This window comes from Mixophyes fleayi, chromosome 8 (assembly GCF_038048845.1).
Source record: "Mixophyes fleayi isolate aMixFle1 chromosome 8, aMixFle1.hap1, whole genome shotgun sequence".
NCBI classification, from domain to species: Eukaryota; Metazoa; Chordata; class Amphibia; order Anura; family Limnodynastidae; genus Mixophyes; species Mixophyes fleayi.
The window spans coordinates 79,129,162-79,705,877 of record NC_134409.1 but is presented as its reverse complement, the minus strand read 5'-3'; the positions used below and the strand labels follow the sequence as shown (position 1 = coordinate 79,705,877).

The window sequence follows — 576,716 nt, the reverse complement described above, 5'->3', positions numbered from 1 at the left end:
TATTCTGCAAAATGTACAGGGATTGGACTGCTGAGCACTGGGGTAAAGTCATTTTCTCTGATGAATCCCCTTTCAGATTGTTTGGGGCATATGGAAAAACACTTGTCTGGAGAAGGAAAGGTGAACGCTACCATCTGTCCTGTGTTATGCCAACAGTAAAGCATCCTGAGACCATTCATGTGTGGGGCATTCAAGGGAGTGGTCTCACTCACAATTTTGCCTAAGAACACAGCCATGAATAAAGAATGACAGCAGGAACCCTAGGAAGTGTTAGTTATGAAGTCAGCAGGTTACCACTGCAACGGAGATGAAGTACAGAGGTTGAGTGTCAGCTCTGCGGACGACAGGTTACCACTGTGATTGTGGCAGGAACACTAGGAAGTGTCAGTTACAGCCATGAATAAAGAATGACAGCAGGAACCCTAGGAAGTGTTAGTTATGAAGTCAGCAGGTTACCACTGGAGCGTAGGTGAAGCGCAAGAATAGAGTGTCAGCTCTGTGGTCAACAGATACAGGGGAGCCACAATTAGCACCAAGAAGGTAACTAAAAGAATAGGCACCAAACATCCTGGGGAGGTGCCTTTTAAACTTTGGAGCCAAAATCATCAACCAATAGGAGAGGAGCAGAGAAAATGAATAGGCACATGAGCAGACCTGAAACAAAGATGGCGGCAGCCAAGATGGAGCGGACAGTCTGGAGATACAGGTAAGAGTGCCAGGGTTCGGGTATGAAGCCCGATCGCCCGGCGTGTGACAGGACCAGATAATTCACAGAACCAGGTGCGTTTGAACGCTATAACCGGCAAAGGTTTAGTGAAACTAGCAGGTATCAGACTGAGTTGCAGGTGTGAGGAGTTCAAGTGATCACACCCAGGCTGAAAACATCACTGCAGCAAACAGAATTACTTGCTGTTCCTAACATAACCCCCCCCCCCTTGATGAGGGGTTAAGGAACCCCTTAATCGAGGCTTATTAGGAAAATTCAGATGAAAAGCTTTCCTTAAGTCATTGGCATGCAAGTCCCTGGCAGGTATCCAAGATTTTTCTTGATACCCCTTCTAGTGGACCAAGTAGTGGAGTTGGTGTTGTACCCATTTGGACTCAAGAATTTTCTCGATCACATATTCCGTGTGACCATCCACTATCACTGGAGCAAGTTTACTTGGCTGTTTCCTGGTAAATCTTCTGTATGAGCCGGCTTCAATAAGGATACATGGAATATACAGGGTATCCTCTATGAGTTGGGCAGTTCCAACTGAAAAGCAACTAGATTAATTTCCTTGATGATTTTAAATGGACCAATAATCTGGGTCCGAACTTAAAAGAAGGCTGATGGAGCTTGAAGTTCTTAGTGGAGAGCCATACTCTGTTCCCTTCCTTGAACTTACAAGGGTGTCTGAAGCAATCCTTAAATAACTTCGTTTGAGACACAGCTTGCTTCAGTGAGAATTTTTTTTTTTTCCATATAATCTTCAGAGAATGAGCAATGTGTCCGATCTCAGGGTGCGTTGGTGGGATGATGTCAGAAAATTAAACAGACTTGAGATCTCTTCCATAAATGCAGAAAAATGGGGTATAATCAGAGAAAGAGTGTGGTGAATTACTGTAGGCAAATTCAGCCCATGGCAGGTATTCTAACCAGTTGTCATACAATTCAGAGATGTAGCATCTTAAATATTGTTCCAAAGACTGGTTTACCCTTTCCGTCTGTCTATTAGTTTGCAGGTGATAGGCTGATGAAAAACTCAGTTGAATGTCGAGCAAGGAACAAAATGATTTCCAGAACTGAACCATTGTTACAGCTAACGGTTATTATCATGAACTTGTAGAACAGGATGTAGAGATCTTCAGCTATAAGTACTCAGATGCCCCCAGGTCTTACACGCAGCGTAGTACAAGCTTATGAATATATACCACAGCATGGGCTAGCGGGAGAAGACAAACAAGCATGGTCAGGGACAGGCCGATGTTTAGAATCTGAAGCAGTAAATGTGGTCAGGTACAGGCAAATAGTCCGGGCTGGCGGGAATCAACAGGCAGTCCAGATAACAAAGCAGAGGTCAGGGCAGTAAGCAAGCAATCAAGGTCCAGGAAACAAGCAAAGTGTCATACACAGAGAATTAATCCAAGGTTTCAGCAACTTAATAGGAGCAGGCAAGCTAACAGGAGCTCAACGCTATAACCGGTAGGGAGGCTAAGCCCTCCCTGTCTTATATACACAGATTGGCCAATCACAGAAGGAGGTACACATAGGCCGTAATCAGCCCAAACAAAGCAGTTAATTAATGACTAGCTGGTGCGCACGCGCCCAGCTGTCAGTTTAGACTATAGGCAGTTTCAATGTATTGGAGATTTTTGTGATCTGTGTACACTGTGATGGTGTTAGGATCTGCCTCGTGTCTTCTGCAGCATTACCTCAGGAGGCTGTTTTCATCTTGGCAGCTCCTGAATCTGGGATGATTTTAGACTCTGTTGTTTATGTTACCCTGCAGTACCTGTGAAACACCAGAGGTGCTGGTGTTCTGTCTTTTCCACTACCAAGGGTTAACTAGCACAGCTAGTTATTCATTCACACCTGAGTGTCTCATATATATGAAAAAGGAATTTATCCTGTCGTACCAATTGTAGGGAACTATATACCCAGTCAATCCAAATATCTCAGAAATGTATTTCTCTTACTTTAATAGTATCTGGGTCGCAACGTTAACATTCCAAAAAAAGAATCAGAAGTTTGTTTACAAGGTGCACTAGAATTCCCATTGAATTCAATTACAGATATCGAATAACATCTATTGTATAAAATTTTACTTGTATTAGTTTAAATAACAATTAAAAAATACCTGCAAAATATTTAAGAAGATATTCAGTGCAAGTTAAAAACAAAATTGTGTAAGATAAAATGTATTTACAGCGCATCACTTTTTCCACATTTTGTTATGTTACAGCCTTATTCCAAAATGGAATAAATTCCTTTTTTCCCTCAAAATTCTACATATAATACCCCATAATGACAACGTGAACATTTTTTTTGGAGATTTTTGTAAATTTTTTAAAAATAAAAAACACTAAGAAATCACATGTACATAAGTATTCACAGCCTTTGCTCAATACTTTGTTGATGCACGTTTGGTAGCAATTACAGCCAAGAGTCTTTTTTAATATGATGCCACAAGCTTGGCACACCTATCTTTGGGCAGTTTCGCCCATTCCTCTTTGCAGCACCTCTCAAGCTCCATCAGGTTGGATATGAAGCGTCAGTGCACAGCCATTTTCAGATCTCTCCAGAGATGTTCAATCGGATTCAAGTCTCAGTGCCGTAACTAAACATCTTAGTGCCTTTGGCGAGACAGGGTACCGGCGCCCCCCGTCTAAGTGGGAGTGACATTTGCCAAGTGGGTGTGGCCAACCTAATGTGGGGGTGTGGCTAGCACTTTACTGAAAGAATTCTGTCACACATATTTGCAAATACACGATAATATATATATATATATATATATATATATATATATATATATATATATATATATACATACAGTGGTGGGATTCAAATAAATTAACAACTGGTTCTCTGCCCTAATGACCATTTAAAGTATGCAAAAATATATGCCAAAAGGTATTCTAATATTTCATGCACTTAATACTCAAATAAGAACAGTGAAAGAGATACACAAAATATTAAAGTAATTCTATTGTTTTCAAATAAGCATTGCACAAGCGATTGTATTGTGTTTCCAACACACAAAGTAATTTATTTTAGCAGATGCAAAGTTTAACAGTTCAATACATGATTATAATATAATACAGTACAGTACAGTCAATACCATAAGAAACATACATACCGCTGCGTTCACATGCGCTTTGCTGCGCTCCCACGGGTACCAGTGGATAGTAGTTCACTCTAGAATACTGTGGTCAGAGAATGACTGAAGCTAGTGGGAGCACAGCTATGATTATATACATTCAGTGTTACAGAGAGAACAATGCAGATGACGTGGCTTGCTTCTATAGGTGAAGGCTTGAGGTGGGTCCAATGTAAACAGGTCATAGGCTAGTTCAAACAACCCCCTCAAAGGCTGAGGGTCAACATTCCAGATGATTCTCCCGCCCAGAAACCAGTTACAACTAGTCCATTAGCATTATACAGTTTGGTATCACTCTGACTATTTATTCCCTAACATCAATAACTAGAGTATGCAATATGAAATCTCTTCGGCGAATGAACCGGACAGCTGCTGATGAATAGGGGATTAAAATGATATATGACATGACACATTTCCTTTAACCTGAACCTTAAATACCACTGAAGTATACATATAATCATAATATATAAACTAATAATAAACCAAATATTATCTGCTCATAAATCACTGTATAACGGAACCAATATGAATATGAATTATATAAATAACTAAATGTTGTAATGCGAGTGTGTGCGTGCTTATTTTACCGTGCGATCGCAGTATGCCACGTGTATACTGAGTGCAATCGCACAATAAAACAATATTAACCAATATACTTTCGTTCATCCAATTATACGACTTCGACAAAAACTATATTGAAAGAGTTTTAAAATGTTAAAGAAAAAATATTAAAGAATACCTTACCTGACAAAAATCTGTTATTTAATATTATATTCATATTAATGCACAGTAATGCCCCCAGTTCATATTATGCCAGAGTAATGCCCCCAGTACATATTATGCCACAGTAATGGCTCTCTTCATCACACTCTATCATGCAGCCTTCCTTTGCCCTCAAAACACTGCGATGCAGCTTCCTTTGCCCCTCAAAACACTGCGGTGCAGCTTCCTTTGCCCCTCAAAACACTGCGATGCAGCTTCCTTTGCCCCTCAAAACACTCTGCCATGCTGCCTTCCTTTGCTGCCCCTTGCTCCGTTCCTTCACTTACCTTTTATATCGGCTTCTTTCTTCTCTTTTCATCCTTTCTTGTCGCCAACTCCTGTCTGCGCCGCTCCTCACTGACGTCACGCCTGACATTCAGTGTGGGTGGAGCAGGTGCCGATGCCGTAGATAGTGTCATGAGCCGTGACGGTACTCACAGCCGCCGCGGCTCGCTTCTGGCGTCCCGGCCGTCACCTTAATTTTGGTTTCCACCCCAGGTCCAATTCTTTATATTCGCTCAGGCCGCTGGTATTCCAGAGATACGTTCTACAGCTACAGATCTCAGAAGTATCTAAAAGAAAGTTCAGTGCTCTTTAAAACGAGCCTCATTTTTCTCTAAAAAAATTTCAGATCGGCATCCTGTTCTTTCAAAGTGGGGCAGAGAGTTTGGCTTTCAACTCGCAACATCAGGCTCAGACAACCCTGCAGGAAACTTGGCCCCAAGTTCATTGGACCGTTCACGATCATTAAACAGGTCAACCCTGTAGCCTTCAGGTTGAAAGTCCCTGCTTCCTTGAGGATTCCTAACACCTTCCACTGCTCTCTCCTTAAACCAGTGTTATATCCAAATCAGTCTCAGCATTCTCAGCTTTCAAGTTCTCGGGTTTCAGATCCGGATAGTTCCAGGAAATTTGTGGTCCAGAAAATTTTTGATTCTAAGAGAGTTCAAGGTCAGATCAATTTTCTGGTTCAATGGAAGAATCATGGTGTTGAAGAACGCTTCTGGGTTTCTTGAAGGCGCCTCCATGCGAAGAAACTTTTAAAGGAATTCTTCAAAAAATTTCCTGGGAAACCTGGGTGTCGGGGTTTCTTAACCCCTCCTCAAAGGGGGGTACTGTCACGAGCCGCGGCGGTACTCACAGCTGCCGCGGCTCGCTTCTGTCTTCCTCTGGTGTCCCGGCCGTCACCTTGACGACCGGGACGTCATTTCCGCTTCCTGCCCGGCCGTTGCCAAGGCAACGGCTGGATGCCTTCTGTGTAGCGCTGCGTCCCGGCAGTGCTGCAGCCGGGCGCATGCGCGCAAATAGACAGCCTGTCGGATGATTAACTAGGGGTCTTGGTTTATTGATTGGTGCCTCCTGTGGGCATTTTCAGAGCTAGACTCTGATTGGTGGCTACCAGTATTTAAGGCAGTGAGGTCTGCAGCCTCACTGCCGGTTCTAGCTTCTGTTACCAGTCTGCTGACCTGCTCTGCTCCTTGCTCCTGTCCTTTGTATATTGTGTTGGATTGCCCGTGTATGACCCCTTGCCTGGATTTGGACCCTGCCTGTGTTTTTTGTGACCCCGACCTCTGGCGTGTTTACCGACCTTCCTGTTTGCTTGTGACCCTTGACCTCGGCTTGTGTATTGGATTCCCTGTCTGCTGCCGGCCCTCGACCCTTGCCCGGACATCACTCCGCTTTCCTGGGTTCTCCCTAGTCGGTACGCACTTCACGACCCTCTGCTAGTCTGCGGCCAAGTCTGTCCCCACCACTAGGGGCACCTGACTGGCAGAGCAGACTCCGGGTTGTGCTGTACCGTAGAGGGGTTCCTGACAGAGAGGTGATTGTTTTTTTTTTTTTCAAGGAGGCATGAAGAAACCAATGTAATAGAGGAGAGAGAGAGACTGTCTGTGTGAGGGAGAAGGAGAGAGACTGTCAGAGTGTGAGATTTAGAAACATGTGAGAGTTTGAAACATAGCACAGATAATTAGCTAAAAGTGACAGTTGATTTTTTATTTTCTTTTAAGGAAAACCTTATGCAAAATAATAGGCAGGGCTATGTGCCTAAGTTGTCGTTATAGGAGTAGAAAACTACATGAGAGCCCAGTTGGAGTTTATAGCTAGGTGCCTACTGGAGTTTGAACAACACAAACTCAAATGGCAGTGAAACTGCATGTTAAAAGCAAAAGCATTTGACATGCGATTTATTAACGTGCAGTTTTCCTCACATTCAGAAGGCCAATGACATTAAAACATATTTAATGGAGCAGACAGCGTTCAGAAACTGGCAACACTCCCAAACAGTAGTAACATCGCAGGCGGGTATGGGGACATTAGAATCAATGCGTTCTATTTTGAGCACCATTTTTGTGCGTTAGAAAACCTAATACAATGCACAAATTTGGCGCCAGTGCGTAAGAGGCATAGCAAGTTAATGAAATTGTTAGGTAAGTAAAACACAGTACAAAATAATAACATTGTCTGTAAGCTGTTACTGAGTAACACATAACTCTGCTGTGATAAAAAAAGTAGATGTGTCAAGAAATACTCCGCCACAATGTGTCCACCACATTTAATTTGTAGTGGTGGTAAGTAGTAGTTATTGTAGTTCACATTTGGGAGCGGGAGAGAGAGAGAGAGATTTTTCTTCATCCCTTCAGTTCCGCAGTCCACTAACAGGCAGTTCGGCATTTGGAACGCAAGTTTGCGTTCCAAATGCCAAACTTCCTGTCAGTGGAACGCACATGCGTTCTACTGCGGAACTGAAGGGATGAAGGTACAGAGGCAGGTAGCGGGTGGCTGCTGCGCCCCCTTGGGCTTGCGTTCTGGGCGATTGCACCGCCCGCACATGCCTCGTTACGGCTCTGTCAAGTCTGGCCTCTGGCTGCGCCACTCAAGGACATTTACAGAGTTATCCTGAAGCCACTCCTTTGATATCTTGGCTGTGTGCTAACGGTCGTGGTCTTGCTGAAAGATGAACCGTCGTCCCATTCTGAGATCAAGAGCGCTCTGGAGCAGGTTTTCATCCAGGATGTCTCTGTACATTGCTGCATTCATCTTTCCCTCTATCCTGACTAGTCTCCCAGTTCCTGCCACAGAAAAACATCCCCACCACCATGCTTCATTGTAGGGATGGTATTGGCCTGGTGATGAGCATTGACTGGTTTCCTCCAAACATGATGCCTGGCATTCACGCCAAAAAGTTCAATCTTTGTCTCATCAAACCAGCAAATTTTGTTTCTCATGGTCTGAGAGTCCTTCAGGTGCATTTTGGCAAACTTCAGACGGCCTGTCATGTGCATTTTACTAAGGAGTGACTTCCGTCTGGCCACTCTACCATACAGGCCTGATTGGTGGATTGCTGCAGAGATGGTTGTCCTTCTGGAAGGTTCTCTTCTCTCCACAGAGGAATGCTGTAGCTCTGTCAGAGTGACCATCGAGTTCTTGGTCACCTCCCTGACTAGAACCCTTCTCCCCCCCGATCGCTCAGTTTAGACAGGCGGCCAGCTCTAGAAAGAGTCCTGGTGGTTCCGAACTTCTTCCATTTACAGATGATAGAGACCAATGTGCTCAATGGGACCTTCAAAGAAGCAGATTTTTTTTGTACCCTTCCCCAGATTTGTGCGTTGAGACAATCCTGTCTCGGGGGTCTACAGATAATTCCTTTGACTTCATGTTTGGTTTGTGCTCTGATATGCACTGTCAAGTGTGGGACCTTATATAAACAGGTGTGTGCCTTTGCAAATCATGTCCAATCAACTGAATTTACCACAGGTGGACTCCAATTAAACTGTAGGAACATCTCAAGGATGATTAGTGGAAACAGGATGCACCTGAGCTCAATTTTGAGCTTCATGGCAAAGGCTGTAAATACATATGTACATGTGATTTCCTAGTTTTTTATTTTTAATAAATTAGCAAAAATCTCAAAAAAACTTTTTTCACATTGCCATTATGGGGTATTGTGTGTAGAATTTTGAGGGGAAGAAGGAATTTATTCCATTTTGGAATAAGTATAACATAGCAAAATGTGGAAAAAGTGAAGCGTTGTGAATACTTTCCGGATGCACTGTACGTGGCAGATTCTATAGTTACAGGGATAGAGTTTCCTTTATTATATTCCACCCTAGTCCCTAGCCAGTATTTTCTTAATGTGTATTACATTATTGATGGACTATTTGTCACTCATTATGGTAGAACAAAAAGGAAATACCAACAAGCAGAGAGCAGTGAGTTATTCTAAGGAGAAATATTACTGTCCTATCCCCAAAAGCGTCAGTTAGTGAAATATCAGCTGTATACACATGAAGTGTTCAAAGTCTATGGGGGGGGGGGGGTGATTTGTTGCCTGTCTCCTAAGTGCTTTGTGCTTACTCTGGATTTAATGGAGCTGGCCGCCTACATTTTTGAACCCCCTCTATGATAAAGGAGATCCTAGTGCAACCAATGAGGACGCCGCTTGCCAATCTCCAAGTGCATCAGTTAGCGATATATCAGTACAGGTCATCTCCACTCCCCTCTCCAACCCCCTAGTCCAGGACTCACCAATGTTTAACAATAAGAGGCCCAGGGGGGAAAAGCACTGTGGAAATTTGACCTGAGATATAAGGAGCCACTCCAGGGGGGGATGTGATGTTCATTCTGGGAATTGATGGCTGGAAGCTGCAAGGTGGCTGGTGCCTCTACCAGTGAAATACATTGGCAGATCCATGGGTCGTCAAGTCTGGACAGCCACGTGACTGTAACTCCTTAAGCTAGTGGGGTAAGGGACAGATGATGAGGTGGACCTGCCCTGCATTTATTTACTGTGTGTACATAATATTCTAGTGATTGTTTTTGTTACAATAAATGTACTGTTGTACTTTTCTAACTGCATTTGCCTGAGTGACTCATAAGAACCTTAGAAAGTACTGGCTGGGCTTCCCTGGCCTAGGATGGCACCCGTGGCCAGCCAGAGTGAAGTGGGTAGAATTGGACCAGAAAACCCGGTATCTTCACAGTTTTGGTGGCAAGCAGTGGGGTCACTCAGTCCCAGGAACTCGCTGAGTAGAGATGCAGGGGAAATGTATTGTGATACATTCCAGGGCTCTGCAAAGCAGTTAGCACTATAAACCAGTTACTACATTATCCTGAACTTATTCTTGAAGGCTTTAAGGTAGAAAGTGTCACAAAAAGCGTTGTGGGCTTTAGGCGAGGAAAGATGCCGTCTAAGTGCCGATTTAATAAGGGGAGGCACACCCTGCCAGTGGAGAACGGAAAATGGAACCCGGTCTCAAGCTCTGGGAAGAAGAGAGCAGATTACTGCCCAGTGTTGAAAAAGGTCCCAAAAGAAGGGATGAAACAGTTCAGTGCACCCAAGGAAAGGGATTTCTGGGATAAAGGACTGTGGCAGTGTCTGCAGGATGGGGATTTGAATATGTTGCGCCACCCCAGCACAATGCTGCACATTTTGGATTATTGGGATAAGAAGTACCCAAAGATTATTATGTGGAAAGGAGCCAGCCTAGAGGAGAAATTGGAGAACCTGTTGGATGCGTTCCTAATGTTGAAAGAGGGAGCAAGTGCCTGGAATTTTCGGGATGAATCAGAATGGGATGAAGTTATCTGTACTATGCAGAATTCGGTCAAGGGAAAATCCAATGACAACAATAATCCACAGTACCCATGTGAAATGTCATTCACAACCAAGATAGAGGAAAGCAAAGACACAAATGGATTGTTACAGCACAGAGACATGCCTGATGAATCCCCAGCAAATGTACAAATAGAATCTGCCCCATTAGCAGATTCAACAAATCCACTAGAGACAATGAATATGGAGGAGTTGATAGTGGAATGCCAGATTCGGGGTTTACCGTACCTGTACTGCACGCACAGGGATATCCTTAAACGTCTTTTAAAAGATCTGGAGAATCCCATCAATGCCTTTAGTGTCTATAGGAAATGGATGTTCACTTTAGGTCCCCACATACCCCTCTGGGAACAAATGCAATGTCTGCAACATTTTTTTGAAGAAGCAAAGGACGAGGTATGGCGACAAGAACTTACTGACACTGAAATGTGGCAGGATCAGTGTTATCGAATAAATACTGAAAAATGTCAATTACAATATCTTTTGTCACATTCTAAAAAAAGGACTGCTCAGTCTGTTAACCAGTAGGAGGTCCATCTCAGTGGATTATACACAGCTGCCCAAGCTACTATCTTGGGGGAAGCTGGAGAAGAACTGCTTGGTGAGGATGTTGTCCCACTGACTACTCAGAAAGGTTTAGGAGAAATCCTCCCATTTGGTGACTTGGATGGGAAAGAGCTACCATGTAAGTGACATGTAGTAGCATCTTCTGATAATCTGCCAGTGTTATTAGCACCTAAGACTGTGTCTGAGTTAGAACATAATTGCAGAAAAGGCCAGTTATCGACTCCTGTTGTGTCTGGAAATATTCTATTTAATGAAGTAATGCAGGATACCGCATGTGTGCTCTACAGTGCAAATGATGTACAGCTATACCCAAATGTGACAGAAGAGAAGCATAAACTTGCTCAACATATGATCTCAGCAGAAATCATGATGTTTGGTTACAAACACTAGCAACAGTTGACACATTAGCCACTTAACATTGCAATTTATTACAATTATAGTTGTAATTATAAAGAGCTTGCTTTTTTAAAAAATAAATACACAATGTTTTATGTTTGAGCTACATATAAAATATTTTTTTCTTTCTATTTAAAAAAAATAATTTTCTGGTGAAGTGTATTAAGATGTTTGTTGTGCATATTTATTTGTGATTGTTTTAAACGAACGATGCTTTTAGAACAATTTATTGTTGTTACTCAGCACTGCTGCTGTAGCTGGTATGGATTTAAACATGATCCTGAGCTTCAACTTAAAAACTCAACTTAACTATCTGACGGATCCGGAGGTAACGCCCACTCTTCTTAAGTTAGTACAAACAACGCCTACTCTTATAAACTTATTTAAGATCTCCGCCCATTCCCCTCCCATTCCCAACCCTTTTTTCTAAAGTGGTCAGAAAACTTCTTAAGTGTAGTTACGATGTAATTTCACTTAAACTTAAAAAAAATCTTAGCTTAGGCAACGGATGTCCATTAGTATCTCCCTTTTCTGGGCATGTGCAGAGACGATTTTCGGAAGATTCGCAAAAAACGGCAGAACCGATCACTAATGAATGAGGCCCATAGTCTTTTATAATCCAATTTAATAGATTTAATAGTTTAATATAATAATGTTAAAACCATTTTATTGATATCTAAGGTTCAGGATATAGGAAATGTATCATGTTTAGTGTCATTCTAATCCACTTTTTACCATCAGACATCCGCTACTATCGGCTAAGCGATCGCATCTTGTGTATGCAAGTTATGAATGATAGAGGATTAATGGTCAAAATGATATTGTGTTTGTAATGCTAATAGACCGGTTTTAACCAGGCGGAAAGACACATAGGCAGCTGTTGGAGAGTTGACCCCCACCCTTGGAGGGCATCGTTTGAACCGACCTATGACCTGCATTATACTGGACTGTCGTGAATCCTGAACTAATGGAAACATGCCATGACATTACTATTTTTTTTTATGTACCACAAACTGTATATAAATCAAGCACTAAGACCATCAAACAGTCTACATTGACCATAGACCTCAGGATTGAATGACTTGTCGAAGTCGTATAATTGGATGAACAAAAGTATATTGGTTAATATTGTTTCATTGTGCGATTGCATTCAGTATGCCACGCTACACGTGGCATACTGCGATGGCACGGTAAAATACGCACGTACACACTCGCATTACAACATTTAGTTATTTATATAATTTATATGCATATTGGTTCCGTTACACAGAATTTATGAGCAGATAGTATTTAGTTTATTATTAGTTTATATATTATGATTATATGTACACCTCAATGTTATTTAAGGTTCAAGTTATAGGAAATGTGTCATGTCTGATATCATTCTAATCCCCTATTCATCAGCAGCTGTCCGGTTCAATCGCCGAAAAGATCGCATATTGCATACTCTAGTTATTGATGTTAGGAAATAAATAGTCAGAGTGATATCTGCCCTGGCTAAAGTCACCAATGACCTCCTCTCTGCAAAAGCCAGGGGCCACTTCTCCCTTCTCATCCTCCTTGACCTCTCTGCAGCCTTTGACACCGTTGACCACCCCCTCCTCCTTCACACCCTCCAGTCTTTCGGCCTCTCCGGCCCAGTCCTGTCCTGGTTCACCTCTTACCTTACTCACCGTTCCTTCTCTGTCACCACCTCTGGGTCTCTCTCCCCCCCATCCACCCTTCCAGTCAGGGTCCCTCAGGGCTCTGTTCTGGGACCCTTACTCTTCTCTCTATACACCTCCTCCCTGGGTGAACTCATCAGCTCCTTCGGCTTCAGCTACCACCTTTACGCTGACGACACTCAACTATACCTCTCCTCTGCTGATCTCTCTCCCTCCCTCCTCTCTAGGGTGTCCGCCTGCCTCTCTGCCATCTCCTCCTGGATGTCCTCTCGATTCCTCAAACTTAACCTTGCCAAAACTGAGCTCATAGTTTTTCCTCCCTCTCATTCCCCTTCTGACCTCTCCATCACTGTCGACAACACCTCTATATCCCCTGTCCCCCAACTTCGCTGCCTTGGTGTCATCCTCGACTCCTCTCTCTCCTTTGGCCCCCACATCCTCTCTCTTGCTAAATCCTGCCGCTTCCAGCTGCGCAACATCGCTCGCATCCGGCCCTTCCTCTCCCAAGATGCCACCAAATGCCTTATCCACTCTCTGATCATCTCCCGCCTGGACTACTGCAACCTCCTCCTCACTGGCATTCCCCACTCTCATCTCGATCCCCTTCGATCCGTCCTTAACGCTGCAGCTAGGCTTATTTTCCTCTCTCGCCGCTCCTCTTTTGTCTCCCCCCTCTACCTAGCCCTTCACTGGCTCCCATTCCCCTTCAGAATCCTCTTTAAGCTCCTCACACTCACCTACAAGGCCCTCGCCAACTCCACTGCACCCTACATCTCCACCCTCCTCTCTATTCATGCTCCATCCCGCCCTCTCCGTTCTGCCTCTGACCGTCGCCTCTCTTCCCCCCTTATAACCTCCTCCCACGCGCGTATCCAAGACTTCACCCGCGCTGCCCCCCTCCACTGGAACAAGCTCCCTCCCTCCATCAGAACTTCCCCTAATCTATCCAGCTTCAAACGGGCCCTAAAAACCCACCTTTTTCTTAAAGCCTTTCTGTCTCCCACTTAATTTCCTACCTTATCTTCTGCCTCTGTCCCCCTACTCTCCCTCTCTCCCCTGCGTCTCTCTGTCTGTCCACCCCTCCCCTTAGATTGTACGCTCCTCTGAGCAGGGCCATCTCTCCTCCTGTTTCCACCACTTCTAACTCTGCTCTCCAGCTACTTAGCCCTCCTCCTCAAAGGTCCTCCACCCCACATCCACTTTCGCTCCCTCCTCCCCCCTGGGGGTCTCCCTGTCTTCCACGCCCCCCTTCTTGGGCCCCGTCATTTTCGGATCCTCCCTCCCCCTTCCCCGCCCTCTCTAGCTGTGCATTGAGCGTACTGAGTTGCTGTGTTTACTGTACTGTGCTGTCTCCCATTGTATTGTGATTTTGTTTGTCTCTGTACGGCGCTGCGGATGCCTTGTAGCGCCTTATAAATAAATATTAATAATAATAATAATAATAATATCAGACTGTAAAATGTTAATGGACTAGTTGTAACTGGTTTCTGGGCGGGAGAATCATCTGGAATGTTGACCTCAGCCTTTGAGGGGGTTGTTTGAACTAGCCTATGACCTGTTTACCCTGGACCCACCTGAAGTCTGGACCTATAGAAGCAAGCCACGTCATCTGCATTGTTCTCTCTGTAACACTGAATGTATATATAATCATAGCTGCGCTCCCAGTAGCTTCAGTCTTCTCTGACCACAGTATTCAAGGGTGAACTACTCTCCACCGGTACCCGTGGGAGCGCAGCGAAGCGCATGCAAGCGCAGCGGTATGTATGTATCTTTTGGTATTGGCTGTACTGTACTGTATTATATTATAATCATGTATTGAACTGTTAAAACTTTGCATCTGCTAAAATAAATTACTTTGTGCGTTGGAAACACAATACAATCGCTTATGCAATGCTTATTTGAAAACGATAGAATTACTTTAATAATTTGGGGGCTCTGAGTTTGGAGGTTACGTTGCCGGAGGTATGCAACGCTGACGGAATTCGGTTCCTCACCAAAGGGTGGAAGACGCGTCACATACGGGAAAGAACGCAATGTGTTCAAAACCTGTTGTCCATTCTGTGTTGAGAAACCGAATGTCCATTGTTGCATAATCTGAAGGAATGCTAACTTGAATCTAGGGACAAGAAAGAAAAATGTTTATTTTTATTGTCATTTTGCGTTTTCAAAGGTATTGCATTGCATAGAGTATGTGTACTTCCGGTATTTTTGCCACGTGTTCAAACAATTATGTTCATAGTCTGTTATATATGTATAGTATAATCATTTGTTAAAACCTCTGAAAAATATTACCATTGTTTGGGAAATCTATTTTCTGTGCAGAAAACAAAAGGTTGTATGTGAATGGTATGCATAAAGATAAGAGAAGAGTTTGCATACTGTTGAAAAGAGATAAAGATAAGAGAAGAATTTGCATACAGACAAAGAGGTGATTTACTATTGAAAAGACAGGGATATCGGTTGCTGCCTGACGAGGTGGACTGGACGGGCAAGGTTGTGTTTGAAATAAGAACACTATTTTAAGTAGTATGTGGTATTTTATGTAGCATACGGTGTTGTTATAAGTAATATACGGTATTCTAAGTAGTATATGGTGGGGTGTTGTTTTAAGTAGTGTGCGGCATTTTGAGTAGCATGCGGTGTTATTTTAAGTAGTATGTGGTATTTTATGTAGCATACGGTATGGTTATAAGTAATATACGATATTTTAAGCAGTATATGGTGTGGTTTTATGGTAGTATGTGGTATTTTGAGTAGCATACGTGTATTGAAGAAGTACGTGATTTAATTAAGTAGTATATAAGGTATACGGTGAAAACAGATTTTGCTGGAGAGTCAAGGGTATCGAGGAGCTGATAGCCCTTTAGTCCACAGTGATATTTCTTTGTTAGGAGGTAGGTGGCGTAGTCTGATTAAATTGTCCACGGTTAATCTCTAGCAGGCTTTGGTTGAAACGAGAACAGTTAAAAAGGCCCTTTTTCTGTAGCGCTGAGAAATAGGTTGTTTTTACAATGGATGCGAAGCAAACGCTAGAGATATTTCATGTTTTGCTGCCTAATGAATGGCCGGTTAGTTCGGCAAGGTATGTTATGCATAATAAATATGGTGCGTATGCAACGGCATACTGCGACAAATGGGTCAAGATGACCCGGGGTTGTGTGAAACCTTTCCCAAACATAGGTAGTTTTGAGTCGGAGGTGTTAAATAATGTTAGAAATAAAGTGCGGTTGATTAAATCAACAAAAACGAGAATTAAACATGATGATTGTTTAAAATTGTGGCAAATGGAAGGTAACATGTGGCAGAGCGAGTGCACAGCGGAAGTAGGCGGGACGAAAAGCGCACGCACAGCGGAAGTGAGCATTGAGAAACGTGGAGAACTGAGCGCACGTGCGCCTTCGCAGCCAAATGCGATTGAGGTAATAAGTACAGCCAATACCAAAAATGTTAAGAATGTAACCAGTAACTTGTGTCCTATAATTTACGTTGAAGATAAGGTATCAAGGGAAGAAGGTGAACCCACCGTCATTTTGGCCACTGCCCATGCTAGTAACATGCAAGAGACACCACCTGGACAAGAAAGGGGAACGGTTTCACCAGCAGGGGCAGCGTCTGAAATCGGTGAGAATAATGTAGAGATTCATAGAAGGGGGGACATCAATTATACTGCAACAGCAATTCCAGCAACTAGTTCAGAATGTAGTGATTTAGTAGGTTTGCATCCTGTCTGCACAATAGCAGTTCCCAATGGGAAGGCGAACAGAGATGGCGTAGTTCCCATGAGACATGTAGAAATGCATTGTCCATGGACTAGATCTGAACTACGTGCAATTATGTCTGAATTCCCAGACCCTAGGAGAGATTTAGCCAAGTGTCAGAAATTTGTTAGAGATTTAGGTTATGCACACGAGCCAACTAATAAAGATTGGCGAGTGGTGTTTAGGGCTTGTCTTCCTCCCGGTACTGATATACAAAAGATTATTAAGGATTGTATGTTGGAGGAAGAGAAGTCCTTAACAGATGATGATAATCAGGAAAATATTAAACGCATAATCTCTCAGTTGGCCATATACTTTCCTGTGGTAGTGGACTGGAGTAAAATTTTCACTATCAAACAACAGGATAGTGAAAATGCAGTGGACTATTTTTCTAGAGCTCTGATAGCGATAGCCAAATACACTGGGTTATCAGACATAAAGGATGATGTACATTACAGGGAGGTAGCGGTTTCAGTCTTAATGGATGGCCTCAGAGAAAATTTTAAAACAAGGGTGCAAACTTCATTGCCGAACTGGAGAGGGATCACTGTAGATGCTCTCAGGGAGTCAGCTATAGAACATGATAAGAATATAAATAAACAGAAAGAGACACTAAGTGATAGGTTAATGATGGTGAGTATCCAAGCACTAGAGGGACTGCACACACAACCACAGCGTAATAACACCTGGTTTAAGGAAAAGAAACAACATGAGTTGAGGAAGTGTTTTAGATGTGCTAAAACGGGACACCAAGCAAAGGACTGTACAATGAAAATAGCGGAAGCAAAGAGACTTGGCCCATCTAAGGGGGAATCACAGAGACGGCGCACACAAGTCTCAGAGGCTTCTCAACAGTTGCCTGCGCACCTCATAGCAGCCAATGCCTTGGGGGAGAACTATAGCCAACCCTAGAGGTTAGGTCAGACATGTAGTCCTACAACCAGGCAAGGTAAAGGTTAATCTGTGGTAAGTATCAGTGTGCAGGTTTAGAAAAAAAAACTGATTTAAAAGTAATCTTTGTTGATTTCGCTTGTTTGTTTTATGTTGTCATGTTTGCTTTTCTGATCGCTGGCCGATGGTAAAGAATGAAAATGTTTGTTTCATTTGTTGTTTAAAGATAACTATCTTGTTTTTCTTCTCACAGATAAGGGTAGACAAAAGAAATATAGACTTAGTGCTTAAAGGGGTGGGATAGAGAAATAGGAAAATTACTCTTGAAAGACAAATTAACAATGGATCATTGGAACACTCTTTGTCTTAGGCTGCAGTGACTCATGATAATTTGTTTGGCTGAGAATCATTATCCAAAAATGAAGTATGTACATACTTTGCTCATTTTATGTATCTCAGATGAGTCATCAAGAGTTAATTTTTACATTTCTATGTCATAAGTCAGGAAGTCTGTTGCAAAGGTATGTAGTTAATGTGATACCAAGTTCCTAATGAACAAATGACGGACGACACTGGATTGCACGGTTGATGTACCTAGTCAAGTATGGGGAGGGGTCATAGTTTAGCAAAAAGCTAAGGGGATTAGTGGAATGAATACAGCCATTTTCCCATAGAGTCTAATCCAGCTGTCATTTTTGCTGTAAAAATCTCCCTTTCTGCATGTCTGTTTGTTTTCAAACCCTTGTATTCAAAGCTTTGTATTCCTATTATTCATTGCTTTCTTATTTCTCATTCTTTACATCTATGCTAGTATCTCTCTATCTATCTTTCTTTCTCTCTCTCTCTCTCTCTGCTCTTGTATAGATACGAAAAGACAGACAGTCTCATTAATGGGGCTAAAATATTTTTTACATAAGACAAACTCAGGGATATACACACTAGATTGACATGAGTTACAGAAACAGTCATGGGTTTGGTGTTATGTGTATAGAAGCTGCTAATGTTAAGCAGAAAGTTTTTTTGTGTGGAAATACGATTCATGTTTTATAGATTGCATATCTGATTTGGTTTTTTTTGTGTTTTGTGCCTCCTGTACAAAAATGTGCCTTTATATGTATGCACAAAGGGTGGTTAGGAGATTGCTGGAGGTTAGTCATACAGATATGCATCTCTGTGTAGAACATTGGAATAGGATTCTTGCCACAAGATACGACATAATGTGAAACCCTAGAAAATGTAGAATATTCGTGTTTTATATTTTTTCACTGTTAGACTGACATGTACTGGATACTGTTATATTTGAAGAAAGTGTTATAGAAATAGACCCCTTTGCCTTTCTCACTTAGTCAAGTAGCTGAATGTGGGGTACTGAAAATGGCATGTGAGTTGCCAGAGAGAAAATCGATTGATATACATTGGTCTTCAGCATTTTTCTAGTCTAGGGGGCGATGTTGAGGTGACTGAGAAATCCTTTATAGCAATACCAGCACATGAGTAGGACACTACATAGAGGACTTTACACAGAAACCAGTTACCAACTGAAGTAGCTGCTAGTAAAGTCCACACTTACACACACGACTATACATGGCTGTCACACCAGGGCGAACATAGCTGTCAAATAGACAGCAGGGTTTTATGTGACAGCTGACAAATCTATGTTTTGTTTTGTTTTTCGTTGTACTGTTTTTGTTTTAAAATGTGAACACACACACACACACACACACACACACACACACACATACATGCACGCATACACATATTGGTTAATATATGAAGATTTGGGTTACCTGAAGAATTCTCCAGGTGAAACAAATCCACGTCATCCAATTACCACCTTGCAGGATCCTCAAGTATACACTGGTGTACCAATGAAATATGTCTGGGTAAAGGTGTATTGAAATGTGTCTAATGTATTACTGTGTCATACTCAAAGCTTTTGTTATTCAGTGTGATAGCCCTAGAGTTATAATAAGTGATAGGGGTATTCGTGTTATTGATAATAAATGTATAATGTATGAGTAGTGGTAACAAATTACATACTTTTGATTAGCCACAAACCAGTGTGAACATAAAGTAATGGTACTAGTTAGAAATAATTGAATAGAATGAGGGTTGAAACTTGATTGAAGGGACTGATAGCTTTGGCCATTAGTCCTTCCCCGCTATCAAAATCACTCCTAGGCAGTTTCTTAACCTGTTGACTTTTGAAATGTTCTTGACCCCTCTTGGGATGATTTTGTAACTGAGAGACTAGTTTAGACCTTGAGAGGGAAGGTAAATGGTGAGACAGCAACCGAGAACGTCCAAAACACTGTTTCCTGAAAAGTCACACTAACTGTCAGGATGTTGGATCGGGAGAGTAAGTTATGGAGCAGTAATTTCTTAGGCTCAGGTTATTTGACAGACAGGTACCAGGTGTATGCTACCAGCATCACGACTTCAAGGGTAGCAGAGACACACTGGTGCCCATTTCACCCACTGCAGAGGGGCCAACACTCAACGAAGGGTCCAAGTGCACTCATGAATCTGTTCTGGGAGACCTCGAATGCAGTTAGTAGCACCTGAGCCAGAGGCTAAGACAGTTGTCCATCATGAAGTTGTAGTTTTCCTGTTCTGTGTTTCTCTCATCACATTCTCTTTTCAGAACGGTCAATTCATTTGATTGTTGACATGTTAAGTGCTTATTGTCGCTAACCAATAACGATTGTCGAATCTCGATTTGTGTTTCCAACGCACAAAGATTTATTCTCAAAAAGTAGCAGTAGATATTCAAGCGAAAATTATAATAAGTACAGCCGTTACTTATCGCAGGCGCTCTGGATCCAGTGTACAGTCATTCAATCCTGAAGTCTGGGGACGAGATGTCTGCACACTAGATGAGGAGCTGCTGTTTATATGCACACAGAAATACAGTAAAACAATGCAGAATGGTATAGCTTGCTTCTATTGGTCCAGGTTTCAGGAAGGTCCAAGGGGTTGTCAATCATTGGCTAGTTCAACCTAAAGAATCCAAAGTATGGGGTAATCTCCTCAGGGGGTATGCTCCGATCTTCCCGCCAAGATTCCTTAGTCTTAAATAGTTCATAATTCCCTATCATTCATAACTTGCGTATGCACTCTGCGATTCCTTCGCAGAGTGGCCCGGACAGTTGCAAATGTTAAAAGGAGTATTATGATACCACACATGATATGATTCCTTCAACCTGTACCATATGTTTTACTGATATGCAATAACTTATGATATTACACATAAATACTACTATATTTCGACATAACTGACTATGTGTTGCAACTACTATTAATGTGTCCTATTTTACAAGTGTGCGTGTGTGTGCGAATGTATGTAAAAGACTAAATACTGTTGTTGCCACGTGTTGCAGCTGCATACGCCCTTTTACGCCGTAGCGTGCCCTTTTACGCCGTAGCGTGCCGTACGCATCTTTTCAGACAAAGACAACCAAGTTTGCTCGATTTTAATTGAAATGACTTTATCCAATATGCTGACTTCGACAGCTCCACCCTTTGATAGTGTAATAAACTATCACCTAATCACCGTTTCAAGTTCAGGGTTATACAACACTTCTTCACAGACCATGATCTCGGTATCTGGTACCACCCTTTCAGTTTCAATCTCAGTGTTTCTCCTAGGAGACCATTTTCCACACTTCAACACAGTAGGAACACATTTGACACATAAACCAATTGCTAAGATGACACCCAGTATAAGGAGAAGGAGCTTACCTACACTAGCAACCATTTCCTGTACCCACTCCCCCAGACTGGAGAACCATTTCACAGGGTTCAACCATGAGAACCAACCTGCCACCTTTTCCCCGACCTAATATAACGAAGATTTATGGTTCCTTCGAAATTCCCATTTCAGTTGCAGAATTTCATCCATCTTCCAGTCTATAACCTCCTTAGGGTCATCCGTATTATTGGTGATGTACGTGCAACATTTGACACCGAACTGGGTGGCCAGTGTTACACAGTACCCACCAGTAATAGAGGTGAGATAATTTAGTACCAGTCTATGTTGCACCAACTCCTTCTTGTACGCTTGTAGCTCCCTTCCAGTATACCTGAAAGTGTCATCATACTTCTCTGTGATATTGTCTATTAATTTAGCTAGGTCTTGGATATATTTAAAGTTTAATGTTCCCCGAGCGGTCCTGGTGAGCTCTAGAGCAACCATAACTTGAAAAACAGCGGTTTCACTAATCAAGTTTGTAGCTATGGGTTCCTCACCAGGAATCATATTTCTCTTGCCATGGTGTTCATACTGTGTGTGTATGTATGGTGGTGATGTAGTCTTGTGAATATCAACCATTTCTTCATGAGTAACAGTCATGATTTCAGGAACCAGTTTAGCTAAGAAACACAAGCCCTTGGAACTCGGAGTTACCCAGGAATAAGCTTTACTCCCACAAACAAAGTACACATCATCAGGGAGAACATAAGGAACAGTATGCCCATTAATTATATCGCACAGAGTTTTGACGAAACTACCCATGCCTAGAGTCTTCATTTGCTCAAGACACGTGTCAGCATGGATGTCATTCTCACAATTATCTATAGAGACTTTACCAATGGACATTTTCTTATGTTTGGTTATACACCCTAATTTATAACTTCCATCAACTATCCTGCCTATGGGTGATTTTGTAAGTCTCCCTCCAACATGAGCGTGGCGAGCCATTGTCTGATCTGATAGGTCAGCCTCCCAATTCTCCAGACGCTTTGCATGAGATATATTTAGGCACAGTAAAGATCTGTCTACGGAGTATTGTCAAAGCGTCAGACTAGGTGACCTAGTGTTATTGTACCTCCCGTCTATGGGCCTCCCACCCCTCAATTCGAGTACTTCGGAAATGTTTAGAGGGAATGGCACTAGTCCTATATTATGCTGCCCCTGCGGCACGTGAGAGCACACCCAGCACTCGGTTTGGTTAAGCACCTTATCCACCAGGGAGGGATAATCCTCCAAAGGATGCACGCCCATATTCAGATTATCAGTGGACTGGCATCGCTGGATGCATCTCTCTTCAACTAGGGAGTCACAGAACTTGCAGATACAATACTCATCAGACAATAGCTCCTCACACTGTCTCCGAGTTCCTGAGCTAGCAGACCTTTTCATAACCCCCGGACCAAGCTTGATAATGGGCTGCTCTGAGTATTCTAATAACTTTTCCTCTGCCTCCATCTCATCCGCATCACTACCAGAACCCTCCTCCGTCCTCCATCCTCCTTCATAAAAATAGAATGTCCTAGAAAAAGTAAAAACAAGGAAAATCCTGGAACAAAACATAAACAAAACCCGCCACTCCATCACTGGACAGATAGTTCTGAGGCAACGTCTCTGGTTCAGGTGTCTCGACTGCAGGCTTTAGGTCTCCCAGAACAGACTCACAAGTGACAGATCTATGTCATCAGTCTCAGTTTTATCTTGCACTTTCTCCGGGTTACGGACTCTCCTGCAGTGTGTGGAATGGACCCAAGTGTCTCTCTCTGCAACTTTCAGTGATGTAGTACTGGTCAGCAGCACTTGGTACGGGCCTTCCCAACGGTCTGTTAAACAACCTGAACGTAAGAAATTGCGGATCATAACATAGTCTCCAGGTTCAACATCATGATAGTTCGTTTCTGGCATACCAGGTGACAGCATTTTTAGTTTTTGTTGTTGTTGCTTTAGCTGTCTACTCATTCTTATAAGATATTGTACAGTCACTTCATTATTACACTTCAAGTCGTCTTGTGGACTCACGATCAAATGAGGTTGTCGTCCGAACAGTATCTCAAAGGGGGACAGATTAAGAGGAGGTCTAGGAGTGGTCCGAATGCTATGGAGGACCAATGGCAAAGCCTCAGGCCATGCCAACCCAGTTTCAGCCATTACCTTACCAAGCTTGTTCTTTATAGTACCATTTACTCTCTCCACCTTACCACTGGCATGTGGTCGGTAAGGGGTGTGAAGTCTGCTACCGATTCCCATGAGTTTACACATATTTTGGAAGATATCACCAGTAAAGTGGGTAACCCTATCACTTTCAATGATTCTAGGGATACCGAACCTACATACAAAATCTTGTACAATTTTCTTTGCAGTGAACACAGCAGTATTAGTGGCTGCCGGATATGCTTCTACCCAACCGGAAAACACATCAATACACACTAACACATACTTTAGATTCCTGCACGGTGGTAGTTGGATATAGTCAATTTGTATTACTTGAAAAGGTCCGTCTGTAGGAGGTATGTGGGATGGCTCAGTTGGAATAGTTTTCCCAACAAACATGACATTGCGTCTTACCAGCCTGACAGGAAAATCCGGGAGCACACCAGTATGCTCTCACCAGTTTGCACATACCTTCTTTACCCAGGTGAGTCAGACCGTGTGCTGCTTCAGCCAGGCTTGGATAGTACGTTCGGGGAGCTACAGGCTTACCTTGTCCATCCCTCCAGAGTTCTGAGGACTCTTGACCACATCCCTTCGCCTTCCAGACCGCCTTTTCCTGCAGGGAACACAAATCTTGCATTTCAATTAATTTCTGCATGTCTAATGTCTGAAAAACCATCATAGTCTCGGTCGATACAGTCATAGGTTGCCCTGCTGCCTATTTAGCAGCTTCGTCTGCCCTGTTATTGCCCAGTGACACTGGGTCTTCTTCAAAGGTATGGGCTTTGCACTTTAGAACGGCTACTGTTCTGGGTAACTGTATCACTGTCAGAAGTCCTTTTATGTGTTGTAAGTGTGCCACTGGCGTACCTGCTGCTGTCATAAAGTTTCTAAGACGCCAAAGGGCCCCAAAATCGTGCACTACCCCGAAGGCGTACCTAGAGTCAGTATATATATTGGCTGATTTACCCTCTGCCAATTCACACGCTCTCCTTAATGCTACTAGTTCCGCCACCTGGGCTGAGTGAGGTGGGCCAAGGGGTTCAGTTTCTACCACATCCTGATCGTCTACAACAGCGTAACCAGTACATAGCTCTCCCGTCTCTTTCTGTCTATGACAACTCCCGTCTGTATAAAACGTAAAATCTACATTTTCTAAGGGGGTCTCACGTATGTCGGGCCTTGCAGTAAAGGTCCGATTCAGGTGTTCCATACAGTCATGCGTGTCAGTACTCTTGCCTAACTCATCATCGACCAGGGTCTCCTCACCTCCAACCCTTTGTGTCTCTAGAGACACATATGGAAGGTATGTAGCTGGATTTAAGGTGCTACATCGTTTGATGGTGATGTTTGAGGGTGCCATCAGGGCTAGTTCCCACTTTGTGAATCTAGCTGAAGAAACATGTCTGGTTTGGGCTGAATTTAACAGAGCTGATACAGCATGGGGTGTATAGACAGTTGAATTATGTCCTAATACTACGTCCTCGCTCTTACTTACCAGAAGAGCAGTTGCTGCTACGTTTCTGAGACATGTTGGGAGTGATCTTGCCACATTGTTCAATTGTGCACTGTAGTATGCTACCGGTCTGCTAGCGTCACCATGTTTCTGTGTGAGGACACCTGCTGCACAACCATCAGCTTCCGTACATTATAGCTCAAAAGGCTTTTCGTAATAAGGTATTCCCAATGCAGGTGCTTTAGTCAGACTATCTTTAAGGTTAAAGAATGCTTGCTCTGACTCTTCTGTGTGTACAACATGTTCTGGTTTTGAAGAAGAGACTAGCTCCTGCAATGGTAATGCCAGAATAGAAAAACCTGGGATCCAGGATCTACAGTATCCACACATCCCCAGGAAGGTGCGAATCTGCTTCTGGCTCTGCGGCAGAGTCATGTGTTGTATAGCCTCAATCCTGTCGGTTGTCAGGTGTCTTAGCCCCTTCGTGAGGCAGTGTCCTAAGTATTTGACCTTAGTCTGACATGGCTGTAATTTATCCTTTGCTACCTTGTGCCCTGTTTGTGAGAGATGGAGCAACAACAATTTAGTATCATGTAAACATGACATAAAACAATCAGAGCACAGCAACAAATTGTCCACATATTGAATTAGAACAGACCCATTGTGGGGTTGAAAGGATTGCAAACAGTCATGTAAGGCTTGGGAGAAAATACGGGGGCTGTCAATGAACCCCTGGGGAAGTCTGGTCCATGTGTATTGCACTCCCCGGTAGGAGAATGCAAAAAAGTATTGGCAGTCAGGGTGAAGAGGGACTGAGAAGAAAGCAGAACATAGATCAATGACAGTAATGTGACTAGCAGACGGTGGAATCTGCATGAGGATGACCGCTGGATTCGGCACTACGGGGAATTGGCTCTCAACAACTTTATTAATTCCCCTTAAATCCTGGACTAATCTATAGCCCCTCCCCCCACTCTTCTTCACAGGGAAAATGGGACTATTTGCTGTACTGGCTGTACGAATTAAAATCCCTTGTTGTAACAGCCTCTCAATAACAGGATATACCCCTAGTTCCACCTCCGGTTTTAATGGATACTTTGGGATTTTTGGAGCTATCCTACCACTTTTTAGATTGACCATGACAGGGGCTACGTTTGCCATCAGTCCAGTGTCCTGTCCATCTCTGGTCCAGAGTGAACCTGGTATTTCCAGCAACATCCCCTTTACTTGAGATGGACTTTGTTCTATAACAGGAGAGTGTAACATTAACCTTTGAGGGGTGTCCAATATATCCTGTACCTCATGTGCGACTTTCTCCGGTATATCTAAGAACACACCATCTGGAGTACAGTATATGACACATCCCATTTTACATAACAAGTCTCTTCCCAGCAAGTTAGTAGGAGCCGCCGCAGCCAAGAGAAATTAATGCTTAGTATGCAGGGGCCTGATAGTAACTTCAGCAGGTTTAGTTAGTGGATAATGCAACACTCTTCCCGTTACCCCCATAGCTGGAACAGTTTTACTGGTCACCTGTAGATTGAAAGGAGAGGTTATCACAGATCGGGCCGCCCCTGTATCTACAAGAAAAGTTTGCTTCCTACCAGCTATGTCAACTATCATTGTTGGTTCTTCTATCTGACTCTCAGTTAACCTCACTGGCTGGAGACTACAGGTATGACCTGACCCCTAGCGCTGACTATCTTTTTCCCGCGCAGCATTTGCTGCTATAATATGCGCGGGTAGATGTGAGTCTTCTAATCTATGAAAATTCCCCTTTGGAGGAGATCTACGTGACCCACCCGTATGTGTATACTGTCTTTCTTTTTTACAATCTCTTGCGAAATGGCCTTCTTCGTTACACTTAAAACACCTCATTATTCTATATTTCTTATTATGTGGGTTGTATGCTGGTGGTCGTGTATGCACTCCCTCTAAAGCCTGTATACTTACCGTCATTAACCTATCACTTTTCTCTTCCTTTTTTCTAAAGAGATTTTTGTCATGCTCCACAGCAGACTCCCTAAGAGAATCTACTGTGATGCCTATCCAATTAGGTATTGTGGTCTGTACTCTTCTCTTTAAATTTTCTCTAAGGCCATCCATTAATACTCCTACAGCTACCTCTCTGTGATGTGGGTCCTCACCTATGTTGGATATCCCAGTGAACCGTGTTATCGCTGCTATAGCTCTAGCAAAGTAATCTGAGGCTGTTTTACTATCCTTTTGTTTTATGGTGAAAATCTTACTCCAATTTACCACTACTGGAAAGTAGATGGCTAAATGTTTGACAATTTGTTCTATATTTTCTTGGTTAATCTCATCAGTCAAGGTGTCATCTTCGTCCAACAAACAATCTTTAATACATTTTTGTATGTCCATATGGGGAGGAAGACACGCCCTCAACACTACACGCCAATCCTTATAGGTTGGTTCGTGTGCATTTCCTAAGTCTTTGACAAATTTCTGACACTTAGCCAACTCCTTTCTAGGGTCTGGGAATTCAGTCATAATGGAATGTAATTCTGATCTAGTCCAGGGACAATGAATTGTAATATTCTTTAAAGGGACTACACCATTCTTATCCGCCTTCCCATTGGGAACTGATATTGTGCGGACTGGGTACGCACCCACTGGTTCACTGTCTTCAGAAGTCACTACAGGATTTGCTGTTTCAATATTTAGACTGCTATCACTCCTAGTGATCACACTACTCTCACCTATCTCAGCCATTGCTCCTTTCCCATACTTACACTGAACCTCTAGCATATTAGCAGCATGAGCAATGGCTGAAATCACAGTGGGTTCATCTTCATCTTCTGATACACTGGTTTTAAACTGGCTTAAGACAGGATATAACTTAGCAATTTCTCTTTTTTTCAGTTTTAATAACGGCTGTACTTACCCCTCCCACCACATAAGGTGGCGGGGGCGCGCTTGCGCTGAGTTCGCCACGCTTCTCAATGGCTACTTCCGCCGTGCGCGCGCTTTTCGCCACGCCTACTTCCACTGTGCATTCGCTGCTCTGCCACGTGTTACCTTCCATTTGCCACAATTTTAAACAATCATTTTGTTTATTCCTCACTTTCGTTGACTTAATCAACCATACTTTATCTTTTACAGTATTTAGTACCTCTGCATTAAAACTCCCTATTGTTGGAAAAGGCCTATCACAATCTTTGGTCATCTTGACCCACGTGTCACAATACACAGTTGCGTATGCACCATATTTCTTACACATGAGAAACCTTGCTGAACCAATAGGCCCTTCCTTAGGCAGTACACTGGCCATCTCTAGCGTATGCTTAGCACCCATGTTGAACAATACCTTCTACACGGAACACAGACACACCGCAATGCTCTGTTCTTTCCACCCAACAATTTCAACCCTGTTGCTTCCATCACCGCTAGAGATCTCTAATGCCCCGGTGGACGTATTTCCAAATAGCCGCGTCCACTCGCTTACTCTTGTTCCGAACAAGAATCCCTAACACAGAAATAGTTCCTCGATAGCCCGGCTATCTTAAATTTCTGTTGACTTTATTATAACTGGTAGCACCAAGTCGATACAATCAACCAGCCTTTCCAATATAATTCCTCCACGCACTTCCAATTTTACCCTCGCAGTTGTGTTTACTACTAATACTAATTATCAGTAAACCTTGCGATCTATTGGTGGCGATTCTCAAAAACACGGTTTTCGCACTCGGTATACCTGCCCTGTATACCGGCCTTCAGTTAGGCAACCTGCCTCGTCAGACAGCAACTGAGCACAATCCACAATAAAACAGTGTATCTACGTTACAACATCACACACTATACACCTTTTCTGCGCAGAAAATCAAAAGTTCCCAACAATAGTAATAATGTCTCAGAGGCTTTCACAAGTAATTATACCATACACATATAATAACTATCAAAACGATTGTTTAACCACGTGGTAAATCTACCGGAAGTCCGCGTACGCACAGCAGGAAATACACATACGCTAAGCAATGCAATACAGTTAAAACGCATAATGACAATAAAAAGAAACAGTTTTCTCTTTTGTCCTTAGGTTCTAGTTAGCGTGCCCTAGACAATGCAAAACGGACATTCGGTTTCACAACACAGAGTAAAATTCAGGTTTTGAACACATTGCGTTCTTACCCGTATATGACGCGTCTCCACCCTTTGTTGCGGAACCGAAATCCGTTGGTCTTGCGTATCTTCCGGCAACGAAACCTCCAAAACTCACGAGCCCCCAAATTGTTAAGTGCGTATTGTCCCTAACCAATAACGATTGTCGAATCTCGATTTGTGTTTCCAACGCACAAAGATTTATTCTCAAAAAGTAGCAGTAGATATTCAAGCGAAAATTATAATAAGTACAGCCGTTACTTATCGCAGGCGCTCTGGATCCAGTGTACAGTCATTCAATCCTGAAGTCTGGGGACGAGATGTCTGCACACTAGATGAGGAGCTGCTGTTTATATGCACACAGAAATACAGTAAAACAATGCAGAATGGTATAGCTTGCTTCTATTGGTCCAGGTTTCAGGAAGGTCCAAGGGGTTGTCAATCATTGGCTAGTTCAACCTAAAGAATCCAAAGTATGGGGTCATCTCCTCAGGGGGTATGCTCCGATCTTCCCGCCAAGATTCCTTAGTCTTAAATAGTTCATAATTCCCTATCATTCATAACTTGCGTATGCACTCTGCGATTCCTTCGCAGAGTGGCCTGGACAGTTTCAAATGTTAAGAGGAGTATTATGATACCACACATGATATGATTCCTTCAACCTGTACCATATGTTTTACTGATATGCATATAACTTATGATATTACACATAAATACTACTATATTTCGACATAACTGACTATGTGTTGCAACTACCATTAATGTGTACTATTTTACAAGTGTGCGTGCGTGTGCGAATGTATGTTAAAGACTAAATACCGTTGTTGCCACGTGTTGCAGCTGCGTACGCCCTTTTACGCCGTAGCGTGCCCTTTTACGCCGTAGCGTGCCGTACGCATCTTTTCAGACAAAGACAACAAAGTTTGCTCGATTTTAATTGAAATGACTTTATCCAATATGCTGACTTCGACAGACAGGTGACATAGGCTGGTTCAGGTAATGATAATGAGGTATTGGGGATGAAGGATAAGTTAGTAACATAATCGCTCCTGCCAATTACTCTATTCAATTCAAGGGTAAAGAAAAATTTGGAAACCTTGGAGCTTGGAGAAAGTGCGAGGGGCTATTGTCTGAGTAGCATTACGTCCGTAAGTACATTGAGCACATAGTTAAAGAGAGGTACACCCAGCGATGCCAGTCCTGTAATATTCTGACTTGAGCAGACATTCTTGAGAATGATTATCATTCTTGGGTGGGTAAGGTTTTAGACCAAACAAAGTGCTGGGCGTGCTCTCACGTGCCTCAGTGATTATATCAAGTAGAACTAGTTCTCTTTCCACTAAATATTCTTGAGATACCCGAGTTATGGGTGGGAGGTCACTAGGGGAAAAGTACAACACCTAGGTTTTTTAGTCTGGAAGTCTCCCAATGCTTTGCAAGCCGATCACTGTTAAACCTGAGTATTGGGAGACTGGGAAGAACAAACAGACAATAGCCCGCCCACAAGTGTTGATGAAAAGAACTGATGACATTATTAGAAGTGTGTATATTAACGCAAGCTGAAGGAGATTGTATATGACATTATTGATAGACATAGGATGATCCTATTGATGAACACGAAGGGCCCGATTCATCAAAGTTTGCAAACGCATACGCATCTGCTAAATGGCTCTGCGCATGCGCGAAACAACACTTAAGCAGCGCAAAACACTACGCTACTCAAGCACGGCAGATACAGCTCTCAAAAGGCGACTCAATCTCAAACTCCAACGCAAATAGATTTGAGATGTCTGCTGACCACTTGAGAACATATGGGTGGGAATGGGCGGAGAGTAGGCGCGGACTGGGCGGAGATGAGATAGTACTTGAGTAAAGTAGGCGTTATGCTTTTTCACTTGAGAATAGTAGGCGTTCCCTCTGCCCAGATGAGTGAAACTGACGTCACTCCTGTCTCAAATCATTCACAAAAGTTAAGGAAGGCCAGGGTCATGTTTAACTCTAATACAGCTAGCTAAAACCACTATTAAACGCCTTTAGGAGCATCTTTTGCGTTTAAAATGCAAAACGAAATATGCACAACATACATACATATCAATACAGACTGCCTGTGGCTTTTTTTTTTTTTTTAAATAATTTTAATTGAGCTTTTAGATATCTTAGAAATGTTCCATTAGTATGTTTGTATAAATTAAGCTTTTTTTGCTTTATATACCCCTTTCTAATCAATGCAATTCGCAAGTGCAACATGTTTGATGTTATTTTGGCCCTTTGGCCTCAATCCGGAACTGCCGGAATGCCGGAATTAGTTAGCTTGAAATAGCGCCCTCTGCTGCTTACTGCCTCTTCAGTAAAGAGGACTGGCTTTTATAGGCCTGTACACTGCTAGCCACATATCTTCTCAGCATTATGGGGAGAATCCAGGACATAATTCATTCCACTGCCGGAATGGTTGCCTCAGTGCATTCCACATTCATTCCGGCTGCCGGAATGGTTGCCTCAGTGCATTCCACATTCATTCCGGCTGCCGGAATGGTTGCCTCAGTGCATTCCACATTCATTCCGGCTGCCGGAATGGTTGCCTCAGTGCATTCCACATTCATTCCGGCTGCCGGAATGGTTGCCTCTGTGCATTCCACATTCATTCCACTGCCGGAATGGTTGCCTCAGTGCATTCCACATTCATTCCGGCTGCCGGAATGGTTGCCTCAGTGCATTCCACATTCATTCCGGCTGCCGGAATGGTTGCCTCAGTGCATTCCACATTCATTCCACTGCCGGAATTGTTGTGCACACTGCATGGGTAATTATTTAATTTTATGTAAAATGTCTCCCAAACAATAGACTTTGTCATAAATATTTATGATAAATCTCCAACCATTCTGAACAATTACCAATATCATTAGTCTCAATATGTTACATGCCTGATTTGACAGTTGGTGATGGTGCGTTTGCAATAACAAATAATATTAATAGACATATAATAACTCAAAACTATATTTTAGGGTTTTACATACATGATTTATGCAAATTTAAAACAAGTGTACTATTACCACAGGGACACTTTTAACAGCAACACAAATAGTGTAAGGATATTAATCATCCCTAAGAGGCGAGAGAATTGGTGCGGACTCGAACCCACGTAGCAAGCTTGCAAGGTGGATTGCCTAACTGCTACACCACTGTACAAGTGGTGATGTCAAGGGAATAGAATACAAATTAAAGATGACCAGCAACTTCTAGCATAAGTTGTTTCCCTTAAAACATGGGGAAAAATGGCAATACTTGGAAATATTAAACCCAGAAAGATTTGGTGCATGCAGAGTCACAATTTATGCATATCGAAATATATCCATGTTGATAAATAGAAATCAAAAATAGAACATTTATTGCTCCCATTTCTACAATTTGATTTGGTGGAGCACTTAGCTTTTTCCACTGTTGCCAGTACAGAATTCCTATGTCTTTGAAATCCAAAGTCTTTGCCAACAACTGCTTTGCTGTGTTGTAGCTGATAACACTGTTGAACATTACATATTACACACCACCTTACACACCAAAACATATACTAAGTCACAGAGTGGAATAAATACCCTCAAACTTGTAAATATACCAAGGTTAGCCACATACACGCATCATTCAGGGTTCAAACTCATTACCTTGTTGTTGCAAGCTCATTTCTTTATTCACTGAGGTATACTTCACATTGAAACACCAACACCAAACTGCACATTAACTAGTTAGCACAGCTGAATGACTGTCTTAGACCTGATAAATTGGCCATGTTGCAATTAATATGAACAGCATGATGGATAACGTGGTATTAAAATATTAACCCTAGATAAACACACACATGAATAAAAACACTGTTTTACTAAAGCAGCAGGAGCTGCAAAAATGTCACCAAACAAACGCGAATTAAGCACGTTTGCGAATCTTACGCTAAATACAAGCAGTTGCATATAGTTTTTTACTTTTAGGAGTATGCTTAACAATGTGTTTTATTAACTCATGTGGTGTTTAGGGTTGACCTGGGGCCTTGAACTTCTGCACTTAGTATTGGTGGGTGAAATACATAACCACTACACTATCGTGGCACATCTAAATGTAGCACATGCAAATGAATCATACGTCATATAATTGTACTCAAAACTATTTTACCCATACTATTGCCACAACACTAACAGCTTAGCTCATTAATGACATCTGTAATAATCATTATAATCTCTACTTACCCTACAGAAAATAAACGTTGCTAACATGTCAGGTTACTTTTACACAAAAACACACTTGGCTAATTAGAACGCACCTGCGTGCTCCTAATGACGTGTCCGGCATACTCTCCGGCCTACTCACCTGCATTTAATTCACTAATTACAGTGCTACTTAAAAATACCTTGTTTGCACTTCTGTGTTGTTGGGGGATTCACAGTTCTGGGTAAGTAGCCCTTAATGGTGAAATGTTTCATAATATCTGCTGTTATTTGCTGTACCTTGCTCAACACTCATGTTTATTTATTGTCAAGGTATTGGTGAGCTAGAGATAGAAAATGATGTTGAACGGTCTTAATGCTAGTGGATTTTATGTTGAAGGTTAGTGGGAAAGTCTTTCATTAGCTGCAGAGTTTGAATATTGAGGCAACTGTGTAGACTTGGGATGTGCCTTTGCATAGAGACCTCTCGAATGTAGTGACAGAAATAAATATTATCCATCTATAATTATTTATTTGTTACCTGTTTACCCTCCCCCCACAGATATTGGTCCTGGATAGTGTTTTTTGGGTGTCTACAGATTGCTTTTTGACATTCCACATTTGTCTGTGTGGTAAGTAGAAACCAGATATTGTTTATTACATACCCCTTGTTAAAACACTTTGCAGTAAGAATGTCCATGCTGTTAATTTATTTTTTTTTTTTTTCTAATCACTTTGTTTGAGGTGTTGTTTTTTGGACCCTACCTTAAAGACACATTAACACTCTGGGCCTGAGTCATTAAGGAGAGCAAAGCATCAAAAATAAGTAAATGTTCTAGTGGTCAAAACATGTTACAATGTAAGGGGTGCACATTTGTTGTTGTAAGATAAATACTGCCTGCTTCATGTAGCACACACTTACTTGTTAGCTTTAGGTTTACCCTGACATTTAAAGATGATCTAGAGCATGTCCTACCCCAACTATAAATCTGTCCCCACATTTAACATTTACCTCCCCCTCCAATGCAACATGGTTTTGCCCAGGTTCAGAGTTACTCCTTCTTTATTCTTTGCTCTCGCTAATGACTCAGGCCGTCTGTATTTAGTGTTCCACTACCTTGACAGTCTTACGCCACAACAATTGTAATATAAGTAATGTGAATTTTGAAAGGGTATATGGCGATGGTAAGTATCACGTTTGCAAGCACTTTGGTGGTTCTATATGAATAGATGGGGGTTGGACAAAGAGGTTTATTTTTCCTAGTTGTAGTTTTTAATGTTTTGTTTTGTTTTTTGCTTTTTTTTCTCTTTATATCCCACCTTACACATTACTTCCATCTACTTATGGACTGTCCTTTTACACCAAAAAGCGTGGCGATGAATTACGACTACTTTGTAAGTATTGGTTGTGTCATTTGTGGCAAAGTCAGACAATGCCAAGTGTCCACGTTTCACCTAAGTGCTGGTTTGTAATCTTTTCCTTTTGAAACACATACAGGCACTCCTGGAGTTGGACCACATTCTGTTTCACAAGGGGCCTGCTCCTCTGCCCCGTCCGAACCAGCAACTACAACATCGCCGTCCGAGGGAGCGCATCTTCAGGCCACGTGTCAGCCTCTTTGGGATGCCAGATGCGGAGGTTGTCCGTCGCTATCGGCTTCCCCCACATCTGATCTTGGACAACCTGCGCATTGTGGAGCTTGACCTTGAGCCAAGGCGCATCATCCCGACAGCAGTACCGCCTTTGACCAAACTTGTGGCGGTACTGCACTTCTGTGCCACTGGTTCATTCCAGTGCACAGTCGGGGTCGCGGCAGGTATGTCCCAGGCGACCTTCAGCTGTGTGCTGGAGGTTGTCCTGAGGGCGTTTTATGTTGCGGCTCCGGCAATTTATCCATCTGCCACTCGATGAGGAGTCTCTTGTGAGGATCAAGCAGCAGTTTTCCACCATAGCTGGCTTTCCGCACGTCATAGGGGCTGTAGATGGGACGCATGTGGCCCTGGTACCGGTGAGTGGAAATGCTTCGGTTTTAATGAACCGGAAGCATTTCCACTCAATCAATGTCCAGGCCATATGTGACCCGTCTCTCCTGTTTAGAAACCTGGTTGCGAAATGGGGTGGGAGTACCCATGACTCCTATGCGTTTCGTAATTCAGAGTTGTGGCCTAGATTGCAACAGAGGCAAGAGGGTGTCAGGCCACACGGAGATGCGTGGCTTCTTGGTAATTATGTGCAAAAAAAATGGTTCTGCCAACTCTAAGTTATTAATAATATTGTTTGAGAAACCTAGAGTTGTAAAATATAATATTGGACTTGAGATGTTACTGTTACCCAATGTGTTATATAGTGCATGTGCCTTGTATGTTTAGTTTCCGCTACTATAGAGTGATAGAATCAATGTTTACAATAGTGAGATATATAATGGTAATGTAGGCCTATTTTTGAAACTCACCTAGTAGCAAAGGGTATGTGTCCTGTGAATAGTGGACGCCGCCAGGTGTGTAATTATTAGTTCGGTGTACATTGTCAATGTCCAATGTGGATTGTGCTTTGTTTAGCAGCCATTAATAGACATGGGTAGTTCTCATTGGATGCTAATTATACAGTATTATGACTTTGTAACCTTACTATTTAGCCTAGAATGTAGTTTCAGGTCATATATTTGAATGTTACCATTTAATTTCTTGCAGGTATAGTTGTACTCTTAAATGGTGTTAATCTTGCTTTATTTGTCCTTCCTCTCTTCCTACATAGGAGACAATGCGTATCCCTCCTGCCCTTGGCTCCTCACTCCTATATTGAACCCACACACAGAGCGGGAGGAGGCCTATAACTCCGCTCATAGGGCCACCAGATCGGTCATTGAAAGAGCCTTTGGCGTTTTGAAGGCTCGTTTTAGATGTCTTGACCGGTCTGGTAGCGCCCTCATGTATGATCCCAGGAAGGTGTGTAAGATCATTGCTCTGTGTGTGGTGTTTCATAATATTGCCATCAGGATTGGGGCACCAGGGGTCCTGGACGAGGTTGCTGGGGTGGACAAGGCGGAGGAGGTGGAGGAGTAAGATCTTGAAGACCCCCCCCCCCCCCCCCCCCCCTCATGAAGCAGTGCGTGGCTCCAACTTCAGGAGCTATGTTGTGGAGACATATTTTTGAGGTAATTCTTTGGGGTTGTGACATTTTATATCTTCACATTTCAAAGATCTGTGGTCAAATCATGTGCAAGCTTAGTCAAGGGTAGATTATCTAAGGTATGGTAATTCAAAATGGGAATATGAATAGACATGGCCTGGTGTGATAGTGAAATGTTTTTTATGTGTAATAGGGGAAAAACCATGGCAAACTGTATTTTACCTTTACAATGTGTGTAGAAAGTATAGCTTCATGAATCTAAGTTTAGCCTCAATGTCTTTTGCTAAATGCACGTTAATGGGGTAGATTTAATCTACAGTCTAATGTGGCAACATAATTGACGTTTTGTTTTCTACAGTTTAAACAGTCCAGACTTTGCACACTTGATGCTTGTATTAACTGAGGCACCAAAGGTGCTAATGGTCTAGTATGTATATGTCCCCTAGTGTGAAAATGGTGTGAAAAAATAGTTCTAGCAAAAATGTACCCTAACTCTGCTCATTTAGCCATGTGAGGTTTATAGTTTATTGATCTGCACATATAGTGTTGTGAAGCGCTCATTTTTCACACTTTATTTGTTTTTCTTATATCTACAGCCTTTAGATTACACTTGGCCTGCAGTGCTGGCCTTTGTGCCATGGAGTTGGTGGATGTTGCCATGGTGAAGGGTGTTGACAAATGTAAGTAGTATAGTGTTATCAGCACTAACATGTGACTGTCCAGTGAGTGTGCTCCATACAATGTCGTTACTAAGCCTGCAATGTGTGGTTGCGCAAACAAAACATATGGCCAGATGCCAGCAATGTTACATATGGGTTTGTAATTAAGTCAAATAGTGCATTCAGAATCCAATATATAGTCCAAGCACGCAAGCCATTATTCTACACTATAGTGTAGAATATTACCGGCTTTTTTACACATGCCAATACAGTGGTCAACCTCTTGATTAACAAGTCATTAACTAGATATCAAAATGCAAGTTGTGTGAGCTAATATTGGCATATTAAATTGTTGATTCTCATTCAACAGGGTGCGTTGCTGTGGATTTTGGAGTTGTGCAATTCGTGTCTCACTACATGTTGAATTATTTCTCCAGAGCTCCAAGCCTGCTTATGTCTCTCTTCAGTCTGGCCAGATTGTCATCTCTTCATCCAAGGAACTTTGACACACACAGACCATTAAATTGTTTGCTTTGTTTTTGTTAGCACGTTTCGGTACATATATGTAATAAATCTTCCTTATGCTGCAAATGTCTCAGCAATCAGTTGTCATGCCATTTTGTACCATTACTATAGTGCAGTGATTCATCTTTTAATACACATAAATCCATGTGTAGTGCTTTCAAAACTATTGTGGAACAGGTGTTTTTTTTTTAAAATATATTAAATCTATGTGTGGTTCTTTTGTCCTTTGCCACAGATACACCATAGCCTACAAACACGCTCAATGGGGTAAATGTATAGTTTTAGAAAATGTCTATAGTGTGGAGGTTTGTATGTGTGTTTGGTGCTTAGTAAATTGTTTGGACACTTTCAGCTTTTAGAGCGAACATGGGATGTGCGTAGGAATATAGGCATCACATGATATGATTACTATGTACAAATACATTAAGGGTCAATACAGAGAGCTTTCATGGGAACTTTTTACCCCAAGGACCATACACAGGACTCGTGGTCATCCCCTAAGGTTAGAGGAGAGGAAATTTCACAACCAGCAAAGGAAGGGGTTCTTTACAGTAAGGGCAGTCAAGATATGGAATTCATTGCCAGGGAAGGTTGTGATGGCAGATTCAATAGATATGTTTAAGAAAGGGTTAGACAAATTTTTAGCGGAAAGGTGTATCCAGGGATACAACCGTTAATTTAAAATAAAGGATAGTAGTGGATATAGGGTAAAAATTGGATTGCACTATTGAGTCTGGGGAGATTTTCAAAATTGAAACAGATGGGCGGTTGCCTACTCTGGATTAATTTCAAATATAAGTGCAGGATCGCAGGAGATCCAAAATAGGTTGAACTTGATGGACTGGTGTCTTTTTTCAACCTCATCAACTATGTTACTATGTTACTATGTTACATTACAGGTAAATGTATATAAAGAAAGCAAAAATTTTAGCAGTGTCAGGTCACACACTACCAACTTTTGGCCCTTGGCCAAATGGGATAACAATATTTTTCTCTTGTGCTAGTGGCACTTTGTTTCAAAGTGGTCCAACACCCACATGCCAGACACAAACCCCACACTAACAATTATGGGGAATGCATTAGGGCACTAAGCTAGTGGAGTCTTGCTACAAGGCCATAATACCAATATGTGTTAGCCACCTTTGGTGTAGCAAATATACCAGTCTCCACCCTCTTCTTGGTGTATTGACAATGTTTATTTGCTGGGTTATGTAATACCTCACCTAGGGCCGGATTCATTAGTGATCTTCTTATCTTGTGCAAAAGGTAAGATGCTTATTGTTACGAAGAAACAGGGGATAAAAGTGAAGTAAAGATGGATTTTCATCCTAACGTAAGAAATTCTTGACTTATGCAGTGGATTTTGCTTCTTATAATCCCTTTTCTGAGCATGAACAGAGTGGATTAGCTTAAGATAAGCAAAAAATGACAGATAAGATCCTTAATGAATCAGGCCCCTAGTTTGCTAATTGGTCAAGGCAGCTATATGTAAACTTACAGCCAACATAGATACTCCACATGAGAACTAGTTACATTAGTCAGATTACACACATTGTTAGGCAGCAGTCACTTGACATGTTTGATGAACCTGACAATGTAGGTTGCCAATGTTATTGTGGTGTAGAAATGTTAAATTTATTCTCAATACCATTTTCATGTAGATTGCCCTCTGAAAGTGGAAAGTAGTGACAAATTCACATTCCACCTTTGTTTCTCTTCAAAGTGTGTGTGTGTGTGTGTGTGTGTGTGTGTGTGTGTGTGTGTGTGTAATACCACCTATGTCTGTTTAAACATGCTAGTCAATGTTAACAAGGGAAGTACAAATCCTTAATGTACAGATATCCTCCCTTTAGGATGATGGCTCCATGTTCAAATGCCTTTACCACCATCTAATCCAAGAGTGTTGGGCCGAGCACACAGTAATTTGAGGGATTAATGTCTGGTAGATATTGTTGATGTTTACATTGTTAGGTGAGGCATCCAGTTTTTTTGGCTTATAGATGGTGAACGTGTGCAATGGGTACCTGTGTCTGTATTGGCAAGAAATCACAACATACCAAGCTTCAAATGATAATATGTTGCCCGTTATATAAAATAGCTTGGCCTTGCATAAATGTTTTCCAAAACTGGAAGGGAGCTAAATCCAAGTGACGTGCCCACTTTAACAATGAATGTATCAGTGTACATTACGTAAGAAACTCTAGGGTCTGTTTGTTTTAATAATGTATTCAAGGTTCCAGATTGGTTTAAACTATCATGGATTGGGGGGATCAGATCATAGAGTTTGGAAAAGTCTTTACAGGATAGAGGAGTTTGGTGGACAAACTACCTCTTGGAGTCTACTTACTTGTATTACAGAGTGTGCTTCTTTGCCTGACCAAACCATATCTATACTCCAAGCTTTTTCATTTGCGTCTTACATGATTAGTCAGACACACAGCACTACATACACCCTTATAGTGTGTCAAACTGTCACGTTAGTCTGTATTTCTTGATCCGAATCAGGGACCCTTGGGATTACCTGCAGCAGGTCTGAATCTGAACAGAGCAGCCTGGATGATCTTCCTGCTCATGTTCTTGCTGATTGTCCAATCTAGCAGGGGAATGAGCAGTCTGAGAATGTGGACACAAACACTGATTTTGTAATGCAGCCAGAAACACTGGGGGCCAATAACTATCCACTGGAGAGAAGTGTGTTGTTCAGGCAATGAACAGATCACAGCAGCAGCTTTAAATAGGTTGTCCCAAGCAACTATTGGCTGAGCACTTAATGGGATCACAGGTGCTGAATCTGGTTGATCTGGAATGATCACCTGACTGCATCCAAGATGCCTGTGCACATGCAGCAGAACAAACAGTGTGTGTTTGATTACAAACGGAGCTGTGGAGGACGGGAATGTTGCTGACGACCAGAAGGCACCCAGGTAGCTGTGATATGACAGCGGCTGATGGGGTAAGTGCACCTAAGATCCAAATGTGAGACCCAACCTATATGTGCTTAGTGCAATAAGGTCATGAGGTTACATGTAAACAACTGTTATGCTAAATGACGTCCAGTGTACCACACACTGTGCATTAGCACTATTCTTAAATACAAATCCCTTATTAGATTTTTAGAATTAGCACAGAATCTTACCTGTACAAAATAGTAGTTAACAATATTTGTCCTGTGCCATCATGGAAAAAAAAACAATAAAATTTATTTTGGTTACCTTAACACCTGTCTTTTGTGGCTCCTTTGTGTCAGGTTACAGTTTGCAAATGCAATACTTTCTTGACAGAATGATTTGCCCTACCTCTAAAGGGGCACTGTAGTTGCACGTTGTGTTTGCAATTATTTAGTCAGGCAAATAAAGAAACACTGTGGCAAAAGCATTAAGAAACTTACCTTGATACACTTCTTGTTTAAGTCTTCTTCAGCAAACCATGGGCCAGAATCATTCTGGAAAGGTAAGGCAAAGTAACTAAGCAAGGGCAAAGCATGTGAGTTTGGAGGGCGATGTAAACCAAAAATGTCATTGGAGATGTAATTTTGGGGTAGGAGAGGTCCTACCTGACATGAACATTTCAGTGTACAAATAAGCTATCAAGTATTTGTGCGGTACATTAGGATACAGACATTTATTTTTTTTCGTGCTCTAAACCTATTGCTAATTTGCACCACTTGCATTTTAAAAGGCTTTTGAGCAGCATTCAGAAATATGTATCCTTGACATCTAGGTTCATTACTCAATCAGGGCCATGGCATGGTTTTGGTCAGCACACTGATATTAGATACATATTTGTTTGAATACGTTAATGAATCAGCCAGTTTGTTTGGAGATTATACTTTGGTTAGACTTGATAACAAGTATTGTTATTAAAAAAACATTATGGAATCTGCCGTACAAAATAAATACAGATTTCAGTAGTAGGAATTTTTTTATTACAACAAAAAAATATACATATTTTCGTCATATATTAAACGATATTTTTAGGTTAAAACAATACAAATTATTTTTTCCGTGCCTTTTTAAAGGGGGTTGGAAGGGAGGCTCCCCTACTCCGACTTCTTGTCACCCGTGATGTAGAGGAGTCAGAGGAACCAGGCAATGGGGCAAGGCAAGCGGGTTGTGTCCGACGAGGTGAAGGTGCAGGGTCAGGGGATGGGGATGGGGCCACGACAGGCGAGGGGGAAGTGGGCACAACAGGGGATTGGCCATAGCCACGAGCAAAGGCTAAACACATAAGACGACATAGTTCGGGGTCAGGGAGGGCGGAGGCGACAGACACATCAGGGAGGGCGGAGGCGACAGACAACTGGGTATGGGGGCTGCCGAACAAATAATCTGAGCTGGGTGAAGGGATTGTGCCGGAGGTGCGTTGGGAGTGGGCATGCAAGATATCACCCAGGAGTGTTGCAATATTTGTCACTGAAGTATTTAAATTATCCATTTTGGTGGCGAGTGTCGTCAGTAAAGAGGTGTGTGCTCATGAAAACGGAGAGTGTGTTAGTGAGACTGGTGATTTGCTGATCCGTGTGTTGGACAGTGCTTGATATTTGTGACAGGTGAACATTCTGTGCATCAGTGGCGTTTTTAAGATTTTGGGCTGCGTGTGCGAGTGCCCGCTGCCTTACATATGCAGCTGGAGGCAGCTGAGGCTCCTCCACATCACGGGCAACTTCATCATCAACTGGTGAAGCAGGCGCCTGCTGCTCACATGCTGTAGAGAGATAATAAGTAAAATAAAGTAATTAGAATCAATGAGTAAGGTGCGATATTATATTGGCAAAAACATCTTACAACGCGTGATGTAGCATTGGTAAAGTGTCAGCTTCCCTTGAATGTGCTAGCAGTCCTTTCCGCTCCCCAAATACATACATTGCCACTTATGGTCTGACATTTTAGGATAAGCCCTACATATTGAGACCATTTGTCTTCAGTGTGTAAATTTAATTTCCTACTATGTGATAGGCAAACACATTGTGCAATTGAAGTTTACCTTCACACACACATCCTGAGAGTTGACACTTTTACTCAGACAGATACAAAGCTTTACAGACATTAAGTAAGCAAACTCATCATGTACCTAGTGGAGCGGCCTCTCCTGTTCGGGATGGGCTAGAGCCAGTGTCTATGTCGCCCACCCCAACTATCTCCACCAGGGCTATTGCAGCCCTCGCCCGCTCCTCGAGGGGTGTTAAAATAGTACGTAGTCGAGGTCCCCCACCAGTGCCTTGAGCATGCCTGTGAATCTCAACAAGCTTCGCTTTCAGGCGTCCTTTATAGTCTGCCCATCTGTGGAATAGACAAACATTATTGCCTCACATAGTACCTTCAACTCAAAATGACACATTTTTCAATAAAATACATTGCACGTTTGCTAATCACACCAATTTAACCTTCACATACAGTAATACAGATTTTGCTCTTTTGAAGCGCGTATAATGTGGTAAACATATTATGTCAATGTGACCAAGGGCCATGGTGTTAGTTTCTGAAAACAAAGGGCCTGATCAACAAATGCATTGGAGTCACAAGGTGGTTTCACCTCACAGATGACTAATGCTACTATGTCACAATATCCATATTTATCTCTAGCGATATCTATATATATTATTTGACAAATAGACACAGTCAGTAAAGTTAAATAGGGCTAATATTTTTAAATTTAATTCGTACCTTTTCTGTACTTCAACCTTTGTACGCTCATACGGAGATATTTCATTGATGAGCCTTGTGATTTCCTAACAATGCGTTTGGCGCTCGCGTCCGGTTATTTGCCGGTTCCCACTGTGGAACCTCGCCAGAACCTCTTCTACCAGCACCTCCAGCTCCTCCTCTATGAAATTGTTTTTACGCCTAGTTGGCAGCCCTGGTGCCTCCACATTACTTGGGCCAGCATCAGACATATTCCTATTTCAAAGATAAGTTGTGTCTTTATAGGCAATGCACACAGTCAGGTGGCGATACAGAATCTAAGCACATCCACCCCCTACATAAGGTACAATTTCACAAACTTCTAACTAGGTCTAAAACACATGCCCCTTATTATAATAAACATTGTGGTTTGTCTATTTAACGGCCATTTAGTTTGACCACTGCATTTTGACTGACATATTAGTCAAATACTATAGCAACATTCTCCTACTACTACTACTACTTGTCACTTTTCAAACCATAAAATTGGTTTACAGGTTAGCAACACACCAAAATTAAGGATATCACTCAGTTGCAAACCCTATATTGTGTAATTATTATTAATATTTGGTTACAAATCAGCCAGCAACACACTTAAGTGTGTACTCCAAATGCAATTGTGGAGGTATGTAGGCAAAATAAGTGTATACATTTGAACCCATGTGTCCATCAATGCAATGAGCTAGTTATTATGCCGTTGAACATGGATAAGGTTTAAAAGAACTTAGCATACTGTAGGCTACTATTGAAAACGTTACATGTTAAATGTGAGGCCAGGGGCCCTTTGCTTACCAGTTTTTTTTACATTCCGGCCACACATATTGCAGAGCAAACAGTTTGCTACATTAGGAGATAAAAATATTTTTGCACTATCCAGAAATTTCAGATAAATTATTATACTTACTTGTCTCCAAAGTTTGGCACAAAAGACAAAAAATATTTTGATAGTCAACTGGGTAATGCGTGGTATGGCCTGCAATAAAAAAACCAAATTAATTGTTATAAGCAAGGAAAGGTAATGTGGTAAACACAGCTAACCTCCTATTTTGATTATGGATAAGGTTCAAAAGAACTTAGCATACTGTAGGCTGAAAACTTTAGTGCAGAGCAAACAGTTTGCTACATTAGGAGAACACAAAAAATAATAAAATCTTACAATATCTGATTTAGTTTTGTACTTACTGTTTGTTGTTGGCTTCTTAGACCAATAATCCAAATGTAATGAAATCTTGATTGTGCTCTATCCAGGCAAAAAAGCGAATGAACAGGCACTAGACCAAAGCACAGGTGGGTTTAAATGGATTGTTGAATTAATAAACCAGGTGTACACTCTTCTTCCTAATTGCGGAGCACACTGTACTCGTCTCAGTGCAGGCGCCCGCCATGTTCTTGGTGGGAGAGACCATCAGAGTCACAACACAGGTGTGTGAAAGCTCCGCGTGTGACGTGAGCACGCCCATACGTGCTCAGCGAACCAATCAGAACGCAGAGGCCCCCATTTTGTGTGATAGACATTATACCAAAATGAGGGCTGCTATTTTCACCAGGCGTGAGTTGAGAGTTCTTGCAGAGGGTATGGACAATGTACCCTCTGGACGGTATGTGTCCAACGAGGTGAAGGTGCGGGCCTATGAAAGGGTCCGCAGACACCTCCGCCTCCGATATAACATTCGCCGAAGCACCGTGCAGCTCCAACGGCGGTGGAGCGATCTCCGGCGCCGCCAGCCCCAGCTTCTGGAGGAGCTTCGTAGGGAGATCAGAATAAGTGAGTTCTCTACTAATCGCAAAAAAAATGTCAACATATATATATATTTGCTCTATGGTCCTGATTCATGAAGGATCCTTAACTTGAGAAACTTCTTATTTCAGTCTCCTGGACAAAACCATGTTACAATGCAAGGGGTGCAAATTAGTGTTTTCTAACATTTGCGCTGCTTATTTCCGTCACTTAGACCACATGGGGGTGTGTTTTTGCTGTTTGAGGTGCTTATTTCGGTTTACGTCACTCAAAGTATGCAAGGCAGATGCGTATGCGTTTGCGAACTTTGATGAATCGGGCCCGAAGTGTTTAAATGTATTCTGAGCTTAAAGACATGCGTTGGACAGATGAACCTGTTAAACTTGAAGAACTGTAGTAGAATATTCTGTATAACTGATACATGTTCTATTGTACTCTGTACCCTTCCAAGTAATGTATTACGTGTTTTATTGCACCCTTGAGGGGCATATAAAAGGTTATCTCCAAGCTCCAGAAGTGTAAGGTCTATAGTAAAAGAAGAAATCGTTTTGGGGATTAAAACTCTCTCTTATGATAACTTTTTTTCATACACCAAGGGGGACTTGCATTACATAGCAATGAAATGTGGTACTGAGATCCTGCATATAACATCTTTAAGGTGATAGTTTATTATACTATCAAAGAGTGGAACTGTCTAAGTCGTATAATTGGATGAACGATAGTATATTGGTTAATATTGTTTCATTGTGCGATTGCATTTAGTATGCCACGCTAAACGTGGCATACTGCGATCACACGGTAAAATACGCACGTACACGCTCGCATTACAACATTTAGTTATTTATATAATTCATATTCATATTGGTTCCGTTACACAGAATTTATGAGCAGATAGTATTTAGTTTATTATTAGTTTATATATTATGATTATATGTACACCTCAGTGTTATTTAAGGTACAGGTTATAGGAAATGTGTCATGTCATATATCATTTTAATCCCCTATTCATCAGCAGCTGTCCGGTTCATTCGCCGAAGAGATTGCATATTGCATACTCTAGTTATTGATGTTAGGGAATAAATAGTCAGAGTGATACCAAACTGTATAATGCTAATGGACTAGTTGTAACTGGTTTCTGGGCGGGAGAATCATCTGGAATGAGGGGGTTGTTTGAACTAGCCTATGACCTGTTTACCCTGGACCCACCTGAAGTCTGGATCTATAGAAGCAAGCCACGTCATCTGCATTGTTCTCTCTGTCACACTGAATGTATATATAATCATAGCTGCGATCCCAGTAGCTTCAGTCTTCTCTGACCACAGTATTCAAGGGTGAACTACTGTCCACCGGTACCCGTGGGAGCGCAGCGAAGCGCATGCAAGCACAGCAGTATGTATGTATCTTTTGGTATTGGCTGTACTGTACTGTATTATATTATAATCATGTATTGAACTGTAAAACTTTGCATCTGCTAAAATAAATTACTTTGTGCGTTGGAAACACAATACAATCGCCTATGCAATGCTTATTTGAAAACAATAGAATTACTTTAATAGACTGTATGCTGGATCTAGGGCGCTGCTTATGTATCAGCTGTACTTTATTATATTTAATTGTTATATGTTGCATCTTGCTAGTAAATCTCTTTTGTGCGTTGGAACCACATTGATCGCAGCGGACAATATTTATTGATAGCGACTAGACAAACATAACACCAAAGACAAGGAAAATACAGTAAACACAAAAAAACTCACCCAAAAAATAAATATTAATAAACATACAGACAATAAGGGAAACTAGACAAAATAAGAATGGAATTTTTTTTTTCCAAAACCTCACTTTCCACACTCCCTAACACAAACTAAAATCTCTCCTACACTGTCACCTGCTCTCACTATGCTCCTGAAACACTGATCAACTCGAATAAGGAGTACCTTACTTTTTATAATGATGTTGAGGTCAAAATCGTGTGAGTTTTGCATGTAAAACTTGCAACTAATCAAAAAAAGAGTACTGGTTTGAAAATGGCAATTTTTTAGCTGAACACAGGTGAGTTTAAATTGCCGCAAATCACAAGAGGTGAACAGCGATTTGGTATTTCAGACTAAGAATTGCTACTTAATACATACGGTGACTTGGAGATTCAAATCCCTGGTTATCTCTCGTAATCTGCTGCTATTTTAAATATTGAAAACATTGCAGCTTGATACATTTACCCCTGGGTCATTACCTCAATCTTAAAATATGAGGAGCAGGAAAGACGCAAGTCATGGGGCCTAGAAATGCCTCCTGAGACCATTTTTCAAGAACCATCTCCATATAAGTGAAAATGTAGCAATGCCTCCAGAGGAACCAGAAGGAAGCATCTAGTCTAATTGAATCTGGATTTTGGCAAAAGACACATCTCTTTTCCCCTTCTGAGCACATATGGTGTTACCTGAAACAGCTGTTGTAACAGGATGGACCGCCTATGCCACCCTGTCTGCTGTTGCTGGGAACCGGCTGGGCTTACTTTGCCACCGGTCCCTTTTGTTATCCCAAATGCGCCAGGAGGAGGGGCTTACAAATGCCACTGGACTCCTTTCCGCGTTTCTTCTGGGTAACTGATGCTGCTAATGTACCCTGTTACTGGTGTACCTGGGCTGGTACTCCTGACCTCTTCCTATAGATCAGGGTTGCTGTGGATGGAACCTCCTGGCCTATCACACTAACCAGAGCTGCTGGGTAGCAAGCAGAGCGGTGGTAGCGGAAAAGCTGGGTCCAAACCTCAGAAACTGTCGGAAATGGATTAGATTTTGGGTCTAATCTGTAGGTCACAGGGATAGAAAAGTTTTCCAAGCAGGTCTTTGAAGCAAGTGATGTTTATTTGCTCACACTGGTTGAAGGTACCAGGAGCAGGTCAGATGAAGCAAGATAGAATAATTTTCAATACAAGACAGGGCTTTTATAACGATTTGAACACAGCCTTACAGACTATTTTTAGAATCAGGATGCAGTTTGTTTACCCAAACATGGATTTACATGCAATGCAAAGCTAACAAAATTTACACTTCTCTGTTATGAGCTAAAACTTGATGCTTGCATTATCTGAGATCCAGTAACACTAGACAGCCAAGCAACAGCCCCCTGCTGGTTATACAGGCTAAACAGGTTTTTGTCACTTCACATAAAGACTTACTTAACATTTCCTCTATCAGCAAACAGACTTCCTCTAGCAAAGATACAAACCCAAACAATGACACTTGCATACAAATCACATCTCAATGTAACACGATAAGTGCATTTCAAATTATACATTGGTGCCTGCACCTCTGATTGAAATACATTTCTAAAATAAATTATTTCTACATGATACAGCAACAAATAAGTTATTTATCAGTGATCCAGTCACAGCTGTCTATAAGATTTTGGGAGGGAGTCTGAATTTGAAGTGTCAAATGACCAAGAATTGCCAGTACCAGGGATCTGTCCTTAGTTGCAGATTCCCAGCCACAGGGACAACTGCCCTATTATTTGCAGGTTAAGAAGAGGCAACAGCATTATCCCGCATAAAAGAGGACCTTTGTGAATGAAAAAAGAAGGAAAGTTAAAAACAACATGCTCAACACATGTCCTGTTTGCATTTTAAAAATTTATAATCATCCCCAGCTTTTGGGCACCTGAAACTTTAATGTGACCAGCCTACCCAATCTGTGAGTTCTTGCTAGTTGTAGGACTGTGTATAGAAGGAATGGGAAGATTAGGCGCTCAAGGATAGAAATAGCTGATATCCGAATGCTACCTTGACCCAGAATTTGAAAAGGGTTGTCCTCCCTTCTTTACTCAGACAATATCTATCATATAGGTTTGGATTCTGGCGCTGTTGGAAATATTATTTATTCTACTGATTGCAATATAGTGTTGGCATACTATTGTGCTATATACTATATGAATGTATCTGTAGTCTGAGGTAGTCTATGTTGTAATATGCCACATATATAAAATAGGACACTATAGACAATATCTTGTGTCTTACAGTTATGTGGGTTCAATGTCCATATAGTGTAACCTCTAGGTGATTGGTCTGGTTCTCGAGATGTTCACAGATGTTTATATAGAAAATGAAAGAGACATATACATTGTAAAGAACGTTCCTTTAAAATCAGCTTTCAACAAGTAATGCACTTACGTATGTATGTGATATATAGGCATGGAGATCCTTCTTCCACATATAGGAACTTTCCTCTATTTTTGCTTGCGCACCTTTGTTCTTCCAATGGGTACAGTAGGAGGGGTAAGCAAATGAAGAAAAAGGCAGGTATGGTGAAGTGCGTATAGACACTTTATTGCTAAACCGCAAATATTGCATTTACATCAAAATAAAGGATAAAAGCTCACCTTAAATCTCTAATATCCGAATATTTTGAAACAAATGAGTCCCCGGATATCTCGCCCTCTACTCTCTGGAATGCCCATAAGGCAGTCACTAGAGGTCACCTAATGGCCCTGGCAGCAAATGCCAAGAAGTCGAGATTAGCTGAAACTGCGCGCCTCTCCATGTCCCCCCAGCTGTTGGAGGAACAACATAAATCCAATCCTGACCCTGCTGTTTTTGAACAGATGCTCTCTGTGAGAGGTGAGCTTAACCTGCTTCTCTCCCACGAGTGGCCAACAAGCTGAAATGGCTGAACGCTTTTATGAAAACGGCGATAAGGCGGATAAGCTCTTGGCCGCTCGGTTGCGGACTAAAATTTCGGCCCGCAATCTTATGGCTATTAGGGATTCTTCAGGAGTCCTGGTTTACGATCGGAATTCCAGAACTATTATCTGAAACTGTATAATCTTCCTCAATCCCCCAACGTCTTGGCCCATCGGGAACAGGCAGAGCGTATAGATAAATTCCTGGAGGACGCTCGTCTTCCGAAGCTCACCCCCCAGGCCGCGGATCAACTTAGTGAACCCATCTCCTTAGAGGAGGGGGAGCAGGTTATTAAGGCTCAGAAAACGGGTAAGGCTCCTGGCCCTGATGGGTTTTCGGCGGCTTACTATAAGAAGTTTGCAGCTCTTCTGGCCCCTCGCCTCTCCACTCTTTTTAATTCTATCCTGAAGGGCAACCCCTGGCCCAAAGAATCTCTGGAGGCTCGGATAACCCTGATCCACAAGGAGGGTAAAGATGTCCATAATTGTGCTAGCTACCGTCCAATATCCCTACTTAACAATGACCTGAAGCTATATGCCAAGATCATGGCCAATCATTTAAATACTGTACTCCCTGGGCTAGTTCACTATGATCAGGTGGGGTTTGTCCCCAGTAGGCAGGCCAGGGACAACACAAGGAGAACTATTGACCTTATTCACATACTCAACACCAGGAAAACGACTTCCATAATTTTATCCTTAGATGCCGAAAAGGCTTTCGACAGGATCTCCTGGCAGCTCATGACCCATACTCTTAAGCACTTTGGTCTCACCAGGGATTTCCTGTCAGGGATCCAGGCTTTATACTCCCATCCCTCTGCTAAGGTCATGGTTAATGGCTCTCCTTCCGATCCAGTCCCAATCAGCACCCGCCAGGATCGCCCACTCTCTCCTTTAATTTTCGCTGTGGTCATTGAGCCTTTGGCAGCCACTATCCGAGCCTCCCCAGATATAAGAGGGGTGGAGACGGGATCTCTGGAGAGTAAGCTTTCACTGTTTGCTGATGATATACTCCTCACGCTCCGGCAGCCAAGAACATCTTTTCCCAACCTGTTCTGCCTCCTCACGAGATACGTGGCCTGTCCGGGTATAAAATCAACATAACAAAATCTGAGGCCCTATTTCTTAATATGCCTTCACAGGACTGCTTAAAATATCTGGGGGTCTACATCACCACCTCATATGAATCCCTATATCAGGAGAACTATCCAGCTATTTTCCGCAAACTCAAATCAGACATTTTCTCCTGGCGGACCCTAATCATTTTGTGGCTGGGCAGGATCATTAAAAATTACTATTCTTTCTCAACTCCTTTACCTTTTCCAGACATTACCTGTGAGAATACCCCAAGCTGAAATATACTCTATGCAGCAACACCTCTCTAAATTTGTGTGGCGGGGCGGGTCTCCCAGGCTCCGATTAGCATTACTCAAAAAACCCAGGGGTTGTGGAGGCAGAGGTTTTCCCGACCTCAAGGCCTATTACTGGATAGCCCAGCTTAGCTCAATTGTTTCCTCATTCACGCCTCCTGCATCTCACTCATGGGCAGACTTGGAGGCTGCCTATCTCTCCATACCTGGCCTATCTGGCCTTTGGGGAATTCCTTCTGATATTCGGAAGGCTCTAACTAAACGTTATCCAACTCTGGAATTTGCTACCCGGATCTGGAATACCTGCCAGAGCCATCTCTCTGTCTTTCCTAACCCTCTACATATTATACCCCTTTGGCATAACCCCACCTTCCCCCCGGGTATGTCCCAATCTTTTTCCCGGTTGTGGACCAGGGCAGGATTTCGATTTGCAGGAAGCCTTCTTGAGCGAGGAAGGCTTATACCCTATGATGTTCTCTGCTCTAGAGTTCCTAACTTTCATCCGCCTTTCTACCAATATTTGCAGGTTCGGCATTTCCTCCTGTCACTCCTGTCGGACAGTACACCCCACCTTCCCTCCCAATTTGAATCCCTTTGCCTTTCTTCCCCCTTGCGGAGAGGTATGATCTCCTCCCTGTATAGCCTCCTATTAGAGAAATTGGTGACGGCCGGGAATAGACATGAGAGGGAGTGGGAGAGGGATCTGGAGTGGGAGAGGGATCTGGGCCCACCCTCGGAGGAGGACTGCTGGGAGACCATCAGACTGAATGTGGCCTCTAGTTCCATCTCCACATTAATCAAGGAAAATGCGTATAAAGTATATTATAGGTGGTATCTTACGCCTGATCGGCTCGCAAAGATGTATCAGTCGGCTTCTTCAGACTGCTGGAGAAACTGTGGTCACCGAGGCACACTCGTACATATTTGGTGGTCGTGCCCTGTCATTTCCTCCTTCTGGGACAGGGTTGCGAGACTTCTCTCCTCCCTTCTCCAATGTCCTATTAGGAAGGACCCATGGTCCTTCTTACTCTGTTACCCTATACAGGACCTTGATACCCACTCTGCGAAGCTGGCTTCACACGTGTTGGCGGCTGCCAGATGTCTGATAGCTAAATCATGGAAGCGGGTGGAGCCTCCTCGTGTCTCTTCTTTGAGATCATATATATGGTTTATAGCCAACATGGAAAAGATCACCTCGTCACTACGGGACAAAGACCTGATGGACAAATTCCATCAGGTTTGGGCCCCCTGGCTCTATGCCTAGACTCTCGTAATCTGTCTTCCTCTAAATAATCTCCCCTGTACACAACCCCACATAAAATTGAACCTATCGCTTTTCTAAAAATGACTCCTTACAGACCTGATAGCTCTCTCTCTTGAGAGACAGCACGCTTCTCATAGTTTATCTCATTTGACGACCATGTCCTTTTTCCCTCTCCCCTACCCCACATCCCTTTAATGACCACTGCCTTACCTCCCCCTCCCTTGCCCACCACTAACTTGTTATATTGTAATGCATATTTCTGTTATGAGAGTGACATTGCTGGATACAGGTATTTTAAATGTTCTGCCCTAACTTCTTTTTGTTCTCTGTTTTTGTCACTCATGTTCTTATTTGTATGCAATAAAATTTTGAGTTAAAAAATAAATAAATAAAGGGTAAACACATTCCTTTTAAGATTGTTAGACATTGCTCCCTCATGGATGGCACAAGTCAACTCTGTCTCGCTGCTGTTAGTCCACGCTCCTTCCAGTCTCCCGGTTGACGTGTAGATGAAGCTTTTGGGTTGTGAAAAGCAAGGATACAAGAGCCTGTAAGGTTGAGTTTCCTGTCGGATAGTGAATTACTCAATGTGTTTCGTTGGTGCTCCGACCTCATCAGGGGATAACTGTTAGAAATGTCTATTACTCCTTATATACATACTGTGGGCTGAACTCGTTATATGTTAATTGCCTAATTATGTACTGATTCTATATGGTCTCTGACCTAAAGATCTTAATCACATTCTGGTGGAACAATTACCTATTGTGCACCTTTTGTATCTTAGATGTTCATATTTTATAGGTGAGCATTCATGGCCATTTTGTTGTACAGTTGTATCATTTGTCGTGATACCCCCTTACTAAATACATCATGTGCCTGATGGTGGAACAAACTTCAAAGAATGAATACATATGTGTATTACACTGTGGATTCCTTTAGTATTAACTTTGGCAGCGCTAAAGTTAATAGTGTCTATAAAATAGACCCCTACCCTTTATTTTACCTTTTTGTAGTAACAGTTCTACTTTATCCAGGCGCTGGATTCTCAATTTGCCCCCTTAAGAGAGCAAACAGACTGTCGGAAAATTAGCTGTGTGGAGAATGACACTGCCAGCATTAACTCCTCTCAGAAATCTTTCCTGGCACTTTTGTGTAAGTCTACATTTAGTAGATGTTGCTATGATAAAGAGTTTTTCACACATTTGTTACTGGATTTTCTTGAGATATTTAAAGATATTTTTATAAACCTTTTTTTATGTGAGTGTGATACTTATTTATATTATCCTTTTTAAGATGATATTGCACTATATTTCCTCTTTTATTTTTCTCCCTATGAGTATGGGATATAAATGTGGGAGAATAATATCCCTTATAAAGATTTCTGTACCAAATGGATTCAAGACACGTGTTTAAGGCCTGAATAAGCTATAACTCTGGTGAGTATGATACCACTGGGGGAGCTACATCTCACCTTTTGGAACATAGTGGCATTTTATTATTGGTTATGGATTGAATTGACTTATTTCTTACTAATGTACTATACATACATACATGATTTGTTTTGTATTGATGGTACTGCACTATTGGAAAGTTTAAACTCTTGCATGTATCCACTGGATAATTGTATAAGAGATAAGAAGAAGGGAGTGTGGCTTGGGCGCCATTTGTGCAGATCACATTTTAGGTGTGCTCCGTCCTGATCCCACTAAAACCCCAGCAAGATGGAGGATATTAGCCCCCCTACCTACCTCAGATTGTGACTAAAACTACTCGGGACCTGCTGGACCGCCTGTGGTGCAAATTGGGGCTCCCACCTCTCAGCGCTTCCCTAACATCTGTGTGAGGCCTTCCTTCCCGCTGCCTACCCACAGTACTCACGGCCCTCAACTATCCAGAGGCGCTCTCCACACACCTGTCCCTGCTCCCTTGGCAACCAGTAACCAGTGGACTCCTGTCGGATCATCATTGCAACATCCTGCTGGCACCTGGGGGCTACCCGGTGACTCCAGGCCCCACAGCCTAACACAAGGCAGTGCGGACCTTACCACACCCCTTGTCAGAGCCGAGCTACAGAACTTCTACCTCCCCATAGCTATATCCCCCCCCACATCTAACCGGTGACTGTGCCTACCTGGCTGTGCGGCATGGAACAGGAACGCGGGTGTAAAAGGATTTCTAGGGTGATTATGGGGTTTTACTCTCCTTAATATTTTGGCAAATGTATGGATGACCATTTAATACCGTTAATTATGCAACCAACTCCTCGCAAAGGTACTTGTGATATAACCTAAGAGATATAATTCTTATTTTCCCTTAAACCCACAGGACCAATATTAATATAATAGCTTATGCTCATATCTTCAAGAAAATCTACACACAAAATATAGTTTCATTTAAAATGTGTTGTATTATTAACACTCTAATTGTAAAACGTATGTATATATTATAGAACAGTAAATAGCGTAACAATATTTTACAGAAAGTATAGATTTTTGGTGCCATACATTACATTTATTGCCTGTTATATAAATATACAAGTCATTGTGCATGTGTTTTGACTAACTATTGTCTAAAGGTGTGTGAATGTGTGTGTGTGTATTGTTCTGGGTGTGTGAGTGCATTTTGTGTGTGCAGGGGGAGGAGGGGGGGGAAGACCTGTGGCGGAGGGAGACCACACAGACAATCATGCACACATCTTAACCTTACAAACATTCTCACAAAGTCCAATAGCCATTATTCACTATCCACATTCCCTTCACATGAGAGTTTCTAGATGGCAGCCATTTTATAAGCATGCCAGATACTAGATCCATTTTCTCTACATTCCCTTTAAACCAACAGTCTTACAAAACATTATATTTAACAATCTGACAACTTCCTGAACAATCCGAACACTTGCTATCACTTCTATTACACAACATTTGCAATCTCCATCCACTTTTCTGCATGTCCAGCTAGAAGCTAAGGCGGCATGTCTGGTCAGGCTGGGAGCAGAGCACAAAGAGGAAGTTTTTCCTTGTGTAAGTGTATCAAAAACCTTTCTTCTGGGGGAAGTTTGCTCACAGCATTCATATGCTAATTTGACCAACTGCTCAAGTCTTGTCTTTCAGGTATTCACAAACTATATGTTTTCTTAGTAACAGGGGGTGGGGGAGGATTTTGTGCCTAGCCAATGTGCTCATTCAACTATGGCTAAATTCTGATATATGTTATAAGATCAGATATAAAATAATAGATTATTTATATACTCTTCATCAATGGGCACTGCTGATTTCTAGATGCCTGCAGTGTGAGAGCCGGGACCATTGTTTCTAGGTTGCATTCCCAGCTGGGGGGCGATGCCCTGGTGACATCATAGGGCAACACACCAATGACATGATGCTCAGTCATAGCTCTGCCCCCGGTATCCTGCCAGGCTTTTCAGACAGGAGAAGGAGTGAGAACAAAGGAATAGTGTGTTGTGGGACACAGGCTGAGACACTGGAAGAGAGAAGCTGCAGCAGCACACAAAGGAGACTAGAGGAGAGAAGTATTTTCCAGCAGAGGAAGGGAAAACAAGCAGCAAAGGAGTGGCCTACTAGCAATAGCCACCAGGCAAGGAAGAAGACTGTACAGCCGATCAACAAGGAAGAGCAGCTGCGGGAGGACTCTCAGCGACTGTGATGACACAGGTAAGTGCTTTTTGCTTTTGTCTGTGCCACAGTGTAGTTCCAGGCCTCCACCCCTAGCCCTGATCCCTAGCCTTCTTATAACTCTTAGGCCAGCAATCCCCAGTCTCCTCTCCCTTAAGCTTAGTCCTAGGTCTTCCCCAGCCCCAGGCAGCAGCTATGCCTCCCCCAGCCCCAGGCAGCAGCTAGGCTTCCCCCAGCGCCAAGCAGCACCTAGGCCTCCCCCAGCCCCAGGAAGTAGCTAGGCCTCCCCCAACCCCAGGAAGCAGCTAGGCATCCCCCAGCCCCAGGCAGCATCTAGGCCTCCCCCAACCCCAGGCAGCAGTTAGGCCTCGTCCAGGCAGCAGCTAAGCCTCTCCCAGCCCCAGGCAATAACTAGGCCTCACTCACCCCCAGGCAGCCCCTAGGCTTTGCTAGGCTGCCGGGCTGCATCACCTTACCCCGTGAACAGCTGAGTAGGCCACCCCTAGCCTAACGCCCGAAGTGAGGATTGTGCGAGCGAGTTTAGAACTTAGCATCAGTTAGGATAGGAATGACCTAGGTAGGGAGACTGTGTTCTGTTTAGAGGCATTGGTTGTCAGACAAGGGCATTGGAAGACTCCCGTCAGTGAGAAACCCTCACACAGCAAGTACCGTGGGAGTTGCCGTAGTGGACCAGCTTTTGTGAGTATAGTCCGGCGAGCTCTGTTCCCTGTGGTGCACTCACCCTGCGGAACTGCCCTTCCCGTATTTCAACCCAACCCTTTACAGCAAAACAAGTGCCCGGCATACGAGACAAGGGGCCCTCTCCCCTGTTGCGTTCAGGTACTCGGAACCCCCCCCTCTGCGCAGATGCCATAGAGGAGAGAGGAGACGCATATGCCATAGAGGAGAGAGGAGATGCTCCTGAAGATGTCCAGAGACAGGTGTGGTGCATAGGGTAAGTGTGAGTTCCTTCCCCGTCCCAGGCCCCCATCCATAACCTTCCCTCCTTACAGAAGCACATCAATCCTCACCTGCTGCCGTCTTCTGTGTGTCCCCGCCTCCATTGTTGCGACAGTATGGATTTGCCCTGCCACTGCACAGCTTTAGGACTGGAGGTGTCGACACTCAGGGAACCGACGGTGGCTGGTGTGCCTCGCCCTGAACAACTATCTCTGCAGGCACTATGCGTCAATAGCCGGACGTCAGAGTGAGTAACATACTTGTTTACTTACAAACTACCATCCTGCATGCTTCTGATAGTCACTGGCTATCCAAGCTGAATTACTCTCCTATATAGTGCTGGTGAACAGGATGCCACTGCCACGGTGTGGCTGTTTTTAGAACTAGAGCACACTAATCCCTGACTCCATTTACCATCTTGTGTATATATTCTTTGCTGTATTGCTTGAGAAAAAGGAGTAACCTCACTTTTCCCATCCTTTGCCTCATTTCCGTATTGCAGCTTAGGTAATAAAAGCTCACTCTCTGTCATCAGTGGCTTTTGGGACCTGATTATATGTCAACTCACACTCTGGTTTGCATAACCCAGCTGGACACTCCGAACCATTGTGTAGCTGACTGTGTATATATCTTTGAGCCCCTGGTGTCATCTGGTAGCCCTAAGCAATACCTCACTTGTACACCCTACAATACTACTTTGGTGATTAACATAAGTACTGGTCACACAAGACTGTTTCTTGAAAGGATTTTTTTCCAGGCTCTGCATGCTTACCTGTAAGCATTCTAGCACCCTGCAGCCACTAACCCCCGCCATGCACTAAACTACTGTGGGTGTCAGGATTCAAACCCAGGGCTTCTGTGTCTGTGGACTGCTGCAATGCTGACTGAGCAATTCTGGCTGCTGGACAGTTCCTTCCCTTTTTCCTGTGTTCCAGATCAGTTATAGTGATCGCCTAATGTTGCAGCATGCCTTAGCTCCACCCCTTGACTTCCTATAAAAGCCTGGCCAGTTCCTGTCTCCAGTGCCTGATTATTGTGCTCCTTGCCTGTGTTCTAGCTCCTGTTCCTGTTGCTTTTCTTACCCGCAGACAGCTTCTATTCGTGAACCGACCTCGGCTTGCCCTTGACTTCGCTTCTTCCCTAACCATTAGATCTCATTGCCTCTCTGTGTACCGTACCTGGCTACATTTGATTATTCTTACATTCTAATCTCCTGTTGGCCAGCCTTCCTCCCTGCCACTGAGCTCCTATCCAGTCTCCGGACCGTGACAGTGGGTATGTGGCCAACCGTTCCTCCCCACATGTGTTTTTATTGACTAACACTGATTCATTGGAAGTAACCTCACGTTTACAGACCTACCTTTACCTTCATGGGCAAAGACGAGAAGGTGGTGGCTAAAAAGGAGGCCACCCATGGCAGGGACCTGATCTGCACCAGTATCGCAGCATCTAACACTCCTTCTGCCTCAGGTCATCTTTTGTGTGACGCCACACTGAATCGCACCACTGATTATGCAACCATGGCGCCATCTTCACATGGAATGGCAACTTGGGCTGAACCACATGGAATGGCAACTCGGGCTGAACCGCATTAAAAGTTTCAAGAGCAGACTGTAAGGGCAGCGCCCCCTCTGGAGCAGGCATTGTCTTTGGAGCAGAACCACAGGCTGATACCTCGGAGCTGGATGGCACCTCGGAGCAGGAGGCAGAGGCTGGCACCTCGGAGCAGGAGGCAGAGGCCGGCACCCTGGAGCAGGAGGCAGAGGCTGGCAACTTGGGGCTGGATGGTTTTTCGGAGCTGGAGGCAGAGGCTGGCACCTAAGAGCTGAAGGCAGAGGCTGGCACCTTGAAACTGGATGTCACCTCGGAACTGAAGGCAGAGGCTGGCACCTCGGTGCTTGAAGCAGAGGCTGGCACCTCTGTAGAGGCGACAGGAGCTGGCACCTCTGCACAGGCGACAGGAGCTGGCACCTCTGGACAGGTGACAGATTCTGGCACCTCTGGACAGGCGACAGGAGCTGGCACCTCTGGACAGGCGACAGGAGCTGGCACCTCTGGACAGGCAGCTGAAAGTAATGGATTAAACCTCATCCCAGGGAGCAGAACAGGCTGAAGTGTAGAAACGGGAGGCACTGTGTAAACAAATCTAGAATGAGGAAGAGAGTAAACTGGAGACAATTCTTTAGAATGTTGTGGTCTGCGGAGTGGACAGTCTTGTAAAAAATTTACATCACTGGCCTAGTAGAGACATATTATATTGGTCCTTCTGCGCCATCGCTCTTCTTCAGACAAGTGGGGGCGCGGAGCACCAGAAAACCTGGCATCTGCTACACCGTGGTTCCTAGTTGATTGCAAACTTTTAGAGACATTATTGACATCTGCTTGCACAGATAAATTTGGTTGCTCTCTGGGTGGATCCATTTCTGGGCAAAGGTATCTTAATTCCACTTTATTGCTAGGTACAGACTGGAGGATGTACTGCAGTAATGACTTTCTCCCAGGAAAAAGAATTTGTTACTCCACAACTGGTATTGGACTAAGAAGTACTTGGAATGGAGACTGGAAGTTGTTTTAAGCACCTTAATTAGTAAAGAAGAGACTTGAGAAATTTGAGAGCGGAGTTGGAGGATGTGCACTTGGAGCATCTGGAAAAGGGAAATTTCAGAAGGAATAGTAGTCATGTTCTCAGGACGTTGAATACTGAGTTAATAAACCAGTACCCTGGGAATCCTCAACAAGGATGGGAAGAGTGTAACGGCAGGCTCAATATTGGAGCCAGATCATACTGTCAGGATTCCCAATATAAGACCACAGAGAGAGCGCAGTGAACAAAGTGTTTTTTATTAAACACCGGTTACACAGATTGCAGGATGCAGTACGGTAGGGTATGGCAGAAATAGCAAGAGAACTCAGTAAACAACAGATGCAGAATGCGATGGTCTGCAGGACTTTACCACAAAGTAGTGGAGATGGCACACAAGGTGTGATGGTCTGCGGAGCAAGGCACTGAAGGTAACGTACACAGGATGTGATGGTCTGCAGGACTTTACAACAAAGTAGTGGAGATGACACACAAGGTGCGACTGTCTGTGGAGCAAGGCACTGAAGGTAACGTACACAGGATATGATGGTCTGCAAGACTTTACCACGAGGTAGTGGATACTGCTAGTAACAATCTGCAGCAGGTTAGTCCTCTGTAACACTGGAGACCTGGGAAGCAGGTGTTGGTGGTAATACTCTGGAGCAGGATAAAGCTGAAACATTGGAGTGCTGCAAGCAGGTACAGAGTCACAGACAAGCCGAGTCAGGGCTCACAGGAAGGAGCAAAAATGGAGGGACGAGCAGGGGTCAATACAAGGAGATCAACCAGGATAGGACTCAGGAACCGCAACACAGGTAAAGGCAACAGATGAGCTGGCAAAGGCTGCTGGGACAAGCAGGCTTTTGTAGGCCAAAAACAGGTGTAAAGCATCCTGGATTAACGAGCCTAGCTCTGGCAGGTAAGAGAGCAGAATAAGTACCACAGTGGCCCCTTTTTAGAACAGTGGTACTACAGAAAGGATACATATGTATGCAAAGTGCTAACATAGTTCCTTGCAGACAGGAGCTGCAGGATGCAGATCGTGACACATAAGACCTCTCTAGCCGGGGTAACTCTGCGAGAATTGACAGAGCCTAGGACTGCCCTTAATGAATTACTTGGTGATAGAACGAAGTTGGCACATGATAGGTGCAGACATACTTTCATGTTAGCTCAGCCTTTAAGAGCACAACACACTTCATCTTTTATTCACTCTGGGTAGCATGGAAGCGGGAATCAGAGCCATTTGACAGGGGACATATCCTCAGCGTTCCATGCTTATTATTCCGGGCTATACAATATCACAGAATCTTCTCCTTTGATAGATCCCGATTCAAAACGAGAACAAATTAGTGATTACCTCCAGAGGTGTATCTTCCCCAAGCTCTCAGAATCTGACATGGAGAAGCTGAATCAACCTTTTACCCTGCAGGAATTAGAAGAGGCCGTTTCCTCCACACTGACTGGCAAAAGCCTAGGGCCAGATGGGTTCGCAATTGGCTATTATAAGATGTTCGGCCAGGTGTTAAATCCTTGCAACGCTTCGGTCCCGCAAGTAGTAACTCTTCCGTTACCTGCATGTCATTGGTTTAGAAACTGCGTCAGACACCAGCGTCAGACAAACTTCATTCATTTCATTTAACTATACTCAGTTCAGCACAGGTGCAAATCCATTGCACTTCTGGACCTCCCTCCTTTTCTCATTGGCTGAGCATTCCTAGAGCACTATTTAAACCTCCTGGATTCACCTGTCTGATGCCTGTTCTTCAAGCTCACTTCCTGTAGCCTGTGGTTCTGGTTCCTGTGCTCCTTGTGGATCTTCCGCTGTTCCAGCCTTCTCTTAGTTTGTGGCCTGTGTTGAACCATCGCTGCTCCAGTACTCTTCTAACCATCTCCAGTGTACTTCATCGTGACAGCTCCGGTTCTCTCATCGCTACACTCAGAGCTGCTATTACTAGGGATGAGCGGGCTCGGACTGTAGAAATCAGAACACCCCCGAACAGTGCCGATCCGAGCCTAATTCGAGCACTGTTTGGGTATTCCCGCCGATCGCAAAATGAGGCAAAACCTCATAATCCCGCCGTCGGATCTTGCGAGATCCGGATTCATATTAGTCCCCGCTTGCCGCGGCCATCTTCACTTGGGCATTGATCAGGGAAGAGGGAGGGTGTGCTAGTTGTGTCCTCTGTCCTGCTCATTCCAGTGGTTCTGTCCTGGTCAGTCCAGTGATGGTGTCCTGTGCTCTGTCCTGCTGAGTCCAGTGGTGCTGTCCTGTGCTCTGTCCTGCTCAGTCCAGTGGTGGTGTCCTGTGCTCTGTCCTGCTCAGTCCAGTGGTGCTGTCCTGCTCAATCCAGTGGTGCTGTCCTGTACTCTGTCCTGCTCAGTCCAGTGGTGCTGTCCTGTGCTCTGTCCTGCTCAGTCCAGTGGTGGTGCTGCCATAATTCCAGTGGTGCTGTCCTGTGTCCAGTCCAGTGGTACTGCTATATAACTAAGTTCACTGATCCTGCAGTATAAGTCCATTGGTACTGCTATATAACAAAGTTCACTGATCCTGCAGTATAAGTCCATTGGTACTGCTATATAACAAAGTTCACTGATCCTGCAGTATAAGTCCATTGGTACTGCTATATAACAAAGTTCACTGATCCTGCAGTATAAGTCCAGTGGTACTGCTATATAACAAAGTTCACTGATCCTGCAGTATAAGTCCAGTGGTACTGCTATATAACTCCAGTCCAGTGGTACTGTCCTGTGCCGCATATCATTTTTAAAGCCTTTGCCGGGTCTGTGTGGTTTAGAGGTATGCTCTCTTGTGCTGCATATAATGGAATACAAAAATTTGGAGGATAAAATAGGGAAGGATCAAGAACCACTTCCTCCTAATGCTGAAGCTGCTGCCACTAGTCATGACATACACGATGAAATGCCATCAACGTCGTCTGCCAAGGCCGATGCCCAATGTCATAGTAGAGGGCATGTAAAATCCAAAAAGCCAAAGGTCACTAAAATGATCAAAAAAAGAAATTAAAATCATCTGAGGAGAAACATAAACTTGCCAATATGCCATTTACGACACGGAGTGGCAAGGAACGGCTTAGGCCCTGGCCCGTGTTCATGACTAGTGGTTCAGCTTCACCCAATGATCTAAGCCCTCCTCCTCCCCCCCTAAAAAATTTAAGAGAGTTAATCTGTCATCAAAAACACAGCAAACAACTCTGCCTTCTAAAGACATGGCATCACAAATCCCCAAGGCGAGTCCAAGGGTGTTGGTGGTTGCGAAGCCTGACCTTCCCATCACTGTACGAGAAGAGGTGGCTCCTTCCACCATTTGCAGCACGCCCTCTGCATATGCTGGAAGGATCACCCACAGTGCAGTTACAGATTGGATAATGAAGGTGTCAATGTAGTACACCAGGAGGAGGATATTGATGTAGCTGGCGCTGAGGAGGAACTTGACGAGGAGGATGCTGATTTGGTTTTCTTAAATGAGGCACCAGGGGGGGAAACAGTTGTTGTCCATGGGATGAAAAAGCCCATAGTCATGCCTGGCCAGAAGACCAATAAATCCACTTCTTTGGTCTGGAATTATTTCTATCCCAATCCGGACAACAAATGTATTGCCATATGTACCTTATGTAAAGCTGCAATAAGCAGGGGTAAGGATCTTGGCCACCTAGGGACATCCTCCCTTATACATCACCTGAAGAACCTTCATAATTCATTGTTTAGTTTAGGAACTGTGGCTAGGACCGTCAGCAGTCCAGGGACACCTAAATCCCTTGGTGCCGTTGTATCCACACCAGCAACACCCTCCTCGTCAATTTCCTCCTCGATCTGGATGGGAGATAGTCCTGCAGGCCATGTCACCAGCATGACTAAGTCCTCTTCAATCCGGGATTCTTCCGGAGGATCCTGCAGCGGTACGCCTACTACTGCCGCTGCTGCTGTTGCTGCTGGGAATCGGTCATCTTCCCAGAGGGGAAGTCGTAAGACCGCTACGTCTTTCACTAAGCAATTGACCGTACAACAGTCGTTTGTTATGACCACGAAGTACGACAGCAGTCATCCTATAGCAAAGCGGATAACTGCAGCCTTGACAGCTATGTTGGTGTTAGACGTGCGTCCGGTGTCCGCCATCAGTGGAGTGGGATTTAGAAGGTTGATGGAGGTATTGTGTCCCCGGTACCAAATCCCGTCTAGATTCCACTTCACTAGGCAGGCGATACCCGGGATGTACAGAGAAGTACGAAAAAGTGTCCTCAGTGCTCTGAAAAATGCGGTTGTACCCACTGTCCACTTAACCACGGATATGTGGACAAGTGGTTCAGGTCAAACTAAGGACTATATGACTGTGACAGCCCACTGGGTAGATGCATCGCCTTCCGCAGCAACAGCAGCAGCATCATCAGTAGCAGCATCTCCGAAACGCCTGCTCGTTCCAAGGCAGGAAACGTGTATCACCGGCTTCAGTAACCCGTGGTTACTGAACGCACAACGCCGACAACCTCTTAGAGAAACTGAGGGAAATCATCTCGCAGTGGCTTACCCCACTTACACTCTCCTGGGGATTTGTGGTGTCGGACAACGCCAGTAACATTGTGCGGGCATTACATATGGGCAATTTCCAGCACGTGCCATGTTTTGCCCACACAATAAATTTGGTGGTGCAGCATTATCCTAAAAGTGACAGGGGTGTGCAGGATATGCTTGCGGTGGCCCGCAAAATTGCTGGACACTTTCGCCATTCTGCCACTGCCTACCGAAGACTAGAGCACCATCAAAAAAGACTGAACCTGCCCTGCCATCACCTCAAACAAGAGGTTGTGAGGTGCTGGAACTCCACCCTCTATATGCTGCAGAGGATGGAGGAGCAGCAAAAGGCCATTCAAGCCTACACAGCCACCTATGACATAGGCAAAGGAGTGGGGATGCGCCTGAGTCAAGCGCAGTGGAGACTGATTTCCATGTTGTGCAAGGAACTTGCCACACGAGAAGTCAGTTCCGACACTGCCAGCTTGAGTCAGGTGATTCCCCTGATCAGGCTGTTGCAGAAGCAGCTGGAGAAAGTGAGGGAGGAGCTGGTAAAGCATTGCGATTCCACAAAGCATGTAGCTTTTGTGGATGAAGCCCTTCGTACGCTTTGCCAGGATCCGAGGGTGGTCAGTCTTTTAAAGTCAGAGGAATACATTCTGGCCAACGTGCTCGATCCTCGGTTTAAAGCGTATGTTGTGTCTCTGTTTCCGGCGGACACAAGTCTACAGCGGTGCAAAGACCTGCTGATCAGGAGATTGTCATCTGAAGAGGACCGTGACATGGCAACAGCTCCTCCTTCATTTTCTTCCACACCTGTTGCTGCGAGGAAACAGCTGAGATTTCTTAAACAACCCGCTGGCGGGGATGCAGAGAACATCTGGTCCGGACTGAAGGATCTGCCAACGATTGCTGACATGTCTACTGTCGCTGCATTGGATGCTGTCACCATTGAAAAAATGGTGGAGGATTACTTTGCTGACAGCATCCAAGTAGACATGTCAGACGGTCCTTACTTGTACTGGCAGGAAAAAAAACAGTTTGGAAGCCCCTGTACAAACTGGCTCTATTTTACCTGAGTTGTCCCCCCTCCAGTGTGTAGTCCGAAAGAGTTTTTAGTGCAGCGGGGAACCTGGTCAGTGAGCGGCGAAGGAGGTTGCTTCCGCAAAATGTAGAGAAGATGATGTTCATCAAAATGAATTATTAATTCTTCAATGAAGACCAGCAATGGCCTCCAGAGACTACAGAGGGACCTGTGATTGTGGAGTCCAGTAGGGACAAATTGATAATGTGTGAGGATGAGGAAGTACTCACTGAAGGGGGCGAGGAATCAGAGGATGAGGATGAGGACGACATCTTGCCTCAGTAGAGCCAGTTTACTTTGTACAGGGAGAGATGAATTGCTTTTTTTGTGTGGGGGCCCAAACAAACCAATCATTTCAGCCACAGTAGTTTGGTAAGCCCTGTCGCTGAAATGATTGGTTTGTTAAAGTGTGCATGTCTTTTTTCCGCAACATAAGGGTGGGTGGGAGGGCCCAAGGACAATTCCATCTTGCACCTCTTTTTTTTCTTTGCCAGCTTGTTTTGTGGGGGTCCAAACGAATCAATCATTTCAGCCACAGTTTTGTAGGCCCTGTCGCTGAAATGATTGGTTTGGTAAAGTGCGCATATCCTATTTCACCAACATAAGGGTGGGTGGGATGGCCCAAGGAGAATTCCATCTTGCACCTCTTTTTTTGGCATTATGTGCTCTTTGGGGTCTAGTTTTTCAAACTGCCATCCTGTCTGCCACTGCAGTGCCACTCCTAGATGGGCCACGTGTTTGTGCCGCCCACTTGTGTCGCTTAGCTTAGTCATCCAGCTACCTCGGTGCAACCTTTTGGCCTAAAAACAATATTGTGAGGTGTGAGGTGTTCAGAATAGACTGGAAATGAGTGAAAATGAATGTTATTGAGGTTAATAATAGCGTAGGAGGGAAAACAAACAAAAAAAACAGGATTTTAGCAGTTTTTATGCTTTTTAAAAAAGAAATCAGAACCCAAAACCCAAAACCTTAAGGGGGGTGTTTTGGCAAAACCCATTAGAACCCAAAACCTTAAGGTAATCAGAACCCAAAACCCAAAACACGAAAAGTGGCCGGTGCACATCCCTAGCTATTACACCTGTGACTCCTCAGCTGTTTCCACAATTTGCCTCCGCTAATCCAGCCTGCTCTCGGTCTCTGCCTGAGTTTAACTATCACTGCTACAGTACCACTACTACCATCTTCAGTGTACTTCATCGTGACAGTTTCAGTTCTCTCATCGCTACCACTCAGATCTGCTACTACTATTGTAACTCATCAGCTGTTACCACGGGTTACCTCCGCTACCTCATTCTGCTCTCGGTGTTTGCCTGAGTTGAACTATCGCTGCTCCAATGCTACTACTACCATCTTCAGTGTACTTCATCGTGACAGTTCCAGTTCTCTCATCGCTATCACTCAGAGCTGCTACTACTGCATCTCATCTATTGTTGCTACGAGTTACATCGGCTACTTCAGTTGCTCTCAGTCTCCTGCTGTATTGAACTATTGCTGTTTCAGTACTATTATACCACCTCTCCTGTACTTCATTGTGACAGCCCCAGTTCTCTGACCGCTACGACTGTGGACCGCAACTGCCTCGGTGACTCATCACCTGATTCCCCAGTTATCTCCACATCCTTGTGTGGTCTGCTATAATCCAGCTGTACCAGTTCCTCTACCTATCACCCTGGTGACAGCCTCTGTTTCTCCTGGTTGCACCACAGGACATCTACTCTCCTTGTGACTCATCTGTAGCTGCCCGTGTCATCTGGCTCCTCCACACCGTTTTGCTGTACACCCACTCACAGGACCGCGACCTGCAGGTTTGGTGACGCAAAGTCCATACTTCCTTGCGGGGGTTCCTGGTGAAAACAACTGGCCTGTTAGACTCTGCGCCTGTGGCAGAGCCTAGGGATCAATTTCCTATTAGCCAAGCGTGACAGTAAGAACAGGCCAAATGTCTGATCCCCCGGTGGAGCCTTCTGCTAAAGACCTTTTACAACATCTGGTTTCACGCATAGAGCAACAGGATAGCATCCAACGCCAACTCTTGCAGTGTTTCCAGACTCTGACCGGTCGTCTGGATATTCTATAGGCTGCTCACCCAACGGTGGCTAGTTCTCCTCAGGACCAGTGCTCCGCTCCTCGGACTGTATCTTCTTCGTTAAGACTGCCTACACCGGCAAAATTTGATGGGGACCCCAAACGTTGTCGTGGTTTTATTAACCAATGTTCCATACAGTTCGAATTACAGCCCCAAAATTTTCCTTCCGGCAGGACCAAAATAGCTTACATTATCTCTCTATTGTCTGGCCAAGCTCTGGCTTGGGTCTCTTCCCTATGGGAGCGAGAGGATTCTTTGCTCAATAATTACCTTGTGTTCTTGGCCACCTTCTGGCGGATCTTTGATGAGCCTGGACGTGTTTCCTCAGCCTCTGCCAGCATTCTCAGACTTCGCCAAGGTACCAACACATTTGCTCAGTACGTTATAGAATTTCGTACCCTCTCCTCAGAGCTATCTTGGAATAATGAAGCCTTGGTAGCCACATTCTGGCAAGGTCTATCGGACAAAATCAAGGATGTACTGGCATCTCAAGAACTTCCTACCACATTGGATGCCATAATCTCACTATGTAAGAAAGTGGATCTTTGTTTCCGCGAAAGGTCGCCTGAGAAGGAACATCCTAACCATTCAACCGTCAAAACTGCTCTTCGTCCCCTCTCAACCTCCCCTATTCTTGAAGAGCCTATGCAAATTGGGAGAACTTGGTTAACATCCAAGGAAAGAGAAAGGAGACGTTTAAACAAGTTATGTATTTATTGTGGCGAGTCTGGCCACTTTCTGAATTCATGTCCTAGGAGGTCGGGAAATGCCAGGCCCTAGTCTGCTCTGGGGAGGTCAGACTGTGGACATATGAAGCCTCATCATCATCTGCTTGTCTTCTCACAGTCTCCATATTATGGGATTCCTCTGAAGAATTCTCCCAAGCTCTGGTGGACTCAGGTGCTGCAGGGAATTTTATTTCCTGGTCTCTTATATCCCAATGTTCTATTCCTGTTGTTTCCTTGGAGACACCTGTGATCATCACTGCCATTGACGGCTCTCAACTCCCGGGAAGTATGGTTCGCTATCAAGCCAAGCCTCTCACTATCCATATTGGGGTTCTGCATTCTGAAGTCATCTCATTCTTCGTTCTACCACACTCGACTTCTCCCATTATACTAGGTCTACCCTGGCTTTGTGTACATTCTCCCAGCCTGGATTGAAATACCTCTGAAGTTTTGGCCTGGGGATCTCAATGTCGGTCCAATTGTCTAACTAAAGTCAAGCCGATTAAGATTCTTTCTTCTTCCACAAAAACATTTCTTCCGGGACTTCCTCCTCAATATCAAGACTTCACGGATATGTTTGACAAGGTTCAAGCTGAACTTTTGCCCCCCCCCCCACCGCCCTTGGGATTGTCCAATTGAATTGCTCTCGGGAAAACTCCTCCTAGAGGAAGAGTTTTTCCACTTTCCCAGCCAGAATCCTCTGCCATGTCTGTATACATCAAAGAAAACCTTCAGAGGGGATTCATCAGGCCATCTGTCTCTCCTGCTGGAGCGAGTTTCTTTTTTGTTAAAAAGAAGGACGGATCTCTCCGTCCCTGTATTGATTATCGGGGTCTCAATGCTGTTACGGTAAAAAATCGGTATCCTATCCCTCTCATTACCGAATTGTTTGACCGTATCAAAGGGGCCAAAATCTTCACTAAACTAGACCTGCGAGGGGCCTACAACCTGATCCGCATACGCTCCGGAGACGTTTGGAAGAAAGTGTCACACAACGGTCCCATAGCTAGGTGCTGGCGTTGTGACTTGCCCTTTAAGAACTATGTTGGTGTTTGCTTTCGCTTCAGAGTCTCTACCTGTCCATAGGTGTTTCTTGTTATGTTGATTGGGACCTCCTTCTGAAGCCTATTGGTCCTAGAGGACTATTTCAAGCTCCCGTAATCATGGACTCATTGCCTGATCTTCGTGTTACTCACACTACCGTGGGTTCTGGCTGCATATCTGATCTTTTGCCTATCTTCTGGATACTATCGGTTGCCGAAGTTACCTGTCATCATTGCTCTCCATCAGCTCTGCTGTATGCCAGTTTGTGGTTCATCTACAAGCTGAAGTTACGTGTTGTCATTCATCTGCACACAGAACTATTCGTGAGTTGTCTGCTACACCTGCGCTCATGTTGATTGGCTCAAGTATTATTCTACTCGGCTGTCTATGTTGCGGTATGCTATGTTGAACTTGTCATCTGTGGTTCTATGTCTGGCACGGCTATTATTATTCTGCTGATTATTAGTGCTGGACTGTTAATATGAATACACTGCTAAGCCAGGAGCCTCTACTTCAATTCAAGTTGTGTGCATTACCAGCTGTCGTCTAATTGTGATGAACTCTCGCTTACCTGTTTACCGGATCTTCTGTGACCTATAGTTCTACGCTCAGTTTGGATTTCGTTATCACGCTGTACTTCTAGGCAACACTTTCCTGCATGTTACAAGTTATAACCAAGTTTCTGGATAGCATATAACGTTCTTTGTTCCGCTATATGAACTATTGTGATACCTATAACCACCTGCTAAGTGAATCATAATATACGTTTGAATCAGCCAAGTCTACATACTATTCTCATCGGACTTCTAGCTGTGTCAGTGGTTCACCTTCATCTGCTGTGTGTTTCGTGTGGGATCCAAGTGGTCTAATTACCATCTAGTGTTGAACTGTTATATTGTCTATTCCGCATGTTGTTGCCATTGGTTACCAACTGAAGTACATCTGTGATTACGATTGTATTTTATTATTAATGCTGTTGTATCTTCTATCAATATATCAAGTTGCAACACTACTACCATCGTTTGTGTTATTGTTCCCTGTGATGCTCTCAAGTTAAGAACTTCAATTCCACTGTGTTCTGTCTCCACCACCCTCTACTATCACCATCTAAGTAGAGGCTGGGGATCCATAATTATTCATAGCCATGACAATGTCATTGAGGTTTTGTCTAGGCTTCGGAAGAGCCAACTATATTGTAAGATAGAGAAGTGCTCATTCGAAGCTACATCCATGCCATTCCTAGGGTACATCATCTCCGGATCTGAGCTACAGATGGACCCTAAGAAGTTTGGGCAATCTTGGATTGGCCACGTCCAGCCACTCTTAAAGCAGTACAACGCTTTTTGGGCTTCTCTAACTATTACAGGCAATTTATCCAGGGGTATTCCACCATTGTTGCTCCCATTACGGCTCTCACGAAAAAAGGGGCCAATACCAAGAACTGGACGGAGGAGGCCGTAGAGGCATTCCTGAAGCAAGCCTTCTCTTCTGCACCCATCCTCAGACAACCCAATCTTTCGCAACCCTTCTTTCTAGAGGTCGATGCTTCTGCCATTGGAGTTGGAGCGGTACTCGCCCAGAAGTATCCTCCTAACAGACTCCTTCCTTGTGCTTTTTCTCATGCAAATTTCTACCCGCAGAGAAGAATTATACGATTGGAGATAGAGAGCTGTTGGCCATGAAATTGGCTCTGTCAGAATGGCGGTACCTTTTGGAGGGGGCTCAGCATGTGGTTACCATTTTTACTGACCATAAAAATTTGTTGTATCTACAGTCTGCTCAGTGCCAGGCTCGCCAGGATCGTTGGTCTCTGTTTTTCTCCCGTTTCACCCCTCGCCAGGCTCGTTGGTCTCTGTTTTTCTCCCGTTTCAACCTCCATGTAACCTTCAAACCTGGTCATCTTAATAAAAAGGCAGATGCACTCTCCAGGGCCTTCAGCTCCGATTTGAATTCTGATCTTCCTCTGAGTCGTCCCATCCTGGATCCTAAATGCTTAATAGGACTCACTCCGACTAATTCTTCTCCTCCTGGGAAAGCATTTGTTCCTGTCTCTCTTTGGAAAAAATTGCTCCTCTGGTCTCATGCCTCCAGATTCTCCGGACACGCGGGGTTCCTCAAGACCTAAGAGCTAGTTTCCCGCTCCTAATGGTGGCTCTCTATTCGATCAGACGTAAAAGATTTTGTGGATGCTTTTAATGTATGTGCCCAACACAAGAGTCCTCGTGCAAGTCCTATGGGTCCATTACAACCATTGTCCATACCCACTAAGCCCTGGACTCACATCAGTATAGATTTCGTTACTGATCTTCCATGCAGTAAAGGATATAATACCATTTGGGTCATTGTGGACCGCTTCTCGAAGATGGCTCATTTTGTTCCTCTCACTGGTCTGCCATCATCATCAGTTCTTGCTCAACACTTCATAAAAGAGATTTTTCGACTGCACGGTTGTCCCATGGAAATTGTATCTGACAGAGGGGTTCAATTTACCTCGAAATTCTGGCGTGCCCTTGTAAAACCCTGGGTATACAACTCAATTTTTCCTCGGCTTATCACCCATAGTCTAATGGCCAAACTGAAAGGGTAAATCAAGATCTGGAGACATTCATCAGATTATTCTCTTCCGCCTCTCAAGACAATTGGGTTGATCTCCTGCCATGGGCCGAATTTGCACATAACAATCTCTTCCATGAGTCCACTGCTGCTACTCCATTCTTTATTGTTACTGGACGTCATCCGCTGCTTCCCAGGTTTTCTAATCTCCCACCCACCCATGTTCCGCTGTTGAAGATACCATCCACGACTTTTCCACCATATGGACTAAAGTAGTTGCTAATCTTAAAAAGACCTCCTCACGCTATAAAACCTTTGCAGAAAAGAGGTGCCGAGCAGTTCCAGCACTCAAGGTGGGAGACAAGGTCTGGCTATCTACACGAAATATCCGTCTCAAAGTACCATCTATGAAGTTTGCCTCTCGTTTCATTGGACCCTACAAGATACTTCGGGTCATCAATCCAGTATCCTATAAACTTCAGCTGCCCGCTTCCCTCCATATCTCTGACTCCTTCCATGTTTCTCTTCTCAAACCACTCATCATCAACAGGTTCTCCATTCCAGTTTCCACTTCTACTGTTCCCAAATTCTCTCAGCAACAAGAATTTGAAATTACACAGATCCTGGATTCCAAAGTTTCCAGAGGTATCACCAAATACTTGGTAGATTGGAAGGGCTTTGGTCCCGAAGAACGCTCTTGGGTCAATGCTTCCGATATCCATGCTCCAGCTCTGCTACGAAAGTTCCATGTGTAGTTCCCATGGAAGACTTTGTCTAAGCATCCAGTGGCCACTTTTAAAAGGGGGGGTACTGTAACGCTTCGGTCCCGCAAGTAGTACCTCTTCCGTTACCCGCATGTCATTGGTTTGGAAACTGCCATGTTCCAGCGTCAGACAAACTTCATTCATTTTATTCAACTATACTCAGTTCAGCACAGGTGCAAATCCATTGCACTTCTGGACCTCCCTCCTTTTCTCATTGGCTGAGCATTCCTAGAGCACTATTTAAACCTTCTGGATTCACCTGTCTGATGCCTGTTCTTCAAGCTCACTTCCTGTAGCCTGTGGTTCTGGTTCCTGTGCTCCTTGTGGATCTTCCACTGTTCCAGCCTGCTCTTAATTCGTGGCCTGTGTTGAATCATCGCTGCTTCTGTACTCTTCTAACCATCTCCATTGTACTTCATCGTGACAGCTCCGGTTCTCTCATCGCTACACTTAGAGCTGCTACTACTATTGTAACTCATCAGCTGTTACCACGGGTTACCTCCTCTACTTCAATCCGCTCTCAGTCTCTGCCTGAGTTGAACTATCGCTGCTCCAGTACTACTACTACCATCTTCAGTGTACTTCATCGTGACAGTTACAGTTCTCTCATCGCTATCACTCAGAGATGCTACTACTATTGTAACTCACCAGCTGTTACCACAAGTCATCCCTGCTGCTGCAGTCTGCTCTCAGTCTCTGGCTGTATTGAACTCCTGCTGTTCCAGTACTGCTATTTACTATCTCAACTGTACTACATCGCAACAGCTTCCGTTCTCTCACCGCTATCACTCAGAGCTGCTACTATTGCATCTCATCTATTGTTGTTACGAGTTATGAGTTACACTTCAGTTGCTCTCAGTCTCCTGCTGTATTGAACTATTGCTGCTTCAGTACTATTATACCACCTCCCCTATAGTTCATTGTGACAGCCCCAGTTCTCTGACCGCTACCACTGTGGACCGCAACTGCCTCGTGACTCATCGCCTGATTCCCCAGTTATCGTCCACTTCCTCGTGTGGTCTGCACAATTCCAGTGCTATACTCCAGCTGTACCAGTTCCTCTACCTATCACCCTGGTGACAGCCTCTGTTTTTCCTGGTTGCACCACAGGACATCTACTCTCCTTGTGACTCATCTGTAGCTGCCCGTGTCACCTGGCTCCTCCACACCATTTTGCTGTACACCCACTCACAGGACCGCGACCTGCAGGTTTGGTGACGCAAAGTCCATACTTCCTTGCGGGGGTTCCTGGTGAAAACAACTGGCCTGTTAGACTCCGCGCCTGTGGCAGAGCCTAGGGATCAATTTCCTATTAGCCAAGCGTGACATTAAGAACAGGCCAAATGTCTGATCCCACGGTGGAGCCTTCTGCTAAAGACCTTTTACAACATCTGGTTTCACGCATAGAGCAACAGGACAGCATCCAACGCCAACTCTTGCAGTGTTTCCAGACTCTGACCGGTCGTCTGGATATTCTATAGGCTGCTCACCCAACGGTGGCTAGTTCTCCTCAGGACCAGTGCTCCGCTCCTCGGACTGTATCTTCTTCGTTAAGACTGCCTACACCGGCAAAATTTGATGGGGACCCCAAACGTTGTCGTGGTTTTATTAACCAATGTTCCATACAGTTCGAATTACAGCCCCAAAACTTTCCTTCCGGCAGGACCAAAATAGCTTACATTATCTCTCTATTGTCTGGCCAAGCTCTGGCTTGGGTCTCTTCCCTATGGGAGCGAGAGGATTCTTTGCTCAATAATTACCTTGTGTTCTTGGCCACCTTCTGGCGGATCTTTGATGAGCCTGGACGTGTTTCCTCAGCCTCTGCCAGCATTCTCAGACTTCGCCAAGGTACCAACACATTTGCTCAGTACGTTATAGAATTTCGTACCCTCTCCTCAGAGCTATCTTGGAATAATGAAGCCTTGGTAGCCACATTCTGGCAAGGTCTATCGGACAAAATCAAGGATGTACTGGCATCTCAAGAACTTCCTACCACATTAGATGCCATAATCTCACTATGTAAGAAAGTGGATCTTTGTTTCCGCAAAAGGTCGCCTGAGAAGGAACATCCTAACCATTCATCCGTCAAAACTGCTCTTCGTCCCCTCTCAACCTCCCCTATTCTTGAAGAGCCTATGCAAATTGGGAGAACTCGGTTAACATCCAAGGAAAGAGAAAGGAGACATTTAAACAAGTTATGTATTTATTGTGGCGAGTCTGGCCACTTTCTGAATTCCTGTCCTAGGAGGTCGGGAAATGCCAGGACCTAGTCTGCTCTGGGGAGGTCAGACTGTGGACATATGAAGCCTCATAATCATCTGCTTGTCTTCTCACAGTCTCCATATTATGGGATTCCTCTGAAGAATTCTCCCAAGCTCTGGTGGACTCAGGTGCTGCAGGGAATTTTATTTCCTGGTCTCTTATATCCCAATGTTCTATTCCTGTTGTTTCCTTGGAGACACCTGTGATCATCACTGCCATTGACGGCTCTCAACTCCCGGGAAGTATGGTTCGCTATCAAGCCAAGCCTCTCACTATCCATATTGGGGTTCTGCATTCTGAAGTCATCTCATTCTTCGTTCTACCACACTCGACTTCTCCCATTATACTAGGTCTACCCTGGCTTTGTGTACATTCTCCCAGCCTGGATTGAAATACCTCTGAAGTTTTGGCCTGGGGATCTCAATGTCGGTCCAATTGTCTAACTAAAGTCAAGCCGATTAAGATTCTTTCTTCTTCCACAAAAACATTTCTTCCGGGACTTCCTCCTCAATATCAAGACTTCACGGATGTGTTTGACAAGGTTCAAGCTGAACTTTTGCCCCCCACCGCCCTTGGGATTGTCCAATTGAATTGCTCTCGGGAAAACTCCTCCTAGAGAAAGAGTTTTTCCACTTTCCCAGCCAGAATCCTCTGCCATGTCTGTATACATCAAAGAAAACCTTCAGAGGGGATTCATCTGGCCATCTGTCTCTCCTGCTGGAGCGAGTTTCTTTTTTGTTAAAAAGAAGGACGGATCTCTCCGTCCCTGTATTGATTATCGGGGTCTCAATGCTGTTACGGTAAAAAATCGGTATCCTATCCCTCTCATTACCGAATTGTTTGACCGTATCAAAGGGGCCAAAATCTTCACTAAACTAGACCTGCGAGGGGCCTACAACCTGATCCGCATACGCTCCGGAGACGATTGGAAGAAAGTGTCACACAACGGTCCCATAGCTAGGTGCTGGCGTTGTGACTTGCCCTTTAAGAACTATGTTGGTGTTTGCTTTCGCTTCAGAGTCTCTACCTGTCCATAGGTGTTTCTCGTTATGTTGATTGGGACCTCCTTCTGAAGCCTATTGGTCCTAGAGGACTATTTCAAGCTCCCGTAATCATGGACTCATTGCCTGATCTTCGTGTTACTCACACTGCCGTGGGTTCTGGCTGCATATCTGATCTTTTGCCTATCTTCTGGATACTATCGGTTGCCAAAGTTACCTGTCATCATTGCTCTCCATCAGCTCCGCTGTATGCCAGTTTGTGGTTCATCTACAAGCTGAAGTTACGTGTTGTCATTCATCTGCACACAGAACTATTCGTGAGTTGTCTGCTACACCTGCGCTCATGTTGATTGGCTCAAGTATTATTCTACTCGGCTGTCTATGTTGCGGTATGCTATGTTGAACTTGTCATCTGTGGTTCTATGTCTGGCACGGCTATTATTATTCTGCTGATTATTAGTGCTAGACTGTTAATATGAATACACTGCTAAGCCAGGAGCCTCTACTTCAATTCAAGTTGTGTGCATTACCAGCTGTCGTCTAATTGTGATGAACTCTCGCTTACCTGTTTACCGGATCTTCTGTGACCTATAGTTCTACGCTCAGTTTGGATTTCGTTATCACGCTGTACTTCTAGGCAACACTTTCCTGCATGTTACAAGTTATAACCAAGTTTCTGGATAGCATATAACGTTCTTTGTTCCGCTATATGATCTATTGTGATACCTATAACCACCTGCTAAGTGAATCATAATATACGTTTGAATCAGCCAAGTCTACATACTATTCTCATCGGACTTCTAGCTGTGTCAGTGGTTCACCTTCATCTGCTGTGTGTTTCGTGTGGGATCCAAGTGGTCTAATTACCATCTAGTGTTGAACTGTTATATTGTCTATTCCGCATGTTGTTGCCATTGGTTACCAACTGAAGTACATCTGTGATTACGATTGTATTTTATTATTAATGCTGTTGTATCTTCTATCAATATATCAAGTTGCAACACTACTACCATCGTTTGTGTTATTGTTCCCTGTGATGCTCTCAAGTTAAGAACTTCAATTCCACTGTGTTCTGTCTCCACCACCCTCTACTATCACCATCTAAGTAGAGGCTGGGGATCCATAATTATTCATAGCCGTGACAATGTCATTGAGGTTTTGTCTAGGCTTCGGAAGAGCCAACTATATTGTAAGCTAGAGAAGTGCTCATTCGAAGCTACATCCATGCCATTCCTAGGGTACATCATCTCCGGATCTGAGCTACAGATGGACCCTAAGAAGTTTGGGCAATCTTGGATTGGCCACGTCCAGCCACTCTTAAAGCAGTACAACGCTTTTTGGGCTTCTCTAACTATTACAGGCAATTTATCCAGGGGTATTCCACCATTGTTGCTCCCATTACGGCTCTCACGAAAAAAGGGGCCAATACCAAGAACTGGACGGAGGAGGCCGTAGAGGCATTCCTGAAGCAAGCCTTCTCTTCTGCACCCATCCTCAGACAACCCAATCTTTCGCAACCCTTCTTTCTAGAGGTCGATGCTTCTGCCATTGGAGTTGGAGCGGTACTCGCCCAGAAGTATCCTCCTAACAGACTCCTTCCTTGTGCCTTTTCTCCCGCAAGTTTCTACCCGCAGAGAAGAATTATACGATTGGAGATAGAGAGCTGTTGGCCATGAAATTGGCTCTGTCAGAATGGCGGTACCTTTTGGAGGGGGCTCAGCATGTGGTTACCATTTTTACTGACCATAAAAATTTGTTGTATCTACAGTCTGCTCAGTGCCAGGCTCGCCAGGATCATTGGTCTCTGTTTTTCTCCCGTTTCACCCCTCGCCAGGCTCGTTGGTCTCTGTTTTTCTCCTGTTTCAACCTCAATGTAACCTTCAAACCTGGTCATCTTAATAAAAAGGCAGATGCACTCTCCAGGACCTTCAGCTCTGATTTAAATTCTGATCTTCCTCTGAGTCGTCCCATCCTGGATCCTAAATGCTTAATAGGACTCACTCCGACTAATTCTCCTCCTCCTGGGAAAACATTTGTTCCTGTCTCTCTTTGGAAAAAATTGCTCCTCTGGTCTCATGCCTCCAGATTTTCCGGACACGCGGGGTTCCTCAAGACCTAAGAGCTAGTTTCCCGCTCCTAATGGTGGCTCTCTATTCGATCAGACGTAAAAGATTTTGTGGCTGCTTTTAATGTATGTGCCCAATACAAGAGTCCTCGTGCAAGTCCTATGGGTCCATTACAACCATTGTCCATACCCACTAAGCCCTGGACTCACATCAGTATAGATTTCGTTACTGATCTTCCATGCAGTAAAGGATGTAATACCATTTGGGTCATTGTGGACCGCTTCTCGAAGATGGCTCATTTTGTTCCTCTCACTGGTCTGCCATCATCATCAGTTCTTGCTCAACACTTCATAAAAGAGATTTTTCGACTGCACGGTTGTCCCATGGAAATTGTATCTGACAGAGGGGTTCAATTTACCTCGAAATTCTGGCGTGCCCTTGTAAAACCCTGGGTATACAACTCAATTTTTCCTCTGCTTATCACCCATAGTCTAATGGCCAAACTGAAAGGGTAAATCAAGATCTGGAGACATTCATCAGATTATTCTCTTCCGCCTCTCAAGACAATTGGGTTGATCTCCTGCCATGGGCCGAATTTGCACATAACAATCTCTTCCATGAGTCCACTGCTGCTACTCCATTCTTTATTGTTACTGGACGTCATCCGCTGCTTCCCAGGTTTTCTCCTCTCCCACCCACCCATGTTCCGGCTATTGAAGATACCATCCACGACTTTTCCACCATATGGACTAAAGTAGTTGCTAATCTTAAAAAGACCTCCTCACGCTATAAAACCTTTGCAGAAAAGAGGCGCCGAGCAGTTCCAGCACTCAAGGTGGGAGACAAGGTCTGGCTATCTACACGAAATATCCGTCTCAAAGTACCATCTATGAAGTTTGCCTCTCGTTTCATTGGACCCTACAAGATACTTCGGGTCATCAATCCAGTATCCTATGAACTTCAGCTGCCCGCTTCCCTCCATAACTCTGACTCCTTCCATGTTTCTCTTCTCAAACCACTCATCATCAACAGGTTCTCTATTCCAGTTTCCACTTCTACTGTTCCCAAATTCTCTCAGCAACAAGAATTTGAAATTACACAGATCCTGGATTCCAAAGTTTCCAGAGGTATCACCAAATACTTGGTAGATTGGAAGGGCTTTGGTCCCGAAGAACGCTCTTGGGTCAATGCTTCCGATATCCATGCTCCAGCTCTGCTACGAAAGTTCCATGTGTAGTTCCCATGGAAGACTTTGTCTAAGCATCCAGTGGCCACTTTTAAAAGGGGGGGTACTGTAACGCTTCGGTCCCGCAAGTAGTACCTCTTCCGTTACCCGCATGTCATTGGTTTGGAAACTGCCATGTTCCAGCGTCAGACAAACTTCATTCATTTTATTCAACTATACTCAGTTCAGCACAGGTGCAAATCCATTGCACTTCTGGACCTCCCTCCTTTTCTCATTGGCTGAGCATTCCTAGAGCACTATTTAAACCTTCTGGATTCACCTGTCTGATGCCTGTTCTTCAAGCTCACTTCCTGTAGCCTGTGGTTCTGGTTCCTGTGCTCCTTGTGGATCTTCCACTGTTCCAGCCTGCTCTTAATTCGTGGCCTGTGTTGAACCATCGCTGCTCCAGTACTCTTCTAACCATCGCCAGTGTACTTCATCGTGACAGCTCCGGTTCTCTCATCGCTACACTCAGAGCTGCTATTTACACCTGTGACTCCTCAGCTGTTTCCAAGATTTGCCTACGCTATTCCAGCCTGCTCTCAGTTCGTGGCCTGTGTTGAATCATCGCTGCTTCTGTACTCTTCTAACCATCTCCATTGTACTTCATCGTGACAGCTCCGGTTCTCTCATCGCTACACTTAGAGCTGCTACTACTATTGTAACTCATCAGCTGTTACCACGGGTTACCTCCGCTACTTCAATCCGCTCTCAGTCTCTGCCTGAGTTGAACTATCGCTGCTCCAGTACTACTACTACCATCTTCAGTGTACTTCATCGTGACAGTTACAGTTCTCTCATCGCTATCACTCAGAGATGCTACTACTATTGTAACTCACCAGCTGTTACCACAAGTCATCCCTGCTGCTGCAGTCTGCTCTCAGTCTCTGGCTGTATTGAACTCCTGCTGTTCCAGTACTGCTATTTACTATCTCAACTGTACTACATCGCAACAGCTTCCGTTCTCTCACCGCTATCACTCAGAGCTGCTACTATTGCATCTCATCTATTGTTGTTACGAGTTACGAGTTACATTTCAGTTGCTCTCAGTCTCCTGCTGTATTGAACTATTGCTGCTTCAGTACTATTATACCACCTCCCCTATAGTTCATTGTGACAGCCCCAGTTCTCTGACCGCTACCACTGTGGACCGCAACTGCCTCGTGACTCATCGCCTGATTCCCCAGTTATCGTCCACTTCCTCGTGTGGTCTGCACAATTCCAGTGCTATACTCCAGCTGTACCAGTTCCTCTACCTATCACCCTGGTGACAGCCTCTGTTTTTCCTGGTTGCACCACAGGACATCTACTCTCCTTGTGCCTTATCTGTAGCTGTCCGTGTCATCTGGCTTCTCCACACAGTTCTGCTGTACACCCACTCACAGGACCGCGACCTGCATGTTTGGTGCCGCAAAGTCCATACCTCCTTGCAGGGGTTCCTGGCGAAAACAAACGGCCTGTTAGACTCCACGCCTGTGGGTGGGCTAAGCAATGTCCAGCAGAGCCTAGGGATCAATTTCCTATAAGCCAACTGTTACAATCCTATTCTGCTGGGGGCTATGAATGAGATTTCTGACAAATCCAGCTTCTCCCAATAGTTCCAGCTATTTCCTGAGCTCCCTGCTAAATGTTGGCGTAAATCTCTTCGCGAAAATGATGGCAAACCGCCTGAAGACTCTCCTTCTGGGTCTAATAATAGTGATCAGATCAGCTCTATTCCAGGCCGCGAGGCTTCGGATAACACCACTACGATTAGTGACTTGATGTATTTGATAGAGGGAGGCTCTCTACCCACCTTACTGCTATCAACTGCCATCAAAAAGGCTTTTAACAGGGTAAACTGGCAATTTTAGAAGGTGTGCTGGAGCATATGGGATGGGGTCCAGTCTGTTTTTATAGAATCCTCTCCACAGCTTGTATTAAGTTTAATGGTTCTCTGTCCGACTCATTTTCCATTTATAATGGTACACGCCAGGGCTGCCCGCTTTCCCCACTGATATTTGTCCTTTGTATGGAGGCTTTGCCCAGTCTATTAAGAATAACCCTGATGTATCTGGGGTGGGGGAGAGGGAGCACAAATTAGCCCTTTTTGCGGATGACTTGATAGCAATGGTCACTGATCCTCTGATTTCGCTGCCTAATCTAATGCTAGAGTGTTGTAGAACCCTGTGTTCCACCATAATAATGATACAATGCCTTTCATCTTATTAACTAATCTCATTAATTATTGGAATATAATGTAATTTGCATCTTTTTCGCTATTTTAGTCACGTTGAATAATATGTACCCGTGACATCTCAGATGTACTTAAGAGGCATTATTTCACACAAACTTTTGAGCTTTCGCCTTCTACCTTGCCAGCCATACACAAGGTATCCCAGTTGCGCATCCCAACTAGAAATCCGTAAGAGCGACTTACGCGATCCCTGTGTTTGACAAGGCTATATATATACCGCCTAAGTATTACACATCTATTGACCTCTACGTCAGATAGCCCACCATTATGTGTTAATCGCTAAATAAATACCATATCTATCACTTACTTCACTATACTGCATTACCTATATAAACATCCATTCATTCTATTCATTCCAGTTATTTAAACATACAAAACAGGCATAAAGGATACAAGTCTTTTACAATGAAAATCAAACATACAATACATAGATGCATATATACAATACAGATAATACATTATAGATTCATCAGACAAGATGTTAAAACTTCAGAAGTATATAATATCCTATTTTGTTGTGTGTATATATATATATATATATATATATATATATATATATATATATATATGTACTAGTGTACATGCTGTAAGACAGAAATGTATATGAGCGTATGGTCAGTATTGCTCTTTTGTGTAGTGTGTGTTTAGATGTAGCAAGAGAAAGAGAATGTGTTTTAAGCAAGCTCATGTTTGTGTGTGTTTAAATAGGAAGAGTATGTGTTTTAAATGAGAAAGACAGAAAGAAAGATTGCAAGCACATCTTTGTATGTGTTTAAATGTGTAAAGAGAAATGTGTTTAAGTGGTAGATAAAGGAAGATTAAATGAGAGAGAGAAAGATATGAGATAAATGAGAGAGTGATATAGGAAGGTTGCATAGTGCATGTGTGTGTAACATGGCCAAGCATAGAGAGAGAAAGAGATGGGGGGAGGAAGCTAGAGTCCATTGTAGTGTAGATAGTAAGCATTCCTGAGATGGGGAAGAAGCTAGCCTTTGTAAAGCATGTGTGAAAAGGTTACTTAAAGATTCAGAAAGTTAATAGAAATAGATATAAACTTTACATATATGTGCACGCAAAGTATATTATAAAGTTATAGAATACATATAAGGTAAATAAACAAATAAAGATTCAGAGGAAAGTTAATAGAAATACATGCAAGCAAGGAAAGTTAATAGAAATAGATGGACATATAAGATGTAGGCAGAGATACAGACAGATAGGGTATAAGCCTACTGTGTAGGTTGTGTCCTGTAGGCTCCAGGTGGAAGAGATGTCCCAACTTCAAGGTGTGTATGTGGTGTGGTGAAAAGAGAGCCTGATTTGCCTGCTTCAGTGCTGTATAAACCTTTACCCAGAATGCATTGCTTCAGGTGGGGGTTGTGACCTTTACCACACCCACACAACTGGACACTGCCTGCAATGATGACTCACTGCTCTGCAGTGGGTGACTAGACAATTTAGTACCCTGGGCGAGACAGGGCACTGGCGCCCCCCATCTAAGTGGGAGTGACAATTGTTGAGTGGACGTGGTCAACTTACTGTGGGGTGTGGCTAGCGCTTTACAAGCTGAAACCCCCTTCCTCGCCATTCTTCATGTTCTGGCTTTGTAAGGATTTTTATGTAATGAGCCTCCATAGAATTACAGTACTTTCAATGCAGCTATCACATGCTAGCTGTATAGAAAATGAATTAGTTATTGGAATAAAACTCACTGAAACAAATTGAAACATAATTGCAATGGTACCATCTTTATCACACTGCCCCTTCATCACAGTTCCCCCTTTTTCACAATGTGCCATGGAGCTATCTTTAACACACCGTGCCCTCTTATCACCATCACACTAAATATATATATCTGATAGGTACAACAGAGGAAAGGCGCAAATGGTGATGAAGTCAGAAATAATTCTGATCTAAGTGGGTATGAGTTCAAAAGAAAATTGCATAGGAGTATAAGTCCAAGTTTCTGGGTTGGTTTCCAACACTGTATATGTTCAATCCAGTCTCATATCGCATGTAGAATTCCCAAAATATATCAAACAATGATGCATAGATATTCACACTCAAATCCCAGAATTGAAGCCTTTGGTGCTTATCAAATAAAGCTGACCAGAACAGTATGCCGCAGTTTCAAAGAACTCCAATCATGTACCGAAATAAAGACAAAGAGAAACTGTTAAAGGACCCGTATTTACGCCATAATTGCGCACGCTATCTTCTTCTTTTGTTCCTGGATACGCTCGTTATCTTACCATATGCATTTACGCTTTACCACGTATGACACGCCTACTTCAGACCTTTCAACCTGATTTACTGTATCACACATTTATATATATATATAATATCTCCTATATCAAGACATTATAAATTCATAACCACAAAGCAGATATATATGTATGAAATAGAATCTTTACTTGTACAATAATGTAATAATATAATTTCGATAACAAAATCTTACACACGGTACATATAATAGATGGCATTCCTTGTGTAGGTACAATAACTTATTAATTTCTTGTTAATTATGCATGTGTGTGTGTGTGTGTGTGTGTGTGTGTGCGCGCGCATGTGACTGTTTATGTATCTCAGATCATCTTACAATGTAGTCACCATCCAAAATGGCTGACTTGCCATGCTTGTTGCAAACTCATGTCGTCTCACAAGGCCTCAACGTCAGGACAGACCCATAACTCATTACATGCAGTATTAGCTAGTCCACCACATATGTCCACTAACATTTCTTGTCTAGCAGAGGGGGGGGGGGGGGGGAGAGATCTCTACAAAACTTCCCAGCAAGAGTCTTTTCACACATCTGTTTAACTAGTAGCAATTACACACATAGGGGGGAGGGGATGAGAGCACAGACCAGCCAGACGATTTACCAAATACAGTCAGTATTAAACTCAACAATCAGAACTTCAAGTGTTATACAATACAGTATGAATATCTAGCAGATATTCACAGAGAAGCCACACTATTGCTACATCAAATACAATACTATTCAAGTATGAAGTTTATTGTATTGTTACAATCAAACGCCTAAGATATTACTAATTTCAAACTCTTAAACGGCATCACTTCTTAAGCAAAATAAACACTTACTACAATGACATCTAATTCTATGACTATCCCATGCAACATTACTTTCTATGCTTACAGTATTACCTTAAACAAAAAACATTCTTAACAGCTAGACCACATGGTCTGTGACTCTATAAGAAAGCTTAAAACACAGCCTATTGTAGCTCCTATAGTCTATAGATCACTAACAATACACAGAGTACATTTTACTCATATTTACAATGTCAGCAGAGCCCTATTAAAGGGCTCATATATACTTTACTATTTTTCAGTCCATACAGGGAGATAATCCTTGCTGTGTGTATCTGCGTAATCAGTCTGATCCAAAAGGGCAGTTTTGTCTTCAGAAGTTAATTACAAAACTTCTGTGGGATGGGCTGATGTATCTGATTGGAGGCCAATTCCTTTGATATGTAAAAGTACTGAGCCTCAGTTCCTTCAGACAAAAGCTTATGTACTTTGATATAGTGGGTAGAAGAGAAAAGTTATTTAAGGAAGGAAAATGATATATATATATAATAATCAATTATATATATCTTCAACAGTCCCCCTGTTTGTCAGTGTCTGCAATAACAGTTAAACTGACAAAAATCCATTAATTTTCCATCTTAACGTACTATGTTTCAGAATGTGTGAGTATATGTATGTGATGAAGCATACAGTTTGTAATAAACATGAAAATGCAATTTTTAGTATAAAATATCAAGTAACAAAGGGGATCGGCGCTAAAGGGCCTCAGGCGTCGGTATGTCTGATGAAAAAAACTTTTTCTTATTTACTGACAGCAGGAAAAAAAATCAACACATGTCGAGGCACACCCCTTTAAATAATCCCTCAACAATTAAATCTAATTTTTGGACAGTCTCTTCTTGGTGTGATGTCTCTGTGATGTCATCCTCTTCACAAGGTACGATGGGAGTCATCTTTAGGGCATCTGTGTCCAGGTCTCATCTGTGTCCAGGTCTCATCTGTGTCCAGGTCCTGCAGTCTTCGGATCCATTCTGTCATCTATTAGAGGTGTGGTCTGCTACAGCTGGGCACCGCCTTAATTCTCATTATCTATTAGGGAACAAACAGAAAATATCAGTCGTTTTGAAATCTTAACTTTCTTCTACCCATATGAAGTCTTCTCCGTCCGGTCCGCCTGTAGAATTCTTCCGATATTCTGCCATTCTCCGTTTCTGGATTCCTAGTATGGGAACAAAAAACAAGAAACTCTTCGGAGAATTTTCCCTTTCGAGCGTGGTTAATTATCTGACCCTGCCTGCTGATGATTTAAGAATAAATTCCAGGTATCACTTCGAGTCTGAAAACCATTTAGTGTCATTCTGCAACCCAGGCTGCCTTTATTTAAATTTTTTATTTCATATATATATATATATATATATATATATATATATATATATATATATATACCGTATTTGCCGGCGTATAAGACGACCCCCAACATTTCCACTCAAAATATAGAGTTTGTTATATACTCGCCGTATAAGACTACTCCCTCTTCTGCACACGTTCCACACACCAAATAAAACATAAAAGAACATCAGATTTGATTTCAACATGTTAATTTATATTCAAATGCCTATGACATGCAGGAAAACTGTCACAAGGCTATATGTTATCAAACATGTACAGTAAACATAAAACAGTGCAAGCTTATTAAACGTAATTCACTAGTCAATGATAGAAGGAAGATAACAAATAGAGGGAGAGAGCAAGTGCACACTTACCCCTTGGCATAATCTTTAATGCTTTTTCATTTGATTTCCAGTCCCGAACCATCTTTTCTGTTACTCCATATTGTCTTGCAGCAGCACAATTATTATGTTCCATGGTAAAGTTTACAACTTTAAGTTTAAAACTTGCATCATATTTCTTTCTTTTTGCTGGTGCCATGATAGGGTTGATAGGGGTTTGAATGCTGGACATTTTCTATGCTGTATTGTACTGTACAATGGTGCAGTACTGTGGTTGGCTGTTGGCTGTATACAAAGCCTGATTGGATTGGTCCCTGCTCCCTGTCAGCAGAACGGGCCGGTCACGCCGAAAAGGCTGGCACCCATGTATCGCTGCTGATGTTCGCCGCAGCCACGCTGATGACCCGCCGCGGCCGCACTGGATACCGCGCGATACTGGACCCGGTGTATAAGACGACCCCCCACTTGGAGGCATGTTTTTCAGGGCAAAAAAGTAGTCTTATACGCCAGCAAATAGGGTATATATTAATTCTAACTATCCCCCCTTTCTCCTCTACAATGATCTCGCTATCAATTGGGGAAAAGAAGCTTAGGAATCGTGATCTGAACTTTGTTAGCCTGTGGAGACAGAAAAGAAACATGAGTATACATACAAAACATGTCATCATTTATTCAGAGAATTCACTGTGTTTGAAAATGTACACATTCACTTTTTACATCAAGTTACCCCTGTGGTATCTCTTCCGAAAATGTTATGTTCTACCACCTTTGCTGGGTAATGGATCTATGTATCTAATTTGTAAACACCACCTAAGCAAAGCATGTGAGTGTCCCTAAAAGGAACTAAATGTTAATACATCAAAGCAACCTCTGATTTATCTATACTCTTATAGGCCATTGCCCCTCCCCTTGTTCCTGGTGGATAAAGTACATTATCCTGTATCAGGGTTACCTTTAAATGGTATCTAGAATACATTATACAGGGAATATTGTCCTAAAATTACCAGGATAATATGAAGGAGGGGAGGGGGGGTTCATACCTGTACCTTACACAGTTTGTGATCTTAGACATTGTTATGATTTAGAGTGATAAATAATTTATCAATTCTTGCATAACTCATCACTATTATGTTAATATTACATACATTGTACATTATTCTCTGAAAAGAAATAAAAATAAAAATCCTGCCTCATGCATAAAATCTGCAGCTTCAACCACAGCGCTGTCATCAGCGCTAACATTAAGTAATCAGCACTATTTAGCACAATTTCCAGTGCTAACAAATACAGCACCAATAATTGCGCTAATCCAGCACCATATCCAGTGCCAATTACTGCTCAATTTCAGCATTCCGTCCGGTGCCAACATTATTATCCAGCACCATATCCAGTGCCAATTACTGCTCAATTTCAGCACCCCGTCCAGTGCTAACATTATAATCCAGCACCATATCCAGTGCCAATTACTGCTCAATTTCAGCACGCCTTCCAGTGCCAACATTAATCAGCGCCATTTTCAGCGCTAAAATTAAATACAGCGCCAATAATTGCGCTAATCCAGCACCATTTCCAGTGCCAATTAAAATATTCCCTACACTATTCTAACATTCCCTATTATTTAATACTAGCTACAGCGCAGCTTCTCTGCGCCATAACAAAACTCATTGTTACCTGTAATCCGTGTTACTTCTCACGAATCCTCATTGTTGCCACTAGAAAGATCCTCTTCTTTCAGGACGTCTTTCTCCTTGCAGCAGGACTTAAAGAAACAATACAACGAGTATCCAAGAAATTTTCAATTTAAAATTTTTTCTGTTATACACTTGTGTATTAGTGATTTGTATGAATATCTCCCTGTCTACTGAGTGGAAATGCTGTTCTCAATCGTATAACGATTGGTAATCATGTGCAGATATGGTTGCACCCAGCCAGAATAGCTAATAATGGCTTTACCGAGTAAACATTTTCCATGATCCGCTCATAATTTAAGTGTCGCCAAAGCCGTACCCACTAAACAACTGTCAAAGGCGTGTTTATACAGAATTTACATATTGGAGTACCTCTATGGATTACCTAGTACACTTAATCTACAAGATACAAGCAACTTGAACTATCCATTTAACATAAAATATTGTATCAACCCAAAGTAACTATCGGCGTATAATACAATTTGCGCCTTTTTCCGCTATTTTCGTCATGTCCACTAATACGCACCCGTGACATCTCCGATGTACTTTAGAGGCATCTTTCTACACAATCCTCAAAACAATCACCTCCTACCACTACAATACAGGACAGGGTGTCCCAGCTTTCACGCTTATGCGTTCCTAAGAATCCGTGAGCGCTACTCCCGCGATTCTTTTGTTTGACAGGGTTCTATAATACCCAGATATCACACACACCTCTTGACAAAAACCGCCAAGTACCCAAGAGTGAAAAACAATAACCATCATAATCTAGATTCGCTGTAATTAATTATATATCTTCCAGGCCTCAAGTAAAACAATGTTATCAGTCCAAACCTCTTTCCAGAGAAAGCGTACGCTAATAACACATAAGTATCACCTCCTTTGTGTACCTATGCTATTCGTCCCCGCTCCTCTACCGAATTAGATTAACAATATAACAATTTTCACTACTATATCCTAGTATATTATAATTAAAACAGGCAGGGCTAGGCTCGCCAATGTTAAAGGACCCGTATTTACGCCATAATTGCGCACGCTATCTTCTTCTTTTGTTCCTGGATACGCTCGTTATCTTACCATATGCATTTACGCTTTACCACGTATGACACGCCTACTTCAGACCTTCAAACCTGATTTACTGTATCACACATATTTATATATATATAATATCTCCTATATCAAGACATTATAAATTTATAACCACAACGCAGATATATATGTATGAAATAGAATCTTTACTTGTACAATAATGTAATAATATAATTTCGATAACATAATCTTACACACGGTACATATAATAGATGGCATTCTGTGTGTAGGTACAATAACTTATTAATTTCTTGTTAATTATGCATGTGTGTGTGTGTGTGTGTGTGCGCATGTGACTGTGTGTATGTATCTCAGTTTATCTTACAATGTAGTCACCATCCAAAATGGCTGACTTGCCATGCTTGTTGCAAACTCATGTCGTCTCACAAGGCCTCAACGTCAGGACAGACCCATAACTCATTACATGCAGTATTAGCTAGTCCACCACATATGTCCACTAACATTTCTTGTCTAGCAGAGGGGGGGGGGGGGGGGAAGAGATCTCTACAAAACTTCCCAGCAAGAGTCTTTTCACACATCTGTTTAACTAGTAGCAATTACACACATAGGGGGGGAGGGGATGAGAGCACAGACCAGCCAGACGATTTACCAAATACAGTCAGTATTAAACTCAACAATCAGAACTTCAAGTGTTATACAATACAGTATGAATATCTAGCAGATATTCACAGAGAAGCCACACTATTGCTACATCAAATACAATACTATTCAAGTATGAAGTCTATTGTATTGTTACAATCAAACTCCTAAGATATTACTAATTTCAAACTCTTAAACGGCATCACTTCTTAAGCAAAATAAACACTTACTACAATGACATCTAATTCTATGACTATCCCATGCAACATTACTTTCTATGCTTACAGTATTACCTTAAACAAAAACCATTCTTAACAGCTAGAACACATGGTCTGTGACTCTATAAGAAAGCTTACAACACAGCCTATTGTAGCTCCTATAGTCTATAGATCACTAACAATACACAGAGTACATTATACTCATATTTACAATGTCAGCAGAGCCCTATTAAAGGGCTCATATATACTTTACTATTTTTCAGTCCATACAGGGAGATAATCCTTGCTGTGTGTATCTGCGTAATCAGTCTGATCCAAAAGGACCAGTTTTGTCTTCAGAAGTTAATTACAAAACTTCTGTGGGATGGGCTGATGTATCTGATTGGAGGCCAATTCCTTTGATATGTAAAAGTACTGAGCCTCAGTTCCTTCAGACAAAAGCTTATGTACTTTGATATAGTGGGAGAAGAGAAAAGTTATTTAAGGAAGGAAAATGATATATATATATATAATAATCAATTATATATATCTTCAACAGAAACAGAAAATAGAGTAGTATAGTCGGACACTTGTGATAATACAGTACAGATCAGTAAGTGGCAGCGTACCAGAAAGATATAGAAAATCATCTTATCTGTATCAGGGTTGCCAGGAGATAATCTCTGCTCAGCCTAATGTGTCAGGAACAGGCATATAGACAGCTTATGCGTATGCAGTATTTCTTAATCACGGACAGCAGTCCCAGTATAATCACCGCTACCAGACTCCAATCAGCCGATATAGTAAAGATAGAAGAGCCATATAGTGTAGTAATTTATATACAAAGAATTTATTCAGCAAATCATAAAAATGCATACTCACAATATGTAAAAATGATAAGTGCTTATCTTTAATCCTTGGAGGTAAGGTCTAATGCTACCAATATGGATCCCTGGAAAGTTCATAAGGTAATACCGACGATCTCTACACAGAAGTTATCAGGCTAAATACACTTAATGTCCAGAGTGGCAATATGACCTAAATAACAGGAATAGATGTAGTATAGAGCCTCAACATGTTTTGTCTGGATAGACTTCATCAGGAGGAAAATCAACTAACCTATACCTAAAGGTTGTTTATATGGTATGGTGTGGCCATTTTGCGCATGAGCATTGCACGGCCGCTACTGCGCATCCACTCGTGATCGTGCGAGTACTTCATAGGTGCCTGATGCAGTAATTATTGTGGTGAGATGTGGATAAAGGACCAGAAACACTGACATGTCCATTCCAGTGCTTTAGTTTCTGTTTGAAACTACCGGGGTTGTATAATAAGTAAGAGTGCGTCAGCCATTTTAGGTATTGGCAAATATTGCACTATTCAGTGTTAGCAGCCTATAGTGGCCATCTTAGACAAGGGAACATAGATGCATAATATAAGGTAACAAATCAAATACATATATACAAGCATCTGATACAAGAAACAGTAATAGAATGTAAGGTAAATTATAATAGTAAAATATAAAAGGGAATAAATAAAAAATAAAATTATTATAAGGACATAAATAAAAAATATGGTGCCATCATATACATCCATACAAAATGTTACACGGTGATACACATAAAATAAGGGAAATGGCCAGATACATTCTTAGCTGAAGTGTGGTATATAACTGGTACATAAGCTATCTAGTATTATTATTATCGACCGTTTTGACATAGTTTTTCATCTCAACCCTATTATTAGTTCCTGTAAGGACTAGATCTAAATATTCGATTAGCTGTGAATGTAAGGTTATAGCCGTTGTTACCAATATACGTCAAAAATGAATTGATGGACTCATCATCACCTTCCCAGACAACAAGTATATCATCTATATACCTCTTATAGATCTTAATACAATTTGAAAAGGGATTAGGATTGTATATATATTCCTGTTCCCAGATTCCCATTAGGAGGTTGGCAAAACTTGGCGCAAAAATAGTGCCCATAGCTGTGCCGCATACCTGGAGATAGAAGGTTTCAAAAATGTAAAATAATTATGAGTAAGAATAAAATTCATCAAATCACATATAATATCCTTATGTTTTGGAGATAGTTCTGGATCGGGGGTCTAAACATTCTCTGCAGGCACTGATACCTTTTTTGTGCTCTATTGCTGTGTATAATGATTGAACATCTATAGTAAGCCATGTATAGTTGGGACTCCAACAGAAAGATGTTCAGCACGATATTTGTGTCTTTAAGATAAGATTCAAGCTTGGTGACATATTTACTAAGGAAAATATTGACATATTCAGAAATATGCGATGTTAGAGAATCTATGCCAGCCACTATTGGTCTTCCAGGGGGTTTGTTCAATGTTTTATGAATTTTCTGTAGAACATAGAAAATGGGAATGATGGGGTTCAGGACCAGGTCATCGCTACAGGTGTCTTTCCCCTGTTGTACCTATCAGATTTACTTGTTGGTCTTACCAGCCAGATATTTGAAGGAAGGCTGCCTCCTTACGTGGAAGAGGTGTTTCTGTGGGACTGAACTTATATTTTCTTATACACACAATAATGTATAGAGCGCCATTGTTTATTTCTTGTAATATATATATATATATAAATATATATATATATATATATATATATATATATATATATATATATTGTGACAGAGTCACTGGAGGGAGGCTGGATACAGAGGTATGTGTCCCAGGCTTCCAGCATTGTATTCTTCGTAAGGCAAAGAAATCAAGTGTCTCATGGACTGTGTCTGTTAATTGCTCTAAATCAGAGTTAATACAAATTTGTTTGTGAAGCCATTCTCCATGTTTACAAAGATGGATTAGTGCAACCATTGCATTATAGTTGATGTGATTTATCTCAATGTCCAAGGGGCTTCCACAAAGAGCAGCAAGAAGTCTCAGAAAAATTAGCACATTATTTGCACAGACTAAAATGTTTTCTGCAATGCAAAGACTGAGTTTTGTTAATTGATGGAAAGCAGGTGTGTTCATTAAGACTGGGAAGAAAACCCACGAATGTGCTGAAGTTATGTCTGGAAACCACAAGTTGGGTGTGGCAGGTTTCTGTGCATAAACAAAAGAGACTTTAAATAGAAAAGTTTGTTGTGAATCTTTGTCAGTGTACAGTAGATGTTTTCTGTGTTGAAACAACAGAAGTGTGCAAATGTGTTTGCAAAACCATTGAGCAGAAGTTAAAGGAGAAGAAAAATAACTTTTGCGCTGCAAAGAAAAAGTTAGTGATATATGCTGGGTGTTGTAGTAACACACCTCTTAAGTAAAGTGAGGTGCTCCTTCTATAAAGAAAGTGCTTTGTTTGTATAAGATAAAATTGACTGCTTCTCAAGCTACAATGGGCAAGAAAAAGAAGAAGCCTACTGTCTCAACCCAAAAAGAGTGCATACAGGTGTGTCAAAGTGTCAATATGGAGAGAGACAGAATTTGGAGCAGGGTAAACTAACAGGGTAATTACTGAAGCTCAGCAGGAAGCTATTGCAGCTCAGCAGGAAACTAACAGGGTAATTACCGCAGCTCAGCAGGGAACTACCAGGGTAATTACTGCAGCTCAGCACCAAGCTACCAGGGTACAGCAGGCAGCTATTGCAGCTCAGCAGGAAACTAACACGCTACAGAAGATAGCCAATGAAGTGTCCAACAGACGACTTCAAACCATTGAGACCATTGCTCAACTAAGGGGAAAATTAGCAGAGCCAGAGCAGAATCATAGGACGAATCATCGGCGACTTTGCAGCTAAAATTTAAAGCGACAATGGCTTGTAAAGGCAAGTTTGCCTTTACAAGCTATCACCGCTTTAAATTTTAGCTGCAAAGTCGCCGATTTCCGGCGACTTGCAGAAATCGGACTTTCATACATTTACCCCCTGATGTTAAAGTAAAAAAAGATGTTTGTGTCTCGGAGCAATTAAGAGACCCCAGTCTTATAAAAGCCAGAGAGAGCGTGAAAATTATTAATGAGAAGCTAGTAGAACCTGGTAATAGGGTATTGTATCCTTACTGGGCAATAAGCCAGGGGTTCGGAAAGTGGTCTTTGATTGTGGACCATCCTGGTATGAGTGTCAGTGATAAAAATTTGCTGGCAACTACCCCAATTTCTCCACTATAAATTGTGCCTTTGGGTTGGAAAGGATCTATAACCAATACCCTCGTACCCAGCTTACAGCATAAAGCTAACAGTTTTTGAAAAGTAATAGAGGAACATTTAGGGTTACAAGTGTTCCACCCGTAGGTTGAAACAAAGGGGGGGAGGATATGGGACAGAGTCACTGGAAGGAGGCTAGATACAGAGGTATGTGTCCCAGGCTTACAGCATTGTATACATAAGGCCCAGTCCGGGTCTTCTGATCTATCAGTCTCTAACAGACTGATCAAGGGATGCACCTGTGAGGTGCTTGTAATAAGGCAGTTGGGATATGCAGCCAGTGTCTCAGACCTAGGAGGAGGTGAGCTGCCTCCTGTGACACTCTGCTGCAGTGAGCAACGATATACCTATGGTTTGGTGTGTGTGTGGGACATAAGGTCCTACACATAAGAGAGGGCCTCCATAAATGTATTAGCTAGAAGCCAGACGGCTAAGATTTTATTTGTGTATTGTTCTGTTTACAAGCTGGTGAATAAACTGGCTGTGGCTGTTATCCTGAAACTTCTGGATTTGTGTGTCTTACTGCTGCTGTTCACCCAGGAGATGATACCTGTTCCTCTGATTATACTACTATATATATATATATATATATATACATACATACACACATACACAATATAAAGAGCATCCTAGTGTCCGCCGTGCCATACAGAGAGCATTCCTGTGACCGCCATACCATACAGAGAGCATTTCTATGACTGCCATACAATACAAAGAGCTTTCCTATGACTGCCATACTATACAGAGAGCAATCCTATGACCGTCATAATATACAGAGAGCGATCCTGTGACCACCATACAATACAGAGAGCATTCTTGTGACTGCAACACAGATACCATCCTAGTGACCCCACATAATGCAAAGAGCATTTTTGTGACTGCCTCACAATACCACCCCCTCATCATGAATTAACCCCTCTTCAAAATTGTTATCTCCAGGATCATCATAAAACCCCTATCAACATTAACTCCCTCATCCAGTTTAATCATTAATCCCCACATCATAAATTAATTTCATTCATATTCATTAACCTCCTCATTACCTTCTTCAGTCTCATCAAAAGACTGTATATGTGTGTGCCCAGAGTGTCTGTCCCTGTATGTGTGTGTCCAGTGTTTGTACCAGTGTATGCATGCCTAGTATCTGTGCGTGCTTAGTGTGTGTAACTGTAGTTTCTGAAAAATTACTTACCATAAGATGTCCAGGGACAGCACTGCATGGCCTCAGTGCATACGAAGTATCTGGATCCTGGAATATTGGGGGCCCTCTTTGAAAAAAAATTTGGTACAGGAAATTTAGAAAACTCCAACCAGCTCCGGTGCTAAATCAATATCACCCATGTTTAATAATTAGCAACAACATTAAAATAATAGTATTCCTATTTAATAAATAAACCTATTTCCCTCCCTTCAAACAGCCCCAGCAATAAATTAAATAGCATTTACGTTTAATAAATATAACCATTTCCCACATCCATCCCCGGAATTAAATAATTCCTATTCACATTTAATAAATAGCCCTCCTCACCAAACTCAGCCCCACAGTTAATTAATAGCCCCAAAACACCCCAGCGTTAAATTTAAGGTCCTTAAATTAATAGACCCCACTATTAACTTAAAAAAGTCTCATCAGTAAATTAAATTGACCCACCATCACCCCACAAATAAAATAGTACCCATTAAATAAATAACCCCCACCTAAACACCACCATTAAATTAATAGCCTACCTCCCACCCATGTACTAAGACACCCAACCTCCCTACCTTCATTTAACACATTATATTAATACACCCCCATCCCCTCACACATTATGGCAGCATACCACCCCCCTTCCCTGATAAAGCATAGCAGCATGTAGCATACACCCCCCTCCATCATAGCAGCATGCAGCACACATTCCCCCATCTCTATCATAGCCGCACACATCCCCTCTCCCCTCCTCCTATCACAGCAGCACACATCCCCCTCCCCTCCCTCTATCATAGCAGCACACATCCCCCCTTCCCCTCCCCCGTCTGTTGTGTATTGTATGTCTTTATGGACAGCGCTCCTTATTTGTTGATGGACTGTGAAGTCTTTATGTGATTCTGTTCTTGAAATTTTCTTCATTTGCTGCTTGTATTTCCTTAAATATCTCCATAAAAACAAATTACACAAAAAAGATAAGAAGAAGAGCAGACATACTGAGATTGAAAATATAAGTATTTTATTTTAAGTTTGCATTATTAGACTGTTGTGGTAATGGTGGAAGTCACCTGAAGCACTTAAATCATTTTAACATTCTTATTGTTCTTCCCAAACTATAGCCCTTTCACTGTCATTATGAGTCTTATATATGGTTGTATTCTCAATTTCAATGATAACTGTAATTTTTGTATTGGCAGCAAAAAATTACATATTTAAAAAAAAATATCACAGAGGCAGCTGAGCACTATTCAGTTGTTCTGATCATAGTAGCCCGAAGTGGTAACAGTTAACTTACTGCTTCAGCGGGCCAGTCCCCATAGTCATGCACATTCATGAGTCTGACTTACACAAGCACAATGGAACAGAATTCACAGCTTTTAGTTTCATTATTTAAAAAATAAAATAAACATAGTGCTGGCAGATGCGGACGTCTGCACATGAGCATTAGGGAACTGTAGTCAACCAGGAACTACAATCCCTGGTTTGCACTGAGCTGCTGCCAGAGGATTCAGTAAAAGCTTGCGAAAGGGGGAGGGGCTAATGAAGGAAGTGAAAAACCAACTGAAAAAAACAAAAACGGTACTAAATGAAAATAGCACAGACAAGGAGAGAAGGAATTGACTGGTCCATTAATGGTGGAGGATAAAATGAAACAAAGATTTTATCACAGGGTCGTGATGGTGATCAAGAGGAAATTTAAACTAAATCCTGTAAGCTAGCTCGGAAGTGAGACAAGTAAGACAGTTCAGAGAAAGCTGCATAAGGAAAAGAGAAAGATCCTGAGATCTCATGAGGAAAGGAGTTCTCCAAAAAAAGGGATAAGTAACCATCATTTAGCTGGGTACACACTACAGCATTTTCGTCCAATAATCTGGCAAATTAGCCAACATACGACCGTTCAGTCGAAAGTCAGGTTAATGTTTATAGTGACACGATGATCGAAATTCGTTCCAAAGTGTGTAGATTGTCGGCTCATTTGGTTAGTCGTACTGTTTAATATTTTCCGACCAATCCACCTAGCGATCATGTAGTGTGTATAAGTTTCCAATCAATCCACGAACAACTGCCGATAGTTCCTCGAGCTGCAACTTCTTTGTGGGCGTGTGTGTTAATTTGTGTTGCCTGTACCAGTCCCACGTGGTGTGGTGTGCGCACGTCCCTCATTTGGTAATTAGGTACTTCTAGTGTCAAAGCAATAGCAGGTGCCTATTGCATTAATGTCTAAAGCATATGTCTGCCATTTTAATTAGAAACCTTTGTCAGTGTAGTGTTGTAAAAAAAAAAACGCTTCATTTATATGTGTATTGCTTATGTCTGCCTCCTTAATTATAGCTATGTATCACTTTATTGTACACGTAATACACATGAATAAAAATGCAAAATATGTGTATTACACTTGTATGCATGCATAATTATATAAGTTTTTGTACATAACACGCTTTTGTGTTTCTTATAGTTGTATATAGATGTGTATTTTATATATGTCTGGTTGCATGTCAGTACACCTGTGTAAATGGTAATGCACGTGTGTTCTGTAACCCAGCCGGTTCTCACCGGTTCGCCAGAACCGATACCCAATTTTAGACTCGTTTCAGTGAACCGGTAACTACAGGCCAGTCCATCCATTTAGTTGGTAAGGGGAGCAGGCTCCTTGGAAAAAAAAACAAAAAACTCACCTGTCCGCGGTATTAGTACTCCTCCTCCCTGCTCCATCCGCAGTAAATGTCAGACGTAACGTCATTACGTCACACCTGACATTTAGTGAGGAGCGGCACTGAGAGGAGTCTGTGGCACGCAAGAAGACAGAAGAGAAGAAAAGAGAAGAGAAGAGAAGAAAGAAGTCGATAGAAAAGGTAAGTGAAGAAATGAAAGCAAGGGGGAGCAAAGGCAGCATGGCAGAGTGTGAAGCGGGGCAGCAAACGGAGCATGGCAGAGTGTTTTGATGGGCAGCAAAGACAGCATGGCAGAGTGTTTTGAGGGGCAGCAAAGGCAACATGGCAGAGTGTTTTGACGGGCAAAAGTGGCATGGCATAGTGTTTTGAGGGGCAAAGGTGGCATGGCACAGTGTTTTTAGGGACAAAGGTGGCATGGCAAAGTGTTTTGAGGAGCAAAGGCGGTGTTTTGAGGGGCAAAGGTGGCATGGCACAGTGTTTTGAGGGGCAAAGGTGGCATGGCACAGTGTTTTGAGGGGCAAAGGTGGCATGGCAAAGTGTTTTGAGGGGCAAAATACATTTTTGCATACTTAAAACGTCATAAGAACAGAGAACCGGTTGTTAAATTATTTGAATTCCACCTCTGTTGAATTCTGTAGTAAAAATTAACAGTTGAAAAATAAAAAATTTCAATATATTTATATTAGTAATATAACATTGGACTTTTTAATGATGAAAGTGGCTAGTGCTTTGTGGCATAAGCTTCTGAAAAAAACTGAAACATCTTCATAAAGTTTTTTTCTAGTTTTTTATATATTTTTTTTACATCACTGATGTTTGCCCTTAATTCTTTAAAATATTCGTCAACCTTTCCCATCTTCTCTACCACATCCTGCAAGGGACTGTTAGGAACCCCTCCAGCCGGCACAACACAACCCGGAGTCTACTCTGCCAATCAGGTGTTCACTGGAGCCCCTGATGGTGGGGACAGACTGGGCTGCAGACTGACAGAGGGTCGTGAGGTGTGTACCGGCTGGGGAGAACCCAGGCAAGCGGAGTGAGGTCCACGCAGAGGTCAAGGGCCTTCAGCAGGTAGCAAGTCCAGTTTAACAGGCCGGGGTCAAGGGTCACAGGATACACAAGCGAAGTCCAAAGCCAAGGGTCATACACGAGAGGTGAGCAGAATACAATAGACAGGAACAGGAACAGGAACAAGCAGGTCAGCAGACTGTGGGACAGAAGCTATAACCGGCAATGAGGCAGAAGACCTCATTGCTCTAAATACTGAAGCAGACAAATGAGAGCCCAGCTCTCTAATTACATCAACTGGCCAAATTAGCCCGCAGGCTTGCCCCGCTGTTGCGCACGTGCTCGACTGCCCTGCAACGCCGGGACGCGGCGCTGGAGAGAGGAGCGTCTATCCGTTGCCACGGCAATGGCAGGCAAGCCCCCGGAAGTGACGTCCCAGTCGCCATAGTGACGGCCGCGACGGAGGCAGGAGAGTCGCGGCGGCTGGGCACCACCGCGGCTCGTAACAGTACCCCCCCTTGAGGAGGGGTCAAGGCACCCCGACATCCTGGTTTTCTAGGGAATCTTTTGAAGAACTCCTTCAGTTTTTTTGGGGCATGGAGTTGTCTGCGCGAAACCCAAGACCGCTCTTCTAATCCGCAGTTCCTCCATTGCACCAGGAAGTGCACCTGCCCTTGTACTTTTTTAGAATCCAAGATCCTTTAGACCACTTATCTTAGTGGTTTGCTTGAATTTCCCCCAAGCACACTTGAAGACTGGGTTTGGCTAAGATATAATACCGGCTTCAACAATGAACAATGAAATGTGTTGGGGATCCTTAACGAAACCAGAATTTTTAACCTGAATGCTACGGAATTAACCTTCTTGATAATGGAGAATGGCCCAATGAACTTAGGGCCCAACTTTTTGCAAGGCTGTCTGAGATATTTTTTGTAGAGAGCCATACCTTTTGATCCACCTTGAGAGAGCAAATGGTACGGTGGCAGTCCGATTTTTTTTTTTGCAGCAAATGAAGCTCGTCTCAAAGATGAGTGTACCTTCGTCCAGATAAGTCTGAGGTCCCTGGCAGTGGAGCGAATCTCCTGGATACCAGCAGATTTGAGTGAGTATAAGGAGTTGGATCTGGGGTGAAAGCCATAATTGGAAAAAACGGAGAGACTTTGGTGGATGAATGGCACGAGTTATTACAAGCAAATTCCACCCAGGGTAACAAGGAGGACCAGTTATCATGGAATTCTGATGTGTAGCATCTTAAAAATTGCTCTGAGGCCTGGTTAACCCTTTCGGTTTGCCCGTTTGACTGAGGGTGGTATGCGGATGACAAGCTGATTTTAATTCCGAGTAGGGTACAGAAGGATATCCAAAATTGTGCAATGAATTGTGATCCACGATCAGAAACGATATCAGAAGTAAGTCCATGGAGATGGAAAATATGTTGTATGAAGAGAATGGCTAGATCTCGAGCAGTAGGAAGCCGGGTTAGTGGAATGAAATGTGCCATCTTGCTGAAGCGGTCTACCACGACCCAAATGGTATTGTGTCCCGCAGAAGGTGGTAAATCAACGATAAAGTCCATGGACAAATGTGTCCAAGGCTTTGCAGGAGCGGCCAACGGAACCAACTGACCTACCGGGGGAGTCCTGGGAACCTTGTTCCTGGCACAAACTTCACAAGACAAGACGTGACTCTTGACGTCGGCAGACAGTGATCGCCACCATACAGTACTGGAAAGGATTTCCAATGTTTTAAAGACTCCAGGGTGTCAAGCAGTCTGACTATTGTGTGCTTCAGTAAGGACTGCCTTTCTTAGATGAACAGGAACAAACAAGCATCCTACCGGAGTATTATCAGGAGCCAACCTCTGGAACCTTTGTAAGGTACAGCTCAAATCTTGAGTTAATCCGGCATGGATTATAGACACAGGAACAATAGGTTCTGGGCTAGTGACCGGAGCATGATGTGCCAGGAAACTTCTGGACAGGGCGTCCGCTTGAATATTTTTAGAACCAGGATGATAGGTGATAAAAGTTAAACCGAGTGAAGAACAGCGACCAACGAGCCTGTCGGGGGTTCAGAAGTTTGGCTGACTGTATATACTGCAGATTCTTATGATCTGTTATGACGGAGATCTGGTGTGCAGCGCCTTCCAACCAGTGTCGCCATTCCTCAAAGGCCCATTTAATTGCCAGCAATTCTCGGTTTCCCACGTCATAGTTGGTTTCCGCTGAGGAGAACCGACGGGAAAAAAAGGCACATAGATGTAAGCGGTGGGTCTGGGGATCCTTTTGTGACAAGATGGCCCCAGCACCGACGTCAGAGGCATCTACCTCAAGAATAAACGGTACCTTAGGATTCGGGTGTCTGAGGACCTGAGCGGACACAAAAGCTTTCCTCAGGGTTTCGAATGCAGTTATTGCCTGTTGTGACCAAACAGCTGGATCACCTCCTTTGCGGGTCAAGGTGACGATAGGAGCCACGATATCAGCAAAACCGCCAATAAATCTCCTGTAATAATTGGCGAATCTCTGGACCGCCTTGAGGTTATTTGGTTGTACCCAATACAGGATTGCCTGGACCTTGGTTGGACCCATGGAGAAACCTTCTGAGGAGATTATATAGCCCAAGAAGGATACCCTCTGGACCTCGAACTCGCATTTCTCGAGTTTAGCGTAGAGGTGATGTTCCCGCAATTTCTGTAGGATTTGTCTGACATGACCTTGGTGCACAGACAATGATTTTGAATATATGAGGATGTCATCTAAGTAGACAACAAAGTGTCCCAGGAACTCACGTAACATCTCATTAATCAAATCCTGGAATACAGCAGGAGCATTACTAAGGCCAAACGACATGACCAGATATTCGTAGTGGCCCGAGAGCGTGTTGAATGCCGTCTTCCACTCATCACCTGCTCTAATACGTATGAGATTATAGGCACCACGAAGATCAATTTTTGTAAAGATAGTTGCCCCTCTTAGTTGATCAAAAAGTACGGAGATGAGGGGAAGGGGATAGGTGTTCTTAACCGTAATAAGGTTCAGCCCTCGATAATCGATACAGGGTCTGAGTCCGCCATCCTTCTTGGACACAAAGAAGCACCCTGCTCCTACTGGGGACTTGGATGGCCTGATGAAGCCTTTCTCCAAGTTTTCGTCAATATACTCTTGCCTGGATTTGGTCTCCGGACCGGAGAGAGAGTACAAGCGTCCCTTGGGTAATTTAGAGGCCGGAATGAGCTCAATGGCACAGTCGAAATCCCGGTGCGGTGGTAGAGTGTCAGCAGCGTTTTTGGAGAAAACATCCCGGTAGTCATGATACTGTGAAGGGAGCTGCTCCGGAATAGAGTGAATCACACGCAGAGGTAGTGTCAAGCAAGACTGTGTGCAATGAGGGCTCCACTGGACAATTTCTCCTTTTACCCAATCCATGACGGGGTTATGGCGGGATAGCCAGGGATGGCCCAGAATTAAAGGAACCGACGGACATTCGATAAGACGGAAGACTATGGATTCCGAATGGAGAGCGCCAATTTTCAACTGTAGTGGTGGGGTCTCCCAAGTAATCTTGCCACCTGGCAACGGACTACCGTCTAAGCCAAATACTGTAATGACAGATTGGAGTTTAATCCGTGGAATCCCAGCAGATCGGGCAAACTCGAGGTCGAGGAAGTTGCCAGCAGCTCCACTGTCAATGAAGGCCGATAGTTTCACAGAACGAGCACTGAAGGTGGGCTGTGCAGGAATCAAAACAGCATTTTTCGGGGAAACAATCTGCAGACCTAGGTGAACTCTCCCCTCATTCCCTAGGCATGCTCTTTTCCCGGCTTATTTGGGCAGGAACGGGAGAAGTGGCCTTTTGTGCCACAATAGAGACATAGGCCTTGTGATTGTCTCCTGACTCTTTCCTCAGGGGAAAGACGATATGCCCCTAATTGCATCGGTTCCTCACCATCCGTGGAAATAGGAACGAAGGCGGATGGAGGCGATGATGTCTCCTTTTCGGTTTACCGCTCTTTAAACCTCCTGTCAATTTTAATGGAGAGGTGCATCTGATCCTCCAGAGATGTAGGAGATGGGTATTGCACCAAAGAGTCTTTGATCTGTTCCGATAGGCTGAGACGGAACTGACTATGTAAGGCGGGATCATTCCATCCACTATCAGGTGACCATCTACGGAATTCAGCGCAGTATTCTTCTGCCGACCGCCGGCCTTGTTTCAAGGCCCGTAGATGAGCTTCCGCGGAGGCCACTCGATCCGGGTCATCATATAGTAGACCCAATGGCTCAAAGAAAGCGTCTACGGACTGCATGGCAGGACTGGTCTGTGGCAAAGAAAAGGCCCAGGACTGGGGGTCAACTTGTAGGAGGGAAATGATAATCCCGACTCTTCGATGCTCTGACCCGGAGGAGCGGGGTCTCAACTGGAAATAGAGCTTGCAGCTCTCCCTGAAATTCCAAAACAGGGATCTATTTCCAGAGAAGCGATCCGGCAAATTCATCTTAGGTTCACAGGTGGAACTTGGAGTGGGTTGTGAAGTTTTTGCGGCTTCTTCTTGAACAGACAGACGCTCAGCTAATCCCTGGATCATCTGATACAAGGACTCAACATGGGCTGCTAGGGCTTGTGCCGGAGACGGTGTGGATCCACTTGCATCCATTCCAACCTCGTCTCCGTGAGTGGGCCGGTTATAATGTTAGCAACCCCTCCAGCCGGCACAACACAACCCGGAGTCTACTCTGCCAATCAGGTGTTCACTGGAGCCCCTCATGGTGGGGACAGACTGGGCTGCAGACTGACAGAGGGTCGTGAGGTGTGTACCGGCTGGGGAGAACCCAGGCAAGCGGAGTGAGGTCCACGCAGAGGTCAAGGGCCGGCAGCAGGTAGCAAGTCCAGTTTAATAGGCCGGGGTCAAGGGTCACAGGATACACAAGCGAAGTCCAAATCCAAAGCCTAGGGTCATACACGAGAGGTCAGCAGAATACAATAGACAGGAACAGGAACAGGAACAAGCAGGTCAGCAGACTGTGGGACAGAAGCTATAACCGGACCTCATATCCCTAAATACTGAAGCAGACCAATGAGAGCCAAGCTCTCTAATTACATCAACTGGCCAAATTAGCCCGCAGGCTTGCCCCGCTGTTGCGCATGCGCCCGGCTGCCCTGCAACGCCGGGATGCGGCGCTGGAGAGAGGAGCGTCTATCCGTTGCAACGGCAACGGCAGGCAAGCCCCCGGAAGTGACGTCCCGGTCGCCATAGTGACGGCTGAGACGGAGGCAGGAGAGTCGCGGCGGCTGGGCACCGCCGCGGCTCGTAACAGGGACTACCAATATTCTTTTCTCCCTTAGAACTTTCATTCTCTATGACGATGGCATCTACGAGAAAAGGAATAAAATAAATAAGTTTAGCATTTAACTTCTATATCTTTAATACAGTTAAGTTCTTTCAAACACCAAATAAAGTCACAATTTGCTCACCTTCTACACAGCTAGTAATAACTTTATTTTGTAGTCCCTCTTGTTGTATCTCTGCAAAGGTGCCCTTTACCTCAATAGATTCTGTAAAACAGGCGCTATTTTGGTTATTATAATGGTATATGTTTCTCCCAAAAACATTTTACAGTTTCCAGATGTGACTTCTCATACTTTCTTTTAATACATCTTTTTTTTTTCTAATTCTATTTTTTCTGCTTTAACAAGTACGTGCTCAGCTTTAAAATTTTTGGTACCTACGCGGCATATGTCATTGTGCACTCTTCTTTCTGGAAATAATACAAATTTCAATAAACTATATACTACTGTCAGTCATTCATCTACAAATTCAAGTCCTTTAAACAGTTGCACAACATGTCAAACGCACCTTTTTTAATGTTTCTATGGATTCGCATCAGTCTCTGTTATACTTTATTTTTTAGGTCTAACCAACACTTCTGCACTTGAAACTTATTTCCTTTCTTTCCAAGTTTCTCCTTAATTTGATTTAGTAATTTCTGCATTATTAGTTCCTTTCTGGTATAACCGCTTCGGTATTTTCTCTTTTGCCAGTCGTAGTCGTACTGGTCCAGTACTTTTAACATCATCTCCACCTCTCTCTGGCTCATTCCTCTTTTCACGCCCGTTAATTGTATTACTTCTTCTTCACCACCCCCCACCACTATTTCTACAATATTTTTCTCAACTTTTTGAACCCCTGCCGACACCTGCTCCTTATCCGCCATCTTCTAACGTCCCACGGAGCCGACAGGCTCCTCTGTAATTTTATACACTTATACATGAAGGTACATTTCTTCTGGACCAATCAGTGGTGGTACCTGTACAGAATGGGGCATTGTGGGTGAAGGCCATTTGTGTATAATAACCTCGTGTTTGGCGAATATATCAATATATTTAACCCCTTGTGGTCCAAGAAATACTAGCGGATACTATCAGCGTTTTACACCTTCATAACTTCATAACACAACTGCATAACTATATATTTTGTGAATGTTAATATGTGTATATGCAAAATACTTTCGTTATACTTACTTGTATTATTTATGATACACACAATGGCTAAAATAGTAGTGAAAATATTTGGTAAAAATATTACAATATATTGTACATTTTCTTTGAAATTATCAGTGGACAAAACCTTAACATGACTATTTATTTTTATTTTTATTTTTAAAGAGAACCTGAAAATGTCATATAACCGCAATGTGGAGCTCATAAAGGATTTCATTGAGACTTATAGGGCACACACCTGTTTGTGAAAGATAAAATCAAAGGAATATTGTAACTGAATGTTACATAATGTGGCTATGCAAGAACTTGTGAAAGCATGCCTGCCACATTAACTTGGACCAAATTTGGAATTGGCAAAGAGCAAAATACAGAACCTTCAGAGTGTATACAAGAAAGAACTAAATAAGGATGAGGCCTCAAAAAACTCGAGCAGGTGTAGATGATGTTTATGTGCCAAAGCTGTGGTACTTTGACCTTCTGCACTTCATCCGTGAAAATAAAATTACACGTCAGTCCACCTGCAACCTGGATATGGACAATAGTTCTCCTACTGATGTGGTCCAAGCAGATGACATACCTCTTTGTGAAACTGTAAGTAAAGTATTCTTTGCTGTTGAGGTGTAACAGGTTTATTAAATTAGAAATACATAACAAAAAAGTTATGAACAAACTCATTCTGCAATGGCACTGCACCCTCCCGTTACAATATTGAAGGTATGCCTCCCTATTTAATTTTGCACTGGCACTTGCTAAGGTAGCCCGACTGTAGAGGAGTCAAACCAACTACCTCCGTTTCCTCTACATTGTTGTCCTCATACATATGTGAACTGCTTAAACAGGGTTTTTTTATGCAGTACACAATAGGCCATCACCACTATGTTTATCTTGTCCAAACATAGATTTATAGCAGAATGAAAAACTCTGAACCTGTTTCTGAGAATTCCAAACGCAGTTTCAACAACATGTTTAGCTCGACTATAATTAAATATCCGCCTTTCTGTAGACAGATTGCGTTGCGGTTAAGTTTTCAATACATTGTTGTGCAATGCATATGCTTCATCAGCCACAAACACAAAATTAAGCCCATGTTTTGTATTACTTCCAGTTGGAATATTAAGTTTATAGTTTTTTAGTTTTACATGAAAGGGAGTCTGCTACAATGCACCGCCATCAGACACTTTACCATTTTGAACAATGTCCACAAATTAGAATTCACAATTTCGTATCCACAATGGCCATTAGAATGATGCTGAAAAATCCTTTATAATTATAAAAAAAAGATTTACTGTTGAATGTGTGGAGGACTTACCTGAGGGACAAGCTCCCATGGGTTTCCACAGCAGTGGTGCTGTTTCCTGTCCGGCCGGGTCAGTGAGCCAATCAGGGCTCACCTTCCGGGTGTTTGATTTTTTGGTGTCACGGCGAGCCAATCAAGGCTCGCCGCTGCATCCCGTCGATGCCGCCTGACGTCAGCACACCGCCGACTAAGCAGTCGTGCGCGTCGGCATCTTCAGTCTGATGGTGGAGAGCAAGGAGAGAAGACCTTGGGTGGAGAGCTGCGTGATCAAGAGAAGATAAGACGGCGAGAGAGGACCGCGACGGCAGTGAGCCCTTGTCACGGCTAAAAGTTACTATGCTAATGGAAGACCAGCGTGATCAACATCAGAAGACAGCGGCAGTGCGTGGAGGCCGTGGCGGCTAAGGGAGAATCCAGGAGAAGATCCCCGAAGAAGGAGGAGACAGGTAAGGCCCTCCTGGGCACCATTTCTTCCGGGGCCCCCCCCGCACCCCTATCCTCTCAATAAAGGCACAAGGCCCTGGGACACTTCGGGCACGAGGCCCGTGGCACAGCTAGGGGGCACAAGGCTCTGGCACCATTAGGTATAGGTAGGGCATTACTGGGGCACAAGGCCCAAGTTAGCTGGGCTTACAGCCCATAGTCAGAAAGTGCACAAGGCCCTAGTTAGTTGGGCTTCAAGCCCATTAGTTAGAGAGGGGCATAAGGCCCAATAAAGGTGGCACAAGGCCCCATAGATAGCTGGACTTAAAGCCCATAGTTAGAGAGGTGGCACCAGGCCCAATAGAGAAAAACAAGGCCCTATAGGTAGAATGTGCCTAAGAGTCCATAGTTAGAGAGGGGGCACAAGGCCCAGTAGTAGAAATAGGTACAAGGCCCGTAGCTAGAGAGGGGCACAAGGCCCCCAGTAGGCAGAGTCAGGGCACAAGGCCCTTTATAGGAAGAGAGTGGGCGTAAGAGCCAGAGTGAGGACAGGGCGCAAATCCCAGAGGTGTAGTGTGGCACAAGAGAGTGAGTCTCAGGCAATAGACCTGAGGTAACAGTTGAGCAGAAGGCTCCTGTTACTGTTCTACATAACCGGCTGGTTAGGTAGTAGAGGTAAGTGCCTGAGCCTGAGTGGTGAAATATAGCATTGTTTATTGTGTTTGGTTGTGCTGTGTACATATCTTTCCAGGTGCAAGACGTTAGGCACCCATTAAAGGTAGGATCTTGTTTCCTTACTGTACTCCTGTAATTCTCTGTGTCTGTGGGGACAAGGGGTTAGTTAGAGCACACATGCAGTGAGGGTAGGACACATGGTAGTCATCCCGTCCCATAGGTCCCTGGGGTTACGAGGAATTCCTGAGGCAGTGATTGGGCACCTCACTGGCAGTGCAGCACAGCCCTTTTGAGTTCCAGGGATGCGTCCCATGGTTCGAATTGGGTGTCCCAGTCTGAGTTCCGGCAGGGTACCTGACAGTTCCAGATTGGGGCGTTGCTTCCACTAGGGTGAACGCAACTGTCTCGAGTTTCGGCAGTGGCCACTGACTGTTCCGAACGGAAGCCGCCAACCCTATGGCGCATTGCTCCAGTGAACCCCGGTCGTGCAGGTGGCAACTGGTACTTGGGATTCTGTGAGTCTTCTTGCCACAGCGAGCAGTAAAAGAGCAGTTGCTTGTTGTTCTTCAACAGTATCCATATTAGTAAAAAAAATTGGTTTATGTGCGGTTGCGAACGAATGTACACTGTACACGTGCTAACGAATGTATGAAGAAAATGTGTTACCTTTTTTATGAGGTTTGGGGTTTATTTGCTTTCACACTGGTTTAAGGTACCAGTAATCAAGAGGTCAGAAGAAACAGAAATGATACATTTCAGTGCAAACCAGTGCTGTTTTATACAGTTTTGGACACAGCCTCACAGGGGGTAAGCCAACCCGTTCATGTCGGAATTATTTTTAGTATCAGGCTGCAATGTGTTCCCCCAAAACATGGATTAAAATGCAATTTATACTTAACAAAATTTGCAGTAAACTGTGATATCCTAAATCACATTGATCAGAGATTTCCTTTCACTTTAACCAGGATACAGGTAACAGCTCCCTGCTGAGCCTTCAGGCCAGAGCAGGCATTTGATACTTCACAAGACTTAGTTAGCATTTCCTGTCATCAGGAATACAGACTCCCTCCCCACATATGCCTAATTGGAGATTTCCTCTAGCAAAGCTACAAAACCCCAAACAAGACATTTTCTTTACCAAAATACACACAATACAAAAAATAAGTACATTTGCAATTATATAAATAAGCGCTCTGTGCTATTTCCTTTGAATAAATTTATACTATGTTATTTTTAAGTGATCCAGCCACTGTACTGTTATTGTTTGTTTGTGCCTGTGGTTTTATTAGTAGGGGGCGGAGGGTTCCTCGGTCTTCCTCTGGTGTTGAACACTACCCAATGAAGAGCCTGCTGCACTCAGACAAAGGTGAAAGCACTGCACTACTGAAGTTTAAAGGGAATACCACAGATCAAGGCATATTTAATTTAAAAAATACCCACTCATTAATTGGGGAATGATAGGAGTGTTACATAAACATAACATAAAGTATAAAAAAAGAAGGAAAAAACATACATAAATAACATTTTATATATAATGTATAACTTGTATATACCTTTTAATAATTAATACACACAATTGTATTTATTTTAATAATTACATTTTTAAAAAAATCTTACTGCAAAAACAATATTTTTTGTTTTCATGAAAGCATGGGATGGTGCTTTAGAATCACTCAAGTGCACCAAAACAAGTTTGAAAAAACCTCAACAATGTACTCGGTCGTGTTCAATTCAAGTCCTCCTCTGTCTCTGATGCCCGTAAGGCTAGGGATGAGTCACTTTTACCCTGGGAACTGCTGAAGCTTCCCCAAAGGCACAAAATCTTCTGCCCCCCACCCCTCAGACATTTTGGGTAAGTGTGGGCCACACCGGCTACCCTAGTTGGGGCTTGGGACCCATAATGGCCACCACACTCCTCCAAGCCCATAAAAAAAGAAAAAACTGCTTCTTAGCCTTTTGGCTAAAATCAAGTCTAGTTCTGTCCTAAAGAGATATACCCTGGCCTTCTCATCATGGACAGCCTACCTGGCTCCTCTGGCCAAAAGACTTCAAAGCCTGGGATGTAGTGCTCCCGGAGTTATGACCCAGAGCTGCCTCAAAATCACAGTAGTGACACCATTTGACAGACCTAAGGCACTTTGTACGAACCCCACTTTTGAGCCACTTTCTTTGCTCTAACCTTTAGACTGGGTAAGAGCAATTTTTGTACATCTAGACAAAGGCTGGGGTAGTAATTATTTATGTAATAAATTTAATTAAAAAGTGCTTTATTCACGCTGATACATGTTAAATAGTAAGTAAGCGTGGTGAAGTCTTTAATGACTGTCTTAACGCCAGTGCTACCCTCCTTTATGATTGGGGCAATGCAATAATGAGCCCTATAGCTGGCCGAAAATGATAAAAACTTTGTTCATTTGCATTTAATGACAATTTAAAAATAAAAGACAACAATAAAATTAATAAATAACTGTTAAAAGTGTATCGGATTGGCATGAGGTGTCGAAGTCAGCAAATTGGATAAAGTCATTTCAATTAAAGTCTAGCAAACTTGGTTGTCTTTGTCTGAAAAGATGCGTACGGTACGCATCGATGTACAAGGGCACGCTATGGCGTGAAAGGGCGTATGCATCCACTACACGTGGCAGCAACAGTAATTGGTCTTTTACCATACATTCGCACAAACATATAAAACTATATATAACTTATAAAATAGTACACACTAATGGTAGTTGCAACACATAGTCAGTTATGTCGAAATATAGTAATATTTATATGTTATATCAGAGTTACATGCATATTAGTGAAATACACGGAACAGGTTGAAGGAATAACATCATGAGTGGTATCATAATGAACCTTGTTACATATCCTACTGTTTGGTTCACTCTGCGAGGGAATCGCAGAGTGCATACACAAGTTATGAATGATAGGGAATTATGAACTACTCAAGACTAAGGAATCTTGGCGGGAAGAGCAGAGCATACCCCCTGCAGAGATGACCCCCTCCTTTGGATTCCTTAGGATGAACCAGCCAATGATTGACAACCCCTTGGACATTCCTGAGACCTGGACCAATATATGCAAGCTATACCATCTTCATTGTATTACTGTATTTGATTGTGTATATAAGCAGCAGCTTCACATCTAGTGTTCAGACATCTTGTCCCAAGACTTCAGGATTGAATGCTGCAAACTGGATCCAGAGCGCCTGTGATAAGTAACGGCTGTATTTACTATTACTTCGCTTGAGCATATTATTCTACTTATTGCGAATAAATCTTTGTGCGTTGGAAACACAAATCGAGGTTCGACAATCGTTATTGGTTAGCGACAATACGCACATAACCATTTGGGGGCTCGTGAACTTTGGAGGTTTCGTTGCCGATGATACGCAAGACCAACGGATTTTGGTTCCGCAACAAAGGGTGGAGACACGTCATAAAAGGGTAAGAACGCATGGTGTTCAAAACCTGAATTTTACTCTGTGTTGTGAAACCGAATGTCCGTTTTGCATTATCTAGGGCACGCTAACTAGAACCTAGGGACAAAAGAGAAAACTGTTTCTTTTTTCTGTCATTGTGCGTTTTTAACTGTATTGCATTGCTTAGCGTATGTGCATTTCCTGCTGTGCGTACGCGAACTTCTGGTAGATTTGCCACGTGGTTAAACAATCGTTTTGATAGTTATTGTACATGTATAGTATAATTACTTGTGAAAGCCTCTGAGATATTATTACTGTTGTTGGGAACTTTTGATTTTCTGCGCAGAAAAGGTGTATAGTGTGTGATGTTGTAACGTAGATACACTGTTCATTATTGATTGTGCTCAGTTGCTGTCTGACGAGGCGGATTGCCCAACTGAAGGACGGTATACAGGGCAGGTATACCGAATGCGAAAACCGGGTTTTCGCAAAGCGCTACCAATAGATCGCAAGGTTTGCTAATAATTAGTATTGGTAGGCAGTGTGATCTAACCGCATCTTTAGTGCGAATTGGTGAAGCAGCTAGGAGGAATTATATTGGAAAGGCTGGTTGATTGTATCGACTTTGTTCTCCCAGTTATAATAAACTCAACAGATTTTTGTGGTTGAGCCAGGGTATCGAGGAGCTGATAGCCCTTGGGGCCCACAGTGATATTTCTGTATTAGGGATCCTCGCCGGGTGCGAGAAAAGCGAGTGAACGCGGCTAAAGGAAATACTTTCACCGAGCATTAGAGATCTCTAGCTGTGATTGTAGCAACAGAGTTGGAATTGTTAGCCGGAAGGAACAGAGCATTGCGGTGTGTCTGTGTTCCGGGTAGAAGGTATATTGTTCAACATGGGTGCTAAGCATACGCTAGAGATGGTCAGTGTACTGCCTAAGGAAGGCCCTATTGGTTCAGCGAGGTTTCTCATGTGTAAGAAATATGGTGCATACGCAACTGTGTATTGTGACACGTGGGTCAAGATGACCAAAGATTGTGATAGGCCTTTCCCAACAATAAAAAGTTTTAATGCAGAGGTACTAAATACTGTAAAAGATAAAGTATGGTTGATCAAGTCAACAAAAAAGAGAAATAGACATAATGATTGTTTAAAATTGTGGCAAATGGAAGGTAATACGTGGCAGAGCAGCGAATGCAAACCGGAAGTAGGCGCGCCGAAAATCGCGCGCAAGTCAGATGTAACCGTTGAGAAGAGTGGCGAACTCAGCGTAAGCGCGCCCCCGCCACCTTATGTGGCGGGAGTGGTAAGTACAGCCGTTGTTAAAACTGAAAATAGAAAAATTGCTAAGTTGTATCCTGTTTTAAGCCAGTTTAAATCAAGTGTATCTGAAAATGAAGATGAACCCACTGTGATTGCGGCCATTGCCCATGCTGTTAGTGTACTAGAGGCTCAGCGCAAGTACGAGAAAATGGCTGAGATAGGTGAGAGTAGCGTGATCACTAGGAGTGAAAGCGTTCTAAATCTAGAACCAGCAAATCCTGTAGTGTCCCCTGAAATCAGTGTACCAGAGGGTGCGTTCCCAGTCCGCACAATATCAGTTCCCAATGGGAAACCGGATAAGGATGGTGTAGTTCCTTTAAGAAATGTTACAATGCATTGTCCCTGGACTAGATCAGAATTACGTTCCATTATGACTGAATTCCCAGATCCTAGAAAAGAGTTGGCTAAGTGTCAGAAATTTGTTAAAGACTTAGGAAATGCCCACGAACCAACCAATAAGGATTGGCGTGTAGTGTTGAGGGCGTGTCTTCCTCCCAATACTAACATACAAAAATTCATTGAAGATTGTTTGTTGGAGGAAGATGACACCTTGACTGATGAGATTAACCAAAAGAATATAGAACAAATTGTCAAACACTTAGCCATCCATTTTCCAGTAGTAGTAAATTGGAGTAAGATTTTCACCATTAAACAAAAGGATAGTGAAACAGCAGCAGATTACTTCACTAGAGATTTAGCAGCGATAACACGGTTTACTGGGATATCCAACATAAGTGAGGACCCACATCACAGAGAGGTAGGTGTAGGAGTACTGATGGATGGCCTTAGAGAAAATTTAAAGACAAGAGTACAAACCACATTACCTAATTGGAGAGGTGTCACGGTAGATTCTCTTAGGGAGTCTGCTGTGGAGCATGACAAAAACCTTTTTAGAAAAAGGGAAGAGAAAAGTGATAGGTTAATGACGGTAAGTATACAGGCTCTAGAAGGGGTGCATACACGACCACCAGCATACAACCCATATAACAAGAAACCTAAAGTGATCAGGTGTTTCAACTGTAACGAGGAAGGACATTACAGGAGAGATTGTAAAAAGGAAAGACTCAATACACAGAAGGGTGGGTCACATAGATATCCTCCAAGGAGGGATTCACATAGACTAGAAGACTCACATCTACCCGCGCATATTACAGCAGCAAATTCTGCGCGGGAAATCAATAGTCAGCGCTAGGGGTCAGGTCATACCTGTAGTCTACAGCCAGTGAGGTTAACTGAGAGTCAGAGTGAAGAACCAAAAATGATAGTTGACATAGCTGGTAGGAAACAAACTTTTCTTGTAGATACAGGGACGGCCCGATCTGTGATAACTTCTCCTTTCAATCTACAGGTGACCAGTAAAACCATTTCAGCTATGGGGGTAACGGGAAAAGTGTTACATTATCCTCTAACTAAACCTGCTGAAGTTACTATTGGGCCTCTGCATACTAAGCATTCATTTCTCTTGGCTGCAGCGGCTCCTACTAACTTGCTAGGGAGAGACTTGTTATGTAAAATGGGATGTGTCATATACTGTACTTCTGATGGTGTGTTCTTAGATATACCGGAAAAGGTCGCACATGAGGTACAGGATATATTGGACACCCCTCAAAGGTTAATGTTACACTCTCCTGTTGTAGAACAAAGTCCATCTCAAGTAAAGGGGATGTTGCTGGAAATACCAGGTTCCCTATGGACCAGAGATGGACAGGACACTGGACTGATGGCAAACGTAGCCCCTGTCATGGTCAATCTAAAAAGTGGTAGGATAGCTCCAAAAATCCCACAGTATCCATTAAAACCGGAGGTGTAACTAGGGGTATATCCTGTTATTGAGAGGCTGTTACAACAAGGGATTTTAATTCGTACAGCCAGTACAGCAAATAGTCCCATTTTCCCTGTGAAGAAGAGTGGGGGGAGGGGCTATAGATTAGTCCAGGACTTAAGGGGAATTAATAAAGTTGTTGAGAGCCAATTCCCCGTAGTGCCAAATCCAGCTGTCATCCTCATGCAGATTCCACCGTCTGCCAGTCATTTTACTGTCATTGATCTATGTTCTGCTTTCTTCTCAGTCCCTCTTCACCCTGACTGCCAATACCTTTTTGCATTCTCCTACAGGGGAGTGCAATACACATGGACCAGACTACCCCAGGGGTTCATTGACAGCCCCAGTATTTTCTCCCAAGCCTTACATGACTGTTTGCAATCCTTTCAACCCCACAATGGGTCTGTTCTAATTCAATATGTGGACGATTTGTTGTTGTGCTCTGATTCTTTTATGTCATGTTTACATGATACTAAATTGTTGTTGCTTCATCTTTCACATACAGGGCACAAGGTGGCAAAGGATAAATTACAGCCATGTCAGACTAAGGTCAAATATTTAGGACACTGCCTCACTAAGGGGCTAAGACACCTGACAACCGACAGAATTGAGGCCATACAACACATGACTCTGCCGCAGAGACAGAAGCAGATTCGTACTTTCTTAGGGATGTGTGGATACTGTAGATCCTGGATCCCAGGTTTTTCTATTCTGGCATTACCATTGCAGGAGCTAGTCTCTTCCTCAAAACCAGAACGTGTTGTACACACAGAAGAGTCAGAGCAAGCGTTCTTTAATCTTAAAGATAGTCTGACTAGAGCACCTGCATTGGGAATACCTGATTATGAAAAGCCTTTTGAGCTATTTTGTACAGAAGCTGATGGTTGTGCAGCAGGTGTCCTCGCACAGAAACATGGCGACGCTAGCAGACCGGTAGCATAGTACAGTGCACAATTAGACAATGTGGCAAGATCACTCCCAACATGTCTCAGAAGTGTAGCAGCAACGGCTCTTCTGGTGAGTAAGAGCGAGGACGTAGTATTAGGACATAATTTAACTATCTATACACCCCATGCGGAATCAGCTCTGTTAAATTCAGCCCAAACCAGACATGTTTCTTCAGCTAGATACACAAAGTGGGAACTAGCCCTGATGGCACCCTCAAACATCACCATCAAACGATGTAGCACCTTAAATCCAGCTACATACCTTCTGTATGTGTCTCTAGAGACACAAAGGGTGGGAGGTGAGGAGACCCTGGTTGATGATGAGTTAGGCAAGAATACTGACACGCATGACTGTATGGAACACCTGAATCAGACCTTTACTGCAAGGCCCGACATACGTGACACCCCCTTAGAAAATGTAGATTTTACGTTTTATACAGACGGAAGTTGCCATAGACAGACAGAGACAGGAGAGCTATGTACTGGTTACGCTGTTGTAGACGATCAGGATGTGGTAGAAGCTGAACCCCTTGGTCCACCTCACTCAGCCCAGGTGGCGGAACTAGTAGCACTAAGGAGAGCGTGTGAATTGGCAGAGGGTAAATCAGCCAATATATATACTGACTCCAGGTACGCCTTCGGGGTAGTGCACGATTTTGGGGCACATTGGCATCTTAGAAACTTTACGACAGCAGCAGGTACACCAGTGGCACACTCACAACACATAAAAGGACTTCTGACAGCGATACAGTTACCCAAAACAGTAGCCGTCATAAAGTGCAAAGCCCATACCTTTGAAGAAGACCCAGTGTCATTGGGCAACAACAGGGCAGACGAAGCTGCTAAATGGGCAGCAGGGCAACCTATGACTGTATCAACCGAGACTATGATGGTTTTTCAGACATTAGACATGCAGAAATTAATTGAAATGCAAGATTTGTGTTCCCTGCAGGAAAAGGCGGTCTGGAAGGCGAAGGGATGTGGTCAAGAGTCCTCAGGACTCTGGAGGGATGGACAAGGTAAGCCTGTAGCTCCCCGAACATACTATCCAAGCCTGGCTGAAGCAGCACACGGCCTGACTCACCTGGGTAAAGAAGGTATGTGAAAACTGGTGAGAGCATACTGGTGTGCTTCCAGATTTTCCTCTCAGGCTGGTAAGAAAGCAATGTCATGTCTTACTTGTTTGAGGAAAAATGTTGGGAAAACTATTCCAACTGAGCCATCCCACATCCCTCCTACAAACGGACCTTTCCAGGTAATACAAATTGACTATATCCAATTACCACCGTGCAGGAATTTAAAGTATGTGTTAGTGTGTATTGATGTGTTTTCCGGTTGGGTAGAAGCATATTCGGCAGCCAATAATACTGCTGTGTTCACTGCAAAGAAAATTGTACAAGGCTTTGTGTGTAGGTTCGGTATCCCTAGAATCATTGAAAGTGATAGGGGTACCCATTTTACTGGTGATATCTTCCAAAATATGTGTAAACTCATGGGAATCAGTAGCAGACTTCACACCCCTTACCGACCACAAGCCAGTGGTAAGGTGGAGAGAGTAAACGGTACTATAAAGAACAAGCTGGGTAAGATAATGGCTGAAACTGGGTTGGCAAGGCCTGAGGCTTTGCCGTTGGTCCTCCATAGAATTCGAACCACTCCTAGACCTCCTCTTAATCTGTCCCCCTTTGAGATACTGTTCGGACGACAACCTCATTTGATCGTGAGTCCACAAGACGACTTGAAGTGTAATAATGAAGTGACTGTACAATATCTTATAATAATGAGTAGACAGCTAAAACAACAACAACAAAAACAAAAAATGCTGTCACCTGGTATGCCAGAGACGAACTGTCATGATGTTGAACCTGGAGACTATGTTATGATCCGCAATTTCTTACGTTCAGGTTGTTTAACAGACCGTTGGGAAGGCCCGTACCAAGTGCTGCTGACCAGTACTACATCACTGAAGGTTGCAGAGAGAGACACTTGGGTCCATTCCACCCACTGCAGGAGAGTCCATAATCCGGAGAAAGTGCAAGATAAAACTAAGACCGACGACATAGAGCTGTCACTTGTGCGCCTGTTCTGGGAGACCTAAAGCCTGCAGTCGAGACACCTGAACCAGAGACGTTGCCTCAGAACTATCTTTCCAGCGATGGAGTGGCGGTTTTTATTTTTCTTTTGTTCCAGGATTTTCATTGTTTTTACTCTTTCTAGGACACTCTATTTTTATGAAGGAGGATGGAGGACGGAGGAGAGTTCTGGGAGTGATACGGATGAAATGGAGGCTGAAGAAAAGTTAATAGGATACTCAGAGCAGCCCATTATCAAACTTGGTCCAGGGGTTATGAAAAGGTCTGCTAGCTCAGGAATTCGGAGGCAGTGTGAGGGGCTATTGTCTGATGAGTATTGTATCTGCAAGTTCTGTGACTCTCTAGTTGAAGAGAGATGCATCCAACGATGCCAGTCCCCCAGTACTCTGAATATAGGCAGGCATCCTTTGGAGGATTATCCCTCCCTGGTGGGTAAGGTGCTAAACCAATCCGAGTGTTGGGTGTGCTCTCACGTGCCTCAAGGGCAGCATAATATAGGACTAGTGCCATTCCCTCTAAACATATCTGAAGTACTCGAATTGAGGGGTGGGAGGCCCATAGAAGGGAGGTACAATAACACTAGGTCCCCTAGTATGACACTTCGACAATACTCCATAGGTAGATCTTTGCTGTGCCTAAACATATCTCATGCAAAGCGCCTGGAGAATTGGGAGGCTGACCTATCAGATCAGACAATGGCTCGCCACACTCATTTTAGAGAGAGACTCACAAGGTCACTACTAGGCAGGAATGTTGATGGAAGTCACAGATTAGGGCGTATAACCAAACATAAGAAGGTATCCATTGGAAAAGTCTCTACAGATAAATGTAAAAATGTCATTAATGCCGACACGTGTCTAGAACAAATGGAGACACTGGGCATGGGTAGTTTTATCAAAACTCTGTGTGATATAATTCATGGGCATACTGCTCCTTATGTTCTCCCTGATGATGTGTATTTTGGTTGTCGGAGGAAAGCTTATTCATGGGTGACTCCGAGTTCCAAAGGCTTGTGTTTCTTAGCTAAACTGGTTCCTGAAATCATGACTATTACTCATGAAGAAATGGTTGATATTCACAAGACTACATCACCACCATACATACACACACAGTATGAACACCATGGCAAGAGAAATATGATTCCTGGTGAGGAACCCATAGCTACAAAATTTATTAGTGAAACTGCTGGTTTCCAAGTTATGGTTGCTCTAGAACTCACCAGGACCGCTCGGGGAACATTAAACTTTAAATATATCCAAGACCTAGCTAAATTAATAGATAATATCACCGAGATGTATGATGACACTTTCAGGTATACTGGAAGGGAGCTACAAGCGTACAAGAAGGAGTTGGTGCAACATAGACTGGTACTAAATTATCTCACCTCTATTACTGGTGGGTACTGTGTAACACTGGCCACCCAGTTCGGTGTCAAATGTTGCACGTACATTACTAATAATACGGATGACCCTAAAGAGGTTATAGACCGGAAGATGGATGAAATTTTACAGCTGAAATGGGAATTTCGAAAGAGCCATAATTCTTCGTTATATGAGGTCGGGGAAAAGGTGGCGGGTTGGTTCTCGTGGTTGAACCCTGTGAAATGGTTCTCCGGTCTGGGGGATTGGGTACAGGAAATGGTTGATAGTGTAGGTAAGCTCCTTCTCCTTATACTGGGTGTCATCTTAGAAATTGGTTTAGTTGTCAAATGTGTTCCTACTGTGTTGAAGTGTGGAAAACGGTCTCATAGGAGTAACACTGAGAAAGAGACTGAAAGGGTGGTACCAGATACCGAGATCATGGTCTGTGAATAAGTATTGTATAATCCTGAACTTGAAACGGTGATTGGGTGATAGTTTATTACACTATCAAAGGGTGGAGCTGTCGAAGTCAGCAAATTGGATAAAGTCATTTCAATTAAAGTCTAGCAAACTTGGTTGTCTTTGTCTGAAAAGATGCGTATGGTACGCATCGACATACAAGGGCACGCTACGGCGTGAAAGGGCGTACGCATCCACGTGGCAGCAACAGTAATTGGTCTTTTACCATACATTCGCACAAACACGCATACTTATAAAATAGTACACATTAATGGTAGTTGCAACACATAGTCATTTATGTCGAAATATAGTAGTATTATATGGTATATCAGAGTTACATGCATATTAGTGAAATACACGGAACGGGTTGAAGGAATAACATCATGAGTGGTATCATAATGAACCTTGTTACTTATCCTACTGTTTGGTTCACTCTGCGAGGGAATCGCAGAGTGCATACACAAGTTATGAATGATAGGGAATTATGAACTACTCAAGACTAAGGAATCTTGGCGGGAAGAGCAGAGCATACCCCCTGCAGAGATGACCCCCTCCTTTGGATTCCTTAGGATGAACCAGCCAATGATTGACAACCCCTTGGACATTCCTGAGACCTGGACCAATATATGCAAGCTATACCATCTTCATTGTATTACTGTATTTGATTGTGTATATAAGCAGCAGCTTCACATCTAGTGTTCAGACATCTTGTCCCCAGACTTCAGGATTGAATGCTGCACACTGGATCCAGAGCGCCTGCGATAAGTAACGGCTGTATTTACTATTACTTTGCTTGAGCATATTATTCTACTTATTGCGAATAAATCTTTGTGCGTTGGAAACACAAATCGAGGTTCGACAATCGTTATTGGTTAGCGACAATACGCACATAACAGAGGTTATATAGACAATTGAATGTACTATTAAAAAATGCTAATTCATATTAATAGCCCCACTTTAAAGGTTCAGTAACTTTAAAACCCAGTTTCTATCACAAATCACATTCTGCATATTTTCATAAGCTAATACATTGAATGAAACAAACTATATAAAATCTATTTACAGCATCTGTATAGCATGTATGTGAGTTTTCTCTAACTGCAGCTTACAAATTGACTAAGGCATGTAGAAAGTATGTGGCATTTAAACAGTCCCCTCCTCTCCTCCACTTTCAGTCATGCTCCACCTTTCCTTCCTAATTCCTGCCATTTAAACATTACTTGAGAATTTAAGGACTCAACAATAATTATTCTTGTTACTGCCACAATTCTACAGCTCTATTAAACTGGATGGTTTTTCATGGTAAGTTTGTCTAATTTATTAATACATGAATTTAGACATATCTAAGTTGAATGAGAAAACTAATTCTGAAACTATGCAGTCTCTGTGACATATTAGTGTACAGAGTATATATAAAATGTTTTTCAGCAAATTATCTATTAATTTAACTACGATATAGTTTGTGCATTGTTTCTTTGACTTTATGTGTAAGAGACCATGACTAAAGAATTGGACATTTAACAAAATTATGTTTACAAATTCATGTGTTTTAAGCTTGTAATCATACTATGAGAACATGATAAAAGAGCTTTTGCTTTCTCTTCAGTCCATATGTAAGAGGGGCATGATTATGTTTCCCAATGCATACATTAGTTTTTTATTATAATCTTTTTGAGTTAAAAACAAACAAAATAAGTGCTGCTATACAAATTGAGAGAAATTGGTGTTATGTGACATTTGTATTGCATAGTAGACAGAAGTACAGTGTATGTGTGAGAAACCAGACTACAGACCCCTCTTTCAGTCTGCTCATTTCCTTTGCATGTTGTGGAATACTCTGCTGAATAAGTCTTTTATTCGTGCAGTGAACCAGCAACTCTGACAGCAGGATATCATGCTAAGTTTGCAAATTTGTCATTATTAAATAAGTCACATTGCAAGTGCAAGTTAGAAAAAGTTTAGTTAATTTGGGGGAAAAATTAATTAATGACAGGTCTAGCATTTCCTATTTTAAACTGTATCTGTTCATTAACAATCATAGTAAGGGCCTGATGCATTAAGGAGTGTATTTGGCGTTTTTTTGTGTATAATGCACAAAATTGCACTGCGCATGGCCAGCACCAGGCCATATGCCACAGAACGCAGCAGCGTTCAATTCACCTTCAACTGCAAAGTACACTTGTGACGGCCTGCGATTTCGGAGAGGGAAAGGGGTGAGGAAGAGTATGTCCATAGTCAATGTACAGCAAGGGCTTGGCAAGCTGGAGCACCCACAGCAGCATCAGATTCGAGTTCTGGGCAGCTCTAAGGTACTTGTCTTTCAGCCATATCTCTGCTCCAGCTGCAGGTACAGTTATTGGGGCGATGAGCGGTAGGGGGTAGCGTTGCTATCCGCTGTCGGCTTCCTTGCCAGTGGGGCTGTACCATCAGTGGAGAGCAACAAGTAGCGAGGCTGCCTGTTGCACAGTGGGGTGGGGGCTGCGGAGGCTCTCACAAGACTTATTGTGATACTGTTCTGCTCCAACCAGACCCATGTCAGTGACGGATGCATCTGCAGGAACAGATTGGCTTCCCGTCTTGGTGGCTGCTGTGATTGGCCTGAGGAGGTGCACATCTCGCTCTCTTTACCATTCTGTTAATAGGTGAGTGCAGGCAATCACAGCAGCCACAGAAGAGGAGTATTAGGGGAATTAAAGAAGAAAAGGAATATTCTGGTTGGGGAGAATAGAAAGAACTATTAGGGGGGTAGAGCATAGAGAGTTGGAGAAGGGAAAATACAAGGTAGAGAATTAAAGATTAAAGAAGAGAAAATATGGGACAAAGGATATAACTGGAGAGAAAAAAAGAGCTGAATTGAAATATGCTTTTTCGGTGGACAAGGGTGCTAGGGAAGAGAGTCATTGGTGCAGAAAAGTACTACCGTTGGCAACAGGTGGCAGATCTCATGCACTGGTGGAGAGATTATGGCAGGAGTGGAGCTGCAGACCAATTGAAGCAGGAGAGGAAGGAATTGGATCCACTGACAGCGCCGTAATTAAAATTGTTTTGTAAAAATTAAATTAAATATACTGTTTGTTCTGTCTTTTTGTACCATTTCTGATCATTTATCTTCGTATTTCTATTACATTGTTGAATATTTTGTTTTGTTGGTTTATAACATTTTCTGCAACTTATTTAAAAATAAATAAAAATGATAAAAAAAAAGGTACTGTTAGGGCCCGATTCAATTCTGCCGCGAATAGCGCGGCGTTAACAGTATTACCGTTAATACTGTAATTTTAACCTGGATTTCATCTCGCAGCTCAGGGAGCCACAAGTTAAAATCCACTGTTGAAATTACCGTATTAAGGGTAATTATGCACATTTTTACCGTATTAACGCTCTCTGAGGTAAGAGATAAGTACAGAATTATATAATTTTTGTATTCATTTATTAGTGGCTTAAAATAATTTTTGAGGCACTTGTGAGGCATAACAGTCATTGGGGGCATTTCTGTGTGGCTGAATATTCATTGGGGCATTTAATGTGTGGCTTAAAATTAATTTTGAGACACTTTGTGAGGCATAGCAGTCATTGGTTGCATTTTTATGTGGATGAATATTCATTGGGGGCATTTAATGTGTGGCTTAAAATTATTTGGAGGCTCTTTGTGAGGCATAACATTCAATTGGGACATTTATGTGTGGCTTAAACTTATTTGCAGGCACTTTGTGTGGCTTAATATTCATTGGGGGCATTTATGTGTGGTTTAACATTCATTGTGGGCATTACTGTGGCATAATGTGAATTGGGGGCACTTAGGTGTGGATACTGTGAATTGGGGGCACGTAGGTGTTGCATAAAACAAACTTGGGGCTTTACTGTGGCATAAACTGAATTGGGGCATTGCTGTGGGTTAATGTGAATTGGGGGCATTACTATGACATAATGTGAATTAGGGGAATTACTGTGGCATAAAATGAACTGTGGGCATTACTGTTGCATAAAATGAATTGGGGATATTACTGTGGCATAAACTGAATTGGGGGCATTACTGTGGCTTAATGTGAATTGGGTATATTTATGTGTGGCATAAAATGAATTGGTGCCATTAATGTGAAATGGGGCACTGTGGCATAATGTAAACTGGGTGCATTAGTGTGCCATAATATGAACTAGGGGCAAAACTGTGTGGCATACTATGAATTGGGGGGACAACTATGTGCAATGATATCAACTTGGGGCATTACTATGACATAAAATGAATTTGTGGCATTACTGTGGCATAATGTGAATTGGGGCACTGTGGCATAATGTGAACTGGGTGCATTAGTATGCCATAATATGAACTAGGGGCAAAACTGTGTGGCATACTATGAATTGGGAGTACAACTATGTGCAGTGATATGAACTTGGGGCATTACTATGGCATAAAATGAACTGTGGGCATTACTGTGGCATAAAAGGAATTGGGGGCATCACTGTGGCATAAACTGAATTGGGGGCATTACTGTGGCTTAATGTGAATTGGGTGTATTTATGTGTGGCATAAAATGAATTGGTGGCATTACTGTGGCATAATACGATTTGGGGGCATGACTACGTGGCATAATATAAATTGAGGACAATACTGTGGCATAATATAAATTGAATATACTACTATGTGGCATAATTTGAATGTTTATTTGTTGGTCCCATTACTATTAATATTATGATATAAAATAATAATAATATATATATATATATATATATATATTGTGACAGAAGCTCTGGGCAAGAGGTAAATGGCAGGTATATAAGTCCCAGGTTCCTGTCGTTTGTATTTTAAACAGACTGATTAAAAGATGCACCTGTGAGGTTCCTGTGAAAAGGCAGCTAGGATATGCAACCAGTGCCTCTCAGACCTGGGGAGGAGGTGAGTTGCTTCCTGAGACACTCTGCTGTGGTGAGCAAAAATATAGACAGGGCCTTGCTAAAATGTATTAGCTAGTAGCCAGACGGCTAGGATTTTGTTTATATTTTGTTTTGTTTACAAGCTGGTGAATAAACTAGCTGTGGCTGTTATCCTGAAACTTCTGGACTTGTGTAGTTTACTGCTGCTGTTCACCACATCTTCCCCAAGGATAGTACCAATTCCCCTGATTATACTACATATGGTGGAGAATTGGCTTGCAAAGATCTGCGCATGTCAAGAATAGCAGCAGTTTTGGAGATACTTGCAGAAACCAGCTGTCACACGCTTATAGACAGGTACCGTCATTGTACCTTCTTCCCAGAAGCGGTGATCAAGGCTACTAACTTCATTACCAAGACATCATCTGTATTTGGTTCTGTGCATGTGCTACCTATTGCCCACACTTATGACCTCCTATCTGTTCCATTGGTTCCAAGTATTTTGGAGCGCTATTTAAACCTCCCATTGTCCCGCTGTCCAATGCCTGTTCTTCGAGTTACACACTCTCTATAGGATTTGGCTTCCTTTGGTCTGACTCTCCTGTTGTGGCTTACTCATCCGTCCTGGATCAGCTGTACTCCTCTCTGCAGTTACTGCTAACGAACTGACCGTCGCACCTGTTCTCATTGCTGCTGCTCTGAAATCACCATCTACGAATCAGCTAGCTCAACACCTCTGCTGCTTCTCCATTGGAACCGCCGCTGCGACTAGTAACTCACCTGTTGCTTGAGTCAATCTGCACGGTGCGGCTATTCCTCCGTTACTCCTGTATATTGAACTGCTGTTAACGAACTGCCTGTGGCACCTGTACTCCTAGCAGCTGCTCTGAAATCACCATCTACGGATCAGCTAGCTCAACGCCACTGCTGCTTCTACACTAAGGACTGCCGCTGTACCAGTAACTCACCTGTTGTTCTGAATCATCATTCACAGATCAGCTAGCTCAACGCCACTGCTGCTTCTACGCTACGGACTGCCGCTGTACCAGTAACTCACCCGTTGTTCTGAATCGCCACTCACGGATCAGCTAAGTTCCATTCCTTTCTTATTTTCATATATTGAACTGTCGCTGTAACCAGTAACTCACCTGCTGCTAGAATCAGCATTTGTGGATCAGCTAAGTTCTACTGTATGTCTGCCTCTGAACTGCCGCTTCGTTCTATTCCACCACTATTCTTGTTTTAACTGCTGCTGTACCAGTGATTCACCTACTACACTCTGAGTTACCACTTTTGGATCAGCTAGCTCTATCTTTGTTACTGTTATCGTTGAGCTGTTGCTGTATCAATAATTCTTCTGCTGTTGCCCTGAGTTATCAATTGCGGATCAGCTAGTTCTAACTCATCATCACTGCCATCTGAACTGTTGCTGTATCAGTGATTCTCCCGTTTTTGTCCTGAGTTACCAATTATGGCTCATCTACTACTTCATCATCTCTGCTATCTGAACTGTTGCTGTATTAGTTTATCTGCCGTTGCTCTGAGTCACCCCTTTGGTTCAAGTGTACTGTATCCATATTCGTCTGCAGGTGTCCTGACGTATTATTTATTATCCAGTCATCTCGTTCCAGTATTGCCTTTATTGCCATTTCACCAGGGACTATCTATTACCAACCCGTTGTTTCAAGCTCCACCACCATTCTGTCAGCGCTGATTCTGGAGGCCGTGACCTGTGGGATAGGAGCAGCCAACTCCATACCCTCTTGCGGGTGTCACTGGTGAAAACCTCCTACTCGTTAGACTCCGCGCTCCTGAGTGAGTTCCACTCATTGACAGAGACTAGGGATCCACTAAATATTATTCAGATACGTGACACCAGCTCTGTGTGTGTGCTTGGAAAGTTTAAAAGGGACAGACACCATGGAGAAATACGTGCATGTCTGGTCAATGTTTTGCACAGCAACAGTGGGAAATAAATCAATATTTTCTGTTGATATTAGATTATGCTACAAGGTACCCGGAGGCGATCCTATTACACAATACATCGACAAAGGCTATTGCTAGGGAACTCGTACATGTCTTTAGCAGAGTTGGAATACCTAAAGAAATCCTCACTGACCAGGGTACTCCTTTTATGTCCAGAATTATGAAAGAGCTGTGCCGCTTGTTTAAGGTTACTCAACTAAGGACCTCTGTGTATCACCCACAGACTGATGCGTTAGTAGAGAGGTTTAATAAAACGTTAAACAATATGCTAAAGAAGGTAGTGGACAAAGATGGGAAAAATTGGGACTATTTGTTACCCTTCTTTTTACTGGCAGTTAGAGAGGTACCCCACTCCTCCACAGGGTTCTCACCTTTTGATTTGTTGTATGGGAGACACCCTAGGGGGTTACTGGATATCGCCAAGGAGATGTGGGAGGAGCAGCCTAGTCCCTATAAATCTGTGATTGAACATGTTTCCCAGATGCATGAAAGAATATCTGCAGTGGTGCCATTAGTAAGAGAACACCTAGAGCAAGCACAATTGGCACATTCCGAAGCCTGATGGTAATTTACACTTCTGCAATGACTTTCGTAAATTAAATAAGGTGTCCAAATTTGATGCATACCCACTGCCTCGAGTGGACGAACTTATTGAAAAGTTGGGTACAGCACGTCATTTAACCACTTTAGACCTAACTAAAGGGTACTGGCAGGTACCGTTGACAGGCAGAGCCAAAGAGAAGACAGCTTTTTCTGCCCCAGAAGGTCTCTTTCAGTATAAGTTTTAATGACACCTGATTTTAAAAATTAACTTGTTGTGCAGACGGATGCGTCAAGTGCAGGGATAGATGCGGTGCTATCCCAAAGTAAGCATGGTGATGAGCATCCTATTATTTATTTAAGCCGGAAAATGAATGTGAATGAAAGAAATTATGCCACTATTGAAAAAGAAGCCCTGGCAATTAAATGGGCATTAGACACATTAATATATTATCTTTTGGGCTGTAAGTTTATGTGAATCACCGACCATGCTCCGTTGAAGTGGATGTTCACCGCATCTTCCCCAAGGAGATAGTACCTATTCCCCTGATTATACTACAATATATATATATATATATATATATATATATATATATATATATATATATATATATACATATATATATATATATATATATACACACACACACACAATACCGTGCAAAGGTTTACAGATGTTCATATGTTGGTCCCGGTACTATCATTATTATAATATTAGCATAATGAAATAAAACACGTATATAATGTAGCAGCTGGCAAACCTGGGCTTGACTAGATGTTATCTGGCACACTGATAGAAAAAGGTTGCCTACCCCTGATATAGATGTTATAGAACATAGTTCAAATGTCTCTTACACTCCAGTACTCCATACTTGATCACCACGTCTCTGCAGGGGCACTCACAGGGATGCTAACAGGCAGGCAGCTTCTCAATGCAGTTCTGACACACGCTGTGTAACTCTCAACTGCAGCAAACCCTTCCTCTGCAGGGATGATTTCTCCTTTGGGCTCTGACACTTCTCTCTGTGTACGCACAGCCCCTGAAGTTCTGACACTTCAGCTACACTGCCTCTTGCAGCAACCCTCACTCCAGGGTCTCTTCCATGCAAAATGTCCCCCTCTCTCTTGGGGTTCTCTTTAGTGATATGGAGTTCTCCCGCTCTCTAGGGTTGGGAACTCCTCCCCTTTGTATATGCAGCCACACTACTGCATGCTCTGCTGGCAATGGCGGATCCAGGGGGGGGGCTTGCTGCCGACAGCTGCACACTGTGCAGGTCCGTTCAGTGGTGACAGTGTGCTGCCCGGCTGCTCTGATTGTGTTTTAAACACAATCAGAGCAGCGGGGCAGCACACTGTCACTGCCGAGCGGACCTGCACATAGTGTGCAGCCGCCGGCAGCCTTAGAAATCAGGAAGGGGGCAGGGCCTAAATCGGCCTCCACTAAAATTGCCCCGGGCAAAGCAATTGTCTAGATCCTGTCTGCTGGTCCTGTCTATCTCTCTGTCTGTGTCTCTCCCTGTCTCTCTCCCCCCTTGCTGACAGCCCCTCCTCCTTCTCACGCTGTCTCTAACAGACTGGACTGGGTTGTAACCATAACAACCAGTATTAATCAATGCTCCCTTCACAAACACCTAACTCGCCGCTAGGGGGTGTTACACACATGTTACACATGAACATTAAACATTATATTTTTTTTTCATCTCCACACACATAATGTTGAATTATAAATACATATATATATATATATATATATATATATATAATGTTTATTTATAACTGTTTAGTATAGGATGCACTTAAAGACGTGCTGCATACTTCTCCACTGGCACATAAGATGTGTTACAAATAGTCTGATAGGCACACAAGTGTATTGTGTACACTACCCTTATACAACATGGAGCCAGACTTAAGGGCATAATTTTTACATATAGACAGTTTACTAGCTTCAATTAGGTCATTGATGGTAGCACATAAGGAAACTTAGGCCTATTTATGAAGCCCTAAACCATGCAGAAACTGCTTTTTCTTTATAGTTAAGGTGTTTTTAAATACAATGTTCATTTACTAAAAGCTTAACACAGGAGATATTGGAGATAAATCCTGCATTAGGCAATTACAGCATTAACTGCAGTTCCCATGATAGTCAATAAGGGCTGCGGTTTGGGCACTTTTATCAAGTGCCAAAAAGCTTAGCTTTTTGGCACTTGTCCCACGTGGCTAATGCCATCTAAAGATGGCGTTAGCCATTGAATTCTATAGGGGGAGCATTGCGGTAGAGGGATCTTCGAATCCCTCACTGCAGCTAACCTGATCTCCCCTCTGGTTCCTATCACAAAATGTCTCTGCTCATGCGTAGCCAGTGTCATCACTGGGACAGCTTCCTATTGAATGCGCTGTCCTGGGATGATTTTTTAGTGAATGCTTATGGAAAATCATCTGTCATCATTGCGATGACCTATGATAATTAACAAGGCAAAACTTTGTTCCTTAATAAATATCCCCTAAAGGAGCGATCAGGAGGCCCATCGGACCAAGTACTCTCAAAGTGTGTCAGCTATGCTTACACTGTGGTACTTGGAGGCTGGTCCCTCCTCTGACACGCCAGCTTCCTTCTTTTGGCCATAGATCTTATGATGCATTCCTCCCTCCCTTCCCCTAAATGTGCCCTTCTCCTATCCCTGTTACTGACAGATGTCACATGAAAGTCGCACCACATAACCGGCCTCATCCTATGTGAACAGACTGTAGGAGAGGCACACACAGTCTGCCTCTCCAACACAGAGTGGATGGAACAAGGTAAATGTGAGGGAATGGGGGTTTTAATATAATGTGGGTGGGAGGTAGGTATTTGATTCTTCTAGGTACACTTGTACACAGTTTTTAAGGGAACTCTGCAGGGATGTTGTTCAAAACAACTTGGAGAACTAACTACAGATCTTCTGTGGATGTAGACTTGCTCAAATTCTTCTGTCTCTCCATGTAAACCCTTACAGACTTGATCATGTTGTGATCAGGGCTTGGGGGGGGGATATCCTCTCTTCCAGGACTCCTTGTTCTTCTTTACGCTGAAGATAGTTCTTAATGACATTGGCTCCAACTTTTATTCTGCAGCAGGACAACGACCCCAATATACAGCCAATCAGACTCCTCACTGATGGTATTGCATGATGGATAAATATCAACACCATTTACTGAAATGCAGCCCCAAACTTACAAGGAACCTCCATTATGCTTCCATGTGGCCTGCAGACACTCATTATTGTACCGCTCTCCAGTTCTTTGGTGAACAAACTGCCTTCTGCTAAAGCCAAATATTTAAAATTTTGACTCATCTGTCCAGAGCACCTGCTGCCATTTTCTGCACCCCAGTTCCTATGTTTTCGGGTTGACTTGAGTCGCTTGGCCGTGTTTTGACATCAAAGGTTCTAGGAGTTCTCCTTGAAAAAGTCTCTGGCCGGACGAAAAGCGTTGGAGATCACTCAATTATTGCCATTGAATTTGCCTATTGCTACACTCTCTGCTGTCTATCATTCATACGAATATAAGTGCGATTCTGTAATCGCTAATAAAGTTTCCTGAAAACCTACTATACTATGTAGTTTATCTTCTCTTCCGAACCCTCAAGCTGTGAATGCACAGCCCCCAGCACAGTGTTACACCTAGGAAGAGATACTACTATGTCCACGCACAGAGTCCCCAACAGGAGGCACCCACCGAACAGTTCTATCAGCGACCCCGTGACCCTACAGGAAGATCACACACATCAGCACACCGACTTCAGCGCGACTGTATATATCTGCAGAGTCAAATCATCCAATAGACAAGCGCGATGAAAACATCATCAAGGTAATTGCACATTCTGTACAGAAGCAGGAAACATCAGAGGCATCACCTACTGCCTATTCCCATGTACAAGAACACGATATACTGCGTACATTACCATCATTGCAGACTGACATCCAGGCGTCTGCATTGCTCTCATAGACTTTTTGCAGGGACTCTATATATTCATTATGTATTGAAATAATTTTTTGCTTTCCTCATCGATTTGTTGTCCGGCACCATCTCCGCACTGACACTTGGGGGTAAATGTATCAAGGTGCGATTTTGCAAAATCAGCGATTTTCTCGGGAGAGTTGAAACTCGCAGATGTATGAGGCAGAGATTTCATGCAAAATCGCCAGAGTTGTGCTTCTGTCAAAATCGCTATTTGCAAAATCACCAGAGATCAAACTCCCGACTGTTTGCCACTGCAGCTATACAAGTCTCAAATGTATGAAGCTTCGATTAAGCAAACTCAGGAGAGTTTGCTTTCAAACACGCTGTATACACATCACTGTTACACTGCCTGTCATACAGCTGCTGGAGCTCCGGCAGCTGTAAAAACTGTAAAAAACAGATAAAAGTAAATAAAAAAAAGCGTGGGGTCCCCCCTCTTTTCATGGTTAACCCTAGTGCTGCCTGATTACTGCTGGTTCCGTGAAAAATCGGGAATTTTTTTTGCGTGGGGTCCCCCCGATTTTCACTTAACCAGCACTAGGTAAACCAGCCGGGTTTGGAGGCACTATAGCAGGGGACACACACGGCTGCTGCCCTGCCATAATGACTAACCAATCCCAGGCTGTTCAGCGCTGGGCTGGATTCCCTAGGGAGTGGGGTCCACCGAAAAAAATGAGCGGGCCCCCCCCAGGGACATCCAGCTCAGTGCCGATAGCACTAGGGCTCTTCCTACACCCCTGGGCGGTGGGTGTAGGGTAATAACGGTGATAAATGGTAAAAAAAAACAAAACAAAATGGACGCCATTTTGTTTTGTGGAACTACAAGTCCCAGCCAGCCAGGTTGCCCAAAATATTGTGGCCATGCTGCTACTTGTATAACTACAAGCACCAGCATACCCACGGCAGCCAGGGCATGTTGGCACTTGGAGAACCACAAGTGCCAACATGCCCTGACACCCACGGCTGGCTGGGACCTGTAGTTCCACAAAAGAAAATGTTTACAAAACCACCACACCCTCATTAAAACCACTAGGATTTATTAAAAAATAATAAACCCACAATAAACACAGTAAACACCCTCATTGATACCACATATTTTTATTACAAATAATAAATTCCCTGATACTCACCAATGAAGTTTTCACCTTTTGTCAGCAGCTTTCAATCCTAAATGGCCTGTAAACCATATCCAAAATAAATTTGTATCCAAAGTCCGGCTTGTCCCTGTCCCAAAGTTATTTGTACTTCAAAATGTCCTGGCTTGTAATCTGTTCAATTCTTCACCCAGGAGGGGCCCATATTTGTGCATCCCACGAATCTTCTGTCTTGATTTCAGAAAAATAGCAAATGGGAGAATCCGCCGCGAACACCTCCTAGCTAGCTAGGAACTCCGCTACGCAATGCGCTATGTCTATTTACAGTATTAGGTGACTTTCCCACGTAGATTCCAATTGCATTCATTTATTATCTACAACTCTAAGTAATGGTGGAATATGGTCAATTTTATACCGGAGCATAGCCTTATTGTGTCTAGCATTCAAAAAATGTCTAGCAACTGGTTGTTTACTGTTGTGTTTTTCTATGGCAATTCTTATAGCTGATATGTGAAGAGCCATCCTTTCCTTGAATTGCCGAGATGTTTTTCCCACGTAGTAAAGGCCACATGGGCACATGATGATATACACTACGTATGTACTGGTGCAGGATAGCATAAAATTTATTTTATATTCTTTGCCTGAGTGAGGATGTTTAAAGGTATTTCCTGCCTACATATACCGACATGTTATACAATTTGGACACCTAAAGCAGCCTAAAACAAAAGAAAGTTAAACTGAATCTTCAGATGCTCAATAGAAATGCAGCTTATAGCGGCCTCAAGGGTAGTACACCTAAAAAACTCAAATATAACAAAATCTGTAAACAATCATATGAGGAACTGACAAGCGCTTTGGATTCCACTATAGAGGCAAACAATACATATGTTTTAAAATCCTCTTCTAGTCCCGGCCTCATATAGTTATACTTACTAAAAGATGAACAAAAAATGGCCAGAAACTGAGTCTCTCCTGCAAACTCCAATAACGCTGGTCAGCAAAGACTTCCACCGAAGATCAGCGTCTGCCCTCCTCCTTGCAGCTTACATCAATCCCGTGGGTCTCGATCGCTCTCACAGCTACCTCAGCATTCAGTGTGTCCTCTTACGATAGACCAATCAGCAGAGTTGTCCCGGAATCACGTGTAAAGAATAGAGCAGATACACATAGCGTGATACTGTAGGGTAAAATTTCAAAACATTTTATTCATACACTAACATTCACTTCAAAGTCACAAAATAGGATTAAGCTGGGTCCGTACCAGATCTTAACAAATAATGAGCATTCTTGTATCCAAACAGCTTGCACCCAGGATAGAGCAGCAAAGGAATAGAATCAGACCTATCAGTCTATAATACAGTCCTGTTCTCCCAACTATCGAAACCAACACGTTTCAGTTCTCCTGGAGCCTTTCTCAAGGTGATGATCGGAGGTGCAAAATCCTCAGCTTTAAATACTGAAATTGATTAGTGCAATAACGGAACTTATGCCATAAACATACATATAAATATAATAAAGAATAACTTACTTAATATAGTAAAATCCATTAAAAATAGTCAAATCCAGAAAGTTCACTGCTTTCCCACTAATCTCATAAGAGGTTTTTTCAGATGCAGCATGTGTGCAGCATGTAGGGCTATATTTTCCAACCAGAAAAGCAAGATCTCTAGATTTGAGGTTAATGGGAAAGTGTACACTATTAAGACGTTTTTGAGTCATAATAGTTCTAATGTTGTGTACCTATTGGAATGCAGGTGCGGTCTTTTTAATGTGGGCCGCACTTCTCGTCCATTAAAGGTTAGACTATCCGAACAACTTCACAATATTAAAAGAGGTTTTGACAACCATTCAGTGTCCTCTCATTTTAAGATTCAACACAATTGTTCTGTCAGTGGCCTAGAAAAGTTTTGGGCTATTGACAAATCAGAAAGCAATTGGAGATGTAGGGATTCTTCAGTAGCCCTTGCAAAATGTGAGATGAATTGGATATTTAAATTAAATACATTACCCCCAATGGGACTGAATCAGGACTGAGGACTGAAGTATTTTCATAATGTATAGAATCTCAGGGTGTGAGTGTTTGTAATTGTTTTAAAGATATGAAATTATACTTTCTATTTTTTATTGTATTTTTTTTAACATGAATGGGGTACAGAAAAGAAACGGTTAAGCGAGGGGAAAGTCAAAACAATGGGAGACACAGGGAGCCCCCACGCAGGGGGGAAGGGGAAATCAATCAAGCTATTGGCTCACAGTTTCAACATTACACATATAGAAAAAAGGAAGCTGAATAAACAACAAAGCATGTTATCTTACATTTTAACATTATGGAGATACTCATGGTAAAACAGAAGTGAGAGGAGATGTGACCTGATCGTGAGACTGGGGGGATTCAATCAGAGCTGCTGGAGATGTGGGTAATGTAGAAATAGAGGCATCTCGATGTGCGCCAGGGATGTCTGTAACATACTTGTGCCAACTGAACCATTTTATAATAGGTGCTGAAGCAGATGAGGAACAGCGTACATCTATTGTCTCCATCTCAAAGCTAAATTGAATTTTTGAGACAATGTCGGTGATAGTTGGAGGGGTAGGAGATTTCCAGTTTTGAGCTATCTCTGCCCTAGCGGCTCTAAGCATATGACCCCAAGGTATCGGTCATGCTTAGGAATAGTAGTCTGGTATAAATGGAGTAAGGTCAGGGCAGGGTCTGGAGCAACGGTAGTTTTCAAAACCGTAGAAATCAAAGCAAAGACCTCGTCCCAGAGTGGCTGAAGCACCAGACATAACCAAAAAACATGAAAGACATCGGCTATCTGGGCACAGTAGCGCCAACAGAATTTTGACTGATTTGGCCAAATCTTGTGGAGCCAGTCTGGGTACAGGTATAGCCGGTTAAGGAGCTTAACCTGCTTCTCTGTATGATTAATGCAGTTTGACATGCGGTGGGAGGAAGAATAGATAGTTTCCCATTGCTGCTGAGTAAGGGATAAGCCCACGTCTGCTTCCTAGCGAAGCTGGGCTGGGACTTTAGAGGAGGGAGTCAAGGAGTGGAGATACTGATACCAAAACGTTTTTCCACCTTTATTGGCACCGTTTGTCAGTCTTCCAAAATTTGAGCAGGGGGCAAGGAGAGGGAGTGAGGGGCCTTAGAGGCCTGACTTGCAAATATTTATATGTCTCAGATAAGGGAAGGCTATACCGGTTTTGGAGCAGGGAGAAGGAAAGAAAGAGACTCTGGGTAAACAGATCGGACAGGAATGTAATCCCTCTATTCCTCCAATTGGTGAGGTTCAAACCTGGGATAAGTTTGAAGAGAAAGCTTACGAGATGGGAGTGTAAAATCCTTGTGCAATCCAATAACCCTATCCCACACCTGCATGGCATCCGACATGGACGTTAGTATATATACAGCTGGGGGACGGGCGGGTTTGGGAATCCAGAGTAGTTCAGATAGAGGGAAGCTCGAGCACAGGGCCCTTTCAGTGTCTACCCAAGGCTTAGAAGCCTGGGGAAGTGCCCAGTCTTGGAGGGGGCTCAATATACAAGCTTCTTGGTACTGGGTAAGATTAGGAAGCATTAAACCCCCTCATGTCTTAGGCAGGGACATACGTTTGTGGGTGAGAAGAGGGTGTTTCTCCCTTCACATATATGTCATCATTAAAGTATGAAAGCGAGCCATCAATCTCTTGGGTACAATGTATGGAATAGTGCGGAAGATATACATAAGTTTGGGTAACAACATCATTTTAAAATCCGCTATGCGGCCCAGCCAGGAAACCGAAGTCAATCCAATTCTTGGCCAATGTGGAAAAATGGAGGAAAATTGGGGAAAAGTCTCAAATATAGTAGATAGGGTAGGTGGTATATGTATGTCCAGGTATGGCAGCGACTCCTTTACCCAAACAAAGGGAAATTGTTTTTGCAGAGCCAAAAGTGAAGACTGGTATATTGATAGGAAGGGCTTCAGATTTAGCGATATTCATTTTGTAAAACTAGGCCTCACTATACCGATCCAAAATAAGTTTCAAGGCTGACAACGAGGTCCCAGGGCTTGTAACAAATAGAAATACATTGTCCTCAAACAAACACAGTTTATGTGTGTAGGAGTGAATTGTAATACCTGGGAAGTCTACAGCCTGTCTAATTGTGTGTGCTAGAGGTTCTATAGCAAGAACAAACATTAAAGGAGATCGGGGGCACTGCTGCCTAGTGCCGTTGGTAATAGGGAAGGAGAAGGAAAGGAAGCCATTACTAAACACCTTTGTGGAAGGTCCCTGGCACAGGGCCAGAATGGAGTGAAGTATATTTCCCTGTATACCAAATTTAAGTAATACTTCTTTCATATAGAGCCAATGAAGCCTGTTGAAGGCCTTCTCTGCGTCCAGAGAAAGCAGGACAAGATCCTCCTCGGCTCCAACCAGGACGTCCACCACATCTAGAATACGACACGTGTTATTTGTTACCCGACGACCCAATATAAAGCCAATCCGGTCCGTATGGATCAACTGCGGTAAGAGAGGATTCAAACGATCAGCTATCAATCTAGAATAGATTTTCAGGTCAGTGTTGAGTAATGCTATGGGTCTATAATGCTTACAGTCAGAGTGATCCTTCCCGGGTTTCGGGAAAGTTATTATCTTCACTTACAGCATTTCAGCTGGGAAGCAGGCACCCATCAGGACATCATGGTACAGGTTTGTTAGCAGTGGGTCCAGCTCTGACCTAAATGTGGTTTAGAAAGCATTAACAAAACCATCCGGACCAGGAGGTTTGTCCTTCAGGAGGCGTTTAATGACATCCTCTATCTCCCGCTGAGACCAGGGGGTCTCCCGCTGAGACCAGGGAAGGTGATTTTCCCACTAGCGTGGGAAAATCACCTGATACTATAAATAGAACTATCGCGATGAGTTAAGCTCATTGCGTATCGGACCTACTACTAGGTAAGAGCTGTTTGCGGCGGCTCCTCCCTTTTTTATTTTTCTTCCAGCAAGCAAGAAGAATCGTGGATCTTACATATATGGGTTCCACCCTGGGTGAAGAACAGAAGACTTCAAGCAACAATGGGCAGTCCCCGCTGGGCAAAAGATGTGAACAGATTTCAAGCAGGACTTTTGGAAGTACAAATTTGTTTGGGACAGTGGCAAGCCAGACTTTTGGAATTACAAATTTATTTTGGACTTTGTCAAGCATGGACTTTGGATGCAAATTTATTTTGGACATTAGTGACAGACATTTTTCGATTGAGAGTGGCTGACAAGAGAAGAAAACTTCATTGGTGAGTATAGGGTATTTATTATTTTTAATAAAATCATGTGGTGTAAGTGAGGGTGTTTACTGTATTTATTGTGGGTTTATTATTTTTAATAAATGTTAGTGGTTTTAAACAGGGTGTGGTGGATTTGTAAACATTTTGTTTTGTGGAACTACAGGTCCCAGCCAGCCGTGGGTGTCAGGGCATGTTGGCACTTGTGGTTCTCCAAGTGCCAAAATGCCCTGGCTGCTGTGGGTATGCTGGTGCTTGCAGTTATACAAGTAGCAGCATGCCCACACTATTTAAGGCAACCTGGCTGGCACTTGTAGTTCCACAAAACAAAATGGCGTCTGTTTTTTTAACTCTTTTTTCGCCGTTAATACCCTACACCCACCGCCCAGGGGTGTTGGAAGAGCCCTAGGGCCCGCTCGTTTTTTTTCAACGGACCCCATCCCCTAGGAAATCCAGCCCAGCGCTGAACAGTCTGGGGTTAGTTAGTCATTATGGCAGGGGGACCCCTGCTGAGTGTCCCCCTGCTATTGTGCCTCCAACCCCCGGCTAGTTTGCCAAGTGCTGGTTGCATGAAAATGGGGGGGGACCCCAGGCAAAATCTTTCTCCGATTTTCACGGAACCAGCAGTAGTCAGGCAGCACTAGGGTTAAGACTGAATAGAGGGGGGACTTCACGCTTTTTTTTTTTTTTTAACTTTGATCTATTCTTTACAGTTTTTACAGCTGCATGACAGGCAGTGTAACAGTGATGTGTATACAACTCGCTGCTACAACACAGGAAAGTTAGCTAACACAGGAGTATTTACATCTCAGCAAATCGCCAGAGATGACCGGCGATTTTGAAGATCAGGGTCAAAATCACACCTTGATACATTTCAGAAAATTTTGACTAAAATGGCGGGTTATCACCTGCGATTTGCCGCGATTTTAACACGCTGAAAAAAATCGGACCTTGATACATTTACCCCTTGGTGTTACTGATGTTGTATGGAGCCCTATGCCGATTCTCAGTGCTGGTGACTCATGCTACTATTACTAAAATACATTTTAGCCTAGGGTGGAGATCCCTAATCTATTGCAGGTGAAATATTAATAAAATATAAAATGTTTACTTGCTGTTCATTATATTTAAGATACAAAAATGTATTGTTTGGCCGTTTGTCAACAGCAGGTTGACAATCACAAGTCTAAGTTGCATGTCCTGAACTTTATTTCTCTCCATTTAAAAAGCAAAACAAAAATGTGGCCTTCCGTCCCCTCATTAATGCCAGATATGGGGTTATATTTACTAAATTGCAGGTGTGAAATGTGGAGATATTGCTTATAGCAGCCAATTAGATCCTAGCTGTCAATTTGTAGAATGTACTCAATAAATGATAACTAGAATCTGATTGGTTGCTATAGGCAACATCTCCACATTTCAAACCTACAGTTTAGTAAATATACCCCCAGGAGTGGTTCAGGAGTCAGGCTAGGTACACACTACAAAAACTTTTGACCAATTTGTTATCACTATTTTACAAACTATTGAAATTACAATCAGTCTGCCAATACATGTGTACACACTATACACAATTTGCCTTCAGATCTGTGCTTAACAACTGGTCCTGTGGTCATTTAGAGAATGGCAGGTCACACTGATTAACAGCCTTGTTATAACTATCCACAGTGTCATTATAAATTTCTTAAGCTTCTGTGACTGAAACAAAATATTCAGTCTCAGATCGAACGGACAAATTATTCCACATTCAGCCCTCTCTACAATTATTACCCCGGGACACCAGCTGATGTTCATTGCTGGCATTGGCTGAAAAGATCAAGACTCTGTAAACACTATGGAGATTGTGATCGTGAGTGTATACACACTGCAGGATCGGAAGGTGGTTGGAACGAGATTTTCAAACAGGACGAGCATATTTGTTTCAAATGTGGATCAGGGAATTACACTTTATTGCAAATGATTTCACTTTTGCCTCTCACCGTCAATTGCATCTTATAATAGTGTCTGTTTTCTCCCTAGGTTCTATTAAGATGATGTTTCTCCAGTGTTTGCTTGTCCTGTCCTTCACAATTCCTATCCTTTCTGATCGCTGCCCTCAAGTGTGCACATGTGACAATATCAAAACCTCTGTTGCTTGTGCCAATAAAAACGTGACCAACATTCCTGCCACAATCCCACAGGTCAGTATAAACATTGTGTATTAATGAGTTTTCCATTTTCAAATAAAATCTATTAATGACTTTTGTCCCAATATTTCTGTTACTTATATTTCTCCAAGTAATATGTCTTTAGCTACTTTTACACTTAAAATCCACTCTTTGATTTTTGCATAGCACTGGTTGCAATGTTGAATATACAATGTTGTTATTGGTGAACAAGTACAATGGACAATAGTGATGTCACCCTAGAGGCAATGTACAATAACATTAGATTGTAAAAGGATAAAGGAAAGCAAACCAATAAGAATAGTGTGCAAGTGCATGTTTTGCCCTTTACTTGAGTACCGTGATATTTACTGGACATGCACATAGATGAACAGCTCTGTGTCATAGCTAGAGATGGGCGGGCTCGGTTCCAGGAGATCCGAACCCACCCGAACTTCGCCTATCCGAATACCGAGCCGCCCGTTCGGAATCGAAATCAAGGCAAAACGTCATTGTGACGTATTCGTATTTCTGAGCTCGGTTCTCGCGAGATTTGAAAAGCATAAATGCCTCCACAGCAATCCATCGCCACTTGACAGAGGGAGAGAGCAGGGTTAGGTCACAGGCTGTATTAGAGCAGGGACAGAGCAATAATTGTACACCTTATTCTTTGTATTATCCTTTCATTTATAATCTATTCAAATCTATTAGCAATTGTTAGAGCAGGAAGAGAGGAGGATAGAGGAGGATTATTTTTCAATTTTTTTGCACTACAAGTGCTTTGAGGTGTCCCATATTCCCCAGTGTGAAACACTAATTTTTCTGGCTGTCAAAAAAAGTCATATTTGTCAGCAGTATCTATACAATTTTTTGCACTACAAGTGGTTTGGGCTCATTAAAATGGATTCAAAGAAGTCCACATATGAGCAGAATCAGCAACCAGGTTCTGGCCCCAGTCCTGATGGTAGTGTTCCCAGTACGTTATCTGGTAAAGCCAATGTAAAAGTACATAGTCTTTTGAAATCAGGGAAAAAAACACACACCAAATTTTCTTTTACCGTGTTGAAGCGAAGAAGAAGTGTAACTGAGGCAAAGTTAACTGCCGATAAAAAAAAAAATTGACAACATGCAATTCTACACACGCAGTGACAAAGAAAGAATGAGGCCTTTGCCTTTCTCTATTACTGGCAGATCAAAAAATGTTACCGAACCTTCTTTTTGTACGGTCACTCGTGACCAAGCAAGACCAAGTAATTTGGAGTCTAAAAAGTGGTGCACAACTACTGTTACGCGTGAATGCCGAGCTGCAAGAAAACAGTAAGGCATTAGAGGATAATGTATGCTCTGAATCAAAAATGACACCAATCCCTGTGGAGAGTCCATCCACCAGTGGTATTTCTAATCCTGAGCATTATGTTAGTGTACCCATAAAGAAGGGCCCTTTCAGCAGTTCTGCTGATGTGTGCCTGAACAGCCCGAGTGTAGCCGGTGATACACAAATTGAGGATGCCACTTTGGAATTAGAAGAGGATGAGTGGGAGATTTGTGTAGGTGACGAGGGCGTTAATGAGGATGTTGATGAGGATGAGGTTGTTTAAGTCCTGCACCAGTGGCAGCAGTTCTGGCACGTGACAAGAAAAAGGCCATTGTCATGCCTGGCCATAAAACACAAAAATCCACTTCTTATGTGTGGAATTATTTCTACCCAAATCCAGACAACAATTGTATAGTCATTTGTAGTGTATGTCAAACCACAGTCAGTCGAGGGAGGGACCTTAACCATCTTGGAACCTCGTCTATGTTACACCATTTAATGAGAGTTCATGGCAAAGTGTTGGGAAAAGCTGAAAGTTCTTCCCAAAAAATTACAAACACTCCATCATCAGCTAGGACCCTCCAGTCGCCGACATCCCGACAGCTACAAAATACACCCACAACACCATCCTCATCAATATCCTCAGTAGCGCTCGGAGTTAGCCCTGCATCCCTCTTATTAAGGCTAGATTACTCCTGCACTATAATTGATTCCTCTGAAGAAAGCGTTAGTCCCACTGCTGCTACTGTTGCTGCTGCTGGGGGGAAATCGTCAGCCCAGAGGAATGCCAAGAGAAACAGCAGTCCTACATTTCAACAATTAACTGTGAAACAATCATTTGTTAGGGGAAGCAAATATGACAGCAGTCACCCAGTCGCCAAGCGAATCACAGACGCCATGGCTGCCATGTTAGATCTGTGTCCAATATACACAATAAACGCATCTGGTTTTTCACAGTTAATTCAGGTTTTGTGTCCGCGTTACAGAATTCCATCGTGACACCATTGTTCCCGTAAAGCTATTCCACAACTATACCAAAAAGTGTGTACAAATGTAGAGATTACGCTGAAAAATGCCATTCTGCCCACTGTCCACTTAACCACAGATATGTGGACAAGTAGAAGTGGTCAAACCAAATACTATATGACTGTGACAGCCCACTGGGTTGGTCATTCGCCTTCAGCAGCAGGAACAGCAGCAGCATGTACACCACTATGTAACATTTGTCACAGGCAGGCCACTCTTTGTATCACCGGCTTCACTAACAGGCATACAGCTGACAATTTGATACGCAAACTAAGAGATGTGATTGATACATGGCTTATACCACTTGGACTCTCCCCAGGATATGTAATTTCTGATAACGCCAACAATATAGTGCGAGCATTACAGCTTGGTGAATTCCTTTACATTCCCTGTTTTTCTCACACCATTAACTTGGTGGTGCATAGCTTCCTAAGAAATAACCGTGAGGTGTAGGAGATGCTTTCGGTGACCCATAAAATTTCAGGCCATTTCAGGCATTCTGCCACAGCATGTAGGGGATTGCAGCAGCTCCAAGAACAGTTTAACTTGCCCTGCCACCAACTTAAGCAAAAGGTGGTAACTAGGTGGAATTCCACCCTGTACATGCTTCAGAGGATGGAGGAACAGCGCAAAGCCATCCAAGCGTATTGCACAAGCCATGACATTCGGAAAGGAGGGGGGATGTATTTCACTCTTGCACAGTGGGGAATCCTTTCAGTGCTGTGCAAGGTGCTGAAACCATTTGAAGTTGTGACGTGTGAAGTGAGTGCAGATTCTGCTAGCTTGAGCCAAGTCATTCCTTTAATTAGACTATTGGAAAAGCAGCTTGAGAAACTGAAGGAGGAGATGAAAGCAAGCAATTCCGCAAAATATGTTGGCCTTGTACATCAAGTACTTTATTCGCTTCACAATGATCCTCGAGTTATAAAGATCTTGAACTCGGATCAGTACGTTTTGGCCACTGTGCTTGATTCAAGGTTTAAGACCTACATTGAGTCTTTGCTTCAAAATGAACGAGATGTGAACTTTGCAAGGAGCTATTGCTCAGCAAGTTGTCCGCTGAACTGGGCTTTGGCTTGTTGACATGTCCTTCAGTTTCTCAAGCAGCTGCTGCTCGTACAAAATTAAATTTTCAAAAAAGAAGCAGGGAAGACGCATTTGGCAGACCAGAACAGTTTAACATCTGGGCTGGTTTGAAGGATGTTTCAAAAAAATGTGTAACCTTGCCCATAACGCCATCCAATACGAGTATTAACATGCAAAGGATGGTGGAGGATTATTTTCAAGAGGTAATTGATATGGAAATGTCAGACAATCCCTTTCCTTACTGGGAAAAAAGCAGGCCATTTGGAAACCCATGTACAAACTTGCTATGCTATACCTAAGCTGCCCACCCTCCAGTGTGTACTCTGAATGAGTGTTCAGCACAGCCGGAATTTTAGTCAGTGATCGCCGTAGAAGGTTACTTCCCAAAAATGTGGAGAAAATGATGATGTTTCTAAAAATGAACTACATCTTCCACGAGGAAGGCCTTCATCGTCCAAGACATCCACTGACTGTTCTCTAATGGCGGATTCAAGCGGCGATGAATTGATTGTCTGTGATGATGACGTACACACTGATGAGGGTAAGGATGAAGCTCCAGATGATGACGATAACATCTTTTTAAAACTTTCTATTTAAGTGTAGGGTGCAATCTACCCCCAAAGAGGAAAGGGATTTGGGGAATTTCTATATCACGTACCGTCTTGAAAGGCTGCTGTTTGGGCAATTTCTCATACACAGACAGACTGACGACAAACTGGCTTTGTCCATTTCAATTAATATTGTGCAGTCTATAACGGCTGAATTTTTTTGTATTTTCTACAAGTGGAGGGGGCCTAGAGAGACAGAAACCAAACTTCCTTTGTCCATTTCTTTTCATATTTAACTATAAGTATAGGGTGTAATATACATCCAAAGACGATGGCTGCACTGCCAATATGCATAGATGGAGAGGAACACAATCTGGTTTTTGTGTAGAATTAATGAAGGCCTACCAGGAATCAAACTGTTTTTAGATAATTTATTAGCTTTACAATTACATTACTTATCCAAGAAACAGGTGGAGCACTAAATTTGGTTAGTTTATGGCCAAAAACATTGATTTTTAAACAAAATAGCAAAACAAAACCAAAACACACAAGGGTGGTTTGGCAAAACCAAAACCAAAACCCGACGGTAATCCAGATCCAAAACCAAAACACGGGGGTCAGTGAGCATCTCTAGTCATAACCAGAGGCCACCAAAATAAGAAAAGCTTTCCCATGCAACGTTACAATACATTAGAGAAATTGGGGTAACAAGGAAGAAATTTAACGAACACATACTTAGGTAACATAGCAGAGAAAACAGAAGGGAAATAACTGAACAATGTGGAATTAAAATAGAAAACTCCTTAAGTGTTAATTGAAACTTTGCATTTTTTAACAACTTTCATCTCAAAATTTCAGTCTATAATACCATACAATACGTGCTTGGAATGGATGGTCTAGGTAGAAAAAAAACATACCAGTAATCCCATTGCACAATGGTATGGGATCAGTAGCTGACAGGACATGCTAGATTTTGGAGGCTCTGTGGTACCTCCTGGTAAGTTACTTATCAATTTAAAAACACATGAATATGTGAACCCATAATAGTACCCTCATTGTTTAGAACCACCATATTAGCAGAAGCGGCAGGCCTGTTATTATATACTTCCAAATGTGTCAAAGACTTCTGAATTTAATTTATAATTAGGCACAATTTTTATTTTATTTTTTTACTTGTTAGCAGCAGTATACTGTGCAATATTTTGTGTATTTCTTTTTAATACTGATCAAAACAGAACAAGAAAGTAAAAACAAAAGCGAATACCAATAGGATTATAAATACATATAAACCTCCCTGGTCTTTCCCTTTCGTTTTCTAAATTTTTTTCAGAAAGCTTGTTTAAATAGCAAAGCATGTTCTGCATAGTTGTCAACTGTCCCTAATTTTCAGATCCAGACAACAATTTTAGAGATTAGTTCCTGGAAATGTATCTGTTTTTGAGTATTGACTAACAGCACAACAAACATACAATCCCCTGACGCAAAAGATGAATGTATATATTACATTACTTGCTGAAAAGACTATAATATTCAGGTCCGGAACTCTAAATATATAATTAATATAATTCACCTATACTATATATACAAAGCATCCCTGAAGAAGCCCAATAGGGTGAAACGCGTAGGTGGAATATATTCATTTTTCAACACTTTGTCTATTGGATACATGAACATTTTTTTACCGGCCGTTTTTTTTCATTCATTTTTTGACAGCTGTTACAGCTGATCTATTGCAACTATCTTTATGCAGATGCGCGATACCTGGACAGCATTCGGAAGTTTGTTGCACCTCATTTCTGCATTAGGTAGACCACATACTCTCCGGACACAGTTTGAACATTATCTATGATTGTCACAGTGAGCTTTTGGACGCCTGAACCCCTGCTAACTGTGAGATTATGCCACTCCAGCCCAAATTCCCTTGCGGGAACCTCTGGTGAAAACCTTCCACTCTGTTAGATTCCTCGCCTCTGGGTGAAGTACCATCAATTCCAGGCAGAACAGAAGGATCCCACTCATCCTAGTGAATCCTGACAGTAAGAACCAGCCATGACAGATCCCGATAGAGTACCTTCAGCTAAAGATCTACTCCAACATCTCGTTGGAAGGTTAGAATGGCAAGATACTATACAAGTGCAAGTATTACAATGTTTGCAATCTCTGGCCACCAGCTTGGACGCTCTTCAAGTAACTCCTTCACCTCTAGCCGCAGTTCAAATTCCGACTCAGCCTCTTGTATTCGAGGCATCTCCTGCTTCCTCCAAGTTACGCCTCCCCACTCCTTCCAAATTGAAGGGGACCCCAAGTTCTATAGGGGATTTTTGAACCAATGTTCAATTCAATTTGAGCTCCTTCCGCAGAACTTTCCTACCTCTAGGTTGCCTACATTATATCCCTATTATCTGGACAGGTGTTGGCCTGGGCTTCCCCTCTCTGGGAGCGGAACAATAACCTCCTCAATGACTCCTCTGCATTTATTATGACTTTTCGGAAGATCTTTGATGAACCTGGTCGGGTTATTTCCGCAGCTTCTAGTATTCTCCGGCTACGCCAGGGCATACGTTCTGTGGCACAATATGTTATTGAAATCCTGACCTTGTCTTCAGTGGAACGAAGAGGACTTGGTAGCCACCTTCTGTCAGGGCCTTTCTGATAAAGTGAAGGATGCCCTATCCTCCCAGGAATTACCTGCTACTCTTGATTTGTTAATTTCTCTGTGTAACAGGGTGGACCTACGGTTCTGACAAAGATCTTCTGAGAAAGAGTTGCCCAGACGTCCACCTCTCCGACTGGCGCCTCATTGTCTATCTCCCACTTCTTCCGATGAACCCATGCAGTTGGGCCGCTCTCGTCTAACCCCGAAAGAGTGAGAATGCAGAATTAAGAATAAATTATGTATTTATTGCGGAGACCCAGGACACCTTCTCAAATCATGTCCTAAATGATTGGGAACCGACAGACCTTAGCTTGCTCAGAGGAAGTCAGGCTAAGGACATTTAACTTCTCTCCAGAATTTTCTTTTAATCAAACATTCTCCTTTCCGGTTACCCTACATTGGTCCTCTGGATTTGTTAAGTCCTGTGCTCTACTAGACTCTGGTGCTGTCGGGAATTTCATTTCACTGGCCTTAGTGAAACAACTGGCTCTGCCTTCTGTGCCTCTGAAGAAACCAATTGTTATTACCGGTATTGATGGTGCTCCTCTTGTAAATTGCCGTATTCACCACTGTACCAATGTACTCTCCCTACAGATAGGGGCCTTACATTGGTAAAAAAAAATATTTTCTCATCCTTCCATTGACTACGAGTCCTATTGTTCTAGGCCAACCTTGGCTTCATCTGCATTCACTGCACTTGGACTGACCTTCCTCTCAAATTCTGGCTTGGGGAACAGCCTGCTCAGGAAGAAGCCTTACCCAAGTAAAACCGCTGAGGACTCTTCATACCGTAATGGAGCCTACTACCTCCATGCTTTCCTCTTAATATTCGTTGTTTGCAGATGTCTTTAATAAAACATATTCTGAACATCTACCTCCTCATCGGGCATGGGGTTGTCCCTTTGATCTATTACCTGGGAAAATTCCTCCTAGAGGCAGAGTCTACGCTCTTTCCTTGCCTGAAACTGAGGCTACCACCTTATACATCAAGGAGAATTTACAACGGGGTTTTATTAGGCCTTCCACTTCTCCAGCTGGAGCCGGTTTCTTCTTTGTGAAGAAAAAAAGATGGTACCCTGCTCCCTTGCATTGACTACAGAGACCTAAATTCCATTACCATCAAAAACAGATATACCATTCCACTAATAACCAAGCTATTTGATCGTATCAAAGTGCCCAAATTTTCACCATATTGGACCTTCGTGGGACCTATAACCTCATCAGGACACAAGCTGGGGACAAGTGGAAGACTGCGTTCAACACGCGGGATGGCCACTACAAATACCTAGTGATGCTTTTGGACTCTGTAATGCTCCAGCAGTGTTTCAGAGCTATGTCAATGAGATCTTCTGCAATCTATTGTATTCCTTAGTTGTGGTGTACCTTGACGACATTTTAATCTTCTCAAGGGATCTCCAGTCTCATCCCCTGCATGTTGCCGAAGTCCTCTGTCGACTTCGTAAGAACCAGTTATATTGCAAACTGGAGAAATGTTCTTTCAAAGCTCCTAGGATACCCTTGTCTCTGGATCAGGACTTCAGATGGATCCTGAGAAGGTTCAGACTATCCTGGAATGGCCTCGCCCTAACACCCTCAAGACCATTCAACGAGTTCTTGGATTTGCCAACTACAGGCGCTTTATCTCAGGATATTCTACCATCGTGGCCCCTTTAATTGCTTTTACTAGGAAAGGAGCCGAAATCCATCAGTGGTCACCAGAGGCTGTCGAGGCCTTCTCCTTCCACAAGGAAGCCTTTTTCTCCACTCCTATCCTAAAACAACCTGATCTGTCCCTCCCTTTTCTTCTTGAAGTTGATGCTTCTACGATTGGAGTTGGAGTAGTTCTGTTTTAGAGGTCCAGTCAAGGCAAATGTCATTCTTGTGCTTTCTAATCTCGGAAATTTCTACCTGCTGAGAGGAACTACACCATAGGTGACAAGGAGCTGCTAACTATTAAATTAGTCTTATGCAAATGGCGCTATCTTCTGGAGGAGGCTCGTCATCCAGTCACAGTATTCACGTATCATAAAAACCTTCTCTACCTCCAGTCTGCTCAGTGCCTAACCCCCCGTCAAGCACGGTGGTCATTGTTCTTCTCATGTTTCGATCTTCATGTGACCTTCACAAAAATAAAAAAGCTGATGCCTTGTCTCGAGCCTTTGAGAATGCTGAACCTGAAGATTTCCTTGAACGTCCCATCTTGGACCCTAAATGGCTCCAAGCGACTATGCTGTCTACTCCTCCTCCGGGGAAAACCTTTGTCCCTCCCTATTTGCGGAAAAGACTTTTCACATGGTTCCATGCTTCACGTTTTTCTGGACATCTAGTGACTCGTAAGACCTGTGAATTGATTTCTCGCCAGTACTGGTGGCCTAAATACCAGTCTGAAATTAAAGAATTTGTAGCCGCTTGCACTGTGTGTGCCCAACACAAATCTCCTCATTAACCTCCCCTAGGTCTTCTCCATCCTCTTCCTTTGCCCACTAAACCATGGACTCATATATCCATGGATTTCATCACGGACGTACCCACTAGCAAAAATGTAACACCATCTGGGTGATTGTGGATCGATTTTCTAAGATGGCACATCCCTTGGTTGGCTTACCCTCTTCAGCAGTATTGGCACAACACTTTGTTAAAGAAATCTTTCGCTTAAATGGCTGCCCCACAGAGATCGTCTCTGACCGCGGAATCCAATTCGTATCAAAATTCTGGAGATCTCTGTGTCATCTCCTGGGCATCCACCGAAAATTTTCCTCCTCCTAACATCCTCAAACCAACGGCCAAACCGAGAGGGTTAATCAAGATCTGGAAACATTTCTCAGGATCTTCTCCTCTGCTAATCATTATCATCATCACCACCATTTATTTATATAGCGCCACTGATTCCGCAGCGCTGTACAGAGAACTCATTCACATCAGTCCCTGCCCCATTGGAGCTTACAGTCTAAATTCCCTAAATACACACATACATACAGACAGAGAGAGAGACTAGGATCAATTTTTGATAGCAACCAATTAACCTACCAGTATGTTTTTGGAGTGTTGGAGGAAACCGGAGCACCCGGAGAAAACCCACCCTAACACAGGGAGAACATACAAACTCCACACAGATAAGGCCATGGTCGGGAATTGAACTTATGACCCCAGCGCTGTGAGGAAGAAGTGCTAACCACTTCGCCACCATGCTGCCCGAATCAGGACAATTGGGTTGATATGTTGCCATGGGCCGAATTTGTTCACAATAGCGCTTTTCATGAATCTACCTCTGCCACTCCATTCTTAATTGTATATGGAGGACACCCTCTCATTCCAGAATTCTCAGCCCTACCACCCACCCAGGTCCCTGCAGTTAACAATCTACGTAAGGACTTTCTTTCTACATGGTCCCAGGTGCGAAGGCCGTTAAAAAAATCCTCTACTCGCTACAAGCTTTTTGCTGCCAAGAAGCGCAGGGCTGTTCCTCCCCAGAAAGTTGGAGACAGAGTATGGCTTTCTACCAAGAACATCCGGCTGAATGTACCATGTATGAAATTTGCTCCCCTGGTACATTGGCCGTACAAGATTTGTCGGGTAATCTCCCCCGTTTGTTTCAAGCTTTATCTACCCTCTGCTCTTCGCATTTCTAATGCTTTCCACATTTCTCTATTAAGACCTCTCATCATCAATCACTTCTCATCTCTTGTGACTCTGTATCGCCCTCCGAGCATCAGCAATCTGAGGAATTCGAGATCAAACAGATTATGGACTCCAAGAAGTGTAAGGGCGGTATCAAATACCTCGTGGACTGGAAGGGTTTCGATCCTGAGGAGCGTTCTTGGGTGCGTTCCTCTGACGACAAAGCACCGTTATTATTGAAGAAATATCATTCTAAATTTCCCAAGAAACCTGGTCCTAGGTGTTCTGTGACCACCTTTAATGGGGGAGGTACTGTCACACGCTGTCACCTGGTAACCTGAATATCATTCATTCCTCATTCCCTGCTTCTTCCTCGGCTGTCAGGCCAGCAATCTGCTCTGCACATGCAGGTAATCATCTCACCTGTGTTCACCTGTCCCGCTCATCCATTGGTTACCTCTCATTTATAAGGCTCCTCCCAGCACCTCTCAGTGCTGGATCTTCTTGTCAGACTCCTGGCCTGGAAGCAGCTCATGCACTCTACTGCCAGGCCCGGCGCTCCCATTAGGCAAGGTTAGGCACTTGCCTAGGTCGCCGGGCTCTGGAGGGTGCCTGGAGGGCGCCACAGAATTCTTAAAGACTTTAAAACTGTGCGGCGACCGCTGACCATACCTGTCACGGCCGCCGCACAGCATTCAGATGCACGGGGGAGGGGGGAAGAGGCTATTTTGTCACCACCGCCGCCTCTCTGCTCCGTCTCCTCCCCTCCACTTACTAGTGTCAGTGAGTGGAGGGGAGGAGACGGAGCAGAGAGGCGGTGGTGGTGAGACAAGGTAAGGGGAGGAGGGAGGAGGGCGGCGATTTTTGCTTGGGCGCCGCTTTTTTAAAAATGCCTAGGGCGCCGTGGACCCTAGCACCGGCCCTGTCTACTGCTGCAATCACCTATTACCTTTTCCACTCGTTAGTGGTAACTACTGCAGATCATCGCTACCATCTCTCCAAGTGTATTGCTTCAACTCACCTATTACCTGCTCCACTCGTTAGTGGTCACTTCTGCAGAGCATCGCTATCATCTCTCCAAGTGTGCTGCTGCAAATCACCTACTATCTCTCTGTGGACTATCACTGAGCATCACTCAGTAATCCTACTCATTTGTGGCTATCTAGTGCCTACATTCTTCTCTGTACTAGGTTCTCTATCACTGCTCACCGCGACCTGCAGAATGGAAGCTGCCAAGCCCAAATTCCCTTGCGGGAACTTCTGGTGAAAACCTTCCACTCTGTTAGATTCCGTGCTTCTGGGTGAAGTATCATCATTCCCAGGCAGAACTGAAGGATCCCACTCATCCTAGTGAATCCTGACAACAGTATTATTATAGGGCTAGGGATATGGTTAAGGACAGTCCTAGAGATAGGGACAGGGTTAGAGTCAGGTTTAAAGATAGGGGCAGGGTTAGAGTTAGGGATAATACTATCTACATTTGAATTGCCAACCTAATTAATACTGTCTAAATGTTATGAATCCTAGTGCATTCACGAAGCAGCAACAGAAGTATAAAGCAAAATGTTTTTATTCAGCCAAATACATAAACAAGGATAACTCAAATCCACGTATAAGAACAGGTTCCAAATAGTGACTGTACAGTTAAATGGCAGGAACAGGTAATATAAGTTACCCCAGTCCAGGAGCACCAAGGCTGTCCAGGGAAGCAGACAGTCCAGGGATCAAGCAGAGATCAGGTTAACAGAATCCAAATAGCCAGCAAGAGATCAGGGTCACAAGCGAATAAGCAAAGTCCAGAAGTCAAGCCAAAGGTCAAGGCAACAGGCAAATAAGCAGGGACCAGGAATCAAGCCGAGGGTCACAACAGAAGATCAAGCAGCAATGGAGCAAACACAGGAACAGGGGGAAACCAGCAGCAGCCAGGAATAAATGTATGAACTGCACAGAGCACAGCTTGAGGCAGGTATTTGAAGCAGTGCGACAGGTGCAGTACTAATTAAGCATCAGGCAAGGAGATTATCTCCTTCAGGCATGTTGAAGAGTTCAGGAACAGAACAGCAGCGCCTGTGGTGGTATAGCCCCCCCTTTAAAGAGCGGATTCCAGACGCTCCATACAAGCTCCCTTCAGGTTTTCCTCCTCTTCTTTTTCTTTTTATTGCAGGATGGTGATATACCCATAAAGGCAGCTACCAAGGTTGAGGTTTGTTGTGACTGAGGTGGCACAGAGAAACCCCGATCAGGTGACTTGACTGTAGATGGAAGATATTTCTGGCAGACTGCATTAACAAAGTCCATGGTGTTGTGGGTAATGGGATCATCAGAATTAAGAAGGGGAAAAAGCCCAAGTCCCTCTGAAATTCATGATAATAGTACCAACTTGGTTAAATTGGTCAGAGAAATATCCTGGAGATTCTTCAAATTGTTTCATACAGAGCTGGAGGAATAAAGAAAACTGTTTCAGGTCTCCGTCAAAGTAGGCTGGGGGAGGGTCTGAAGATTCGGAAGAGGCTATTGGGCGTTCAGGCTCAATAGCAGACTCTGAAGAGTTCCCAGCTTGTGCAGCAGTCTTAGGAGAGTCCACAGCTGGGACGGTAGAGCAGGAGTCCCCGTCTGGGACGGCAGAGCAGGAGTCCACGGCTGGGATGGCAGAGCAGGAGTACCCGGCTGGGACGGCAAGTTGGGCACACTTGACGGGAAGCCCAGACTAGGCACAGCACTCTGACTGGATAGCACTGTGAGAAGCCTCCGAGCAGACAGCACCAAGTGGCATCTTGGGCTAAACCGCATGGACTGGCAATTCGGGCTGAACCGCATGGACTGGCAACTCAGACTGAACTGGAGGGACAGGGCCCCCTCTGGAGCAGAGTTTAAGGGCAGCGCCCCCTCTGGAGCAGAGTGTAAAGGCAGCGCCCACTCTGGAGCTGAAGACTCGGGAGTAGAGGCAGCGGCTGAAGACTCGGGAGTAGAGGCAGCGGCTGAAGACTCGGGAGTAAAGGCAGCGGACTCAGTGGCAGGAGACTCGGGACCGGACGCAGTGGCAGGAGACTCGGGACCGGACGCAGTGGCAGGAGACTCCGAGCTGAAGGCAGAGTATGGCACCTCGGAGCAGGAGGCAGAGAATGGCACCTCGAAACAGGAGACAGAAGCTGGCACCTCAAAACTGGAGGCAGTGGCAGCAAACTCAGTGCTGGCGTTAGGTGGATCTGGCCCCGCAGGACAGGCGGCAACTGGAACTGGCCCCGCAGGACAGGCGGCAACTGCAACTGGCCCATCAGGACAGGCGGCAACTGCAACTGGCACTGCAGGACAGACGGCAACTGCAACTGGCCCCGCAGGACAGGCAGCTGGAACTGGCAGATTAGGCCCCATCCCAGGGAACGAATTAGGTTGAAGTAAAGCAACAGGAGGTGACATGCAGAACAATCCAGGGTCTGGAGAGGAGCACACTGAAGGCTGCTCCATAGGATGTTGTGGTCTGTGGAGTCTTGTAAGAAATGTTCGCCACTGGCACAGTAGAGGCATAGTTTACCAATCCTACGCAGACAGCTTGGTCGTTTAGATTCCCTAATGGTAGGGACCGTTGGCATTACCATAGATGCAGCACCAATGTCACAAAAAGTTCTAGGAGGATTCTCTGCAGTCTGCATGCTTAAATTAGAGAAGTTTGTTGCTTTAGAATCAGAATTAGTGTTGAAACTACTTAACACAGAAGCAGGAAGGGTTTTAAGCAGTTCTTGAAGTAAAGTGGCTACCTCTATGATTTGGTAACAAGCTGAACAACGTCTATTTGCAGCATTTGTAATTGTGGATTTACTGACATGTCTAATAGCCAAACACAGAGTTCAATGCAAAAACACTAGGAATTACAGGACTAAGGCAATCAGCAGGCCTAGATTGTATGGCAGTTCATCATGTTATGAATCCTAGTGCATTCACTAAGCAGCAACGGAAGTATAAAGCAAAATGTCTTTATTCAGGCAAATACATAAACAAGGATACCTCAAATCTACGGATAAGAAGAGGTTCCAAATAGTGACTGTACAGTTAAATGTCAGGAACAGGTAATATAAGTTACCCCAGTCCAGGAGGCACGAGGCTGTCCAGTGAAGCAGACAGTCCAGGGATCAAGCAGAGAGCAGGTTAACAGAATCCAAATAGCCAGGCAGAGATCAGGGTCACAAGCGAATAAGCAAAGTCCAGAAGTCAAGCCAAAGGTCAGGGCAACAGGCAAATGAGCAGGGACCAGGAATCAAGCCGAGGGTCACAACAGAAGATCAAGTCGCAATAGAGCAAACACAGGAACAGGGGGAAACCAGCAGCAGCCAGGCATAAACGGATGAACTGCACAGAGCACAGCTTGAGGCAGGTATTTGAAGCAGTGCGACAGGTGCAGTTCTAATTGGGCATCAGGCAAGGAGATTAACTCCTTCAGACATGTTGAAGAGTTCAGGAACAGAACAGCAGCACCTCTGGTAGTATGAGGTACTGCTGCTAGATACAAAGAATAGGCAGAGTCGTAACCCTACACTTAAATTGTTGTCCTAATAATACTGTCTATGTCATTATATTGTCGACCTTATAACCTTGTATAGTCTGCTGCCCATCGATCATATTATGTCAAGCCGACATAAGGATAAATAGGAGGGCCCAAGGACAATTCCATCTTGCATCACTTTACTTTTCTGCCACTGCTGTGAGGCAATGTTTCCTACATGTGCTACGAACTGTCGTGTGTTTGTGCCGTTGCTCTGTCGCTTAGTATCCTGTCTGCTCGCTGCAGTCTTTGGCCAAATGTGGATGAAAATAATATTGTGACCTGTGAGGTGGTCAAAATTGACTGGAAATTAGTTTTATTGAGGATAATAATATTAATAATAAAATAATAATAATAATAATAATAATAATAATAATAATAATAATGTAGGAACAAAAAAAGGAGCAAAATTATGTGATTTATCATATTTTAGCAATTTTTTTTTTTTTTTTAAAAATACAGATCTAAAACCAAAACACGTAAGAGTGGTTTTGCCAAAAGCAAAACTCAAAGTTAATACAGATCCAAAACCAAAACACGTGGGTCAGTGAACATCCCCACAAAGGACAGCCAAGTATTACATCTGGCCCTCTTCCCTCATTCATTTAAATCTTTCCATATTCCTCCCAATTTTTTGCTGGTTTGTCTCTCAATTATGTTTTATATAACTTCTGAAAGTGAAGGGACATCAGTCCTTCCTTTATTTCAGGGAACAAATATTTTAATTTCCTTTTGTAAAATATGTTGTTTTATGTGGGGAAGGGGCAAGCAAGTATTTATGGGATTAAGAGTAGTAAGGAGGAATTTAACAAGATTCAAGGGGGTGGAGAGGCAGGGGCAAACGCAGGATTTGTAGAGGGGGGTTTCCACACCACACCACCAGTGGGCGTGACCAGCATGCATGGGGGCATGGCAATGCTGCATGCACTTCTGTTAGCTGCAGCTCTCTCTTTTCAAGCAGAGCCGTGTGAAGCGGGGCAGGATCCAGCCACCTCAATTATACAGTGCCCCAGGCTTGGAGGGTGGTTTCCAGGCACTAGGAAACACCCCCTCGGTTTGCCTATGAGAGGGGGGGTAGAGAATCATATAGAGAGGGGAAGGGAAGTATAGCCGATAAGGAGAGGCCCTTGTTAAAGCCAATAAGTAAAACAGTCATATTAAAGCAAAAAGGAATACCGAAGGGAGGCAATAGACTTAAGTGTATGCTTACAAATGCGTGTGAAAATATCCTGTGAAAGAAAAAGTTCAGAGAAGTTGCTGATAGGGACATGTTATAAACCGCCAGCTATTAGTATGATTGAGGAAGTCCAACTTCTACAGCAAATTGAAATTGCTACACAACTAGGTAAAGTTATAATTATGTGGTACAGCGAGGGCCAACACGCTAAAAGACCATTACTTGTCCCAAACAGTAGGGGAACCAACTAGAAACCAGACTATACTGACCTAGTAATAACAAATAATATAGACATAATACCAAATATTCAAGAAAGTGAGCACTTGGGAAACAGTGATCATAATATGGTCTCATTTGAAATTATTTTCCAGAAGAAACAGTATAAGAGTTTAACTAGGACTTTAGCAAGGCAAATTTTAATATGCTAAAGACATCTATAAACGGCATAGACCGGGACGCAGTTTTTGAAGGAAAAAATACAGAAGAAAAGTGGGCTGTCTTTAAAATTTTGTTGGAAATATACACGTATAAGTTAATTCCTTTGGGAAACAAAAGTAAAATAATTAAACTAATGTGGCTAAATAAAAAGGTAAGGGAAGAAATGGAAAGGAAGAGGCGGGAATTTAAATTAAGTCTGAAGGGAATGAGGAGTCCTTCTGTAGGTACAAGGAGTCTAATAAAACATGCAAAAAGGAAATTAGATTGGCTAAATTGGAAAATGAAAAACAAGTTGCAAAAGAAAGTAAGACAAACCCTAAAAAGTAAGTATATAAATGGCAAAAGGATTAAAAAAGATTATATAATACACTTAAAAATTGACTTGGATTGATTAGCGATAATAAGAAAAAAGCAGTGGTATTAAAAAGTTTGCATTCCTAGGTATTTACTAGAGATGAACAAATGGTAGGAATAATATATAAAAATGGAAATTCAACCATACCATTAATTAATACTCTATGGAACAAGTCCAAAGGCGACTGAATAAAAGAAAATAGAGCTCCAGATCCAGATGGCATACACACAATGGATTTTATGGAGCTAAACTCAGAAATAGCTAGACTGCTATTCTTAATTTTCATAGATTCAATTTCATCTGGCTCAGTACCAAGGGACTGGCGAACAGCATATGTGGTGCCTTTGTTTAAAAAGGGAATGAGATCACAGCCAGGGAATTATAGACCGGTAAGGCTGACATCAATAGTGGATAATAGTGAAGAAACGAACGGAAGGTATAATAAAGGGTAGTATTCAGGATTATTTGGTGCACAATACGATTATTAGTGGGAATCAGCATAGATTTGTGAGGAATAGGTCATGTCAAAACTAATCTAATTAGTTTATATGAGAAAGTTAGTGGGAACTTAGACCATGGTGGTACAGTAGATGTGGTCTACTTAGATTTTGCAAAGGCCTTTGATACAGTGCCACTCAAGAGGTTGGTTTACAAAATAAAGGAACTGGGTCTAGCAAACAACATTTGTACTTTGGTGAAAACTGGTTGAAAAATAGGGAACAGAGAGTTATGATAAATGGAACAATTTCTAATTGGTCAAAAGTTTTAAGTGGTGTACCTCAAGGTCCCATGCTGGGTCCACTCCTTTTTAATATATTTAATATATTCATTAATGACCTTGGTGATGGTTTAGAGAGCAAAGTTTCCATTTTTGCAGAGAACACTAAACTTTGTAAGGTAATTGTTAGGAACCCCTCCAGCCGGCACAACACAACCCGGAATCTACTCTGCCAGTCAGGTGTTCACTGGAGCCCCTGATGGTGGGGACAGACTGGGCTGCAGACTGACAGAGGGTCGTGAAGTGTGTACCGGCTGGGGAGAACCCAGGCAAGCGGAGTAAGGTCCACCCAGAGGTCAAGGGCCGGCAGCAGACAGCAGTATCAGTAAACAAGCTGAAGTCAGGGGTCACAGGCGGATAGCAGAAACGGTAAACAGGCCAAGGATCAGGGTCACAGGATACACAAGTGGAGTCAGTTCAAAGCCAAAGGTCATACACGGTAAATCAGAAGTGGTCTCAGAAGACTAGAGCGGGAACAAGCAGGTCAGCAGACTGGAGCACAGAAGCTATAACCGGCAATGAGGTAGCAGACCTCATTGCCTTAAATACTAACCCCAACCAATCAGAGCCTAGCTCTGCCAGAATACTGCCCATATTAAATTAGCCCACAGGCTATCTATGTGCGCACGCGCCCAGCAGTTCCCCTTGCTGGGACGCGGCGCTCTAACACACAGCTTCCCGACCGTTGCCTAGGCAACGGCCGGGCCGAGCCCCCGGAGGTGACGTCCCGGTCGCCATAGCGACGGCCAGGACGGAGGTAGGGGAGTCGCGGCGGCTGGGCACCGCTGTGGCTTGTAACGGTACCCCCCCCTTGAGGAGGGGTCGAGGGACCCCGACATCCAGGTTTTCTTGGATACTTCCTGAAGAACTCCTTCAACTGTTTAGGGGCATGAAGTTGTCTCCGCGGAACCCAAGACCGCTCTTCTAATCCACGATTCTTCCACTGTACTAGGAAGTGCACCTGCCCCTGCACTCTTTTAGGGTCAAGGATTTTCTGGACCACAAATTTTTGTGGTAAATTCCTAATTCCTACAGAAGGCCCTGTAGGCTGGGATTGATTCGGGTATAATACTGGCTTAAGTAACGAACAATGAAATGTGTTGGGGATTTTCAGAGAGCCAGGGATCTTTAATCTAAAAGCTACTGGATTAATCTGCTTGGTGATCATGAACGGACCAATAAATTTAGGCCCCAGTTTTTTACAAGGCTGTCTGAGCCTAACATTCCGAGTTGAAAGCCACACTTTCTGGCCCACTTTGAATGAGCAGGTGGTACGTTGGCGGTCCGATTTTTTTTTTAGCAGACAATGAAGATTTTCTCAAAGAGGACTGAAATTTCCTCCAAATTACTTTCAGATCAGCAGCTGTGGAACGAAACTCCGGGATACCAGCAGATTTGAGAGAATATAGCGAATTAGACCTGGGATGGAAACCGAAGTTACAGTAGAACGGGGAAGTTTGAGTAGATGAGTGAGATGAGTTATTGTAGGCGAACTCTGCCCAGGGCAGCAAAGAGGACCAGTTGTCATGGAATTCTGAAGTATAACATCGGAGGAACTGTTCCAGTGACTGGTTAACCCTTTCAGTTTGCCCATTTGACTGAGGGTGATATGCGGATGATAAACTGATCTTGATTCCATGGAGAGTACAGAAGGATTTCCAGAATTGGGCTATGAACTGAGAACCCCGATCGGAGACGATGTCAGTAGGAAGTCCATGGAGCCGGAAAATATGTTGAATGAATAAGACGGCCAAATCCCGAGTAGTAGGCAGTTTGGTTAGTGGAATGAAATGTGACATTTTGCTGAACCGGTCTACCACGACCCAAATGGTAGTGTGTCCTGCAGAAAGTTGTAGATCAACTATAAAGTCCATGGACAAGTGCGTCCATGGTTTTGCAGGAATGGCCAAAGGAACTAACTGACCTACTGGACGGGTCCTGGGGACTTTGTTTCTGGCACAAACCTCACATGACAGGACGTGACTCTTGACGTCAGCAGACAAAGATGGCCACCATACAGTACGGGAAAGGATTTCTAATGTCTTAAAGACTCCCAGATGCCCAGCAGTTTGACTATTGTGTGCTTCAGCAAGAACTGCCCTCCTCAGATGAACTGGGACAAACAAACATCCTACTGGAGTATTATCAGGAGCTAATCTCTGAAACCTTTGTAAAGTACAGCTCAGGTCTTGGGTTAACTCAGCATGAATCATAGACAAGGGGATAATAGGTTCTGGATTAGTAACCGGAGCATGGTGTGCCAGAAAGCTTCTGGACAGGGCATCTGCCCGGACATTCTTAGATCCTGGACGATATGTAATTACAAAGTTAAAACGAGTGAAGAACAGCGACCAACGAGCCTGCCGAGGGTTCAGTCGTTTGGCCGACTGTATATACTGCAGATTTTTATGATCCGTTATAACGGAGATCTGATGTGTAGCGCCTTCCAACCAATGTCGCCATTCCTCAAAGGCCCATTTGATTGCCAACAGTTCTCGGTTTCCCACATCATAGTTGGCCTCCGCTGAAGAGAACTGGCGAGAGAAATAGGCACATGGATGTAAGCGGTGAGTCTGGGAATCTTTTTGAGACAAGATGGCACCCGCACCAACGTCAGAGGCATCAACCTCAAGGATAAACGGTAACTTAGGATCTGGGTGTCTGAGGACCTGAGCAGACACGAAGGCGTTCTTCAGGGATTCAAACGCAGTTATTGCCTGAGATGTCCAGTTAGCTGGGTCGCTTCCCTTGCGAGTCAAGGTGACAATAGGAGCCACAATATCCGCAAAGCCGCCAATAAACCTCCTGTAATAATTGGCGAATCCCAGGAATCTCTGGACCGCCTTGAGGTTATTCGGTTGTACCCAGTCTAGGATTGCTTGGACCTTGGTTGGGTCCATAGAGAATCCTTCCGAGGAGATTATATAACCAAGAAGGGATACCTTCTGAACCTCAAACTCACATTTTTCGAGTTTAGCATATAGATGATGTTTTCTCAACTTTTGTAAAACTTGTCTGACATGACCCTGGTGTACTGACAACGAGTCCGAATATATGAGGATGTCGTCCAAGTAAACCACAACGAAATGTCCCAGAAACTCACAAAGCACTTCATTAATTAGATCCTGAAATACTGCAGGGGCGTTACTAAGACCAAACGGCATGACCAAATATTCATAGTGGCCAGAGAGCGTATTGAATGCCGTCTTCCACTCATCACCTGCTCTAATACGTATGAGGTTATATGCACCCCGTTGATCAATTTTGGTGAAGACTGTTGCACCTCTTAGTTGATCGAACAATACAGAGATGAGAGGAAGTGGATAGGTGTTTTTGACTGTGATGAGGTTCAATCCTCTGTAGTCAATACAGGGTCTTAGTCCTCCGTCTTTTTTAGACACAAAAAACAATCCTACTGGAGATTTGGATGGCCTGATGAAGCCCTTTTCCAAATTCTCCTCAATATACTCCTGCATGGACTTGGTCTCAGTAGCTTAGAGGGAATACAGGCATCCCTTAGGCAACTTGGAACCAGGTATGAGCTCGATAGCGCAGTCGAAGGCACGGTGAGGTGGTAGGGTATCCGCCGCTCTCTTGGAAAACACGTCCCAGAAGTCGTGGTATTGTGAGGGAAGTTGCTCCGGAATAGACTTGATCACCCACAGCGGTAGTGACAATCAAGACTGTTCACAATAAGAACTCCAGTGGACAATTTCTCCTTTTATCCAGTCCACTACAGGGTTATGCCGGGAAAGCCATGGGTGGCCCAGGATCAAGGGCACCGATGAGCAATCAATAAGGAGGAAGGTTATTGATTCTGAATGGAGGGCTCCGATATTCAACTGTAGTGACGGGGTCTCCCAGGAAATCTTGCCACCAGGTAACGGACCTCCCTCTAGGCCACAGACACTAACAGCAGACTTGAGTCTTACCATTGAAATTTCAGCAGTGCGGGCGAACCCGATGTCAAGGAAGTTGCCCGCAGCTCAACTGTCAATGAAGGCTGCCAGGTCCATGGAACGGTTATTGAACGTGAGCTGTGCAGGGATCAATACGGCATTTTTTGGGGAGACAATCTGCAGACCTAGGTGAACTTTCCCCTCGTTCCCTAGGCATGCTCTTTTCCCTGCTTATTTGGGCAGGAACGGGAGAAATGGCCTCTTGTGCCACAATAAAGACATAGGCCTTGTGATCGTCTCCTGTCTCTTTCCTCAGGGGAAAGACGATATGCTCCTAATTGCATCGGTTCCTCACCATCCGTGGAAACAGGAACGAAGGCGGATGGAGGTGATGATGTCTCCTTTTCGGTTTTCCGCTCTTTAAACCTCCTGTTAATTTTAATGGAGAGGTGCATCAGATCCTCCAGAGAGGTAGGAGATGGGTATTGCACCAAAGAATCTTTGATCTGTTCCGATAGGCCGAGACGGAACTGACTACGTAAGGCGGGGTCGTTCCATCCACTATCAGGTGACCATCTACGGAATTCAGCGCAGTATTCTTCTGCCGACCGCCGGCCTTGTTTCAAGGCCCGTAGATGAGCTTCCGCAGAGGCCACTCGATCCGGGTCATCATATAGTAGACCCAATGCCTCAAAGAAAGCGTCTATGGACTGCATGGCAGGACTGGTCTGTGGCAAAGAAAAGGCCAAGGACTGGGGGTCACCTTGTAGGAGGGAAATGATGATCCCGACTCTTTGATGCTCTGACCCGGAGGAACGGGGTCTCAACTAGAAATAGAGCTTGCAGCTCTCCCTGAAATTCCGGAACAGAGATCTATTTCCAGAGAAGCGATCCGGCAAATTCATCCTAGGTTCACAGGTGGAACTTGGAGTGGGTTGAGAAGTTTTTGTGGCTTTTTCTTGAACAGACAGACGCTCAGCCAATCCCTAGATCATCTGATACAAGGACTCAACATGGGCTGCTAAGGCTTGTGCCGGAAACGGTGTGGATCCGCTTCCATCCATCGCAACCTCGTCTCAGTTTGTGGGCCGGTTATAATGTTAGGAACCCCTCCAGCTGGCAAAACACAACCCGGAATCTACTCTGCCAGTCAGGTGTTCACTGGAGCCCTTGATGATGGGGACAGACTGGGCTGCAGACTGACAGAGGGTCGGGAAGTGTGTACCAGCTGGGGAGAACCCAGGCAAGCGGAGTAAGGTCCACGCAGAGGTCAAGGGCCGGCAGCAGACAGCGGTATCAGTAAACAAGCTGAAGTCAGGGGTCACAGGCGGATAGCAGAAACGGTAAACAGGCCAAGGATCAGGGTCACAGGATACACAAGCGGAGTCAGTTCAAAGCCAAAGGTCATACACGGTAAATCAGAAGTGGTCTCAGAAGACTAGAGCAGGAACAAGCAGGTCAGCAGACTGGAGCACAGAAGCTATAACCGGCAATGAGGTAGCAGACCTCATTGCCTTAAATACTAACCCCAACCAATCAGAGCCTAGCTCTGCCAGAATACTGGCCATATTTAATTAGCCACCAGGCTATCTATGTGCGCACGCGCCCAGCAGTTCCCCTTGCTGGGACACGGCGCTCTAACACACAGCTTCCCGACCGTTGCCTAGGCAACGGCCGGGCCAAGCCCCCAGAAGTGACGTCCCGGTCGCCATAGCGACGGCCGGGATGGAGATAGGGGAGTCGCGGCAGCTGGGCACCGCCGCAGCTTGTAACAGTAATAAAACCAAAGCGAGATGTAGCTCCTCTACAGACGGAATTGAATAAACTGGAGGATTGGGCAGCCAAATAGAAGATGAAGTTTAACATAGATAAATGTAAGGTTATGCACTAGGGATCAAAAACAAGCATGCAGTCTATAAATTAAATGGAATAAATTTAGGGCACTCTCTAATAGAAAAGGATTTGTGAGTGCTTGTAGACTGTAGACTTAGCAATAGTGCTCAAAGTCCAGCAGCAGCTGCAAAGGCCAATAAAGTATTGGCATACATATAAAGGGACATAAATACAAGGGAAGACAGTGTAATTTTGTAATGTATATATCATTTGTAAGACCTCATTTTGAATACGGAGTAAAGTTCAGTTCTGGGCACCACTCTTTACAAAAGATATTTTGGAACTAGAAAGGGTTCAGAGAAGGGCGACAAAATTGATAAAGTTATTAACTTATGAGAAAAGATTAGCCAGTTTAGGCATATTTATGGTACAAAAGAGGTGTCTAAGAGGGGATATAATTACTATGTACAAATACTAGAGATGAGCGCACTCGGATTTATGAAATCCGAGTCCACCCGAACGTTGCCGATCCGAGTCGGATCCGAGACAGATCCGGGTATTGGCGCCAAATTCAACCTGAAACTGAGGCTCTGACTCATAATCCCGTTGTTGGATCTCGCGATACTCGGATCCTATAAATTCCCCGCTAGTCGCCGCCATCTTCACTCGGGCATTGATCAGGGTAGAGGGAGTGTGTTAGGTGGTCCTCTGTCCTGCTATATCTCGTGCTGTTCAGTTCTGTTCAGTTCAGTTCTGTGCTGTGCTCAGTCCAGTGGTGCTGTTTCCTGTGCTCTGTCTTTCTGAGGTCAGTGGTGCTGCTGGGTCCTGTGCTGGGTCCTGTTCAGTCCAGTGGTGCTGTGTCCTGTGCTTTGTGCTTCTAAGGGCATAGTTATTTCCCCAATATTCCCAAGTGTTTAAAAAAATAAAAAAAAGTTATTTAAAAAAATACAAAAAACTAATTTAATTTTTTTTTTAATTACAACAAAATTTGCACAACCAATCCTGCAGTATAAGCCCATTGGTACTGCAATATTACCAAGTTCACACATTCAGCAGTAAAAGTCCAGTGGTACTGCAATATTACAAAGTTCACACATTCTGCAGTATCTTGTGCTACATATAATGGAGACCAAAAATTTGGAGGATAAAGTAGGGAAAGATCAAGACCCACTTCCTCCTAATGCTGAAGCTGCTGCCACTAGTCATGACATAGACGATGAAATGCCATCAACGTCGTCTTCCAAGCCCGATGCCCAATCTCGTAGTACCGGGCATGTAAAATCCAAAAAGCCCAAGTTAAGAAAAAGTAGCAAAAAGAGAAACTTAAAATCATCTGAGGAGAAATGTAAAGTTGCCAATATGCCATTTACGACACGGAGTGGCAAGGAACGGCTTAGGCCCTGGCCCGTGTTCATGACTAGTGGTTCAGCTTCACCCACGGATCTTAGCCCTCCTCCTCCTCCCCCCCCTACAAAAAATTGAAGAGAGTTATGCTGTCAGCAACAAAACAGCAAACAACTCTGCCTTCTAAAGAGAAATTATCACAAATCCCCAAGGCGAGTCCAAGGGTGTTGGTGGTTGTCAAGCCTGACCTTCCCATCACTGTACGGGAAGAGGTGGCTCGGGAGGAGCCTATTGATGATGTAGCTGGCGCTGTGGAGGAACTTGTGTTAGGAACTTACCTTGTTCCCGTTCTGCTGCGCTGTCAGCGTGATCTGACAGCAGTGTCCGATCTGTTCAGCGCTTCTTCTGTTAGCGCTGCCACACTTCCGGGTTCTCCCTGCTGCCGATCATGTGACTCCTGGGCGGGTAATTCAAACTCTTATATCTCCCCTGCTCTGACACGCTGCCTGTGTCAGAGCAATGTGTTTCCTGTTCCTGGCTACAGTTCCTGTGTCCTGACTCCTGTGAATCTGCTCCCTGTGTATTCCTCTATTCCTCCTACTCCTGTGTACCTACCTGGCTGTGACCTGACTATTCTTTGGCTTATCCCTGGCACTACGCAACTGGACTATCTCCTGTGTACCGACTCGGCTGTGTTACCGACTATTCTCTGGATCTCCCTCTGGCACCGTAAACCTGAACTTCTGTGTACCGACTCGGCTGTGTTACCAACTATTCTCTGGATCTCCCTCTGGCACCGTATACCTGATACCTTCTGTGTACCGACTCGGCTGTGTTACCAACTATTCTCTGGATTTCCCTCTGGTACCATATATCTGATATCACCAGTGTACTGACCGGTCGTCTCTCTGGACCCAAATCCTGCCACGCACCCATTGGCTCCGTGCATCTACCGGTTACTGTTCCAGACCTACAACGCCTGGAATTAACGGTTAGTGCCTGTACTTGCACCGCATTGTCTATTTTCTTGTCTGCCTGCCATCACGTAGAACTTTCTCCCTTACGTCAGTAGGCTAATCTGTGGGCCGCGACCTGCGGTTCTTTGGCAGCAAAGTCCACACTACCTTGCGGTGGTTCTTGGTGAAGACCGGAAGGCCGTTAGACTCCGCGCCCTAGGTAAGCCTGTGCTAATACTGACTAAGGCATCATAATCGTAACAGTTTGCTCTGACCCCCACTTATCTAACTGATGGAAGCGACAGGGAATCCCACTGCGAGAGTACTACTGGATAACTTAGCGGCTCAGGTTGAAGAACACGGGAAAAATCAAGAACAGTTATTACAGATTCTGCAGACTCTGTCTAACAGGTTGGATACGCTCCAAGCAGCTCAGGTGGCAGCTCCTAATCCTCCACCTGCTCCGGCCCCACAACCTGCCCCCGCTCCAAGCAGTTCGGCTGTATCTGCTCCCACAACCTCTCAACTCCGCATACCTAACCCACCCAAGTTCAATGGGGATCCCAAGGAATGCCGAGGCTTCTTGAACCAGTGTGCTATTCAATTTGAACTTTTGCCTGGAAACTTTCCTACACAGAAAACTAAAGTCGCTTATATTATTTCCTTATTGTCTGGTCAAGCGCTTGCCTGGGCTTCTCCTCTCTGGGAACATGATGACCCCATCCTCCATAATTGTGCCACTTTCCTGGAAACCTTCAGACGCATCTTTGATGAACCCGGAGGAGTCTCCAGTGCAGCTTCTGGACTCCTCCGTCTGCGCCAGGGTACCCTTACTCTGGGCCAGTACGCCCTTCAATTTCGCACTATGGCGGCCGAACTTCGTTGGAACAATGAAGCTTTAGTGGCCACATTTTGGCAAGGCTTGTCCGATCGTATTAAGGACGAGCTAGCGGCCCGAGAGTTACCCACTACCCTGGATGGTTTGATCTCTCTCTGTAACCAGATTGATATACGTTTCCGTGAACGCACTCAGGAGAGAGAGAGTTCCCGTCGATCTACTTTCCGTTTGGCTCCTCGCTTCCAAAGTCCTATTACACCGGAAGAAGAGCCTATGCAGTTGGGAAGAGCACGTTTATCCCAGGAGGAAAGAGAGAGGCGGTTCAAGAATCGTTTATGCCTTTATTGCGGGGAACCCAGTCATGTCCTGAGTCAATGTGGGAAGCGGCCGGGAAACGATCGGACCTAACTGATGACGGAGAGACTAAGTTAGGTATGAACATTCTCTCTCCTATGGATTCTAGTTTTTCTATCCAAGTTCTTCTGCATTATACTGATAAACAATTGTCTCTTCCAGCGCTTATTGACTCCGGTGCAGCGGGGAACTTTTTATGAGCTGACATTGTAGAGCGGTTGTCATTGCCTAGGCAACCCTTAGATCCACCTATTGCCATTACAGCTATAGATGGCAGTCGTATCATTGGAGGATCCATTAAGAACAGAACTGTCAACATTTCTCTACGCATTGGAGCCTTACACACTGAGGAAATCTCCTTCCTAGTCATTCCAGAGGCTATCAACCCGTTGATCTTAGGCTTACCTTGGCTCAGACTTCACTCCCCCACTTTAGATTGGCAGAAACCGGAAGTCCTTGCATGGGGTTCAGAGTGTCATTCCCGATGTCTTCCCAGGATTCATAGACCCGCTATGGGCTGTCTTCCAACATCCTCCAATATTCCTCCTCAATATCATTCGTTTTCTGACGTCTTTTGTGAAAAGGAGGCTTCCAAGCTGCCCCCTCATAGACCTTGGGATTGCTCCATTGAATTGTTGCCGGATAAGATACCACCCAGAGGACGGGTATTTCCATTATCTCTACCCGAATCAGATGCTATGTCCCTATATATTAAGGAGAATTTAAACACGGGTTTTATCCGGAAATCCTCGTCACCAGCAGGAGCAGGTTTCTTTTTCGTAAAAAAGAAGGACGGCGGATTGCGTCCTTGTATAGACTACCGTGGCCTCAACGCCATAACGAAAAAGAATAGGTACCCCTTACCATTGATCTCTGAACTCTTTGATAGGATCAAGGGAGCTTCAATTTTTTCTAAACTGGATTTGAAAGGGGCCTACAACCTTATCCGTATTAAACAAGGGGACGAATGGAAGACGGCGTTCAATACACACGATGGGCATTTTGAGTATCTTGTCATGCCATTTGGACTTTGTAACGCTCCTGCGGTTTTTCAAAATTTCATTAACGAAGTTTTTCAGGATTTCCTGTATCAATTTGTTGTCATCTACCTAGACGATATTCTAATTTTTTCACCTGATATTATTACTCATCACCATCACGTCTCCTTGATTCTTCAACGCCTTCGGTCACATCATCTGTACTGTAATGTGGACAAGTGTGTCTTTGAGAAAACGCATCTTCCTTTTCTTGGTCACGTGGTTTCTGGCTCCGGATTACGTATGGACCCTGAGAAATTAAAGGCGATTTCTGATTGGCCCCAACCGGTTGGACTTAAGGCCATCCAGCGTTTTATTGGGTTTTCTAATTATTACCGCCACTTTATCAAAGGGTTTTCGTCTGTTATTGCACCCATCACTTCCTTGACCAAGAAATCTGCCAACGCTAAGACCTGGCCACCAGAGGCGGTAGAGGCCTTCAAGTATCTTAAAAAAGCCTTCATATCGGCACCTATTCTTCAACAGCAAGATTCTTCCTTCCCCTTTTTTTTCGAAGTTGACGCATCCTCCGCTGGAGTGGGAGCTATTTTGTCTCAGAAGAGTTCTACTGGAAAATTTTCTCCCTGTGGCTTCTTTTCTCGTAAATTCTCACCCACCGAAAAAAACTACGGCATTGGAGACAGAGAACTACTTGCTATCAAATTGGCCTTGGAAGCTTGGAGACATCATTTGGAGGGAGCCAGATTTCCTGTTACTATTTTTACGGATCACAAGAACCTGCTTTATTTACAAACTGCATCTTGCCTCAATCCCCGTCAGGCCAGATGGTCTTTATTTTTTTCACGATTCAATATGATCATTACCTTCAGACCAGGGTCCAAGAACAAGAAGGCTGATGCTCTCTCTCGTTCCTTTGATTCTATGGATACCGAAGAAGAGAGTGTTAGGTCTATTCTAGATCCAGAATGTATTTTGGCTACTACTCCTACTCGTTTGATTATTCCTCACGGGAAGACTTTGGTTCCTCCACATCTCCAAACTAAACTCCTTAAATGGGCTCATGCCTCCCGTTTTTCTGGTCATGCCGGTATAAAGAAGACCTTGGAATTTATCTCCCGTAGTTATTGGTGGCCGGCCATCCGTTCGGACGTTCGACAGTTTGTGACGGCGTGTTCCACTTGTGCTCAAAATAAAGTTCCTCGTCAAGCTCCATACGGTCTGCTGCAGCCTCTGCCAATTCCGGATCGACCTTGGAGTCATCTCTCCATGGATTTTATCACAGATTTACCCTCCTCCAGAGGATTCTCAGTAGTGTGGGTGGTCACTGATCGCCTTTCCCGAGCCGCTCATTTTGTGGCATTAAAAGGTCTCCCTTCTGCTCCTATTCTGGCTCAACTCTTCATTAAAGAAATTTTCCGCCTACATGGCTGTCCAGATATTATCGTTTCTGATCGAGGAACTCAGTTCGTGGCAAGATTTTGGAGGGCCTTTTCTCGTCTTTGTGGAATTAAGTTAAATTTCTCTTCTGCATATCATCCTCAAAGTAATGGTGTCACTGAAAGGACGAATCAAGAATTGGAGAAATTCCTCAGATGTTTCACTTCAGCTAAACATGATGATTGGGTTGATTTATTACCTTGGGCAGAATTCGCCCACAATAATAATTCACACGACTCTACCTCCACTCCTCCCTTTTTTGCTCTTCAGGGATTTCATCCTAAAGTTCCACCCTTCAAAGAGTTAACCGCTTCTGGGGTCCCTGCAGTTGATTCCCTTCTATCGGACTTCTCATCTAGGTGGGATCTTATCAAACGCAAATTACTTCACACCTCTGCCATCAGTAAAAGAGCATTTGACAAAAGAAGAAGACCGTCTCCACTACTTACTCCTGGTGACAAAGTATGGTTGTCTACGAAGAATCTTCGCTTGTTGGTCCCTTCTAGGAAATTCGCTCCCCGATTTATCGGTCCCTTTAAGATCATTGAGGTCATTAATCCGGTGGCCTTCAGATTAAAATTACCCCCTACCTTGAGGATTCCCAATGTCTTCCACATTTCCCTTCTCAAACCACTTGTTATTAACAAATTCTTCTCTTCAAGAAGACCTCCTGCTGCTATTTCTGCGCTAGATCAGGAATTTGAGGTGAAGGAGATTCTAGATTCTCGGATTTCCAGAGGTTCCTTGCAGTTCCTGGTTGACTGGAAAGGTTACGGTCCTGAAGAGCGTTCTTGGATTCCTGCACGAGACCTTCATGCTCCGAGTTTGTTGAAGAAATTCCATACCAAGTTCCCTCAAAAGCCTTAAAGGTTGTCCGGAGGCCACCCCTGAAGGGGGGGGGGGTACTGTTAAGAACTTACCTTGTTCCCGTTCCGCTGCGCTGTCAGCGTGATCTGACAGCGGTGTCCGATCTGTTCAGCGCTTCTTCTGTTAGCGCTGCCGCACTTCCGGGTTCTCCCTGCTGCCGATCATGTGACTCCTGGGCGGGGAATTCAAACTCCTATATCTCCCCTGCTCTGACACGCTGCCTGTGTCAGAGCAATGTGTTTCCTGTTCCTGGCTACAGTTCCTGTGTCCTGACTCCTGTGAATCTGCTCCCTGTGTATTCCTCTATTCCTCCTACTTCTGTGTACCTACCTGGCTGTGACCTGACTATTCTTTGGCTTATCCCTGGCACTACGCAACTGGACTATCTCCTGTGTACCGACTCGGCTGTGTTACCAACTATTCTCTGGATTTCCCTCTGGTACCGTATATCTGATAACACCAGTGTACTGACCGGTCGTCTCTCTGGACCCAAATCCTGCCACGCACCCATTGGCTCCGTGCATCTACCGGTTACTGTTCCAGACCTACAACGCCTGGAATTAACGGTTAGTGCCTGTACTTGCACCGCATTGTCTATTTTCTTGTCTGCCTGCCATCACGTAGAACTTTCTCCCTTACGTCAGTAGGCTAATCTGGGGGCCGCGACCTGCGGTTCTTCGGCAGCAAAGTCCACACTACCTTGCGGTGGTTCTTGGTGAAGACCAGAAGGCCGTTAGACTCCGCTCCCTAGGTAAGCCTGTGCTAATACTGACTAAGGCATCATAATCGTAACAACTTGATGATGAGGATGGTGATGTGGTTATTGTAAATGAGGCACCAGGGGGGGAAACAGCTGATGTCCATGGGATGAAAAAGCCCATCGTCATACCTGGTCAGAAGACCAAAAAATGTACCTCTTCGGTCTGGAGTTATTTTTATCCAAATCCAGACAACCAATGTATGGCCATATGTAGCTTATGTAAAGCTCAAATAAGCAGGGGTAAGAATCTTGCCCACCTAGGAACATCCTCCCTTATACGTCACCTGAATAACCTTCATAGTTCAGTGGTTAGTTCAGGAACTGGGACTAGGACCCTTATCGGTACAGGGACACCTAAATCCCGTGGTCCAGTTGGATACACACCAGCAACACCCTCCTCGTCAACTTCCTCCACGATCTCCATCAGATTCAGTCCTGCAGCCCAAGTCAGCAGCCAGACTAATCCTCCTCAATACGGGATTCATCCGAGGAATCCTGCAGCGGTACGCCTACTACTGCCACTGCTGCTGTTGCTGCTGTTAGTCGGTCATCTTCCCAGAGGGGAAGTCGTAAGACCGCTAAGTCTTTCACAAAACAATTGACCGTCCAACAGTCGTTTGCCATGACCACAAAATACGATAGTAGTCACCCTATTGCAAAGCGTATAACTGCGGCTGTAACTGCAATGTTGGTGTTAAACGTGCGCCCGGTGTCCGCCATCAGTGGAGTGGGATTTAGAGGGTTGATGGAGGTATTGTGTCCCCGGTACTAAATCCCGTCGAGATTCCACTTCACTAGGCAGGCGATACCAAAAATGTACAGAGAAGTACGATCAAGTGTCCTCAGTGCTTAAAAAATGCGGTTGTACCCACTGTCCACTTAACCACGGACAAGAGGTTCTGGGCAAACGAAGGACTATATAACTGTGACAGCCCACTGGGTAGATGCATCCCCTTCCGCAGCAACAGTTACAGCTGCATCAGTAGCAGCATCTACAAAATGGCTGCTCGTGCAAAGGCAGGCAACATTGTGTATTACAGGCTTTAATAAGAGGCACAACGCTGACAACATATTAGAGAAACTGAGGGAAATTATCTCCCAGTGGCTTTTCCGACTTAGACTCTCATGGGGATTTGTGGTGTCAGACAATGCCAGAAACATTGTGCGGGCATTAAATATGGGCAATTTCCAGCACGTCCCATGTTTTGCCCACACCATTAGTTTGGTGGTGCAGCATTACCTCAAGAGTGACAGGGGTGTGCAGGAGATGCTTGCGGTGGCGCGCAAAATTGCTGGACACTTTCGGCATTCAGCCAGTGCCTACCGCAGACTAGAGGCACATCAAAAAAGCATGAACCTGCCTTGCCATCACCTCAAACAAGAGGTTGTGACGAGCTGGAACTCCACCCTCTATTTGCTGCAGAGGATGGAGGAGCAGCAAAAGGCCATTCAGGCCTACACAGCCACCTACGACATAGGCAAAGGAGTGGGGATGCGCCTCAGTCAAGTGCAGTGGAGACTGATTTCCGTGTTGTGCAAGGTTCTGCAGCCATTTGAACTTGCCACACGAGAAGTCAGTTCCGACACTGCCAGCTTGAGTCAGGTCATTCCCCTGATCAGTTTTTAGTGCAGTGGGTAACCTGGTCAGTGAGCGGCGAAGGAGGTTGCTTCCTCATAACGTTGAAAAAATGATGTTTATAAAAATGAATAATCAATTCCTCAATGAAGTACAGCACTGCCCTCCAGATAGTACAGAGGGACCTGTGGTTGTGGAGTCCAGCGGGGACGAATTGATAATGTGTGATGAGGAGGAAGTACACACTGTAGGGGGAGAGGAATCAGAGGTTGAGGATGAGGACGACATCTTGCCTCTGTAGAGCCTGTTTAGTCTGTACAGGGAGAGATGAATAGCTTTTTTGGTGTGGGGGCCCAAACAAACCAATCATTTCAGCCAAAGTTGTTTGGTAGGCCCTGTCGCTGAAATGATTGGTTTGTTAAAGTGTGCATGTCCTATTTCAACAACACAAGGGTGGGTGTGAGGGCCCAAGGACAATTCCATCTTGGAACTTTTTTTTTTGCATTATATGACCAATCAACAGTCGTTTGCCATGTTCAAAAAGTAAAACCAAATTTAAACAAATTCAAGAAATTAAACCAAAAGTAAAATACCCTGTCATAATTTAAAACAAGAGGTATTGACGTGCTCTAAAACTACTGTATTGTTGTTTATATTTTATAAACACTACTTGGACGCTGTCTGTCTTTATAAACACTACACTTGGAAGTTGGAGGAGGTATTGTGGCCCCGGCACCAAATTTACTACCGGGGCCACTCCACTGTGCAGTCCATATTTAGGTGTATCAGATATTAAACAACGGTGACAGTTGATGCCCAATTTTTTAATTATATCGTTGGCTGTAAAAAATTGTGTTCCGGGCACACCACACTACGCAGTCCATACCCTTTTTTGGTGGAATTCTGACCCGTGGAGGGTTTTTTAATTATATTGTGGCCTCGGTACCAAATTGTGTACCGGGGCCACCACACTACGCAGTCAAGAAAGATAGATGCGTATCATAGATAAAGTACATTCAGTGTTGTGGGGCAAATTGAAAAATATTCAAAATGCACTGACATTATCAAAAACAAGAGGTTTTCACACGCTGAAACTCCAACGTATATGATGGAGAGGATGGAGGAGCAGCCGTATGTGCAGTGTAATGCAGACCTGTTGAAGATTTTTTATATATTTTATTGTGGTGGCGAGTGGCCAGTCCTCTACGCAGTCCAGATACTATTTTTGGGTGTAATTCAGACTTGTTGAAGGTTTTCTATATATTATATTGTGGTGGCCAGTGGCCAGTCCTCTACGCAGTCCAGATACTATTTTTGGGTGTAATGCAGACCTGTTGAAGGTTTTCTATATATTATATTGTGGTGGCCAGTGGCCAGTCCTCTACGCAGTCCAGATACTATTTTTGGGTGTAATGCAGACCTGTTGAAGGTTTTCTATATATTTTTTATTGTGGTGCCCAGTGCCCACTAATCTACGCAGTCCAGATACTATTTTTGGGTGTAATTCAGACCTGTTGAAGGTTTTCTATATATTATATTGTGGTGGCCAGTGGCCAGTCCTCTACGCAGTCCAGATACTATTTTTGGGTGTAATGCAGACCTGTTGAAGGTTTTCTACATATTTTTTATTGTGGTGCCCAGTGCCCACTACTCTACGCAGTCCAGATATTATTTTTGGGTGTAATGCAGACCTGTTGAAGGTTTTCTATATATTATATTGTGGTGGCCAGTGGCCAGTCCTCTACGCAGTCCAGATACTATTTTTGGGTGTAATTCAGACAGTTGATGGGTTTTTAATTATATTGTGGGAAACACTCCTCTACGCAGTCCAGAAAGATACCTCGTTGCAACGTTTTGTACTAAAAAAAAAAAAATATTGTGAGGTGTTAGGTGTTCAGAATAGCCTTTAAATTAGTGGAAATTATTGTTATTGAATGTTATTGAGGTTAATAATAGCGTAGGAGTGAAAATAAGCCCAAAAACTTGATTTTTACACTTTTTAGTTTTTTTTCAAAAAAAATCCGAATCCAAAACCTTAAATCCGAACCAAAACCTTTCGGCAGGTGTTTTGCGAAACAAATCCAAACCCAAAACATCGAGAAAATCTGGATCCAAAACACAAAACACGAGACCTCAAAAGTCGCCGGTGCACATCCCTAACAAATACATTAAGAAATTTCATGGGAACTTTTTACCCCAAGGACTGCACACTGGACACATGCCCTATGGTTAAAGGAGATGAAGTTTCACAACCAGCAAAGGAAGGTTTTGCTTACAGTAAGGACAATCAAGATATGGAATTCACTGACAGTGAAGGTTGTGAGGGCAGATTCAATTGTTATGTTCAAGAAAGGGTTAGACAATTTTTTTTAGCAGAAAAGGGTATCCGGGGTTATGACCATTAATTAAAATGAAGGATAGTAGTGGATCCAGGGAGAAATAGGACTGCAATATTTGGTCAGTAGGGATCAAAAAAATAAAATAAATTATTTTCTTGATTTAAACTGATTGGAGGTTGCTTAATGTGGATCAATTTCAAAATATAAGAGAGGGATTGAAACAATTCTAAAATAGGCTGAACTCGAAGTACTGGTGTCTTTTTTTCAACTTCATCAACTATGTTACTATGTGTGCATATTTATGCAGTTTGAGTACTTTTTTGCAGGTTATTTTTTTCCTAGATGGATAAAAAAAAAACAAATCCTGAAACTGAAGATGGTGAAAGATTTTCAGTAGACTAAAAATTAATGTGCAAAAGTACGGAATGCCTTTAAAATATGCCCTGTCTCCACACCTGTTTTTTTCCTTGTCCTGTCCCTCAGAAGGAAGTGTAAATTTTTGTGGTTTGGGTATGTAGTTTTGCACATAGCTGTGCCTATTATACTGTGGTGAAGAATACATCCCCCCCAATTCATACACGTCCAATCAATCTCATATGTAAAATTTAATAATAAAAATAATACCATCATAAGAAATACTGTAATTAAAGTATCAAACAAAGGCACAAATCTCATTTGCATACATGTAAATATATGAAAAGCCATCTCCCACTTCCAAGACTCTTCTGCTAATAGGTTGTTTGTTTCTGATGCATGTAATACGGACTCGCACACAAACTGCTAGATAACTGAAGCAATCTTTGAAACAGAATACAAAACACAAATCAGGTGAAAGGTAAAACCTGGCAATTTTAACCAATATTTTTGTACCACTGGAGCCAGACATAACTATAACATCTGTAGCAATGATCTAAACTCTAAGCGGTGAAAGTATCTATAGTGGGTCAGACATATTCACATATCTTTTAAATTGAGAAAAAAAACTTAGCAGAAGGTACCGCCACACGTCCATCAGGCAATTGAAGGCCTCCATGCAGACCTCACAAACAACAATCAAGATGCTCAATTAACTTACAGATAACGATAAGTGCTTGAAAGAGAGGGGTTAAATACAAATATAAAAAAGCACAGAATCCCCAAGCATTTAGCTGTTACCAGCACATAAATCAAACTGCTTATAAAGTGTCAATAAAATGCAAAAGTTTCCACTGCATACATTTGCAAATATATGGCAAGCCACCCGCCACTTTCAAAGCACCTCCAATAATAGGATGACTCTAAAACTAAACAATTAGTCTTTTTTTTGCTGGTAACAGCTGAGTGATGTGAAATTCTGTTTTTTTATATTTGTATTCAACACCCCCTTTCAAGCACCTGTTACCTTGATTTTTAATTGTTGTTACTTTGATTATTGATTGACCAAATTGCCTTTTTTTATATTACAGAGTAGACCCTAAACATTAATGGTCATTGCTCAGCCTGATTGGGGTTGTATAAATACTGACTGCTTTTTCATGTAGCACACAGATATCAACTTTAAATTTCAGTGTACAAATAAGCTATCAAGTATTTGTGTGCTACATGAAAAAATAGTCAGTATTTAACTTATGTGCAAAACAGAACACTAGTTTGCACCCCTTGCAATGTAACATGGTTTTGTCCAGGAGACTGAAATAAGAAGTTTCTCAAGTTAAGATCCTTAATGAATCAGGCCCATGGTTATAAACAAGAATTCATATATGCAGCTAAGTCTTAAAAATGAATGTATAAAAGCATTCATTATACTAATGCCTCTACCTATCAGTTTAGGATGTAGTATGTATGGTAAAGCCTTGCAATAGTTACGAAATAGCCATGCCTTATATGTATGTATATATAAAAATCGAAATATAAATGCAATGGATATTGTGAATCACAAACCACTTCTGTGACACTCACAGATGTACTTTTTATGAGAGTTTTAACGTTAAAAAAAATTATCAGGAAGTATACGCTGTGGATTATGCACATTTTAGAACCTGACTTTTTTATTGTATATTTAGAGGGGTTTTTTCTGTCTATATATGAGAAAAATGTGTAGAAGCACATGCTAACGCATTATTTGTTTGTCTTTGCAGTACACACAAAAACTGAATCTCCAGGGAAATGACCTAAAGGTAATTCCTGTTGGAGCATTTATTTCAGTTCTTCATCTAAAGCATCTCAACCTCCAAAACTGCAATATTGAAACAATTGTAGAAGGGGCATTTCGAAGTCTTGGGCGTTTGCTGTATCTTAATTTAGGCTCGAATCGTTTAAGTTTCATATACCAGGAATCTTTTGATGGACTTTCATCTCTACAACATCTAGTCCTTGAGAAAAACCATATTGAAGAGGTCAAGCCTGGAGCATTCAGTCACTTAGGATTTCTGAACTTTCTGAATCTAGGACACAATTTCTTGGTCTACTTGCCAGATATGCTGTTTCAGGGACTTTTGCAACTTAAGTGGATGCGTCTTTCTAACAACATGATTAATGTTGTGGCAAATGAAGCATTAGCAGGACTTCCAAATCTTAAACGGCTGAGTCTAGATCACAATGAACTCCAGTACTTGCCAACAGAGGCCTTTTCAAGAATGTCTGCCCTTGCTTGGTTAGAGCTAGGATGGAATCCAATGACTTTTATTTCAGAGGAAGCTGTCCAAATGGCATCCCTCAAACAGCTATATATCAATAACATGGCATTGCAAGATGTGTCTTTCAAGGCATTTGAAAAATCCAAACAACTATCACTTATCGACATGAGTAATAATCAGATTAGGTCAATACACCCATTGGCTGGTATAGAACAGCTGAAATATATAAACTTGACAGGAAACACTATAAACTGTGATTGTCATTTGCAACCCTTTAAAGTGTGGGCTGATTTGCTAAGGTTGAAAGTTGATCTTTTTTGCTTTCACCCCAGCCACTTCCAAGGAGACCATTTAGATTCTCTTAGAGCTATAGACCTGAAATGTGGACATTTCCCTGAGGAAGTTTATAATCTATTGACAGTCACAGAAAAACCAGATGAGGAAAGTGTATGCCCACAAAGCTGTGACTGCAAGCCTGATGTCAAACATGCCATTTGTGAAAATAAATCCCTACAGGTGATCCCCAAAGGTTTCCATGTGGACACTAGCCTCATTGATCTGCGTAGAAATGCCTTCAATTCTATTCCTAAGGGAGCTTTTGCAGATATGAAAAATGTAGTATCTCTGCACCTCCAAAACTGTCAGATTAATGAACTGCAACCCGGGGCATTCATGGGAATGAAGAATTTAATTTACCTTTACATGTCACATAATCAGATTTCCTCTTTAAATCCATACGTCTTTCAGGGGGCTCCAAGGGTTGGCTATCTTTTCTTAGACCACAACAGATTTACTAAAGTTCCAAAAGAACGGTTTACACTCCTTCCAAAACTTTTTTCTCTTCATATGCAACATAATTCCATTAATTCACTTTCTGACAACAATATGGCTGGGGTACAAAACCTACACTGGTTATATCTAACTGGGAATAACATAAACTACATTGCACCAACAGCTTTTCGAAATATGAAAGCTCTAGAGAAACTTCATCTCGATGAGAATATGCTAACAGAAGTACCAACACAAGCACTTAACGGAATGTCTATACTGGCAGAGCTAAAACTGTCCAAGAATCCCATCAAAAGTATTGGAAATGGTGCATTTTTACCAGTATCGCGGTCACTACAGCATCTATATCTGAATGACATGGGACTACAACAGGTACAGTATTATATATGATGAATCTAGCAGATGAGAATAATTGTATTCTTGAAGTATTTCATGTTTAAGAAGCCAAAATAATGCTAATGTGCCAAATTCTTTCAAATGAATCAGTTATGTAACTACCAACTGAAAAATAGTTCAAATTAATTTAATTATTCACCTATTATTTAGGCAGTTAAATTAAATATCCCTAGTTGGGGCAGTTGGGAGGAATGCATATGTGATAAGGGGATGTTAAATCCAAAATATATTACCAGTAGAAAACAAACAGAGGAAACTTTCTTCAATTCATTCACGGCCGGAAAACAGAACCACACGCACAGATATACTACACCCTATGTTCTGTGTTTGTCAAGAGAAATCATCCACTACATATAGTGTTTCAGTCACGTAAACATTTTAGCACTGCGCAACTGTGAATTAAAAAATGCAGCATCAACAGATATTACAAAGAATAAAGAAATATATACAGTTGCAGTTCTTGCATGCCCTTGAAAAGTAACTGTTAAATTACATATTTCTTCTGCAAGTAATCTGCAAGCAGCTCCCCAGGAGGGGGCTTGTTATGGTCTTGTCAGCTATATTCAAGGCCATGGACATATTCTTCTATGAACAATATTTCTATTAATGAAAAACAACTTAACATCTGGTTATTTGCAGCTTACAAAGAATAAAGTGGCTGCTATTGCAAATGAATAACATGTTTAATGCATAAAATGTGATTATATTGCTATACTAGCACAAAATGGCTGACACTAAACAAGAAGGAGTCTGTCTCATAAAATCACATTTCTCAGGGACAATATGTATCAAGGGGAGAGTGGGGCGTGTGTTTGTGGCATATAACTTCTTCAATTATCACATAAACTCTCCCCTGTGTGCTACAAGGCCCTAATGCCAACAGGCTCCTCTCTGCTGTGGTATGCAGTGGAGAAGGGTTCTGGTCTTCCCAGCAGCTACTGCTTGCTCCGTTGTAGGAAGGAACTGCATAGTGCTGGTGACTTCTAATATGTCATTGGTGCTTTGCACAAAATGCCCACATCAAGGAGCAGTGCTGCACTTTGACCTGCTGGCAGAGGTGGAATGGCAGCATAAAGTGGGACATACTTCCCGAGAAAATTCTAACTGTGGCGGACAGTTCCCCAAAATCATGATTGTTCCACCAGAATAAGGATAGTAGCTTTGACAAACTGCTGCTTTTGCTGGTTTAATTTCTGTTGCTGTTTGTCCAGATTGTGTGATACTGGGGCCCTGTTTATAAAAGGTATAGGTATTATTCCCCTTCTGGAAAGCTGAGTAACAAGGAAACACTCTAGGCCTCTTTCCCTCTAACATTAAATCAATAGCAACTATATTTAATAAAGAGGCCTCATTTCCTCTAATTCTATCCCTCATCATCAGTCATTAATCACTTCCTATCATTATCTCACTTAATCAACCCCACCCCTGTTGTTCATCACATTTCCCCATCCCACTTCATCCTCCTCACACCTGTTATTCATTACACTCCCATGAGTATAACCTTGTAGATAACTCTGGCACTGCTCACTAATCCAGATGTTCAATTTCATAACTGCACTTTCTGTAGACCATTTCTGCAAAAAAATACATGCATCTCACTATCTTGTTTATCCTGCCATCTCATTTCATAATCTCTGTTATTCACCCCATGCCCCTTCCACTTCATACCCCTCCATCATCCCTCTTCACCCCTCCCCCTTCCTTGTTCATCAACCCATCCCTCTTCCCCACCAACCCCTTCACTTATCTTAAACATACAGTGTGAGCAATGGTTAGAAGAGGCACACTATGGTCCAATTCACACCACTTCCTTTGCCCACATAGTAGCAGAATTGGAATTCTTGCACTGGATCACGTACTGCGCCAGCTTCCAGTCACTGGTAGGCAAGAAGTGTGCCTTTCAGAGACTGGGAACCACTGCATCACATGATGCTCCAGCTCCTCTACTGCAGCAAGGAGAGTACCAGTCCTGCTGGAAAATCAATAAAGGAACAGGTGGTACTGGGCTCTATGACTCATGGGCCCATGTGCTCTGAACATCCTGCACCATTTGTAGATATGACACTGTATTAACAATATAGAATGGTACCTGATACCTGCGAGCTATGAGCTGTTGCACACCTCAAGTCCTTTGTGGAGTGGAAATGGCAGTGTGTCCATCAACTAGGGGCAAGAAACACCTCTAAAAATGCACCCACTCTGATGCTGATCAAAATAAAATATACCATTGCATAAAATTAGTGCACAAAGGCACCTACTCCTTACTTAGCAAGGAACTTCCTCACTCCTCCGATCAGCCAGTGCAAACTTCTGCTGCCCTGCAGACACCTCTATCTTAATTAGCAAACCCATGCATTCTGATGTAAATTTAGTCATCTAGCCACACCTGTGCAGACAGAAACTCGTAGAGAAATGTTGCTGTCTCAGTTGTTTTTCACTTTGTGAATGAGGTCCATAGGACATATTTTGAAAAAACAGTTATTAACCAACTTCCATTTGTAGTTGAATACACTCTCTAGCAGAATATATGAATATGCTGAAATTGTAGAACCAGAAGACTACTCAGTCAAGTTTGAGCATAATTACATTAACTTAGATTCAATCTATTTATGACGCAAATTACTCTTGTTAATTTTCATTTCTTATTGCAATTATAAGAAATTAATTAACATGGCTATTTATTAAAATTTATTAGCTGGGAGAACCAAACTGGTTTTTCTGCAACAAAGCACCATTAATGGAAGCGCTGGGCTCTGGCTGGCACTCTAACATCAATGCAGGCTAATATCTCAGCCGTCAAGTGTGAATAGTCTAAGGCCTGTGCCTCTTCCAAGTCCATGTAAGTTTGCTGAGCTTCACTGGCAAGATAAGGTGCCTGCTTTTCAGCCCAAACCTCAGGTGGGGAATTTGACCTTTTTGCAGCCCCCGGACAAGATACCAGGTATGCTTCCACATCATCAGAAGCTGTCTTTTTCTGTAAACCCACATCGGGCTGAGTAAGCCTGTCACAACTCCAACTGATCCATTTGTTCCTGCAGAAGCCTATTTTCTTCCTGCCTCTCTGCTACCAGTAGCACCTGTCGCTGCAGTTCCTGGTGCTAGCTGGCCAGGTTCACAAGAGCCTTGAATACTTCCTCCAAATTAACCAGATGCTGGGTAAGGCAGTTGAATCTTGCTTCCCTGAGCATCCCAAGATAACACTACTGTGATAAAAGCACCAGGTAGTTGACAGGACACAGCTCAGTTGGTTCACTATTTTATTTTATTTTGTCAGGATAGTAAAAAATATAAACCTTTTTTCCATAAAAGACAAAACAACTGGCAACCCTAGCACTTACTAATACAGCCACACTGTCTAGTCACCAGCCCACTAGTTAGGCCACCAACAAAAGCACACACTTATATACCAGACTTCCACCCAGCACTAATCTAATCACCTATTAATCATATGATTTTCACCTGTGTGAATTTAAAATGTGTATGTCTGTGTAAGGCTGTCTACCACAGTGTAGACTGTCACACACTCTTTTCAGCATGTCTACGGGAAATGCTCTCTTTATCATAATATAAAAAAATTGTTACATATATTTATAACATTAATAGAAGTAATAAATAGCAACTAATATTTGAAAAATACCCAATTCCTTCCTAAGTTAGTTACGTGGGCCGTCAGTCTGACACCCACTCTTTGCTCTCTAGAGCCATCTTCAGTAGTAAGTGCTGCAGCACTATGATATCCTGCATCTCCTCCACAGTGATCACCTGTTGGCATTCCATCAGACACAGACTATCAAGAGATGGCTAGTGTCACAAACTGTTTCAACCTTGGTGTCATGTGAAGTCCAGGGGCCTAGAGTATAGTTTGTGTTAGGAGCAGCAGGTAACTGCTTTTCTAATTCTCATTGGTGAATTTCAATGCTTTTGTTCTGTGCTCTTCTGAATTCTTTCTGCTTTTTTGGTATATGACTCTTGCTGTTACCCTGTTTGCTGCCTGATTCAAACTTTAGTCTGTGACTCTGGACAGAGTTTGTGCACTGCCTGAAAAAAGTTTGCCTTTTGACCATTAATTTCGGATTGATTTTCTCTGGATTCTGCTCCTCATTATTCTGTATACCTTGTTTATAGACTGCCACTTTCCTGTCTCTGGTTGCTAGGTCTCTGACCAGTTATCTGGCAGAATAGCTCACTTCTGCTGTGCCTCGACATTACTTTACTAACCTAATAGTTTTTCCAACTGCTCTTGCTTTGTCGTGTTCTTTCAGTACTTGTACTGCACCACGCTACCACAATAGTACTGGTCAACACTGAAATTGCAGAAAATTAACTTTTACATTACCCAGTACTCTACTGCCATAAGTAGTACCAATTGAACTTGCTTACTGCATCCTTCCTGTTTCATCATCCGTACCTGCTACATCAGTATCCTATTGGTGCATCTCAGTGGTCTTGATACCTGGAGTGGTTCACTCAGGTCAATCTGTTATCTTTGCTATTTTTAGAATGGTAGGAGTCCACTTGGCGCACAAGCTGGTGAAAAGAATCTATATATTTATATATATATATATATATATATGTATATAGGGTAAGACCTAGTAAATTTATTACTGAGAGGTCAACACATAAAAACAAAGGTATATGATATCAACATAAGTTGCAATCTTAAAGTAAATGGAGTGTAAGAATGAACATCAAACACTAAATATAACAGCAGGTTCAAGTAAATAGATAAATCAACATTAGACATATAGTATATCAATATGTGCAATATAGTAGTCCTCTTATTGGGACCTATTCCAATAATCCATTAAAAGGAATAGTGGTGAGGGAATAGAATCACAACAGATCGGGTCACCGACTATAATATAAATAGTATCAGTCTCTGTTCAAATAAGCAAAGTTCCGTACAGCAGGAATCCAAAATGTGAAAAAGGTCCCAGAAAAGCAGTCTCTGTTCGAGTCACAAAGTGGAACTGGGGTCCTGTTAGGATCAAAGTTCAATCCGAGTGCTGTGGTGTCAGGGCACCACACGGAAGGAGACTTACCCTGTAAGGGCTGTGCTGGTATCTTCTCTTCCAATGTCCCTCTCTTCTGGATTCACACAGTAGATGCAATGGTGAGTCTAGATGCTGAACAAACCATAGACGTGACTTTGTCCGGTCTGCGCATGTGTCAAAGTGTAGAAAATACTGTTCCTTCGTTAGCCCCGATTTGGAGCAAGTATGGAGTGAAATAACCAATGTGTTTCGCCTAGGGCTTCCTCAGGGATAATGATGTCAGTGGGAGACTCCTCCAAGTGGATTTATAGACCATTGAATCTTAGAAATCTAGGGAGCCCACTTAGAGCACCACCCTAAAAGAGAAGGAATTATTCCTATAAACTATGCTGCCTGGGCGTCACCCTCGACTCCTCTCTCTCTTTTGCCCCTTGCCCAATCCTGTCGCTTTCATCACCCGCATCTGGCCCTTCCTATCTCATGAAGCAACCAAAACTATTATCCATGCGCTCATCATTTCCCGGCTTGACTAATGCAGCCTTCTCCTCACAGGCCTCCCCTGCTCTCACCTCGCCCCCCTTCCTTTCTTGACGCTTCTCTTCTGCCTCCCCTCTCTGCCTTGCCCTACACTGGCTCCCTTTCCCTTACAGAATCCTTTTTAAACTTCTAACCCTCACCCACAAGGCTCTCTCCCACTCTACTGCCCCTTATATCTCCTCTCCATCCACACTCCCGCCCGGTCACTGCGATCGGCCAATGACCGTCACCTCTCCTCCACTCTGATCACCTCATCCCACTTCAGAATTCAAGACTTCTCCCGAGCTCCCCCCCTGCACTGGAATGACCTCACACGCTCCATCCATTTGTCCCCTACCTTGTGCTCCTTCAAACGGGCACTCAAAACTCATCTCTTCCGCAAAGCCTACCAGGCCTGCCTTACACTTAACCCTCTCTCCATGCTCGCTCTATTCACCTCGCCTCCTCTGACTCCCTTTGTGCCAGCCGTCTGTTTGCCCTCCCTTTAGGATGTAAGCTAGTATGAACAGGGCCCTCCTCCTTCCTGTCTCTCTACCTTCTCTTCTGCTCCAACTTCAATATATTTATCTTGCCTGGAGCCTTGGAAGTCTTGGTACTACTCGTTTATTGTTCTGTACTGTTATTCCCTGTACTGTCCACTGTTTGTACTGTGTACGGTGCTGCGGAAACCATGTGGCGCTTTATAAATAAATGATAATAATAATAATATAAAGTCCAAGACGGCTTTAGAAAGGGTAAAGATACCTACCAGAAAAGAGTCATGGTCTTGCTGTCTGGACTTCTGGAAAAATTGGGGCAGGCTGACCATCAGAATAAACACCATTTCAGTACAGATTTAGATACCGAGGAAAATTTGGATCTTTTTTTAGAACTGGCACAGTGGTCACCAATCCCAGTAGACATATTTCACTGAAACATATTCCCCCAGACCAGTCCAACCCTACTGTGGACTCACCCTCCCATAACCCAAAAACCACCAGAGACCAAAAACACCAGAGGCAGAAGAGGAGGAAGAATAAGGAGAGGCCAGATCAAAGATAAGGAAGTAGTACTATATAATAGAGGGATTTTCAACCCGTGTAAGGTTGACCTAACCAAACCACAGATAGAATTGCTTAGCAAAGGATTGAAATTCAGCCCAGACCAACCTCTGAATAAGTTCGATACTTATATCAATTTACACAAATTAATTCGGAAACTGACCCTTAAAAAATATTTTGCCATGTCCAAAACAGAGGAAAAAAAATATGTCTTCAAAATATCAACAAGACAACAATACAGAATTTATACGGACAAAACTGAAAGAAAAATCTTGATTCTACCCTAGCCATTTAAAGGCAGGGCTGGATTTACCGCTAGGCAACCTAGGCACCTGCATAGGGCCTAGCAGCTCTCTGGGGGCCCAGATGGGGGGGACCAGGAAGGAAAAAAAAAGATAAAAAAAATTGGCCCCTCCCCCCATTTGCGGCACAAACCCCCCCGGCACAAACAGTGTACATGGTACACTGTGTTAGGCGGGCTGCTTAAAGTCTATGGCAGCTGTGCAGGAGCTTCCATCATTTCTGTTCCTGTAAAAAAAAAAAGGTAAGAACAAGAAGGTGTGTGTGTGTGTGGCTGCGTGTAGCTGCAGGGCACAGGGGGGGCATGTGTGTGTGTGAAGCTGCAGGTAACAAGGGGGGCATGTGTGTGTGTGAAGCTGCAGGGCACAAGGGGGGCATGTGTGTGTGTGAAGCTGCAGGGCACAAGGGGGGCATGTGTGTGAAGCTGCAGGGCACAGGGGGACATGTGTGTGTGTGTGTGTGTGTGTGTGTGTGTGAAGCTAAAGGGCACAGGGGGGGCATGTGTGTGTGTGTGTGTGTGTGAAGCTGCAGGGCACAGGGGGACATGTGTGTGTGTGAAGCTGCAGGGCACAGGGGGGGCATGTGTGTGTGTGAAGCTGCAGGGCACAGGGGGGGGCATGTGTGTGTGTGTGTGTTTGTGTGTGTGTGTGTGTGTGTGTGTGAAGCTGCAGGGCACAGGGGGGGCATGTGTGTGTGAAGCTGCAGGGCACAGGGGGGGGCATGTGTGTGTGAAGCTGCAGGGCACAGGGGGGGCATGTGTGTGTGAAGCTGCAGGGCACAGGGGGGGCATGTGTGATGGAAGCTGCTCTGCACAGGGGGGGCATGTGTGATGGAAGCTGCTCTGGCACAAGGGGGGCATGTGTGATGGAAGCTGCTCTGGCACAGGGGGGGCATGTGTGATGGAAGTTGCTCTGGCACAGGGGGGGCATGTGTGATGGAAGCTGCTCTGGCACAGGGGGGGCATATGTGATGGAAGCTGCAGGGCACAAAGGGGGCATGTGTGTCTAAAGGTGCTGGGCAGAGGGGGGGCATGTAAGTTAGAAGTCTGTTTCCCACACGGCCCCTCCTCAGCCAACAATACCCTTACAACACTCAGCAGCTTTTCTTTGATATTCCCCATGACACGTGCTCATTATCTATTCCCTCACATGACCCGCTGCCTCAATCAGGACACCTCTCTTACCTCAAAAGAGGCATCCTTTATATTAATATAATATGGGCGTGTGAGGGGCCAGTGTATTTATATTATGTGGGTGTATGTGGGGCTGTTTGTGGGAGGGAAATAGGTTTATTTTTTAAATGGTAACTGTCAGACGCCGTCCCCGCTGATTCCCCTGTCAGACGGGGAACGGACGTCTGATCTCCCCGTCGGCTGCCGCTGGACTTCCGGATAGCGGGCGCATGCGCCCTGGTCTCAGTTCCATTGCTAGGCAACGGGACGCTGCCTCTGTTCCCGCTGCCTCCTCCGCTCTCCACCAATCAGTTCAGTCTAGACTCTATTTAAACCTGCCTCTGGCGCCATTAGGGTGCCAGAGTAACAGGTTCACCACCAGTGTTCCTGGCTTCCCTATTTCCTCCATACTCCTGAGTATTCTGATTCCTGATTACCTGTTGTGACCCCGGCTTGGCGACCATTCTACTCTTCTGTGTGACCCATTCTGTACTGTGACTTCGGCTTGGCGACTATTCTTTGGATTACCCTTTTGTACCTGAGAATTCTGATTGCTGTGACCCGGAACCGTCTGACCTCTCTACGCTACACTGGTAACTGGCTTACAGGACCGCGACCTGCGTGCTCTCTGCTGCGAAGTCCAAACCTCCTTGCGGGGGTCCCTGGGGAACACCAGGGATACGTTAGACTCCGTGCCTGTTTGACCAGTGGCACCAATACCGGTTAGTGTCATATCATCTTCAGCCTCATAAGCCTACAGCGTGACAGTTTACTCTGGCCATGACTGATGGTACCGGAGAACCCTCATCCCGAGACCTCCTCATCCATTTAGGAGTACGGGTAGAACGCCAGGAGGCCAACCAAGCACAACTCTTGCAGTGTTTACAAGGAGTGATTTCCCGCTTGGATGCCCTGAGCACTTCTCAGGCAGCAGCCCCAGTTCCTGATCCTGCTCCGGCTGCTGTTCCACCAAGCGCAGCACTGGCTACCTCTAGAACACTACGGATTCCAACCCCAGAGAAATACGACGGTAATCCCAAAGGATGCCGTGGATTCCTAAACCAGTGTTCCATCCAGTTTGAACTTTCACCGGAAAACTTTGCATCTGAGAGAGCTAAGGTGGCCTATATAATTTCCCTCTTGACGGGACAGGCTCTAGCTTGGGCCTCGCCACTGTGGGAACGAAGAGATGGATCTCTCCTCTATTCTGACACTTTCATTGAGAACTTCCGGAGGGTATTTGACGAACCAGGTCGTGTGTCTTCGGCTGCATCCAGTTTGTTAGCTCTTCGCCAAAGTTCTTTAACTGCAGGTCAATACGCGGTTCAGTTCCGTACCTTAGCCTCAGAATTGGGCTGGAATGATGAAGCTCTCTCTGCCACCTATTGGCAAGGCCTGTCAGACCCTATCAAGGACGCACTGGCTTCGCAAGAGCTTCCATCCAAGCTTGACGACTTGGTCTCTTTGTGTGTCAAGGTAGACATTCGCCTTCAAGAGCGCTCTCAGGAGAGGGTCCAAGGTCGTTGCACTGTACGTTTGGCTCCTCGTTTTCAATCTCCAGCTCTCCCGGCGGAGGAGCCGATGCAAATTGGACGCTCTCGTCTGTCACGGGATGAGAGAGAACGCTGGATCAAGAATCATTTGTGTTTGTACTGTGGAGAATCCGGCCATCTGCTATCTTCTTGTCCCAAGAGGCCGGAAAACTTCACCGCCTAGGCAACACCAGGGAGGTTGTTCTAGGTTCATGTCTCCATTCTCCCTCTCCTTCCAAAGATAACAGTTTTCTGATGCCTGTCACCCTCACATTTTCGGACTCTTCCCTAAATTGCTCTGCTTTTGTGGATTCCGGACCTGCAGGAAATTTCATCTCTGCCACTCTGGTGTCGAAGCTTCACATACCCTGCACTCCATTGCCGCAACCTCTGGTTCTTACTGCAGTTGACGGTAACCGTGTCAGCAACGGTTCCATCACTGACACTACTGCTCCAGTTCAGTTGCAGGTAGGGGTTCTCCATCAAGAGTGGATTCAGTTCCTGGTTATCCCACAGTCAGTTAACTCCATCATTTTAGGGCTACCATGGCTCAGAAAACATTCACCACCATTCGATTGGGCTCTCGCTCAAGTTACCTCCTGGGGCTCCTCATGCTTCAATCAATGCCTCTCGAAAATACTCCCTCCTAACCAACTTCCTTATCTCTCTCTGGATTCTCACCTCAAACTACCAGAGCCGTACTTAGACTTTATTGATGTGTTTAGCAAAACCGCTGCAGAGACGCTCCCTCCACATCGAGCATGGGATTGTCCTATTGAGCTAATTCCCGGAAAAACTATTCCCAAAGGTAGAGTTTATCCTCTAGCTCTCCCTGAGACTAAGGCAATGTCTTTATATATATCAGATAACCTTCAAAGAGGATTTATCAGAAAGTCTACCTCGCCAGCAGGAGCCGGATCCTTTTTTGTAAAGAAAAAAGACGGTTCATTAAGACCGTGCATAGACTACTGCCGTCTTAATGATATTACTATCAAGAACCGCTATCCGCTTCCATTGATCACTGAATTGTTCGACCGGATTAGAGGAGCCAAAATCTTCTCTAAATTAGATCTCAGAAGGGCCTACAACTTAATCCGCATTCGGAAGGGCGATGAGTGGAAAACGGCATTTAACACCCGTGACGGGCACTACGAGTACTTAGTCATGCCGTTTGGACTTTGCAATGCCCCTGCAGTGTTTCAAGATTTTGTCAACGAGATCTTCAGGGATCTTCTGTATCAATTTGTGATTGTCTACCTGGACGATATTTTGATATTTTCATCTGACTTACATGTTCATCGTCTCCACGTCAAGACTGTTCTTTCTCGCCTCCGGAAACATTCCTTATATTGCAAGCTGGAGAAATGCCTTTTTGAGCGTTCACAAGTTCCATTTCTAGGATACATAGTTTCTGGCACCGGCCTGCTGATGGATCCGCAGAAAGTGAAGGCCATTGTCAACTGGCCATTACCTATTGGTCTCAAAGCTACCCAACGCTTCATCGGCTTTGCCAATTATTACCGGCAGTTCATTAAAGGCTTTTCGTCCATTATTTGTCCAATTACCGCTTTAACTCGAAAAGGTGCCTGCAGCAAACCATGGCCTGTCGAAGCCATATTGGCTTCCAAAACTCTTAAAGAAGCATTTCTTTCGGCCCCTATACTCAAACAGCCAGACCAAGGGAGACCGTTTTTTATTGAAGTGGACACTTCTTCAGTCGGGATTGGAGCTATACTTTCCCAAAAATCTGCTTCAGGAACATTAGAGACTTGTGGATTCCTGTCTAAGAAATTCTCTAGCACTGAACTAAATTATGGAATCGGTGACAAGGAATTATTAGCCATCAAGATTGCCCTTGAGGAGTGGCGTCACTTACTAGAGGGTGCCTTACATCCCGTCACGGTCGTGACAGATCATAAAAATCTTACTTATCTCCAGGAAGCACAATGTCTTAACCCCCGTCAAGCTCGCTGGTCTCTTTTCTTTGCCAGGTTCCAACTCATTCTCACCTTTCGTCCCGGTTCCAAAAATTCCAAGGCCGATGCTCTCTCCAGGTCCTTTGATAATGACGGTACTCTCACTTGTTTAGACAACAAGATGATTCTAAATCCAATACAAACAGTGGCCATCACCAATTCTTCAGTAATCTCTCCCCCTCCAGGGCGTTCATTCGTGAAACCTCATCTCCGCTCTAAACTACTATGTTGGGCTCACGAGTCCAAATTCGCCGGCCATTCCGGTTACAAGAGAACCAAAGAATTCCTCTCCAGATATTATTGGTGGCCTAAACTGGCTTCAGATGTTCAAAAATTCGTATCTGCATGTTCGGTTTGTGCACGCCACAAGGTGCCAAGACAAAGTCCTCCTGGTCTTCTCCTTCCTCTGCCTATTCCGGATTCTCCCTGGACCAGCATTACGATGGACTTCATCACTGATCTTCCTTTGAGCAATGGCTACAATACCATCTGGGTTGTGGTAGACTGCTTTTCAAAAATGTCACACTTCACTCCTTGTAAAGGACTCCCTTCAGCTCCTAAACTCGCAGATTTGTTTCTAAAGAACATCTTCCGTCTTCATGGATGCCCTCAAGAGATCATCTCTGACAGAGGAGTACAATTTGTCGCTAAGTTCTGGAGAGCTTTTTGTAAAAAGATTAGAGTCAGTCTCAAATTTTCTTCCGGATATCACCCCCAAACTAACGGACAGACAGAACGAGTGAATCAAGACTTGGAGTGTTTTCTACGGTGTTTTGCTTCTGATCATTAAACGACATGGAATGATCTTCTGTATTTGGCCGAATTCACCCACAACAATCTTCTACATTCCTCCTCTGGGCGTTCTCCATTTTTTATTATCTACGGCAGACATCCCACTCCTCCTCTTTTGTCTGAGGCTCCCTCCTCTCTAGTACCGGCGGCTGATACTCTCATCCATGACTTCTCTCAAATCTGGTCTCAAACCAAAGAAGCACTGTCTACTTCTGTACAGAGACAGAAGAAAGCGGCTGATCTTCATAGAAGAGTTGCTCCAGTACTAAGGGTAGGAGACCGTGTTTGGTTTTCTACACGCAATCTTCGACTTCAAGTTCCATCCATGAAATTGGCTCCTAAATTTATTGGTCCCTTTGCCATATCACAAGTCATTAATTCCGTCTCCTTCAAACTTGCATTACCTCCGTCTCTTAGAATCCATAACACAATTCATATTACATTGCTGAAACCGCTGATTCTCAACGAATTCTTCAGAGAACCTGCTCCTCCTCCACCTATTAAAACATCTTTAGGGGATGAATTCAAGATCGAGAGGATTCTGAAGAGACGTTTCTTCCAGCGCAAACCTCAGTATCTTGTACACTGGAGAGGTTACGGTCCGGAGGAGAGATCGTGGGTCTCGGAGGCCGACCTTCATACTCCTCGTCTCCTTGCAAAATTTCTGAGGAAAGGCAATCCTTCTCTGAGAGGGAGGAGGGGAGGGGGTACTGTCAGACGCCGTCCCTGCTGATTCCCTGTCAGACGGGGAACGGACGTCTGATCTCCCCGTCGGCTGCCGCTGGACTTCCGGATAGCGGGCGCATGCGCCCTGGTCTCAGTTCCGTTGCTAGGCAACGGGACGCTGCCTCTGTTCCCGCTGCCTCCACCGCTCTCCACCAATCAGTTCAGTCTAGACTCTATTTAAACCTGCCTCTGGCGCCATTAGGGTGCCAGAGTAACAGGTTCACCACCAGTGTTCCTGGCTTCCCTATTTCCTCCATACTCCTGAGTATTCTGATTCCTGATTACCTGTTGTGACACCGGCTTGGCGACCATTCTACTCTTCTGTGTGACCCATTCTGTACTGTGACTTCGGCTTGGCGACTATTCTTTGGATTACCCTTTTGTACCTGATATTCCTGATTGCTGTGACCCGGAACCGTCTGACCTCTCTACGCTACACTGGTAACTGGCTTACAGGACCGCGACCTGCGTGCTCTCTGCTGCGAAGTCCAAACCTCCTTGCGGGGGTCCCTGGTGAACACCAGGGGTACGTTAGACTCCGTGCCTGTTTGACCAGTGGCACCAATACCGGTTAGTGTCATATCATCTTCAGCCTCATAGGCCTACAGCGTGACAGTAACACTATTAATTTAATGTTGGAGCTGGTTGGAGGGAAATAGGTCTATTAAATGTGAATGCTATTAATTTAATGTTTTGGTTGGAGAGAGGTCTACTTATAAAATGTGGGTGCTATATTGATTTAACACAGGGGCTGGTTGGAGTTTACTAAATTTCGTGTACCCAATTTTTTTTTCCAAATAGGGCCTCCAACATTCCAGGATCCAGACAAGTAGCAGCTGATCTAAAGACACCAGCAGCCACAAGCCGTGAAAGTAACGAGAACAGGTAGGAGAGAGCTGGGCAGTCTGCCAACTATCCTGAATCTGGTGGGATTTATATTATGAGGAGATCTGACTTGTTTAAATGTTGCACTATGGGATTCATGCAGAAGACTGACATATTAACATGATTATTGCATTCCAGCGCTTTTTCATGTTTCTGTAGGTAGAGGGCTGCAGTCAGTAACTGTAGTGGCGGACGGTCTGTGACATGGTAGTGATAGGAGACTGCTGTTTTTTTTATTACTGGGCTTGCTAACCCTGAACTGCAGTTTCTTGACATGTTAATTATGATTAATACCTAAGTTTAGTTAAAGATAAAGTACAATTTGTGTGAATTGAAAGGTAAGCAGTGGTGGAAGTGGGGTGTATATGGTAGTAGGCCATACCGCTACTTCTCGGGGGTGGGGGGGGCATAGCGGGGGCGGGCCCAAACCAATATCTTGCCTAGGGCACCATGAGGTCTAAATCCGGCTCTGTTTAAAGGGACCATTTATCACCTCATTTCAGAAATTGGTATTGGAAGATTTAAATAGTCTCCCCATACATCACCAATCTAATAGCAGCTCCAATTTGACCAAGAAGGAAAAAATAGCGTTGAAAGAATTGAGAGATAATCATGATTTAATCATTAAACCAGCAGACAAGGGTGGGGCTATCACCATCCTTGATAAGGAAGATTATTTAGAGGAACATAATAGACAGCTCAATGATACCAATACTTATGAACGCCTCCCCAATGAACTAGATTTTATCAGGAGAAGTTACTTACACCAGCCTTTGAAAAGGGCATACTGAGCAAGACAGAACTAGACTTTCTTTATATCAAGTTTCCAAGATTACCAGTCATATATCAACTCCCTAAGATTCACAAAACACTTGACCACCCACCGGGTATACCTATTGTTTCTGGCATTCAATCACTCACTACCAATCTATCTGAATATATTGACTCCTTCCTTCAACCACTAGTCACCAAACAGAGAAGCTATTTACGGGACACAGGACATGTGTTAGGAATACCGAAGGACATCAAATGGGAGGCGGGATACATTTTGGCCACTTGCGATGTCACTTCGTTATACACAATTATTGACCATGGTGCAGGTTGCACGCATGTAAGAAGTATCCTCATGAAGGAATCTAGTATACCCATCGAACAAATTAACTTCATCATTAAAGGCATCGCCTTCATATTTCTGGTCTGAGGGCCACTTCTACAAACAGGTTCGTGGGAACTGCTATGGGCGTGAACCTGTTTGTGGCAGAATGGGAGAATTTTACAATTTGGGACAACAACCCATTTGCCCAACATATTTTTACTTGGTTTCGGTTCATAGACGATGTCCTGTTCATTTGGACAGGTACCAGAAATGAGCTGGACATGTTTTTGGAATATATCAACCAAAACAACTTCAATCTGCACTTCACAGCCAATCTTAGTGATCAAATGGTTCCATTCTTAGAACTGGTGTCATGCCTTGATCCCGCTTGCGGGCACCTGTACCTATACCTCCTTCCTACAAGCATTAATGCTGGCATATCCTGGCATCTGTTGGCAATCTGGTCTGCGCATGTGCAGAATCGCAGTCCACTTTTGGAACCTCCCCTCTTCCCTCATTGGCCGCGGGATCGTGGAGCACTCTTTAAACCTCCCAGGTGCACCTGCCTATTGCCTGTTCTTCAAGCTCACTTCCTGTGCTCTAGGATCTGGTTCCTGTCTTCCGTTGTGGCCTGCGTGTTGTGATACCAGCTTGTTCTCCTCCAGCATTGAAGCCGCTGTTCCAGTGACTCTACCATTACCTGAGTTACCTGTATCGTGTCAGCTTCGGTTCTCTCCACCCGCTGCCGCTCAGAGCTACCGCTGTTCCTGTGACTTCTCTGCAGTCGTCCCAAGTTGCCTATGTGGTACGAGCCTGCTCACCTCCAGCATTGAACCCGCTGTTCCAGTGACTCCTCTACCATTACCTGAGTTACCTGTATTATGTCAGCTTCGGTTCTCTCCACCCGCTGCCTCTCAGAGCTACCGCTGTTCCTGTGACTTCTCTGCAGCCGTCTCAAGTTGCCTACGTGGTATGAGCCTGCTCACCTCCAGCATTGAACCCGCTGTTCTAGTGACTCCTCTACCATTACCTGAGTTACCTGTGTCATGTCAGCTTCGGTTCTCTCCACCCACTGTCTCTCAGAGCTACCGATGTTCCTGTGACTTCTCTGCAGCCATCTCCAGTTACCTATGTGGTATCAGTCTGCTCTCTCCCAGCATTGAACCCGCTGGTCCAGTGACTTTTCTACCTCTACTCAAAGCTTCCTGTATTATGCCTATCAGTATTTCTCCTCACAACCGGCATTGGGATGACGCTGTTCCGGTGACCCGGGCACCTTCACCTGATCTACCCCTCGGTGCTACCCTCAGTCTCCTGCCTCTGTTTGGCTCCTCCTCAACTCTCTGCTGTACTCTCTGTCTCGGGGTCGAGATCTGTGGAATAGGTGCCGCTAAGCCCATACTGCTATGCGGGGGTCCCTGGTGAAAACCACCTACTCGTTAGACTCCGTGCCTGTGAGAGAGCTCAGTCATTCAGCAGAGTCTGGGGATCCATTGTTCTACCGAGACAACCATAACCCCTGGAGATTTATATTGAGGGTGATAGGATTGAAATTAAAACGTTCTTCAAAGAAGTAGACTCAAATTCTTACATTCCCTCAACCAGTAGCCATCACAAAAATTGGATTCAAAACATACCAAAAGGTCAATTTACAAGATTACAGTGGAAATGCTCCAAATTGGACCAGTATGAAATACAAGCCGACACCCTTAGAGATAGTTTCCTAGAAAGGGATTATAATTAGAAATCTGTTGAAGATGCTTTCCTTGTCGTCAAAAATACAGTTAGGGAAGTCTTTCTAGACAAAAAAGATAGGAAGGCGGAACCTATTTCAGTTCCCTTTATTTCCAGATTCAGTCATGACTAAGAAAATAGAGTACGTTTTCAAAAAACATTGGAAGATAGTATTAGGAGATGACAAACTGAAAGATCTCCTCCCAGAAAAACCAAAGTTAATATGCACCAAAGCAAATAATTTTAAGAAACAACTAGTTAAGAGCACTATCCCTCCCAATACCACTGCCCCCAAAAGCACATGGTTAGGGGAGAAGGAGAGAGGATGCTACCATTGTAACAAGTGCCAGGCATGTAAAACAGGCCTTATTCACAATACTAAACCCATTACCTCTTACATATCCCATATCACTGAGGAGGAACACACTGTGGATAGTAGAATTACTTGTGATACCACAGGGGTCATAAACTTGTTACAATGCCCGTGTGGTTTACAGTATTTTGGAAGAACAATCAGAAAACTCCATGTAAGAATATCAGAGCACCAGAGGAACATCAGGAAAGGGTTTGACAAACATATTGTTTCAGAGCATTTTCTGACCCATCATGCCCAGGATCCCTCCCTGTTCCAATTCCTGGGCATTTAAAAAAGAATAGACCATGGAGGGGGGGGACTATATCAATTTGATCTCCCAAGAAAAATCCAGATTTATATTCAATCTGAAAACCCTAGTTCCAAAGTGTTTAAATATTGACTTTGAGCTGAGTCAATTTCTCTGATTCTTCTATTTATTTCTAACTAGTAACTGAATTACATCTGTGCATCATTTCTGCAATTTTGATATATAGGAATCTCTGTTACAGTGCTTTATTAAGGGTTCTTTGAATATTGTCATCCCAAACCATGACAATACCACCCACTTGTAACCTGACAGAATACGTATGGAAAAGTGTTTTCCACTTTAAGGTTGATTATATAACATGTACATTACTGTATGCTTATACATAATGCTGTTCACCTTTTGTATTTTTACTGCATCTCTGAATGGGTGGATGTACTTGCTATATAATACTAAACATTGAGACCACGAGTGTAACCAGCTGCAGATTCTATCAATTATGGCTGGGACCAATCAGAAGCTACCATTCGCTCTACCAATCATGGAATAGATCACCATCCTGGGCGCCTTTAAAAACCTGTCCCTAATCACACTGACATCACTATCCCTGAGGAAGCCATAGGGGAAACACGTTGCTTATTTCCCTCTACACTGCTCCCCATACGTGCTCCGAATCAGGGCTAACAAAGGAACAGTATTTTCTACACTTTGCCGCATGCGCAGACCGGACAAAGTCGCGGCCGCGGCTTGTTCGGCATCTAGGCTCACCATCGCATCTATTGTGAGGATCCAGAGGAGAGGGACATTGGAAGAGGAAATACCACCACAGCCCTTACAGGATAAGTCTCCTTCCGTGTGGTGATCCGACACCACAACACTCGAATTGAACTTTAATGTGACCCCAGATTCACTTTGTGACTCGAACAGAGACTGCTTTTCTGGGAACTTTTTCACATATTGGATTCCTGCTGTACGGGACTTTACTTATTTGAACAGAGACTGATACTATTTATATTATAGTCAGTGACCCGATCTGTTGTGGTTCTATTCCCTCACCACTATTCCTTTTAATGGATTATTGGAATAGGTCCCAATAAGAGGACTAATACATCAGGCTTTGAGAACCACAGTGTGTTCATATGGCACATGTTGATATACTATGGGGCATATTCAATTCTCGCAGTTTTCCGCGGCGTTAAAACTAATACCGTTATTACGGTAATAGTAAGCTGGAGCTGCGAGCTGAAATCCAGCGAGAAAACTACCGTAATAATGGTTTTTACGCGCACTATTAAAGGTAATAGTATTTGAATTAAAGACAGAACTTTTATCATATTAAACGTGTGTTGTCTTGGTATTGTGCTATTTGGTACCAGAAGTAAAGGTTATCAGCAAATGGGGTATATCACCGCTGGAGTTTAAAATAGTTCCTGAAAGCTAGCATGCTCCATAGCAGAGCATCCTCCACTTCATCTTTAATTCTTCTAAGCATTAATGGATGCAATAATTCTAAATTTTAATGGATCCAATTTTTCTAAGCTTTAAACCCCAAAACAAATTTTCAAAGGTCCTGTAGCTGTCCATAAAAAAAACAAACCATAACAAAATTCCAAACATGTTGAAAAAAAGTCTTATCTTAGCGCTTGAAACCACCAAAATAATACTTTGGAACACGCTTGGCAACAAAACAAACCATACAGACGACGCAAACTTGCTTCTCTATGCAGAAACAGCCGCCACATAATGAAAATATGAAAGACGCAAGTTCTATTTATAACCTAGGGAATTCCTACTGATAGTGTGGGAAAGTCCCAGGTTATAAACAGAATTTGCAGCTGTCAGATTTTCATTTTGCGACAGGTCTTTCTCAGTGTGCTAAGTAGTTTTCATTGTTTCAAGCCATTTTATTATTTTGTTAAAATTGCAAAATAATACAATTTTTTTTTTTAAAAAACACTGGATTAAAAGCTTGGACTATATGGATTATACAGATAAAGACAAGATTGGTGAGTATGAATGGTTTTTTTAATATTTGTTAAATAAAATGTGGTTTAAAGGAGGAGTGTAGTTGATTTAAATTTTGGGTTACAGTGGCCCCTGGGTGTCAGGGCATGCTGACACTCGTGGTTCTCCAAGTGTCAGCATGCCCTAGCGGACATGGGTATGCTGGTGTTTTTAGTATTACAAACACAAGCATGCCAAGACTGTTAATGGCAGCCTGGGCTTGTTTGGACCTGTAGTGCACCAACTTAAAATAGTGTTTATTCTAATTTTAACCATTTATTACCCCACACCTAATGCCCAGGGGTATGGTAAGAGCCTGAGTGCTTTTATCACGGCTGGGTACTGTTATGATTCCTAGTAAACTCAGGAAGCGGCCACGGAAGTATAATACAAATGTCTTTATTCAGGCAAAATATATAAGCAAAGATTCAGTTCATAAACAGGTATAGCTCCCAACATAAATATGAACAGGTGTGGCAAGTACATAGAAATACAGGTTTCAGTGAATGTAAATATAGTTTAAATGCAGGGATAAGAATGGTGAGTTACCCAATGCCAGGATGCAAGAGTGTGTCCAGGGAAGCAAACAGAGTCCAGGCAAAGTACAGGGTCACAAGCAAACTAGCTTAGTCCGGTAATCCGGCCGAGGTCTAGGGCAACGAGAGTTCAAGCAGTATCCAGTATCCAGGCAGAGTTCGGGGTCATGAGCAAACAAGCATAAATGGTAAACAGGCCAAGGTCACAACAGGAGATCAAGTATCAGCAGAACCAAACTGGAACAGGGGGATCTCAAGCAGCAGCCAGGAATACACGGATGAACTGCACTGAGCACAGGTTGAGGCAGGTGCAGTTCTAATTAGCAAGGAGGTTAACCCCTTCAGGCATGGTGCAAGCTCGGGAGCAGAACAGCAGCACCTCTGGAGGATTAAAGGTACTGCTGACACATACAAAAACACAGGCAAAGTCATAACAGGTACCACTAGAGAGGGGGTCCGTATTTTTTTTGCGGACCCAAACACCCTAGGGAATCCAGTCGTGTGCATGACAAGCCTGGGGCTAGTGGCACTAAAGCAGGGGAACCTGCAGCGTGGGGTCCCCCTTCTATAATGAAACTCAGCCCCAGGTTGGTCAGCACAGCCTATTGCTGTTGTATTATTATTATTAATTTTTATTTATAAGGCGCCACTAGGTTTCCGTAGCGCCGTACAGGGACAGACAGAAACACGATACAGGGAGAGACAGCACGGAACAGTTAACAAAAAGCACAGTAACTCGGAAGTTCAATGTACAGCTAGATGAGAGGTTGTAGAGGTCTAGTTGTAGTAGAATTGGAAAAATTAATCCAGTGTCTACATGTCACGGGCACTAGGAGTCTTTGCCCAGGATATCACCAGATGATGTTCTTACCAGAGTAATATAGCTGGTACTATGGTCCTCTGGTAGCAGGGTGACAACGGAACAGGAGAATCAGCAGATTATGAGAGAGGATGCTCAAGGAAAGTCTATGACTAGCAGCAACTGGTAATGACTTAGATGTATGTACACGAGGAACCAGATGGACAAGTAAACGTGAGGAGAGTCAGTGGTCTGCGTTCAGCAAGTTGTACCACTGCTATAGTGAGGAGGAATGTCCAGGAGTAGAGAGGAGGTAGTAAAAGTCAGTGGTCTGCGTATAGCAAGTTGTACCACTGTCTATAGTGAAGGAATGGATTCCAGGTGCAAGTAGGTAACGGGGAAGTCAGTGGTCTGCGTACAGCAAGTTGTACCACTGCTTATGTGAGAGGATACTTGAAACTGGTGCCAATGGGAAATAGGAGTCAGTGGTCTGCGTACAGCAAGTTGTACCACTGCTATATATATATGTGAGGAGGGCACGAGGAGATGAATGGAATACTGAGGATACACGGGGCACACGGAACTTGATCCCACGATGATAACCACAATACAATAATAACTAACAAGCGCTGCTTGAAGTATACAAAGTCACTATAGAGATCCAGGCAATAGGAAACAAAGTCAATAGTAACAATAGTCTCAGTAGATGGAAGACTCCGGAGATGAACACAGCACAGTCCAGACGGATATGCGATACAATAGCAAAGTCAATGGAAAGTATGCATACTGCGGTTCAGGAGAGCAGGCTGTCAAGGAGACGTGCAGGGATACCTGAACGGCTGAACGCCGGCAGGAGGAGAGACCACTGGATGCTGGAAGCAGTAATCAGGATGGTGCAGCGCACGGAAGGTAACCGGTAATAAACGGAGCAATACTCAGGAAGCAGTAGTAAGTAAAACTGGAAACATGATGAACACGGGAGAGTTGAGGCTGTCTGGTATCCGGCAGAAGAAGCGGAGGCAGCGGAGGGAAGGCACGCTGAACACAGGAGAGTAGAGGCGGTCTGGAATCTGGCAGCAGAAGCAGATAGGAATCAGTGGAGAGCTGACACGATCAACACAGGAGAGTTGAGACGATCTGGAAACCGGCAGTAGTAACGGAAGCAGCGGAGAGCAGACATGCTGAACACAGGAGAGTTGAGGCGGACTGGAATCCGGAAGCAGTAGCAGATAGGAATAAGCTGAGTGCAGACACGATGAACACAGGAGAGTTGAAGTGGTCTGGAAACCACAAACGTAGTAGACAGGAATCAGCTGGAGCTGAATACACGAGGAAACACAGGAACACCTTCAGAGGCTCATGGGGAATGAGACTCCAAGATCAGGCAACCAGGTAATGATCACAGGTGGTTTAAATAGGGAGGGTTGCCTGATCATCCAATCAATTAAAAGCAACAGGAACTGAAGGTTTCATAAGCGCTGCACATGCGCAGACCCTCAGGATGGCGGACGGCCACGGTTCCTGAACACAGGAGAAATGGCACTCACAGTCCGGTGAGTGACACTACACATATGATCTGGGTGGTGTTACCCTAAAAAGTTTATGTGGCCAGTATGGCGGTCATCTTGAATGTAACTTTAATTTTTACAGTTTTTTAAAAGGGTATTTCCACACTTAGGACCACCCTGTATATATACAGTATATACACCTATATTTTTTGACACTCTTAGCTCTGGACTTCATAGAAGCTGCATTCCCTGCACTTATGGTAGTTACACCTTTGCTAAAGAGCATTTCAAAGAACTTAGAAATAAAGTAATAGAAATGCATAAATTAGGAAGAGTGTACTATACAATATACAAGCTTTTGTATGTCAAAGTGGGCACTGTTGGTTCTATTATCAGGAGGTGCAAGCTACACCAAACCACCCAGATGCTGCCTTGAAGAGGTTGACCCTCAAAACTCTCTACACAAGCAAGAAGAAGTATAGTGAGAGTTGCCACAGAGAGGCCGGTAAACTCTTTGAAGGAGCCACAGAGTTCAATAGCTGAGACTGAAGCAAAGATGTACCAGTCAACCATATCTAGAGCTCTGCATAACACTGGCCTGTGTGAGAGGGTGGTACAAAGGAAGTCATTATTCAAAATTAGCCATGTAAAAACACAACTGAAGTGTGCCAAAAAGTATGACAGTGACCCAGCTGCAATGTGGGAAAAGGTTTTGTGACCAGATGAAACCAATTTGAATCTCTTTGGCCAAAGTTTAAAACAATATATGCTGTGCTAATCTATCACTGTCCACACTTCTTAACCACCATACCCACAGTGAAGTATGGTGGTGGTATTGCTATTCTGTGGGGCTGCTTATCATTAGCAGGATACCATACCATACCATACCATACCATAGTTGCCTACTCTCCCGGAATGTCCAGGGGACTCACGAATTTCTGGGAGTTCTCCCGGACTCCAGGGAGAGCAGGCAATTCTCCTGCTCCAGCTCTGTAAATTAAACGCAGGGGGTGGGGCTTAGTGCACGGGTCATTGCGGCCCCACCCCTTATTTTTATTGGACCAAAATAGTGATGACTTTTTGGGGGTGGGGCTAATGACCTGATTTTTGGAGCCCCGTCCCCACACACCTGCCCCCTGGACTTCCCGGGAAACAACTTGCCTATGCTGGCAAGTATGGAAAATACTGCAAGAAAACCTGTTTCATACCACTTTCACATTGCCACCCCTGCAATTTCCCAGGGTTTTCAAGCTGGGTTTTTGCCGTGTCACAGAGCATCCCAGCTCAGAGGCCACGTTAACACTGGACCTTGGACCCGGCAAATTCCCAGGTAGGCCGTATTCACACTGAACTCTCCCTGGCAACATCACAAGAGGAGCTCCGATTGGCTCTTCTTGTGATGATGATTTTTTTTTTTGTACTTTTCAATGGTGTTCGGTGAGACCCGTGTTAAAAAACCCAGGTCACACCGTTTACACGGGAGGTGACCCGGGACGGACACAGAAATAACCCTGCAAAAGTCCTGGGTCTAATTCCCAGGTCATTAGACCCAGGATTTTGCACTGACCCCCTTCTCTACCCGGGTCGTTGGAGCTCACCCTGGCAAAAACCCGGGTTTTTTAGGCAGTGTGAATGAGGTATCAGACTGCTTAAACAAAATGAAGCTTAGGCAGGATGATGATACCAAACACAAGGTCAAACTAATATTGAAGTTACTCAAGAACACAAAAGGTGCTTTTCCTACAAGGGCCCAGCCAAAACCCCGATTTCAATCCACTTGAGTCTGTGAAACTGTGATTCCTGCCCCTGGTGTCCTATGATGCAACTACATGCAGTCATTGTTGCTGATGTGTACAGGCAAACAATACCAGAGGACCCCCATCAACCCCCCCTCCCCTGAATAAACAGGTGTTTAAGACAGTTTACACGTGAGCACAATCTTGTCCAGTGGTGTGGTGCAAATTAAATTGGGCACCCAGCAATCTGAATTTGAACCCGGAAACAAACTTTATTACACTGTGTGATCTACTGTCGGCTGATCTACTGTGTGCCGACCCGGCTTGTCGGTTGACCCTTCTCCTGCTGAGTCCCTGGCTTGTCTGCGTCGGCTGATCTGCTGTGTGCCGACCCGGCTTGTCGGTTGACCCTTCTCCTGCTGAATCACTGGCTTATGTGCATCAGCTGATCTGCTGTGTGCCGGCCCGGCTTGTCGGTTAGCCCTTCTCCTGCTGAGTCCCTGGCTTGTCTGCATCAACTGGTCTGCTGTGTACCGACCCGGCTTTTCAGTTGGCCCTTCTCCTGCTGGGTCCCTGGCTTATCTACATCAACTGATCTACTGTGTACCGACCCGGCTTGTCAATTAACCCTTCTCCTGCTGAGTCCCTGGCTTGTCTGCATCAACTGATCTACTGTGTGCCGACCCGGCTTGTCAATTAACCCTTCTCCTGCTGAGTCCCTGGCTTGTCTGTATCGGCTGATCTACTGTGTGCCGACCCGGCTTGTCGGTTGGCCCTTCTCCTGCTGAATCCCTGGCTTATCTGCACCAACTGATCTACTGTGTGCCGACCCGGCTTGTCGGTTGGCCCTTCTCCTGCTGAATCCCTGGCTTATGTGCATCAACTGATCTACTGTGTACCGACCCGGCTTTTCAGTTAACCCTTCTCCTGCTGAATCCCTGGCTTATCTACATCAACTGATCTACTGTGTACCGACCCGGCTTGTCAATTAACCCTTCTCCTGCTGAGTCTCTGGCTTATCTGTATCAACTGATCTACTGCGTACCGACCCGGCTTGTCAATTAACCCTTCTCCTGCTGAATCCCTGGCTTATCTGCACCAACTGTTCTATTGTGTACCGACCCGGCTTGTCAGTTAACCCTTCTCCTGCTGAATCCCTGGCTTATCTACATCAACTGATCTACTGTGTACCGACCCGGCTTGTCAATTAACCCTTCTCCTGCTGAGTCCCTGGCTTATCTGTATCAACTGATCTACTGTGTACCGACCCGGCTTGTCAATTAACCCTTCTCCTGCTGAATCCCTGGCTTATCTGCACCAACTGATCTACTGTGTACCGACCCGGATTGTCAATTAACCCTTCTCCTGCTGAATCCCTGGCTTATCTGCATCAACTGATCTACTGTGTACCGACCCGGCTTGTCAATTAACCCTTCTCCTGCTGAATCTCTGGCTTATCTGCATCAACTGATCTACTGTGTACCGACCCGGCTTGTCAATTAACCCTTCTCCTGCTGAATCCCTGGCTTACCTGCATCAATTGATCTACTGTGTACCGACCCGGCTTGTCAATTAACCCTTCTCTTGCTGAATCCCTGGCTTACCTGCATCAATTGATCTACTGTGTATCGACCCGACTTGTCAGTTGACCCTTCTCCTGCTGAATCCCTGGCTTAACTGCATCAACTGCATATAAAACATTATTTTATATGCCATTATTTTGTTTTTCCTGATTGTACATTTACAAGTTTCTACTTTTTACCTGTTATTATTCTACTATTTATATGCCTTTATCTTGTTTTTCCTGATTTTATATTTACTAGCAACTAGTTTTACCTGTTATTATTCTTGCCTATTTCCATTGTCCTTATTACCTCTCCTTCTATTATTCTTTGCCTTCCATGCCCTAATTGGTTATTGTCCTCCATCTTGCTATTGTCTCCCTGCTTATTCTTACCTGTTATCCGCTGTCCTTACTATCTTACTGTTCTGCTATCATTCTTACCTGTCTTCATTGTCCTTATTATCTCACTGTACTGTTGTTCCATGCCCTCCACGCCCTAATTCGTTATTATCTTCCACCTTTTCATTGTCTTCCTGCCTTTGTTCTTACCTGTTTTTCACTGCCCCCACTATCTCACTGTTCTGTTACTCTCTCTCCCTACTATGCCTCCCCGCTCTCACTCCATACCCATACTCTCCCCCCGCCCTACCTCTCCCGTTCCTCCCCGCCATCCCCCGCGCGCTGCTCATCTTGCTAACCTCATCCCCATTTCCCCCCTCTCCTCTCCCCCTTTCTTCTGTGCCCTCTGGAATGCCAGATCCGTCCGCAACAAGCTGACTGCTATCCACAATCTCTTTCTATCCAACTCCTTTAACCTTCTTGCCGTTACTGAAACCTCGCTCTCCGATTCTGATACTACTTCCCCCGCTGCCCTCTCCTATGGTGGCCTCTCCTTCACCCACTCCGCCAGGCCTGGTGCCCGCCCTGGCGGTGGAGTTGGCCTCCTCCTCTCCTCCACCTGTACTTTTCGTGTCATTCCCCCTGAACCCTCCTTCTCCTTCTCCTCTTTTGAAGCTCACTCCATCCGCCTCTTCTACCCCATCCATCTCCGCGTCACTGTCATCTACCGCCCCCCTGGCCCCACCTCCCTCTTCCTTGACAACTTTGCTAGCTGGCTTCCTCACTACCTCTCCTCCGATCTCCCCTCGATCATTCTCGGTTACTTTAATATCCCCATCGACAACCCCACCTACCCTGCTTCCAGCAAACTGCTCACCCTCTCTTCCTCCCTTGATCTCACCCAATGGACCTCCTCCTCTACCCACTGCCTTGGTCACTCCCTTGATCTTGTCTTCTCCTACCTATGTAATCTCTCCGACTTCTCCATCTCTCCCTTTCCTCTATCCGACCACCATCTTCTCTCCTTCTCTCTCTCCTCTTCTCCTGCTCCCCTCCCCCTGCCCAAACCTACTCTGTCCATACGCAACCTCGATGCTCTTGACCCTGCCTCTCTGTCCTCCTCTCTTGATACCCTCCTTTCTCCCCTTTCCTCCCAGGCCTGCCCTATCCAGGCGGTCTCCCTCTACAATCACACCCTCACCTCCGCTCTGGACGCGGTCGCCCCTGCCCACTTCGTCCACCCCCGCTGCTCCAAACCCCAACCCTGGCACTCCAAATTTACCCGCTTCCTCCAAAAATGCTCCCGTTCCGCCGAACGTCACTGGAGAAAATCCCGCTCCCTGGCTGACTTCCTCCACTTTAAATTCATCCTTTCATCCTACAGCTCTGCCCTCTCACTCGCTAAACAATCTTTCTTTAAATCCCTCATCTCTTCCCAGTCCTCTAACCCCCGCCGCCTCTTTGCCACCTTCAGCACTCTTTTGGCCCCCTCCTCCCTGACTGCCTCTGATTTCGCCTCCTTCTTCTCCTCTAAAATCAAGGCCATCCGACTTGAAATCTCCTCCTCCACTCTCTCTTCCACCCCTCCCACTCTTCTGTCCTCCCCCCCCCAACCACCTTCCCCTCCACTCCTTCCGTCCCACCACCGGCGAGGAAGTCCACTCTCTCATTTTATCCTCCCCCCCCCACTACCTGCCCCTTGGATCCCATCCCCTCCCACCTTCTTCGCTCCCTTTCCCCCACCACCTGCTCCCACCTCGCTCACCTCTTTAATCTCTCCCTCTCCACTGGCATCTTCCCCTCCTCCTTCAAACATGCTCTCGTATCCCCCATTCTTAAGAAACCTAATCTCGACCCCACTTCTCTCTCGAACTATCGCCCCATATCTCTTCTCCCTTTTGCCTCCAAAATTCTCGAGAGGCTCGTCTGCAGCCGTCTCACCTCCTACCTTTCTGAATACTCCCTCCTTGATCCTCTCCAGTCTGGTTTCCGCCCCCTCCACTCCACTGAAACTGCCCTGGCTAAAGTCACCAATGACCTCCTCTCTGCAAAAGCCAGGGGCCACTTCTCCCTTCTCATCCTCCTTGACCTCTCTGCAGCCTTTGACACCGTTGACCACCCCCTCCTCCTTCACACCCTCCAGTCTTTCGGCCTCTCCGGCCCAGTCCTGTCCTGGTTCACCTCTTACCTTACTCACCGTTCCTTCTCTGTCACCACCTCTGGGTCTCTCTCCCCCCCATCCACCCTTCCAGTCGGGGTCCCTCAGGGCTCTGTTCTGGGACCCTTACTCTTCTCTCTATACACCTCCTCCCTGGGTGAACTCATCAGCTCCTTCGGCTTCAGCTACCACCTTTACGCTGATGACACTCAACTATACCTCTCCTCTCCTGATCTCTCTCCCTCCCTCCTCTCTAGGGTGTCCGCCTGCCTCTCTGCCATCTCCTCCTGGATGTTCTCTCGATTCCTCAAACTTAACCTTGCCAAAACTGAGCTCATAGTTTTTCCTCCCTCTCATACCCCATCCCCTTCTGACCTCTCCATCACTGTCGACAACACCTCTATCTCCCCTGTCCCCCAACTTCGCTGCCTTGGTGTCATCCTCGACTCCTCTCTCTCCTTTGGCCCCCACATCCTCTCTCTTGCTAAATCCTGCCGCTTCCAGCTGCGCAACATCGCTCGCATCCGGCCCTTCCTCTCCCAAGATGCCACCAAATGCCTTATCCACTCTCTGATCATCTCCCGCCTGGACTACTGCAACCTCCTCCTCACTGGCCTCCCCCACTCTCATCTCGATCCCCTTCGATCCGTCCTTAATGCTGCAGCTAGGCTTATTTTCCTCTCTCGCCGCTCCTCTTTTACAAGGCCCTCGCCAACTCCACTGCGCCCTACATCTCCACCCTCCTCTCTATTCATGCTCCATCCCGCCCTCTCCGTTCTGCCTCTGACCGTCGCCTCTCTTCCCCCCTTATAACCTCCTCCCACGCGCGTATCCAAAACTTCGCCCGCGCTGCCCCCCTCCACTGGAACAAGCTCCCTCCCTCCATCAGAACTTCCCCTAATCTGTCCAGCTTCAAACGGGCCCTAAAAACCCACCTTTTTCTTAAAGCCTTTCTGTCTCCCACTTAACTTCCTACCTTATCTTCTGCCTCTGTCCCCCTACTCTCCCTCTCTCCCCTGCGTCTCTCTGTCTGTCCACCCCTCCCCTTAGATTGTACGCTCCTCTGAGCAGGGCCATCTCTCCTCCTGTTTCCACCACTTCTAACTCTGCTCTCCAGCTACTTAGCCCTCCCCCTCGAGGGTCCTCCACCCCACGTCCACTCTCGCTCCCTCCTCCCCCCTGGGGGTCTCCCTGTCTTCCGCGCCCTCCTTCTTGGGCCCCGTCGTTTGCGGATCCTCCCTCCCCCTTCCCCGCCCTCTCTAGCTGTGCATTGAGCGTACTGAGTTGCTGTGTTTACTGTACTGTGCTGTCTCCCATTGTATTGTGATTTTATTTGTCTCTGTACGGCGCTGCGGATGCCTTGTGGCGCCTTATAAATAAATATTAATAATAATAAATAATAATAAATACACTGTCTCTTCCTCCAGCATAGCACAAAGCTGTTGTAAACCAGTTCTTATGTTAAAAAACAAACAATCTCCTCCTGCACATTTTTAAACAGATGGTAATGCTTTCAACACTCAACACTCCTGCACAGTACTTAGAAATGAACAAGTTGCATACCAGTTGCTGCTGTGAGCATTGTTTCCACAGGCACAGACCACAGGTGCCTCATACAGGCTTTTCAAAATTGATCCAGCTCACCCAGTTGCAGGCATGCAGATGGACTATTCACAGATCCTCAGGATCACCATCCCATGCTCCAGGGTCTCCTCTGCCATACTGCCTACTCATCACTGTGCAGCAATGCCTCTCACGGTATGGGGGTATTTACAATAAGGCTAAACCATGGGGTACCTGTAGGATGGGACTCTCAGACTCTTACTGCCTCTTTTCCCTATATGTTATATACCATACAGAACTAGTTGAAAATTGCAGCGCACAAGCATCTTCTAGAACTAAACGGAACAACCTAGAACAAATCTACATGGGTCAAAATCAATCCCAAATAATGTGCAAATCTGGTACATACTTACCATAAGTCTTAAAACTGTTATTGCTGCAAAATGTGGTTCTACAAAATATTACTGCAGGTTATGTACAGGAGAAATTAATTTACTTATGCTCTCTCCTAGAGCCAGTAAATAGACCTCATTCTCCCCAAACTCACCCCCATATTCAATAGCCCCCAAACTACCCCATCTCCTACTCTCCTACTCAGGGCCGCCGAGAGGGGGGAGGGGGCGGGTACATTTTACCCGGGCCTGGGCTTGCCAGGCCCTCGCTTCTAATTTTTAATTTTTTTAATTTTTTTTATCTTGCGTTTTTTTAAAAATGTATTTCTTTTTTTTCCACGGCGGGGGGGGGGGGGGGCGGGGGTTGGTGCGGTCGGTCCATCAAGCTCGTTGGTGGGGGGAGCTGGAACATGACGTGATGTCATCAAGTCACGCCCGACAGTCAGTCAGTGAGGAGCGCCAGACAAGACCAAGCTAGAAGAATGAGTGGAAGACAGAAGAGAAAAAGAAAGAAGCTGACAAAAGGTAAGTAAAGAAACGAAGAGGCAAGGTGAGGAAAGGGCCAGTGCTATAAAGAAGAGGGAGAGAGGCTGAGAGTAAAATAAAAAGTGGAGAGAGGCACGGAATAAATAAAAAAAGGGAGAGAAGCACAGAATAAATAAAAAAGGGGAGAGAAGCACAGAATAAATAAAAAAGGGGAGAGAAGCACAGAATAAATAAAAAAGGGAAGAGAAGCACAGAATAAATAAAAAAGGTGAGAGAAGCACAGAATAAATAAAAAAGGTGAGAGAAGCACAGAATAAATAAAAAAGGGGAGAGAAGCACAGAATAAATAAAAAAGGGGAGAGAAGCACAGAATAAATAAAAAAGGGGAGAGAAGCACAGAATAAATAAAAAAGGGGAGAGAAGCACAGAATAAATAAAAAAGGGAAGAGAAGCACAGAATAAATAAAAAAGGTGAGAGAAGCACAGAATAAATAAAAAAGGGAAGAGAAGCACAGAATAAATAAAAAAGGTGAGAGAAGCACAGAATAAATAAAAAAGGGGAGAGAAGCACAGAATAAATAAAAAAGGGGAGAGAAGCACAGATTAAAAAAAAAGGGGGGGACAGAAGCACAGATTAAAAAAAAAGGGGGAGAGAGCCACAAAGTAAAAAAGAAGGGGGGAAAGCAGCATGGAGGGTGCAGTGTAGTTGTGAAGAAGGGGCACAGTAATGTGTGTGTAATGGCACAGAGGGCTTGTTGCAATGTAGTGTGTGTGCGGTAAGTGGTGGCTAATTAATGGGCGCTATTTTGTTTGTAGGGTGATGGTGAGACAATTTAATAGTGGGGACTATTAATTTAAGATGGGGTGGTTTGGGGGCTATTGAATATGGGGGTGAGTTTGGGGAGAATGAGGTCTATTTATTAAATGTGACTATGAGTTATTTAATGGCAGTGATGGTTGCAGGAAATAGGTATTGCTGTGTGCAGGAAGGGAATAGGTTTATTTATTAAATGTGAATACTATTATTTTAATGTTGGGGCTGGAGGAAGGCCTAATTATTAATCGTGGGTGCTATTGATTTAACGCCGGGGCTGGCTGTAATTTTCTAAATGTAGCCATTTTTTCCCCCAAATAGGTCCTTCAACATTCCAGGATCCAGACAAGCCACAACTAAAGAAACCAGCAGCCACAGGTTGAGAAAGTGAGAACAACAGGTAGGAGAGAGCAGCAGAGTGTGTGAAATGTTGTGATTCTAGTAGAAACAATACCAATTTTTGGTGAGTGTTGTGCCCAATGTAAGGTGCAGGCCAAGACTGAACTCTTTGTGTACACACTGCATTGTTTCTATACTACACTGTGGTGCTAGATGTCCTGAAAGTCAGGAGTGCTTGGACATATGTGATGCTCTGGCGAGTTGAGAGCCTAGTGATTTTGATGTTGGTCACGCCCCAATTGCGCATTTGCCACACCCCCAAATGCATGACCACACCCTCGAAAAATGTTGCAATTTTTTTTTTGCATGCTTGACTATAAGGGGGGCCCCATGAATTTGTTGTACCGGGGCCCTGAATTCCTCTTGGCAGCCCTGATCCTACAACTTAGCAAGAAGTGTCATATTCAGCCAGACTTGTTGAGCCCGATTCATCAAGGCTTGTATCTGACAGTTTTGAGTGTATTGTACGCAAAATCCCTCTGCGCAAGCCCAGAAATGGACTAAACACCAGTAAACGCAGACCTTTCCACTCCTTCTTCGAGCACAAAGGACACTTACTACAGCCTACTATTTCAGGGAGTGATCAGGGCTGGAAGAGGCGTTTTGCTGTAGTCAAATTACCGGGCTTGCCAAACTCAAGTGCATGCCGCCACATCTGAATCAAGCTCTAGGCATGACAAAGTTATTTGTTTTTCTGCCGTGTCTCTAGCTGCAGCTACAGGGCTAGGCTAAGTCCTGAGTACTAGTGATGTCTTGTATGCATGCTATAGCATGTGTCTGCAAACAGGATCAAATGTAAAAATTTATTTTATGTTCAGTAGACATTAAGGACATCCTAATAAATGTATTTCATGGGGGGAAAAAACTTTAAAAAAACCCACCTTTTTTACTGTTATCATCAATACCTTTATCATTAACTGGTGGCATTAAAACAATTTTTTTGTGTGAATTTATAATCCACATAGGCTTGGGACATATCCTGTAGTGTCTTATGTAGTAGAGCACAGCAGACCTTGAGATCTTGAGATCCGTTCCTTGATAAATTAGGGAGTGAGCAGAGCCTATTTACGTACATTTTTAAACAAATGCACCTGCTTGGTTTAAGTGGTATTGTGAATGTATGCAGGGATAACTATGGCTTTGTGACATATCAATACACTGGGGAAGCCTTTTATTGCTTTAGGAAAATGCACACAAGCTATTCCCCCTGGATGAGTTGCTCTTTTAATATTAATCTTTGTTTTTCTAATACCCAGCAATTCACTATAAGAATCCACATTTTGCTTAGCATTCAGGAATAATGGCTAAATGTACTTTATTAACGGCAAATCTAGTCTCTTATTTACCTGCGTAATAGATCCAATCCACTTGAGTTAGGAGCAGTAACAGGACTCTAAGGCTAGGTACACACTGAAGCTTTTTTGTCTAATCAGCCGACATATGACCAACTGTTCAGTCAGATGTCTCGTTAGAATGTAGAATCACACGATGGTCGAAAGTCTTCCCAAAGTGCCAATTGTCGGCTCATTAGGTTGGTCATACTGTTTAATAATATACCTGTGTAGATCTGGTGATGAATAAAAGCTGATGGGCATGTAATTAGTAGATGTGTTTTGGAACACCATGCATGTCTGTTGAACAGGTTTTATATCTCTGCATTTATTTTAACTAAATAAATATATGTATCGATATATATCTGTTCATTAGTACACAAAATAAATCACACAATGTTAATCCAACACATTTGTTGTTGGACAATATCCAAAAATTATCTGATGACAAGTATATAAAAAAGCAAAAATATAAAAATACATTTATACTTGCACTATCATCTTTATTGATTTAACGCTTAACCTGGCTACTGGTGTGTGACATAACCATCTTATAAGATAACAAAATGACACACAGTCATGTAAAACTATGCAAGCAAGTTTCTTTAATAATTAAAAAGGAGACAAGCAGAAAAAGCCACATAATCTCTGGATTTCTGTGCTGGGAGAAGCAGAAATATAGGACAAATCCTCAACAGAACATTGATCCCTGGCATATGACAACACTCTCATAACATAATCTCATATTTAAACACATTTCTTTCCCCCATCCATCCCCCCTCCTTATGACTTCGCTGTAAGAGTTGTGGTGGGAGGGATGAATGAATGAGTTTATGACCTTGGTTCATCTCTTTTTGTTTCAAGCCAAACACCTTTATCAGAACTTTTAAAAATGAAATATTTTTACTTCAGAGCATCAGATAAACATATTTTCTAGAACGTTGCTATTAAACTGATCTCTAAGCTCAAAATATATCATAAGCTTAGTTACATATATATAAATGCATACAGAGCATGATGCAAGTATGAATTATGACAAGTGCTTGAAATGGAGCAGTATGTGTCGGTATGTCATTACCGGAACATACCACCCCTTCTACTGCCGACCTCTCACAAGCTGCTGACATGCTCTATATACCATGTCTGCATAAGATTACAGTGTAACAAAACTCACTGTTTATGCCTCCATATGATCTCTCTGTGACTCTCTTGGCACTTCTCTGCAGCCAGGCACAAATCGCACTGATTGGATACTCACTTGTCACTCGTCCCAGTGTCTGTAGAGTTGTGAACGGCTCTCGATGCGATCACATGATCGGGTCTCCGGGGCGGCAGTTTCGAACTGCTTCCTATTTAAACCTGCACTGACACTTGCTCGGTGTCAGTGCAACTCGTTTGCTGTGTTTCTGACTTCCAGTTCTCCTCAGCTGCTAATTAGCCGCTACCTATACCTTTGGATCACCGTGTACCAGTATCGCCTGTCTGAGCAAGTCTGAGGAACATCATTGTGTACTTCGCTGCCTAATCGTGTACCAGTAATCGCCTGTCTGACCAAGTCTGTGGAACTTCCTTGTGTACCTTGCTACCTGACCTCTGTGTACCAGTTCCTGGCATGTCTGACTACTCTTGGCCTGATTCCCATGTACCTGTTCCCGGCGTGTCTGACTACTCTTGGCCTGATTCCAGTGTACCAGTTCCTATCGTGTCTAACTGCTCTCTACCTGATCTCCGTGTACCAGTACCCAGCATGTCTGACTACTCTGATACCTTCACTGCATCCTTCTGGATGTCACGGTCAGGAGACTGGATAGGAGCCCAGTGGCAGGGAGGAAGGCTGGCTAACAGGAGATGAGATGGAAGAAAGGTCAAACAAGCCGGGTTCGGTACACAGAGGCGTAGCGGTCCAAAGGTTGAGGCAGAAGCGTAGTGGAGGGCAAGTCGAGGTCGGTACACGTGTAGTATATGCAGGTAGACAGGAATAGCAACAGGAGCAGGAGCTAGATCACAGGCACAGAGCACAATAATCAGGCACTGGAGACAGGAACTGGCCAGGCTTTTATAGGAAGTCAAGGGGTGGAGCTAAGGCATGCTGGAAGATCAAGAGATCACTGGAACTGATCTAGAACACTGAATAAAGACAAGGAACTGTCCAGCAGCCAGAATAGCACAGTCAGCAGAGCAGCAGTCCACGGAGGCAGAAGCCCTGGGTTCGAATCCTGACACTGGATCTGCTGTTCTCTAGTGACTTTCTCAAGTATTCAGATCCAGTGTTACATTCTGAGGCAATCCTGAGGGCCGCGACCTGCGGATTCTTGGCAGCCAAGCCCATCCCGCCTTGCCGTGGTTCTTGGTGAACATCTGGGAATCCATTAGACTTCACACCTCTGGTCTGCTGTGCTAATCAGGATTAATACAGGTATCTGAATCATAACAGTTTGCACTGACCATTAGTTATGGATCTTGCAGGAGATCCTTCTCCGAAAGATCTACTAGGGAGAGTAGAGAAACAAGAGGCCAATCAAGAATGCCTCATGCAGTATCTTCAGGGTCTCTCTGTCCGGCTGGATTCTTTACAAGGCACCCTAGCACCATCACGCCAAATTGCTGCTCCGGTTCCTGTTTTCACCTCTACTTCACAGTTACGCAAACCTAACCCTCCCATGTTTGACAGGAACCCTAAGTTATGTAGAGGATTTTTAAACCAATGTGCTATACAATTCAAATTACTCCCAGCTAATTTTCCTACCGAGAGGGCCAAGGTGGCCTATATTATATCTCTCCTATCGGGCCAGGCTCTTGCCTGGGCTTCTCCCCTGTGGGAGAGAAAGGACTCTCTTTTTTTTTTACTTTTTTCTTGAATTTCTGAAAAAAAAAAGTTTTTGATGAGTCTGGACGGATTTCTAGTGCGGCCACAGGAATCCTTCGCTTACGGCAAGGATATCAGTCTGTCAGACAATATGCTTTTTAATTCAGAACTATGTCATCAGAATTGCGTTGGAATAATGAGGCCCTTGTAGTAAATTTTTGGCAAGGCTTATCAGAAAAGATAAAGGATGAGCTGGCTTCTCGGGAGCTGCCTTTTTCTCTGGATGATCTTATCTCTATGTGTGTAAAGGTGGACTTACATTTTGAGGAGAGATCACAAGAGAGAGAAAGGGTAAGATGATCAAATATTAATTTTTCTCCACAGCTTTCAGACTTCTCCTACCTCTGCTGAGGAACCCATGCAATTGGGTAGAGCCCGGCAGACTCTCAAGGAGAGGGAGAGAAGATTTAAAAACAAGTTATGTCTATATTGTGGAGGAAATGACCATCTTATTGGTACTTGTCCTAGTCATCCGGGACTGGCAAACCACCCAAATCCTTTCCTGGGGACCACAATGCCACTCCCGTTGTCTATCCAAAGTAGTACCTCTCCAATTCTCTTCTGTTTCGGTATTGTCACCTCAATACCAGGAGTTTGCAAATGTCTTTTGCGGAAAGAAGGCGACCAAACTTCCACCTCACCGTGTCTGGGATTGCGCTATTGAACTTCTTCCTGGGAAACCTATTCCCAGAGGTCGTATCTATCGCCTTTCTATTCCAGAGACATAGGCCATGTCGGAATATGTGCAAGAAAATGTAAAGAGGGGCTTCATCAGGAAATCCACCTCTCCTGCTGGATTTTATATGTAAAGAGATGGTGGTCTCCGTCCATACATTGGTTTCCGTAACCTCAATGAGATTACTGTCAAGAACAGCTATCCAATGGCGTTAAGCTCTGAATTTTTTAATTGAATTAAGGGAGTCACTGTCTTTTCCAAGTTGGATCTGAGAGGAGCGTACAACCTTATCCGCATTAAAGAGGGAGATGAATTGAAGACTGCCTTTAATACTCATGACGTTCATTTTGAATATTTGGTGATACCTTTCGGGTTATGTAACGCCCCAGCTGTTTTTCAGAATTTCATCAGTTTAATATTCCAGGATCACCTTCTTCAGTTTGTTGTCATGTATCCCATAGGAGACGTTCAGATGGTCCTTACCCGCCTCAGGAGACATCATCTCTTCTGTAAACTAGAAAAATGCTTGTTCGAACAAGAACAATTACCCTTCTTGGGATATATTTTTTCAGGAAACGACCTGCAGATGGATCCCACAAAGTTGATGCCATTTTGGAATGGCCGCTTCCCACGGGTTTAAAAGCAATTCAGCAGTTTCTTGGATTCTTTAATTATTACAGGCAATTTATCAAGGGTTATTCTACGGTCATTGGTCCCATTACTGCTATAACTAAGAAGACTGCTAATCCTAAACTCTAGTCATCTGTGGCTATTAATGCTTTTAATAAACTGAAGACGACATTTTCCTCAGCACCCATACTGCAGCAACCAAACTCTCAACGCCCTTTTTTCTTGGAAATGGATGCATCTTCCTATGGCACAGGTGCGGTGTTATCCCGACGAGATCCTTGTGGGAAACTGCATCAATGCGTTTTTTTCCTCCCGCAAATTTCTTCCAGTAGAGAGGAATTATGGGATTGGGGATGAAGAATTATTAGCCATCAAACTTGCTTTCTGAATGGCGACACGTTTTGAAGGGAGCATTATTTCCTGTAACCATTTATACGGACCATAATAACCTTCTCTATCTCAGATCTGCTAAGTAAATTCCCGTCAAGCCAGATGGGCTCTATTCTTTTCAAAATTTAACATTAAGCTGACCTTCTGGCCTGGATCAAAGAATAAAAAGGCTGATGCTCTTTCCAGATCCTTTTATTCTGACGATCAGAATTCTTCGTTATTATTGGTGGCCTTCAATGTTGAAGCAGGTAAAGAATTTTGTGACAACCTGTCTGGCTTGCGCCCCACATAAGGTACCTTGGGTCAGACCATTTGGTTCATTGGTTCCTTTACCAATTTCTGATATTCCTTGGTCTTAGCTTTCCATGAATTTCATCACCGATTTGCCGGCCTCCAGGTCGCATACAGTCATTTGGATTTTCATGGATCGATTAACCAGAGCAGCCCATTTCAAGGGACTTCCATCCTCTTCTCTACTAGCAGATCTTTTTATTAAAGAGGTATTCCGTTTACATGGGTGTCCACTTCACATCATTTTCTGACTGTGGTTCACAGTTCATTTCAAGATTTTGGAGAACATTTTGCTCCAAATTGGGTATTAAACTGGATTTTTCCTCGGTTTTTCACCCGTAGTCTAATGGACTCATCGAACGGACCAATCAGGAACTTGAGAAGTTCCTTCGGATGTTTGTAGTGGCTCATCAGATGGATTGTGTCGAACTTCTTCCCTGGGAAGAATTCGCCCAGAATAATCACTTCCATGAAGCAAGTGCAAATTCTCCCTGTCACCCGAGACCTCCAACATTTCCACAAGCTCCTATTTCTTCGGTTCTGGCAGTTGACACCCTGACTCGTGGAGTTCCTAAGCTGGCCCCTGGAGATGAGGTTGGGTTATCTACGAAAAATATCTGTCTAAAGGTTCCAAGTATGAAGCTCCTAGATACATTGGACCCTTTCCCATTGCTGAGCTCATCAATCCAGTAGCCTTCAGGCTTAAACTTCCATCCTCCCTTCGAATCCCTAATGTGTTCCATATATCTCTATTAAAACCAGTGGTTTTTAACCTATTCTATACAAACAAGAGGCCTCCTCCTCCAGTTCTTTTGCAAAATCAAGCTGAATATGAGGTTAAACAATTCTTGGATTCTCATAGATTCAGAGGTTCGGTTCAATTTCTGGTTGATTGGAAGGGTTATGACCCAAGGAGCGTTCATGGGTGAAGGCTTCGGACATTCACGGTCCTCGTTTACTCAAACAGTTCAATAAGAAGTTTCCCAACAAACCCTTTCAGGGTGTTCAGAGTCCACCCTTATGGCCGAGGGTACTGTAGTGAAACTCTCTGTTTATGCCTCCATATGATCTCTCTGTGCCTATCTCGGCACTTCTCTGCAGCCAGGCTTGAATTGCACTGATTGGATACTCACCTGTCACTCATTCCAGCATCTGTCTGTAGTGTTGTGATCTGCTCTCGATGCGATCACATGATCGGGTCTCTGAGGTGAGGAGTGCTGAGTGCATTCCCCATCCATTCCGGCTGCCGAAATGGAGTGCTGAGTGCATTCCCCATCCATTTCGGCAGCCGGAATGGAGTGCTGAGTGCATTCCCCATCCATTCCGGCTGCCGGAATGGATAGCTGAGTGCATTCCACTCCCGTAATGGCTTTCTCAGTGCATTCCCCATCCATTCTGGCTGCCGGAATGGATGGCTGAGTGCATTCCCCATCAATTCCGGCAGCCAGAATGGTGTGCAGAGTGCATTCCCCATCCATTTCGACTGCCGAAATGGTGTTCTGAGTGCATTCCCCATCCATTTCGGCTGCCGGAATGGTGTGCAGAGTGCATTCCCCATCCATTCCGGCTGCCGGAATGGATGGGATATACATATATATATATATATATATATATACATATATATATATATATATATATATATATATATATATATATATATGGCATAGGTACAACAGAATGAAGGCGCAATGGTGATGTTAACAGATATTACTGAACAAGGTGGGTAAGTAAATAAGCATGTGGATTCAGTACAAATCTCTGGGTTGGTATTCAACAAGATATACAATTCGTCCAGTCTTAATCCAAATGTAAGACAGAGTAACCAGTCATATCAAAACATGAATGTGCAGAATTCCACTCTAAAAGCAGGGTGGAGTAGAAAAGTTCATGTGCAACTCGTACACACTTGCTAGGCTGCTGTATCGCAGCTACAATTCATTGTCATCAGAGGACAGAAATGTGCAAAGGTGTGTGAAAATTCAGTTCATCAGATAATACAAATCAATAGTTAAAGGCGTACCAGAGAGTAATATAAAACCAGCTTATCTGTAACAGGGTCTACAGGGGGGGGATCCCAGCTCCACCTAGTAGATCAGGAACGGACAAACAGGAACCACGAGCGATATTTCTTAGATACGGCAGACGTTCCGAGTGTATACACTGCTCTCAGACTCCAATCAACCAGATAAATAGAGATAAAAGAGCTATATAGTGTAGTAATTTATGTATACCAGATAGATATAAAAAACCCAATAATTGGGAGCGTACCAGAAAATAGTATAAAACTGGCTTATCTGTATCAGGGTCTCCAAGGGGGAATCTCAGCTCCGCCTAATAAGTCAGGAACGGACAATACGGCGACCGCAATAGACGATATTTCTTAACCACGGACCGACGTCTCAATGAAAGTACCGCTCTCAAACTCCATTCAGCCAGAATGTTAAAAGGAGAGGAGCCATATAGTGTAGTAATTTATGTACAATGGATTTATTCAGCAAACATAAAAATGCAAACTCACATTCAGCAAGATAAATAAAAGCTTATCTGTACTCAGCAGTTAGTCAACTTTTACCAGTATGGATCCCTGGAAGGTTTCTGGTTATTACCGGCGATCTCCACACAGAAGTATCAGGTATATAACATCAAAAAATGGTCAGGGTGGAAGTATGACATGTCTTTTCCTCCTGATGAAGTCTACCCAGACGAAACGCGTTGAGGCATTACTATCCCTGTATATGCTAGTTAAGTCATACTTCCACCCTGACCATTTTTTGATGTTATATACCTGATACTTCTGTGTGGAGATCGCCGGTAATAACCAGAAACCTTCCAGGGATCCATACTGGTAAAAGTTGACTAACTGCTGAGTACAGATAAGCTTTTATTTATCTTGCTGAATGTGAGTTTGCATTTTTATGTTTGCTGAATAAATCCATTGTACATAAATTACTACACTATATGGCTCCTCTCCTTTTAACATTCTGGCTGAATGGAGTTTGAGAGCGGTACTTTCATTGAGACGTCGGTCCGTGGTTAAGAAATATCGTCTATTGCGGTCGCCGTATTGTCCGTTCCTGACTTATTAGGCGGAGCTGAGATTCCCCCTTGGAGACCCTGATACAGATAAGCCAGTTTTATACTATTTTCTGGTACGCTCCCAATTATTGGGTTTTTTATATCTATCTGGTATACATAAATTACTACACTATATAGCTCTTTTATCTCTATTTATCTGGTTGATTGGAGTCTGAGAGCAGTGTATACACTCGGAACGTCTGCCGTATCTAAGAAATATCGCTCGTGGTTCCTGTTTGTCCGTTCCTGATCTACTAGGTGGAGCTGGGATCCCCCCCCTGTAGACCCTGTTACAGATAAGCTGGTTTTATATTACTCTCTGGTACGCCTTTAACTATTGATTTGTATTATCTGATGAACTGAATTTTCACACACCTTTGCACATTTCTGTCCTCTGATGACAATGAATTGTAGCTGCGATACAGCAGCCTAGCAAGTGTGTACGAGTTGCACATGAACTTTTCTACTCCACCCTGCTTTTAGAGTGGAATTCTGCACATTCATGTTTTGATATGACTGGTTACTCTGTCTTACATTTGGATTAAGACTGGACGAATTGTATATCTTGTTGAATACCAACCCAGAGATTTGTACTGAATCCACATGCTTATTTACTTACCCACCTTGTTCAGTAATATCTGTTAACATCACCATTGCGCCTTCATTCTGTTGTACCTATGCCATTTAATTTCGGCCTTACCAGCCAGTGTTTTGAAGGAAGGCTGCCTCCTTACATGGAAGAGGTGTATATGTGGGATTGAATTGATTTAGTTATTTATACAATACTGTGTTGAGCGCCAGTGTTTACATCTTGTCTGCTACATATATATATATATATATATATATTCCATAGACAAAAAACCTTACGGTTTAACATGTCCGATTAAGGTTCCTTACACACCATCTAAAATGTAAGAAAACTATTGAAACTCTTCCACTCAAACTCCAAAAAGCAATGAAATTACGACAATTAAGGCAGAAGCCTTAATGGACGTGTTCCTTGAGCAATAAGACATGGTATGTCATCACATCCTGCGGTTAGCTGCAGATTCAGCACTATCATGTAGTGAGATTGCTGTCACTCACAAAATGGTGGATCTGCTAATTCAGATTTGTGTGTTCACTGGAATACACACATACAGTACTATTACATTTTCTTAGTTTAGCTTTATCGTAGTTTAGGGCCTGCGTGTCTTAGAAAGAGACAGTAAAGCAACTTCATAAAAAATTAGAACTACAAAATCCCTAAAGAGCATTTCTCCCTCCAAGACTGTGCCTGCTGCTAAAAGATATCTGCAAAACATAGCTCATCACCAAACAGTATCTGCTCCTGAAAGATCCCTGCAGAGCATTCCTCCACCAAAAAACACTTCCCATAGCTGACAGACCCCTGCAGAACATCCTTACACTCAACATACTACTCCCTCCTGACAGATCCCTGCAAAGCATCCCTCCACTCAACATACTACCGCTCCTGACTGTCACGGGCACTAGGAGTTCTGCCCAGGATTCACCAGTTGATAATGCTTACCAGAGGGGCGGGGTTTACACAGCGGTCCTCTGGGCAGTAGGGTGAATAGTAGGAACGTATATAACAGCAGATGGAGAGAGAATGCCAATGGAATGGATGAGAGTCAGTGACTTGCAGCTATACTGGTAGGAGAGTCAGCGACTTGCAGCTGTACTGGTAGGAGAGTAGAGTGGACGTGAACAGGTGAAGGTAGCTAACGGGAGAGTCAGTGGTCTGCGGATAGCAAGTTGTACCACTGCTGTGAAGGGAAGACTTGTCCAGGTGCAGGTAGGTAGCGGGAGAGTCAGTGGTCTGCGTATAGCAAGTTGTACCACTGCTGTGATGAGAAGACTTGTCCAGGTGCAGGTAGGTAGCGGGAGAGTCAGTGGTCTGCGTATAGCAAGTTGTACCACTGCTGTGAAGGGAAGACTTGTCCAGGTGCAGGTAGGTAGCGGGAGAGTCAGTGGTCTGCGTATAGCAAGTTGTACCACTGCTGTGATGAGAAGACTTGTCCAGGTGCAGGTAGGTAGCGGGAGAGTCAGTGGTCTGCGTACCAACTGACTACCAACATTAGAGGCGTCTACTTCCAGAAAGAAAGGAAGGGTCACATCAGGCTGTCGAAGAACAGGAGCGGTAGAGAACGCCTTCTTGAGGAAGTGAAAGGCTTGAAGGGCCTCGGAGGACCATTGTTTAGTATTAGCGCCCTTACGGGTCAGAGCCACTATTGGAGAAGCAATGGAGGAAAAACCTTGAATGTAGCGTCTGTAGTAGTTTGCAAACCCTAAAAAGCGTTGGATTGCTCTGAGGGTAGTTGGCTGGGGCCAACGTAGTACAGCGTTGACCTTCTCCGGATCCATATTTAGACCTACTCCGGATACAATATATCCCAAGAATGGAATCTGGGATAACTCAAAGGAACATTTCTCTTACTTGCAGAATAATGAGTTTCTCCGGAGTCTGGAAAGGACCTCTGCCACATGTTGATGATGAGTGGGCAGATCCTGAGAGAAAATGAATATGTCGTCCAGGTAGACGACGACACAAACATACAAGTCCCGGAAGATCTCATTCACAAATCCCTGGAAGACAGCTGGGGCGTTACACAACCCGAAGGGCATAACTAGATATTCATAGTGTCCATCCCTGGTGTTAAAAGCTGTCTTCCATTCGTCTCCAGACTTGATGCGGATTAAGTTATAAGCGCCTCGGAGATCAAGTTTGGTGAATATCCGGGCTCCCTTAATGCGGTCAAAGAGCTCGGTAATTAGCAGAATAGGGTACCGATTTTTAATGGTAATGGAATTAAGTCCACGATAATCTATACAGGGTCGTAATGACCCATCTTTCTTCTTAACAAAAAAGAACCCCGCTCCAGCGGGAGAAGTGGAAGGTCGAATAAAACCACGATGGAGCTTCTCCTTGATATAATCAGATGTTGCTTGGGTCTCTGGTAGCGAGAGAGGATACACACGACCCCTAGGAGGGTTCTTGCCAGGTTGTAAATCAATCGGACAATCCCACGCCCGATGGGGCGGAAGGCGTTCAGACTGGATTTTATCGAACACATCCGCGAAGGAAGCATACTGTGGAGGAAGACCCGGCGGACAGGGTGTAATAGAAGCTTGATTTATTTTGAGTGGAACAACTTGAGACAGACATCTATGACGACAATCTGGACCCCAGGAAGTGACTTGAGGAGTGTTCCAGTCAATCTGAGGAGAATGAAGTTGAAGCCATGGAAGGACAAGTACAATGGGACTGGTGGTAACAGGAAGGACCAGAAAGAAATTTTCTCCTGGTGTAAGGCTCCGATTTGAAGGGACAATGGAGTCGTACATTGAGTGATGAGTCCATTAATTATGCGAGAACCATCGATAGCGGTGACAGCGATAGCTGCTTTTAAAGGAATCACTGGTAGGGACCATTGATTCAATAGAGAATTAGAGATAAAGTTTCCAGCAGCTCCAGAGTCTAGAAGCGCTTGAGACATAAATGACTTGGTAGCAAAGGAAACGGTAACATCAAAAGCACAGATTTTAGAATCCATAGAACTTGGAGAGGACTCCAGGGACCCTAACCTTACCTCTCCAGAACTGGTTAGGGCCTGGCATTTCCCGACCTTCTAGGGCATGAGTTCAGCATGTGAGTAGAGTCAACGCAATAGATGCATAGTCTATTTTTCACTCGTTGCTCCCTCTCTTCAGATGTTAGTTTAGAACGTCCTACCTCCATGGGTTCTACTGGAGGTGGAAGATGACGAACTTGAGATGCTGAGGGAACAGGCGCTTTGGAAGAAGTTACTCTTTCGGAATCTCTCTCACAAAACCTCATGTCTACACGGTGGCATAGAGAAATCAAGTCGTCCAAGGAGGAGGGTAACTCTTGTGAGGTCAGTGCGTCTTTGATCTTGTCGGCAAGACCCTGCCAGAAGGCAGCTATCAGTGCCTCAGTGTTCCATTGGAGCTCGGAGGCAAGAATCCGAAATTGGATGACGTACTGGGCTACTGACTGGGATCCTTTGCGTAGTCGGAGAATACTGGAAGCCGCAGAGATAGCACGACCAGGTTCATCAAAAATTCTTCGAAACGTAGAAATAAACATGGCACTATCCTCCAATAAAGGGTCATTTCTTTCCCACAGAGGGGAGGCCCATGCGAGAGCCTGTCCGGAAAACAAAGAGATGAGATAGGCCACTTTAGAACGATGAGTAGAAAAGTTGTGAGGATGAAGTTCGAAATGAATGGAACATTGGTTAAGAAAACCCCTACAGGTTTTCGGGTCTCCATCATACTTAGAGGGAGTAGGCAGGTGTAATGTGGAAACGGTAGACACCTGGGATGGCACTGGGGAAGAAGAAGAAGGTACTGGAGGATCAACAGTAGCTGCTACATTTTGCGCAGGGATTCCTCGGGAGGCTAGAGCCTGACAACATTGGAATAACCGTTGCTGTCGAACATCTTGTTGTTCAATCCGAGTAACCAGGTACTGCAGCATCTCTTTAGCTGTTGGTTCCTTTCCTGGGTCTGTCATGGCCTGATCTTAGTGTCACGGGCACTAGGAGTTCTGCCCAGGATTCACCAGTTGATAATGCTTACCAGAGGGGCGGGGTTTACACAGCGGTCCTCTGGGCAGTAGGGTGAATAGTAGGAACGTATATAACAGCAGATGGAGAGAGAATGCCAATGGAATAGATGAGAGTCAGTGACTTGCAGCTATACTGGTAGGAGAGTCAGCGACTTGCAGCTGTACTGGTAGGAGAGTAGAGTGGACGTGAACAGGTGAAGGAAGGTAACGGGAGAGTCAGTGGTCTGCGGATAGCAAGTTGTACCACTGCTGTGAAGGGAAGACTTGTCCAGGTGCAGGTAGGTAGCGGGAGAGTCAGTGGTCTGCATATAGCAAGTTGTACCACTGCTGTGATGAGAAGACTTGTCCAGGTGCAGGTAGGTAGCGGGAGAGTCAGTGGTCTGCGTATAGCAAGTTGTACCACTGCTGTGATGAGAAGACTTGTCCAGGTGCAGGTAGGTAGCGAGAGAGTCAGTGGTCTGCGTATAGCAAGTTGTACCACTGCTGTGATGAGAAGACTTGTCCAGGTGCAGGTAGGTAGCGGGAGAGTCAGTGGTCTGCGTATAGCAAGTTGTACCACTGCTGTGAAGGGAAGACTTGTCCAGGTGTAGGTAGGTAGCGGGAGAGTCAGTGGTCTGCGTATAGCAAGTTGTACCACTGCTGTGATGAGGTGAGGACTTGTCCAGGTGCGGATAAGTGGAGGAGTGATAAGAGTCTGTAACTGTATAAATACAATTGGAGAGCAGAGGAGCTAGTCCCAAACAGATATGCAGCGTCACAGCTGATAGTCTATAGCGGGTATGGATACCGCTGCTGAGTAAAGAGGCTTGTCCAAAGCGGAAATGCAGGATAACAACTAATAGTCAATAATAAGTATGCATATCTCTGCTGAGTAGAGAAGCTTGTTCAAACAGATATGCAGCGTAACGGCTAATAGTCTATAGCGGGTATGGATACCGCTGCTGAGTAGAGAAGCTTGTCCAAAGCGGATATGCAGGATAACAGCTGATAGTCAATAACAAGTATGCATACCGCTGCTGAGTAGAGAAGCTTGTCCAACGAGGATATGCAGGCACAGCAGGAGAGCTGAGACTGTAGCGAGTATGGGAACCGCAGGTGAGCAGAGCAGGTAATCCAGCAGACAGTTGAAGACATGAGCAGGACACAGGAGTGAGTAGCGGGTATGGGAACCGCCGATGAGCAGAGCAGGTATGGGAACCGCCGATGAGCAGAGCAGGTAATCCAGCAGGAAACTGAAGATACGAGCAGAACACAGGAGAAACCTTCAGAGACTCACAGGGAATGAGACTCAAGATCAGGCAACGATACAATGGCCACAGGTGCCTTAAATAGGGAGAGATGATTGATCCACCAATTAGGTTAAAAGCAAGGTCATAAGAGTTCATGGATGCTGCGCATGCGCAGTCCATCAAGATAGCGGACGGCCGCGGCTCAGGACAGGCGCCGGCAGGAAGGATAGAGAACCACGCACCAGCGCAGAGGCACTCACGGTCCAGTGAGTGACACTGACAGATCCTTGTAGAGCATTCCTCCCTTCAATATTGTGCCTAATCCTAAAAGATATCTGCAATACATTCCTCCTCACCAAATATGGTTCCTGTGGCTGATGGATTACTGAAGAAAATCTCTCTATGCATTTGGATTACACTATTGTGCAATTTACTAAAATAGTCTTGATGGCTTTATATATCCTTAAAAGTTAGCTTAGGGGTTGTAAAAGAATGTAATGTCAGACATTGCTTACCGAAAACCAAACTAAGTAGAGGCTTATACATCAATTTAATTTAACTCTATTGTTATTTTGTAGTTCTATATTTTTATGAAGTTGCTTTACTGTCTCTTTCTAAGACACCCAGGCCCTAAACTACAATAAAGCTAAATTAAGGAAATGTAATAGTACTGTATGTGTGTATTCCAGTTAACACACAAATCTGTGAATTAGCAGATCCACCATTTTGTGAGTGACAGCAATCTCACTACATGATAGTGCTGAATCTGCAGCTAACCGCAGGATGTGATGGCATATCATGTCTGTATTGCTCAAGGAACACGTCCATTAAGTTTTCCGCCATAATCGTCGTAATTTCATTGCTTTTTGGAGTTTGAGTGGTAGAGTTTCGATAGTTTTCTTATATTTTAGATGGTGTGTAAGAAACCTTAATCAGACACGTTAAACCGTAAGGTTTTTTGTCTATGGAATTTCATAACTTTTTGTAAAGTTAAAATATTTATAATTCTCAAATTCTATGTATCTAAACGTGAAATAATCCACCCTCTGCCCACCAACAATTCTCTATCACATGCCACCCTGCCCCCTAAATTATTACATGCCCCTTCCACTGCCAACCAGGTTCTCTCACATGACACCCACTTTTCTCACATGCCATCTCCTGCTCATCAGCCTTCACACATATGGGCCCTTGCTGACCAGCTACTTTTTTATATGCCACCACCTATCAACTAGATTTTCTCTCACATGCCACTCCCTGACCATAAGCTTCTAATATCAGCCCTGGTCACCAGCTATTCTATTACATGCCACCTCATAACCAACAGCTTTTCGCTCTTGTTACCCCATGTCTACCAGCTTTTCCCTCACATGCCACCCAACTCACCAGCTATTCTCTCACATTCCAACCTCTGCTCCGCAAGTGACAACTTCACAATTCAAAGAGCCTTTTCCGATCTCTGTACAGAATAGAGCCTTTTAGTGAAACCTGCACCACACAAATAATCTTATAGTGACCCCTACACATGATAGAGAATCCCATAATAAAGAGAATCTTTATCTGACCGCTGCACAATACGTAGCGCCTTCACTTATCCATATACAACACAAGGAGCCATCCTCTAGCCACGCAAAACAGAGAATCATTCTCTGACCCTGCACAACACAGAGAGTCATCCTATGACCCTGCACAACACAGCCATCCTCTGACCCTGCACAACACAGAGAGCCATCCTCTGGCCCCTGCACTATACATAGAGCCATCATCTGATCCCTGCACAGCACAGAGAGCCATCCTCTGACCCCTCCACATTACATAGAGCCATTCTCTGACCCCTCCACATTACATAGAGCCATCCTCTGACCATGTACAACACAGAGGTTATCCTCTGACCTCTGCACAACTCAGAGAGCCATCCTCTGACCCCTGCACTATATATAGAGCCATCCTCTGGCCCCTCCACATTACATAGAGCCTTCCTCTGACCCCTGCACAACACAGAGAGCCGTCCCCTGGTCCCTGCACAACACAGAAAGCCATCCTCTGACCCTTCCACATTACATAGAGCAGTGGTTCCCAAACTTTTGCAGTTCACGGCACCCTTAGAGTCTCCAAATTTTTTCAAGGCACCCCTCCAAAATAATTACTGAGCAGTCCTGTTTTAGAAGTAGTTGGGTCAAAAAAATGTAATATGTATTTAGGTCAGGACAGAAATACTTATTTAGTTGTATGCAAAAATGCCCCCTCTACATACAGACACACTGCCCCCTCTGCATCCAGTCACGCTGCCCCCTCTGACGCTGCCCCCTCTGCCATCTCTCACGCTGTCCCCTCTCACTGCCCTCTGTCACGCTGTCCCCCTCCTCTGTCACGCTGTCCTCCTCCTCTGCCCTCTGTCACGCTGTACCCCTCATCTGCCTTCTGTCCCTCTCCTCTGTCACACTGTCACCCTCCTCTGCCCTCTGTCACACTTCCCCCTCTGCATCCAGTCACGCTGCCCCCTCTGCCCTCTGTCACCTCTCACTGCCCTTTGTCACACTGTTCCCCTCCTCTGCCATCTGTCACGCTGTACCCCTCCTCTGCCCTGTGTCCCCCTCCTGCCCTCTGTCACACTGCCCCCTCTGCATCCAGGCACTCTGCCCCTCTGCAGCCCTCTGTCCTCCTCTGCTGCCCTCTGTCCTCCTCCGCTGCCCGCTGTCCTCCTCTGCTGCCCTCCTCCGCTTCCCGCTGTCCTCCTCCGCTTCCCGCTGTCCTCCTCCGCTTCCCGCTGTCCTCCCCCGCTTCCCTCTGTCCTCCTCCGCTTCCCGCTGTCCTCCTCCGCTTCCCGCTGTCCTCAACCGCTTCCCGCTGTCCTCCTCCGCTTCCCGCTGTCCTCCTCCGCTTCCCGCTGTCCTCCTCCGCTTCCCGCTGTCCTCCTCCGCTTCCCGCTGTCATCCTCCGCTTCTCCAAGCCAAAAAAAAAAGAAAGAGCACATAAACTTACCAATCCACCGGGCGCCGCCACTGACGTCGATATTCAGTGACAGCTGCGGGAGAGAGGAGACTGCTGGGTCCCGGCGCCCGGCGGATTGGTAAGTTTATGTGCTCTTTCTTTTTTTTTATGGCTGGCCCGCGGCACCCCAGTGACAGCGCCACCCCTGGGAGCCGCGGCGCACAGTTTGGGAACCGCCGACATAGAGCCATCCTCTGACCCCTGCACAACACAGAGAGACATCCTCTGACCCCTGCACAACACATAAAGCCTTCTCCTGACCACTGCACAGCACAGAGAGCCTTCTTCTAACCCCTGCACAACACAGAGAGCCATCCTCTGGTCCCTGCACAACACAGAGAGCCATCTTCTGGTGCCTGCACAACACAGAGAGCCATCTTCTGGTCCCTGCACAACACAGAGAGCCATCTTCTGGTCCCTGCACAACACAGAAAGCCATCTTCTGGTCCCTGCACAACACAGAGTGCCATCCACTGACCCCTGCACAATATATAGAGCCATCCTCTGACCCCTGCACAACAGAGAGCCATCCTCTGGTCCATGCACGACAGAGAGAGCCATCCTCTGACTACTGTGCAATACATAGAGCCATCCTCTAAACCCCTGTGCAATACACAGAGCTATCCTCTGACCCTGCACAATACATAGAGCCATCCTCTGACCCCTGCACAATACATAGAGCCATACTCTGACCCCTGCAAAAATACATAGAGCCATCCTCTGACCCCTGCACAATACATAGAGCCATCCTCTGACCCTTGCACAATACATAGAGCCATCCTCTGACCCTTGCACAATACATAGAGCCTTCCTCTGACCCCTACACAACACAGAGAGACATCCTCTGACCCCTGCACAATACATAAAGCCTTCTCCTGACCACTGCACAGCACAGAGAGCCTTTTTCTGACCCCTGCACAACACAGAGAGCCATCCTCTGACCCCTGCACAATACATAGAGCCATCCTCTGACCCTTGCACAATACATAGAGCCTTCCTCTGACCCCTACACAACACAGAGAGACATCCTCTGACCCCTGCACAATACATAAAGCCTTCTTCTGACCACTGCACAGCACAGAGAGCCTTTTTCTGACCCCTGGACAACACAGAGAGCCATCCTCTGACCCCTGCACTATACATAGAGCCATCATCTGACCCCTCCACATTACATACAGCCTTCCTCTGACCCCTGCACAACACAGAGAGCCATCCTCTGGTCCCTGCACAGCACAGAGAGCCATCCTCTGACCCCTCCACATTATATAGAGCCATTCTCTGACCCCTCCACATTACATAGAGCCATCCTCTGACCCCTTCACATTACATAGAGCCATCCTCTGACCCCTTCACATTACATAAAGCCATCGTCTGACCCTGTACAACACAGAGGTCATCCTATGACCATTGCACAATACATAGAGCCATCCTCTGACCCTTCCACGTTACATAGAGCCTTCCTCTGACCTCTGCACAACACAGAGAGCCATCCTCTGACCTCTGCACAACACAGAGAGCCATCCTTTGACCCCTGCACAATATATAGAGCCATCCTCTGACCCCTGCACAACACACAGAGCCATCCTCCGGTCCCTGCACAACACAGAGAGCCATCCTCCGATGCCTGCACAGCAGAGAGAGCCATCCTCTGACCACTGTGCAATACATAGAGCCATCCTCTAAACCCCTGTGCAATACACAGAGCCATCCTCTGACCCTGCACAATACATAGAGCCATCCTCTGACCCCTGCACAATACATAGAGCCATCCTCTGACCCCTTCAAAATACATAGAGCCATCCTCTGACCCTTGCACAATACATAGAGCCATCCTCTGACCTTTGCACAATACATGGAGCCATCCTCTGACCCTTGCACAATACATAGAGCCTTCCTCTGACCCCTACACAACACAGAGAGACATCCTCTGACCCCTGCCAAAACATTTAAGCCTTCTCCTGACAACTGCACAGCACAGAGAGCCTTCCTCTGACCCCTGCACAACACAGAGAGCCATCCTCTGACCCTTGCACTATACATAGAGCCATCATCTGACCCCCTCCACATTACATAGAGCCTTCCTCTGACCCCTGCACAACACAGAGAGCCATCCTCTGGTCCCTGCACAGCACAGAGAGCCATCCTCTAACCCCTCCACATTACATAGAGCCATTCTCTGACCCCTCCACATTACATAGAGCCATCCTCTGGCCCCTCCACATTACATAGAGCCATCCTCTGACCCCTCCACATTACATAGAGCCATCCTCTGACCCCTCCACATTACATAGAGCCATCCTCTGACCCCTCCACATTACATAGAGCCATCCTCTGACCCCTCCACATTACATAGAGCCATCCTCTGACCCTGTACAACACAGAGGTCATCCTATGACCCCTGCACAATACATAGAGCCATCCTCTGACCCTTCCACGTTACATAGAGCCTTCCTCTGACCTCTGCACAGCACAGAGAGCCTTTTTCTGACCCCTGGACAACACAGAGAGCCATCCTCTGACCCCTGCACTATACATAGAGCCATCATCTGACCCCTCCACATTACATAGAGCCTTCCTCTGAACCCTGCACAACACAGAGAGCCATCCTCTGGTCCCTGCACAGCACAGAGAGCCATCCTCTGACCCCTCCACATTATATAGAGCCATTCTCTGACCCCTCCACATTACATAGAGCCATCCTCTGACCCCTCCACATTACATAGAGCCATCCTCTGACCCCTTCACATTACATAGAGCCATCCTCTGACCCTGTACAACACAGAGGTCATCCTATGACCATTGCACAATACATAGAGCCATCCTCTGACCCTTCCACGTTACATAGAGCCTTCCTCTGACCTCTGCACAACACAGAGAGCCATCCTCTGACCTCTGCACAACACAGAGAGCCATCCTTTGACCCCTGCACAATATATAGAGCCATCCTCTGACCCCTGCACAACACAGAGAGCCATCCTCCGGTCCCTGCACAACACAGAGAGCCATCCTCCGATGCCTGCACAGCAGAGAGAGCCATCCTCTGACCACTGTGCAATACATAGAGCCATCCTCTAAACCCCTGTGCAATACACAGAGCCATCCTCTGACCCTGCACAATACATAGAGCCATCCTCTGACCCCTGCACAATACATAGAGCCATCCTCTGACCCCTTCAAAATACATAGAGCCATCCTCTGACCCCTGCACAATACATAGAGCCATCCTCTGACCCTTGCACAATACATGGAGCCATCCTCTGACCCTTGCACAATACATAGAGCCTTCCTCTGACCCCTACACAACACAGAGAGACATCCTCTGACCCCTGCCAAAACATTTAAGCCTTCTCCTGACAACTGCACAGCACAGAGAGCCTTCCTCTGACCCCTGCACAACACAGAGAGCCATCCTCTGACCCTTGCACTATACATAGAGCCATCATCTGACCCCCTCCACATTACATAGAGCCTTCCTCTGACCCCTGCACAACACAGAGAGCCATCCTCTGGTCCCTGCACAGCACAGAGAGCCATCCTCTAACCCCTCCACATTACATAGAGCCATTCTCTGACCCCTCCACATTACATAGAGCCATCCTCTGGCCCCTCCACATTACATAGAGCCATCCTCTGACCCCTCCACATTACATAGAGCCATCCTCTGACCCCTCCACATTACATAGAGCCATCCTCTGACCCCTCCACATTACATAGAGCCATCCTCTGACCCCTCCACATTACATAGAGCCATCCTCTGACCCTGTACAACACAGAGGTCATCCTATGACCCCTGCACAATACATAGAGCCATCCTCTGACCCTTCCACGTTACATAGAGCCTTCCTCTGACCTCTGCACAAAACATAGATCCATCCTCTTAACCCTGCACAATACATAAACCCTTCTTCTGACACCCTGCACAGCACAGAGCCATCCTCTGACCCCTCCACATTACATAGAGACATTCTCTGACCCTGTACAACACAGAGGTCATCCTATGACCCTTGCACAATACATAGAGCCATCCTCTGACCCCTGCACAACACAGAGAGCCATCTTCTGGTCCCTGCACAACACAGAGTGCCATCCACTGACCCCTGCTCAATATATAGAGCCATCCTCTGACCCCTGCACAACACAGAGAGCCATCCTCTGGTCCCTGCACAACACAGAGAGCCATCCTTTGACGCCTGCACAACACAGAGAGAGCCATCCTCTGACCACTGTGCAATACATCGAGCCATCCTCTAAACCCCTGTGCAATACACAGAGCCATCCTCTGACCCTGCACAATACATAGAGCCATCCTCTGACCCTTGCACAATACATAGAGCCTTCCTCTGACCCCTACACAACACAGAGACATCCTCTGACCCCTGCACAATACATAAAGCCTTCTCCTGACAACTGCACAGCACAGAGAGCCTTCTTCTGACCCGTGCACAATACATAGAGCCATCCTCTGACCCTTGCACTATACATAGAGCCATCATCTGACCCCCTCCACATTACATAGAGCCTTCCTCTGACCCCTGCACAACACAGAGAGCCATCCTCTGGTCCCTGCACAGCACAGAGAGCCATCCTCTGACCCCTCCACATTACATAGAGCCATTCTCTGACCCCTCCACATTACATAGAGCCATCCTCTGGCCCCTCCACATTACATAGAGCCATCCTCTGGCCCCTCCACATTACATAGAGCCATCCTCTGACCCTGTACAACACAGAGGTCATCCTCTGACCCCTCCACATTACATAGAGCCATTCTCTGACCCCTCCACATTACATAGAGCCATTATATGACCCCTCCACATTACATAGAGCCATCCTCTGGTCCCTCCACATTACATAGAGCCATCCTCTGACCCCTCCACATTACATAGAGCCATCCTCTGACCATGTACAACACAGAGGTCATCCTCTGACCTCTGCACAACTCAGAGAGCCATCCTCTGACCCTTCCACGTTACATAGAGCCATCCTCTGACCTCTGCACAACACAGAGAGCCATCCTTTGACCCCTGCACAACACAGAGAGCCATCCTCGGATGCCTGCACAACAGAGAGAGCCATCCTCTGACCACTGTGCAATACATAGAGCCATCCTCTAAACCCCTGTGCAATACACAAAGCCATCCTCTGACCCTGCACAATACATAGAGCCATCCTCTGACCCCTGCACAATACATAGAGCCATCCTCTGACCCCTGCAAAAATACATAGAAGCATCCTCTGACCCTTGCACAATACATAGAGCCATCCTCTGACACTTGCACAATACATAGAGCCATCCTCTGACACTTGCACAATACATAGAGCCATCCTCTGACTCTTGCACAACACATAGAGCCTTCCTCTGACTCTTGCACAACACATAAAGCCTTCTCCTGACCACTGCACAGCAGAGCGAGCCTTCTTCTGACCCCTGCACAACACAGAGAGCCATCCTCTGACCCCTGCACTATACATAGAGCCATCATCTAACCCCTCCACATTACATAGATCCATCCTCTGACCCCTGCACAACACAGAGAGCCATCCCCTGGTCCCTGCACAACACAGAAAGCCATCCTCTGACCCCTCCACATTACATAGAGCCATTCTCTGACCCCTCCACATTACATAGAGCCATCCTCTGACCCCTCCACATTACTTAGAGCCATCCTCTGACCCCTCCACATTACATAGAGCCATCCTCTGACCATGTACAACACAGAGGTCAACCTCTGACCCTCTGCACAACACAGAGAGCCATCCTCTGACCCTGTACAACAGAGGTCATCCTATGACCCCTGCACAAGACATAGAGCCATCCTCTGACCCTTCCACATTACATAGAGCAGTGGTTCCCAAACTTTTGCAGTTCACGGCACCCTTAGAGTCTCCAAATTTTTTCAAGGCACCCCTCCAAAATAATTACTGAGCAGTCCTGTTTTAGAAGTAGTTGGGTCAAAAAAATGTAATATGTATTTAGGTCAGGACAGAAATACTTATTTAGTTGTATGCAAAAATGCCCCCTCTACATACAGACACACTGCCCCCTCTGCATCCAGTCATGCTGCCCCCTCTGACGCTGCCCCCTCTGCCATCTCTCACGCTGTCCCCTCTCACTGCCCTCTGTCATGCTGTCCCCCTCCTCTGTCACGCTGTCCTCCTCCTCTGCCCTCTGTCACGCTGTACCCCTCATCTGCCTTCTGTCCCTCTCATCTGTCACACTGTCACCCTCCTCTGCCCTCTGTCACACTTCCCCCTCTGCATCCAGTCACGCTGCCCCCTCTGCCCTCTGTCACCTCTCACTGCCCTTTGTCACACTGTCCCCCTCCTCTGCCCTCTGTCACGCTGTCCCCCTCCTCTGCCCTCTGTCACGCTGTACCCCTCCTCTGCCCTCTGTCCCCCTCCTGCCCTCTGTCACACTGCCCCCTCTGCATCCAGGCACTCTGCCCCCTCTGCAACCCTCTGTCACACTGCCCCCCTCTGCAGCCCTGTCACTCTGCTGCCCTCTGTCCTCCTCTGCTGCCCTCTGTCCTCCTCCACTGCCCTCTGTCCTCCTCTGCTGCCCTCCTCCGCTTCCCGCTTTCCTCCTCCGCTTACCGCTGTCCTCCTCCGCTTACCGCTGTCCTCCTCCGCTTACCGATGTCCTCCTCCGCTTACCGCTGTCCTCCTCCGCTTCTCCCAGCCATAAAAAAAAGAAAGAGCACATAAACTTACCAATCCACCGGGCGCCGGGACCCAGCAGCCTCCTCTCTCCCGCAGCTGTCACTGACGTCGATATTCAGTGACAGCTGCGGGAGAGAGGAGACTGCTGGGTCCCGGCGCCCGGCGGATTGGTAAGTTTATGTGCTCTTTCTTTTTTTTATGGCTGGCCCGCGGCACCCCAGTGACAGCGCCACCCCTGGGAGCCGCGGCACACAATATGGGAACCGCCGACATAGAGCCTTCCTCTGACCTCTGCACAACACAGAGATCCATCCTCTGACCCCTGCACAATACATAAAGCCTTCTCCTGACCACTGCACAGCACAGAGAGCCTTCTTCTGACCCCTGCACAACACAGAGAGCCATCCTCTGGTCCCTGCACAACACATAGAGCCTTCCACTGACGCCTGCACAACAGAGAGAGCCATCCTCTGACCCCTGCACAACACAGAGAGCCATCTTCTGGTCCCTGCACAACACAGAGAGCCATCCTCTGGTCCCTGCACAACAGAGAGAGCCATCCTCTGACCACTGTGCAATACATAGAGCCATCCTCTAAACCCCTGTGCAATACACAGAGCTATCCTCTGACCCTGCACAATACATAGAGCCATCCTCTGACCCCTGCACAATACATAGAGCCATACTCTGACCCCTGCAAAAATACATAGAGCCATACTCTGACCCCTGCAAAAATACATAGAGCCATACTCTGACCCCTGCAAAAATACATAGAGCCATACTCTGACCCCTGCAAAAATACATAGAGCCATACTCTGACCCCTGCAAAAATACATAGAGCCATACTCTGACCCCTGCAAAAATACATAGAGCCATACTCTGACCCCTGCAAAAATACATAGAGCCATCCTCTGACCCTTGCACAATACATAGAGCCATCCTCTGACACTTGCACAATACATAGAGCCATCCTCTGACCCTTGCAAAATACATAGAGCCTTCCTCTGACCCCTACACAACAAAGATAGCCATCCTCTGACCCCTGCACAATACATAAAACCTTCTCCTGACCACTGCACAACACAGAGAGCCTTCCTCTGACCCCTGCACAACACAGATAGCCATCCTCTGGTCCCTGCACAGCACAGAGAGCCATCCTCTGGTCCCTGCACAGCACAGAGAGCCATCCTCTGACCCCTCCACATTATATAGAGCCATTCTCTGACCCCTCCACATTACATAGAGCCATCCTCTGACCCCTCCACATTACATAGAGCCATCCTCTAACCCTGTACAACACAGAGGCCATCCTCTGACCCTTCCACGTTACATAGAGCCTTCCTCTGACCTCTGCACAACACAGAGATCCATCCTCTGACCCCTGCACAATACATAAACCCTTCTTCTGACACCCTGCACAGCACAGAGCTATCCTCTGCCCTCTGCACAACACAGAGAGCCATCCTTTCACCCCTGCACAACACAGAGAGCCATCTTCTGGTCCCTGCACAACACAGAGTGCCATCCACTGACCCCTGCACAATATATAGAGCCATCCTCTGACCCCTGCACAACACAGAGAGCCATCCTCTGATGCCTGCACAACACAGAGAGCCATCCTCTGGTCCCTGCAACCCACAGAGAGCCATCCTCTGGTCCCTGCACAACACAGAGAGCCATCCTGACGCCTGCACAACAGAGAGAGCCATCCTCTGACCACTGTGCAATACATAGAGCCATCCTCTAAACCCCTGTGCAATACACAGAGCCATCCTCTGACCCTGCACAATACATAGGGCCATCCTCTGACCCTTGCACAATACATAGAGCCATACTCTGACCCCTGCAAAAATACATAGAGCCATACTCTGACCCCTGCAAAAATACATACAGCCATCCTCTGACCCCTGCACAATACATACAGCCATCCTCTGACCCCTGCAAAATACATAGAGCCATCCTCTGACCCCTGCAAAATACATAGAGCCATCCTCTGACCCCTGCAAAAATACATACAGCCATCCTCTGACCCCTGAACAATACATACAACCATCCTCTGACCCCTGCAAAATACATAGAGCCATCCTCTGACCCCTGCACAATACATAGAGCCATCCTCTGACACTTGCACAATACATGGAGCCATCCTCTGACCCTTGCACAATACATAGAGCCTTCCTCTGACCCCTACACAACACAGAGAGACATCCTCTGACCCCTGCACAATACATAAAGCCTTCTCCTGACAACTGCACAGCACAGAGAGCCTTCTTCTGACCCCTGCACAAAACAGAGAGCCATCCTCTGACACTTGCACAATACATGGAGCCATCCTCTGACCCTTGCACAATAAATAGAGCCATCATCTGACCCCTCCACATTACATAGAGCCTTCCTCTGACCCCTGCACAACACAGAGAGCCATCCTCTGGTCCCTGCACAGCACAGAGAGCCATCCTCTGACCCCTCCACATTACATAGAGCCATTCTCTGACCCCTCCACATTACATAGAGCCATCCTCTGACCCCTCCACATTACATAGAGCCATCCTCTGATCCCTGCACAACAGAGAGAGCCATCCTCTGACCCCTGCACAACACAGTGAGCCATCCTCTGACCCCTGCACAACACAGAGAGCCATCCTCTGACCCCTGCACAACACAGAGAGCCATCCTCTGACCCCTGCACAACACAGAGAGCCATCTTCTGGTCCCTGCACAACACAGTGTGCCATCCACTGACCCCTGCTCAATATATAGAGCCATCCTCTGACCCCTGCACAACACAGATAGCCATCCTCTGGTCCCTGCACAGCACAGAGAGCCATCCTCTGGTCCCTGCACAGCACAGAGAGCCATCCTCTGACCCCTCCACATTATATAGAGCCATTCTCTGACCCCTCCACATTACATAGAGCCATCCTCTGACCCCTCCACATTACATAGAGCCATCCTCTAACCCTGTACAACACAGAGGTCATCCTATGACCACTGCACAATACATAGAGCCATCCTCTGACCCTTCCACGTTACATAGAGCCTTCCTCTGACCTCTGCACAACACAGAGATCCATCCTCTGACCCCTGCACAATACATAAACCCTTCTTCTGACACCCTGCACAGCACAGAGCTATCCTCTGACCTCTGCACAACACAGAGAGCCATCCTTTGACCCCTGCACAACACAGAGAGCCATCTTCTGGTCCATGCACAACACAGAGTGCCATCCACTGACCCCTGCACAATATATAGAGCCATCCTCTGACCCCTGCACAACACAGAGAGCCATCCTCTGACGCCTGCACAACACAGAGAGCCATCCTCTGGTCCCTGCAACCCACAGAGAGCCATCCTCTGGTCCCTGCACAACACAGAGAGCCATCCTGACGCCTGCACAACAGAGAGAGCCATCCTCTGACCACTGTGCAATACATAGAGCCATCCTCTAAACCCCTGTGCAATACACAGAGCCATCCTCTGACCCTGCACAATACATAGGGCCATCCTCTGACCCTTGCACAATACATAGAGCCATACTCTGACCCCTGCAAAAATACATAGAGCCATACTCTGACCCCTGCAAAAATACATACAGCCATCCTCTGACCCCTGCACAATACATACAGCCATCCTCTGACCCCTGCAAAATACATAGAGCAATCCTCTGACCCCTGCACAATACATAGAGCCATCCTCTGACCCTTGCACAATACATAGAGCCATCCTCTGACACTTGCACAATACATAGAGCCATCCTCTGACCCTTGCACAATACATAGAGCCTTCCTCTGACCCCTACACAACACAGAGAGACATCCTCTGACCCCTGCACAATACATAAAGCCTTCTCCTGACAACTGCACAGCACAGAGAGCCTTCTTCTGACCCCTGCACAAAACAGAGAGCCATCCTCTGACACTTGCACAATACATGGAGCCATCCTCTGACCCTTGCACAATACATAGAGCCATCATCTGACCCCTCCACATTACATAGAGCCTTCCTCTGACCCCTGCACAACACAGAGAGCCATCCTCTGGTCCCTGCACAGCACAGAGAGCCATCCTCTGACCCCTCCACATTACATAGAGCCATTCTCTGGCCCCTCCACATTACATAGAGCCATCCTCTGACCCCTCCACATTACATAGAGCCATCCTCTGATCCCTGCACAACAGAGAGAGCCATCCTCTGACCCCTGCACAACACAGTGAGCCATCCTCTGACCCCTGCACAACACAGAGAGCCATCCTCTGACCCCTGCACAACACAGAGAGCCATCCTCTGACCCCTGCACAACACAGAGAGCCATCCTCTGACCCCTGCACAACACAGAGAGCCATCCTCTGACCCCTGCACAACACAGAGAGCCATCCGCTGACCCCTGCACAACACAGAGAGCCATCTTCTGGTTCCTGCACAACACAGAGTGCCATCCACTGACCCCTGCTCAATATATAGAGCCATCCTCTGACCCCTGCACAACACAGAGAGCCATCCTCTGGTCCCTGCACAACACAGAGAGCCATCCTCTGGTCCCTGCACAACACAGAGAGCCATCCTCTGATGCCTGCACAACAGAGAGAGCCATCCTCTGACCACTGTGCAATACATAGAGCCATCCTCTAAACCCCTGTGCAATACACAGAGCCATCCTCTGACCCTGCACAATACATAGAGCCATCCTCTGACCCTTGCACAATACATAGAGCCTTCCTCTGAACCCTACACAACACAGAGAGACATCCTCTGACCCCTGCACAATACATATAGCCTTCTCCTGACAACTGCACAGCACAGAGAGCCTTCTTCTGACCCCTGCACAACAAAGAGAGCCATCCTCTGACCCTTGCACTATACATAGAGCCATCATCTGACCCCCTCCACATTACATAGAGCCTTCCTCTAACCCCTGCACAACACAGAGAGCCATCCTCTGGTCCCTGCACAGCACAGAGAGCCATCCTCTGACCCCTCCACATTACATAGAGCCATTCTCTGACCCCTCCACATTACATAGAGCCATCCTCTGGCCCCTCCACATTACATAGAGCCATCCTCTGAGCCTGTACAACACAGAGGTCATCCTATGACCCCTGCACAATACATAGAGCCATTCTCTGACCCTTCCACGTTACATAGAGCTTTCCTCTGACCTCTGCACAAAACATAGATCCATCCTCTGACCCCTGCACAATACATAAACCCTTCTTCTGACACCCTGCACAGCACAGAGCCATCCTCTGACCCCTCCACATTACATAGAGCCATCCTCTGACCCTGTACAACACAGAGGTCATCCTATGACCCTTGCACAATATATAGTGCCATCCTCTGACCCCTGTACAACACAGAGAGCCATCCTCTGGTCCCTGCACAACACAGAGAGCCTTCCACTGACGCCTGCACAACAGAGAGAGCCATCCTCTGACCCCTGCACAACACAGAGAGCCATCCTCTGACCCCTGCACAACACAGAGTGCCATCCACTGACCCCTGCTCAATATATAGAGCCATCCTCTGGTCCCTGCACAACACAGAGAGCCATCCTCTGACCCCTGCACAACACAGAGAGCCATCTTCTGGTCCCTGCACAACAGAGAGCGCCATCCTCTGATGCCTGCACAACAGAGAGAGCCATCCTCTGACCACTGTGCAATACATAGAGCCATCCTCTAAACCCCTGTGCAATACACAGAGCCATCCTCTGACCCTGCACAATACATAGAGTCATCCTCTGACCCCTGCACAATACATAGAGCCATACTCTGACCCCTGCAAAAATACATAGAGCCATCCTCTGACCCCTGCACAATACATAGAGCCATCCTCTGACCCCTGCAAAATACATAGAGCCATCCTCTGACCCCTGCACAATACATAGAGCCATCCTCTGACCCTTGCACAATACATAGAGCCATCCTCTGACCCTTGCACAATACATAGAGCCTTCCTCTGACCCCTACACAACACAGAGACATCCTCTGAACCCTGCACAACACATAAAGCCTTCTCCTGACCACTGCACAGCACAGAGAGCCTTCTTCTGACCCCTGCACAACACAGAGAGCCATCCTCTGACCTTTGCACTATACATAGAGCCATCATCTGACCCCTCCACATTACATAGAGCCATTCTCTGACCCCTCCACATTACATAGAGCCATCCTCTGACCCCTCCACATTACATAGAGCCATCCTCTGACCATGTACAACACAGAGGTCATCCTCTGACCTCTGCACAACTCAGAGAGCCATCCTCTGACCCTATACAACACAGAGGTCATCCTATGACCACTGCACAATACATAGAGCCATCCTCTGACCCTTCCACGTTACATAGAGCCTTCCTCTGACCTCTGCACAACACAGAGAGACATCCTCTGACCCCTGCACAATACATAAAGCCTTCTCCTGACCACTGCACAGCACAGAGAGCCTTCTTCTGACCCCTGCACAACACAGGGAGCCATCCTCTGGTCCCTGCACAACACAGAGAGCCTTCCACTGACGCCTGCACAACAGAGAGAGCCATCCTCTGACCCCTGCACAACACAGAGAGCCATCTTCTGACCCCTGCACAACACAGAGAGCCATCTTCTGGTCCCTGCACAACACAGAGTGCCATCCACTGACCCCTGCACAATATATAGAGCCATCCTCTGACCCCTGCACAACACAGAGAGCCATCCTCTGGTCCCTGCACAACACAGAGAGCCATCCTCTGACCCCTGCACAACACAGAGAGCCATCTTCTGGTCCCTGCACAACAGAGAGAGCCATCCTCTGATGCCTGCACAACAGAGAGAGCCATCCTCTGACCACTGTGCAATACATAGAGCCATCCTCTAAACCCCTGTGCAATACACAGAGCCATCCTCTGACCCTGCACAATACATAGAGCCATTCTCTGACCCTTGCACAATACATAGAGCCATCCTCTGACCCCTGCAAAAATACATATAGCCATCCTCTGACCCCTGCACAATACATAGAGCCATTCTCTGACCCTTGTACAATACATAGAGCCATCCTCTGACACTTGCACAACACATAGAGCCATCCTCTGACCCTTGCACAATACATAGAGCCTTCCTCTGACCCCTACACAACACAGTGAGCCATCCTCTGACCCCTGCACAACACAGAGAGCCATCCTCTGACCCCTGCACAACACAGAGAGCCATCCTCTGACCTCTGCACAACACAGAGAGCCATCCTCTGACCCCTGCACAACACAGAGAGCCATCTTCTGGTCCCTGCACAACACAGTGTGCCATCCACTGACCCCTGCTCAATATATAGAGCCATCCTCTGACCCCTGCACAACACAGATAGCCATCCTCTGGTCCCTGCACAGCACAGAGAGCCATCCTCTGGTCCCTGCACAGCACAGAGAGCCATCCTCTGACCCCTCCACATTATATAGAGCCATTCTCTGACCCCTCCACATTACATAGAGCCATCCTCTGACCCCTCCACATTACATAGAGCCATCCTCTAACCCTGTACAACACAGAGGTCATCCTATGACCACTGCACAATACATAGAACCATCCTCTGACCCTTCCACGTTACATAGAGCCTTCCTCTGACCTCTGCACAACACAGAGATCCATCCTCTGACCCCTGCACAATACATAAACCCTTCTTCTGACACCCTGCACAACACAGAGCTATCCTCTGACCTCTGCACAACACAGAGAGCCATCCTTTGACCCCTGCACAACACAGAGAGCCATCTTCTGGTCCATGCACAACACAGAGTGCCATCCACTGACCCCTACACAATATATAGAGCCATCCTTTGACCCCTGCACAACACAGAGAGCCATCCTCTGACGCCTGCACAACACAGAGAGCCATCCTCTGGTCCCTGCAACCCACAGAGAGCCATCCTCTGGTCCCTGCACAACACAGAGAGCCATCCTGACGCCTGCACAACAGAGAGAGCCATCCTCTGACCACTGTGCAATACATAGAGCCATCCTCTAAACCCCTGTGCAATACACAGAGCCATCCTCTGACCCTGCACAATACATAGGGCCATCCTCTGACCCTTGCACAATACATAGAGCCATACTCTGACCCCTGCAAAAATACATAGAGCCATACTCTGACCCCTGCAAAAATACATACAGCCATCCTCTGACCCCTGCACAATACATACAGCCATCCTCTGACCCCTGCAAAATACATAGAGCCATCCTCTGACCCCTGCACAATACATAGAGCCATCCTCTGACCCTTGCACAATACATAGAGCCATCCTCTGACACTTGCACAATACATGGAGCCATCCTCTGACCCTTGCACAATACATAGAGCCTTCCTCTGACCCCTACACAACACAGAGAGACATCCTCTGACCCCTGCACAATACATAAAGCCTTCTCCTGACAACTGCACAGCACAGAGAGCCTTCTTCTGACCCCTGCACAAAACAGAGAGCCATCCTCTGACACTTGCACAATACATGGAGCCATCCTCTGACCCTTGCACAATACATAGAGCCATCATCTGACCCCTCCACATTACATAGAGCCTTCCTCTGACCCCTGCACAACACAGAGAGCCATCCTCTGGTCCCTGCACAGCACAGAGAGCCATCCTCTGACCCCTCCACATTACATAGAGCCATTCTCTGACCCCTCCACATTACATAGAGCCATCCTCTGACCCCTCCACATTACATAGAGCCATCCTCTGATCCCTCCACATTACAGAGAGAGCCATCCTCTGACCCCTGCACAACACAGTGAGCCATCCTCTGACCCCTGCACAACACAGAGAGCCATCCTCTGACCCCTGCACAACACAGAGAGCCATCCTCTGACCCCTGCACAACACAGAGAGCCATCCTCTGACCCCTGCACAACACAGAGAGCCATTCTCTGACCCCTGCACAACACAAAGAGCCATCTTCTGGTCCCTGCACAACACAGAGTGCCATCCACTGACCCCTGCTCAATATATAGAGCCATCCTCTGACCCCTGAACAACACAGAGAGCCATCCTCTGGTCCCTGCACAACACAGAGAGCCATCCTCTGGTCCCTGCACAACACAGAGAGCCATCCTCTGATGCCTGCACAACAGAGAGAGCCATCCTCTGACCACTGTGCAATACATAGAGCCATCCTCTAAACCCCTGTGCAATACACAGAGCCATCCTCTGACCCTGCACAATACATAGAGCCATCCTCTGACCCTTGCACAATACATAGAGCCTTCCTCTGAACCCTACACAACACAGAGAGACATCCTCTGACCCCTGCACAATACATATAGCCTTCTCCTGACAACTGCACAGCACAGAGAGCCTTCTTCTGACCCCTGCACAACAAAGAGAGCCATCCTCTGACCCTTGCACTATACATAGAGCCATCATCTGACCCCCTCCACATTACATAGAGCCTTCCTCTGACCCCTGCACAACACAGAGAGCCATCCTCTGGTCCCTGCACAGCACAGAGAGCCATCCTCTGACCCCTCCACATTACATAGAGCCATTCTCTGACCCCTCCACATTACATAGAGCCATCCTCTGGCCCCTCCACATTACATAGAGCCATCCTCTGAGCCTGTACAACACAGAGGTCATCCTATGACCCCTGCACAATACATAGAGCCATTCTCTGACCCTTCCACGTTACATAGAGCTTTCCTCTGACCTCTGCACAAAACATAGATCCATCCTCTGACCCCTGCACAATACATAAACCCTTCTTCTGACACCCTGCACAGCACAGAGCCATCCTCTGACCCCTCCACATTACATAGAGCCATCCTCTGACCCTGTACAACACAGAGGTCATCCTATGACCCTTGCACAATACATAGTGCCATCCTCTGACCCCTGTACAACACAGAGAGCCATCCTCTGGTCCCTGCACAACACAGAGAGCCTTCCACTGACGCCTGCACAACAGAGAGAGCCATCCTCTGACCCCTGCACAACACAGAGAGCCATCCTCTGACCCCTGCACAACACAGAGTGCCATCCACTGACCCCTGCTCAATATAAAGAGCCATCCTCTGGTCCCTGCACAACACAGAGAGCCATCCTCTGACCCCTGCACAACACAGAGAGCCATCTTCTGGTCCCTGCACAACAGAGAGCGCCATCCTCTGATGCCTGCACAACAGAGAGAGCCATCCTCTGACCACTGTGCAATACATAGAGCCATCCTCTAAACCCCTGTGCAATACACAGAGCCATCCTCTGACCCTGCACAATACATAGAGTCATCCTCTGACCCCTGCACAATACATAGAGCCATCCTCTGACCCCTGCAAAAATACATAGAGCCATCCTCTGACCCCTGCACAATACATAGAGCCATCCTCTGACCCCTGCAAAATACATAGAGCCATCCTCTGACCCCTGCACAATACATAGAGCCATCCTCTGACCCTTGCACAATACATAGAACCATCCTCTGACCCTTGCACAATACATAGAGCCTTCCTCTGACCCCTACACAACACAGAGACATCCTCTGAACCCTGCACAACACATAAAGCCTTCTCCTGACCACTGCACAGCACAGAGAGCCTTCTTCTGACCCCTGCACAACACAGAGAGCCATCCTCTGACCCTTGCACTATACATAGAGCCATCATCTGACCCCTCCACATTACATAGAGCCATTCTCTGACCCCTCCACATTACATAGAGCCATCCTCTGACCCCTCCACATTACATAGAGCCATCCTCTGACCATGTACAACACAGAGGTCATCCTCTGACCCCTACACAACACAGAGAGACATCCTCTGACCCCTGCACAATACATAAAGCCTTCTCCTGACAACTGCACAGCACAGAGAGCCTTCTTCTGACCCCTGCACAAAACAGAGAGCCATCCTCTGACACTTGCACAATACATGGAGCCATCCTCTGACCCTTGCACAATACATAGAGCCATCATCTGACCCCTCCACATTACATAGAGCCTTCCTCTGACCCCTGCACAACACAGAGAGCCATCCTCTGGTCCCTGCACAGCACAGAGAGCCATACTCTGACCCCTCCACATTACATAGAGCCATTCTCTGACCCCTCCACATTACATAGAGCCATCCTCTGACCCCTCCACATTACATAGAGCCATCCTCTGACCCCTCCACATTACAGAGAGAGCCATCCTCTGACCCCTGCACAACACAGTGAGCCATCCTCTGACCCCTGCACAACACAGTGAGCCATCCTCTGACCCCTGCACAACACAGAGAGCCATCCTCTGACCCCTGCACAACACAGAGAGCCATCCTCTGACCCCTGCACAACACAGAGAGCCATCCTCTGACCCCTGCACAACACAGAGAGCCATCCTCTGACCCCTGCACAACACAGAGAGCCATCTTCTGGTCCCTGCACAACACAGAGTGCCATCCACTGACCCCTGCTCAATATATAGAGCCATCCTCTGACCCCTGCACAACACAGAGAGCCATCCTCTGGTCCCTGCACAACACAGAGAGCCATCCTCTGGTCCCTGCACAACACAGAGAGCCATCCTCTGATGCCTGCACAACAGAGAGAGCCATCCTCTGACCACTGTGCAATACATAGAGCCATCCTCTAAACCCCTGTGCAATATACAGAGCCATCCTCTGATCCTGCACAATACATAGAGCCATCCTCTGACCCTTGCACAATACATAGAGCCTTCCTCTAAACCCTACACAACACAGAGAGACATCCTCTGACCCCTGCACAATACATATAGCCTTCTCCTGACAACTGCACAGCACAGAGAGCCTTCTTCTGACCCCTGCACAACAAAGAGAGCCATCCTCTGACCCTTGCACTATACATAGAGCCATCATCTGACCCCCTCCACATTACATAGAGCCTTCCTCTGACCCCTGCACAACACAGAGAGCCATCCTCTGGTCCCTGCACAGCACAGAGAGCCATCCTCTGACCCCTCAACATTACATAGAGCCATTCTCTGACCCCTCCACATTACATAGAGCCATCCTCTGGCCCCTCCACATTACATAGAGCCATCCTCTGAGCCTGTACAACACAGAGGTCATCCTATGACCCCTGCACAATACATAGAGCCATTCTCTGACCCTTCCACGTTACATAGAGCTTTCCTCTGACCTCTGCACAAAACATAGATCCATCCTCTGACCCCTGCACAATACATAAACCCTTCTTCTGACACCCTGCACAGCACAGAGCCATCCTCTGACCCCTCCACATTACATAGAGCCATCCTCTGACCCTGTACAACACAGAGGTCATCCTATGACCCTTGCACAATACATAGTGCCATCCTCTGACCCCTGTACAACACAGAGAGCCATCCTCTGGTCCCTGCACAACACAGAGAGCCTTCCACTGACGCCTGCACAACAGAGAGAGCCATCCTCTGACCCCTGCACAACACAGAGAGCCATCCTCTGACCCCTGCACAACACAGAGTGCCATCCACTGACCCCTGCTCAATATATAGAGCCATCCTCTGGTCCCTGCACAACACAGAGAGCCATCCTCTGACCCCTGCACAACACAGAGAGCCATCTTCTGGTCCCTGCACAACAGAGAGCGCCATCCTCTGATGCCTGCACAACAGAGAGAGCCATCCTCTGACCACCGTGCAATACATAGAGCCATCCTCTAAACCCCTGTGCAATACACAGAGCCATCCTCTGACCCTGCACAATACATAGAGTCATCCTCTGACCCCTGCACAATACATAGAGCCATACTCTGACCCCTGCAAAAATACATAGAGCCATCCTCTGACCCCTGCACAATACATAGAGCCATCCTCTGACCCCTGCAAAATACATAGAGCCATCCTCTGACCCCTGCACAATACATAGAGCCATCCTCTGACCCTTGCACAATACATAGAGCCATCCTCTGACCCTTGCACAATACATAGAGCCTTCCTCTGACCCCTACACAACACAGAGACATCCTCTGAACCCTGCACAACACATAAAGCCTTCTCCTGACCACTGCACAGCACAGAGAGCCTTCTTCTGACCCCTGCACAACACAGAGAGCCATCCTCTGACCCTTGCACTATACATAGAGCCATCATCTGACCCCTCCACATTACATAGAGCCATTCTCTGACCCCTCCACATTACATAGAGCCATCCTCTGACCCCTCCACATTACATAGAGCCATCCTCTGACCCTATACAACACAGAGGTCATCCTATGACCACTGCACAATACATAGAGCCATCCTCTGACCCTTCCACGTTACATAGAGCCTTCCTCTGACCTCTGCACAACACAGAGAGACATCCTCTGACCCCTGCACAATACATAAAGCCTTCTCCTGACCACTGCACAGCACAGAGAGCCTTCTTCTGACCCCTGCACAACACAGGGAGCCATCCTCTGGTCCCTGCACAACACAGAGAGCCTTCCACTGACGCCTGCACAACAGAGAGAGCCATCCTCTGACCCCTGCACAACACAGAGAGCCATCCTCTGACCCCTGCACAACACAGAGAGCCATCTTCTGGTCCCTGCACAACACAGAGTGCCATCCACTGACCCCTGCACAATATATAGAGCCATCCTCTGACCCCTGCACAACACAGAGAGCCATCCTCTGGTCCCTGCACAACACAGAGAGCCATCCTCTGACCCCTGCACAACACAGAGAGCCATCTTCTGGTCCCTGCACAACAGAGAGAGCCATCCTCTGATGCCTGCACAACAGAGAGAGCCATCCTCTGACCACTGTGCAATACATAGAGCCATCCTCTAAACCCCTGTGCAATACACAGAGCCATCCTCTGACCCTGCACAATACATAGAGCCGTTCTCTGACCCTTGCACAATACATAGAGCCATCCTCTGACCCCTGCAAAAATACATATAGCCATCCTCTGACCCCTGCACAATACATAGAGCCATCCTCTGACCCCTGCAAAATACATAGAGCCATCCTCTGACCCCTGCACAATACATAGAGCCATCCTCTGACCCTTGCACAATACATAGAGCCATCCTCTGACCCTTGCACAATACATAGAGCCTTCCTCTGACCCCTACACAACACAGAGACATCCTCTGAACCCTGCACAACACATAAAGCCTTCTCCTGACCACTGCACAGCACAGAGAGCCTTCTTCTGACCCCTGCACAACACAGAGAGCCATCCTCTGACCCTTGCACTATACATAGAGCCATCATCTGACCCCTCCACATTACATAGAGCCATTCTCTGACCCCTCCACATTACATAGAGCCATCCTCTGACCCCTCCACATTACATAGAGCCATCCTCTGACCATGTACAACACAGAGGTCATCCTCTGACCTCTGCACAACTCAGAGAGCCATCCTCTGACCCTATACAACACAGAGGTCATCCTATGACCACTGCACAATACATAGAGCCATCCTCTGACCCTTCCACGTTACATAGAGCCTTCCTCTGACCTCTGCACAACACAGAGAGACATCCTCTGACCCCTGCACAATACATAAAGCCTTCTCCTGACCACTGCACAGCACAGAGAGCCTTCTTCTGACCCCTGCACAACACAGGGAGCCATCCTCTGGTCCCTGCACAACACAGAGAGCCTTCCACTGACGCCTGCACAACAGAGAGAGCCATCCTCTGACCCCTGCACAACACAGAGAGCCATCCTCTGACCCCTGCACAACACAGAGAGCCATCTTCTGGTCCCTGCACAACACAGAGTGCCATCCACTGACCCCTGCACAATATATAGAGCCATCCTCTGACCCCTGCACAACACAGAGAGCCATCCTCTGGTCCCTGCACAACACAGAGAGCCATCCTCTGACCCCTGCACAACACAGAGAGCCATCTTCTGGTCCCTGCACAACAGAGAGAGCCATCCTCTGATGCCTGCACAACAGAGAGAGCCATCCTCTGACCACTGTGCAATACATAGAGCCATCCTCTAAACCCCTGTGCAATACACAGAGCCATCCTCTGACCCTGCACAATACATAAAGCCATTCTCTGACCCTTGCACAATACATAGAGCCATCCTCTGACCCCTGCAAAAATACATATAGCCATCCTCTGACCCCTGCACAATACATAGAGCCATTCTCTGACCCTTGTACAATACATAGAGCCATCCTCTGACACTTGCACAACACATAGAGCCATCCTCTGACCCTTGCACAATACATAGAGCCTTCCTCTGACCCCTACACAACACAGAGAGACATCCTCTGACCCCTGCACAATACATAAAGCCTTCTCCTGACCACTGCACAGCACAGAGAGCCTTCTTCTGACCTCTGCACAACACAGAGAGCCATCCTCTGACCCCTGCACTATACATAGAGCCATCCTCTGACCCCTCCACATTACATAGAGCCATCCTCTGACCCTGTACAACACAGAGGTCATCCTATGACCCCTGCACAAGACATAGAGCCATCCTCTGACCCTTCCACATTACATAGAGCAGTGGTTCACAAACTTTTGCAGTTCACGGCACCCTTAGAGTCTCCAAATTTTTTCAAGGCACCCCTCCAAAATAATTACTGAGCAGTCCTGTTTTAGAAGTAGTTGGGTCAAAAAAATTTAATATGTATTTAGGTCAGGACAGAAATACTTATTTAGTTGTATGCAAAAATGCCCCCTCTACATCCATACACACTGCCCCCTCTGCATCCAGTCATGCTGCCCCCTCTGACGCTGCCCCCTCTGCCATCTCTCACGCTGTCCCCTCTCACTGCCCTCTGTCACGCTGTCCCCCTCCTCTGTCACGCTGTCCCCCTCCTCTGTCACGCTGTCACGCTGTACCCCTCATCTGCCCTCTGTCCCCCTCCTCTGTCACACTGTCACCCTCCTCTGCCCTCTGTCACACTTCCCCCTCTGCATCCAGTCACTCTGCCCCCTCTGCCCTCTGTCACCTCTCACTGCCCTTTGTCACACTGTCCCCCTCCTCTGCCCTCTGTCACGCTGTCCCGCTCCTCTGCCCTCTGTCACGCTGTACCCCTCCTCTGCCCTCTGTCCCCCTTCTGCCCTCTGTCACACTGCCCCCTCTGCATCCAGGCACTCTGCCCCCTCTGCAACCCTCTGTCACGCTGCCCCCCTCTGCTGCCCTCTGTCCTCCTCTGCTGCCCTCTGTCCTCCTCCGCTGCCCGCTGCCCTCCTCCGCTTCCCGCTGTCATCCTCCGCTTCCCGCTGTCATCCTCCGCTTCTCCCAGCCATAAAAAAAAGAAAAAACACATAAACTTACCAATTCACCGGGAGCCGGGACCCAGCAGCCTCCTCTCTCCCGCAGCTGTCACTGACGTCGATATTCGGTGACAGCTGCGGGAGAGAGGAGACTGCTGGGTCCCGGCGCCCGGTGGATTGGTAAGTTTATGTGCTCTTTCTTTTTTTTATGGCTGGCCCGCGGCACCCCAGTGACAGCGCCACCCTTGGGAGCCGCGGCGCACAGTTTGGGAACCACCGACAAAGAGCCTTCCTCTGACCTCTGCACAACACAGAGATCCATCCTCTGACCCCTGCACAACACAGAGAGACATCCTCTGACCCCTGCACAATACATAAAGCCTTCTCCTGACCACTGCACAGCACAGAGAGCCTTCTTCTGACCCCTGCACAACACAGAGAGCCTTCCACTGACGCCTGCACAACAGAGAGAGCCATCCTCTGACCCCTGCACAACACAGAGAGCCATCCTCTGACTCTTGCACAACACAGAGAGCCATCTTCTGGTCCCTGCACAACACAGAGTGCCATCCACTGATCCCTACACAATATATAGAGCCATCCTCTGACCCCTGCACAACACAGAAAGCCATCCTCTGGTCCCTGCACAACACAGAGAGCCATCCTCTGACGCCTGCACAACAGAGAGAGCCATCCTCTGACCACTGTGCAATACATAGAGCCAACCTCTAAACCCCTCTGCAATACACAAAGCCATCCTCTGACCTCTGCACAACACAGAGATCCATCCTCTGACCCCTGCACAACACAGAGAGACATCCTCTGACCCCTGCACAATACATAAAGCCTTCTCCTGACCACTGCACAGCACAGAGAGCCTTCTTCTGACCCCTGCACAACACAGAGAGCCATCCTCTGACGCCTGCACAACAGAGAGAGCCATCCTCTGACCACTGTGCAATACATAGAGCCAACCTCTAAACCCCTGTGCAATACACAAAGCCATCCTCTGACCTCTGCACAACACAGAGATCCATCCTCTGACCCCTGCACAACACAGAGAGACATCCTCTGACCCCTGCACAATACATAAAGCCTTCTCCTGACCACTGCACAGCACAGAGAGCCTTCTTCTGACCCCTGCACAACACAGAGAGCCATCCTCTGACGCCTGCACAACAGAGAGAGCCATCCTCTGACCACTGTGCAATACATAGAGCCAACCTCTAAACCCCTGTGCAATACACAAAGCCATCCTCTGACCTCTGCACAACACAGAGATCCATCCTCTGACCCCTGCACAACACAGAGAGACATCCTCTGACCCCTGCACAATACATAAAGCCTTCTCCTGACCACTGCACAGCACATTCAGCCTTCTTCTGACCCCTGCACAACACAGAGAGCCATCCTCTGACGCCTGCACAACAGAGAGAGCCATCCTCTGACCACTGTGCAATACATAGAGCCAACCTCTAAACCCCTGTGCAATACACAAAGCCATCCTCTGGTCCCTGCACAATACATAGAGCCATCCTCTGACCCCTGCACAATACATAGAGCCATACTATGACCCCTGCAAAAATACATAGAGCCATCCTCTGACCCCTGCACAATACATAGAGCCATCCTCTGACCCTTGCACAATACATAGAGCCATCCTCTGACACTTGCACAATACATAGAGCCATCCTCTGACCCTTTCACAATACATAGAGCCTTCCTCTGACCCCTACACAACACAGAGAGACATCCTCTGACCCCTGCACAATACATAAAGCCTTCTCCTGACCACTGCACAGCGAGCCATCATCTAACCCCTCCACATTACATAGAGCCATCCTCTGACCCCTCCACATTACATAGAGCCATCCTCTGACCATGTACAACACAGAGGTCATCCTAAGACCTCTGCACAACACAGAGAGACATCCTCTGACCCTGTACAACACAGAGGTCATCCTATGACCCCTGCACAATACATAGAGCCATCCTCTGACCCTTCCACATTACATAGAGCCTTCCTCTGACCTCTGCACAACACAGAGATCCATCCTCTGACCCCTGCACAACACAGAGAGACATCCTCTGACCCCTGCACAATACATAAAGCCTTCTCCTGACCACTGCACAGCACAGACAGCCTTCTTCTGACCCCTGTACAACAAAGGGAGCCATCCTCTGGTCCCTGCACAACACAGAGAGCCTTCCACTGACGCCTGCACAACACAGAGAGCCTCCCTCTGGCCATGTACAACACAGCAAGCCTTCCTCTGGCCATGTACAACACAGCAAGCCTTCCTCTGGCCATGTACAACACAGAGACCCATCCTCTGACCCCTGTACAACACAGAGAGCCATCCTCTGAACCTGTACAATACATAGAGCCATCCTCTGACCCCTGTACAATACATAGAGCCATCCTCTGACCCCTGTACAATACATAGAGCCATCATCTGACCCTGCACAACACAGGTAGCCATCCTCTGACCCTGCACAACACAGGGAGCCATCCTCTGACCCTGCACAACACAGGGAGCCATCCTCTGACCCTGCACAACACAGAGGGCCATCCTCTGACACTTGCACAACACAGAGAGCCATCCTCTGACCCCTACACAATACATAGAGCTTTCCTCTGACCCCTACACAATACATAGAGCCATCCTCTGACCCCTGCACAATACAGTCATCCTCTGACCGCTGCACAGCAAAGAGAGCCATCCTCTGACGCCTGCACAACACAGAAAGCCATCCTCTGACCCTGCACAATACATAGAGCCATCCTCTGACCCCTGCACAATAAATAGAGCCAAACTCTGACCCCTGCAAAAATACATAGAGCCATCCTCTTACCCCTGCACAATACATAGAGCCATCCTCTGACCCTTGCACAATACATAGAGCCATCCTCTGACACTTGCACAATACATAGAGCCATCCTCTGACCCTTGCACAATACATAGAGCCTTCCTCTGACCCCTACACAACACAGAGAGACATCCTCTGACCCCTGCACAATACATAAAGCTTTCTCCTGACCACTGCACAGCACAGAGAGCCTTCTTCTGACCCCTGCACAACACAGAGAGCCATCCTCTGACCCCTGCACTATACATAGAGCCATCATCTAACCCCTCCACATTACATAGAGCCATCCTCTGACCCCTCCACATTACATAGAGCCATCCTCTGACCATGTACAACACAGAGGTCATCCTAAGACCTCTGCACAACATAGAGAGACATCCTCTGACCCTGTACAACACAGAGGTCATCCTATGACCCCTGCACAATACAGAGAGCCATCCTCTGACCCTTCCACATTACATAGAGCCTTCCTCTGACCTCTGCACAACACAGAGATCCATCCTCTGACCCCTGCACAACACAGAGAGACATCCTCTGACCCCTGCACAATACATAAAGCCTTCTCCTGATCACTGCACAGCACAGACAGCCTTCTTCTGACCCCTGTACAACAAAGGGAGCCATCCTCTGGTCCCTGCACAACACAGAGAGCCTTCCACTGACCATGTACAACACAGAGAGCCTCCCTCTGGCCATGTACAACACAGCAAGCCTTCCTCTGGCCATGTACAACACAGAGACCCATCCTCTGACCCCTGTACAACACAGAGACCCATCCTCTGACCCCTGTACAACACAGAGAGCCATCCTCTGACCCCTGTACAACACAGAGAGCCATCCTCTGACCCCTGTACAACACAGAGAGCCATCCTCTGACCCTGTACAATACATAGAGCCATCATCTGACCCTGCACAACACAGGTAGCTATCCTCTGACCCTGCACAACACAGGGAGCCATCCTCTGACCCTGCACAACACAGGGAGCCATCCTCTGACCCTGCACAACACAGAGGGCCATCCTCTGACACTTGCACAACACAGAGAGCCATCCTCTGACCCCTACACAACACAGAGAGCCATCCTCTGACCCCTACACAATACATAGAGCTTTCCTCTGACCCCTACACAATACATAGAGCCTTCCTCTGACCCCTACACAATACATAGTCATCCTCTGACCGCTGCACAGCAAAGAGAGCCATCCTCTGACGCCTGCACAACACAGAAAGCCATCCTCTGACCACTGTGCAATAAATAGAGCCACCCTCTAAACCCTTGCGCAATACACATCATCTGACCCCTGCACAATACATAGAGCCATCCTCTGACCCCTGCACAATACATAGAGCCATCCTCTGACCCTTGCACAATACATAGAGCCATCCTCTGACCAGTCCACATTACATAGAGCCATCCTCTGACCCCTGTACAACACAGAGAGACATCCTCTGACTCCTGCACAATACATAAAGCCTTCTTCTGACTCCTGCACAGCACAGGGAGCCATCCTCTGGTCCCTCCACAATACAGAGGGATGTATTTTGATACTATCATTTTCACTAAAACATTCCTGGGCTTAAATGTATCAAGCTACGAGTGAGTTTCTGGCAGGTTTGAAAAGTGGAGATGTTCCCTCTACTGCTCTAGGCAACATCTCCACTTTTCAAACACGCCAGAAACTCACAGCTAGGGGTAAATGTATCAAGGTCCGATTTTCCCAGCGTGTTAAAATCGTGGCAAATCGTGGGATAACACCTGCGATATTAGTCCCAAACTAGTCCCTTTTCTTTTTTACAAAACAGTAAAAAATAGATAAAAGTTTTTTTAAAAAAAGCATGGGGTCCCCCTTTTATTTAGTCTTAACCCTAGTGCTGCCAGACTACACTGTCACTGTGTGTATAGGCGTCCATGTAAACTGTCCCTCTGTGTACATGGGTCCATGCACACTGTCTCTCTGTGTATACGTTTCCATGTACACTGTCACTGTGTGTATACGGGTCCATGTGCACTGTCCCTCTGTGTATACGCGTCCATGTAAACTGTCCCTCTGTGTACATGGGTCCATGCACACTGTCATTGTGTGTAAAGGTCCATGTACACGGTCATTGTGTGTATACGGGTCTATGTATACCGTCGCTATATTTATACACTGTCCTTCTGTGTATACGTGTCCATGTACATGGACCCGTACACACACAGTGACAGTGTGCATGGACCCGTATACACACAGTGACAGCAGGGGCGGATCTAGAAAAGTATCCTACCCGGGGCGATTTAGGCCCCGCCCCCTATTTGACTTCAAGGCTGCCGGCGGCTGCACAATATGTGCAGGTCCGCTCGGCAGTGACAGTGTACATGGAACCGTATACAAACAGGGACAGTGTACATGGTCCATGTATACTGTCCCTGTGTGTATAATGGTCCCCTGTGTAGTGCCGCAGTGTGTATATGTATAGTGCCGCAGTGTGTATATGTATAGTGCCGCAGTGTTTAGAGCATACTTGCCAACTCTCCCTGAATGTCAGGGAGACTCCCTGATATAGGGGTGATCTCCCTCACTCCCTGAAGAGTCTGGCATTCTCCCTGATGCTGATCCAGTACAAGGCGTGGTTGACTTCACCATCTGTGGCATGATGACACTGTTCAGAAATTGTGTCCTATGTCCATGTATTGATGACTATGGAGGTGGCCATTTTCATGGAGACCAAGATTTAATCAAAGACTGACAGGTAAGACAACATGACTTCAGTAATGGAGACAGAAATGTAAAAGAAACTTCAGTCTCTAGAGATTCATTAGCTGCTTTTATTTAACGCATATTTGCCTACTCTCTGGGAGACTCCCGCATTTCTGGAAGACCTCACGGGCTCCCGGGAGAGCAGGGCAACCTCCCAGTTCTCAACCCCGCAATAGATGTGGTGGGGGGTGGGGCTTAATGATGCAAACATCGCATTATCTTAGCCCAACCCCATGCTGTAATTGGCCACAATTGTGACAATCGTTTAGGGGCGGTGCCAAAATGATGCTATTTGTCAAGCCCCGCCCCCGCAAGCCCACCTCCACCGGGATCTCCCTGAAGCCAACGAGGAAAAGTTGGCAAGTATGGTTTAGAGGAACCCTGAGCAGTCACTGTGATGAAGATCTCCAGGCGCTGGTTGACCATGCAGGTGTGGTTTATCAGTAGATCCCACTTGTCATTCTGTAAATTGAGGTCAGGTCCCGCTCAGCCTCAGAGCCCAGAAGACTGTGTCCCCCAACAGCAGGTAACATAAATATATCATGAGGATGATCAGGGTGACAGATTCCCGGCAGAGCTGTTTTTGTGATGCAGGCCATGGCCGAGTCGAGCACTGTATATTGATGTCCTAGAAGAGAAGGCTTTGTGGTGTCAGGCTGCTGCTGTGGAGAGGTGATGTATAGGACTGCCGGCTGGATCCTGTGTGACAGTCATTAGAACACTGCATCGAATAGTATGACAGGTGGCGCACCCTTGTGGCATGGCGCTCCCTACTGCAGCACATACCGAATTACGGCCCTAGGCAAGATGCTATGGATAAAGGTGAATGGGAAAAAACTTGGCTGGGGAGTGCTAGGGGCAAGGGTGGGGTAGGTCTTAGAGAGGTCCATATTGCTGAAATGGTCAGTGGAGCAGCAAAGCTTTTGTTCACTTTTCTATTGGATATCTTGGGCTAACTGCTGGTCTGAGGTAGGCAGCCCTGGCCACCAACAGTGTCCTGTCCTCATCTATTTCTCCTTCCACAGGCAGATATTCCCCACAGTGGTATAAGACAGGACTCCTCCAGCCCATTCAATTGCTGCACCTTCCCACTTTTAGCCGAATGAAGCTGCTGACAGGATGGAGAGTGGTGCAGCTAATGTGGGGGGTGAATACAAGACTGCTGCACAAGAAGTTCCCACTATTATGCTCCTATTTAGGAACATAAATCAATAGTTCCGCCTATCGAGTTCCCACAGCTGCTTACAAATCATTGGTCCGTCCGCCGTGACGTCACTGCCCATATATGGACAGGGAATCTCTGCTACTGCATTCATAGATTTTTGTAGGCTTTCCCTCCCAGTAAATACAGCGCCACCTTAGTTATAGCGCTCTCAACAGTCCCAGATCACACATCCCCAAATAGGGAGCCGCAGAGTTGGAACTGTATTATATATACAGTATCTTGGCTGAGGCAGCGGTGGGGGAGGTCTCTGAGGGGTCCCGCTTTATGGAGCTGTCAGCGGAGCAGCACTGCCTGTATGAGGCATATCCCAGTCTCTTGCTATTCCTAGGCTGCCGGTGACAATGGTGGCAATAGTCGGCGAATTTATATGTGAGGAGCGGGAGGCTGAGTGAGATCTCATTGTGCCATTTGACTTCCTACTGCACGCGAGTCTATTGCTGCTGTTACATTCATTTGTGTATTCAAGTTACAGTCATCGGGAATCAAGATACTTGCCATTTCTTAGCCCACGAACACTTTCCTTAGTTCCAGCATGGTACTTTTCTACAGGAGCTCTGGTGTTACTCTTGGGGCCACGGACTTGGATCCTGTGTCCAGCATTGGGCTGATAGAAGTGTGCTGATTCAAGTGTTTCTAGGCTCCTGCAGACCATTGTACGGGGTTTACTCTTGCGACCCAGGTCTGCACTACACACTGCTCATTGTGGACAGCGAGACATTCATGTTTCGTTGGAGCCGAGTCGTGGAATAACGGTAATTATTCATCCATTCACTACTTACCTGCAATCTTAGGATTTTTGACCCCATCCCATTGGAGTGGTTATTTGTATTACAACTCAGGGATTCCATTATTTATGACATCTGGGGGTAAATGTATCAATATCCGGATTCTTCAACTCCGGCGAGATCAGCGTCTTCAGCGCTTAAATTAAATTTAAAGTGGCGCTGCCTTGTAAAGGGAAACTTCCCTTTACAAGGCAGCACCGCTTTAAGGGGCACATTTATCATTATTCACATAAAGTGAAAAGTAGTTTTCAATCCTTATCGCAATGATAAGGATTGAACTACTTCTCACATTTATGTACAGCCCTGCACAGAAACAGCAGTTCCGAAAAACTGCTGTTTCAGTGATAAAAAAAAATCATACTTACCCCCCTCTTCGGAAGCGCTGTCTTCGGGTTTTCTCTTCACTCTTCAATTGCGCATGTCCAGTTCCAAGAACTGGACATGCGCACACAGATCCCCTCTCTGTCTCTGCAACTATCGTTGCAGAGAGAAAGCTCTGAGTGACAGGGAGGGATCATGTGATCCCTCCACACTTGCGCTGTACAGCTCTGCTCTCCGGAGCAGAGCTGACAGCATTAGATTTCCTTAATTCGGATGATGTACGCCAGCTGTACATTAACATGACAAGTTCCCGAAAAAAATGTTTTTTCGGGACTTGTTAGATTGCGGCCAGGAGCAGTCACCATTCTGTTGAATGGTGACTGCTCCCAAAAACGAAGAGGAATGCAAAGCAGCAGATATCCATGATATCTGCTGCGATGCCCCCTTAATAAATTTGCGGAGGATACTGTGGGACCTTAATGACCCGTTAAAAGCACTATCGTGCTTTATTAAATATGCCCCTAAATTTAAGCGCTGAAGACGCTGATCTCGCCGGAGTTGAAGAATCCGGACATTGATACATTTACCCCCTGGTGTGGCCACTAGAGATGAGCGCACTCGGATTTCTGAAATCCGAGCCCACCCGAACGTTGCCGATCCGAGTCGGATCCGAGACAGATCCGGGTATTGGCGCCAAATTCAAATCTGAAACTGAGGCTCTGACTCATAATCCCATTGTCGGATCTCGCGATACTCGGATCCTATAAATTCCCCGCTAGTCGCCGCCATCTTCACTCGGGCATTGATCAGGGTAGAGGGAGGGTGTGTTAGGTGGTCCTCTGTCCTGGTAGATCTCGTGCTGTGCTGTTTAGTTCTGTGCTGTGCTGTTTAGTTCTGTGCTGTGCTGTGCTGTGCTGTGTTCTGCAGTATCAGTCCAGTGGTGCTGTGTGCTGTGCTCTGTCCTTCTGAGGTCAGTGGTGCTGCTGGGTCCTGTGCTGTGTCCTGTTCAGTCCAGTGGTGCTGTGTCCTGTGCTCTGTGCTTCTAAGGGCATAGTTATTTCCCCAATATTCCCCTGTGTTTAAAAAAATAAAAAAAAGTTATTTAAAAAAATACCAAAAACTAATTTAATTTTTTTTAATTACCACAAAATTTGCACAACCAATCCTGCAGTATAAGCCCATTGGTACTGCAATATTACCAAGTTCACACATTCAGCAGTAAAAATCCAGTGGTACTGCAATATTACAAAGTTCACACATTCTGCAGTATCAGTCCAGTGGTGCTGTGTCCTGTGCTCTGTCCTGCTGAGTTCCGTAGTGTTGCTGGGTCCTGTGCCGTGTCCTGTTCAGTCCAGTGGTGCTGTGTCCTGTGCTCTGTGCTTCTAAGGGCATAGTTATTTCCCCATTATTCCCAAGTTTTTAAAAAATAAAAAAAAAGTAAAAAAAAATTAAAAATTAAAAATTAAAAAAAATATATATAATTATAACCAAATTTGCAAAACCAATCCAGCAGTATAAGTCCATTGGTACTGCAATATTACAAAGTTCACACATTCTGCAGTATCTTGTGCTACATATAATGGAGACCAAAAATTTGGAGGATAAAGTAGGGAAAGATCAAGACCCACTTCCTCCTAATGCTGAAGCTGCTGCCACTAGTCATGACATAGACGATGAAATGCCATCAACGTCGTCTTCCAAGCCCGATGCCCAATCTCGTAGTACAGGGCATGTAAAATCCAAAAAGCCCAAGTTAAGAAAAAGTAGCAAAAAGAGAAACTTAAAATCATCTGAGGAGAAACGTAAAGTTGCCAATATGCCATTTACGACACGGAGTGGCAAGGAACGGCTTAGGCCCTGGCCCGTGTTCATGACTAGTGGTTCAGCTTCACCCACGGATCTTAGCCCTCCTCCTCCTCCCCCCCCCTACAAAAAATTGAAGAGAGTTATGCTGTCAGCAACAAAACAGCAAACAACTCTGCCTTCTAAAGAGAAATTATCACAAATCCACAAGGCGAGTCCAAGGATGTTGGTGGTTGTCAAGCCTGACCTTCCCATCACTGTACGGGAAGAGGTGGCTCGAGAGGAGGCTACTGATGATGTAGCTGGCGCTGTGGAGGAACTTGATCATGAGGATGGTGATGTGGTTATTGTAAATGAGGCACCAGGGGGGGAAACAGCTGATGTCCATGGGATGAAAAAGCCCATCGTCATGCCTGGTCAGAAGACCAAAATGCACCTCTTCGGTCTGGAGTTATTTTTATCCAAATCCAGACAACCAATGTATGGCCATATGTAGCTTATGTAAAGCTCAAATAAGCAGGGGTAAGGATCTTGCCCACCTAGGAACATCCTCCCTTATACGTCACCTGAATAACCTTCATAGTTCAGTGGTTAGTTCAGGAACTGGGGCTAGGACCCTTATCGGTACAGGGACACCTAAATCCCGTGGTCCAGTTGGATACACACCAGCAACACCCTCCTCGTCAACTTCCTCCACAATCTCCATCAGATTCAGTCCTGCAGCCCAAGTCAGCAGCCAGACTGAGTCCTCCTCAATACGGGATTCATCCGAGGAATCCTGCAGCGGTACGCCTACTACTGCCACTGCTGCTGTTGCTGCTGTTAGTCGGTCATCTTCCCAGAGGGGAAGTCGTAAGACCGCTAAGTCTTTCACAAAACAATTGACCGTCCAACAGTCGTTTGCCATGACCACAAAATACGATAGTAGTCACCCTATTGCAAAGCGTATAACTGCGGCTGTAACTGCAATGTTGGTGTTAGACGTGCGCCCGGTGTCCGCCATCAGTGGAGTGGGATTTAGAGGGTTGATGGAGGTATTGTGTCCCCGGTACCAAATCCCGTCGAGATTCCACTTCACTAGGCAGGCGATACCAAAAATGTACAGAGAAGTACGATCAAGTGTCCTCAGTGCTCTAAAAAATGCGGTTGTACCCACTGTCCACTTAACCACGGACATGTGGACAAGTAGTTCTGGGCAAACGAAGGACTATATGACTGTGACAGCCCACTGGGTAGATGCATCCCCTTCCGCAGCAACAGCAACAGCTGCATCAGTAGCAGCAACTACAAAATGGCTGCTCGTGCAAAGGCAGGCAACATTGTGTATTACAGGCTTTAATAAGAGGCACAACGCTGACAACATATTAGAGAAAATGAGGGAAATTATCTCCCAGTGGCTTACCCTACTTAGACTCTCATGGGGATTTGTGGTGTCAGACAATGCCAGTAACATTGTGCGGGCATTAAATATGGGCAATTTCCAGCACGTCCCATGTTTTGCCCACACCATTAATTTGGTGGTGCAGCATTACCTCAAGAGAGACAGGGGTGTGCAGGAGATGCTTGCGGTGGCGCGCAAAATTGCTGGACACTTTCGGCATTCAGCCAGTGCCTACCGCAGACTAGAGGCACATCAAAAAAGCATGAACCTGCCCTGCCATCACCTCAAACAAGAGGTTGTGACGCGCTGGAACTCCACCCTCTATATGCTGCAGAGGATGGAGGAGCAGCAAAAGGCCATTCAGGCCTACACAGCCACCTACGACATAGGCAAAGGAGTGGGGATGCGCCTCAGTCAAACGCAGTGGAGACTGATTTCCGTGTTGTGCAAGGTTCTGCAGCCATTTGAACTTGCCACACGAGAAGTCAGTTCCGACACTGCCAGCTTGAGTCAGGTCATTCCCCTGATCAGGCTGTTGCAGAAGCAGCTGGAGAAAGTGAGGGAGGAGCTGGTAAGCCATTGCGATTACACCAAGCATGTAGCTCTTGTGGATGTAGCCCTTCGTATGCTTTGCCAGGATCCGAGGGTGGTCACTCTTTTAAAGTCAGAGGAATGCTCGATCCTCGGTTTAAAGCGTATGTTGTGTCTCTGTTTCCGGCGGACACAAGTCTACAGCGGTGCAAAGACCTGCTGGTCAGGAGATTGTCCTCTGAAGAGGACCGTGACATGCCAACAGCTCCACCCTCATTTTCTTCCACATCTATGGCTGCGAGGAAAAAGCTCAGTTTTCCCAAAAGAGGCACTGGCGGGGATGCTGATAACATCTGGTCCGGACTGAAGGACCTGCCAACCATTGCAGACATGTCTACTCTCGCTGCATTGGATGCTGTCACAATAGAAAAAATTGTGGATGATTACTTTGCTGACACCATCCAAGTAGACATGTCAGACAGTCCATATTGTTACTGGCAGGAAAAAAAGGCAGTTTGGAAGCCCCTGTACAAACTGGCTCTATTTTACCTGAGTTGTCCCCCCTCCAGTGTGTACTCGGAAAGAGTTTTTAGTGCAGCGGGGAACCTGGTCAGTGAGCGGCGAAGGAGGTTGCTTCCTCATAACGTTGAAAAAATGATGTTTATAAAAATGAATAATAAATTCCTCAATGAAGTACAGCACTGCCCTCCAGATACTACAGAGGGACCTGTGGTTGTGGAGTCCAGCGGGGACGAATTGATAATGTGTGATGAGGAGGAAGTACACACTGTAGGGGGAGAGGAATCAGAGGTTGAGGATGAGGACGACATCTTGCCTCAGTAGAGCCTGTTTAGTCTGTACAGGGAGAGATGAATAGCTTTTTTGGTGTGGGGGCCCAAACAAACCAATCATTTCAGCCAAAGTTGTTTGGTAGGCCCTGTCGCTGAAATGATTGGTTTGTTAAAGTGTGCATGTCCTATTTCAACAACATAAGGGTGGGTGTGAGGGCCCAAGGACAATTCCATCTTGGAACTTTTTTTTTGCATTATATGACCAATCAACAGCCGTTTGCCATGTTCAAAAAGTAAAACCAAATTTAAACAAATTCAAGAAATTAAACCAAAAGTAAAATGCCCTGTCATAATTTAAAACAAGAGGTATTGACGTGCTCTAAAACTACTGTATTGTTGTTTATATTTTATAAACACTACACTTGAAAGCTTGAGTCTTTCAATAAAAAAGTAACTGTCCATTGCACGAATATTTGCAACAGGGACAATTTTAGGGTTAAGAAAGTCAACTAATAACACTTCGACGCTGTCTGTCTTTATAAACACTACACTTGGAAGTTGGAGGAGGTATTGTGGCCCCGGCACCAAATTTACTACCGGGGCCACTCCACTGTGCAGTCCATATTTAGGTGTATCAGATATTAAACAACGGTGACAGTTGATGCCCAATTTTTTAATTATATTGTGGCCTCGGTACCAAATTGTGTACCGGGGCCACCACACTACGCAGTCAAGATAGATAGATGCGTATCATAGATAAAGTACATTCAGTGGTGTGGGGCAAATTGAAAAATATTCAAAATGCATTGACATTATCAAAAACAAGAGGTTGTCACACGCTAAAACTCCAACATGTATATGATGGAGAGGATGGAGGAGCAGCCGTATGTGCAGTGTAATGCAGACCTGTTGAAGGTTTTTTATATATTTTATTGTGGTGCCCAGTGCCCACTCCTCTACGCAGTCCAGATACATTTATTGGTGCGAATCATACAAGTTCAGGGTTTTTAATATATATTGTGGTGACCCACTCCTCTACGCAGTCCAGGTACATTTATTGGTGCGAATCATACAAGTTGATGGTTTTCTTATTATATATATATTGTGGTGACCCACTCCTCTACGCAGTCCAGGTACATTTATTGGTGCGAATCATAAAAGTTCAGGGTTTTTAATATATATTGTGGTGACCCACTCCTCTACGCAGTCCAGGTACATTTATTGGTGCGAATCATACAAGTTGATGGTTTTCTTATTATATATATTGTGGTGACCCACTCCTCTACGCAGTCCAGATACATTTATTGGTGCGAATCATAAAAGTTCAGGGTTTTCTTATTATATATATTGTGGTGACCCACTCCTCTACGCAGTCCAGGTACATTTATTGGTGCGAATCATAAAAGTTCAGGGTTTTTAATATATATTGTGGTGACCCACTCCTCTACGCAGTCCAGGTACATTTATTGGTGCGAATCATACAAGTTGATGGTTTTCTTATTATATATATTGTGGTGACCCACTCCTCTACGCAGTCCAGATACATTTATTGGTGCGAATCATAAAAGTTCAGGGTTTTTAATATATATTGTGGTGACCCACTCCTCTACGCAGTCCAGGTACATTTATTGGTGCGAATCATACAAGTTCAGGGTTTTTAATATATATTGTGGTGACCCACTCCTCTACGCAGTCCAGGTACATTTATTGGTGCGAATCATACAAGTTCAGGGTTTTTAATATATATTGTGGTGACCCACTCCTCTACGCAGTCCAGGTACATTTATTGGTGCGAATCATACAAGTTGATGGTTTTCTTATTATATATATTGTGGTGACCCACTCCTCTACGCAGTCCAGAAAGATACCTCGTTGCAACGTTTTGGACTAGTAACTATATTGTGAGGTGTTCAGAATACACTGTAAATTAGTGGAAATGCTTGTTATTGAATGTTATTGAGGTTACTAATAGCATAGGAGTGAAAATAAGCCCAAAAACTTGATTTTTAAACTTTTTATGTTTTTTCCAAAAAAAATCCGAATCCAAAACCTTAAATCCGAACCGAGACCTTTCGTCAAGTGTTTTGCGAGACAAATCCGAACCCCAAAAATAATGAAAATCCGGATCCAAAACACAAAACACGAGACCTCAAAAGTCGCCGGTGCACATCCCTAGTGGCCACACCACTATTTCTACTCCCTCAGGATTGTGGTTATTTGAGTCATTGGACGCATTTATCATCCAGTCACTTATAATCGTGACTTCCAAATCACCAATGTATTTCATTGTCAACTGTGTCTGAATATTCTATCATTGTTACTATTCATATATTTATATGTTTTGCAGCAATAGTCACTATTTCATCTCACTATACTGCAGTTTTTATATATTTTTCACTGGTCAGTGATTTCTTTCACTATTGTTATGTTTTTATGAATAAACAGTTTTTATATACCCCACGGATTGATTAGCGAGTGGTGTGTGTGTCAGCGGACAGTGCTGTAATTGTTTGTTGTTTGTAGCGGGAGCACTGCTGTCACAGGGCATCAGTGACTGTGAGATTGAAACCAGTAATTAATTGGTAAATGGCCTGTCCTCAGCCTACGAAAGGATCCTTGTTACAGTCACTGAGATGTGACTGGGGCTCAGGAACAGTGGTCAGGGAATAGCGGGGCCAAAAGTTAGTGCCGCTATTACTGGAACAGGCATCATCTCTTCCCCAGGGATAAGCTTTTAACCGGCTCCTCACTTAGTGAGATTTAACTTAGTTACTATACAGGGGGATGCACTGCGCTGAAATAATCTAAACCAAACAGTTGACACAGCTCTATCGCCATCTCCAAACAGACAAACTTTGTCCCTTTACTTATATGAGACCACAAAGCACTTTTAAATCTCCCGCCCTAAACCAAGTGAAGTGAATAAATTAAGTGATGTCACCGAGGGGCGGGACGTTCAAAATAGGAACTGTAACAGCCGCTCTCGCACCAGCTTGAAGGGATTAAACTTTGTAAAGAGAGCGGTGCCAGGGCTAAAAATGTTTGTTTGTGTTCCCCTCAGCCCCAAAACTCCAGTCATCTTCCTTCCATCAGACAATTATCGCTAATTTCTCTGGCTAACAGAAGGAAATTTCTTAGCTAGAGGGGGACAGCCATATTTGTGCTTTCAATTGAAGCCATTTTCAGTACACCCAGCACAATACTCTATCTGACATGCGCAACATTATGACATTTTATGAAATCCCCTATCTTTACAATGGGGCATGTTTTACCAAATTGTAAAAAAAACTGTAACTTTCTCAAACTTGTGAACCATCAAAGGCACTCCTCAGCCTTAATAGCTTTCTAACAAAACCTACCTCGTGTCTTTAAACGCCCTGTACACTGAGTTACGCTCCCCCAAAAAAACAAGAAAAACGGCGACTTTTGCGAAACAGGAAGTAGAAAAAAAGCGGCCAGATTTTGAACTTTAGATTGTTCCTAAATCGTCATTTTTTATTCTTTTTTTCAGAAATTTGACTTGTGGACAGTTCTCCATTCGCATGCCAAATTCACATGCCAAATTTCAGTTTAATAGCTTTACTACTTTTTAAATTGTAGACCCTCAAACAACATGCCCCCCCTCTCACAAATTCCTTATGGGAAAATGATGTTTTTTAGATGTAACCTTAATATAAGGGCACAACTGTGCCCTTATAATATACATACACACATATATATATATATATATATATATATATATATATATATATATATATATATATATATATATATATTCATATATATATATATATATATATATATATATATATACATATACATGCACATATGTATATGTACATATATATATGTGTGTATACATACACACATATATATATATATATATATATATATATATATATATATATATATATACACACATATATATACATATAAGCCTCTGCTTGGTTTGGTTTTCAGTGAGCAATGTCAGCCATTACATTCTTTTACAAGCCCTAAGCTAACTTTTAAGGATACATAAAGCCAACATTGGGAAATATTTTAGCAAACTGCACAATAGTGTAATCCATGCACATAGAGAGATTCTCTGCAGGAATCTATCAGTCACAGGAACCATATTTAATGAGGAGGCATGTATTGCAGGTGTATTTTAGGAACAGGCACAATATTGGAGGGAGGAATGCTCTACAAGAATCTGTCAGGAGGGGGTAGTATCTTGAGTGGAGGGATGGTCTGCAGGGGTCTGTCAGCTGCTGGAAATGTTTTGGGTGGAGGATGGCTCTGCAGGGATCTTTCTGGAGCAGATCAGCTGTTTGGTGATGAGCTATGTTCTGCAGATATCATCTTGGTGCAGGCACAGTCTGAGAGGGAGGAATGCTCTGCAGGGATCTGTCAGGAGGGGGTTGTATGTTGAGTGGAAAGATGCTCTGAGGTGAATGTTTTGGGTGGAGGGATGCTCTGCAGGGATTTTGTAGTTCTACTTTTTTATGAAGTTGCTTTACTGTCTCTTTCTAAGACACCCAGGCCCTAAACTACGAAAAAGCTAAACTAAGAAAATGTAATAGTACTGTATGCGTGTATTCCAGTGAACACACAAATCTGTGAATTAGCAGATCCACCATTTTGTGAGTGACAGCAATCTCACTACATGATAGTGCTGAATCTGCAGCTAACCGCAGGATGTGATGGCATACCATGTCTGTATTGCTCAAGGAACACCTCCATTAAGAGTTTCAATAGTTTTTTTATGTTTTAGATGGTGTGTAAGTGTACAAACCTTAATCGGACATGTTAAACCGTAAGGTTTTTTGTCTATGGAATTTCGTAGCTTTTTGTAAAGTTAAAATATTTATGATATCAAATTCATAAACATGAACACAAAATTTAACGGCAGATAAGAATCACTTGGCCCATTTAGTTTCCACTATATTTTTAATCCCTAATAAGCAAGAGTGTTTAAATTACTCTATTATACTAACCCAGTGTCGGACTGAGGCATGAAGGGACCACCGGGGAACTGCAATGCTAGAGGCCCACCAGAGGGGGTGTGGCCAGCCAACATAGAGGCAAGACCAGACACTAGAGGGGGAGTGGTCAGCCCACAAAGGACAGATAGCACCATAGTGTAGTATATAAAGAATGCAGTGTGTATATAAAGAGTACACTGTTCTGCCCAATCTAAAGGGCAGGTCAAGACTGTTTCCAAAAATCGGGATTGTCCCATTAGACCAGGCTTGGCAAACCTGTGGCACTCCAGGTGTTGTGAAACTACAGGCCCCCCTTTCTCCTGGCCCCCCTTTCACACTCTGTCGTGCTGCTTTGGCCCCATTTTCACTCTCTGCCGTGCTCCCCCTTTTCACTCTCTGCCTTGCTCTCCCCTTGCTTCCGTTCCTTCACTTACCTTTTCTATCGGCTTTTTTCTTCTCCTCCTCTCTTCTGTCTTCCTCTCTGCGGCGCTCCTCACTGAATGTCGGGCGTGATGATGTCACGCCTGACATTCAGTGCGAACTGAGCAGAGAGGAGTCGGTGAGCGCCACGGTCGGGTGAGTATTCCTTTTTTTTTTTACTTTACCACTCCCCCCAACAACAAAGAGGGGAGCATTCAGGGTCGCGGGCTACCGGGGGATAGCCCAGTCCCCCGGTGGCCCAGTCCGACCCTGTACTAACCTCTACCACATCTGTTGGACGCCTATCCCAGTTTTCCATTAGTAAAGTAATTTTTCCTCTAATTTTCTGTAAACCTAGCACCCTCTATTTCCAGTGCATGTCTCTCTCCCACATACCCCACATGTCACCGCCAACTGCAGCAGCTTTTTTTAACATGTCACCTATGTACCAGTCTTTCTCACATGGCACCCCATTCTTACCAGTTTTTCTTTACATGTTACTAAATATACCCAACAAATTTTCTGCCATGTGCCATCCCATATGCCCACAAGCTTTCCTCTCATATTCTAGTCTGTATGCCCAGAACCATATCTTATGTGCTACACCAGGCTATCCTGTGGCTCTCCAGGTGTTGTGAATCTATAAGACTCAGCCTGCCCTGCCACCTATAGGCTGGATATCTGCTAACCATGCACCTGGAGAACCATGAGTTGGCCAGGCCCGTGTATGTATGTATGTATGTATGTATGTATATTCTAGCAGGCAGTGATGGGATGCAACATGCATGTATATATATTCTAGCAGGCAGTGATGGATGCAACATGCATGTATGTATGTATGTTCTAGCAAGCAGTAATGGGATGCAACATGCATGTGTGTATGTTTGTTCTGGCAGGCAGTGGTGGGGTGCAGTGTGTATGTTCTGGCAGGCAGTGGTGGGGTGCATTCTGCTACTGTAAGGGAACTGCGCATAATGGCACATCGCTAGTAAAACTAAATTGGTTCTAGTGTCATACTGCTAGTGTATGTGATGAATTGTGCACATTGCTTGTGCCAGTGAACTGATACCCTGGATTATTGCTAATATAAATGAATGGCACAACGCATTTCACTAACGTAAATGAACAGTGAGCAGTGCCAACTTGTATGGTAAAGAAATGAACTACACTGGCACAATGCCAAAGTAAGTACATTGCAGTGACATGTTTTTGTAAGTGAATTGGACATAGCGGTGTATTATGTTTCCTATGTAAACCACTGGGAGCAATGGCATGGTGCTCACTGTGTGCATAAACCAGAGTACACTAGCATGTACGTAATCTCGCATGTTGCTCATAGAATAAAGAAACTGGGGGCAATGGCAAGAAATGGATGCATTTGAATGCTGTTTATAGTGTAAATGAAATGTGAGCCCTGGCAAGTTGCTTGTACTGTAAAAGAACTGGGTGCAGTGGCCCTAGTAAGGGAACTGGGTGCACTGGGGTGCTGCCCCTAGTGTAAACTAACCGGGTGCCCTGAGATGTTGCCCCTTGTGTAAACAAACCAGGTGCACTGAGATGTTGACCCTAGTGTAAACCAACCGGGTGCCCTGAGATGTTGCCCCTTGTGTAAACAAACCAGGTGCACTGAGATGTTGACCCTAGTGTACATGAGCTGAGTGCACAGACATGTTGCTTCTAGTGTACATGAGCTAAGTGCATGGGCATGTTGCTTCTAGTGTACATTAGCTGAGTGCACAGGCATGTTGCTTCTAGTGTACATGAGTTGAGTGCACAGGCATGTTGCTTCTAGTGTACATGAGCTGAGTGCACAGGCATGCTGCTTCTAGTGTACATGAGCTGAGTGCACAGGCATGCTGCTTCTAGTGTACATGAGTTGAGTGTACAGGCATGTTGCTTCTAGTGTACATGAGCTGAGTGCAAAGGCATGTTGCTTTTAGTGTACATGAGCTGAGTGCACAGGCATGTTGCTTCTAGTGTACATAAGCTGAGTGCACAGGCATGTTGTTTCTAGTGTACTTGAGCTGAGTGCACAGGCATGTTGCTTCTAGTGTACATGAGCTGAGTGCACAGGCATGTTGCTTCTAGTGTACATAAACCATGTACCGTCAGACTGCAGTTGTCAGGCGTTTGGAGAGTGCACCCATGTGTGTCTTGATGCAAATAGAGGTCACTTACCGGACCATTGTTGGCCGTTGCAGTGGCCGACTCCTTAGTCTCTGATAGCGAGGGTCCATAGACAGAACTCCTTCTCCGCAGAGTCAGGCCGCTCCTCAGAAGAAAAGGCAGCTCCCTTAGCTTATGCTTCAGCTGCTCTTGCTGCTCCCTGACACTGCAGCTCCGGCTAAGAGAAGGAGCTGATGACAGTGGGAGGAGGAGGAGAGGGGGAGCGGATGACAGCGAGAGGAGGAAGAGGAGAGAGGGAGCGGATGACAGCGAGAGAAGGAAGAGGAGAGAGGGAGCGGATAACAGCGACAGGAGAAGGAGGAGAGGGGGAGCGGATGACAGTGAGAGGAGGAGGAGGAGAGGGGGAGCAGATGACAGCGAGAGGAGGAGGAGGAGAGGGGGAGCGGATGACAGCGGGAGGAGGAAGAGGAGAAGGGGAGCGGATGACAGCGAGAGAAGGAAGAGGAGAGGGGGAGCGGATAACAGCGAGAGGAGAAGGAGGAGAGGGGGAGCGGATGACAGTGAGAGGAGGAGGAGGAGAGGGGGAGCGGATGACAGCGAGAGGAGGAGGAGGAGAGGGGGAGCGGATGACAGCGGGAGGAGGAGGAGGAGAGGGGGAGCGGATGACAGCGGGAGGAGGAGGAGGAGGAGAGGGGGAGCGGATGACAGTGCAAGGAGAGGGGGAGCGGATGACAGCGGGAGCGGATGACAGCGGGAGGAAGAGAGGGGGAGCGGATGACAGCGGGAGGAGGTGTGTGTGTGTGTGTGTGTGTGTGTATGTATATATATATATATATATATATATATATATATATATATTGTTCTATATACAAATGATGGCAGATTGTTATGAGGGGGAGGCAAGTGTGAACAAGAATAGGAGATACCATATCAATATTTTTTTTCTTACATATATGTCATAGCTGAAATTTGAAATGACCCTGTTCTTAAAAGTTCCACAGCTAAACATTCCTGCCAAGGTGATACTTTCTAAAGGATAAGGTGTGTAGGTATGGCCCCGGAATGTAGCTTCTAATTGAAATATCTTTGTTTGTTGTCGTTGCCCCCTGCTTGCCTGATATGTGAACACAGCATGGCTGCTACACTTCATGTCAAGATCGGTAGAATGGCTGAGGGTTTGCTGCAAGGAAAGAAAAACTGTTGTAAGATCTAAACCTCCATTTCACCTCCTATTTCTTGCAAAAAAGAAAAGAAAACGAAAGAAAAAAACTCCTATTTCCAAGCTCGGTGCACACAGTGTAATAAGAGGATTTAAAGTTTGATTGCTTTCAAGTCGTTTTAAACCACTGCAAGCTGTCAGTTATCCATGTTAACAAACCACTTTCTTATCACAGAACATAAAGAACAGCAATTGCATTAGCTTATTTGTGGTAATGAATTCACAGAACATTTGCCAGCCTTTGTAGTTTCAAGAAAAAATGATAATGGCATATAAAGCAGTATGGGTGGGTCATTTTAGGCTAACTTATTTTAAAACACAGAACATACGAGTTTGGTACAGTGGTGTAACGCCCCCTGCGGGGAAACAGGACAGACGCAACACAAAAGAACATACCTTATAAACGATGGTCACCTCCAGTCTGCCTCCAACAACGTCCCTCTAAGAAAGAGACAGAGATTACGGCCGTGCCTACCAGGTAAGGGCTGTCCGAGAATACGGCAAAGAACGAGGACACGGTCAGTCCAAGCTCACTTGCCGCCTCCTCACTTTGCTCTTGCCAAGGCACGGGGGACTACAGGCACTTGAGACCAGGACTGGTCTCGCCTCAAGTACCTGGCACACCTGCCGGTGAGGGCCGAACCGAAAGGGGAATCGAGCGTGATACTCACCGGGACACTCCCACTTACGATCCTGTTCTCCTGCACCTTCCCGACACCTGCGGATGACAAAAACACACAGCCTCCCTCTACGCTCTCTGTGAGACTAAGATGGCACCCACAAAACTAAACTGACTACAACAGCGACCCGACCCTAACAACACTCTAATGGTCGGCAACGCAACTAAGTCAAACAACTATGACTAACTAGGTGTGGTGCACTAACGGAACTGCTCACTTACCACTACGGGGAACACCAGCCGGTGTTCATGGACTAAACCGGAGGGCGGTTCCTAACCCCCTCACCCAGGTCGTACCAAGAAGCTGCCTTCTTGCTATGGGGTCACCCACGGATCCTAAGGACCAGCTGCACGAGGCCCGATTGAGGCTCACTGGAACAGCACGCTAACCCGCGTACAGACTGCCGCCCGGAACAGTCGATCGAAACTGAACCGCCCGACTGCCTGCACCCAGGTATCGAACACGTGTCCCACTCTGGAACCGCCAGGTAACCTGCACGGAACTGAGGACTAGGACTCTCAACCTGAACCACGGGACGCCCCCTGGAACTGCATTGATCTGTGCTGTACTGCCACTGACTCACTCAGTCACCCCCTCTGGAAACCAGTGCGACCCCAGGGACCTAAGGGACGGGAAAACTACGTGTGTTCTTCCCTGACTATGTGTACGCTGGTAACTACACTTGTCCCCCACAGCACGGGTTAGCACAGAAAAACACAGGAACAAGAGCCTACCTTTAATGGGGGCCTGACGTCTTGCCCCTGGACACCGTTATGTAGCACACCCCAAAAATACCGTAATACAAACAATACTCGCCGCACAGACAAAATAAATGCAGTATACAGTACTTTACACGCTACTCACCAGAGCACACCGCTGCTAGCCAACCAGCCAGTTGCTACAGCACCACAGGAGTCTCCGCTCTACTGTACCTCCTAACTCCGTGTGCTCACCTCACACAGGACCGCGCCTACACTCACGAGGCTCTCACGCCTCTACCACACCACCAGGGCCGTCTACCCTTCACACAATGGGCCTCTTGCCCAGTTACACACAGAGCCTTGTGCTCTGATTAGCAGGGCATCAACCCCCTCTCTAACTCAGGGCTCTAAGCCCACTAACTAGGGCCTTGTGCCCTGCTACCTAAGGGTACTAGCCCCTGCCTACTGAGGCCTGTGGCCTCCCTGACTATCTACTAGGGCCTTGTGCCCTTTATAGCCTAGGGGCTACCAGCCCCTACACAGGCCCTGTGGCCTTCCTATGGCCTCTAGGCCACTAACTACCTAAGGGCCTTGCCCTTGCACCTGGGGCTCTCACGCCCCCTGCCTAACTAACTTACAGGGGCTTGTCCCCTTTATCAAAAGTATTGTGGCCTACTGGCCCACTAAATCATAGGGGCCTAGTGCCCAAGTACCTGGGCCTTGTGCCCCTAACGGCCTAGTGCCCGACTGAACATTGAGTGTACTTACCTGCTCTGCGCAGGATACTCAACTTGCCACGCTGTCTTCTTCCTTCTCCGGGTCTTCCAGACCCTCCAGCCGGCGGCGCCTCTTCTCCTCTTCGGCGCTGGGTATGCTGCTACTTCTGGGGCGGGGGCACTCTCAGCCCTTACAAGGGCTCCCCGCCGGCGATCACCGCTGCTTCTGTTCTTGACTCGCCGCTCTGGACGTCCCACGAAGTCCTTCTCTCTCCGCCGCCGACTCTCTTCTGACTCTCTTCTGTCAAAATGGCGCCACCCGGCGACTTACATAGTCGCCGGCGTGACGTCATTAGCCAGCGCGATCGCTGATTGGCTCGCGTCGGCGCCAATCTTTTAAATGGCCGGGCGCTGATTGGCCAGCGGGGAAAGATGAGCCCTGATTGGCTCATCCTTCCTCCGCGGACAAGACCTGCAGGAAGAAGGTCATACTTACCGCCGCTGGAGCGCTGGACGGGTGAGTACTTCTCTTCTTCCCTCTTCACCCGCTTGTAGGGCACCGCCATCTGAGGAGTCTTCAGCCCCTCCAGGGGCACAGCGTCAGCCGGAATCTTCGCCCTCTTCACGGGCCTTGGCTCCGGGGACCTCTCCACAGTGGGATTAGCAGTGTACTGTAAAATGTATTACTGTTTTTTACAGTATACCATATATGGGTTAACAGATTGAGACAGGTAGACTATATTTGCTGTCAAAGATATTGTATCATTTTCATTACCAGTATCAAATATTCTTATATAAAATATCATGCCAATGTTACGACAACCAGTGCGGCATAAACTTATAGAACAGGTAGAAGAGGTCTTCACCTTTAGCAGCCGCCTTTCCCGTAGAGACTGGTTATGCTCACAAGTACTCAGATGCCCCCAGGTCTTAAACTCAAAGTAGTATAAGTTTACACTCACACGGCTGCGCACAGGTACGGAAGATGACACACCGAACAGAGGCAGGCCAGCGATCTGCAGACTGGACAGAGCACCGGATCAGAAGTCATGTATCAGCACGGTCAGGGTCACAGGCAACGGTTCAGAATCCGGGGACAGGCAATGGATCAGGATCACAGGCAATGGTTCAGAGTCTGGGTACAGGCAATATGTCAATGTCACAGGCAATGGTTCAGAGTCCGGGTACAGGCAATATGTCAATGTCACAGGCAATGGTTCAGAATCAGGAGACAGGCAATAGGTCAAGGTCACAGGCAACGGCACAGAATCCAGGGACAGGCAATAGGTCATACACAGGTAGTCAAATCCAAGGTTCACACCAGACAGAAGCAGATTAGACACAGAAAAACTGAACTATAACCGGCAGAGAGACTTAGCCCTCCCTGCCTTAAAAACAGGCACTGGCCAATAGGGGCAAGCATGCAATCAGCCCTAGAGGCTGTCACAATGATCTCCACCTGAGATTAGCGCACGCGCCCGGCTGCATCAAATGCCGGGACGTGGCTCTATCAACTGCAGCGGCAACGGTCGGGACGAGACTCGGTAGTGACGGCTGGGCACCGCCGCGGCTCGTAACAGCCAAAGTATAATTCTAGAAGGTGTAATATATATATATATATATATATATATATTTTTTTTTTTTTAACCTGACTTAAACACCCCAATGTGTTTTATGCCATGGAAGTGAGAAAACTAACAAGTTCGACTCCCACTCGTGACTCACCAGGAAACCAGCAAGCAGATCATAAGATCATAGCTTGCTCTGCAGCAGCCAGGCAGGGAAGATACTCTGAAGTAACTTCATCCTCGTTACTGAATTGCAGTCCTCCTCCCCCATCCTTGTGTTAAACAGCAAACCGCGTCTGAGGTCACTGCTATTGCCTTATTTTATGCACTTACAAACCTTCCTGCTCTTCTCCTGAGTCCCCCTCCCCCTCCTTCTCCCCCTCCCTCTCGATCTCCCTGCTCACCGTGTGTGTGTGTGTGTGTGTGTGTGTGTATCTGCTCTGCTAAGAGATAACCAGTCGGCTCCATTTCATGTCAAAGAAGGGCTGTGAACTTCAATTGTTCTGATTTCCATATGGCTGCCGACAACCCCTTCCCAGCATAAAATTGATAGAGTTGTGGGGATGTCAAACAGCGGTGTTTGAGTTAAAGCACACATATATAAATACCAGTTATAAATGAACCTCCTGTTTAACAGTTCATTAAACACGGAGCTTCTAATGTAAAACCCTGGAGGCAAAGCCACGGATATCAATTTAGAATACAGGAAAGTGTTGCCTTTCCCCACTTCCACTACCTCTCTCCCTCCTTCAAATGATGCCTCTCTGCTAATTGAGTGAGGTCCCTGGGACGAGGAGGACGAGGAGAGGGTGAGAGCAGGACAGGAGGAGGAAGAGAGGGAGCAATAACAGTGATCAGTGCAGAAACCTTAGACCAGTTTTAAAAATCCCACACCTAGCTCAGTGAAGTAAATAAATTAACTGATGTCACTGAGGGGCAAAAAGTTTAATAAACTCTCTGTCAAACAGTCGTTCTGGCACCAAACTGTGAAATAATAGCAGTGCCAGGTCCAATAACACTACAGGATGCCCCCTCTCAGTCCCAAAACACCAACCAGCCCCCATGTACCAGGAAAATATGTCTAATTTCTCCTGCTCATAAAATGAAATTTCTTAGTGAGAGAGTCAGTCAGCCATATTTGTACTCGCAAGTGTGGGGCAGCATGGTGGCCTAGTGGTTAGCACTTCTGCCTCACAGCACTGGGGTCATGAGTTCAATTCCCAACCATGGCCTTATCTGTATGGAGTTTGTATGTTCTCCCCGTGTTTGCGTGGGTTTTCTCCGGGTGCTCCGGTTTCCTCCCACACTCCAAAAACATACTAATAGGTTAATTGGCTGCTATCAAATTGACCTTAGTCTCTCTCTGTCTGTCTGTATGTTAGGGAATTTAGACTGTAAGCTCCAATGGGACAGGGACTGATGTGAATGACTGATGTGAATGATGTGAACAGCGCTGCGGAATTAGTGGCGCTATATAAATAAATGGTTATGATAATGATGATGATGATGAAGCCAGTATGCGTACACCCAGCACACACCTCTATCTGACATGTACAACGTTATGAAATCCCTATCTTTAAAATGGGGCATATTTTACCAAATTGTAAAAAAACTCTAAATGTATCAAAGTTTTAAACCCTCAAAGGCACTTCTCAGCCCTAATAACTTTCTAACAAAACAGACCCCATGTCTTTAAACCTCCTGTACACCGAGTTACGCTCTCCCAAAAAACCCAGAATAGTGAAGTCAGTTAACTTCCATCATCCCCCCCTTCCCCCCGTGGGAGGGGTAGTAAAGGTTAAATTTACGAGTTGAGGGCTCAAACTCATTTTCGTGAGGTAATTTTACCTCATGATCACACATTTAAAAGGGCGCTTGCGTTGGGAAGTAACGCTCTTCCCCTGAGGAGGCCTGGGCTAGGCCCAAATGCATGACAAGAACCTTTTTAAGACCTTAAGTAGCTTGATTTGACTAGAATGCATGAGTATCATGCACGGGTTAACTTGTGTATATATATATATATATATATATATATATATATATATATATATATATATATACACACACACAGCAATGCACCTAGATTGAATGTAAAGACCTATGTGTAACAAACAATAGTTTACGTTTGGTTAACTTACATGCAGAGAAATCCTTCCTCTCAGCAAACAGACAGGATGTGTCTCTTTAGTGCAATCAGAGCCAGTGATGGGGCGTTTCCTTTTAAAGAGAAGGTGGGTGTGTCACCTGTCCATCAAGCTAAGACTGGGGGAGGAGTATCAGATATAAAAGCTTGTTTGTATCATTTGTGCACTGAGATTAATGCTGGGGAAGCTGGCTGGTCTTGAGAGAGCTGGGCTATGTCTAGCTAGCGTATAGGGTCTCCAAGTATTGCTGTGAAATCTGTACGGTGTCAAAACATTTACCATCCTAACAATAAAACTACATAAAAAGGAAGAAGTTGTTAGCGTGTGCTTCAGCAGTAGCGGGCTCTTGCCACAAGTAGTGTCAGGAGTGGAATACTCCGGGAAGCAAGTTTCCGCTACCCAACCCACGCAGACCTCAACATGGAGGAGGTACTGAGAACCCTCGTGAATGTGGCCGCTGTGCAGCAACAGCAGCAAGCTCAGATGCTACGAGTTGCCGAGGCACAGGTGGAAAACACAAGGCTCCTAAGAGAAGAGTTAAGCCAGGTGAGACATGACAGAAATGAACCACTTGGTCCTGTTCTCCAGAAAATGTCGCCAGGTGATGACATAGAAGCATATCTGATGTCCTTTAAGAGACTTGCAAAAAGGGCAAAATGGCCTCCTAAAGATTGGGCTAAGAGGCTGTCGCCATATCTGACTGGTGAAGCTCAGCGAGCGTATATGGATCTAGATGAGGAATGGGCCTCTGATTATTTGTGCCTAAAGTCTGAGATATTGGCTCGCATTGGAGTTTCCGGGCCAGGCCGAGCCCAGCGCTATCACCAATGGCGCTATGATAAAGAAAAACCGGTCAGAGCGCAAGTGGCTGAGCTTTCTAAAATTTTAAAGAAATGGCTGCAGCCTGAGGAGAATTCGCCTTCTCGGATTATTGAAGTTCTGGCGATAGATCACTGCATCCGGGGGCTGAACCGCGATTTGCAAAGGTGGGTTCTGCAATCAGACCCACAAACTTATGAAGAGCTTGCCACCGTGGTAGAAAGGTTTTGTGCGCTACAGCAAATGACTAAAGAACCTGCATTTGTGCAAAGCCGCTGCCACGCCAAAAGCCAGGTTTGACAATCCTTGCTACGGACAGAGGACCAGGTGCAAAGCCGTCTAATCTGAAGTGTTTTGAATGTGGTGAGCCAGGCCACTTTAAGGCAGAGTGTCCTAAACTACCGGAACCCACGGACTGTTCCGTGGCACATATTGGGCCTGTTTTTCCAAGCTGATTTACCATGAGTCCCACATCAGGAAGTCCTTGTTTGTTCCGGGTGACTGTGCTAATCAACCAGAACCTTGTTCTGGCCTTGGTTGACTCGGGGAGTGAACTCTCATTGGTTTCCAGCTCTGCCTTATCTGAAACCATAACTTCTCGGTTGCCCAAGGTGAAGGTTCTTTGCGTACATGGCACGACAGAGGAGTATGAAAGAACAATACTACCAGTTGCACTCAAAGACAAAACTGTTATGGTGGTAGCTGCCATAGCACCTAAACTCCCATATCCACTCATTTTGGGGCGAGACTTCCCACTGTTTAATGATGTCCTCGGTGAGCGGATCCGACCGGACATGCCGGCAACTGATGCAACGGTCGGAAGCCCGGTCTTAAAGGAACCGCCTAAAGACCCACAACATCTGGACATCGATTTTTGGGAACCGCCAAACCGGAATGCCATCCTGGGAGTCACAGCAGGAGTTCCACAAAAGCATCCACCTGCAGGGAAACATGGACAGTCCAAACTAGCATTGGTCGGTGATGTCACAGATGAGCCCACCCGGCCTGTCAGTGAGGATACGGACTGGTCCGCAATACCAATTTTGTTTCCTCTGCAGGACTTTGTGCTCGAGACCAACTTAATGATGCCACTTTGGAACATGCCTTTAAAAGTGTGACTGAGGTAAATGGGGGAGGGAAAGCCACCCAGCCTGCAGAAGGTATACCATATTTTATTGTTAAAAATAATTTCCTGTATAGAGTTGCTAATGTGCAGGGAGAAAAAGTAGAACAATTAATGGTTTCTCAGGTCCATGTAACCCTAGTGTTAAAAGCAGCACACACACACATGTCTGTGGGGGACACCTAGGGGAGGATAAAACACGGGAACGAGTTCTGCTTAGGTTTTACTGGCCTGGGATACACATGGCAGTGAAAAAGTATTGCCGGTCCTGTCCCATTTGTCAGAGAACCTGTCCCAAACCCATGTACAGGGCACCTCTTATTCCAATAGCAATAGTACAAGTTCCCTTTGAACGGATAGCTATGGACCTTGTGGGGCCACTGGAAAAATCTGCACGTGGGCACCAATATATACTAGTGGTGCTTGACTATGCAACCAGGTATCCAGAGGCAATTCCCCTACGAAACATAAAATTCAGCACCATAGCTAGAGAACTTGTATTGATGTTTACGCGTTTGGGAATACCCAAAGAAATTCTCACAGATCAGGGTACTCCATTCATGTCTAAACTGATGAAGGACATGTGCCAGTTGCTAGGGGTTAAGGCGCTTCACACCTCTGTATACCATCCACAAACAGATGGCTTGGTGGAACGCTTTAACTGCACATTAAAGCACATGCTCAGGAAAGCAGTGGCTCAAGAGAAAAAAGATTGGGACACTCTTATTCCCTATTTGATGTTTGCCATCCGTGAGGTACCTCAAGCTTCAACAGGGTTTAGTCCCTTTGTGTTATTGTTTGGGAGACAGCCCAGGGGTATCTTGGATATGTTAAAAGAAGGGTGGGAGTTGCAAGGTCCCAGGGAGCCAAATCTGGTACAATTTGTGTCCCAAATGTATGAGAGGCTAGGAAAGATAGGGCCTATTGGCAGCAACACGAAAAAGAGGCTCAGGAACGACAGAGAAAAAGTTATGATAAAAGTGCTGTTGTTCGATCTTTCAAGCCTGGGGACAAGGTCCTAGTCCTGGTTCCTACCCAGGAAAGCAAACTTTTCGCCCATTGGCAGGGTCCATATGAAGTTCTAGAGGCTGTCGGTCATGTCAATTACAGAGTCCGCCAGTTAGGTAGGAGAAGGGAGGAGCAAATATATCATGTTAACCTCCTTAAACCTTGGTATGATGAGGAAACCTCTCCTCAGGTAGTGAGTACTGCCATTGAAAAGTCTGAAGTGCCCATAGAGCCAGCTTTGTCCATTCAGCAGAGACAACAGACTGAAGAAATGATTTGCTGGAACAGGGATGTCTTCTCTTCCATTCCTGGGCGCACTACCTTAATCGAACACGACATTGTCACTGCGCCAGGAGTCATTGTCAAGCAGAAGCCATATCGTATTCCAAAAGCCAGACGGGTGGACGTGAGAAAGGAGGTCGAGAAGATGCTCCAGTTAGATGTGATTGAAGAGTCCACTAGTGAGTAGAATAGTCCCATTGTGCTTGTCCCGAAACCCAATGGGACAATTAGGTTCTGCAATGACTTTAGGCTCCTAAACAATATGTCGCAGTTTGATGCCTATCCAATGCCACGTGTGGATGAACTAGTGGAAAATCTTGCTGGTAGCAATTATTTGACAACCCTTGATCTAACAAAGGGTTATTGGCAAGTTCCCCGGACTTCCACGGCCAAGCCAAAGACTGCATTTTCCACCCCTGATGGTCTCTATCAATATAAAGTCCTACCCTTTGGGTTGCATGGGGCACCTGCCACCTTCCAAAGGGCCATGAATAAATTGCTACGACCTCACACAGCTTATGCAGCCGCTTACCTGGACGATATAGTGATTTATACCCCAGACTGGGGATCACATTTAGCCAAAGTTGAGGCGGTCTTAGCTTCATTAAGGTCAGCAGGGTTAACAGCTAACCCAGAGAAATGTGCCATAGCCATGAGAGAAGCCAAATATTTGGGGTACGTTGTTGGTCAAGGGCGTGTAAAACCCCAGCTAGATAAAGTGGAGGCAGTCAAAAATTAGGCAAGACCAGAAAAAAAGTCGCAGTTAAGAACCTTTTTAGGCTAAGTCGGTTACTACATTCGGTTTGTAAGCCACTTCGCCACTAGAGCTGCTCCACTATCGGACATGTTAAAAAAAAGTTGTCCAGATAGATTAACTTGGTCTGACTCTGCAGAAACCGCCTGGTCTGATCTTCGGTTAGCTCTTTGTTCCTCCCCAGTGCTACAAGCACCGGCTTTTACCTGGAGGTTCTTCCTCCAAACTGATGCTTCTGGTGTTGGCTTAGGTGCAGTCTTGTCACAGGAGAAGAATGGAGTAGAAAATCCTGTCCTGTACCTAAGTCGTAAGTTGCTTCCAAAGGAACAAAAATACGCCACTGTGGAGAAAGAATGTCTCGCCATAAAATGGGCTACAGAAGCTCTGCGCTATTATCTCCTAGGCAGAGAGTTCACCTTAATAACAGACCATGCACCATTGAGATGGATGCAGAACAACAGGGAGGTAAATGCCAAGGTAACCCGCTGGTTCTTGGCACTGCAACCTTTCAAGTTCTCAATATAACATAGACCTGGAATTCTACACAAAAATGCAGAGGCGTTGTCACGAAAATATGCGCTCCTCGCGAAGTTCGCGTCCCCCTACTTGGAGACTCTAGGGGGAGGGATATGTAACAAAAGGAGGCATTTAGATGGCAATATGCAGAGAAAGCAGGGAAGTAAAGTAAAACATTTGTGCAGCAATGCACCTAGATTGAATGTAAATACCTATGTGTAACAAACAATAGTTTAAGTTTGGTTAACTTACATGCAGAGAAATCCTTCCTCTCAGCAAACAGACAGTGTGTGTCTCTTTAGTGCAAACAGAGCCAGTGATGGGGCGTTTCCTTTTAAAGAGAAGGTGGGTGTGTCACCTGTCCATCAAGCTAAGGCTGGGGGAGGAGTATCAGGTATAAAAGCTTGTTTGTATCATTTGTGCATTGAGATCAACGCTGGGGAAGCTGGCTGGTCTTGAGAGAGCTGAGCTATGTCTAGGTAGCGTTTAGGGTCTCCAAGTATTGCTATGAAATCTGTACGGTGTCAAAACATTTACCATCCTGACAATAAAACTACATAAAAAGTAAGAAGTTGTTCGCGTGTGCTTCAGCAGTAGCGGGCTCTTGCCACAATATATACATATATACATACACACACATATATATATATATATATATATATATATATATACATATATATATATATATATATATATATATATATATATATATATATATATATATATACACACACACATACACATATATATATATACATATACACACACACACACATATATATATATATATATATATATTTACATACATGCACACACACAATATATATATATATATATATATATATATATATATATATATATTACAACTACCCCTTGACCAACATTATTGTGTAACAGGATCATTTAGCTTATGAGTCACTTTTACCTTTGCAGTCTGGCTTGGCCAACTGCAAATGTAGACTTAACCTCATGTGTCAAACTCCCATTGTCCAATAGATTGTAAGCTTGCGAGCAGGGCCTTCTCACCTCTTTGTCTGTTTTACCCAGTTTGTTCATTAATTTACTATGTTTGTCCCCAATTGTAAAGCGCTACGGAATATGTTGGCGCTATATAAATAGATGTTGATGATGATGATGATATATATATATATATACATATATATATACATAAACAGTGAAAAGACAAAAGGCTATCAGTGTATAATTTACAAATTCACGTGAAATATTGTGATTAATTACTCATGAATCACATGCAGTAGGCTGCTTCGCTACAACATCAGATTGCAGATGTAGACTCTATATATATATACATATATATATATATATATATATACACATACATATACATATACATATATATATATATATATATATATATATATATATATATATATTTATATATATACAACAGATACCAAAAAAAGGGGCGCGTAATCCACTTCTGTATACAAGGTCACTGAACAGTGATATTGCTTATAAACAGTAGTAATGTAAACACAAAGTCCAAATTACAGGAGGCAGCCAGTTCCAGAAACAGACGGTGAATCTGGAATATCTAAAAAAGAAGGATAAAAGGAACAGGGCGCCACATAGTGTATTACCACAATATATGTAAAACAAATCTGTGAGAGAAAATGAAGTGTGATAGAGTAGATTCACACTAAGAATATATTGCGATTCTCAGAATATAGAAAAACCAGAATAGTGATCAGATAAAAACACTTGTGTAGACACACTATATCCAATCCCGGGTGAGATCACCACCAATAATGCTTCTGCGTACCAGATATAAAACCTTTTAGATTTATCTGTATGACTGTTGATGTCTCCAACACTTCTAGGTGTCTCCAATGCCACCACTCCTCATTAGAAGGGAACTCACTGGAAACCACTGGGACCTCGGTGCCACAGATAAAATGAAACAAAATAAAATAGTATAATACTGTATAATACAGTCTTTAATGATAAAAGTAAGTATCAAACTTACATAAACCAATAACAAGATGCATATAAAGGTATCTTTTGTGGTACTCATCTAGAAAGCATGCATTCTCGCGGGACATGTGACAGCCAGTTCTCAATGAGTCTCCACAGCGGATCCCCTGCATAAGTACCACGATATCCAAGCGCAAATAGTAATCCTCAATGCGTTTCATCCGTGTAACAGAAGGACTTCATCAGGAGGAAGGTATTCGATAGAATAGATGTGATAGCGGAGCCAGAATTTATACTTTACAGCGCCATGTTGGTGCTCTCAATCCAATGCACGCTGCGTCTACCCACGCGAGCGTGATGACGTGCTTCGATGCATTGCGTGAACCAGTGCATGCGCACTTGCAAGATAGAATCTCAATGACTAATATTCATATAACAAGTCCGAGATTACAATAAATCAAAGCAGTCAATATATATAAGATTAGAAACATACCCTAAACTGCTCAAAAACATGATGGAATATAGAAACAAATACCATGATGTTAAGGTATAAGTAAGCCTAAAATGCTCACTATGTGGTAATATAACCTAAAAAATATATACGCAATAGTGAATATATAAACTACTCCCATATCTCAAAAATAAGGAGAGAGCAGGACAATCAATTCATCATGACAATTAAAAGTGCACATGCATAATGACCAACAAATAATGCAGAAACAATGACCTAAACCACATAATTAATAACGATAGTGAAAGCAATATACTAATTGTTAAATATTGCTAATGTAAATAAAATGCGACAAAATATATAAATGGGCATACAATAATTCCCCATGATAATAACTTATACCACATAAGTGATAATAACACTTAATATAGCAATATACTGTAACCTAAATATTGCTAATCTATAAAGATAATCGTACATATGTGACAAAATTATAGATAAACATACATAGTTCCCCTCGTGAAAGCACGTGAGAAAAATGACCCATAAATGCACAAAGGGTGTAGGATAATGAGTGATTAACGTGCAGGGTAGTACATATAAAGATTGACCACTATGGATTCAAAACACATTATAATCCTATTAAATACAGAAATAGAGACTAACAGCCTAAAGATATATATGTGCACCAACATCTGACGTAGATACTAATGAGAACCTTAAAAAACTAATGCACAAGATAAGTAAGCCTCTACAGGCTACTATAGAAACCGAGCCACCTCATAATTATCATTAAGACCAAATGGAGTGAGGGTTTTTAATGGAAATAACCAGAACATCTCTCTTTGAGATAATTTATTATGTATCACTGTGTTTGCGATCCCGATCCCCCTCCCTCCCCACAGCAGTGTATTTGTGATCCCTTCCCCCCAGCACTGTGTTTTTGTGATCCCAATCTCCTCCGCTCCCTCCCCACAGCAGTGTATTTGCAATCCCGATCCCCCTCCCTCCCCACAGCAGTGTATTTGTGATCCCTTCCACCCCAACACTGTTTGCAATCCCTCCCCCCTTGCTCCCTCCCCCTAGCAGTGTGTTTGCGATCCCAATATTCTGCTGTGATTTAAAAAAAAAAAAAAAAAAAAGCGTTTGGTCCCCCCTCTATTAACCCGTGAAATTCGGGGAAAAATTTGCGTGGGGTCCCCCCGATTTTCACTGAACCAGCACTAAGCAAACCAGCCGGGGTTGGAGGCGCTATAGCAGGGGAACACGCTGCAGGGGTCCCCCTGCCATAATGACTAACCAACCCCAGGCTGTTCAGTGCAGGGCTGGATTCCCTAGGGAGTGAGGTCTGCCGAAAAAAATGAGCGCCCCCCCAGGGACTCCCAGCCCAGTGCTGATAGCCCTAGGGCTCTTCCTACACCCCTGGGCGGTGGGTGTAGAGTAATAACGGCAAAATTAGTGCTAAAAAACAAACAGACGCCATTTTGTTTCGTGGAACTACAAGTCCCAGCCAGCCAGGTTGCCCTAAATAGTGTGGGCATGCTGCTACTTGTATAACTACAAGCACCAGCATACCCATGGAAGCCAGGGCATGTTGGCACTTGGAGAATCACAAGTGCCAACATGCCCTGACACCCACGGCTGGCTGGGACCTGTGGTTCCACAAAAGAAAATGTTTACAAATCCACAACACCCTGGTTAAAACCACTAACATTTATTAAAAATAATAAACCCACAATAAATAGAGTAAACACCCTCATTTACACCACAAAATTTTATTAAAAATAATAAATACCAGATATACTCACCAATGAAGTTTTCATCTGTTGTCAGCAGCTTTCAATCCAAAAATGAATGTCACCAAAGTCCAAAATAAATTTGTAATTCCAAAAGTCCTGCTTGTAATGTCCAAAACTTATTTGTAATTTACAAAAGAGCATGCTTGAAATCTCTTCAGTTCTTCTGCCCAGGGGGTGCCCATTGTTGCTTGCAGTCTTCCGTTCTTCGGCCAGTGGGGCCCCATATTTGTAAGATCTCCGAATATTCTTGCTTGATTGAAGAAAAATAAAAAAATGCAGCACCACCGCTAACAGCTTCTACATAGTAGAAGCTCCGATACGCAATGAGCTTAGCTCATTGCAGTTGGTCGATTTATAGTAATAGGGGAAACTCCTAATACTGTAAACAAACCTACTGCAATAAACTAAGTTCATTGCGTATTGGAGTTTCTACACTAGCAACTCTGCTTTAGCAAATGTATTTATGTCTCTGTTAATTTTATATTATTCAAGTTAGAGAGACTTATACATTTATTTGAATTGGAGGTTATAATATACTTTAATTTATATATATCATCATTAGATGCTTTTCATTTGGTTTTATTGTTTATACTAAGACTTTATTTGAAGATTAAGTGTATTTCTCCTAAATCTGAGAGAAAAAAAAATTCATATTCATGGTATATCTATCAAAAGAGGTTGGTTGTCTCCTATATCATCTGTTACCATTTATGTGCTGTTTGTAGATTGACAGCACAATGGTTTACAATATAAAGGAGACATATGATTATGGAGCTCTGTGAATATGTTAGATATAATAATTGTAAATGATTGAAATTATGTTTTAAATATATATTTTTTATGTTTTTCTTTTGAAAAGTATATTGATATATTTATTTATTTTTTGGATTTATATGTATATCTATTCCTGTGAATGTCGTATGATTCAAGACGGGGAGATTAATACACTTATCTGAATTGGAAGTTATAATATATTTCATATATACTACTATTAGATATTGACCATTTGGTTATATATTATCAAGACTCCTTTTGAAGTTTAAGTGTACTCCTCCTGAATCCGAAAGGAAAAATTTGCATATTCACTGCATAACTATTGAAAGAGGCTGATTGTCTCCTTATCACCTGTTTCCATTAATGTGCAGTCCATCACACACACACACATTTTTCTAACATGCAGCCCATCACACACACACACACATTTTACTGCCATGCAGCCCATCACACACACACTTTACTGACATGCTGCCCAACCCACACACACTCTCACACACACACACACACACACACACACACACACACACACACACACACACACACACACACACACACACATATTACTGACATGCAACCCATCACACACTACTCACTGAAACATAGATTGTTTTTTCTTTTTTTTTAATTATTCACCTGGCTTGCATTTTTAAAGGATTTGTGCACTTATGCCTTATGGTACTGTTGTGATAGTACACGGCCGGTGGGGAGCATTAAGTGCTGTAGAGACACAGCCAATTAGAGACTGCCATCCTGCTTACTGTCACTGTTGACTGTGAGAGCAAGCAGCACGATCAGTGCTCGGTTCAACACTGCCTTCCCCACATACTTCTTGATTCGATCTGCCCTTCTACATGCACCATGTACTTTCCCCGTGTCTCCCCTGTCCCGGGGCCCCAGCCAGCACCTATGAGCAGGATTGGGACCGCCACTGGCTCCCTGCTGTCCTGAGACTCCAGCACAACCCTTTCTAAAGTACATTGTACATAGCTGCATACTTACATTACCCCCTTAAGAGCAGTGCTACCATCGTTGCCTATCTCACTGATGTCATCAAGTCGCGCTGGCGTCTTTCTGCATCGGGATTGGCTGATGCCCGTTCACAAAAGAATTGTCACGGATGCTCGTCATGAATCAGACGTCCGTACTGAAGATGTTGGGGTAAGTGTTGTCTGTGTACTCAGCACCGTTAGGCCGTACCCCACCCCCAGACCCTGGGCGCTGTGGTGTTGGTGATGGCGACTTCAGGCAACCCATGCTTTTTGGTTCTGCTGCTTCTAACAGCTGTTTGGTCCTTTCATCTCAGCCAAACTGAAAACGCAGAGCCATACCTATGGTACATGTCAAAGAGAGTGGGTGTACTCAGCCTGGCTTCACATGAGAATACAAATATGGCTGACTATTTTCGCTAAGAGATTTTCATTTCTGAGCTGGAGAAATTAGCCGTATTTTCTATTCACAGGGAAGCTGGTTAGTGTTTTTGGGCTGAGAGGGGGCAACCTGTAGTTTTATTAGTGCTCTAATTTCAAAGTTTAATCTCTCCGAGTGGTGCCAGAGCGGCTGTGACAGAGCCGTTTAAACTTCCTGCCCCTCAGTGACATCAGTTAATTTATTTGCTGCACTGAGCTGGGGGCGGGAGATTTAAAAGTGCTCCGAGGCTCCTGCTGTGATCACCTATCTATCATCTGTCTTCTGTGCCAAAAGCCAGCAAAGTATGTAGCGAGTAACATAACACAGCTCTTCTTATAGTTGCCCACACGCTTTACTCCTGCCTGCATCGGAACCTGAATTTGGGGAGAACACAATATTCACAAGCTGCGCTTCACAGCTGGAAAACATGAGCCACTTGGTGTATGCCATTGCGTGGCTCACTAACATGATACACACTCGCTGTCCTCATACTGCACTACCTGTCACTCACTGCCCTGGAAATTGCATTGTTTTACAAATATTATAATTACATAATATTGTCTTTCATTTTGGACCTTGTTTAACTGTATGCAAATAGATGCACAGGTATAGACATGTTTATATTTATTTACTATATCCTGTCTCACGTTTATTAAATTCACAAAATGTCTTGCTATGTCTGATATGAAAGGATCAGTGGTAGTATATCTATTTTGTCTTCGTGGGTGGACTTGGGTTGAAAAGAATGGAAGCATGTATGCTTGATTTTGCCTTTTTTTTTGCCAAGATAGGATGCTTTTGTTTGAGTTGTATGGCTCTATGTGCTGGGGTTTCTTGCATTCCCAAGCTCAGTTACATTTATCTCTGCTAGGAGATGGGAAAGTCTGGCTGCTATAGATGGACATACACTTCAAGTTGTCACACTGGCTGCACTCTGGAGCGATGTGTCAGATAGTGTGCAGTATACTACAACGTGCAGTATAAATCTCTATGTAGTTCACTGCACTGCGGATAAATTTCTAAAGTACTGTCAATCTCAGTGCATTGCACTATATAACTGCTGAACGCATGTATATCTAGCCAAGTGCCCATCTCATTCACTGCAGTATCTGGAAGTAATGGTTCTTAGTGGAATGCATAGGATATAGAGAGATGCACTCTGCCAGAGACATTTAGAAGTGCAAGCTGACTGTGATCATCTGATAGTGGAGACAGCATGGCAGCGTGTGGACACAGAGAACACTCATAGGAGATCTCCATTGGAAACCACGAGATAAACTTCTGTCCACTAGGAAAACCACAAATAGCTGGACTTTGGGTAAGACAGCACAATTTACGTTTACAATTTAAGGGACTAATAGAAGTCAGCTTGTATGATACAGATCCATTTATTCTCTTATTGTTTTGATGGAGAGTCTCTGAGATGATTCTATTCAGAATGTTCATATTGACAAGAACTTTTCTACCTTTGGAATACTAATTTGTGTCCATAGGTGAGTGGCACTTGTTTGTACTGGTATTACTATACCCCCTAGGTAAAAGCGAACATAATGATATTATTCACTTATATTTGTGTACACTTATTATTATTTCTATTTCATACACACATGGTCTATATTTACCAAATCCCCTCAGACACACGACTGAATATCTCTCTGGATATCTTACCAAACACAGAGAGTGTAGAGCTAATTTGTTTTCTTTATAGTTGGTGTAATCAAAGATGCTGGATACTGGTGCAGAGGCAGAGGCTGAGGCTGTGACAATTGAGAGAAAAGCTGGTGTGCAGGGGGTGATGTGTGATAAAAGCTGGGGCACAAGGTGTGACGTGATAAAAATCATGAGCAAATAGGAGTAATGTAAAAGAATATTATACTGCTGCATAGGATGTAACAATTGAAAGAAAAGCTGGTGAGCAGGTGGTGACATGTGAAAGCAAAGCTGGTATGCAAGGGGTAACATGAAAGAAAAGCTGGGGTACGGTGTGGGGTACGGTGTGAGATGAGAAAGAAAAACTTGTGTACAGGGGGGACAGTTGAGAGAAAATCAGGGGCACAGGGTGTTATGTGATAACAAAAAACTTGAGCACATAGGAGTGACGTGAGAGAAAATTTGGTGCACAGGGGTGACATGAAACAAAAGCTGGTGTGCAAGGTATGATATGTGAAAGAAAAGCTGGTGCAGAAGTGGTGATGCGAGATAAAATCTGGTGCATAGGCAGTGACAAGTGAGAGAAAAGCTTGTGTGAATGGGGGTGACGTAAGAGAAAAGCTGGTGCACAGGTGGTGACGTGATAGAAAATCTGGTGCGCAGGGGGTGACATGAGAATAAAGCTGGTGCACTTGGCAATGGCATGTGTGCATGCGATCACAAAGCTGATGGGCACTGGGGTATGTGTGAGAGAAAGCCATCCACTGGAAATGGAGGGTGCTAGGTTTAGAGGAAATCTTAGAAAAAATTACTTTATCAAAACTGTAGTGGATAGGTGGATAGGTCATCCAACAGAGGTGGTAGAGGTTAGTATAATAGAGCAATATTAAAACTTTTGTTTTTTAGGGATTAATAAAAATAGTGGAAATTAGATGGGCCAAGTTATTCTTGAATGGAGTAAGTTATTAAACCGTCCTTGAGAACAGAGAGAAGGCGAAGAAAAAGATGAAAAAGGAGAGTCGAGAGAAAAGAAAGAAAAGGAAGAAGGAGCCCATTTGGGCGTAAACCCTGTGTGAAAGGAACCCAGAAGGGGTTCAAAAACATAGCGAAATTAAATACAAACAACAATAAACAATATCAAAGGGTGCGTGGGGGGGTGGTTCTGTGTATAAAGTGAAATGAGACCAGGACTGTGGACCATGAAAAAATCTTAAGCAAAGACAAACAAAAAGAAGAGAAAAAAAAAAAAAGGGAAGAAAGAAAATTTCCTTCCCTCTCTCCTTTCCCCCCGCAATAATATTAACTAACCACAAAAAAGCGTGCATTAACAACATATTAGTATTAGAACTTTAAAATTCTAAATCTTTTGGAAAGGGGGGAAGGGGGGAGAGAATAAGGGAGGGAAGGGGAGTAAAGGGAGCAGGCATCACCTTACCAAGAGTAAAACACAAGAGAGTATAGTACCAACAGAATACTTCAAATTTAACGCCATGTCAAATAAATACCACTATAAATATACTAACAAACTGGTAACATAGAAAAACTAATATATCTATAGATGAAGACAAGGAGCTCCGAGCTAGAACCCGTATAGGAAGTCCACCTGTGGGGATGAAACATTAGCAGTGGAAATGATCAGTAACAATAATAGACATGTCATGGCGGCGCGGCATCTCGGACTTTGCAGCGGGAGGAACGGGTCCAATCTGGTTGTGGAGGGGCTGATCGTTGGGCCTTCGGAGAGCCGGTCTGCGAAGCAGTCGTTACGGGAAGGATGTCCAATTTCGCCAATAGTTCCTGTCCTTGATCCACCGTTTTAATATAATAAGATGAGTTGGCTGCAAACACCTGAAGTTGAAACGGGAAGCACCAGCGATAGCAGAAATTATGTTGTCTCAGAATCCTAATAATGGGCTGCAAGCTTCTCCGTTTCTGAATTGTGGATGGAGCAAGATCCTGAAACAGCTGGATGTCCATGTTCCGGAAAGAGAGAGCAGATTGATCTCTAGTCGCAAAGAGGATTCAGTCCCTTATGCGGAAATAGTGCAGGCGCACAATAATGTTTTGAGGAGGCAGGCCATTGGCAGGACGGGCCCGAAGAGCCCTATGAGCATGATCCATCAAACAGTCAGTGTCAGAAAGCTCCGGAAGGATATGTTAAAAAAGATCTTTAAGATCCGCCGGAGAGATTTCTTCAGCGACATTACGGAAACGAATATTGTTACGACGAGATCGGTTCTCAGAGTCCTCCTGCTGTTCCTTGAGAGTCTCAACTTCGTCACGAAGACGGGTAAGTTAGTTGTCCATCGTAGTTGTAGTTTGTGAGCGTCAGAGGTTGTCTGTTTTTGACTCCAGCGCGTCAGATCTGTTGCCTAGTGAAGTTAGTTCGGTTTTAAAGTCATTAACAACTTTGGAGAGTTCTTGGTGGAATGTTTGCTTGACTCCTTCTAGTAGACTGGTTATTACGGCTAGGATCTGTGGGTCCAGCTCAACTTCAGAAGGCGGCTAGGAGCCAGGCGCTTCTGTACGAGTCGAAGACAGGGAAGACGGTTTATTCTTTGAACCAAAAAAGGAAGCAAAGGACACCGAGGTCACTTTCTTTTTGTTTGTTGGACATGACGAAAAAGCTGGGAGCCGTCGTCCAGTTGAGAAGGATGAAGGAGGCAGGGGAAGGCTGGGATGAGGAAAGGAGGCGAAAAAGGGATGCACTTTTACATTGGTCAGTATTATAGGGGTCAGTCCCGGTCCAGCCTGAATGGAGGAGGTCACATATTCAGCGACCGGATGAAGGCCAGTAGATGGGTGTCAGTAGAGAAAAACCCCGCCAGCCGGGCAGGCTAAATAGCGACAAGGCTTGATGATTGTTATAGAGGGTAACAATTAGTGTACTCTTAACAGTTGAGAATCAGTTTCTTGCCTCGCAGATGCTGTCTACGTAGCACTTGAAGTAATGTATACAGGAAATATTGAGAAGAGGTAAAGAGGCCGTGACTTGACGCTGATCCTTCAGATAGACATTAGCTAGGTGAAAATAGGTGAAACAGCAATGAACAGTAGATGTAGTATTTTTTAGCCACCATAAGAGGGCAGTATTATTCCATAAATGAATGAAGCAAAGGCGATCAGCAGTCTTAACTACTGTGCAGCTTGATGAAAGGCAAGGCAAGTGGAATAAAAGCAAAAGATAGACTGGGATGAGGTACCTGGGGAGCACCAGCAGTTAGACAAGACCCACAGCATATGGTGAGGAAGCAGGTCCGTGGTCTGGTCGATATCACGCAGCCAGCAGGGGGATAGAAAGCTGAAGGCAAGGCACCAGAGAAGACCAGAAGCAGCTGCCAACTATTCGGGCCAGCAGTCCACTCACTCTGCCCAAGCCCAACGGTCCACACCCAGCCGTCTCTCTGCAGCAGTAGATCGATTCACCCCCCGCCAATCAATTCTTTAGGGGCCAGCGATCTTACTCGGATCTGTCCGGTGGGTTCTGATAGCCACGCCCACCGGAAGTAGGCGTCACCCCGACACTCGAGGTCCGGTGCTTGGGCCGGAAACAGGCCTGTCCCCGGCGGCGTTCACCAGACAGCTCAGGAGGACCTCCTACACAGGTAACCGCCACCTTATATAGCCCAGCAGGCCATGTCTCGTCCTCCTCACCCACTCCCTCCACACCGCAGCTTCCGTCTCCCGGGTAGCAGGGGCAAGAGATAGCTGGCTCCAGTTCTCACCCAGCACAACACTACCTGCGGCAGCACTCCGGCCAGCAGCGTGACCCTCAGGGATATATCAGGGTGGCGCAGCGGTATGTCTGTCGCAGTGTGTCAGCCAGGCCTCAGTATTACAGTGGAGAGACTCTCCTTCTTTTAATTATCTCGGGTCCCAGAGATTGCCAGGAAGATGTTTCCGTTTGCCATTCCAGTTTTTAGGGGTTATATGACGCTCTTTCACCCCAAATCTCAGTCAGGGGCCAGGAGCTGGTGTGAAACACGTCCGTTCATGTTGACTACCAGGCCACGCCCCCGGGCCAGGTTATTCTTAACGGCAGTACAATTCTAGGCTTATAAATTTATTATCAATATTTTTACTTTACAAAAAGCCATGAAATTCCATAGACAAAAAAACCTTACGGTTTAACATGTCCAATTAAGGTTCCTTACACACCATATAAAATGTAAGAAAACTATTGAAACTCTTCCACTCAAACTCCAAAAAGCAATGAAATTACGACGATTAAGGCAGAAACCTTAATGGACGTGTTACTTGCGCAATACAGACATGGTTTGCCATCATATCCTGTGGTTAGCTGTAGATTCAGCACTATCATGGAGTGAGATTGCTGTCACTCACAAAATGGTGGAGCTGATAATTCACAGATTTGTGAGTTCACTGGAATACACACATGCAGTACTATTACATTTTCTTAGTTTACCTTTATCGTAGTTTACCTTTATCGTAGTTTAGGGCCTGGGTGTCTTAGAAAGAGACAGTAGAGCAACTTCATAAAAAAGTAGAACTACAAAAACCCTGCAGAGCATTTCTCAATCCAAGACTGTGCCTATAATCCTTTCTAAAATACATTGTACATGGGTACATAGTTACCTCACCCTCTTAACAACAGCAATAATCCTGTTGGCATGCTCAATGACATCATCAGCTGAAGCCGTCTTCTTGCTGTTAGGAACCCCTCCAGCCGACACAACACAACCTGGAATCTACTCTGCCAGTCAGGTGTTCACTGGAGCCCCTGATGGTGGGGACAGACTGGGCTGCAGACTGACAGAGGGTCGTGAAGTGTGTACCGGCTGGGGAGAACCCAGGCAAGCGGAGTAAGGTCCACGCAGAGGTCAAGGGCCGGCAGCAGACAGCGGTATCAGTAAACCAGCTGAAGTCAAGGGTCACAGGCGGATAGCAGAAACGGTAAACAGGCCAAGGATCAGGGTCACAGGATAAACAAGCGGAGTCAGTTCAAAGCCAAAGGTCATACACGGTAAATCAGAAGTGGTCTCAGAAGACTAGAGCAGGAACAAGCAGGTCAGCAGACTGGAGCACAGAAGCTATAACCGGCAATGAGGTAGCAGACCTCATTGCCTTAAATACTAACCCCAACCAATCAGAGCCTAGCTCTGCCAGAATACTGCCCATATTTAATGAACCCACAGGCTATCTATGTGCGCACGCGCCCAGCAGTTCCCCTTGCTGGGACGCGGCGCTCTAACACACAGCTTCCCGACTGCTGCCTAGGCAACGGCCGGGCCGAGCCCCCGGAAGTGACGTCCCGGTCACCATAGCGACGGCCGGGATGGAGGTAGGGGAGTCGCGGCGGCTGGGCACTGCTGCGGCTTGCAACACTTGCTTCATCATCATTGGCTGTTGTCAGGATGAAGAGGAGTCGTTATCGTTCAGGGTCGGGAACCAGCAATGTATAATCCTTTCTAAAATACACTGTACATGTCTAAATATTTACCTCACCCCCTTAACAACAGCGATAATCTCGTCGGCATGCAGAATGACATCATCAGCTGCAGCCGCCTTCTTGCTTCATTATCAATGGCTGCTGTCGGGGTCGAAGAGGAGTCGTCATCGCTCAGGGTCGGGAACCAGCTCCTTCAGAATAGTCACGTCGGGGTGAGTCTTGTTGATGTTCTCGGCATGCCGTACCACACCCTTTTGAATTTACCTCCCCCTCCAATGCAACATGGTTTTGCCAAGGTGCAAAGTTACTCATTTAGTTTCCTTAATGAATCAAGCCCAATGAGAGGAAATGGCAAACAAGTGAAGCGGTTAGGAAGCAAATTGCAGTTAAATATTGGAAAAATGTACAGGAAGTATTGACTCTGAGAGATCAATGAAGTAAAAACAATCAAAGAAAGCAGAGTTAAGGATGGCAATAAAGCAGAAAGAGAGCAAGAGGTGGTATAATTAGTATGTTAGCTATTATTTGTTTGATCTCATCTAAGTTCAGGTAATTTATATTCTCACAGCAGTTTCTCCTTTGTATTATTAATTTACTCTTGTGGCTTTAATTGGCCAATCTCATCCTTATCTATTATGTGTAGTATTATTATTATTATTATTATCCTTTATTTGTTAGGCGCCACAAGAGTTCCGCAGCGCCGTACAATGCACAGAGAATAGACAGTACAGGGTACAACATTACTGAGCAGTAAACAAAAATACCAACAGTTCAGAAGCTCCAAGCAGGCTAATGCAGACAGGACGGAGCCGAAATGTAGGTAAGGACACAGGAGGGAAGAGGGCCCTGCTCAAATGAGCTTACATCCTAAGGGAGGGTGTACAAAACTCAGGTACAAGAGGGGCCAGTTGATGTGAAGGAGAGAAGAGGGGATGGGAGGAGGGAGGGGAGAGCGGGTTAGGTGGAAGGATGGTAGGCTTTGAGGAACAGGTGGGTTTTTAGTGCCCGTTTGAAGGAGCTTAGTGTGGGAGAGAGACGGACGGAGCGAGGGAGGTCATTCCAGTGAAGGTGGGCTGCCCGGGAGAAGTCTTGGATTCTGGAGTGGGAAGAGGTAATCAGAGAGGAGGAGAGGCGACGGTCATTGGCCGAGCGCAGGGAGCAGGCAGGCGTGTGAATGGAGAGGAGGTTGGAAATGTAGGGGGCAGTAGACTGGGAGAGTGCCTTGAATGTGGTGGTCAGGAGTTTGAAGATGATTCTGTAGGGGATGGGGTAGTACAGACACAGACTACTTTTTAAAAAAACTGAATTTTAGAATTTAGAATTTTAATTCTTTGCTCTTGCAAATTAACTCTTTTAAAGATGGATCCATTTGTTATTTATGATTATCTCACAGCCCAATGTTAGATACATGTATCAATGTTTTACACATGTATTCCATCTTATGTAACACTGAAATAGATGATCAATCCATCTTCCTTTGTCACAGTTTGAAACTCTTTACTGCTATGATTGCTGTTCAGTTGAAAACTATCCTAAGACAGGCCTGAACCTGATCAGATCTCTTAAAATTACTAGAATTATCGATGCCTATCGCCCGCTACTACTAGTCCAGTATCAGGTATTTGTAACAACAATCTACATATATCCTCTTGCATCTCCTGCCACCATTATGTTATTTGTTTTATTTATTTTATTTCTAAAATATGTTCTATTAATATTTCTAAGCTAAAAACTGAAGGAGCCACACTAAAATAAGGGAAGTGCACAGACAAATGTTAGTGTTATTTAGAGCTTTATACTGCAGGCTTTATCATTTCATGTCCCTCCAATATTGAAAATTAGAAAGGTCAGATAGTACATTGGGAGGAAGAATTAATGCAACTAAAATTGGAATTACAAAGCCAGGCAAGGATCTGATGAGAAAGAAAGACATTTGAAAATTATATAAAACATACAGTGAGTGCTAACTTCAGAGGTGAGTAGCACATAGGAAATTACTGTGTTGCATAATAGGAACTGAGGGCACTACTGTGTGGCATTACCTGAACTGGGGGCACTTTTGTTTAGCATAATATGAAATGGGGGCACTACGGTGTGGCATAATATAATCTGTGGGCACTTCTAGACACCCTCCCTCTATAAACACTCCTCTAGCAGCGAACTACGGCGCATAGTATCACTCTCTAGATTTCCCTGTGTGCACATGCCTATTTCCACAACCCTCAAATGTTCATATGTTTTCTGAAATCTTTCTACTCGTTCATATTCTTTGTCTTTTACCCAATATCTGGATTTTTGTGGCACATTCCTCTATGACTAGATTATCATGTTTTATTCAGATCTGCATGAGATCAAGTACAGGCTTATATTTGACTTTAAGTCTTTCTGTCATAAAGTCTTAGGATGGTTATATTTTCAGAGTAATCCCTATCAGTTCATCTCTGCAAAGGAACATGGGTGAAGCTGCTGTAGCTGGGCGTGTGCAGCAGCTCCATTTTGGTCTTCTTGTATGTTAAATGGGCGACTTGAGGGAAAGAGCCACAGCGCTGTTGTAAATGGGCTGCGTCTGTGCCCTCACTTTAATGCGGTTGGGCATTAGGATGTGTTTGGACATATACTGTGACCATCCCTAAGGTTGTGAAAGCACAATCCTCACTTAGCTCCTCATGTGAATAAGATGGATACCTACACTAATAACATAGGTGGTGGCCTCGTGTATACTGCAAAGAAAAAGTTTGGGTATCAAAGAGTCCATTAAATGCATGTACTACTAGTGGACAATCCAACCGTATGTCTCAGTCACTGACAGACACATCCACCCTAATAATTTGCCCAGTCCCATATACAATACTCCAGCTTCACACTTCCTTACTTCCCATTAGACATTAGTGGGAGGGAAACTTGTATATGAAGAGTCACATTGATATGATCAGACACTCCTAGGAGTATATTTACTAAACTGCATGTTTTAAAAAGTAGGGGTGTAGCAACCAATCAGATTCTAACTTTCATTTATTCAGTACATTCTACAAAATGACAGCTAGAATCTGATTGGTTGCTATAGGCAACATATCCACTTTTTCAAACCTGTGGTTTAGTAAATATAACCCATAGTCTCTTGCATGCATCATGTGCCTGATCATTAACACTAACAGGCAGCAAACCTACTCAGCGCTGTGACCTGTACTCAGACATTAGCTAATTTTTATGGATTCTGGCTATGGTTGTGGGGACAGAGTTGGATGAATGTAGGGATTATCTTTTGTGCTACACAGCTGATCAGACCTTAAGTTGCACAGCCTGCATGTGTGTATTCTAGTAAACACACAAATCTGTGAACTAGCAGTTCCATCATTTTGTGAGTGACAGCAAGCTCACTCAATAATAGTGCTGAATCTGCAGCTAACCACAGAATATGATGACAAACTATGCATGTATTGCGCAAGGAACACATCCGTTAAAGCTTCTGCATAACTGGTCAGAATCTCATTGCTTTTTTGAGCTTGAATCTGAAAGTTTAAAAAGAGACTTCTTAATAGAGATGCTCACTGACCCCCGTGAAGTGGTTTTTGTTTTGGATCAGAATTAGCTTTGTGTTTTGGTTTTGGCAAAACCGCCCTCGTGTGTTTTGGTTTTGGTTTTGGATCTGTATTTTTTTAGAAAATTGCTAAAATATGCTAAAATCACATAATTTTGCTCTTTTTTTTATCCTACATTATTATTAACCTCAATAACACTAATTTCAAGTCATTTGTAGGCAATTTCGACCACCTCACAGGTCACATTATTTTTTTCATACACTTTCGGACAAATACTGCAGCGACCTGGCTGGATCCTAAGCGACAGAGTAATGACTCAAACACACGGCAGTTCCTACCACATCTAGGTCACATTGGCACACAGCAGTGACAGAATAGAAAAGTGGGGCAAGATGGAATTGTCCTTGGATCATGAAACCAGTTATGGTTCATTTGATCGCTCCACCTGTTTCTTGGATAAGTGAGGTAATTCTACAGCCAATACATGGCAACGAGCGCTGACCTCCCTGGGATGCATGCTTTTATCAGACCCACACCAATGCAGGGTGCCAAACAATGCACTAAAAAGAGCCATTGTAATTCCCAGCAAAAAGCCAGTTCATTAGTGAGCTTCGAATCAACCCGAATTCAGACAAAATTATAATCTAGTTAGGTACCTTTGATGTAAAGTGCAGATTACAAACACTTGATAAAACAGCAGCAAAGTGGAAGGTAATACATATAAACGTCTATTTCGATATCAATGCTTGCATTACTTCTGCAAGCAAAGTTATTTTTTTTTTAATAAAACTGTTGTCTTTATACAGTTCAAAAAAATTTTAAATAATCCTCCACCATTCTTTGGATGATAGTTGATAGTAGGATCAGGTGAAGTTACAGCAGAGGTGTCACTAATTCTGGTCAATTCTTTTACAGTAGACAAGACCAGATGTCAAAATGTTGCACTGAGTCATCTGCATCATCAATGGGTGTCTAAGATTTTTGCAAAGCACACAACAATATATAGCACATGTAGGTAACATTGGCACACAGCGGTAGCTGAAAGGAAAAATGGTGCAAGATGGAATTGTCCTTAGACTCTCTCCCATCCACCCTTATGTTGGATCTTAAAAAGGACATGCACACTTTATCAAACCAAGCACTTCATTCACAAAAGTGCCACTCCTTTGGCTGAAGTGCTTGGTTTGTTAGGGCCCCCACAAAACAAGGTAATAATGGCCTTAAGCCACCTAAGGTAACAGTGCTGCTAATGAACTCTACTGTGGCAAGATGTTGTTGTCATCATCCTCAGCCTCATCCTCACCCTTATCAGTGTGTACATCATTCTCACACATTATTAATTCATCACCGCTGGAATCCACCGTTACAGAAATCTCAGTATTTTGATGTAATTGGCGGGAAAGGCCTTCCTCGTGGAACTTGAAGTTCATTTCTATGAACAAATTTTTTTCCACATTTTGAGGAAGAACCCTCCTACACTGATCGCTGACAAGCTCCCGGCTGTGCTGAAAACTCTTTCCGAGTACACACTGGAGGGTGGGCAGCTTAGGCAGTGCAAAGCGAGTTGATACATGGGTCTCCAAATTCCCTTTTTTTCCTCCCACTATGTAAAGGGACTGTCTGATGTGTCTATTTCTATGCTGTCGTGAAAATAATCCTCCACTATCCTTTGGATGTTGACAGTAGGATTAGGTGGAGTTACCGCAGAGGTTTCACGTTTTTTGTCAATTCTTTTAGACCAGACCAGATGTCAAAATTTGGTGCTGAGTCATCTGCATCATCCCTGGGTCTCCTGAGAAAGCTAAGTTTTTTCCTACCAGCAATTGAGTGAGAAACTGAAGGAGGAGACACCGTCCTGTCACATAACACTTGAGCTGTCATTTTGCTCACCAGGAGCTCCTTGCATCTCTTCAGATCTGGGTCAGTAGGAAACAAAGAGAAGACATAGCTCTTAAACCTGCTCTTGATCCGATTTCAAGATTTTCATAACTCTTGAATCCTGGCAAAGCAAATAAAGTACTTGATCTACAAGTCCGACATACTTAGCGTAAGTGCGTTGTTTCATCTCCTCCTTCAGTTTCTCAAGCTGCTTTTCCAAAAGTCTAATTAAGGGAATCACTTGACTCAAGCTAGCAGTGTCTGAACTCACTTCATAGGTGACTGTCAGGCGCCGTCTCCACACTGACACTTGGTGCAGGAGACAGACGCCTGCACCTTCTCAGCAACCACTAGCCTAGCAGCGGGACGCTATCTCTGCTCACCTGTCTGCAGCCAGCATGTCTTACCGCCAAAATCTCCCTAACCCAATCAGAAGGCACCTTAGGGTATATAAAGCAGCCTCTGACACATGTCTAGTGCCAGAGGATTTGGTCTTCAGCCTTGCTCCAGCGTTTGTTCCTGTGTTGCTGTTATTTGGATTCTGACCCCAGCTTGTTCCTCACTTCTCCTTTGGTTCCTGATTCTAGCTTAGAGTGATATTTGGTATTGACCCGGCTTCCTGACCATTCTCCTGTTTCTGTTTTGGCTTTATCCGTTCCTCTGGTTTTGACCCGGCTTGCTGACTACTCTTCCATCCTGCCGCGACCTTCACGTCCCTTGCAGCGAAGTCCATACCTCCTTGCGGGGGTTCCTGGTGAAAACCAGGGGCGTGTTAAACTCCGCGCCTCAGTACTCAGCCGCGCCAACTGCTGGCAGGTATAATTTCACCTAGTGATTCTGACAGTGACTACTTCGAGTGGTTTCAGCACCTTGCATAACACGGAAAGTATTCCTTACTGCGCTTGACTAAAATACATCCCCCCTCCTTTCCCAATGTCATGGCTTGTGTAGTAAGCATGGATGGCTTTTCACTGTTACTCCATTCACAGAAACATATACAGGGTGGAATTCCACCTTGTCACCACCTCTTGCTTCAGTTGGTGGCAGGGCAAATTAAATTGCTCCTGCAGCTGCTGCAATCTCCTACACACTGTTGCCAAATGCCGGAAATGTCCAGATATTTTATGGGCCACAGACAGCATCTCCTGCATGTCCCTGTCATTTCTTAAAAAGCTCTGCACCACCAAGTTTATTGTGTGAGCAAAACATGTGTGAGCAAAACATGGAATTCACCCAGCTGTAATGCTCTCACACTATTGGTAGCGTTATCAGAAATTACATATCCTGAGGACAGTTCAAGCGGAATAAGCCATGTTGCAATGACATCCCTTAGTTTTTGTAACAGATTGTCAGCTGTATGCCTCTTAGTGAAGCCGGTGATACACAGAGTAGCCTGCCTCTGACAAATTGACGTATTTGGGTACATGCTGCTGTTGTTCCTGCTGGTGAAGGTGAATAACCAACCCAGTGGGCTGTCACAGTCATATAGTCTTTAGTTTGCCGAGTTCAGCTTGTCCACATATCTGTGGTTAAGTGTACAGTGGGTAGAATGTCATTTTGCAGCCCAATAATAAAATTTTTACGAACCTTCTGGTAGAGATGAGGAATAGCTTTTCTACTGAAATGGTGTTCTGACGGAATTTGGTAACGGGGACACAAGACCTCAAGTAGCTGTCTAAAACCAGCTGCATTAATAGTGGATATGGCGACTACTTGCATAGTCGCCATGACGTCTGTGATCCGCTTTGCGACTGGGTGACAGCTTTTATACTTGCTTTCTCTTGCAAACGATTGTTTAACAGTCAATTGTTGTAAACTACTAATAGTCCTCTTCTTGGTTTGCTTCTGGGAGGAAGATTCACCCCCACCAGCAGCAGCAGCAGCAGCAGTGGGACTAACGCACTAGAATTCTTCTGAGGAATCCAGGATAGTGGAAGAGTCATCTAGCCTTAGCAACTTGGATTCAGGACTAACTCTGATCGCTACTGAGGATATTGACGAGGACTGTGTGGTGGGTGTAGATTGCAGGCGTCGGGATGTAAGTGAGAGAAGGGTCCTAGTGTTACGGATTACTGGATACACTACTAATCTTGATTAGCGCTGGCTTACCTGAGGTGCGGAGTCTAACGATCTCCCCGGTATTCACCAAGAACCGCCACAAGGCGGGGTGGGCTTTGCTGCCAGGAGTCGCAGGTCGCCGTCCTCAGGTTTGCCCCAAGATGTACTACAGCGGAATAGGAGCAGGCAATGCAGACAGAATGCGTGGTCAGCTAGCCAGGTCGATACACAGGAATGGCAGATAAACGTATAGAGAGAGAAGGGTGAGACAATCCGGGTCAGGAGCACAGGCAATCAGGAAGGTCAGCAAGTCAGGTCGGTACACGGGAGAAACGGAATCCAGAAGGGTCAGCAAGCTGGGTCGGTACACAGGAGGTCAAGCACACAGGAAGCAGGAACAAGGAGGACACAGGAATCAGGAGCCAGGAACTGGTAAGTTGCTCTGACACTCACCAAGTGTCAGAGCTATGCTTTTATACTGTGTCCCCTTTTGAATTCCCCGCCCTAGGTAGCGATCATGTGACCGCCCTAGGTAGCGATCACATGACTGCCGCACCCGGAAGTGCGGCTTCTGGGTCCGACGGAGCGGCAGGGGAACGCGGAGAGGTAAGTATTCGTAACAGTACCCCCTACCTTAATGGTGGACTCTGGACAGCTACATAGGTTTACTGGGAAATCTTTTATGAAAGAGTTTGAGTAGACGGGGGCATGAAGGTCGACTGCTCTTTCCCAGGAGCGTTCCTCGGGACCATATCCTTTCCAGTCTACTAGGAATTGTACGGCTCCTCTGTTCTTACGGGAGTCCAGGATTTGTTTTACTTCATATTCACCCTGATTCTGAAAAATAACAGGAGGAGGAGCCCTAGGAGGGGTGGCAAACTTGTTAGTAACCACTGGTTTCAGCAATGACACATGAAAAACCTCTGGGATACGTAGAGAACGTGGTAAGTTAGTCTGAAAGCTACTGGATTGATGATCTCAGAGATGGTATAAGGACCAATAAACCTGGGGGCAAATTTCTTGCTGGGAACTTTTAAATGAATGTTCTGTGTAGATAGCCAAACTTTATCACCGATGGAGAAATTAGGGCAGGCTCTTCTCCTTTTATCATAGGCTTCCTTAGAACGAGTGATGGCTTTTCTGAGACTTGATTTGGTTTGTTCCCAGATATACGAGAAGTTACAAAATAATAAGTCCACTGCTGAGACTTCAGAAGCAGAAATTTGGGAAAAGGTGGGTAATCTAGGATGACAGCCATAGAGAACGAAAAAAGGAGAATTAGAGAGAGCCTCGTGGAAATGGTTATTATGGGCAAACTCAGCCCATGGAAGGAGATCCACCCAGTTGACTTGATTGGCAGAAATGAATATTCTTAAGAATTTCTCCAACTCCTGGTTGGTTCTCTCTGTGAGGCCATTAGACTGGGGGTTATATGCCGAGGAAAAATCAAGCTTGATTACAGATTTGTGACATAAGGATCTCCAAAACTTGGATATAAACTGAGATCCTTGATCGGAAACAATGTGATGAAGACAACCATGAAGGCGGAATATCTCTTAAATGAAAATATCAGCTAACGAGGAGGAAGATGGAAGACCTCTCAATGGAATTTAGTGGGCAGTTTTGGAAAAGCGGTCCGTGACCACTAGGACCACCGTACAAGACTTGGAGGAAGGTAGATCCGTAATAAAATCCATGGATATTTGTGACCACGGGTAATCGGGAACTGGTAATGGAAGTAAATGACCATAAGGCCTCCTCCTGGGGGTCTTTTGTTGGGCACATATGGAACATGAAGACACAAACCTCCTTACAGCTTCCCGTATGGAAAGCCACCAGTAGTTGCGAGATAACAGGGTCCAAGTCTTTCGAATGCCAGCATGACCTGGGAAGAGAGAACGTTGAGCCCATCGTAGGAGTTTGATGCGAAGAGGTGTAGAAATGAAGGTCTTGCCTGGAGGACAGCTTCTGTTGATATGTGTTGCTGCCAAAATTCAACTAGGGTCCAGAATAAATTTATTCTCCTCCAAGGGTTCCGAGTCAGCAGGATCAAATGAGCGAGATAGAGCATCTGCCTTGATAATTTTAGATCCAGAACGGAAGGAAATGTTGAAGTCAAATCGGGAGAAAAATAAGGACCATCTTGCTTGTCGAGGATTTAGGCAGTGTGCAGTACATAAATATAGCAAGTTCTTGTGATCAGTATAGATGATGATAGTAAACTGGGCTCCTTCTAGGAGATGCCTCCATTCAAAAAGAGCCAATTTGATGGCCAGGAGCTCCTTGTCACCGATACCGTAGTTCTTTTCAGCAGGTAGCAGGCGACGGGAAAAAGAATCCGCACGGACGTAGTTTACGGGTAGAATCTCGTTGAGAGAGTACTGCTCCCGTACCTACAGAGGATGCGTCCACCTCTAGAATGAAAGGGCGAGAACAGTCAGGTTGTTGGAGGATGATTGCTGAGGAAAAGAGAGATTTTAAGGTAGCAAAGGCTTGGGTGGCCTCTTCAGACCATACTTTGGCATTCACAGACTTACGAGTTAAGGCAGTGATGGGTGCCACCAAGGTAGAATATCCTTTAATGAACTGGCGGTAGTAATTGGAGAACCCTAGGAACTGTTGTGTAGCTTTAAGGCCCGAGGGTTGAGGCCAATCTAGTATGGCTCTTAACTTGGTAGGATCCATTTGCAATCCAGTGCCGGAGATGATATAACCTAAGAAAGGAACTTGTCTCTGTTCAAAGATACATTTTTCTAATTTACAATATAGATGATTCTTTCTAATACGAGACAGAACCTCCAAGACATGTTTGCGATGTAATACTAAGTCTTGGGAGAAGCTGAGGATATCATCTAGGTAGATGACCACGCATTGACATAATAGGTCTTGAAAGAGTTCATTCATGAAACCTTGAAAAACAGCCGGGGCATTGCACAACCCAAAAGGCATGACCAAGTTTTTAAAGTGACCATCCCGAGTGTTGAAGCTTGTCTTCCACTCATCCCCCTCCTTAATGCGCACCAGGTTATAGTCTCCTCTGAGGTCCAATTTAGAAAAGATGGTTGCCCCCTTTATACGATCAAATAATTCTTAGATTAGTGGTAAGGGGTACCGATTTTTTACGGTGATGGCATTTAGGCCTCGATAATCAATACAAGGGCGGAGGCCCCTGTCTTTCTTCTTTACGAAAAAAAAGCCTGCCCCAGCAGGAAAAGAGGATTTTCAGATAAAGCCTTTTCCCAGATTATCTTGGACATAGTCCTCCATGGCCTTGGATTCAGGAAAGGAAAGTGGATACACTCTGCCTCGGGGTATTGGTTTGCCAGGAATGAGATCTATGTTACAGTCCCAAATTCTATGTGGAGGGAGTTTTGTGGCCTCCTGTTCACAAAAGACATCGGAAAAGATTTAGTAGGGTTCAGGAAGGAGTGCCAAGGGTAACCTCCTGTGGCATTTGGGATCCTCCTTGGGAACTACCTTTGATAGGCAATGATTAAAACAATGTTGTCCCCAAGATAGGTTATGCCCGGACTGCCAGTCCAAGTTAGGGGAATGAAGACGAAGCCACGGAAGTCCAAGGTCAACCGGATTAGTAGATTTATGGATTACGAAGAAGGAGATACTCTCCTGATGAAGTACTCCAATCTGAAGACGAAGAGGAGTTGTGCGTAAAAAGACAGATCCTTCAGGAATTCTTCCACCATCGATGGCCAAAAGGGAGATAGGTTGTTCTAAAGCTTGCGTGGGGATGGAGAATTGTTTTACCAAGGCAGCAGAAATGAAATTCCCAGCAGCTCCGGAGTCAAGGAGCGCGGACTGAGAAAAAGTATATCGTCCAGACTGTAAAGAAATGGGAATGGTGACACAATCATTACTATAAGGAACTGAGGGAGACGGGATAAGGAGGACTAACGACACAGTTCCTGAACACGTTAGGACCTGTCATTTCCCGGACGTTTGGGACAAGAGTTCAGAAGATGACCTCTCTCTCCACAATATAAACATAACTTGTTCCGGAATCTTCTCTCCCTCTCTTCGGCCGACAGGCGGGTCCTCCCCAATTGCATCGGTTCCTCGGGAGGAAGAACAGGTGTCTGGAAATTAGGAGCCAAACGGATCATACTACATCGAGATTGTTCCCTGTCGGAATTACGCTCCTTGAAACGTAAGTCAATCTTAACGCAGAGAGAGATGAGATCGTCCAGAGATGTAGGGAGTTCTTGGGACACCAGCTCGTCTTTAATCCGATCAGAAAGACCGTGCCAGAATGTGGCCACAAGAGCCTCGTTGTTCCAATGCAGCTCGGAGGCCATAGTTCTGAAGTGAACTGCATACTGAGCCACAGACTGGTTGCCTTGGCGAAGAGACAATAACCCGGTAGCTGCGTTGGAGACCCTTCCTGGTTCATCAACAATCTTCTTGAAGGTTGACAGGAAGGTGGAAAGGTTATGCAGGATGGCATCATTTCTCTCCCACAACAGAGACGCCCATGCTAAGGCTTGACCAGACGGCAGCGAAATTACGTAGGCCACCTTAGCCTTCTCATAAGGAAAATATCCGGGTAACATTTCAAATTGAATGGAGCATTGGTTCAAGAGTCCTCTGCAAAGTTTAGGGTCTCCATCAAACTTAGGCGGATTAGGTATCCGCAATTGGGAAGAAGAAGCTGCTGCTGCAGGAGGAGGGTCCAGAGCCGCTCTCACTGGTGTCTGGCGGCCACTAAGGTGTTCTGAACAACTTCCAGCCGGGTATATAAGCTCTGGAGGAATTTAAAAGTTGCTCTTGGTTCGCCTCCTGTTTGTCCAATCTTCCCACTAAATGCTCCAGTAGATCTTTAGCCGCTGGATCCATGGTCAGAGCAAACTGTTACGGATTACTGGATACACTACTAATCTTGATTAGCGCTGGCTTACCTGAGGTGCGGAGTCTAACGATCTCCCCGGTATTCACCAAGAACCGCCGCAAGGCGGGGTGGGCTTTGCTGCCAGGAGTCGCAGGTCGCGGTCCTCAGGTTTGCCCAAAGATGTAGTACAGCGGAATAGGAGCAGATGAGAATAGTCGGACAGGCCAGGTAGGTACACAGGCAGGCAATGCAGACAGAATCAGAAGGCAATCTCGGAGTCAATCAAACCTGGTCGGTACACGGGTCACAAGAACAGATGCGTGGTCAGCTACCCGGGTCGGTACACAGGAATGGCAGATAAACGCATAGAGAGAGAAGAGTGAGACAATCTGGGTCAGGAGCACAGGCAATCAGGAAGGTCAGCAAGCCAGGTCGGTACACGGGAGAAACGGAATCCAGATGGGTCAGCAAGCCGGGTCGGTACACAGGAGGTCAAGCACACAGGAAGCAGGAACAAGGAGGACCCAGAAGTCAGGAGCCAGGAACTGGTAAGTTGCTATGACACTCACCAAGTGTCAGAGCTATGCTTTTATACTGTGTCCACTTTTGAATTCCCCGCCCTAGGTAGCGATCATGTGACCGCCCTAGGTAGCGATCACATGACCGCCGAATCCGGAAGTGCGGCTTCCGGGTCCAAACGGAGCGTCGGGGGAACGCGGAGAGGTAAGTATTCGTAACACCTAGCTGATGATGGACTGCTTGTTGTTATTTTTTTAGCATAACTTTCAGATTTTCCCAACACCTTGCCATGAACTTGCGTCAAATAGCGTTACATGGATGAGATTCCTAGAAGGTTAACGTCCCTACCTCTACTGACTGTGGCTTTACATACGCTGGATTTTTTGGTCTTATGCCCAGGCATGACAATGGCCTTCTTCTTATCTCATGCAGGAACTACTTCCACCATTGCTGGACTTACACAAACAACATCATCCTAATCATTAGCGCCCTCGTCGGCTACACAAATATCCCCCTCATCCTGTTGCAATTCCAAAGTGGCATCCTCAATTGGTGTATCACCGGCTACACTCGGGCTGTTCAGGCACACATCTGCAGAAAGGCTGAAAGGGGCCTTCTTTATGGGTACACTATCAGAGTGGTCATGATTACACATATCACTCGTGGATGGACTCTCCTCAGGGATTTGTGAATCCGAACAACATTTTCCTCTAATGCCTTACTGTTTTCTTCCAGCCCAGCTTTTACACGTAAAAGTATTTGTGCACCACTTTTGAAGTCTGAATGACAAGGTCTTGCTTGGTCACGACTGACCTTACAAGAGGATGCCTCAGTAACAGTTGCAGAACTAGCACTCATAGAGAAAGACGAAGGCCTCATTCTTTCTTTGCCACTGCATGTGTAGAATGGTATGTTGGCAATTCTATTTTTTTTTGCAGATAATTTTGCCTGAATTACAGCTTTTTTTCTTGACCAAGGTAAAGGGTGTTTTTTTACTTTTTTGTTTCCCTGACTTAAAAACACTATGTACTTTTACATAGGCTTCATCAGATGACGTACAGGGATTACTATCATCATGACTGGTGGCAGCAGCTGCTTGGTGCTCCTGGTCTTCTGTGTACTGCTGTGAATCCATTTTGATAACACCATACACTTTGACTGCAAATTCAGAAGAAAAGCCAAAGCCTGCAAGGCCTAGTATTTATTTTTCAGCAATGACAATTAGCAATGGAGATCTTCTCTTTGGGTGTATATAACACCGTACACTTTGACTGCAAATTCAGAAGAAAAGCGTGTAAGGCCTAGTATTTATATTTCAATAATGACAATTAGCAATGAAGCAATGGAGCTCTTCTCTTTGTGTGTTACTTATTGTTATGAGCATTTTGTCGCTATCCAATAACGGTTTTCGAATCTCGATTTGTGTTTCCAACGCACAAAGATTTATTCTCAAAAAGTAGCAGAATATATTCAAGCGAAATAATAATAAGTACAGCCGTTACTTATCGCAGCCGCTCTGGATCCAGTGAACAGTCATTCAGTCCTGAAGTCTGTGGTCAAGGTGACTGAATACTACATGAGAGCTACTGCTTATATGCAAACAGAGATACAGTGAAACAATGCAAATGGTATAGCTCGCTTCTATTGGTCCAGGCATCAGGAGGGTCCAGGGGGTTACACATCATAGGCTGATTAATTCTAAGGAATTCAAAGGTGGGGGTCTCTCCAGGGGATGAGCTCTGTTCTTCCCACCAAACTGCTCTGTTCTTCCCGCCAAACTCCAATTACAATCAGTCCATTAGCATTTGACAGTTAATATCATATTAAAGGTTTATTCCCTAACATCAATAACTAGAGTATGCAATGTGCGATCTCTTTGCCGAATGCACCGAACAGCTGCTGATGTAAAGGGGATTATTATGATATTAGACATGACACATTTCTTTTAACCTGAACCATATGTATCACTAATATGCATATAACTTATAATATTACACATAAACACTACTATATTTCGACATAAATAACTATGTGTTGCAACTACGATTAATGTGTACTATTTTACAAATGTGCGTGATTGTACGAATGTATGTAAAAGCGTAAATGCTGTTGTTGCCAGGTGTTGCGGCTGGGCACGCCCTTCCACACCGTAGCGTGCTCTACGCATCTTTTCAAACAAAGACAACCAAGTTTGTTCGATTTTAATTGAAATGACTTTATCCAATTTGCTGACTTCGACAGCTCCACCCTTTGATAGTGTAATAAACTATCACCTAATCACTGTTTCAAGTTCAGGATTATATACAATACATCTTCACAGACCATGATCTTCGTATCTCTCACCACTCTTTCAGTCTCTTTCTCAGTGTTACTCCCAGAAGACTGTTTTCCACACTTCAACACAGTAGGAACACATTTGACACATAAACCAATTGCTAAGATGACACCAAGTATAAGGAGAAGTAGCTTACCTACAATAGCAACCATTTCCTGTACCCACTCCCCCACACAAGAGAACCATTTCACAGGGTTCAACCACGAGAACCAACCTGGCACCTTTTCCCCGACCTCATATAACGAAGAATTATGGTTCCTTCGAAATTCCCATTTCAGTTGCAGAATTTCATCCATCTTCCGGTCTATAACCTCCTTAGGGTCATCCGTATTATTGGTGATGTACGTGCAACATTTGACACCAAACTGGGTGGCAGGTGTCACACAGTACCCGCCAGTAATAGAGGTGAGATAATTTAGTACCGGTCCATGTTGCACCAACTCCTTCTTGTACGCTTGTAGCTCCCGTCCAGTATACCTGAAAGTGTCATCATACATCTCGGTGATATTGTCTATTAATTTAGCTAGGTCTTGGATATATTTAAAGTTTAACGTTCCCCGAGCGGTCCTGGTGAGATCTAGAGCAACCATAACTTGAAACCCAGCGGTTTCACAAATCAACTTTGTAGCTATGGGTTCCTCCCCAGGAATCATATTTCTCTTGTCACAGTGTTCATACTGTGTGTGTATGTATGGTGGTGATGTAGTCTTGTGAATACCAACCATTTCCTCATGAGTAATAGTCATGATTTCCGGAACCAGTTTAGCTAAGAAACACAAACCCTTGGAACTCGGAGTCACCCAGGAATAAGCTTTTCTCCCACAAACAAAGTACACATCATTAGGGAGAACATAAGGAACAGTATGCCCATCAATTATATCACACAGAGTTTTGATAAAACTACCCAAGCCTAGTGTCTCCATTTGCTCAAGACACGTGTCAGCATGGATGACATTCTTACAATTATCTATAGAGACTTTTCCAATGGATACTTACTTATGTTTGGTTATACGCCCTAATTTGTGACTTCCATCAACATTCCTGCCTATTGGTGACCTTGTAAGTCTCCCTCTAAAATGAGCGTGGCGAGCCATTGTCTGATCTGATGGGTCAGCTTCCCAAGTCTACAGACGCTTTGCATGAGAGATATTTAGGCACAGCAAAGGTCTGTCTACAGAGTATTGTTGAAGCGTTAGACTAGGGGACCTAGTGTTTTTGTACCTCCCCTCTATGTGCCTCCCACCCCTCAATTCGAATACTTCGGAGATGTTTAAAGGGAATGGCACTAGTCCTATATTATGCTGCCCCTGCGGCACGTGAGAGCACACCCAGCACTCGGTTTGGTTTAGGACCTTACCCACCAAGGAGTGATAATCCTCCAGAGGATGCCCGCCCAGATTTAGATTACCGGTGGACTGGCATCACTGGATGCATCTCGCTTAAACTAGGGAGTCACAGAACTTGCAGATACAATACTCATCAGACAATAGTCCCTCACACTGTCTCCGAGTTCCTGAGCTAGCAGACCTTTTCATAACCCCTGGACCAAGCTTGATAATGGGCTGCTCCGAGTATTCTAGTAATTTTTCATCGATCTCCATTTCATCCGCATCACTGCCAGAACCTTCCTCTGTCCTCCATCCTCCTTCACAAAAATAGAATGTCCTAGAAAAAGTAAAAACAAGGAAAATCCTGGAACAAAAGAAAAACAAAAATCGCCACTCCATCGCTGGAAAGATAGTTTTGATGCAACGTCTCTGGTTCAGGTGTCTTGACTGCAGGCTTTAGGTCTCTTGGAACAGATTTACGAGTGACAGATCTGTGTCGTTGGTCTCAGTTTTATCTCGCACTTTCTCCGGGTTATTGACTCTCCTGCAGTGGGTGGAATGGACCCAAGTATCTCTCTCTCCAACCTTCAGTGATGTGGTACTGGTCAGCAGCACTTGGTACGGGCCTTCCCAATGGTCTGCTAAACAACCTGAACATAATAAATTGCGGATCATAACATAGTCCCCAGGCTCAACATCATGACAGTTCGTTTCTGGCATACCAGGTGACAGCATTTTGAGTTTTTGTTGTTGTTGTTTCAGCTGTCTGCTCATCTTTAAGTCATCTTGCGGACTCACGATCAAATGAGGTTGTCGGCCGAACAGTATCTCAAAGGGGGACAGATTAAGAGGAGGTCTAGGAGTGGTTCGGATGCTATGGAGGACTAGTGGTAAAGCTTCAGGCCACGCCAACCCAGTTTCAGCCATTACCTTACCAAGCTTGTTCTTAATAGTACCATTTACTCTTTCCACCTTACCACTGGCTTGTGGTCGGTAAGGGGTGTGAAGTCTGCTACTGATTCCCATGAGTTTACACATATTTTGGAAGATATCGCCAGTAAAGTGGGTACCCCTATCACTTTTAATGATTCTAGAGATACCGAACTTACACACAAAATCTTGTACAATTTTCTTTGCAGTGAACACAGCAGTATTAGTGGCTGCTGGATATGCTTCTACCCAACCGGAAAACACATCAATACATACTAACACATACTTTAGATTTCTGTGGTAATTGAATAAAGTCAATTTGTATTACCTGAAAAGGTCCGTCTGTAGGAGGGATGTGGGATGGCCCAGTTGGAATAGTTTTCCCGACATTTTTAGTCAAACAAGTAAGACATGACATTGCTTTCTTACCAGCTTGAGAGGAAAATCCAGGAGCACACCAGTTTGCTCTCACCAGTTTGCACATACCTTCTTTACCCAGGTGAGTCAGACCATGTGCTGCTTCAGCCAGGCTTGGATAATATGTTCGAGGAGCTACAGGCTTACCTTGTCCATCCCTGCAGAGTGCTGAGGACTCTTGACCACATCCCTTCGCCTTCCAGACCGCCTTTTCCTGCAGGGAACACAAATCTTGCATTTCAATTAATTTCTGCATGTCTAATGTCTGAAAAACCATCATAGTCTCGGTCGATACAGTCATAGGTTGCCCTGCTGCCCATTTAGCAGCTTCGTCCGCCCTGTTATTGACCCTGTTATAGGACACTGGGTCTTCTTCAAAGGTATGGTCTTTGCACTTTGTGACGGCTACTGTTCTGGGTAACTATATCGCTGTCAGAAGTCCTTTTATGTGTTGTGAGTGTGCCACTGGCGTACCTGCTGCTGTCGTAAAGTTTCTAAGACACCAAAGGGCACCAAAATCATGCACTACCCCAAAGGCGTACCTAGAGTCCGTATATATATTGGCTGATTTACCCTCTGCCAACTCACACGCTCTCCTTAATGCTACTAGTTCCGCCACTTGGGCTGAGTGAGGTGGGCCAAGGGGTTCAGCTTCTACCACATCCTGATCGTCTACAACAGCATAACCAGTACATAGCTCTCCCGTCTCTGTCTGTCTATGACAACTCCTGTCTGTATAAAATGTAAAATCTACATTTTCTAAGGGGGTGTTACGTATGTCGGGCCTTGCAGTAAAGGTCTGGTTCAGGTGTTTCATACAATTATGCGCATTAGTACTCTTGCCAAACTCATCATCAACCAGGTTCTCCTCACCTCCCACCCTTTGTGTCTCTAGAGACACTTATGGAAGGTATGTAGCTGGATTTAAGGTGCTACATCGTTTGATGGTGATGTTTGAGGGTGCCATCAGAGCTAGTTCCCACTTTGTGAATCTAGCTGAAGAAACATGTCTGGTTTGAGCTGAATTTAACAGAGCTGATACAGCATGGGGTGTATAGACAGTTGAATTATGTCCTAATACTACATCCTCGCTCTTACTTACCAGAAGAGCAGTTGCTGCTACACTTCTGAGACATGTTGGGAGGGATCTTGCCACAGTGTCCAATTGTGCATTGTAGTATGCTACCGGTCTGCTAGCGTCACCATGTTTCTGTGTGAGGACACCTGCTGCACAACCATCAGCTTCCGTACAGTACAGCTGAAAAGGCTTTTCATAATCAGGTATTCTCAATGCAGGTGCTCTAGTCAGACTATCTTTTAGATTAAAGAACGCTTGCTCTGACTCTTCTGTGTGTACCACACGTTCTGGTTTTGAGGAAGAGACTAGCTCCTGCAATGGTATAGCCAGAATAGAAAACCTGGGATCCAGGATCTACAGTATCCACACATCCCCAGGAAGGTACGAATCTGCTTCTGGCTCTGCGGCAGAGTCATGTGTTGTATAGCCTCAATGCTGTCGGTTGTCAGGTGTCTTAGCCCCTTAGTGAGGCAGTGTCCTAAGTTTTGACCTTAGTCTGACATGGCTGTAATTTATCCTTTGCCACCTTGTGCCCGGTTTATGAGAGATGGAGCAACAACAATTTAGTATCATGTAAACATGACATAAAAGAATCAGAGCACAGCAAAAAATCGTCCTCATATTAAATTAGAACAGACCCATTGCGGGGTTGAAAGGATTGCAAACAGTCATGTAAGTCTTTGGAGAAAATACTGGTACTGTCAATGAACCCCTGGGGCAGTCTGGTCCATGTGTATTGCACTCCCCGGTAGGAGAATGCAAAAAGGTATTGGCAGTCAGGGTGAAGAGGGACTGAGAAGAAAGCAGAACATAGGTCAATGAGAGTAAAATGACTAGCAGACGGTGGAATCTGCATGAGGATGACAGCTGGATTCGGCACTACGGGGAATTGGCTCTCAACAACTTTATTAATTCCCCTTAAGTCCTGGACTAATCTATAGCCCCTCCCCCCACTCTTCTTCACAGGGAAAATGGGACTATTTGCTGTGCTGGATGTACGAAGTAAAATCCCTTGTTGCAACAGCCTCTCAATAACAGGATATACCCCCAATTCCACCTCCGGCTTTAATAGATACTGTGGGATTTTTGGAGCTATCCTACCACTTTTTAGATTTACCATGACAGTGGCTACATTTGCCATTAGTCCAGTGTCCTGTCCATCTCTGGTCCATAGTGAACCTGATATTTCCAGCAACATCCCCTTTACTTGAGATGGACTTTGTTCTATAACAGTAGAGTGTAACATTAACCTTTGAGGGGTGTCCAATATATCCTGTACCTCATGAGCGACCTTCTCTGGTATGTCTAAGAACACACCATCTGAAGTACAGTATATGACACATCCCATTTTACATAACAAGTCTCTCCCTAGCAAGTTAGTAGGAGCCGCTGCAGGTAAGAGAAACGAATGCTTAGTATGCAGGGGCCCGATAGTAACTTCAGCGGGTTTAGTTAGAGGATAATGTAACACTCCTCCTGTTACCCCCATAGCTGGAATAGTTTTACTGGTCATCTGTAGATTAAAAGGAGAGGTTATCACAGATCTGGCCGCCCGTGTATCTACAAGAAAAGTTTTCTTCCTACCAGCTATGTCAACTATCATTGTTGGTTCTTCTCTCAGACTCTCAGTTAACCTCACTGGCTGTAGATTACAGGTATGACCTGACCCCTAGCGCTGATTATTGCTTTCCCACGCAGCATTTGCTGCTATAATATGCTCGGGCAGGCGTGAGTCTACTAGTCTATGTGAATCCCTCCTTGGAGGATATCTGTCACACTTTTACATAAGGAATATCACTGACTGGTATTAGCGCTACTAACCTGAGAGGCGCGGAGTCTAACACACCACCGGTGTTCACCAGGGACCCCCGCAAGGAGGTTTGGGCTTTGCTGCGTGTGATGTGCAGGTCGCGGTTCTCCCAGGAAGTCACCAGTGCAGCGATTAGAGCTTAGTCAGACAGGCCGAGTCGAAACCAAGGAAGCGAGGTACCACGGAGAGTAGGCAAGAGTAGTTAGGAACGGTCCAAAGGTCAATACCATTGCGGGCAGCGAAGTACAAGGGATATCCGGAAGAGAGGTCAAACAAGCCAAGGAGTCAAATACACAGGAGGTCGAGACAGGAATATAAACTAAATGCTGGAGCAGGTTAGAACCAATACTCTGGCACTAGACATGTGTCAGAGGCTGCTTTAAGTACTCTAAGGTGCCTCCTGATTGGGTTAGGGAGATTTAGGCGGTTTAGACATGCTGGCTGCAGACATGTGAGTAGAGATAGAGTTCTGCTGCTAGGCAACAGGACGAGGATTGCGGAGAGAAGGTGTCCATCTCCGGCGCCTGTGGAGAGCGCGGAGACGGCACCTGACAGTATCCTCCCCTTCTTTCTTACGGGTGGTGCAGGAATCCTGCAGAAATCTTGCCAACAGACGTGGAACATGAATATCCTCTTCGTAGACCCAAGATCTCTCCTCTGGGCCGTAGCCCTTCCAATGGATGAGAAATTGACGTTTTCCTCTAGAGATACGAGATTCCAGAATGCGTTCTACCAGAAATTCTTCACCACGAATGGTCTTGACAGGAGGAGGTGGAGAGGATTTACTGGAAAATTCGTTGAGAATGAGTGGTTTCAGCAGAGAAATATGGAATGTATTATGAATCCGAAGGGAAGCTGGTAGATGAAGTCTGTAGGTGACTGGATTAATAACAGAGGAGATGGGAAAAGGCCCTATATAGCGTGGAGCCAGTTTCATAGTGGGAACCCTAAGTCTAAGGTTACGGGTAGCTAACCACACTTTATCTCCTACCCGAAGTCTTGGAAGGTTTCTTCTGTGACGATCAGAAAAGTGTTTGTACCAATTTGAAGACAGTTGTAACCTGGAACGAACTTGGGACCAGATTTGGGAGAAATTGCAGACCAAGTCTTGTGCGGCAGGTACGGAGGAATCAGATAGATCGGAGAAGGTGGGGAGAATAGGATGTCTCCCGTAGATGGTAAAAAAGGGAGAGTTACCTGTAGACTTGTGTTGGTGGTTATTATGAGTAAACTCTGCCCAAGGTAAAAGTTCACTCCAGGAAGATTGTTGGTTCGAACAGTAACACCTTAGAAATGCTTCCAGGTCTTGATTGGTCCGTTCCGTTTGCCCATTTGTTTGCAGGTGGTACCCAGAGGAGAATTTTAGACTAATACCCAGCTGTTTGCAAAAGGACCTCCAGAATCGGGAGACAAATTGGACTCCTCTATCAGAAATGATGTCCCTCGGGCAGCCATGAAGGCGGAAGATCTCTCGAATGAACAGGTGGGCCAACTAGGAAGCAGAGGGAAGTCCCTTGAGGGGAACGAAGTGGGCTAGTTTAGAAAAGCGGTCCACCACTACCCAGATGGTGTTAAAGCCATGGCTGGCAGGAAGATCCGTAATGAAGTCCATGCTAATACTGAGCCATGGTAGATCTGAAATGGGCAGTGGGTGGAGAAGGCCAGCAGGGGACCTCCTAGGCGTCTTGTGTTTGGCGCAGACCTCGCAAGAGCGGATGTATTTCTGGACGTCCGAAGATAACAAGGGCCACCAGTATAAGCAGGATAGGAGAGCAACTGTCTTCTTAACTCCAGCATGACCAGCGAATTTGGCGTTGTGGGCCCATCTCAAGAATTTAATGCGCAGATGTTCTTGCACAAAGGAACGACCAGGAGGAGGGGTCTTGAAAGAGGAGTTGGTCAAGGCTAAAATTGTAGAGGGGTTGAGGATAGGTTTGACAATCATGGATGACGAGACATCAGAGAAATCAAAAGATCGGGATAATGCGTCAGCACGCAAATTCTTGGTACCGGGCTGGAAAGTTAGTATCAGCTGGAATCTGTTAAAAAATAGCGACCAACGGGCCTGTTGACGGTTCAGACATTGTGCAGATTGTAAGTAGGTGAGATTTTTATGATCAGTATACACTGTGATGGGAAAGCGTGCCCCCTCCAACAGATAACGCCATTCCTCCAGGGCGGTCTTGATGGCGAGAAGTTCCTTATCCCCAATCCCGTAGTTGGCTTCACTGGCCGAAAATCTTTTGGAGAAAAAAACACAAGGAACAGGAAAGCCTTCAGAATTCTTTTGGGACAGTACAGCTCCAATCCCAACGGAGGATGTGTCCACCTCTAAGAAAAAAGGTTTATTTTGATCGGGTTGAGATAAGATGGGTGCAGACAAGAAGGCCTCCTTAATTGCTAGAAATGCTCGTACAGCATCTGGGGGCCAAGACTTGGATTGGCCGCCTCTCCAAGTGAGAAGAGTAATAGGGGAAATTAACGTAGAAAAACCCCTTAATGAATTGGCGATAATAATTTGTGAAGCCAATAAAGCGCTGGGTAGCCTTGAGCCCAGAAGGTTGAGGCCAGTTATGAATAGCCTCCAATTTGCTTGGATCCAGCCGAAGACCGGAGCCTGATACAATATATCCTAGGAAGGGTACTTGAGAGCAATTGAAGAGACATTTCTCGAGCTTGCAGAACAGGAGATTAGCAAGTGGAGAATGGAGCTTCAGCCAGGGTAGACCCAAGATGATAGGGTTAATGGATTGGGGTAGCACAAGGAAACTTATAGTCTCGGAGTGAAGTGCTCCTATCTCCATCCGGAGAGGAGAAGTAGAGAGAGAGAATGAGCCATTGGAGACTCTATTTCCGTCCACCGTAGTGAGCATCAAATGTTGAGACAAGGGTATAGTATCCAGACAGAGTTCGGTCACTAGTTTGGAAGAGATGAAGTTCCCTGCAGACCCCGAGTCCACAAAGGCCCAGGTAGTAAATGGGCCATTAGGAAAAACCAAGGTGACTGGCATCAAGAACTCCGACTCCTTCCGAAGGTAGGGAGAAAGGGACTGGGGTCCTAGGTTGACCTCCCTACTATCACCTAGGAGGTGGCGTTTCCCGGCCTCTTGGGACAAACGGAGAGAAGATGTCCTGGTTCACCGCAATACAAACAGAGGCGGTTTTTCATACGTCTCTCACGTTCTTCTGGGGACAGACGAGAACGGCCGATCTGCATAGGCTCCTCTGCAGGCGGAGTAGGAGGAATAAACTTAGGTGCCAAACGAGAAAACGGCCGGCGATTGTGGTCCCGTTCGAGAGCTCGTTCCCTGTGGCGGATGTCCACCTTAACACACAGGGATATGCAGTCATGCAGAATGGAAGGAAGATCACGAGAAGCTAAATCATCCTTGATGCGCTCATTAAGGCCTTGCCAGAAGGTAGCGATGAGAGCTTCATCGTTCCATCGGAGTTCGGCTGCAAGGGTCCGAAATTGTACCGCATATTGTCCTGCTGTAAGAGAGCCTTGGCGTAATCCTAGGAGACCAGAGGCGGCTGAAGAGATTCTTCTGGGTTCATCAAATACCTTGTGGAATCTTTCAATGAAGACCACAGAATTTTGTAGTATGGGGTCCTCTCGTTCCCAGAGAGGGGAAGCCCAGGCCAATGCTTGCCCCGAGAGAAGTGAAATTAAATAGGCCACTTTTGCTCTTTCTGACGAGAAATTTTCCGGAGCCAACTCGATTTGAATCGAACACTGGTTGAGGAAGCCATGGCATTTCAACGGATCGCCATCATATTTCTCAGGAGGAGGAAGACGGAGGCCTCTGATGGTAGTACCCCTAGCGGGGATGGTAGGATCTGATGCAGCAGAGGAAGTGGCGGCCGAGGAAGTGGTAGATGGTGATGCTTGCAAGGAGTCCAGACGGGAGATGACTCCCTGAATGCATTGCAATAATTGGGCCTGGTTGGTTTCTTGTCGTTCCACTCTTTGACCCAGGTGAATTAATAAGTTGCAGGCCGAAGGTTCGTCCGAAATCAAAACAATGCAATAGACTCAGGTCCTCAAAAAACTAGTACTGCAGTGTGGATATAAAAAATATTTATTAAAAACATATAATATAAAATCATATTTTAATAAATATTTTTTAAATATTTTTTATATCCACAGTGCAGTACTAGTTTTTTGAGGACCTGAGTCTATTGCATTGTTTTGATTTTGGTATATATTTGTATACGGGGACGCAGACCCCGGGCAATAGTTCTCTGGTCCACCTCATAATCATACGCCAAAAGACACTTTGTCGAAGGTTCGTCCGGTCCGCTCATGGCCAGAGTATTCTGTCACACTTTTACACAAGGAATATCACTGACTGGTATTAGCGCTACTAACCTGAGAGGCGCAGAGTCTAACACACCACCGGTGTTCACCAGGGACCCCCGCAAGGAGGTTTGGGCTTTGCAGCATGCGATGTGCAGGTCGCGGTTCTCCCAGGAAGTCACCAGTGCAGCGATTAGAGGGTAGTTAGACAGGCCGAGTACTCTAAGGTGCCTCCTGATTGGGTTAGGGAGATTTAGGCGGTTTAGACATGCTGGCTGCAGACATGTGAGTAGAGATAGAGTTCTGCTGCTAGGCAACAGGATGAGGATTGCGGAGAGAAGGTGTCCGTCTCCGGCGCCTGTGGAGAGCGCGGAGACGGCACCTGACAATATCTATGCGACCCTTCATTAGGATTATATCTTCCCTTAGTACAATCTTTCCTCATATGTCCTTCTTCTTTGCAATTATAACATCTCAACATTCTGCGTTTCCTGTTATGTGGGTTATAGGCTGGTGGTCGTGTATGCATTCCCTCTAATGCTTGTATACTCACCGTCATCAACTTGTCACTCTTTTCTTCCTTTTTCCTAAAGATATTTTTATCATGCTCCACAGCAGACTCCCTAAGGGAATCTACCGTGATGCCTCTCCAATTAGGTAATGAGGTTTGTACTCTGGTTTTTAAATTTTCCCTAAGACCATCCATTAGTACTCCTACAGCTACTTCCCTGTGATGTGGGTCCTCACCTATGTTTGATATACCAGTGAACCATGTTATCGCTGCTATAGCTCTACTAAAGTAATCTGATGCTGTTTCACTATCTTTATGTTTTATGGTGAAAATCTTACTCCAATTCGCTACTACTGGAAAATAGATGGATAAATGTTTGACAATATGTTCTATATTCTCCTGATTAATCTCATCTGTCAAGGTGTCGTCTTCCTCTAACGAACAATCTTTAATAAATTGTTGTACGTTAGTATTGGGAGGAAGACACGCCCTCAACACTACACGCCAATCCTTATCGGTTGGTTTGTGTGCATTTCCCAAGACTTTAACAAACTTCTGACACTTAGCTAACTCTTTTCTAGGATTTTAGTCATAATGGAACGTAATTCTGATCTAGTCCAGGGACAATGCATTGTAACATTTCTTAAAGGAACTACACCATCCTTATCCGCCTTCCTATTGGGAACTGATATTGTGCGGACTGCATACGTACCCACCAGTTCACTATCTTCAGGGTTAGCTACTTCAGTACTTTGAATATTATCTCTCCTAGTTGTCACATTACTCTCACCTATCTCAGCCATTGCCCCTTTCCATACTTACGCTGAACCTCTAACATATTAACAGCATGGGCAATGGCTGAAATTACAGTGGGTTCATCCTCTTCTTCAGAAACACTTACTTTAAACTGATATAAAACAGGATATAACTTAGCAATTTCCTTTTTTTCATTTTTAATAACGGCTGTACTTACCCCCCGCCACATAGGGTGGCAGGGGCGCGCTTGCGCTTAGTTCTCCAGGCTTCTCAACGGCTACTTCCACCGTGCGCGCGCTTTTTGCCACGCCTACTTCCGCTGTGCATTCACTGCTCTGCCACGTGCTACCTTCCATTTGCCACAATTTCAAACAATCATTATGTTTATTCCTCACTTTCGTTGACTTAATCAACCATACTTTATCCTTTACAGTATTTAGTACCTCTGCATTAAAACTCCCTATTGTTGGGAAAGGCCTAACACAATCTTTGGTCATCTTGACCCACGTGTCGCAATACGCAGTTGCGTATGCACCATATTTCTTACACATAAGAAATCTCGCTGAACCAATAGGCCCTTCCTTAGGCAGTACCTCGGCCATCTCTAGCGTCTGCTTAGCACCCATGTTGAACAATAGGGTCCCAGTAATATCACAATATCCTGCCACTAATTTCAACACTCTGCTACCCGCAATCTACCGCTAGAGATATTTTACTGGCCCGTGAATTTATTTGCTACAAGCCGCGTCCACTCGCTTCCTCTCGTATTAAACAAGGACCCCTAATACAGAAATATCAATGCGGACTAAAGGGTTATCAGCTCCTCGATTACCCCTGACTCTCCAACAAAATCTGTTGAGTTTATTATGCCTGGCAGCATCCGGTAAAGTCAATTACCAGCCTTACCAACCTAATTCCTCCCCGTTACCCCCAAGTTGCAATTACGGCTTTCCTTGCCGTGCGGTACAATCGCAACGCTTAAAGCTTATCAGTAAGCGATGCGATTACTTTTGGGTGCACGTCGCGAAAACTCGCTTAGTTTCCGCCGCCGGTATACCTGCCTTGTATACCGTACACCAGTTGGGCACCTGCCTCGTCAGACAGCAACTGACGCTTTATTCAACAATAGATCAAACCTTAGTGTATTTAAAGTCAACAAATCACACAACATACAACTTTTCTGCGCAGAAAATCAAAGTTTTCAACAATTGTAATAATGTCCCAGAGGTTTTAACAAGTAATTATACTATGCATGTATAACAACTATCAAAACGATTGTTTAACCACGTGGTAAATCTACCGGAAGTTCACGTACGCAAAGCAGGAAGTACACTTACGCTAAGCAATGCAATACAGTTAAAACGCACAATGACAGTAAAAAGAAACAGTTTTCTCTTTTGTCCCTAGATTTAGTTAGCGTACCTTAGATAATGCAAAACGGACATTCGGTTTCACAACACAGAGTAAAATCCAGGTTTTGAACACATTGCGTTCTTACCCGTATATGACGCGTCTCCACCCTTTGTTGAGCAACCGAAATCCGTTGGTCTTGCGTATCGTCCGGCAACAAAACCTCCAAACTCACGAGCTTCCAAATTGTTATGAGCATTTTGTCGCTATCCAATAACGATTGTCGAATCTTGATTTGTGTTTCCAACGCACAAAGATTTATTCTCAAAAAGTAGCAGAATATATTCAAGCGAAATAATAATAAGTACAGCCGTTACTTATCGCAGGCGCTCTGGATCCAGTGAACAGTCATTCAGTCCTGAAGTCTGTGGTCAACGTGACTGAACACTACATGAGAGCTACTGCGTATATGCAAACAGAGATACAGTGAAACAATGCAGATGGTATAGCTTGCTTCTATTGGTCCAGGCATCAGGAGGGTCCAGGGGGTTACACATCATAGGCTGATTCAATCTAAGGAATCCAAAGGTGGGGGTCTCTCCAGGGGATGAGCTCTGTTCTTTCCGCCAAACTGCTCTGTTCTTCCAGCCAAACTCCAATTACAATCAGTCCATTAGCATTTGACAATTAATATCATATTAAAGGTTTATTCCCTAACATCAATAACTAGAGGATGCAATATGCGATCTCTTCGCCGAATGCACCGAACAGCTGCTGATGTAAAGGGGATTAATATGATATTAGACATGACACATTTCTTTTAACGTGAACCATATGTATCACTAATATGCATATAACTTATAATATTACACATAAACACTACTATATTTCGACATAAATAACTATGTGTTGCAACTACGATTAATGTGTACTATTTTACAAATGTGCGTGTTTGTGCGAATGTATGTAAAAGCGTAAATGCTGTTGTTGCCACGTGTTGCGGCTGGGCGCGCTCTTCTACGCCGTAGCGTGCTCTACGCATCTTTTCAGACAAAGACAACCAAGTTTGCTCGATTTTAATTGAAATGACTTTATCCAATTTGCTGACTTCGACACTTATATAACACAGTATTTTGATTGCAGAATTACACCAACCCTGACAGTACTAGTATTTGTATTTTTCTGTAATGAGAATTACCAATGGAGCTCTCCTCTTTGTGTGTTACCTATATAACACAATAGAATTTGACTGCAGAATTACACCAACCCTGACAGCACTAGTATTTGTATTTTTCTGCAATGAGAATTACCAATGGAGCTCTCCTCTTTGTGTGTTACCTATGTAACACAGTCACATTTGACTGCAGAATTACACCAACCCTGACAGCACAAGTATTTGTATTTTTCTGCAATGAGAATTAGCAATGTGTCTCTCTTTCAAATCACCCTAGATTGCCGTGGAGGGCGGTATTTATAGATCCGAGATCCAAAATCCGACGATGTAACAATGACGTTTTGCCTTATTTTCGATTCCGAAAAAGCGCGAAAGTACCGAGCCGAGCCATCTCGGATCCCCTATGTTTGGGTGTGTTCGATTCACGAGGAACCGAGCCTGAGCATCTCTACTTCTTAAGTTTTAGTTTGTGTGAAAGAATAAAGAAGCCTTAATCAGATATGTTAAACCGTAAAGTTTTTTGTCTTTGGAATATATATATATATATATATATATATATATATATATATATATAATCCATATATATATATACATATATATATATATATATATATATATATATATATATATATACACACATATATATATATATATATTTATATATTAATATATACACAGATAGGAGGATGAAATGGCGCCAATATAGGTAGTGTTAGCTGGTAACAATCACCCAGACAGTCAATAATTGCTGATATGCAGAGTATGAATCTTAGCAAGCTGGTACAGTCATTATTCAACAGCTTCCAGATACTCCAACTATATACCGAAATGCAGACAGAGAAAAACAAAAGATGTAGTTGCAAAGGCACCCGTGATGTTGTCAGGATAAAGCATAGATCTGATATGCTGAAATAGAATATTGGATGTCAGGACCCAAATAAATCTTTGCATGAATACCTAAATTCACCTGATGTTCAATTCAGATAAAGGTGTGACCGAATGAGCCCAGGAACAGGTAATTGAGTTAGGTAAACCCTTTGTGCAGAGACCAGCTTTAGATATGCAGATCAGACATCCATTGTATTTGATCATGTATTTCCCTAGCTAATTTACTTCCCTTCAATAGGTAGTATAAACACAAACTAACCCCTAGGTGTAAATTAGAGAGCTTGCAGTTATTTACAAGGGATAATTCATAACTGCAGGGTAAATAGGTTGTATCAAATGAATCCATTGATAAGCTAGTGTAACAGTAAAAGACGCAGAGTCTGATGTAATGGTGTTTGGAGGTTTTTACATCCCAGTGTGAGGAGATAAGCCTGCCACTGTTAGCAGCTTCCAGGACATAGCACTGTTTGCTTGTGACACTTGAATAGACTTGTAGGTACCGCTCAGCATGTGGTCTGGCTCAATGAGGCCAGGGGATAACATAGCCTATAGGTAATACTGTATAGACAGAAAGAATTCCGTTTTAAAATATGCCACTTAAAATCAATAAAAGCAGAGATCAACCACCTATTCCTCAATAGCATGAGGAAGGGCAGCTCATATGTTAAATTAAGAATTCTGCCCCACAGAAAAATGAAGAAAAGGAGTGGAAGCTCTGCGAATGCCCTGTACTTAGGCATGTTTGATATGAAAAGATGTACAAAGTCATAGGGGATTGGTTAATGATAAAATTGGATCGCTGTAACGCTGTCCAGGACAAATATATCACATTGTAGAATTGGTTAATAAATCAGTCAACAGGTAAATTTGGTTTGAAAAGGTGTCCCAGGACACAACCCCGATTAGCATTAACCCTGCCCCTGTGAATGCCGCACCCATTTGAGGTTGCTTAAAAATCTGTGTTCTGAGGGAACAAATTGTCAGACTTTTGGGGATCAATCTAATTGAAGGACTGTCCATTATTTCTGCCTGCCCCAGGCATACAGATTATTATATGTAAGTAATGCTCTGTAGGTTATCTCTTTTATTTTAAACTGTTTTGCTTGTTATGTCAAATTTATTATTTGTTTATTCCTTATTTTTCTTTATATCTGAATGCCCTGTACCTTTTGTATATTAAATCTAAAATTTAATAAGTTGCGTCCTTGATACTCTAAATAATCCATAGCCTTTGTAGAGGAGATTGCTCGTCCAGGTAAACCCTTGGAATGCCAGTGTGAGATTTGTTGATACATTTGATTAACAAGCTGTGTGTGCTTGTATGTACATTTGTGTAACAGTCTGGAGGTGTGAAGAGTTAACCCTGTGTGTGCTGGTGGGAGTCTTGCTAGTTTGTGGAACTAGGAGCCTGTGTGCCAGTGTGGGATAGTATATTGGGGTCCTATTGCCCGTACCCAATAGGTGGTGGCTGTACCTGAAGTGTCTGGGGGTGTGAGAGCGCTGTGTTTGGGGGCGATTCCGTAGGTCTAAGAACCTGTGTGATAGGTGAGAGAGACTGCGGGCTGAAATCGTGTGTGACCTCATACAGCAAACACCCCAACGTCACGGCAGCTGGGCGCGCGTTCGTGACAAATGTACAGTAAATAATAGGTGGCAGCGTACCAAGTAGATATAAATAAACAGCTTATCTGTGTCAGAATAATCTGAACGTAGTCTCCAAACAGCCAAGTGAGTCAGGAACCGATGTGTAAACTGCTTGTGAAGATATATTATATCTGGATCATCAACCCCAGCAAATTCACTGCTTGCAAACTCCACTCAGCCGATATTTTAAAAAGAAAAGAGCCATATAGTGTAGTACTTTTAAACGATTTAATCGGCATGTATCATAATAAAATCAAACTCACAATATATATATATTATAAAAGCTTATCTGTAATCCTGTAGTACAAGGGATACTGCTACACAGTGTGGATATCTGGACACTCCATGAAGTGAACACCGATGGACTCCATACAAAAGTACTCAAAGGGAAAACTCTCACAGACCAGGTGGGCAGCAGAGCCTTCAATATACCAGGAATAGATAGTGGGAAATAACCTCAACGCGTTTCGTCATGTAAAGACTTCATCAGGAGGAGTATTTTAGACCAGCACTCAGTGCTGTCTTATATAGCGATGGCGGGCGCCATTTTGCGCATGCGCAGTGCAGCGCTTTTTCGCGCATGCGCAGATTGGACCTTTGAATCGGCGCTTGCACTGTATGTGCAAGGGGGTACTGTACAAGCCTGAACAAGTCAGGTATTAGGCCAGGGGGAGTGGAGAGAAAGGATTATAAGGTTTCCTATAGTCAGGGCTTATATATTACTAGAGTATAGGAAGGGCAGATAATTATACTGCAGTGGATAGCGGTGGCCATCTTTAGCAAGGGCAAAAGAGCTGAGGATAATGAGTCCTGCTAGTATGTAGCCCATAAGTGCACACATGGGGATGTGTCCTAAAGACTACAAAGCCCACACACGAGCCAATCTACAAAATCTGTAGTATATATAATAAAAATGCACAGTAAAAATAAAAATGCACAATGAAATTAAAATAAACACCAGAATAATTGCTACTAAATATTGCAGAGTATATATATATCACACTAAAATAAAGGCAATCAATGGACAGATTATAAAAGATAAATAATTATATGCTGCATAAGAGGTTAATCTATGTAAGCAAGTAGTATATAAACATATAGAAGTAGATAAAGTTGCAACGATAATCCATATGACACATAATAAAAATGTGTAATAAAAAATAATAAATAAATAAAATATAAATCAATAAAATGAGATATAATTAAGGGAATAACAGTATATCAGTAGATGAATACATATAGGGAATATAAATAATATGTCAATGTAGTGACAATGCTTAATACACAAATATTTAATACCACAGTTATTGTTATATATGTAAAACCTCTAAAAACCTAGAGGTAGAGAGTAATAGATCTGGGACAAGGGGATATTAGAGAAAGGGTGCAATCTCATAACCTTCATTAAGCCCATAAGGGCTCAGTGTGTTTAGCTGAAAAATCCAGAACATTTCTCTCTGGGATAGTTTGCCTTGAATGTCACCTCCTCTAGGTCCTAATTGGACGTGTTCAATGGCTTTAAAAGAAATAAACCGTGGGTCCGAGTTATGTTTGGTGAGAAAGTGTCTGGAAACTGAATGACTCTCAACTTTGTTCTTTATATTACGTATATGTTCTTGTATTCTCAATTTGAGTGGGCGTTTAGTTTTGCCCACATATTTTAGTCCACACGTACATTCTAATAAATAGATTACGGAAGTTGTAGTACAATTAATAAAGTGTTTGATATTAAATTTGTTGCTATTATCATGGTCATAGAACACCTTACGGTCTTTATGTGCAAATTGGCAAACATTGCAATGATTGCATTTGTTGAACCCACTAGGGGCAGGAAGTATCGTTCTAATGGTATCTTTATTGTCCTTCAGCATACTGGGGGCTAAAATATCTTTAAGGTTCCTATTTTTTCTAAAGATAATTTCGGGTTTATCAGGTAAAATATTTTTCAATACCGGGTCCATTCTAAGGATGCCCCAGTGTTTAGTGATGGAAGTTCTAAATCTTTTTTCACCGCAGTTGTAATTGGTAATGAAAGGGATTTTATCAATCTTATCAGGCTTATTTTTGTATTGTAATAGGCTGTCTCTTTCTACCTGCTGAATTTTGATATTTGCTTCACTGATGAGTGAGTCGGGAAACCAAGAACTACATTAAAACTGTTGATACAAACAGCTATCTTCATTACAATAGTGGTCATGCCAAAGGATGGAAAAACAATATCCCTTATTCGCAATTCTACAGGATCAAAAGAAACTGCAGCAATGAATCGCAATGTCAAGAACAACTATCCATCTATGCCGAAAGATTCAAAAATCGGGGTTATCCCGACTCACTCATCAGTGAAGCAAATATCAAAATTCAGCAGGTAGAAAGAGACAGCCTATTACAATACAAAAATAAGCCTGATAAGATTGATAAAATCCCTTTCATTACCAATTACAACTGCGGTGAAAAAAGATTTAGAACTTCCATCACTAAACACTGGGGCATCCTTAGAATGGACCCGGTATTGAAAAATATTTTACCTGATAAACCCGAAATTATCTTTAGAAAAAATAGGAACCTTAAAGATATTTTAGCCCCCAGTATGCTGAAGGACAATAAAGATACCATTAGAACGATACTTCCTGCCCCTAGTGGGTTCAACAAATGCAATCATTGCAATGTTTGCCAATTTGCACATAAAGACCGTAAGGTGTTCTATGACCATGATAATAGCAACAAATTTAATATCAAACACTTTATTAATTGTACTACAACTTCCGTAATCTATTTATTAGAATGTACGTGTGGACTAAAATATGTGGGCAAAACTAAACGCCCACTCAAATTGAGAATACAAGAACATATACGTAATATAAAGAACAAAGTTGAGAGTCATTCAGTTTCCAGACACTTTCTCACCAAACATAACTCGGACCCACGGTTTATTTCTTTTAAAGCCATTGAACACGTCCAATTAGGACCTAGAGGAGGTGACATTCAAGGCAAACTATCCCAGAGAGAAATGTTCTGGATTTTTCAGCTAAACACACTGAGCCCTTATGGGCTTAATGAAGGTTATGAGATTGCACCCTTTCTCTAATATCCCCTTGTCCCAGATCTATTACTCTCTACCTCTAGGTTTTTAGAGGTTTTACATATATAACAATAACTGTGGTATTAAATATTTGTGTATTAAGCATTGTCACTACATTGACATATTATTTATATTCCCTATATGTATTCATCTACTGATATACTGTTATTCCCTTAATTATATCTCATTTTATTGATTTATATTTTATTTATTTATTATTTTTTATTACACATTTTTATTATGTGTCATATGGATTATCGTTGCAACTTTATCTACTTCTATATGTTTATATACTACTTGCTTACATAGATTAACCTCTTATGCAGCATATAATTATTTATCTTTTATAATCTGTCCATTGATTGCCTTTATTTTAGTGTGATATATATATACTCTGCAATATTTAGTAGCAATTATTCTGGTGTTTATTTTAATTTCATTGTGCATTTTTATTTTTACTGTGCATTTTTATTATATATACTACAGATTTTGTAGATTGGCTCATGTGTGGGCTTTGTAGTCTTTAGGACACATCCCCATGTGTGCACTTATGGGCTACATACTAGCAGGACTCATTATCCTCAGCTCTTTTGCCCTTGCTAAAGATGGCCACCGCTATCCACTGCAGTATAATTATCTGCCCTTCCTATACTCTAGTAATATATAAGCCCTGACTATAGGAAACCTTATAATCCTTTCTCTCCACTCCCCCTGGCCTAATACCTGACTTTTTCAGGCTTGTACAGTACCCCCTTGCACATACAGTGCAAGCGCCGATTCAAAGGTCCAATCTGCGCATGCGCGAAAAAGCGCTGCACTGAGCATGCGCAAAATGGCGCCCGCCATCGCTATATAAGACAGCACTGAGTGCTGGTCTAAAATACTCCTCCTGATGAAGTCTTTACATGACGAAACGCGTTGAGGTTATTTCCCACTATCTATTCCTGGTATATTGAAGGCTCTGCTGCCCACCTGGTCTGTGAGAGTTTTCCCTTTGAGTACTTTTGTATGGAGTCCATCGGTGTTCACTTCATGGAGTGTCCAGATATCCACACTGTGTAGCAGTATCCCTTGTACTACAGGATTACAGATAAGCTTTTATAATATATATATATATTGTGAGTTTGATTTTATTATGATACATGCCGATTAAATCGTTTAAAAGTACTACACTATATGGCTCTTTTCTTTTTAAAATATCGGCTGAGTGGAGTTTGCAAGCAGTGAATTTGCTGGGGTTGATGATCCAGATATAATATATCTTCACAAGCAGTTTACACATCGGTTCCTGACTCACTTGGCTGTTTGGAGACTACGTTCAGATTATTCTGACACAGATAAGCTGTTTATTTATATCTACTTGGTACGCTGCCACCTATTATTTACTGTACATCACGGGTGCCTTTGCAACTACATCTTTTGTTTTTCTCTGTCTGCATTTCGGTATATAGTTGGAGTATCTGGAAGCTGTTGAATAATGACTGTACCAGCTTGCTAAGATTCATACTCTGCATATCAGCAATTATTGACTGTCTGGGTGATTGTTACCAGCTAACACTACCTATATTGGCGCCATTTCATCCTCCTATCTGTGTATATATTGATTTATTCATTATCGGAGTACCATCCGTAATCTGGGAGGGAGGCTGCCTTATCTTATGAAGAAAGTGTTTTCCTATATTGGATATTTATTAATTTCTACTCACATATTCTGTGTTTGAGCGCCACGTTTTAATCTATCTGCTGCTATATATATATATATATATATATATATATATATATATGTATACACACTCCAAAGTGTGCTCTGATTATGTTCTAGCTTCAGTTGTATTAAGTAATGCTCCAGAGTTAAAAAGGCTACACGGAGGCAAAGCTGCCATATTGTTATTTGTCCTCTCTAATGCCTCCAAATTGCTGTGAATTACTAGAACTGCATTTACATGTTCCTGCATTTTTTTTGCTTTTACAGAGCAGATATAATTTAGTGTTTACATTTTGGCCTGTCAGGCAAAGTATCCTTAACTGTGATTTATTTGCTGATGTGAATTAATTGAGGAGCTCTAATGAGCTTAATACTATAAAAGCATGCCTGTTTCTGCTATCTTCAGGATAGATTTATGGTCCCTTGATGCTAGGTACTTCCTGTGGGTCATCTTTACATAGAAACACTTCCATTTTGATCTTCAATAGCTGATAATTGGTGGATCTCGCGATACTCGGATCCTATAAATTCCCCGCTAGTCGCCGCCATCTTCACTCGGGCATTGATCAGGGTAGAGGGAGGGTGTGTTAGGTGGTCCTCTGTCCTGGTAGATCTCGTGCTGTGCTGTGCTGTGCTGTGTTCTGCAGTATCAGTCCAGTGGTGCTGTGTGCTGTGCTCTGTCAATTTTGAGTTCAGTGGTGCTGCTGTGTCCTGTGCTGTGTCCTGTTCAGTCCAGTGGTGCTGTGTCCTGTGCTCTGTGCTTCTAAGGGCATAGTTATTTCCCCATTATTCCCAAGTGTTTAAAAAATTAAAAAAAAATTAATTACAACAAAATTTGCAAAACCAATATGCAGTATAAGCCCATTGGTACTGCAATATTACCAAGTTCACACATTCAGCAGTAAAAGTCCAGTGGTACTGCAATATTACAAAGTTCACACATTCTGCAGTATCAGTCCAGTGGTGCTGTGTCCTGTGCTCTGTCCTTCTGAGTTCAGTGGTGCTGCTGGGTCCTGTGCTGTGTCCTGTTCAGTCCAGTGGTGCTGTGTCCTAAGGGCATAGTTATTTCCCCATTATTCCCAAGTGTTTAAAAAAATAAAAAAAAACTTATAAAAAATTTTTTAAAAAAAAATTAAAAAAAAAAGTAATTATAACAAAATTTGCAAAACCAATCCAGCAGTATAAGTCCATTGGTACTGCAATATTACCAAGTTCACACATTCTGCAGTATCTTGTGCTACATATAATGGAGACCAAAAATTTGGAGGATAAAGTAGGGAAAGATCAAGACCCACTTCCTCCTAATGCTGAAGCTGCTGCCACTAGTCATGACATAGACGATGAAATGCCATCAACGTCGTCTTCCAAGCCCGATGCCCAATCTCCTAGTACAGGGCATGTAAAATCCAAAAAGCCCAAGTTAAGTAAAAGTAGCAAAAAGAGAAACTTAAAATCATCTGCGGAGAAACGTAAAGTTGCCAATATGCCATTTACGACACGGAGTGGCAAAGAATGGCTTAGGCCCTGGCCCGTGTTCATGACTAGCGGTTCAGCTTCACCCAAGGATCTTAGCCCTCCTCCTCCTCCCCCCCCCTACAAAAAATTGAAGAGAGTTATGCTGTCAGCAACAAAACAGCAAACAACTTTGCCTTCTAAAGAGAAATTATCACAAATCCCCAAGGCGAGTCCAAGGGTGTTGGTGGTTGTCAAGCCTGACCTTCCCATCACTGTACGGGAAGAGGTGGCTCGGGAGGAGGCTATTGATGATGTAGCTGGTGCTGTGGAGGAACTTGATGATGAGGATGGTGATGTGGTTATTGAAAATGAGGCACCAGGGGGGGAAACAGCTGATGTCCATGGGATGAAAAAGCCCATCGTCATGCCTGGTCAGAAGACCAAAAAATGCATCTCTTCGGTCTGGTGTTATTTTTATCCAAATCCGGACAACCAATGTATGGCCATATGTAGCTAAGCAGTGGTAAGGATCTTGCCCACCTAGGGACATCCTCCCTTATACGTCACCTGAATAACCTTCATAGTTCAGTGGTTAGTTCAGGAACTGGGGCTAGGACCGTCATTGGTACAGGGACACCTAAATCCCATGGTTCAGTTGGATACACACCAGCAACACCCTCCTCGTCAACTTCCTCCACGATCTCCATCAGATTCAGTCCTGCAGCCCAAGTCAGCAGCCAGACTGAGTCCTCTTCAATACGGGATTCATCCGAGGAATCCTGCAGCGGTACGCCTACTACTGCCACTGCTGCTGTTGCTGCTGTTAGTCGGTCATCTTCCCAGAGGGGAAGTCGTAAGACCGCTAAGTCTTTCACAAAACAATTGACCGTCCAACAGTCGTTTGCCATGACCACAAAATACAATAGTAGTCACCCTATTGCAAAGCGTATAACTGCGGCTGTAACTGCAATGTTGGTGTTAGACGTGCGCCCGGTGTCCGTCATCAGTGGAGTGGGATTTAGAGGGTTGATGGAGGTATTGTGTCCCCGGTACCAAATCCCATCGAGATTCCACTTCACTAGGCAGGCGATACCAAAAATGTACAGAGAAGTACGATCAAGTGTCCTCAGTGCTCTAAAAAATGCAGTTGTACCCACTGTCCACTTAACCACGGACATGTGGACAAGTGGTTCTGGGCAAACGAAGGACTATATGACTGTGACAGCCCACTGGGTAGATGCATCCCCTTCCGCAGCAACAGCAACAGCTGCATCAGTAGCAGCATCTACAAAATGGCTGCTCGTGCAAAGGCAGGCAACATTGTGTATTACAGGCTTTAATAAGAGGCACAACGCTGACAACATATTAGAGAAACTGAGGGAAATTATCTCCCAGTGGCTTACCCCACTTAGACTCTCATGGGGATTTGTGGTGTCAGACAATGCCAGTAACATTGTGCGGGCATTAAATATGGGCAATTTCCAGCACGTCCCATGTTTTGCCCACACCATTAATTTGGTGGTGCAGCATTACCTCAAGAGTGACAGGGGTGTGCAGGAGATGCTTGCGGTGGTGCGCAAAATTGCTGGACACTTTCGGCATTCAGCCAGTGCCTACCGCAGACGAGAGGCACATCAAAAAACCATGAACCTGCCCTGCCATCACCTCAAACAAGAGGTTGTGACATGCTGGAACTCCACCCTCTATATGCTGCAGAGGATGGAGGAGCAGCAAAAGGCCATTCAGGCCTACACAGCCACCTACGACATAGGCAAAGGAGTGGGGATGCGCCTGAGTCAAGCGCAGTGGAGACTGATTTCCGTGTTGTGCAAGGTTCTACCGCCGTTTGAACTTGCCACAGGAGAAGTCAGTTCCGACACTGCCAGCTTGAGTCAGGTCATTCCCCTGATCAGGCTGTTGCAGAAGCAGCTGGAGAAAGTGAGGGAGTAGCTGGTAAACCATTGCGATTACACCAAGCATGTAGCTCTTGTGGATGTAGCCCTTCGTACGCTTTGCCAGGATCCGAGGGTGGTCACTCTTTTAAAGTCAGAGGAATACATTCTGGCCACCGTGCTCGATCCTCGGTTTAAAGTGTATGTTGTGTCTGTGTTTCCGGCGGACACAAGTCTACAGCGGTGCAAAGACCTGCTGGTCAGGAGATTGTCCTCTGGAGAGGACCGTGACATGCCAACAGCTCCACCCTCATTTTCTTCCACATCTATGGCTGCGAGGAAAAAGCTCAGTTTTCCTAAAAGAGCCGCTGGCGGGGATGCTGATAACATCTGGTCCGGACTGAAGGACCTGTCAACCATTGCAGTTATGTCTACTGTCGCTGCATTGGATGCTGTCACAATTGAAAAAATGGTGGAGGATTATTTTGCTGACACCATCCAAATAGACATGTCAGACAGTTCATATTGTTACTGGCAGGAAAAAAAGGCAGTTTGGAAGCCCCTGTAAAAACTGGCTCTATTTTACCTGAGTTGTCCCCCCTCCAGTGTGTACTCGGAAAGAGTTTTTTGTGCAGCGGGGAACCTGGTCAGTGAGCGGCGAAGGAGGTTGCTTCCTCACAACGTTGAAAAAATGATGTTTATAAAAATGAATAATCAATTCCTCAATAAAGTACAGCACTGCCCTCCAGATAGTACAGAGGGACCTGTGGTTGTGGAGTCCAGCGGGGACGAATTGATAATGTGTGAGGAGGAGGAAGTACACACTGTAGGGGGAGAGGAATCAGAGGTTGAGGATGAGGACGATATCTTTCCTCAGTAGAGCCTGTTTAGTTTGTACAGGGAGAGATGAATTGTTTTTTTGGTGTGGGGGCCCAAACAAACCAATCATTTCAGCCACAGTTGTTTGGTAGGCCCTGTCGCTGAAATGATTGGTTTATTATAGTGTGCATGTCCTATTTCAACAACATAAGGGTGGGTGGGAGGGCCCAAGGACAATTCCATCTTGCAACTCTTTTTTTGGCATTATGTGACCATTCAACAGTCGTTTGCCATGTTCAAAAAATAAAACCAAAAGTAAAATGCCCTGTCATTATTTAAAACAAGAGGTATTGACGTGCTAGAATTACTGTAGTATTTATATGTTATAAACACTACACTTGTAAGTTGGAGGAGGTATTGTGGCCCCGGTACCAAATTTAGTACCAGGGCCACTCCACTATGCAGTCCAGATAGAGGTGTATCAGATATTAAACAACGTTGACTGTTGCTACAAAATTTTTAAATAATATTGTGGGGAACACTACACTATGCAGTCCATAAACTTTTTTGGTGGAATTCAGACCCGTGGAGGGTTTTTTAATTATATTGTGGCCCCGATAAAAAATTGTGTACCGGGGCCACCCCACTACGCAGTCAAGAAACTTTTTTTTTGGAATTCAGACCTGTGGAGGGTTTTTTAATTATATTGTAGGGAAAACTCCTCTACGCAGTCCAGATAAATTTTTTGGTGCGATTCAGACCCGTGGAGGGTTTTTTAATTATATTGTAGGGACCACTCCTCTACGCAGTCCAGGCACATTTTTTGGTGCGATTCAGACCAGTTCAGGGTTTTTAAATTATATTGTGGTGACCACTCCTCTACGCAGTCCAGGTATATTTTTTGGTGCGATTCAGACCAGTTGATGGTTTTCTTATTATATTGTGGTGACCACTCCTCTACGCAGTCCAGGTACATTTTTTGGTGCGATTCAGACCAGTTCAGGGTTTTTAAATTATATTGTGGTGACCACTCCTCTACGCAGTCCAGGTACATTTTTTGGTGTAATTAAGACCAGTTGATGGTTTTCTTATTATATTGTGGTGACCACTCCTCTACGCAGTCCAGGTACATTTTTGGGTGCGATTCAGACCAGTTCAGGGTTTTTAAATTATATTGTGGTGACCACTCCTCTACGCAGTCCGGGTACATTTTTTGGTGAGATTCAGACCAGTTCAGGGTTTTCTTATTATACTGTGGTGACCACTCCTCTACGCAGTCCAGGTACATTTTTTGGTGTAATTAAGACCAGTTGATGGTTTTCTTATTATATTGTGGTGACCACTCCTCTACGCAGTCCACGTACATTTTTTGGTGCGATTCAGACCAGTTCAGGGTTTTTAAATTATATTGTGGTGACCACTCCTCTACGCAGTCCAGGTACATTTTTTGGTGCGTTTCAGACCAGTTCAGGGTTTTTAAATTATATTGTGGTGACCACTCCTCTACGCAGTCCAGGTACATTTTTTGGTGCGATTCAGACCAGTTGAGGGTTGTTAAATTATACTGTGGTGACCACTCCTCTACGCAGTCCAGGTACAATTTTTGGTGTAATTAAGACCAGTTGATGGTTTTCTTATTATATTGTGGTGACCACTCCTCTACGCAGTCCAGGTACATTTTTTTGGTGCGATTCAGACCAGTTGATGGTTTTCTTATTATATTGTGGTGACCACTCCTCTAAGCAGTCCAGGTACATTTTTTGGTGCGATTCAGACCAGTTCAGGGTTTTTAAATTATATTGTGGTGACCACTCCTCTACGCAGTCCAGGTACATTTTTTGGTGTAATTAAGACCAGTTGATGGTTTTCTAATTATATTGTGGTGACCACTCCTCTACGCAGACCAGGTACAATTTTTGGTGTAATTAAGACCAGTTGATGGTTTTCTTATTATATTGTGGTGACCACTCCTCTACGCAGTCCAGGTACATTTTTTGGTGTGATTCAGACCAGTTCAGGGTTTTCTTATTATATTGTGGTGACCACTCCTCTACGCAGTCCAGGTACATTTTTTGGTGTAATTAAGACCAGTTGATGGTTTTCTTATTATATTGTGGTGACCACTCCTCTACGCAGTCCAGGTACATTTTTTGGTGTAATTAAGACCAGTTCATGGTTTTCTTATTATATTGTGGTGACCACTCCTTTACGCAGTCCAGATACATTTTTTGGTGCGATTCAGACCAGTTCAGGGTTTTTAAATTATATTGTGGCGACCACTCCTCTACGCAGTCCAGGTACATTTTTTGGTGCGATTCAGACCAGTTCAGGGTTTTTAAATTATATTGTGGTGACCACTCCTCTACGCAGTCCAGGTACATTTTTTGGTGCGATTCAGACCAGTTCAGGGTTTTTAAATTATATTGTGGTGACCACTCCTCTACGCAGTCCAGGTACATTTTTTGGTGCGATTCAGACCAGTTGAGGGTTGTTAAATTATATTGTGGTGACCACTCCTCTACGCAGTCCAGGTACAATTTTTGGTGTAATTAAGACCAGTTGATGGTTTTCTTATTATATTGTGGTGACCACTCCTCTAAGCAGTCCAGGTACATTTTTTGGTGCGATTCAGACCGGTTGATGGTTTTCTTATTATATTGTGGTGACCACTCCTCTACGCAGTCCAGGTACAATTTTTGGTGTAATTAAGACTAGTTGATGGTTTTCTTATTATATTGTGGGGACCACTCCACTACGCAGTCCAGAAAGATACCTCGTTGCAACGTTTTGGACTAATAACAATATTGTGAGGTGTTCAGAATACACTGTAAATTAGTGGAAATGATTGTTATTGAATGTTATTGAGGTTAATAATAGCGTAGGAGTGAAAATAAGCCCAAAAACTTGATTTTTGAACTTTTTATTCTTTTTTTAAAAAAAAATCCGAATCCAAAACCTTAAATCCGAACCAAAACCTTTCGGCAGGTGTTTTGCGAAACAAATCCGAACCCAAAACACGAGACACCAAAAGTCGCCGGTGCACATCCCTACTATAAATTTGGTACTTTGTAAATAAGTATGGACACACTTGGCTAACAATAACTCAGATGTATTAAATATACATGTTAAACATAACAGCACTACTTGTCTAAAACAGATTCACAAAGAGGAACAACACAGAGCATAAACACAGAAACAGGGAAAAAACACAGTGTTACAGTTAATACATATACACAAACTGCCTAATGACCATAACTCCTCCATGCAGTAATCAGCTATATTTAACTATAGGGCATATATTTACTTCTTTTTAGATTGTATGTGGGAAATACTGTAAGTTTTAGTATATTTGATTTGTGGCATTTAACCAATTTCCAATTATTACTTCTACAACTCTACATTATTTACAATCACTATAACAAACAATTATTATTAATAATGTAATTATAGAAGATAGGATTTATGCCTTGTATTTTTTTCTGCTCATGTTAGATTTCCAGTGGAACATTTGTTGGCCTTGGACAGAGTATTAAAAACCTTTATCTGGAGAACAACAGGTTGCAGAGCCTTCCCAACATGAAGAACTTCATTGGACTGGAAGTAATAAACTTGGCTAACAATCCCTTCCATTGTGACTGTTATCTGCTCCATCTACACAGGTATGTTCCTCTGCCAGAAAGCATCAAAACCACCACCAAACCTTGTTAAGCATTAAATCATATTCCTCTAGCATTTTCATTCTTCAACTTCATGGTAGTTCTAATGCAGAGGGCTTATTTACATATTTTACATAGATGCACTATGATTGCATGGTAAATATCCATCAATTAATCAATCAAAATTAGGATTTTATGTTTCTGAATATTTCATCTGTCTACCTATCCTTGCTGCCAAGCCTGTCTATGTACTGTGGAATAATATTCCCATATTTTCACTAAAACGTAAAGCGCTACGGAATATGTTGTCGCTATATAAATGATGATGATGATGATGATGATGATGATGATGAACATAAGCAAAGAAGAACATTTTAATTTTAATTACGCACCACTTTTCTAATTCTGAATTCAAAGTGTTTTAACAATAATCTGGCTTGGCTAAATCATTAGAAGCTGGCTAGGGGAGGCGTGACAACTCTTGGGATGTGGGGCAATTGCTAGTGGCCCAAGCCCGTCAGTCATATCCATAGATTGGCCATGAACAGGGTTATGATTTTCATTAGTATATTATTTTTTTTACTTTTTTTTTGTCACCTTATATATATATTTTTTTTTTTTAAAGTATATTTTATTGACAATTTTACAGTTTCAACAGCATACAGGTTAGACTGTAAAACAAACAGTTTGTTAATAAAAGTAAACTAACAAGAACATTGTTATAATGTGAAATATCAAATGAATTGAAGATGGAAAAGAAAAAAAGAAGACAGAAAGAGAATGAAAAGACGGGGGGGGGGGGGGAGAGGGGGAAAGGGGGAGGGAGACTCAGCCCGGCATCTTGTAGTCAGCTAAGCGCTCAATAAGTCCTTTTGCAATCGAGGTCATGGTATCTTTCTTTTCATTTAACTTAGATTTTGAGTTTGGACGGTCCCTGTTTGATCCGTTCCATAGATAGCCAGCCAAGGCTGCCAGGTATTTTGAAATTGAATGGGTTTATCATTTATTATACTAGTTATATGCTCACAATGATAAGTCTGCCATATTCTATTTATGATTTCAGTTAAAGTGGGAGGTTCTGCTTTTTTCCAGTTTGCTGCCACTGCAGTTTTAGCTGCGTTAAGGATATGGCCCACAAGTGCTGCTGTCTGCTTACCAGTGTCTGGGACAGTTCTGTGTAGGAGTGTGTAAGAAGGACAGGGGGGTAATTGCAGCGTGGTGACTCTGTGAATTAGATTATGAACTTTTTGCCAGAATCCCACCATCTTAGGGCATGACCACCATATGTGATGGAACGAGCCCTCTTGCCCGCAGTTCCTCCAACATAAGTTAGAGGAGTCGGGATAAATGGCTTTTAGGCACGTGGGGACCAAATACCACCTATACAGCAACTTATAGGCATTCTCCTTGGTCTTCACACATATAGAGCTCTTGGAGACACGTGCTCTGATCCTAGCCCATTCCTCCACCTCTATTACCTCTCCCAAGTCTTCCTCCCACTTAAGTTCATACCGATCTTTGTCGGGTTGACGAAATGTCACCAGGATGCTGTAAAATGTCGAGATTAAGCCAGTAGGGAGGGATTTGCTTCTACAGAAGGATTCTAAGGGTGTCCGATGATGAATGGTTTTAAGTGCTGGAATTGAATGGTATAAGTGCCTTAGCTGTAAGTATTGGTAGAAGCAGTTATTAGTATATTATTTTAATCATGGTTATTAGAAGAAAAACATAATTAAATGATGGTGTAGATTCATTCACTCAGTTTTCTACCTCTGGGGATCCTTATACTCATCACTCAGGCTTAGTAGTATACAAGTCAACAACCATCAACAATGTTAGTCAGAAGCGGATTTCAGTGATACTCATAAAGCTGACATAGAAGCTATATTGTTGCAGTCTTATCATAAAAGGCTCAGTTTGTCATTATATAGTATAAATTTGAGATAAGTCCAAACATATTCTCTTCTCCTTTTGGGGAATGTGTCAATCATACAGATCCCGCAGTACAGATGCACAGAAGAACCTTTATTTGTCAGTCCATGTAAGCACAGATCCAAACAGATAAATACAATCAGGGTTCTTGTACCTAATAGTCTTTCAACTTTTCTATGCGTATCACCCAAATAATCAGGTGTCATTGGGGATAGAGTACATACTGTGATGATAAGTGGACTTACTTTAAATACCTCCCACTTCATGCATAGTCAAAGAAAGGGAAAGGTAGTTCATGTAAGCACATTTTCCAATTGAATTCCTCAATGGAAGAGGTAAACATGCAAAGTCCCTCCAAATAGAAATCACATTCCGTATTCACTGTATCCCATATTCACATGTGTTGCAAAAGGCAGCTTGTATTTTATATTCACAGACTAGTGATAAAATGGGACAGACTGGTGTCCCCAAGAATACTCAAACCAAGGTAAAAATCTTGTAAAGCAAAACAAGTACTATATATATATATATATATATATATATATATATATATATATATATATATATATATAACCACAACAATTGATATACTCTGGCGCTATCTACCACATCGGTAAGTATTAAAAAAAATTATATATAAAGATTCACAACACTGTATAGTATCAGATATAGTATTCGATAGTCCACAAACAATTCACTCATGTGTGAGTGGCAGCCACGTATAAGCCTGTATCCAGATGGTCAATCCAGAAGAAAATAGTCACTAGAACAAAGCACAGGCAGGGCGCCTCATAGTGTAATACCAGGACAACAAAGGACAGAATATGTATATATATGCGTACCGTCAGGTAAAGATGTATGATCTAGACTCGAGTGGATCCTCTTTGAGAACTGTAACACTGGATCTCAACTCGGGAACAATCGAGGAATGTGGAAAAAGGCAAACATAGCATAATATTGTAATGCAAAGGATAATGCACCACGTGAAACACCATAGGATATTCAAAGGGTGTAGAGTTCAAAATTCACCAGGGTATATATATAAACCTAGCCCAGAAAAACCACACACCACTTTTATGTGTGAGCAATAAATCATATGCGTACCATAAATATGAGCATAATAGCTAGAAGATGTTTCCTTGTAGGCAGCTGTATCTAGTACATAGGCACCCAGATAACAGCACTTTTCAGCTTGTTTATGTAGATATCCACAGTTGGTCAAACAGGTTACACGACTGGATACATATATATATATGTTGAATTATGTCACAAAAAGAACCTCAAAGTTGGATTGCCAAATTATTTAACTGCAAGGAGTTGTGATAACAACTATGTAACATAGAATGTGCATAGTGTATGCAGTTTCAAATTTGAAAGGCATACTTTTCACAGTAATTGTTCTCTGGCAGTTGTCATCCGGAGCTAGTGTCGTGAAGCCTCACAAAAGTGTACCTAAGTTGAAGAATCTCCTTGTCTCCTCTTTAGTTATGGTCTATATGTTGTTGCCAACCTTCCAAATGCCCATGAATCTGAGGTAGGAGGGATCACTGTTGTGGAACTTAGCATAGTGGTCAGAAAGGCTATGAGTTTCTATCTTTTTCCTATTGTTTCTGTGTTCTCCCAATCTGACTTTTAGGCAACTCATGGTCTACAGGCATAATGAGGTTTTTCATTTCCTCAAAATGCCTATTAATCAAATCACTGTCATATTCTCTTTCTGTAAACCTCATCTTGAGGGTGTTGGTTTGGTTCTTAAAATCCTGCACCTTAGAGCAATTTCTCCTAAGACTCTTAAATTGCCCACTTGGAATATTACATAGCCACTGTTTGTGGTTGTGTAGTTGTTGAAATCTATGTCCTTCGAGAAGGTTTTGGTTTTTAATCGATGTAGAACTCTAAATCCAGTAATTCTACTGTCTCTGTACTGGTTTTGGTGCTGAATATTAGGTTTAGGTCATTATTATTGATGTATATAATAAAATCATCTAGATCTTGGAATTCATTGCCAGGGAAGGTTGTGATGGCAGATTCAATAGATATATTTAAGAAAGGGTTAGACATTTAGCGAAAAGTGTATCCAGGGATACGACTGTTAATTAAAATGAAGGATAGTAGTGGATATAGGGTAAAAATAGGACTGCAATATTTAGTCTGGGGGGATTTTCACAATTGAAACAGATTGGCGGTTGCTTACTCTGGATCAATTTCAAATATAAGTGCAGGATCGCAGGAGATCCACAATAGGTTAAACTTGATTGACTGGTGTCTTTTTTCAACCTCATCAACTATGTTACTATGTTACTATCTTCCTTGCTATCTGTCCATACACAGATGACATCATCAATACCCATGCCATTTTAAAATGTGGTCTGAGGTGGGATTGTTGTTCCAAATTTTAAGGTTTTCCCACTATGCCACAAACAGGTCTGCGTAACTCAACGTAAATTTGGTGTCCATCGCAGCTGTTTGTAGCACTTACCCTCAGACCAGAAGTAATTATGTTGCAGGATGAATATAATGACCTCTGTGATAAAGGCAAATGGGGGTGGAGAGAGAATGGATTCTGTCCTCAATACTTTTTCTATAAACTCACAACATTTATAGTCAATCACCGTGTACAATGATGTGATATCACAGGTCATCAAGGGATATCCTTTGTTCCATTTTGTTAGGTCTACTTATAAATGGGTGAAAAGTCCTAAATCTGTCAGAAAATGGATTTTTCGCAGGATTTAAGGCATCTCCATATTTCCCATGTAAAGCATGGGGAACACTTTTTAACAAGTACAGCAGTAGTACAAGTACCACGGCTATCCTCCGTTTTCATTTCAGCATGGCGATAGATGCTGGGGACAAGAGAAGATGCTTTATTATTACAATAAAACATTGTTTCCTTTTTTAAATTTATTTTGTTTGTTTTTTAAACTTTTGTTCACATATTTTTTGCATGACCGATTAAGGACTTACGTAGTGTCTTTGAGATATTTCTTTGTTTCTCCACTGGTGGCTGTAGGAACACATCAATGTATTCAGAGAGATTTTAAATGAGACTCTATGCCAGACACAATGGGTTTCCCTGGGGGGTTGTATAGTCCTTTATGGATCCTGAGTAGAAAGTAGAAAACAGGCATGCTAAAGTTCTTATGATGGAAATAGTCTTTTTTTACTAAGGATGCCCAAATCTAGGGCTCCAATTTCCTTATTAAACAAAGTAGTGAGGTCTTCTTTCAGTAGTAGGTATGTGTCATGGTCTCCCAAAAGTCTGAAAGTCTCTTCAGAATAGTCTGTCTTGCCCATGATGACTGTGCCTTATGTGAGGGTTGTATAACAATTATGTAATTTTCCTTCAGTTGTTACAGAGTGTTAGGATATTGAACTGGTAAGCATGAGTCATTGCACACCCATCTCTTTAATTTAGGGTGTGTTTTTCTCCTGACCTGATTGGACCTTTGAAGATCAAAGCCCCCTCCTGTTCTATGCAATCTTTATCAGTGAAAGAAGTTACTCTGGACTCCTGAACAATCTGCTCTCTGAGATTCTTCAGTTACTGGGCAGCACAGTGGCATAATAGTTAGCACTGGGGTCGAGAGTTCAATTCCCGACCATGGCCCTTATCTGTGTTGAATTTGTATGTTCTCCCTGTGTTTGCGTGGGTTTCCTCCAGGTGCTCCAGTTTCCTCCCACACTCCAAAAACATACTGGTAGGTTAAAGACTGCTATCAAATTGACCCTAATCTCTCTGGCTGTGTATGTGTGTAAGGTTAGGGAATTTAGACTGTGAGTTCCAATGGGGCAGGGACTAATGTGAGTGAGTTCTGCGGAATTAGTGGTGCTATATAAATAGCTAATGATGATGATGATGATGAGTTACTGATTTGTGCTTCAATTCTGACTCTGTGCCTTGGCAAACAGCTTTAATATTCCAACTCAGTTTTTTGGCATCCAGCTAACTTTTAATTCTTCTGCACCATGAACATATAACTGCTTATATAAAACAATTGTCTGCTGGCTAGGAAAGAAATATTTGTACATCACTATGTCTGCTAATTCTGTGAGTACTGAAACTCGAACATAGAACTGCTTATATAAATCTAGAAATGCTTAGGCTCGGTTCCCCGAGATCAGAACTTAGCAGATCCATGTACCAAGCCGAGCTGAGCCGGCTCTGTACTTTTGCGCGCCCTCGGAATTAAAAAAGAGTTTTAGGTTCTAAAAGTACCACCCTCCACGGCGATCCAGCTCCATTTCACAGAGAGACACAGTTCTTGGCAGTCTCTAGTGCAGTTGGGCAACGTCATAGGTAGAAAAGAAAGAGGAGGGGTAGCAGTGTTCTTCAAAGTCTCCAGTAACATTCCGGAGAGCTCCATTGCTCCAATGCTAATTGTCATTGCTGAAATAGAAATAATAGTTCATTAATAGCACTGTTACTTTAGGTGCCTTAAGCCCATTGTTAGCTTGTTTTGTGTGGGCCCAAACAAACCAAGCACATCAGCCTCAAAAGTGGCACTCCTTGTCGCTGAACTACTTGGTTTGTTAAAGTGTGCATGTCCTTTTTAAGATCCAACATAAGGGTGGGTGAGAGGGCCCAAGGACAATTCCATCTTGCACCACTTTTCCTTTCAGCTACCGCTGTGTGCCAATGTTACCTACATGTGCTATATACTGTTGTGTGCTTTGCAAAAATCTTAGACACACATTGATGATGCAGATTACTCAGGACAACGTTTTGATATCTGGTCTTGTCTACTGTAAAAGAATTGACCAGAATTGTGACACCTCTGCTGTAACTCCACCTGATCCTACTATTAACTATCAAGATCCAAAGAATGGTGGAGGATTATTTTTAATTTTTTTGAATGGTATAAAGAGAACAGTTTTATTAACAAAGAACAACATTGCTGGCAGAAGTAATGTAAACATGGATGTCTAAATAGACGTGTATATGTATTACCTTCCACTTTGCTGCTGTTTCATCAGTATTGCACAGAGTGTTTGTAATTTGCACTATACGTCAAAGGTACCTAACGATATTATAAATTTTGGGAAATTGGGGCTGATGCGAAGCTCAGTGATGAACTTGCTTTTTTCTGTGAATTACAATGGCTCTTTTTAGTGCATTGTCTGGCACCCTGGATTGCTCTGGGTTCAATAAAACCACGCATCCCGGGGAGTGGAGGAGGGGGGGGCGGTCAGCACTCATCGTCATGTATTAGCTGTAGAATTACCACAGTTAACCAAGGAACGGGTGGAGCGATCATATGAATCATAACTGGATAATTCCATTTTGCACCACTTTTCTTTTCTGTCACTGCTGTGTGGAAATGTTTCCTAGATGTGCTATGAACTGCCGTGTGTTTGAGTCATTGCTCTGTCATTTAGCATCCAGCCAGGTCGCTGCAGTCTTTGTTTGAAAGTGTATGAAAATAATATTGTGACCTGTGAGTTGATCAAAATTGACTGCAAATGACTTGAAATTAGTATTTATGAGGTTAATAATAATGTAGGGGGGAAGCAAAATTATGTGATTTTAGCAACAACAAAAATTGGTATTTTAGAAAAAAATAGGGATCCAAAACCAAAGAAAGCAAGGGCGGTTTTTGCCAAAACCAAAACACAAAGTTAATCCAGATCCAAAACCAAAACCAGAACACAGGGGTCAGTAACATCTCTATATAAGTCAATACTCTGCAGGCTAGCAAAGAACTCTTACTACATCACTCTGCCTGCTGACACGGCACTGAGGAGCTCTGGGCTTGTCTCAGTTGTACTTGAGCTTTTTCTACCTTCAGGTAATCAGGAATATTTGATATCCTCCATTATCAAGATTGCATTTGTGAGTACTATTGTCTACTATAACTTATATTCTACTGTTTGAAGTACTACAGAATGCCAGTGTCGCTGCAGAACTTTAATTAATACAGCTGTCTGAGACTACTATTACTAAAGACTTTGTTCGGGGCGCATTAATCAGTTGCAAGCTGTGTTTTATCAGTATCTGATCATCGGTTACTCTGCATGTTTTTCAACATATTCAAATAATTTCACAGTTTGAACTTATCTCCTGCTTCACTCTTGTGTTGAATTAGCTAACACAGAGCCTGCTTCTCAACCTGATTTAAGTTAGATGGATAATGTTTTTTTTATGTTGGTTCAATTTATCCAACTGTTCCTCAACCATTCTCAAGTTCTATATAGGGCCCCTTTAAATGACTGGTAACTAAACCTAGTTTTAAGATCAGTGTTTATAAAATCATCTATCTTTGGGAAGGTGATTATAGTAGTCCCCCTCTCTTGCAAGAATTTTTTTTGAGTGAGTTTCCTAATATTTGTATATTAGTAAATATATTGAATATGTCTAATGGATAGCTGTGGTGAGTTTTAAACCTTTGCTTAGTTTGGTGAGTTTGTGTCTCCTCTTTTTCCCTTCTTTTTCTGGCATTGACCTTTTTAGACTTACTGGGCTCATCTGAAACTTTCCTTCTAGTGGTGTTATGAATTCTTGCGGTTGCTGTTCCTGTCTGACTAATTCTAAAAAATGGGTCATGAATGCGTCTCTCAAACCCTTGGTGGGAATTTGTATGACATTCAATAGAAAGTTTATCAAGGAATGTGATTCCCCCCCCCCCCCCCCCATTTTTTACATAACATTCTGCTACAGTTGACCCTTTTCTTAAGCTATTCTTTGATATGTCTGCAAAGTCCCTTTAGTGTTGTAATAGATTTTTTCTGTGAACAGTTCTTGGTGGATTGAGGGGTTCGTAAATAGGATGGGGTCCCATCTTGTATGGGATTTTCTTAACTAATGGGGGATTGTACTGTTTTGGGGCATATGTTACCCACTCTGTATATCTGAAATGTTGCCCTGACCAGCAGTGGTGGTGTTTATGTCTTTCTACCAATTTATGCCTGCCAGCTTCCTGTCTTTTTACAAGGCCACTCTTTTCTTTCTAGTTTGTATAGTCCCTCTTGCAGTAGCCAGAGATACTTTCTCCACCACCAGGTACAATTGTTATTCTCCTATCTTAAGCTACCTCTTAAATTATAAACTAATTTTTTTCAGGGCCATTACCTTCTGTTTCATGTCATTGTATGTTTTTTATTTGTATCATGATAATAATAATTTAGTAGATGATTATGTACTTCTGGAATTGTAATTGGTTTCAAATTATTTTACAGATGGATCAAAAGTCTAAATATAAAGGTAGGAGCTACTTGTGCAGGTCCCAAAATCATGAAGAATCAGAAGCTCAGAAATGCCCCCTTTTCTACTTGCCCTGGATGGGAATCTAGCAAAACAATCAGGAACAAGCGAAAGAACTCAGCCATCTCTATTAAACAAAGAAAACTTGGGAAATAGAAAAAAATATGTAATTGTTTGTGAGGCTGTAAGGAGATATATATGATGGTAAATTACTGAGCACAGAACAAATTACATAATTGTGCAAGTTTACCGAATTGCTTTGAAGTTTGTGCCTATTCAGCTTACAGAGGGAAAATAATTTGCAGTCAGCTCTACCCTGATAGATAGTTGCACACTAAGAAATGTATAATAGAGACTAGGGGCCTGATTCATTAAGGATCTTAACTTGAGAAACTTCTTACTTCAGTCTCCTGGACAAAACCATGATACAATGCAAGGGGTGCAAATTAGTATTCTGTTTTGCACACAAGTTAAATACTGTCTGTTTTTTCATATAACACACAAATACTTGATAACTTATTTGTACACTGAAATTTAAAGTTGATATTTGTGTGCTACATGAAAAAACAGACAGTATTTAACCTATGTGCAAAACAGAATACTAATTTGCACCCCTTGCATTGTATCATGGTTTTGTCCAGGAGACTGAAATAAGAAGTTTCTCAAGTTAAGATCCTTAATGAATCAGGCCCTAGGTTACTAGTAGGCAGCAGAAAAAGGGCATACTGCTAATACTTACAAACGTGATTTGGTTGTACCACTTGCCTAACCCACTATTTTATTTGTGTCCATCCTAGGAACATACATAAACAAATCAGGGGTAATAAAAACATAAATTAATTCAGCCTTCATTGAGGCAATATTTAAATGTTTATAATTTGCAAATAATAAAATATTCAAAATTAAAACTAAACTAAAAACAATTGTATACAAAGTGAGCAGAGTGCCACTCCTGTTAAGCTGGATACACGCTTATGCAATCATACTTTGGATGTACTGTCTCTAACGATTTCGCTAACAATTGAAAGTCCTGATGAGCATGCTGATTCATGTGTACACACCTACACAATTTACCTTCAGATCTGTGATCTTTCTCTTTTATAACCATCTGCTGAATAGATAATGAATGAACATCATTTCATCGTTGATCGTGTTTTTTAGTTCGTTTGGAAAACCAAATCAACAGATGCAATATGTTTTGGAACAATAAAACATAATGCTGGGAGCATACACATTCTATCAATATCTGACCAAATGGTTGTGAATGTGTGATCTGCACGATAATTGCATAGGTTTGTACCCAGCTTCAGTATTTAGCTTTAGGCCTGGGTCTATTTTAATTTTTACACAAGTCTGAACCTGATTACATATTCAAAAGTAGAATGGGAAGACAATGCAGGATTTTCATGGATGCCATGCTATCCTCTGTGGAAAGGTGAGTCCCCAAAAACAAGAACTACGCTGTGCCCAAAAAATAAAGATACATAAAAGATAATAGGCAAAAAGGGGTGAAGATTATGAGCTCACCTCCTGGTGGTTGCAGGAGCTGCAAGCAGGACCAGGGATTCCTCCCTAGTAATACACTAGCAAGCAAAAATTATCCTGTGCGCTCACTGGCTAAATGATTGTAATAATAATATGTATTGTATGGTGTACCAGATGTATGGTAGTGGGTTACCTCTACTAATTGGACAATACTCTATGGCATATAATATCTTATTTATTAATCCCTATACATTGTAAGATGAAATAAAATAAAAGACAATTGAATAAAATTCTAAAACATATGAATATATGTACTTATGCTGCGCTGGATAGTCCAATGTCAGAGTAAAACAAGACAATAAAATAGTTCTACAGCTTATGAATACATATACTTGGATGAGCTGAAAAAGTCCAATGCCAAGATTAATGTTTTATGGTGCAACCAAAATGGATACAATTTTCGTAATTATAGACGCAGTCTATAATTCCAATGGGTGGATCTTCGGATGTTAAAATGTATTCCTATTTGGTAGATGGAATGCCCATGGTTAAATCACAAATGTCTAATGTCTCATGAGGATCCTGCAGTTTTGGATAGACGTGAATAATCGCGTTCTAATGGTGAAGTAGTATAACGATAACGGGATGTGAAATAAAGGTAATATACCTAATGGAGAAGTTGTACTTAGTCCATAAGTATCCCACACATTGGTGGGACTAATACTTGCGATTTATGTGAAGCTTGAATAATGGTGTCAGTCACTCGTACGGGTCCCGCTGAGGGACTGCGGCGTACAGAATGGAGTGTCCAGATGATACAAACAGCAGCGGGTGATCAATCCCGCTACTGTAAGGATAGATTAGCGGTCCACATGAGACGTGCGACACGCTTCCGGTCCTGACTTCCGCGTCTGAGGTCACTTCCGGTAAGTTGCTATTGGCCAATAGATGGTTGGGGGCGGAGTCCCAACGCGTTTCCTCTTAGCAGACTTTCTCAAGGGAGATAGTTCCAATATTGGTGGGTGTTCATTTATAGAGCTCCCAGTTGTATAATTGTCTCTGATTGGGTGATCGCGCTGTTAGCCTATCTTTGGTCCGTGGTGTGCCTTAATCGTTCAAGTGTTTATACACTCAAACTTTATGAGCCCTGGGAGCCATGATGCAGAATTAGAGCTGTAATATAATGGTATTAAACTGGAATACATGTCAAAACCTTCTGGTTACATACATATGGCATATATCTCGGGATAACTCATATGATAGCCCAATTATATGCATAAAGCAAATATGTGTATGTTTGGCAAATAAATATACGGTATAAATATGAAGGTTCCTATATACATATATATGCACAATATACAATCACGCAAAACGTATATAATGTAATATACTTGTCTTAAATTGACACCTTGGCATGCCTAAGCAGTTTTGTTTATAGGGTTATTTATAAGAATGGTCTTCGTGTTTTACATATAGATTTATACATATACTGACTGGTTCATGTACTGGATTAAATGCACAAAGATGTGTACAAATAATTATAAATTTGTGCGTGGTTAGGAGCATAATAATAATAATCAAATACATTCCCTACATATAGCGACACCTGATGAACTGAATGTTTGTAGTATACCCTCATTCAGTCATATATGTATATTGTCACGATATATTCGATGTGTAGTGTTATGATGACAACGTAAACAATTATAATGTTGGTACCAGTAGGCTTCCTTGCACAGCCACCTGCCCATATATACCAGTGTTGACACAGTCTAAATGGAGAGTCGAGTTCCTACTGTACAAGGTGTTCTCGAGTAGTCTCCTATCCCATTACTTACCTAGCTCTGCCCTGCTTGGCTTCCAAGTTCGGGTGGGTTTGGGCATGGCCAAGGTGGTATGGCCATAGGACTCGCGCCTCTCCCATGGACAAATGGAACAACGCCTGGTTTGGCAAGGTGTTGTGCAGATGGCACTACCGTGAAAAGGATAACTCTATACATCAATGCAAGGTGAGGTCTAATTCTATGTTCAGTCCATTTGGAGTAAGGGTTTTGACAAAATAAATGGCTTTGGATTCCTCCCTATTCAGTTTGGGTATTATGTTGCCCCCTCTCCAATTCTGAGTCACTTGTTTGATACCAAAAAAGGTTGTGCCTTGATGGCTGCAGTTGTGGGTGTCCTTATAGTGTCTGGATAGGTGGTGGTTTTCAAAACCTATCCTAATATTTCTTAGATGTTCCCTGATCCTGGTTTTGAGGGTCCTAATCGTTCTACCGATGTACTGTTTGCTGCATTGGCATTGTAGTAAATAAACTACATTTGTACTATTACAAGTGATGAACTCTTGAATTTTGAAGGTTTTCCCATTGGAGGTCAATATGTATTCTATAACAGGTTTGGTACTCCTGCATTGTAACGTTTTACAGTTGGAGCATGTCCCACAATAGAAAAAACCTTTTGTGGGTATCTGTTGACTAAGCCAGTTTGAATCTGTGCGTTGAATATTGGCAGGAATGTAACTGGATGTGATCGATTTTTTGATATCAGGGGCCTTTTTGAAAACCAATTGCGGATACTCGGGAAGTGTCGAGCCTAATACTGAATCTTGTTTAAGGATGTTCCAATGCTTGTTCAGAATTCTCTTAATGTGGATTGCATCTCCTGAATAGTTGGATACAAAGTAAATAGGTTCTGATGAGTTTGTTTTGGGAGGTCTAGTGCCATCTACCTCTGGTGTGTTTTTATATTTCAAAAGGTTGTTCCTACTTGTATCCTTCACTTTCTGATAAGCCTCATCTACAAGTTTGTCGTTGTACTGTTTTCCTAAAAACTGTTGTCTCATGATATCGCTCTGTGCAATGTAATCATTCATATTTGTGTAGTTGCGGCGTATCCGTGTGAACTGGCTAAAGGGAATACTCCTTAGCCAATTAGGATGGTGGTTGCTGTTGGATAGGATGAAACTGTTCACATCTACTTGCTTTCTAAATGTACGAGTGGCTAGTTGGTCATTCTGAATGAATATCTCGAGATCTAAAAATTCAATCGATAGACGACTGTAATTGGCTGTAAAACGGAGACCATATTGGTTGTCATTTGTCGGTCTTAAAAACTGGGATAAGTCCATGGGAGAGGCGCGAGTCCTATGGCCATACCACCTTGGCCATGCCCAAACCCACCCGAACTTGGAAGCCAAGCAAGGCGGAGCTAGGTAAGTAACGGGATAGGTGACTATTCGAGAACACCTAGTGCAGTAGGAACTCGCCTCTCCATTTAGACCGTGTCAACACTGGTATATATGGGCAGGTGGCTGTGCAAGGAAACCTACTGGTACCAACATTATAATTGTTTACGTTGTCATAATAACACTATACATCGAATATATTGTGACAATATACATATATGACTGAATGAGGGTATACTACAAACATTCAGTTAATCAGGTGTCGCTATATGTAGGGAATGTATTTGATTATTATTATTATGCTCCTAACCACGCACAAATTTATAATTATTTGTACACATCTTTGTGCCTTTAATCCAGTACATGAACCAGTCAGTATATGTATAAATCTATATGTAAAACACGAAGACCATTCTTATAAATATCCCTATAAACAAAACTGCTTAGGCATGCCAAGGTGTCAATTTAAGACCAGTATATTACATTATATACATTTTGCGTGATTGTATATTGTGCATATATATGTATATAGGAACCTTCATATTTATACCGTATATTTATTTGCCAAACATACACATATTTGCTTTATGCATATAATTGGGCTATCATATGAGTTATCCCGAGATATATGCTATATGTATGTAACGTGGAAGTCAGGACCGGAAGCGTGTCGCACGCCTCATGTGGACCACTAATCTATCCTTACAGTAGCGGGATTGATCACCCGCTGCTGTTTGTATCATCTGGACACTCCATTCTGTATGCCGCAGTCCCTCAGCGGGACCCGTACGAGTGACTGACACCATTATTCAAGCTTCACATAAATCGCAAGTATTAGTCCCACCAATGTGTGGGATACTTATGGGCTAAGTACAACTTCTCCATTAGGTATATTACCTTTATTTCACATCCCGTTATCATTATACTACTTCACCATTAGAACGCGATTATTCACGTCTATCCAAAACTGCAGGATCCTCATGAGACATTATACATTTGTGATTTAACCATGGGCATTCCATCTACCAAATAGGAATACATTTTAACATCCGAAGATCCACCCATTGGAATTATAGTCTGCATCTATAATTACGAAAATTGTATCCATTTCGGTTGCACCATAAAACATTAATCTTGGCATTGGACTTTTTCAGCTCATCCAAGTATATGTATTCATAAGCTTTAGAACTATTTTATTGTCTTGTTTTACTCTGACATTGGACTATCCAGCGCAGCATAAGTACATGTATTCATATGTTTTAGAATTTTATTCAATTGTCTTTTATCTTATTTCAGCTTACAATGTATAGGGATTAATAAATAAGATCTTTTATGCCATAGAGTATTGTCCAATTAGTAGAGGTAACCCACTACCATACATCTGGTACACCATACAATACATATTATTATTACAATCATTTAGCCAGTGAGCGCACAGGATAATTTTTGCTTGCTAGTGTATTACTAGGGAGGGATCCCTGGTCCTGCTTGCAGCTCCTGCAACCACCAGGAGGTGAGCGCATAATCTGCACCTCTTTTTGCCAATTGTGTATATATATCCATTAGATTTGCTGCTCTCCCCTGAACTGCAAGATATTAATCATATTATAATAGGATGTCTAATCAGTATAGAGATCCATTAGGCCTGAGAACCACACGCAAGTTCACATCTAGTGTCATTTTTCCCACTACACTTCAACCCAATGTGCCTGACATCCAAGGGAAGAATTACTGTCTCCAGCTACTTGAATTTGAGAAACTAATATATAAGGAGATACGCACCTGGTGGGATATTCACAGTTTAGAAAAATACTCATCTGAAAACATTATACCTAGAGGTCTGAAACTTAAGAAAATTCCCTCCTGTTATAATGACAATTCCACTTTTTTGAGTGAGTGGCAGGCCATTCTCAATGATTGCTCTTCCCGTCTCATTTCTTTACTCATCTCTCAACACAAACAACATTTAAGTGTATTAGAAAATAGAATTAACTCTATAGATCTAGAATTAAGCCCTCTCAAGGAAGAACCAGTATTTGATGATCTCCTGAAACTGATGAAAAGTAGATTAGAACATAAAGAAAAAGAGATCATACACACTAAGAAATCTAAGTACACTCGAGACAAATTTGGATTCAAACATAAATCCACAAAAAAATCTCAAGCAGTGAATAAGAAACCCTCTTTTAAAATAGATGGTCCATCAGCTATAGATCATTACTCCCAATGTATTGGTAAAACAATACATGAATCACCCAAGAAACTCCAATCCAACAATCGGAAAATATATCATAAATTAGGACTAACGTACCAGCAGTACATGAAATTGATTCACCAAAAAACAATTATACAGACCAATGCTGACCAACGAAATAATACTATTGACACCACAGAAGATACCTCACATTCATCATGCAGTGAACCGAGTTTGGAATATCAAAGACTCGCTATCAAATCATTTGGAAGTGGTTGGCAACATAATCTTACCATACATTTAGAATCCCCTACAACTATACAAGATTCACTAATGACACCTAAATGTATGTACGCAGATCCTCAATCCCACTCTCCCACAACAAATACGAGTATGACATTATACTCTACCCCACTGAGTAAACCTACATTGTTTCATACCACTCCACATGATTCCTCTACCATTGACGTAGAACCACAAAACCCAATTTCACAACTGAGTAATTTTTTAGGCCTGGGACAGAGATTCACAGAGAAATATCTACAAACAAAACCTCATCCCCTCAAAAGAAAGGTAAAAGAACTCGAAGAGGATGCAGGGGAGGGCACATCCTCCACCCATCCTCGGTCATTGAGAACACAATTGAACCAATAGGAATTTTTAACCTCAGTAACCACACATTGTCTACAGATGAGATTAGTGTTTTAAATAAAGGACTTAAGTTTGCTCCCACCAACAGATTGAATAAATTTGAGACTTATATTGATGTCCATAACTTCATCAGAAAACTGACACTTAAAAGGTTTTTTCAGAAGACCCCTCTAGAAAAATCAGCACAGCATGCTTTCACTCCGGGAGTGTATAAGCATACAAATCTCAAACCATCTTCTTTATTCTATCCTAAGCAGACTAAAAGTAATGAAAACATCACATACGAAACAATGGTGTTAGCAGATCTGGAGAAACTAGATACACGAAAACATCGTTTACAGGTTAATCTAAATAAAAAAGAAATGTCAGCTCTCAGTCAGCTACAAAAATTAGAACAGATCATAATTAAACCAGCTGACAAAGGGGGGGCATCGTTCTTCTAAACAAAGAGGATTATGTCAATGAAACTAACCGACTTCTTTCCGATTGTAACACCTACCAGAAACTGGACCATATTCCAACAGATTCGTTCTCAAAAGAACTTGTTTCCATCCTTAAACATGGACAAGAACTAGGCATCATAAATTTACGCGAATATCAATATATACACAATCCACACCCAGTAATTCCAGTAGTATACTACCTCCCCAAAATCCATAAACATCTCACTAACCCACCTGGCAGACCGATCATTTTGGGTATAGGGTCAATTACAGCCAATTTATCACATTATATTGATACATTTCTCCAACCCTATGTCACAGAACAGAAAATATATCTGAAAGACACCACCCATGTATTGCAGCTCTTAGAAGAAATCACTTGGACACCAGAGTATTGGCTAGTGACGTGCGATGTGTCATCATTGTATACAGTAATTAAACATGAGCTAGGACTACAAAGTGTTAGACACTTTCTAGAAAGTGACCCCTCTCTAGATAGCAATCAAATCGAATTTCTCCTCACCAATATTAATTTCATTTTAACCCATAACTATTTTTGGTACCATGATCAGTTTTATCTTCAGATAGAAGGGACAGCCATGGGCACCAGGTTTGCGCCCAGCTATGCTAATCTATATATGAGCTACTGGGAAGATCACTACATCTGGGCCAACAATGGCTAGGCAGCAAAACTGGTGCTCTGGAAAAGATATATTGATGATGTGCTGATTATTTGGAATGGATCCGAGAATGACTTATCCCAGTTTTTAAGACAGATAAATGACAACCAATATGGTCTCCAATTTACAGCCAATTACAGTCGTCTATCGATTGAATTTTTAGATCTCGAGATATTCATTCAGAATGACCAACTAGCCACTCGTACATTTAGAAAGCAAGTAGATGTGAACAGTTTTATCCTATCCAACAGCAACCACCATCCTAATTGGCTAAGGAGTATTCCCTTTAGCCAGTTCACACGGATACGCCGCAACTGCACAAATATGAATGATTACATTGCACAGAGCGATATCATGAGACAACAGTTTTTAGAAAAACAGTACAACGACAAACTTGTAGATGAGGCTTATCAGAAAGTGAAGGATACAAGTAGAAACAACCTTTTGAAATATAAAAACACACCAGAGGTAGATGGCACTAGACCTCCCAAAACAAACTCATCAGAACCTATTTACTTTGTATCCAACTATTCAGGAGATGCAATCCACATTAAGATAATTCTGAACAAGCATTGGAACATCCTTAAACAAGATTCAGTATTAGGCTCGACACTTCCCGAGTATCCGCAATTGGTTTTCAAAAAGGCCCCTGATATCAAAAAATCGATCACATCCAGTTACATTCCTGCCAATATTCAACGCACAGATTCAAACTGGCTTAGTCAACAGATACCCACAAAAGGTTTTTTCTATTGTGGGACATGCTCCAACTGTAAAACGTTACAATGCAGGAGTACCAAACCTGTTATAGAATACATATCGACCTCCAATGGGAAAACCTTCAAAATTCAAGAGTTCATCACTTGTAATAGTACAAATGTAGTTTATTTACTACAATGCCAATGCGGCAAACAGTACATCGGTAGAACGATTAGGACCCTCAAAACCAGGATCAGGGAACATCTAAGAAATATTAGGATAGGTTTTGAAAACCACCACCTATCCAGACACTATAAGGACACCCACAACTGCAGCCATCAAGGCACAACCTTTTTTGGTATCAAACAAGTGACTCAGAATTGGAGAGGGGGCAACATAATACCCAAACTGAATAGGGAGGAATCCAAAGCCATTTATTTTGTCAAAACCCTTACTCCAAATGGACTGAACATAGAATTAGACCTCACCTTGCATTGATGTATAGAGTTTTCCTTTTCACGGTAGTGCCATCTGCACAACACCTTGCCAAACCAGGCGTTGTTCCATTTGTCCATGGGAGAGGCGCGAGTCCTACAGCCATACCACCTTGGCCATGCCCAAACCCACCCGAACTTGGAAGCCAAGCAAAGCGAAGCTAGGTAAGTAATGGGATAGGAGACTACTCGAGAACACCTAGTGCAGTAGGAACTCGCCTCTCCATTTAGACCGTGTCAACACTGGTATATATGGGCAGGTGGCTGTGCAAGGAAGCCTACCGGTACCAACATTATAATTGTTTACGTTGTCATCATAACACTATACATCGAATATATCATGACAATATACATATATGACTGAATGAGGGTATACTACAAACATTCAGTTCATCAGGTGTCGCTATATGTAGGAAATGTATTTGATTATTATTATTATGCTCCTAACCACGCACAAATTTATAATTATTTGTACACATCTTTGTGCATTTAATCCAGTACATGAACCAGTCAGTATATGTATAAATCTATATGTAAAACACGAAGACCATTCTTATAAATATCCCTATAAACAAAACTGCTTAGGTGTCATGGGCACTAGGAGTCTTTACCCAGGGATCACCAGGTGATGGACTTACCAGAGCAGTATAGATGGTAATATGGTACTCTGGTAGTGGGGTGATCACGGAACAGGAGACAGCAGATGGTAGAGAATGCTCGTGGAAAGTCTATGACTAGCAGCACTGGTAATATATAGGTAGTAGTACACGAGGAACTGAATGGACAAAGGAAACGTGAGGGTAGTCAGTGGTCTGCGGTAGCAAGTTGTACCACTATTAGTGAGGAGGAATGTCCAGAAGCAACGAGGAGGTGATGGAAGTCAGCGGTCTGCGTTTAGCAAGTTGTACCGCTGTCTAGGTGAGGGAATGGAATCCAGGTGAAGGTATCCGGGAAGTCAGTGGTCTGCGTTAGCAAGTTGTACCACTGCTATATGGAAGGATACTGAAACAGGAATCAGTGGTCTGCCTCTAGCAAGTTGTACCACTGAAATATATATGTGAGGAGGAGCATGGGGAGATAAATGTAATGCAGAGTATACACGGGCACACTGAACTTGATCCCACGATGATATGCACAATGTAGCAATAACAGAGCAGCACTGCACAAATATACAAAGTCTCAGGAACTATCCAGACTAAAAGGTAACACAGTCAAATGATGGCAATAGTCTCAGTGGATAGGCAACTTCAGAGAAGAACAACTCAGTCCAGCAAGGTATGCAATACACGAGCACAGTCAATGATAAGTATGCATACCGTGGTTCAGAAGAGCAGGCTGTCAGAAGGGAGTGCAGAGATACCTGAGCGGCAGGAGGTCGGCAGGATGCGAAGTCCCAGGAAAATGGAAGCGGTATCCAAGTAGGTGCAGCGCACAGGTAGGTAGACCAGCAACAATGGAACAATACTCAGGAAGCCGTAGTATATAGGACTGGTCACCGGGAGATCACTGAAGAGTAGAAGTGGTATCCAAGTAGAGGACAGCAGCGGAGCGTTGATCCAATGCAGACAGGCGAGTTGACACAGGCAGGAACACTGTAGAAGCACGGAGAGCGGATCAGCTGGCTGCAGACACGAGTAGAACTGAAGGGTAGCGGCAAGCAGGACACCGCAGGTACACGGAGGTAGCGCATAGGAATCAGCTGGTGCAGTCTCGATGAAACACAGGAGAGTTGAAGTGAGCTGATAACTGGAGTGCACGGAGGCAGCGGATAGGAATCAGCTAATACAGTCACGATGAAACACAGGAGAGTTTGAAGTGAGTTGATAACTAGTGCACGGAGGCAGCGGATAGGAATCAGCTAATACAGTCACGATGAAACACAGGAGAGTTGAAGTAGTCTGGAAACCACAGGAGAGTTGAAGTAGTCTGGAAACCACAGGAGAGTTGAAGTGGTCTGGAAACCACAGGAATCAGCTGAGCTGAATACACGAGGAAACACAGGAACACCTTCAGAGGCTCATGGGGAATGAGACTCCAAGATCAGGCAACGAGGTATAGACAGCAGGTGCTTTAAATAGGGAGTGTTGCCTGATCAGCCAATTAACTAAAAGGAACAGGTACTGAAGGTTTGAAAGGGCTGCGCATGCGCAGACCCTCAGGATGGTGGACGGCCACGGTTCCTAAACACACGGGAAGAAGCACTCACAGACTGGTGAGTGACAGTACCCCCCCTTTTAAAGGTGGGCACAGAACACCTGGAACCGGGCTTGTCCGGATATTTGGAATAAAACTTCTTAAGAAGAGCTGGAGCATTGAGATCTTCAGCTTTGATCCATGAACGCTCCTCAGGACCAAAGCCCTTTCAATGAACGAGGAAACGAAGAACTCCTCGCGAAATTTTTGCGTCCAATATATGAGTAATCTCGAAATCTTCCTCCTGATGAACTTGAACTGGCTGAGGTGCTGAAGGAGGGGCCGAGAAACGGTTGATGAAAATCGTCACAGGGTGACGAGCTCCCTCCAACAAGTATCTCCACTCTTTTAATGCTACTTTGATAGCCAGCAACTCCTTGTCCCCGATAGTGTAATTCTTCTCCGCAGGCAGGAGACCCCGAGAGTAAAAGGCACAAGGATGGAATTTTTGTTGCTCCGATCGTTGGGAGAGAATGGCTCCTAAGCCAACATTAGAGGCATCTACCTCTAGGAAGAAGGGAAGTGTCACATCAGGCTGTCGAAGAATGGGAGCAGAGGAGAAGGACTCTTTAAGAAATTGAAAGGCTTGGAGAGCCTCAGATGACCATTGCTTAGTATTGGCCTCTTTACGAGTCAGGGCCACAATAGGAGATGCAATGGACGAGAAGTCTTGAATGAAGCGTCTATAGTAATTGGCAAAACCTAAAAAACGCTGAATGGCACGAAGAGTAGTTGGCTGAGGCCAATGTAACACAGCATTCACCTTTTCTGGATCCATTTGTAGACCAAGTCCGGAGACAATAAAACCCAAAAATGGAATCTGGGGTAACTCGAATGAACATTTTTCTAGTTTGCAGAATAATGAATTTTTCCGGAGTCTGGAAAGAACTTCTGCCACATGTTGGTGATGAGAAGGCAGGTCCTGTGAAAAGATCAATATGTCGTCCAGGTAGACAACGACACATACATATAACAAGTCCCGAAAGATCTCATTAATGAAGCCCTGGAAAACAGTGGGGGCATTACATAACCCGAAAGGCATTACTAAATATTCATAATGCCATCTCTGCTGTTGAAAGCTGTCTTCCATTCGTCACCGGACCGGATTCTAATTAAATTATAGGCACCACGAAGATCCAACTTGGTAAAGATCCGAGCTCCCTTAATGCCATCAAATAACTCAGTAATCAGAGGAATGGGATACCGATTTTTAATAGTAATGGCGTTAAGTCCACGAAAATTTATGCAGGGGCGTAGTGATCCATCCTTCTTTTTTACGAAGAAGAACCCGGCTCCAGCGGGAGAGGTGGAAGGTCGAATAAACCCTCGCTGGAGGTTCTCTTGGATGTATTCAGATGTAGCTTGAGTTTCAGGTAACGAAAGTGGATACACCCGACCCCTAGGAGGAGTCTTGCCAGGTAGAAGATCGATCGGACAATCCCATGAACGATGAGGAGGAAGACGTTCAGACTGAGCTTTATCAAAAACATCGGCAAATGAAGCATACTGAGGAGGAAGTCCCGGTGAGGAAGATGAGATGGAAGATTGCTGTATTTTAAGAGGAGTGACTTGGGAAAGACAACGATGATGACATTCAGCTCCCAAAGACGTAACTTGAGGAGTGCGCCAGTCAATCTGGGGAGAATGACATTGAAGCCATGGAAGGCCTAAAACAATCGGACTTGTAGTAACAGGAAGAATTAAAAACAAAATCTTTTCATGGTGTAGCACACCAATCTGAAGCGTTACTGGGGACTTACTCTGGGTGATGAGACCATTGATGAGATGTGATCCATCTATAGCAGTCACAGTAATCGGTGTTTTCAAAGTAATCACTGGTAGGGACCATTGATTCACTAGGGATTTAGAAATGAAATTTCCTGCTGCTCCAGAATCAATCAGAGCTTGGGACTCAAAGGATTTGGTAGCAAAGGAAATCGTAACATCAAAAGCGCAGACTTTTAATTTCGTAGAACATGGAGAGGACTCCAGGGACCCTAACTTCACCTCTCCAGAACTAGTTAGGGCCTGGCATTTCCCGATTTCTTAGGGCAAGAATTGAGCATATGTGTGGAATCAGCACAATAGATACAAAGTCTATTCTTTACTCTTCGGTTCCTCTCCTCAGAAGTTAATTTGGAACGTCCTATCTCCATGGGGATCACAGGAGATGAAGCTGGACGAAGTTGAGGGGTTGAGCGAAGAGATGCTTTAACTGAAGTTGTTTTTTCAGATTCCCTTTCACGAAACCTCATGTCTACACGATAGCAGAGGGAAATCAAATCTTCTAATGACGTAGGTAGCTCTTGGGTAGTCAGTGCATCTTTAATTTTATCAGAGAGCCCCTGCCAGAAGGCGGCAATTAATGCTTCAGTGTTCCACTGAAGTTCAGAGGCTAATATCCTAAATTGAATGACGTACTGGCCTACTGTAAGAGAACCCTGACGTAAACGGAGAATGCTGGAAGCAGCGGAGATTACACGACCTGGTTCATCGAATACACTTCGGAACATAGAAATAAATTTGGCACTATCTTGTAATACGGGATCGTTCCTCTCCCACAGAGGGGAAGCCCAAGCCAGAGCTTGTCCAGAAAACAATGAAATAAGATAGGCCACTCTGGAACGATGGGTAGAAAAATTTTGAGGTTGGAGCTCAAAATGAACTGAGCATTGGTTGAGAAAACCCCTACAAGTTTTGGGGTCTCCATCATACTTTGACGGAGTAGGCAGGTAAGGCGTGGAAGCCGTAGACACCTGGGATGGCACTGGGGAAACGGAGGAAAGCACAGGAGCTTCAACATTAGCTGTAACATTCTGTCCAGATGTTCCTTGGGAGGCTAACGCCTGGTAACATTGTAGTAACAGCTGTTGGCGAGCATCCTGTTGCTCCACACGGGTAACCAGATGCTGCAGCATCTCTTTAGCTGTAGGTTCCGAATCTGGGTCTGTCATGGCCTGATCTTACTGTCACGGGCACTAGGAGTCTTTACCCAGGGATCACCAGGTGATGGACTTACCAGAGCAGTATAGATGGTAATATGGTACTCTGGTAGCGGGGTGATCACGGAACAGGAGACAGCAGATGGTAGAGAATGCTCGTGGAAAGTCTATGACTAGCAGCACTGGTAATATATAGGTAGTAGTACACAAGGAACTGAATGGACAAAGGAAACGTGAGGGTAGTCAGTGGTCTGCGGTAGCAAGTTGTACCACTGCTATAGTGAGGAGGAATGTCCAGAAGCAACGAGGAGGTGATGGAAGTCAGCGGTCTGCGTTTAGCAAGTTGTACCGCTGTCTAGGTGAGGGAATGGAATCCAGGTGAAGGTATCCGGGAAGTCAGTGGTCTGCGTTAGCAAGTTGTACCACTGCTATATGGAAGGATACTGAAACAGGAATCAGTGGTCTGCCTCTAGCAAGTTGTACCACTGAAATATATATGTGAGGAGGAGCATGGGGAGATAAATGTAATGCAGAGTATACACAGGCACACTGAACTTGATCCCACAATGATATGCACAATGTAGCAATAACAGAGCAGCACTGCACAAATATACAAAGTCTCAGGAACTATCCAGACTAAAAGGTAACACAGTCAAATAATGGCAATAGTCTCAGTGGATAGGCAACTTCAGAGAAGAACAACTCAGTCCAGCAAGGTATGCAATACACGAGCACAGTCAATGATAAGTATGCATACCGTGGTTCAGAAGAGCAGGCTGTCAGAAGGGAGTGCAGAGATACCTGAGTGGCAGGAGGCCGGCAGGATGCGAAGTCCCAGGAAAATGGAAGCGGTATCCAAGTAGGTGCAGCGCACAGGTAGGTAGACCAGCAACGATGGAACAATACTCAGGAAGCCGTAGTATATAGGACTGGTCACCAAGAGATCACTGAAGAGTAGAAGCGGTATCCAAGTAGAGGACAGCAGTGGAGCGTTGATCTAATGCAGACAGGCGAGTTGACACAGGCAGGAACACTGTAGAAGCACGGAGAGCGGATCAGCTGGCTGCAGACACGAGTAGAACTGAAGGGTATCGGCAAGCAGGACACCGCAGGTACACGGAGGTAGCGGATAGGAATCAGCAGGTGCAGTCACGAGGAAACATGGGAGAGTTGAGATGAGCTGGAACTGCTGAGCACGGCGGCAGCGGATAGGAATCAGCTGGTGCAGTCTCGATGAAACACAGGAGAGTTGAAGTGAGCTGATAACTGGAGTGCACGGAGGCAGCGGATAGGAATCAGCTAATGTAGTCACGATGAAACACAGGAGAGTTGAAGTGAGCGGATAACTGTAGTGCACGGAGGCAGCGGATAGGAATCAGCTAATACAGTCACGATGAAACACAGGAGAGTTTGAAGTGAGTTGATAACTGTAGTGCACGGAGGCAGCGGATAGGAATCAGCTAATACAGTCACGATGAAACACAGGAGAGTTGAAGTAGTCTGGAAACCACAGGAGAGTTGAAGTAGTCTGGAAACCACAGGAGAGTTGAAGTGGTCTGGAAACCACAGGAATCAGCTGAGCTGAATACACGAGGAAACACAGGAACACCTTCAGAGGCTCATGGGGAATGAGACTCCAAGATCAGGCAACAAGGTATAGACAGCAGGTGCTTTAAATAGGGAGTGTTGCCTGATTAGCCAATTAACTAAAAGGAACAGGTACTGAAGGTTTGAAAGGGCTGCGCATGCGCAGACCCTCAGGATGGTGGACGGCCACGGTTCCTAAACACACGGGAAGAAGCACTCACAGTCTGGTGAGTGACATTAGGCATGCCAAGGTGTCAATTTAAGACAAGTATATTACATTATATACGTTTTGCGTGATTGTATATTGTGCATATATATGTATATAGGAACCTTCATATTTATACCGTATATTTATTTGCCAAACATACACATATTTGCTTTATGCATATAATTGGGCTATCATATGAGTTATCCCGAGATATATGCTATATGTATGTAACCAGAAGGTTTTGACATGTATTCCAGTTTAATACCATTATATTACAGCTCTAATTCTGCATCATGGCTCCCAGGGCTCATAAAGTTTGAGTGTATAAACACTTGAACGATTAAGGCACACCACGGACCAAAGATAGGCTAACAGCGCGATCACCCAATCAGAGACAATTATACAACTGGGAGCTCTATAAATGAACACCCACCAATATTGGAACTATCTCCCTTGAGAAAGTCTGCTAAGACGAAACGCGTTGGCCCTCCGCCCCCATCCATCTATTGGCCAATAGCAATTTACAGAATGTGACCTCAGACGCGGAAGTCAGGACCGGAAGCGTGTCGCACGCCTCATGTGAACCGCTAATCTATCCTTACAGTAGCGGGATTGATCACCCGCTGCTGTTTGTATCATCTGGACACTCCATTCTGTACGCCGCAGTCCCTCAGCGGGACCCGTACGAGTGACTGACACCATTATTCAAGCTTCACATAAATCGCAAGTATTAGTCCCACCAATGTGTGGGATACTTATGGACTAAGTACAACTTCTCCACTAGGTATATTACCTTTATTTCACATCCCGTTATCGTTATACCACTTCACCATTAGAACGCGATTATTCACGTCTATCCAAAACTGCAGGATCCTCATAAGACATTATACATTTGTGATTAACCATGGGCATTCCATCTACCAAATAGGAATACATATATTACCTTTATTTCACATCCCTGCTATTGTCACTCGCCAGCAAAACACCTGCTGGGTTTGCCGGCACATTACACTGGCAGCCATAAGTATGCTGGTGTTTGTAGTACTACAAACACCAACATGCTCAAATTGGTAATGGCAGCCTAGGCTTTTTTTTTACTATAAAATATTTTTTATTGCCCCACTGCCCAGGGGTGTGGGAAGAACCCTGGTGCTTTCAACACAGGGCTGACTACTCCTGGGAAGGTGTGCTCTTTTTTTATTATTATTATTTTGCGTTGAGTCGGTTGTCCCAGGCTGGCAAAGCCGAGTGCTGGTACTTATAAAATTGTGGATCCCCCATGCTTTTTGGGAGGGTGGAATAAGGGGGTGGAACGTTATTTTTTTTTTTTACATTGTGTTCTGTTTTTTGTTTTTTACTGTATTATGTAATATATTGCCGAAGAGTTTGGTGGGTGTATTGTGCCAGCAGGTGGCATTGCCGTTTTATCTGACTGTTGACTTTACAACCCATTGATAGCTCCAATGTCGACATTTTAACACAGTGTGAATGTCAACATGTTCATTGTCAACAGATTGACTATATTCCAGCAAATGGGAGTGTTACGGTTCAGGTACCTTAGTCAGTATTTTCGCAGGCTTACCTAGGGCGCGGAGTCTAACGGCCTCCCGGTCTTCACCAAGAACCACCACAAGGTAGGATGGGTTTTGCTGCCGAAGAACCGCAGGTCGCGGCCCCCAGGTTAACCTACTGACGTAAGGAAAAGGTACTAAGTGATGGATAGACAGCAGAAAATATGACAGGGTGGTGCTAGTAATTAAGCACACTAACCGTGAAATCCAGGGTCTGGTGGTCTGGAACGGAAGCTGGTTCGGTGCACGGTATCTGTCGTATGCGTAGTATTTGGAGATGAGTCCAAGGGTAGTCAGGTACACAGCCGGGTCGGTACACAGGAGATGATCCAATATGCGGTGCCAGGGAGGAGTCCAGAGAATAGCCAGAAACACTGCTGAGTCGGTACACAGGAATCAGTCCAATACACGGTGACAGGGATAAGCCAAAGGATAGTCAGGATGCAGCCAGGTCGGTACACAGGAGTCTGGGTGAATGCAGGAACACACAGGAAGCAGGAACACAGGAATCAGGTACACAGGGAGAGGGAGCCAGAAACAGGAAACACATTGCTCTGACACAGATAGTGTGTCAGAGCATGGAAGATATAGGTTGAATTCCCCGCCCAGGAGTCACCTGACCTGCCCCTGAGAGGACCCGGAAGTGCGGGGACGCGAACAGAAGAAGTGCAGACCCACCGGAGAAGACGGCTGCAGACATCGCCGACGGAGCAGCGGAGCGGGGAACAGGTAAGTTCATGACGGAGGTGGGGTAAAATATTTAACTTTTAGGTTAAAAAAAAATGCATATTTTCTATGGCCCTCATAGTGGCTAGGTGGATTAAAAGGGGTTGTGTTTAAAATACTAATTTATGTCCCAGATTTACTTTCTAATTTGGTGACCTATTTGGCTCCTCTTTAATATTTTTTAATTGCTTTAATTGGTGTAAATGATTGAGACTTGTTATATAATTTATCATTAACTGAGGCATAACACATCTTTATGTCAAACCAGACCAAGGCAGAGTTCAATTGAGAACAGGAAGCAAAGATGCTAAGTCAATAATAGCAAAGTAAAGCTTGAAAAAACATTGTATTATTACTGAGTGCATGGTTCACTAGCCAGTGGGTGCTGTATAACAGTGTTTCTCAAACCCAATCCTCAGGACCCCTAATAATGCATGTTTTCCAGGTGACAAGGGAAATAATTATACCACCTGTGGATCTGTTACAATGTTGGAGTCAGTATTGAATACACCTGTGCTAATGCAAGGAGATATGGAAAACAAGCACTGTTAGGGGTTTTGAGGACCAGGTTTAAGAAACACTGCTGTGTACCACACTAGACCCAGGAATGGGCTCTGTATTGTATACTAGCTGTTAAATAGAATCTTATTGTTTTTGAGCTTAATGTATGGTCATAATAGGGTATTGTGACAGGATGGACCGCCTATGCTACCCTGTCTGTTGTTGCTGGGAACCGGCTGGGCTTACTTTGCCACCGTTCCCTTTTGTTATCCCAAATGCGCCCTCTTGCTGCAGTAGGAGGGGCTTACAAAGGCTGCCATCACTGGACTCCTATACCGGCATCCAGAACCAGGTTTCTTCTGGGTAACTGACGCTGCTAGCGTATCCCGTTGCTGGTGTACCTGGGCTGGTACTCCTGGCCTCTTACTATGGATCAGGGAAGCTGTGGATGGATCCCGCCTGGCCTATCACACTAGCCAGGGCTGCATGAGTAGCAGACAGAGCGTTGGTACTGGAAAACTTGGGTCCAAACCTCAGAGACAGATGGAGAACGGATTAGATTTAAGGTCTACTCTGCAGGCCACAGGAATACAGCAATATTGAAGATGTTTCCGAGCAGGTCTTTGAAGCAAGATGTTTATTTGCTATCACACTGGTTGGAGGTACCAGTGATCAGGTCAGATGTTGAAATCAGAAGAACAAGTTTCCAATACAAGCTGGTGCCTTTTATACAGTTCAGACACAGGCTATTTTTAGCATCAGGATATAACCTGTTTACAAAGCAAAGCCAATAATATTTACACTTCGCTATGAAATACTTAAAATCCTTGCTGTGATATCCTGTGTCTTATTTCAGAGGTAGGATATATACTGGCAAGTCAAAAGGTCTATCCGATATGAATACCTTCTTCAGACAGTCACCGAATACACATTCCCACAAAACAACAAAGCCAAAAACAAGCCACTTCCCTACATCACAATACACCAAAGGCTTTGTAAACAAAGGCTCATTGCATCAGATATATACTTCAGACATAATGCATTTCCTCTAGAGAGGCTAAACAGAAAAAACACATTTTCTACCCTGGTCTCAGAAATAACGATTTCCTATCTCACAATATACAAAATATTAAAAATAAGTGCATTGCCAATTTATATAAATAAGCGCCCCGCGCTATTTCCTTTAAATAAATTCATACCATAAGTCAGTGGTTTCCAAACTTTTTCAGTTTGCGGCACCCTTAGAGTCTCCAAATTTTTTCAAGGCACCCCTCCAAAATAATTACTGAGCAGTACTGTTTTAGAAGTAATAAGTATTTAGGTCACGACAGAAATACTTATTTAGTTGTATGCAAAAATGCCCCTCTGCATCCAGGCACACTGCCCTCTCTCACATTGCCCCCTCTGCCCTCTCTCACGCTGTCCCCCTCCTATGCCCTCTCTCACGCTGTCCCCCTCCTCTGCCCTCTGTCCCCCTCCTCTGTCCTCCTCCTCTGCCCTCTGTCCCCCTCCTCTGCCATCATTCTGTCCCCCTCCTCTGCCATCATTCTGTTCCCCCTCCTCTGCCATCATTCTGTCCCCCCTCCTCTGCCATCATTCTGTCCCCCTCCTCTGCCGTCATTCTGTCCCCCTCCTCTGCCGTCATTCTGTCCCCCTCCTCTGCCGTCATTCTGTCCCCCTCCTCTGCCATCATTCTGTTCCCCCTCCTCTGCCATCATTCTGTCCCCCTCCTCTGCCGTCATTCTGTCCCCCTCCTCTGCCATCTGTCCCCTTCCTCTGCCATCATTCTGTCCCCCTCCTCTGCCATCATTCTGTCCCCCTCCTCTGCCCTCTGTCCCCCTCCTCTGCCATCATTCTGTCCCCCTCCTCTGCCATCATTCTGTCCCCCTCCTCTGCCATCATTCTGTTCCCCCTCCTCTGCCATCATTCTGTCCCCCCTCCTCTGCCATCATTCTGTCCCCCTCCTTTGCCATCATTCTGTCCCCCTCCTCCTCTGCCATCATTCTGTCCCCCTCCTCTGCCATCTGACCCCCTCCTCTGCCATCTGTCCCCCTCCTCTGCCATCATTCTGTCCCCCTCCTCCTCTGCCATCATTCTGTCCCCCTCCTCCTCTGCCATCATTCTGTCCCCCTCCTCCGCTGCCATCATTCTGTCCCCCTCCTCCTTTGCCATCATTCTGTCCCCCTCCTCCTCTGCCATCATTCTGTCCCCCTCCTCCTCTGCCATCATTCTGTCCCCCTCCTCCGCTGCCATCATTCTGTCCCCCTCCTCCTTTGCCATCATTCTGTCCCCCTCCTCCTCTGCCATCATTCTGTCCCCCTCCTCCTCTGCCATCATTCTGTCCCCCTCCTCCGCTGCCATCATTCTGTCCCCCTCCTCCTTTGCCATCATTCTGTCCCCCTCCTCCTCTGCCATCATTCTGTCCCCCTCCTCCTCTGCCATCATTCTGTCCCCCTCCTCCGCTGCCATCATTCTGTCCCCCTCCTCCTTTGCCATCATTCTGTTCCCCCTCCTCTGCCATCATTCTGTCCCCCCTCCTCTGCCATCATTCTGTCCCCCTCCTTTGCCATCATTCTGTCCCCCTCCTCCTCTGCCATCATTCTGTCCCCCTCCTCTGCCATCTGACCCCCTCCTCTGCCATCATTCTGTCCCCCTCCTCCTCTGCCATCATTCTGTCCCCCTCCTCCTCTGCCATCATTCTGTCCCCCTCCTCCGCTGCCATCATTCTGTCCCCCTCCTCCTTTGCCATCATTCTGTCCCCCTCCTCCTCTGCCATCATTCTGTCCCCCTCCTCCTCTGCCATCATTCTGTCCCCCTCCTCCGCTGCCATCATTCTGTCCCCCTCCTCCTTTGCCATCATTCTGTCCCCCTACTCCTTTGCCATCATTCTGTCCCCCTCCTCCTCTGCCATCATTCTGCCCCCCTCCTCTGCTACGATCCCTCTCACACTCCTCCCCGCGCCAGGCACCAGCCACAGAAAGAAGAAAGAAAACAGGAACTTACCAATCCGCCGGGACCCAGCAGCCTCCTCTCTCCCGCAGCTGTCACTGACGTTGATATTCAGTGACAGCTGCGGGAGAGAGGAGGCTGCTGGGTCCCGGCGCCCGGCAGATTGGTAAGTTCCTGGTTTCTTTCTTCTTTATAGGTCTGGCCCGCGGCACCCCAGTGACAGCGCCGCGGCACCCCTGGGTGCCGCGGCGCACAGTTTGGGAACCTCCGCCATAAGTTATTTATATGTGATCCAGTCACAGGTATAGTGTTAGAAGAGTAAATAAGTGGGAGGGCAGTAGGGTGGTTAAGGGAAATTACTGCACTGCTGGGGGCACATTTTGACAATTTTGAATTGGATGGCAAAAGAATATTTGCTGTACAACTCTACTGTACACAATATAGTTTGATCTATAGGGCCACTTTTGAGGGATTCACCTACACACAGGGAACAAGGCAACGTTGCTTTATCACTGGCAAAATCTTATCTGCTCCTTGTGAATTTCCTATAAAAGCTTTAAATTGCAAATAAAATAATGATGATTTTAAGACATAGACAATATAGTGATTTAAGGAGCCCATATACTGTAAGATCTGGTCTTTTGACCTAGTTACCATACAAATGTATATAACTGATGTGATATGGTTTCCTGCAATTGGGCTGAATGGTTAGATCTGACCTAGTCACGTGGAACTTTTTCCAGATTGCCAGTGTCATCGAAGTCCCCATCATATCTGAATCACTCCAAATCATTTGGATCAGATATATGACAGACTTAAAAATCATATAAAATACCAGCCTAATTTGAGGTAAACCAGATTGTCTGACATTATCTCTATGTGGCCATCTTTACACAAGTGGTATTTTTAAACACTGTTGTGAATATTAGTATCCAATTTTTAGGCAGTCAATGCTGTTTTGTTGAAGGCTGTTCATTAGTGGCACAAACCTACTCTTACATATGGTGGTCATGAACATTAATCATTGAATTTAACTAAAAAAATGTATGTATGTGTTCTTTTGCTGCTGCACAATGCAAATGGGATCATTACTACTGCCTAGGCCGAGATAATGATAAGAGGTTGCATATAGGAAATGTAGTGCATGTTGTATGTAGTAATGTTCAACAGAAACAGAATTAAATAATAAAAAGACACATATATGTAAAAGTTTAAACAAATAAGGTGAGTGGGCAATTGAGATGTTGGAAAGATGGATTAATGCACTCATGTAATAATGTCAAAAGCAAATATATATAAATATATATATAAATAAATTAACATGGGTATTTAGTTCCTTCCAGACTGAAAAAAATATATGGATCTACTTCTGATCTATGTTGGAGAGGATGTGGAGAACAGGGATTCTTCATTCATATCTGGTGGTCTTGCCAAAAATAGGTTCTTTCTGGGATGATGTTGCTTCATTGATTAGTGACATTACTAATGTCCATATATCTAAATGCCCATGGTCCTTTCTCCTTTGATCTCCTATCAATATCCTAAATAAATCCTTAAACAAAATATCTGTTCAGATTCTTAATGCAGCCAGATGCCTTGTTGCAAAATATTGGTAAAACCCAGATCCCCCTTCTAGACAACAACTCCTATATAAAATTTGGTATTTGGCATATATGAAAAACATTTCAGCATATTTAAATAAAAAAACTCATAAATTCTCCCATATTTGGAGTGATGGGTTCATTCATACTAATTCCTCTGGTCCAAAACCATTGCCTAACCAAATTCAAAAAATATCCTCCCTTTTCCAATAAATAATATTGAACACGAAAGAACACAGAATCATATTCCAAAATATCAGTCTACTGGGATTCCCAGATTAGGTCTCACCCCCCCCACCCCCCTTCATTATTCCCCCTTACCTCCCCCATTTATTAACTTATTTATAGTCACTCTTCCTTATATCTCTTAACATAAGTTATTAATAACTTTCAATTATTAAATGTTGTGTGTGTGTGTATGTATATATGTTATATATGATGACTTGCAAAAAGGGCAAAATGGCCTCCTAAAGATTGGGCTGAGAGGCTGTCGCCATATCTGACTGGTGAAGCTCAGCGAGCGTATATGGAACTAGATGAGGAACGGGCCTATGATTATTTGTGCCTAAAGTCTGAGATATTGGCTCGCATTGGAGTTTCCGGGCCAGGCCGAGCCCAGCGCTATCACCAATGGCGCTATGATAAAGAAAAACCGGTCAGAGCGTAAGTGGCTGAGCTTTCTAAAATTTTAAAGAAATGGCTGCAGCCTAAGGAGAATTCGCCTTCTCGGATTATTGAAGTTCTGGCGATAGATCACTGAATCCGGGGGCTGAACCGCGATTTGCAAAGGTGGGTTCTGCAATCAGACCCACAAACTTATGAAGAGCTTGCCACCGTGGTAGAAAGGTTTTGTGCGCTACAGCAAATGACTAAAGAACCTGCATTTGTGCCAAAGCCGCTGCCACGCCAAAAGCCAGGTTTGACAATCCTTGCCACAGGGCCCAATGGCAAAACTGCTACGGACAGAGGGCCAGGTGCAAAGCTGTCTAATCTAAAGTGTTTTGAATGTGGTGAGCCAGGCCACTTTAAGGCAGAGTGTCCTAAACTACAGGAACCCATGGACTGTTCTGTAGCACATATTGGACCTGCATTTCCAAGCTGATTTACCATGAGTCCCACATCAGGAAGTCCTTGTTTGTTCCGGGTGACTGTGCTAATCAACCAAAACCTTGTTCTGGCCTTGGTTGACTCGGGGAGTGAACTCTCATTGGTTTCCAGCTCTGCTTTACCCGAAACCATAACTTCTCGGTAGCCCAAAGTGAAAGTTCTTTGCGTACATGGCACAACAGAGGAGTATGAAAGAACAATACTACCAGTCACACTCAAAGACAAAACTGTTATGGTGGTAGCTGCCATAGCACCTAAACTCCCATATCCACTCATTTTGGGGCGAGACTTCCCCCTGTTTAATGATGTCCTCAGTGAGCGGATCTGGCCGGACATGCTGGCAACTGATGCAACGGTCGGAAGCCCGGTCTTAAAGGAACCGCCTAAGAATACACAACATCTGGACATCGATCTTTGGGAACCGCCAAACCGGAATGCCATCCTGGGAGTCACAGCAGGAGTTCCACAAAAGCATCCAACTGTGGGGAAACATTGGCAGTCCAAACTAGCATTGGTCGGTGATGTCGCAGATGAGCCCATCCCGCCTGACAGTGAGGATACGGACTGGTCCGCAATACCAATTTTGTTTCCTTTGCAGGACTTTGCTCGAGACCAACTTAATGATGCCACTTTGGAACATGCCTTTAAAAGTGTGACTGAGGTAAATGGGGTAGTGAAAGCCTCCCAGCCTGCAGAAGGTATACCATATTTTATTGTTAAAAATAATTTCCTGTATAGAGTTGCTAATGTACAGGGGGAAAAAGTAGAACAATTAATGGTTCCTCAGGTCCATGTAACCCTAGTGTTAAAAGCAGCACATACACATGTCTGTGGGGGACACTTAGGGGAGGATAAAACACGGGAACGAGTTCTGCATAGGTTTTACTGGCCCGCTGTACACATGGCAGTGAAAAAGTATTGCCGGTCCTGTCCCATTTGTCAGAGAACCTGTCCCAAACCCATGTACAGGGCACCTCTCATTCCAATACCAATAGTACAAGTTCCCTTTGAACGGATAGCTATGGACCTTGTGGGGCCCCTGGAAAAATCCGCACGTGGGCACCAATATATACTAGTGGTGCTTGACTATGCAACCAGGTATCCAGAGGCAATTCCCCTATGAAACATAAAGTCCAGCACCATAGCTAAAGAACTTGTATTGATGTTTACATGCTTGGGAATACCCAAAGAAATTCTCACAGACCAGGGGACTCCGTTCATGTCTAAACTGATGAAGGACATGTGCCAGTTGCTAGGGGTTATGGCGCTTTACACCTCTGTATACCATCCACAAACAGATGGCTTGGTGGAACGCTTTAACCGCACATTAAAGCATATGCTCAGGAAAGCAGTGGCTCAAGAGAAAAAAGATTGGGACACTCTTATTCCCTATTTGATGTTTGCCATCCGTGAGGTACCTCAAGCTTCAACAGGGTTTAGTCCCTTTGAGTTATTGTTTGGGAGACAGCCCAGAGGTATCTTGGATATGTTAAAAGAAGGGTGGGAGCAGCAAGGTCCCAGGGAGCCAAATCTGGTACAATTTGTGTCCCAAATGTATGAGGGGCTAGGAAAGATAGGGCCCATTGTGCAGCAACATGTAAAAGAGGCTCAGGAACAACAGAAGAAAAGTTATGACAAAATTGCTGTTGTTCGATCTTTCAAGCCTGGGGACAAGGTCCTAGTCCTGGTTCCTACCCAGGAAAGCAAACTTTTCGCCCATTGGCAGGGTCCATATGAAGTTCTAGAGGCTGTTGGTCCTGTCAATTACAGAGTCCACCAGTTAGGTAGGAGAAGGGAGGAGCAAATATATCATGTGAACCTCCTTAAACGCTGGCATGATGAGGAAACCTCTCCTCAGGTAGTGAGTACTGCCATTGAAAAGTCTGAAGTGCCCATAGAGCCAGCCTTGTCCATTCAGCAGAGACAACAGACTCAAGAAATGATTCGCCGGAACAGGGATGTCTTCTCTTCCATTCCTGGGCGCATTACCTTAATCGAACACGACATTGTCACTGCGCCAGGAGTCATTGTCAAGCAGAAGCCATATCGTATTCCAGAAGCCAGACGGGTGGACGTGAGAAAGGAGGTCGAGAAGATGCTCCAGTTAGATGTAATTGAAGAGTCCACTAGTGAATGGAATAGTCCCATTGTGCTTGTCCCGAAACCCAATGGGACAATTAGGTTCTGCAATGACTTGAGGCGCCTAAACAGTATGTCGCAGTTTGATGCCTATCCGATGCCACGTGTGGATGAACTCGTGGAAAATCTTGCTGGTAGCAATTATTTAACAACCCTTGATCTAACAAAGGGTTATTGGCAAGATCCTCTGACTTCCACGGCCAAGCCAAAGACTGCATTTTCCACCCCTGATGGTCTCTATCAATATAAAGTCCTACCCTTTGGGTTGCATGGGGCACCTGCCACCTTCCAAAGGGCTTTGAATAAATTGCTACGACCTCACACAGCTTATGAAGCTGCTTACTTGGACGATATAGTGATTTATACCCCAGACTGGGGATCACATTTAGCCAAAGTTGAGGCGGTCTTAGAAGCCAAATATTTGGGGTACATTGTTAGTCGAGGGCATGTAAAACCCCAGCTAGTCAAAGTAGAGTCAGTCAAAAATTGGACAAGACCAGAGAAGAAGTCACAGTTAAGAACCTTTTTAGGCTTAGTAGGTTACTACATGCGGTTTGTAAGCCACTTCGCCACTAGAGCTGCTCCACTTACGGACATGTTAAAAAAAAGTTGTCCAGATTTTACCCGGAGGTTCTTCCTCCAAACTAATGCTTCTGGTGTTGGCTTAGGTGCAGTCTTGTCACAGGAGAAGAATGGAGTAGAAAATCCTGTCCTGTACCTAAGTCGTAAGTTGCTTCCAAGGGAACAAAAATATGCCACTGTGGAGAAAGAATGTCTCGCCATAAAATGGGCTACAGAAGCTCTGCGCTATTATCTCCTAGGCAGAGAGTTCACCCTAATAACAGACCATGCACCATTAAGAGGGATGCAGAACAACCGGGAGGTAAATGCCAAGGTAACCTGCTGGTTCTTGGCACTACAGCCTTTCAAGTTCTCAGTAGAACATAGGCCTGGGATTCTACACAAAAATGCAGATGCGTTGTCACGACAATATGCGCTCCTCGCGAAGTCCGCGTCCCCCTACTTGGAGGCGCTGGGGGGAGGGATATGTAACAAAAGGAGGCATTTAGCTGGCAATATGCAGAGAAAGCAGGGAAGTAGAGTAAAACATTGACACAGTTATGTACCTAGGTGGAGATTGAAACAGGTAAAAACATATGTGTAGTTTAAAATTGGTTTACTTACATGATTTAAAAGCTGCTTCCTCTCAGCAAACAGACAGGGTGGGTCTGATAATCTAAACAGAGCCAGGGATGGTCGTTTCCTTTTAAAGAGAAGGTGGGTGTGTCACCTGTCCATCAAGCTAGGCCTGTGGGAGGAGTGTCAGGTATAAAACCCTGCTTGTTTCATTGTTCAGAGAGATCAACGCTGGGCTAGCTGGCTGATCTGGACAGAGAGCTGGACTATGTATAGTAAGCGTTGAGGGTCTCCATAATCGCTGTGCAAGTATACGGTGTAAAAACATTATTACCATCCTGACAATAAAGAACCATAAAAAGGAAGAAGTTGTACGCGTGTGCTTCTACAGTAGCGGGCTCTTGCCACAATATATAGTGTTGTTAAGGGGGCCCTGCACAAATCCCCTTGTCAACACACACACTTACCTTGCTATCTGCACCATCACTCTGCGCTGCTCAGACAGGAAGTGAAATGAGCACTTCCTGTCTGAGGCCAATCAGCAACAGGCAGCCTCACGATTGGCTGCCTGTTGCTGCCACTGACCACCAATGACGTTTTTATTAACTTTCTTTTTCACTCCCCCCCTCCCCCGCTCGTGGCACCCCCTCCCCCGCTTTACAGGTTCAAAAAATGGTATATATGAGTTTTTTAGATCCGTAGATTCCTAGGAATATCTCCCAACTCGGCAACACCGTTCTGTACAAGATCTGCGTCTCTCATCCACCCTTATTACATCCTCCCATTCCCGGTTACAGGACTTTTTTTGGGCTGCACCCATTCTATGGAATTCTCTCCCTCGCACAATAAGACTCTCCTCTGGTCTACAAACTTTCCAGCGTTCTCTGAAAACCTACCTCTTCAGACAAGCTTATTATATTCCTCAACCACTCTCTTAACCTCACTACCTTAGCCTATTACCACCTGTTACACAATTTTACACAAGACAACTACCCCCTGACCAACATTGTTGTGTGACAGGATCATTTAGCTTATGAGTCACTTTTACCTTTGCATCCTGGCTGGGCCAAAATGCAAAATGTAGACTTAGCCTCATATATCAAACTTCCATTGTCCCATAGATTGTAAGCTTGCGAACAGGGCCTTCTCACCTCTTTGTCTGTTTTACCCAGTTTGTTTATTAGTTTACTATGTTTGTTACCAATTGTAAAGCGCTACGGAATATGTTGGCGCTATAAAAATAAATGATGATGATGATGATGAAGCTGTAAAAACACAAAAGGGTAGATTTATCTAACCTTTGAAAAAGGCAAAGTGGAGGTGTTGCCCATAGTAACCAATCAGATATTAGCTATCACTCTCTAGAACGCACTAGATAAATGATAGCTAGAATCTGATTGGTTGCTACGGGCAACACCTCCACTTTGCCTGTTAGGAAGTTTTGATAAATCTATCTCATAAGCTAGTAAAATTGTGACCAGATAACTTTACGTGTGGACTTCATATTGAGAAGTGACTTTGCATTGTTTACATCTAGTCCCAACACTGATAACATAGCATATTTATTTCAAGCTGAGATTGTAGGTGAAGTCATTTTTTTTCTGTAAAAAATGGAATACAATAGCTGTACGCACAGAAATTTTAGCTGAAGGCAAGTTATATAATGAGGTCTCCTAGAACAAACCTATACAAAGAGAACAGGTGAGGGCTGTGCACTACATGTAGCCTAGAAGCACCAAAAATAGAGAGAACAAAGGACAGGAGCCTTCAAGTAAAGGGGCAGAATTAAATAATAACGAAAGAAGTAGAAGAAAAATATTTATAAAACATCTAAATATGCTTTCTGTAGGATGTTACCTAGTTTCACTCCACGCTGCTCAGACAGGAAATGAGCACTTCCTGTCTGAGGCCAATCAACAACAGGCAGCCTCACTATTGCTGCCTGTTGCTGCCACTGACCACCAATGACGTTTTTATTAACTTTCTTTTTCACCCGCCCTCCCCCGCTCGGGGGTGGGAGGTGCCACGAGCGGGGGAGGGGGGGTGAAAAAGAAAGTTAATAAAAATGTGCAGCAGCTTCCTTGGCGGCGGGGGGCCCTCAGAGAGAGGGGGGCCCAGGGCACGTGCCCCCTGTGTCCCCCCCTTAATCCGGCTATGAAGCTGACCAACTCACGCCAAAGTCTTCCCATTCTGTCAGTCTGACCAGAATGGGATTTAGTACAGTATTTAGTACAGCATTAATTATGTGTTTGGAGAGTGCAGAGTATCCCTGTTTTTTGTCTATACAATGTGGGCAACCCCCTCTTGCACCTCAGTCTGTACATGGTGAGTGCAGAGGATCTATGTCTGTTTTTGTGTGTATATATATATATATATATATATATATATATATATATATCTACTATATAAATGCCTAGTGGCGTGTGTGAAAAGAAAAACCAAGCTGCAGCGCCACCTGCTGGGCAGAGTTATACACTGACCTATATATTTCTTGAAGGAGAAGTGACAGATGGGAGTGGTTAACACCTTAAGTAGCTTGATGAAGGATGTGGCGATGAAGATGAAGGATGAGGTGATGGAGAAAAATGATGAGGTGGTGACATGTGGACAAAACCACGTTAAAAAAGGGCACTTGCGTCGGGAAGTAACGCTCTTCCCCTGAGGAGGCCTGGGCTAGGCCCAAATGCATGACAAGAACCTTTTTAACACCTTAAGTAGCTTGATTTGACTAGAATGCATGAGTATCATGCACGGGTTAACTTGTATGTATATATATATATATATATATATATATATATATATATATATAAATATATAATCACTCCATTTAGGATAGTTTGCTAGATGTAAACCCCTATACCTGGGAGGAACCTTATTCTATTGGACCATTGTATCACATGATCAGCGATAGAGGATTGGCTTACCATCCCCATGTGATTAGAAGCACTGACTATATAAAGAAGGCTGGTCTGTTCTGATAATTACACCTCTGATGAAACGGCCAGAGTGCCGAGAAACACGTCAGGTATTTACTGGATTCCAGTCAGTGATTGTAACAGCAGAGTTACTAACATACCCCGGGGTTGAAGAACGTTCTCCGTGATTCGAATGGTCAAACCTCTATTTAATACCGCTTGGAGGCTGAATCCTCATGACATCTGATTGCCTATTCGGGACTAACGCTAAGTATACAACATCTTAAAAGGCATAAATGTTCCTCTCACAGAGAGGGTGACTTTCGTGTACTCAATTGGGGATCTTATACACGAGGCTTTGTTCATATGAACTTCCTGAATTATTCATGAGTGATTCTACCATTATCATGGATTAAATCATCTGTGATATGAGGATTTGTTTCTACATTCGTGTGTTCTAATACATTCATTTTCTAGGATTGAGCCTTACATCTGTTTGATTGGCATCTCACACATGTAGTTGTGTTTGTGAGTCTCAACCTATATACATACACGAGTATATCAAATAATTATTACATCTGCTGTGAATCCATCTAGGGAATATTCTATGTGTTCTGACACATTAAGAGTGTTGAATTTAATATATGCCAGTTTTTTGTTGTACTCAATACTGGCTATTGTTTTATTAATATGTGTAATGGTATATTTATATTATCTTTGAATGCATATTATTTTATATAATAAATTAAATTATAATTATTTCAACTAGTGGCAGTTTTTGCGCTCTCAATTTTCTTTTTGTCTATATTTAGGATAGTTCTTTTTATTCCTGTCTACATTTTAAGATTTTATTTAAGTCTTTAATGAATTATATCAAGGGGTATATTTACTAAACTGCAGGTTTGAAAAAGTGGAGATGTTGTCTATAGTAACCGATCAGATTCTAGTTATGATTTATTTAGTACCTTCTACAAAATGACAGTTATAATCTCTACTTTTTCAAACCCGCAGTTTAGTAAATCTAGCCCTAACATGGGTGACAAATATTTTACAAATAAAGAATTAAATAAAAAGACAAATAGATATAGAAAAAGTAAGCTTCTGACTTCCAGGTAGTAAAGGCTACCAGCACTGACAATCTTTGGGCTCGTACAGATGGGTGTTAAAATCAGAGGTTATTAACCTCCCTCAAAATAATAATGTAAGCGAATGAACCCATACAGACACGCTTTTCTGGTCAGCATTCATCTTAACATCAATTCATTGTCTACAGCATTCACAAATGTCAATGCTCTGTAAAACATAATGGAATTCTCTGGGACCGCCTGTCCTAGCATTATGTAAAATACCTAGTGCTTTCCGATTTTTGGGGTTTTAGCAGGAGGTGTCAGAAAAGTTACCACATACCAACTGGTTTGTGGCAATGTTGTTTTTATCATTGTTCCTATCATTGTGAAGTACAATTTACCAAGTATGGAATTGTTCACCCGCTAATAGGGAATGTGCAATGGCATTTGATCATCATGAGGTTCATTTTACCCTGTTGATGATGTGTCACAATAGTAATACTGCAGCTCTTTAAGACATCTCACAGCTATCCTGAAGTGAGTTTCAAATTACCTACACACGTGGCCTTACACTTATGAAGAAGTCAGGAACTCACTGGCTGGCCATCTTTATCTTCCATATGGACCATATAGGTGGGGGAAAGTCATAAATGTTTTAGACATTTGTGAAATGCCACAGTCAAGAACACTCATATGTAACCACAGACCAGGCAGCACCACAACTGAAGATGAAGGGGTAGAGACCACAGAAAAGTTACAGGCAGGGCCGGACTGGGACTAAAAATCAGCCCTGGCATTTAAAGCACACAGGCCCACGTGTTATGGGCTCCATGCACTATATTGTTGAACACTGATGCTGGCGCAGTGTGTGTTGCTGGTGCAGTATAATATAATGTAGTATGGGTGTGTGTGTGGGGGGTATTTATTTCTCCTAATGACCCTCAACATTACATTGTTAGCACTTCAAGCACTGTATTTGCCGGCGTATAAGATGACTGGGCTTATAAGACGACCCCCAACATTTCCACTCAATATATAGAGTTTGTTATATACTCGCCGTATAAGACTACCCCCTCTTCCGCACACCTTCCACACACCAAATAAAACGTAAAAGAACATCAGATTTGATTTCAACATGTTAATTTATATTCAAATGCTTATGACATGCAGGAAAACTGTCACAAGGCTGTATGTTATCAAACATGTACAGTAAACATAAAACAGTGCAAGTTTATTAAGGAGTATGACAGGCACATCAAGAGTATAAACATAGTAAATGCCAGAGGCTAATTCACTAAAGCTGAATGGAACAATAAACCTATGGGAGCTACCATGCTGTTTGTTTTCTAAGCTGTTAACCAAACTGGAACTGTCAATGATAGAAGGAAGATAACAAATAGAGGGAGAGAGCAAGTGCCGGGCAGGTCCCTAGCAAGTTTGCTGGCATGACAGTTTCCCTTTAAAAGCCTTCAAACTCCTGTTCGTCATCTGATATTAAAAGTTCATCAATGACATCTTGTGATACAGTTGCAAGGCAGTCATCGTATGGATCTAATTCCGTGTCAGATGATGTGGCCTCAGCTTCAGCTTCCTCTTCATCTTGCCACAAGTACTCGTCCTCCATAACATCTAATGAATTTGATATGCCACACTTCTTGAAAGACTTGATTACTGTTTGTGCATCAATATCATTCCAGGCTTTTATGACAAATTGGCTCAAAACATCCAACTGTGGAGCACGCATGTTTCCTCCTTTTGTGTATGACTTGTCGCCGCTAACCATCCATTCATTCCACTGTTCTCGAATGCGATCTTTAAACGGCTTGTTTAGGCACACATCCAGGGGCTGTACCAATGATGTCAATCCTGCAGGAATAACTGCTACATCTGTTTTTATTCTCGCAAGCCTTTCCTTGGTGGTTGGAGTTGAATGAACCCTGAACATATCCCACACAAGTAGACTATGTTTTTGAAGTAGACCACCTGGTCGTCTGCTCCATACATTATCCAGCCAAAGTTTCACACCCTCCTCATCCATCCAGCCTTTTTCATGCACATGCACAAAACAACCAGCAGGGAACTTGAGTTTTGGCATTGTTTTCCTTTTAAAAATAATCATAGGTTTCAGTTTGTTGCCATCAGCTGTGCATGCTAGTACCACTGTAAAAATTGACTTCTCATGTCCTGTTGTTTTTATTAAAATAGTTTTTTCACCTTTTTGATGGACAGTTTTATTTCCAATCATATCAAAGTTCATTGGAGTTTCATCCATATTTCCAATATTACTTAACGCATAGCCATGTTTAGTGCGCTGTTGTATTACGTATCGATGGAAATTATCCACTTTGTTATACAGATCTGCAGGTAATTTTTGGACAAATTTTGTCTTTTGCCTTAGTACCAGATCATGCCTTGCCATAAATCAACTACACCAGGATATAGTGGCCTTAAAATTGTTGCTGTGATCTGGGTTAGATTTGGCCCACTGAAGTGCAAACAAGTGTATTGTATTTCGTGTCACCACATAACCGTTTTGGCGATGCTGAGCCACCATGTCTGCTACATGTTTTTTGAGTTCTGGCCAGTGTGGGGTGCCTCTTCTTAATGCACACTTACTCCTTGGCATACTCTTTAATGGTTTTTCATTTGATTTCCAGTCCCGAACCATCTTTTCTGTTACTCCATATTGTCTTGCAGCAGCACAATTATTATGTTCCATGGCAAAGTTTACAACTTTAAGTTTAAAACTTGCATCATATTCTTTCTTTTTGCTGGTGCCATGATAGGGTTGATAGGGGTTTGACTGCTGGACATTTTCTATGCTGTATTGTACTGTACAATGGTGCAGTACTGTGGTTGGCTGTTGGCTGTATACAAAGCCTGATTGGATTGGTCCCTGCTCCCTGTCTGCCCTCCCTGCTCCCTGTCTCCATGGCACTAGCAGCAGTCTGGTCCGCCCTTGATTATGGATAGTACCACGCTGATGACCTGCCGCGGCCGCACTGGATACCGGTATGTAGAATGAGGTGGGCAGGCATCTGGCGGGCATCGGGAGGCCACTATGGGCGAGTATCGGAATGTCTATGTCTATGTCTATCCCAACTGCCAACTGCTATCCCAAGTGCACCCGGTGTATAAGATGACTCCCCACTTGGAGGCATGTTTTTTCAGGGCAAAAAAGTCGTCTTATACGCCGGCAAATACGGTACATCAATAAATACCATGACAATACATTATTAGTACCCAAAATTACAGCAATAATTAACCCCCACACACACTTATACTACATCAATACCCACCCACATTACAGCAACCAGCATCACCCCTCACATTACAGTGTCCAGTATGACCTCCCACATTACAGCATCCAGCATGACCCGCCACATTCCAGCAACCAGCATTAACCCCCACATTCCAGCAACCAGCATCACCCCACATTACAGCAACCAGCATCACCCCCCACATTACAGCAACCGGCATCAACCCCCACACTACAGCAACCAGCATCACCCTCACATTACAGCAACCAGCATCACCCCCTCACATTACAGCAACCGGCATCACCACCCACATTACAGCAACCAGCATCAACCCCCCATTACAGCAATACCCTCTCCTACTTATTAACAATACTAAGCCCCAAAGACACTACAACATTGCCACCACCACACCACCCCATACTACAGCAATACCACCAATTATAGAGGCGCCACTGTAGGAAACCAATGTTTTGCTTTAATTAAAAACTCCCATAAAATAGCAACAACAGAATACTTACACACATATGGTTAACAGGTACCCTTTTGCCTCAATTAAATAGTAATGGCAGAATTTTCATGAATCATTCCACATGAAATAAAACTAACATATATCTCAAAAAAACATAACTATTGAATGATCATTTGAACCCACACGGCCGCATTAATAGTATTTCCATCTACAGCAAAATGTCAGAGAAAAATATTTTTTTTACTACAGTAACTGGATATGCGTCTTTTCTATTCATTTTAAATAACACCGTATATAAATTAAGGGGGATAGAGGGGGTGGGTGAGAGATAATTGGATCTGATACATCAGTTTGATTAGATAGGAAATATTTAGATTATTTACCTGGAGACGTCTACCCCCTTGACTCACAGGCAGGGTCGACATGAGGAATTTTGGGCCCCGATACAGCAACTTTTTTGGGCTCCCATTATATTCAACAAAGAAAGACTTGCCTTTGGCAGAAGTTCATATTATGCCACATCGTAGTGTCCCAAGGTCATATTATGCCACATAGTATTACCCTCAATTCATATTTGGCCATGCAGTAGTGCCCACAAATCATATTATGGCATAGTAGTGCCCCCAAATCATACACCATACAGTAGTGCCCCCAAATCATATTATGCCACAATAGTGCTCCCAAATCATATTATGCCATAATAGTGCCTTCAAATCATATTATGCTACAATAGTGCCCCCAAATCATATTATGTCACAATATTGCCCCCAAATAACATTATGTCATAGTAGTGCCCCCAAATCATTAGTAGTGCACAGACAAAAACTCATTCACAAATAAAAATTGGTACAGCATATCAGATACTGAGAGTGTGAATCCCAGCAGCAGCTTAATACACCAGTGTTTTTTCCTCTTAACTAAAAATCTCTGTACAGATAAATATGCAAGAAACATTACAGCGCAATAATGAGCAATACATAGTGTTTTAAACGTCATTGGATACAGAGTAGTGCTCCCAGTTCAAGAAAAGATGGTTAAAAACACATTGCACACGAGAAAACATATGAACTTACCTGATTATGGCATCCTATGTTGTGTTCTCCTACTGGGCGCTCTGGGCGAGGAGGGATCAACAGCTCACACAGCAAGTCGGGAACAGGGACAGAGGGCAGTGGTCGAAGCGGAAATTTAGAAGTGGGGGTATGGAAAATTAAGTGAATGGAGTATGAAGGCTTGATTTTTTATTTATCTTTTAACACTTGTCCCCTCTGTGCATTCCCATTCTTCATTACTACTTGTGTTTTATGATGGCTGCATCCCTGACATTCCCATTCTTAAGATGTCTCTCCCTTTACACTTTCTTTTACCTATGCTGCTGCACCATCTTCTCCTTTGCCCCTCTCACTTAATGCCCTGCACCACCTTCTCCCCTGGCACTCTCACACGTCTTCCTGCACCCTCTACCCCCTGGCACTCATACGTCTTCCTGCACCCTCTACCCCCCTAGCTCTCTCACCCCTCTTCCTGCACCCCTACTTCCCTGGCGCTCTCACCCCTCTTCCTGCACCGCCTACCTCCCTGGCTCTCTCACCCCTCTTCCTGCACCCCCTACTCCCCCTGGCTCTCTCACCCATCTTCCTGCACCCCCTTCCCCCCTGGCTCTCTTACCCCTCTCCCTGCACCCCCTTCCCCCTGGCTCTCTCACCCCTCTCCCAGCACCCTCTTCCCCCTGGCTCTCTCACCCCTCTCCCAGCACCACCTTCCCCCTGACTCTCTCACCCCTCTCCCAGCACCTCCTACCCCCTGGCTCTCTCACCCCTCTCCCAGCACCCCCTTCCCCCGTGGCTCTTTCACCCCTCTCCCAGCACCCCCCACCCCCTGGCTCTCTCAAACTCGTGACCCCCCCCTGCGCGCAACCCATGGCACCACCCCCCCCTGCGCAAGAATCGTGGCACCCCCGCGAGAATCGTGGCAAACCCCGCGATCCTCTCCTCCATTCAGGAAAAAAAATCTGGAAACTGTCCAGACTGCATGTAACAGTGCAGAGCATAATGGGAGGGAGCTGAGGAGCGCGCAACAGAAGTGGCTGGTTCCTGGGGAGGAACCAGCCACCAGGAAGCCAGGAGGAGTCGGGCCGGCCCATCTAGCCATCGGCCTTTCTGGCATTTGCCAGAAGTGCCAGATGGCCAGTCCGGCCCTGGTTACAGGTATCCAACCGCATGCCATAATTTAAGGTCTAAGTTTTATAAAATGAGACAAATAGAGGGATGGAGACATAGACAAGACCAGGTGGCACACACAGATACCATGAGGGCAAAGATTGTACAAAGGCAACAACCAGAAGGCATAGAGAGGAGATAAGGACTCTTGGCAGGAATTGAACCTTGAGAGACTATTCTCAGGGATTGCTAATTACTCAATGAGCTTCACCTGTTCCTAATCAATACCAATCAGAGGAAGCACTGGGCTATTTAAATCCGAGAGCTTTCTGTTTTTGCTCCCGAAACCTTCCACTCAAGCAACTGGACTTCTTCTCTGACACAGATTAGTTACACAATAATTAAATTACACTAGTCCGCAGGAGCAGATTCTGCTCTGACCAAGCAAGTGCTTGCTTTGACTCAAAACCTTAACTGTCAGACCCAGGTTATAAAAGTTCCACAAAATCAGGTTCAGTATATTACTAGCCAGGTCCACAGCTATACATACCAAAGATGTTTTGCAAATGTTGACACAAATATTGAAGATGCCTACCAGTGTAGGTACCAGTGCACTTATTGCTAAGTTCTGGAGAGATTTCAAAGTACTTCCATTGAAACCGACATTTACACTGATAAGTAGATCACATAATGAAAGACATTATGTAGCAGAAAGTCATTATTATAAAAATCAACCTAAAATAGAATAGTTATTAAACATAATAAGAAAGATCACTACTGTCAAAAAATATATGTCACACACCAGGCTCTCAGGTCCTGTCTCTTACCTCTCCACTATCTTTCCAAGCTGTCTCTGTGGTCCTCAGGCTCTGCTGGTTTTAGATCTCGCTGCAAAATGCTGCCGGTCTGTCTCCACTCTAGAGATCCCTCCAGAATCAGGGTATGGGCACTGCCATCTTGGATTCGGTCACATGATTCCTCTCAGCCAATCAGGGTATAGAAGCCTCCTCCCCAGATTTCCCTCCAAAACCAGTCCCTGGGAACTGCCATCTAGGATAGTCACCTGATCCATCTCAGCAACTCAGAGTGCTGCTTCTGCCCAGCTGATCGCAGTCTCCAATCATGAATCAGCAACTACTATAAAAGGACTTCCTGGAGCCCAGTGCAACGCTGTATTTCCAAACGCCAATCTGGCATCCAGCAGTCTGCAGTATTTCTATCCTTCCAGCTCAGACAGTACAGTCTGCCTTTCGACTCCAGTCGAGTTCCAGCATTCCGGGTTCGTTCGGTTCCAGCATCCATCATACCGGTTCCGTTCTGGTTCCAGCATCCAGGTTCCTTTTCGGTTCCATCAGCCAGCATTCCGGCTAAAGCTTAAAAAAAACTCTCTGCCAAGGAAGATGTACTTTGGCCGGGTATGCTGCTGAATTCCGAAGATGGGTTGCTGTCACTACTTTGTAATCTTAGTCAACTATTTATACCTAACTAATTATGTCAATTGACTATTCTGCAGAAGGCTACCATTATGATGGTTGTCAAATCGTAGCTAGGGTAAATGACACCAATGTCTAGCTGGAAATGTGAACTATCCTTTGTGCTACATAGCTGCTCAGACCTTCAGTTGCATGGACTGTAACTGTGTATTCCAGTGAACACTACAGTCTGTTAATTAGCAGCTACACCATTCTGAAAGTGACAGCAATCTCACTTCATGATAGTGCTGAATCTGTAGGTAATCACACAGGATGTGATGGCATACCATGTCTGTATTGCGCAAGAAACATGTTCATTAAGGCTTCTGACTTAATTGTCGTAATTTAATTTTCTTGGGAGTTTCAATAAAGGATCCTTAATTGGACATGTTAAACCGTATGTTTTTTTTGTCCATTGAATATATACACCAATCAGCCACCACATTAAAACTACTGACAAGTGAATAACGTTATCTTGGCAACTGTCAAGGGGTGGGATATATTAGGCAGCAATTGAACAGTCAGTTTTTGAAGCTGATGTGTTGGAAATAGGAAAAAATGTCAAGGCTAATGAGCTGACTTTGACAAGGGCCAAATTGTGATGACTACACGACTGGGTCAGAGCATCTCCAAAACAGCAGTTCTTGTGGGGTGTTCCCAGTATGCAGTGTCTATCACCTACCGGAAGTGGTATAAGGAAGGAAAACCAGTGAACCGGCGACAGGGTCATGAGCGTCCAAGGCTCATTGTTGCGCATGGGGAGTGAAGGCTAGCCCGTCTGGTTCAATCCCACAAAAGAGCTACTGTAATGCAAACTGCTGAAAAAGTTAATGCTAGAAGTGTGTCAAAACACACAGTGCATTGCAGCTTACTGCGCATGGGGCTGTGTAGCCGCAGACCGCTCATAGTGCTCATGCTAACCTCTGTCCACTGCTGAAAGCTCCTACAATAGTCACATGTGTTATATCTGTATTATCGCCACCTATAAATATTGTCAGATGCAATTAATGTGGTTCCAATGCACAAAGAGATTTAATAGCAATATATAGCTGAATTACTGCAAAGTATAATGAATTATAAGCAGGGGTTTCCTAGTGCCTGGAAACCCCCCCCCCTCTCAGCCTAGGGTACTGTATGCTTGAGGTGGCTGGACCCTGCCCGGGGACCAGCCACTTTGCAGGTTGTGTGCAGATCGTTTCTGTCTGCACTGTTCACAGCCACCTCTCACCATGGTTTTTGTCACAAACAAGGTAGTTGGAAGGCCTTACCTGCTGGTATTTGCGCTGCTACGCAAGGAGGTGCGGAGTCTAACCACGCCCCAGGTCTTCACCAGGGAACCCCGCAAGGAGTTTTGGACTTAGCCGCAGAGACTTGTCGGTCGCGGTTCTCCCAGGTAGCTAGCTACCAGCGAGGTTGGTTGAACAATCGTAGTCAACAATCCGAGGTCAAATCCGTGCAGGCAACGAGATACAGAGGAGTCAGGCAGGAGAATTGTCGGTAAGCCGTGGTTCAGAGCCAGGAGGTCAAACAGGAACCATGGAGAATCCGAGAGAGTAGTCAAACAGGCAGAGGTTGCCTAGCGGCAGCGGAGAAGGCATCCGTCCCGTCACCAGGTAAGAGTGCGGGATGGCGCCTGACAGTTTTAATGTTGTGTGTGTGTGTGTATATATATATATATATATATATATATATATATATATATATATATATATATTGTGGGTGATTTGGTAGCAGATATATATATATATTGTGGGCGATTTGGTAGCAGAGGTGGCTGTGTAGCATATTACTATATACCAGCCCACTTCGAGATATGTTGCTAGATCGATCCAAGGCATAAACCTGAGGAACGCTATATATATATATTTAGATCAGTTAGACAGTATAATTAAATTACAACTAAAAGGATATTAATGAGTTAACCAGCTTTCAAAGCCCATATATAATGTGTCATAAAGCAGTGAAAAAGACTGGATGGGAGATTCCAGCTACCGCATCATATGACTTCCTCTGCAGAACATAGAATATCTTGGCTGTAGAACCTATATCATCCATGAAAAATAAGATATTTAGACAGTCAAGAAAGTCAGATAGAAAGTGAAATCTAATAACCAATATAAAAATGTCTGTATTTTATATACAAATATTGACAATTATAAATAGAATAGTACAAAGTGATAAATATATGCTTGCATCATTGGTAAGGAAACAGTGTGAAAAGTGCAACAAGCTTTTTATAATGTGTTTAAAAATGTATGAATGTTTTTTGTAAAATATAAACTTCTTAAAAACAAATATGAAACCTTCAGAGTACACAAATAATCAATACTAGTTAATATAGCATTCCAAACTTAATGGTAAAAAACTGACAAAAATGTTTAGTGTTTAATGTGTGTATGAGTATATGGATTAAAAATAACTTTATTAGCTATTCTTTGCTTATTGTTAATTAGAAAAGTTGGGCTAATAGTTATAATTGAGTAATTCCATTATATACCCCTAGAAGTATAAAGTTTAACAAAATAAGGATATATTGTGATCACCACAACAATTAAATTAAAACTGTGGTCCAATAAGAGTGTGGCACATACTTAAAGTGCAAGTGTGGAGGGGGGCATGGCAAAGTGAATGATGCAATGTTGCGATCGCATCATTTTATCACGTTGTGGAAATATTTAAATTTGCATGAATTGCATCATGGAGGCCCCTGTCCCTCCCACTTCACGAGGAAGTGGGCAGGATGTGGGATAATGTCTTGCCCTCTTGGGAGTCTGGGAGATCTACCCTGAATTCGGTAGTCTCCTGGACATTCTGGTAGAGTGGGCAAGTATGGTGTGACTCAGGGGCGGATTGGGAACTGAAAGTGGCCCTGGAAAAAACCCCTGAAAGTGGCCTCATGTGGGCGGGACCAAATCAACTGTAGGCGGGGTTATCACAGCATTATCATAGCAATACAAGGAGGAGCCTGTCACATCCCTGTGACTGCCACACAATACACAGGTCATCCTAGTAGCCACTAAATAAAGAACCAGAGAAAAAGGTCAACACAGAAAAATGTACACTCAGAGCACAAATACTTTTTCGTACTGGATGCTTAAAACTTGATACAGATAAAAATGCAGCAATTGATCGGGAGATCACATGGATAAAAAAAAAACAGCATATTGCAGATATTTTGTCCCCATATTGCATTTTGTAAAGAAAGCCTCTGACTTTCTATTGGGATCTTAGCAGGATGAGGCATTGGAGGATCACTTCACAGCCATAGTGGAATTAAGAAATATAGCGAATCACACTCTCTGCTGTCAATCACAGCTACAAGGGATTCTATCATCCACATCCCACAATGTCACACACACACACAAGCCATATTACACACACACAGTGCTATATATATATATATATTATATATATCCACATCCCACAATGTCACACACACAAGCCATATACACACACAATGCTATATGTGTATATGTATATATATATATGTGTATATATATATATATATATATATATATATATATATATATATATATAAAAGACAAAAGGAGAGAAGCGCCACGCATAGTGTATTAAATGACCAACAATTAGTCTTCTCAGTGTGGCAAACAAGTGAATTGGCCTCGTACCAAAAAACGAATAATAAACAGCTTATCTGTAATTAGATTCCCGACATCCTATATAGAATCCTTGATGTCCAGTCCTTATGGCTCCAGAAGTTCAGATCACTATGGACTCAGAGCAGAACTATTATGGTGTAGTATGCCAAATAAGGCTACCCACAATTTCTCAAAACTGGGTACCAACATAAGCTCATATCAATATGATCCATAAAAATGTTTTATTACAAAGATAAAATAATTGATATATATAAAATGCGTCCGTACATAGTATATAACAAATATAGGCTTATCTGCAGTCTTTCCTGATGGTAATCACAGATCTCTCAAAACCACCTGGCCGGGGTAGATATGGTGATCCACGGAAAGGAACAGAAAACGCCTTATTCCCCTCAACGCGTTTCGTCACTCGACTTTTTCAAGAGGATTCCGGGTATGTAGTATATGTCGGCTTTTGCTCATTATTTTTCTATATATATATATATATATATATATATATATATATATATATATATATATATATATATATATATACACAGACATAGGCAATGGTATATACTATTCCCATATACATACATACTATTTTTATTATTATCATAGATACATAAATAGCGTATAGATAAATATACACACACACACAATAACAGGCATATAACACTCCCATACATACATGCCCATTACCATATACACATAAACATACATAGACAAAGCCATTTACATAGTTACACACATTACCATATACACACATAGCCAATGCAACATACATACATACACATTACCATGTACATGTATAGACAATTATATATACTATTACCATATACATATTATTATCGTAGAGACATATACACACACACAATCACAGACATATAACACCCCCACCGCCGGCCCATTGCACTTAGCTGCTGTCTGCAAATATTCATTGATGGAAGTTTATTGCTGACAGTAGGCAGGTCCGTAGACTTCTCTCCCAAAAAAGCCCCGCGCTGTGAAATAACAGGCAGTTTGGCAGCAGTGTGATTCAGGGGCGGATCTAGAAATTTTTTCTACCCCGGGCGATATAGGGGGGGGGGGGATTTAAGCCCCGCCCCCTTTCTAACTTCTAAGGCTGCACAATCAGAGCAGCCGGACAGCACATTATCACTGCCTAACGGACCTGCACAGTGTGCAGCCGAAGGGATCGCCCCCCCTGGATCCGCCACTGGTGTGATTGGCTGTCTAGCTGCCTGTCTCAATGAGGCCATTCATAGGGCCGCCCCCAACAAACAACGGGCACCCCCTCCTGCCGAGTGAGGGAGAAAAAAAATTCACTCATTACAGAGGCAGCCGCCGGAGCGCAAAACGGCCACCCTCCCCCGCTGAATGCCCCACACCAAGCACAGGCGCGCGCACTCCAGGAGTGCTTGAAAAAAAAATAATTCATTCATTACAGAGGCAGCCTCTTTAGGGTACCGGCCTACCGGGAAACTTCCCGGTAAGGCCTATTACCAATCCGCCCCTGGTGTGACTACTTATTAAAGAGAAGAAGAATTTGTTCCACTGCAGTACATTTTATAGAACCAATATTTTGCTCTCCTTTATTTTATTTTGCCAAAGATGAGTGCAGAGGAAAGATTTCATATATGAAATATATGGTTTGCCAAATTGGCAATATATACTAATAAATGGAAGACCAAATAAAGCCAAATATAAAACATGTATTAATTAGAGATGTGCACTCTCCCGAGTGTTTTGGTTTCGGATGTGGTTTTGGTTTTGTAACTGGTTTTGCCCAATAAGTCACAAATATTTTGGTTTTGGAATTAATTAAAAATTGTTAAAAATAGGTAAAATAATGTCATTTTGAGAGGCCTTTCTATATTACTATTTATAGCATTACCATTCTTTTCCAGTCATTTACAGTCTATTTTCTAATGCTCTCTTCACAACTGTCCCAATTGTCACCAATATTGACCAAAGTCTGCTTAATGAAGGATTTTGTAATTTTGCTATTGTTACATTTGATTTCTCCCATTCAATTCCAAAAATTATTAATCAGTCTATCTGGTTCTCTAACTCCATCACTTAGCGTAAATCGTCAACCATCATATCTACATCTCTACATGTATTCTTTGCCAGGGCCAAAATCTGTCCTCTTAAATTCTCAGAATGTGGATTTTCAATTGCATTGATTTGCATTAAATTGCATTGATTTGGGCAACTAAAAACTAAATCTACATCATTGTGAGTATTATACATACTTACATGTGTAGGAAGGACAACCAGTTGCGTATCTGAACTGTCTGTTTTGCATATTTTTTACACTTCACTAATAATAGAACATATAAATGTTATTTATATACATTTCATATTTATATACATGGGTCTTGGGGACTACCTCCACTGCAAGTCTCAGGCAGTTCCCTTTATCTTGGGGTTGAACAAAGCTTCCCCGGGGGGACTTATTCTTCAGCCCTCCCCATAAATACACTATATGGACAAAAGTATTCTGACGCTTGACCATTACACCAACAGGGACTGTAATGACATTGTACTCAAATACATATACTTTAATATGGAGTTGGTCCCCCTTTTGCAGTGATAAAAGCTTCTAATATTCTAGAAAGGCTTTCCACAAGATGTTGGAGTGTTTCTGTGGGAATTTGTGCCCATTCATTCTGTAGAGCATTTATGTGGTCAGGCATAGATTTTGGACGATAAGGGCTGGCTCGCAATCTCCATTCCAGTTCAACCGAAAGGTTTTCATTGGGGTTGAGGTCAGGGCTCTGTGTGGGCCAGTTAAGTTCTTCCACACACCAAACTCATCAAACCATGACTATGCAGTCCTTGCTTTGTGCACTGGGGCACAGTCATTGTAGAATAGAAAAGGGCCTTCCCCAAACTGTTGCCACAAAGTTGGAAGCATAGTATTGTCCAAAATGATTTGGTACACTGAAGCATTAGGATTGCCCTTCACTGGAGATAAGGGGCCGAGCCCAAATGCTGATAAACAGCCCCATGCCATTATCCCTTCTCCACCAAACGTCACAGTTGGCATAATGCAGTCAGGCAGGTAACTTTGTCCCGGAATCTGCCAAACCCAGACTCGACTATCTGACTGCCAAACAGAGAAGCGTGATTCATCACTCCACAGAACACGTTTCCTCTGCTTCACAGTTCAGTGTCGGTGTGCTTTCATCACTTCATCCAACGCTTGGCGTTTGTTTTGGTGATGTGAGGCTTGCATGCAGCTGCTCGCCCATGAAAACCCATTTCATTAAGCTCTCGTCGCACAGTTTTTGTACTTACATTAGTGCCAATGGAAGTGTCATGGTTCAAATACAAAGTATAGTTCAGGAGCCAGGAATGAGGTGAAAACACACAATGTTTATTGCTGGAATTACAATCTGATGGTGTAATACTGAGCATACAGGAAAATGCAGGAGTAAATACTGGGTAGATGGCTGATGCAGGTAAGTGGTGATATGGAGAGATCCCAGGCAGCATGAAAACCACAAGCACAGCAGAAGGCAGAAACAACAGAATGCAAAAACAGGATGTGACAACAATAACCAGCAATGTATGCTGGGAGTGACAGGTATAAATGAGAACACACCCAGGTGCAAGGAATAATTGGTGTGCAGGTTAACCCCTAATGCAAACAATAAGGCACAATAGCAGCACCTCTGGTGAATGGAGGTACTGCCAATACAAATACAATAATAAGGACAAAAAGACAGGAGCTGCCATGCAAAGCAGCATGTAATGCATAAGCTTGCAGGCAGATCCTGACAGTACCCCCAGGGCGGATTCCAGACGCCCGATTACCAAAAATGTCTAAATTCATCGGAATCATAGTCCATAATGGGGGTACCGGCAGAAAAGTCCTCGTCCATGGGCGGAAAGGCAAAGGAGACCATGCCAGCTGCCAGTTCAAGCACTGCAGAACCACCTCTCTTCTTACATCGTCCTTTCTTACGGGACTTTCTCGAAATTGGGACCTGAGCCAACTGGGTGGAGCACAAAGGTAGTTCTCGGACTGTTGTGCTGGGTAGTGTTGCCGAAAGCACAGGTGACCCACAAGATGGCACTGCAGGGGTAGGAGAATTTTTTTTTATTACTGCCTCAACAAACAGTTGTAAGTCCGATAGGATGGAATGATCCGTTTTAATAAATGGATTTGCCCATTTCAAAGCTTCCCCTCTAAAATACGAAATTAGGAACAGTACCTGTCTCTTAGGGTTGTTAACAAGCTCTGGTATGGAGGGAATATAAGAAGCAGCAAATCTCAGAAGGGCACTAAGTTGGGAAATGTGCCCCTCAAAGAAAGGCAACGGCTCAGACTTGGCACCAGACTTGACAGGAGGGTCGGACTGGGCGGCAGGCTTGGCAGCAGGCCCGGACTGGTCGGCAGGCTTGGCAGCAGGCCCGGACTGGGAGGCAGGCTTGGCAGCAGGCCCGGACTGGGAGGCAGACTTGGCGGGACAGCACTGTGAAAAGCCTCAGGGCAGACAGCACTGTGAGAAGCCTCGGGGCAGACAGCACTGTGAGAAGCCTCGAGGCAGACAGCACTGTGAGAAGCCTCGGGGCAGACAGAACTGTGAGAAGCCTCGGGTCAGACAGCACTGTGAGAAGCCTCGGGCCAGATAGCACTGAGAGAAGCCTCGGGGCAGACAGCACTGTGAGAGGCCTCGGGGCAGACAGCACTGTGAGAGGCTTCGGGGCAGACAGCACTGTGAGAAGCCACATAGCAGACAGCACTGTGAGAAGCCACATAGCAGACAGCGCTGTGAGAAGCCACATAGCAGACAGCGCTGTGAGAAGCCACAGAGCAGACAGCGCTGTGAGAACCCTCAAAGCAGACAGCACCAAGTGGGAACTCGGGCTGAACCGCATAGAGTGGCAACTCGAGCTGAACCGCATAGAGTGGCAACTCGGGCTGAACCACATGGACAGGCAACTCGGGCTGAACAGCATGGACAAGCAACTCGGGCTGAACCGCATGGACAAGCAACTCGGGCTGAACCGCATGGACAGGCAACTCGGGCTGAACCACATGGACTGGAAACTTTTCTGGAGCAGGCTTTAAGGGCGGCACCCCCACTGGAGCAGGCTGTAGCTCAGGAACAGAGACAGCGGCTGACGACTCGGAACCGGAGACAGCGGCTGACGACTCGGAACCGGAGACAGCGGCTGAAGACTCGGAACTGAAGACAGCGGCTGAAGACTCAGAACTGGGTAGCACGGTGGCGAGAGATTCGGGTGCAGAGGCTGCAGCAGGAGGCTCAGGACCAGACACCGTGGCAGGAGGCTCAGGACCGGACACCGTGGCAGGAGACTCAGGACCGGAGGTAGAGGAAAGCACCTCGGAGCTGGAGGCAGATGATAACACCCCGGAGCAAGAGGCAGATGATGGCACCTCGGAGCAAGAGGCAAATGATGGCACCTCAGAGCAAGAGGCAGATGATGGCACCTCGGAGCAAGAGGCAGATGATGGCACCTCAGAGTACAGGCGGCTGGAGCTGGCGCCTCAGGACAGGCAGCTAGAGCTGGCGCCTCAGGACAGGCGTATGAAGCTAGCTGATGGGGTTTCATCCCAGAGAACAGAAATGGCAGGGCTTAAACAAATTTGGAATGCGAAGAGGAAACAACGGAGGATGGATTAGTAGGCTGTCGTGGTCTATGGAGAGGACAGTCCTGTAAGAAGTGTACATTGCTGGCACAGTAGAGACACAACTTGTTTGTTATTCTGGCACGCCGCTCCTCTTCGGTCAGATGGTGGCGTGGATCACCTGTGTCGAAGTCGTATAACTGGATGAACCAAAGTATATTGGTTAATATTGTTTTACACGTGGCATACGGCGATCGCACTGTAAAATACGCACGTACACTCTTCGCATTACAACATTTAGTTATTTATATAATTCATATTCATATTGGTTCCGTTATACAGTAATTTATGAGCAGATAGTATTTAGTTTATTATTAGTTTATATATTATGATTATATGTACACTTCAGTGTTATTTAAGGTTCAGGTTATAGGAAATGGGTCATGTCTGATATTATTTTATTCCCCTATTCATCCGCAGCTGTCCGGTTCCATCGCCGAAGAGATCGCATATTGCATACTCTAGTTATTGATGTTAGGCAATATCTTGTCAGATTGATATCATACTGTAAAATGCTAATGGACTAGTTGTAACTGGTTTCTGGGCGGGAGAATCATCTGGAATGTTGACCTCAGCCTTTGAGGGGGTTGTTTGAACTAGCCTATGACCTGTTTACCCTGGACCCACCCGAAGTCTGGACCTATAGAAGCAAGTCACGTCATCTGCATTGTTCTCTCTGTAACACTGAATGTATATATAATCATAGCTGTGCTCCCAGTCTTCAGTCTACTCTGACCACAGTATTCAAGGGTGAACTACTGTTCACTGGTACCCGTGGGGGCGCAGCGAAGCGCATGCAAGCGCAGCGGTATGTATGTATATTTTGGTATTGGCTGTACTGTAATGTATTATATTATAATCATGTATTGAACTGTTAACTTTTTACTCTCTAAAATAAATCACTTTGTGCGTTGGAAACACAATACAATCGCCTATGGAATGCTTATTTGAAAACAATAGAATTACTTTAATACCTGTGAACTGGGAATTTGTTACACCATAGTTCTTAGTAAACAGCAAATTTGTAGAAGCACAATTAAGAGGTGCTGTTTGCACAGGTTCAGCAGCAGAAAAGGTGGCTTGAGACAGACCAGCAGCTTCTGTATTAGGAGAGACAGAATCAGACAGTCTCCTGAGAGGGTCCACAAGTAAAGCGGAAAATTTAGCAAGCTGAGAACGTAGCAAGATAATGTCCATTTGTAAAGTTTGTAGCAGTGGCAATTCCAAGATTGGTGAAACAGACATGTTGCAAAAAACAAACGAAAAAAGAATTGCAGAGAAAAGGTCCCAAAATAAATATTTTACACATGACTCCTGAGCTGTTTTTTCTTTTGGCGGGTTATACTGTCACGGTTCAAATACAAAGTATAGTTCAGGAGCCAGGAATGAGGTGAAAACACACAATGTTTATTGCTGGAATTACAACCTGATGGTGCAATACTGAGCATACAGGAAAATGCAGGAGTAAATACTGGGTACATGGCTGATGCAGGTAAGTGGTGATATGGAGAAATCCCAGGCAGCATGAAAACCACAAGCACAGCAGAAAGCAGGAACAACAGAATGCAACAACAGGATGTGACAACAATAACCAGCAATGTATGCTGGGAGTGACAGTTATAAATGAGAACACACCCAGGTGCAAGGAATAATTGGTGAGCAGGTTAACCCCTAATGCAAACAATAAGGCACAATAGCAGCACCTCTGGTGAATGGAGGTACTGCCAATACAAATACAATAATAAGGACAAAAAGGCAAGAACTGCCAGGCAAAGCAGCATGTAATGCATAAGCTTGCAGGCAGATCCTGACAGGAAGTTTGGCACTCTTCAGCTATGGAATCAGCAGAGCATTGGTGACTTTTTTAAATATTTTTTTAAAGATTTTATTTTTGCAAGGATCAACCAAAAGTAACATTCTGTACAGCACTGTGTTATAAACATCTGAAGAATACATATGCATTAAACATACAGCGTCTTATTAGAAAAGAGTATTAGTAAGGATGTTGACCCTGATTTTCCAAGGAAAAAAACAAACAGAAGACAGAGGATAGTAAGGAGGGGAGGCGGCATGGCGGACCGCCTAAGAATAAGAGAGAGGAAGGAGTGTAGTAGAATATGGAAAAAGAAAGAAAAGAGATGGAACGGATGGAATTGGGAAGGGAAAAAAGGATCCAGATGGAGTGATGCTGTAGAATCACATGACAAAAGGGGTTTGGATTTGGAAGTATGAGGTCCACGGCACCCAAACTTTAATGAATGACTTAGAGGTATTACGGATTATGTATTGATTGTATTCCATTTGATAAACATACCAAATCATGCCGATAATCATCTGTAGAGTTGTTGCATTGGGCTGTTTCCAATCCGTCGCAATTTGGCATAGGGCAGCAGAGACTACGTGGCGAAACATTTTCATTTGATGTTTGGTGGCCGATGGAATCCTGAGAGGGAGACGGAAAAACCTGGGAGAATACGGGATGTCAAGTTGCATTAGCTGTGAGGCAAAGTCCCTAAGTTCAGTCCAAAAGGGGGCAAGTTTGGGACACTACAACCAGATATGGAGGAACGACCCTTCTGTGTCACAACCTCTCCAACATGTGCTAGATGAATCTGGGAAGATTTTTTGTAGTATGGTTGAAACCAAATACCGAGGATAAGGAAGTTTATAAGCATTTTCTTTTAATTTAACACAGATTGAACTGGAGGCTGTATTAGTTCTTATTTCCTCCCAGTCTTCATTGTCTAGTGTTTCCCCCAGGTTTCTCTCTGAAACCCTCTCATGAGAACCTCAGTCATCCGAATCAGGGACTACGAGTTCCCAGTATAGTAAGGAAATGAGACCTTTGGTAAAAGACCGCCGGAGCGAAAGCGATTCGAAAAAGGTCAACGGCTTTCAACCTAAAATTAATTTATTGGTAGAATGAAAATTTCTTAATTGCAGGTACTGGAAAAAATATGCGTTTGGAGTATTAAGTTTTGTTTTTAAGTCATCAAATGAGGGAAATGTCTTGGTGGTATCGTTGAGGTAGCGTATGTCTTTCCGTTTCCAGTGTTCAAAAGATGTACCCTGGTGGAAATTTGGGGTTATCAAAGAGTGGAATGACCGAGCTGGGAGTAGAAGCAAGGTTAAATTTCACGTTTGCTCGATCCCAAAGAGACAACGAGTGGGTTACAACTGGGTGATGAGAAATGGATTGTGGACGACTGGTGAGAGGGAACCACAGGATAGAGGATGCGGAAGAGATTCCCAAGCTTTCTGCTTCGATCGAGACCCAGACCCTGGAGAAACTAGGAGAGTTCCATAACACACATTGGGCAAGTTGCGCCGCTAAGTAATAATGCCTAAAATTGGGTACCCCTAAGCTACCACCCCTGCGCCGACCTCTGCAGGACGAGAAGGCGGACTCTTGTGCGTTTTTTGCCCCATATAAATTGTGATGTGTAGTGCTGTAAAAATTTTAAAACATATGGGGGAATGCGTATTGGTAAGGCTTGATAAAGATATAGTAATCTAGGCAAGATGTTCATTTTGATTGAATTGATGCGACCTATCCATGAAATAAAATGTTGGTTCCAAGCTTCAAGATTGTCACTTGCTTCTGGTGCCCCCTGGCGTCCCGGCCGTCACCTTGACGACCGGGACGTCATTTCCGGTTCCTGCCCCGGACGCCTCTCACATAGCGCTGCGTCCCGGCAGTGCTGGAAGCCGGGCACATGCGCGAAAACAGGCACAGCCTGTGGGCTAATTTATATAGGGGCTGAATTTACAGGCATTAGCTTGCAACTGTGTGTGTCAGGGACAAGCCCTGATTGGTCTGGCTCTGTACTGCTAATTAGTCTACAGGGATGCATACAAGCCCTGATTGGGCCATCTGTGTATTTAAGGCAGTGAGGTCTGCAGCCTCACTGCCGGTTATAGCTTCTGTTACCAGTCTGCTGACCTGCTCTGCTCCTTGCTCCTGTCCTTTGTATATTGTATTGGATTGCCCGTGTATGACCCCTTGCCTGGATTTGGACCCTGCCTGTGTTTCTTGTGACCCCGACCTCTGGCGTGTTTACCGACCTTCCTGTTTGCTCGTGACCCTTGACCTCGACTTGTGTATTGGATTCCCTGTCTGCTGCCGGCCCTCGACCCTTGCCTGGACTTCACTCCGCTTTCCTGGGTTCTCCCTAGTCCGTACGCACTTCACGACCCTCTGCTAGTCTGCGGCCAACTTTGTCCCCACCACTAGGGGCTCCAGTGAACATCTGACTGGCAGAGCAGACTCTAGGTTGTGCTGTACCGGCTAGAGGGGTTCCTAACATTATAACCGGCCCAAAACAGACGTTCTGGATACAAAGTTGGGATGGAAGAAAGAGAAACCAAATTGTCTCCTTTTCAAGCCCTGGGGGGTCATGTTGAGACCCTGTACCAGATGGTCTGTAGATTGTCCCAGCATTTGTCCGCCCAAGAGGAGGACCCCCGGACTACATTAGCCATTTCCGGTTCCACCAATGAACCCAAGTTGAATTTGCTGGACCGGTTCTCCGGAAACAGAGCCCTATTCCGGAACTTTAAGGAAAGCTGCAAGCTCTACTTTCGGCTGAAACCTCGGTCTTCCGGTTCAGAACAACAGAGAGTTGGGATTGTCATCTCCCTCCTGCAGGGTGACCCCCAGTCTTGGGCCTTCACCCTGCCGCAGTCTAGTCCTTTCTTGCAATCTTTTTAACGCATTGGGTCTGCTCTACGATGACCCTGACCGAGTTGCCTCCGCTGAGGTTCATCTACGGGCTCTAAAGCAAGGAGGACGTTCTGCAGAAGAATACTGCGCTGAATTCCGCAGATGGTCACCTGACAGTGAATGGAATGATCCAGCGTTACGCAGCCAGTTTCGCCTAGGTCTGTCAAAGAGATCAAAGATTCACTTGTGCAGTATCCTTCCCCCAACTCGTTGGAAAGCCTTATGCAACTCGCCATTAAAATTGACAGGAGATTCAAGGAGAGGAAGACTGAGAAAGAGGCATTCTCCTTTTCATCTGCATTAATCCTGGTTCCCGCGGAGGAGGAGGAGCCTAGGCAGTCAGGGGTGTATCGCCTCTCTCGTGACGAAAGAAACTGAAGACGGTCACCAGGCCTATGCCTTTATTGTGGTAATAAAGGTCACTTCTCCTGCGCTTGCCAATACAAACCTGAAAAAGGAGCAAATCTGGGAAAGGTCCACTTAGGTCTGCAAGTTGTTTCCCAAACGAATGCTGTCCTGATTCCCGCACAAGTCACTTTCGGTGCCAGTTCCGTGGCCCTGTCGGCCTTCATTGTGTCACAAACTTACTTGCTTTCATGCTGCTGATTTTCCTGTCTCTGTGTACAGCAGCACTTCCTGGTTTGGGTGGTCACATGATTGTGGCTGGGAGGCGGCTTTTGCTATCACAGACTATATTAAGCTCACCTGGACACTGCAGCCTTGTCAGAGCAACAAGTTACCACTTACCTGTTTCTGGCTCCTGTGCTTCGTGGATTGCTGAGTCTTCCAGTCTCCTGTGTCTTCCTGTGTTCTGATCTCTGCTTGTTAGACTATCCTGGCTCTCCAACCCCTGTGTACCGACCCGGCTTGCTGACTATTCCTCTACTCTTGTGACCCGTGTACCGACCCCGGCTTGATTGACTCCGAGTTGCCTCCTGATTCTGCCTGCCTCCATTACTGTGTACCAACCCGGCATGATTGACTCCGCATCTTCCGCTCCACTCCGCTGCACTACATCTTGGGGCGAACCTGAGGACCGCGACCTGCGACTCCTGGCAGCGAAGCCCACCCCGCCTTGCGGCGGTTCTTGGTGAACACCGGGGAGATTGTTAGACTCCGCACCTCAGGTAAGCCAGCGCTAATCAAGATTAGTAATAGTAATCCAGTATCTGTTACACATTGATAGTGGAGCTGCAGGCAACTTCCTCAACATCGGGTTTGTCCGTTCTGCTGGGATTCCTATGGTGAAGCTTCCTTCTGCAATTACAGTTTGTGGCCTAGATGGAAGTACTTTGCCTGAAGGCAAAATTGTTTGGGAGACCCCATCACTACAACTGAACGTAGGAGCTCTCCATTCAGAGTCCATAACCCTCCTCCTTACCGACTGTTCATCAGTCCCGCCGATTCTGGGTCATCGGTGGCTTTCCCGTCATAACCCTGTTGTGGATTGGGTGAAAGGAGAGATTGTCCAGTGGAGCTCTTATTGTACTCAGTCTTGCTTGACTCTGCCTCTGCGAATGATTCCGTCTATTCCAGAGCAACTTCCCTCACAATATCACGAGTTCTGGGATGTGTTCTCCAAAAAGGCTGCTGACACCTTACCACCTCACCGTGACTTTGACTGTGTCATCGAGCTTATTCCTGGTTCCAAGTTACCCAAGGGACGCTTGTACTCTCTCTCTGGTCCAGAGACCAAATCCATGGAGGAGTACATTGATGAAAATTTGCAGAAAGGTTTCATCAGGCCATCCAAATCTCCAGTAGGAGCTTAATGCTTTTTTTATGTCCAAAAAAGACGGAGGACAAAGACCCTGTATTGACTACCGAGGACTGAATCTCATTACAGTCAAGAACACCTATCCCCTTCCTCTCATCTCCGTATTATTCGATCAACTAAGAGGTGCTACAGTCTTCACCAAAATTGATCTTCGTGGAGCATATAACCTCATCCCCATTAAAGGAGATGAATGAAAGACGGCATTCAATACGCATTCTGGCCACTACGCAACGCACCTGCAGTATTCCAGGACCTGATTAATGAAGTTCTTCGGGAGTTCTTTGATTGTTTCGTGGTCGTCTATTTAGATGATATCCTCATTTATTCAAAATCCTTGTCCGTACATCGGGGTCACGTCAGACAGGTTCTACAGAAATTGCGGGAACACCACCTTTACGCCAAACTGGAAAAGTGTGAATTCGAGGTGCAGAAGGTATTCTTTCTGGGTTACATATTCTCTTCTGAGGGATTCTCCATGGATCCAGCTAAGGTCCAAGCTATCTTGGATTGAGTTGCAACCAAACTGTCACTCACCGCACCGTGAGTGCCTCTGCGCTGGTGCGTGGTTCTCTAGCCTTCCTGCCGGTGCCTGTCCTGAGCCGCGGCCGTCCACAATCTTGATGGACTGCGCATGCGCAGCACCCAAGAACTCTTATGACCTTTGCTTTTAATCTAATTGGTGGATCAGGCACCTCTCCCTATTTAAGGCACCTGTGCTCATTACATCGTTGCCTGATCTTGAGTCTCATTCCCCGTGAGTCTCTGAAGGTGTCTCCTGTGTCCTGCTCGTGTCTTCAGCTTCCTGCTGATTACCTGCCCTACTCATCGGTGGTTCCCATACCCGCTACTGACTCCTTTGTCCTGCTCGTGTCTTCAGCTTCCTGCTGATTATCTGCTCTACTCATCGGTGGAACTCATACCCGCTACTGACTTCTGTATCCTGCTCGTGTCCTCAGCTGTCTGCTGGATTACCTGCTCCGCTCATCAGTGGTTCTCATACCCGCTACTGACTCTTGTATCCTGCTCGTGTCCTCAGCTGTCTGATGGATTACCTGCTCTGCTCACCTGCGGTTCCCATACCCGCTTCAGCCGTTCAGCACTCCTGCTGTGCCTGCATATCCTCGTGCACAAGCTTCTCTACTCATCAGCGGTATGCTTACTTGCTATTGACTTTCAACTGTTACCTTGCATATCCGCTTAGGACAAGCTTCCCTACTCAGCAGCGGTATCCATACCCGCTATAGACTATTAGCTATAATGCTGCATATCTGTTTGGAGCAAGTTCCTCTGTGCTCTCATTGTATTCATACAATTATTGACTCTATTCATTCCTCCACTTATCCTCACCTGGACAAGTCCTCACCTCCTCGCAGTGGTACAACTTGCTGTGCGCAGACCACTGACGCCTCTTCTACCTACCTTCACCTGGACAAGTCTTCTCATCACAGCAGTGGTACAACTTGCTGAACGCAGACCACTGACTTCCCGCTATCCTACCTGCACCTGGACAAGTCTTCTCATCACAGCAGTGGTACAACTTGCTGAACGCAGACCACTGACTTCCCGCTACCTACCTGCACCTGGACAAGTCTTCCCTTCACAGCAGTGGTACAACTTGCTGAACGCAGACGACTGACTCTCCCATTACCTTCCTTCACCTGCTCACGTCCACCCTGCTCTCCGTGGTTGAAACCTGCCTTCCACTATAGCTGCAAGTCGCTGACTTATCTACCAGTATAGCTGCAAGTCACTGACTATCATCAATTCCATTGGCATCCTCTCTCCATCTGCTGTTATATACGTTCCACTATTCACCCTGCTGCCAGAGGACCGATGTGCAAATTCCGCCCCTCTGGTAAGCATAGTCACCTGGTGAATCCTGGGCACAACTCCTAGTGCCTGTGACACAAACAATCTTAAGGTAGTGCAGAGGTTCCTGGGCTTCGCCAACTACTATAGAAGGTTCATTCGTGGTTTTGCTGACATTGTGGCTCCCATTGTCGCCCTGACTCGCAAAGGAATGGATCCAACTAATTGGTCGCCCCAAGCAGTAGCCTCATTTGAAAGCTTGAAAAAAGCCTTTGTGTCCGCTCAGGTCCTTAGACACCCAGATCCAACTAAAGCATTTGTTCTTGAGGTTGACGCCTCTTACGTCTGTGCCGGTGCTATCCTATCACAGAAGGACCTTCATACTCATCGTCTACACCCATGTGCCTATTTCTCCCGTAAGTTCTCTTCAGCAGAAGCCAACTACGATGTCGGTAATAGGGAACTATTGGCAATTAAATGGGCTTTCGAGGAGTGGCGGCATTGGCTGGAGGGTGCTTCACATCATTATTACAGACCATAAAAACCTACAATATATTCAGTCGGCCAAACGTCTGAACCCCAGACAGGCCCGTTGGTCGCTATTTTTCACTCGATTTAATTTTGTGATCACCTACCGACCAGGATCTAAAAATGTCCGAGCAGATGCTCTGTCCAGAAGCTTCTTGGCACATCATGTTCCAATTACAAATCCGGAGCCTATCGTTCCCTCTACCATAATCCCCGCTGAGCTGACCCAAGACCTGAGCACTACACTTCAGAGGTTTCAAAAATTAGCTCCTGATAATACCCCGGAGGGATGTTTATTTGTTCCGGTTCATTTAAGGAAGGCGGTTCTTGCAGACGCTCACAATATTAAGACTGCTGGACGTCCCAGAATACGGAAAATGTGGGAAATCTTATCCCGTACTCTATGGTGGCCATCGTTACCTACGGATGTCAGGACTTATGTTCTCTCTTGCGAGGGTTGTGTCAGGAATAAAGTTCCCAGGAATCGTCCGGTAGGTCAGTTGGTTCCATTGCCCATTTCTGCAAAACCCTGGACTCATTTGTCCATGGACTTTATAGTCGATCTGCCACTCTCTGCAGGACACAACACCATATGGGTTGTGGTAGATCGATTCAGCAAAATGTCTCACTTCATACCATTAACCAGGCTCCCTATTGCTCGAAATCTGGCTGTCCTGTTCATCCAGCACGTATTCCGTCTTCATGGACTCCCTACTGATATTGTTTCCGACCGTGGTTCCCAATTCGTAGTACAATTCTGGAAATCTTTTTGTACCCTTCTGGGAATCAAGGCTAGCCTTTCTCCTGCATATCACCCTCAGTCTAATGGGCAGACTGAGAGGGTTAACCAGTCTTTGGAACAGTTCTTACGTTGTTACACTTCGGAATTTCACGACAACTGGTCATCCTTGTTACCCAGGACAGAGTTTGCCTATAATAATTCATGTCACTCATCCACGCAAACCTCACCATTCTTCTGCAATTTTGGTTTTCATCCCAGGGCCAATTCTTTGTATTCACTCAAATCCGCTGGCATTCCGGAAATTCGTTCTACTGCTTGCCGATCTTAAGGTCATCTGGAGAAAAGTGCAATCCTCTTTAAGACAGGCCTCATTTTCTGCAAAAAAAAATTCAGATCGCCACCGTACAACCTGCTCCTTCAAAGTGGGCCAGAAAGTGTGGCTTTCTACGAGAAATATTAGGCTCAGACAGCCCTGCAGGAAATTGGGTCCTAAATTCATTGGTCCATTTCTCATTGTCAAGCAGATTAATCCCGTGGCATTTAGGTTGAGAATTCCTGGGTCATTAAGGATCCCCAACACTTTCGATTGCTCCCTGCTCAAACCTGTACTTTATCCAAGTCAACCTCAGCTTCCAAGTTCTTATGGACAGAATCGGAACAGAACTAAAAAATCGGGTGTTCAGAAGATTCTTGATTCGAAGAAGGTACAGCGCCAGGTGCACTTCCTGGTACAATGGAAGAATCGAGGTGTGGAGGAGCGGTCTTGGGTTCCGCGAAGACAACATCATGCCACTAAACATCTTAAAGAATTCTTCAGAAAATTCCCTAAGAAACCTGGGTGTCGGGGTTCCTTGACTCCTCCTCAAGGGGGGGTACTGCCACGAGCAATGGCGGTACTCACAGCCGCCCGTGGCTCACTTCTGGTGCCCCCTGGCGTCCCGGTCGTCAAGGTGATTTCTGGTTCCTGCCCGGCAGTTGCTAAGGCAACGGCCGGACGCCTCTCACATAGCGCTGCGTCCCGGCAGTGCTGGAAGCCGGGCGCATGCGCGAAAACAGGCACAGCCTGTCGGCTAATTTATATAGGGGCTGAATTTACAGGCATTAGCTTGCAACTGTGTGTGTCAGGGACAAGCCCTGATTGGTCTGGCTCTGTACTGCTAATTAGTCTACAGGAGTGCATACAAGCCTTAATTGGGCCATCTGTGCCGGTTATAGCTTCTGTTACCAGTCTGCTGACCTGCTCTGCTCCTTGCTCCTGTCCTTTGTATATTGTGTTGGATTGAGCGTGTATGACCCCTTGCCGGGATTTGGACCCTGCCTGTTTCTTGTGACCCCGACCTCTGGCGTGTTTACCGACCTTCCTGTTTGCTCGTGACCCTTGACCTCAGCTTGTGTATTGGATTCCCTGTCTGCTGCCGGCCCTCGACCCTTACCTGGACTTCACTCCGCTTTCCTAGGTTCTCCCTAGTCGGTACGCACTTCACGACCCTCTGCTAGTCTGCGGCCAAGTCTGTCCCAACCACTAGGGGCTCCAGTGAACACCTGACTGGCAGAGCAGACTCCGGGTTGTGCTGTACCGGCTAGAGGGGTTCCTAACAAAGATCAGATTTAATCTGGGAGAGCAATTTTGGGTAATTAGCTTGAAAGAGTTGATTGTATTGCTTAGTGATGTGAATGCCTAAATATTCAATCTTTTTTTATGCCATTTGAAGGGGAATTACTGAGAGAGGGAAGATCTAGTTTTATCTGTTAGGAAGAAATCAAGAATTTCTGTTTTTTGGGGATTTATTTTGTATCCTGAGATAGTGCTGTAAGTGTTGATATCTGCAAGGAAGGGGGGTAGAGAGACTGCAGGGTCTGAGAGAGTCAGGAGAACATCGTCAGCATACAATGATATTTTGTGTTCAGATTTCCCTGCTTTAATTCCATGAATAGCTTTATTAGATCAAATCTTTGCAGCTAATGGTTCAATTAGAAGGGCAAAGATTAAAGGTGAGAGGGGAAAACCTTGCCTTTTCCCATTGGAGATTCCGCAAAAGGGGGAGGATAAGAACCTATTGGCCACCAACGTTGCCCTGGGTGATTGGTATAGTAGGCCATCTAAAAATTTACCAGAGTAGCCCATTGACCTCAAGATCCTAGAAATGAAGGACCAAGAAATTCGGTCAAAGGCTTTTTCAGAATCAAGCGCCATAATCAGTGATGGACGTTTAGTGGCATTAATAGAGTGTAAGAGGTCAATAGCGTGTCTAGTGTTATCTATAGCTTGACGGCCTGGTATAAACCTGACCTGATCCGGGTGCATCAGGGAAGGAAGGAGGACATTCAACTGATTAGCTAAAATTTTGGCATATATCTTAAGATCTACATTCAGTAGCGATATTGGTCTATAGCTGGAACACGAGGTAGGGTCTTTCTCTGGCTTTGGTATAACAACGATGGTGGCCAAGATCATCGCTTCGTTAAAAGAGGAACCCGTTAAAACTTTATTTAAAAAGTCTGTCATGTGAGGGGCAAGATCTTTAGCGCATTTTTTGTAATATTGTGGGGTGAGTCCATCAGGGCCCGGAGTAGAAGATGACTTTATCATCTTAATCGCTGAGATTGTCTCTGCCTGAGTGATATCAGCGTTTAAGAAGGCGAAGTCACTATCTGAGAGATGCGAAAATGAAAGAGATGATATAAAGGATGTGATCTTCTCGTCAAGAGAGTCAGCAGAGGATGGGGCCCCCAGGGAGATTGTACAGTGCTTTATAATAATCGTGAAATTCTTGGGCGATTTGCACAGGGTCATAACCAGCTGAGAGTTAGATATTTTTTTAAGTTTTGTGATCAGTACTTTAGCTTTCCTCTGTCAAAGTTTGTTAGCGAGTATAGAGTCAGCTTTGTCAGTTTTATCATAGTATTGCTGATTTAATTTTTTAATTGTATTTGCAGCTCTGCGGAAGAGGATTGTATTCAGTTGGCCTCTGACTGCAGAAATTTGTGTTAGAAGAGTAGTAGATGGGTGTAGTTTATGCTGGGTAAGCAGTAAGGCTAATTTTTTTTCAAGGGAAATTATTTCCTAAAAAGCCAATTTCTTAGCTGCGGAAGTCTTGCTTATCATTTTGCCTCGGATGGTAGCTTTATGAGCTTCCCAAATAATTCCTGGGGTGATCTCTTCTGAGGTATTCAGTTCAAAGTATTCTTTAATTGCTTCCTTAATCTCTTGGTGGACAGAGTTGGACAACAATAGTGAGTCATCTAGGCGCAATCGAATTGGTCTTGGAGCTAATTTTATCAGGTCAAGAGTGATATCTACTTCTGCGTGATCTGTCCAGCTGAGAGGGGTAATTCCTGCATCTAATATCGTATGAGTGACAGAATGAGAAACAAAAATCATGTCTATGCGAGAATAGCTGCCACGAGGGGCTGAACAACGTGTGAAGTCTTTCGCGCCATGTAGAGCTAAACTGTGTAGACATGACAGCAACACTTGGGAGTCTCTTAAGGAAGTGGGAGAAGGTTTTTGGTTGGAGGGGCCAGAGGATCGGTCTAGTGTTGGATGTAAAATGGTATTTAAGTCCCCAGCAAGAATTATATGACCCTGTGCAAGGTACCCAACACGACTAAATACTTCAGAAAAAAAGGAACTCTGACCCCGATTAGGTGCATACAGAGAAATTAGTGTAATCTGCTGAGAGCGAAGTGTGCCAATCAGAATCAAATACCAACCGTCTGGGTCTGAATATGATTTAGTTAGGAGAAAAGGAACCCTATTGTGTATTAAAATTGCCACCCCACGCTTCTTGCAGTCCGCGGGGGCAAAAAACGTTTGGTTATAAAGCTTACTTTGTAGACGAGTGCCCATGAGGTGGGTCTCTTGAAGAAAGACTATATCAGCTCTCTCTCTCCTGCAGGCTCTCAGGACCACCACATGTTTAGTAGATGAGTTCAGACCGTTGACATTAATCGAGAGTACCTTAAGCGCCCTGGGTGCAGGAGGAAGCGTAATTCCTACATAATTTTAGTAAAAAAATGACATGAGTGAATAAAAAAGAAAAAAAGATCTTCAGTCCATCTGGAACCTTGGGGAAAGGATGGGGGGAAGGGGTGGGGTGCCACAGGTAAGAGAAAGGTAGAAAGAAGAAAGAGAAAGAGGCATAATTAAGCCGATACCCTCAGAGAGGAGAGCCCCGGGTAGGGCCATCAATGAAATTATCAAACAATGAAGAAAAAACATTGTAATACAAGTAAGGGTGCTTGTGGTGGGTGGTTAGTTTAGTGAGATACTGATAGGCTGCAAAAGGGACCAGGTATAACTATCTAGTATGATAGATTGGAGTATTCTCAGCAAAGTTGTAGTGGATAATTGACCAGAGGAAGGGATGTTGGGAAAAAAGGGGAGAGGGGGCGAAAGTGGTAGAAAGGAGGGAGGGGTGGTAAAGGTTGGGGATGGGAAGGGAACAAAGGGGAAAGTGCGGAGTAGGAGGAGAGAAGTAAGGAAAGAAAGGTTGTGAAGGAGAGGGATAGGGAGAAGGGAGAATCAGGGAGGTAGACCTGGAAGGGGGGAGAGCGAGAGGAGAAATTAGACTAAACAATATGAACATTTATGTTACGTTGAATTTGTAACAACAACATCATAATTAACAGGTGACATCTAACCAGGTCTCTAATAAGACTGTCAGACATCCCGAGACTTGTTTAGATATTAACTCCCTTAAGGGGATATAATTTAAAAGGCAGTTTGGTTATTAGGTGCCTGTAGTGATCACAAGGCAAATAAGAGCTTGGTGTTAGACTCAAGTCCAAGAAAAAGTTTGGTAACCCACAAAAGTTCATTACATTTCCAATCAGTCTGGATCTGTGAAAGGTCTTGTTGATTGATGATTCAACGTTGTCCAGTCAGGAGGCAGTGCTAAATCTCTTGCAGGTCTTGAGGAATTACTGCATGCTGTGGATGAGGTTGAATCCGGAAGAATTTGAAGCTTGGAGAGGATGTCTTGTTCTTGGTCAAGCGATTTGGCATATAGGACGGAGTTCCCAGCAAATACTTGTAATTGGAATGGAAATCCCCATCAATACCAGAAATTGTGTTGAAGTAGTATTCTCGTAACCAGTTGAAGATCTCTACGTTTCTGGATAGTACAGTGGGTCAAATCTTGGAATATTTGAAGCTGCATTTCTTGAAAGTCAATCGAACTTGTGAGTCTAGTTGCATTAAGTAATTTTTCTTTCATGTGATAATAATGAAGGCGGACTATAATGTCTTGCGGTCTTTGATCGGCTGCTGGTTTGGCTCTAAGAGCTTAGTGTGCACGATCCATCAGAATTTCTCTATCTGTTAGGTCTGGAAGTAGGTGTTTGAAGAGGCTGGAGAGGAAGTCAAGCAGAGTGGAGTTTGTTACAGATTTTGGTACATGGCAAATCCTCAAATTATTTTGCCTGATCTGTTCTCTTGGTCTTCTTGTTTCTCTTTCACAGAATCCATCTCAGTACGAAGCAAGGCTAATTCACGTTCAAAAGTCGTCTGAGCACAACAAATGTCATCAGTTTTCGATTCAAAGGATCAGTTCTAGTGCCAAGGGCTGCTATTTCTGATTTGAATTCGACAATAGCTTTCTTAAGTTCCTGTTGGAAAGTAAGTTTTTTTTTTAAATCTCTTTATTTTTGCAGAAACATGAGATCCAAACAGTAGATTATAAAAAAGTTGAGGCAGATGACACAAGACATATTGGTAAAAATATAGAAAGTTAGTACCAATCGTGAGACAAATTATTACAGACATTTTTTGGTTATATTTTAACCTTTTATTTTTTTTTTTTAAAAAAAGAGAAGATAGAAAAATAAAAAGGAGAAGGAAGGAAGGAAGGGGAAAGGGTAAAGAGGAAAAGGGGTAAATCTTAAGAATATATCTAAAAAAAAAAAAGTTTTTCAGGTGGCGGGCTTTGTTGCTTGATGGTAGGAGTACCAAAAGTCCCATACCTTGTGAAAATTTAGAATTTTGTTGTGAAGAAGACTGGTAATATATTCCATAGTGGCCATGTACCACACACGAGAGACTACACTTTGAAGGCTTGGTGGGTGAGCGGATTTCCACACTTTCGCTATCTGTAGGCAAGTAGCAGCACAGATGTGTTGGATAAGTCTGTCTCCCTGTTTGTTTAAAGCTTTGACCCGGGAACATAGCAGCATGACCATTGGTTCAGGCAACACCTCGATGTCTAAGATTCTTGTTATTAGGTCAGCAACCTGCGACCATAGATTATGGATACTAGGACTTGTCCACCAAATGTGGTAGAATGAGCCCACCTCTCCAACATAGATCTGAGGTACCAGGATATATTATGTGCAGTCTTGCAGGCACAAGATACCATCTAATGTATACTTTAAATGTGTTCTCTCGTATTGAGGTATTGATGGAGATTTTGAAAATTCTCGTCCTGAGTCGGGACTATTCCTCCTGATCCAAGACTCTACCAGTGTCCTGAAGCCAAGCCTCCTCAAAAGATTCAGTAAGATCAGATTTTGGAACCAGGAAAGAGTGATAAACCAATTATATCAATCCTTGAGCACCTGTACTATTCATACAACTCCTCTCGAAAGGTGTAGGTTTACGTAATTTAGAGGATCTGCAGAGTGGTTGTATGAAGCCTCTAAATCTGTATGTAAGCAAATTGCAAGGATGAAGGAAGGCCCTTTTTCTCTATGATATCTGGAAAGGTCTGAGAAGCAAATTCTCCTAGGATGTGGGTAAACTGAGTGATGCCCGCCTCTTGCCAAGGGCGTGAGAACGCCTGACTATTTCCTACTGGGAAATCTGGATGGTGCCACAGCGGGGTAAGTGGAGAAGGGAATGAGGTGAGCTCCCACTTTCTATGAAGCATATCCCATAGGTTGAGTGTAAACTGTATGGAGGGGTGCGAGTACACTGAGGCCGGCCTTTGATTTCTGGGGAGCCAGGGTAGCGAGTTCAAGTTATGATTCGTGTATGAGCGTTCTCCAGGTCGACCCATCTCTTAATCCCCGGAGTAGACTGCCAGGAAATGATATGGCTAAGGTTAACTGCATGATAATACCGCTCAAATAGCGGTAAACCATATCCCCCTGACCGAGTGGATTTAGCCAAACAGGACCTTTTAAGTCTCGACTTTTTCCCTTGCCAGATAAATTTGCCACAAAGAGCTTGTAAGTTCGCTAGATAGGTGCCTGGGATTGGTATAGGTAATGTCTGGAAAAGGTACAAGACTCTTTATCGCGTTTATTCTACCGAACCAGGATACAAAGAGCGAGTCCCACTTTGTCAGGTCCCTTTTTACTGAGTCTAAAAGGGGGGTATAATTAGCATGGAACAACTGTTTATATTCTTTTGTGGTTTGGACCCCCAAATAGAGCACCGCCTTAGGGCGCCATTGAAAGTCAAACGAGGATTCGAGTATGACTTTGGTGACTCTGGGGACTTGAAGCGAAAGGGCTTCCGATTTAGAGTTATTTATTTTATAGTCTGATAAGAAACCATATTCCTTAAGTTCCTTAAGAAGATTTGGGAGCGAAATAAGGGGGTTTGAGAGTGTTAATAGTACGTCATCGACGAATAACGAAATTTTAAAGTGACGGGGGCCAATTTGTATCCCTGAAATGTCCGGGTTTCGTCTGATAGCTGCAGCCAAAGGTTCTATGCATAGGGCGTACAGCAGGGGAAATAAGGGGCACCCTTGTCTGGTGTGGAAAGTAAGTTTTATATCAATCGCTAGGTAAGCAATAGCTGCTTGAACTGTGGGATCTATGTCCAAATCTGGCGGAGAGGGGGACTTGAGGTGCGAGATTGATCTGCTGGAGGCGAAGAAGCCGTCACTTTCTTAGAGGCAGCAGTAAAGATGGGAGCTGTCCCTGCTGTGGCATGTGTTTTGTTTTAAGTAGACATCTTGAGTGCGTCTTTTTTAGTTATTTTTTCATATCTATTATAAAAAAAAGTGTTTTGTTTTTATTTTTATTGTTTTTTGTTGTTGTCTTTTTTTTTTTTATCTTTTTTATTATCTCTCCCGAAATTCCTCTACAAGAGCTTTAGAATAGATGAGAGGTGAGAGGGGGAGGGTATAGAAGGGGGGACTGGTCATATAGATAGTGAGTGAGAGCGTACACTTATCAGGTCATCCTGGCCTCTCAGGCTCCCGTCTGGTTGGGGTTTACATTTGTTTATTTGCTTTGAAGTTATGGGAGTGTGGTTCAACACATCAGTGTGCCACAAAGAACAATTATTTAATCAGCAGAAATGGTAATATTAGAAAGAAGTAAATTCAATAAATGGCCACAGGGTGGCAGCAAAGTTCCTTATGGAGTACAAAGCAATCTTATCTGTGCAATCTGTTAAATCTGTTAGATCTGATGCCGGCAGCAGCCGCAAAGAGCTCAATAATGAGGGATACTCACTATCAATCGATGTCACAGCAAAATCTATTGGTGCACAGATATCCCAGTAGAATCGTTGGAGTTATAAGAGTCAGAGGAAGTCCCGGGCAGAGATCGGGTTTATGCTGCTCTGAAGGGAGGCCAGAGGATCCTGTTAGCAGAGAGAGGCTGCGGACAGACGGATACACTCCGACGCTGGGGCTGGATTCAGCAGTGTCAGCAGCGTTGGGCGCAGCCATAGCAGAGAAGAAGCTCAGAGATTGCCGACAGCCGGAGTCCCTCATCACGGGCGGGATCAGTTAAGGGTTGCTAATTGTGGAAAGTGGTGTCTCCGGGAGCGCTGTAGAGATGGTCTGGGATAAGGCAGACACTCGGATCCGTTGAAATCTCACTAGGTCCCGCGGCACAAATAACGGTTCCAGGGTAGAGTTTTGGAGGGATCCAGCCCCCTCGATTCGTGCCACCAAGCTGTCGTAGCGGGTCAGATGTACCCGTCAGTTGTGCAGACGGTGTCCCTGCTATCAGGGTCCTTTTATTTTATTTAATGTCGGGACTGCCGACGACGGGGGAGGTGGTTCAGCTCCCGCAGGAGAGAGAGGGGTCACTGAGGAGAATATAGACCACCAGAGAGGTTTTGTCCCAGGTAGATGTGGGCTCTGGACACTTTTTGTCCCCCTTAGAAACCCAATGCCCGGGTCACGCAGCGACGGGATTTGTCCCCGAAATTTGGTGGGAAAACAGGCCCAAGATCAAAAGGACAGTCAGCTCGCTACAGATCGGGCAAAACAGAGCTGACCGCGGATACAGGTGGTCCTGGTCACTACCCCGAGCTGTCGGTGGTCACCAGCAGACTGAGAGGGGTCTAAATCAGCAATTAAGGGGTAGTTGTGCACCAGCATTGGCGACTTTTATGCACCATGCGCCTTAGCAGTCTTTGATACAGCTCTGTGATTTTACGTGATCTTCCACTTCGTGGCTGAGTTGCTGTTGTTCCTAAATGCTTCCACTTTCTAATAATATCACTTATAGTTGACAGTGGATGAAATATCACAAACCATCTTATTGCAAAGGTGGCATCCTATCACAGTACCACATTTAAAGTCACTGAGCTCTTCAGAAAGACTTATTTTGTATCACAAATGTTTGCAAATGGAGACTGCATGGCTTGCTGCTTGATTTTATAAACATCTGGCAACTGGTCGGATTGAAACACCTCTATTCAATGATTAACAGGTGTGGCCAAATACTTTTGTACATATAGTGAATATCCGAGTTTCCTGGTTAGATTCAGAAGGGCAGCATTATGGCACAGAGCATATAAGTAAAACATGGTATGAAGGCTTTGCTCTTGGCTACTTGATGGAGAGCCTTCATCGGAAGTGCATAATACTAGTCTTTGAAGTTTCTGGTATGGGTGCAGGCCACCTTCGTCTATCATCCTCCACATTTATTTATATAGTGGCAAGGTTTTTTTAAAGCTCTGCTCTTGGATACCGATGAATACTCTGCCCATCAAGAAGTGCATAATACTAGTCTTTTAAGTTTTTAGTTTGGATGCAGGCCACCTTCATCTATTTACTTTTACAAATGTCTAACTCTATTCATTCATACCACTGTCCATCCACTTCTACCTGTTACTGTAGCTTCACTGTCTATGATGCATGCCCTGTAACATTCGAAATGTATCGTGTGCAGTCTTTAAGGTTTTGTAGTATGGGTGCAGGTCACCTTCGTCTATTAGCATCATCATGTATTTATAAACAGCAAAGTACATAGCGCTTTTGCGACAAGACCGGGTCCCATTGGGATAAAATCGGATCAACCTGGCCTGTCATGAGTGGGCCCAACCGAGGATATCGGTTTCCTTGTACTATCATTACATTTCAGCCGGTGGACAGATCCGGTACTACATGTGTCCCAGGAGGGAGGGGGAGGTTGTCACAGCTTGGATCAGCTGAAGCCACTGTGACATCACAAAGTAGTGCAAGGGGTTAAACAGGGGAGAATCTGGCCCTGATCTAAATACAGGGGGTGGATTTTATGATGTTTGTGGATGTGACATGAAGCACCTAACCCCTCAGACTTGCTGGCAGGGAGACCACAGGGGGGGAGGCCTTTGTTGAAAAGACACTCCTTACCACAGCCCAGTAACCATTCCTATACTGTAATTACAAATGACTGTGGACTGTTGAAGAGGGTGGTGGGCCATGGCAAGAGAGGAGTAAAAACACGGGACCCGGGAGAGGATAGATGTGTTGTGATGGGATTTTTGAAGGAGAAGGAACTCTGAGTGGGAGAGGGTTATCAAACTCTACCAGGGAACAAATACTAGTTAGACATTGCTATCCCAGTGAGGAAGTTTGTTGGACCCTTACTCCATCAGGAGTCACTCGTGATCCAGAGAAAACTGTTGAGCCTACATGGAGTAGAGAGACTGGTACTCTGGGTCCTACTAAGCTAGAAGAGTGTTGGCCCAACAGCCGGGATCAGCAAGATTGGAGGACAACTACTTGAGACCATCCCACTGGCCATCATGTGGAATAACTTGGGGACTCATTTGTGGCCTGACTGGGGCTCTGTGAAACTTCCTGTGTGGTGAGACCTTTTCTATATGCTGTTTGGGTGTTTTATTGCCACTGATTATTGGCTAACATTCTTGTATATTTGGTGGGGGGGATTATTACTCCTTTGTGACGCACTGTTTTTATTATTATTAATTTGTATTTATAGGGCGCCACTAGGTGGCAGTAGTGCTGTACAGGGACAAACGATAACAATATGAGGTGAGACAGCACAGTACAGTAAACAATAAGCACAGTAACTCAGTAGGCTCAAAGCACAGCTAGAGAGGGCAGGGGAGGGGAGGGGAGAGGGAGGATCCGCATACGACAGAGCCCAAGAGGGAGGGTGCGGATGACCCCTAGAGTGGAGAGGATGGAGCGAGAGGGGACAGAGGGTAGAGGGCCCACGAGAAGGAGGGCTAGGTAGCTGGAGAGCAGAGTTAGAAGTGGTGGAAACAGGAGGAGAGATGGCCCTGCTCAAAGGAGCTTACAATCTAAGGGGTGGGGTAGACAGACAGAGAGACACAGGGGTGAGAGGGAGAGAAGGAGGAACAAAGGCAGATTAAGAGAAGGGGGATGAAGGGGGAGAGGCAGAAGATAAGGTAGGAAGCTAAGTGGGAGACTGGAAGGCTTTAAGAAAAAGGTGGGTTTTTAAAGCCCGTTTGAAACTGGACAGATTAGGGGAAGTTCTGATGGAGGGAGGGAGCTTGTTCCAGTGGAGGGGAACAGCGTGGGCGAAGTCTTGGATACGCGCGTGAGAGGAGGTAATAAGGGGGCAAGAGAGGCGACGGTCATTGGCAGATCGGAGAGGGCGGGATGGAGCGTAAATAGAGAGGAGGGTGGAGATGTAGGGTGCGGTGGAGTTGGCGAAGGCTTTGTATGTAAGTGTGAGGAGCTTGAACTGGATTCTGTAGAGGAAGGGGAGCCAGTGAAGGGCTAGGTAGAGGGTGGAGATAGAAGAGGAGCGGCGAAAAAGGAAGATAAGCCTAGCGGGAGCATTAAGTACAGATCGAAGGGGAGCGAGATGAGAGTGGGGGAGCCAGTAAGGAGGAGGTTGCAGTAGTCCAAGCGGGAGATGATCAGAGAGTGAATAAGACATTTGGTGGCATCTTGGGAGAGGAAGGGCCCGATGCGAGCGATGTTACACAGCTGAAAGCAGAAGGATTGTCACGGGCACTAGGAGTCTTGCCCAGGATTTCACCAGATGACTGGGCTTACCAGAGTAGTGAAGTTCTCACAACGATCCTCTGGTAGCGGGGTGACTAGCGGAACAGATATCACAGAAGATGGAGAGAGAATGCCAATAAATAATAGGAAAGTCAGTGACTTGCAGCAATCTTTGGTCAATGAATCAGCGACTAGCTGATATAGTGGAAAGGCAGATTTGAACACTGAGATCAGGATGGACGTGAGTAGATGCAGGGAGGTAGCAGGGAAGTCAGTGGTCTGCGTACAGCAAGTTGTACCACTGCTTATGGTGAAGATACTTGTCCAGGTGCAGGTAGGTAGCGGGGAAGTCAGTGGTCTGCGTATAACAAGTTGTACCACTGCTTATGGTAAGAAGACTTGTCCAGGTGAAGGTAGGTAGCGGGGAAGTCAGTGGTCTGCGTATAGCAAGTTGTACCACTGCTTAATAGGTGAGGATGTGTACAAGTGTTGATGAGTGGAAGCATACAAAGATAATAGGATGCAGACACTGAGAGCACAGAGGAACTTGATCCCAATAGGTATGCAGCGTATCCAACAAAGTCTATATAACGGTATGTGTGGCGCTGCTTGGTAGAGACTTGCTCAGCACAGATATGCAGGCCAATAATGGATAGACAATCACAGTTATGCATATAACGACTGAGTAGTATGGTAATTCCAAACAGGTATGCAGCGTAACAATAACAGTCTATAGCAGGTATGGATACCGCTGCTGAGCGTGGAAACTTGTCCTAGCGGATATGCGGAGTAAACGGAGAAAGTCAATAACAGATAGGCATACCGCTATTCAGTAGAACAGTCTGTCCGCAGGGAGATGCAGGAACTGCAGAGACGCTGGACGGCAGAGACGAGTGTAGGAACCACAGGTGAGTAGATCCGGTAATCAGAGTCCAGCTGAGGACACAGGCAGGAAACAGGAGATGGTAGCGGGTATGGAAACCAGCGATGAGTAGATCAGGAATCAGCAGGAAACTGAAGACACTAGTAGAACACAGGGAACACCTTCAGAGACTCACAGGGAATGAGACTCCAAGATCAGGCAATGAGGTAATGCACACAGGTGCCTTAAATAGGGAGTTGCCTGATCAACCAATTTGGATTAAAAGCAACAGTCACAAGAGTTCTTGGGAGCTGCGCATGCGCAAACCATCAGGATGGCGGACGGCCGCGGTTCAGGATAGGTGCCGGCAGGAAGGCTAGGGAGCCACGCACCAGCGCAGAGGCACTCACGGTCCGGTGAGTGACAAGGATTTGGCAAGAGAGAAAATGTGGGTGCCAAAGGAGAGAGAAGAGTCGAGGGTGACACAGAGGCAGCGAAGTTGGGGGACAGGGGATATAGGGGAGTTGTCGACAGTGATAGAGAGATCAGAAGGGGATAGGGGATGAGGTATGAGGGGGAGGAAAGAATATGAGTTCAGTTTTGGCGAGGTTAAGTTTGAGGAATCGAGAGGACATCCAGGAGGAGATGGCAGAGAGGCAGGCGGACACCCTAGAGAGGAGGGAGGGAGAGAGATCAAGAGAGGAGAGGTTTAGTTGAGTGTCGTCAGCATAAAGGTGGTAGTTGAGGCCGTAGGAGCTGATGAGTTCACCCAGGGAAGAGGTGTATAGAGAGAAGAGTACGGGTACCAGAACAGAGCCCTGAGGGACTCTGACTGGAAGGGTGGAAGGGGGGTGAGAGACCCAGAGGTGGTGACAGAGAAGGATCGGTCTGCAAGGTAAGAGGTTAACCAGGACAGGACTGGGCCGGAGAGGCCAAAGGACTGGAGGGTGTGGAGGAGGAGGGGGTGGTCAACAGTGTCGAAGGCTGCTGAGAGATCAAAGAGGATGAGAAGGGAGATGTGGCCCCTGGCTTTAGCAGAGAGGAGGTCATTGGTAACTTTAGCCAGGGCGGTTTCAGTGGTGTCGAAGTCAGCAAATTGTAAAAGTAATTTCAATTAATATCGAGCAAACTTGGTTGTCTTTGTCTGAAAAGGTGCGTATTGCATGATACGGCGTGGAAGGGCGTACGCAGCAACAACATGTGGCAATAGCGGTTTTTACAAATTTACACATATTTGCACCAATACGCATCTTTGTATATAGCACATATTAATGATAGTTGCAACACATAGTTATTTATGTCAGAATATAGTAGTGTTTATGTGTAATATTATAAGTTATATGCATATTAGTAATACATATGGTACTGGTTAAAGGAAATGTGTCATGTGTGGTATCATATTGATCCCCTTTACATCAGCAGCTGTCTGGTGCATTCGGCGAAGAGATCGCACATAGTTATTGATGTTAGGGAATAAACCTTTAATATGATGCTGACTATAAAATGCTAGTGGACTAGTTGTAACTGGAGTCTTGGCGGGAAGAAAGGAGCACATCCCCTGGAGAGATGACCCCCACCTTTGGATTCTTTAGTTTGAACTAGCCTATGATCTGCAACCCCCTGGACCTTCCTGAAGCCTGGACTAATAGAAGCAAGCCATACCATCTGCATTGTTTTACTGTATTTCTGTTTGCATATAAGCAGTAGCTCTCATCTAGTGTTCAGTCACATTGACCACAGACTTCAAACCTGAATGACTGTTCACTGGATCCAGAGCGCCTGCGATAAGTAACGGCTGTACTTATTATTATTTTGCTTGAATTATTCTGCTACTTTTTAAGAATAAATATTTGTGCGTTGGAAACACAACTCGAGATTCGACAATCGTTATTGGATAGCGACAAAACGTGCATAACAATTTGGGTGCTCGCGGCGGAAGTTACGTTGCCGGACGATACACAAGACCTGAACGGATTTCAGTTCCGCAACAAAGGGTGGAGACGCATCATATACGGGTAAGAACGCAATGTTTTCAAAACCGAATATCCGTTTTTGCATTATCTAAGGTGCGCTAACTTGAATCTAGGGACAAAAGAGAAAACTTTCTTTTTATTGTCATATTGCGTTTTATGTATTACAGTGCTTTGCATATGTGTACTTCCTGCGATGCGTATGTGAACTTACGGTAGATTTGCCACGTGGTTAAACAATCGTTTTGATAGTTGTTATATACGCATAATATAATCACTTGTGAAAGCCTCTGAAACGTTATTACTATTGTTGGGAATTTTGTTGATTTTCTGCGCAGAAAAGGTGTATGTTGTGTGATTTTGTGATTTCAATACACTAAAGTTGTGATCTATTGTTGAATAGAGTGTCAGTTGCTGTCTGATGAGGCAGGTGCCCAACTGCTGAACGGTATATTAGGCAGATATACCGAAGGCGAAAACTAGGAGGTTTTCACCAAGCGTGCCCAATAGATCGCATGGTTTACTGATAATTAGTATTAGTAGGCGGTGCAGTCTGACCGCACAGTAAGGACAACCGTGAGTGTGAATTGGGAGAGCAGCTTGGAGGAATTATACTGGACAGGCAGGTTGATTGTATCAACTTTGTGTTACCAGCGATAATAAACTCAACAGATTTTGTGGTAGAGCCAGGGTATCGAGGAGCTGATAGCCCTGGGGCCCACAGTGATATTTCTGTGTTAGGGGTCCTCGCCGGGTGCGAGAAGAAGCGAGTGAACGCGGCTAGTGGAAATACGTCCACGGCCATTAGAGATCTCTAGCGGTAGATTGATTGTAGCAACAGGGTTAAAAGTGTTTGTGGAAGAGACAAAGTATTGCGGTATATTTGTGATCCACATAGATATTAGTACTGTTCAACATGGGTGCTTAGCATACGCTAGAGATGGCCAGTGTACTGCCTAAGGAAGGGCCTATTGGTTCAGCGCAGGTTTCTTATGTGTAAGAAATATGGTGAATATGCAACGGTTTATTGCGACACGTGGGTCAAGATGACCAAGGATTGTGTTAGGCCTTTCCCAACAATAGGAAGTTTTAATTCAGAGGTACTGAATAATGTAAAAGATAAAGTGTGGTTGATTAAGTCAACAAAAGTGAGAAATAATCATAATGATCGTTTAAAATTGTGAAAAGCGTGCGCACAGCGGAAGTAGCCGTTGAGAAGCGTGGAGAACTTAGCGCAAGTGCGCGCCTGCCACCCTATGTGGCAGGAGGAGTAAGTACAGCCGTTGTTAAAAATGAAAAAAAGGAATTTGCTAAGTTATATCCTGTTTTAAGTCAGTTTAAAACAAGTGTTTCTGATGAAGAAGATGAACCCACTGTAATTTTAGCCATTGCCCATGCTGTTAATATGCTAGAGGTTCAGCGTAAGTATGGAAAGGGGGCAATGGCTGAGATAGGTGAGAGTAGTGTTACCACTAGGAGGGATAACATCCACAGTACTGAAATAGCAAATCCTGTAGTTACTTCTGAAGACTGTGAACCAGTGGGTACGTATGCAGTCCGCACAATATCAGTTCCCAATGGGAAGGCAGACAAGGATGGTGTAGTTCCTTTAAGAAATGTTACAATGCATTGTCCCTGGACTAGATCAGAATTACGTTCCATTATGACTGAATTTCCGTAACCTAGAAAAGAGTTGGCTAAGTGTAAGAAGTTTGTTAAAGACTTAAGAAATGCACACGAACCAACCAATAAGGATTGGCGTGTAGTGTTGAGGGCGTGTCTTCCTCCCAATACTAACATACAAAAATGTATTAAAAATTGTTCGTTAGAGGAAGATGACACCTTGACAGATGAGGTTAATCAAGAGAATATAGAACAAATTGTCACACATTTAGCCATCTATTTTCCAGTAGTAGTGAATTGGAGTAAAATATTCACTATTAAACAGAAAGATAGTGAAACAGCATCAGATTACTTCGCTAGAGCTTTAACAGCGATAACACGGTTCACTGGAATATCAAACATAGGTGAGGACCCACATCACAGAGAGGTAGCTGTAGGGGTATTAATGGATGGCATTAGAGAAAATTTAAAGACAAGAGTACAAACCACATTACCTAATTGGAGAAGCATCACAGTAGATTCTCTTAGGAAGTCTGCTGTGGAGCATGACAAAAACCTTTTTAGGAAAAAGGAAGAGAAAAGTGATAGGTTAATGATGGTAAGTATACAGGCTCTAGAGGGAATGCATACATGACCACCAGCATACAACCCACATAAGAAGAAACATAAAATAATCAGGTGTTTCAACTGTAACGAAGAAGGACATTTCATGAGATTGTAAAAAGGAAAGACTCAATACACATAGGGGTGGGTCACATAAATATCCTCCAAAGAGAAATTCACATAGACAAGAAGACTCATACCTGCCCGCGGACGTTATAGCAGCAAATGCTGCGCGGGAAAGCGATAGTCAGCGCTAGGGGTCAGGTCATACCTGTAGTCTACAGCCAGTGAGGTTAACTGAGAGTCTGAGAGAAGAACCAACAATGATAGTTGACATAGCTGGTAGGAAACAAACTTTTCTTGTAGATATAGGGGCGGCCAGATCTGTGATAACCTCTCCTTTCAATCTACAGGTGACCAGTAAAACTATTCCAGCTATGGGGGTAACGGGAAGAGTGTTACATTATCCTTTAACTAAACCCACAGAAGCTACTATCGGGCCCCTGCATACCAAGCATTCGTTTCTCTTGGCTGCAGCAGCTCCCTTGCTGGGAAGATACTTGTTATGTAAAATGGGATGTGTCATATACTGTATCCAAGATAGTGTATTCCTAAATATACCAGAGAAGGTCGTGCGTGAGGTACAGGATATTTTGGACACCCCTCAAAGGTTAATGTTGCACTCTACCGTTATAGAACAAAGTCCATCTCAAGTAAAGGGGATGTTGCTGGAAATACCGGGTTCCCTATGGACCAGAGATGGACAGGACACTGGAATGATGGCAAATGTAGCTCCTGTGATGGTAAATCTAAAAAGTGGTAGGATAGCTCCAAAAATCCCACAGTATCCATTAAAACCGGAGGTGGAACTAGGGGTATATCCTGTTATTGAGAGGCTGTTGCAACAAGGGATTTTAATTTGTACATCCAGCACAGCAAATAGTCCCATTTTCCCTGTGAAGAAGAGTGGGGGGAGGTGCTATAGATTAGTCCAGGACTTAAGGGGAATTAATAAAGTTGTTGAGAGCCAATTCCCCATAGTGCCCAATCCAGCTGTCATCCTCATGCAGATCCCACGGTCTGCTAGTCATTTTACTGTCATTGATCTGTGTTCTGCTTTCATCTCAGTCCCTCTCTTCACCCTGACTGCCAATACCTATTTGCATTCTCCTACAGGGGAGTGCAATATACATGGACGAGACTGCCCCAGGGGTTCATTGACAGCCCCAGTATTTTCTCCCAAGCCTTACATGACTGTTTACAATCCTTTCAACCCAGCAATGTTTTTTTTTAATTCAATATGTGGACGATTTGTTGTTGTGCTCTGATTCTTTTATGTCATGTTTACATGATACTAAATTGCTGTTGCTCCAAATTACAGCCATGTCAGACTAAGGTCAAATACTTAGGACACTGTCTCACCCAGGGGCTAAGACACCTGACAACCGACGGAATTGAGGCCATACAACACATGACTCTGCCGCAAAGCCAGAAGCAAATTCGTACCTTCTTGAGGATGTGTGGATACTGTAGATCCTGGATCCCAAGTTTTTCTATTCTGGCATTACCATTGCAAGAGCTAGTCTCTTCCTCAAAACCAGAACGTGTCGTACACACACAGGAGTCAGAGCAAGTGTTCTTTAATCTCAAAGATAGTCTGACTAGAGCACCTGCATTGGGAATACCTGATTATGAAAAGCCTTTTGAGCTATACAGTACGGAAGCTGATGGTTGTGCAGCAGGTGTCCTCACACAGAAACATGGTGATGCTAGCAGACCGGTAGCATACTACAGTGCACAATTGGACACTGTGGCAAGATCACTCCCAACATGTCTCAGAAGTGTAGCAACAACTGCTCTTCTGGTAAGTAAGAGCGAGGATGTAGTATTAGGACATAATTCAACTGTCTATACACCCCATGCTGTATCAGCTCTGTTAAATTCAGCTCAAACCAGTCATGTTTCTTCAGCTAGATTCACAAAATGGGAACTAGCTCTAATGGCACCCTCAAACATCACCATCAAACGATGTCGCACCTTAAATCCAGCTACATACCTTCCATAGTGTCTCTAGAGACACAAAGGGTGGGAGGTGAGGAGACACTGGGGGATGATGAGTTTGGCAAGAGTACTGATATGCATGACTGTATGGAATACCTGAACCAGACCTTTACTGCGAGGCCCGACATACGTGACACCCCCTTAGAAAATGTAGATTTTATGTTTTATACAGACGGCAGTTGTCATAAACAGACAGAGACGGGAGAACTATGTACTGGTTACGCTGTTGTAGACGATCAGGATGTTGTAGAAGCTGAACCCCTTGGCCCACCCCACTCAGCACAGGTGGCGGAACTAGTAGCATTAAGGAGAGCGTGTGAGTTGGCAAAAGGTAAATCAGCTAATATATATATACTGACTCTAGGTACGCTTTCGGGGTAGTGCACGATTTTGGGGCCCTTTGGCGTCTTACAAACTTTACGACAGCAGCAGGCACGCCAGTGGCACACTCACAACACATAAAAGGACTTCTGACAGCGATACAGTTAACCAGGACAGTAGCTGTCATAAAGTGTAAAGCTCATAACTCTGAAGAAGACCCGGTGTCATTGGGCAACAGGGTGGACGAAGCTGCTAAATGGGCAGCAGGGCAACCTATGACTGTATCGACCGAGACTATGATGGTTTTTCAGACATTAGACATGCAGAAATTAATTAAAATGCAAGATTTGTGTTCCCTGCAGGAAAAGGCGGACTGGAAGGCGAAGGGATGTGGTCAAGAGTCCTCAGGACTCTGGAGGGATGGACAAGGTAAGCCTGTAGCTCCCAGAACATATTATCCAAGCCTGGCTGAAGCAGCACACGGTCTGACTCACCTGGGTAAAGAAGGTATGTGCAAACTGGTGAGAGCATACTGGTGTGCTCCTGGATTTTCCTCTCAGGCTGGTAAGAAGGCAATGTCATGTCTTACTTGTTTGAGGAATAATGTCAGGAAAACTATTCCAACTGAGCCATCACACATCCCTCCTACCGACGGACATTTTCAGGTAATACAAATTGACTATATCCAATTACCACCTTGCAGGAATCTAAAGTATGTGTTAGTATGTATTGATGTGTTTTCCGGTTGGGTAGAAACATATCCGGCAGCCACTAATACTGCTGTGTTCACTGCAAAGAAAATTGTACAAGACTTTGTGTGTAGGTTCGGTATCCCTAGAATCATCGAAAGTGATAGGGGTACCCACTTTACTGGTGATATCTTCCAAAACATGTGTAAGCTCATGGGAATCAGTAGCAGACTTCACACCCCTTACCGACCACAAGCCAGTGGTAAGGTGGAAAGAGTAAATGGTACTATTAAGAACAAGCTTGGTAAGATAATGGCTGAAACTGGGTTGGCGTGGCCTGAAGCTTTGCCACTAGTCCTCCATAGCATCCGAACCACTCCTAGACCTCCTCTTAAACTGTCCCCCTTTGAGATACTGTTCGGCCAACAAACTCATTTGATCGTGAGTCTGCAAGACAACTTAAAGTGACTGTACAATATCTTATAAAAATGAGCAGACAGCTAAAGCAACAACAACAAAAACTAAAAATGCTGTCAGCTGGTATGCCAGAAACGAACTGTCATGATGTTGAACCTGGGGACTATGTTATGATCCGCTATTTCTTACGCTCAGGTTGTTTAACAGACCTTTGGGAATGCCCGTACCAAGTGCTGCTGACCAGTACCACATCACTGAAGGTTGCAGAGACACTTGGGTCCATTCCACCCACTTCAGGAAAGTCAGTAACCCGGAGAAACTGCGAGATAAAACGGAGACCAACGACACCAATCTGTCACTCATAAACCTGTTCCAAGTGACCTAAAGCCTGCAGTCAAGACACCTGAACCAGAGACGTTGCCTCAGATCTATCTTTCCAGCGATGGAGTGGCGGTTTTTGTTTTTCTTTTGTTTCAGGATTTTCCTTGTTTTTACTTTTTCTAGGACACTCTATTTTTGTGAAGGAGGATGGAGGACAGAGGAAGGTTCTGGTAGTGATACCGATGAAATGGAAATAGAGGAAAAGTTACTAGAGTACTCCGAGCAGCCCATTATCAAGCTTGGTCCAGGGGTTATGAAAAGGTCTGCTAGCTCGGGAACTCGGAGACGGTGCGAGGGACTATTGTCTGATGAGTATTGTATCTGCAAGTTCTGTGACTCCCTAGTTGAAGAGAAGTGCATCCAGCGATGCCAGTCCACTACTAATCTGGACGTGGGCGGACATTCTCTGGAGGATTATCACTCCTTAGTGGGTAAGCTTCTAAACCAGACTGAGTGCTGGGTGTGCTCACACGTGTCTCAGGGACAGCATAACATAGGACTAGTGCCATTCCCACTAAACATCTCTGAGGTACTAGAATTGAGGGGAGGGAGGCCCATAGAAAGGAGGTACAATAACACTAGGTCCCCTAGTCTGAAGCTTCGGCAATACTCCTTAGACAGATTTTTACTGTGCATAAATATCTCTCATGCAAAGTGTCTGGAGAATTGGGAAGCTAACCTATCAGATCAGACAATGGCTCGCCACACTCATTTTGGAAGGAGACTTGCAAGGTCACCAATTAGCAGGACTGTTGATGGACACCACAAATCAGGGCGTGTTACTAAACATAAGAAAGTATCCATTGGAAAGGTCTCTATAGGTAATTGTAAGAATGTCATCCATGCTGACACGTGTCTCGAACAAATGGAGGCACTAGGCATGGGTAGTTTTGTCAAAACCTTATGTGATATAATTAATGGGCATACTGTTCCTTATATTCTCCCTGATGATGTGTACTTTGTTTGTGAGAGAAAAGCTTATTCCTGGGTGACTTCAAGTTCCAAGGGCTTGTGTTTCTTAGCTAAACTGGTTCCTGAAATCATGACTATTATGCATGAAGAAATGGTTGGTATTCACAAGACTACATCACCACCATACATACACACACAGTATGAGCACCGTGGCAAGAGAAATATGATTCCTGGTGAGGAACCCATAGCTACAACATGGTTATGTTTGCTCTAGACCTCACCAGGACCGCTCGGGGAACTTTAAACTTTAAATATATTAAAGACCTAGCTAAATTGATAAACAATATCACCGAGATGTATGATGACACTTTCAGGAATACAGGAAGGGAGCTACAAGCGTACAAGAAGGAGTTGGTGCAACATAGGTTGGTACTGAATTATCTCACCTCTATTATTGGTGTACATCACCAATAATACAGATGACCCCAAAGAAGTTATAGACTGAAAAATGGATGAAATTCTGCAACTAAAATGGGAATTTCAAAGGAACCACAATTCTTTGTTATATGAGGTTGGAGAAAAGGTGGCAGGTTGGTTCTCGTGGTTGAACCCTGTGAAATGGTTCTCTGGTCTGGGGCAGTGGGTACAGGAAAGGGTTGCTAGTGTAGGTAAGCTCCTTCTCCTTATACTGGGTGTCATCTTAGCAATTGGTTTATGTGTCAAATGTGTTCCTACTGTGTTGAAGTGTGGAAAACAGTCTTCTGGGAGAAATACTGAGAACGAGACTGAAAGGGTGGTGAGAGATACCGAGATCATGGTCTGTGAAGAAGTGTTATATAATCCTGAAAAAGGAGGCGAAGTCGGTGGCAGTCAGGGAGGAGGGGGGGGAGGGGAGGGGGCCAGGAGAGTGCTGAAGGTGTCGAAAAGGCGGCGGGGGTTAGAGAACTGGGAAGAGATGAGGGATTTAAAGAAAGATTGTTTAGCGAGTGAGAGGGCAGAGCTGTAGGATGAGAGGATGAATTTTAAGTGGAGAAGGAGAGGGAGGGGGATGACATGAAAAGTACATGTGGAGGATAGGAGGAAGCCCACTCCACCGCCTGGGGGGGCACCAGGTCTGGCGGAGTGGGTTAAGGAGAGGCCACCATAGGAGAGCACAGCGGGGGGAGGCAGTGTCGGAATCGGAGAGCCAGGTTTCAGTAATGGCAAGAAGGTTAAGGGAGTTGGATAAAAAGAGGTCATGGATAGCAATCAGTTTGTTGCGGACGGATCTAGTGTTCCAGAGGGCACAGGAGAAAGGGGTAGAGGAGAGGGGGAGATGGGGATGAGGTTAGCAAGATGAGCAGTGCGCAGGAGAGGGCTGGGAGGAGCGGGAGAGGTAGGGCGGGGGGAGAGTATGGGTATGGAGCGAGAGCGAGGAGGCATAGTAGGGTGAGAGAGCGGGGGGTGACAGAAGGTAGGAGGGAGAGCAGAATAGAGGGTGGAGGGAGGAAGGGTGACCAAGAGTGAAAGGGATGAAGTCGGTAAGAGAGGCCTAGTATGAAGGTACTAAAGATAAGGCATGGAGGGCATGGAAGACAATAACAAAAAATAGGGCATGGAAGGCATGGAATAACAGAACAGTGAGATAATGAGGACAATGAATGCCAGGTAAGAATAATAACGGGAAGACAATAACAAAATAGAAGACAATAACAAAAAATAGGGCATGGTAGGCCAGGAACAACATAACAGTGAGGTAATAAGGACAATGAATAACAGACAAGAATAAAAACTGGTAAAAATAGTAGGTGAATATAAAATCAGGAAAAAAATAATGTCAGGTAAAATAAAATCAGGTAAAAATAATAACAGGTAAAGATAATGTCAGGTAAAATTAATAACAGGTACCAATCGAGTCTAAGGTGTAGGCAAAAGTGTTGATCCAAGGGGATGAAGCAGAGTCACGGTGAGAAAGTAAGTCAGTTAAGTGGAGCAAAGAAATTAAAAAGATACCTAGAGTTGCTTGGGAGCAGGACGAACACAAGAGCCAAACTGAGGGGGTGAAGCAGAGTCACAGTTCCAGGGAGAATGCTGTGGAGAGTTCGGAGGCTTTGAGTGAGGAGCAGGACATCAGATGAGGGGAAGCAGGAGCGTGGAGGAGGCATCGGTGGAGGACAGGAGAGAGCCACGGCAGGAGATTGGTGGATGTCAGGAAAGGAGAGCAAGCAGGATCGTCGTTGGTCAGGAGCACAGTGGTAACATCCGTGGGCGATGCATGGAGATGACATAGACGTAGATGGTGGCAGCGGCAGCTCAAGGCAAAGGAGGGAGACCGTAAGTGGCACTCGACGTGGAGAGGAACGGCACTCGAGACCACGGATTCAGATCGGAAGTAGGCCTTACGGACGTGCACGCCAGGCAGCGGGAGGACCCAGGGAGACACAGGGTGGAAGTCACAGAGGTCAGCAGAGGATGGCCAAGGAGCGCTGGAGACTGAGGCTGGAGCAATGAAGCAGAGCTGTGGAGGCAGCTGGGCTGGAGATCCAGGAGAACCAGGTAGTAGCAGAGGAGCCAGCTGGGCCGGAGCCGGGGTCCCTAGGTAGAAGGCACCGCCAAGGAAAAGAGAGCCAGGCAGCGGTGAGGAGATCCAGGAGGGAGCAGTGGAAGTAGCTGGGCCGGAGCCGAACGATGAGCCAGGGAGGAGGCAGCGGGCCAGATCCGGGGGCTCGATTTGGAGGCACCGCAGGATGCAGCTGTTGGGAGAATCGCCGACAGGGGCTGGAACAGGAGTCGGGTTAGTGGAGGTAAGAGAGGCGGATGGAGGAGAGAAGGATAACGGAGAGGCGCCGGGCTGCTCCACGGGAATATGGAGCCAGGGATATGACCCCAGTGGAGAGCTCGCGTGGCACGTCCGGCCTCCTCCAAAGCTGGAAGGTACACTGTTTTTGCATTTACTCTGAATAAAGGGATAAGTATCTCGTTCCTGCCTCCTTACCTGTGTGATTCTGTGAATCTAGAGGGCCATGTATCTAGTGAACTTTGGTTCTAACCCTGGTGTCCTCACAGCTTTACAATTGGGTATCTAGCTATCTAATGAAGCCTCTATCCATCTAATGACATCTGATTGTTACTGTCTCTTCACTCTCCATGATGCATGGTGTCTAACGTTCCAAATTTAACGTGTGCATAGTGTTTCAACATTTTTTTCTCTTGCACCTTACACTTAGGATCTGTCGGATTTCCCTGAGTCCAAACTGCTCATCTCTAGTATTTATTATGGTTTAAAATTAATAAATATAAATATCAATGAATTAAAAAATATAAAAACAAATCCGACAACATACAATGTAATTAATGTATCATGAAGTTCTCTGATTATATCAGATGGATACAAGTATATATTTTTTTTAGCTTTGCATAACTAGTTTATGCATATCCATTATATATTTACTCGCTCTTATACAAATAGACTGCTTTCACCATACTGACCACCACCATGACTCCTGAATGTCTGAGGAAAATTATCACTGTGAAATGCGTAACTGAGGAGACTCGCTGAGGATTTCGCTGCTGTAGTGAGGAGCCATCATAATTGCTTCTTTCTCATGATTCATTGATCTAATGGGGAGGGTGGGGGTACTACCTTCCTTTATAAAATGTTGTGTTCCAACACTTGATATTTGTGGATACTTCATTTTACTCCTGAACAGAAATCCTCATTATACATAGTTTCCAAAACAATCTACTGACAGCGGTGTCTAAGAGTATCCCATTTATATGTGTATGATTCTTTGACAAGCAAGTGAGTTCAATTAAATATTTTAGTTAATATCACTATAATACTTTGAGGTAGATTTAATCCTTCTAAAAGGGAAAAGTGGAGGTGTTGCTCATTGCAACCAATCAGATTCTAGAATGTACTAGATAAATGATAGTTAGAATCAGATTGGTTGCATTGTGAAACACCACCACTTTTTCTTTTTAAAAGTTTGGAAGGCCCATCCAATGTCCATTCTTCTTGTATGCCTTTACAATTAGTTCCCTTATCCATATGAAAATGGCTTCTCTAGGAATGGGTTCATTCTTTCCCAGGCCTTGCAGGAACCACAAAAAGTTGTTCTATGCTTCTGGATCCTTCTGTCCTGGATAAATATATGAACATTGACCTAACCAAGTCCAAGGAGTGCAGTTTTCTTTCTTTTCATCATTAGGTTGTGGACAAAAGGATGGCATTATATACTCATTATTATTGTGGAATGGAGATCCTACTTTAGGCAGAAACATTGGATTGTCTCTAAGTACAGATTCATCTGCACAAACATTCAGAAAGGTTTCCTTGTACCACAGTGTTTGTAATTCTCCAACTCTGTGTTAAGGCTCGCGACCACCAAGATGAGTTTTTAGAACAGTTAGGGTAGAGAACTTTACCTTTAGCAGCCACCTTTCCCGTAGAGCTTAATGTGCTCACAGGTACTCAGATGCCCCAAGGATTTAAGCTCAGAGTAGTAAAATCTCATCAAAGATGGCCGTAGCACAGATGGAACCGAGGTCGCTCGCCCAAACTGGAGCGGGTGGTCAGTGGCAGGCTGAAGTTAGGGGTCCGAAGCAAACAGGCAAATCAATATGCAAGCAGAGATCGGGGTCACAGGAGAAACAGCAAAGTCCAGAATACAAGCCAAAAGGTCAGGAAACAGACAAACAGGCAAGGTCCAAGGTGCAGGCAAGGGTCACAACAGTAGATCAGGCAAACAGGAATCCAACAGAAGGTCAGCACAGCACAAGACTGGAAACGCTATAACCGGCAGGGAGGTCCAGTCCTCCATGCCTTAAATACCCAGAGCAGCCAATGGAAACCAAGCAGCCCAGCCTAAACTAATCAGCCACAGGAGGCTGATAATAAATTCACCCCTAATACGCACACGCCCAGCTAATTTCCCCGCCGGGATGCAGCATTTGACAGCTCAGTGTCTGGCTGTTGCCTTGGCAATGGTCGGCCGGAAACCGGAAGTGACGTCCCGGACGTCAAGGAGACGGCTGGGACGCCAGGCACAGAGGAGAGCGAGAAGCGGCAGTTATGGACACCGCCGCGACTCGTAACACTTTGGAAGCATAATTAACGGTAGTTAATTAAGAGCACCTTTTTTAGTGTCATCTATCTCAAAGTAACTTTTTACAGTGGTTCAAAAGGGCCAGACATCGGTGTATTTAGAACTAAACTGAAGTTCCACTGAACCTAAAATGATAAGATCTAAGGATGGATCCTCCTTTACTGCCTGGAAGAAGCAACTAATCAAAAATTCTGCCGCTAACTTGGTATGTAAGAACACACTCAAATCAGATAATTGTAACTTGAGTGTAAATAAAGCAAGACCTTTACATCCAGAAGAAAGTCAAGGACCTGTGGAATATTCAATGCAGTTGGACTGAGTTTAGAGTCACACCATGTGATAATCTTCTTCCGGATTCTTTAATAAATTATTCAAGAATTCTTCAATCTTTCCAGCAATACTTCCTGTGTCGATTACTTGCTCTGACACTCCCTTATTTCCGGCTCAATTTTCATTTTATTAAAGCTAGCCACTCTGGATATGTATGAATTGGGCCTTGGTGTGGGAAATCTGGCCGAAGAAGCAGAGGCCATGGTTGCACCCGGACCATCTCCCAGGCTACAGGGAACTAGGGATTGCGAGTCCAAAATGGAACTTTTTAGAATGCAAGTTATAGAAGGAAACAGAGGGAAGACATAGCCAAAGTGAAATGTCCATGAAACGGTCAGAGCAGAGTCTCTAGGTCTTTGTGTCGAGGGAAGAACCTGGCTACCTTGGCATTTGTGATTGTTGCGCTAGTGTCTACTTGGGGAAGTACAAATTTTCCTATCAGTAGCTGAAACATTTCCTGGTATAGGGACCAGTCTCCTGGATGGATCTGTTTTTGACTGGGATAGCCAGCTATAATGTTCTGCTTGCCTGCTACATGCAACACCGAGAGTGACTTCAGATTTTCTTCTGCTCTAGACATGATTCTTATTATTTCCACAATCAAGGTTCTGCTTCTGGTACTTCCCTGACAATATAGGATGCCTTGCACCATCTTGTCTGAAAATATACTCAGATACTTCCCTTGTATTTGATGAAAATGTTGAATTGCTTTCCACCCTGCTTTCATTTCTAAGACATTTAGGGGAAGTCTTTCCTTGCTTTGGAACCATGACTTCTGTCATTTTGTGTCTTCTGTCCTCAAGGTGGGCTCCATAGCCTGTGACAATGGAGTCTATTGTATTACCCGTCCTGGCTCCAAATTGTCTTTAACTCCTCTTGTATTTAACTTTGGGCTTTGACACCTTGTGGCTTTTGACAAGTTCATGGCATGACTTAGAGAATTCTGATTGTGATCCCACTGCTTTAGCAGTATGAACTGGATATTTTGCATGTACCACCTATCCCAAGGGATAATCACTATCGTGGAGGAAAACATTCCAAACAACTAAATCCCTTTCTTATTCAGTTGATGAGTTTGGAATTGACTTGCCAGAGAATGGATCTTGATATACCTTTCTTCTTATTAGAGATGAGTGGTTCGGATTCCGTCTAATCCTATAGATCCAAGATTTGGGTTTTGCGTGCCAATTTCGGATCTCAAAAAGAGGCATAACATCTTTTCCGGGAAAATGTCGGATCTCACGAGTTTTGGATCAATATCTCTTGCATTATATCCCTCCCTCCTATTCTCATCTGCCATTTTAGAATAGACAGAATGTAAGGGGATGTTAGCTGCAGTGCTCTACTCTAAAGTGTGTGTACAGAGGGTTAGGCAGGGTGAAATAATAGACAATTTAGATAGCAAGCAAGCTCTCATTTTACTGCTGATCAGGGTGTGAGGGAGTTTAGACTGAGTAGTGGTTGTCATTAATATTATAGTGTGTGTATATATATATATATATATATATATATATATATATATATATATATATATATGTATTGGGGATGCAATCCTTTGGGGTGGATGGTTGCACTTCAGCCAGATAGATCACACAAATCCAGGTTTCAATACCCGTAGCTAGTTTTAATCACCAGTTTGCAAACAGAACACAATATAAACAAAATCCTAGCCATTCTGGCTAGTAACTAATACAGAGGTATTTCCTCTATAGAGCGAGGGGCCAAGTGTCCCTCACTTCAACCAAACAATGGAACTCACACATCAAATTAGCAGTTTCTCTCAGGAGCCATCTGACCTTCTTCTCAGACAGGGAGAGAGAGTGATCAGAGCTGTAGCCTTTTACAGGCAGCACACAGGTGCAACTCCTAATTAGTGTGCTGTGAAATCTACTCTGGGAAGCTTTTCCCACACACCTAAACAATCTCTCTGGTGTTTTACGATACAAATGACAGGAATCTAGGACTTCTATACCTGCCATTCACTTCTTTCCCAGTGTTTGTCACAATATTTTGGAACTTGCAAATGTGCAAGGGGATGAGGGGAATAATTTTGTTGTTCTTGAACGAGATAATAAGGATGATGATGATTGTGTTGAAATAAGGCAGCCACCAGTGGTACCACCTCATGCCCATGATAAGAACCTTATTATGCCAGTGCATGAGATGAAAAAAGCACCTCTTCTGTTTGGAAATATTTTTATCCCAACCCAGACAACATTTGTCAAGGCAGCTGTCTCAGGTCAAAATAAGTAGAAGTAGGCACGTTGATCTTCTAGACACCTCCTCCCTGTTATGTAATTTGCAGCAAGTGCATTCAAATCATTTGTAAAAACATGGCAAATTGTGTATTGTAGCAGCAGGTTTTAGTCAATTAGTTGAGGTCATGTGTCCACGTTACCAAATTCCATTTCTCTCAAACAACAATTTCTCACCTGTACCGGGAGATTAAACAAAAAGTAATTCAGTCCATTGAAAATGCCTTTGCCATACTGACTGCCCACGTAACTACGGATATGTGGACAAGTGGTACTGGTCAAAAAAAAGACTACATGACAGTGACATTCCACTGTGTAGGTGTATCCCCATCAGCAGTGCCTGTAGTTTCACCATCCTGCTCCTCATCCTTTCAGCACAGTAGTGCTATCACACAATGTGACTTGACCAGGACCCAAGGGTTTGCAGCATCTTGAAATTGGATCACTACATTTTGACAACCATACTTGATCCTAGGTTTAAGTCATATGTAACATCTTTTTTTCCAACTGACACAAATCTTCACAGTTGCAAACAGCTCCTTGTGAGCAAACTGTTAGCTTGTCGCACATGACAAATCGCCTGCTTCAGCTTCTCCTAAAAATCTTCTCCGAATAAAACTTCCCTTTTCTAAGAGTCACACTGATGATGAGTCAACACAACACATTGTGAAAGGTTATGACATCTAGATAGGCTTAAAAGAAATGTCCAAATATATTGATACCTCTACCATGTCTCAGTCTGATTAATAGAATTCTGGAGGATTACGTCAATGATACATTAGAAATTTGCATCTCATACTGTCCATTTGAATTCTGTGAGGGAAAAAAAGGCAAATTGGAGCCTCTTGTACAAACTAGCTATGGTGTACTTAAACTGCTAACTCTCCAGTATATACTCAGAAAAAGTGTTTAGCACAGCCAGGAACAATGTAAGTGATCTTTGGAGGAGACCACTTTTCAAAAATGCAGAAAAACTGACGTTCATCACAATTAACTACAAACTGTATGAGGAATACTGTTGATGCCGCCAATTATAAAAAGATTCTGTAAAAATGATGATGATAATAATTCTAGATTCCAGCAGGGATGAACTAATATTGTTTGATGATGATGTTGACTTCAGTGATGAGGTTGATGACATGGTCACCATAGAGAAAGATGACCACTTGTAAGTTGTTTAAAATTAAAATCCCTATCTATTCTCGACTCTACAATTCATCAACCAACAACCAAAATGTTCTCTTTTGTGGGGGCCCCAAACAAATCAAGCACTTCAGCCACAAAAATGGCAGACCTTGTCGCCGAAGTTGTTCTCAACATATGGGTTTGGGTGTAAGGACAATTCCATCTTGCACAATTTTACATCATTCCCTTGGTCTATCATCTGTGTAACAAAAGGAGGCATTTAGATGGCAATATGCAGAGAAAGCAGGGAAGTAAAGTAAAACATTTGTGCAGCAATGCACCTAGATTGAATGTAAAGACCTATGTGTAACAAACAATAGTTTAAGTTTGGTTAACTTACATGCAGAGAAATCCTTCCTCTCAGCAAACAGACAGGGTGTGTCTCTTTAGTGCAAAACAGAGCCAGTGATGGGGCGTTTCCTTTTAAAGAGAAGGTGGGTGTGTCACCTATCCATCAAGCTAAGGCTGGGGGAGGAGTATCAGGTATAAAAGCTTGTTTGTATCATTTGTGCACTGAGATCAATGCTGGGGAAGCTGGCTGGTCTTGAGAGAGCTGAGATATGTCTAGCTAGCATTTAGGGTCTCCAAGTATTGCTGTGAAATTTGAACGGTGTCAAAACATTTACCATCCTGACAATAAAACTACATAAAAAGGAAGAAGTTGTTCGCGTGTGCTTCAGCAGTAGCGGGCTCTTGCCACAAGTGGTGTCAGGAGTGGGATACTCCGGGAAGCAAGTTTCCGCTACCCAACCCGCGCAGACGTCAACATGGAGGAAGTACTGAGAACCCTCGTGAGTGTGGCCACTGCGCAGCAACAGCAGCAAGCTCAGATGCTACGAGTTGCCGAGGCACAGGTGGAAAACAAAAGGCTCTTAAGAGAAGAGTTAAGCCAGATGAGACATGACAGAAATGAACCAATTGGTCCTGTTCGAGCGTATATGGATCTAGATGAGGAACGGGCCTCTGATTATTTGTGCCTAAAGTCTGAGATATTGGCTCGCATTGGAGATTCCGGGCCAGGCCAAGCCCAGCGCTATCACCAATGGCGCTATGTTAAAGAAAAACCGGTCAGAGCGCAAGTGGCTGAGCTTTCTAAAATTTTAAAGAAATGGCTGCAGCCTGAGGAGAATTCGCCTTCTCGGATTATTGAAGTTCTGGCAATAGATCACTGCATCCGGGGGCTGAACCGCGATTTGCAAAGGTGGGTTCTGCAATCAGACCCATAAAACTTATGAAGAGCTTGCCACCGTGGTAGAAAGGTTTTGTGCGCTACAGCAAATGACTAAAGAACCTGCATTTAGCCAAAGCCGCTGCCACGCCAAGAGCCAGGTTTGACAATCCTTGCTATGGACAGAGGGCCAGGTGCAAAGTCGTCTAATCTGAAGTGTTTTGAATGTGGTGAGCCAGGCCACTTTAAGGCAGAGTGTCCTAAACTACCAGAACCCATGGACTGTTCCGTGGCACATATTAGGCCTGCTTTTCCAAGCTATTTTACCATGAGTCCCACATCAGAAAGTCCTTGTTTGTTCCGGGTGACTGTGCTAATCAACCAGAACCTTGTTCTGGCCTTGGTTGACTCAGGGAGTGAACTCTCATTGGTTTCCAGCTCTGCCTTAGCCGAAACCATAACTTCTCGGTTGCCCAAGGTGAAGGTTCTTTGCGTACATGGCACAACAGAGGAGTATGAAAGAACAATACTACCAGTCACACTCAAAGACAAAACTGTTATGGTGGTAGCTGCCATACCACCTAAACTCCTGTCACTCACCAGACTGTGAGTGCCATTTCTCCTGTGTACAGGAACCGTGGCCGTCTGCCATCCTGAGGGTCTGCGCATGTGCAGCCCTTATGAAACCTTCAGTTCCTGTTGCTTTTAATTGATTGGATGATCAGGCAACCCTCCCTATTTAAACCACCTGTGATCATTACCTGGTTGCCTGATCTTGGAGTCTCATTCCCCATGAGCATCTGAAAGTGTTCCTGTGTTTCCTCGTGTATTCAGCTCCAGCTGATTCCTGTCTACTACGATTGTGGTTTTCAGACCACTTCAACTCTCCTGTGTTCATCGTGGCTGCACTCAGCTGATTCCTATCTGCTATTGCTGCCGGATTCCAGTCCGCCTCAACTCTCCTGTGTTCAGCGTGTCTGCTCTCCGCTGCCTCAGTTACTCCTACCGGTTTCCAGACCGTCTCAACTCTCCTGTGTTCATCGTGTCAGCTCTCCACTGATTCCTATCTGCTACTACTGCCGGATTCCAGACCGCCTCTACTCTCCTGTGTTCAGCGTGCCTTCCCTCCGCTGCCTCCGCTGCTACTGCCGGATACCAGACAGCCTCAACTCTCCCGTGTTCATCATGTTTCCAGTTTTACTTACTACTGCTTCCTGAGTATTGCTCCGTTGATTACTGGTTACCTTCCGTGCGCTGCACCAACCTGATTACCGCTTCCATCCTCCAGTGGTCTCTCCTTCTGCCGGCGTTCAGCCGTTCAGGTATCCCTGCACGTCCCCTTGACAGCCTGCTCTCCTGAACCACGGTATGCATAATTTCCATTGACTTTTCTATTGTATTGCATATCCGTCTGGACTGTGTTGTGTTCATCTCCGGAGTCTTCTATCTACTGAAGCTATTGTTACTATTAACTTTGTTTCCTATTACCTGGATCTCTATAGTGACTTTGTATACTTCAAGCAGCGCTTGTCAGTTATTATTGCATTGTGGTTATCATCGTGGGATCAAGTTCCGTGTGCCCCGTGTATCCTCTGCATTCCATTCATCTCCTCGTGTCCCTCCTCACATATATATAGCAGTGGTACAACTTGCTGAACGCAGACCACTGACTCCTATTTCCCATTGGCACCAGTTTCAAGTATCCTCTCACATAGCAGTGGTACAACTTGCTGTACGCAGACCACTGACTTCCCCGTTACCTACTTGCACCTGGAATCCATTCCTTCACTATAGACAGTGGTATACAACTTGCTATACGCAGACCACTGACTTTCACTACCTCCTCTCTACTCCTGGACATTCCTCCTCACTATAGCAGTGGTACAACTTGCTGTACACAGACCACTGACTCTCCTCATGTTTACTTGTCCATCTGGTTCCTCGTGTACATACATCTAAGTCATTACCAGTTGCTGCTAGTCATAGACTTTCCTTGAGCATCCTCTCACCATCTGCTGATTCTCCTGTTCCGTTGTCACCCTGCTACCAGAGGACCATAGTACCAGCTATATTACTCTGGTAAGAACATCATCTGGTGATATCCTGGGCAAAGACTCCTAGTGCCCGTGACAACTCCCATATTCACTCATTTTGGGGCGAGACTTCCCACTGTTTAATGATGTCCTCGGTGAGCGGATCCGGCCGGACATGCCGGCAACTGATGCAACGGTCGGAAGCCCAGTCTTAAAGGAACCGCCTAAAGATCCACAACATCTTGACATCAATCTTTGGGAACCACCAAACCGGAATGCCATCCTGGGAGTCACAGCAGGAGTTCCATAAAAGCATCCACCTGCGGGGAAACATGGACAGTCCAAACTAGCATTGGTCGGTGATGTCGCAGATGAGCCCACCCCGCCTGTCAGTGAGGATACGGACTGGTCCGCAATACCAATTTTGTTTCCTCTGCAGGACTTTGCTCGAGACCAACCTAATGATGCCACTTTGGAACATGCCTTTAAAAGTGTGACTGAGGTAAATGGGGTAGCGAAAGCCACCCAGCCTGCAGAAGGTATACCATATTTTATTGTTAAAAATAATTTCCTGTATAGAGTTGCTAATGTGCAGGGGGAAAAAGTAGAACAATTAATGGTTCCTCAGGTCCATGTAACCCTAGTGTTAAAAGCAGCACACACACACACGCCTGTGGGGGACACCTAGGGGAGGATAAAACACGGGAACGAGTTATGCTTAGGTTTTACTGGCCCGGGGTACACATGGCAGTGAAAAAGTATTGCTGGTCCTGTCCCATTTGTCAGAGAACCTGTCCCAAACCCATGTACAGGGCACCTATCATTCCAATACCGATAGTACAATTTCCCTTTAAACGGATAGCTATGGACCTTGTGGGGCCACTGGAAAAATCTGCACGTGGGCCCCAATATATACTAGTGGTGCTTGACTATGCAACCAGGTATCCAGAGGCAATTCCCCTACGAAACATAAATTCCAGCACCATAGCTAGAGAACTTGTATTGATGTTTACACGCTTGGGAATACCCAAAGAAATTCTCACATATCAGGGTACTCCATTCATGTCTAAACTGATGAAGGACATGTGCCAGTTGCTAGGGGTTAAGCCGATTCACACCTCTGTATACCATTCGCAAACAGATGGCTTGGTGGATTGCTTTAACCGCACTTTAAAGCACATGCTCAGGAAAGCAGTGGCTCAAGAGAAAAAAGATTGGGACACTCTTATTCCCTATTCGATGTTTGCCATCCGTGAGGTACCTCAAGCTTCAACAGGGTTTAGTCCCTTTGAGTTATTGTTTGGGAGACAGCCCAGGGGTATCTTGGATATGTTAAAAGAAGGGTGGGATCAGCAAGGTCCCAGGGAGCCAAATCTGGTACAATTTGTGTCACAAATGTATGAGAGGCTAGGAAAGATAGGGCCCATTGTGCAGCAACATGTAAAAGAGGCTCAGGAATGACGGAGAAAAAGTTATGATAAAAGTGCTGTTGTTCGATCTTTCAAGCCTGGGGACAAGGTCCTAGTCCTGGTTCCCACCCAGGAAAGCAAACTTTTCGCCCATTGGGTCCATATGAAGTTCTAGAGGCTGTCGGTCATGTCAATTACAGAGTCCGCCAGTTAGGTAGGAGAAGGGAGGAGCAAATATACCATGTTAACCTTCTTAAACCTTGGCATGATGAGGAAACCTCTCCTCAGGTAGTGAGTACTGCCATTGAAAAGTCTGAAGTGCCCATAGAGCCTGCTTTGTCCATTCAGCAGAGACAACAGACTGAAGAAATGATTCGCCGGAACAGGGATGTCTTCTCTTCCATTCCTGGGCGCACTACCTTAATCGAACACGACATTGTCACTGCGCCAGGAGTCATTGTAAAGCAGAAGCCGTATCATATTCCCGAAGCCAGATGGGTGGACATGAGAAAGGAGGTCAAGAAGATGCTCCAGTTAGATGTGATTGAAGAGTCCACTAGTGAGTGGAATAGTCCCATTGTGCTTGTCCCGAAACCCAATGGGACAATTAGGTTCTGCAATGACTTTAGGCGCCTAAACAGTATGTTGCAGTTTGATGCCTATCCGATGCCACGTGTGGATGAACTAGTGAAAAATCTTGCTGGTAGCAATTATTTGACAACCCTTGATCTAACAAAGGGTTATTGGCAAGTTCCCCTGACTTCCACGGCCAAGCCAAAGACTGCATTTTCCACCCCTGATGGTCTCTATTAATATAAAGTCCTACCCTTTGGGTTGCATGGGGCACCTGCCACCTTCCAAAGGGCCATGAATAAATTGCTACGACCTCACACAGCTTATGCAGCCGCTTACCTGGACGATATAGTGATTTATACCCCAGACTGGGGATCACATTTAGCCAAAGTTGAGGCGGTCTTAGCTTCATTAAGGTCAGCAGGGTTAATAGCTAACCCAGAGAAATGTGCCATAGCCATGAGAGAAGCCAAATATTTGGGGTACGTTGTTGGTCGAGGGCGTGTAAAACCCCAGCTAGATAAAGTGGAGGCAGTCAAAAATTGGGCAAGACCAGAAAAAAAGTCGCAGTTAAGAACCTTTTTAGGCTTAGTCGGTTACTACAGGCGGTTTGTAAGCCACTTCGCCACTAGAGCTGCTCCACTATCGGACATGTTAAAAAAAAGTTGTCCAGATAGATTAACTTGGTCTGACTCTGCAGAAACCGCCTGGTCTGATCTTCGGTTAGCTCTTTGTTCCTCCCCAGTGCTACAAGCACCGGCTTTTACTTGGAGGTTCTTCCTCCAAACTGATGCTTCTGGTGTTGGCTTAGGTGCAGTCTTGTCACAGGAGAAGAATGGAGTAGAAAATCCTGTCCTGTACCTAAGTCGTAAGTTGCTTCCAAGGGAACAAAAATATGCCACTGTGGAGAAAGAATGTCTCGCCATAAAATGGGCTACAGAAGCTCTGCGCTATTATCTCCTAGGCAGAGATTTCACCTTAATAACAGACCATGCACCATTGAGATGGATGCAGAACAACCGGGAGGTAAATGCCAAGGTAACCCGCTGGTTCTTGGCACTGCAACCTTTCAAGTTCTCAGTAGAACATAGACCTGGAATTCTACACAAAAATGCAGATGCGTTGTCACGAAAATATGCGCTCCTCGCGAAGTCCGCGTCCCCCTACTTGGAGACGCTAGGGGGAGGGATATGTAACAAAAGGAGGCATTTAGATGGCAATATGCAGAGAAAGCAGGGAAGTAAAGTAAAACATTTGTGCAACAATGCACCTAGATTGAATGTAAAGACCTATGTGTAACAAACAATAGTTTAAGTTTGGTTAACTTACATGCAGAGAAATCCTTCCTCTCAGCAAACAGACAGGGTGTGTCTCTTTAGTGCAAAACAGAGCCAATGATGGGGCGTTTCCTTTTAAAGAGAAGGTGGGTGTGTCAACTATCCATCAAGCTAAGACTGGGGGAGGAGTATCAGGTATAAAAGCTTGTTTGTATCATTTGTGCACTGAGATCAATGCTGGGGAAGCTGGCTGGTCTTGAGAGAGCTGAGCTATGTCCAGCTAGCGTTTAGGGTCTCCAAGTATTGCTGTGAAATTTGAATGGTGTCAAAACATTTACCATCCTGACAATAAAACTACATAAAAAGGAAGAAGTTGTTCGCGTGTGCTTCAGCAGTAGCGGGCTCTTGCCACATCTGTTAAATGTCTACTGGTCCATCTAACGACTTTTTCTTCTTACTGTAGCTTCACTGTCAATGATGGATGCCTTCTAATGTCCAAAATTTATTGTGGTGTGCGTAGTTTTTCAAGTTTTTTATGAGTAAATCCCACCAGTCTTTCTACTTGTCTAAGTGTTTAATGATGTCACTGTCAGCTCTTGTTGCTTCACTGTCAATAATGGATGCCCTATAATCTTAACATTTTTGTGTCAATAGACTTTACAAAAATGAAGGTATTTTACTTGAAAGAGATACAGAGGAGGTGAAGGATGTGTGTACTGAAGTAAAGCAGAATCTGAGGTACCTCCTCATGCCCATGGGTTTGGCATTCTGGTTGTCCCTACCATCAGATGGGGCAAAAACCAGGGTATTTGAGTGTGACCAGCAGCACCCCCCCTTTCAAGGTATGGTGCTCCAAATCACCCAGTGCAGTGCAAAACAACTATGCTGGTGGCTTGGGCCTTTGGACCCATGCCTAAAGGAAAAGGGTCTCATTCACCCCCATCCTCCAGAACCAAAAGGTCCCCTGGGAGTCGAGGGTCTGCAGGCCCCCTCTTAACCAAAGCTAGAGGGGGACCTTTACATCCAGAAACCCCAATTTAAAAATAGGTTCACAACCTTGGATAGAATTGAAACAAGTGATAGCGGGAATTTCTTGTCTTCAGTTCAGGCCCCTCAAGGGAGAGTGTTTAATCCAAAACACAATATAAAAGAGAATATACGGCTAGCTTCCCCACTAAAATGGAGGTTGGTAGGAGAAGAGGAAACCGAGGGGGGATCAAGAAAAAATGAGAAAGAAATACCAACAATAACGGATAAAGAATTGAAAGATAATGGTATTTTTAATCTATCACAACACAGTCTTAATAAACATGAATTTTCTATACTCAAAAAAGGCCTTACATTTGCCCCTACAAAACCACCAAAAAAATGAATAATGTTAATTGATATAAACAAATTTACCAGGAAATTAACACTAAAAAGACATTTGCTAGGAAAGAACAGGCTACTATTAATAATAGTTTGTACAATGGCACTCAGTAATTTGTCATACAAGGTGCAAACTAAATGTCAGAAAAACATATAGGAAAATTCCCCATAGATACATGTAACATATATATTGAAGTGAATAATAATAGTTCCATAAAAATTTTAAAGCACTCCTGTGTCATATATCCTGAAAGGATAGGTGTCTTATGATCCCCCCCTAGGTGTTATGGTTACATCAACAGGCAGACATCAATCAACTTCAACAAAGGGTCTCTACATTCCATCTTCTCTTGTATCCTCTTTCTTCTTATGTTGATAAATCAACCACATCTCTATATCATATATCCAGATGGTCTCCCATCCAATTATTGACTGGACCAAACCTGCTTAGCTTCCAAGATCAGTCAAGAATAGGCTTATTCAGGGTAGTGTGGCTAACTTCAATCAAGGGTATTTACGTTCTTTCTTCTCTTGTATCTGTTAGGGTTCTGTTCAAAACCACTTCCTTAATAACAGCCATGGAGCCAGACACGTGATATAAATGTTTTAAACTGTTTATTGCAGAAAAGTATAATCCAGGTAAGGCAAAATAAACAGTAACAGTTCAGGCTGAATGGAACAATGGATTTCCAGATCTTGGCAAACAAGCAGTAAATAATAAAGAAATACAGCAGATGACTTAGCTGAAACCAGTTTGTAGTAGCAGCCAGAAACATGCAGGTAATCCAGGAACAGAGAGACACATGAGCAGGTTAGGAATATCAATGACCAGCAAAGGATTCAGGAATAAGCAGGCATATATAGGCCACAGACAGGTGAGCATAATTAATTAGCAGTGCTAGTATAGTAGTGCCCTGATAGAGGAATGGCCGGACAGCAGCTCCTCTGAAGAATCACAGATACTGCAGGGTAATGTGCACACAGGGTAACAAGGCAAATCATAACACAGGGTAAAATGCACACAAAGAAACAAGGCAGATCATAACAGTATCCTCTTTCTTCTTATGCCCAAATATTAACTGACAGAATAGGAGATAAAAGAGAGCAAAGGCTGAATCCAGGCAGATTACACCCTTAAAAACGTTAATGCAAAATATTTTAAAAACTTTAAAAAACAAAATACATAGCTGAAATTTGACACTTCTCAGCATCTGGACAGATACTTCTATTTACAGTGCTACAAAACCACAGGACATTAGTCTTAAAGACACCGTCACAGACTTTTCAGGAATGTGCTGGGAGGAGATACATTCAGTAGGCCGGTCCCTAGTAGGTGAAACGGCTACTTCTCTTTAGGTGGTCTTCTCTCTAGCCTTTATTTTTCTGCAGGTACTGGGAGGAATGCGGAAGGACAACGGCCTTCACCTGGACGAGAGATAGTGCATTGATTAGAGGTTCCTGTTTGTCGTTTGATGGATAAGGTACAACATGTATACTGTGCCAGATCTTTAATGTTAGAGTGGGTTATGTAAAATAGGGTTTTTCTGAATAGTTTATGTTTGTTCTTATTTGGATTGATGAGTGGATGGGGATGAGAGGACTCTATAGAGTCCCAGGTCGCCCCTAGTTATTCACTTTACTGGTCTTTTTCCTTTCCCTACCAGCAAATACTGTAACACAATGTTTTGGGTTATTTCAGTTTCATTCTTCCCACTGTTTCTTTCTTCCCTCGCCTTCTTTCCTACTTTCCTTCCACCCTGTTCATGGAACACTGTAATACAAACGGACGGTCCTTTACACTTTCACTGTCTTAATTCTGATCTTATAAACAGGTCGCGATAGGTCCTTTAGATATGAGAAGCAGCCAAAGGGGTGAACCTGGTAATGTGTGGGATGGAATCCCTACTCTCCCAAAATGGGAACTGGATATAAGCAGGCAGGTTCTGGGCACTGAGTGGTATAAGATATAAATAAAAATATTTTAATACACACTGGTATATAATACGTTCCGGCCGGAACATACAGATAATGACATTCAAAAAATACAAAATGCAAAATACAAATGTACACGGATGTGTGGCAAACAATCGGTGCATTTGTGGTATAGCAATTGCTGTATCGATGGTCTCAAAGTCCGTTAGAAACAATCCAACCCGCTATGAGTGCTGTTAAGAATCATACATACACTTGCGCTTCCTTCTCTGCACAATGAGATGATCATATATAGGAATCCCTTTTTTGCATAAAATGTCTCCTTATCGCATGGATGTTATGAAATCTTCCTTCTGACTCATAATACATGCAAAAATATGAAACAACACCACATAGGGGCCTATTCAATTGTTGGCGTTACACTGAAAAGTAACCCTGCGTGCGCGCAATTGCCATTATTACGGTACCCTTAACGCTGGATTTCAGCTCGCTGCTCAAGGAGCTGCGAGCTGAATTCCGGCTTAGTATTACCGTAATAACGGTTATACTTTTAACGCCGCGGGAAACGGCAACAATTGAATATGCCCCATATTGTAACAAGTAACCATAAAGATTAAAAACGTCCGCCACCACTATATGAAAGTCCTTTTATCCTTAATGGTGATAATATAGGACATGAAATAGAGATCCACCCGTGTTTTCCTCCTTTTGTGGCTGCTTAGGGTATATGCTTACGAGTAAATTCTCCACAATAAGCTTCTCAAACTCAAACTCCTATTCAAGATTCTCCTTTCGAATCCCGGAACTCAACAGTCAAATCGGCATATATAATGGAAGAATAACACAAGAGGAGAAACCTTGTGCATTAACTTAATAAAAATGTGTTTATTACAAAACCAAATGAAACACACTCATCTTCAAGCATGAAGAGGAACTGAATATGAATAAAACCCGTACCAAACTTCCATCTTTATAGTCACATATACAGGATCTTAAATGTAAACCTCATACACCGCAGCAGCTGCGATCCACAATGTAATGTCACCTGTGATGGTCATTCGGAATCCCAGTCTACCAACGCGTTTCGACCCTATAAGCAAGGGTCTTTCTCCAGGTAAGTTCTTACAAACAAATCCAAACTTTAAATAGCCCACTGTTTGATGTAACTTCCGCGTGTGTGTTTTACAGACCATCCCCAACAGATGGCAACTCCCACTGTTCCACGCCTCACTTCCATGTCAAGGTGTGGATCACAAAAAAGTTTATCAGTGCACAAAACACTACATCGGTGTCTTCCTATCTTCGGAACTAGCACCCGTGTATCATATGAATGATCATTCAAAATCAAAACACCTAAACAAAGACATAAATGAGACCAAATTATAAATACATAATCTCAAATAATTGACACAGATGAATTTACAATGAAATCTTCGTTATCCAAACATAATCTCAACATGGAACATGTTTGTAAATATTTTGACAATAAAATCATAACATAAAATTTATAATAAAAAACAAATAAAAATTATAAAAACCACTTGATTTCAAATTCTGCATTAAGGCCTCCTGGAGATAAAGCTTGTAAATGATATATTCACCGCATCTCTGCTTTGGCAAAATTACCTGCCAAGTCTCTATTTTTCCATGATGTCTCAACTATTTGTATGCCCCAGAAATCCTCAATCTGTTGAGGTTTGCACGAATGACCAACTTTAAAATGTTGAGATAAAGAATGTGTCTCTACACCCTTCTTTATGTTATAGATGTGTTCTCTCAATCTAATTTTAAGCGGGCGTATGGTTTTACCCACATATATCTTTCCACATTTACAGCTTATAACATAAACTACATTCCTTGTATTACATGTAATAAATTGGTCAATTGAAAACTTATAACCATTGATCTCTAACTCCGTGGTTTTCACTGTGTTGGAACTGCATGTCTTGCATGCCATGCATGTACCACACCTATGGAACCCAACAGTTCTGATGGACTTTCTCATCTCTTCAGGTAAACTACTTCTCACTATCTTATCTTTAATGTTTGGTGCCTTTTTGTATATGAAGACTGGTTTCTCTGGGATACTCTTACCTATAACCTCATCCATTCTTAATAAATCCCAATTCTTCTTAAAAATATTTTCTATTTGTCTATGCTCAGTTGTAAACTCAGAAATGAATGCCCACTCAAACTTGTTAGATGGATTATTTTCCTTATCTTCATTAATAGTAAGGAGAGTCTTCCTGTCCAAATTCAAAGCTGTTTCCTCAGCCCTTCTGACTCTTTCCTCACTATGGGCCTGATTCATTAAGGATCTTAAATGAAGAGGATCCTTATTTCAGTCTCCTGGACAAAACCATGTTACAATACAAGGGGTGCAAATGAGTGTTCTGTTTTGCACATAAGTTAAATACGGACTGTTTTTTTCATGTAACACACAAATACTTGATAGCTTGTTTGTACACTGAAATTTAAAGTTGATATGTGTGTGTAACATGAAAAAACAGTCAGTATTTAACTTATGTGAAAAACAGAAAATTCATTTGCACCCCTTGTATTGTAACATGGTTTTGTCCAGGAGACTGAAATAAGGATCCTCTTCATTTAAGATCCTTAAAGAATCAGGCCCTATATCCTTTAACTAAAAAGGACCCATTCATTTCTTTGATTTGAGCTTTACAAACCTCCTCCTCTGAACAGTTTCTCCTTATTATTTTCATTTGACTCAAAGGAATGTTCTCTAACCATCACAGATGACAATAAATTGTGGATCGCAGCTACAGCGGTGTATGAGGTTTACATTTAAGAACCTGTATATGTGACTATAAAGATGGAAGCTTGGTACGGGTTTTTTTTTTCATATTCGGTTCCTCTTCATGCTTGAAGATGAGTGTGTTTCATTTGGTTTTATTGGTTTTGTAATAAACACATTTTTACTAGGTTAATGCATGAGGTTCCTCCTCTTGTGTTATTCTTCCATTATATATGTGATTTGACTGTTGAGGAATTTAAAGAAGAAACCTGAATAGGAGTTTGAGTTTGAGAAGCTTTTTGTGGAGAATTTACTGGTAAGCATATACCCTAAGGGGCGCCAAAAGGAGGAAAACAAGGGTGGATCCCTATTTCATGTCATTTATTATCACCATTAAGGCTAAAAGGACTTTTATATAGCGGTGGTGGACGTTTTTAGTGTTTATGGTTACTTGTTACACTATGTGTTGTTGTTTCATCTTTTTGCATGTATATATGAGTCTGAAGGAAGATTTCATAACATCCATTTGATAAGGAGACATTCTCTGCGAAAAGGGATTCCTATATATGATCATCTCATTGTGCAGAGAAGGAAGCGCAAGTGTAGGTATGATTCTGTTTATAATATTGTTATCTTGAATATTGGTGGATATTCAGTTTTACATACATAGCTGCATGCCTAAGTGGAGCGCCTGATAGAAGCTATAACACTGTTTATATAATTCTGATTTTAGTTGACTACACTTTGAGTTGAGTCATTGGTTAATATCTGATAGTCAGATAAGAGACCATAAAGCTAGCGTAATTGCTACAGATGGTTAATTTTCTCACCCAAAATGCTAGGGGCTTCAACTCCCCAAATAAGTGGAGATTAGCGCTCACATCATTTTACTAACTTAAAGCTGATGTAGTAGCCTTACAAGAAACACATATTATGGCTGCGGCCCCTCCTATGTTGCAAGACAAACATTATCCGATTTTCTTTACAGCCAACGGTCCTCTTAAACGTAATGGGGTGGCTATATTATTTAGCAACAGAGTTGCATTTTGTCAGAGTCAGCAAATTGGATAAAGTCATTTCAATTAATATCGAGCAAACTTGATTGTCTTTGTCTGAAATTATGCGTAGAACACGCTACGGCGTGGAAGGGCGTATCCAGCCGCAACACGTGGCAATAACAGTTTCTACACTTTTGTATACATTAGCACAAACACACACATTTGTAAATAGTACACATTAATCATAGTTGCAACACATAGTTAATTATGTCGAAATATAGAAGTGTTTATGTGTAATATTATAAGTTATATTCATATTAGTGATACATATGGTTCAGGATAAGGGAAATGTGTCATGTCAGATATCATATTAATTTCCTTTACATCAGCAGTTGTCCGGGGCATTCGGCGAAGAGATCGCACATTGCATACTCTAGTTATTGATGTTAAGGAATAAACCTTTAATATGATGCCGACTATAAAATGCTAATAGACTAGTTGTAATTGGAGTCTTGGCGGTTAGAAAGGAGCACATCCCCTGGAGAGATGACCCCCACCTTTGGATTCTTTAGTTTGAACTAGCCTATGATCTGCAACCCACTGGACCTTCCTGAAGCCTGGACCAATAGAAGCAAGCCATACCATCTCCATTGTTTTACTGTATTTCTGTTTGCATATAAGCAGTAGCTCTCATCTAGTGTTCAGTCACATTGACCACAGACTTCAGACCTGAATGACTGTTCACTGGATCCAGAGCGCCCGCGATAAGTAACGGCTGTACTTATTATTATTTTGCTTGCATTATTCTGCTACTTTTTGAGAATAAATATTTGTGCGTTGGAAACACAAATCGAGATTCGACAATCGTTATTGGATAGCGACAAAACGTGCATAACAATTTATACATAAATTGACTATAGAGGATAAGGCAGGTAGATACTTGATTGGCTTATTGGACAACAAACTAGTTACCCTAGTCTCACTGTATGCCCCAAACTCCAGATAGGTCCCTTTTTTAAAGGAGCCTTCTAGGAAATTGAGAAACATAGAGAGGGGGGTTGATCGTAATGGGGTACTTTAATATAGTTGCCAATCCAAAATTAGATAGTTCCTACCCTTCCTCGACTCTTTCTTCGTCTACGAATATATTGGGCCCCTCCCTAGCTTTTACTAAATTAATGGCAGATTATCTTTACGATGTGTGGAGAACTTCAGATCCTAATGAGAGACTACACATATTTTTCCCCCGTCCATAATTCATACTCACGAATAGATCTCATAATTACCGACAAGTGGACACTTCAAGCTAATAAATGGATTCAAATCTCATCAATGATATGGTCAGATCATGCCCATGGCAGGGTGATAGAGCTTATCTAGCACCTAGGTTGTGGCATATACCGACATATCTCCTGATCCAATTAGAAGCTAAATTGGATTTTAAAAACACCATAGATGTCACAACTGATAATGGGTACCTGCTGTTGTTGGCACAACTCAGAGGAAGGTGCGGAGTCTAACATGCCCCTGGTATTCACCAGGAACCCCTGCAAGGAAGTATGGACTCCGCTGCAGGGACACGCAGGTCGCGGTCCTTCCTAGAGTCCACAGCGAGATACAAGGAGGTGTCAGACAGGCTGGGTCAGCAACGTTCAGGTAGAAGAGGTACAAAGGGAAATCCAGACGAATGGTGAGGCAAGCCGGGTCGGTAACTTTCAGGAAGAACAGTACAAAGGCAGAATCCAAATAGAGGTGGTCAAACGGTCCGGGTCAAAAGGTCACAAGCAGCACGAGGATAGTCAGGAACGAATACAGCAACTGGTATACACAAACGCTGGAGGCAGGAAGACCTGATACTCTGGCACTGGTGAGAGGGCTGGAAGAGGTTTAAATACAGTGGTAACCCAATCAGAATCAGCGCTGCAGCGCTGTCATACCTGCCGCCGGGAATCCTGTTCATAGCGTCCCGTTGCTTAGCAACCGGACGCGTCATCACACCCAGAGGTCGGACGGCAGGGGGATCCGGAAGTGATGCGTCTGGTTGCTAGGCAACCAGATGCGCTGTCAGCAGACAGGCAGCCGTACGGAACGGCGCCTGACAGTATACCCTCCTCTTCTTCCTCCTGTTTGAAGGAACCTTTTAAGAATTCTAGGAGCGTGAAGGTCCTACTTGTCCACCCATGATCTTTCCTCTGGGCCAAATCCTTTCCAATGGACAAGATATTGCTGTTTGCCATGAAAAATGCGAGAGGTCAAGATCCGATTGACCTCGAATTCTGTTCCAGAGGAGGTTTGTATTGGTGGGGGACGACAGGGAGGTCGATAGAATTTATTGAGTACCACTGGTCGTAGTAATGAGACATGAAAAGTATTATGACATCTCAGAGAAGGAGGAAGTTTCAATTTAAAGCATACAGGATTAATTACTTGCATGATGGTGTACGGGCCAATAAATCGGGGGGCCATCTTCATAGAAGGAACTTTTAGTCTTAGGTCCCGGGTGGATAGCCATACTTGGTCTCCCACCTTTAAGAGAGGAGTGGCCCTCCGATGACGATCTGCAAAGATTTTGTGATGCTGAGTAGCTTTGAGTAAAGCCATCTTAGTCTTAGCCCAAATGAGAGAATACTCCCGATAAAGAGTATCTACGGCTGGAACCGGTGAAGAGGACACTGGAAAAGGATCCGGAAACACAGGATGACTTCCATATACAATAAAGAATGGGGAGAATCCGGTAGACTCATGAATGTGTTGGTTATGGGAGAACTCCGCCCAAGGAAGAAATTGAGACCATTTATTCTGATTGTCAGAGGTAAAACAGCGAAGAAATGTTTTGAGGTCCTGATTGATTCGCTCCGTCTGTCAATTGGTTTGGGAATGATATCCCGAAGAGAATTTCAATTCTATGTTCAATTTCCTACAAAAGGTTCTCCAAAAACGGGATGTGAATTGGACTCCACGGTCCGAAATGATCTCCTTCGGGCAACCATGTAATCTGAATATCTCCTTGATAAAGATATCTGCCAGACGACTGGCCGTGGGCAGTCCAGTTAGAGGAATAAAATGTGCCATCTTCGAAAATCGATCAATAACCACCCAGATAGTGGTAAACCCTGCACTGAGGGGTAGATCTGTGATAAAATCCATGGCCACACTTTCCCAAGGAGCATCAGGGATAGGGAGTGGACGAAGAAGCCCTGCCGGGACTCTTCTACAAGTCTTGTGTTGAGCGCAAGTAGTGCAGGAAGCAATAAATTTACAAATATCGGCACGTACAGTAGGCCACCAGAAGCGACGGCAAAGCAACAATGTTGTCTTCTTTATTCCAGCATGGCCGGCAATGCGGGATGAATGAGCCCACTGTAGGGTCTTGAGCCGGAGATGAGGTTCCACAAATGACCGGCCTGGAGGAGGAGAGGACGTTTTGGTCCTAGTGAGGGCTACAATATTAGAAGGATCAATAATATGCTGAGGAACCAACGGTCTTAAGCGATCGGAATCGTCAAATGAGCGAGATAATGCATCTGCACGTCCGTTCCTGGCTCCAGGGCAGAATGTGAGCTTCATGTTAAATCGAGCAAAATAGGATGCCCAGCGGGCTTGCCGAGGATTAAGGCAACGAGCCTCTTGAATGAACACTAGGTTCCGATGGTCGGTAAACACAGTAACAGGAAATATAGCCCCCTCCAACAGATGTCGCCATTCCTCCAGAGCCGCCTTGATGGCCAGTAACTCCTTGTCCCCTATTCCATAATTACATTCACTTGGAAGAAATCGTCTGGAGAAAAACCCACACGGATTGTGTGAGCCAGCAGGAGACTCTTGAAAAAGCACCGCCCCAATGCCTACAGAGGATGCATCTACCTCTAAGAAGAAGGGTCATTCTTGATCTGGCTGGGACAGAACTGGAGCTGAAGAAAATGCTTTCTTTAATGTTATAAAGGCAGACATGGCCTCCGAGGACCAAACCCTGGGGTTGGCAGTCTTCCTGGTTAAAGCTGTAATGGGAGCTATAATGGTAGAGAATCCCTGAATAAATTGGCGATAATAGTTTGCAAAGCCAATGAACCTTTGAATCGCTTTAAGGCCTTGTGGCTGAGGCCAGTTCAGAATAGCTGACACCTTAGTGGGATCCATACAAAGACCTTGACCCGACACAATGAAACCAAGAAAAGGTACCTGGCTAATCTCAAACACACATTTCTCCAGCTTGCAGTAGAGGTGATGTTTCCGGAGTCTACGTAAGACCTCCTTTACTTGTTCCCGATGAGTTTTCGGATCTTTAGAAAATATTAATATATCGTCTAAATACACTTCCACAGAAGTGTATAACAGGTCATGAAAGATATCGTTAACAAAGGTTTGGAAGATGGCTGGGGCGTTGCAGAGGCCGAAGGGCATCACCAGGTACTCGAAATGTCCATCTCTGGTGTTAAAGGCCGTCTTCCATTCGTCCCCCTTCTTGATGCGAATCAAATTATAGGCCCCACGGAGATCTAATTTGGAAAAAATTTGAGATCCACTGAGCTTGTCAAAGAGGTCAGAGATGAGAGGTAGTGGATATCGATTTTTGACAGTGATGCGGTTGAGAGGACGATAATCAATACAAGGCCGAAGAGACCCATCCTTCTTCTTAACGAAAAAAAACCCTGCACCCGCTGGGGAAGTGGATTTGCGGATAAATCCCCGTTTCAGGTTTTCAGTAATATATTGAGACATGGCTGATGTTTCTGGACGAGATAAAGGATAGGTCCGCCCTTTGGGGATGGGTTGGTCAGGAGACAAAACAATAGCGCATACCCAGGGACGATGAGGAGGCAGGATCTCCGCTTCAACCTTACTGAATACATCTTGGAATTCCATATAGGCTTCAGGAAGATGGGTTAGCTCGGAATGAGCCATCACTTGACATTTTGAAGGCAAAACTCTGGACAGACATTTAAAGCGACATCCTGAACCCCACGACATAACTTGAGCGTGGTCCCAATCCATCTGAGGAGAATGCTTTCTCAACCACGGCAGCCCCAAGATGAGGGGGTTAATGGACCTCGGCAAAACCAAAAGTTGGATCATCTCGCTATGAAGTACTCCTACCATCAACCGAACAGGAGAAGTCACGGAGGAGATGGAGCCGTGGGTAACACGACTACCGTCGACTGCCGTCAGAGATAACGGTTGAGGCAATGGGTTTAAAGGTATTTGGAGCTGTGAAGCTAGATCCGCTGAAATGAAGTTCCTGGAGGAGCCGGAGTCCACAAAGGCCGTGGTGGAAAAGGTACCCTTAGGGGTGCTCAGGATGACAGCCATCTGAAATTCTGGGGAATTTTCTTTGGAATAGGGAGCAACTGTGGCCTCCCCGCCACCGTTTAGGAGGAAGAGTTTCCTGGTTTCTTGGGGCAAACTCTTAGCAGGTGTCCCGGATCTCCACAATACAGACACAGGCGTTGCTTGAAGCGTCTCTCCCTCTCTTCAAGGGATAATTTAGAGCGTCCTACTTGCATTGGTTCGTCCACTGGCAGGATGGGATTTTGGAACTGAGGTGCTAGCCATGATATGAACCGTTTGCCAGGAGAGCGTTCCTGCGTGCGCTCTTGGTAGTGCAAATCCACCTTTATGCACATGGAGATGAGGGGATCTAGCTCGGCCGGGAGTTCTCTGGAAATTAGCTCATCCTTAATCCGGTCAACCAGACCTTGCCAAAAGGTTGCCACCAGTGCTTCGTTATTCCATTTTAACTCGGAAGCCAGGGTCCGAAATTGAACTGCGTATTGCCCCACGGACAGGTCACCTTGGCGGAGGTTTAACAAGCTAGTAGCTGCAGAAGCAACTCTTCCGGGATCGTCGAAGACTTTTCTAAAAGCTTCAATGAAGGAGTTGGAGCTATTAAGAAGTGGATCCCCTCGTTCCCATAAAGGTGAGGCCCAGGCAAGAGCTTGACCACTGAGGAGGGAGATGAGAAAGGCTACTTTGGTGCGTTCTGAAGAAAAGGCCCCTGGGTTGCACTCAAATTGAATGGCACATTGGTTCAGAAAGCCCCTGCACTTCTTGGGATCACCATCAAACTTTTCGGGTGTCGGGATGCGTAAACCGGAGGCCGCTGTAGAGACCGTAACCACACTGGATGCTGTGGATGCAGAAGAGGTTATGGCTGGTGTAGCGGGTGAAGCACTCTGAAATGTATCGAAACGGGTTGCAATCCCCTGGACACATTGTAGGAGATGCGCTTGGGCTGCTTCTTGTTGCTCCACTCGCTGAGCCAGATGCAGGAGTAGGTCTCGAGCAGACGGTTCACCAGACCCCTCCGTTGTCATGGCCAGAGTATACTGTCACGACTGATAATGGGTACCTGCTGTTGTTGGCGCAACTCAGAGGAAGGCGCGGAGTCTAACGTGCCCCTGTTATTCACCAGGAACCCCCGCAAGGAAGTATGGACTCCGCTGCAGGGACACGCAGGTCGCGGTCCTTCCTAGAGTCCACAGCGAGATACAAGGAGGTGTCAGACAGGCTGGGTCAGCAACGTTCAGGTAGAAGAGGTACAAAGGGAAATCCAGAAGAATGGTGAGGCAAGCCGGGTCGGTAACTTTCAGGAAGAACAGTACAAAGGCAGAATCCAAATAGAGGTGGTCAAACGGTCCGGGTCAAAAGGTCACAAGCAGCACGAGGATAGTCAGGAACGAATACAGCAACTGGTATACACAAACGCTGGAGGCAGGAAGACCTGATACTCTGGCACTGGTGAGAGGGCTGGAAGAGGTTTAAATACAGTGGTAACCCAATCAGAATCAGCGCTGCAGCGCTGTCATACCTGCCGCTGGGACTCCTGTTCATAGCGTCCCGTTGCCTAGCAACGGGACGCGTCATCACACCCAGAGGTCGGACGGCAGGGGGATCCGGAAGTGATGCTTCTGGTTGCTAGGCAACCAGACGCGCTGTCAGCAGACAGGCGGCCATACGGAACGGCGCCTGACAATAGAGCAATATTGTCAAACTAATTCCCCAGCGGATACAATCATTTTTAATTTCTGGTGTCATTTGAAAGCAGTTTTGAGGGGGGTAGCGATCCAGACTGGGTCTCGCTTGAAGAGAGCTAATGCCCATGTTCAAAACGAGTTAGAGGCAAAGTTGCAAAAGTTAGAATCTCAAAATAAAGAACCTCTAAGGAATTGAAAAAATAATTTATACAGGTCCGGGGTCAACTCCAGAAATTGCTAATGTCTAAAACTCAACTAGCATTGACAAGACTTCAAAGATTTTATGTCGCAGGAAACTGGGTGGGAAAACTTCTGGCTATAAAATTTAGATGCCAACGCACTGAACTTAGAATTAAATATTTGATAGATGACACAGGGAAAAAAGTTTCTAACCCTAGGAACATAGCCAACATGTTTGCACAATAGTATTCCAAGCTTTATAATCTAAAGCAGTGTTTGTCAACTCCAGTCGTCAGGACCCCCTAGCAGTACATGTTTTCCATATCTCCTTGCTGGAGCACAGGTATATTCATTACTGACTGACACAGTGTAGCGGGTGGTATAATTATTTCACTGGTCACCTGGAAATCTTGCACTGTTAGTGGGTCCTGAGGACTGGAATTGAGAAACACTGATCTAAAGGATGATAGTGCTACACACCAACCGAGCCCGTCAGACATAGATCCAGAGACTGCGGCCGCCCTGTCTGCCCCCTGGTCCCAAGCTGAAATCTTGGCAGTCATTAAGAGCCTTCCTGTCATGGCAATAGGGTTTCTGGAATCCATCTCGGGACCCCTGGGACTAAGTTGTGGCAGGAGTGTAGTGAAATCTGAACACAAGCCGTTGGAATGAAGGTGAATCCACATGAGGAATAAAACCAAAGTAGGCAGAATCAAGCTGAATTCACACAAGGGTTAATGGTTTGCAGTTCATATAACTGTAACTAGATGAAGCAGCTGAATTCACACATAGAGTTATTGTTTTGCAGTTCATATTACAGCTAGCAAGATGAAGTTTAACTCACACATAGAATCTCATAACACAGCTGCAGGATGTGGGTGAATTCCCTCAGAGGATAAATGGTGGAGCTCTGTATACAGCAGGAGGATTAAAGCAGCAACTACGATGAAGTTGAATTCACATGAAGGGTTGAGGTCTGTATACAGCAGGCAGATTGAGGCAGCAAAACAACAGCAACTGTGATGATCAGGAACCAGAAAAGTGTTGCACTGGCAATTTGCTGAGTGTAGGAGACTCTTATAGGCTGCAGATGAAGCCAATTGGTGAATGAAATCAGGTGTTCAGACTCAGCAGGATGTTTACCAAATGTCTCACCCAAGATGGCAGCCTTCAGTACTGCAGACAGAAGTCACGCTTGTCCCAGGATAGAATGCTGTTTTCGCCCAGGAGGCAGATGTACGGTGATATGGTACAGCCGAGTGGTGTAAATAGGACTTAGACCCTGATTTGTGACACTTCCTAAGGACAAGGCTCCGGGACCTGATGGATATATAAACGGTTTTTATGTTACCTTTCAGGAGGAGCTCCTCCCGTTGCTCTAACAATTGTTTAACGAGAGTACAACACAAGGGTAATTTCCACCTGAAATGTTGGAGTCTCAGCTGGTTACTATTCCCAAGCCAGGCAAGGTCCCCGCCTCATGTCTTAAATACAGACCAATAACCCTTTTAAACTCTGATATCAAAATTTATGCTAATTGATAGCGAATAGACTCAATGGGCTTCTCCCGGTTCTGGTTCACCCTGACCAGGTGGGTTTTGTACTGGGGTGCCAGGCCTCAGACAATACACGGAGGGTACTTAATATTTTAGAATAGGTGTCAGAAACCCGATCGTAACTCCTTGCCCTCTGTAACGACCTGCCTCCTGGACTTTTGGACTTTATTATTTGTATTTCTTTTTATGTGTTGCTGCAGTACCTCTATTCACCAGAGGTGCTGATATTGTACCTAACTTGTTTGTATCAGGGGTTAACCTGCCCTGTAATTATTCTTTGCACCTGGGTGTGTACCTTCTTAAACCTGTCTCTCCCAGCATTCATTGCTGGTTATTGTTGTCACATCCTGATGTTATACTGTGGTCACTTCCTCCTGTTGTGCTCCTGGATTTATGCTGCTGGAGATCTTTCTCAACATACATTCTGCTGACCTGTTTCTTATGTGAACCTGGGACTTACCTGTGCATTTCCCTGTACATGCTGCCTGGAATCTTTCCTCACCTCCCATTTACCTGCAACTGCTGTATATCTGGTAATTTCTGCAAGCTCATTATTTCATCATCCGTTCATACTCTCCAGCAAAAAACATTGTTTTTTTTTCACCTTATCTATGGCTCCGTAGCTGTATTTCTACATTGATTCGTGACACCCTCTCCCTTGATGCCAAGAATGCTTTCAATAGGTTACATTGGGGATACATGGAGAGGGTCCTAGTCCAGTTTGGTTTGCAAGGCAAATTTCAGACAGCCATTTCTGCTCTATATTCTAATCCCTCAGCTAAGGTGTTTAGCAACGGTTTCCTGTCAGATAGATTCCTGATCACAAATGGTACAAGACAGGGCTGCCCCTTGTCGCCACTGATCTTTGTTTTGGCAATGAAACCCTTGCGATAACTGTTAGATCCTCACTTTCGTTTCCAGGTATCGACATTAAGAGCACCTCACACAAGTTACATCTGTTTGCTGATGAAGGTTTACTCTTTGTGACTAGCCCGGAGTCTTCGCTGCCGGCCCTACACAATATCCTTGATGCCTATAGTCGCGCTTCTTATTATAAGTTAAATCCATCCAAATCGGAAGTCCTCCCAGTAAGTATCCCCTCTTTGAAGGTAGGGCACCTTAAAAAGGCCTTTCACTACTCTTGAAAAACAATAGCACTTCCGTACCTAGACATTCAAATCACCCCAACCTTAGATAATACAATCAAATTTTACAGTTTTAATACAGCACCTCCTTACGTTAACCAAATACTGGGTCTGCTGCGAGGTCTGCTGCGAGGTCTCCTGGCTGGAAACACTGGCGGCCGTCAAGATGCTTTTGTTACCAAAAATGATGTATTTATTTCGAACCATACCTGCAATCATTCCTAAACTATTGTTGGATAAACTGCATTCGATTATGACCACATATGTTTGAAAACTTAAACCCCCTCAGATAACTGGCTCTCAGATGGACTTACCTAAACAACAAGGCCTGTCTACTATCTCAACTCAGAGACTGGTCCCTGCCCCCAGATCAGAAACCGTTGGTTGACCTAGAAAAAGCACTGAATTTACAGTTTCCATTGACAGATTTGATATGGGTTCCTAAAGCATGCTGTCCGTCGCCTGTTTATCTCCCACGGACAACTAAAAACTCTCTAGCAGTGTGGGACAGTTTTTTGGAGACTAATCATAGCCTTAAGGTTCCTACCATAAATATCTCATTAGCAGCTATTACCAAACTTATCCCAGACTTAAACCTTAATCTCTGGATAATGAATGGGGTCATTTCACTCTCTGATTTACTTGAGGGACAGAGTTTACTCTCCTTTACACAAATACAGGAAGAGTTCCACCTTCCTGGCCAGGGATTTTATAAATATCTACAGCTCAGACACTGGTTTACAACACGTCTTTTTCGCTATTTTAGTCACGTTGAATAATGCGCACCTATGTCATCTCAGATATACTTTAGAGGCATTATTTCACTCAATCTTTTGAGCTTTCGCCTTGTACCATGCCAAACATAAACAAGGTATCCCAGTTGTTATGCTTGCGCATCCCAACTAGAAATCCGTAAGAGCAACTTACGCGATCCCTGTGTTTGACAAGGCTATATATATCACCTATTCATTACATATCTATTGACCTCCACCGTCAAATAGCCCACCATTATGTGTTAATCGCTAAATAAATACCAATCTATCATATACCTCACTATACTGCATTATCTATATAAACATCCATTCATTCCAGTTATCTAAGCATACAAAACAGACTGAAAGGTACAAGTCTTTTATTTTACAAAGATAATCAAACATACAATACATAAATGCATACATACAATATAGATAATACATTATAGATTCAACAGACATGATGTTAAAACTTCAGAAGTATATAATATCCTAGTCTGTTGTGTGTGTATATATATGTACTAGTGTATATGCTGTAAGACAGAAATGTATATGAGTGTATGGTCAGTATTGCTCTTTTGTGTGGTGTGTGTTTAGATGTAACAAGAGAAAGAGAGCATTTATGAAGAGAATGTGTTTAAACAAGCAGATGTTTGTGTATGTTTAAATGTGTAAGCAAGAAGATGTTCGTGTATGTTTAAATGTGTAGGAAGCACATGTTCGTGTATGTTTAAATGTGTTAACAAGCACATGCTCGTGTATGTTAAAGTGGGTAAAGAGAAATGTGTTTAAGTGGTAGATAAAGAAAGATTAAATGAGAGAGAAAGATATGAGATAAATGAGAGAGTGATACAGGAATATTGCATAGTGCCTGTGTGTATAACATGTGGTCAGACCTAGCATAGAGGGTGAGAAAGAGATGATGGGGAAGGAAGCTAGAGTCCACTGTAATATAGATAGTATGGGGGAAGAAGCTAGCCTTTGTAAAGCATGTGTGAAAAGGTTACCTAAAGATTCAGAAAATTAATAGAAAATAGATATAAACTTAACATATATGTGCAAGCAAAGTATATTATAAATTGCAGGAAGAATATATATAAGATAAATAAACAGATAAATATTCAGAGGAAAGTTAATAGAAATACATGGAAGCAAGGAAAGTTAATAGAAATAGATGGCATATACAGACAGATAAGAAGATAAACAGACAGATATGGTATAAGCTTACTGTGGAGTGTGTGTGTCCTGTAGGAGAAGTTCCAACTTCCAGATGTGTATGTGATGTGGTCAAAAGAGACTGTTTTGCCTGCTTCTGTGGCTTATAAACCTTTACCCAGAATGCATTACCACACCCACGCAACTGGACGCTGCCTGCAATGATGACTCACTGCTCTGTGTTTAACTTCCTGTCCTGTGAGCACATGTTTTTCCTTTGATTGAACCTAACTTACTGTGGAGCCTCATATAAGAGACAATTTCTTTGGTTGAAATGCTCTGGCTTTCAGCCAGTTCATATCTTAATCTGCGCATAAGTTCGGCGCATATAAACAGCAGTGGAATGCTAGTGGCCATTATGCGTGGCTCAAGCTCCGCCCACCATGACTGCATCATCAGTGGCGATATTGGAGCTCCTTCACAGGCAAAAAATTGGAAATCCCCACTTTTTCCTTCGTTAAAGACAAAAGTACAGTATGAAATGCAGACTGTGGGTATGCCGTATTCTACCTCCTCTTCCTCACCCCTAATGAGATTGTTTAGTTTGCACAAGTATATTACAGAAGGTGAGGGGGCGACTTCAGCCCAAACTAATCCTATTCAGCCTCTTCCCCCATTCCCGCTAAATGAACCCCTCCAGGGGTCTACATAGTTCCCTTTGGGTGGCTGAACCATGGATACTGTGTTCCTCCTGCTTTTTGTGAATAAGTGGCTTACATAGCTTTTGACCATTTCTATAAAGTATATTACAGATATGGTATTGTTTACTGTGTTCCCCCACTATGTACCCCTCCTTCCTTTTTTTTTTGTCCTTTCCTTCCACTCCCCTTCTCTATTTTCTATACCTCTTAAACCTTGAAAAAATAATAAAAATACTATTGAAGTTAAAAAACAAAATACATCCCATGCAAGGTACTATTGACAACAGCCAATCCTCCCACCAGAATCTCTCCCCTCAGCCGCATATAACAAAAGAATACAATATTTTCTAGATCCAATCTTGCTTGTACAGTGGCTCCAGGGTATTGGCGATCAGAAGGCAGTTCAATATATACCAAACAACAACCCAAAAATAAAAACAATCTTAGTCATACTTATACAATCTTCAAGTGGTTGTCATAGCAACCGTTTAAGCTAACTGCTGTGTTCCTTCATTTAAAATAAGCTGGATATTTAATAATTTTTTTACATTAAAAAGCTCTATCCTTGAACCCAACGGATCTCAGCCAGCATTTTCAAAAGGCCAATTTCTTCTGGTGGCAGAGGCCTCCCCGATATTAAACTATATTACCTGGCCTCCCACTTTTCACACATTGTTACCTCGTATGCCCCCCCAGGCTCCACCTCCTGGCTCGATATAGAATCAGCTTATACTACCTTGCCCTCTCTAACACCCTTATGGGGTCTCTCCACTGCACATCGTCCCCCTGCATCTAAAATGCTCCCTACTATCAAGTTTGACATCAAGCTATGGGATTTTTACTCCTTCAAACTGAAGCTTACCACACAACTATCCCCCTTAACCCCCATTTGGCACAATCCCGTATTCCCTCCTGGACTCTCCGCCGTGAGAGCTCGTCTTTGGAATAAAGCTGGCCTTAAATTCCCGATAGGCTTCTCCAAAACAAACAACTGGCTCCCACTGGCGGAACTTCAACGCCACTCCCCATCCAGCATACTTAGTCCGTTTGAGTTTTTCCAAATTAGTAATTTTCTGCTGTCCCTTCCACCTACTTATGTTTTGCGTGATCTAACCCCCTTTGAAGATCTTTGTAAAAATCACCCTAGGGACAGAGGCATGATATCCCAACTTTATGGTATATTTATCACAGCTGTCTTTCCTACTCCAAGGGCACATGAGGCTGATTGGGAAAGGGATCTAGGTCCCCCTCCGGATGACGAGGCGTGGGATGACATGAGACTGGGGATAGACAAAAGCTCCATATCCACTAAACTTAAAGAAACCTCTTATAAAATCTACTATCTTTGGTATTATACTCCTACTCGACTTCACAGCATGTTTCCCTCCTCTTCACCTTATTGTTGGAGGGGCTGTGGCCACAGGGGAACTATGCTCCATATATGGTGGACATGCCCAATTATCTCATCCTTCTGGGACGTGGTTTGTGGCATTCTAAACTCTCTATTTGAGGCTCCCGTTGCAAAGGACCCCTGGGTGTTTCTACTATGTTATCCTCCTCCAGAGCTCGACAAATTTTCCAAAAAACTAGCCTCACACATACTGACAGCGGCTAAATCCCTTATCACGCTAAACTGGAAAAAAACTTCTCCTCCTTCTCTAAAAGCCCTTAAAAAAACAAATCTGGCATGTCGCAGCCATGGAACAGATTACCTATTACCTCCATGATAGAGGCCATGTTTTTAACCTGGTTTGGGCTCCATGGCAGTTTGTAGAAAGCTTGTGTCCCCCTAACAATTAGCCCTGTGATGAAGACCCATGTGTGGTAAATCCGGCTCCCTTAAATGCTTTGTTCCCTTACCGTCTTGAGTCATCTACACACTCTCCACCTCCTGAGCTCTTTCATATCCCTGCTTTGTGGTCCCCCTGCCCGACTCCCTTCCACCAAACCCATTCCCATATTTCACACTTTCACTACCGTTATATACAATTACAATTTGATACTGCATATAAAATTGTAAAAATGGTTGCCTTTCATTATAAGCTTCTATGTACAACATGTTGATTCAATTGTTCTGACTGTTTCTATACGTCTGTACAACAATAACAGTGTTATTCCCTGTATTTGCTTATATGACCAACCAAAATAAAGAATTTAAAAAAATAAAAAAAAGCTCTATCCTTGATAGCCAAAAGATCCTTTTTTTTATAACTATTTATTTTGAGAAATCGCAATGATATACAGATACGAATCAACAAATTAGTACATTGCAGGAATAGAAAAAACAAAACAAAACAGGAAGCAAAGCAAAACATGAATAAATAACAATGTAACAGAAAATTAAGTAATGGATATGCAAGACATCAACAGAATGCCATTGAGGAAACAGGTAAGTATACCATTCTTACTCAGGATATTCAAACATCAACAACATTTTATAATAGTATAGAGGGGGGTAAGGGAGTGGGGGGGGCGCACTGGCCGTCACCTAAAGAAGATAGATAAATAAGAAAAAAAAGAAAAAAAAAAAAGAACATTCTTCCTATTATTTTCTTTTATTATATATATTAAAAAAAAAAAAACAAGTTCAGGAGAGAGTATTACCCAGGTATTCGGGACAGGGGTAACATCTTCAGGAGTCGGGCCCCCTATGCACATCACTTAACAGGGAGGAGTTGGTACAGGAGCTAAGGGGTTATAAGTAAAGCCAAGGAGCCCAAATCTGGTGGAATTTATCTTCCTTATCGTGAAGGTGGTATGTAATGCGTTCCATCTGTGCAATGAACCAAATATAGGATCGTAAGGCCGCCATAGTGGGGGGTTCAACTTGTTTCCATGACTTAGCCACTAGGCAACGCGCAGCTGCCAGGACATGGGAAGCTAATTTCGCAGACTGTCTATCATGATCAATCAGAGGGTAACAGAGAAGAAAAGACCATGGGTCTTTCCGGACGGTGCACGGAAGGAGGGAGGAGAGGAGGGCCCTAACTCGGTCCCAAAAGGAGGATATTTTAGGGCAGGACCACCAGATATGTAAGAAAGAACCCATCTGGCCACAACCCCGCCAGCATAATGGAGAACTAGAGGGGAACATTTTAGTAAGTTTGTCAGGGGTGTAGTACCATCTATAGTATATTTTATAAGCGTTCTCCTTAACTAAAGTGGAAATAGAGCTGGTGGTAACCTGTTCCCTTATGGTTTCCCAGCAATCCTCATCCGGGGGGGGGCCCAGGTCCCTCTCCCACTCCCTCTCATGCCTACCTCCCGGAGGTAAAAGTACATCAAGAATAAGGCTATAAATATAGGAAATCGTGCCCCTACCCAAAGGTGAGGAGAGACATAAAGTTTCAAAGGGGGAAGCACGAGAGGGGGAAGGAGTCCCCCCGAGGAGAGAGCCCACAAAGTGCCGTACCTGGAAATACTCATAGAATTTAGGATGGAGACTTGGGAATTTAGAGCGCAGATCATCCCAGGAGATAAAGGCACCATGAAATATTAGATCCCCTGCAAATCGAACACCTGCAGAGACCCAGGGACTATAGTAGGCAGAGGAGAGCCCAGGAGGAAAGGCAGGGTTACCCCAAAGAGGTAGGACAGGAAAAGAGGACATCGGGATTTTGAGATGGGGCCGGCAAGTCTCCCAGATCGTAGCTGAAAATAATAAGGTGGGGCATCGGCAAGTAAGGGGAGATCTAGCTTGTTTTGGGAGACCCCAAATACAAGAAAGAACTGGAAATGTAAGATAGGCGGATTCAATGTCGACCCACGACAATTTCGCAGGGGGGGCAAATGAGGCTACAATCTGGCTCAGATGAGCCGCCCAATAGTAAATTTTTAAATCCGGGAAACCCCTACCACCACATCTGCTGGGTCTCTTTAAGAGAGCCAGCTTAATCCTGGGAGACCGACCGTTCCAGACAAATCTAGAGAGACATTTTTGGAGAGATGAAAGATCCGAAAGGGGGACTCTAACAGGAAGGGTCTGAAAGAAATAAAGAAGCTTAGGAAGGAGGTTCATCTTGACAGAAATGACCCTGCCCAGCCACGAGATGATCAATGAGCGCCAGGAGAAAAGTTCTGATTTCATTTTAGCAAAGAGGCCCGGGTAGTTCTCCCGATAGAGAGAGTCGTAGGAGTTGGTAACAAAAATACCTAAGTATTTAATTTTCTTTCTTTGCCACCGGAAGTTAAAACGGGAGGTGAGAGCTAGTCCCTCCAGGGAGGGGATATTAAGGAGGAGGGCTTCTGATTTTGCAATATTAATTTTGTAACCTGAAAGGTGCCCATAATGGTGTAAAATGTTGAAGAGTCCGGGAAGCGACTCTCCTGGCTGCTGGAGAGTCAACAGGACATCATCCGCAAAGAGAGAGAGCTTACTTTCTAAGTCGCCCGTTCGCACACCCCATATATCTGGACAGGCCCGGATAGAGGCAGCAAGAGGTTCTATAACGAGGGCAAAGATGAGAGGGGACAGAGGACAACCTTGGCGAGTACTGTTGGATATGGTAATAAGGTCCGAGGGAGAGCCGTTGATCATGACTCTTGCAGTGGGTCGAGAATATAAGGCTTGAATACCAGTGAGGAGGCTACTTGAGATGCCAAACGCCGACAAGGCTCGGGACATAAAGCTCCAAGAGATCCTGTCAAAAGCCGTCTCGGTGTCGAGGGAGAGAATAATAGCTGGAGCCTTCCTGGTATTAATGATATGAATCAGATCAACGACTCTCCTGGTATTGTCTCTGGCCTGACGGCCCGGTATGAAGCCAGCTTGATCGTAATGTACAAGGGAGGGGAGGACCGAATTTAATCTATTAGCCAAAATTTTAGCGTATAATTTAACATCTGTATTGAGTAGGGAGATAGGGCGATAACTAGCGCAGTCATGAACATCTTTACCCTCGTAATGAATGACAGAGATCCGAGCCTCAAAAGAATCCCTGGACCAAGAGCCCCCAGTCAGGATTGAATTGAAGAGGGTGTGCAAACGAGGGACCAGAAGCCCAGCAAACCTCTTATAGTAGATAGCCTTGAAGCCATCAGGCCCCGGAGCCTTTCCAGATTTCTGGGACTTTATAGTCTGTACAATCTCGTCACTAGTAATCTCATCCCTCAGTAGAGTACTAGCCTGTGGAGAGAGTTTTGGAAGCTTAGCAGAAGAAAGAAAAGACTCAATCACCTGCGAGTGTTGCTGGGAGACCAAGGGGTCAGAGGGTTGGGGAAGGTTGTAAAGTTTAGTGTAGTACGATTGGAAGGCGGCACGTATCCGCTGAGGGTCATAATGTAAAATTCCATTGGAGTCTCTGACAGCCAGGAGATTCCGGGCCGCTATCTTAGCTCTAAGTTTGGTGGCCAGTAATCTATCGGCCTTATCGCCTTTTTCATAAAAGCGCTGATTGAGCCACTTCAGTTTATTAGCAACCTGGTGGGATAATAAAAGATTTAATTCACCCCGCACAGAAGCAATTTCCTGGAGAACTAGGGGATCAGGGTTCAGTTTGTGGCGTTGTTCTAGGGCTCTCAACGAGTCCGTCAGTTGGATAGTTTTAGCCAGGCGAAGTCGCTTAGTCCGAGATGCCAGAGCAATAAGATGACCCCGTATTACCGCCTTATGAGCATCCCAAAGAGTCATAGGAGAGATATCCGTGGTGTCGTTTGTCTCAAAATATTCAGAGAGAAGAACCCTAAGGTGAAGAAGGGTAAGGGGAGGCCAAGGGGAAGACACAATCAAGGAAACATTCACCAGGAATAAACATATTATATGAAATAGAAAGTAATTCAATAACAAGAGCTATATCACAGTGGCCCCATGCGGAGCCACCGGGTGTGGCCCGATATAAAAGCAATAGAGAGAGATTCAAATAGACAACATAACGGCCATAAATACAGCATAGAAACAATTAAACAAAATAGAACCAAACATCACAGTTACTTATCGGTGGCAAAAGCAGGAGCTGTAGTTTGCGCATCGTCAGAGCTTCATCTCGCCTAGAAGAAAAAGTAAAGAGCTACAGCCCGCCTTCTCTGGAAGCAGACTAAAACAAGGCAGCAGTCAGTAGAAGGCATTACAGTATCCGATGCTAACATTATAGTCTCAGTCCATTAGAAGATGAAGGTCGAAGGCAGCTAAAGACGAGACTGCCTTGAAATCTATATCCAATTGTAGGACTATGTCAGGCAGCTGCGAGGACCACATCGGATCCTGTAGAGGGAAGTGCGGCCGCACTTTGAAGAAGAAGCAGAAACCAGGGAACGCTGGTCAGGGGTCCGTGGATTGCGGTTTCGAGTGGCGAGGGACAGTTAACCATTCTTTACGGGGAAGCCTCTGTGCTCTCGGTGTGGAGGGTCCCGCAACATTAGCAGGGGCCTGAGAAGCTTCCGGAGGGGCATGTTGACTTAGGCCAATCTTCCGTAGAAGGTCCCGTGCCTCGCCTAAACTTCTAGCTGATAGTTGTTGGTTCTGGTGCCAAAGATAGAGACGAAAGGGAAACCCCCAGCGATATCTGATGTTGTTCTCCCTGAGGATTGAAGTGACGGGCTGGAGTTCTCGTCTCCGGGATAGAGTGGTGGGAGAGAGGTCTTGGAAAATTTGAAGGGTATGTCCTTCATAAGATAAAGAAGGAAGTTTTCTAGCAGCTTGTAAGACAGCTTCTTTGGTTGGAAAATAGTGAAAGCGGAGGATAACGTCTCTAGGTGTAGATTGTTCCGATGGACGAGGTTTAAGAGCCCTGTGAGCTCTATCCAGCAAGAGTTGGTCTTCCGGGACTTCCTGAGCAAGCTGGGAGAATAGTTTCCGGAGATAGGGGTCCAGGTGTACAGACTCAACGGACTCTGGAACGCCTTTAATTCGGAGGTTGTTTCTCCGGGCTCTATTGTCCATATCTTCTTGGCGCTCATGAATAGTATTGAGCTCCTGGCGAACTTGAGAGAGGCCTTCAGTCGTGGTTTCCTGAAAAGAGATGACGTCATCCATTTTCCTTTCAATATGGTCCGTGCGAGAGCCCAGCGAGGACACCTCTAACCTCAGACTATGAAGAGCGTGCTGAACTTCAGCGTGAACTGATGACCGAAGCTCTTTCATTTCCTTTATCAAAGAAAGAAAATCTTTTTTCGTAACTGGAGCAGACGCATATTCATCAGAGTCTGAGTCCTCAAGAAAGTGAAGGGAAGCTGATTGTTCTGTTCCAGAAGTTGATGAGGCCTTGTTAGCGTAATACTGGGGGATACCCTTAGAGTGAAGTTTTTTATTTTTCGGCAGAATTAAGTATATAAGGGTCGGAGATAAAGAAGGGTTCTGGAAAAGTAGGTCAAATACAGGAGTCTTCAATACAGAAAAATCGATCAGAAAAGGCCACTCGGAGGTGAGATAACAGCTACATCATAGTAACATCAAAGTCGAGGACCACGGCCATCCGCAGTGTGCCAGGTGTGAAGCTAAAACATATGTGCAAACTCGTGGTACTGCACAAGGAATGAGTGCCGCAACTAATGGACGATCTCTGAGGATTAACAGGGGACACAGGACTCACTCACTGTACTAGTGATCCTGTCCAGCAGCGATCACAGCAGGCCACGGGGGACCACCTTCAGAATTACGTCCAGTAATAGACTGATGTCTGGGATGGTTGATGTAGTGTTTAAGGACAGTCAAATCCTTCACAGGTCTGTTGATTAGGCCGCAGCCGTGGAACTCTCGGGGCAGAGGAGGCCTTCAGAGAGCTCCTAGAAGGTAAGGGCGCCCCTGGCAATCCTGTATGCCCTGAAAGGACTATGGAGGTGGGAGCTGTAATAGCACTGTAGACCACTAGGTGGCGTCCAATGTGCAATACTACACAGAATGTTGGAGTATTAATCGGGAAATGTCAGCACTCCAGGACGTAGCACTAGGGGGGGCAAGCAGAGCCGCAGGTACCCCAAAGTTGAGAAGAGACAACAGGCACCACAGGTCAGTTGGCACGGCACCGCTGGGGATGATATATTGCAGCATACACTACCCATGCGGTCCTTCAGCAGGGATTATCAAACCTGCTCAGTCTGCTTGGCGGAGGAGATGGATCACAACAGCCGGTCCGCGGCCACAGGCGACACTCGTCAATCAGCGCTGGGACTCTGGGCGCCAGCCACCGGAAGTGTGGAGCCCTGGTGACTTCCGGTTTCGCCGTCGGGGAAGAAGGAGCCTGAGGTGGAAGTACCCGTTTGGCCAGCCGCACGGTGAGACCAATCACGCCTGGAGACAGGTAAGTACTAAGGGGTGCTGACCCGCGAGATCCGGCGGACCGCAGCCTTTATAATGGGAGGCGTTTCAAGGTGGCTCACGGGCTGAAGGTGCCTCAATAATCAATTGGTGGCCCCAGGTTTTAAGCTGGCCTCTGATGGTCCGTCTGTAGGATCAGGAACTTGAGCGTGGGACCCAGCGCTAGGTCACGAACGGCTTCTTTTATGTGCCCGAGTAGGCCCTAGTCAGAGCGCCGATTTATGCAGCCTCCCTAGACTCCGTGCCAATCTGCGAAAATGGGGGGGGGGCAACCCCCAATGGCCTCCAAGCTCACAAGCTGACTAAAGGGCACTCTGCACCCAATTTACCGGGTTTTAAAGGTAGCAGCGACGGAGCTCACATTTAACACGTCTACCCAGCATGGAGTTCAAGCCACGCCCCCCCCAAAAGATCCTTTTTAACATATAATAAAGTAGTTGATTTAGATCTCCATGGCCGGAAACAGTGACTGCTTCATTATCATAAGTAACCAACCTGTGTTTTTTTCCCAAAAATAGGAAGTAACATTCGATTTCCTTTTCCCTTATAACAAAATCACTTTATTCATAATTCCCTTCATATATGCTTCGTCCAAAAATTAAAAATCAATACATATACAAAATAAACCATGTTTCTAATAAATATGATAGCATGGATAAAATATAATTAAAAAATGCAAATCCATAATCAATCCAACCTTATATTAACAAATCAACCTCATCTCTATGTCATATTTCCAGATGGTCTCCCATCCGAATATTGACTGGACTCAAATCTGCTTAGCTTCCAAGATCAGTCAAGTTTGCTTATTCAGGGTAATGTGGCTAACTTAATAAAGTAAAACTTATCCCATTTATCTATCCCAAAAATTACAATTGACTTTAAATACTTTTTAACCCCCAATAGAGTAATGAATATTCCAAAACCAATTAATTCTTCTAAAAACCATTTGAGTTCGAAGTCACTATTAAGTCCTCGTGGGATAAGAGTTTTCGTATCAAAAATATATTTTATTTCATTTTTAGCTAAAATAACAGTATTATCCCTCGTTCTCCAATTTTCTTTGACAAGTTTCACCCCACAAAAATAGGACATACCTTCTATTGAGCAAATGTGATATTCCTTAAAGTGTGCAGATACTGCATGATAGGAATAGTCTCTTTGTATATTGCGGATGTGTTCATTCAACCGTATTTTTAATGCACGAGTGGTCTTACCCACGTATTGTTTCCCACATTTACAGGCTAAAACATATATTAAATTCTTTGAGTTACATGTAATGAAATCTCTTATTTGGAATGTTTGTCCATCTACCATAGAGATTACTTCCACAATTTTTGATGGGTCACTTCTTATTGATCTACAGCCCATACATACGCCACATCTGTGAAAACCCTTTGTGGCAAAAAGTGGTGTTTCAGTTTTTCTCAGTAGAACAGTGGAAACTAAATTATCATGAAGATTCCGTGCTTTTCTATATATAAGTATCAGTTTCTCTGGAATTATATCTTTAAGGATATTGTCTTTTCTAAATAGTTTCCAATGTTTCTTTATCACTTGTTCTACTAATTTATGTTAAGCATTACATTTGGTGATAAATGGTATATTTGATCATTTCTTATTTTCTTTTTCTTGATTATTTACATTATTATTTAACAAAGTATCACTCTCTATGGTTCTCACTTTATCCAGTGCTGAATTAATTTTGGTCTCTGGATAGCCCTTTTTTAGAAATTGATGTATCATTGTTTCAGCCTGTTTCAAAGACACATAATTTAGAACAGTTTCTCTTCACGGTTTGCAATTGACCTAAAGGGATCCTTTTGATCCAATTAGGATGATGGTGACCATTTGCCTTGATATATCCATTGCTATCTGTTGGCTTCCTAAAGGTTTTTGTCTGTATCTCGTCTTTCTCAACAAAAATAGTTAAATCTAGAAAATTAACACTCTCTGCACTTAGATCAAACGTACGTTTGATCCCATATTGATGGCCACTCCAAGTAAAGATGATATCAATAAATCAATACCACATGACCAGGTTTTCCCGCCACTCATGCCCCGTCCATATGCATTCTTCCTCCCATCTATTCATGAACAGATTGGCATAGCAGGGGGCAAACCTGGTTCCCATCTCTGTACCGACCTCTTGTTGGTAAAAACTTTCTTCAACAAAGAAGTAATTGTTGGTTAAAATAAACCTAATGTCTTCCCGAAGTAAAGAGTTTCAGTCCTCATTATATTCTGTATTTACCAAAGACATTTTGACAGCTTAAATTCCTAATTTGTGATTAATGATGGTGTATAACGAACGAACGCCTGCCGTTACCAAAAAACATTTGGAATTCCATGAAATTTCTTTTAATTTATTCAATATATCTGTAGTATCCCTTAAATAGGCTCTACTCGTCTTTACCATAGGCTGTAAATAGAAATCAATCATCATGGATTAATTTGAAGTTATGGAGTTCGTACCCGCTATAATCGGTCTACCAGGGGGTTGATCTGAATTTTTATGGATCTTGGGGAGTATGTAAATTACAGGAGTACTAGGATAAGTTATGGTCAACAAATCTTTTTCCTCTCTTGTAATAGTACCTTTATCACCGTACTCCTGCATAAATCCAATAAATTCATTCTTAATTCTCTCTGTTGGATCACATTTGAATTTTTAATAGGTTACCCCATTCTTAAGCTTTCTAAAGATCTCATTAACATAATTTTCCTTATTAAGGATCACTATAGCCCCACCTTTATCGGCGGGTTTTATCCCAATATCCTTATTCTCACTTAAGGAATTTAGTGAATCTCTTTCTTTTTTTGATACATTTAAATCCATATTTTTAGTTGCATTAATATTTTCAATTTCCTCCATTACCAATTTCCCGAAGGTATCAACAGAGTTGCCCCTACCATGAACTGGATTGAAAGTCGACTTCCTTCGAAATTCTTTCTTACACTCATCTATTTTTTGTTTTTTTGAGAAAAAAAACTCAAAAAAATCCAATTGATTTGTAGGAGTAAACTTCAGTCCCTTTTCAAGGAGTATCTCTTCATCCTCTGTGAGTACTCAAATTAAATATTTTAGTCTTCATATTTTTATGCTTTTTCCTCCTTTCTTTCCTATTTTATTCAGCAACCCACTTCTTTTTCCCATTTTCCATCATCTTTTATATTTTTGGGGGCATTTATTTTTAATTGTGTCCCCTCTTTTTTCTCCACCCTAAAAAAGAGGAGGTATAGGGAGGCTTCTTGCATTCGTCATCCAACTGACTAATCCTATTTGATATGGGGAACAAATTTTCTCCCTCCTGACGTCTGTCCCTAGTGCTCTTCCAATAGGATTATTATGATACATTTTGTGGGGAAGTTTATCTTCCCAATATTTTAATTCATCCCTTTCCTTTCCCCAATATTTAATTACAATATTTAATTCTATTCTCTCTCCTTCTGTGTTGATACTCCTGAGTAGCATACGGGAATTTATCCTTTTGTTTATTTCTCCAATTTTTATTCGTATTCCCAAAATACCCTTGATGTTTTTTCTGTAGGGGTTTCCGCCACTGTTCTGTTTAAAATTTTCCCCGTTGATCCTTATGTGGATTGTCTCTCAGTTCTAACTCTCTATTAACTATATCCAGACATATTTTTTCTTCTGTATTCCTAATGTTGGTCTCATTTTTATCCCAAAGGTATTTTTTCGGTTTTCTAGTTCTAATGAGTCTCGTTTCTTTCTCTAATTTGACACTAATACTTTCCTCTATTATCTGGAGATCTTCCAGATCGGAAAAAGATGAGATACAAACAAAAACCTTTAGGAAATCAACAAATAGCAATGGATATATCAAGGCAAATAGTCACCATCATCCTAATTGGATAAAAGGGATCCCTTTAGGTCAATTTCAAAGAGTGAAGAGAAACTGCTCTAAATCATGTGTCTTTGAAACATAGGCTGAAACAATGAAACATGCATTTCTAAAAATGGTCTATTCAGAGACCCAAATTAGTTTGGCTCTTACGAAAGTGAGAACCATATAGAGATACTTTGTTAAATAATAATGCGCATAATCAAGAGAAAGAAAAAAATAAATCAAATTTAGCATTTATCACTAAATTTAATGCTCAACATAAATTAGTAGAACAAGTGATAAGCAAACATAGGAAACTATTTAGAAAAGATAATATCCTTAAAGATATAGTTCCAGAGAAAGTGATATTCATATATAGAAAAGCACAGAATCTGCATGATAATTTAGTTTCCAGTGTCCTACCGAGAAAAACTGAAACACCACTTATTGCCACAAAGGGTATTCACAGATATGGGGTATGTATGGGCTATAGATCAATATGAAGTGACCCATCAAAAATTGTGGAAGTAACCTCTATGGTAGATGGCCGAAAATTTCAAATAAGAGATTTCATTACATGTAAGTCAAATAATTTAATATATGTTTTAGTCTGTAAATGTGGGAAACAATTGTGGGTAAGACCATTTGAGCATTATAAATACGGTTGAATAAACAAATACACAATATAAAAAGAATCTATCCCTATCATGAAGTATCTGCACACTGGAATTTTCATTAGTCTATTGGGGGTTAAAAAGTATTTAAAGTCAATAGTAATTTTTTGGGTAGATAAATGGGATTAGTTTAGCCACATTACCCTGAATAAGCCTAATCTTGACTGATTTTGGAAGCTTAACAGGATTGGGTTCAGTCAATATGCGGATGAAAGACCATCTGGAAATATGACAGAGATGAGGTTGATTTGTTAATTTAAGGTTGGATGGATTATGGATTTGCATTTTTGAATTAGTTTTTATCCATGCTATCATATTTATTAGAAACATGGTTTATTTTGTATAGGTATTGAATTTTAATTTTTGTACTAAGCATATATGAAGGGAATTATGCATAAAGTGATTTTGTAATAAGGGAAAAGGAAATCGAATGTTACTTCCTATGTTTGGAAACCCCCTCCCCCCCCCCCCCCAAAAAAAACCCCACAGGTTGTTTTCCTTACTTCTGATAATGAAGCATTCACGGTTTCCGGCCATGGAGATCAACTAATTTGTTTATTATATGTTGAAAGGATCTTTTGGCTATCAAGGATAGAGCTTTTTAATGTAAAAAAAATATTAAATATCCAGCTTGTTTTAAATGAAGGAACACAGCGGTTAGCTTAAACGGTTGCTATGACAACCACTTGAAGATTGTATAAGTATGACTCTAAGACCCTGAAGACCCTTGATTGAAGTTAGCCAAAGTACCCTGAATAAGCTTAATCTTGACTGATCTTGGAATCTAAGCAGGATTGGGTCCAGTCAATACTTGGATGGGAGACCATCTGGAGATAGAGATGTGGTTGAGTTATCAATATAAGAAGAAAGAGAATGTTACGACAGCCAGTGTGGCATAAACTTATAGAACTGATAGAAGAGGTCTTCACCTTTAGCAGCCGCCTTTCCCGTAGAGACTGGTTATGCTCACAGGTACTCAGATACCCCCAGGTCTTAAACTCAAAGTAGTATACCTTTATACTCACACAGCTGCGCACAGGTACAGAAGATGACACACGGAACTGAGGCAGGCCAACGATCTGCAGACTGGACGGAGCACCGGAGGGGATGTCAGGTACCAGCACGGTCAGGGTCACAGGCAACGGTTCAGAATCCGGGGACAGGCAGAGGATCAGGATCACAGGCAATGGTTCAGAGTCTGGATACAGGCAATATGTCAATGTCACAGGCAAAGGCTCAGAATCCATGGACAGGCAATAGGTCATACGCAGGTAATCAATCGAAAGGTTCACAACAGACAGAAGCTAAGGAGCACGCTAGACACAGCAAGACTGAAATATAACCGGCAGGGAGGCTAAGCCCTCCCCTGCCTTATAAAAAGACACTGGCCAATGGGGGCAGGCATGTAATCAGCCCTAGAGGCTGTCATAATGATTTTCAGCTGATGATTAGCGCGCCTGCCTGGCTGCACCTAATGCCCGGACGCGACGCTATCTACTGCAGCGTCCTGACCGCTGCCTAGGCAGCGGTCAGTGACAACCCGGTCATCATATCGACGGCTGGGACACAGGTGAGAGGGTCGCGGCGGCTGAGCACCGACGCGGTTCGTAACAGTACCCCCCCTTGAGGAGGGGTCAAGGAACGCCGACATCCAGGTTTACCAGGGAACCGTTTAAAGATTTCCTTGAGGAGTTTGCTGGCGTGTAGGCGTTTCTGGGGTCCCAAGAACGTTCTTCTGGGCCGTAGCCTTGCCAATGTACCATAAAATGGGTTTGTCCCTGAACCCACTTGGAGTCGAGAATTTTCTCTACAATAAATTCATGGGAACCATGCAAATTAACTGGTCGAGGTTTGGGTTTTTCTGGAGTCTCAAACTTGGAGGATAAGACAACAGGTTTCAGAAGGGAACAGTGAAACGTATTAGACATTCTCAAAGAATATGGAATCTTCAGCCTGAAGGCAACAGGAATAACTTTTTTTTTAATAGAAAAGGGTCCAATGAACCTAGGTCCCAAATTTTCTTGCAGGGTTGTTTGAATCTAATATTGCGGGTGGACAGCCAGACTTTGTCTCCCACCTTAAAAGAACAGTTCCTGCGATGAAGATCTGCAAAAAATTTTGACCGAGCAGAGGCCTGAAGCAGGGCGGCATGGACTTTTTTCCAGATAATTCGGAGATGGGAGGCTGTTTGGTGTATCCCAGAAGAACCAGAAGGATTGATTGAAGCAAGAGAGTTAGACCTGGGATGAAGGCCGTAGTTGCAAAAGAAAGGAGATGTGCGGGTGGAAAAATGGCAAGAGTTATTGTAGGCAAATTCGGGCCACGGGAGTAACGATGACCAATATAAATGTAGAATCAGAGAAAATGTTCCAATGATTGGTTGACTCTTTCTGTTTGTCCATTAGACTGTGGGTGGTAGGCAGAGGACAGACTGATGTTGATGCCAAGGTGGTTGCAGAAAGACCTCCAAAACTGAGCGATGAACTGAGAGACATGATCAGAAACAATATCTTCAGGCAAACCATGGAGACGGAAGATATGGTGGATGAATGATGATGCCAGAGTTTGGGCATTGGGTCGACCTGCCAAATCGATGAAGTGAGCCATCTTGCTAAAACGATCAACCACCACCCAGATTGTATTGTGACCGTATGACCGGGGTAAATCTACAATGAAATCCATAGACAGATGCGAACAAGGCTTACTTGGAGTAGATAACAGCATGAGTTGACCCGACGGAGAACTTTTGGTAGTCTTGGTTCTAGCACAATCTCTACATGAGAGCACAAATTCTTTAACATCACCAGTCAAGGAGGGCCACCAAACCGTGCGTAGGAGGACATCAGTGGTCTTGAATACTCCAGTATGTCCGGCAACCTTGTTGTCATGAGCCTAAGACAGTACAACCTTCCTGAGATGGACAACAATTTACCCGACGGAGTCTCAGGAGGAGTGATTCTTTGGAAATTTTGGAGAACAGCACCCAAATCCTGGGTCAATCCCGAATGAATAGAGGATGAGGGCACAATAGGGAGTGGCATAGCGGAAGGAGCATGAGAGTACACAAAGCTCGGGAGAGTGCATCCGCTTTAACATTTTTTGAACCTGGTCTGTATGAAATAATAAACTTGAAGTGGGTAAAGAACAAAGCCCAGAGTGCCTGTCTGGAGTTAAGACGTTTGGCTGATTCAATAAACAACAAATTTTTGTGGTCTGTGAGCACAGAGATGACATGAGCAGCACCCTCTAGCCAGTGTCGCCATTCCTCAAATGCCCATTTACCCATTTAATAGCCAAAAGTTCTCGATTACCCACATAATAATTTATTTCAGCAGCAGAGAGTTTTCGTGAGAAATAAGCACACGGGTGCAAATTTATGATCCCGAGGATCTTTCCAGGACAGAACAGCACCAGCACTTTTATCAGAGGCATCCACCTCAATGACAAATGGCAACGCAGGATTGGGATGTCTTAAGACTGGAGCGGAGGCAAAGGCAGACTTCAGGGTTTCAAGAGAAGCAATAGCATCAGAGGTCCAATTAGCGGCATCAACCCCTTTATGGGTTAGGGCAGTAAACGGAGCTACAATGTCGGAGAAGGAATGAATAAATCTCCGGTAATAGTTCGCAAACCCCAAGAATCTTTGTATGGCCTTCAGGTTGGTTAGGCGCACCCAATCTAAGACTGCTTGGACCTTGCTGGGATCCATGAAGAAACCCTCCGGGGAGATAATATATCCTATAAATGACACTTTTTGGACCTCAAATTCACACTTTATTTGCTTTGCAAAGAGTTGATGTTGCCGAAGTTTAGAAAGGACCGGTTTCACATGAAGGCGGTGCTTGTCCATGGATGAAGAATATATCAGGATATCACCCAGGGGCGACAAAGCACCCCAAGAACTCTCATAGAACATCATTAATTAGATACTGGAAGACAGCAGGTGCCTTGCATAAACCAAAAGGCATGACCAGGTACTCATAGTGGCCTGAATGAGTATTGAATGCGGTCTTCCATTCATCCCCGTCCTTGATGCGTATGAGGTTGTATGCTCCTCGTAGATCAATCTTGGTGAACACTGAAGCACTTCTGAGTTGATCAAAAAGGACTGATATGAGTGGAAGTGGGTAAGTATTCCTGATGGTGATCTTATTCAACCCACGGAAGTCAATACAGGGTCGAAGAGAGCCGTCCTTTTTAGACACAAAAAGGAACCCGGCTCCTACCGGGCATTAAGAAGACCTAATAAACCCCCTTTTCAGATTCTCCTTGATGTACTCCTCCATGGCCTGCGTTTCAGGAATCAAGAAGGAATACAATTTCCCCATAGGGAGTATAGAGTCAGGAAGTAGGTCAATTGCACAATCGTAGTAACGATGAGGAGGTAACGTATCAGCTGCCTGTTTAGAGAATACATCTTGAAACTCATGGTAGGGTATAGGCAGCTGATCCAAAGAGACCTGGAGCAAACGAAGAGGCATGGATAAACAGGATTAAGAACAAGACGGACTCCAGTGAGTGATGTCTCCCTTGTTCCAATCAATGACCGGATTGTGGAGCTGTAGCCAAGGACGTTCCAAGATCACCGGAACGGTAGAACACCTATTAAGATAAAAGGACAAGGCTTCGGAATGTAGCGCCCCCATGGTGAGTTGTAATAGTGGTGTCTGTGAACACATTTTTCCGCCTGGCAGAGGACCTCCATCCAGACCACAGACAGTGATGGGAGATTCAAGCTTAATGATAGGTATTCCCAAGTAATGGGCAACATCCATATCAAGAAAGTTTCCAGCGGCGCCACTGTCCAGAAAGGCAGAGACAGGGGCAGATTGTGCGCCAAAGGAGATAACTGCAGGAACCAGGAGTGCATTTTTGGAAGATATTATTTGCAAGCCTAGATGAACCTCTTCCACGTTCTCTAGGCTTGCTCTTTTCCCGATTTGTCTGACTTGTTGGTGCTAGCTCGGAGAAGGTGGCCCCTGTTGCCACGATACAGACAAAGGCCTAAAGTACGTCTCCGTGCTTTCTCTTCTGAAGTGAGACGAAAAGCACCTAGCTGCATGGGCTCAGCGGCTTCATAATGTACAGCAGGAGGAGTAAGAAAAGAACTTGAGGAAACAGAGGTATCCCTCTCGGCCTTCCTTTCTTTAAACATGCGGTCAATCTTGATGACTAGTTGCATGAGATTCTCCAGTGTAGCTGGTACAGGGTATTGCAACAGGGATTCTTTTATTTGTTCGGAAAGACCCAAACGGAACTGGCTTCGGAGTGCCCAGTCATTCCACTCACTGTCTGTGGACCAGCACCTGAACTCCGCACAATATTCCTCAGCAGTGCGGCGACCCTGTTTCAGGGCCCTGAGATGTTATTCAGCCGAGGCAACTCTGTCTGGATCATCATAAAAGAGCCCTAGGGCATCAAAGAACGCATCAACAGATTGGAGTGGAGGACTTGTGGGAGCAAGGCTAAATTCCCAGTATTGAGGATCACCCTGCAGAAGAGATATAATAATGCCAACTTTTTGAAGTTCCGATCCAGATGAAAGAGGCCTAAGGCGGAAGTACAGCTTACAACTTTCTTTAAAGTTGCAAAATAAGGTTCTGTCTCCGGAGAACCGATCCGGCAGGTCCAATTTAGGTTCAGCAGTACCGGACAAGGGAGCTTGCTGAGCTTGTGAGGTTCTGGCAGATTCCTCTTGCGCAGACAATCTATGTGTCAGGCCTTGGACCATCTGAGATAGCGTTTGGATTTGACCCGCCAAAACTTGAGCTGGAGAAAGATTTGTTCCGCTTTCATCCATGGGAATAGTTTCCCACTCTTCACTGGCCGGTTATAATGTTACAACAGCCAGTGCGGCATAAACTTATAGAACTGATAGAAGAGGTTTTTACCTTTAGCAGCCGCCTTTCCCATAGAGACTGGTTATGCTCACAGGTACTGAGATGCCCCCAGGTCTTAAACTCAAAGTAGTATAAGTTTATTCTCAAACAGCTGTGCACAGGTACAGAAGATGACACACGGAACTGAGGCAGGCCAGCGATCTGCAGACTGGACGGAGCACCGGAGGGGACGTCAGGTACCAGCACGGTCAGGGTCACAGGCAACGGTTCAGAATCCGTTGACAGGCAGAGGATCAGGATCACAGGCAATGGTTCAGAGTCTGGATACAGGCAATATGTCAAGGTCACAGGCAATGGTTCAGAATCAGGAGACAGGCAATAGGTAATAGGCACAGGCAAAGGCTCAGAATCCAGGGACAGGCAATAGGGTCATACGCAGGTAATTTCGAAAGGTTCACACCAGACAGCAGCTAAGGAGCAGGCTAGACACAGCAAGACTGAACTAAAACCGGCAGGGAGGCTAAGACCTCCCCTGCCTTATAAAGAGACACTGGCATATGGGGGCAGGCATGTAATCAGCCCTAGAGGCTGTCATAATGATTTTCACCTTATGATTAGCGCGCCCGGCTGCACCAGATGCCGCGACGTGCCGCTATTTACTGCAGCGTCCCAACCATTGCCTAGGCAACGACCAGGACGAGACCCGGAACTGACTTCCCGGTCGTCAAAGCGACAGCCGGGACACAGATTAGAGGGTAGCGGCTACTGAGCACTGCCGCAGCTCGTAACAGGGGATACAAGAGAAGAAGGAATGTAGAGACGCTGTCACTCACTGGAGTGTGAGTGCCTCCACTCTGGTACGTGGTTCTCCATCTTTCCCGCTTACACCTGTGTTGAACCGCGGCCGTCCGCCATCCTGTCGCACTGCGCATGTCCCTTTAACAACTACACCTGACCACTAATGTGATTGATGGATCAATCACCTCACCCTACTTAAGGCACCTGCAGCCTTAGGTAGTTGCCTGATCTTGGAGTCTCATTCCCAGTGATTCTCTATAGGTGTCTGCAGTTTCCAAGCTGCTTCCAGCTCTACTCGTGTCTGCAGTTTCCAAGCTGCTTCCAGCTCTACTCATCGGCGGTTCCCATACCCGCTACAGCGTGTCTACTCAGCTGATCGTCTGCAGTTTCCAAGCTGCTTCCTGCTCTACTCACCGGTGGTTCCCATACCCGCTACAGCGTGTCTACTCAGCTGATCGTCTGCAGTTTCCAAGCTGCTTCCTGCTCTACTCACCGGCTGTTCCCATACCCGCTACAGCGTGTCTACTCAGCTGATCGTCTAGTTTCCAAGCTGTTCCCTGCTCTACTCAACGGCGGTTCCCATACCCGCTACAGCATCTCTACTCAGCTGATCGCTTCTTCAGCTTCCCAGCTGATTCCTGCTCTACTTGGTATGCATAACCACTATTGACTATTATTGTTTACTTGCATTCCTATTGAACTATACGTGACTACTGCACTAAGGTACAGTTACCTAAGATAGACTGTCTATGCTACATTGCCTGTTTACCCGGACAAACTTCTCATTCAGCTGCGGTATGCTCTCATCATATTGACTTTGTGGTTACTTGCATATCCGCGCTGACCCGCTTCTCCACGCTGCAGAGCCAGCTACTATATTGACAGACTATTCATTGTACTTACCCACTTGTGTTGTACAAAACTCCTTTCTACTCGCGCTGTTTCCACACAGCTACAGTTTGCCGTTTCCACACCATTCTCCTGCACCTGGACAAGTCCTCATTTCTCCTCACAGCAGTGGTACAACTTGCTACACGCAGACCACTGACTTCCCTGCTACCTACCAGCACCTGGACAAGTCCTCCTATCACAGCAGTGGTACAACTTGCTATACGCAGACCACTGACTCTCCTGCTACCTACCTGCACCAGTACAACTCTTCCCATCACAGCGGTGGTACAACTTGCTATACGTTGACCACCGACTACCCTACTACCTACCTGCACCAGGACAACCTCATCACTACAGTGGTACAACTTGCTGTACGCAGACCACTGACTCCTCCACGAGCTACCTTCACCTACTCACGTCCTCTCATCTTGTCTGAAGCTATATCGCTTCTTCTCTACAGTTCCAAGTCGCTGACCTTTCACCATCAACAGCTGCAAGTCATTGACTTCATAAGACATTCTCTACTTTCCTGCTGTTATCATCATTCCAATCATTCACCTAACTGCCCTGAGGACCGTGGTCAACACCGCCCCTCTGTCAGTTATAACATCAGGTGAAACTCGGGCATAAACTCCTAGTGCCCGTGACAGTAAGATCAGGCCATGACAGACCCAGGATTGGAACCAACAGCTAGGGAGATGCTGCAGCATCTGGTCACTCGGGTAGAACAACAGGGTGTTCGGCAGCAACACTTGTTCCAGTGTTTCCAGACTCTGGCCGCCCGAGGAGATCCTCCACAAAATGTTTCAGCGACTGTTGAACCTCCAGCGTCTTCTCCTTCCCCAGTGCCATCCCAGGTGTCTACTGCTTCCACGCTACACCTGCCTACTCCCTCAAAATATGATGGAGATCCCAAGACGTGTAGAGGTTTTCTGAATCAGTGCTCTCTCCATTTCAAGCTTCAACCTCACCATTTTGCCACTCACCGTGCCAAGATTGCCTACCTCATTTCTCTGTTTTCCGGACAGGCTCTTGCGTGGGCCTCCCCTCTGTGGGAGAGAAATGACCCCCTATTGGAGGATAGTGCACTCTTCATTTCCACGTTCCGCAAAATTTTCGATGAACCTGGCCGCGTTGTCTCTGCGGCTTCCAGCATTCTCCAACTACGCCAAGGATCACATTCTGTGGCCCAGTACGTCATTCAGTTTCGGATACTCGCCTCTGAACTACAGTGGAACACCGAGGCCCTGATAGCTGCCTTCTGGCAGGGTCTGACAGATAAGATGAAAAACGCACTGACCACACAAGAGTTACCCTTCTCCTTGGACGATCTAATTTCCCTATGTCATAAGGTAGACATGAGATTCCGTGAGACGGAGTCTGAAAGAACAAGCACCTCTAAGGGGTTCACTCGTCCATTACCTCAAGTTCGTCATCTTCCCCCTCCAGTGGAACCCATGGAAGTAGGACGCTCTAAGTTAACATCTAAAGAGAGGGATCGACGAATACAAAATAGACTCTGCATCTATTGTGCTGACCCTACTCACAGCCTGAACTCATGCCCTAAGAAGTCAGGAAATGCCAGGCCCTAACCAGTTCTGGAGAGGTAAGGTTAGGGTCCTAGGACTCCTCTCCATCTTCAATGGATTCCAAAGTGTGTGCATTTGATGTTACCATCTTCTCAGCCACCAAATCTTTTATCTCTCAAGCACTTCTGGATTCCGGCGCTGCCAGCAACTTTATCTCCAGTGCTCTAGTTAACCAGTGGTCCCTACCAGTGGTCCCGTTAAAAACCGCCATAGCGGTCACCGCTATAGACGGCTCTCGTATCATTAATGGACTTATCACTCACTGTACGACTCCTTTGACCCTCCAAATTGGAGCCTTACACCGAGAGAAAATCTCTTTGCTGGTCCTTCCTGCTACTACTAGTCCCATCGTTTTTTGCCTTCCATGGCTTCAGCTTCATTCACCACAAGTTGATTGGAGTACTCCCCAAGTCACATCCTGGGGCCCGGATTGTCATCATAGATGCCTAACCCGAGTGGTACCACTCAAAATCAACAGATCGTCTATAACACCTGGTCCTCCGGGCCTTCCTCCACAGTATGCCCCATTCGCTGACGTGTTCAAAAAGGCGCAATCTGAACGCCTGCCACCTCATCGGGCATGGGATTGTCCCATAGATCTACTACCTGGCAAAAACCCTCCTAGGGGCCGTGTATACCCTCTCTAGCTACCAGAGACACAGGCTATGTCAGAGTATATCAAGGACAACCTTCATTGCGGGTTCATTCGACCTTCTAGCTCTCCCGCTGGAGCGGGCTTCTTTTTCGTGAAGAAGAAAGATGGGACCTTAAGACCCTGCATTGATTATCGGGGGCTCAATGCCATAACCGTGAAAAACCGGTACCCGATTCCTCTTATCATCGAACTCTTCGATCGTATTAAAGGTGCTCGGATTTTTACCAAACTTGATCTCCGTGACGCTTACAACCTAATCCGGATCAAGTCAGGTGACGAATGGAAGACAGCATTCAACACTAGGGATGGGCATTACGAATACCTAGTTATGCCCTTTGGACTGTGTAACGCCCCTGCTGTCTTCCAAGGATTCGTGAACGAGATCTTCCGGGACCTATTATATGTGTGCGTTGTAGTCTATCTGGACGACATTTTAATCTTCTCTCAAGATCTTGTCTCCCACCATCAACATGTGGCAGAAGTTCTCTCCAGACTGCGGAAGAACCTCCTATTCTGCAAATTAGAAAAATGCTCCTTCGAATTATCCAAAATTCCATTCTTGGGATACATCGTGTCCGGAGTAGGTCTGGAGATGGACCCTGACAAAGTTAATGCCGTCCTACTTTGGCCTCAGCCAACTACCCTCAGGGCTATACAACGCTTCCTGGGTTTTGCGAATTATTACAGACGCTTGATCTTGAACTTCTCCTCTATTGCCTCTCCTATTGTGGCCCTGACCAGGAAGGGTGCCAATACTAAACACTGGTCCTCCGAGGCCCTTCAAGCTTTACAAAGCCTTAAAGAGGCCTTTTCCACCGCTCCTGTTCTGCGGCAGCCTGATGTGAACCTTCCCTTCTTTCTCGAGGTAGATGCCTCCAATGTCGGACTAGGGGCCATTCTCTCCCAAAAATCTGAGCAACAGAAGTTCAATCCTTGCGCTTTCTACTCCCGGGGTCTTCTATCCGCGGAAAAAAACTACACCATCGGTGACAAGGAACTGTTAGCTATAAAAGTCGCATTGGAGGAGTGAAGATATCTACTGGAGGGGGCTCGTTACCCTGTAACCATCTTTACAGACCATAAAATTCTCCTCTATTTACAAACAGCTCAATGCTTAAACCCTCGACAAGCGAGATGGTCACTCTTCTTTTCCCGCTTCGAGCTCATCATTATGTTCAAACCAGCTGCAAAGAACAAAAAAGCAGACGCTTTATCCCGGGCGTTTGCACCTCCCTCTGACATCACGGATTGTTCCGACCATCCTATACTGGATCCCAAATGTGTGACTTTGGCCACTTCTTCCACCAATGTGCTACCGTTTGGGAAAACCCTCGTTCCGCCATCTCTTCGTAAGAGAATATTGTCATGGTACCATTCTTCACGCTTCTCTGGACATTCTGGTGAACGAAAGACTTTTGAGATCCTTTCCAGGAGTTATTGGTGGCCCTCTATCAGAAAGGATGTCAGAGAGTTTGTGGCCGCTTGTGAGATTTGCTCTCAATTTAAGTCTTCCCGCAGAACACCAGCGGGATTGCTCCAACCACTACCTATTCTTACCAAACCATGGACCCATATAAGTATGGACTTTGTCACCGAACTTCCTCTTAGTAAGAGATGTAATACCCTCTGGGTAGAGGTGGATAAATTCTCCAAGATGGTTCACTTCGTCCCTGTAACTGGATTACCATCTTCTTCTACCTTGGCTGACCATTTTATTAAAGAGATCTTTCGGATTCATGGCTGTCCCTCTGAAATTGTGTCTGATAGAGGAGTACAGTTCGTCTCCAGATTTTGGCGAGCCCTTTGCAAGACCTTGAGTATCCGACTCTCTCTATCATCTTCTTACCACCCTCAATCAAACGGACAGACCGAAAGAGTCAATCAAGACCTTGAGACCTTCATAAGAATCTTCTCCTCAGCCAACCAAGATAATTGGGTAGATCTACTCCTGTGGGCTGAGTTTGCCCACAATAACATGTACCATGAATCTTCAACTAAAACTCCTTTTTACGGCCACCATCCGTCTCTCCCAGAGTTTCCTGCCCTCCCTCCCACTGCGGTGGAGAAACTTTGTAAAAACTTCAAAACCATCTGGACTCAGGTGAGATCTTCCCTGAGAAAGGCATCAACCAGATACAAATTCTTCGCAGATAAAAAGAGGCGAGCCATTCCACCACTCAAGATTGGAGACCGTGTATGGCTTTCTACAAAAAATATCCGCCTGAAGGTTCCGTCCATGAAGTTTGCGCCACTGTCACGTACCAGTAGGGTTAAAACCGGATCCTAGTAGTTCAGCCGGGATTGGCATTACTCTCGCTAGGGGCGCGGAGTCTAACAAGTGAAAGGTGTTTACCAGTGATTCCCGCAAGGGAATATGGGCTTTTGCGGCTTCCACTTGCAGGTCGCGGTCCCCTAAGGAAGTTCCCAGTGAACCACAATAGAGAGAGCGTAGAATCAATTAGGAATAAACTTGCCACTTGATATTGATGATGCCGGTAATGTTCAGCAACGTTGCCACTTGGGAGTGGAAATAGCAGGAAGGTACTGCAACGTAGATATTCGGAAGTTGGTTGGCAGAAGTGGAATATAGTTGCCACTTGGGGGTGCTGACCGGAGCTTCGATAGCGTAGCCACCTAGAGAGAGGTGGTGTTCCCGGCGGGATAGAGGCTTGGAAACACGGAGAGGAGCAAAAACACGGGAGCTGTATCCAATACTAGAGTCAGGGACTGACTGAAAGAACCAGCATTGAGTTCTGGTCATAGGGGTTAGATATAGTGCAGTTGCTATTAGGCAGCCAATAGAGGGCAGTGAAAGCACAGAAAAGGGCTAGACAGCTCTGCGCATGCGCAGAACACTGAGCGCCTAACGGAAGAAGGGAACAGACAGTGCTGGACGGTGGCAGCGGCGTGGAACCAGGTAAGTGAGTTTTGCTTAACAGGAGGGATCCTGGTGGAGTAGGCCTCAGGAATCAGCGGGGTCAGGCGCCAGCTCCCGGGGAGACAGCGGGAGTCCAGCGTGTGACAGTACCTCCCCCTTTAAAGGTGGGCACTGAACACCTAGGACCTGGTTTCTTCGGAAATCTGGAATGAAATTTTTTCAGCAGAAGAGGAGCACAGATGTCTGCAGCCCGTACCCAGGAGCGCTCTTCGGGACCGTACCCTTTCCAGTCAACTAGATACTTGATTGTTCCCCTAGAACTCTTGGAATCCAGAATATGGCTGATCTCAAATTCGTCAGTTTGTTGGAGGGAAAGAGGAGTAGTAGATGTAACGGGAACAGTGAATCAATTAATGATGAGCGGTCTCAATAGGGAAATATGAAAGGCAATAAGCAATTAGCAATAAGCAGAGTGGATGGTAGTCATAACTTAAAACAAACCGGACTGATTACTTGAATGATCCTATAAGGACCAATGTAGCGAGGAGCCAGTTTCATACAGGGTACTTTAAGACGAATATTCTTTGTAGATAACCATACCTTGTCGCCAATCTTCAACAGAGGAACAGCTCTGTGTTTCTTATCTGCCGCTAACTTGTAGCGAGTGGAGGATTTTTTAAGAGCCTTCCGAACTCGAGACCAGATGGATAGAAAGTCCTGCTGAAGGGTGTTAACTGCTGGCACTTGGGTGGGAGGGAGGGCTGAAAATTCTGGCATGCGAGGATGGTACCCAAATACCACGGAGAAGGGAGTGGATGATGTGGATTCATGAAAGGAATTATTGTGAACAAATTCCGCCCAGGGTAATAAATCCACCCAATTCCTCTGATTGGCTGACAAAAATATCCTGAGAAACGTTTCAAGATCTTGGTTTACACTTTCCGTCTGGCCGTTGGTCTGGGGATGATACGCGGAAGAGAATTTCAGACGGATGCCCAGAAGATGACAAAGGGACCTCCAGAATTTCGAGACAAACTGCACCCCACGATCCAAGACAATTTCAGCGGGACAGCCATGTAATCGGAAAATTTCCTTTATGAAATGTTGAGCCAGACATACTGAGGATGGAAGACCGATGAGTGGAACGAAGTGTGCCATTTTAGAGAAGCGGTCCACAATGACCCAGATGGTATTGACTTTATTAGCTGGGGGTCAGTGATAAAATCCATGCTAATATGAGTCCACGGTTTGGTAGGTAGTGGAAGAGGGTGGAGTAGCCCCTGTGGGACTTGGCGGGGGGTTTTGTTTTGAGCACAGGTAGGACAGGCAGCCACGAAATCTTTAACTTTGGAGTGGAAATTGGGCCGTACTGTCGAGAGAGTAATTCTGACGTTTTACGGGAGCCAAGATGACCTGCAAATCGTGAAGCATGGGACCAGCGTAGGAGACTCTTCCGTAAATGAGGAGGAACAAATGTTTTCCCCTGAGGGGGAATAGGAGCTGGGGTTGTTGAAAATAATTTTAGACATTTAGAGTCCAAGATAGGACGTTCCGGCAAGTGTCTGCTCCCAAACTTCCTGGAAAAGCCTGAGATAATGCATCCGCCTTTTTATTTTTTATTCCGGGTTTGAAAGTGACCCGCAGATCAAATCGGGTAAAGAAAAGCGACCAGCGGGCTTGACGTGGATTCAGGCTTTGGGCTGTCTGGAGATAGAGTAGGTTTTTATGATCTGTGAAGATCGTAACTGGATGACGAGCCCCCTCCAGAAGATAGCGCCACTCGTTTAGGGCCAACTTCATGGCCAGAAGTTCTTTGCCCCCGATGGCGTAATTACTCTCTGCTGGCAGGAATTTGCGGGAGAAGAACGCACATGGATGGAACCTGCCTTGGGAGTTTTTTTGAGAAAGAACTGCCCCCACACCGGCGGAGGATGCATCCACTTCTAGAAAAAAAGGAAGAGAAATATCGGGTTGCTGGAGGATAGGTGCAGAGGAAAAGGCTCTTTTGAGAGAGTGGAAAGCTTCTAACGCTTCTGTGGACCAAACATGTGGTGTCGCTCCTTTTCGGGTAAGAGCTATCAGAGGTGCCACAATAGAGGAGTAACTAGCAATAAACCGTCTATAATAATTGGAGAAACCCAGGAAACGTTGAATGGCCTTGAGTGTGGGTGGTTGGGGCCAGTCGATTATAGCACGAACTTTCCCGGGATCCATTTGTAGGCCTGATCCAGACACTAAATAGCACAGGAAAGGCAATTTAGAGGCCTCGAAAACGCATTTTTCCAACTTGCAGAATAAACGGTTGATGCGTAATCTGGAAAGAACTTCAGCCACATGTAGGCGATGAGAGGAAAGGTCTCTGGAGAATATTAGGATGTCGTCTAGATATACCACTACGTAGGAATATAGCAAATCACTGAAGATTTCGTTAATAAAGCTTTGAAAAACCGCAGGAGCGTTGCATAGGCCGAACGGCATTACTAGGTATTCGTAATGACCGTCCCGTGTATTAAAAGCCGTCTTCCACTCATCCCCTGAGCGTATCCGAATCAGGTTGTATGCACCGCGGAGATCGAGTTTAGTGAAGATCCTCGCACCCTTAATGCGATCGAAGAGCTCGGTGATCAAAGGAATAGGGTAGCGGTTTTTAATAGTGATGGTGTTCAAGCCTCTGTAGTCAATGCAAGGACGGAGTGCTCCATCTTTCTTCTTCACAAAGAAAAACCCGGCTCCGGCAGGTGATGAGGAAGGTCTAATGAAGCCGCGTTGCAGATTTTCCTTGATGTAACGTGTAGTAGCCTCTGTCTCGGGTAGTGAGAGCGGATAGACTCGGCCACGAGGAGGGTTTTTCCCCGGAAGGAGATGGATGGGACAGTCCCAAGGTCGGTGGGGTGGTAGACGCTCGGAAGAGACTTTAAAGAAGACATCCACAAACGAAGAATACTGGTGCGGTAGGATAACAGTAGTGGGTTCTGGAATTTGCGTGAAGCCGAGAGTCTTGACCGGTGCCAGGCAGTGGTAAGAGCATGCTGGGCCCCATGCGGTGATTTGTGATGAAGGCCAATCCAGATGGGGTGAATGTAGATGGAGCCATGGTAATCCAAGGATGATTGGGCTGATGGTCAATGGCAGGATGAGAAAGGAAATTTTTTCCCAGTGGAGGGCCCCCACTTGCATGGAGATAGGTTTGGTTCGTCTAAGAATACTGCCGTGAGGGAGACGGGAGCCATCGATGCCAGTAGTGGCCATGGGCCTCCTCAGCGCAACAGTGGGCAGCGCAAGTTGTTACTAGCGATTGTGATATAAAGTTCTCAGCTGCTCCTGAATCCAACAAGGCCTTGGACGAGCTGGGCCCTGAAAGTAGATGCAAGGTGACAGGGAAAGAACAGGTTAGGTCTGGAAAAGAAGTTGGAGAGGAAGTAAGAGTCCCCAGACTGACCTCTCCAGTGCAGGCTAGGGTCTGTCGTTTCCCGAACGCCGGGTGCATGAAGCCAGGAGGTGACCAGAATCTCCACAATATAGGCATAATTTGTTTCTCATTGTTCTTTCCCTTTCATCCGGAGTTAAACGGGAGCGCCCCAGTTGCATAGGCTCGTCCGTAGACGTGGGTGGCTGAAAGCGAGGAGCTAGCCGAAGGGTAGCACGTCTAGGAAGGTCTTTCTCGGACGATCTTTCCCGAAGCCTAAGATCTACCCTTTTGCAGAGAGAAATTAGTGCATCTAAAGTGGGAGGTAATTCTTGAGTCGAAAGGGCATCCTTGATTTTCTCTGACAGCCCTTGCCAAAAGGCAGCGACAAGCGCCTCATCATTCCACTGGAGTTCGGAGGAAAGAGTCCGAAACTCAAAAACGTATTGAGCCACAGACCGTGAGTTCTGACGGAGTCTTAGGATGCTTGTAGCAGCAGATGTCACTCGTCCTGGTTCGTCAAAAATCCTCCGGAATGCTGAGGTGAAGGCTGTAACATCATTGAGTTCGTCATTACGCTCCCACAGAGGAGAGGCCCATGCTAGGGCTTTGCCGGATAGGAGTGAGACCATGTAAGCCACTTTTGACCTAGAGGTAGGAAAATTCTGAGGTAATAACTCAAATTGGATGGAGCATTGATTTAAAAAACCACGGCAGGAGTTAGGATCACCATCGAATTTGGAGGGAGTTGGCAAACGCAGAGAGGAAGCAGCTGCAGGAGGACCTCAACCTCAACCCTTGTGGTTGTGGTTGAATAGCCGGCTGAGGCGGAGCCACCTGTAGTGCGTCTAAATGGGTAGCCAGAGTTTGCAGACATTGTAAAAGTTGCATCTGAACCGCATCTTGGCGCTCCACTCTTCCAACCAAGTGTTGAAGCATATCCTTGGCGGAAGGTTCTCTATCAGGATCTGACATGGCTGGTTCTTAGTGTCACGTACCAGTAGGGTTAAAACCGGAACCTAGTAGTTCAGCCGGGATTGGCGTTACTCTCGCTAGGTGCGCGGAGTCTAACAAGTGAAAGGTGTTCACCAGTGATTCCCGCAAGGGAATATGGGCTTTTGCGGCTTCCACTTGCAGGTCGCGGTCCCCTAAGGAAGTTCCCAGTGAACCACAATAGAGAGAGCGTAGAATCAATTAGGAATAAACTTGCCACTTGATATTGATGATGCCGGTAATGTTCAGCGACGTTGCCACTTGGGAGTGGAAATAGCAGGAAGGTACTGCAACGTAGATACTCGGAAGTTGGTTTGCAGAAGTGGAATATAGTTGTCACTTGGGGGTGCTGACCGGAGCTTCGGTAGAGTAGCCACCTAGAGGTGGTGTTCCCGGCGGGATAGCGGCTTGGAAACATGGAGAGGAGCAAAAACACGGGAGCTGTATCCAATACTAGAGTCAGGGACTGACTGAAAGAACCAGCATTGAGTTCTGGTCATAGGGGTTAGATATTGTGCAGTTCCTATTAGGCAGCCAATAGAGGGCAGTGAAAGCACAGAAAAGGGCTAGACAGCTCTGCACATGCGCAGAACACTGAGCGCCTAACGGAAGAAGGGAACAGACAGCGCTGGACGGTGGCAGCGGCGTGGAACCAGGTGAGTTTTGCTTAACAGGAGGGATCCTGGTGGAGGAGGCCTCCGGAATCAGCGGGGACAGGCGCCGGCTCCCGGGGAGATAGCGGGAGTCCGGCGTGTGACAGCCACGCTTCATCGGACCATACAAGATCACTCAAGTCATAAATCCTGTATGCTTCAAGCTACTATTACCAAAGAACCTCCGGATCTCCAATGCCTTCCATGTCTCACTGCTCAAATCTCTTATTATTAATCGCTTTTCTGCTCCTCCTTCTGGACCTAAACCAGTACAGAATTATCAAGAAGAGGAGTTCGAGATATCTCAAATTCTGGATGCCAAAATTTTGCAAGGAACTCTCCGATTCCTCGTTCATTGGAAGGGCTTTGGTCCAGAAGAACGCTCCTGGATTCGCGCTGATGACCTCAACGCTCCAGCCCTGCTTAAAAAACTCTACCTAAATTTTCCGGGCAAACCCGGTTCCAAGTGTTCTGTGCCCACCTTTAAAAGGGGTGGTACTGTCACTCACCGGAGTGTGAGTGCCTCCACTCTGGTACGTGGTTCTCCATCTTTCCAGCTTACACCTGTGTTGAAACGCGGCCGTCCGCCATCCTGTCGCACTGCGCATGCGTAGGTCCCTTTAACAACTACACCTGACCACTAATGTGATTGATGGATCAATCACCTCACCCTACTTAAGGCACCTGCAGCCTTAGGTAGTTGCCTGATCTTGGAGTCTCATTCCCAGTGATTCTCTATAGGTGTCTGCAGTTTCCAAGCTGCTTCCAGCTCTACTCGTGTCTGCAGTTTCCAAGCTGCTTCCAGCTCTACTCATCGGCGGTTCCCATACCCGCTACAGCGTGTCTACTCAGCTGATCGTCTGCAGTTTCCAAGCTGCTTCCTGCTCTACTCACCGGTGGTTCCCATACCCGCTACAGCGTGTCTACTCAGCTGATCGTCTGCAGTTTCCAAGCTGCTTCCTGCTCTACTCACCGGCTGTTCCCATACCCGCTACAGCGTGTCTACTCAGCTGATCGTCTAGTTTCCAAGCTGTTCCCTGCTCTACTCAACGGCGGTTCCCATACCCGCTACAGCGTCTCTACTCAGCTGATCGCTTCTTCAGCTTCCCAGCTGATTCCTGCTCTACTTGGTATGCATAACCACTATTGACTATTATTGTTTACTTGCATTCCTATTGAACTATACGTGACTACTGCACTAAGGTACAGTTACCTAAGATAGACTGTCTATGCTACATTGCCTGTTTACCCGGACAAACTTCTCATTCAGCTGCGGTATGCTCTCATCATATTGACAATCGTAGTAATGATGAGGAGGTAACGTATCAGCTGCCTGTTTAGAGAATACATCTTGAAACTCATGGTAGGGTATAGGCAGCTGATCCAAAGAGACCTGGAGCAAACGAAGAGGCATGGATAAACAGGATGAAGAACAAGACGGACTCCAGTGAGTGATGTCTCCCTTGTTCCAATCAATGACCGGATTGTGGAGCTGTAGCCAAGGACGTTCCAAGATCACCGGAACGGTAGAACACCTATTAAGATAAAAGGACAAGGCTTCGGAATGTAGCGCCCCCATGGTGAGTTGTAATAGTGGTGTCTGTGAACACATTTTTCCGCCTGGCAGAGGACCTCCATCCAGACCACAGACAGTGATGGGAGATTCAAGCTTAATGATAGGTATTCCCAAGTAATGGGCAACATCCATATCAAGAAAGTTTCCAGCGGCGCCACTGTCCAGAAAGGCAGAGACAGGGGCAGATTGTGCGCCAAAGGAGATAACTGCAGGAACCAGGAGTGCATTTTTGGAAGATATTATTTGCAAGCCTAGATGAACCTCTTCCACGTTCTCTAGGCTTGCTCTTTTCCCGATTTGTCTGACTTGTTGGTGCTAGCTCGGAGAAGGTGGCCCCTGTTGCCACGATACAGACAAAGGCCTAAAGTACGTCTCCGTGCTTTCTCTTCTGAAGTGAGACGAAAAGCACCTAGCTGCATGGGCTCAGCGGCTTCATAATGTACAGCAGGAGGAGTAAGAAAAGAACTTGAGGAAACAGAGGTATCCCTCTCGGCCTTCCTTTCTTTAAACATGCGGTCAATCTTGATGACTAGTTGCATGAGATTCTCCAGTGTAGCTGGTACAGGGTATTGCAACAGGGATTCTTTTATTTGTTCGGAAAGACCCAAACGGAACTGGCTTCGGAGTGCCCAGTCATTCCACTCACTGTCTGTGGACCAGCACCTGAACTCCGCACAATATTCCTCAGCAGTGCGGCGACCCTGTTTCAGGGCCCTGAGATGTTATTCAGCCGAGGCAACTCTGTCTGGATCATCATAAAAGAGCCCTAGGGCATCAAAGAACGCATCAACAGATTGGAGTGGAGGACTTGTGGGAGCAAGGCTAAATTCCCAGTATTGAGGATCACCCTGCAGAAGAGATATAATAATGCCAACTTTTTGAAGTTCCGATCCAGATGAAAGAGGCCTAAGGCGGAAGTACAGCTTACAACTTTCTTTAAAGTTGCAAAATAAGGTTCTGTCTCCGGAGAACCGATCCGGCAGGTCCAATTTAGGTTCAGCAGTACCGGACAAGGGAGCTTGCTGAGCTTGTGAGGTTCTGGCAGATTCCTCTTGCGCAGACAATCTATGTGTCAGGCCTTGGACCATCTGAGATAGCGTTTGGATTTGACCCGCCAAAACTTGAGCTGGAGAAAGATTTGTTCCGCTTTCATCCATGGGAATAGTTTCCCACTCTTCACTGGCCGGTTATAATGTTACAACAGCCAGTGCGGCATAAACTTATAGAACTGATAGAAGAGGTTTTTACCTTTAGCAGCCGCCTTTCCCATAGAGACTGGTTATGCTCACAGGTACTGAGATGCCCCCAGGTCTTAAACTCAAAGTAGTATAAGTTTATTCTCAAACAGCTGTGCACAGGTACAGAAGATGACACACGGAACTGAGGCAGGCCAGCGATCTGCAGACTGGACGGAGCACCGGAGGGGACGTCAGGTACCAGCACGGTCAGGGTCACAGGCAACGGTTCAGAATCCGTTGACAGGCAGAGGATCAGGATCACAGGCAATGGTTCAGAGTCTGGATACAGGCAATATGTCAAGGTCACAGGCAATGGTTCAGAATCAGGAGACAGGCAATAGGTAATAGGCACAGGCAAAGGCTCAGAATCCAGGGACAGGCAATAGGGTCATACGCAGGTAATTTCGAAAGGTTCACACCAGACAGCAGCTAAGGAGCAGGCTAGACACAGCAAGACTGAACTAAAACCGGCAGGGAGGCTAAGACCTCCCCTGCCTTATAAAGAGACACTGGCATATGGGGGCAGGCATGTAATCAGCCCTAGAGGCTGTCATAATGATTTTCACCTTATGATTAGCGCGCCCGGCTGCACCAGATGCCGCGACGTGCCGCTATTTACTGCAGCGTCCCAACCATTGCCTAGGCAACGACCAGGACGAGACCCGGAACTGACTTCCCGGTCGTCAAAGCGACAGCCGGGACACAGATTAGAGGGTAGCGGCTACTGAGCACTGCCGCAGCTCGTAACAGGGGATACAAGAGAAGAAGGAATGTAGAGACGCTGTCACTCACTGGAGTGTGAGTGCCTCCACTCTGGTACGTGGTTCTCCATCTTTCCCGCTTACACCTGTGTTGAACCGCGGCCGTCCGCCATCCTGTCGCACTGCGCATGTCCCTTTAACAACTACACCTGACCACTAATGTGATTGATGGATCAATCACCTCACCCTACTTAAGGCACCTGCAGCCTTAGGTAGTTGCCTGATCTTGGAGTCTCATTCCCAGTGATTCTCTATAGGTGTCTGCAGTTTCCAAGCTGCTTCCAGCTCTACTCGTGTCTGCAGTTTCCAAGCTGCTTCCAGCTCTACTCGTATCTGCAGTTTCCAAGCTGCTTCCAGCTCTACTCATCGGCGCTTCCCATACCCGCTACAGCGTGTCTACTCAGCTGATCGTCTGCAGTTTCCAAGCTGCTTCCTGCTCTACTCACCGGCTGTTCCCATACCCGCTACAGCGTGTCTACTCAGCTGATCGTCTGCAGTTTCCAAGCTACTTCCTGCTCTACTCACCGGCGGTTCCCATACCCGCTACAGCGTGTCTACTCAGCTGATCGCTTCTTCAGCTTCCCAGCTGATTCCTGCTCTACTTGGTATGCATAACCACTATTGACTATTATTGTTTACTTGCATTCCTATTGAACTATACGTGACTACTGCACTAAGGTACAGTTACCTATGATAGACTGTCTATGCTATATTGACAGACTATTCATTGTACTTACCCACTTGTGTTGTACAAAACTCCTTTCTACTCGCGCTGTTTCCACACAGCTACAGTTTGCCGTTTCCACACCACTCTCCTACACCTGGACAAGTCCTCATTTCTCCTCACAGCAGTGGTACAACTTGCTACACGCAGACCACTGACTTCCCTGCTACCTAACAGTACCTGGACAAGTCCTCCTATCACAGCAGTGGTACAACTTGCTATACGCAGACCACTGACTCTCCTGCTACCTACCTACACCTGGACATTCCTCATCACAGCGGTGGTACAACTTGCTATACGCAGACCACCGACTACCCCGCTACCTACCTGCACCAGTACAACTCTTCCCATCACAGCAGTGGTACAACTTGCTATACGCAGACCACTGACTCTCCTGCTACCTACCTGCACCAGTACAACTCTTCCCATCACAGCGGTGGTACAACTTGCTATACGTTGACCACCGACTACCCTACTACCTACCTGCACCAGGACAACCTCCTCATCACTACAGTGGTACAACTTGCTGTACGCAGACCACTGACTCCTCCACGAGCTACCTTCACCTACTCACGTCCTCTCATCTCGTCTGAAGCTATATCGCTTCTTCTCTACAGTTCCAAGTCGCTGACCTTCCACCATCAACAGCTGCAAGTCATTGACTTCATAAGACATTCTCTACTTTCCTGCTGTTATCATCATTCCTATCATTCACCTAACTGTCCTGAGGTCCGTGGTCAACACCGCCCCTCTGTCAGTTATAACATCAGGTGAAACTCGAGTATAAACTCCTAGTGCCCGTGACAGACGCTTTGTTGAAGTTTATTGTCGTCTGTCTGTTGATGTAAGCGTAACACCTAGGGGGATCATAAGACACATATCCTTTCAGGATATATGACACAGGAGTGCTTTAAAGTTTTTATGGAACTATTTTTATTCACTTTGTTATATATGTTACATGTGTCTATGGGGAATTTTCCTATATGTTTTTCTGACATTTAGTTTCATCTTGTATGACTAAGCGTCATTGTAGAAACCATTGTATGTTCGAATTGATTTGGTGGTTTGGTGGTATTCCATTGGGTTTGTTCGAGGCTGCTGTGGGCAGGGCTGCCATCAGAGGGGTACAGGAGGTACCCATGTACCGGGCTCGGGCTCACCAGGGGGCCCGGCGGCACACATACACACACATACCAGGGGGCCCGCTGTCCTCCAGTCCCGTCGTCTCCGCTGCTGTCTTCAGCCTGGCTGTTACAGTGACAGCCAGGCTGAAGACAGCAGTGGAGACGCAGGGACTGGAGGACAGCGGGCAGAGCCGTAACTCTGTACCTTCAATCCTTAATTTCCGCAATGGAATGCATGTGCGTTCCACTAACAGGAAGTTTGGCTTTTGGAATGCAAACATGCGTTCCACTGCGGAAGTTAAGGGATGAAGTCTCTCTCTCTCTTTCTCTCTCCTGTTGCATTTGGAAAGGTCAAAGCTGGCGCAACAGGTTAAAGTGAGCCTGTGCCTAACCCTGACTGACACACGCACACAAACCCCCCCCCTTCTTCTAACCTTGGAGAGGTGGCTCATTTTCCTAACACTTTTATCCAAAATTATTTACATTTGAGAAATATATATATATATATATATATATATATATATATATATATATTTATATATATATATATATATATATATATTTATATATATATAAAATCACTTTTTTTTACATGAAATATATATGTAAATATACATATATATTAGGGGCCCCCTTAACTTACCTTTCAATCGCTGAAGTCCGACCCCCTTCACGGAAGAGGGTACCAGGGAGGGAGCCGGATCGTGACCACAAGAGGTAAGGTTTTTTTTATCATTGTTTTGGGCCCCCTTTCCCCCTTGGCCCCCGGGCACCTGCCCATCAGCCCAGTCGGAAAGACAGCCCTGGTTCATCGGGGGGGGGGGGGGGGGGGGGGGGTCATCGGGGGGCCCTGCCTGCTTCATTGTACTGGGCCCCACGATTTCTGATGGCGGCCCTGGCTGTGGGTGTTGCGGCGCCCTGGATCTAATTTTGTTTTGCTAGGCTATTAATAACTACAAAACATGATCAAAATCAGGTCTAAAAACTGGTGTAGAAATTTTATCCATTAGAGTCCAGGAACAGTTATAGTGATTTGTTTTAGAAATTGGCTGTTAAGGACCTGTGCTATGACAACTGCAAGAAGCCATGCAGAAAGAATTTCAGGCACTAAAATTACTACAAAATGATAATGAACTAGTTATCAAACAGGCAGATAAGCACGGAGGATCTTACTAATGAGTTTATATCAGTGCTTAGGGTTATCCTGGTTAAGAGTCTGCACGAAGATGTAATCATTAAAAATGATTATCAATATTTGATAGTCTCAAGCCCAACCATATCCATATGTTACTACTTACCTAAGCCATAAAACATTGACTAATCCTATAGGTAGGCCCATAATGACAGGAATTGATTAATTGACCTCACATATTTCTGGATATAAAGATATCTTTTTGAGCAAATATGTCTTTACTTTACAATCTTATTTGAAAGACACCACTAGCGTATTGCAAATGTTTCAGAATTTCGAGAGGCAACCAAACTATGTCTGGATTATGATCGATGTCCAATCATTGTACACTTCGATCGAACATAAAAAAGGCATAGAATTGCATGAACTGGCCTGGGAACGTGACTTTGGTGAAACCCTTTTGAGCGAGGAATGATCGGAGATATATGAGAACGCTGCCTCCAGCTCAATCTGCGTTAAAATAAAAGAGAATGTCTATAAGGTATTGTACCGTTGGTACTACGTTCCCTCACAGATTTATAAAATTCTTCCAGACTCTTCTGATCGCTGTTGGCGCGGGTGCTCCCATGAGGGCAACTTTATCCATATATGGTGGACGTGTCCCAAATTATCAAACTTCTGGGCTGAGATTAAACACCTGATTCAATCGATACTCCAGATATCGATACCATTAGAGTCTAAATTTTTTCTCTTGCCCTTGGGAGCGCCAGCGGCGACTCGACACGAGAATAAGCTAGCTAAGCACATCTTATCGGCAGCTACCTGCCAAATTGCAGCAGACTGGAGGCAGCAATCTCCACCTTCGCTTCAGACCGTTATTAACAGAGTTTGGCAGGTTCAGCGCCTGGAATATATGACCCGCATCATCAATAGGACATCACGATCGTTCACTAAGGTATGGTCTTGTTTTTTCAGGCTTATTCCCCTTTCACTTGACTCTACACCTACATATATCCATCCTCTTTTGAGAACCCGTTTCTTCCTTTCCTTTTCTGCTCTGTTCTAGTCTCTCTTCTCCTCTCTCCCTGCGTTATGCTCTCCTCTTTCGCTGCATTTCGCTCTCTTCCTTACATCTTTTAAAAAAAAAAATTCTGGTCAATCTTTATACACGTAACTTGACCTCTTTGCACTGATTTTTTTATGATATTCTGTTGATTTTATATCATGTTTTATGTGATGTGTTTCTTTTTCCTTGCTGACATTGCATATCGGTTTTGTTTGTTATTTGACCTTCCAAAAAAAAAAAGGCATAGAATCTTGTAGACAATATCTAGACCCAGATCAGACCCTTACTGACAAACATAAGGATTTTATTTGTGATCTAATTTTATTCATTTAAACACACAATTATATTAAATTCTTAGTCTAGGATTAACGATGCGCTAGTACTATTACCTTTAATACAGTAATTTTACAGTTGTGCGGGACTGCCATGGAACAGTTTTCACACTGAGGTTTGCAAATCTCCATGGGTAGTTGGGAACAAAAGTACATTCTGGATCCCAAACCTTGCACGGCCAATATAAAAATTTGCAATAGGTATATAGATGATATCGGATGGTGACATGGAAACATTCAAACAGTTCCTCACATATATTAGCACCAATGGCTACAACTTAAAATTCACAGCTAAATTTGACCCAGTGAAGATTGAATATCTGTCAGACGCCATTCCCGCTGATTCCCTGTCAGCCGGGGAACGGACGTCTGATCCCCCGCGGCGGCTTCCGACTTCCTGGTGTTGTGTCGGGCGCATGCGCCCTGTCTCCGTCCCGTTGCTAGGCAACGGGACGCTACTGCTGCCGATCAGCGCCGCCTCCTGGGTTCTCCTATCAGCTGCATTCCCCCATTATTTAAACCTGGCTCTGGCGCCATTAGGGTGCCAGAGTAACAGGTTATTAGTCTGTGTTCCTGGTTTTGTGCATTAGTGCTTCTGTGAGTTTCATCTGTTCCTGCTCCCCGTTGTGACCCGGCTTGGCGACTATTCTGATATCTGCGTGACCTATATTGTACTGTGACCTCGGCTTGGCGACTACTCTTTGGATTTCCCTTTGTACCGTATTATCCTGTTTGGTGTGACCCGGACCGTCTGACTCTTCTACACTACACCGGCAACTGGCTGGTAGGACCGCGACCTGCGTACCCTGTGCAGCGAAGTCCAAACCTCCTTGCGGGAGTCCCTGGCGAATACCAGGGGTACGTTAGACTCCGCACCTACCAGTTCAGTAGTGCTAATTCTGGTTAGTGTTCTGCTCCATTGTACTCTCCAGAAGGCCTCCGGCCTGACAATATCTTGACCTTATACTGACAGGGATTGGGAATAAGGTGGTGACAAAGAATTACACTAAATCAGTTGATACAAATAGCTATCTTCATTATGAGAGTGGCCATGCAAAGAGGTAGAAAAATAATATCTCCTATTCACAATTCTACAGGATAAAAAGGAATTGTAGTGAAGAAACTCAATATAAGGAACTGTCCTTGTATGCAGCACGTTTTAGGAATAGAGGATATCCTGAAAAATGTATTGCGAATGCCATGGTTAAAAAGGTGTAAAAAGAACTGACTTGCTGGAATATTCTAAAAAAAGAGGAATAGCTTGATAACCTGGCTTTTATCACGCAATATAATTGCTGGGAGAACAGAATTAGGTCCACGATTAATAAGCACTGGAAGATTCTAAAAATGGATCTGATTTTAATCACCATTCTTCCTAATAGACCTATAATTCATTTATGGAAAAATAAGAACCTAAAAGACACCCTGGCCCCCAGCAGGCTCAGGGATCCTATCATTAATACTAGCAATACTTTTATCATATGTAAATTTTTAACATATGCAATCACTGCAATATTTGCAAATATGCTAGTACTGACAAAAAGGTCTTCTATAATCACAACAAGTAAGACATATGATAGTAAGGGGGGTATTCAATTGCTAGCATTAACGAAAAAAACGAGCACTCAAAAAATCTTAGCGTTAATACGTAATTACTCGCGGAATTTCAGCTCGCCTCGCCCTGAGCGGCGAGCTGAAATTCCGCGAGTAAACTACCGTATTAACGCTTTTCACGCGCAATATTACCGTATAAACGGTAATATTTTTTGAGCGCTCGTTTTTTTTCGTTAACGCTAACAATTGAATACCCTCCTAAGACTCTTAAGAACTGTTATTTATCTTTTGCAATGCACTTGTGGACTCAAATATGTGGGCAAAACAAAACGTCTTTTTAAATTAAGTTTAAATTGAGTTCAGGAACATATTAGAAATCTAAAAAAAATAGAGCAGTGAGCCACTCTGTGTCTAAACCCTTTCTACAACAATGCAGATCCTAATCTAATTATATTTGAAGCAATTGAACATGTTAAACTAGGACCTAGGGGTGGTGATATCCAGAATAAACTGTCACAACGTGAGATGTTCTGGATCTATCAACTCAATACACTTTCCCCTAATGGTTTAAATGAAGGATATGAAATCGCTCCTTTTCTATAATATTTTACCATTATGTGTATTTTTATGTATGTTACGGGGTCCAGATATATTGCATTTAATCATGGTCTATGACATTTTAGAGTTTATTTTATGTAAGCCTAAAGTATATATTTTCCGCTAACCAGCAGTCGGAGTAAATGAAACCCGTGAGTCACCTAGATATTCATTAGAGGTGGGGGTAAGGTCTATGTAAATGTGGTCAATAAGGTGAACTAACAACCCTTGATAAAATAAAACTTCTACTTTATATGAAATCTTTCTTCACGATAATAAACAATATACAGAATACAGATACCAAGATATAGCGTAACCAAACTGAGGCACTAATCAAAAAATGCACAGTAGTAGTGTACACATAAATCAATTACATGCTGGTACGAAAAGGCTAAAATGTCCATAAATCCTTGAACAGTTCAACAGTGTGGCAAGAAATATACAGGTTGAGAGGGCGAAAAGTTCCCAAGTACTTGTGATATTGCTGGACCGTGAAAACAAATCCTTGTGTATGGCAGTCCAGAGGGAAGATAGCAGACCGGTCTGTGTATTAAATGTCAGAAGAGTTGCCAGCTGTCTGTCCACGTGTGGGCATGCGTTCCACGATGGAACGCACTAGGCTACTTCCTACATCGTTACCTAGTTTAGTGGCCACGCATGTGCAGTGGTCTGATATGCGCAAGATAGCACTCAGCATCGCTATAAATAAACAGTTTAGATGTGTTTTCAACTACTTCTGATGAAGTCTCAAATACAAATAGAGACAAAGGGGCCTATTTATCAAAGGTTTCCCCCCTGTAAAATCCCCAAAAACAACAGTTTTCGGGGATTAAACACTAATTTAATCACCGAAAAATTGATAGCAGCATCGCAGCAGATATCATAGATATCTGCTGCTTTGCATCTCCTATCGTTTTACTGAGCACTCCCCATAACAATGTATGGGGAGTGCTCAGTAACGCTATTTAACAATAAATGTAATTAACTTTTCAAACATGTTAATGTACGCCAGGTGAAGCTGGCGTACATTATCATAAATGAAAAGTTTCAGTGCTGTCAGCTCTGCTCCGAAGAGCAGAGCTGAACAGCGTATGTGTGGAGGGATCACATGATCCTTCCCTGTCACTCACCGCACGCTCTCTGCAACAGAGCAGAGATGTCTGTGCGCATGCCCGAGGGTTTCAATTGGCGCATGCGCACTGGAGTCAGAAGAGGAGCCCCGTTCATCGCATGCTGCTTCGGGTACGAAGATGGAGTGGTAAGTATGATTTCCACTTCACAGGAACAGCAGTTTTTCTGAACTGCTGTTCCTATGTTGCTTTTTTAATAAATATGAGAAATAGTTCAATCATTATCAATGCGATAAGGATTGAAAACTATTTATCATATTTTGCGAGTTTTGATAAATGTGCCGCAAAACACGTTGAGAGAATCCTGCTAATCCTTGAGCATCCAGTGGACTTACCTTCCTTTTCTTTGAAGATCTGTTTTACATCAGATGTTCCCTGCTTTTGGTATTAAGGACATTGTGGACTGACACCATAAGAAATTCTGACTAGGCTTTCAGGATCACAGGTAAGGCTTTTTAACATTTGTATATTGTGAGTGTGAAATCTATATGTGTTTGCCATCAGTATTAACCATTGGTGTTCAGTGGGCAGAAACAGGCAGCCAATCGCTAGGCTGCCTGTTGCTGTATGGGCTCCCAGGCTGCTGTTCGGCAGACAGGAAGTCTGACTTCACTTCCTCTCTGCCTGATGTGAGAAAAGTCACTGGCGTGACTAACTGAAGGTAAGTGAGGGGGGCTACCTAACTAAGGAGTCTGCCTATACTATACTATGGGAGGGGCTACCTGTACTATACTAAGGGGGGCTATCTGTACTATACTAAGGGGGGGCTACCTATACTCAGTGCCGGATTAACCCGAGGTCTAACTGGGCTATAGCCAAGGGGCCTCGGGCATCCAGGGGGCCCTTCAAAGTCTTCAGCAGCATTATTGATCGGTCCGATCAATGCTGCTGAGCACTGTCAGTGCAGTCCTCCGTCCCCAAAACTGCTCAGTAATCTGCTTACTGAGATCTTGCGAGAGTTAGTGAACTCTCGCGAGATCTCCTCAGTAAGGAGCTTACAGCGCGCCGCGGAAGGAGGACTGCACTGACAGGTAAGTGCTTGGGGGGGGCTCACATTGGGGGCCTCACGGGGGAATGGAGGCCCCCTTAGCCCAGGGGCCTCCATTCCCTTAATCCGGCCCTGCCTATACTAAGGGGGGGCTACCTATACTATACTATGGGGGGCTACCTAGACTATACTAAGAGGGGGGGCTGCCTATATTATACTAAAGGGGGGGTACCTATACTATACAAAGGAGGGGCTGCCTGTACTATACTAAGGGGGCTGCTTCCTATACTATACTAAGGGGGGCTGCCTGTACTATACTAAGGGGGGCTGCCTCCTATACTATACTAAGGGGGCTGCCTATACTTTACTAAGGAGGGCTACCTATACTATACTAAGGGAGGGCTGCCTATACTAAACAATAGGGAGTGTGAAGGACAGGAAGGGGCTACTATAATTTGTGAAGGAAAGGGGGTTATGTTGCTATAATGTGTGATATGAGGGAAGGGAGGAGGGCTGTCTTAATAGCACATCGGTGGAAGGTAGGCTATTAATTTAATGGTGGCGTTTAGGTGGGGGCTAATTATTTAATGTGTGCTATTTTATTTGTGGGGTGATGGTGGGGCAATTTAATTTATTTGTGGGTTATTTCATTAAATAGTGGGGCTTATTCAATTAAGTTGGGGTGGCGGGACCTTTAATTCAAAGCTGATGTGATATGGGGCTCTTAATTTAATGTGGGACTGAGTTTGGGTAGGAGAGTTATTTACTAAATGTGAATATGAATTATTTAATGCTGGGAATGGTTGTGGGAAATGGTAATATTAAACGTAAATGCTATTAATTTTTTGCTGGGGTTGATTGGAGGGAAGCAGGCCTACTTATTAAATGTGTATAATATTAATTTGTCAGGGCTGGTTTGAGGGAAATAGATCTATCAAATGTGAGTACTATTATTTTAATGTTTGGGCTAGAGGGAGGCCTAATTATTTACTGTGAATGCTATTGATTTAATGCTGGGGCTGGTTGGCATTTTCTAATTTTCATGTACCCATTACAGTATCCAGACAAGCAACTGATCTAAAGAAACCAGCAGCCACAGGTCGTGTAAGTGACAAGAACAGGTAGGAGAGAGCAGGACAGACTGCCAACTGTCCTGAATCTGATGGGGCAGTCCCGAATTTGGGTGACTGTCTCGCTTAGTCAGGATTTAGTCAGACAGCAAGGACAGTTGGGAGGTATGCAGGGCCTGATTAAGGGTTCTGGCCGCCCTAGGCTAATACGGCCGCAGCGCCCCCCCCCCCCCTCCCCCTCCTCCGAATATATAGGTGTATAGGAACACTCCTGAATATGAATGTTCAGGTGTATTCTCCAGCATTCAAATTTAGACAGATTGTGCCATTGTCTCTTACCTGTTCTTGCTCTTCTCTCTTGCAACTTTGTTATCCTCTCGCTGGCTTCTGGAAAGTTGGCATCCTGTTTTGAAAATGCAAAAATGTATTATAATGCAAACCCTGAATGATTAGGCCCTTTAGTTAAAACAAAACACTCCATTATGGCCAGCTAAAAGTACCCCATTGGACAGGCATATATAAGCAATATCTGAATATTTGTTGTCAATCAAATACAAACCTCTACCAGCCCCATCTCACTAATATTTAGTATTCTAGTGATTGCTGAGACCACCCATGTTACCACCACACAATCATGAGATTCTGCCCCCCAAAGCTGCTGTATTTTTTAAATACCCCCTGCAGCCATTTTCCTTAACCACAACCCCCCCCCCCCACAGCCATTTTCCTTAACCCCTGCTGCAGCCATTTTCTTTACCTCCCATCCTGCATCCATCCCCCTTGCAGCTATTTTCCTTACCTCCACTCTGCTAGCTAGCTATCCCCCCCGTCACATCAAAACTCCCCCAGTCACATATATCAGCCCCCCTCCTCTGCCCTCCTTCATACATATCAACCTCTCTTCCTCCCTATAGATTTTCATGGCAGCCCCCCCCCCTCCCACCCTATAGATTTGTATGACAGTCCCCCTCTCCCTCCCTATACATATGCATGACAGTCCCCCCTCTCCCTCCCTATAGATATGCAGGGTAGTCCCCCCCTCTCCCTATAGATATGCAGGGTAGTCCCCCCCCTCTCTATAGATATGCAGGGCAGTTCCCCCCCTACCTATAGATATGCAGGGCAGTTCCCCCCCTCCCTATAGATATGCAGGGCAGTCCCCCCCCCCTCCCTATAGATATGCAGGGCAGTTCCCCCCCCCTCCCTATAGATATGCAGGGCAGTTCCCCCCCCCCTCCCTATAGATATGCAGGGCAGTTCCCCCCCCCCTTCCTATAGATATGCAGGGCAGTTCCCCCCCCTCCCTATAGATATGCAGGGCAGTTCCCCCCCCCCTCCCTATAGATATGCAGGGCAGTTCCCCCCCCCTCCCTATAGATATGCAGGGCAGTTCCCCCCCCCCTCCCTATAGATATGCAGGGCAGTTCCCCCCCCCTCCCTATAGATATGCAGGGCAGTTCCCCCCCCCTCCCTATAGATATGCAGGGCAGTTCCCCCCCCCCTCCCTATTGATATGCAGGGCAGTTCCCCCCCCTCCCTATAGATATGCAGGGCAGTTCCCCCCCCCCTCCCTATAGATATGCAGGGCAGTTCCCCCCCCTCCCTATAGATATGCAGGGCAGTTCCCCCCCCCCTCCCTATAGATATGCAGGGCAGTTCCCCCCCCCCTCCCTATAGATATGCAGGGCAGTTCCCCCCCCTCCCTATAGATATGCAGGGCAGTTCCCCCCTTCAATTACCTGTAGTTGTGCCAGCATCGCTCCTCTCCTCAGATCAGCAGATAGGAAGTGAAGACGTCCTGCTTCCTGTCTGCAGCACAGCAACAGGCAGCCTGGCGTTTGGCTGTGTGTTGCTAACCACTGACCACCATTGCTTTTGATTGTCGAGCCCTCCACCCCCCCGCGGCGACCCCCCCTCCCCCACCCCGAAAAAATAATGAATGAAGAAAAAAAAAAATACCCACAGGGCAGCGCCCCCCGGGACCCAGCGCCCCAGGCTGCAGCCTGGTCAGCCTAGTGGTTGATCAGGCCCTGGAGGTATGTTCCACTTCACACTGTACTGCTCGTGAAGGCAGAGATGCATGTATCTAACAGTAGTGCACACAGTTTTGCCTGTGTATTTGTCTAAAATGTACCTAAAATAATAACCCCACTGTCTTAAGTGCCCCGGCCCCCCCCCCCCCCAGAGCCTTATTCCAGCTCTGGTGATACTTTAGTGGTTCTTGCATTGATTCCATTGCCACCTTCTACCTTGCACTAGTCCCATTCTCAGATCACTTTGTTTAAAATATGGCCAGCCCCCATTGCACTGACTATATAATTAATCCTGCCTCCTTTGCACTTAGTATATCACCAGCAAACACTTGTAATAGCTTTCCCCTTTACTTATGCCATTGTATGTCAACCCTCCCTACACTGTAAATTCAAACTACCCCCAATCACTGGGCACATTTAGGGCTCATACACATTTGTTGCAAATGAAGTGTTTTCTTGCAGATGTTGACCTTTGTGATCATCGCACCTAGACAGCCATTTATTATAAGGCTTATTAGTAATGCATTTTTGAAACACAGTATACATATTTATATATTATATATAGAGAGAGATTTAACTGGTGGTTTGCATCTCATGACGTCAGGGAAACAACAGTGCGTGAGTTGCTCATATGCTGCTCTGGCAGACTGATCAAATACGATTGTGCCAACATCTTTCGTAATAGTTAAACTTATTAAACAAAGTCAGGTATGTTTCTATGAAGGGAATTTTGGAAATACGTGTTAGTAGGCAACTAAACAAGTTGGAGCACAGAGGCATAAACCAGTCGCAGATAATGTAAAAGGATTCATGTAATTTAATGACACAGGATTGGCAGTATTTGCCCTGCAGTGCTTTAGAAATGACCAATGTGTGTAAAGTCATCACATCTAGGTTTTCCTAAATATTACTACAACCAGATTCCAGTAGTTCTAAATCCCGCCTACTTTTGTGTTGGCCCCACCTAGTTATTTTGGTCCCGCCCACATGAGGCCACTTCAATAATTTTTTCCAGGGCCTCTTTAAGTTCCCAATCTGCCCCTGCCCATAAGGCAGCCACACCACCTCCAATCCATGAACAAAACATAAAAAAAGAGTGCTTGTGAGACAAGGTGAGAAAAATAAATGACAAATTGTGACTGTGCAATACAGCCCCAGCCTTCTGGGTGAGTTTCTAAAAAAAAATTCCTGCCACACCAGAACATCAGGGCAAAGGAAGCAATGTGTAGCTAAAATGACAATTTAATGATCTCTTATTAAGGTCTTGTGGCTTGACTGTCAATGATGGATGCCCTGTGATGTTCAAAATTTATTGTGTGCGCAGTCTTTCAACATTTTTGTTATAGGCGCATGTTTGTCTGCCTTATTGTCTAAATGTCTAATGATGCTGCTGTCAATTTAATGACCTCTTTTTCTTACTAAAATGTTGTGTGTATGTTCCTTGCAGGATAACCCCACCCTTTCAGCACCTGTTATGGCCTATAAATTGATTTGAGCAGCTTCCACTTTTGTATTTGTCTGAGAGGCATGTTGGTGTCAGTAGCTGAGGGGGAGTGCTGACATTGGATTGCTATTTGGAGGCTTCTGGGGTACCTCTTTGGTAAGTTAGCTCTCAATTTAAAAACACATATGTATGGCCCAAATATAGGGACTCTCATTGTTTAGAGTAGGACCATCCTATTAGCAAAAGCGCCTTGGCGTGGCAGGATGGCTTAAACATACATTTGCAAATGTGTGCAACAAAGACTTTTGCATTTTTATCTACAGTAGAAATGGCAGATCTGTTGCTGGCTATAGCAGTGTGCTGGGGGAAAAATGTTGTGTGTATGTTCCTTGCAGGATAACCCCACCCTTTCAGCACCTGTTATGGCCTATAAATTGATTTAAACAGCTTCCACTTTTGTACTCTTTTTCTTACTACCAGTGTCAATCTGTTGGAAAAACTGAGGAATGTTATTTTCAGCATTCAGCAACCGCATGTAGAATTTATGCACACTGATGTGCCACTATGTTTCACAGGGATTGTATGTTTTATTAAATTGTCATGTATTTATGCTACTGCTCTGTCACCAATTTTAGCCAACCAGTTTACTACAGCCTTTGGCCAAAATTGGTGACAGTTGTGAAGAGATCATTAGAGAATAGACTGTAAATGACTGTAAATGAATTTAATGCTATAAATAGTAACAAGTGAGCAAATACAGCTCAAAATCCCATCATTTTACCAATTTTTCCACAATTTTTCAATCCTCCTCATTGAAAACAAAAAAAACCTTTCAGGATTTTTGGCAAAAACCAGTAACAATATCACAAAGTAGTTTTAAAACCACAACCAAAACACGGGGGCCCGCGCAAATCTCTACTTCTATTAGAGACACTTTGTACTGTATGGTGTTTATCTGGACCAATAGAGACTTTATTTGTTGTGATGGGATGAGATTACTTTTTGCCTTGTTTACAATCTAGTTCATGTAGAAAAGCTGTCATCTGAGCTGTTCTGAAGATGACAATGTGTCCTGACTCTCCACCACAAGAATGTCGTCCAGATATAGCCATATCATGACTCATTTTCTTAATTCTGCCATTAAAGTAACTAGCAACATGGTAAAAGTTCTTAGAGATGTCGCCAGCCTGAATGGCAAAAAAGTGCTCTGAAAGTGCTGGTCCATGGGCCTGATGAATTTCCTGTGATGAACTGCAACAGGGATATGAAAACAGGTATTCTGCAAGTCTATTAACATGAGAAAATCCCCATCTCTGATGGCTGAAAGAATCAAATTCACAGACTCTATGTCCTGTGAAAGAAATAATGATGCCTTTAATTAAGTAATGTAACTTGTATAAAAATATTTGGTATCAGAATGAAATTAGTTAGAATAGCTTATGTGCAGAAATGCACAGTTGCAGTAATTGTGATTAGAATGGCAAGTTCTTCCCTATTCTGAGAGAAGAACTGCAAAACTCAGATAACAGGGTGTCCATACTACAGCCAAAAGACAGTATAAGACAGGTGGTCATGAGCAGAAGATTTGCAGAGATGTTTAAAGGACATAGTAAACAAAAAAGAAATGTGCTAACTATTACACAACATAAGCATAAAGATAAGTTGAACATGCAATATTCTTTCTATAAATACTATTGCGTAAATCTTGAAATCAGAAGGAATCTTTCTAGGTGTGTTGAAGTCAGCAAATTGGATAAAGTCATTTCAATTAAAATCGAGCAAACTTGGTTGTCTTTGCCTGAAAAGATGCATACGGTACGCTACGGCGTACAAGGGCACGCTACGGCGTGGAAGGGCGTACGCAGCTACTACAAGTGTCAGCACCAGTATTTGGTCTTTTACCATACATTCGCACAAACACGCATACTTGTAAAATAGTACACATTAATGGTAGTTGCAACACATAGTCAGTTATGTCGAAATATAGTAGTATTTATGTGTTATAATATAAGTTATATGCACATTAGTGAAATATATGGAACAGGTTATGAATGATAGGGAATTATGAACTATTTAAGACTAAGGAATCTTGGCGGGAAGAGCAGAGCATACCCCCTGGAGAGATGACCCCCTCCTTTGGATTACTTAGGATGAACTAGCCAATAATTGACAACCCCTTGGACCTTCCTGAAACCTGGACCAATACAAGCAAGCTATACCATCTTCATTGTATTACTGTATTTCTGTGTGCATATAAGCAGCAGCTTCACATCTAATGTTCAGACATCTTGTCCCCAGACTTCAGGATTGAATGACTGCACACTGGATCCAGAGCGCCTGCGATAAGTAACGGCTGTACTTATTATTATTTCGCTTGAATTATTCTGCTACTTTTTGAGAATAAATCTTTGTGCTTTGGAAACACAAATCGAGGTTCGACAATCGTTATTGGTTAGCGACAATACGCACTTAACAATTTGGGGGCTCGTCAGCTTTGGAGGTTTCGTTGCCGAAGATACGCAAGACCAACGGATTTCGGTTCCGCAACAAAGGGTGGAGACGCGTCATAAACGGGTAAGAACGCAATGTGTTCAAAACCTGAATTTTACTCTGTGTTGTGAAACCGAACGTCCGTTTTTGCATTGTCTAAGGCACGCTAACTTGAACCTAGGGACAAAAGAGAAAATTGTTTCTTTTCACTGTCATTGTGCGTTTTAACTGTATTGCATTGCTTAGCGTATGTGTATTTCCGGCTGTGCGTACGCAAACTTCCGGTAGATTTGCCACGTGATTAAACAATCGTTTTGATAGTTATACACGCATAGTATAAATCACTTGTGAAAACCTCTGGGACATTATTACTATTGTTGGGAATTCTTTTATTTTCTGCGCAGAAAAGGTGTATGTCGTGTGATTTGTTGACTTTAAATACGCTAAGGTTTTATCTATTGTAAAATAGAGTGTCAGTTGCTGTTTGACGAGGCAGGTGCCCAACTGGTGTACGGTATACAAGGCAGGTATAACGGGGGCGGAAACTGAATACGTTTTCGCGACTTGCACCCAAGGGTAATCGTATCGCTTACAGATAAGCTTTAAGCATTGCGATTGCACCGCACGGCAAGGAAAGCCGTGAGTGTTACTTGGGAGTAACGGGGAGGAATTACGTTGGTAAGGCTGGTAATTGACTTTATCGGATGCTGCCAAGCGTATTAAACTCAACAGATTTTGTTGGAGAGTCAGGGGTGATCAGGGAGCTGATAACCCTTTAGTCCGCATTGATATTTCTGTATTAGGGGTCCTTGTTTAATACGAGAGAAAGCGAGTGGACGCGGCTTGTAGCAAATACGTCCACAGGCCGGTAAAATATCTCTAGCGGTAGTGTTGAAAATAAGTGGCAGAATATTTTGTTATTTCTGGAACCCTATTTTGTGGCAGGATATTGTGATATTTCTGGGACCCTATTGTTCAATATGGGTGCTAAGCAAACGCTAGAGAAGGCCAAGGTACTGCCTAAGGAAGGTCCTATTGGTTCAGCGAGATTTCTCATGTGTAAGAAATATGGTGCATACGCAACTGCGTATTGCGACACGTGGGTGAAGATGACCAAAGATTGTGATAGGCCTTTCCCAACAATAGGGAGTTTTAATGCAGAGGTACTAAATACTGTAAAAGATAAAGTATGGTTGATTAAGTGAACGAAAGTGAGAAATAGACATAATGATTGTTTAAAATTGTGGCAAATGGAAGGTAACACGTGGCAGAGCAGCAAATGCACCACGGAAGTAGGCGTGGCGAAAAGTGAGCGCAGGGCGGAAGTAGCCGTTGAGAAGCGTGGCGAACTCTGCGCAAGCGCGCCCCCGCCACCTTATGTGGCGGGAGGGGTAAGTACAGCCGTTATTAAAACTGAAAAAAGGAAAATTGCTAAGTTATATCCTGTTTTAAGTCAGTTCAAAACAAATGTATCAGAAGATGAAGATGAACCCACTGTGATTTCAGCCATTGCTCATGCTGTTAATATGCTAGAGGTTCAGCGTAAGTATGGGAATGGAACAATGGCTGAGATAGGTGAGAGTAGTGTGATCACTAGGAGTGATAGCGTTCTAAATCTTGAAACAGCAGATCCGGTAGTGACTTCTGAAACCAGTGAACCATTGGGTGCGTACCCAGTCCGCACAATATCAGTTCCCAATGGGAAACCGGATAAGGATGGTGTAGTTCCTTTAAGAAATGTTACAATGCATTGTCCTTGGACTAGATCAGAGTTACGTTCCATTATGACCGAATTCCCAGATCCTAGAAAAGAGTTGGCAAAATGTCAGAAATTTGTTAAAGACTTAGGAAATGCACACGAACCAACCAATAAGGATTGGTGTGTAGTGTTGAGGGTGTGTCTTCCTCCCCATACTGACATACAAAAATTTATTAGAGATTGTTTGTTGGACGAAGATGACACCTTGACTGATGAGATTAACCAAGAAAATATAGAACAAATTGTCAAACACTTAGCCATCTATTTTCCAGTAGTAGTAAATTGGAGTAAGATTTTCACCATAAAACAAAAAGATAGTGAAACTGCAGCGGACTATTTTGGCAGAGCTCTTGCATCAATAACACGGTTCACTGGGATATCCAACATAGGTGAAGACCCACATCACAGAGAGGTAGCTGTAGGAGTGTTAATGGATGGCCTCAGAGAAAATTTAAAGACGAGAGTACAAACCTCAACCCCTGGTTGGAGGGGCAGCACAGTAGATTCTCTTAGAGAGATTGCTGTGGAACACGACAAAAATATTTTTAGAAAAAGGGAAGAAAAGAGTGACAAGTTGATGACGGTGAGTATACAAGCATTAGAGGGAATGCATACACGACCACCAGCATATAACCCACATAACCGGAAACGCAGAATGTTCAGATGTTATAATTGCAAAGAAGAAGGGCATATGAGAAAAGATTGTACAAAGGGAAGGTATAATCCTAATAAAGGGTCACATAGATATCCTCCAAGGAGGGATTCACATAGACTAGAAGACTCACACCTGCCCGCACACGTTACAGCAGCAAATGCTGCGCGGGAAAGCAATAGTCAGCGCTAGGGGTCAGGTCATACCTGTAGTCTACAGCCAGTGAGGTTAACTGAGAGTCAGAGAGAAGAACCAACAATGATAGTTGACATAGCTGGTAGAAAACAAACTTTTCTTGTAGATACAGGGGCGGCCAGATCTGTGATAACCTCTCCTTTTAATCTACAGGTGACCAGTAAAACTATTCCAGCTATGGGGGTAACGGGAAGAGTGTTGCATTATAAACTAACTAAACCTGTTGAAGTTACTATCGGGCCCCTGCATACCAAGCATTCGTTTCTCTTGGCTGCGTTGGCTCCTACTAACTTGCTAGGGAGAGACTTGTTATGTAAAATGGGATGTGTCATATACTGTACTTCAGATGGTGTGTTCCTAGATATACCCGAGAAGGTCGCTCATGAGGTACAGGACATATTGGACACCCCTCAAAGGTTAATGTTACACTCTACTGTTATAGAACACAGTCCATCTCAAGTAAAGGGGATGTTGCTGGAAATACCAGGTTCACTATGGACCAAAGATGGACAGGACACTGGACTGATGGCAAACGTAGACCCTGTCATGGTCAATCTAAAAAGTGGTAGGATAGCTCCAAAAATCCCACAGTATCCATTAAAACCGGAGGTGGAACTAGGGGTATATCCTGTTATTGAAAGGCTGTTACAACAAGGGATTTTAATTCGAACAGCCAGTTGTTAGGAACTCCCAAGTCAGTACAGTGAAACTCGGGAACTACTCTGAAGGCCAGGTGTTCGCTGGAGCCCCTAGTGGTGGGGACAGACTGGGCTGCGGGCCGACCGAGGGTCGAGTAACGTATAGTGACTTAAAGGAGTTCCCAGAAGTGGAGTGATTGGTGGACTGTAGTATAAGAAGAATCCTAGGTCAAAAGGTCACAGGCACAGATGCAATATCCAAGGGCAAGCGAAGGGTCAAACTCACAGGCAGAGAAGCAAAATCCGAATTCCAGGCAAAAGGTCAAGGTCAGAAGAGAAGGGTCACAGGTCCAATAACAAGCAGGGGTCAAAACACGGGTAGTCAAATCCAAGGTAGCAGGAACCAAAATGGATAGCACAAGCAGGCAGCAGAACTGAGGACAGAACGCTATAACCGGCAATGAGGCAGCAGACCTCATTGCCTTAAATACCAATACAGACCAATCAGTAGTTGGATACACTGCTGCAGGCTAATTACTCATACAGAGCAGGGTCAATCAGGGCTTGTCCCTGAAATACACAGATGCAGGCTAATGCCTGTAATATCAGCCAACTAGTTAAATCAGCCCATAGCCTGCCTGTCATGCGCATGCACCCGCCTACCGCCGGGACGCAGCGCTATTGTACAAGGTACAAGGATGTAGCTTTTTACTCTGTGAGTCTTTCTGAGAGAGAATGGCACCAGCACCGACATCCGAAGCATCCACCTCCACAATAAACGGAAGTCCTGGGTCAGGGTGTCTAAGGACTGGGGCGGAAATGAATGCAGCTTTGAGAGCTGAAAAACTCGCCAGTGCTTCTGCGGACCACTCCGCTGGGTTTGCTCCTTTTCGAGTGAGGGCAGTGATAGGAGCCACTAACGAGGAGAATGAGCCAATAAACCTTCGGTAATAATTGGCGAAGCCAAGGAATCTTTGGATCGCCTTCAAGTTAGTAGGTAGGACCCAATCCTGAATTGCCTGCACCTTGGCGGGATCCATAGCGAATCCTGATGAGGAGATGATATAACCCAGGAATGCCACTGTGGACACCTCGAATTCGCATTTCTCCCGTTTTGCGTACAGATGATGTTCACGCAATCTCAATAAAACCTGGCGGATGTGCTGACAATGCTGAGATAGGGATTCAGAATAAATTAAGATGTCATCCAAATAAACAACCACTGTTTTTCCCAAGAACTCACATAATACATCGTTAATCAGATCCTGAAAGACTGCTGGAGCGTTACACAAACCCAATGGCATTACGAGATATTCGTAATGTCCCAAGTGGGTATTAAAGGCAGTCTTCCACTCAACCCCCTTCTTGATTCGGATAAGATTGTAGGCCCCTCGGAGGTCAATTTTAGAGAATACAGTAGCTGTTTTTAATTGATCGAACAGAACAGAGATCAAGGGTAACGGATACATGTTCTTAATCGTGATGCTATTTAGTCCACGGAAATCGATGCAAGGCCTCAGGCTGCCATCTTTTTTAGAAACGAAAAAACAACCTGCGCCAACCGGGGACTTAGAAGGGCGGATGAACCCTTTCTCCAGGTTTTCTTTTACGTATAATTCCATGGCCTGTGTTTCAGGAAGGGATAGTGAATATAAACGCCCTTTGGGCAACTTAGAACCGGGTACCAATTCAATGGCGCAGTCGTATTCCCGGTGTGGTGGAAGTGAATCAGCTTTCTTCTTGCAAAAGACATCACTGAAGTCCTGGTAGGGTACCGGCAACAATTCTGGACTAGGCTGTATAATTCTAAGAGGCAAGGTCAAGCAGGACGTAGAGCACCCGGGACTCCAACGGACAATCTCCCCTGTTTTCCAATCAATAAGGGGATTATGACTGCGAAGCCATGGATACCCCAATATCAAAGAAGCAGAGGGACAAGAGATAAGATAAAAGGAGAGCTCCTCCGTATGGAGGACTCCTACAGACAACCGAACCATTGGAGTCCTGGCGAGAATCCTTCCCCCAGGCAAGGGGTTACCATCCAAACCACATGTGGTGATGCTTGATCCTAACCTGATATGTGGAATATCAAGTGTCTGAGCCAAATGTATATCCAGAAAATTACCAGCCGCACCACTGTCAAGAAAAGCTTTCAGGTCCATGGATCTCTCACGGAAAGTTAGACGTCCAGGGCCTAATAAGGAATTGTCTGAAGAGGTAATCTGAAGACCCAAGCGCACCTCTTCACCTGCACTTAGGCTTTGGAGTTTCCCGGCTTGCTGGGACATGAATGGACTAAGTGGCCTGGTTGACCACAATACATACACAAACCTAGTGAGCGTCTTCTGGAGCGTTCCTCCGGAGGCAAGCGATAAGCGCCCAATTGCATAGGTTCAGAGGAATCGGGCAAAGTGTTATCGGAGCTTGTGAAAACGTCCATCGGAGCAGCGGACTCCCGTTCAGCCTTTCTCTCTCTGATCCGACGATCAATTTTTAGGACAAGTTGCATCAAGTTCTCCAGCGTGTCGAATATCGGATACTGAACTAAGGAATCCTTAATCTGCTCAGTAAGTCCTAAGCGAAATTGGCTTCGCAATGCTGGGTCGTTCCAGGCGCTATCAGTGGACCATCGCCGAAATTCCGCACAATACTCTTCCGCTGAGCGACGTCCTTGCCTTAGCATACGGAGATGAGCCTCAGCTGAGGCTACCATGTCCGGGTCATCGTACAATAACCCCAGAGCTTGAAAAAAGGCATCCACAGACTGTAAGGCTGGACTTGTGGAAGGCAAGGAGAAGGCCCAAGACTGAGGGTCGCCCTGGAGTAATGAGATGATGATCCCTACCCTCTGCTGTTCGGAACCAGAGGAACGTGGTTTCAGACGAAAGTACAACTTGCAGCTCTCTTTGAAATTACGGAAGGCTGGCCTGCTTCCAGAGAATCGGTCAGGCAAATTCATCTTAGGCTCCGGTGTTTCACCAGCGGGAACTTGCTGGAGCTGCCGGTCTCTGGAAACCCCTTCTTGGACTGCCAGACGCTGGGATAAAGTCTGCACCACTTGGGAAACCGCCTGTATCTGGTTGGCCAGAATCTGGGCTGGGGACAGATTCGACTCTTCTCCGTCCATGGCCGTATGATGCCAATCTTCCTTGGCCGGTTATAATGTTAGGAACTCCCAAGTAAGTACAGTGAAACTCGGGAACTACTCTGAAGGCCAGGTGTTCGCTGGAGCCCCTAGTGGTGGGGACAGACTGGGCTGCGGGCCGACCGAGGGTCGAGTAACGGAGTAAAGGAGTTCCCAGAAGTGGAGTGATTGGTGGACTGTAGTATAAGAAGAATCCTAGGTCAAAAGGTCACAGGCACAGATGCAATATCCAAGGGCAAGCGAAGGGTCAAACTCACAGGCAGAGAAGCAAAATCCGAATTCCAGGCAAAAGGTCAAGGTCAGAAGAGAAGGGTCACAGGTCCAATAACAAGTAGGGGTCAAAACATGGGTAGTCAAATCCAAGGTAGCAGGAACCAAAATGGATAGCACAAGCAAGCAGCAGAACTGAGGACAGAACGCTATAACCGGTAATGAGGCAGCAGACCTCATTGCCTTAAAAACCAATACAGACCAATCAGTAGTTGGATACACTGCTGCAGGCTAATTACTCATACAGAGCAGGGCCAATCAGGGCTTGTCCCTGAAATACACAGATGCAGGCTAATGCCTGTAATATCAGCCCACTAGTTAAATCAGCCCATAGTCTGCCTGTCATGCGCATGCGCCCGCCTACCGCCGGGACGCAGTGCTATTGTAGAGGCGTCCGGTCGTTGACTTGGTAATGGCCGGGCAGGAAGAGGAAATGACGTCCCGGTCGTCATGGTGACGGCCGGGATGCCAGGGCGCACGGGAAGCGAGCCGCGGCGGCTGTGAGTACCGCCGCGTCTCGTGACACCAGTACAGCAAATAGTCCCATTTTCCCTGTGAAGTAGAGTGGGGGGAGGGGCTATAGATTAGTCCAGGACTTAAGGGGAATTAATAAAGTTGTTGAGAGCCAATTCCCCGTAGTGCCGAATCCAGCTGTCATCCTCATGCAGATTCCACCGTCTGCTAGTCATTTTACTGTCATTGACCTATGTTCTGCTTTCTTCTCAGTCCCTCTTCACCCTGACTGCCAATACCTTTGTGCATTCTCCTACCGGGGAGTGCAATACACATGGACCAGACTACCCCAGGGGTTCATTGACAGCCCCAGTATTTTCTCCCAAGCCTTACATGACTGTTTGCAATCCTTTCAACCCCATAATGGGTCTGTTCTAATTCAATATGTGGACGATTTGTTGCTGTGCTCTGATTCTTTTATGTTATGTTTACATGATACTAAATTGTTGTTGCTTCATCTTTCAGAAACAGGGCATAAGGTGGCAAAGGATAAATTACAGCCATGTCAGACTAAGGTCAAATACTTAGGACACTGCCTCACTAAGGGGCTAAGACACCTGACAACCGACAGGATTGAGGCCATACAACACATGACTCTGCCGCAGAGCCAGAAGCAGATTCGTACTTTCCTGGGGATGTGTGGATACTGTAGATCCTGGATCCCAGGTTTTTCTGTTCTGGCATTACCATTGCAGGAGCTAGTCTCTTCGTCAAAACCAGAACGTGTTGTACACACAGAAGAGTCAGAGCAAGCATTCTTTAATCTTAAAGATAGTCTGACTAGAGCACCTGCATTGGGAATACCTGATTATGAAAAGCCTTTTGAGCTATACTGTACGGAAGCTGATGGTTGTGCAGCAGGTGTCCTCACACAGAAACATGGTGATGCTAGCAGACCGGTAGCATACTAAAGTGCACAATTGGACACTGTGGCAAGATCACTCCCAACATGTCTCAGAAGTGTAGCAGCACCTGCTCTTCTGGTAAGAGTGAGGACGTAGTATTAGGACATAATTCAACTGTCTATACAACCCATGCTGTATCAGCTCTGTTAAATTCAGCCCAAACCAGACATGTTTCTTCAGCTAGATTCACAAAGTGGGAACTAGCCCTGATGGCACCCTCAAACATCACCATCAAACGATGTAGCACCTTAAATCCAGCTATATACCTTCCATATGTGTCTCTAGAGACACAAAGGGTGGGAGGTGAGGAGACCCTGGTTGATGATGAGTTAGGCAAGAATACTGACACGCATGACTGTATGGAACACCTGAATCAGACTTTTACTGCAAGGCCCGACATACGTAACACCCCCTTAGAAAATGTAGATTTTATGTTTTATACAGACGGGAGTTGTCATAGACAAACAGAGACGGGAGAGCTATGTACTGGTTACGCTGTTGTAGACGATCAGGATGTGGTAGAAGCTGAACCCCTTGGTCCACCTCACTCAGCCCAGGTGGCGGAACTAGTAGCACTAAGGAGAGCGTGTGAGTTGGCAGAGGGTAAATCAGCCAATATATATACTGACTCTAGGTACGCCTTCGGGGTAGTGCACAATTTTGGGGCCCTTTGGCGTCTTAGAAACTTTACGACAGCAGCAGGTACGCCGGTGGCACACTCACAACACATAAAAGGACTTCTGACAGCAATACAGTTACCCAGAGCAGTAGCCGTCATAAAGTGCAAAGCCCATACCTTTGAAAAAGACCCAGTGTCATTGGGCAACAACAGGGCAGACGAAGCTGCTAAATGGGCAGCAGGGCAACCTATGACTGTATCGACCAAGACTATGATGGTTTTTCAGACATTAGACATGCAGAAACTAATTGAAATGCAAGATTTGTGTTCCCTTCAGGAAAAGGCGGTCTGGAAGGCGAAGGGATGTGGTCAAGAGTCCTCCTCAGGACTCTGGAGGGATGGACAAGGTAAGCCTGTAGCTCCCCGAACGTACTATCCAAGCCTGGCTGAAGCAGCACACGGCCTGACTCACCTGGGTAAAGAAGGTATGTGCAAACTGGTGAGAGCATACTGGTGTGCTCCCGGATTTTCCTCTCAGGCTGGTAAGAAAGCAATGTCATGTCTTACTTGTTTGAGGAAAAATGTCGGGAAAACTATACCAACTGAGCCATCCCACATCCCTCCTACAGACGGACCTTTTCAGGTAATGCAAATTGACTATATCCAATTACCACCGTGCAGGAATCTAAAGTATGTGTTAGTTTGTATTGATGTGTTTTCCGGTTGGGTAGAAGCATATCCGGCAGCCACTAATACTGCTGTGTTCACTGCAAAGAAAATTGTACAAGACTTTGTATGTAGGTTCGGTATCCCTAGAATCATTGAAAGTGATAGGGGTACCCACTTTACTGGTGATATCTTCCAAAATATGTGTAAACTCATGGGAATCGGTAGCAGACTTCACACCCCTTACTGACCACAAACCAGTGGTAAGGTGGAGAGAGTAAATGGTACTATAAAGAACAAGCTTGGTAAGGTAATGGCTGAAACTGGGTTGGCATGGCCTGAGGCTTTGCCATTGGTCCTCCATAGCATTCGGACCACTCCTAGACCTCCTCTTAATCTGTCCCCCTTTGAGATACTGTGAGGACGACAACCTCATTTGATCGTGAGTCCACAAGATGACTTGAAGTGTAATAATGAAGTGACTGTACAATATCTTATAAGAATGAGTAGACAGCTAAAGCAACAACAACAAAAACTAAAAATGCTGTCACCTGGTATGCCAGAAACGAACTGTCATGATGTTGAACCTGGAGACTATGTTATGATCCGCAATTTCTTACGTTCAGGTTGTTTAACAGACCGTTGGGAAGGCCCGTACCAAGTGCTGCTGACCAGTACTACATCACTGAAGGTTGCAGAGAGAGACACTTGGGTCCATTCCACCCACTGCAGGAGAGTCCATAATCCGGAGAAAGTGCAAGATAAAACTGAGACCGACGACATAGATCTGTCACTTGTGAGTCTGTTCCGGGAGACCTAAAGCCTGCAGTCGAGACACCTGAACCAGAGACGTTGCCCCAGAACTATCTTTCCAGCGATGGAGTGGCGGTTTTTGTTTTTCTTTTGTTACAGCATTTTCCTTGTTTTTACTCTTTCTAAGACATTCTATTTTTGTGAAGGAGGATGGAGGACTGAGAAGAGTTCTGGTAGTGATACGGATGAAATGGAGGCAGAGGAAAAGTTATTAGAATACTCAGAGCAGCCCATTATCAAGCTTGGCCCGGGGGTTATGAAAAGGTCTGCTAGCTCAGGAACTCGGAGGCAGTGTGAGGGGCTATTGTCTGATGAGTATTGTATCTGCAAGTTTTGTGACTCCCTAGTTGAAGAGAGATGCATCCAACGATGCCAGTCCCCCAGTACTCTGAATATAGGCGGGCATCCTTTGGAGGATTATCACTCCCTGGTGGGTAAGGTGCTAAACCAAACCGAGTGTTGGGTGTGCTCTCATGTGCCGCAAGGGCAGTATAATATAGGACTAGTGCAATTCCCTCTAAACATATCCGAAGTACTCGAATTGAGGGGTGGGAGGCCCATAGATGGGAGGTACAATAACACTAGGTCCCCTAGTCTGACTCTTCGACAATACTCCATAGACAGATCTTTGCTGTGCCTAAATATCTCTCATGCAAAATGTCTGGAGAATTGGGAAGCTGACCCATCAGATCAGACAATGGCTCGCCACATTCATTTTAGAGGGAGACTCACAAGGTCACCAATAGGCAGGAATGTTGATGGAAGTCACAAACTAGGGCGTATAACCAAACATAAGAAAGTAGCCATTGGAAAAGTCTCTATAGATAATTGTAAGAATGTCATCCATGCTGACACGTGTCTGGAGCAAATGGAGACACTAGGCATGGGTAGTTTTATCAAAACTCTGTGTGATATAATTAATGGGCATACTGTTTCTTATGTTCTCCCTGATGATGTGTATTTTGTTTGTGGTAGGAAAGCTTATTCCTGGGTGACTCCGAGTTCAAAGGGCTTGTGTTTCTTAGCTAAACTGGTTCCTGAAATCATGACTATTACTCATGAAGAAATGGTTGGTATTCACAAGACTACATCACCACCATACATACACACACAGTATGAACACCGTGGCAAGAGAAATATGATTCCTGGTGAGGAACCCATAGCTACAAAATTGATTAGCGAAACTGCTGGTTTTCAAGTTATGGTAGCCCTAGATCTCACCAGGACCGCTCGGGGAACATTATACTTTAAATATATCCAAGAGCTAGCTAAATTAATAGATAATATCACCGAGATGTATGATGACACTTTCAGGTATACTGGAAGGGAGCTACAAGCGTACAAGAAGGAGTTGGTGCAACATAGACTGGTACTAAATTATCTCACCTCTATTACTGGTGGGTACTGTGTGACACTGGCCACCCAGTTCGGTGTCAAATGTTGCACGTACATCACCAATAATACGGATGACCCGAAAGAGGTTATAGACCGGAAGATGGATGAAATTTTGCAACTAAAATGGAAATTTGGAAAGAACCATAATTCTTCGTTATATGAGGTCGGGGAAAAGGTGGCAGGTTGGTTCTCGTGGTTGAACCCTGTGAAATGGTTCTCCGGTCTGGGGGAGTGGGTACAGGAAATGTTTGCTAGTGTAGGTAAGCTCCTTCTCCTTATACTGGGTGTCATCTTAGCTATTGGTTTATGTGTCAAATGTGTTCCTACGGTGTTGAAATGTGGAAAATGGTCTCCTAGGAGTAACACTGAGAAAGAGACTGAAAGGGTGGTACCAGATACCGAGATCATGGTCTGTGAAGAAGTATTGTATAATCCTGAACTTGAAACGGTGATTGGGTGATAGTTTGTTACACTATCAAAGGGTGGAGCTGTCGAAGTCAGCAAATTGGATAAAGTCATTTCAATTAAAATCGAGCAAACTTGGTTGTCTTTGTCTAAAAAGATGCGTACGGTACGCTACGGCGTGGAAGGGCGTACGCAGCTACTACACGTGGCAGCAACAGTAATTGGTCTTTTACCATACATTCGCACAAACACGCATACTTGTAAAATAGTACACATTAATGGTAGTTGCAACACAGTCAGTTATGTCGAAATATAGTAGTATTTATATGTTATAATATAAGTTATATGCACATTAGTGAAATATATGGAACAGGTTGAAGGAATCATATCATGTGTGGTATCATAATAAACCTCTTAACATTTGCTACTGTTTGGTTCACTCTGCGAAGGAATCGCAGAGTGCATACACAAGTTATGAATGATAGGGAATTATGAACTACTTAAGACTAAGGAATCTTGGCGGGAAGAGCAGATTATACCCCCTGGAGAGATGACCCCCTCCTTTGGATTCCTTAAGACGAACTAGCCAATGATTGAAAACCCCTTGGACCTTCCTGAAACCTGGACCAATACAAGCAAGCTATACCATCTTCATTGTATTACTGTATTTCTGTGTGCATATAAGCAGCAGCTTCACATCTAGTGTTCAGACATCTTGTCCCCAGACTTCAGGATTGAATGACTGCCCACTGGATCCAGAGCGCCTGCGATAAGTAACGGCTGTACTTATTATCACTTCGCTTGAATATATTATACTACTTTTTGCAAATAAATCTTTGTGTGTTGGAAACACAAATCGAGGTTCAACAATCGTTATTGGTTAGCGACAATACGCATTTAACAATTTGGGGGCTCGTCAGCTTTGGAGGTTTCGTTGCCGATGATACGCAAGACCAACGGATTTCGGTTCCTCAACAAAGGGTGGAGACGCGTCATAAACGGGTAAGAACGCAATGTGTTCAAAACCTGAATTGTACTCTGTGTTGTGAAACCGAATGTCCGTTTTGCATTGTCTAGGGCACGCTAACTAGAACCTAGGGACAAAAGAGAAAACTGTTTCTTTTTACTGTCATTGTGCGTTTTAACTGTATTGCATTGCTTAGCGTATGTGTATTTCCTGCTGTGCGTACGCGCACTTCCCGTAGATTTTCCACGTGGTAAACAATCGATTTGATAGTTATACATGCATAGTATTATAGAATTATGAACTACTTAAGACTAAGGAATCTTGGCGGGAAGAGCAGAGCATACCCCCCTGGAGAGATGACCCCCTCCTTTGGATTCCTTAGGATGAACTAGACAATGACTGACAACCCCTTGGACCTTCCTGAAACCTGGACCAATACAAGCAAGCTATACCATCTTCATTGTATTACTGTATTTCTGTGTGCATATAAGCAGCAGCTTCAAATCTAGTGTTCAGACATCTTGTCCCCAGACTTCAGGATTGAATGACTGCACACTGGATCCAGAGCGCCTGCGATAAGTAACGGCTGTACTTATTATTATTTCGCTTGAATTATTCTGCTACTTTTTGAGAATGAATCTTTGTGCTTTGGAAACACAAATCGAGGTTCGACAATCGTTATTGGTTAGCGACAATACGCACTTAACAGGTGACAAAGTCTGGTTCCATTAACAGTAATTGGAGGTACCACCTGAGATTCTCGAAGCCTTTTCGGAGGACTGCGAGGGGTCCAGAGAGACAGACTAGGAATGACAAAACTGAGCGGTGAGTAGAAGTCTTATTCTGCTCTGAAAAAGTCATTGTTACTTCTGCATCTCCTAAATGCCTGTCAGTCTGATGCAAGGGCTTGAGTATACTCACCCTTGACTGTTTAAAATGTCTTACATTGGAGTAGGCTGTACAATATTACTGAAATTCTAGGAAACAGCGTTTATTCAGGTTGTCATCCAGCAGAGCCATTCATATTCAGAAACTCAATTTTTCTGCCTGTTGGTTATACAAAGGTCATTGATCCAGTTTTTATAAGAAGGCTCTGGAGGGATATACCATGTGAAGTTCTTGAAGGAGCAATTTTCATATTTGGGAAAAGTAAGTGATAATAGAAAGAACTTGTATATATTTGATTAAAGTTTCTTATTACTTTTGTAATTTAATTTTATTTGTAAGGGACGGGTAAGCCCCGGAGAGGATACTATTCCCGGATAGATATGTATCCCCAGAAAGTACTTTTTTGGATAAGGGACCTCGGATTGCCATGGGTATCATAAGAATGATACATGACGAGGTAGCCCTGAAGGGTATGAGGAAATTATTTTAGAGGGGTGGTTTGGACCCAGGGGACATTTGGTCCCGGGTAAATTACAGGAAGACACATAACCAGTATATACGTGAAAAATAATAGACTGTTAATTGGAGATGAATGAGTTATTGGAATATGAAAAATAATGTGATGATATGTTTGAAATGATGACTGATTTGCAGTTTGTTGATAACCCGCTAAGGCAGAGAAAGAATAAAAACAGATACTAAGGGAACAAATCGGGAGTGTCCTATTTGTGGATTCTGTAACCCCCAAATGTTAGAAAATGTGAACAATGTTATATGTTTATGTATGCACAGTTCTATAAAAATTGGTGCAAAAGTATTCAAAGACAAATAGCAGTTAATCCAGCGATCCTAGTGCAATTCCTAGGACATTGTATATATGCTAGGACAAAGCATATTATACAATAAGGATTTGTGATCTATATGTTTGAATCCTTGCATGGAGATATTGCAGACAATATTAACCTGTATTGATTCAATAATATGGTGTGGGTTTCTTTGCTGTTGTAGTTATGTCACTGCATAAACTTCTGAGGTTAATTTATTCTTTACGCAGTGATTGGGTCTTGCTAAGTCAGGGGTGATTTGTTTTGTCTGTGGTGTTGTGGTTCACAGGACCCAAGCAGAGGGTTTAAATAATGAGACAAACATTATGTTGTGTTGTGAATCTGTCATAAAAATCAGTTAAAAACAAGCTTTACTGAAGGATCAGTTGCTAGTCACATATAGAGGTAGAATGGTTTAATTGCTGTTAAGAGTTTGTATGGGCCTACTTCTGACAAACTAATCCTCCATGTAACAGGTACCTTTGATGTTGAAGGTAGAAAGCAAGTAAATGAATGGTCTACAGATTTATGTATACAAGTACATGAGAGTACATTACGTGTCTTGCTGCAGTCGTGTGAAAAAAGAACTGTGATTTGTGGATCACTTATATGTTTTTCTGTTCCTGTCTTACTATGTGTGTGTGAGGATGAGCGCAGCAGAGAGAGAATAGAATGTACTCCTCCCTGTTTCTGTGTGACTTCTCAGCTTGTTGAAAAGAGGAAAAGTGGCTATCAGCAGAAAGGAAATGAAGCTGCAGATTCTCTCCATCTATCGATCAGTGTGAAAGAGATCTTGGAAAAAAGGTTTTTTAGAGTATGCTTCAATAATTCAAGAGTAATTAAAATGTCTCCAGAATGGGATTAACACATTGAAGCGGATTAGTATTTAATTGACTGCTGGGACTTGTAGTTTCACAACTATAGGCTGTCCATTAATCTTTTTTTCCCCTCTATTAGTAAGAGAGTGAGTGTTTTTGTGGATTACTGGAAGAATAATCTTTGTTTTCTCTTTTTCCATTTTTTCATTTTACTACATTTTTGGATATCAATTTGAAGGCATTTTTGTTAGTAATTCAACTCATAATACAGTGTTAGGAATCCAGCTAGGTCGCTTAGTTCTATGGTAGATGTAAATGATTTATTTTTTGGTGAATCTGAGTGAAAATGTTGCTTCTATGGATAAATGTATGCCTGTTGAAAGTAGATTCAGTTGGGAAAATGTTAAGTGAACCATTCTGTGTGATATAATGTTGACATAGGATGAGGTGTCTACCGAAGGTATTCTGCTGTATGAAAGGAGCAGTGTTGCTTTCAAGATTTAATGCTTGAGAAGTGTATAGGAAATTGTTCATGAATAAATGATTTGGAGATAGGAAATAAAATTGAGAGTCTTATAAAGGGGCTGTACAAGGTGATGATATAATAAGAGGGGCACCCTCATGTGTTAGAGCAGTAGCCGCTACTGCATGGCTTTTAGAAAGAGTTGCAGACATTGTACCAGGACATTTGTTGGCAATACAAAGTTCCAAATGCAGTCAATGAAATTCTCAACCAAGCACAAACACAGCACCTGCCTGCTGCCAGGCTAACTAAGTATAAGGTAGTCTTGTTAACACCTTCCAATGTCATAATCGAAAGACGTACTACTTTGAAGCCAGCTACATTATTATTGCTGAGTTTAGAATAGGGGAGGATACAGACAGGGTGTACATATGATGGGGAGAAAATTGAGAATGAGACAGAAGTCACAGGAGGAGATACAGAATATAACCTTTTTTTTTTTGTAACAATCATGATTGCCTTGAATGAATGAATCAAGAAACAGCCAGTACTCCCCACATATGAGATGTTTCAATACCTGAGGCTGAACTGCACCCTTTTGTGGATTGTTCACGGTATTACTCAGAATGCACCCTACACAAAGGTTGTGCAGTCATAACAGAAACAGATATACTGATTTATACACTGACTCACTTTATGCTTTTGGGGTAACTCACGACTATGGCCCAAAATGAAGAAGTAGAGAGTTTATAGGATCTGCAGGTAAACCCATAAAGAATGCATACTTCATACGGTAACTCTTCACGGCACTACAGTTCCCCAGAAAAGTAACAGTAGTCAAAGGCACCACTAGGGAAGATAACATGCAGACTAGGGGAAATGCCCTGGCAGACCAAGCAGCAAAAGAGGCAGCTCTTAAGACCCTTTCTAACCCAGTTATGACAGTGAGCATTGAATCATTTGACTTTGAAACTTTTAAAACCATGCAGAGCCAAATCTCCCTGAAGGTACTAGGGGAATGGAAAGCAGAAAAAGCAGTTGAGGACCAAGAGGTATGGTTGGCAGGGCATCGATATTACCTGGCCCAGTCACTATCACACATGGCTCAACTCTACCCTACAACATTACACGGAGAGGCTCACATATCACTTGATTATTAATAAATTGGAGAAAAATTGGTTTGCATCTGAATTCTTTCAGGCAGCTTAGGCCTATGTGTCAGGATGCACTATATGTGCCCTTCACAACCCAGGTAAAGCGGTGCATGTGCTAAAAGATACACTGTCAAGACTTATTACCCATTCGAAAGATTACAGGTAGATTTTATTAAGCTGCCAAAACTCTTGGGCTATGAGTATGTCCTGGTCTGTATGGACATTTCCTCAGGTTGGCTGGAGACGTGGCCTTGTAGGTAAGCGAACACAAAAACTGTAACAAAGAAAATTCTGGCGGAAGTGGTCTGCAGATATGTGATCCCCAAAGTCATTGAAAGTGTCAGAGGTACAGATTTTAGCCCACATCTTAGCTGATGTGGGCATCACACAGGCCCACCACACATCATACCATCCGCAAAGTAGCAGGAAAGCTGAAAGGCTAAATGGGACTAATAAATTGAAATGACAGAAAATGATTGCTGAAACAAACAAAACTTGGCTGGAATGTCTACCATTAGCTTTGATCTCTGTAAGGAATATCCCAAATACCAAAACCAAACTACCTCTTGTGAGATACTGTTTGGTGCCCCCACTTAGTTAGGATGTTATTTTCCTCAACAGTTACAGCATAAACATGGAGACTTGACTGACTCTATGATAAATTTGCAGAAAGAACTTACCAAAATCCACCATCAGGTTTCTGCTTCGATTCCAGATCTTAATCAGATCAGTGGAACTCACTGTCTCGAGCCAGGGGACTGAGTATGCAAAAAGAAACATGTCAGAAAAGTACTTGAGCCAAGGTTTGACAGCCCTTTTTCTTACCTGTGCTGCATCGTTGTTGGGCACAAGGACGTCTTGTAGACTTTATCTGGTCTTCCTTGTTGTTTGGAATGCACTGTGCATTCCAAAAGCCGAACTTCCTGTTTCAGCTCAGTGTGTGGAACGCATCTTCGAGTATGCAGTCCACACGTTGAGTCAAAACAGGAAGTTCGGCTTTTGGAATGCACAGTGCATTCCAAACATCAAGGAAGACCGGATAAAGTCTACAAGATGCCCTCGCACAACAGGCTGGGTGTTTACAGGCAGAATCGTTTTTCTTTGATGGGCAATCAGGTGGAGTGTGATGAGGCAGTGGTGATCCGAGTACAGGGAGGCGTTTCTGGAGAACTGGAAACCCCCCCTGCGTGCGCGCCTGGATAAAGAATCAAGCACCCATAACTGAACGACTTTCTGAGTTCGGGTGTCTTTCAGCTGTTTGGGGTTTAATTCTGGTTCTGCTGCAAGCTCTGGTTACTGTACACCAAATAACTGTGGAAAATGTTTCACAGGAAAGGAACAATTGAGAGCAGTTCTGAGCCTTCCCCTAGCTTGGTCTGCCTCGTGGCACGTGACCTATTATGCAACACATGTGCAGATTGCCGAAGTCCAAAATTCAGTGCAAAATTAGAATTTCCTATACCACATCTTCTCCTGGAGGTAGCAAACTAATGTTCCCCGGGTAGCCAGCACAGTCCTTGGCTTACACCATTGCATGGTGCATTTCCGGGTCCAAAAGAAGGCAGTACAGAAAATAATAAAACACTACCTGACCTACCTATTATTAGACACCTGAAAAAATACCATCTGGGGGCATTATCTAACCTGTCTCTACCTAAACTGGAAGGGTTTTCTATTCATGGTAATATTCCTGAGACCCATACAAGAAATACAGTCCTTATTATATTTGCTTACATGAAGTGTTATGGCAGAGTTAGGGAGATTTCTAAGATAATTTTTAAGTATTAAGTGGAAACTACAAATTTATTGTAGAATAATAAAAATAAATCTACCTTTATTAGATATAATGTAGAGGCGCCATGGTGTTATGTCAGTAAAAACAAAGCAGTCAGAGTGACAATTAAGTTTTTTTTATTGGAAAAAAAAATAACAAAGTAATATTATACAGAGAAAATTCTGTAATTAGTTTGATTTTTTTAAATGAAATATAAAAATATAAGAAACAAAAATGACACTGCATTATTAAGTTCTTGTCTCATAAGCTAATATGTAATAGTCCAAGATGCGATAGTTTACACATTTACCAGGTACCCAGGGAGAATTGCAATTAATGGTTTGGACGACAGTTTCAGGCTTTTCTGATGTATCATGCTGGTAGTAATCTGAAGTCCCCATAACATTAAAGCAATATCATAGGACCCTTAATTGTATTAACCCCCCCGCCCCCTTATGTCCACTTTTTTTTTCTTATCCCTTCAATCCAACTTTAACTTAATATTTTGCTTCGGAAAACATTTGTCTGTAGCAACTATTTTGATTACTAGTAATAAACAATTCATTTTTAATTGATAACAATGTGGATTTCAAGAGTGCCTCCAAAACAGAATCTTTTTGCTTTTCTCTTTTGAGTTTGATTTTCCCAACATCACTGTAATCATACTACAAAGATAGGCAGCTCAAAATAAAATAATGATTCGCGCTGGCAATTAGAATCCCCTGATGCCAGGGGATGGTGCTGTTGTGGGGGAAAGCAATTGTATGCAACTAAGGTATATGATCTTCATATGTTGTTTGGGGCTACCAGCTAGGTATTTAAAAATTGGGTAAGGTGTTACAGGTATTGGTAGCTAACTTGAAAACTATAACAAAGAGGTATGGGGCTTCCCTTAGCAAAAATATGGGGTAGCTTACAGAACATACATTCAAATTTCTACACAAAAGGAGATAGCATTTAACAAATCCAATGTTTTCTAAACAGTTTTTTTTCTGGCAAATGTTGATTGATGTTTGGATGTTTAATGAAGGTATTAGACTTGTACAGCAACAAACTATCAAAGTTTACTTTTTCTTCTCCTCCTTGATTTCCATGCCCACAACCTGCACGTTCGTTTCTTCATGCTCAAAATGGTCTATCTGTTCTTCTTTTACTTGTACAGCAATGGCTACAAATCAAAGAAAAGGTGTTGCCTGTCGTTTTCATTGTACATGTATTCCTTCATAACATTTTTATTATACCATTCCTGCTTAAAATTTTAACATACACAAAAGGCTATCATTGTGATCTGTAATGACAAATCACAATGTGTAGAATATGTTGGTACGTTATATGTGTCTGGAATAAAAATATCTAGCATAGGACACTAAACCAGTGGTGGGCAACATGTGACCTGGTAAACCTTCACCTGCGGCTCTTTGCTCTGTGCCCAGCTCTAACATATTCTTATAAAGCAGATAAGACTGTCAAGTCATGTAACCCTGGCTGCACAATGCAGGAAGATCATGCAGCACACTGAGTCGGAGGAGGAGGATGAGGTGCAGTGTATTATGCACAATGTACATTCCATCATTTATCTCTGTGCTCCGGCTGTGAAGGTAAGTATTTTTATACTGCTGATTAGCAAGTGAATGGGGCATGGGGATGGGTGTGAGGGGCATGTGGGGAGGTTTGATTTGGAATTTTGAAGTACATTGACATTTTATGGCAAGTGGGTGTCTCAGTGTATATGGGTGCATTTTGTGGCAAATGGGGGTTTGAGGACATGTGAGGCATTTTAAAGGAGGGGCATGTGGGGAATTTTGGGATGAGTGATGTGTAGGAACTGAGGTTGTTCTGGGGCATTTTTTATTCTTAAAATTAAGGGCAATGTGCATGGAAGTAAGTGTTCTCCCTAGTATTTAGACATGTGTTCTCTCTCTCTGCACTATGCCAGATGTAGTCAATAAATAGCCTTTTTTTTCATTTTGCTTGTCTACTAAAAGGAATAAATGATGCACAATATGAGTTATTGGTGCTATTTTGAGGTTTACTGGGATGCAGAGTGTGTGGATCAATGATGATAGTAATATGTGTAGCATATCTGAAGAACAGAATACCAATATGTGAATATTCTCCATCAGTGCCAGCTTGCCACCTGATCTCTAATGATTCATCCAGGCAACTGATTTCATACATTGTATAACTGAATCACTTAAAAGTAACTTTATGTTATAAGTTTATTTAAAGAAAATAGCGCAAGGCGCTTATTTATATATGTGAGGAAACGGGGTGCTACTGGACTGAGAACATTTTATTCATCACCCTTCTCTCACGGTTTAATGTACTTTTTAATCCTTGGCCCAGTCTAAGTATATACACCGCAGCATCAGTGTATTATTATTTCATGTTATTAGGTACATGTTGCCCTTGCTATTACCTGCATTATTGTATGTAGTAGAAATGTAAAGAATATTGCCATACTGTGTGAAAATAACAAAACAGCAGAAGTCATTTTGCTTGTGTTAACTAATGTAATTACCATTTGTCTAAAAAGTCCATTGTTATGAGGTGCAGCTTAGATTTGGTTTGTAATCAGAACAATGTCTGAGTTAGCTAGCTGGCAGCCCATGTTAATTAGCTAGGTCAACAGGTAGTCTGAGAGGTAATTAGGTTAGAACTTCTAGATGATATGCAATGTGCCTCCACAGTAATATACTAGCTGAAATAGCATTGGGAAATGTATCAATATAGATGTTTTTGTATCAAAATGTATAACAGACTCGGACTGCATCACAGACACAGATTGTGTAATGTGGCATATACAATGTGTCAAAAGTTTTATTGTAAGCGTGCAGTGTCATTCTCTGATGTAATATTGTAACCCCATGTTTAGTGTATACAGCCAAAATAGCTAATTGAGTCAGCAATTCCATTGTATAATCAGGGTAACAAAGACAGTATGTCTAACAGCTAAAGTGGCCACTGAGAGACCCCTGCTGTAAGGGAGAGGTTTGAGACATTTGACCCTACTTCCTGTGTATACGGCAAAGAATGAGAGGAGAATGCTAGGGGGGCTGTTCTAGCTTGGAGGATCCTGGTGTACCAGACATCAGGAAAAGTACTCTGGGCCAGGCATCTTGGTGCCGCTGTAGGAAACCCTGCCAGGACAGGGTCTGTGTGAGCCAGTAACCTAGGCTGGGCAACACCGTAACGGTCTAGCTAATCGGTAGTGGTAATATTGCGGGAGGATAAGACACTGAAAGAGACTGAGATTATTACTTTGGAGTGCTGACTGCAAGAGGCTGCTGGAGGACACATGCTACCATTTACCCTGTAACTCGTGAACGTCTTGTGGTGTTGTGCTGTCGCAATAAAGCCTTATTTTGGCTGTATTCTGGTCTACCCAAGTGATTTGAATCCCACAGAGGGTAACTGCCATCCCAGCTAAGGGTGGTATCCTCACAATATAATTGCAAGTGCACTTATTTTTGATATTGTGTGTATTTTGGTAAGTGAAATATCTTTATTTCTGAGACCAGGGTAAGAAATTTGCTTTGTTTTAACTTGACTAGAGGAAATGCATTATTCTAAGGTATATATCTTATACAATAAGCCTTTGTTTAGGAAGTCTTTTGTGTATCTTTGTGTAAGGAAATGCCTTGTTTGGGGTTTTGCAACTTTTCTTGGGGAATTCTTTTCTTTGGAGGAAATGTGTATTCTGCAACTGTCGGAAGAAAGGACCCATGTTAATCTCATATTAATTAGACCTTTTGATGGGAGTGTCCAACACCCCTTAAGGGAAATGAAGGGGAATTAGACTTGCTGTCAGATGTCCTCTGTGTCCAAAATAAGATGCAGGAAACCACAGCAAGTTTTACGATATCACAGATAAGTGTAAATATTGTTAGCTTTGCATTGCATGTAAATCGATGTTTGGGTAAACATATTGTATCCTGATTCTAAAAATAGCTCAGACCTCCAGTGAGGCTGTGGTCAAATCTGTATAAAAAGCACCGTCTTGTATTGAAAATTGTTCTTCTCGTTCCAACTGACCTGCTCCCTGGTACCTTCAACCAGGGTGAGCAAATAAACATCACTTGCTTCAAAGACCTGCTTGAAAACTTCTCTATTCCTGTGACCTACAGATTAAACCCAATATCTAATCCGTTCCCAGCTGTTTCTGAGGTTTGGACCCAGCATCTAGTACCACCGCTCTGCCTGCTACCCAGCAGCTCTGGCCAGTGTGATAAGCCAGGGGGGATCCATCCACAGCAACCCTGATCTATAGGAAGAAGTCAGGAGTACCAACCCAGGCACACCAGTAAAGGGGTACATTAGCAGCATCAGTTATCCAGAAGAAACCCAGTTCTGGATGCTGGTAAGGAGTCCAGTGGCGGCAGCATCTGTAAGCCCTTCCTGCTGCGGTAAAAGGGCGCATTTGGGATAACGAAAGGGAATGGTGGCAAAGTAAGCCCAGCCAGTTCCCAGCAACAACAGACAGGGTGGCATAGGTGGTCCATCCTGTCACACAGTGCATTAAAAATGGAATAATACAGGCACAGAGATAATGAAGGGGGCGTGGAGTGAGAGAGATTATGACAGAAAACTTTCTGGATTAATCATTGGCTTTTCTGAGAGTTTTCAGAAACGGTCTATTCCTTTGTGTGTGCAGTGAAATATCTTGATATTTATGAATTTAATATTTTTGCCCCTTTTTTATTCAAAAATGTCTGTTCATTCACTTCTGTCTTCCAATAGTCCAGTTTTCTCCAAGTTATATCTTACAATTAGTTCATTCATAACAGGTGTGAATAATCACCCTGGTGTTGCCTCTCCTTTAATCCCTATTCTCTCTGCCGTCTCTAAAAGTCATCTCTGCTTCTGCCCTGTCGGGCATTCTCTCTCTGTTTCGGACCCTTTAAGTCTGCTCTCTCTCTCTGCCTCGAGCTCTGTCTTTTTTTGTCTCTGCTCCCTCAGGCACTCTCTCCGTGTTTGCCTCCCAGGCACATGCACTCTCTCTCTCTGCCCTCACGGGCGCTCTCTCTCTGCCCTCACGGGCGCTCTCTCTCAGTCTCTTAATCTGCCCTCTCAACGTACCTGATCTTTTTTTTACTATAGTTTTGCCTTTGATCAGACAGCAGTATCTTGGTAAAGAACTCATGTAACTCAAAAAAACTATGAATATTTGGCTCTTAACTGAGATACTTAATATTAAACTTTGCTGGTTTCCTGCATTTTTCCAGCATTAACAGGGTCAACATAAGCACATGTCGAAGTCAGCAAATTGGATAAAGTCATTTCAATTAAAATCGAGCAAACTTGGTTGTCTTTGTCTGAAAAGATGCGTACGGTACGCTACGACGTACAAGGGCACGCTACAGCGTGGAAGGGCGTACGCAGCTACTACACGTGGCAGCAACAGTATTTGGTCTTTTAACATACATTTGCACAAACACGCATACTTGTAAAATAGTACACATCAATGGTAGTTGCAACACATAGTCAGTTATGTCGAAATATAGTAATATTTATATGTTATAATATAAGTTATATGCACATTAGTGAAATATATGGAACAGGTTGAAGGAATCATATCATGTGTGGTATCATAATAAACCTCTTAACATTTGCTACTGTTTGGTTCACTCTGCGAAGGAATCGCAGAGTGCATACACAAGTTATGAATGATAGGGAATTATGAACTACTTAAGACTAAGGAATCTTGGCGGGAAGAGCAGATTATACCCCCTGGAGAGATGACCCCCTCCTTTGGATTCCTTAAGACGAACTAGCCAATGATTGACAACCCCTTGGACCTTCCTGAAACCTGGACCAATACAAGCAAGCTATACCATCTTCATTGTATTACTGTATTTCTGTGTGCATATAAGCAGCAGCTTCACATCTAGTGTTCAGACATCTTGTCCCCAGACTTCATGATTGAATGACTGCCCACTGGATCCAGAGCGCCTGCGATAAGTAACGGCTGTACTTATTATCACTTCGCTTGAATATATTATACTACTTTTTGCGAATAAATCTTTGTGTGTTGGAAACACAAATCGAGGTTCGACAATCGTTATTGGTTAGCGACAATACGCATTTAACAATTTGGGGGCTCGTCAGCTTTGGAGGTTTCGTTGCCGATGATACGCAAGACCAACGGATTTCGGTTCCTCAAAAAAGGGTGGAGACGCGTCATAAACGGGTAAGAACGCAATGTGTTCAAAACCTGAATTGTATTCTGTGTTGTGAAACCGAATGTCCGTTTTGCATTGTCTAGGGCACGCTAACTAGAACCTAGGGACAAAAGAGAAAACTGTTTCTTTTTACTGTCATTGTGCGTTTTAACTGTATTGCATTGCTTAGCGTATGTGTATTTCCTGCTGTGCGTACGCGCACTTCCCGTAGATTTTCCACGTGGTAAACAATCGATTTGATAGTTATACATGCATAGTATAAATCACTTGTGAAAGTCTGAAACATTATTACTATTATTGGGAACATTGTTGATTTTCTGCGCAGAAAACTAAGGTTTATGTGTTTGGTGATTGTATGATTTTGAAGTGAAAGTTGATTTACTGTCAAAAAGACAGGGATATCGGTTGCCGTTTAACGAGGCGGGCTGGACAACCGAGGTAGTATACAAGGCAGGTATACTGGCAGCAAAAGCCCTGTTTGAAAAGAGAACAGTTAAAAAGCTTTTGGAAACTTTCTCTCCAAGGGCAATCGCAAGGTTTAGCGATAGTTAGTATTGCTAAGCGTTGCGATCGGACCGCATGGTTTTGCAACCGTGCTTGTGACTTGGGTTGAACGGCTGGAGGAATTATGCTGGTACAAACGGGTATAAAAACTCCGGTACTACCAGTTCAGTAATACTCAATAGATTTTGTGAAGACCCAGGATAACGAGGAGCTTATATTTCTGTTGTCCATAGTGATATTTCTGTGTTAGGAGGTGTGTGGGCGTAGCCTGTGAAACCGTCCACGGATAAAAAAAATCTCTATTAGGTTCTGTTTGAAAGGAGAACAGGTAAAAAGTTTTTTTGCGTAGCGTTGAGAAATAGGTTGTTTTCACAACGGGTGCGAAGCAAACTCTAGAGATGGTTGATGTTGTGCTGCTTAAGGAAGGACCACTGGGGTCAGCTAGGTACCTTATGTTTAAGAAATATGGTGCATACGCAACTGCGTATTGCGACACGTGGGTCAAGATGACCAAGGAGTGTGTTAGGCCTTTCCCAACAATAGGAAGTTTTAATTCAGAGGTATTAAATAATGTAAAAGATAAAGTGTGGTTGATTAAATCAACAAAAGTGAGAAATAGACATAATGATTGTTTAAAATTGTGGCAAATGGAAGGTAACACGTGGCAGAGCAGTGAATGGACAGCGGAAGTAGCCTTGGCGAAAAGCGTGCGCACGGCGGAAGTAGCCATTTAGAAGCGTGGCGAACTCAGCGCAAGCGCGCCCCCGCCACCTTATGTGGCGGGAGGGGTAAGTACAGCCGTTATTAAAACTGAAAAAAGAGAAATTGCTAAGTTGTATCCTGTTTTAAGTCAGTTTAAAACAAGTGTATCAGAAGATGAACCCACTGTGATTTCGGCCATTGCTCATGCTGTTAATATGCTAGAGGTTCAACGCAAGTATGGGAAAGGAGCAATGGCTGAGATAGGTGAAAGTAGTGTGATCACTAGGAGTGATAGCGTCCTAAATCTTGAAACAACGAATCCTGTAGTGACTTCTAAAACCAGTGAACCAGTGGGTGCGTACCCAGTCCGCACAATATCAGTTCCCAATGGGAAACCGGATAAGGATGGTGTAGTTCCTTTACGAAATGTTACAATGCATTGTCCTTGGACTAGATCAGAGTTACGTTCCATTATGACTCAATTCCCAGATCCTAGAAAGGAGTTGGCTAAATGTCAGAAATTTGTTAAGGACTTAGGAAATGCCCACGAACCAACCAATAAGGATTGGCGTGTAGTGTTGAGGGCGTGTCTTCCTCCCAATACTGACATACAAAAATTTGTAAAAGATTGTTTGTTGGATGAAGATGACACCTTGACTGATGAGATTAACCAAGAAAATATAGAACAAATTGTCAAACATTTAGCCATCTATTTTCCAGTAGTGGTAAATTGGAGTAAGATTTTCACCATTAAGTAAAAGGATAGTGAAACAGCAGCGGACTATTTTTCTAGGGCGCTAGCATCAATGACACACTTTACCGGAGTAACTACCATAAGAGAGAATCCACATCACAGGGAAGTAGCTGTAGGAGTGTTAATGGATGGTCTTAGGGAAAATTTAAAAACCAGAGTACAAACCTCATTACCTAATTGGAGAGGTATCACAGTAGACTTTCTTAGGGAGTCTGCTGTGGAACATGACAAAAATATCTTTAGAAAGAAAGACGAGAAAGGTGATAGGTTGATGACGGTGAGTATTCAGGCTTTAGAAGGAATACACACAACCACAAACATACCAAGCATACAACTCAAGGAAAAAGGTAATGGTATGTTTTCGCTGTCAGAAAGAGGGACAAATAAGGAGATTCTGTCCAGAAGCAAGGAAAGAAACATCAAGGAGGGAATCATATAGGTATCCTCCACGGAGAAACACACATAGGCAAGAGAACACACAGCTACCCGCGCATATTATAGCAGCAAATGCTGCATGGGAAAATGATAGTCAGCGCTAGGGGTCAGGTCATACCTGTAATCTACAGCCAGTGAGGTTAACTGAGAGTCAGAGAGAAGAACCAACAATGATAGTTGACATAGCTGGTAGGAAACAAACCTTTCTTGTAGATACAGGGAGCGGGCCGATCTGTGATAACCTCTCCTTTCAATCTACAGGTGACCAGTAAAACCATTCCAGCCATGGGGGTAATGGGAAAAGTGTTGCATTATAAACTAACTAAACCTGCTGAAGTTACTATCGGGCCCCTGCATACCAAGCATTTGTTTCTCTTGGCTGCGGCGGCTCCTACTAACTTGCTGGGAAGAGACTTGTTTTGTAAAATGGGATGTGTCATATACTGTACTTCTGATGGTGTGTTCTTAGATATACCGGAGAAGGTCGCACATGAGGTACAAGATATATTGGACACCCCGCAAAGGTTAATGTTACACTCTCCTATTATAGAACAAAGTCCATCTCAAGTAAAGGGGATGTTGCTGGAAATACCAGGTTCACTATGGACCAGAGATGGACAGGACACTGGACTGATGGCAAATGTAGCCCCTGTCATGGTCAATCTAAAAAGTGGTAGGGTAGCTCCAAAAATCCCACAGTATTCATTAAAACCAGAGGTGGAACTAGGGGTATATCCTGTTATTGAGAGGCTTTTACAACAAGAGATTTTAATTCGTACAGCAAATAGTCCCATTTTCCCTGTGAAGAAGAGTGGGGGGAGGGGCTATAGATTAGTCCAGGACTTAAGGGGAATTAATAAAGTTGTTGAGAGCCAATTCAACGTAGTGCCGAATCCAGCTGTCATCCTCATGCAGATTCCACCGTCTGCTAGTCACTTTACTGTCATTGATCTATGTTCTGCTTTCTTCTCAGTCCCTCTTCACCCTGACTGCCAATACCTTTTTGCATTCTCCTACCGGGGAGTGCAATACATATGGACCAGACTACCCCAGGGGTTCATTGACAGCCCCAGTATTTTCTCCCAAGCCTTACATGACTGTTTGTAATCCTTTCAACCCCACAATGGGTCTGTTCTAATTCAATATGTGGACGATTTGTTGCTGTGCTCTGATTCTTTTATGTCATGTTTACATGATACTAAATTGTTGTTGCTTCATCTTTCACAAACAGGGCACAAGGTGGTAAAGGATAAATTACAGCCATGTCAGACTAAGGTCAAATACTTAGGACACTGCCTCACTAAGGGGCTAAGACACCTGACAACCGACAGGATTGAGGCCATACAACACATGACTCTGCCGCAGAGCCAGAAGCAGATTCGTACTTTCCTGGGGATGTGTGGATACTGTAGATCCTGGATCCCAGGTTTTTCTATTCTGGCATTACCATTGCAGGAGCTAGTCTCTTCGTCAAAACCAGAACGTGTTGTACACACAGAAGAGTCAGAGCAAGCATTCTTTAATCTTAAAGATAGTCTGACTAGAGCACCTGCATTGGGAATACCTGATTATGAAAAGCCTTTTGAGCTATACTGTACAGAAGCTGATGGTTGTGCAGCAGGTGTCCTCACACAGAAACATGGTGACGCTAGCAGACCGGTAGCATACTACAGTGCACAATTGGACACTGTGGCAAGATCACTCCCAACATGTCTCAGAAGTGTAGCAGCAACTGCTCTTCTGGTAAGTAAGAGCGAGGACGTAGTATTAGGACATAATTCAACTGTCTATACACCCCATGCTGTATCAGCTCTGTTAAATTCAGCCCAAACCAGACATGTTTCTTCAGCTAGATTCACAAAGTGGGAACTAGCCCTGATGGCACCCTCAAACATCACCATCAAACGATGTAGCACCTTAAATCCAGCTACATACCTTCCATATGTGTCTCTAGAGACACAAAGGGTGGGAGGTGAGGAGACCCTGGTTGATGATGAGTTAGGCAAGAATACTGACATGCATGACTGAATGGAACACCTGAATCAGACCTTTACTGCAAGGCCCGACATACGTGACACCCCCTTAGAAAATGTAGATTTTACGTTTTATACAGACGGGAGTTGTCATAGACAGACAGAGACGGGAGAGCTATGTACTGGTTATGCTGTGGTAGACAATCAGGATGTGGTAGAAGCTGAACCCCTTGGCCCACCTCACTCAGCCCAGGTGGCGGAACTAGTAGCACTAAGGAGAGCGTGAGAGTTGGCAGAGGGTAAATCAGCCAATATATATACTGACTCTAGGTATGCCTTCGGGGTAGTGCATGATTTTGGGGCCCTTTGGCGTCTTAGAAACTTTACGACAGCAGCAGGTACGCCAGTGGCACACTCACAACTTATAAAAGGACTTCTGACAGCAATACAGTTACCCAGAACAGTAGCCGTCATAAAGTGCAAAGCCCATACCTTTGAAAAAGACCCAGTGTCATTGGGCAACAACAGGGCAGACGAAGCTGCTAAATGGGCAGCAGGGCAACCTATGACTGTATCGACCGAGACTATGATGGTTTTTCAGACATTAGACATGCAGAAACTAATTGAAATGCAAGATTTGTGTTCCCTGCAGGAAAAGGCGGTCTGGAAGGCGAAGGGATGTGGTCAAGAGTCCTCAGGACTCTGGAGGGATGGACAAGGTAAGCCTGTAGCTCCCCGAACGTACTATCCAAGCCTGGCTGAAGCAGCACAGGGCCTGACTCACCTGGGTAAAGAAGGTATGTGCAAACTGGTGAGAGCATACTGGTGTGCTCCCGGATTTTCCTCTCAGGCTGGTAAGAAGGCAATGTCATGTCTTACTTGTTTAAGGAAAAATGTCGGGAAAACTATTCCAACTGAGCCATCCCACATCCCTCCTACAGACGGACCTTTTCAGGTAATACAAATTGACTATATCCAATTACCACCGTGCAGGAATCTAAAGTATGTGTTAGTTTGTATTGATGTGTTTTCCGGTTGGGTAGAAGCATATCCGACAGCCACTAATACTGCTGTGTTCACTGCAAAGAAAATTGTACAAGACTTTGTATGTAGGTTCGGTATCCCTAGAATCATTGAAAGTGATAGGGGTACCCACTTTACTGGTGATATCTTCCAAAATATGTGTAAACTCATGGGAATCGGTAGCAGACTTCACACCCCTTACTGACCACAAACCAGTGGTAAGGTGGAGAGAGTAAATGGTACTATAAAGAACAAGCTGGGTAAGGTAATGGCTGAAACTGGGTTGGCATGGCCTGAGGCTTTGCCATTGGTCCTCCATAGCATTCGGACCACTCCTAGACCTCCTCTTAATCTGTCCCCCTTTGAGATACTGTGAGGACGACAACCTCATTTGATCGTGAGTCCACAAGACGACTTGAAATGTAATAAAGAAGTGACTGTACAATATCTTATAAGAATGAGTAGACAGCTAAAGCAACAACAACAAAAACTAAAAATGCTGTCACCTGGTATGCCAGAAACGAACTGTCATGATGTTGAACCTGGAGACTATGTTATGATCCGCAATTTCTTACGTTCAGGTTGTTTAACAGACCGTTGGGAAGGCCCGTACCAAGTGCTGCTGACCAGTACTACATCACTGAAGGTTGCAGAGAGAGACACTTGGGTCCATTCCACCCACTGCAGGAGAGTCCATAATCCAGAGAAAGTGAAAGATAAAACTGAGACCGACGACATAGATCTGTCACTTGTGAGTCTGTTCCGGGAGACCTAAAGCCTGCAGTTGAGACACCTGAACCAGAGACGTTGCCCCAGAACTATCTTTTCAGCGATAGAGTGGCGGTTTTTGTTTTTCTTTTGTTACAGGATTTTACTTGTTTTTACTCTTTCTAGGACATTCTATTTTTGTGAAGGAGGATGGAGGACGGAGGAGAGTTCTGGTAATGATACGGATGAAATGGAGGCAGAGGAAAAGTTATTAGAATACTCAGAGCAGCCCATTATCAAGCTTGGTCCGGGGGTTATGAAAAGGTCTGCTAGCTCAGGAACTCGGAGGCAGCTTGAGGGGCTATTGTCTGATGAGTATTGTATCTGCAAGTTTTGTGACTCCCTAGTTGAAGAGAGATGCATCCAACGATGCCAGTCCCCCAGTACTCTGAATATAGGCGGGCATCCTTTGGAGGATTATCACTCCCTGGTGGGTAAGGTGCTAAACCAAACCGAGTGTTGGGTGTGCTCTCACGTGTCGCAAGGGCAGCATAATATAGGACTAGTGCCATTCCCTCTAAACATATCTGAAGTACTCAAATTGAGGGATGGGAGGTCCATAGACGGGAGGTACAATAACACTAGGTCCCCTAGTCTGACGCTTCGAAAATACTCCATAGACAGATCTTTGCTGTGCCTAAATATCTCTCATGCAAAACGTCTGGAGAATTGGGAAGCTGACCCATCAGATCAGACAATGGCTCGCCACACTCATTTTAGAGGGAGACTCGCAAGGTCACCAATAGGCAGGAATGTTGATGGAAGTCACAAACTAGGGCGTATAACCAAACATAAGAAAGTAGCCATTGGAAAAGTCTCTATAGATATTTGTAAGAATGTCATCCATGCCGACATGTGTCGGGAGCAAATGGAGACACTAGGCATGGGTAGTTTTATCAAAACTCTGTGTGATATAATTAATGGGCATACTGTTCCTTATGTTCTCCCTGATGATGTGTATTTTGTTTGTGGTAGGAAAGCTTTTTCCTGGGTGACTCCGAGTTCCAAGGGCTTGTGCTTCATAGCTAAACTGGTTCCTGAAATCATGACTATTACTCATGAAGAAATGGTTGGTATTCACAAGACTACATCACCACCATACGTACACACACAGTATGAACACCGTGGCAAGAGAAATATGATTCCTGGTGAGGAACCCATAGCTACAAAATTGATTAGTGAAACTGCTGGTTTCCAAGTTATGGTAGCCCTAGATCTCACCAGGACCGCTCGGGGAACAATAAACTTTAAATATATCCAAGACCTAGCTAAATTAATAGATAGTATCACCGAGATGTATGATGACACTTTCAGGTATACTGGAAAAGAGCTACAAGCGTACAAGAAGGAGTTGGTGCAACATAGACTGGTACTAAATTATCTCACCTCTATTACTGGTGGGTACTGTGTGACACTGGCCACCCAGTTCGGTGTCAAATGTTGCACGTACATCACCAATAATACGGATGACCCGAAAGAGGTTATAGACCGGAAGATGGATGAAATTTTGCAACTAAAATGGGAATTTGGAAAGAACCATAATTCTTCGTTATATGAGGTCGGGGAAAAGGTGGCAGGTTGGTTCTCGTGGTTGAACCCTGTGAAATGGTTCTCCGGTCTGGGGGAGTGGGTACAGGAAATGGTTGCTAGTGTAGGTAAGCTCCTTCTCCTTATACTGGGTGTCATCTTAGCTATTGGTTTATGTGTCAAATGTGTTCCTACGGTGTTGAAATGTGTAAAATGGTCTCCTAGGAGTAACACTGAGAAAGAGACTGAAAGGGTGGTACCAGATACCGAGATCATGGTCTGTGAAGAAGTATTGTATAATCCTGAACTTGAAACGGTGATTGGGTGATAGTTTGTTACACTATCAAAGGGTGGAGCTGTCGAAGTCAGCAAATTGGATAAAGTCATTTCAATTAAAATCGAGCAAACTTGGTTGTCTTTGTCTGAAAAGATGCGTACGGTACGCTACGGCGTGGAAGGGCGTACGCAGCTACTACACGTGGCAGCAACAGTAATTGGTCTTTTACCATACATTCGCACAAACACGCATACTTGTAAAATAGTACCAATTAATGGTAGTTGCAACACATAGTCAGTTATGTCGAAATATAGTAATATTTATATGTTATAATATAAGTTATATGCACATTAGTGAAATATATGGAACAGGTTGAAGGAATCATATCATGTGTGGTATCATAATAATATAATAATATAAGCAGCAGCTTCACATCTAGTGTTCAGACATCTTGTCCCCAGACTTCAGGATTGAATGACTGCACACTGGATCCAGAGCGCCTGCGATAAGTAACGGCTGTACTTATTATCACTTCGCTTGAATATATTATACTACTTTTTGCGAATAAATCTTTGTGCGTTGGAAACACAAATCGAGGTTCGACAATCGTTATTGGTTAGCGACAATACGCATTTAACACACATTAGCTAATACCAGCCTCAAATGATTTCTTCTACGTAGAGAATGCAAGATTCAAGATTTACTTACTTTCTAATTCTTCAGGCACAAAATCAGATGTCACGACTCTGTTGACATTGTATGTTTTCTTACCAGACTTCTTTACATATTTCTTTTGTTCTAAAGCACAGAAAAAACAGGGTGAAGAATATTGACATAATGACAAAGTAACTTCAAAGGATCTCCAAGAAAAAGTAGTTTGAAAAAAACAGGTTTTCACAATCACTACAACTACAATAGAATTGTAATATTTAATTCTGAACTTCTCTATATACACAATATGAATCACTGTTGTGGGTTTTGGAGATTAATCGGAAGAAGTTGAAGTGGGTGGAACACTTTTTAAACTGTATAGAATATAGCAATTTCCCCTTTAACAAAGCAATAACAAGAGTCTCAAACTGGGATGAATCCTCAATTGCTAGTCTAGATGAGCCCAGAAAGGCTTCTAACGTCTCAAAGCAATTGTTTAATCAACAGCAAAGTTAGCAAATGGCAAAGTTTAGCAAGCCCCCTATTGTTTAACAAATGAAATTACATTCAAACTTATTTTTTGTAAGTGGCAGTTTACTTCTATATTTAATTTGGTTACATGTCACAGACAGAAATAATTAATATTTTGTTGCTCAAGTCTGCATTATAATGCATTGGTTGTACAATAGAATGCATTATCATATCTTGGTCATTTCTTGAGAATAAAAACACCCCTAAAAAAACAGAGTATCTTACTTTTAGCTTCTAAAGCAACAGGGTGAGGGATGGATCTCATATTATTGACAGGTTCTGTTTTCTTTGCAGTTTTCCTTTGATATTTCTTTCCTAGAGGGAGGAGAAGGGGGTCACCAAAGATTGTCCACTGACCGTTTTTTTTGTTTTTTACTTTTAAATGGTAGTAAGAGATTTTACAAGGCTAACAGCTTTTCAAAGCATTTCGTTTAAATTGTTGCTGCACCCAGGAATGTGAAAGTTGATGCAGACATAATTTTTATACTAATGTGCAGTGTTTTTAAACCAATAAATGCTTGCATGTGTTCAGGTGAGTTTTTCTTTTATATCTCATAGACCTGTATAGCATTCTTGAAACATGGTTTTCTCTACTTTATAGATTTATAATGGATCATATATATTATATTACTCCAGTGTCCTAAGTCTGGGATCAAAAATTGCCAAACCTTTTCAAGAAACACATTCTTTCTATTGCTGTTTTAAGAAATTAAGGCTTTTCCATATGTAAGATTGTCAAGAAACTGCAGATTTCATATAAAGGTGTCTACTACTGTTTTAAAAATAAAAAAAAAAGCCGAAACTGGATCTAGCCAGGATAGAAAAAAAGTGGAAAGCCCAGATGCACAACTACAAAAGAGGATAAGTACATAAGTCTGCAGTTTGAGAAACAGATTATAAAAGAGTATTGTGCACAGATGCAGGGCCTGATTATTCAAATAGGCAGACTAGGGTGCAAGGTTTTTTAGGGGGAGGGGGCAAAATTGTGACAGGGAGAGATATAAACTGAAATAAATGTTAACATTTTAGAGAATAGTTAATCTCCAAAGTAAAAACAAAACATGAAAGAAAATTGTAGTATGGTTTTAATATTGACTTATTCCCATGGTAAAGGCTGAAGACAATGAGTCATCCTTTGGCGGGCGCTTGATAATAAGAAAGTAGAAGTGACAAGGATGGCGACAAGCGCAGGAGTGAAAGTTCCCTCCCCCTTCATATCTTCACCCTCAGTAGTGTTCATTCATTCTTCCATTCTACTATGCAGTTCTAAATTTAATGAAAACAAAATGAGTGACAAAGATGTCCATGACAAGTTTGTTTTTACCTTCTGTGTATATGTCTGGACTGGAAGGTGAGTGGGCGCTATGATAGTATTAGCTTCGGGTGGATTGTAACCTTAATCAGGCCCTGCACAGATTAGTCTAAGTTTGAGGTGTTTGGCTCGAAGAAGGAGAACATATGTGAGAAGCAGAGCAAATGAAAGGATGCTGGAGGAGTGCTTGGTGCATTCTGTCAAGCATGGAGGAGGAAATATAAAGTTATGGGGCTATTTTGATGCTGGTAAGGTGGGAAATTTACACAAGGAATGATGATCTAGAAAAAGCTACAACTCTAGTTATAAACCGACTGCTAGAATGCCAAATCTCAGCAAAGCTGTAATTACTGCAAATGGAGGATTCTTCTATGAATGTAAAGCTTGATGTATAGAACAGGTAAATGAAATAAAAATAATAACATAATATTGTCAATGTATTGACTATAATTACAGGTCAATTTAATGATATCTTAATAAAAAATAAAATAAAAGTGTCAATTCTTTAAAAAAAAAAAAAAAATTGCTTAATGGTTCAAAACGTGCCCTGTTCACTGCCCTTTGTATGTGTCTTCCTGTGCTATACTCATACCCCTTTGTGTCTGTCTCCTCTAGTGCACTAATCTCTTATATCTGACATACCCATTGTGCTGCTCATTCCTGAGACGTAACAACCCTTTGTCCCTCTCTCCAGCTGATGCTTCTTGTCTCGTTTGTATCTGTCCAACCAGGCTTCACAGTACAATTTTCTTGATCCCCCCCCTTCATGTGTGCCTCTTTAGTGTCTGCCTCACACAGGTGCAGTGTTTTAAGAAATTAAGCTGGTCTCCTCTGTGATACACACAAGTCCCTAGTGATCACCCTCCATCACAAGCTGGTGGGTGCCCACCTTTCAATATGGTTGATCCTACGGGCAACTTCTCATTGTGCAATTACTGATCACCTGATGTATTGCTAAACACATTGTGTGGGACTTTCCTGCAGGAAGAACAGACTCTCAGTGATGTATTTTTCACACTATCATTAAACTGGGCTTCCACACAGTAATGGAAGCATAGAGATAAGCATCACTAGCATCTTGTCACTAGAGCCAACTGTGGAAGTCAAATAATTGGATGCAGTCGGCTAAATTAATTAATATTGGTTTCACCGTGCAACTGCGATTAGTACACACATGTAATGACTCAATCACATGGATTAATAACACGCACACTTACATTAACACTTACACTTGTAAATAGTACACATTTATTAAGGTTCCAGTCCACATTCATATATTAGTAAAATGTATTAGAGATTATTTATACATAGATAATAATACAGTAAAGGTAACTATGGTTCAGGTCCACAGAAATGTGTGGAGTTTGGTCTCATATTAATCTATATTTTACTAGCTGAAATCCGATGTCAGTAGGGAAACTAACGCATATTGCGATCACAATTTATGAATGGCATGATATTAATACTCAAAAGCACTTTGCTTATGGGTCAGTTTAAACTGTTTTTTCGGCGGGAAGACATGTAGGCAACAGTTGGAGTAAGTTGCCCCCACCTTTCCAGAGATCAAATGAACTGATCTATGACCAGCAGTGTACTGGAACATCATTAACCCTGGACCAATGAAGACTTTAGTGTTACCTGTGTATATTTGGGACATCATCACTGTTTATGTTAATTCAAGCTGCATATAAGCAAGTCCCTGGGCCAGTGTAAATCTCTCTCTCTTCCTGACTGCAGACTACAAGACTGAATATGGAACTGGGCCCAGGGGAAGCGCTTGCGTAATGTAATGTATTCAGTTTATACTTTCCTGTATTATGTTATACCTTTAATCATCATGGTTTGCTGTTCTCCAGCTATCTTTTTCTATTAAATCTCTTTGTGCGTTGGAACCACAATAATCTCCTTTGGACAATATTTATTGGTAGCGACAAGATGAACATTACACAACTAGCATGCAAACTTGTAAATGTACATAGTGTAATACCATGACATCACACAAATGTTTAGCAAGCAGCCAGTAGTAAATGAAGCCATTCATTTTGGAAGTATGCTTACAGAAGTAGCCAGTACAGCTGCTGACAGATTAATGATAAATTAATTACAAAATATTTATACTTTGAATACAACACTTTGTTTTTAATAACTGACTTATTATAAAGCATATGAAAACTGACATGCTAGCTTCCCACTTAATTTGGAAAACGAGGAGGATGCAGATTTTTAATTTTAACAAATGTAAACATGTGCAGCTTTCTGTTTTTATAAGCTCTGCTTATAATAAAATAATGGCTTTACTTACGTTTCTTTCCAATTACGGTCTTTTTTTGGATTTCTTTAGGTTTGTATATCGCTTCCTGCTGGCCTATGAGAAAAGTGAGGTTAACAGGAAAAAAAAGGGCTATATTAAAGCAAAATGGAAGATTAAGGTGGATGATGAGGCAGAAGAGGAACTTAGCGGGAAAACAGCGGTGGCTATGAAATAAGTACTCAACAAATAAAAAATGTTTTCCACCTTTAGGGGCTTCTAGATGTAGTAGATTGTAGCATTTTACATAAAGATTGTTGAAGTAACACCATAGAGCAGTGACTGAAATGACGGTAAACTGCTGACTAGATAGCAGCTGTCATTTCAGCTGCTGTTTCAGATCTCTTTTTTCTGTGGCTCTTCAACATTGATCATGTAGCCACCCAACAGAAGTCATCACTTGAGTATAGGGATCAGCTAGATATCAGTGAATCTGGAACATCAATACAATATAAATATTTCATAGTTCTTTCATATATATCACGTAATAATATCCTTGCAAAGGTAAAAAAAAGAAATTTCAATGTCCCTCTCATATTTACGCTTACTCATATAGTCGGATGTGATGCAATAACAGCACATGGACATGAACGACCTCTAAGCATAGGTCCTAGCATGGGTGAAATGGGTGATAGGGACAGGAGTTGACAAGCAAAGGCTGGCGCTATGAGGTATTTTGGGACGTTTAACCCAGATGATACTCTTAAAACACTGATAATTCTCCTCAGCACTATTAGACCCAGTGTAACATGTTTTTAATAGTAGCTCAAGTGCAAAAACCCTCTGAGCAAAACCTGCGCTTATGGACCTACCAAAGGTTGAGGGATTATCACTGTAATGTTGTCATGCACTTCTGCATTTAAAGCATAAATATTTTCCAACCAACTGGTGGTCAATGAACCTAATTAATCAGGTCCTACCACCTTTAATAATGCCTTTTGATGTAATTGTCAGCCTGGATACAGTAGAAGTATCTAACTACTGTAAACACCAGAAAGATTGGAGTTTTTAAGTAGCAATCCACATGAAAGAGATAAGGAGGACATAACATGCATGTATAAATCCATATCAATAAAGCTTAGGTCACAATTTTTCCCAATTTCCAAGGACAGTCTCAATTTTCATCTACATATTTCTAACTACTGTTTTTATAATACAAGTCTGGATTAAATTTCTATTCCTGCGGTTTTCATTATTATTTTATAATTTAGTTCATGATAGAATTGTACTGTAATATGTCATGCAAAGTGGTTATGTCATATTGAAAAGTAGAGAGATAAAGTACTGCATCATAAAGTACCTGGATTACAGGTCCATTAATACAGATGCCCTGAAAATTATAATAAACGGTACGGCAAGTGTGGCAAATGGTGAAACAATACACCTTTTCATAAGTAAAGAGGCTGGAAAAACTAAAATTTTGTGAGTGAGTTTCCTCAGATACCTATTGCTGTGCTATAGAGTGATTCAGTGCTCCAGTGCTGAAAGACAAGGTGCATGCCAGATATTTACAAACTGCCTCTCCTGCAGCCCTCTCACATGGTGGTCTCCATTTCACCCACACCCCCAGACCGGGAGGCAGACAAGGAGGGGGGGTTGGACTACTTCTCTCCCCACAGTGCACATTCACAGTTCTACCAAGTGTCCCATCACTCACATTCACATCTTTTGAAGTACATGCTGTTGGGATTTTTAACCCATTCTCTATGCGTGTTGCTGTCATCTATCGCCCCCCTGGTCCACACCAACAATTTCTTGAACACTTCTCTGCATGGCTCCCTCACTTATCTACTGATATCCCCACCATCATCATGGGTGATTTCAACATCCCTATTTCTAATCCACGTTCCAATGCTGCTTCCAAACTACTCTCACTAACCTCCTCACTTGACCTCTCCCAGTGTATTGAATACGCTACTCATCAGGATGGCCACTGTCTTGATCTTGTTTTCTCTAGACTATGCTCAGTTTCTCATTTCCTAAACACTCCTTTCCCCCTCTCGGATCATCAGCTTATTAGGTACTCGCTCACCCGCAGTTCTTTACTCTCCCTAGTGTCAAACTCTTCCAAGCCTCCTCACAACCGCAGGAATTTCAACTCTATTGATTTTCAACAGTTTTTCACCTCTCTCCAACACCTTTGTCACGATCCGCCTGGCAGCTTCTACCTTTTGGACTTTATTATTTGTATTTGTTCTTTTTATCTGTTTGCAGCAGTACCTCTGATGTCCAGAGGTGCTGCTATTGTGCATTTCTTGTGCTTTAGGAGTTAACCTTTCTGTTCTAATTATCCCATGCACCTGGGTGTGGTCTCATTTTCCTTATTTATACCTGTAACTCCTAGCACACATTGCCGGTTATTGATGTCATATCCTGTTGTTGCACCCTGTGGATTCTTCCTCCTGCCTTGTTCCTCTGATTACATGCTGCTTGGAATCTGTTCATACCTCCCACTTCCCTGCATTAGCTGTGTACCTGCTGGTTTCTGAACATTCATATTACTTCCTGCATCAGCTTGCACCTGGTATTTACTACTACTCTTGATTTCCTGCTATTTATACTTTTCTGCAAATAAACAGTGTTTTCACAATATTCGTGGCTCCTAGCGGTACTCCTGTATGTAACCGTGACAACCTTCTCTCCCCAATTTTTAAATTTTCCTCCCCTGATCGGGCAGTACCCCATTTTCATCAAACCCTAGGCAACTGCCCTGGATCAAGTGGCTCCAGCGACACTACATACTTCGCGTAGATTCGTTACCAACCGTGGCACATTACAGTAACACGAACTCTACAAAAACTTTCTCGTAAAGCAGAACGTCACTGGCGTAAGTCTTGTGCCTCCAATGATTTCATCACATATACTGATATCTACCACTCCTATAGAAATGCTCTGGACACTGCTAAACAAGTATACTTCCAATCTCTCATCTATACTCAGGCTTCTAACCCCAAATGCCTCTTTAACACATTTAACTCTCTTCTGAATCCTCCTGCCCCAAATCCTCCAACTAACATCAGTGCACAGGCTCTTGCTTCCTATTTCAAGGACAAAATTGATAAGATCAGGCTTGAAATGGTATCATCTCCCTTGACAGGCAATCAATTCAGGCTCAATTCCTTTGTAGCACCCTCTGACACTCTCTCTTCATTTGATCCCACAAATGAAGAGGAAGTTTCTACTCTTCTCATATTCCTACTCTACCTCCTGTCCTCTTGATCCCATTCCCTCACAAATTGGTATGTCCCTGTCTCCTGTTCTCATTCCCCCTCTAACTAAAATCTGTAATCTCTCGCTTTCTACTGGTATTTTTCCATCACTATTCAAGCATGCAGTGATTACTCCCATTTTAAAAAAACAAAATTCTGACCCTAACTCTCTCGTAAATTACCACCCCATCTCCCAGCTCCCATGCCCCTCCAAGCTTCTCGAGAGAATTGCCTACACTTGCCTCACACACTTTCTTACAGCAAACAACCTGTTGGATCATCTTCAGTCAGGCTTTCGCTCTCAACACTCCACAGAGACTGCACTGACCAAGGTTGTCAATGATTTGATCACAGCAAAAAATAATAACCATTACTCTATTCTAATTCTCCTGGATCTCTCTGCTGCATTTGACACTGTTGACCACTCTCTCCTCATACAAATGCTACAATCCCTAGGTCTTGAAGGCACTGTCCTATCCTGGTTCTCATCCTACCTATCTAATCGCTCTTTCAGTGTTAATTTCTCTGGATCCACCTCTGCTCCGCTTCCTTTATCAGTTGGAGTACCACAATGCTTAGTCCTAGGTCCTCTGCTATTCTCTATCTACACCAGTTCTCTTGGAAAACTAATAAGCTCCTTTGGATTTCAGTATCATCTCTATGCGGATGATACACAAATTTATCTATCCTCTCCTGATCTTTCATCACCTGTGTTGTCTCGCTTTACTGACTGTCTTTCTGCCATTTCATCTTGAAAGTCTTCTCGCCAAATCAAACTCAATCTTTCAAAAACTGAATTAATAATATTCCCACCCAAAAACAGAAGCTTCCTGCCTGACATTTCAATTTCTGTTGATAACATGACCATAAATCCCACCCCGCAAGCTCGTTGCTTAGGTGTAATCCTTGATTCACAACTGTCATTTATCCCCCACATCAACTCTATATCTAAATCATGTTACATACACCTAAAGAACATTTCCAGAATACGCACATATCTGACACAAGACACCGCAAAAACATTAATTCATGCACTCATCATCTTCCGCAAAGACTATTGCAATTCCCTCCTTAATGGTCTTCCCAAAGTCAGACTTGAACCCCTACAATCTATTTTGCATGCAGCGGCTAGATTGATTTTCCTTACTAACCGTTTTTTCCTCTGCTGAGCCACTCTGTCAGTCTCTACATTGGCTGCCTGTATTTCAACGAATCCAATTTAAAATTCTTCTACTAACATACAAGGCCATCAGCAAAATTGCACCGACATACATTTCCTCACTGGTCTCGAAATATCTCCCCACTCGACACCTCCGTTCTGCACAAGATCTACGTCTCTCCTCTACTCTCATCACATCCTCCCATTCTTGGTTACAGGATTTTTTCCGGGCTGCACCCACGTTGTGGAATTCCCTCCCTCGCACAGTAAGACTTTTCTCTAGTCTTCAAACCTTCAAGCGTTCACTGAAAACCCACCTCTTCAGACAAGGTTATGATATTCCTCAGCCACCATCTTAATTTCCCTAGATTACCCTATTACCATCCTCTACACAGCTAACGCAAGACAACAACCCTCTGACCAACACTGCAACACACACACCCCACTCAATACTTTTACCTTTGCGTTCTAGCTGGTCCATTGTGCAATATGATGTAGCACATGTCCTTGTGTTTCTAACTCCCATTGTCCTATAGATTGTAAGCTTGCGAGCAGGATTCTCTTACCTCTCTGTCTGTATGTATTACCCAGTATTGTTTTATCAATGTTTGTTCCCAATTGTAAAGCGCTACGGAATTTGCTGGCGCTATATAAATAAATGTTGATTATGATGATAAAATGCCTATGTACACCATTAAATGTTACTTATCCAACACAGAAGGAGGTGCAGTTATGTCTTAAGTTTAAGACACATAAAGGATTTGGTCGAGACTGCATCCACCATTGTGCCTTAAAGGAACAATACAATAATTATTGAACAATAATAACATTTCTAATGGACTCCCTCAAAACTGCATCAGTGCCACAAAATTGATGGTAAGCACATCTGGTACTACGGGTGGATTAGAAACAAAGTGTGCAATCACATTCTTGGGAACAGGCTGTAAGCCTGAAGAATTACTGAAGTAAAGACACAAAAAGAAAGAGGAGAAAAAAAAATCTGAGCGGGGTTCTCTTTTACAGACTAAGCTTGCTAAAAAACTATTTTCATTTATTTAATCTCAATGTGAGCCCCCCACAGGCTTGGGCAAACACTGTTCCACTGCTTAAAATGGCATGCATAGAGCATCTTCCCCAGACCGGGCATAAGTCAATTTGGTATGGCACTTGGAGCAGGCCAACACCCTTGCAGATGTCCCAGTCAGGCCTAGTCCTAGATGTACTCCCCCCTTACCAGACATAACAAAAGCGAGGTAGAGAAGACAGTTGCAGTGCACAATCCCAAGGTGGATGTGAAACTGCAAAACAGACACAAAGTTCAGAGCGAACAGTTAAAAAAAAACAATACACCCCCACTCACACACTACCTCCCTGCAGATGGAGACGGTAGAAGAGGAGGAAACGAAGCAGCTGTCTCTTTTCTTTTTGGTAGGTTTAGCCTAGTGAGGGGAAGCCCAACAAGGATGAGGTATTGTATATAAGCACCTCCACCAAGGCCCAGCACCAAACGGATGGGTGCCATCAGGAAGACAGCCCCTGTATGCTTCTTGTTCCTAGACTTTTATCATGCAGGCCCAAGGGCTGACAACAGCCCATGCTACAGGAGGTGAGGGGAGTCAATTTACTTTTAAACTGTGCCTCCGGTACCAGATGACCGGTCACCAGGTGCTCAGTCTGGTATCCAATGGTGCTGGAAACACAGGGATCCCATTAATACCTGTGGTGGCTGTGACCGCCAGCCACGGAAACAGTCCTGTGTTGAAAGCAGCTGTGGCGGCAGTAGGTGGTACTGGTACTTCCTCAGATGGCTTCAGGCATAGTCAGCTATGGAGATGCCGGTAATAGTGTAATATAAGAAAACAATAAATATCTAAAAATTCTGACTGCCGAAGGCAGTCTAAGAAAAAACACGCACAGCTTCAGCGAGCACTTTAAAAAAAACTACTGAAGTCTTTGCGCCAGTGGGTGTATAGAAGAAGAGTAGCTTGAGTTTTTGGAGATTTAAAGTGCCCAAGCTACTGTAATGAACCTCTATACCGAGTGACTTCCCGTGCTTTTGTGCAACATGTAATTTATTTAAGCATACACACACACACACAGCAGCTCAATACATAAAAGCATGCAGACATAGTCAAGAGGTTCAGTTGTTGTTCAGACCAAACACCAGTATGGGAAAGAACATCTGTGATCTAAGTGACTTTGACCGTGGAATGATTGTTGGTGACAGACTTTGCCAGGTTTGAGTATCTCAGTTAAGATATATGGTGAAGAACTGTCATGGTTGCCATCAGATTACTGTTTTAAGATTTCTACTGTGACTAGTTCATGTCTCCACCTCGCACTCTCTCTCTCCTCATTCCAACTGTACCACACCATTGTAAACTGAACAAAAATGGCTGCTTTAATATTGCCAGCTGAAAATGCCTTACACATGCACTTCCCCACTACCAGCTTCATTTGTTAATGCAGTACATTGTGGGTCAATTATTTCCCACACTTCTTAAGACTGTACACAAGGCAGTTTATTTGTATCATGATCCCATCAATGTACAGTGCTAGATAAGATGGTAGTGTTTAATAAAGCATAATAATGATATGTCAGTCAGGATGGACAGTTAATTCAGTAGAGCAACAAATGCTCCTAATGCACCTTGTACACAGTAAAATCCAGCTGGGTCTTTCAGATATGTCCAATGGGCTAGTTTGGTATTTGTATGGACATGCCAAGGACACTCAACATGTATACAAAATCACAGATTCACAAACAGCGAGCAATATCATACACTGAAAAAGACCTAAACAAGCAACTGTGGAACTTGTGATCAGTGCTTAGTAAATTTATGTTGCAATATCTTGCTTAGGCTTGTGACTGAGGGGAAGGAAAATTGCTTGTTTGTTTCATTTAACGGGGACAATACAGAGGGGAGAGATAAGGGAGTGCTGCAGTACAAAGATTGCAAAATAGGGCAATGTGTAGTGGAGAGGTTAAATTAGTTGGGAGGAAACGTTTCTCCTAGACACATCGTGCCTTATATTCTGAGTGAGGTTATCTCCTTGCATATCTTCTAATAGAAAAGGATGTGTGTGCTACCATAAAATTGGACATAGCAGGGAGAGACTGAAAGCAGGGGTTTAGGAAAAGATCTGCAACCTGCAAGTGTTTAGCAAGGTTTGAGCTTCAGATGAAATATGTGGGTGTTTGGAATGTTTTATAATATGGATGAAGAGTTTAACACAAAAACTGCCTCATTGAGTATAGTATATCTTATACATGTGGGCCTGGAGTGACTGAATGCGTGTAGGCAAGTGTAAGTTTAGTATAGTAAAGGCGTGTAAAAGTAAATGTAGTATGCCCCCTGGAGATGTAACCCAATTAGTCTTCTTAGGAGGTGTCTTCTGTGGGTACTAGATGCCTGGTGTAAAGATACATCCTTTTCATGGTGACACCAACAGCACTATCTAGCTACTTCTTATTGGCTGTCTGAGTGTTGACTCCACTAGCCGATAGCATTTCATTCAGTGGCATATTATGGCATATTATGTTAACCTGCGGCCAATTTTGTCACTTCCATCCTACTGGAAAGAAGCTTCCCATTGGATTCATAAACCTTAAACAATGGACGTGGGGTGTTTGTATTCAGTTACATTTTAGACAGAAAATGAGGCTTTCACAGTTATTAATAACACTGTCAAAACACTATTCTCTGTTTACTGTACATTGCATTACAATAGATTATGTACAAATAGGTAAAATGACTCGCATTTCTTAACAAATAATATCCCTTGTGTATAATGATAATTTATTACTTTAGATTGTGTATCAGATGGGTAATGCGACTTTACCATTTAAGACACTATTCCCTCTTGTGTATATGACACACCGACACCACTATTCCTTATTTTAACAGGGACATATTTTGGTGAAAACGAGCAACACTGCATTTCTAATGCATCACATGAGATACTTCTTTTCTGTGTTTGTAAAGCTGGACCCACCTTGCTAAAGACATGTGCTGAAACGCATTGGTGGATGAGGAGCTACTTGATCCATCAATCACCTACCAAGATTACCATCTGATGTAAGGAGTAAGCATCCAGTGACTTTCTACATCCCGGGAAAATTTTAAGATCTATTACGCTGCCTGCTTACCTGCTCCCTCTGGTAGGAGATTCTGTACACCTATTTTGATATTTTTATACTTTTTTTATATTCGTTTGGATATTATTAAAAAGCCTTTTTAGACGTTATCGCACTAGATCCCCCTTTCTCTTCTTCCTTGCCATATGAATAACATTGATCTGAGGGAGCTCTAACCTTATTAGAGAGGGCATTAATGTCCATTAAAGATCATTACCTTAAGGAAATTTAAATTCCGATTTCTGGTAAACACGTTAACATAGGGAATTACTTGGGCGATGTCTAAAGTGTGGAGAACAACCTCATAACATATTGCACTTCATTTGAAACATATTTTCTTTACACAACTTTGGTGAGTGTAGTATCTTTGGGATACTGAAGTGGAATATTTCACGATTCATCATAAACTTTTTACAGAGTGGTGTAGTTTTGTAACTGTAGTACAATATTTGCATACATTTTTATTTCTCACATTTATGCTTTTTGGGAAGCATTATATTGGAAAAAAGAAGACACAGACAAATAGAGCACAAATTTAGGTATTGATTTTATTTTGTTTCTTTGATGCTATCAAACACAATCACTTTCTATTGTTGAGAAACCATAAGTGCCTGTAATATCTTCCCCTTCATTATCACCTGTTTATATTTATTAATATTTGAGTGTGGTCTTTTGAAGTATATTTAGGCAGCATTTGGTATTTTGGAGTGCTAGTAAAGATTCTATCTCTGTAATATCATTCATGTTCAGGCGGCAAAAATGAATACACCTTCAATAAGGCCTATACTGTTTACCATAAATGTCAAATGCACAATCCAGTTTCCAGATAAGCCATCATTTCTGAGTTTTGTAAATAAGAATAAATATTTTTATACATACCAGTTTCTTCATCAACAGGTGGTTGAAGTTGGTACCCAGTTAATTCACACCAGCCTACTGGGTAAATGTCAGGGGATTCAATGTCCACCCACTGGTCATAGTCCTCATCCCAGCCATCAAAATGGATCCGAAGCAGACGCTGCACCACACATTTCACAGTAGCCGCACAAATCAGGCGAGGTTCCATCAGATCCACAGCTTCCAGCTTCATACCTGGTTTAAAACCATGGTTGGGGCAGTCCTGAAAGAGTAAGAAAAAAAAAAGAAAGAAATTAAAACAATTAATTTTTATATCTATATAGGCCACATTTTATTTAAATGAGAAAAGGGATTTTTATACTTATGTTAAAGCCTTTTCTCTGAATCCATTGGGGGACACTGAGACCAAGGGGTATAGAGAAGCTCCATTAGGCACTTCAAAGTGTTCAGGCTCCTGGCCCACTCTATTCCCATCCTGCTGGGAAAACAGCTATTTGTCTAACCAAGCCCCACAGGACAGAACAAAACAAGAGAGAGAAACCACATCACCCCTGAAAAGAAAAAACTTTTAGAGCATAAAAGGGGTGCACGCTCAGTATTTCCCAATGGATTCAAAGAAAATGAGTACAAAATCCTTTTTTTTATATCATGCTTGGGGGACACAAACCATGGGGACGTTCCAAAGCTTCCCCTATGAGTGGGATCGATCAAAATGTTATGGTACACAGCACCTTCTGAACAAAATTGGCATTTCTTGGTGCAAAACATAAAACCTGTAAAACCTTGTAAGGATATGTAAGGAAAACCACATGCCTGCCTGACACAGCTCTTCAGACCTCTCCAGGTCCCGTGCTGCCCATAAGGAACTCACTGATCTGGTAAAATGATCCTTCAAATAGTAAGAAACAGGTTTCCTAGCTGCATTGTAAACCTAGCAAATCACCAAAGTGATCCATCTCTCTACCGTCTGTTTAGATGCAGGGGGTTGTTGTAATGAAGTCAACACTAAATTCAAGTTCGAAGGGACCAGTGGAGGACTGAAAACAAAAAGGTCTTCACTTTGGAAGGAGTGCCTCCCCCTTCAGGAAGAGCACATGCAGAAATTTTAGCTTTTAAGGAACTCAATTTTAACCCATAAACTAAGCCAACCTGTAAAACCAGGGGCAAGCAAGCTAACTGGATAGAAGTAGTTAGAAACTCTTGCTCTCAAAGCAACTGATATAAGTCTCAAGTCCAGACACTATGATAAATCTTCACTGACTTTCTAGCTCTGAGCATGATACTGACCATAATGAACCCATTTTTTCTCAAGGATCATGGTTTCAACTGCCACACCATTAAGGCCAGTCACGCTAATCCCTGATGGTAAAAGGTCCCCAAGTTAACAGGTCCTGTATTAGAGGAAGACGCCATGATGAAGTTAATAACATGCTTAGATTGTGTGTGTACCATGAGCGTCATGGCCAGTCTGGTGCTTCTAACAGCACCCAGATTCCTTCACATTTTAAATACTTTAGGAGGGAACTGGTAAATCAGTTGAAAATGTTACAGGACCATCATAGCACTGACAAGGAACTCTAACAGATCCATGGGCCTTAAACAGAAATGCGTCACCTTCTGATTAAACCGGGATGCCACCATGTTGACATTTGGCATACCCAATCACTCCACAATATGCAGGAAGAAATCTGAGTTGAGGGACTACTCCCAGGGTGCAGGCCATACTAGTTGAGGTAATCGGTCTCCCTGTTTTCGACCCCAGCCAATATTGCAGGAACAATATATTTGTCCTGCACATGATCCTGCTGGTTTCATTCATTGCAAAGAAACTTTTAGTGTGTCTTGATAGTTGATGCCCACCAATGCAGTGGTGTTGCCTGACTGGATCCTTATGGGTTGTCCACACAACAGAACATGGTCCTGAAATAAAGTATATAACACTAAGTCTAGAATATATATTGCAAGCTTGGCTTCCGCTGGGAACTGCTGACCCCTAAACCGATCTCGAAGTGTCACTGCTTTCCCACCAGTCCCGGGGACTGCCATCGGTCATCTCAACTGTCCAATTTCAGTTAACATTGTCATTCTTCCACCACCAGAGAAATGACTGCCGCATTCTTGGAGATATTGAAAAAGAAAAAGAAAGTTGGTTTTAACAATGGTGCACACACAGTCTTTTGGTAATACAATGACTTTGTGTTCAGTTTGACAGTTCAACAACTACATAAAATTTCAATTTTATTGACCATTTGGTTAAAATAGTTTTGTTAAAACAGCAAAATACTGTAAATTTGTGAATTTAAAAACCGCTGTGTGCACTTTCTGATCTCTTTATTGCTAATTCCTCATAAATCTTGATCAAATTGTAATTTTGATCAATGATTATATTCATACTCAAACTGGCTTGCTTCTAGCTATCAAAGCAATTTGAAATACATGAGGACCTTCATTTCACATCTCTAGACCAATTTGCAGGGGTAGAAGATATATTACCTGACAACCATTCAGGATATTCTGAAACTTAATATTTATTCATTTTTACTTGTCACTCACCCCTCTAGATGCGAAATGAAGGTATTCATTCATTTCAATTTTCTTTCATAGCTGGAAGCAACCTAATTTGAGTACGAATATAATAATTGATCACAATTACAATTTGATTAACATTTATGAGAAATTAACAATAAAGAGATCAGACAGTGCACACAGCGGTTTTTAAATTCACTTTATTAAAAATTATACAATATTTTGTTGTTTTAACAAAACTATTTTAACCAAACGGTCAAAAAAAGTTGGATTTCATACTGAACATGATGTCATTGTATTCCCAAAAGACTGTGTGCTCATCATTGTAAAAAACAACTTTCTTTCTTTTTCTTCTTCAAAATTGTTCTCTGCTGGTTGGTAGCAACTTTACTCAATCCACAATTTATAATTTACAAAGATACCTATGTGAATATAAAAGGTGATAACATGTACAATAAATTAGTTTATGATATTGGGTAGCATTCTATTGCAAAGCAAAGGTGCGACAATATCACTTTGAAGCATACTTGGAGATAGACTGATATGTTGGCGGACAAGTGAAGAAGAGACTTATTCCATATAAAAATAAACGTAATCCATTACTGAAATAAACAAATAAAATCTTGCAAACTGTACTCCTTCGAAGACCGAGACCATCTATCCAAGGACTACCACATGGAAAGAACAATTATTTGTCTGAGATTCAAGGATTCAAGAAACACCTACTAGTCTTGAGAACAATTCTATGTTTTCCCAGGCAGAAAAACACCTTCTATTGATGCCAGCTGAACAGCAGACCCAGAAACACAATTCTCTGGGCAGGTACCAGATCTGATTTCTAGTAAATGATGCCCACACAATGTGACACTAATATTTATGCTGTCTCCCGGTAATGCATCTGAAGCAAAGTTATGAACTCTGACTTGAGCAAGAGATCATCCAAGGAAGGGATAAGCATTTCCCCCCATGGACCTCAAAGAAGTGTACAGGAATACCCTATTTTTGTTAAACAGCTATGGAGCTGTTATCAGCCTTCAATTCATATGCCCGAACTGGAAATGATGGGACCATACCATAAATCCTAACAGGACCGTCTCATATTGGCACCTGCAAGTACACATCCTTGATATTCATGGAAACCTTAAATGTCTCCTGTTCCATGGTCGTTTATGATGTAACTAGTAACGTCACAATGGCTTCTTGCAGAGCATGGTGTCTTACCTGGTTTACCCATAGAGAAAAAAACATCTTGGGGGAGCCGTGAGAAGATCTATGACATATCCCCAATCCATGACACCATTTAGCTAAGAATCTGAAGTGGAATAGTAGCAATGATCTTGATAATGTAGAAGAGGGGCTTCCCTCCACCATTACGGCTGATTGCCTTATTCCTCCTTTTCATCTGAGTGCTTGGCCATCAGACTCTAGCGGACATGGGCTATCTACCTCTCTGCTGCTAAAATTACCAAAACTAACTCCATACGTTTGATATGTTTGTCAGCAGGTAACTGCTCTATCCAAGTGTTGCCTGACTGAAGATCTCTCTCCACAGATGGATGGCTGAAAGCTCTACCCCTGCTTTAATGTTACTAACTGTGCTACAATCAATTGTTGGCTCCTACAATAATAGCAAAGACAGTCAATATAGAACAATGTGACACGTGGATGAGTCTAGACTAATTAAGAATTTTACATTGGAAATATTATGAGAGCGTGGAATAGTAGCTTAATGGAAGGATGGAATGAAGGTGATGCTGTGCTGATGTAACTCCATAAAAATCAAAATCAAATTTCCTGAACTGATAAATCAAATTAAAACCACATCATAATGATAACATCTCTGGAAGAAGTGATGATATGGGAAAACCCAAAGAAAAACAAGCTTCTGTAAAGCCTAATTAATTTTCAGATGTTCTTCTCAGCAGATCTTTGTTCATTACATCAATGATGATAGCATACAAAACATATCACACTCAAGACTATGTGTATAGTTTGTGCTACAACTTGGGTGGTCCTTCACTTCTCGGTTTTCTGATGAGAAATGTGATTTTGCTAAGCTGACACCATCTTGTTGCCTTATAGCCATTTTGTTCTGTTATAGCTTAAAGACAATTAGATGCACCTGTTTTGTAGGAGTAATCCATTATTTGCAAGGCTATGCTTATAACCTTGGACATAGCAGACAGGAAATAAGCCAACCCCCCTGGGGAGGTTTCCTGTTCATAATGAGAGAATGTATTAACATCTGTGTAAAGGGAGCATGAGTGGTTAAAATCTTTTGGGGCGTAGTTTTCTGTAATACGTGATTTTTGCTATATAGATAGGGACTTGTAACTAATAAAGCAGAGTTTATTGTACACTCAAACCATGCAGTGTATTTAATTCTCTCCAGCTGATGAGCTCATAACTGATAGACTGACACTTACAGGTGAACAATCTGTTTTACATTCGACAGCATTGGAGGTACCACCGAGACTGCTGACCTGAGCCAAGGACAGACAGAACTGGAGGTCGCCCTGGATACAGGACTGACTATCACCTGGGTGAGTAGAGGTTTTTTTTACTCGTCAGGCTCCTCTGTTTAGAGCTTCCTCATGTCCATCTAAGGTATCAGGCACGCAGATCTGTAAGTCTCAGAATTATACAGTTACTAACAATTTTATATTGTAATTGTATAGGTAATTAGATTTCTGAAAGATGAGTGAATTTTGAGTGCACGTGTGATACATCATCCCCAGAACTTTGTCAAGAAGTTTAGAAAAAGAGTTTTCAGACCTTCGTCCTAGATGCTGTCAGGTTATTCTTCTCGTTTACACAGTGTAAAGAGTCCAAAAGGGACATCCAGTGTAAGGAGTCCAAAAGGGGCATCCAGTACACAGACCCCAAGAACTGGACATACAGTATAAGGAGTCCAAAAGGGGCATCCAGTGTATGGAGACCAAAAGGGGCATCTAGTGTATGGAGCCCACAGAACCGGACATTCACTGTTAGGAGTCCACAGACCGGGACGTCTGATATTTGGACAACCCACAGAAACTAGACCAGAGTCTCTATTGGGACTCAAAAGTACTCTCAATATAGGGGAATATAGACAGTAAGCAGATAGATGACAGCAACCCCCCATAGAAATCATGCGCAGATTTCTAGGATGTGTGGGGAGTAAAAGGTCTGTAAGTAACTTGTCAAGAAAGTGGGGATAGCCAAAGAAGGGATTGATATGTGTTAATGGAGAAACAAGGGTGTTGTAAGTGGTAATGTGAAAAGAACAAAAGGGGTATCGAGCCCAAACCCCAAGAGATAGTTTGAGGTGGCAAAGGAAAGTTAAGAGATCTGGAAAGTCGCAAAATATGTGGATAGGCTAAATGTATCACAAGCTAAATGATATAATGACTAAAATAATGAATCAAGTAGGTTGTGTACTAAAATTGTATGTTTGATGCTGTGCAGCTTAAAGAGTGAAATGTGCCCCTCCCTTATTCTGTGTAAAAGATTTCAGTGTGTTGAGATAAGGACTCTGTATTTTGTTATCTGGCAATGTATGTAACATTGATAAAAAGGTTCTTCAATATTTCAAGAGAAAATATATGTCTGGAGTGCTGATTGATAGTAGCATATTGAAGCTGAATTGTATTTAGTCTAATGCTGGGACTTGTAGTTCCACAGCAGTAGGCTGGAAGATAACAGTTAATTTTTCTCTCTCTGTATTTGAGTTTTATCTCCGTTTTACTGCGTGTGAGGGAGATCCGTGTTTGTCTGTCTTTACTGTTTTACAAGAGACATGTTTCAAGGTTGAGAAAGTTACACATTTGTAATTGTAAGCTTTTGAAGAGATGCAGAAGAAGTTTTAAAATCTTTGGTCCGTCACTGCATGATTCAGTGGACGGACAAGACTGTAAATAATGTACATTATCACTATTATTACTAGTGTCAGAACAAAGCTGGCTGGGATCCAACAAGCCATTTCTGTATTTGAACAAAGTAATTTTGTTTCTGAAGTTGAGAAAAATAGCTCTCTCTTTAATGAAGTTGAGAATTGTGGGAGTGAGCTTTTACATGCAGATATATTACAAGCTGTTTTTATCTGTGTTAAAATGGCGCTGATAAATGTTCTCAGAAATCAGGGGGGTTTGTTATGCCCATAAAGAAATGGCTGAATGCCTGGAACCAAGATTACAGATTGAATGTTTGTAAACCCGGAAAACATATTAGTGACATTCAAAGGGGGCTGTACTAGGTGATGATGAGAAAGGAGTGCTTTGAATGCCCAGGTCTCGTCTCTTTGACATTCCCTGTTTGTGAGATTAGGGACTGCCCCTTTGAGGAAATCATGGCATGGAACGCGTAGCGTCACAGTTAAGCTTTTAGCAGCTGTTCACTGCACAAAAATGTTTACTGGTTACCTGATAACGGTGTACTGATACTGACAAGCATGATAGTTGCTGTAATAAATGTTAATCTCTACGCAAAAGTTTTTTGTTTTTTTTTCACAGTTCTTCAGCTACAAAGACCCTTTAGGCAATCCAGATTGCATTGATCCAATGAATAGAAGTTTGCAATATGTTTTGGTCTACAGTCACAACAAACATAAGTATACACTAATGGAGGATTTAAAGAACGTAGACTCTGCTGAGTAATGATTACCTTGTTTTGGAAAGAGATATTAGAGTTTATGGGCTATTCGCATAGCAAATGCATGAACTAGGTGGTTTTTCTGTATGTCGTAGAAGGTATGTTTTTAAAGAGAAAAGGAGAAATGGACTGACATAGTTGAATATGAAATAGTGTTTGGGTTTATTTATTTATTTTTAACCAAATTTTATATCAGATGGTTTGAAAGAAAGTAATGCAATGTAATGACAAATTATGGTAGATAACAAAAGGTTTTTATTTTTTATCCTCATAATAGTTTTGAGTCAATCAGTGTTGTAAAGACATTCACTGCCCTTATTTACTGTGTTATAATCATCATATACTGTAAATACCTCTTTGTATCATGGGTATGTTAATGCATTGATGGGAATTCAATGTTTGTACATAAATGAAAAAAGACTTAAGACTTTATGAGCTATTATCTGTGCTCCTGCAATAGCACTTCTGGATGATAGTAAGCCATTTATACTCTCCTTGTGAGCAGAGCCAAATGTTTAACCAATTTTAAGCTGAAGTAACTTCAGCACCAGCACTGACTTTGCCAGATTATGACAAGCCTTTCACCTTATCTTGTTATAAAGTAAGTGCACACGCACAAGGAGTACTGATACAGATACATGGTCATGATACATTTTTAATTTATTTTAATATATACATTTCAAAAAAATGTCAGGGGGATATCATTCCTGAGGATACTCTATAGAGCACCTAACATATTATTTATGGGTGCTTTTCCTTGTTTCTTTTGGTTTATTCTACTCTGATTGACTGTGTTCTTGTAGGATCACATTGGTTATAAACTATCTTACTTAGTCAATTACTTAATGCTGGATGAGTTAATTGGGAATTATACTTACTATTATACTGAATCGGGACTATTTAACTATAAACGTTGGTGCTTATGGTTCTACCTTTCAGGAATATACTATATCAGGAACAACAGGGATGACCTAAAAACGAATAAAAAAAGAAGTATCGGTTGTCATTACATGGGGACTGTTTAATGTACTTCAACCCTTTATCAATAGGATCACCATGTTCCTTTTTGCTGATTTTCGTCTTCTGTATTAATACATACTTACCTCCTCATTGATTATAAATGTCATTCGATTGCCGTCAGTACTGAGCGTTGAAAATAACCATAGTAACCGCTCAATATGACGCCTATCAGGAGGCGGGCTACAAATGCTGTTTATAACTAATACTACAGCGCTACCATGGTAACCGCCTATCATGACGTTTTATAGGAGGCGTTTCTTTCTCTGTAAATAGCCAATCAAGACGCCAGGTCGTGTTGCCTTGATAAAGCTTAGCAGAGAAACGCTCATTGGCGTCACACGCACTGTTTCTCCTCTGCTTAATATAATACATTGGCTTAATGGTTAGCACTTCTGCCTCACAGCACTGGGGTCATGAGTTTAATTCCCGACCATGGCCTTATCTGTGTGGAGTTTGTATGTTCTCCCCTTGTTTGCGTGGGTTTCCTCCGGTGCTCCGGTTTCCTCCCACACTCCAAAAACATACTAATAGGTTAATTGGCTGCTATCAAAAAATTAACCCTAGTCTGTGTGTGTGTATGTTGGGGAATTTAGACTGTAAGCTCCAATGGGGCAGGGACGGATGTGAAAGAGTTCTCTGTACAGCGCTGCGGAATCAGTGGCGCTATATAAATAAATGGTGATGATGATGATGATTATATAGTTTGGATGTTGTAGGGCTGAGTTTGGTCATAACTTTGTTGTTCTGTTAATTAGCCACATATATAGGCTTCTAACGATAGGTTCCCCAGCCGTCTTATTATAGGTCTAGCGGCTGTCTTTATTCCTGGCTTATTCTGTTCTTTCTCCATATGACTCAATAAATTCTGAGAGAGATATTCAATATATACTTAAATTCTGCATTAAGGGAAATAAGGGACCTATTTAGTTAATGGGGACAGAATAACGAACCTTACAATAAAGACTATCTCAATCCAATGGAGGGTTACTTCTTAATATATAATGTTATATCTAACCTCTAAAGGGGATACTTCTTTCTCATATGATCTATGTCTATAGGATCTGTGATTTAACCCTGTATGAGAAATATCTAAGGAGAATAAAGGATCCACTTAGACAATAAGGACACAGTATCGATCTTTATTATCATTACAACTTGAAACATAACAGAGGGTTACTTTTCAATACACAATGATGTAACTAACCTCCAAAGAGGATTCGGGTTCATACACGATCTATGTTTATGGGACCTATGACTTAACCCTGCATGAGATACATTTTAGTAGAGAGTCTATGACAATTCTCTATTATATCTAGCATCCATCCTAGAATTGAGATATACTATTGGAGAAACTGTGCGTTTCGATAGTTTACCTATCGATCTTAACAGTTATTATTTTTTGGTTCATTATGTCATGTACTTGCTTTTAATATTTCACTACTTCTAATTGCATATAAATAACATTATTTTAATGTATAATAATAAAATTTGAATAAGTTTTAAATAACCTCATTATCCTTTGAGTGCCCATAAGACACATAAGGTGCTTTATAGTTCTCTTTTCAGATTCTTTAATTTGTGTGGGTCCACCTACCTCTAGATGTGGAATATATGAAAGAAAGAAATATATTTCCTCATCTGGAGTAGTCAGGATTATCCTGGTGCGATAGGGTGGTTCTTAATAAACAGATACATGGTCGCAAGCTAAGGTCACTTGCATACTACTCTGCACAATTAGACCCCGTTATACGAGTAGTGGCTGCAGTGGCCATGGTGTTTGGAAAAAGTACAGATATTGTGCTAGGGCACCCAGTAACCCTAATGGTGCCACATGCAGTAACAGAAATTTTAAATCAAGCACAAACAAAACACTTCTCAGCAGCCAGACTAAGTAGCACTGCTAACTTCCTGTAACAATACACTTAAGTGGTGCACAATGTTGAATCCTGCAGCAAGTTTCAAAAGTTGGGAGAAGTACCTGTATATATTGGGGTTCCCCTAGGGATTTGGGGGAATCCCATCCCAGCTTGAACAGCAAGAAAAAAATGCTAACACAAAATTTTTCTGAATATGATTGTGTAGAACTAATGAGACAAGGATATTTGGTTTTATCTGATATTAAAGATACACTGCTACCAAATGCAGACATCTTACGCTACCACATAGATGGGGTTTCTTACACAGGGTGTACTGTAACCACACACACAGTAAGAGTGATTCAACAGATTCTACCGAGTCCCATGCCCAGGGCCGCCATCAGGGGGGTACACTTCTGAATACCGGGCCCGGGCTCACCAGGGGGCACACACACATACCAGGGGGCCTGCTGTCCTCCAGTCCCGGCGTCTCCGCTGCTGTCTTCAGCCTGGCAGTCACAGTGACAGCCAGGTTGAAGACAGCAGCGGAGACGCAGGGACTGGAGGACAGCGGGCAGAGCCGTAACTCTGTACCTTCAAGCCTTAATTTCCGCAGTGGAACGGAAGTTCGGCTTTTGGAACGCAAACTTGCGTTCCAAATGCCGAACTTCCTGTCAGTGTAACTGGAAGTTCGGCTTTTGGAACGCAAATCTGTGAGTGGAACGCACATGCAAAGTTAAGGGATGAAGGGTCTCTCTCTTTCTCTCTCCTGTTGCATTTGGAAAGGTCAAAGCTGGCGCAACAGTTGAAAGTGAGCCTGTGCCTAACCCTGACTGACACGCACACGCCCCCCCCCCTTCTAACCTTGGAGAGGGGGCTAATTTTCCTAACACTTTTATCCAAAATGATTTACATTTGAGAACTATATATATATATATATATATATATATATATATATATATATGTATATATATATATATATATATATATAAAATCACTTTTTTTTTTACGTGCAATATATATGTAAATATAATTATATTAGGGGCCCCCTTAACTTACCTTTCAATCGCTGAAGTCCGACCCCCTTCACGGAAGAAGGTACCAGGGAGGGAGCCGGATCGTGACCACAAGAGGTAAGGATTTTTTTTTTCATTGTTTTGGGCCCCCTTTCCCCCTTGGCCCCCGGGCACCTGGCCATCATGCCCAGTCGGAAAGACGGCCCTGGTTCATCGGGGGGAGGGGGGGGTCATCGGGGGGCCCTGCGTGCTTCATTGTACTGGGCCCCACGATTTCTGATGGCGGCCCTGCACATGTCAGCACAAGAAGCTGAGGCCCTGAAACTTGCATGCATATATGCAAAAGGACAGAGAGTAAACATTTACATTGATTCAAGTTATGCGTTTTCAAGTGCGCATGATTATGGCCCTATATAGAAAAGTGGGGACTTTATAGGTTCAGCAAACAAACAAGTCAACATGCTGAACATACCAGGGCACTGTTCACCGCATTGTAGCTGCCCTCCAAACTCAGTGATAAAGGTGAAGACACACACAGAGACACTACCCCCGAAGCTAAGGGAAATAGACTGGTAGACCAGGCCGCACGAGAAGCCACCATAGCCCCAGTACCCCAAGGGGAGTCTATTTATATGGTGACCCCCTGACCTCAAATTTGACCGTTCCACACTCCAACTTATGCAGAGACAAGCAACAGAGAATGAGAAAAAGACTTGGGAAAAACATGAAGCACTACAAGTGCAAGGAGAGTGGTGTAAAGGACAGTGTTTGTGTCTACCAAAAGTACTTTATCCCATTATGGCCAATATAGCACACGGTAAAGTGCATCTGGGGAAAGATGCTATGGTTGTACTCACTAACAGGTTATGGATAGCACCAGGGTTTGTCCAAGCAGCACAGGTGTTAGTGGCAGGATGCTTAATCTGTGCATAGAATAACCCAAGTCTGTCCTATGGAAAACCACACCCCAGACACAGTATCCCTATAAGAGGATACAGATAGACTTTATACAACTTCCCAAATGCTCGGGCTTTGAGAATGTGCTAGTCAGTGTCGACTTCTTTAGTCACTGGCTGGAGGTGTGGCTGTATAGGAAAGCAAATACTAAAGCAGTAGCCAAGAAATTTATGAGTGAGGTAATCTGCTGATATGGGGTACCAGAGGTCATTGAAAGTGAGAGAGGGACACACTTTACGAGGCAAGAATTCCAGGAACTGTTAAAAGATATGGGAATCATATCTGCCCTTCACACCCCAAAGTTCGGGATGTGTGGAGCGCCTAAATGGTACTCTGAAATTGAAAATACAGAAAATAATGGCTGAAACAGGCCTGCCATGAATCTCAGTAAAAAACACTTCTACAAAAGACACAGGTTTAGCACCAAATGAGATACTGTTTGGCACAGCACACAGAACAGGCTGTTACTTTCCATAGCAACTACAGCATGTACATGGTGATTTGTTGAACTATGTTGCTTTATTATAGAAACAACTAACTGAAATACATAGTCAAGTGATTTCTTCCATTCTAGGCCCTAATTTTGATGCAGGTACCCATAAACTGCAACCAGTGGACTGGGTGGTCGTGAAAAAGCACGACAGTAAGAGTCTTGAACCCAGATACGAGAGTCCTTTCCAGGTCTTATTGACGACTCCCATGGTAGTGGAAGTACAAGGAAATGACACCTGAATACACAAATCCCACTACAAGATCTTTAGACAAGGGGAGTCTGAGTAAAATGTATTCTACAAGTTTTTTAAAGGTCCAAGGGAGACCAGAGAGTGGTGTTCATTGATATTAGCAGGAGGAATATTGATTGCACGTTCTGTTCCTTTGCTGTAGGCTGTGGATGTGTACTAGTCTAGAAAGGAAAGCTAGGTCTGGAAGAACCAGACTCATGCCAATAGTAATGTAGAGATCATTATACATAATTAGAAAAATTCTAATTTGAAAATTTAACCCAACCAAATAAAGAAAAGAGCAACCCATGACACCCAATACAGAAATGTATTTGTGAGTATTGTGGCCCAACACATTATTACATTTACACAAGACAATAGGTTAATATTGGACTACCTGACAGCTTAGTCTGGAGGGTACTGCCTGACCCTAAATATGTAAATAGAAGCCCAGGGTTGCACCTTTTTAACTAGTGACGCAGATGATCCAGAGAAAATGTTTGATGAACACTTACAAAAAATTAACACATGAAATACACATTTTTAAAGGAGCACACTGGAGCTGCTTATCTAGAAGGATATTTTTCACAGCTGTACCTGGCCGATTGGTTCAAGGGTATAGGAGGATGGTTATCAGGTTTTATACATGTTGTACTTCAAGGACTGTTACTAATCCTTATTAATATATATATATATATATATATATATATATATATATATATATATATATATATCTATATATATATATATACACAAGTTAACCCGTGCATGATACTCATGCATTCTAGTCAAATCAAGCTACTTAAGCTTTTATATATTAGATAATGCTAAGAATTTAATAGGTCAGTGTAGTATAAAACTCCGCCCAGCAGGTGGCGCTGCAGTTTGAGCACTCTGTCACCCGGTAGTTTTTTCCACACACACACTAACACACGCCGCTAGGGTTTTATATATTAGATGTATATTATATATATATATATATATATATATATATATATATACATATATACTAATAAAACTTATGATGTGGCTTATTAGCAAGTGTATTAAAGCTAAGCGTTTCTCCTCCAGAAAAATTAAAGTTACCACATCTGTCTTAACCGCTGTACTGTACACCCCATCTAATGAGTGTGAACCTTGTGGAACTCTCAGTACTACTGCCAGTTGTGATCAGTGCAGAAACCAAGAACCTTTTCCTTGGAATCCACATGGTCGTTACTGAAGCCTATCCTTATAAAGATATACAGGACAATGGTCAATCCCTTCTATTGTGAAATAAGTGACATATAACACTTGCCGAGCGCACTGTGTATTTTCTCTCTCCCTTTCCTTTTTTCCTTCCCTAAAAAATCCATAGTTAAAAGACAAAAAGGAAGCAAAAGAGGCCCCAGAGCCTCTCATGTTCACTGATATATGTGAAGATCTGACATCAGGACATGCAGCGGGTGCAAGACTGTTCTCGACTCATTGACCATCTATCAGCTAGAAGAGGGATCATGGACTTGCTATTGGTGGGGGATGGCTTGTTCTATGTATCCAGTCTTAGGCATCCCTATTCATATGTTCTGTTAGAAAGGTGTATGTGTATAAGTACCCATTAAAAGCGACAGCAAGAATGTGATCTCTGATAGGTAGTGTTAGGGCAAATAACGAATAAAATGATGGGAAATGAGAAATGTGATTTTGCTAAGCTGACGCCATCTTGTTGCCTTATAGCCATTTTGTTCTGTTATAGCTTAAAGACAATTAGATGCACCTGTTTTGTAGGAGTAATTCATTATTTGCAAGGCTATGCTTATAACCTTGGACATAGCAGACAGGAGATAAGCCAACCCCCCCTGGGGAGTTTTCCTGTTCATAATGAGAGAATGTATTAACATCTGTGTAAAGGGAGCATGAGTGGTTAAAACCTTTTGGGGCGTAGTTTTCTGTAATACGTGATTTTTGCTATATAGATAGGGACTTGTGCAGAGTTTATTGTACACTCAAACCATGCAGTGTATTTAATTCTCTCCAGCTGATGAGCTTATATCATTGATAGACTGACACTTACAGGTGAACAATCTGATTTAGATTCGACACTGATAATTTGTAATAGTACGGTAGTCCCTGCAGTGCAGTAGAAAAAATACTGATGAGTTACAAACAATAAATTATTAAGAAAAATACAAAGCAAAGCAAAAGAAAATGAAAAGAAAAAATAAACACAAACACACATAATATATAAAAATAATATAGATAAATAAAAAAAATATCAATGGCATCAATTCACCTGATAGGCGGCTGAATTTGGCACTTATTTCTTCTACAACTTATCCTGCAAATTTGCAAAGATGTAGTGGGTGATAATTCCAATTAACACTTCTTAATGGAAATGAGGAAACTGAAAGTTGTAAAGAAATCTTTTAATCTTCAAAGGGAATACATATGCAAATTGTGTTTATATTATTATTTGTTGTGCTTGAATTTCTCCATGGCAGCCACCACAAATGGTTCAATTCTTAGTAAGATGAGTGTAGATAAGAAAAAGTTGACACACTCAAAAAGTTATATAATTTGACACCTCCTTTCCTTCCTGGTCTCTTGAGTGACTTCCCAAGCGCAATTTGCATATTTCATTTTCAGATTCCATGGAAACCCCCTTGAATGGGATCAAAATATGGAGGGTGAAACAAATTATAGAACAACCGAAAACTGATAAATTAATGCACATAAAAGAGATCTAACTTGATCAACTGGTTGAAGAATCTTCTTTCATGACTGAGTGTCCTCAGAAATCATGACATCCAGAAGATAGTGTCTACAGCCCTGGTTCCCAACTCCAGTCCTCAGGGACCCCTAACAGTGCATGTTTTCCATATCTTTTTGCTGGAGCACAAGTGTATTCATTACTGACTGACACATTTTGAAAAATCCACAGGTGGTACTAATTATTTCACTTGTGATCTGGAAAATCTACACTGATAGGGGTCCCTGAGGACTGGAGTTGGGAAACACTGGTCTAGAGAATATAAATAAGAAAAAATCCAGTGCACAACATAACTGATCTAATATAGAAAACAAATTTTTTGGGGGGGATAAAACTGGATGTTTATTTGATCAATATATTAAAACCAGCTGTACCTTGAAATTATGGGTGAGCGGGTTCGGATTTTTGAAATCCAAACACCCCCGAACAGTGCCGATCCAAGTACAGTTCGGGGATTCACGCCCGACGCAAAACTCAGAACGAGGCAAAACGTCATCCTCCCGCCGTCGGATCTCGCGATATCTGGATTCATATTATTCCCCGCTTCCCGCCACCATCTTCACTCGGGCATTGGAGAGGGAAGAGGGAGGATGTGTGATGGTGTCCTCTGTCCTGCTCAGTCCAGTGGTGCTGGCCGGTGCTCTGTCCTGCTCAGTCCAGTGGTGCTGTCCTGCTCAGTCCAGTGGTGCTGTCCTGCTCAGTCCAGTGGTGGTGCTGCCATAATTCCAGTGGTGATGTCCTGTGTTGCTTAAGTCCAGTCCAGTGGCACTGCCATATAAGTCCAGTCCAGTGGTGCTGTCCTGTGTCCAGTCCAGTGGTACAGCCATTTAAATCCAGTGGTGCTGTCCTGTGCTGCTTAAGTCCAGTCCAGTGGTACTGCCATATAAGTCCAGTCCAGTGGTACAGCCATATAAATCCAATGGTGCTGTCCTGTGCTGCAAAAGTCCAGTGGTGGTGTCGTCCTGTGCTGCAAAAGTCCAGTGGTGGTGTCCTGTACTGCATAGGTCCAGTGGTTCTGTCCTGTGCTGCTTAAGTCCAGTCCAGAGGTACTGCCGTATAAGTCCAGTGGTACAGCCGTATAACTCCAGTCCAGTGGTACTCTCCTGTGCCGCATATAATTTTTAAAGGCT

At 44.0% G+C, this 576,716-nt stretch overlaps 2 protein-coding genes and 3 pseudogenes across 2 annotated transcripts in view; 3 read left to right on the top strand and 2 right to left on the bottom strand.

The window, feature by feature from the left end:
• The first annotated feature begins 119,864 nt into the window (after positions 1 to 119,864).
• Positions 119,865 to 347,987, top strand: CHADL (chondroadherin like). Its single transcript, XM_075182791.1, has 5 exons — positions 119,865 to 119,993; positions 138,468 to 138,628; positions 175,445 to 177,103; positions 338,442 to 338,608; positions 347,714 to 347,987. The coding sequence occupies exons 1-5, from the start codon at positions 119,981 to 119,983 to the stop codon at positions 347,892 to 347,894; spliced, it is 2,181 nt and encodes a 726-aa protein (XP_075038892.1). The 5' UTR covers positions 119,865 to 119,980; the 3' UTR covers positions 347,895 to 347,987.
• Positions 347,988 to 351,012: 3,025 nt separating this feature from the next.
• LOC142100467 (5S ribosomal RNA) lies at positions 351,013 to 351,131 on the bottom strand (annotated as a pseudogene).
• A 1,233-nt stretch (positions 351,132 to 352,364) lies between these two features.
• LOC142100441 (5S ribosomal RNA) lies at positions 352,365 to 352,483 on the top strand (annotated as a pseudogene).
• A 5,180-nt stretch (positions 352,484 to 357,663) lies between these two features.
• LOC142100477 (5S ribosomal RNA) lies at positions 357,664 to 357,782 on the top strand (annotated as a pseudogene).
• A 174,215-nt stretch (positions 357,783 to 531,997) lies between these two features.
• The window catches only part of L3MBTL2 (L3MBTL histone methyl-lysine binding protein 2), a 342,206-nt gene continuing 297,487 nt past the window's right edge, over positions 531,998 to 576,716 (bottom strand). Inside the window, 5 exon segments of the mRNA XM_075182790.1 lie at positions 531,998 to 532,968; positions 546,654 to 546,743; positions 547,353 to 547,442; positions 550,742 to 550,804; positions 560,133 to 560,373. Of these exon segments, the coding sequence (XP_075038891.1) occupies positions 532,865 to 532,968; positions 546,654 to 546,743; positions 547,353 to 547,442; positions 550,742 to 550,804; positions 560,133 to 560,373 (588 nt within the window). The 3' untranslated portion in view covers positions 531,998 to 532,864.

What these genes read in the sequence shown, in the direction of transcription:
- CHADL (XM_075182791.1), top strand. An exon ending in TTCCTGCCACAATCCCACAG is followed by an intron (nt 138,629 to 175,444) that starts GTCAGTATAAAC and finishes TTGTCTTTGCAG; the next exon opens with TACACACAAAAACTGAATCT. An exon ending in TATCTGCTCCATCTACACAG is followed by an intron (nt 338,609 to 347,713) that starts GTATGTTCCTCT and finishes ATTATTTTACAG; the next exon opens with ATGGATCAAAAGTCTAAATA.